The following is a 556,426-nucleotide window of genomic DNA, read 5'->3' as shown; positions in this document are numbered from 1 at the left end:
TGCAACTTACAAATGTAGAGGTTTTTTTGGCTATATAATTGCACTCAAAAACAAAACAATGTAAAACTTCAGAGCCTACGGGTATGTCTACACTATGAAATTACTCAGATTTTACAGAAGTTGATTTTTGGGAACAGATTGTATAAAGTTGAGTGCATGCGTCCACACTAAGCACATTAATTCGGCGGTGTGCGTCCACAGTACCGTGGCAAGCGTCGACATTCCGAGTGGTGCACTGTGGGTTGCTATTCCACAGTTCCCACAGTCCCCGCTGCCCATTGGAATTCTGGGCTGAGGTCCCAATGCCTGATGTAGCCAAAAATTTGTCACGGGTGGTTATGGGTAAATGTTGTCAGTCAACCCTCCCCCCATGAAAGCAACGGCAGACAATCATTGCACCCTTTTCCCTGGATTGCCCAAGCAGAGGCCATAGCACAGCAAGCATGGAGCCTGTTCAGCTCAACACAGCAGTTATGACCATTGTAAACACCTCGCACATTACTGTGCACAATCAGAACCTGAAAAAGCAGGCGAGGAGGCGACAGCAGTGCAGTGACGAGAGTGATGAGGACATGGACAAAGATTTCTCTAAAACTGCTGTCCCTGTCAATTCGGAGATCATAGTGTTACTGGGGCAGGCTCATGCCGTGGAACACCAATTCTGGCCCCGGAAAACAAGCACAGACTGGTGGGACGGCATAATGTTGCAGGTATGGGATGATTCCCAGTCGCTCCGAAACTTTCGCATGCGTAAGGGTACTTTCATGGAACTTTGTGACTTGCTCTCCCCTGCCCTGAAGCGCAAGAATACCAAGATGAGAGTAGCCCTCACAGTTGAGAAGCGAGTGGCGATAGCCCTGTGGAAGCTTGCAAAGCCAAACAGCTACTGGTCAGTCGGTAATCAATTTGGAGTGGGAAAATCTACTGTGGGGGTTGCTGTGATGCAAGTGGCCAACACAATCATTGAGCTGCTACTATCAAAGGTAGTGACTCCGGGAAATGTGCAGGTCATACTAGATGGTTTTGCTGCAATGGGATTGCCTAACTGTGGTGGGGCTATAGATGGAACGCATATCCCTAACTTGGGACCGGACCACCACGGCATCCAGTACATAAACCGCAAGGGGTACTTTTCGATGGTGCTGCAAGCACTGGTGGATCACAAGGGACGTTTCACCAACATCAACGTGGGATGGCCAGGAAAGGTTCATAACGCTCGCGTCTTCAGGAACTCTGGTCTGTTTAAACAGCTGCAGGAAGGGATTTACGTCCCAGACCAGAAAATAACTACTGGGGTTCTTGAAATGCCTATAGTTATCAGTGGGGACCCAGCCTACCTCTTAACGCCCTGGCTCATGAAGCCGTAAATAGGCACCCTGGACAGTAGTAAGGAGCTGTTCAACTATAGGCTGAGCAAGTGGAGAATGGTGGTAGAGTGTGCATTTGGATGTTTAAAGGATTGCTGGCAGAGTTTACTGACTCGCTCAGACCTCAGCGAAACCAGTATTCCCATTGTTATTGCTGCTTGCTGTGTGCTCCACAATCTCTGTGAGAGTAAGGGGGAGACGTTTATGGCAGGGTGGGAGGTTGAGGCAAATCGCCTGGCTGCTGACTACGCACAGCCAGACACCAGGGTGGTTAGAAGAGCACAGCAGGAAGCGTGGCGCATCAGAGAAGCTTTGAAAACCAGTTTCATGACTGGCCAGGGTATCGTGTGACACTTGTTTGTTTCTCCTTGATGAAAACCCACCCCCTTGGTTGACTCTAATGCCCTGTAAGCAACCCGCCCTCCCACCTTTGATCACAGCTTGCTTGCAAAGGAAATAAAGTCACTATCATTTAAAAAATATGTATTCTTTATTAATTGATTATAAAAATAGGGAGAACTCACAAGGTAGCCCGGGTGGGGTGTGGGAGGACGGTAGGAGGGATGGAAAAGGCCACTTCAAAACTTGTTGAATGACAGCCTTCTGTTGCTTGGGCTGTCCACTGGGGTGGAGTGGTTGGGTACCCAGAGCCTCCCCCTGCGTGTTCTTGGGCGTCTGGGTGAGGAGGCGATAGAACCTGGGGAGAAGGGAGGGGCTGCAGCGGCAGTCTATGATCTTGCTGCCATTCCTGAACTTCCATCAGATGCCAGAGCATGTCCGTTTGATCCCGCAGTAGCCCCAGCGTTGCATCCTGCCTCCTCTGATCTTCCTGCCGCCACCTCTCATCTCGATCGTCCCTCCTGTCCTTACATTCACTGGCCGCTTTCCTGTACTCTGCTATCGTATCTCTCCACACATTCTGCTGAGCTCCGTCAGTGCCGGACGACTGCATGAGCTCAGAGAACATTTCATCGCACGTGCATTTTTTTCGCTGCCTTATCTGAGATAGCCTTTAGGACGGAGGAGGGAGGCTTGAAACATTTGCAGCTGCAGGAGGAAAAAAAGGGAGTGAAGTATTTAAAAAGATACATTTTACAGAACAATGGCTATACTCTTTCTTGGTGAACAACACTATTCACATTACATAGCACATGTGATTTTGGTACAAGGTCGCCTTTTGCATCTTATATTGAGTGCCTGCGGCTTGGTGTTACAGATCACACACGCAGGGCCGGGCAACAGAATTCGGCTTGCAGGCGGCCATGGTAAGCCATAGTCTTTTGGCTTCTGCAACCTTCATAACAGCAGCGCCCTCCTTTCTCATACCAAGCAAAGCCCGTTGAGTTGGCCATTTAGTGCTGCAATTTTCGTGTTAATGTGCAGCAGCAGAAACCAAACACCTCCCCCATCCAATTCTCTGGGATGTTTGCTTTACCCCTCCCCCCACCACGTGGTTGGTATCAGGGGAGATCCCTGCTAGCCAAACGCGAACAACTCAGCACCAATGCCCCTCCTCCCCCCACCGTGTGGCTAACTGCGGGGAGGATTTCTTTTCAGCCATAGGCAAACAGCCCAGTACGAATGGCCACCTCTAAATGTCCCCTTAATTACATTCCTGTATTTCAACCAGGTTACCATGAACGATATCTCTCTCCTGAGGATAGCACAGAGAGATAAAGAACGGATGTTCCTTGAATGCCAGCAAACACCGGGACCATACACTGCCAGGCTTTGTCATGCAATGATACCACGTTACTTGCTACTAGCATGGCGTGATAAAGTGTCCTACCATGGAGGACGGAATAAGGCTGCTCTCCCCAGAAACTTTCTGCAAAGGCTTTTAGAGTACCTCCAGGAGAGCTTCATGGAAATGTCCCTGGAGGATTTCCGCTCCATCCCCAGACATGTTAACAGACCTTTCCAGTAGCTGTACTGACCACAAATGCATCCCAAGTCCTCAGGGCAAATTAATCATTAAAAAATGTATTATATTTAAAAAGGTACACTCACCATAGGTCCCTTCTCTGGCTTCGTTGGGTTGGGAGGGTATTTCAGTCAGGGTGATAAAAAGTTCCTGGCTGTTGGGGAGAACGGTGTGCTATGTGCTCTCCTCAAGCTCGTCGTCATCGTCCTCCTCCTCCTCATTTTCCCCGTCCGCAAAATCCTCAGGCATGGCGGAGAGTACCTCATCATTGGAGTCCATGGACGGGGTGGGGTAGTGGTGGCGTCCCCGCCTAGAATTGCATGCAGCTCAGCATAGAAGTGGCATGTCTGGGGTTCTGTCCTGGAGCATCCTTTTGATTCTTTGGTTTTCTGGCACGCTTGTCTGAGCTCCTTAAGTTTCACACGGCCGTGTGTTGTGTCCCTGCTGTAGCCTCTGTCCATCATGGCCTTGGAGATTTTTTGAAATGTTTTGGCATTTCGTCTTTTGGAACATAGTTCTGATAGCACAGATTCCTCTCCCCGTACAGCGATCAGATCCAGTACCTCCCGTTCGGTCCATGCTGGAGCTCTTTTTTGATTCTGGGACTGCATGGTCACCTGTGCTGATGAGCTCACCTGGCCAAATAGGAAATAAGATTCAAAAGTTCCCGGGGCTTTTACTGTACACCTGCCCAGTGCATCCGAGTTCAGAGTGCTGTCTAGAGTGGTCACAATGGTGCACTGTGGGATAGCTCCTGGAGGCCAATACCTTCAAATTGCGTCTACACTAACCCTAATTCGAAATGGCAATGTCGATTTCAGTGCTAATCCCCTCGTCAGGGAGAAGTACAGAAATTGATTTTAAGAGCCGTTTATGTCGACAAAAATGGCTTTGTTGTATGGACGAGTGCAGGATTAATTCGATTTAATGCTACTAAATTCGACATAAACTCGTAGTGTAGACCAGGCCTACAAGTCCACTCAGTCCTACTTCTTGTTCAGCCAATCACTAAGACAAACAAGTTTGTTTACATTTACAGGAGATAATGCTGTATTATTTGCAACGTCACCAGAAAGTGAGAACAGGCATTTGCATGGCATGTTTGTAACCAGTATTGCAAGGTATTCACATGCCAGATATGCTAAACATTTGTATGCCCCTTCATGCTTCAGCCACCATTCCAGAGGACATGCTTCCATGCTGATGACACTCATTAAAAAAAATAATGTGTTAATTAAATTTATGACTTAACTCCTTGGGGGAGAATTGTATTTCCCCTGCTCTGTTTTACCTGCATTCTGCCATATATTGTATGTTATGGCAGTCTCGGATGATGACCCAGCACATGTTGTTGTTTGTTTTAAGAACACTTTCACTGCAGATTTGATAAAACGCAAAGAAGGTACCAATGTGAGATTTCTAAAGATAGCTAAGGCACTCAACCCAAAATTTAATAATCTGAAGCACCTTCCAAAATCTGAGAGGGACGAGGTGTGGATCATGCTTTCAGAAGTCTTAAAAGAGCAACACTCCGATGCGGAAACTACAGAACCTGAACCATCAAAAAAGAAAATCAACTTTCTGCTGGTGGCAATTGATTCAGATGATGAAAATGAACATACGTCGGTCCGCACTGCTTTGGATGGTTTTCGAGCAGAACCCATCATCAGCATGGACATGTCCTCTGGAATGGTGGTTGAAGCATGAAGGGACATATGAGTCTTTAGCGCACCTGGGATGTAAATATCTTGCGATGCCGGCTACAACAGTGCCATGTGAATGCCTGTCCTTACTTTCAGGTGACATTGTAAACAAGAAGCAGGCAGCATTATCTCCTGCAAATGTAAACAAATATGTTTGTCTGAGCGATTGGCTGAACAAGAATTAGGACTGAGTGGACTTGCAGGCTCTAAAGCAGGGATTGGCAACCTTTCGCATGCGGCTTGCCAGGGTAAGCCCCCGGTGAGCGGGGCCGGTTTGTTTACCTGCTGCGTCAGTAGGTTCGGCTGATTGCAGCTCCCATTGGCCGCGGTTCACCGCTCCAGGCCAATGGGAGCTGCGGGAAGCAGCGGCCAGCACATCCCGCAGCCTGCACTGCAGCCCCCATTGGCCTGGGACAGCGAACAACAGCCATACATTTATAAACCATAAAAATTGTTTTATTTTTAGATTTTTGCAATGTTATCATGTGTGTGAAAGATTATGTACAACAGCAACTACATACACCCATTATGTCCTAGGCGGACTTTGCTTTTACTACTCTCCTGTATCTTTGAAAACTCCCTCCCTCCTCTCTCTCTCTCTCCCCTTCCTTCCCTTTCCTTCTCCTTTTTCTTCTTTCCCCCATGGAGGCAGTTCCTCCACTCTCTATTTTATTTATGTTCAACCTGTAAAAATCAATAAGATACTTTGATTTAAAAATTTTTATTCTTTTGAGCTACAGGCATTTTGCACACCACAGCATCTTATAGGTATGATTCCAAGGAGAACCAGAAATATTTATTGTTTTATTAACACACAATGTTTATAAGCAAGTTCTTCTTGCAGATGACATGTTCATATTCTGCTTGTTCCAGGAGCTACACTGGGCACCCATATATAACCAGCTCAGGATTACAATAATTATGTAAGCCTACAATAATAGTTATATTGCTTAGGAATGAAGGTGTATTTCCAAATCAATTTATTTGACTATATAACCACTATTACTCCATTATCTATTCATTCACCATAAACTTTGTCATATCTTATATCGTGCCTCCTTTTATTTGTTATATACATAAAGAACCCTCAACTGAACCATTATGATGTATACATGTCTGAAGTTAGCAACTGTATTATCGTATTGCTGTAATCCACATCCTCTTTCACTCCATGCCCTCCTTTCTTCTGACCATCCCAACCTGCCGAGTCCCCAATTAATATTTACATTTTGAACTCTTTAGAGCATGGGAATCACGCCTTTCTCTGTTTTCTGTGAAGCATCTAGTATGTTTTCGGACACTATAAAATAATAAATACAATGGACCACCTTGGCTGCTGAGTGGCATTTTGAAGTACATAAGAATGCACCTGTGATGTCAATATGCAGTATATCAGAATTTAAAAAAAAAAAGGTATATCAAAAATTGCATAATTTTAGTTAAACAAATCTGTGTGGGAGACTATAATTGTATTTTGGAAAACGTATGCAATTCTCATTTACATTAGTGAAGCCTCATTTAGAAGGATGAAGAAATAGAACAGACCTACAAATAGTGAAGGTCCTGATGTTCACATCACCTCCAGCTTCTTAGGACTTCAACTGGAGTTGCAGGTACTCAACATGTCTGAAAACTGGACCCAGAGATTTTACGTACTGCTCAGATAATCCAGTTGTGAGTAAAGATTTATGTTGTTTTAATTTCCACAGGAATACTGGATAAAGTTTCATGTACATACGTACAGTTGTCACCATTAAAAAGCCAACATAGTCAACAGATTTCACACTTTTGTTTCCTACATTAAGATCTTGGGCTATTCTTTATTTATTCCACTTTTCCCCCCCAAAGGAAGTGATCTCTTTGCTCACTTGAACAGCTTCAACAGTGTAAGATGGGAGGTGGCTTAACATTTCTGAATTTTAAGCATTTCTGAATTGATCCAGTTACTAAACTAGTTCATCTAGTTTTTAGCATAGTGGAAGATTAAGAACTAACGACTGCACATGGCTATCTATTGAAACTCACCTTGCTAGCCACTTAGCTCCTACTGTTTCAATTATCAATTATCAAACAATTGCCTTTAGTAGTGTTGGCCAATGAAAGCTAGAAAATATTGTGCAAAAGTCTTTTTTTTTTTGTTTTTTTTTTTTAACATGGCATCTCATATTTCATTCCAAATAGAAAGACCCAGCTTTCCATGAGGACTGGCAGATGAAGCTTTCTTCTAGAGAATTAAAAGTTTAAAATTATCTGAAGACCATCTCACATTTGCTCCAATTAGATTATTTGATGAGTTACAGAGATAACAAGGCTTGTGAGATAGACAGTAGCTTCTGTAATACTGCCAAGTTGTCTTCAAGGAGGAGGATGTACCTCTCTTCTCTCTCAAACAATTTTTGTAACGGTCTTTCCAAAAAAAGCTTTTACATTCAGAGACTATGTTGTTGCACAGGGCAATCAGTGATGTACAGTCACAGATATGTAAAATATAGGAAAGGGACCTGAACCAAAAAAAATTTCCAAAAGGTTAGCAAAGATTATGAAACTGTGTTTTCTGTAAAGTTGGTTGAAAATGGAACATTTCTCAAAATCTTTACACTAGACATCACAAAAATAATAGTGTACACAAGAAATTCCAACCATATGGTTAATATACAATTCAAATGATAGAGTCTTATGTACAAGTTTAAGAATTCTGTGGTGTTAACATACCAAGTGTTCAGTATTGTTAGTGCTGGGGACATGTGGGGAATGGAAAACTAAAGAAACTGATACAGCCAACCTCCTCTTTCTGTTGACTCTGGCACAGAAATGCATTTTCTCAATATGGATAAAAGAGACCATTACCACATGGTCCAGCTGGATGAATCTGATTGAAGATTCACTGAGACTGGAACACATTACAAAAAACTTCTAGCTAAAGCAAAGTGACTTATGAAAAACATGATTACGACGTTGGAATATTTTCAAGCAGCGGGAGGTTAACCTCCCTCACGCATGTACCAATTACTAAAAAATGATCCAAGTTTGCCTGTTCCATGGATCAAATGTGTTTTTTTGTACCTTGATGTTTATTATGGGGATTCTATTAATAAAAAATATTACTTTGTAAAGCATTAATCATTATTAAATTCATAGATTGCTTTAACCACAACAATCTCTCAAGTACATTTGATTTTTCTGTCAAATGAGGAAACAATCACTATAATAAACAGAAACTCAGACACAAAAGCAATATGCCAATTTATTTATTATTCCCTCTATACTACTAGAGTACATTTGATTGAACACATTTCCAAAATCATGCACATTTCACATACAGTACAAAGTATTTGCTACAGTGACATTCAGATACATTATTTAGCTGACTGAAACACAAACGATTAAATACTCTATCTCTAACATAAGAAAGCTGGTACACTATATTATCACTGAACTTCTCATTTTTAAATGTTACTTTTAAAATGGCAAACACTAATTACTTTTTCCTTTCTATAACCAGGTGAAAAAGAATATATTAGTGAAAGGGCATGCAGAACAATACTTCAGAAATTCAGACATTACATACAAACACTGTCTTGATGTAACAGCAGTTACAGCTATTTAGTGCAACGATTGTGAAATTACATACCAACAATAAATAGAGCACTCACTAAATCAATGAGAGAACATTACATACTAAATATCTGTTAATTCTAACACTATATTCAGACAACGTCCTCTACAAAGCTTATCAGCACAATGCACAAATAAAATTGCCAGAAACAAGAGCAATTATAGAACAAACAGGTGATGAAGATGTACAGTTAGCCAATCATGTATCTTTAATACTTAACCAACATATTCTATTTCATATGTTGCACACACTTTTGAAGATCAACTAGTTAATGAAAAGTATGAAATTTCAAGTTACCAAGGGCCAGAGGGATTTTAATATTGTGTCTTCTGGCTTCTGTAAATTCAGATGGCAACACATGGTACAACATTTTGCTAAAAGTAAGCTATTTAATTGGAATTTTTAGAAGGGATAACAAAATGTGAGTTTTGTGCATTGCAGCAGACATTTAATGTCTATGTTTTACTTTTATATGAAATATTCCTACTTAATCCTAAAACATCTTTTCCCCAAAAATTCTTCGGCAAGGAATTTGATTCCCATGCAGAAAGACAAGTACTGCTTTCATTTGTGGAAAAGAGCATTATATTTACTAGCAGTATAAATTAGGGAAAGGGGTAATGAAATATTTTATAGTGTAGGTTATTTTTCTTTCCAAAAAAAGGACTGGAAGAAAATCCAGGTTTGTTAGTGGAGGCTATTGAAAGAGATAAAAAGTGTCTAGCAAGAGCATGAACCGACAAACTAGGGATTTTAAGAAAATTATGACATACAGACGTGCTCTGTTTTAATTTTGTTTGTTCCCTTCACAGAATACTCTCTCTCTCTTCTCCAAAACCTGCAGCGCCTGAGGCTGTAACACCATGGAGCTCTGAAGAATCTTCCGAAAGCCTGGTATAACTTGAACGCTGGCTTCGCTTGTGAGCCACGCTTTTTAGGTTCTCATTCTGAACTGCAGTTGAATTTGAGCTGGAGCCAGGGCGCAGAATGATTTGAGAGGAATCTCTGATACCTTCAATGTCTTCAAAATTTTGATTAGCTCGATTGGCTGGAGCACTGTTATTATTTAGGGTGACTGTACTAGGTGTTCTGTTTAGATTATAGACTTTCTGGCAAGCAGGCCAGTTCTCTTCAGGACTGCTTGCTATTAAGCTGCTCTCTGAAGGGCTTTTCTTGTCTTCTGAGCAAATTGACATGCGTGTCACAGCTGGATCTTGAAGGCCACTCAGACTGTGTGGAATTCCTCTCTTTCCACTGTGGCTGTCATCTTCAAGCTCAATGAGATTTGCTTTTTCAAGCTGTGAGTCATCCGCTCCATCATTGTGGAGGGAGTGGTTTGGAGAACTTTCATTGGACCTCACACCAGAGTCAGAGGAATCCTTTTTGTCTAAAAGGGCATCTGTCAAGTACTCCTTTGCTTTGATGAAGGTTCTAATAGGCTCAGATCCATGTTCAGGGGATTTTGGTTGCTTGTCCACTTTCCCATCCATTTTCTTGTCCTTTCCTTCCTTGAGAAGTGGAGTGTTATCTGATTCTTCTGTTCCAGACTCATCTTCATCACTTGGCAGTTTCTGATAGCGCAAAGTAACTCCTTTTAGTTTTAAATCTGCTGCCTGGAAAATGCTTGTTCTTTCTGAAGATTTCTTTCCTGGAAGAAGCTTGGAACCAGACTGATCAGATTTTTCATCTTCTTCAGTGATAGGATCCAAAGGAGATGCATCATTAGTGGAAACACCTGAAGTACTGTAATCTACAACATCACCCCTCTTCATCAGAAAGGGCTTTCGTCCATCATCTTGTTTCTGTTCACCATCCTTTCCTTTTTCTTGTTCTATACTGGAATGGAGGGAGCCCCCTGATGTGCTCTGCCCCATACAGAAAGCTGCTGTGCTATGTGGGGAAGATCTGCCACTTACAGTGGTAGAACTCGCACCCCCTTCTAGCTGTGACATTTGAGCAATATATTCTCTATATGCATCTCTGTATTCTGCCTGCACCTTATCAGTCAGCTTTGAGATTTCAACACTAGAATCTTGAGAATTGAGACTTGAAAGACTTGGAGTTCTGCGAGTTTGTGACTGGAAAAAAAACCAAAAAAATAAAACCACTTATTATCTTTGTTATTTTAATATAACCAGAAGCAATAGCATATATGCATGAATGAAAAACTTTTGTCTGTAATGCATCATGGCAGTTAAATTCTTAAACAGTCATTTAAAAGATCTGTATAAATGCTTGACAGTCATATTTGTATTCACACTCATTCATCAACTCCACAAAAACAGTCATTTCTGTTCCATTGCAAAAAGAAATTACATACAAATCTGTATTTTATCAAAACATTTAAAGTTTATCCTTTTTGAAAACACTTTATAATTATTAAATTCATTTGGTGTATTGAGTTTAGGCTTTTCTCGCATACACACACGTATTTACATATGTACATAAGATTTTTTTTTCATTTAAATTTCAAGGACATTTCATTGCCAACAAACATTTGTGAGGGAGAATTTTGAAAATAATTAAAAGCATTAGTATTGAATATATACAACTGAAACTTTCATTGTATTTAGCTGGTTTCAGAAAAATCAGTCTCTCAGATTAAGAATATGAACTCTGTTCCTCACCTCTTCTCTCTTCGCTCCTTCTCTTTCACTTATTCTTTCTCTTTTACCTTGCTCCTGGTCCTACATGCATTTTTTTTATTCTTCTGATTCTGTTCCTTTTTTCCTCAAAAACTGTTCATGCTCCCTTTAGCAAGCAACCATGTGCAAGAAGCCATAGGAAGGATCTTACCTGCGGGCTGTAGTTTTGTTACCCCCCTCTATATTACTACTACTAAGGTCTTGTGATTTATTAAATATTACTAACAGCTCTTCACAAGATTCTTTCCTATGTACTAGGCTTTTGTGAAGTTGCCAAACAGGATTAATGCTGAATAAAACAATGTCTAAAATAAGTGTCTTCTATATTCAATGAAAGACAAACTGCTAGAGCAATTCAGTGCCCATAATGAAACACTGCCGTCTCAAAGATGGATATGGTCAGTTATGTATGCATATTCCCTACTGAATACAGCTAAATTAATTCACTACAGAATATTTAATTTGGCTACCCATTTCCAAAAGGTGCCTTTTCCCCTTTAGATGAGCCGGTTTTTGTTTATTTTATTAATGCAAACTTGCTATATATCCTCTGAATGATGGATTCCAATGCTTCCCAAAAGTAGACAGTCAAACTGACTAATTTCTTACTTTTCTGAATTAATGTCTCTCTCTCTGTTGTGGTTCTAAAGTTTTGATCTTTTCGTATCAAAGTTGTTTTTTTTTAATGTTTGTCTTTCAAAATCTTTGTTTCCATTATTCCTGGGCTCTTGACATATAATGAAAAACTACAAATAAAAGACAGTGAGCCACACCATATTCGTGTTGAAAAGGACATATTGAGACTGTATTCTACCCAAAGCATTCATAAGAAACATTCATTTATGTCCTAAACCATTTTGTGTATATTTCAGTTATAACTATGATGATTAAAAAGATTGGCCAAGAGTTGTAATTAGTGATTTTGGGTGCCTCAGTTTCTGGGCGCCCAACTTGAAATGCCTGATTTTCAAGAAGTGCTGAGCATTTACCCTCTGAAAATCAGGCCTCAATTTTTGGGTGCCCAGAATTTGAGGCACTGAAAATCACTAGTTACTTTTGAAAATCTTGACCACTGCTTTAAAACATTTATTCATTTATCAACTGTATAACCTCTGTAAAGGCCCCATATATCTAAAACTGCTCATACTTAGTGTGATTTTGGAAATTATAAGCCAAAAATTATATGCACAAAACTTGTGGGAGAATGAGAGGAGGATTCCAACCCCAGATTTTAATGCTGGATCACTTGCCAACACAGGATCTAGGCTCTGACGTCCATCAGTACTGTGCATGTTAAAATTATATATAAATATATTTTTCAACCTTTACGTGGGGCATGCTGGTAGCAAGTTATTAAAATATTTACCATTTGTGAGGACTGAACAGTATGATTAATAGAATTTATCTGATGAAATATCTAGTATTTACCTTGCCTTATGCAAGGTGAACTAAGTACTTTAGTCATACTCTCCCTCTGGAGGGGAATTACCAGGGAGGAGGAATAGCTATTGGGGGTGAGAGAAAATTACGATGAGGCAGTAGAAATGGTTTATTTGGGGGTTTTCCCTACTCTCTCTACAAACTATGGTCTTGGGGCAAGACAGGGAGTTGAGAGGGTATCTGGATAGACAGGGTGGACTGGCAGCCTGTCCTGTCATCTAACAAAAAATAATTTCCCACATATTAGGTAAACAAAATAAATCTCTTTAGTAAATACCTGCCAGCTCAAATTATTATGATGTGGAGGAGCTTCATCGAGACCAATTGTGTTCAGTTCTTCAAAGCTGAAGTTGAGAGCGTAGGGAACCTGAGCAGAAATTCCTGTAAGCTCAGTGTGAGGCAATTCACTATTACGCACAGGACGACGAGAAAGCTCATTGTGAGGAATCACATTGGTAACATGTTCATTCACTGCACGAGAATCTTCATGAACAACCTGATTTTCTGTATTTCTCATTTCGAGTACCTTAACATGTAAAAAACAGGACAAATGTCATTATATAGCAAAGCAAGATAAAAGGTTCGAGCAAGTAATCTTTCTTAAATTGTATTATATTCCAAACAAAAGGAAACAGGAAAATGTAACTTGCTTTTTTTAAATTGTAAAATTGCATGTGTTTGTGAATGAATCACCAAAAAAGGACTACTTGGGAGAGAGCTCTTTATGGAACTGTCCTCATTGTCTGCAATGAAAATCGTTCTTAATATTTAGTTACTGTACACAGACTTTTTAAAGCATTAACATGCCAAAGACTATCAATTTTAAAGTACGCAATTCCTGTAAAACAAAATACTAATTACAAGTTTAAGAGTGAAAAAACAAATAGCACATTTAATAGATTTAATAAACGTCAGTCTCACAATAAAACACTGTCTAGTAACTGTCAATATTTACAAGTCTGTGAATTAGCAGCACAAACATATTCTGTAGTATAGGAGTAGAGAATCAACAGCACTCGAACATCTTTGTGGAGAATTTAACAGTCTGATGCCTGTCCCTAGTTCCCATTAACTATGTTATTTACCCTCAAGCTGAGGGAAGAACATATCTTTTAGTATACATGTATGCCTTAACAGTATCAGAGACACCGATGCCCCTCACTATATGGCTTGTGTAAGTCCAATACTTTAATAGTTTGTTTTAAGATGCAGCCAATGTAATGATACATGCCTGCACATTTACCATGAGAATTGACTTATAGCACCAAGGAAAAAGCAAAATAAATGAGGCGTTCTGGATCAAATGTAAAACTATAATCAGCTTTCTGTTGATATGGAAAAGCTCAAAATTTTATCTTACCGTGCTTCTGAAAAGGTGCCAGTCACCAAAATTCATGTTCATCTCCTGCTTCAGTTCATCAATGTTACATTGAGCCAAGACACGACCATTTATGTTTGCCTAAATAAAATAAGTAAAACTGTGTAAAAAGAACTTGGTACATTAAAAAAAACCCTGTAAATATTTCATAATAAAATTCATTTTACCCAGAAATCATTTTGGACTCTTACAAGGATTTTATATTTCTAATTTATCATTTACTTGAAAAATATTTCTTTTTAGTAATCTTGACTTTGCTTTTCAAACTTGAAGGTTCCTTTAAAAAATAGAGGTTACCTTGGAAGCCTTGCAGTATATGCCATGGACTACCAAATGGCAATTTCAAGATCAAATCCCAATTCCTTGGTTGTGACAAACTCTCTCCCCAAAGATGAAGAGTCATGTATTACTCCAAAGAACACATGATTGATCAGGAAGAAATTTACTAGAACTCTAGTCACACTTGAATAGCTATGGACACATGAGACCAACGTACAGAGGTAGGAGGTAACACAAAGGTCAAAAGTATGGCTCAGGAAAGATTCTACCCAAACCCTAACTGTCTCCAACAGTCCAGAACTCCTGATCAGACCAGGATTTTCCTGCTTCAAGAGGCACTGGTGTGTGGATGGATTATACTACACTATGTAGCCCCAGCAAGAAAAACCTTGTCCACTTGCCAAGTAAGTCAGTCTGGTTGAGGGCTTCCTACTCCCCAGGAGGACCTGTTGGACTCCTTCCAAACAGGTCCGTTCCTCCGGGTTCAGCCATGCAGCATCCATGCTGAGAGGTGGAGGAACTCGAGGTTGGGGTGTAGGAGACAGCTGTGGTCCTGTGAAAGCAGGTGCGGGTGGTTGGGCAGGGGCCAGGGAGAGGCCGTGGACAAGCTCATAAGCATGCCGAACCAGTGCTGGCAAGGCCATGCCGGGGTGATCACGACCACCTGTGCTTTGTCTCTCTTGATCTTTGCTGTGACCCTGCTGATGAGTGGAACTGGAGGGAACACGTACATCAGGCTCCCTGATTACGACAGGAGGAAGGCTTCAGAGAGGGAGCCCTTGCTCAGACCTTGCCGAGGGCAAAACTGGTGGCATTTCCTGTTCTGTCTGGTAGCAAACAGGTCCACTTGGGGAGTTCCCCACCTTAGGAAGATCACGCAGGCTACCTCTGGATGGAGCGACCACTCGTGGTGAGAGAAGAAGTCCCTGCTGAGCTGGTCCGCCAGCGTATTCTTGACACCAGGAAGGTGACAAGCTTCCAGGTGGATTTTGTAGCTGATGCAGAGGTTCCATAGACAGAGTGCTTCTTGACAAAGAGTCGATGAGCGTGCTCCCCCTTGCCTGTTCATGTAGAACATTGAGGCTGTGTTGTCCGTCAGAACTCGTACCACCTTGCCCAACAGGTGGGGCAGGAAGACTCCGCACGTCAGCTGGACTGCTCAGCGCTCTGACGTTTATGTGCAACTTCACCTCCTCTGGGGACTACATCCCCTGTGTCTGGAGGTCACCAAGATGTGCACCCCCGCTGAGGTCTGAGGTGTCTGACACCAACTCGATGGACAGAGGGGGGTTGTTGAACAGAACCCCCTCCAGAACTGTCCTGCAGTCGGTCCACCATCGTAGTGAGGTAAGTATCACCTGGGGAACGATAACGATCTTTTCCAAGGGGTCTCTGGACTGGGAATAGACCATCCCCAGAGATTGTTACAGGGGCCGCATTCGGAGCCTGGCAGGCAGACAATGTAAGTGCATGCTGCCATGGGACTTTGGAGGCGCAGACAGACCCCGGCTGTAGTCAGAGGGAATGTGGAGACTTCCACGAGGAGGTTCGTCAATGTGTGGAACCTTTCCAGTGGCAGGAACGCCCAGGTGCAGGTTGATTTGAGGACTGCTCCGGTGAACTCTATCCTCTGCACCGGCACTAACGTTGACTTTTTGTCATTTGCCAGTAGGCCCCAAGAGCAGCATGTGGCCTGAAGCACTGCGATATCACTTTGGACTTGAGACCTGGAACTGCCCTTGATGACCAGTAGTTGAGGTACGGGTAGATCTGAATACCCCAGCGCCTGAGGTAGCTGCACTTGGCTCCATTGACATGCACTCAGTAAACACTCTCGGGTGCTGTTGCCAGGCCAAACGGAAGGATTGCAAACTCCAAACTGGTAGTGGTGGGGCCCCACCGTAAACCGGAGGAAGCGTCTGTGTCCTTGAAAGAGCGCTGTGTGGAAGTATGCGTCCTTCTAGTCGAGGGTGGCATACCAGTCTCCTGGATCCAGGGAGGGGATAATAGAAGCCAGGGAAACCATGCAGAATTTTAACTTCTTTAGGTACTTGTTGAGGTCTTGCAGGCCCAGGATGGGCCGTAGGCCTTTGGGATTAAGAAATACTGGGAATAGAACCTCTTGTTACTGTAGTCACCTCAGTGTCAGCCTCACCTCAGTCCCTGGAAAAATCATGGAGCAGGTCCTCAAGGAATCAATTCTGAAGTACTTAGAGGAGAAGAAAGTGATCAGGAACAGTCAGCATGGATTCACCAAGTGCAAGTCATGCCTGACTAATCTAATTGCCTTTTATGACGAGATAACTAGCTCTGTGGATGAGGGGAAAGCAGTGGACATGTTATTCCTTGACCTTAGCAAAGCTTTTGATACGGTCTCCCGCAGTATTTTTGACAGCAAGTTAAAGAAGTATGGGTGGGATGAATGGACTGTAAGGTGGATAGAAAGCTGGCTAGATCGTCTGGCTCAATGGGTAGTGATCAATGGCTCCATGTCTAGTTGGCAGCTGGTATCAAGCGGAGTGCCACAAGGGTCGGTCCTGGGGCTGGTTTTGTTCAGTATCTTCATTAATGATCTGGACGATGGCATGGATTGCACCCTCAGCAAGTTTGCAGATGACACTAAACTGGGAGGAGTGGTAGATATGCTGGAGGGTAGGGATAGGATACAGAGGGACCTAGACAAATTGGAGGATTGGGCCAAAAGAAATCTGATGAGGTTCAACAAGGACAAGTGCAGAGTCCTGCACTTAGGATGGAAGAATCCCATGCACTGCTACAGACTAGGGACCAAATGGCTAGGCAGCAGTTCTGCAGAAAAGGACCTAGGGGTTACAGGGGAAGAGAAGCTGGATATGAGTCAACAGTGTTCCCTTGTTGCCAAGAAGGCTAACAGCACTTTGGGCTTTGTGAGTAGGGGCATTGCCAGCAGATCAAGGGACGTGATCGTTCCCCTCTATTCGACATTGGTGAGGCCTCATCTGGAGTACTGTGTCCAGTTTTGGGCCCCACACTACAAGAAGGATGTGGAAAGACTGGAAAGTGTCCAGCGGAGGGCAACAAAAATGATTAAGGGACTGGAACACATGACTTATGAGGAGAGGCTGAGGGAACTGGAATTGTTTAGTCTGCAGAAGAGAAGAATGAGGGGGGATTTGATAGCTGCTTTCAACTACCTGAAAAAGGGTTCCAAAGAGGATGTCTTACCTAGGGAAGTGGTGGAATCTCCTTCCTTAGAGGTTTTTAAGGTCAGGCTTGACAAAGCCATGGGTGGGATGATTTAGTTGGGGATTAGTCCTGCTTTGAGCAGGGAGTTGGACTAGATGACCTCCTGAGGTCCCTTCCAACCCTGATATTCTATGATTCTATGATACTCAAGAGGAACTTCTTCCACTGCAACTGGCTGTAGTAACCCCTTTACCTTCTGCGCAAGGAGACTCTTGTGAGGGGGTCCCTGAAGAGGTACAGGGAAGGTGGGGGGGAAGAGTAAATGGAAGGTATAACCCTGTTTCACTGTACTGAGGACCAATTGGTCCGAGGTTACAGCTGTCCAGGCAGGGAGGAAGAGGGAGAGGAGGTTGGAGACTACAGGGAAGGATGGATCCGGGGAATAGTTTGGTAGGTCACCTCGGGTTCACCCTCAAAATGACTATTTGGCCCCCTACTTATTACAGGTCAAGCCCAACTGGGCAGAAGGTGGAGGCTGGTGGCTTGGGCAGCGCTTGTAGCCCTTGGCTTGTTTATAGGGCTTGTCCTGCTGAGGCTGACTCCCCTGGCCCTGCGACTGCTGCAGTTTGAACCGCTTACATGCTGGGGTAGGGACGTAAAGACCCAGGGGTTTTAGGGTGGTGCAGAAGTCCTTGAGACCACGCAATTTGCTATTTGCTCCACCAATAGGGCCCTGCTGTCGAAGGGCAAGTCCTGCATTGACTGTTGAGCCTTAGTGGACAACCCAGAGAGGAGCAGTCAAGAGGCTGGCCGCATCGAGATAGCAGAAGACAGGGTGCGGGCAGCAGCGTCCGCAGCGTCTCACACCGCCTGAAGGACCGCCCTGGCAGCGGTCATTCCCTCATCAAGGATCGCTCAGAACTCCTTCTTGGAAGCCTCAGGGAGCGACCCGACGAACTTGGCCATGGTTTGCCACATATTGAAGTCATATCGGTGAAGGAGGACTTGGTGGTTGGCCACTCTCAGTTGAAGGCTGGAAGATGAATAAATCCAGCCTCCTTGAGTCTTTATTTTTGAAGGTGGGCCCGGGTTGTCCCTGCCTCTCCTTGTGGTTAACCGCCTCGACCACAAGGGAATTGGGGGCTGGGTGCGAGTACAGGTACTCATGCCTTTTGGTTGGCATGAAGTACTTACGTTTCGCCCTTTTAGAGATAGGGGCCAGGGAAGAGGGAGTCTCCCACAGGGCATTAGTGATCTTAGAAATCCCTTTATGAAACAGTAGAGCCACCCTAGCAGGAGCCGAGGAACAGAGGACATCAGAGAGACTGAGGGCTCTTCCAATTCCCCTGCAAGAAGCCTGAGGTTAGAAGCGACCCTCTTCAAAAGTTCCTGATGCGCCTTGGCATCATCCTGAGGAACTGGGTAAGCGGGCCCTGTGATGTCCTTGTTGTCGCCAGACGAGGCTGAGGCCTGTGCAGTGGGAACCTCCACATCCAGTCATGGTCCAGCAGCTTGCTTCCCTGAGTCCTCCTGGACCTGCAGGGTCTTACCCCCTGAAGTCTCCTGAGGGGGACGGGATACCAAGGCCACTGGCCTGTCCGAGGCTCCCAACACCAATTGGGCAGCCTGGGAAGGCTGGGTGAACCCCCAAGGGATCCACGGTATCCATGGGACCAGCCACTGCACTTGGGGCCATGGGACAGGTTTCGGTACTGATAATGTCGTTGGCACCGTCGGTACCAGGACTTGTCCCGCAATCAGGGAACTTCACTCTGAGCCACCAGCGAAGCGGTTGGTCCTGGGCAACCAGGATTGGGCTGAGCGGTGACTCTTGTCCTGAGTAGGGTGACCTTCCTTTTGGAGACGGGCAATGACAGCCCGGTGATCGGCGGTATCTGGTGCCCGATTGGTCCCAGGATCAGTCCTGGGCCCTTGAAGATGGTCGGGGCTGGTCCTGAAGTTCTTGCCAGGCGGAGCATGCCTCCGAGGGTCTGCGCCAATCTACCGGCAAGGTACACCTCAAGTTCCTCGATCGTTGCCCCTGGTGAGGGGACCGAAGAGGGCTCCACTGAGCCTGCCTCTCCCATCCTGAGGCGTGATGGCTGCGGGCAGGTGAAAGCTGGTGGGAAGTCCCTCTTGATGGGGAATGGTACTGCTGCCTGACATGGGTCTTGGCTCGCCCTGTGCCCTCTCCTTTCCCTTGCAGGAGGTAGGAGATCTTCCCCTCACAGTCTGTTTTGGCTTCTTGACAAGAGCGATGGAGGGAGACCAGTGCCGGCTCGTGAACGGCACCAGGGGAACACTGTGCACGGAGACCACAGTGCTCGGTGCAGAGTCAGACTGCTGCTCTGGTGCCGAAGTGAGTGACGACTCCATTAGGAACGCTTACATGGATATTGCGCTCCTTCTTCGTCCTAGATTTGAAGGACTTGCAGATACGGCATTTGTCACTTGTGTGTCCTTCACCTAAGCACCTTAAGCAGCTGGTATGGGGACCACTGATGGGCACACAGCGTTTGCAACCATCACAGGGCTCAAAGTCTGGGGACCAGGGCATGCCCTGACCAGGTCCCGTTTGGGACTAACAGAGAGTTTGAGAACTACAACTAAGGGTAACTAAGAAAACTACTATGTATAACTATTTTACAGGATTTCAAATTTTGCAAGAACAGAGAAGGAATCAATGCTAGCCAAAGCATCAGATGTTCCAGCACTGTCACTGGTGGCAAGAAGGAACTGAGGGTGAGGGGAGCCGGCGGCGCCCCTTATACTGCGCCATGTGGGCGCCACTCCAGAGGGCACCAGAGCCAGTCCCCTACAGATACTGCTGAGGGGAAAACTTACGGCACCGGTGCATGTGGTGAGCACACACACCTAATATGGAATGGACATGGGTAAGCACTCGAAGAAGAATCAGAACTTACAGAAAGCTCAGCAACACCACCCTAATACAGAAATGGCTACTGACCCAGCCTCAACACTGCTCTTCACTTTCCTGCATCATTGGGGAGCAATGGATTGTGAAAAGGCAGGGGGGACACAAGGGAGTCACTTTAGCATATGGGAGGGAAGACAGAATAAATAAGAGTGAGCAAGTGTGGCAGAGAAAGTGAGGGAGATATGGAAGGGTGAGAGGTAAAGAGGGAGGAAGAAAAGGGTGAATGGACTGAATGGAGGAGAGACAGAGGATGAAGTGAGGAAAAACAAAGGTACATAAAATATAAAAACAGAAAACAGGAGAGGGGGAATATATAAAAATAAAATGAGAAGACTAAAAGATAGGGGAGTCTTGGAGCATGGGAGATTTCTATAAACTAGTTGCAGGGCCTGCAGATACAGGAGTAGAAAATACAGTCACAGGGCTGGGACTTGGAGAAAACAATGAAGGGTAAATAGATGCCCATACTTTATTGTAATATGTTCCAACTCTTGGGCTGAAAAGCTATGGGAGGGCAGAAAGGGGATCTTTTCTCCCCTTTTGACTCCCTACAGATACTATATCTACCAAAATCCTCCTTTACACACTTTCCTGACAAAATACTTATTTGCAACAGCCCTCTGGGACAGGGATCCTATTTTTACTCTTTGAAAAAAATGTAGTTACTCTACCACGGGGCAAAGCATACCTTTTGAGATTAGGCTTTTGTAATACATTGCTTGATTCATGTAGAGATGGTAGTTTTAGAAGTAGTTTTCCTGTGTTAACTCTCACACAAAGCACCCAGTTTGACAGTACTAGGCCTTGCAGTAGGCTATGTAGAATTTTAGTATTCTGCACACATCCAGAACATTCCATATATAACATTTATATATCAGCCAGGATAAGGGAATAAACTGGAGAAGAACTATCTCCTAATTGAACAGAAAACATAACACGACTTTGGAAAGGAGAGAGGAAGAGTCTTCAGACACATTTTTTTCCTTGATCTAAAATAAGGTAAAGACTATACAATCTCATCTGAGAGTAAAAAAATAAATTAAATGCAGGCTTTAAGAAAATTACCATGATAAATTGAACAGGGTAAATTAATTACAATAATGCACAATATTCTTTTTGCAAGAAAAAACACATTTTGACGTTTCACTTTAGCAACTAGGGCCCTTACCTCAGTTTTAAATACAAGATAATGAAGCACTCAGGACATTTTCCTTGCATTAAAGAAGCTGCATTACTTTGAACATACATAGATAAAAAGTATTATTTTGATATTCAAAATGATTCAGTAGATTTTTCATGCAATACATCAGTTAAATAATTTCTTCTACGCATGCATTCCTGTGTTTCAATGTTATGTAAATGATTGAAGTATAATAATGGATCACCTTTCTTATAGTTTCAGAGTATTGAGGTAACATACTCTGATCCAGCCCTTCTATCTGCTTCAGCTTCTCACATACGGCTTCCACATTCATTGAGCTCAAAGGCACATGTGATCCTCCAGTGGCTGATCCTGTGACTGTTCCTGTTCCCTATGCAAGCGGAAAAATGTGCACAAACAATATATTCAAATGCTAAGCATGTCTGATGCAAATCAAATGGTCTTCAATTACATGCATTTTTGGATATGGAGCTAAAAAGTAAGAATACCATGATTAGTGCCAAATTATCTAAATATAATACTAGAAAATACTAACATATGGTGGTAGTAATAACAATAATAATGAGAAGGAAATGGCTGAGACACTGTCCATCCTAGAAAAGTGTTCTAGTTTAACCAAACTAATTAAAAAAATCCATATAAGATATAACAAATTATCAATATAAGCAAGGGTTAAACTACAGGGTCACCATTAGGGGTTTGCATAGATTTAACTAGGTCAAATTTTAAAAGCAAGACTAGGCCTTATTAAAAAATCTGGTTTCCACTGTTTTACCTAAACTCTTCATGCTAACTTCAGACTAAGATGACATAGGGTAACTAGCTCAGCTTCTGGAAATAACACCAAAGAGGGTGTGGGGAGGAAAAATGAATGCATCTGTAGGTGGCCAGTACAACAAGGCTCTAAATTCTCAGAAAAGCCTAAATTCTTCCTAGTTGTGGGGTTTCTGTGCCACAATACAGAGGCGGCTAAAGCAAGGTGAAGGGGAAGAAATATAAGTCTACGTTTATGCAATTTCACTATCCTGTTAAAATATACCCAGATAAACTGTCCATCTAGATTCTTATGCCACACCCATCAGCAATATATTTGAGCATCTATATTAGTGATATGTTTCAAGCTGTAAATTGGGTCCAATTATTAATTGATGTAGGGCAATCTGTAGAATACTGTTTTGTTTGAAAGTTTTACAGAGCGTCCATGAAAAACACTCATTACTCAATAACGATATCTACATTGGAAAAGAACATTTTACAAAGTAAACACCTGTTATTTATGCTAGAGGATCAGACAGCTGCTTTTGTAGGTCAAGCTCATTGCATGTACCAGAGGCTCCTACCATCCTTCATTCCTCCCCCACCAATCACAAGCTCCCTGTTTGCCATAGAATATCAAGGTTGGAAGGGACCTCAGGAGGTGATCTAGTCCAACCCCCTGCTCAAAGCAGGACCAATCCCCAACTAAATCATCCCAGCCAGGGCTTTGTCAAGCCTGACCTTAAAAACCTCTAAGGAAGGAGATTCCACCACTTCCCTAGGTAACCCATTCCAGGGCTTCACCACCCTCCTAGTGAAAAAGTTTTTCCTAATATCCAACCTAAACCTCCCCCACTGCAACCTGAGACCATTACTCCTTGTTCTGTCATCTGTTACCACTGAGAACAGTCTAGATCCATCTTCTTTGGAACCCTTTCAGGCAGTTGAAAGCAGCTATCAAATCCCCCCTCATTCTTCTCTTCTGCAGACTAAATAATCCCAGTTCCCTCAGCCTCTCCTCTTAAGTCATGTGCTCTAGTCCCCTAATCATTTTTGTTGCCCTCTGCTGGACGCTTTCCAGTTTTTCCACATCATTCTTGTAGTGTGGAGCCCAAAACTGGACACAGACTCCAGATGAGGCCTCACCAATGCCGAATAGAGGGGAATGATCACGTCCCTCGATCTGCTCTCACACAGCCCAAAATGCTGCTAGCCTTCTTGGCAACAAAGGCATACTATTGACTCATATCCAGCTTCTCTTCCCCTGTCACCCCTAGGTCCTTTTCTGCAGAACTACTGCCTAGCCATTCAGTCCCTAGTCTGTAGCAGTGCATGGGATTCTTCCATCCTAAGTGCAGGACTCTGCACTTGTCCTTGTTGAACCTCATCAGATTTCTTTTGGCCCAATCCTCTAATTTGTCTAGGTCCCTCTGGATCCTATCCCTACCCTCCAGTGAATCTATCACTCCTCCCAGTTTAGTGTCAACTGCAAACTTGCTGAGGGTGCAATCCACGCCATCGTCCAGATCATTAATGAAGATATTGAACAAAACCGGCCCCAGGACAGACTGTTGGGGCATTCTGCTTGATACTGGCTGCCAACTAGACATGGAGCCATTGATCACTACCCGTTGAGCCCAGTGATCTAGCCAGCTTTCTATCCACCTTATAGTCCATTCATCCAGCCCATACTTCCAGCCATCCTCCAATCCTTCTCTATTTTAGAGACTCCCTCCAACCTCCATCCTCACCTCCCTGTATGCCAGGGGCTCACAATCTCCCCTCGTGTCATGAACTGTGCGCTCCCTCATTTCTCCCTTCCTTCTTCTTCCACCATTCACCCCCCCATTACATGGCTGGGGCTCTGTGTGTCCCCCATACCACTGAGCCTCATTCTCCCCAGAATACCAGGGGTCCTGTGTACCTCTCAATTCCCCTCTGCAAGGGTCTGAGTGGCCCACCATCCCCCTCTCATCATCACCCAATCCACCCATGACAGGGGCCCTTTTCCCTCAACTATTCTTATTCCTTTTCTGTCTATCTGGGAGATAAGTAATTCAGGATGTCAAAATTTTAAACTGTACTGTGAGCTTGGAGGCTCTGAGCATAGAATCATAGAATATCAGGGTTGGAAGGGACCTCAGGAGGTCATCTAGTCCAACCCCCTGCTCAAAGCAGGACCAATCCCCAATTTTTGCCCCAGATCCCAAATGGCCCCCTCAAGGATTGAACTCACAACCCTGGGTTTAGTTAGGCCAATGCTCAAACCACTGAGCTATCCTGTGACATGGGCAGAGAGGAGATGAGGGGTATTATTATGCTGGTAAGCATTAATGACTGCTTTGATTTATAGACAATTACAAAGAGGACTGATGCTGCCAGATCTGCTAATCAGATGCAAGGGTCTCTGTCTCCCTCCCCCCATTTCCCTCTTCCGATTTCACAAAAATCAAAAGGATTCTGCCCACTGACGCCTATAACATTCCCTGAAATTTTGGAACTCATTGGATGTGGTATTCAAAAGTTATCACATTACATACAGACAAACAGAAAAATTCCACCAAGACCTCTTTTGCCAGTATAGTTCTGTATATCAACTATATATTAATTTCCCATTCAGAGCTAACAGATTACTACATCTGTGTTATCTTTTAAAACCACTAACTCATTTGTGTATATAAGTTTGCTTGCTTTAACCTTGTGATAACTCTCTCATTTCTTTTCTTAGTCAATAAATCTTTAGTTAGTTTATTACAGGATTGGCTACAAGCATTGTCTTTGGAGAGAGATCTAATGTACAAGTTGATCTGAGGTAAGTGACTGCTCTCTTGGGACTGGGAGCAACCTGAATATTTTGTGATCTTTGGTGTATAGCAACCAACTATCACTAAATCCAGCTTGACTGGGTGGAGAGATAGACTGGAATATCAAGCGGATTGCCTCTGATTCTGTTTTAAGACTGTTATAGTGCTTTCGAGTTCATATTCCTTACTGGGTTGGTGAAATCTAATTATAGAAATACAACCCAGTCTGGAGTCTCTGCCCTGCTTCTTGACAGTCTGCCCTGAGATTGGCACTAATGCTCATGAACCACTCCAGACAGTGTGACACAATGGTTTACAGAAGAACACAAGAGACAAAGAGCACACACTGAAGAAAAAAAGTATAGTTCTCTATAACTTTCTCCCTTAAAACAGAATGATAAAAATCTAGGGCTGGAAGGCACCTCCAGAGGTCATCAAGTTCAGCACCCTGTGCTGAGGCAGGACCAAGTAAACCTAAACCATCCCTGAGAGGCATTTGTCTAAGCTGTTCTTAAAAATCTCCAATGATGGGGATTCCATAATAGCTATTCTCTTAACAGCTAACCTAAATCTCCCTCGCTACAGATTCAGACGATTATTTCTTGCCCTACCTTTGGTGGACATGGAGAACAACAGATCACAGAACATATTTGAAGTCTGTTATCAAATACCCCTTCAATCTTATTTTCTCAAGACTAAACATGGCCAGTTTTCTTAACCTTAACCTCATAGGTCAGGTTTTCTAAACCTTTTATCTTTCTTGTTGCTCTCTTCTGGACTCGCCAATTTGTCCACATCTTAAAGCACGATGTCAAAAACTGGACACACTACTCCAACTGGGACCTCAACAGTGCTGAGTAAAGTGGGACAATTAAGCTCCATGTCTTACATGCAACACTCCTGTTAATACACCCCAGAATGATATTAGCCTTTTTCACAACTGCATCACATTGTTGACTCACATTCAATTTCTGATCCACTATAACCCACACATTCTTTTCAGCAGTACTGCTGTTTAGCCAGTTATTCCCCATTTTGTAGCTGTGCATTTGAGTTTTCCTTTTTAAGTGTAGTAGTTTGCACTTGTCTTGACTGAATTTCATCTTGTTGATTTCAGACCAATTCTTCAATTTGTCAAGGTCATTTGAAATTCTAATCCTGTCTTCCAAAGTGTTAGCAACCCTTCTCAGCCTGGTATTATCTGCAAATACTATAAGCACACTCTCTACTCAATTATCCAAGTAATGAATGAAAATATTGGATAGTACTGGACCCAAGACAGACCCCTGCTGAAAGAAATTTCAACATTAAATGTATTTCTACATATTTAAAAGGAATAAGAGAGGTTTCAAAATATTGTAACATTTATTTAGTGGTAATAAAACAATGTAAAAATATCAGTATAATTGGGAAAGTTCAGAAAGAGTTAGTTCTACTCACAGAAGAACATAGTTATTGAAAAGTGCCATCTAAGAGTGAATGCTATACAGTACAACTTTAATTATCAAATGTAATAGTTGGAGTTTTGGATAATGAACATAGTTAACTGTTGTTAGTAATTGTTAATATTTGCATTTGTTAGTATTGTGACATTGTTTTAGCTAACAGGGAGTTTTGGAAAATTTAAGTTTAACTGTATATCTTGGCTTTAATCTTCTCAGCCATGTGCAAATATCTGGATCAAGCATGATTAACAACTTCGGTTGCAACAGTTCAATATGAGACTGTGGTGAAATATTTCCTTTCCAAAGTCACCCTTAAGCATTCCATATATAGTAAACTATAAACATCTAAATAGTTAAAGGTACCACTACATCAGTAGTCTCCAACCTTTTTAAGCACAAGATCACTTTTTGAATTTAAGTACAACCCAGGATCTATCCCGTCCCTTCCCAGAGGCCCTGCCCCTTCCCTGAAGTTCCGCCCCGCTCATTCCCTCCCTCCCCCATCACTCACTCTCCCCCACCCTCTCTCACTTTCACTGGGCTGGGACAGGGGGTTGGGTGCAGGAGCAAGTTTGGGTGCAGGAGGGGGCTCTGGGCTGGGGCAGAGTGTTGGGGTGCAGGAGGAGGTATGGGGTGATGGCTCTGGGAGGGGGGTCAGGGCTGGGGCAGAGGGTTGGGGTGCGGGAGGGGGGTCAGGGTGCAGGAGGAGGTATGGGGTGCTGGCTATGGGAAGGGGCTAAGAGCTGGGGCAGGGGCTTGAGGTGCAGGAGGGAGTTCAATGTGCTGGCTCCAGGAGGAGGCTCAGGGCTGGGGTGTGGGCTCCCGACGGGCAGCACTTACCTTGGGCGGCTCCTGGTCGGTGGCGCAGTGGGGCTAAGGCAAGCTCCCTGCCTGCCCCGACCCCATGCCACTCCGAGAAGTGGCCAAAATGCCCTGTGGCCCCTGGGGTGGGGCACGTGGCTCTGCATGCTGCTCCTGCCTGCATGCACTGCCCCCACAGCTCCTCGTTTCTGGTCAATGGGAGCTGCAAGGGTGGTGCTTGCAGGCAGGAGCAGCGCGCGGAGACCCCTCCCCGCCAGGAGTTGTGGGGGCATGCTGGTCGCTTCCAGGAGCGGTGTGGGATCAGGGAAGGCAAGGAGCCTGCCTTAGCCCCGCTGCACCATCATACTTTTAGCGGTCAGAGCTTGCGATTGACTGGCAGAGGCTCCAGGATCGACCAATCAATCACCATCTACAGGTTGGTGACCACTGCACTACATCATCTGGAATTTCAGAGAAGGCCATAAAATGCTACCTTACTTTTATCATTACACATTCCGCTGTGACACTCCAGGTTTTCAATCCTTCCTCTTCCTTTTCTAGATAACTAATTTCTGCCTCTGGCATCATAACCCAACACATATAAATTCATTATTATTCAGAGGTCTCAGAGGACATCCAAAACCTCTGTATAATCATAGGATTACTTAACCAAAGGGCTCAGCCCTGTGGAACTCTTACATTCCACAGAAATGATGTTAATCGCCAAAAGCCCCTCAATTTTGTAGGAACAGAGCCCCTCTTCAGCTCCACTCGTGCAAAGCTTAGCTCTGTGCACAGAAATCTAAGATCTGTGTGCAAGACAGAACAGAGTGCTGGGGAGGGAGAGTGCAGAGCAGGAAGAGACATTTCTGAAAGGTGGTAAAAGCAGAGACCTCTATCTGTAATCTGGTTATTCCAGATGTCCCCAGAGCCATCAGAATTGCTAGTTCTATTAGCAGCACACCCACATAGCCTTCACAGCTCCTCCTTATGGAATTTTGGTTTCAGCACTGTGTAACATCTAGGCACCACAGGACTGAAGCTAAATTCCTGTGAAGGTCCATCACTTTAAATAGGCCACACTGCAAAGAAATTCCACTTCTCCAAAGTTTTGAAGCGCAACATCAAACAGTTGTTGCTTTAGTTAACTACAGTTCAGTTATCAGGGTTTACCTGTAATTCTTTATGAACAATAAAGAATGTATTTACATTCTCTATAGTGTTTCTCTCTTTTCTCTTTATTTAAGTACTTCACTTTCAGAAAGATTCAAGGAAAGAATCACATTTACTCTTGATAATGAGAACACCTACAGCTACACTAGACAATATTTAATTTAATTTTTTAAAGGATATAAATCCTAATATACTTCAAGGTATAAACCAATCACTAACTGATTAATGTTAGGAAGAAGCTTTCCCTCTGAACTATGTAACTGCCCATACTACAGGCTTTCTTGCACCTTCCCCTGAAGCATCTGGCACTGCACACTACTGGGAATAAGATACTGGATTAAATGGATGACTGGTCAGATCTGGTATGGCTATTCTTATGATTCCAAACAATATAGAGGCTGCTAGGTATACAAGAAGAGAGGCTGTTGCAGGCACATAGGGCAATACTAGAGCATTATTTGTATTCCCTTCTTATATAATCTTTATGTTTTCCAATACTTAACTTTTATAATCACTTTTACCTTCTTAACCTTCTTAGTCTCCTACTTACCAGATAGTTTTGGTCAATATTTCCCCACCCACACACTCACTTTTGATATTCACAATTAATTATCTCATAATTATTTCACGGTCTGTAAATAGTAAAAGATATTCCAGTTTCTTTTACAAATAAACACAATTTTAAATAGAGCATTTAAATACTAACAAAACTACAGATTATGGGGTTTTTTTAACAAATACATTTCTGTTCTAAAGGGTAACTGCAATCTAACCTGAAGGTAAACAAAAAAAAAAATGTTTTGATTCTCTTGGTTAAAACTTACACGTTTTTACCTTGACTTGATTGCTTGAGAAACTTGTCCAAAAGGCAACAAAAAAGGTCATAACATTTTTAATCATTCTGATATTAAAATTTTTATCCAAGTTGTCAGCACAATTCAGAAATTTTTAGCGATATTTGAATGTATTATTCCAATCTTCTTCTTATTCCAATGTGATTTCTCAACAATATTCTGACAATGAATGCAGTGAATAAGAGATGCTGAAAAGCATGAAGTTAATCCTCCCATAATCACAATTTACTGATTAGTTCAAATTATACTTTTAGTGGAAAAATCTATTGTAATGTGAAAAATGATAGCCATAAACTATGGCCAAAACTATTTTATAATGGTGTTGCTAACATAAATACTCTAAGAACAATGTGAAGTTTCAACAGTTTGTGAACTGTGAATCAATCAAATATAGCATCTGTAGATTAACACAAAGAAATAAAGAAGGAAATTTCGCACAGAGTTAAGATGGAATAGGTATTCTTGCATTAAATCAAAATATTTTAGCAATCAAGAGCAAGTCACTATTTCTGCATGCATTAGAAGTTAGTTTAGAAAGAAGCATTTTTATCTATCAAAAATTATATGGAAAAAATGCTAAAAATATTTAGATTTTTGTTAAAGTATAAACTATTTGAAACAAATACACATTAGTCCAAATCACTCTTTATAAATAGCACTGCCTGAAGAATAAATAACGTAATTGCTTTGGGGATAATGTCGTCAGGTAAGTGAATTAAAACTGTACTTAAACTGACACATTTTTCAGCTTAGAGAACATTACACTGAAAAATATTTGCCATGCAAAAGCTAAAAGCAAACCTAAGGGCTAGTAATGAGCATTAATTTATAGACAGCCTAGCATGAAGAGCCAGTATGATAGCTTTTGCAATGATTCCATCAAATAAGTGAATGACAATTCATAGAAAGTTGCTGTACCTGTCTCTGTTTGTTTAACCCAGATTTACACAGCTTCAAGAAAGGGACAAAAACAGAATGAAAAGACAGAAGCTTAAAGTGAAACAACAAAAATGTCTAAAGATGTAATAGACACTTATGCATTCATATTAATCTAATTTAAAACAGTGCATGTAAAACTAGCTTTATAATACAAAGTTAGTATACTGAGATTTTTTTAATACTGCAATAAAACTTTTAAGATAGATATTTCTGATAAGTGACTTTCTCCTTTTGTACTTGTAAAAAAACAGATGAATACTTGTTGAGGTTTAATATCCTAGGTCAGAGGGAAGATCTGCATCATTTTTGCAGTGAAAAATCTTGGTTTGCAGCCTAAAATTCCTTTGTCATTTCAAAATTAGGTTACAACATTATTTGCTGAATAATTTTAAAGTCCTCATAGCTAAGCAAGGAAAACAGAGCTGAAAAGGTAGATTTTGAGAACAAATAGTAATTGGGTTTATAGTTTGTATTCTAAGGGGATTAATTTCACATTAACATTTGCAAGAATAAGTGAAAAACTTCCCAGGCTACATCCTTTGTCCATACCCAGATCTGTCCATTAAAAAAACACTTCCATTATTTTTAAAGGATAGGCAAGGTTTACGTACAATTACATGATTGCACAGGTCCATTTTAGGGCCACTTCAATGAAAGTACATTATATGCCTCAAGACACTACTGATTTCATACAACAGGGAAAACAACTTTAAAACAATACAATTATGTTGAGGCATGCTCCATCCTAACAAATGTAATTAGTAATGCAAACTTGAATCATGATATATGTTGGTAGATAACATAGATCTTGTTCATATTGCAATCTGGTAATAAACTCTTTAGACTGGGCAGAGATCATGCCTTCTTTGCTGTCTGAATAAAGTGCCCAGAAAAACATGGGTGCTACTGGAAAACAAAAGCGAATACTGTTTCATTAAAACTACCACACTATACTCTACTGGCACAACAAACTGCTTACCTGTCTACTTGGATTTTGGAACAGACTAAAGAATACTAAGTTCGTTGTGAAGAAGATACTTTGGAGACTCCAAGACAAAAGTACAGCAAGGGTCAGTATTATAATGCCCTGTAGGCCGAATGCTGCACTTACTGAAGTTAATGGCAAAGTTTCCATTCCGTTTCAATGGCACACGATCAGGCCCCAAATCAGTTAATTTACTGAAGAGAACCAGCATTAACCGTGCAGGGAATTTTAACAGTATTCTTTATCCACTATTCCAGAAACCCATGAAAATTATGGACTAGATAGGGCTGGAACACAAAGTACATGTTTGAAATATATATACACGTGCGTGCGCACTCACACAGTGCCTACAATGTACTCTGCACAACATAATGCACAAAAAAGACTAAACGTAATTATAATCACACGAGTTTTACACCCACATCAGTCCACTACTTTCCAAGAAGTTACTTCAGATTTACACGTATGTAGGAAAGATCAGAATCAGGCTCTAAGATTTTAGGATCTTGGGTTATAAAACTGGTTAACTTTATTGACATATTGACATCAACAGCAGGAGCCACAAAGCATGAAGAGGTATTGTGCAACCATAGAATCACAGAAATGTAGGGCTGGAAGGGACCTTGAGAAGCCATTAGCTCCAGTCCCCTGCACTGGGACAAGACCTTCTCCACACAGCTCTACCAATTCACGGAAATTTTGACCCATATAAAAAAAAATGGGTTTTCCAGAGATACCAGCTCCTTGCATTGGCCAAAGAAGCTTACTAAAAAGCAAGTCAAGGGAGCTTCTCTCCTCTACTCAGGGCTAAATAAATCAACCCTTCTAGCCCCTGCAAAACTCAGGATTCAAGACTGAGCTTTAATCCTACATGTGGTGCTCGTATTAGATCACCAAACTAAAGGATTTTTAGTACACTGAATTATTTTGCATGCATGGATCCATGCATTAAAGAACAAGTAAAAGCTATAATCATATATAGTGGCTAAGATGCATGGATTAAGGACTCCCTAAATACTTGGACAGAATTATTACAGTCTATTATATCCATCATTTGTGGATAACTCAAGTGTCTCAAACACCTCTATTGAGCCTGTAATAACTCTGAAGAATTCATCTTATACTCTCAATGGAAGCATGAAAACAGTTCATTTTTTCCATCATGGTTAAATCAATGGAGAACAAACACATTGAGTAATATTGTCTCTGTCTTCCACAGAAATTTAACCAGAAAGCCAGCAAAGTCAGTATTACATTGCACAGGGACTCCCCAGAGGTTTAGGGATCGCTAAGCCATCCTGACTGATAGAGCCTACTTGTGAAAGGGCTTTCAGAGGATATGGGATGGTAGGGAAGCATACCAGAGCCCTTCCAGCCTCCTTCACAGAGAGCAGAGGAGAAGACAATCAGGTATTAAAACAAAATAATTCACAAACACTACAAAATTCAGAATCAGGGTTTTAACTGCCCCATTAACTTTACATTTTGATTAAAATATTACAGGGTTTCAGAACAATATATGATCTTGAATGCTGCTATATGTAGGTTCAGCAGCATTAGTTAAAGAATGAGAAACACTCTGTGCCTATAAAATCCTTAATTAATATTATTTTAATGCAGGCTTGGTCTTTGTTGCCATAATTATGCTGGAATTCTTGTTTTTCCCATTGTTGCGTAATTAAAAAAAAAAAAGACATTTTATGCAAACCTTTTCCTGCATCAGTGAAAGACAAAAAATACCTCAAGTCACACATTTAGGCTGTTGCAGATAACAGGATAAAGTAATTAAGATAATGGTTAAAACTATGTTAACCTTTTTGTGTTGGCAGTCACCAGAGCTTGATGGCCAGAATGGTTTTCTATTGACTTCTACAATTAAGAGTTAAAACAGCTACATATAAAGGAAGATATCTTTCTATGGATATTTATAATGAAATAAAGACGAAAGTTGTGGAACACAAAATTCTAACATTAACTTACGCATGAGTAAAGGTAGACCTTAATATGCTAGCTCATGAATATGATTATAATATATAGCAGATTTTTGTTATTTTTATATAAAGTTGCTTTATGCTGTAATAACTGCAGCAGCTTTATGTGGGATATGGGAACAAAAGAGAAGAGGATAGAAGAATAAAGTTAACCAGCCATTCAGTTCTAAAAACTAAGTAATGAATGGCCAACTGCTATTCCCCAGTCCTTTTAACCATCAGGGAACTGCTGGTGAAGATGGAAAACACAGTACTCTTAGCTGAAGACTCTGTACTTCATAGCTACTGAGAAGGTCAGGGAAGACTAAGAGGAAAATAATACAGTAGGTCTTATAAGTAAATATTAGCTCTTGAATTCATTCACAAACTACATTTATTAGTGTTCAACTACTCTATTTGCCCACCAAGCCACTGATGCAGTGTTAGTGAACTGCAGTTAAAATCAATGCAGACTCATTACTGCTGACAAAGCAATGAGATGCTAAATTTCCACACCACATGACTACTCATTTACCATTGAGAGGGCTGTGGGTGAAGAAAGCCCCTCATCGGCATCCTCCTTGATAATATCCTAACAACAACAAAATATTATGGTTTGGGTAAAATGATTAAGGGCTCAAAAAATATGAAGTAAACAATGAATGGAAATACGTCTAAGAATAATACATCATTCAACAGAAACATTTGTTTTACTGAAGTGATTAAAAAAGATTTTAAAATATTTTAAAGCTATGCCAAAAGGCATCAATATTCTAGTATTAAAGTGATTGTCAAATGAGGCTTTTGTTTTCTTAAGCTTCTTCAGTTCTAAATTCTCTTTTGAACACCAATCTATTTCAGTAAAATATGAAAATCTTTAAAAAGGGATTTTATTTTTATTTCTATATGCACCTAGAAAAAAGCATAGAACTTATTTTTGCTTTTGAAATGTAAATGTAAGATTTGAACCACATGTACTTTTAACGTAAAACTAAAACTGACGTATACTGAACATAAAATGTATTTTGTTTTAGTTTGAATTAAAACAATTTAAAATAAGCAATCCTTTTACTTAACAATAATTTTATTTTGGCCTTTTGATATCCCACATTCTATCCAAAACAATAGGATGCAACTATATTTTATCCTAGTCTTTCGTTATATATTATACAAATATATATTCTCTATATAAAAGTGTTTTACAATATTTTACAAAGTGAGATATAAATTTACAAGTACAGATGTTTATGTCATACTACTAAGTCACATATGTTATTTACGGTAGCAGGAAATGGGTGTTTTCACTAAAAAGTCATCCTGCCAATCCCATGTATCAGTAAAAACTATTCTAATCTTGGTTTTTGGATGTTAGAATTAATTTCCATTCTATATATGGTATTTACTAAAAGTAAAAACAAAATACATTTTAAATTTCATGTTAGCAATATCTTAATTTCTTAAAACTATTTATAAAAATATAGTGTATTACTATATTGCAGTTAACAACCTTACTGTTGTATTACTCAGTATTCTTATTTTTTAGGTTAGTATTTTAATTTTCCTTCAAAATACTTACTAGGCCATTGTTCTGATCTCTGGACAAACCCGTTTTTAATGATGGACGTGAGATGTGATGAGAATTGCCAGGATAGTACCTTGGCATGTAAAGATATGGGGCAAAGAATGGCTATGGAAAGAAACATGTAACAAAAACAAAAAAAAAAGAAAGGACAACATTACACAAATCAAAATGTAATAATAATCAAAAGAAAAGCTATTTCAACAAAATACAACTTCTTCTTAAGAATGCTAAATTTAATAAAGTTAGAAATTGCAAATACTAAAAGCTTTATCTTTTACTTATTCAAAAGCTCTAGGGTTAGCTTTTCAAAGTTGCTCAGTATTGACCTCTCTGCACCCACTGATGCCAATAAGAGTTTTAGCATTGACTTCACAGGGGAACAGCTGAAGGTGAATGCTGAACACTTTTGAAAGTCCCATCGCAATGTCTGGAGGGGAGGGGTCAGGAGGAGTGGACAAAGAAGGATGAAGGGTTTTTTTTTATTGCTATTAATTTCACCATCACAAAGCTCTTTAACTTACAATTACAGTGAACAAGAGCTCACTACAGTTTGCAAAACTTCGTAATATTCATCCTACTTGGATATCTATAGAACTACATAGAAAATGGAGTGCATGGCACACAACAGTGGAAGTTTTGATTATAGGATGCTTGTTGCATCCAATTTTTTTTTGTCTGAATAAATAAGAGACCAGACATTAAAGCTACCAGTTTTTTAAATTTCTTTTATTTTTAGAGTATTTAATGCAATCATGTTCAATTTTTAGATTTTTGCATTTTTACAGCACATTATGATACGCTATAAAACTACAAGTATACAAAATGTAAATTCTTAATACAAAAATATTTTAAATCATAATGTAAATTTTAATTACAATAAAACAAAGTTTTTATTAGAATTATTGTTAAATGTTTCTTGCTTTGAAAAATATAAGGTAGATAAAAAATACTAATTGACTCTAATCACTCTTGTGGAGCAGGCAAGTATCTCTCTCCCTCTCTCTTTCTTTCTTTTTTTTTTTTAAATAGATGGGATTTAAGGAGACAAATGTTAAGTAACCTGCAAAACATATAAAGCATGCCAGTGTCTGAGTCAGAATTAGAACTCAGGAGTTTACATACCATGACCAAATTTAGGATTCTGTATTTGATCTGTGAATGTCAGACAACAATACCACCTAGACCAGCACCCCAAATATGATTGGATTGTTATCCATCAGTGTGTTATGCAAATACAGCAACTGTAGACGTGCAAAATAGGGAATCCTGCAATTGATGATGCAGATAAGATAGGTAGAAACTGCTTTTCAAACATTGCAACATATTTATTTTGACCTGTAAATACATTTGTAATTTTGAAGTTTACACATTTAATGTATTGTCTGATCCCAATTTTTAATATTTTTATAAAAAAGTGCTACAGTGTGCTTTTAAAATTATTTTTTTCAGTTCTTTCCTTCTCAGTTTTCTTATAGAGCCAGGCAATATAAGACTCATGTGTTTAAATAAAATAAAGAGATCAAAAATAATCTACCTTTAGTTTCCAGGAACCAAGGCCATATCTGGAGTACTGTGTCCAGTTTGAGGCCCCAGACTACAAGAAGGATGTGGAAAAACTGGAAAGCGTCCAGCAGAGGGCAACAAAAATGATTAGGGGACTGGAACACATGACTAATCATGGAGCATGTCCTCAAGGAATCAATTCTGAAGCACTTAGATGAGAGGAAAGTGATCAGGAACAGTCAGCATGGATTCACCAAGGGAAAGTCATGCCTGACTAACCTAATTGCCTTCTATGATGAGATAACTGGTTCTGTGGATGAAGGGAAAGCAGTGGACGTGTTATTCCTCGACTTTAGCAAAGCTTTTGACACAGTCTCCCACAGTATTCTTGTCAGCAAGTTAAAGAAGTATGGGCTGGATGAATGCACTACAAGGTGGGTAGAAAGTTGGCTAGATTGTCAAGCTCAACGGGTAGTGATCAATGGCTCCATGTCTAGTTGGCAGCCGGTATCAAGTGGAGTGCCCTGGGGCTGGTTTTGTTCAATATCTTCATAAATGATCTGGAGGATGGTGTGGATTGCACCCTCAGCAAGTTTGCGGATGACACTAAACTGGGAGGAGTGGTAGATATGCTGGAGGGTAGGGATAGGATACAGAGGGACCTAGACAAATTGGAGGATTGGGCCAAAAGAAATCTGATGAGGTTCAACAAGGACAAGTGCAGAGTCCTGCACTTAGGACGGAAGAATCCAATGCACCGCTACAGACTAGGGACCGAATGGCTAGGCAGCAGTTCTGCAGAGAAGGACCTAGGGGTGACAGTGGACGAGAAGCTGGATGAGTCAACAGTGTGCCCTTGTTGCCAAGAAGGCCAATGGCATTTTGGCGTGTATAAGTAGGGGCATTGCCAGCAGATCGAGGGATGTGATTGTTCCCCTCTATTTGACATTGGTGAGGCCTCATCTGGAGTACTGTGTCCAGTTTTGGGCCCCACACTACAAGAAGGATGTGGAGAAATTGGAGAGAGCCCAGCAAAGGGCAACAAAAATAATTAGGGGTCTGGAACACATGACTTATGAGGAGAAGCTGAGGGAACTGGGACTGTTTAGTCTACGGAAGAGAAGAATGAGGGGGGATTTGATAGCTGCTTTTAACTACCTGAAAGGTGGATCCAAAGAGGATGGATCTAGACTGTTCTCAGTGATAGCAGATGACAGGACAAGGAGTAATGGTCTCAAGTTGCAGTGCGGGAGGTTTAGGTTGGATATTAGGAAAAACTTTTTCACAAGGAGGGTGGTGAAACACTGGAATACGTTACCTAGGGAGGTGGTGGAATCCCCTTCCTTAGAAGTTTTTAAGGTCTGGCTTGACAAAGCCCTGGCTGGGATGATTTAGTTGGGATTGGTCCTGCTCTGGGCAGGGGGTTGGACTAGATGGCCTCCAGAGGTCCCTTCCAACTCTGTTATTCTATGATAGTTCAAATTCAAAACCAGTAGTTTAGAAATTTCTCATGGGAAGGAAATTCTGGAATATTCTCCTTCTGGAAAAATCAAAACTGTTTTGGTTCAATTTTTCCTAAATGAAGTGAAGCAGCTGGTTGCCCTGACTCCCAGAGACTCCTCACGCCCCCCTGACTTTGTTGCATCGTGTAGCTCACGAAAGCTTATGATCAAATAAATTTGTTAGTCTCTCAGATGCCACAAGTACTCCTTTTCTTTTTCCTGATTTTGGGGACAGCCCAGGGAGTCCCACTGGAGAGTCAGGGAAGTCCTCCACAACAGAGCAGGGATCCCAGAAACCTTGAGAGCCTTGGCTCCAGTGGAGGCTCTCAGGCCCCCCAAAGCTGCCACGGTCCCTGCTGTGGAGCCAGAAGCCTAACCCCTGAGAGCCTCTGTTAAAGTCATCGTACCCAACAAGCCTTCCAGGTTCCCAGCACAGCATCCAGGGACTTGACTCTACACCTGCCCAGAGCCATGTACCCTGGAAGCTATGGGGTCCTTGCCCAGACAGTCTGCATGGTTGAGCTCCCCCAGAGCCATGGACTGTGGAAGTGTGGGCTCCCCAGCAGCCAGTCAGGTGAACTGGCAGAAAACCAGGCAAATTACTGATGGAATCAGGCCTACAGTTCTGCAGAAGCTCATCAAAACCAAAATGCTGGAAAATTCCCACAAAGCTCACCTGAGGACTAAGAAACTGGTGTGCTTTGTACACGTTCCAAGGAAGCTGTAAATGAAATGAAATGAAAACTAAAGAACTAATGTCTAAAGACAATATATTTCAACTATCTAGCTGGGACAAGCTATGACTCTGGGTAGTTTATGAAATACTCAAATAACTCCGTTGTCCTAGTGGCAAGGTGAACTCATCTTTGGATTCTCTCTCACGTTTACCAGCGAGGGAGTACACTTCCAATGTGTGACAGTACCTATCAGATTCTGCTACAACCTTTAATCCTTTGGTATTGATGCTAGACAGAAGACAGCAATCCAAACTGAAAATGCTAGTTTCCTCACTGTGAGCTACTCTCTTTGACTTGAATATTTTGCAGTACGCATGAGGTCCCGAGAACAATAGTCTTCCTGTTACAATAGTGGAAAATTGCTCCCAGAAACAACATTTTAATTTTCCCCTACTTAAAATGATTTAAGACTAAGTATCAATCTAGGCCTTAAACCTCCTAATTATTACAGAAATATATCATAAAGTCCCTTGAATGAAGTCTGTTTACCATGTGCTACAGGTTCTATATAGCAATCTATTCCTGGAAGAGAAGGAATTTTATTTCAGAGTTTCACATGTTACTTCTTGAATTATGTAATTTAAACGATTATTCCCTCTCAAAAAATCTTCTAGCCACATCAAACTTTGGGGAGAACTTGAGTGTGTGAGATGACGAATGATCATCTTGGGCAGAAAGGCTGTATCCTCCTCCCTCTACAGCAGGTCCTCCGAATCAAATAGAGGCTGGGTCAATCACTATTTTTGATTCTTTTTGGTCTGCAACCTGTAAATTGGTCAAAAATTATTCCATAACCCACCATTTCCTATCCCCCTTTGGGGGATTTTACTGCTTGAAATTATGCTTTTTACTGCCTGGGTATAGACTGTGCTCAGTTATTCCCTGATTCCACAACTGTGGAATTAGCTCTCCATTGTAGACTCTCGCTCCACAGTCTCAGCTTTCATTTAAAAAATAGGACATTTCTAGCCCTTATGGTCGCAGGGATAACATTGAAAACTGGAGATGACCATAAATATATACTGAGGGGAACCAGAGGAACTTTGGCTTCCCAAGTTTGCAGACAACCATACATCAGAGATGTGATGGGGGTCTTCTCCCAACCATCTCAATACAGGCCCAGTAGGCTGCATGATTCCACGGCCATGGAATTTTTCTTTCTGGCCCTGGAATTTGCCATCCTGCTGCCGCCTGAGTTCTGACATTATGTTTACTGTTTTTCTGACTTGCTGAGACCTGTCTAGAGGTACCTCTTGCTCTCCACCTTTCCCTAGAAGAGGGAGTTAATTGGATCACAGTGCATGCTCTCTGCATTGTTCAATGAAGATGAGCAGAGAACCAGACCTGGAGTCCAGCTTGTAGGTAGGGAACTGGGGGACTAGAAGTGTACTTTGGTAAGTTGCACAGCCTGGAGCACAGCACAGCCCTGGTAGATGGCTTTCTACTACTTATCGGAGAGCTACTACCATGGTAACCTCCCTGTGCTCTACTACCTAGCAAGACATGCTGCACCTGGTCAGAGCACCCCTCTCCTCTGGATTCAGCCATGCAGAAGCCATGCTGTCAGGTGTAGGACTGAAGCTTGAATGGAGAAGCCTCCCTTGATCCTGCGAGATTAAGTCTTGTCTGAGAGGGAGAATCCACGGGGCTCTGACTGCTACATCTAGGAGCATGCTGAACCAATGCTGGCGAGCCCATGCTGGAGCGATCAGGAGCACCTTGTGAACCAGAGAGATTGCTGGAAAAGCATACAGCAGGCTGCCCGACCATGGATGGAGGAAGGCATTGATTACAGCGCCCCTGTCCCGTCCCAGCCGAGCCTCGAGCAAAAGAGGTGACACTCCTTGTTCTGTGCTGTGGTGAACAAATCTTCCTGGGGAGTCCCCCACCTCTGGAAGATGGCACTGATTACCTCTATGTGGAAAGATGGTGAGAGGAGGAGGACCTGCTGTGGCGATCTGTTAGCATGTTCCGTTCCCCTGGGAGGTGCATGGCCTCTATGTGGATGGAATGAGTCATGCAGGAGTTCCATAGCGCAAGGGCTTCCTGACAAAGGATCTTGGAACAGGGCCCTCCTTGCTTGTTGACACAGAACATCACTGCTGTATTTTCCGCCAACACTTGCACCGTCTTGCTCGCAAGCTGTGGGAGGAACACCTCGCTTGCCAAGCGCGTTGCCCTGAGTTCCTTCACATTTATGTGAAGGGGCAGCTTGTCTGTGGCTTTATGTGGCTTTATGTGGCTATGAAGAAATCAGTATGTACAACTTTACTTTCTGTTTCCATGTGCCTGTTTATTGTAGAATCATGGAAGGGACCTCCAAAGGTCATCTAGTCCAGTCCCTGCACTGAGGCAGGACCAAGTAAACCTAGAGCATAATTGATCAGTGTTTGTCTAACCTGTTCTTAAAAATCTCCAGTGATTGGGAAGCTGACTACTTCTTGTTCTACACCTTCAGTGGACATGGAGAACAACTGATCGCCGTCCTCTTTATAACAGCACTTATATTTGAAGACTGTTATCAAGTGTCTCTCCCCCCCTCCCCCCGCAGTCCTCTTTTCTGAAAACTAAACAAGCCCAGGTTTTTAAGCTTTCCTCGCAGGTCACGTTTCCTAAACCTTTTATCATGTTTGTTGCTCTCCTCTGGACTCTTTCTAATTTGGCCACATCTTTCTCAGAGGGTAGTATCCAGAACTGGACACAATACTTCAGCTGGGGCCTCAACAGTGCATATGACACTCCTGTTAATATTCCCCAGAATATGTTGACTCATATTCAATTTGTGACCCTCTTCAGCAGAACTACTGCCTAGCCAGTTATTCCCCCATTTTGTAGCTTTGCATTTGATTTTTTCTTCCTAGGTGAGAAGTAATTTGCACTTGTCTCTATTGAATTTCATCTTCTGATTTCAGGCCAATTTGTCAGTGCCATACTGAGACAGCACCTGAGTAAATTAACTGTACTAGTAATTGTGTATTGAAAAAAAAGCTCACCCTGACACACCCACCAAAAAAATTCCTGCTGTGTCCCACCATTTAATAGTGTCTCTAACTAAAAAGACATTTTCCCTACAGTTTGCCCTTTTGTTTCAATTTTCCATATGCTTTTCCATTAGATTGCAGTAGACGGGTGACCATCCCTGCAAGTTTTACCATTTTTTCCTGCAATTTTCTCCTGTCTGTTTTTTTTGGGTGGTTTTTTTAGGTGGTGGGGGGTTATCTGTTTTCTTTTCCTTTAAGCATTTACAGGACTAGCTGCAATATTATGAGATTAAATCATGCTAAGTGTGATTTAATAGTTAATTGGTTACTTACTCGATTATAGAATGGATGCTGAGGTCCTGTCATGCCACTGTAGTAGCTGCTATGAGGTTGTGGCGACACAACTCCACCATTGAAAGGCCCATTGAAGGAGGTGGATGAAGAGCAGACTGATGAAGGCTGACTGAACACTGATGATGCTCTGGGTGTTGCCTCAGGTAAGGGCACTGTGGGATATGGTAATCCTCCAATATTCATTAGATCTCTTGCAGCACGAACATCTGAAACATTAAATATGTATACAAGATGAGGAAAGGAGATGGACTCAATGAAGTGCTTAGTTTTAAGTTCCTTTCATTATTTGTCAATTCACTGGAGTTAAGTATGCAACAACAAAAAAAAGTGGACTTAGGGTAGTTCCAAAGGCTTTCGATTGTCATGTATGAGAAACCAGCTGAAGAAATGGGCAAGCCAATCAAGAAAACGTCAGAATAAGAGGATAATAAACAGGTTTCAGAGTAGCAGCCGTGTTAGTCTGTATTCTCAAAAAGAAAAGGAGTACTAGTGGCACCTTAGAGACTAACCAATTTATTGGAGCATAAGCTTTCGTGAGCTACAGCTCACTTCATCGGATGCATTCAGTGGAAAATACAGTGAGGAGATTTATATACACACACAACATGAAAAAATGGGTGTTATCATACACACTGTAAGGAGAGGGATCACTTAAGATGAGCTATTACCAGCAGGAGAGCGGGGGGGAGGGAGGGGGGACCTTTTGTAGTGATAATCATGGTGGGCCATTTCCAGCAGTTAACAGGAATGTCTGAGGAACGGGGGAGGGGGGAGAATAAACATGGGGAAATAGTTTTACTTTGTGTAGTGACACATCCACTCCCAGTCTCTATTCAAGCCTAAGTTAATTATATCCAGTTTGCAAATTAATTCCAATTCAGCAGTCTCTCGTTGGAGTCTGTTTTTGAAGTCTTTTTGTTGTAATATTGCAACCTTTAGGTCTGTAATCGAGTGACCAGAGAGATTGAAGTGTTCTCTGACTGGTTGATGAATGTTATAATTATTGACATCTGATTGTGTCCATTTATTCTTTTATGTAGAGACTGTCCAGTTTGACCAATGTACATGGCAGAGGGGCATTGCTGGCACATGATGGCAAATATCACATTGGTAGATCCTGAGCCCGAATGTCTACACCACAGTTAAACAGACCTTTAGCCCAAGCCTGAGTCAGCTGATATGGGCCAGCTATGGGTGTCTAATTGCAGTGTAGACATACCCTTAAAGAACTCAGTCTGTTTAGCTTGTATGGTGACTTGATTTGCGTACAAGTATTTTCATGAGGAAAAAAATCCTGGGTACTAAAGGGCTCTTTAACCTAGTGGAGAAAGGCATAACTCAAAAACCAATGGCTGGAAGCTGAAGCAAATTCAAACTGAAAATAAGGCACGCATTTTTAAACACTGAGAGTGATTAATCACTGGAACAAGCTACTAAGTGAAGTGGTGGATTCTCCACCTCCTGATATCGTCAAATCAAGATTTTGATGACTTTATGGAATACATGCTTTAGTCAAACACAAGTTATTAGTCTCAATGCTGAGATCACTGGGTGAAATCTAATGGCGTATGACCATCAGACTAGATGAGCTAATAATCCCTCTGGACACAAATGCTACAAACCTAACTCAGAGGTAGTGAGTGTTCCAAGCGGTAACAACATCTATAATGAAGAAAATTATAATACAATTTTCCATTTTCATTTTATCTGAAAACATACTCACCTGCAATGATTTCTCGTAGCTTTGGATCTAAGTTTACAGTACATGGCAAAAAGGTTTTTACATCACGTGCTATAAGTACTGGTGTCCGTGAAGATAAAAATACTTCAAAATTCCGTATGTCCCCATCAATTTCAAGCAGAGGTTCAACATCTTTAGTTGTAGGAATATTCTTTGAAATTCTAAAAAAAATAAACACCAGACAGTTAGGTAAACTTCAAATAAGCCAAATTTATCAAAAAAGTAATATTTCCATTTCAAATGTTGCCCCAGTACATACTATCACATCCATGACACCAAATCCTTTGGGGCACAGAACTGACATGCAGAAGTTAGAGTATGTCTGCATTTTCTGCAGACAGTTTGACTTGGCATTACTTTTTAAGAAAAATCCAGTGTTTCAGATAGTTCTCCACTGTGACATGACAAGCACTACATTTAGAATGCAACAACCTACATATGGATAATGTTATAATACCTAAAATAGGATGAGGAAATTATCTGGAAGCATTAAGCTTAAATATCCATTCTAATCTTGGTAACCAACTGAGAAGTTTTATGATTAAGGGTTCTCTCTCCATCCTTAATTCACACTGTCTCTAAAAAACCAGCACAGTCTCAATAGTCTATACCAACTATGCATGACACAGCTAGCTAACTGGTGGCTCTGCCCAACAACATACTAATAGTCTCTTGTATTACGCATACACTGGCATATGTCTGAAGGAAAAATATTTAATATTTAACTTAAAGTATTTTTAAATTTCTTACCAAGTCACTTTAACTATGTCCAATGAGTTTCAGGTTATATCATTAGCTGAAAGATCTCTTATTTTTATGATTCATTTTAGAATCTTGTACCAAAGTTTTATTCCACAGGCAACTTTTACAGCTGATTATACTTGAAAAGGGTTTATTACAGAAATGCTGCCAGAATCTTAACCATAATAACACCACTAATATTGGAATATATACATGCATAATAAGAACAGCAAAAATTTAAAATGCATTTCAATACAACATACTATTTATTTTTGCAGCGAACTGCAATGGACATAATAAATTTTTAAAAATACTTAAAATGAGTATAATAAAGCTTCTAAAATGTTAATATTTATATTAAGGCCCCAATCCTGCAAAGCCTTACTCAGGTGCTTAACTTTACACGAAGCACTTTAGTTTTGCTGCTTAACTGTGAGAATTCTATTGACTTCAGCAGAACCACTCACTGTGCATAAAATTCAGCATGTATTTCACTCAATTTAATAACATTTCTAGAAATGACATTGTAGTGAGGCAGTGTGGTGCCCCACCAGCCCACAGAGGGAAGAACCTCCCTGGACAACAAAGTGGGTGGAGCCAGGGGATCCTGCACCTGCCCCCCCAGAGGTCAAGGCACAGGACAGGAAGTATAAAAGCCCAACCCCAGAGCTCGCTTGGGCTGCAGCTGCTGGAGAGGCCAGATGCCTGTGGCCTGGCTCCAGCTTGGGAGACCCCGGCAATCCGCGGCCAACCTGAGGACTGGCTGGACCAGCCAATGCCTAATGCCAACCAGTGCACGGAGGAGCCACCAAGCTTACCTGTCGCCACCTACCCAGAGGAGCTGCCAAGCCTACCCCTCGCCAGCTACCTGGAGGAAGCCATGGTGCTGGAACCCTCTGAGGACACCACCCTGACCCAGGTACCCTATGAGGGGGAGTCCGGAAGTAGCCCAGGGGCAGCTGACCCTAGTCTGGCTGCAGCACTGCCAACGTCAGTGTGTTGCGGCCAGGATCCCCACTGACACAGCAACGGGTATTCTGCTGCAGCCAAGCCCCAGGCTGGGATGCAGTGGAGCGGGTGGGCCTGCATCCCCCCTACCACCCACCTCGCGGGTGGCAGTCTTCCCCCATCCCTGGTCGCTCAAAGCCAGGAACCTGGGGTTTGCTGTTAAACTATTTGCTCAGGCCTTGCCAGAGGGCCTGAGCTTCTGCTTGTTTGCTGGCCCTGCCCTGACCCAGGGCCCGGGCTTATATTGAACTATTTGCTCAGTCCCTTCCTGAAGGTCTGGGCCATAGACTGAGTATTCCTCAACCCAGCAGAGAGGGTGTAGCGAGGTGCTCCACCACCCCGCAGAGGGCCGAGTCCCCTTAGACATATTATAACTGTGGTAATAATGCTCATTATGTAATATGGTAAAATCCTGTTAAACAGAAAGATCTGATGACCGTATTCCTGTATAATGTCTCTATATAAAAGTTAACTCTTGTAACAATGGTAGGGATTTGTTAACTTGTTAAAACTTCCTGAATAAATAAGTAAAAAGTTCAGCATGTATGTACATCACTGCAAGATCATGACCTCAGTAGATAAATCAGTGTTAAATTTTTAGGAGTGATGTAGAATCAATGAACTGAGCTACAATATTGGAGATTGGAAATTTCACTGGACAAGCCAGGTACAACCACTCACTTCTCAATCAGGTTCAAGAAAAAAAAAAAATCATGGTTGAGGTGACTGTTAGCTACAGAGACTGTGTGCTAGAAAAGGAGGAAAAAATTAGAAGGTCGGAGGCAGTATCAAAATAAAGCTAGGGTTTACGCTCATGCTTTAATCTCTGCAGAGGCATCTGACAACGAATATAAAGTATAAACTCTCAAATAAAATAAAAATTATTTAAGTTCCTCAATGCACCAAGCTTCTATTGAATCTTACATGCAAATTCCACTAAAACTGAATTTAAAAGACTGGTTAGATGCAGGTAATCAAATATATTCAGAAACATAGAACAGAAGTGGCCTCTTAAAGAAGCACAAAAATCATAATAAACTGATCGGACATTTTAACATATTGTGACAACTGACAAACCATAAAATGGTCAGATTAAATAGTTAAAAAGTGGCCTATCCATTTCAATACTTTTTAAAATTACAAAACAAAAATGCCCAAAGAAAAGGCGATAGAGATTTAAATAAAAAACACAGCTGACGAGTCACATGAAATAAATTAGATGAATTTTAATACCAGCTCTGCTTAAGCCTGAATGAGAACAGTGTTCTGAATATGATGAACAATGCTACTGTTCAGAAGCCAATAGCCCACTGCTGGGCTAAGATTGAAGTCTCTCTTCTAACCTTCTGAACTCAATACATTAAACTATTCTGTTGAAAGGGATATTTATGTAAATGAGAATCTTTTGGCAAAGGGCCACAAAAATCATATGTGCCTGTATTTCTCAGATAAAAAATTAAAAAGGTTAGCATACAAAGCACTTTAAAAGTGACTTATACTTAAAATATAAGTGAATAGATTCAAAATCCACACATTATGACCAAGCCTACATTATTCTTGTTTAGCAGTTGGATTTTCTCAGAAAGCAAATAATTTTTTTACAATCAAAGGCATCAAAGAGTTAATGAAAACTTTCAACATTGCAAAATATTAACTGTTTCAATGGCTTACAACTTCTTACTAAGAGATGCTGATCACCCTGATACTCTCACTGAAATCAGTGGGAATTGTGGATACTGAGGTCCTCTGAGGAACAGACCCTAATATAGCAAGCACTCTGTAGTGCCAGTATAATATAATAATAGAAATGTAAGGATTTATTTGGTTTTTCTCATATGCCATTTTTTATGAGGTTAAATGTTGTTTTTTCTAAAATTAACAAATTACTGATTTTAAAGCTATCTGAAGAAATATTTCAGGAGTATTAGATTATTTTTGGCTCTTTCCTCATTTAAAAGTGATCTATAGCTAAAACCCAACAGTTCCAGCCCTTAAATCAGTGGCACCCAAACTGGGGGTGGGGGGGAGGGAGCGAGGGAAGGGCACGTAGAAATGTTCCAGAGGGCTTGTGTCCAGGCCCAAGCCAACTCCCATGGGGGGCAGGGAGGGAGGGAGTGACACCTAGCCCTGCTCTGCCACCATCCCAGCTCCAGCCCCACTCCACCCCAGCTCTGCTCTCATTCCATCTCCTCCCCCAGGCCAGCTCCGCCTCTAGCCCAGGCTCCTCCCCCATCCCCAGTTCAGCCTCCAGCGTTCCTTCAGCCCAAGCTCCTCTGCTGAGCCAACTGTGCAGTAATGGATGGAGGGCGAGTACAGATTCCATTCCTGGTAAGGGAGCTGGGGGGGCGCAACAGGAAAAGTTTTCGCACTTCTGCCTTAAATTGACAGTCAGCTGGGCAATTTAATATTTTTCAAATGTTATCTTAAACAGTTGCTGAAAGTACAAAGTAGCTGTTTTTCATATTTAGAAATTATATCGTATGTTCCCTATATCTATTATAAACATGTGATATACAGTAATTACTGGTGTGAATGTCTCCCTGTCCTCTATCAGGAGACTCTGTTAGATTTGCTCCAGTGTTTTTTTAGTTTGTGATCATCTTACCCTTTAGTGGCTGGCCTTAAAAAAAAAAAAAAAAAGGGCCTAAAATTTATGACAGCTAAAAGGAAGTCTCACAAGAATCCTACAAACATTTATTTTGATTATGGGTTCTAAACACATTGACTAAATGGTTCTGAATGGCTCAGGAGATAGTGATCTGAATTACATGACAGGTGAATATTAAATATGCTGATCATTTAAAAAAAAAAAACAACTTAATCTGGTAGTAGTAATTATTACTACAGTGCCACAGGTGTACATGATGCTTTTCAGAATAAAGGATACTGAATGGGGTAATCACAGTAATAGAGGGAGGCCAAGCAAAAATGCAAAAACACATAGTGCATGATGAGGCCAAGATGAACACTATTTAGAGAAGCAAGTGGATGCTGTAGAAAATACAGCCCCTTAACACTTCCCCTTCCTCTCAAAAAAACATGTAGGAACAACTGGAGTTCCTAGGACTTCCAGTAGCTTTCTTCAAAAGAAAGAAAAAACATGTGATGGTCAATACAATACATAGAACATTCACTCCAATGCCTCAAGTGAGGGAGCATCCCTGACCTACAGTTGTTTGTTTTCACAATTATGGGGACCTAGCAAGTAGTTCTAGAAGAAAAGCCAGGAAGCACTTTATGATCAAAATGAAGCAATGTCTGTTCAGGGATTTTCTACCAAATTGCAATACAAGAGAGCAGAGCTGAACAGCACAAGCCAATTCCCAACGGATTGTGGGGCATGATACAGGATGATCCTACTACGTTTAAAACTGTTTTGGGAAAATTCAGTTACAGTGAGCGCTATTAAACCCCAGCATTTTCGGCTCAGAATATCTGCAGTAACTGCAGTATTGTTCTATACATAGAATAGGAAATATCACAGTCCATAATCACTACTTAGTAGCAAAACTCAGGGTGAAATCCTGGTTCTATTAAAGTCAATGGCAAAATTTCCACTGACTTTAATTGTGGTAGGATTTCTCCCTCTGACCTTAATAGTGCTTGCTGTAAATTCTACAGAGTCCAAAAACCTAACGTTTGACAGTAAGCTACAGTGCAACTAGTGCACAACTTGGGAAGTCAATCAAAAGAATCCTGGTATATGAGCAAAAAAAAAAAAAACCCCATGTATTTACACACACTATATTTGGGACCAGAAAAACACATGATCTCAAGAACATCTAAGATAACAGAGTTCTGAGTATAAGTGAGCTGTTTCAGAAGATAATTTGCGAAAGGGACAGGATTTACAGGAGTGACCTTTTAAATACAGCAATATGTTTAACAGATGTGGTAAGGTTGGGCAAGTTTGACGCGGCGTTATTTTGTCTATATCAGAAAAAAATGATTATAAGTTTTCGGTGATGCTTTGGTTGCTTAGGGTTTATAACGCTACATGAGGTACCTAAAATGGAATCAAAGCACAACAGATCAAAACAGCACAATAGACTGTGCAAATAAAGGAAAAATAGCTAGCCACAAAAGTCAATTTCACTTGACTTCTCTAGCTAAAAATGGAAATCAGTAACACGGAACATGAGATGAGGGTGTGCGCAATCCTATTAACAATTACATATCTGAAAAACAATAAAAAATGAGAGAAAAATAGTATAATGTATGCTTATTAATACTAGCAGTAAACTAAGCAGTCAGCTGAATTAGCTAATTAGATTTTTTTTAATGATTTGATGAGAGCAAAAGGATTTACTAACAAAATGTACATTTAAACAATATCAGAGTTCCAATAGTGGATTTTTAAAAAAAATCTGCATTTCCATAAAAAGCTGGGCTTGCAAAATCTAAACACAACACGGCAATTTTTTAGGGGTCTACATTGCTCTTTGCTCCCCAGCAGAGAGGCAAGAAAACGAGAGTTTAATATCAGCAGGTTGAAAGCTTGCCTTCTCTATGTCTGCACGCCATATTCCCTGCCCATTTCCAAAAGGCAGCATGCATCGGAAATGCCAGGATGTGAATCTTGGCATTTCTGAATCTTGTTTCACCTTCCCACATGTTTCACAGCAGAAAGTTACTATTTGGGCTGCAGTTATTTTCTTTAAGGGCTCTATTAGAAGGAGTAGAAGTAACGAGATGACACAGTAAGCCAACAGGATGTCAGCCTTAACTGTGGTGTCTTGATTTTATTAGCTTTTTCTTAATGTATTTTTTTTTTGGTGGCTACTATAAATAAACCATTTTTAAAAGCATCTAGTGTTTAGAAATGGACAGTCAAAAAAAGGAAGGTTACTTTATAGTAACTGAAGTTCTTTGAGAAGTGTGGTCCCTAAGGGTATTCACTGTGGGTGTGCACATGCTCCATATTCCTGAGACAGCAGTGTCTATTGGTCCACACCTGTGCCCTACACTCCTTGTGCTCTGAACCAAGTGTATAAGGGGTGGCACAGACCAACCACTTCTCCAGTTCCTACTGTACTGTGAATCAAGCGAGGAGCTGAACAGAGGAGAAAGAGGGTAGGTCATGAATACCTACAGAAACCATGCTTCTCAAAGAACTCCGGTTAGAGTAAGATAAGTAACCTTCCTTTTTTCTTTGAGTGCTGGTCTCTAGGGGTTTTCCCTTTGGGTGACTCCCAAGCAGTGCTCATTGAGGCGGAGGGTACAAGGAAGCCTTCTGCACCACATATCACAGGATCGCTGAACCAAAGGAAGCATTCTTGACAGAAGCTTGAACCAGGGCATATGCTTAGTAAAAGTGTGACTGGAACCCCAAGCTCCTGCCCTATGGATCTCTGAGAGGCAAATTCCTGATAGAGCAGTCACTAAGGCAGCTTGCACTCTGGCTGAATGAGCTCTGACAGTCTGAGGAGGAGGGGATGTCCTAAGTTCATAACAAAGGAGGATGCAGCTGGAAATCCATTTAGAGAGCCTTTGGGAAGAGAGACTGTTTCCCCTTTCATCATCTTGGCGATGGAGATAAATAAATCTGCAACTTTCAAAAGGGCTTTGTCCTGTGCAAAGAGAAGGCGAGAACCCTGTGTACATCTCAGGTGTACAGCTTCCTGTCCTCCCTGTTATCATGAGGCTTTGAATAAAAGATGGGACAAGGGAACAGTTTGGTTCAGGTGAAATTCAGAAGGTGCTTGTGTGATGAACTTGGGATGCAATCTGAAGCATATTTTATCCCTATGAAACACCATGTAGGGAGGGCCACCTTAAAGGCCCTGAGCTCACCCACTCTCCTAAAAGCAGTGACAGCTGGTAGGAAGGCAACTTTTACAGATGGGCATAGGAGGGAGCAAAAGGCCAACAGCTTGAATGGCAGGTTCATAAGTGCCAACAGGTTTTAATACAGGAAGGAATATCCTGATAAAGCCTTTTAGAAATGTCAAGGTTGTGAGATGGATGAAAAATGAATTATCAAAGGCATTAATAGCTGCTAAATGTACACACAGTGAACTGATGGATAAGTTCACTGTTTTCAAGGAGAAAAAGTTCTTTAGGGTAAGAGGGATCCCAGACTCCTCAGGAGGTAAGTGACACTCCTGACAGCAAAAACAGAATTGTTTGCACTTGGCGGCATAGTTTCCTGCTATTATTAAGGCTGGATTGGACCTCTTCGGAACATGATCTCTCGACATTCATTGTCCATCCAAAACCCAGGCCACAAGATGGATAGATGCTGGGTTGGGATGGTTGGCCCTGCCTTCACTGTGAGACTGTAGGTCTGGAAAGATTTGTAAGCATATGTCTGGGCGAGATGTCATCTGTAGGACAGCAGTGAATCAGAACTGTCTTGACCACCAGAATGCTATCAGGATTACTGTTACCTTGTCCTCCCTGATCATTCTAAGGATGTGAAGTAATAGAGGAATGATATTCACCAACGTGTCCAATCACTATACCAGCCCCTCTGGAATTGTACCCCAGGACAGCTTGAGAACAATAGGGTTAGGAACGTCCTCCTTCCTTGGGTTGCAACACGGTCCTAGAACGGGAATCCCCAATGCTGGAAAATATACAGCACCACCAAAGAAAGGAGCTCCCACTCATGATTCTTGTGAAAATGCTTTTTGAGACTGTTTGGCAGACAGCTAATTTACCTCAGAAGATGCACTGCTAAGAGGGTAATCTGAAGTTGGATACACCAGTTCCAGAGCTTGCTGGCTTACTGGCAGAGCGGGGTGGACCTTGGTCCCTCTTATTTGTTTATCTAATAAACTGTAGTCACATTGTCTAGCCTGATCTGGACATATGTGGACAGGATGAAGGGTAGGAACATCTTGCATGCTTCATGCTTGCATGCCCACAGCTTGAGAAGATTGATATGTAGTCTGGATTCTTGCATAGTCCTGAGCTGCACTGGTCATGCAGGTGCACTCCCACTCCCAACAGGGAGGCATCTGTAATGAGTGTCTTTATGGGAAGTACAGGAACGAAGAGAACCCCCATGCAGACATTGCCCTTGGTTTCCCACCAGATGACTGACATCAGGATGCTCTGATGAAGCAAGACTCGTCTGTCCAGGGAGTCCCAGCTCAGAGTGCAGACCATCCACAACCATGCCTGAAGGCACCACAGGTGAAGCCTTGGCAAAGGGAGTCACAGATAAGTGCATAAGGCTATATGGGCTAGCAGGACAAAGTAGGACTTAACTGTCATCTGAGGGCTGAGTAAAAGCTGGGTGATGAGGTCTGTCATCACAGGGAATCAGTCCTGAGGTAAGCAAGCCATGGTTGCAATCAAGTTCAGATTTTCCCCCATAAATTCAAAAATTTAATTCTCATACAAAGTGGACTTTTTCTGGGTTTACCTAAGGAGTTAAAAAGTTTGAGTAAGAAGGTAAACTCCTGCCTGCACTTCCTGATATGGCCATCTGGTGAGCAGCCAGTTGTCTAGGTAGGGAAATGTTGGGCTGCCTTGTCAGCACAGGTACATGGCTACTGTGGACCGTACCTCAGTAAAAACCCTGCGGAGGCTGAAAGGAAGGCTCTGTATTGAAATGCTCTAGGAGCATCGTAAAGTGCAGGATGAATGTCTATATGAAAATAGGCATCCTTCAAATTAAGAGCCACAAACCAGTCACCTTTGTTCAGAGATTATTGAGGCCATGGTAGTCTTTCTGAATCTTGAATTGTGAATGAATACTTTTCGCTGTCTGAGGTTCTGGATGGGGCTCAAGCTCCCCTTTCATTTGGGGGACGAGGAATTATTTGGAGTAAAAGCCCTTCATCCTGTGGAGAGAGTTTACAGGCTGTACAGCCCTGACCTGGATTAGGGAGTCCATCTCCTGTCTGATAACCCTCTCCTGAGAGATGTTTTTTTGGAACAAGGACTGAGGGGGGAGGGGTTGGAGAAGGGGCAGAGAGGAACTGTATCATTTAGCCTGTTGAGATGATGTCTAAGACTTACCTATAGCAGCAAATCACATTGGAAGGAAACAAGCCAAGTGGCCACCAAAGGAGGTAGTGGTAACTGGCTTTGTGAGGACCATCTGACAGTTCTTGAATGTCCAGTCAAAGTGACTTCATGTTAGGTGGCTGGGACTGAAGAGGGGATGCAGAGTGCTTGCTACACTGTACTCTCTGACACTTCCTATGGGGCCACATTGGTCTTCCACTGATAAAAAGGCAAGTGGTACCTAAGAGCATGTGGCCTATAGTATTTCCTGTGGGGTGCCAAGGTGTATATCCCCAAGGAGCAGAGGGTGGCATGAGAGTCTTTGAGGGAGTGACGTGACTCATCTGTTTTCTTGCTAAATAGATTAACTTTTTTGTGGAGAACTTCTACTGTTGTGTGGCCTGCCTTAAAGAACATTGAGGACTGTTGAGTTGAGAAGTTGAGAAGCCTGCCTCATAACCACCAAGGTCACCATGCAGCAGGAAGTTTTGTCCACTGCACTGTGAATTCCTGAGGCATTCTGCGCCAAAATTAAAAATTATGCCCCCCAAAAATAAAAATTCTGAGCACAATATTTTAAAAAATACTGCAAATTTTGTCAAATGTGGAGTCTCCAGCATGGCATTGGGGAGCACAGGCCACTGGCTCCACAGAAGTTGAAGATCACTCTGCAATTCCCTCCTGGGACATGGACTCAGTGGTGAGGCTGCACCTAATCCTGACGCAGCGCAAGGACAGGGCCTGCCCCAGAAACACCCCAGGTGCGGGCAAGGCAGGTTCAGCCCGGCAAAATCCAAGTGTGGAGGGGCTTAGTGTGGGGGATACAGGTGTGAGTTGAGAGAGTTCTGTGTGGTGCAATCTGAATGCAGGAGGCTCAGTGGGGAATATGGGTGCAGGAGGGGATCTGGATGCACAGGGGTTTGTTGCGGGGGGGGGGGGGGGGGCTATGGGTGCAGCAGTAATGGGACCCTGCAGAGGGGTCCAGGTGAAGGTAGTTGGGGCTCAGCGGTGGGGAGGGGTCTGTATGTGGTGGGGCTAGAGCTTGGTAGAGAGGTCTGGGTGTGGAAGGGTTAGTGAGTGGGTCCAGATGCTGAGAGACTGGGGCTCAGTGGGATGGGGATCCAGGTGCAGCTAGCTGGGGCTCAGTGGGGTGGGGATCCAGGTGCAGGTGGTTCTTCAGGGTGGTCCAGGTGCAGGGAAATGGGGCTCGGCAGGGGGGTTCTGGGGGTTGGGGGGTGAGGCTCAGCGGGAGGGTCTGGGTATGAGGGGGTCTGGATGCACAGGAGTTGGGCAGATGGGGGAAACAGCTCCCTGTACAGTGATCCCTCCCCCTGCAGCTGAGGAGCGATGGGTGCAGGAAGTACGGGGTGAGGGGGAGAGAAAGAGGAAGTCCCGTCCTCCCCAGCCCAGCCAGGACTAGCAGCTGAGCCAGGCGCAGGGTAGGAGCCACCAGCCAGATCTTCCCCAGTCCTGCCCTTTGCCCCACAGTGATTAACCTCTCTGATGGCTGCCTGGCACCCAAAACATACTGCTGGTGAAGGTCGCATGATCACTCTTGTCGCTTCCCTTTGCTTCTGTGAAAGTCATTTTTCTGTGGGGAAGCAAAGAAATCTGCAGGGGACACTAATTCTGCACATGTGCAGTGGCACAGAATTCCTCCTGGAGTAAGTTTGTGTGACTCCTGGACGGATGATCTGGAAACCAGTTTCCTTTTGTTCAGGATTGCCTGGAATTAGGGCCTACATTCCAGTGGTGGCTTATTAGTGAATTTTGACAGTTTATTGTCATGAATAAGGCCATTCACTGCGGAACAGTAGGCTGGCTGATGAAAAGTTCTCTCTGACAAAGTGATCTAGTGTCTTGGAATCTTTATCCAAAAGGGCAATATAGGTTGGTGCATCCTGTTTTGCTCTGTGACTGCTTAGACTACTAGATAAAGTGGGGAAACAAATATGCCACCTCCTTGAAGGGAACAAAGAATTTTTCTTAGTGCTCTTTGGGGTTAGGTAGCTGGTGCATGCCAAATTGTCTTCCCAGGCTCCAACGTAGCCTCGTTTACAGAGAGCTCCTGGAAGGAGACTAGGTCTGGAGAGTATCCAGAAGATTATGAGTAGGATCTTCAACCACTTCTAGTGGGACCTCCAGAATTTCTGTGATCTTTCTCAAGAGGTCCTGATACTGCCTAGAATTGTCCAGTGGCCAGGGAGAGGCTGGTGCTACCGCCTCATTCAGAAAAGGAAAAACATGGCACTGGCAGCCAATTCAGTGGTACTGAGTATTTGGGTTGTTTCAGTTTGATGAAGTGCTCCAGCAAGGACGGAGGTTCCTCTGTGGGAGCTGGTCTTTGTTGAAAGTGATTCCCACAGTCTTCATAATCCAGGGCCCAAAAGTACAGATACCAGGAGTCCTAGTACGGCAAGTATGTGGGATCATAAGTAGAGGCCTTCCAAATTCACAGCCGTGAAAAACATGTCATGGACCATGAAATCTGATCTGATCAACAGCCGTGAAATCTGGCTGTTGCAGGGGAGGGACAGGCAGGGCTTGAAGTCTGGAATCTTGGGCATACTAGGTGCCCCAAAGAGTGGGGGAACCCTCTCAACCCCAAACTATCTAACTAAGACTAATCAGAACTATCTAAGATGAATGATTTACAAAGACAGAGTTTGAGCGGGAGTACTGAAAAGGCTATAGACGCAGAAGTGTTCAGTTCCAGACCACAAGCAGTAGAAAGAAACTGGAAAAGCAGCAGTCTGTGCTGCACCTCATACCCTTGATTCAGAACACAAGGAGATGTAGGATGCAGGTATGAACCAATGGACACTGCTATTGAAGAATCTTCTGGTCTCAGGCACTTGAAGCACATGTGAACCCAAAATGAATACCCAGAGGGACCTGCACTCGTAGAAGAATCTGGCCTATCGTTTGGTCTGCCTTTGGCTTAAATTCCAAATCCAAGTTCTACCAAATAGAGTGTAAGACAATACTAATAACCTGATATTAAAAACATTCCATTTTGAATTGGTCTATAAACACAAGTAAATTTTCCTCTGCATTCTGAGCAGAATAAGTACAAATAGTCTGTTTTAATACATAAAGGTTCTATTTTATCCTGATTAAAAACTCCTGTATAATGCAGAGAAATTACAATACTACCACTATTTCAAATATTCTTCTGCAAATATATAACTGAGTTTTTCAAACATGTTTGCAACAAACAGCTTCAGAGCACTATTTGTTCACAAAAAATTTGCATGAAAACAGGAAAATAAGATGCCATTATACACTCCATATTAAAAAAGATAAGGAATCAATGTTTTATTTTAATAAAGACAAAAAAAGAAGCTATATTTTGATAATGCTATATAGACAAAAATTATAGCCACTTGATGCGCATTAAGTGGTACAAAGATTTCACTGAACAGATGCACCAGCTGTTTAAATACTCCTATTACACTACGTATTCTGGAAAGCTTTCTATGCAAAACCTGCTACAGCTATCAGATCCAAATAGCAGTAAATAAGATGCCTATTTTCGGTACTGCATATTGTTTTGCTTGTTTTGGAAAGAGAGTAATTTATCCCACTGAAAGTTAATGTTCACTGAAGTGGTTTCTAATGTCCACTGGATAAATACGTACCCCATTCTAATGGTAGTCAAAGCAATTTTGTACAATCATTAAAAAAATGAAAATGCACTACAGGAAAGAATGTGAGGTATACAATATTAGAGTCAAAAGTACTTTATAAAAGGCTTTTTGATTCCATTTGATTTAATATATTCCAATCTTATTGTTATCTATAATTACTTAGAGTTATCATTTAACTTTTATATTGCAGCAGTGCAGAGGTCCCAGTCAGGATCAAGGCCTTACTATATTGGTACTGTACAAAAACACAGTAAGAGCCAGTCTTGGCCTCAAGGAATTTACAATCTAAGAAGAAAATTGCCATACAAAAAGATAAGGAAAAGAGCAACAGTGAAACATGCACATATACTCATACATTCATACAATTTGTGGTCCTAAAATTATGTAGGGTTGCTGTGTTACTGTGTGAACAGTACCCATATGTAACCACAGAAGTGGCATCTCTACAAACAGGGAGCAATGGAATTCCTATTTTATCTATAGTTTGTACAATATTTACAAAGATCTTTTGGGGTCCATTTGAATGAGGTCTGCTATATAAATGTAAAATCTTCATGATCAAATATTAGTATTTTTTTACTTATTGTATACTGTAGCTTCTATCCACCACTTTCAAAGCACTTTACAAACATTAATAATTAATCCTCGCAATGCTTCTCTGCAATATTATCTCCTAATATATAAGGAAACTAGAGCACACAGATTATGTAGAACAGTGATTCTCAACCTTTCCAGACTACTGTACCCCTTTCAGGAGTCTGATCTGTCTTGCATACCCCCCAGTTTCACCTCATTCAAAAACTACTTGCTTACGAAATCAGACAAAAATGTCACAGCATACTATTACTGAAAAATTGCTTATGTTCTCATTTTTTATATTATAAAATCAATTAGAATATAAATAATGTGTATAGTATTCTTGGTTAGTCCTTATGCACTAACATGGTAAACATGATTAATAATATTGTTTAGGATTGTCCAACAATATGACTTGAGGTAATAGAATGAAATTGAACACAGAAAAATTAGGCTAAATATTAAGGAATAATAGCCCATCTGTGAGATCCATTGGGCTGTTGAATAATCTTCCAAAAGAAGTAACCCATTTTAAACTGGACTAGACAAATGATTACTGTAGGAAACACTATAAACAGAGTGATGAATGAGATGACCTTATAGGTCTTTTTCTTTAATTTCTGTAATCACTAACAACAAATGCATTTTAAAAATACTACACTTCTTAAATCAATACATCAGAATAGAGTCAATGTTGCCCACAAATCTCTCAAAAATGTGTTTAACTTTTGTTTTATTAAGGATTGTTTAAACAGTGTCAAAACAGGAATTAGGAACATAATAATCTTACAGAAAAGTAAGATTTTAAAATGATCTTGTTTAATTTTTATCGTTGTTAAAAGGTTTGCTGAAAATGTGAAATACAGTTTTTAGAAGGAATAATTTAATAGATACTTGTCTAAAATGTTGTAACGAAAAGGAAACAGATAATGCTTATCTTCAGTTTTTATTTTACTCCCTTTCTTCTTACTTATGTATGTTAACAAAAACCTCTCAAATGATTTAGACAAAAGCTTTTAGCTCAACACATAATTGCAACAAAATTACAATAATTGTACCAATTAAAATAATCCTGAATGAACAGTTTGTCATCTTAATGTTCCAATGGTTTATAGAAGGATCTACTTAATTAGGTGAAATTGCTTTCCAATGTTAGTATCAAATGTCATTTGTTAAAAGTTGAACAATTTAGAAAATAATTTAACAAAGCAATTCTACAAAACACCAAGAACCAACATTTTCTTTTTCAGCTGAATAAAGCAAGCAGATGTGTCATCAAATTGCTATAAAAATAAATGAGGCTTTTTATGGAAAAAATAAATTTTACTACTGGTGCTAAAGAATACTATTTTCTGATTGTTTCAAGAAATCAGATTTCCTTAATAAAACAACACATACCTTTTATATCCTGATACTATTAATATGCTTTAAATACAACATTTTCATATTTAAATGGGAAACAAGGAGATAGAAGTATTCACCTTGGAGGGTTCATTTGTGGGTTTGGTCTTGTTTGTTTGTTTTTTTAAACACACACTATGCGTATGGTATTTCCCTGTCTTGATTTAGGTTAGTCCACTATGTGCCAGGCTTTCATCTACATGACACAAACAGACTATAGCACCAATGAAGCTGCTCAACTTTATAACACAAATCTAGGTCCCGCCCCAAACCTATAGCCTCTGCCATTGCATTTATAAGCAAATTAGTTTTAAATAATTTAACCAAAAAGAAAAAGAGATAAGAAAGGCAGCATATAGGGCGCACTGGCAGCAGGATCAGATTAACGGTATTTGGTAACAGAGAAAAGATTTCAATTCTAAAAAAGAAAATGAAAAATAATACCAAAATATATGTATAGCCTTAAAGCAATCAGAAAGCAATATGCTAACTCAAAGAGCTGGAAAGGTAACATATTAAATTTAAATCAAGAAATATATCAGCGCTTTCATGAGGATGAATCATGGCAACTGACCCGACAAAGAAAAATATGTTCCTTATATATACTCACATTTCTTTACTCTGAAGCAATACAGTATGTCTACTATTCTGTAAATATGGGTGGGTCCTCTTCCTTGCAAGGTTGGAGGTATGTCAGAGCTGACACACAACAGGACTTACCCACAAATTACTCCTCAAAATGACTTACTCAAATAGCAGTAAAAAAATAGCACTACAAGAAGTAGTTAATAGTTTAAGGCCAAATTGTGACCTTAGGATCTGCACACAGAAGGGAACCAGAATGGAATGAAACAAATAACTGCTATTTTTCTGAACTGATCTGTTCTGCTTTGGTATATTTTAATTGTTCTTCTGACATTCAAAAGATAATCTGCTTTTTGTTTCAGTTTTGCATTCAGGCAAAATAAGGGAAGAACAATTCCTATGAGGAATGGAATGCTGGTTACTTTATGACTTTGGGGACAAAACTACTATTTTTCAGTACAAGTGTCTTAAGTGCCAAAGATTTCAGAGAGTTCTTGGTCCCATTATTGTGACCAGAAAGCACATATTTACGGAAATATAGTACAGTGAGATACTACTGATTTGAATGGATTGATCATGGCAGCTTTTAGCAGCATGGGCAGATCCCATGTGGGAAAAATAGTTCTAACTGTTTTGGACACGTGATGCCCTACAGAACCTTGATACAGGAGCATCATTAATGTATGTGGATTTAGATAAACATGCATTTATGACATTAACACTGAGGCATAGGATGCAATGGTAGATGGTCTTAAGCTCAAGTCTAGGCCATCTGGTAAGAAATTCAGAAAAGTCAGGCTGCTTGGTTTGCTATGGTTGATATTTCTACTTGGAGGATTTTATTCAAACTCTGGCAAATGCACAGAGAGTGGATGGCCTGCATGAGGGGTAGGAGGAGTCTCTATTATTTTAGAAAAAAAGCCTATCTTATTTGGAACTTGCAATTCAATAACCAAACTGTCAGGCTCAGATATTTTGGACCATGACGCAGGAATGGGTCCTGGGATAGACCATCAGGGGAATTATGGACTTATCCCCAGGAGAGTCTTTGGACAGTCTAATTGCTGAGTCCCAAAAGCTGAAGATTAATGACCCAGCCTTCCAGAAGCATCTCTGGAGGGTGTCTCAGTTAGCATGGTGAATGCAGAGACCCCAATGAGTTGTCCAGAGCAAAGGTCCACCAGCTAGGAGGCATTAAGTGAAAGATCCATATTTATGGTTTCTAGGAGGGTTCCTGCACAGGTAGAGCACCTCTAGACCTTGCTCTGTGCCCAGATCTGCAATAATAAAGAATAGGGAGCAGACAGAGAGAAGGAGCTCTCCAGATTATCTCATTTACTGAACAAAATTGGTGAAATTCTAAATGATCTGGTGGTTCCTCCTGGCCTTAAACTATCATTAGAAGCATGTGATTTGAGAAAGAAGGTAGGTAAATGTCTGGGTTGGTTGAGGTAGAATTGGGAAACCACTTTTGGCAGAAATATGGGATGTAGTCACAGTGAAACCTTGTTTTTATGGAATGTGGTGAAATGGGGGTTTGCCACCATGGCCCCCAGAAGTTCACCAACCCTTCTCGCTGAGGTAATGGCAACTAGGAAAGCAACCTTCATGGAGAGAAGAGAAAGGGGGTAGGAAGCCAAAGGTTCAAAAGGAGAGTTTGTCAATGAGATAAGACCTAGGCTGAGGTCCCACTGAGAGGCAATAGGCCGAATGGGTGGATATCTACGTATAAGGTCTTCCCAGAATCAGTCAAGGGATGGGTAAAAATCAAATGCCCCTCCACTGTAGGGTGGAAAGTGCTAATGGCCACTGCATGCACCCTGATGGAATTGAGTCTTCAGATAGAGGAAATAGTTTAAGAGGATTGGGATGCTCACAGCTTTGGGGACAAGGCCTTGTTGTTGTGCCCTGGAAGTGAAACATGCCCAATTAACCTAATAGGAGCATCTCTTAGAGTCCTTCCAGCTACTGAAAAGGGCATCTTGTACTAGCAATAAGCATTCTCATACTAACAAAGATGTCCGTCCCCAAACCAAGCAGTCAGGGGCCTGAGTCTGATGTTGTTGTGTTAACAGTTCCAGAAACATCTGGAACGGGAGTGGAGGATGTTTTGACATGCAGAGAAGAAGGGTAAACCAGAATGGAGCAAGCTGAATGACTGTCACTCTCCCCCGCCAGAGTCTGTGGAGGGCACGCAGTAGAAGTGTGTCTGTGAGAGGAAGGCATAATTCAGCTGCTCTGACCAATTGACGACCAGAGCATCATCATGCAAGCAGGCACAGAGTCCCACTCTGGAGCAATATTGAGTGCACTTGGTGTTGGTATGGGATGCAAAGAGGTCCCTGATCAGAGTCCCTCAGTGACCAAAGAGATCCACGACGACAGTGTTGTGTAACTCCCATTTGTGGTCTGTCACAAATACTGCTGGGGGAATTTTGTGCTACTGCACATGTGCATAATTCATGTTCCGTGCATATTTTTAATTTTTTCTGCAGTAAATCGCTTCTGCTGGAAAGTTGCTGCAGTTCTGCCTTTTGCCCACCAGAGGGTGCTGTGGTGCTAGAACAGAGCAGCCACTCCCAGCTAGCTGTTTGCCACCGAAGTGAAGTGACGACCTCTGGTGTCCATGGGTTGGTGCAAGGGAAGTAGACTTTTTGCAGCCATAGTTGTAGGCAGCGTAGGTGAGCAAAGGGCATGATGTGTGTGCATGCTGCCATGTGCCCTAGGAGGGAAAGGGAGGTCCTGGCTGACACCAAAGGGTTGGTGGTCACTAGGACCATCTGGTCCAGTAGGCTCTAGAACCTTTCCCTTGGTAGATAAGCTCATGTGGAGGACACCTCAATGCATGCTCCTATGAATTCCAGGGACTGTGTAGGGTGCAAAGTCAATTTTTCGATGGTGATACTCACCCCTACGGATGAGAGGAGAAGAAGCTGGGATGTCAATTCTTAAGCATCCTCTTTGGATGGCACTGCTAGCAGCTAATCATCCAGGCAGGGGAAGACAAGGACTCCTTGACCTCAGAAGTGAGTCACTATCACAGAGAAAACCTTTGTGAAGATTCCTGGGGCAGTGGTAAGTCCAAATAGGAGAATCCTGTATTGAAAGTGTCAAGGACCCACCTTGCACGTCGGGAATTGTCAGGCATCCTGAATACAGAGAACCGTAAATCACATGCCTTTTTCTAGTGAGAGAATGATAGCTGCAAGCAAGACCATGTAGAAATTTTGCTTGCAAATCTAATGGTTGAGGTGTTGGAGATCCAAGATTGGTCTCCATCCACCCCCCTCTTATTCTTGGGTACTAGGAAGCAATTGGAATAAAACCCTGTGCCCTGAAAGGCTGCAGAGACTGGCTCCACTGTTCCTCTCTGCAGCAGGGAATCCACCTCTAGGGTCAAAATATTGTTATGAGAGCAATCCTTGAGAAGAGATCGGGATGGGGAAGAAGCATCATCATAAACTCAATGGTATAGTCATGTTGAACAATGTCCAAGACCCACTTGTCTGTTGTTATTGCTCCCCATGCTGGCAGAAAGAGTTTGAGAGACCCCCAAAAGAGGTGGTTAGTAGGAGCACTGGTGCATGGAGTGGTTGATGGCTCTTTAGTTGCACTCAGAAATACTGTTTTCTCGACGACTAAGTGTGTTGTGCAGAGGTCTGCACTGCCAGAACAGGTGGACAGGCTCAGTAGTCCTTAGGACATTTCTGAGGAGGCTTGTAGGCTCACTGGTGGTAGAAGTGTGGAGGTCTGTTGCACTGTATAGGTGTCAGGCAATAAAATTTTCACTTTGGCACTAGTGTAACAATACCCAAGGATCGCAAAGTGGCTCTAGAGTCTTTCAGTGAGTATACGGAATCATCTGTCTTCTGGTTGAAGAGGTGTGATTCATCAAAGGGAAGATCTTCAATTGATTCTGTCTCTCCAGGGAAACCTAAGGAATGCAACCAGGATTCTCTCCTCATGACCATTCCAGATGTCGTGAGGACGTGTCCGCTGAATCAACTGCAGCCTGACAAATGGATCTTCTCAACTTGCCTTTCTGTAAAATTGCTTGGAATTGGGAACGATCTAGCTGAGGCAATTTATCTGCAAACTCTGCCATTTGTCCACAGTTCACAAAATCATACTTGGCCATCAGTGCCAAGCTGTTAGAGATCCAGAACCGAAATCCTTTCGACCCATAAAATCCAGTCTCTTGCCCTCCCTGTCTGTCAGGTGGAACGTGGGTGTTACTACTTGGTCTTCTCCAACACAGCCTGGATCACCAGGGAGTTAGGCAGAGGTGTGAAAATAAAACCTTGGATCCTTTCAGGGAGACATAGTACCTTTTCTCAGCCCCCTTTGTCGTGGAGGTACAGGTGGCCGGGGTAGGCCACACAGTGTGTTGCTGGTTGAAGAATAGCATCATTGATCGGTAAGGCCACCTTTGCTGGTACCAATGTGTGCAGAATGTCTAGTAACTGGTGCCGACTGTCCTGCACTTCTTCTAGTGGGATCTCAAGAGCATTGGCTATCCTGTGTAGTAGTTCTTGAAACAGATGATAGTCGTCTGGTGGGGAGGAGATGTTGATGACACAGCCACGTCTAGGGACAACGAAGGGAATCTCTCCAGAACCGTTGGAACCGGACTGATCAGTGCATTGTCTAACCCCAGTTTCAAGTGTCTACTTGACGAAGGGTGGAGTGGAGAAACAGGGAAGCCCTCCAGTGCTGAATGAGACAGTTCTGAAGGTGAATATTGAAGCCATGAGCTGTAATATGGCCAACTTGGTTGATCCTGCTGCTATTGTGTCAGTGCCCAAAGAGCTGGATACCAGTCGCTCCTTCACTGCAGTAAAGGAGGGAACTGCCAAGTGCTGCTGGAACCCTGTGGTAGTCATGTCTCTGGAACGGAAACAGTGGACCATGTCAACTATCTGAATCCTCAGACTCAGAGGAATCAGAGTCCTCCACAAACAGCATTGCCAATGGAACTGTTGGAATGGGATTGTTAAAAGGAATACAGCCAGCAGGTGGTAGATAGGCCCCTCCAAGCAGGTGAGTGCACCGGAACACGCGGAGACCTCACTCTTTCCAGGGCGAACAGTTCATGAGGTCCGAGAGCACTTCCGAGCCTCCCTGGAGTCAATGGACAGAACCAGGACTGGTGCAGGGATCTGTCTTAAGACAGACGAGTCATGAGACGCTGGAGGAGCTAGAGCAGAAGGGGTATGCAGTTCCGGAACTGGGACCTGTGGATCCAGCAAGCAGTGTGGCCTTTTGTCTTGTGAGTCTTGGAATGCATCGCTCCTCCGTGACCGGAACTCATGGATGGTGCAGCATCTTTCTGGGATTTAGAGGAAGGCTTACTGCCATACTTATGTGCATGCTTCCGTGGCTCATGGCCAGGCACTGGCACGGGATACATAGCACTGGTACCAATGGAGCCAGATGGAGGCACCACGGTATGGGGAACATTCCTAGATTGTTCAGGCCAATGGACGAGGACAGGGGGTTCCCCAGCCAGGATCCAATTGTGGGCCCATGGCAACCTCCATGAGGTGATTTTTTGAAGCTGAGAGCTCAGCCTTCCTGTACACGGACAGGGAAGGAAAGGCAGATACTGCACCTGAATGCAGTGTGGGCTTCCCCTAAACAGTACAAATAGCGTTGGTGCTCATTGCTGATGGAAAATGAGTGAGGGCTGGAAGGGCAGTGGGGTGGGGATTGTTTTGTAGGAAAACTGCCAAAGCAGCATCCCAAATCTTTAATCCTATAACACTTACAGGAACTAGAAAAATACTACAAAAAACAATAAAATCCTCTCTCTCAAAAATAATCCTTCCACTTATTTGGCTGTCTGTGGAGTTGGCTTCTTCTTTTGTATACCTTCAAAGTTATCTTCAATTCTTCAAAGTTAGAGGTCATTCTCACTTTGTGTGACATCATATGCAGTAACTTCAAAATCCTCTGAGTGACTGAAATCCTTTCTAAAGCTCACCTTAAAACTTCATTTACGGTAGTGAAAATGGACAAATTTCTATTCATCTTTCCCATTCCCTTCAAGATGCTTCTCACTACAAAGAAATACAGTAACCACTCTGTAGAAATACTTACCTCCATCTTTAACCTGTTTACATTTCCATTAAAAAAATTACTTTCAGTTTCATATTTCCCTTTCTCTGTACCCAACTCTGTCAAATTTTGCTGTTTTGCCTCTCACTGTAGAATCTTTGATACGTTGTAGGAAAGAAAGTACAGTAACTCCTCCCTTAAAGTCGCCCCGGTGAATGTTGTTTTGTTGTTACGTTGCTGATCAATTAGAGAACATGCTCATTTAAAGCTGCGTAATGCTCCTTTCTAACGTTATTTGGCAGCCGCCTGCTTTGTCCACTGCTTGCAGAAAGAGCAGCCCGTTGGAGCTAGCTGGTGGGAGCTTGGAACCAGGGTGGACCGGCAGCCCCCCATCTCCGTTCCCCTAAGTTCCCTGTGCAGAAGCCACCCAGCAAGCTATTGCTGGCAGTTCAGCTGTCTCTCCCCACACTGCCATGTGTTGCTCCTGCCCTCTGCCTTGGAGATGCTTCCCGGAGCCTCCTGCTTGCTGTGCAGAGGGCAGGGGAAGAGAGGGCTAATGTCAGGGAGCCCCCCTCCCCCTGTACCCCACTTACCCCATCTCCATAGAGCGGGGGCGAGGGGGGAACGACACAACAGGGCTCAGGACGGAGGGAGCATGCCAGCAGCAGCTGCTTACTCAACTTGAAAAAACAAGGAATAGTACTTGTGGCTGATACAGACTAACAGGCTTCCCTTCTGAAACCTGTCTCAACTTGCTGATCTACTTAAAGGCATTGTACTCAGAGTAGGGTCAGCTTACTTAAAGGGGCAATGTGCATCTCTCTCTCTCACACACACACACACACACACAGGGTGTGTCTCTCTCTTTCATGCTGTCTCTCCTTCCTCCATTCGTGCTGCTTTGTAGATTGTGAGGCTACATTAACAACAGTGGGTTAACCCTTGAGAGCTCAGCCGATTGTTAGTTCATCGTTTAGCAGTAAGACATTCCCTGGGAAATATCCCACCCTCTGACTTCACCACCTCAACCAAGCTTCACAATCGTCGTTGCATTTTTCAGGAACATAATTACACTGTTAAACGAGAGTTACTGTATATATAAAAGTATATATAAATACACTGAGTGCCTATATTGTAAGTGTTTTTAGTTTATTATATTTTTATGCAAAACAGTAGCAAGAAACAATATCATACATACATCATAATGCTTCTTACACAATACATATTAATAAAATCCAACAATAAACATAACACGCTTCCCACTAGACCAACAGACCTCCCCATCTCTTCCTCACATGGAAAACAACCAGAAAGAGTTCAGAGGTGGTGAACTATGGAAATCCTAGATGCTAAGGGCCCCTTCCCCAAAGCATCCAGCATCAGGTACAGCTCATCCCTCTTACTGTGTACCCAGAGGAACACACCTGTGACACCAGGCCCAGTAGACTCCAGTTTCCTTTCCACATTGAAAACAACAGTAGAAGCCAGGAGAAGCTCAGATAGGAAGACTACAGAAATCCCCAGACTTTCAGGCTTCTTCCTCAAAGCAGTGAGTGCCACATACAGTAAAGTGTAAAATAGCATATCAGGGCCTCCCCACCTCTGAGACAGAGAACAGGAGCAGCCAAGATAAGCCTTCACAGCCTCATAGAATCATAGAACTGGAAGGGACATTGAGAGGTCAGCTAGTCCAGTCCCCTGCACTCAAGGCAGGACTAAGTATTATCTAGACCATCCCTGACAAGTGTTTGCCCAACTGGTTCTTAAAAATCCCCAGTGATGGAGATTCCACAACCTCCCTAAGCAATTTATTCCAGTGCTTAACCACTCTGACAGGAAGTTTTTCCTAATCATAGAATATCAGGATTGGAAGGGACCTCAGGAGGTCATCTAATCCAACCCCCTGCTCAAAGCAGGACCAGTCCCCAACTAAATCATCCCAGCCAGGGCTTTGTCAAGCCTGACCTTATAAACCTCTAAGGAAGAAGATTCCACCACCTCCCTAGGTAACCCATTCCAGTGCTTCACGACCCTCCTAGTGAAAAAGTTTTTTCCTAATATCCAACCTAAACCTCCCCCACTGCAACTTGAGATCATTACTCCTTGTTCTGTCATCTGGTACCACCGAGAACAGTCTAGATCAGGGGTCGGCAACCTTTCAGAAGTGGTGTGCCGCGTCTTCATTTATTCACTTTAATTTAAGGTTTCACGTGTCGATAATACATTTTAATGTTTTTCAGAAGGTCTCTTTCTCTCTAAGTCTATATATTATGTAACTGAACTATTGTTGTATTGTAAAATAAACAAGGTTTCAAAATGTTGAAGCTTCATTTAAAATTAAATTAAAATGTTGATCTTATGCTGCCGGTCCGCTCTGCCGGCTCCTGCCAGCTGGGATCCCGGCTGCCGGACCCGCTCAGCCCGCTGCCGGTCTGGGGTCCCAGCCCTGCCCATATACAGTGGGTACCTACCTTCTCCCTGGTTCTAGCCCATTCTCTTCCTCTCTCTCTGCACTGAGCTGAGGGTGGGAGTGTACTGAGCACAGGGCTGGGGGTGAAGGAGCAGGCTGGGGGTTGGGGTGTAGGGTCTGGCCAGGAGCTAGAATGAGGGAGGGGGCTCAGGGTTAGGGCAGGAGATTTGGGTGTGGAACGCTTACCTGGGCAGCTCCCATTTGGTGGGAGGGGTGCAGGTGGGAATGGGGGGTGGGTGCAGGAGCTCCCATTTGGTGCTCAGGGTGGGGGTGGGGAAGTTGGGGGTGCAAGAGTCAGGATGTGGGGGGGTGCATAGGGTGTGGGGGGACTGGTATGCGGGGGGCTGCAAGAGTCAGGGCATGGGGTGTGGGGGGCCTGGGAATGTGTGGGGGTACCAGAGTCGGGGCTGGGGTCATGGGGGGGGGTGAAGAAGTCAAGCAGAGGGCTGGGTGTGTGTGAGGGGGGTACAGGGCTCAGGGCAGGGGTCTTGGGGGTGTGCGTGAGGGGGGGTCAGGGCAGAGAGCTGGAGGGGATATGCCTTGCTTCCCCAAGGCCCTGCCCCTGCTTCTTCTCTGCCTCCGCTGGGAGCAGCGAGCACGCTGACTCCACTCCTCCCCCACCCCCTCCCTCGCAAGGGCCATCAGCTGATCGGCCGGTAGGGACGGGGAGGAGGAGGAGGAGGAGGAACCCAGCACACTGCGGGAAGAGGCAGGGGAACTGGCAGGACCAAGCTTCTGCCCTCTGCCTCCGCGGGAATGGGGGGAAGCAGAGAAGAGCAGGCCGGGCCGGATTTTTAATGGCACGCTGCTGCCTGCTGGGACCCCAGCAGGCAGCAGCGTGCCATTAAAAATGGGCTAACGAGCCGTCTTTGGCATGCATGCCATAGGTTGCCGAATGCTGGTGTAGATCCACCCTCTTTGGAACCCCCTTTCAGGTAGTTGAAAGCAGCTATCAAATCCCCCCTCATTCTTCTCTTCTGCAGATAAACAATCCCAGTTCCCTCAGCCTCTCCTCATAAGTCATGTGCTCCAGCCCCCTAATCGTTTTTGTTGCCCTCTGATGGACTCTTTCCAATTTTTCCACATCCTTCTTGTAGTGTGGGGCCCAAAACTGGACACAGTACTCCAGATGAGGCCTCACCAATGCCGAATAGAGGGGAACGATCACGTCCCTCGATCTGCTGGCAATGCTCCTACTTATACAGCCCAAAATGCTGCTAGCCTTCTTGGCAACAAGGGCACACTGTTGACTCATATCCAGCTTCTCATCCACCGTATAGACCATTTGTTCAACATTGAAACATGGACACTGGATTTGTCCTTTTCGTTTGCTATATTGCCATTGGATGTTGGGCTGAAAGTGAGTGACTATAGAAGAAATACCCAAAGCTACTAACCTACTCCTAAATCAACACTTTAATCAAGCACTACAGACACTGCAGAAACATTTTTTGGCAGGAAGGTGTTACAGGTGGTGGTCATTTATTCTATTTATTTCCTGTCTCTAGGGAAGGATTATTCTTTATTATTACAATTTCTTACCTCTCCCTCTCTCCTATTTTTTCCTTACTGTTCACTAGGTTCCATATAGGCTAAACTGAGGGAGATGGCCAAGATCCAGGATAGAAAATGTTATCTTATTATTTCCTTTCTGAGATGGTCCTTGCCCTCAATCTGCCTTACAAAGGATAAATTCTCCAAGAATCCTTACATATTAACTTGGGTCCTAAGTATTGTATATACTTATGGATAAGGAACTACAGTTACAAGTTTGAATTTCTTTTAGAAGTGTGGTTTAATGTTTCAATAAAGCTTCTGAGGACCAGGCAGAAGAGGCATAGGAAAGGCTTAAAACCCTGAAATGCCTTTGGTACTTGCAAAGGGGCAAAAAATACAAATAGTCTAGATTGGGTGAGTGATCACAATCCAGAAATCAGGATCCAGAAAAAAACCAAACATTAAAAAACTTCTTCTATTCACAACCTAGTTTTCCTCCATCTCTCTCCATCGGAAAAGCCAGCTCCTCAAGGAGCTCCACAGTATACAGCCTTGAAGGCATATGACACACCAAGCTGGTAGGTTCATCAGAAATACCTCACAGGAGCGACAATCGGGACATAAACGTCTAAAGAAATTGCAGAAATTCAATAACTTTGTATGCTCTAACCTTTTCCGAAGAAAACAAAACTAAAAGGTTATAACTATTCAGAGAACCCTAGAAAATTATTTGATCACAAGGCCACCATTGCAGGGCACCAAGCCAAATCTTTAGCTCCAGACAACTTCAAGGAAACATATGCCCTGTGCTCAGCAAGTACAACAGCCTCTCAGAGGAATCTATATGGAGAGTATTTGTGTTATACAAATTCTTTCTAAAACATATTACTTACACTAGAAAAAATACTTGAAGATATGAATTAACCCACAACTCAGGAACCAGCTACCTAATTCACAGCATAATCCCTTTTTACAATATAATCTTGGTGCTTAACTGAAATAATGGCAGTCAAAGTTTTGCTTTTCTTACCCAAGAACTACTTTATTATAGACAACTAGAGCATTCGTAATTCAAGGCAGAGCTTGTAGCACTGCTTATATTTAAGATGGAGTGATACATCCTATCTTAAGGACAGGTTTCAGAGTAGCAGCCGTGTTAGTCTGTAGCTGCAAAAAGAAAAGGAGTATTTGTGGCACCTTAGAGACTAACCGATTTATTTAGGCATAAGCTTTCGTGATGCATGCAGTGGAAAATACAGTGGGGAGATTTTATATACACAGAGAACATGAAACAAGGGGTGTTACCATACACACTGTAACAAGAGTGATTAGGTAAGGGGAGCTATTACCAGCAGGAGAGAAAAAAAACCTTTTGTAGTGATAATAAAGGTGGGCCATTTCCAGCAGTTGACAAGAACATGTGAGGAACAGTAGGGGGGAAATAAACGTGGGGAAATAGTTTTACTTTGTGTAATGACACATCCGCTCCCAGTCTTTATTCAAGCCTAAGTTAATGGCGTCCAGTTTGCTAATTAATTGGCCAAACTGGATAGTCTCTACGTAAAAGAATAAATGGACACAAATCAGACGTCAAGAATTATAACATTCAAAAACCAGTCGGAGAACACTTCAGTCTCTTTGGTCACTCGATTACAGACCTAAAAGTGGCAATTCTTCAACAAAAAAACTTCAAAAACAGACTCCAATAAGAGACTGCTGAATTGGAATTAATTTGCAAACTGGACACCATTAATTTAGGCTTGAATAAAGACTGGGAGTGGATGTGTCATTACACAAAGTAAAACTATTTCCCCATGTTTATTTTCACCCCCACTGTTCCTCACATGTTCTTGTCAACTGCTGGAAATGGCCCACCTTGATTATCACTACAAAAGGTTTTTTTCTCTCCTGCTGGTAATACTCACCTTACCTAATCACTCTCGTTACAGTGTGTATGGTAACACCCGTTTCATGTTCTCTGTGTATATAAAATCTCCCCACTGTATTTTCTACTGCATGCATCCAATGCAGTGAGCTGTAGCTCACGAAAGCTTATGCTCAAATAAATTTGTTAGTCTCTAAGGTGCCACGAGTACTCCTATCCTATCTTAAATCCCCGTTTTCAATTGTTTATAACTCTGCCAAAAGTTAAACATTTGGGCTTAAGTTTTCCATGTCATGTGTCTACCTCAGGCTGAATTTTTTTTTTGACAAGTTTCAGCAAAAAATGGTTTATATATTTCCAAGAACAACATTAGGGGGAAATACATGGTTTTGGCCTTGTTAAAAAAAATTCTTACAACTGTTTTGCTGAGAAGCTGTGGTGCCTCCATGCTTCAGAGGAGACACTCAACATTTGGTTTAGGGATTGCTCTGGTGCCAGGGATGTGCCATTTGGTGTTTGCTTAAAAACACCTGAATTTAGCCAAGTTATAAGTCTTTGAAAAATCTCATTTTGCAAATGCTTATTACAGACTTGTTAGAATTCGCCAGCTAAATTATCAGAAGATTCCATTTACACTGAGCATGCTCCAGCTCAGGGCTGCAGGGTCTTAAACAGGGACTTTCCCTGCAATTAGTCCTCCTGCTTACAAGTGGCATCAGGCACAGGAACTGAGAGCAAAGAGAACGTCTTTCCTGTGCTCTCAGTGCTCCAATTGCTGTCTCCCAGGAGAAAGCAGCTGACAACTGCAGAGGGGACATGAAACAATGGGAGCAGATTAGGCAAAGAGTTTTGGGGAGGAATGGTGATAATGAGACTGGCTGAAAAAGTAGTCTGGGAGCCAGCGGGGAATAGTGCAGGAATACATGACTGAGACTGGATGAAGAGCTGAGGTAAGGAGACAGGACTGAAAGCTGGGGAATGATGGAGGGGGGGATACTCGGACAAAGAACTCCGGATGAGAGGAGAGACAGACTGAATGAGGAGATGGGGTGGGAGATAGGGACAGGCTGGGCGAGGAAACTGGGATGAGGATTTCCACTGGGTAGAGACTGGGACTTAGTAGGCAAGAAGACAGAGTGGAATGAGAAGTTGGAGTGGGGATGGGAGAGAGAGGACAGGGACAGAGACAGGCTGAAGGGGACAGGCTTGAAGGAGTCATGCTTGGGGGAGGTGGAGAACAGGAGTAGAAGAGTCTGTGACCACTACAGAAAACTCCCCTCCAGAACCTGGAATTGAAGCCAATATTCCCCAGTCTCAACATTCTTCCACTGTCAGCAAATATCTGTGAAACCTTCTGGCAAAGCATGCACCTCATTCTTCTCTAGTGTTGATCCACAAAAGGATGACTGATATGTCTGCTATCAATTACTCACTTAGCTCAAGTGGCAGACATCTGGTTCCAACACTGTGGATGACCTATGTGGATGTCAATATGATGCATGATGGAATTTCAGTTTTTTCGGTTAGCTTTTTAAAAAACCTAGGAAATCACACACAAAAAACTACATTAAAAGAACTTTAGGTTTACAGAGTCAAGCACTCAAAAGTTAGGAAATGCTGGCATTAAGATTGACCATGTAATCTTAATTCAGCCCCCTCATGCCTAGGCATTATGATACAGTATTTAATTACATGATCATATACCACTTTTTCCACAGGATCCCTGCATCATTCAGTGCACATGATTTATGGTGTCCAATTAATGAGCAGCTGTTCAATATTTTATGCTCATTGTTCAGTGTGGCCCCATGCCTTGTCACTATACTCTATTCAATCCCTGCTCCAATCACAGAATTATTAAATTCATCATGGACTTTATATAACTCAACACTTCAGTATCTGACTGCTTCAAAAACACTAACAAATCTATTTTTACTTCACCCCATGAGATTAGGTGGTGTTATCCCTATTTTAGAGATGGGAAACTTGAGGCACAGAGAGATTCAGATCAGAAGTGTCCATTAATTTTGGGTGCCCAGTTTAAGACACCTAGGACCTGAATTTTCAGAGTTCTTAGATTTCATATGACTCTTAATATGCACAAAGCATAGTTCCCATTGACTTCAGCTACAGCTATGAATGCTCAGCACTTCTGCAAATGATAGCCTATGGTATCAAGTTGGGCACCCAGAAAATGATGAATACACACTAGCTATCTGTGAAATGTTTAGTTAAAAGTGACTTGCCCAGCATCACACAGGAATGCTGTGGCAGAGACAAGGATAAAATAAATTCTTCAAGCTGGACAGCATTCACCTGTCTTAGGCATGGGACCGTCCTTTCTCTTCCTGCAATCCCCTGCCTTATTCACTGCACACCTTCCAACTTCTGTAACAATGCAGACAGGCATCTCACAGACAACTGCCTCCTTCGCTACACAACTCTGATTTATCCTCATAAGCATAAGCCATCCGGTAACAGGAACAAGACAGCCATCTTTAGGAAAAAAAATTGTATGTGATCATGTAATTAACAACTGCATTATGATGCATATGCACAGGTGGGCTGAACCACAGTTATATAGGCAACCTTTATGCTGACACTGAGTGCATGACTTTGCAATCTTTACACTCTTAACTCTTACGTTTTTTGTTGCAGTTAACTACATAAGTTGTGAAAGTGATTTATCTTTTGTAATAAAACTTAAAATCAAAATACATTCTGAGGAAAATAAATCAAAGATATTAATTTCGCAGAAAAGAGTGTATCCTAAACCATGCATGACAGAGCAATTTCATGTTGTATTAGCTCCATATAAAGTACTTTGCCAAGGTAATTAATGTATTAGTGCCATCTGCTGGTATACCAATGTGCAGTGCATAATGCATAGTTGGCATTAGAAGAAGAGTGGTTCAGTTTGATGCAGTTTAAACTAGTGCTCTTACTTCATTTTTAGAATTAAACTATTGATCCTAGTACACTAGATACAGCCTAACCCTAAAAAAGAAATTACAACAGTGTTTCATGTATAATACAGGTTATACCACAATAATAACACACAAGCATGCACAAGAAACTGTTTACCTGTAATTCTTGAAATGAAGCTGTATAGTCATAGCAGATCTAGCCAAACTCTTGACTTTGTGCCTCATGCATGTGACTGGCAGGTATAAATATAATGCCATGAACTAATAGGAGAGCAGTGCACACCTGTCCTTGTTAGAAGTCCTGGTGACTCATACATTCCCTAACAGATGGTACTTTTCCAATAGTCATAGATAAGGATACAATTTACTCACAGTGGTCACTGATTCTGTGATTTTAATGAACCTCCATGACTTCGGTCAGCCTCTCCCCGCCCCCTCCCCCCAACACCCCGGGTTATTTTGTTAAAGACAGGTTGCAGGCTTATGTGAATTTTTGTTTATTGCCCGCAACCTGCCCGTGACTTTTATTAAAAAGAACCGTGACAAAATCTTAACCTTAGTCATACATGTAAAACAACTGCAATGACGTAAAAAACATATTCTACGTTGGGAATATATCTGGAACCCCTGTACCTAAACACATTTAGAATAATAATTAAGCAACTTAATTTTTTCTGATGGGGGGTAGGGGAGAGGTGTAATAGCATATCCCTACTCTTCAATGCTAAAGCTTCAGGCATGGGTCCACGTAAAAAGACCAATTTGCAAAATAGCTCAGTGGTTTGAGCATTGGCCTGCTAAACCCAGGGTTGGGAGTTCAATCCTTTAGGGGGCCATTTAGGGATCTGGGGCAAAAATTGGGGATTGGTCCTGCTTCAAGCAGGGGGTTGGACTAGATGACCTCCTGAGGTCCCTTCCAACCCTAACCTTCTATGATTCTAATATACCTTGGCAGAAAACCATTTCCATAATATGCAACATGAGTAGGCTTGGAAGGATTAGATTTTTATTAGTAAATATTGATTTCATTATACACTCAAAAACTGACTAAAAAATATTTTCATTGATAATAATCAAAATTTACATATAGGCAAAGTAAGAAAAGTATTACTTGACAACATATTAGGGTTTGATTTAAGAATATTTACTTTGTATATAGTGACATGTGATGCTGACAATTAGTTTTATAACTGTTTAAAAACCCAACTTCTTGAATCTCAGTGTCTACTTTCATTAAATGAGTGTGGCCTGACCAGCCCTACCTTTTGACTCCCCCATAATTTTCCATAACTGAACATTTCAATAGATAAAAATTGAAAGCAATGTTTAAAACCCATAATTTTTCACAACTGTGAAAATTTAAACTGATAAAAATAAAAAATGTTTAAACAACAATAACCATCAAAATTATAAAAAAAATAAAAATGTAATTCTGCCAACATGAGGAAATAAAATATTCTTGCTTTTGTTTTGAGGTATCAAAACAGAGACAGCTTTACAAAAGTAAAATAATAGGGGAAAAAGAATGCTGAGTGCACTCAGCTGAGGAACAGATTCTATAATATTGATGAGCCAAACCTAAAATTCATACATTCATAGATTCCAAGGCCACTGTGATCATTCAGTCTGACCTCCTGCATAACACTGGCCACAGAACTTCCCCAAAATAATTCCTACAGCGTATGTTTTAGAAAAACATCTACTCTTGATTTTAAAATGGTAAGCGATGGAGAATCCATCACAACTCTTAGTAAGTTGTTCCAATGGTTAATTACCCTGTCAAAAATTTACACTTTATTACCAGTCTGAATTTGTCTATCTTCAACTTCCAGCCATTGAATTGTGTTATACCTTTCTCTGCTAGACTACAAGAGCCCATTATTAATATTTGTTCACTATGTAGATTCTTATAGACTGTGACCAGGACATCTTTAACCATCTCTTTGTTAAGCTAAATTGAGCGCTGAGCCTATCACTGTACGGCATTTTTTCTAATCCTTTAATCATTCTCATGGCTCTTCTGTGAACCCTCTCCAATCTATCAACATCCTTCTTGAACTGTGGATAACAGAACTGGACATAGTATTCCAGCAGCGGTCTCCCCAGTGCCAAAAACAGAGGTAAAATAACCTCTTTGAGATTATACTTGAGATTCCCCTATTTATGTATCCCAGCATCACATTAGCTTTTTTGGCCACAGCGGCACACTGAGAGCTTATGTTCAGCTGATTATCCACCATGACCCTCCCAAAAATTTTCAGAGTCATTTCTTCCCATGACAGAATCCCCATCCTTTAAGTATTGCCTACATCTTTTGTTTCTGGATATATACATTTAACCATATTAAAAGGCATATTGTTTGATTGTAACTTGAGACTCAGTCCAGGCAATGATATTTTGTAACTCCTAGAACTCCTTGTGACAACCTTACCAATCTCCCAAACAGAAACTGATCTACAACGTAGATACAGATTAATGTCTCAACTTGAGACAACAGGTAAAGGAGAGGTTACTTTCCTGTACAGCAGCTGGAGTTCTTTAAGATGTTTTACCCCTGCAGGTGCTCCACATTAGATGTATGCTTTACTGAGCACTTTCAACCAGAGATTTTTGGCAGCAGTGTCCGAGAGTCCACGCCTGCACCCTATATATTCTTGTGCTCCAATTTAGGGAGGGGAGGGCCCACCACTGCTTCACTTCCTTCTCAACTATGAAATCTGGCAAGGCAAGGACTCTGAAGCAGAGAGAAATGAGGATAAGTACTGGAGCATCCATAGGGACAAAACATCTTAAAGAACTGCAGTTACTGTACAAGTAAGTAATCTCCCCTCCTTCAAATAGTCACCCTTATGGGTGCTCCCTTTAGATGACTCCCAAGCAGTGCCCCAACGACAGAAGTGGGTGCTGAGGAGACTGATGTAGTACAGTTCTGAGAACAACCACATCAAAGGCTTCATTTACCCTGGATGAGAGACGAATAGCACAGTGCCAGGAAAAACTGCACAGATGATCAGGTGGCAACTCTGCAAGTGTCCTTAAGCAGGGCAACAGAGATGAATTGTGCCCTGCTGGAATGTACAGTTACCCTAGCTGGGGGGGGGCGGGGGCAGGGGTGCACTTCAGAACTTTTTGTAACATCATGAGACCCATTTTGATAGTCTTTGGGTGGAAATAGGAACTCCTTTCATCCTGGCTGTGAAAGGGACAGAGTGTCTAGAAAAGGGTCTAAACGGCTTAGTCCTTCTAAGTAGAATGCAGAACTCTTCTTATATTCAGAGTGTGAAGACTGGCTTCTTTCCTTGAAGTCTGGGGTTTGCGTTAGGAGACTGTCACCCGAGTGTCCTGATTGATGTGAAAATTTGATGAGACCTTCCACAAGAAATGAGGATGATGATGTAAAGTCACTTTGTCCAGCTAAACCACTATGTAGGGTTGATCTGTCAGAAAGACTCCCCCACCCTTCTGGCCAAAGTAATGGCTACAAGGAATGAGGTCTTGAAGGATTAATGGAGAAGAGAACAGCTCCCAATGGGCTCTAGAGGTAGCTTCCTCAATGCATTAAGAACTAGAATAAAGTCCCAAGGTGGACTAGGTACTGTAACATGAGGAAAAAGATTGGTCAAACCCTAAATGAACCTTGCAGTCATAGAGTGTGTGAATACTGAAAGCTCTTCAACTGGTAGATGAAATACTGTTAACAGCAGCCAGATGGACTTTGATGGAGCTCAGTAACAAGCCCAGGGTTTTTTAATTCAGCAGGTGTTCCAAGTATAGAGTGAGGTGTGATTTGGAGAGAAAGAATGCCCACGGGATGCACCAGGACTGGAATCGCTTCCACTTTGGCAAGTAAGTCTTTCCCATGCATGGTTTTCTACTATTCATCTGTTCTTAGAGAAAACAAACCCATTACACACGGGAGCCACTGAGGAGCCAGGCTTTGCGATGCAACACAAAAGATTTGGGTGAGTCACTATGCCCAATTCTTTGGTCAGCAGGTCTGCTGTCAGGAGACAAAGAGGTGGTCACAAAGACAAGCAAATCAGAAAGATTTTGGGGAGAAAAAACTGGCTACTGGAGAGAGCTTCATCATCATGGCTGCCACTCCCACTGTCATCTGGTACCCCAAGCCTTCATCATCCTGATCCTGAGAGGGGTGCTGACCACATCAGGCCAGAGAGAAGGACCCAAATGACATCGCCAGCTCTACTGGCTCCATCTGAATCACAAACATCACCTAGGATTAAACAGGATTGGACTTTAACATCAACAACAGCAGCTCTAGCCCATTCAGCTAACCCCTTTCTTTTTTCCCCAAAAGGACAGTTATTACCATCTTTGATATCATCTGAGAGACTGCACAACAGCTAAAGGCAAAGGAAACAAGAGTTGTTGTTAAAATAAAAGCCTTATTTAATATTTCACATGCTTTAACTGTTTTTCCTGTTTTTATATTTTATAAAAGGTTGAAAGAACTTTTACTAGTGTGTTTGCCAGGGTACTATGCAGGCTGAAGTCTCTGTATACCAACCCCAAACCTTGTTTAAAAGCATTTAATCTTAGACAGTAACTAAATTAACATCTTTACATGCCCATATTCCATCTAAATTAATACAACAGAGGTCAGGGAACCCCCCCAAGACACACAGTGTGTGTTGGGGAAAATAAAAACAACAAAGAATTAAACAATTAGACAAAACAAGCAAGTTAACTTTTGTGTAGCTAACAGGCTCCGCATGCTCCGCTCTAGCCACAGATAGTTAAGAAGGAACTAGAGCAGTGGTGGATTTACCCTTTCATATATGTCCTCAGATCGGAGCATGAGAATGTGTAGGGTACAGAAGCAGCACACATCCTTCAGACCAAATGTGACTTCAAATGACTGAAGTTGTAGGAATGACTACAGAATAACAATGAAAAATGTAACGTAGAAAGGGCTCTCTTGAATACAGCATGACAGTCCAGAGTGAATAAAAAGAAACATAAAAAGGATTCTAAGACCTTTAGATGGTTCCACATTAAGTATACAGTGAAAGGCCTCACTAGGATGGAGATAGAAAAATATTACTAAGATCACATCTAATTTCTGGAAGGAAATCAGGACTAGAGATTCACACACTTTGCTGCCTATTTGGTCGAGATAGCAAGTGGTGGGAGAGGCAGGAATGCAGCCTCTACCCTGAACCTGAAACAATTTTAATGGATACTGCCAGTAAGCCTAAACATTGTTGTATATTTGTTGTAAATTTGCTCCTCTTCTTTTCTTCAGTTTCATAACAACAACTTACTCTTCACAGCGCCCATTTGGAACCGCAGAAAGAAGAGCTTGAGCAGTAGCACTGACATCATAGGTAACTCAGCAAGTCATCAATCTTTCCCTCCAGTAACCATAATGTTAAACCCTAACCCTGCTGTCTGTCTTGGTCATCTCTCCCCTTGACAGTGTCCATTTAATGCTGTAGGCAGAAGAATCTGCCTGCAGCACCAAATGGTTATGTGGAATAAAATCTATTCCTTCTTTTGCTCGGTGGCATAAGCATGCCATTATTCATTGACAAGAACTGAATTTCTTACAATACATTTTCCTTAAATTGCTAGTCTTGAGAGAGCAAACCAAAGGAAGGTGATGAAACAAATTCAGTACACCCTCTTGACAATGTTCAAAACCCTGTATCCGAAGTGATCCAGGGCCATCAGGGGCAAAAAAACTTCATTCTTCTCCAGCATAAAGGTGCTCAGTGGAAAATTCTAGCTGATTATGGGCACAATCAAGCATTTCAAAAGCCCAGCTGTTTGCTCCGGGGAGGTACTATTTTTGTGTTCCTTCAGCTTTTGTTGAATGTGAGGCAGAATGAACTCAATCTATGAGTACTGAGACCCTATAGAGTCAGAAACAGTGGCATAGACCATTTTCTAGTGGCATGCCTTATAGTTAGTCACTTCAAAGAACAGTGTTATCCTTTAGTTTTACCCCATATTTGATCAATTTAAATCTATTTCATGTTTTGAATGAAGTTAGTTTTGGTTCTTTCATCAGTGTCAAAGATAAACCTTTTCTTGGGATTTGGATTATATTGACATTACTATGGATTTTCTGGGTTCCTGTTTTCAGTTTCATGTCCATTTTTGGTATGGAATTGAAAATAAGTCAGGTAGAACCATCTAAGAAGAAGGAAGATACAGAGCTGTTTAAAATTAGACAGCTCATCTTGGTAAGCTTCAGTATTTGTTAGATTAAAAAAAAGTGTCAATGGATTTAGCAAGAAAATTTCTAGGCAGCAGCAGAATATTTTAGACCCAAAATTAGAAACTCAAGATGTAAAATGGGCAAATATACTCTTTTTTAAAAACCAGTAACAAATTTGCTCAATAAATATTAATTTCAATTATCATAGAATCATAGAAATATAGGCTTGAAAGGGACTTTGATATATCATTTAGTCCTGTCCCCTGCACTGAGTCAGGGCTAAGTATTATCTAGACCATCTCTGACAAGTATTTGTCTAACCTGTTTTAAAAACCTCCAGTGACACAGATTTCACAACCTCACTAGATCATTTGTTCCAGTGCTTAATCCTCCTTACAGTTAGGAAGTTTTTCTTAATGTCTAACCTAAATCTCCCTTGCTTTAATTTCAGACCATTACCTTTTGTCCTTTCCTCACTGGATAAGGAGAACAATTTATCACCCTGCTCTTCACAGCAGTCCTCCAAAGAGCTTGCAACCCTTCCCAGCTTGGTATTGTACTTGGTATCCTACTTATTTTCACTAAATTACTGTTAAAATCACATTGCAACTTACTTTGACAAGAATATTAACCGAGACAATTTAAGCCTAAATTAGCAAAGTATACCACAAAGTCTTATCTCTGAGCAGATAAGGTCTACTAGTAGAATCTAGCAACAGAGAATGGCTAGCTCATGTTGATATGAAGTATTAGAATATACAAAACTGTACTGGAAAAAAAAGGTTACTCTCATTCTCATAACTGTGGTTCTTCAAGATCTGTTTTATATGTCCATTACACTGTAGGTGTCAAGTCAGTGGCACTGCTATGGGTACCCGCATGGCCTCACAATATGCTAACATTTTTATGGCTGACTTAGAACAACGCTTCCTTAGCTCTCGTCCCCTAACTCCCCTACTCTATTTACGCTACATTGATGACATCATCATCATCTGGACCCATGGAAAAAGAAGCCCTTGAGGAATTCCACCACGATTTCAACAATTTCCATCCCACCATCAACCTCAGCCTAGACTAATCCACACAAGCGGTCCATTTCCTGGACAATACTGTGCTAATAAGCAATGGTCACATAAACACCACCCTATATCAGAAACCTATTGACCGCTATACTTACCTACATGCCTCCAGCTTCCATCCAGGACACACCACACGATCCATTGTCTACAGCCAAGCTGTAAGACACAACCGCATTTGCTCCAATCTCTCAGACAGAGACAAACACCTACAGGATCTCTATCAAGCATTCTTAAAACTACAGTACTCACCTGCTGATGTGAAAAAACACATTGACAAAGCCAGAAGAGTACCCAGAAGTCACCTACTACAGGACACGCCCAACAAAGAAAACAACAGAATGCCACTAGCTGTCACCTTCAGCCCCCAACTAAAACCTCTCTAGCACATCAACAAAGATTTACAACCTATCCTGAAAAATGATCCCTCACTCTCACAGATCTTGGAAGACAGATCAATCCTCGCTTACAGACAGCCCCCCAACCTGAAGCAAATACTCACCAGCAACCACATACCACACAACAAAAACACTAACCCAGGAACCTATCATTGCAGCAAAGCCCGATGCCAACTCTGTCCACATATTTATTTAAGTGACACCATCATAGGACCTAATCACATTAGCCACACCATCAGGGGCTCGTTCACCTACACATCTACCAATGTGATATATGCCATCATGTGCCAGCAATGCCCCTCTGCCATGTACATTGGCCAAACCAGACAGTCTCTACGCAAAAGAATAAATGGACACAAATCTGACATCAGGAATCATAACATTCAAAAACTGGTAGGAGAACACTTTAACCTCTCTGGCCACTCAGTAAAAGATTTAAGGGTGGCAATTTTGCAACAGAAAAGCTTCAAAAACAGACTCCAATGAAAAAAGAAAAGGAGTACTTGTGGCACCTTAGAGACTAACAAATTTATTTGTGCATAAGCTTTCGTGAGCTACAGCTCACTTCATCACTCCAATGAGAAACTGCTGAGCTTGAATTAATATGCAAACTAGATACCATTAACCTGGGTTTGAATAGAGACTGGGAGTTGCTGGGTCATTACACATATTGAATCTATTTCCCCACGTTAAGTATCCTCACACCTTCTTGTCAACTGTCTAAATGGGCCAACTTGATTATCACTACAAAAGTTTTTTTCTCCTGCTGATAATAGCTCATCTTAACTAAATTAGCCTCTCACAGTTTGTATGGTAACTTCCAACTTTTTTGTGTGTGTGTGTGTGTGTGTGTGTGTGTCTTACTATATGTTCCATTCTATGTATCCGATGAAGCGAGCTGTAGCTCATGAAAGCTTATGCTCTAATAAATTTGTTAGTCTCTAAGGTGCCACAAGTACTCCTGTTCTTTTTGTAGGTTTGTGTCTGTCTGTCTCATGCATCAGCATCGGAGAGTTTTCCCTAGTGGTACTCATTGGGTTGCCTCCACCCACACTGGCTTCTCATGCTCTGTACCAAGGGTATAAAGGGTGGAGTCGCCCTGCACCTCTTTCAGTTCCTTCACACCAAAAACAGATGGTAGACACTGATGTATTAGGGAAGAAAGGAGGGTCGTGTAATGGACGTATGCAACAACAACAGTTAGGAGGTAAATTACTGTTTTTCTTCTTAGAGTGCTTGCTTATGTCCATTATATTGTCGGTGACTCCCAAGCTATTATCAAGGGCACTTGGGCTCTGAGGCTCATCAGAACAGGGAGCGCAAGACTGCTTTTCCCACTTTCACTTCATCTCTTCATAAGAGCATAGTGACTAGTAAACATGTGGATCAAAGACCACATTGCTGCACCACAAATGTCCAGAATAGGGACATGCCCCATGCTGCACATGCTCTGGTACAGTGTGCTGTCAACTCTTCAGGTAGCATCCTGTCCACTGCCATATAAGACACAGAGATGCAACTGGTAATCCATTTTGAGACTCTCTGGGTTGTAATCAAATACCCCTTTCTTGCATTCTGCACAGGAAACAAGTTACTGGGCAGAGACCCTGAAAGGTTTTTTTCTGCCCAGGTAAAAAGAGAAAGCTCAATGCAAATCTAGGATGTGCAGCTTTTGTTCACCTTTCTGAGCACGTGGCTTTGTGGGGAAAAAATGGTAAATATATAGGTTGATTAAGGTGGAAATTGGAAACCACCTTTGACAGAAACTTAGGATGAGGTCTTAGCTGAATTTTGTCCTTATAAACAAGTGTGTTGCAGATCCATGACAAGCCCCTGTAATTCCCCCACTCTCCTGACTAAGGTGATAGCCACTACAGTGACCTGTAGCTCACGAAAGCTTATGCTCAAATAAATTAGTTAGTCTCTAAGGTGCCACAAGTACTCCTTTTCTTTTTGTGAATACAGACTAACATGGCTGTTACTCTGAAACCAGCCACTACAAAGGCTACCTTCACTGAGAGATGCAAAAATGAACAAGATGCCAACAGCTTGAGTGGGGGACTCATAAGAACAGACAATACTAAATTTTAGTCACAAGTGGGCACTGGGTCATGAACAGAAGGAAATATCTATTTACATCTTTAAGGAATTGGGTTAGTGACCACAGTTTTATCATTGATTTTAGGATGAAATGCTGAAACTGAATTCAAATGAACTGTATGAGGGTTTAGGGACAGACTATATTGCTTAATGAGAGAGACAGTCTAAAATTTCTTGAATCTACAAGTGTGAAGGTAATAGGTTGTGGGACACTGCTCAGAAAAAGAAATGTTTCCACTTAGTCACGTAACTAGTCCTTGTAGACAGTCTTCCTACTACTAAGGAGGACATCCTGGACTGCCACTGAGCTACATGCTTCTTCTGCATTTAACTACTTATGAACCACGCTGTCAGATGCAACTTCTGAAGATTCAGGTGCAGCACACGCCCACGATTCTGTGTGATCATAAGATTATTTATTAAATCGCAGAAGCAGAGACTCCCTGGCAGATACGTGCTGGAGCTCAGAATACCACATTTATCCCAATGATCCTGGAGCTATAAGGATCATTATTCCTCAAACTTGCTTCAGTTTTGAGGATGACCCTTTGCTTCTTATCCCAGTCTTTTTGCCCAGCCAATTCTAGTTCTACTCCATCCCCGCAACCCCTTGTCAGATCTGTTTCCCCTCCTCACCACCCATTTCCCACCCCGTACCAGTTTCTACTCTCAACATTCCTCCTTCCCCTAGCTCCTCATCTGAGGTCAGTGTTTCCCCCATTCCAGTTCCCCTTTCCCCTCATCAGTTTCCATGTGTTCCCCCTGAAAACCTCCTAGATATCAGTCTTCCTTACCCAGCCAGTCCAGGTTTCTTTTCCCTTCCTCCACTCCAGTCCCAGTTTCAGCAGACTTCTTATTCCAATCTACTCCTTTCCCTTCCTCCCTGTCTGGCTGTTGTCCTCTCTGGTTTTGAATCAGATGGCTTCTTCCTCCATGCCATCTGGGTACCAGCAATGGATTCATTGAGAGCACAAGAACAACAGGCTCTCTGCCATCAGTTCCAGTACATGGCCCCACTCTGGGCAGAAGCAGTCATTACAGGGTAAGTCTGGTTTTGCCCCTGGGTCGTACAGAGTATGCCCAGGCTTTGCAAGCTGAGCTGTAATTGCTCTGTGGTGATGACACACATGAGATCAGGTCGCATATAAGAGTTATGAGAGGATGAAGCATGTTCAGTTGCTTTGTGGGAATGGTGCATGCGCAGTCTGGTCAGCCCTAGGAACTGTGAGAGGCCTGAACATGCTCAGTGAGGACTGAATCTTTGGAGATTTTAGCTCCTAAAGGGAAGCAAGGGTGAAGGAGTTGCTGGCACAAGTCTGCGTCAACTGCGATTTTTCAGTCTTACACCTTGGCCAAACATGGGCAGATTTTCACGAGTGCAGGAAGGCAAATCCCTGATACAAAGACCACCTGCTTGCCAAATTTTACATCCCCATTTCAAAGCATGGGAACCTGAGAACTTTTTAATAAAAAAAAAAAAGGTCACCAGACTTTTTTCTTATAAACAGGCAAAACATGTTTTTCCCTACTCTCATTCTTGGAAATGGCTGAACCATTTTGGCTAAATTTTTCCCACACAAGTTCATCCTGAGATAGACACCTTGTTGGACCATATTAAAGAAGTTCTGTATTAAAATCACAAATGAGTTTGATTCCCCATAATTAGTAATACCCTGGAATTTAAACTAAGAGGTCTCTTGGTTTTTGGTACTGTTTCTCTCCCTCTATGTGTGAAACTTGTAAGCTGCTAATTGTGTTAGTACATTCTAAGACAGAGTCTGTTCTCAAAGCAATTCTTTGTAACAACAACTACTCACACAGAGAGAGACTCAAAGCAATGCTCTGTAACAACAGAAACAGCACCCAGAGACTCCCCGCCCTTTTGTTGTATTCATCTCGCTTTGTTAACAATTGTGATTAAAATAGAGATAGAGGATGTATGTGGATGGATGCTTGGTGTGGATAATAACTGAATGATCAGGGAGGTGCCAGCCTAAGAATCCAGTGTCCATCGGCTGAAGAAGGTGTTAAGTGGAAATAACCAGAGGACCCCCGGAGGGCAGACTGGAATCCATCCAACAGCCTCAAGAATGGGAGAACCAAAGAACAAGATAACATCTGGCAGCACAGAGCTGTCAGGAATGTGCCATCTGCTGATTGATTCAGCAACAGCATGATGAAGCAATTCCCATAGACTGGCATAGGAAGAAATTCCTATAAAAATGGACTCTAGAAAGTGAGAACTTTGGGGTCTGATTCTGCAAACCAACTTCCAGGAGCATCAGATGAGGGTCTGACAAGGCCCTGCTCCCTCCTCATGTCCAGGCCACCTGGCCAGTGGCTTGGCATGAGCAACTCTAAGGCTGGTAACTATGATAACAACCTTGCAGAACTTGTGTGAGTGTGTGTGTGTGTGTATGAATGAATGTATGAATAAATATGAAATTGAATGGAATGTTATAGCTATAACTAACTGCTTACTAGGATTATTTCTGTATTCACAATAAATGTGGCATTTTGCCTTTTCCCCTTTAATAAGATCCTGCTGGTTTTTATTTTATTGGTATAACAACCTGGCATGTAAAATTCCAGTACACGTTATTAAAGTTTAGCAAAGTTATAAGCAAATGAAAACAGGATCTTATAATGGGAAAGTGCTGGACAACCCTAACAGATGATGCTATCAGCCCTCCCTATAATAAACCACTGAAAGCTCCACTGAGAAGTTTAGATAGAATTTCAAGAATAAATTACCAAATAAAATAACACCATTTCATATTATATTATGGCCCTTTTAATATTTTAAAAGTTATACTTTATTACCTATAGATTGGCAAAGAAAATGATGTCTTGTTGGGATGAAAATTAGATTAATGAAAACCCAAAATAGCTGTGCTAACCAACTATGTACGAGCACCCAGTAGAGATCTTAATAAAATAAACACAGACATATATAAACAGTACACCTGCTTTAATTAGCAGTGAAAGACATTTTAAAAACAACAACAACAACAACATTTGCCAATACTTAAAGATTTTAAATATAGGGGAAAAGACTTGGGTGGTAAATATTGGCAAATGCGGACTTTTTAATAGCAGTTATTAGAAATTTATGTCATCACTAGAACCATACCTACCTCTCGTAGATGGTTTTTAAAGTAAGCTGATCTGGAACACCTTCAGTCTCTTCCAAATACAATATGAGCCAGGATGTCCTGTATGGCCACTGCTCTGTAAGGTTAATCCAGCTAGCCAGTCTATCCCAATTGAAAGTGATCTGATTAGCTCTCAATAAACGTCCTAAAAATACAAGAAGGGGGGTGAGAAAGGAAGAAACTCTTAATAGCTTGATCTTTTGTCACACTCTATAACAGATGAAAATCATGTATTCTCCTAACAGCAGAAAGTGGAAAAGGTTAGATTAGTTCTATGGAGTTCAAATTTGTTTTGGGTCACATGTAAAATATCTAATTTGGTAGTCTAATAAAAAATCCTACTGGATATCTGTGTATATCTCAAAACCCACCATGACTATCAGCCTCTGCTCGGCCAGGCACTGGATTACAACTACCAGCCTGTTACAAGTAAGAATTAATGTGCATTAGCAGAGTTGTGGGGCAAAGTATGTGCAGTGCCTGACCGTAATTCTGCCCGACTCTAGCAACATTCTACAGCACTACATTTATACTGTATTTCAGAACGTTTTTTAAAAATTCATTATTTCCTCCTAAGAGATTTTCTGTCTGTTTCCACCAGGAAGATATCACTCATGGTTATAGCAAACAGGCAGATAATTGGTATCCTGAATAGTAAATCAAGAAAATCTCAAAGCTGGAAACAAAAGGCAGTACTTCGTTAACAAGAAAGGCAAGGTTTGGGTTTACGAATATAGCATATTATTAAAGGCAGAAAAAGGGATCTAAAATCAGTTCATGTAGTTGACAAACATTCTGATGAGAACAATATGACAAGAGGTTTCTTTACTAAGATGAATTCTGATTTGCCTGTGCTGAAGAAAGAGTATTCAGTTAACACTTTCAGAATACTGTCAAACTTCTAAATCATAGGTAACAAGGTTCTATATGAATTTTTGATGCAAGTTCATATTAAAGACTCCACCTTCTGCAAAACACACATTGTGAATCCATTCTACATATGAATCTCACACTTTAATATTGTATTCCTATTGTGTCCACTTTCTTTGCATTTGGGTTGTGGTTGTTTTTTTTTTTTTGTTGAAGTAGCATTACTAAGATTGCTAAAGTGGTTCATAATTTATCACCCTTAAAGATCCCATTATGATGTCTGTAGTTAAATTATATTAGTGTACACAAATATCTCATGGTTATAGATTTTATACAGTTTTAGTTTTTACTCTTGGGGAGAATTCTGTGCATCTGCGGAAACGCAGAATTCCTCTGTCTCACATAATTTTGTATTTTCCGGCATAAAATACATTTTGCCTAAGAAGTGCTGTCTTTGCACACCAAAGACCACTGTGGCACCAAAACAACCGGCTGTGTTCATGCTAGCTGTTCTGGAGCCACAGTGGCCTCCGGTGGACAAAAGGCAGGACTACAGCACTTCTTAGGCAAAATGTATTTTATGCGGGAAAATACAAAGTTCTATGCCCAGTGCTGCAGAATTCCCCCAGAAGTACAAGTTCATCACAGCACCCTACCCACAGAGCCAGGTTAGGACAGAATGGGGCACACAGGGCTGCTGAGGGAGTCATACACTGGAGTTCAGAATGTCTAGTTGGGGATACAGACTGGTACTTGGGCTCAGGAGCTGTGGGGTGACAGCGTTGAGCCTAGGAGTGGGAAAGAGAGAGGTTGCAGAGACCCATGGAGGGTACAGGGACAGGGACAAACATGCCTGACTGAATGGGAGAGGCTTGGGGGTCAGCCAGGGTCTGCATAGGGGAGGCTTCCCAAAGCTCTAACAATCCCCACCCCAAAAAACAACAACAACAAAAAACAACCCTTCTCTTACCCACACCCAACATCCTCCAGATTCACTCTTAAGCTCCTTCCCTCTCCCTCAGCTCCTCCATTACCTCTGACTCCCCCAAGCCTTTGCACTGCTTCTGACAGGTGCAGAAAATACAGTTCTGTATTGTAATTTAAATTAATTACACACACAAAGTTCTGTATTAATAAATCTAGTAAGAAATCTATTGGTCAAAAAAATTTACTAGAATTTTTTTTTTTGGTCTGTATTGTTACAGACATACTTGTGACAGATATTTTGAAATACATTAACAAAATAATTGAAACTAGCATGATTATATTGCACTATTTTGACAAATAAAATATGCAGAATTTTGAAGTATTTTCAATATTGTGTGCAGAATTTTTTTGCTGCAGAATTTTTAATTTTTGGTGCAGAATTCCCCCAGGAGTAAGTTTCATACCTGGGGTCACATATCCACAGGATGTGTGCTATGATCCATCTTTAAACAGTCCTTTGGAGGAACTCCTTCAATTGCTCAGACTTTCACACTTGAAAGTCATACAATTTTGCTAATCATTGTTCTGGACCTAGCTGGGTACTTTGAGAAGTGCTTGGCTGTGATTGTCCTGACATTTTTTTTTGACTGCTTGGTAAATGTTTTATTTGCCCTCAAAGCCTTTTTTTTTAAATGGGTAAGTAAAATAAATCCTGAGCTGTAATCTAACCCCATTGTGCCACTTTGGCACAGGAAAAAAGTGAGAAAGCACATAGATCTTCCTAGTGGATTCCCTTACTGTCATTTATAAGGCTTTACATCAGTCTGGCAACGTAGGCGTCTTAAAACTTTTACAGGTTTTATGCTCCTGGGGGAATTGATTGAGAATAGGAACAGTTAACTAACAATAGGATCATTAACAATGTTACTACACATGCCGGCTGCTACATTTCTGCCTCAGAGAATGAGATCAATTAACCATCAACAGCAACATTAACAAAATGTGGGTTTATTGTTTTTTAACAAAAAGCTATTTTCTTTAATTTAAAAACAAACAATTTTCAGTAATTTGATACCAATATTTAATTAAATGTTTTTTCGATTCTCAAGAAGTTACAGACACGTTACTAGGCAGGCAGGCTGCTACATTTCTGCCTCAAAGAATGAGATCAGTTAACTAGTAGGCAGACTGCTACATTTCTGCCTTGAGGAAACAGCCTTCCTTGTGCATAATAAAAAGACCTGCCCCCTTCCACACCCAGCCAGCCTCAGTAGTGAGAGGGACAGAGTCTCTCTCGCTTGTTGGCCAGCCCCACCCCCTGAAGGTAATCGTCTCCCCACAGGCACGCATGCCCAGCCCCCCTCTCCCGACAGTGATTTGCTTCTCTGAGGCTGCTCCAGGCATGCCAGGGAAGGGAAGAGGCATCTGTCCCCCAGCAGGGGGGCACAGAAATATGTGGACTATATGAATTCTGTGCCCCCGCAGGGGCGCAGAATTCATCCAGAGTACATACCCCAAATTTCACCTCACTTAAAAACTACTTGCTTACAAAATCAGACACAAAAATACAAAAGTGTCAGAGCACACTATTACTGAAAAATTGCTTACTTTGTCATTTTTACCATATGATTATAAAATACATCAATTGGAATATAAATATTGTTTTTACACTTCAGTGCATAGTATATAAAGCAGTATAAACAAGTAATTGTCTGTATGCAATTTTAGTTTGTGCTGACTTTGCTAGTACTTTTTATGTAGCCTACTGAAAAACTAGGCAAATATCTAGATCAGTTGATGTACTCCCTGAAAGACCTCTGCATACCCCTGATTGAGAACCGTTGGACTAGACAACCTCTCGAGGTCCCTTCCAGTCCTACAATTCTATGATTCTGTGTCCACTGAAGAGAGGACAAGAAGTAATCAACTTAATCTGCAGCAAAGAAGATTTAGGTTAGATATTAGGAAAATCTTTCAAACTACATGGGTACTTAAGTTCTTGAATATGCTTCCAAGGCAGGTTGTAGACTCCCCACCATTAGAGGTTTTTAAGAACAGATTGGACAAAAACCTGTCAGGGATGGCCTAGGTATTACTTGGCCCTGCCTTGGGGCAGTGGGCTGAACTTGATGACCTCTCGAGGTCCCTTCCAGACCTACATTTCTATGATTCCATGAGTCTATATATCTTACACACAATAATTAGTGTAACATTCCTGTTGAACCAGATTAGACTATAAACAAGAGCATCTACAAGCAAAAACCTGAAAAGCTTGTCTGATGAGAGAAAATTTGTATAATATAATTTTATTTAGAAATTCAACATGTTCCCAACTAACCGGATCTGACAAATTTAAAATTAGGAGCAGTTTTTTTCAATAGAAGGATTCTGTTATGAATAGGAAATTTCTCTAGTAATCTGTACACCAGGAGCTATGCCTGTCTGCCAGCACCCAAATATTCTCCGGGTAGTTTGACACATCTTCAATTATTAATTTTTCTATTTTTATCCTACCAACACTACCTAATGAACTCATATTTGTATATTAAATATTTATGCTAAATACTATCAAAAAATCTATTTAAGCAATAAAGAGCATATGAAAATCACATTTGTAAATACTTAATATTTACCGTTACCCAGTAGTTTTTAAAAAAGGTTAATACTATATTGCATCTCATTTCTATGCAATGGAAATACTGGCATTAGCAACTTGTCTACAAATGCAATTTTCTAAAAAAGCAATACCCTCTAATCTCATTAAAATCACAGTCATTCAGAGCCAAATGCTTTCGATGCTGGGACACATGTAATAAAGTGGGGAGGGAATCAAATCTGATCCATTTGGACAGTGAGGTACAATTGCCTTACATCAAAACAAAAATTAACAAGAACTTTAAAGTTGACTCAAACTTTTTCCAATTTTACCCCGTTGGTGAATCATACACTATGTCTACAACTTACAGTGGTGTGTGAAGTACAGACACAGCATGCCCACCTACAACAAGTATAAGTAGCAGTGTAGATGGTGGGCCACTGCTTAGGCAAGTACAGTAGACATATACTGTAAGTTTCTGGCATATGCTACATGGCTCTCTACACACCCAAGCGGTTCCTCCCCCATCTACACTACTATTTCCAGCAGTGTAGTGGTCTGTGGCCAGAGCAGGAAAACCCCTGGGTCAAGGCAGTGGGGAAAGGTGCCAACAGCTCCCCAAAGCTGGACCCTTTCCCTGCCACAACGAACTGCCCAAGCCTTTCCCCACCCCAGTGAAAGGCTCTAGCAGCGAGATCCTGTTGGAGCTTTTCCTCACCACTGGGAAAGGCTCCAGCAGAGGGGAAAGGCAGTGAGGAAAGGCCCTCCTCCACTGCCTACCCTCTGCCAGAGCCTTTCACTGCAGTGAGGACACAGCCTGGTTTTCAATGCAGCATGTAGCTACCCATACCCTACAGGCTGCTCCATACACAGACAAGACCATACAGAGAACATTTTACTGTGAAAAACTTTCTATTCTGAAAGGAGCAAATAGGTCCTTTCCATTACCACTTTTTTTAGTTGACAGAAATGCTATATTGATTTTATATTTGAAGTACAGTAAGTTGTAAAGGTAAGGAACTTCTCATACTTGTATCCAAAATTATATGTATATTTCATTCCATCGATCCAGAGCACAATCATTAGTTTCAATTTTCTCTGTACCCTCTTTGTATCCGAGGGAGGGGATGCATCAAGAGTGTCAGAGATTTTATGTTAATGGTGAAATGCAAAAGGCGAAATTACTTTGCATGCACTCTTTCTTACTGCTCTTTGATTGTTTCACATTTACAAATAATTTTACACCTTAGAAGTATCAGAAATACTGAAGTCTTGACTTTTGTTATTTTGGAGGATTTGAGAATTACAAAGGAATAGGTGACAGTTTAGAACAATTACCCAAACTACAGCTTTCCCAAAGCTACATGTGACATAGGAGTTGGAGGCAGTTTCTCACTGAGGTTTGAGTGCTCCTATGAATAGTCCTGACTAGATCTGATTGTCTTATGAATCTGTCAATGGAAAGGTAGGGCCTGGCTGTCAACAAATCCAAGGATACCACAATGAACTACATTTTCCATACAAGAATAAACATGGATTTTTTTACATTGAGTTGAAGACCCAATTTCGGGAAAAAAGAACGGGTCCTCTGAGTGGATGACAGCATTATTTTGTAAGACCAACCCTTGAACAGCCAATCACTGAGGTACAGGAATACTAAAACCGCCTCTCAATGAAGATAAGCAGCCACCACTGCTAAAACTTTTGAAAAAGCTCTCGGAGCCAAGGAAGCTCTAAAAGGGAGCAGCCAGTATTGAAAATGATCCTGGCCTATAACTAAAAGTATTTTTTGTGAGATGTGTGTATCACTACATGGAAATGTGTCTTCTAGGTGAAGGGCAAAAAACCAATCCCCTGAATTTAGAGAAGGAATTATAGCTGCCAGAGTCATCATCCTGAACTTCAGAGACTTTACAAATGTATTTAGTTGCCTCAAATCTAAAATTAGTCTTCACACTCTGTCTTTCTTTTTGCTACGAGGAAGTACCTTGAATAGAAATCCTTTCCCTTGTGTTGAGCAGGGACAGGCTCCAGCACTCCTAAACGAAGGTGGGAGTGTGTTTCCTGACTCACTAAAAAGCTTATGAGAGAGATCCCTGAAGAGGGATGAAGAAAAGTGGTAGAAAGGAAGGAGGAAGGGAAAGTGGATGATGTAAGTCCAATGTTACAATCTTCAAGACCCATTTGTCTGTAAGAATCCATTCCCATGTATGCTGAAAATGGGAAAGTCAGTCTCCAGATGGTGAAGTAAAGACTGTGGAGGATTTGAACCCCCAATTAACTCATTGAAACTGGTGTTTTGATGCCGAGTATTTGGGCCAGGTGGATGAGTGGTTCTTTTCCTCTGGAATCTACATTTCTGTCTGAGGGGTTCAGTGGGTTTTTTGGAGCCTAGAGAATTGGATTGGACAAGATCTCTGAGTGGTTTGCTACCTACTAAATTTATTTGTAGGGGTGTAAATTCCTAGAAATCATAGTGTCCCTGGAGTCTTTTAAAGTATGTAGGGACTCATCTGTTGTCTCTAAAAACAACTTCAGACCATCAAAGGGGAGGTCTTCTACAGTGCTTTGGACCTCTCTGGGAAAGCTTGACAATTGGAGCCAGGATGCCCTGTGCATAAATACCACACTAGAGATGAAATGGGCTACAGCATCTGCTTCTTGAAGGGATGTCCTGGCCAGTAACTGTTCCTCAGCAACGATGGCCTGAAATTGCTTTCTTTGCTGTGGTAGAAGGTGCTCAATAAAAGCAGTAAATTTCACACAGGAAAGGTAATCGTATTTTGCCATGATTGCCTTGTAATTTGTGATCCAAAATTGTAGTGTTGCAGTTGAGTAAACTTCCATCCAAAAAGGTCCAGAAGCTTCTGGTCTTTGTCATTTGGGATTGGCTTGTTCATTCAGCACATCCACTACCAAAGATTTAGGTGGGAGGCAAGAGAATAAAAATTTGGAGTCCTTGGGGGGGACATCATATTTTCTTATCTCCCATTTACAAGTTGGTGGTACTGTTGCTGGGGTCTGCCAAACTATCTTCGCAGGATCCAAAAGTCCATCATTGATAGGTAACACAACTCTGGTCAATGTTGCCAACTGCAGAATGTCCAGCAGCTTACATTGTGGTTCCTTGACCTCACTGAGTGGTATCTGCAGATTTTTCACCACCCATTTTAGGAGGACCTGAAATTGCTGAAAATCTTCTGTCACAGACAGAGGTGGACACACAACCACCTCATCTGGAGAGGACGAGGATAGTGTAGTTTGAGGGGTAGCTTCCTTATCTGCTCTTACATTCTGTTCCTTAAATGTCTCCTCCTGAGGCATAGGCGGGGGGGGGGGGAGAGTTGTGTGTATCTATTGTCCCAGTGGGCAAGACTCAGAAACTTGGGAAATTGTTGGTTTGCTGCCAAGGGATCCCAGTATGGCCATTGTGGGGGGCCATGTAGGAGAAGAAATGGCATCCAAGACTGGTCCCCTGAAAGTCCTCTCCTCTGAAAGTCCTCTCTCTCTGTGCAGGTGTTTCAAAGAATGGGTTCCTGTATGGATGGGTAGGAGAGCCCTGCACCGAGATAGAGGAGACTAAAGGGAGGTCTCCATCATCATCCTCTATATCATCCAGAAGAGGAGGCCCAGCTGAAAATGTGATGAATCGGGTAGTACTAGAGACAGATGGGAGTCCGGTGATTGAGAGGGTCTTGGTAGCACAAGATACTCAGTACCCATAAGCAGTGGAGATTCTGGTTCACCTATCTCTGATAAATCCTCTGTGGACCTGAACTCTTGTTGTACCAAACAGAAAGGCAGTACTAATATGACAGTGTTTGTGTCTCTAGAAGTAGACAGTACTGAAGATTTAGAGCATTCTGAGGCAGGTGCCAACAGAGTAAGGGCCTTAGGCTTACACAGTACCAAGGAACCCATTTGGGGAGGCACCAGCAATAAGGATGAGTCTGATGGTACCAGTCTCAAAGAATGTTTCTCCTTGCCTTCTTTGACATATCTGGACAGTACTGAGGCTCGGTCACAGACGTGTTTCCTCTTGGAAGAGCTTAAGGGCTTTCCAGACATGCAGATACCGGAGGAGTCCTTTGTCGCTATGATACCAAGTCAAGAGGCTGAAGCTTCTGAGACCGTTGACCTACTGGGGGACTGAGGTCTTTAAGGAGCAGGCTCCTTATGAAGGGAGGTGCAGCTCCTCTTCTTCAAGAAGATCTCTGTAGCTTTCCCCTTACCAAGAGAGAGCTGAGGTGAGGTCAAAGGAGTTCTGGATCTACCCAGAGAGCAGTGTGCATACAGTGGTTCTTCTGACCTGGCTCTGAAGTGAGGAAAAGGGAGTGCTTCATCATTAGTAGCTTCAGTTTAAATCCTAAGCAAGGTAAAACTGGGAGATTAAGGACCAGACAGAAGTTACACTTCTGAGGAATGTGTGACTGCTGCTAACTAGGATGTCCTCCCAGCAAGTCAGCCAGTGTTTTAACCCCAGTGAGCCGGATATGCCCTTCCAAGGAAGGCAAGCCTCCTTAGAGGGGAGAGGAATAAATCTAATTCTCTCAACTACCAAACTAACCTAACTAGCAAGCAAACTATCTAAAATTAAATTAGCAACTAAAAGAAAAAACTTTTAGTGGAGGCGTGCTCGAGCACCATCTCAGGCTGAGGCAGCTGAGAAGAAAATAAGGGCAGTTCACTCATACAGCCCTATATAATCTCAGTGTAGGGCACATACACAAGCCAAATGGACGCTGCCAGTGCAAATCTCCATTTGACGGCATGTGGGGCACATGCAGACCTGGAGTGGAGCGCCCTTAAGGGCACTACTCTAAGAACAACATCTATTCACTTCTCAACTAAAGGCTGCAGCTCCAGGTTCTAGTCTTCAATGATGTTGTATTCCACTAGTCCTCTCAAAAATATGGGCATAAAAGCCAAGAATTAAGAATAATAAAAAACCTTTGAGGCCTTCTTTATACATCAAAAAAAACCACATTTTTTTGTTACTTTTGCCTTGCAGTTCACCTTAAGGTACTAGCTGTGTGATCATTTTTCATTACACCATATTGTACAATCTGGAAATATATTTAAATCATAGTATCAGAAAGGTAGCCATGCATCCGACGAAGTGGGTATTCACCCACGAAAGCTTATGCTCCAATAAGTCTGTTAATCTATAAGGTGCCACAGGACTCTTTGCCACTTTTAAATCATAGAATCAGATAAATGTAGGGCTGGAAGGGACCTTGAGAATTCATCAAGTCCAGCCCCCCGCACTGTGACAGGACAAGTAAACGTAGACTATCCTTGACAGGTGTTTGTCCAGCTTGTTTTTAAAAGCTTCCAATGACGGGAACCCAGGACCTCCCTTGGAAGCCTATTCCAAAGCTTAACTACCCTGATAGTTAGAAAGTTTTTCCTAATATCTAACCCAAAACTCCCTTGCTAAAGATTAAGCTCATTACTTCTTGTCCTAGCTTCAGGGGACATTCAGAACAATTGAGCACCATCCTTTTTATAACAGCTTTTAACATATTGGAAGACCGTTATCAGGTCCCCCCCCTCAGTCTTCTTTCCTCCAGATTAAACAGACACACTTTTTTTTAAACCTTTCCTCATATGTCAGATTTTCTAAATATTTTATCATTTTTATTGCTCTCCTCTGGATTCTTTCCAATTTGTCCACATCTTTCCTAAATTGAGGTGCCCAGAATTGGAGACAGAACTCGAGCAGGGGACTCACCAATACCTAGCAGAGCAGGACAATTACCTCCTGTGTCTTACAACACTCCTGTTAATACTCCCCGAGAATCATATTAGCCTTTTTTGCAGCTGCATCACATTGATGACTCATATTCAGTTTGTGGTCCCTATAACCCCCAGATCCTTTTCAGCAGTACTACCATCTGGACAGTTATTCCCCATTTTTTAGTTGTGCATTTGATTTTCCCTTTCTACATGAAATACTTTGCACTTGACTTTATTGAATTTCATCTTCCTGAATTCACACCAATTTTCCACCGTCATTTTGAATTTTCAACCTGTCCTCCAAAGTGCTTACAACCCCTCCCACTTGGTGTCATCTGCACATTTTATAAGCATACTCTCTAGTCCATTAACCAAGTCATTAATGAAAATACTGACTAGTACCCAAGACTGACTCCTGCAGGACTCCAGTAGATACGTCCTCCCAATTTGATCACACTATTGATAACTACCCTTAACCATTTGTGTACCCACCTTATAGTAATTTCATGTAGACCACGTTTCCCTAGCTTGCTTATGAGAATACCATGCTTCATGTCAAAAGTATAGTCTAAATGTATCGTACACATGGGAATACGTTTTCTAATAATTTCAGCAGGGTTTTAGCCCTCTGGCTCCCATTAACGTTAATGACCAACAACTAAACCCAGCACATGACTTTTTTTAAAAAGAAGATTTACAAAATGCTCAGGTTACATTTAAATTTCCAAGTGAACATTTAGTTTTGTTCTAGTTTTTGAGATATGAAGCCATTGAATCTCTTTTTGGCCACATCTGCTAGCATTCTAGGAAAGCATCTTACCTTAGAAATAGGATTTTTTAAAAAACACTTGGAAACAAATGCATGAATTTTGCCCTTCATATACATTACTCTTTCACCGACAACCTTTTAAATAGTTCCTCATACTAAGTATTTTGGAGTATCCCTAGCTTATTTTAAATTTTTACACAGTGCTTTTCTGTGATTTTTTTGTACTAATATTACAGAAAGTATGCACCTCAGTGTGTTGCACCATTCCTGAGAGCACACTACAATTCTGATCAATCACCACAACATACTGCTTAGAGTGCACAATGAACACGTCATACTCACCTGTCACAGAAACAATATTGAGTAATCTTCTCATGGTTTGAGGACTGATATCACTAAACCAGTCCTCTGTAACCAGAAGCTTGGTCAGATCAAAAGACATCTGGCGTGTAATAGTCCGCTGCATCTGTCGTCTTCGGTAAGTATCCTGACAAATAAAAAAAAACAAAATAATGATTAGTTTCTCCAAACTGTACATACCTGAAGGGCTTCTCATTTCAGGTTTTGTGCTTAAAAATATTCTAATTTTTACAAGTTCAGCCAAAGGCACAGATTTATTCTCAAATACAATGAAAATATTTTCACAGAAAAAAAAATGTTCTTTGGCTAAACTATATAATATTCAATACAAGCAACACAAGTTGTAAATTATTTCTAATAAGCCACATTACTATGCCTTACAAACAATAGCAGAGTTTTTTCACACCACAATTATGAATGACAAAATACAATGGTAAGTCGCAATATTTTGTACGAACACAACAATTTTTAACATTGATAAAACCACTTTTTAAATTAAGGCAAAAAAAACACAGAAGAGCATATCTTTGCTTTGGAGGAATCAAAAAATCCCCATTCATAGCCCTAGCATCTGTCACACAGAAACTGATATAGGAGGCAGTTGCTAAGCCAAGCCTCTTTGTGGTTGTTAGATATGACCCCCCCAGACCCCACCTGGGGTACAGATTGAACAAGAATTTGTATACTCTCTCTCCCTTTCAGGCATTGTAGAATCAAATTACTATAGATTAGATGGCTCCAACAATAACAGCTGTTAGGCAAGCTTGGTCAAACTTGACTAGAAAGTTCTGCTTCCATCCATTCTTTCATGTAGAGGTGGTCTTACAGAGCAACCCTACCCTTAAAATCTGTGGCAAAATCTTGATGTGAAGGGATTGGACGGAGAGAGGAATGATGACTGTCACAGCTAATTGACAATGATGCATTTAAACCATATCTAGATCTTCAGCAACAATTTGGCTTGCCCTGCTCCAGACCATGGAAATATCTCCAGCTAAAGCATTTACTTACAAACACATTTGGACCAGATCCATTGGGAGCTCCACAACCTCCAGAACTTTTATTATATTGAAAAAAACCTTCCTGGCCAGAGGTATTCTTTTAGGATTTTCTGGCCCAAAAAAACTCTGCCAAGGATTCATAATTTGCAAGTCACTTGGAATAGAGATTTAGATATGCAACTATCTCCAAATCAATGAAATTCAATTGTATCTAATGTTAAAAAAGCAACTATAGACATGAGACTATGGCTTATTCACCAAAAGCACTTTTTCAAATATACTGGTCCCCACACAGCTTAATAGTAATGGGCCTCATAAATGCTGGCCCCTGTTGAAAATGTAATTTCTTTGATGCTACATTAGCTCATGGGTTTTCGGAGTTCCCTTGTATCAAGAATTTTCTCGTATGAGATGGGTCAAAGGAACAGTCTGATATTGGATGCTAAATTGGAGCTAATCCCCTTAAGTTTCATTCTTCTATATATTTCTGCTATCTGGCAGTTATCTGGTAACAAGGTGGCATGCTTCCATCATGCAGCTTTGGTCACTAAAAAAATTAAACCTGAAAAAATGGAAAAGTTGATCTCCATCTAATACTGATGCCTGCCTCGGTGACATAGCTGACCTCACGGCTAACAAATGACTGGAATTCCGCAGGAAGAGAATGTCTGAAAAATTCCAAGCAATTTTGGCTGATTTTTTAGCAGTCTATGATAATGTAGACCCTGAAAACAGTTTTGTTGATTCCCCTCCCTTCCCTTTTTCCTAACTCTTTATTTACTTTGTGTAGTGTGATGAATCTGGTATTTTGATATATTTGTTGTATTTTGAAAAATTAATAAGTTATAAATATGAAAAAAACTGATATAGGAGGCAGAAGAGAGACAGCAACACAGTACCATGCTAGTAGTAGTAGTTTTTGCTTTTGTGGTTAAGGACATAAAAAGTCCCTTTCTTTCTTTGCAAATGGGATAGAAGGACTCTGCTCATGTGTGGGGAGCAGCGAAGGGAAGAAGTTACTCACTTTCTGCAGTAATGATGGTTCTTCAAGATGTGTCCCCCTCTGGGTGCTCCCCTGTAGATATGCTTGTGTCCCTGCACTGCTAATCGGAGAACTTTGATAGCAATGTCCGTTAGGCCCACACATGTGCTGTCTCTCCTTGTGCCCTGCCACGAGGCTAGCTAGCGCACACGGGCTGACCCTTCTCAGTTATTTCTCTACCCCCCGAGTCAGAGACAAAAATTTCAAAGTAGAGGGGAGGAGGGTGGGTTGTGGGGCACCCACAGGCACACACATCTCGAAGAACCATCGTCACTGAACAAGTTAATAACTACTTATTCTTTGAGTAGTCTCCCTATGGGTGCTCCAGTGTAGGTGACTTCTGAACAGTATCCCAGTGGAGGGCTGGGACTTCAGAGTCAGGTCAGTTACAGATGACCGTACTGTCACCACTCAACAGATTTCTGAGATAGGGACATTCCTGAAAAAGGCAGCGGATGAGGAGATAGACCTCGTGGAGAGTGTGCAAATACTCTGTAGCGGGGTCATGTTGTGAACCTGATAATAGCGTCTAATGCAGTTTGAGACCCATTTGGAGAGTATCTGGGCTCATATTGCTGAGCCCTTGGATCTTTCCGCAATAGAGAGGAAAAGCTTAGGAGACTTCCTAAAAGCCTTTGTCCTGTCTAGGTAGAAGGCTAGGGCTATTCTGACATCTGTAATATAGCCTCCCTGTTGTGGTGGTGAGGCTTGGGTAGAAAATTGGTCTGTGTGGAATGGGGAGGTTACCTTAGAGATGAATTTTGGATGTGGCCTGAGCATAACCTTGTTCCTAAAGAATAGTGTGTAGGGAGGAGCCATCAGAACCACTATTTGTCCTATTCTAGCCGAGGTGATTGCTATCAGGAAGGCCGTTTTCATTGAGAGGTGTGTAAGTGAACAGGTGGCCATGGGTTCGAAGGGAGGTCTAGGAGGCCTTTCAACACCAGGTTTAGATCCCATGTAGGGGTAGGATCCTGGGGTTGTGAGAAAAGCCAACTCAAGGAATCATTTAGTGGTTGGGTATGATAGCACTGAGTATCCCTCTACTTGTCGATGGAAGGCTGCTATAGCTGCTAAGTGGATCAGGAGAGAACTGAGAGACAGTCCCGATCTTTTTAGAGTCAGTATATAGTCTAGGATCTTTGGAAGAGTTGCAATGTCATGGAGATTTGTTGGGAAGTACACCAAATCCGGAACCTGGACCATTTCTGCAGGTAAGTAAGATTTGTCAAGGACTTTCTACTGTGTAGCAATACCTCTTGTACCTCCTTCAAGCAGGAGATCTTTATGCACTAACCATGAAGGAGCCACATCTTGAGGTGAAGAATCCCCAGACTAGGATGTAGAGTGCATCCTTCGTTCTGCGAGAGGAGGTACAGAGTGGAGTGGAAACAGATCTGTGGGCATGTCGAAAGTTGTGACAGGTAAGGGTACCAAGTCTGTCTTGGCCAAGTGGAAGCAATCAGTATGACGTGTGCTTCTTCTCTTTTTATTTTTAATAGGACTTTCAACAGTAAGGGAAACGGAGGAAAGATGCAGAAAAGTTCCCTGTCCCAGGGAAGAAGGAGATCATTGCACAAGGAGTGTTGCCCCATCCCTGATCTAGAGCAGTAACATGGATATTTCTTCTTCAGGTAAGTGGCAAACAGGTCTGTGGTTGGTGTCCCCCACCACCTGAATAGGTCATGGAGTACTGCTGGGTTTATCACCCATTTGTGGTCGTGTGGGAACTTGCGACTGACACTGTCCACTATCAAGTTTTGTGTGCTTGGAAGGTAAGCTGCTGCTAGCGTAACATTATGGGAGAAGCACCAGTTCCATAGTTTTATTGCTTCTGCATAGAGGGAAGGTGATCTGGCTCCCTTTTTTTGGTTTATGTAATACATACATGCTATGTTGTCTGTTAGGACTCTCGTGTGTGATCCCTTGATCAGCAGGAGGAAATGGGTACAGGCATTCCTGACCACCCTGAGCTCGAAGAGGATGTAAAGGGATATCTCCGTGGATGACCACTGGCCTTTTGTTGTGAGGTCATTTAGATGTGTGCCCCATCCTATGAGGTATGTGTCAGTGATGAGAAGCAATGACCAGGGGCAGAGTAAGAGCACTCTGGCCTACAAGTCAAGGTTGCAGCCTATGAATTCCAGGTGCTGCACTGGAGTGAGGGTTGATTTCTGGGCGTCGATCTATAGGCCCAGCTCTGTGAACAAGTGTATTGTGGATTTGGTGACTCAGCAAGCATCTTGAAAGGACCGGGCATGGAGGAGACAATCATCCAGGTAGAGGTAAATCATGATTCCTTGGGACCATAGGTGCACAGCCACTACTGAGAGGTCCTTGGAGAATACTCTCAGAGCTGATGATAGCCCAGAGGGGAGTACTCTGTACTGATAGTGGTCTTGTCCCAGGGTAAATCTAAGCAATCGTCTGTGGGATGATAGGATTGCGATATGGACGTAGGCATCCTGAAGGTCGAGGGCCGAAAACCAGTATCCCTGATCCAATGCTGGAATAATCATAGCTAGAGTGACTTTTTTGAATTTTTGAGCTTTGCTAAACTTGTTGAGTGCTCTGAGATCTAGCATGGGTCTCCAACCTCCCTTCCTCTTGGGTATTAGGAAATAGCAAGAGTAAAAACCTTTGCCTCATAGATGTTGAGGTACTGGTTCTATGGCTCCTAACTGGAGGAGACTATCTCTTGTTGTAGTAAACTCTCATAAGAGGGATAGGGAAGGGTTTTGTGGAGGGGTGAGGAAGGTAAAGTGGATGGAATACCCATTATGAACAATTTCCAGGATCCATCGGTCCAGTGTTATGTGTTCCCAAGTGCTGCGGAACATTCCAAGGCGGTAGGAAGAGTTGGTCAGCTGTAGCAGTTGGGGGGAGTGGTGTGTTGATGCCTCGACCAATACATCAAAATCTGTGTTTGGAAGTGGATGGTTGCAACATGGAAGAATATGGGCTAAATGGTTTACGCCCAGGTAACATAGATTTCTTTCTCTGAAGTTCGTAATTTGAAAAGTTTGAAAACTCGTGGTGATTAGGGGAGGTCCTGGACAATTGGAAAAAGGCAAATATAGTGCCCATCTTTTAAAAAGGGAAGAAGGAGAATCTGGGGAACTACAGACCAGTCAGCCTCACCTCTGTCCCTGGAAAAATCATGGCGCAGGTCCTCAAGGAATCCATTTTGAAGCACTTGGAGGAGAGGAAGGTGATCGGGAACAGTCAGCATGGATTCACCAAGGGCAAGTCATGCCTGACCAACCTGATTGCCTTGTATGATAACTGGCTCTATGGCTATGGGAAAGCGGTGAAAGTAAAATATCTTGACTTTAGCAAAACTTTTGATATGGTCTCCCACAGTATTCTTATCAGCAAGTTTAAAAAGTATGGATTGGATGAATGGACTATAAAGTGGATAGAAAGCTGGCTAGATTGTCGGGCTCAACAGGTAGTGATCAACTGCTCCATGTCTAGTTGGCAGCTGGTATCAAGCAGAGTGCCCCAGGGACAGTCCTCGGGCCGGTTTTGTTCAACATCTTTATCAGTAATCAGGATGATGGGATTAATTGCACCCTCAGCAAGTTCGCAGATGACACTAAGCTGCGGGGAAGAGGTAGATACGATGGAGGATAGGGATAGGGTGTAGAGTGACCTAGACAAATTGGAGGATTGGGCCAAAATAAATCTGATGAGGTTCAACAAGGACAAATGCAGAGTTCTGCACTTAGGAAGGAAGAATCCCATGCACAGCTACAGGCTGGGGACGGACTGGCTAAGCAGCAGTTCTGCAGAAAAGGACCTGGGGATTACAGTGTAAGAGAAGCTGGATATGAGTCAGTAGTGTGCCCTTTTTGCCAAGAAGGCCAATGGCATATTGGGCTGTATATTAGTAGAAGCATTGCCAGCAGATCGAGGGAAGTGATTATTCCCCTCTATTCAGCACTGGTGAGGCCACACATGGAGTACTGCATCCAATTTTGGTCCCCCCACTACAGAAGGGATGTGGACAAATTGGAAAGAGTCCAGTGGAGGGCAACAAAATGATTAGGGGGCTGAGGCACGTGAGTTACGAGGAGAGGCTAAGGGAACTGGGGTTATTTAGTCTGCAGAAGAGAAGAGTGAGGGGGGATTTTATAGCAGCCTTCAATTACTTGAAGGAGGGTTCCAAAGAGGATGGAGCTAGGCTGTTCTCAGTGGTGACAGATGACAGAACAAGAAGCAATGGTCTCAATTTGCAGTGGGGGAGGTCTAGGTTGGATATTAGGAAACACTATTTCACTAGGAGGGTAGTGAAGCACTGGAATGGGTTACCTAGGGAGGTGGTGGAATCTCCATCCTTAGAGATTAAGGCCTGGCTTGACAAAGCCTTGGCTGGGATGATTTAGTTGGTGTTGGTCCTGCTTTGAGTAGGAGATTGGACTGGATGACCTCCTGAGGTCTCTTCCAACCCTAATATTCTCTGATTCTATAATAGTGCTGAGTCGTGTACTGGGAGGTGTGTGATTTGTGTTGGGACTGCAGACTGAATTCTGTCTTTTGTCTGGGAGTGTAGATCCCTAACGAGTGGACAGTGGCCCTAGAATCTTTAATAGTATGAAGAGATGGATCCATCTTCTCCGAAGAGCCTGGTGCCTTGAAAGAGAAGGTCTTTGACAGTCAACTAGCTCTTTAGGGAAGTCTGAAAGATGTAACCACGGCACAGCCACATAACCACTACCATGAAAATGGACTGGGTCACTGTGCCAGCTGCACTGAAGGCAGACTTTAGTGCTGTTTTGCCTACTAGCTCTCCCTCCCGGATGCCAGCTTTGAACTGGTCGAGCTGTGACTCAGGAAGCTGATCAATAAAGTTGCTAAGTTTCCAATAGTTGACAGTCATATTTCGCCATTAAGGCTTGATAATTATTGATTCGGAACTGTACTGTGGCCAAGGAATAGGCTTTGATCCCAAAGAGGTCCAAGCGTTTCCAATCCCATTCATAGGGAATGGACCTCATTTGGTATTACAGCCCCAAGAGTTTAACGCATAGACGACAATGGAGTTGGGGGGAACCGAGGAGAAGAATTCCACCTCCCCACCCAGGCATAATTTTTTTTTCCCAGCCCACTTACAAATAGATGTCACCTGTGCAGAGGTCTGCCAGATGGTTTTTGAGGGGTTCAGGAGAGCCTCATTAATGGGAAGGGCTATTTTAGAGGATGAGGAGGAGTGTAATACATGAACTTTGTGATGGGTGTCCTTGACTTCCTCCAAGGGAATCTGCAGTGTATTTGCAACTCTCTTTGCCAAGTCCTGGAAAAGCTGGAAGACTTCAGCTAAGGACACTGGTGGAGGGATGATGGGCCTTATCTTGGGAGGAGGAAGATATGTTGGTCCTCCAAGTCACCTCTTCCTCAGTGCCACCCTCCTGTTCTTCCAAAATCTCCTCTGGAGGTTCCAAGATTCTGGATGCCATGGCCAAGGGGTCACGTCTCAGGGGTTCACGAGTAAAACTGGAAGCCCGAGAAACATGGGGGTGATATACAGCCCAGGGATCCCAGCATGGCCACTTGGGCAGTGGACTAAAGCAGGTGGTGGTTCCCATGTGGTAGTGGGGCTGTCTGAGGGTATGCTCGGGGGGCCTCTTGGTAGAGGGTACCATAGGGAGTATGAAAGGAATAGTGGGAAACGGCCTCCTCCGTCTTGCTGTCTGAGTCTGCACTGAAGAGGGGAGGTGTGTGGAGAAGACTTGGTGCTGAGGTCCCGGTGTCAAGAAGAGGAGACTCTGGTACATCAGATACCTGGAGGTCTCTTAAGTGCTGGAATTCTGGCAGTGCTGATCAACCTGGTGCCACTGGTGGTACCAATGGAGTTGGGAATCTTGCCCACACCAAACACCCCAGGGCTGGATGGGGCATTGATGACAACACCGATGGTACAGTGTGTACCGGCACCATCTTCTTACTGGAGTGCTGGCTCCTATCTTTGTCCATTGATACCACTGACTCGGTGCCTGTGCCCATCGGATCTTTAGGAGTGTAAACGGTACCTGCCACTCCAGATTTTCATGAGCCATGGATGCTGGAATTGTCTTGGTGTTAACGGTACCAAGCATGCTGGAGATCTTTTATGGCTGGCTCGGGGCTCAATCTGGGGACTTCCCACTCTCTTTTTTGATGACTTATGAGAGGGGTCTGGGGCTGCTTTCTTAGACTCACGGTCCTTGGATGTTGAGCGCTGTGGGGAAGACTCACGTTTTCCAGGCGACTCTCAGCACAGGTCTGAGGTGAGGTTGGAGGGCTGCTTCCAAGAAGATGATCTTTTGTCTCAACATCCTGTCCTTTCAAGACCTGAGTCTGAGTTGCTTGCAGAGACCACACTTCTGTGGGATGTGGCCTTCCCCAAAGCAGCGTATGCACCAGGACTGCTTGTCTGCGACAGGGCTGGCCTCTTTGCAGGAGAAGCATTTCTCGAAGCCTGGTGAACCAGGCATACCCCGTTGGGAGAAGGATCCTCCAGAAAAAAAGGGGAGGAAATAAAATCTTGTTTCTTTTGTTTTCGTTCGGGAAGAAAAAATAAAGAGAAAAAAACTATAGCTAACACCGGGGAGACTAACTACAGAAATGTTAAAGCAGCAAATGGTCGCAAACAGACTGCTAACTCTAGCCAGGAGCAGTTGAAAAGGAACTGAGGAGGGGCAGCCTCAAGGCAGGGCACAAGGAGAGTCAGCACATGTGCGGTCCTAATGGACACTGCTACCAAAGTTCTCCAATCAGCAATCATAGAATCATAGAATATTAGGGTTGGAAGAGACCTCAGGAGGTCATCTAGTCCAAACCCCTGCTCAAAGCAGGACCAACACTAACTAAATCAAATGCAGGGACACAAGCACTCCTACAGTGGTGCACCCATAGGGACACTATTCAAAGAAGAACCAGCTTTACAGGAGCTGTTTATTTCTACTACTGGGTGTACAGATTACAACATTAATTCTCCTTGTCCAGAAGTGCAGAGACTACAGAGAAGCTCTGCACAGAATAACAAGTAGAGAAATCAAAGCTGTGCATCTACATTGTTCCAGGCTACTCTTCTTGATAGAGTCCTGCTTCTGAAGCACCAACCAGTGACAATGAAAGGTTAGGCTACAAAGAGGGATCTACAAAGTCAAATATGGATCTAGGTCTGAGTTACTTAAAAATTATTACCTTTCTTCTTGTGTCTCATCCTAGCATTTGAGATTAGCTTGAGGCACTCCAGCTAACAGCCCCTAGATTTAAATTAGGGCTGTCGATTAATCACAGTTAACTCACGCGATTAACTCAAAAAAATTAATTGTGATTAATCGCAGTTTTAATTGCACTGTTAAATAATAGACTACCAATTGAAATTTATTAAATATTTGGGATGTTTTTCTACATTTTCATATATATTGTATTCTGTGTTGTAATTGAAATCAGAGTGTATTATTTTTTATTACAAATATTTGCACTGTAAAAATGATAAACAAAAGAAATTGTATTTTTCAATTCACTTCATACAAGTACTGTAGTGTAATCTTCGTGAAAGTGCAATTTACAAATGTGGATTTTTTTTTTTTTTTTTTTTTTGTTAACGCGTCTGGCACGTAAATATCTTGTGACGCTGGCTACAACAGTGCCATGAGAACACCTGTTTTTACTTTCAGGTGACCTTGTAAACAAGAAGCAGGCAGCATTATCTCCTGCAAACGTAAACAAACTGGTTTGTCTGAGCGATTGGCTGAACAAGAAGTAGGATCGAGTGGACTTGCAGGCTCTAAAATTTTACATTGTTTTATTTTTTAATGAAGTTTTTTTTTTTTTTACATAATTCTACATTTGTAAATTCTACTTTCATGATAAAGAGACTGCACTACAGAACTTCTATTAGGTGAACTGAAAATTACTATTTCTTTTGTTCTTTTACAGTGCAAATACTTATAATCAAAAATAAATATAAAGTGAGCATTGTACACTTTGTATTCTGTGTTGTAACTGAAATCAATATATTTGAAAATGTAGAAAACATCCAAAAATATTTAAATAAATGGTATTCTATTATTGTTTAACAGTGTGATTAATCGCCTGACAGCCCTAATTTAAATGTTTGTGGAATAGCTGTCTCCATAATTGGATAGACTCTGAAATGTGCTTCTCAGCTGCTCTGCCCAAGCCTAAGTTTGCTGATCTTCAAGTCAGATTTTTTATTAATGGATGATTTTTGTTGATTTCAAGGAGAGGGTTTGATGTGCCTTTGAAGGTGATATTGTGATAAAATTATTTTGAATTACCATAATTAAATCAAAAATAGATACATATTATAAATATCTCTTCTTTTATGTTGCTATCTTTCTCACCCGTCTATTAAGAGCAGTTTTGCTGCCAAGTTTGGTCATCTCTCCAAGGCTATTCTGAGAAACTCTTCTGTCAACTTCTTCATGTATTCCTAAAGAATGACATTTTCCCCATTAAAATACATTTCACTCTTCCATTTCATCTGCTTATTCCAACTGTAAAATGTCTGAAGTTACCAAATATTTGCACAAGATGTTATTAAAAAGCTAAGGATTAATGGTTTCAAGATTACTTATTTTATAACATTGTTATAGTCTCCTTGCATTATAAATTTACCTGAAGTATCTGTATATGGAATATCTCCATTGGTAGTTGAAGCTACCATCAGCTTTTTTGCACTACTGAGCCCACGACTGTTAAGAAAGACAGGCAAATGGACAATATTTCTCATGTAATCATGTCCATTTATGTTCGAATCACGTAACACACTATTGAGGTTCTGGTTAATTGCCTTTATAATAATATGTGGGTCACTTGCAAAAATGGCAATAAATGGGCCTTTTGAAAACAGGACTCGTACCTGCAATCAGAAAAAAAGGCAGATTGTAAATTGTTTTTTTACTATGTGCCATTAAACATTCTTATAGTTAAAATTTTATATTTATTTTGTTTTGATGAGTTCAATAGACAAACTATATAGAACACAACATATTTTTTCTACTACATTTACTGTCAGAAGTAATTATATTAAATAGTACCATGAAAATAATATGCTTGATATACCACTACAAATTAATACCAAATTCGTAACTCCTGAAAATTTGTCAGCTAAAATATCCTTTTAATTTATATAAATTTTAGTTGAGAAGTTTGAAAAAACTCTTCAACCAAAAAAACTAAGCTCAAGATGACACTTATTCATAGCGCCTTAGATCTCAAAGCACTTATTCATTAAAGAGTTATTCTCAACACTTCTGGGAGCAGATCCTTCACTGGTGTAAACAGTTACAGGTTCTATTGGAGCTAGGACTATTTACACAAGCTGAGGATCTGTTCCCTAGGAGGTAGGCAAAAATCATCTCTGCAAAATAACTCACTGTGTCAAGCATCTGTAGAACTTTGTCTTGTTCACAAGCATCCAATCCATCTATAATTACAACAAGTCTTGTCTGATTCTGAGTGAAGCTATCAATAGTTTTTGCCATTTTGGCCATCAGTTCCACTTCACACTTCAGAACCTACAAAAGTTAAAAAAAGAAACTTTAAAAATTAAAAGAAAGAATAGAAGCTATTTAGTGGAAATATAGGACCTATTTTAGATTTGGGGCAAAGGCTTTCTAAGCACAATTCTAGTTTTAATGAAGTTTTATATATTTTTTAAAATGTCATTCCTTTTAAAAATTATCTATCTATCCCAACAATATTTTAATATTATTAACTAATACTTTAATTACTGAAAGGGGAAAAGATAAATACAATGGAATTAAAAAAGAAATCAGTTAAATAACCATGAAAACACAGTTATTTATTTGAAACGGGATTTTTTTCTTTCTTAAAGAAAGTTTAAGAGGGCTGTTCTGAAAGGATGAATATTTTTAGTTTCTGTAGTTTTGGTCTGGTCACAGACTGTCATAAGTTAATACAATACTAGCTTCATTTAACAGTGATAAATTAATACACATTTACAGTAACTCAGCATTTCAAGAGTGAGTCAAAAGAGTTCAAAACATCTGTAGCTTCTTCTAATTTCTCCAGTTAAATGGAAGAATTACTTAAGGAAAATCTTTGCATAAAATTTACGCTATCTGCCTTCCTGTTTGAATATCTTTTGTAGTTTTGTGTAGAACGCTTCATAATAAATATTGTAAGTAAATTTTTTAGTGCTCTTTTTAAAGTTTAAGTGGGCGTGGACTGCGGGACAAAAGGATGCAAGTGCAGTTCCTGATGGAAATGATTTTCTTCATAAATAGCTGTGCATGGAACATTCTCCACTGTAAGATAAATATGATGGAACTGTGTAGCTCCTAACTTAAATCGGACAGACAAGATTTCATGAGAACCCAGCCCCAAGCAAACAAGTTTAGGTGCAGAGCACGTAAGTTTTGATCAAGGAAAAGAGACAGTCATGAACAAATTTTAGCCAGTGCCTAATTTCAAAGACTTCTTAAAAATTTAAGAAAAACTAAACAAAAACTATATAAAAATTCAAAGGATATAAAAATATAACCCTCTGAGAAATTTAACACTGATTTTCCTCTTTGAAAAAAGTGGCCAAACAGGAATTTAAACCCCATTTTAATCACATTTTAGAATGCAACCATAACTATGGAGTCCCCACCGGGTTTCTCTATAAACAGTAGAACACCAGTAAACGCTATCACTTTTGCTACCAAGTGTTTAACTGGCTCTTAAAAATTAAGTCACTCTACCATTGGCTTCATTCTTTTCTTAACCAAAGATACTAGATATGGCAAATGACTGACAATGCTCAAAGTAATTTATTCTTTATTAACTTTGTGGTAAAGTTTCTATGATTATATTGAATCTTAACAGTACTTGAAGCAATTGCTTTTATCACATTACTGCAGGTCCTATGATGGGGTGCCCAACGCACACATGCCCTGAGCAGGCTAATGTGGGCCAGGAGTGGCCAATTAACATCACATGTTGCACCTGGAGGGGAACAACGGATTGACAGGGCCTAGTGGTAGAAGAAGCGCAGCTGGGGGAGGAGCCAGGATAGGAGTATAAAGCCAGGAAGTGAGAGCAGGAGGGGGCTGCCAGGAGGAGGTCTGCAGTCACTCCCTAGAGAGAAAGAAAGTTGTCCAGAAACAAAAAGGAGACCCAGGAGGAGAATAAGCCCTGGGGTCCTGCCCTGGAAGGGGGAGTCTGGCAAGAGGTTGAGACGGGTGAAGCAACCACAGGGAGCAGAGGAATATCCAGTGGTAAACCCAGAGAAAGCCAAGGAGATGGAGAGGTAGAGTAGGAAATAGCCCAGGGAAACAGCAACAGGGTGAAAGTCTGAGCAGACCTGAATTGCTAGTCATAGGGTTCCTGAACTGGAACCTGGAGTAGTGGATGGACCCACATTCCCCTATCAGCCACTGGGAAAGTGGCACAGCACTGGAGACATGAAATGGAAGACCTTTTGAGGCAGCATCCAGACAGCTTGTCTGGCAGGACTTTGCTACCCTTGAGAGGAGGACACTATACAGTGATATGACTGGAGTGTCAACTCACAAAGACAGAGCACCCTGAGGCCCAAGAGAAAGAGGGGCCACAGTGCAAACAACCAATGAAGGGCTTGCCAGAAGACGCGAGATCTAATTCCCAGACCCAACCACAATGAGGAGCACCCTGTGGTGAGTGGGACCCCTTTACAAGGTCATTTAGATAATTTATTGTCTAGAGTATTGTGTCTTTCTACAACAAAGTAAAATTGTAAACTGAAGATGTGTTTAGCCAATCAAGTAATCCTTGGTTGAATAGACAGATCATATGCACTGAATATAATTTTCAGATGACAGCAATTTTCATTTATTTGAAAACTTGTTCTAATGTTTGAGAGGTTTGGTTTGATCAGATGGATGACATTCTATAGTAAGAGGATTATTATACTTCTTTGTGTTAATGAATGATTCATAATATCGATCCTTACCTTCATGAACCCTTCACTTTTCAGTTTGTGAAGCTTGGAAGCAGCATTATGAAGACGTTTTCTCTGGGAATTTAAGACTGAGTCCAACACTTGCCACCATGTACGACAGTTCAAGATAAAGGCCAAACCAACAACACATGCAACCGATATCAGAATAGCATTCACCGTCATGTTCTTTGGATCTACATTAAAAATGACCAGCAGTGTGATCCCAGCAATAACGCAACCAAGTATGAAGAGAAAGATAACAAAGGATGGGAGACAGCAGGTTTTCTTCCATTTCTTTTTACCTATAAAACATAAAATAGTCATTGGATGTTGCATGCATCTCTAAATTTTCTATCCAATTTAATATAAAAATGCTCAAGTTTGTAAACTCTGTATAGGATTATAACAGTCTAAAAATGGTGGGCTAAGTTTGGCCAAATTCTTGCTAAGAGGATGTTGGGGTACCAATCCAGTCTTCAGTTTGCAGTTTCTCTTGTCGAAGAGACCCATCCTGTATGCGGGTAGTCTTCGCTGTGAAACAGGCTGATAGCTTCTCACAGTGAAAAGTCCTGGGCTCATGTGTGAAGCAGAGGCAGTCTGCATTCACGAGTTCTGCAAAGTCTGACAACACTGCCTCTATGGCAGAAGAGAAATAGGATCGCTGCAGGATAAGGGCATAGATTTATAAAAAATTCTTGTTCTGAAGTCTATTTCTGTCATCTGATTTACACTATCCATGCACAAACTCCCTTCCTTTCACTTTTTTTATTTTCATAGGACGAGGGCTGAAAAAACTATTTTGGTTTTCATTAAGATTTAATCTCAGCAGTTTATTATTCATTATGATTATTTATTAAGCACTGGCAACTGTTTGCTCAAAGCTTGCAGGGTGAGTGAATGTGAATTGTGACCGGGCAAGGACAGATGGCTATAGAAAAGTAGGGGGAGATAGATATATTAGCTCCAGGGTAAACAAATCCCTGCTACCAGGTTAAGTGAAATGGAAGCTGCTCCAGGTCAATTAAGACACCAGGGGCCAATTAAGAACTTTCCAGAAGGCAAGGAGAATGCTAGGTTGATTGGGACACCTGAAGCCAATCAGGGGCTGGCTGAAACTAGCTAAAAGCCTCCTAGTCAGTCAGGTGGGGGTGCATGTCAGGAGCTGTGGAAGGAAGTTGCGCTGTTGGAGAGGTGGAGTAGTACACACCATATCAGGCACAAGGAAGGAGGCCCTGAGGGAAGGGTGAAGTGGAGCTTGAGGAAGTAGCCCAGGGAATTGTACATGACATGTTTCTAAAAGGTCAGCTACCATAGCTGATACTATTAGGGTCCCTGGGCTGGAGCCCGGAGTAGAGGGTAGGCCCGGGCTCCCCCCCCACACCTTTGCCCCCCTGATTAGTCACTGAGACTGGGAGACAACAGAGACTGTGCAAGGAAGGATAACTTCTCCTCACCTCCCTTGCCGGCTTATGATGAAAATGGCTCAGTAGACTGTGACCCTTGTCTCTAGAGAAAGAAGGGTTATGTGGAGGGTCACAGTGAGCCTCTGAGGCTAGCGAAATCCACCAGGAAATGCGGGACCCACAGAGGCAAGGACAGAGCTTTGTCACAGAATATATACCTAAATATTATTGGATTAAATTTTCCAAACCCTCCCTTCCCTTTTGTGGGATCAGTTTGCAAAATTTTCATGTGTACAAACAAATTAGATTGCTAACTACCTGGTTTTAAGTTCAAAACTGACAGATATTCAACTACTAATACAAAAAGAAGTCTCAGAAGTATGAAGTGACCATCTAAGCCACAATCTGTGATTTTTTTTATCCATGCCCTACTACCTAGTGAAAAAGAGTCAAGAACATCTAGGACCTTCTACTAACAGATGATTCCTCCTGTGAAGTAGGAAACTTTCCACTTCTGACTAAGATGATCAAGAAGCCAGCGAAAATGTCTCCAACTTCATTTGACAAGTGCTAGTATCCTACATCCCTGTCAGTAAGGGGAGGGGCATGGAACAGAAAAAATAACTGTTTTTGTTGATGGATTATTCTTTTGCCGTGGACAAGTGATGTAATATTTGCACTCCTGTTGATTCTCCTGACTGCATTTAACACCAATTGCATACTCCTGTTTGATGTCTGAGAGCTTGCAGGGATGAAATGAAATTCCTTCTCCTTTCTCTCAAACCAAACACAGTGGGTAACAACAAGCAATTACTCCTTCAATCTCCAGAGCCCTCACCTGTGGTGTTTCTCAAGGCTTAATCCTCTGCCCATCACATTCAGTACCTATATGAAGCCACTGTGTAAAGTGGAATAAACAGCATGGCTGGAGTGCCGGCCGTACACAGATTACACCCATCACATCATCTCTATCATCAACGAAACAGCATCACATACCAGCTTCCTCAATGCCTGGCCAAAAGCAGCAGGTGCAGCTAGCTGAAGAGCAGAGTTGGCTGAAGCTGAACTCAGGCAAGATGGAGGAAATATCTGAGTGAATTGAGAAGTGCTTTGAAGAACTCATCTTCCCTACAACATCCCATTTTGTTGAGAATGTCTTCCCTCTGACTGTCAAGTCAGTCAGCAGCCTTGGAATGCTTTTGAACTCCTCACTGCTACTGGAAGTACAAATATCTATGGGTGAGAAGAGTCCACCCTTTTCCATTTGTGGAAATGGAAGATTCTGCCCTACTTCTGTCACAGAGTTGGTCACAGTGATAGAGTTGGAAGGGCATAACGAGTGGGGTCCCGCAGAGATCAGTTCTCGGATCTGGTTCTGTTCAATATCTTCATCAATGATTTAGATAATGGCATAGAGAGCGCTCTTATAAAAATAAGTTTGCGGACAATACCAAGCTGGGAGGGGCTGCATGTGCTTTGGAGGATAGGATTAAAATTAAAATGATCTGGACAAACTGGAGAAATGGTCTGAAGTGAATAAGATGAAATTCAATAAGGACAAATGTGAAGTACTCCATTTAGGAAGGAACAATCAGTCACACACATACAAAATGGGAAATGACTGCCTAAGAAGGAGTACTGTGGAAAGGGATCTGGAGGTCATAGTGGATCACAAGCTAAATATAAGTCAATACTGTAACACTGTTCCAAAAAAAGCTATCGTCATTCTGAGATGTTGTGACGTTATCTGATTAAACTATGACCATACAGATCATTGTTGCAACCACTCTTATATATTTGCAGCAAATCTTGTACAACGATCATCAAGTGAGGTGTCTATGAAAAGGTTATGATTATCCTATCTGTATGCATGTATCATTTTTGTATTTGAAGTTATAAGTATTGGCTCTATACTTGGATTTCAAATGTTTGCTCCTGGGGTAACGCCCAGCACATCTTGGAGGGACTATTTGAATTAAGTGGCTCATGAAGAAAACACTTGGTTGAATATGGACCATGGGAGACGCCCATCTTCACTGAGCGGACTGTCATGTAAACATGCTGTCTGGAATGTAGGTAATGGCTTCCTGCAGTGACTGAGGGAAATTGAGCATGAACATGTGACTTACCCATGTGACTCCAAACTCCATCTTGTTGCTGTAATTTTCCACAATGGGATGCCCTCCACATGGCAAAATCTATAAAAGGCTCTGGGAACACCTCCACTTTGTCTTCAATCCTGCTTCTTACCTCTGGAGGAACTTTGCTACAAACGGAAGCTCTGAACAATGGACTGAATGACCCATCCAAGCTGTGGATGTACTCCAGAGACTTGACTTAAGCCAGCAGTTTATTCCATCACTAATACAAGCCTGAACCAAGAACTTTGCCATTACTGTATGTAATTGATTCCTTTAACCAATTTTAACTCTCACCTTTCTTTCTTTTTATGAATAAACCTTTAGATTTTACATACTAAAGGTCTGGCATCAGCATGATTTTTGGGTAAGATCTAAGTTATATACTGACCTGGGTGTGCGGCTGGTCCTTTGGGATCAGAAGAACCTATTATTTGATGAGACTGGTTGTAAAGAACCACTCATCTCTGAATCCAGTGTTTCTAGTGGTGATATAAGAACTGGAATGCCTGCCTTTATGTTTTCTTGTTAGCCAGCATGGCGAAACAGGAGTTTACTTTTATGGCTGGTTTGGTATATCTTATAAAAGAATAAGCACCAGTTTTGGGTTGTGTTTTCCCTATTTCTCAGCAGTTCGTCCTGAATTTGGCATCCTCAGTTGTGACACACTCAGGCACGGTTACAGATGTATTAGCAGGAGTGTCGTAAGCAAGGTAAGTAGTAATTCTTCTGCTCTACTGCATGCTGATTAGGCCTCAACTGGATTATTGTGTCTAGTTCTGGGTGCCACATTTCAGGAAAGATGTGGACTAATTGGAGAAAGTCCAGAGAAGAGCAACAATAATAATTAAAGGTCTAGAAAACATGACCTATGAGGGAAGATTGAAAAAATTGGGTTTGTTTAGTCTGGAAAAGAGAAGACAGAGAGGATAGGATACCAGTTTTCAAGTACATTAAAGGTTGTTACAAGGAAGAAGAAAAATTGTTCTTCTTAACCTCTGAGGATAGGACAAGAAGCAATGGGCTTAAATTGCAGCAAGGGAGGTTTAGGTAGAAAAAACTTCTAACTGTCATGGTGGTTAAGCATTGGAATTAATTGCCTAGGACGGTTGTGGAACCTTCATCATTGGAGATTTTTAAGAGCATGTTAGACGAACACCTGTCAGGGATGGTCTAGATAATACTTAATCCTGCAATGAGTGCAGGGGACTGGACTAGATGATCTCTCAAGGTCCCTTCCAGTCCTATGATTCTACAATATGTGCTTTTGGGTCTTCTAAGCTCAGTTTTGTCAATTCGTTATTCTCACAAATAAAGTCACAAATCCTGAAAAATCTACAACTGATATAGAATGCAGAGGCCTATTTGCTAACACTGGTTGCTGTTAACCCATCTCTCCAATGCTCTTTGCTTTGCACGTGTCAAAAAGGAGGTGATTTAAATGGCAAGGAAAATAATTGCAACCTCTAATGAGCTCTGTATTCATGAAAAATTCTCAACTATGCTCAAGAATACCTTTTGCTTTCAGCTAATTGTTTTTCTATAATCTTTCTACATAAAAAACTATGGTTTCTCAGCTTATTTTTCCAAGGTGAATGGAAAGGGTACAATTACAGCAGTAGTCTATCTTCTACATATCAAAAACTTACAGTTTAAACGTAAACAATGTACTGATGTGAAAAAACAGAACACTTTACAACTGCAGTCAAATGGAAAAATCAGAAAAGTCATTTGAGTAATAAATACCTTGTGTATCTTCTGTCTTGAATACGCGAAAAAGTCTTGTTGCTAAGAAACCAAACTCCCTTTCACATGCATCAGAGAGGGTAGCAATCATCTCAGCCATTGAAGTTTCACCACCTACACTGGACAGTCTATTGTAGTCAGTAAACAGAAATCTGAAGTGACACAAAAAGAAGATGTATCTTGTATGTAGAAGTCCTTTTTGGCTAGTGAAAATAAAACCTTCCTTTTCCCCTACAACTGAAGGGTACCCTTTCAAATGCGGCAGAATGAACATTTCAATAAGAATTTCTTTAAGGTATACCACTGCTCTTGTAGCAATTTAGTCTCTTTTCCCTGCCTCCTTCTCCCCCACTTTCAACCTTTCCTTTGCCTCCGTCCCTGTCTTATTTTAGCATTTGATTTATTGAAATACTCGTCTTGCAGTCTCTCAGAGTACAAATATAAAAGACAAAATTTTAATTATCACAATCCAAAAAAAAACAAAGACTAATCCATCAACAACATCGTGCAGGATTCTCTCATATGTACCCAGGATAAAAAATACAAAAACAAGACAATACAATACCAGTATGTCAGCAGTTTTATGGTGAATTAAAAGGCATGAAAGTAAAATTCTAATTGATATATGTACAGCATCAGACTGCACTAGTAACCAAAGATAGAAAAATACATAACTAATGAACAACAAAGGATCCATATCAGCCTTTCTGATGCAAATATATTGAAAAGTATATACATAATTTTAAGAAGTACATGGTCATGCTATGACTACTTGAAATTTTACTAGACTTAATCTATACATGCACTAGTGATAGGGCAGCTATTTTATGTTGAGATTTACTAATCTACATGAGGAAAAGGAAGAATAAAACTAAATCATAACTCCAAACTATAACACTACAATTTTAACCTAAATTTTATTGCTAGTTAAATTGCAGTATACAAATTGAGATGTAGCATAAAGTAATATTATTAGCTCCTCAGTACAGCATAAGGGACTCTACCGGCAATCATAAAAGTTAGGGTTAATATTTGGTATCATTCTAGAAATACAAATACTATTCATTAGAATGTGATGATCATTAAAAACATACACAGTACTTAAAATATCATAAAATATGCATCTGTTGCATATTTCAAGTGATTTTTAATATGAACAAATCTTGCATGGTTATCTTGGTAACCAATATTATTTTCTTCAAACTATCTTGATCTATAATTACTCTCTTTTTCTTACTAGAGCATAAAGAGTTATTTGAAGGAGAGTAAACTACACATACTTAATCCTGTTAGATTCCTACTTCACTGTACAGTTTATAGATTGTTACCAACGTGAAGCTGAATTACATAGGAAAGAGAGAGAAAAGTACATATGAAATAACTCTAACCTGACAGGTAAAGCTTTAGTGGTTTGCTCTGGTAATTCTGGTGGGTTCACAAACATCAGTTTGAGAAGCAGCTCCAAGTACCCAATATGTCTTGCCAACCTTGTACTTAATACCCAGGCCCAGTTCCAGCTTTCTCCTTCTCTTCGGCCACCAAAGTAAATCACAGCTGTAATAAAATACTTTCTTAACATCTCAATATAAAAAAGTCATGAAAGTCTGAACAGATAGGACCTTAATACTTGCAGAACAAATGATGCCAAGTGGCTTTGTTGTAGTTCTTGGAATTGTCATGAAAAAGAAAGAATTAGCCTCTATTCACAGCCAGTTCCACACTAGTGGCCTGAACTAAGTGTTGTGGAAGCAGTTAGCTGAAGCCACAGAAGTATAATGGCCTTGTTACATGCAACAGTGGTCCCTTGACCAAATGAAAACCTGCATTTCTGGGTTCTAAAGTTGGCCCTATCCAGTCTTGTTTGATCACAAGAATAGTAGCTGCAATGTAACTATCATGACTGAGATGGGATTTTAAAACAAGAAAACAAAGGTGGCTTTGAGAACACTGTCAGGTATGCAAAGGGATCTGTACATACACAGAGTGTCAAACTCAGAGCTTGGAAAGAAAGCCAATGAGAAACTGCTCCTCATATTTTATTATGGAAATGCTAGTCATGACTCCATAGTTAAGTAAATACTCTAATTTAAGTTAAAACAAACCAAAAATGCGTCCCTGAAGAAATTGAGCATCACACCATTCTTTTTCTTAATAATGGACAGTTACTAAAACATACTCTTTAAACTAGTTAAAAATCATTGAAATCTTATGTATTGTCTATGTTTGAAAAAATCAGATTGCAATAAAGTTATGCTGCTAACAGTTGTATCTGTTAGAGTTATAGACTAAAACAGGTCCAGGCCAGTAGCTCAGGTAACTTATATGGGGTAATTATGACATCTGCAGTAACTCAACCAATCACCATCTTTCCTCTCCAGTTAATGTGCATGCTGTAATTCAATTAATTGATATGAGTTAGTAGAGTGAAAGTGAATGTATGTCATGAGTTCTCATTCATAGATTACTTAGCTGCCAGATATCACTAGACTGGCCCCAACTATTACTGCTCTTAGAAGTTCTGTGGCTTCATGCTAGCAAATTAAGAGTAAGATTCACCAGTATACTCCAGCTGCTTTGTGCTGTTCCACAGATGCAATTAATTCAGTCCTATAGTGATAGCAAGCAATAATCATACAATTATGTTTACGGCATATTAATGTCTGTTATCAAATTAATTTAAAGCCAATTTTAAAAAATAATTATTTTTAATCCTCCTTGCCCCCATCATGACATCACTATGAAGCAGAGTTACAGGTATTCTGGGGACTTAAACTGAGCGTTTCTGCACTTTACCACATATGGGCATCTTTTCAGTTTAATTTATCTCTGAATTTCCTGGATTTGCAATGCCAGTTTTGGTGACAATTACATTTTATATAATATTTTATCGTTAATTTGATATATATCTTAACTCCATCTTAATATATTTTTCCAACTGCTTTTAAATATTTCTGCAATTTTAATCACACCCTTTCAATCATTTGAAGTATTATGTGTTCATTTTTAAAACTGAGCCCTACACTTTTAAAACCTTGCTATTGCCTGAATATTAAGAACTTCTGTTAAAAATATTCAGTTCCAGAACTGAAGTGACATAAAATTAAGATATGGGAGTTGAGTCAATGAATTTTTACTTAACAGCTATTGTTCTAACTCATATTAATGAAGTCAAATGCATTATTTTGCTGTTCTTACTAAGTTTATTCTCCAATGTTTATTATTAAAAACAATGAAAATAAACAATCTCAGTTTTCTTTGTATTTTTTGCAAAATGACTTGACTTTTTTCAGAAGCACAGCATTTGCTTATGAATAAATACTGAACTCTAAAAATAGATAGAACCAGTATGTTTTATATGAAGTGAAAACAAACTTACTAAAGAATATGTATAGAACTGCTAATAAGCTCAGTGCCACAGCTATTCCGAGCATTGTGTCCACTGTGAAAGCAAGCAATAAACCCAGCCCTCCACACAGCAAGACCGTAAGGAATACAATAAGCCAAGAGAACTGGAACAGCGGTTCAATCTGCTGTCCTGCAAAAGTTTTCATTTCATCTAGAACAGAAAAAGCATACAGAAAAGTCAACCTTAGTTGTATATTTTTATGACAAAAAATAAATTCCTGCAAACCAATTGTGTTAGAACCTTGATAATAACCATCATAGTATAAAAGCCATTATATTATGTATTTATTTCTGGTTTTCAGTTTAAGTTCATACAAATGAGAATTCCTGCAACACATATTTAGTATCCATGGAGTGAGAGGTAAAAAAAATTGTGGCATAAATTAAAAAATGACTGAGGAACAGCTAACAAAGATGGAGAATAAACAAAAGTTCTCCAAATAGAAAAGTTAATTTAGGGTAGATATTAGCACCAATAACGTACATTACTTTTATTTATGATGGGAATGATAAGGTGGATGAGTGAATGGATATATCCACTCAAGTAATAATTATTTAAGTTATTCAAACCATAAAAATTGTAAGCAGATATGAGTAAGTTTGAGTGACTGGGCACTGGGATGATGAATTAAATTGAGAGATCATTATAATACATCTCAGAAGTAAGGTGATACTTTAACTTATGAATTAGATGGAACATCTCAAATATTTACAGGGTCAACCTGGAAATCTCAATGAGCAGCAGTAAATAAGAGTTTACATGCATTACAAAGAGGATAGAGAATACCTGGAAAATGTTTAAATGGTATTAAATGAGTTAATGGTGATTTTCTCTTCAAATATTGCAGTCAGCATGATTATGTGCTCTCAAAAAGTTAACCTCTGAAACAAAAAGGTCCAGAAAATGGCAACGCAAATGACTAGACTCAAAGAACACTTACATAAGAGAATTTAAATACCGGAATTTAATTTTGAAAGATAAACTAGCAAGATGGGTGATACATGTAAAAAGAGCAAATAATATCTCAAAGAAATAGCCATCAGTATTCACCCTTTCCTATAATACAAAGATAAACTAACTTAAAACTGAAAGTAAAATTCCAAACTAACAAAATGAAATACTTTCAAAGCAACAGAATTACCATATGGGGGAATTCACTGCCGCAGGAAGCCTTGCAGACTAATAGGTTAGCAAGATTTAAAAACTGGTTAGATATTGTATAAAATGTACAAATTTATGGCAGCACTAGCTAAATTAAAGGTTATCAATCCTCATGTTTTATATTTTCCCTGATTGATGGGTGCAATATGATGGGGGGGGGGTTTCAGAGAAGAGTTATATATTATCGAACCAGAGAAAGGATATTGGACTAGATGGTCTACCTCAGTGTAGAAACACCTATGTATCTAACCATACGAAAAAGCTAAAAATCAAATGTTACCTTCCAGTTTTTTGAGCAAAAAAGATTTCCCACTTCCCCATTGGGCATACAGCCCTACACAGATAGGTGGCTGCATGGTTGGCTCACTGAGAATATCAGCCAAGGCACTGCTATAGAGATCATAACCCAGCATGTCTCCATCAGTTTCAGTAGGAGATAAATGTCCTGCAATGTAAATATAATACATTATGTTTTTTCATATTATATATTTCATACAATTACTTGAAATCATGACAAATTTACTTGTATAATAAGTAATTCAATGGAAGAACAAAAAAATCATTGTTTTTGTTTATATATTCTTGCTCACCTGGATTTCAACTGTAAGTGTATACACACTATAGTAAGAATATAGGATGCAGCTCATAGGAACTGTACAGTTGTCAAAACTATTAACATTTAGTATGCAAGGTCTCAAACAATATCCCACAGTCAAAGCAAGTTAAAACAAATTAATTCCTCTCAAAAACAAGGACTAAATATAGCCAAAACCAAATGCAAGGGAGTCATTGTCGACACATCTCAAATAAATTATGCTTATACTCAAATAAATTGGTTAGTCTCTAAGATGCCACAAGCACTCCTTTTCTTTTCACATCTCACATTAGTTTCCTGTTCAGAAACAAATGACAAAAGGTTAATTCTAACCGTATTAGAGCTCTGGAATAATGGATTTTCCTACTATATTCCTGTAAAGCTCTAATTTTCTTTACAGATCACCACCTTTCCCCATATTAAATATGCACATTTCTAAACTACACTCAATTTTCATCACACAATGGGATAAGCAGAAACATGGCCTTAGAAGATTCTTCTAATGTACCTAGTTATTTAGTCCTTTAAATCCTAGTAGGAGCTCCATTCCTTTCAAAAGCAGATATCAATACTTAAGGAAAAGACAAATAATGTTCACACTTACTGGCACCAAATATCTGAGTTAAAATACTTTTCTGGTGACTACAGTCAATGTTATAAGGTGTCTCTCCTGCTTTGTTGGGTCTATAAAGCAGTCTGCCATCTTTTGGATTTCTTAAAAGCAGTTCTGCAAGTTTACGGCTTCTTCCACGAATGGCGATATGAAGCGGAGTATCTCCTTTCTGTAATTATATCAAGTGAAAAACTCTAGTAATAGCCATGGGTGTTTATTTTGAAAAGTGAGATTTTGAATGTAGTACATATTCCAAAATATTACTGTGGTGTAGTTCACTGAAACAAAATATATTTTAAAGGAATCTTAATGACATAAACCCCTCCCTGGCACATGCTCCCTAATGTAACATTGAAGAAATTCACCAAAAAGTTAACAACATGTAGGCAAGGGAGAAGGATAATAATAGAAAAAATACATTTTAAAAAATGCAGCTATCTTAAGTAGTATCTCTCCATATTTTAAGGCCCGTGAAACCAAAAGTTGCTATTAACATCTATCTTCTAGTAACATCAAAAAAAACCAATGAGGAGTCCTGCCTCTAAGGTGCCACAAGGACACCTTGTTGTTTTTGCTGATACAGACTAACACAGCTACCACTGTGAAACTAGTATCATCAGACACTTAAAACCCGGTTATGGTATTTTCTGCTGTATAAAACTGTGTTACACTGACAGCTTTAACTAGGAAAGCATTTTCACAGTCTTAAAGTTTCCCAAAACAACAAATCAATACCACATTAATTTTGTTATTATTATTTACCTCACAAAAATGTGTTCAGTGCTTTACAGATGTAAAATAAAACAAGCCTCTCTCCCCAAAAAGCTTGCAATGTAAATGGACAACACAAAGAGAAAGATGAAGACAGGTGTGGAAGGAAGAAGAAAATAGCAAGAAGAAATACACAGAAAAGGTTATGGGGTTATTAAGGGCAGTAGAGTACATCATGTTAGTCCTTTGACTCACTTATTTAATTATTATTAGAGTATCAATCAAAACCAAATATGAGTGCCAAACAATAACACTGATCTAAACAGAGAGAAAGGAGACAGATTTGGCCACATTATTTTGTCCACCTCATCACTATTGGTCCTTGGGTTAAGTTGTGTTATGATTCTTTGGAATTGCTTGCCCAGACTTGTACTCCTGGCAGAATTACTCAATTGGAACTTGCTTGTTTTTGAAAGTTTTATTGTATTTGTGAAATTCCTTCTTATGCATGAATGTAAAATTTAACTTCTTCTGGTATTGTATATCACTGAAGACAATACAAATTAACACTATGAAAGTATGAATGTTAATGGACAGAACCTATAAAGGTTTTATTTTCTAGTGTTTTTATCAAGCATAATCAGCTCAACTTGACTTCCTCGTGACTGCTTGAGGAAATGTGTATGTCAGCTTATGAACTGCATTTTGTCTTGTGAATTCCATTTATGACTAGGCATCTGACAGGCATCTGGTTTTCAACCGGTCAAAGGGACCCTGGCGGTTCTAGTCAGCACCGCTAACTGGGCCGGTAAAAGTCCGGCTGGCGATGCAGCGGGGCTCCGAACAGCTCCCGGAAGCAACGACATGTCCTGTGGCTCCTAGGCATGGGACAGGCATGGGGCAGCCAGGGGGCTCTACATGCTGCCCCTGCCCTGAGCACTGGCTCTGCAGCTCCCATTGGCTGGGATGGCGCCTGCAGATGGGAGCAGCGCGCAGAACCGCCTGGCCGTGCCTCTGTCTAGGAGCGGCCTGGAGGGACATGCCACCACTTCCGGGAGCCGCCTGAGGTAATTACCACCCGGAGCCTGCACCCCTGATCCCCTCCTGTACATCCCCTCCCCTGCCCCAGCTCGGAACCCCCTCCTGCACTCCAAACCCCTCAGCCCCAGTCCAGAGCCCCCTCCTGCACCGCAAACCTCTCATCCCTGGCCCCATATCAGAGTCCACACCCCCAGCTGGAGTCCTCACACCCCTCCTGCCTCGCACCAGCCGGGAGCCCCCTCCCACATTCCAACCCCTCATTTCTGGCCTACCCCGGAGCCCACACACCTAGCCCAGAGCCCCTCCCACACTGCAACCCCCTGCCTCAACCTAGAGCCCACTCCCATGCCCAAACTCGCTCCTGGAGCTCGCACCCCAACCTCCCTCCCGCACCCCAACCCCCTGCCCCAGCTCAGAACCCCCTCCCACACTCCGAACCCCTCAGCCCCACCACCCCCCAGCGTGGAGCCCCCTCCTGTACCTCAAACTCCTCATCTGCAGCCCCACCCCAGAGCCCGCTCCCCCAGCCAGAGCCCTCATCCCCCTTGCACCCCAAACCCCTGCCTCAGCCCAGTGAAAATGAGGGGGGGGCAGACAGCGAGCGACAGAGGGAGGGGAGACAGAGTGAACAGCGGGGAGCCCTCGCAGCAACCCTATTTATGACTGTAACCTTCACTGTAGATCAGAGCATCCATTTTGTAGCACAGACTTGACACCAAGTGGACAGACTCTGCCTTAGACTATGTAAAAGAAGCTGACACAGAACACTCAAGGGCCATTAACATGGAAAAACTCTGAACTGCTGAACAATGTGGTATCTACCAGCAGGTCCTTCAATTTTGAATGGACTCTACACAGAAACCTGTTTGCAGGGGGAGAGGGCTATTACTACAGTGCCTAGGAGCCCAATCATAGACCAGGACCTCATTGTGCTGGGCACTGTACAAAGAGAAAACCAAGAATCCCCTGCCACAAAGAGCTTACAGTCCAAGTATAAGACAAGAGGCAAAAGACGGATACAGACAGACAGAGTACTACAAGAAAACAACGAAAACTTACTGGTCAGCATCATAGGCTGTAGCCTCAGCACACCAGCAGTCCAACCATTGGTAGAACTCATGTTGCTTAAGATACCATGATGATGGCTACAGTGTAAGAACTAAAATAAAATATAGGGTATAGGACGGAGAAGTCCATGGATTGCTCCCAAAAGACAGGGCTCTATCTGGCTTCAAAAAACACTCACGATTCACTACCAAACTTGTGTACAAAACTAACATGACTAGACATGTTATAAATCAGTTACCAAATATTCTTTACCTTGTCAATAGCAGAAACCTTAGCTCCTTTATCCAGCAGAAGCTCTACTATATCAATATTTCTCATCTTGGTTGCTTTTATAAGAGGTGTTTCTCCATCCTAAAAGTAAAAAATAGAAGAAAACTTATAAAAACAAATATAAAAACCTCCATACAAAATCATTCCTTTTGAGCAACCATAATTGGGAATGTTTTAAAAAACTAAATTCTTTACTTTTAAGAGAGGACACTTTTATCATTCTCGAAGCATCACAACATAAAAAAATAATGCTTCCCAACTTTTCCCTTAAAAATGCACTTACTGTTCAACAACAGAGTAAACTGATCAAAGGCATTCATCATAAGCAATGTAAATGCCTTTCTACAGCCACTTTATTACACAGTCCAAAGCCAGTTGCTTTCATAAACAGTCTAAAGCGGGGGTGTGGGGGGAATTCCCATAATATGGCTACCAATGCATTTGGGGGAAAAGTTAAATCGTTGCTATGTATAGTATTCTCTCTTTTCAATTCCTGTACATGCAATCACTGACTGTCAGAGCTCAAGTTTATTACTTATTAGCACAGTCTCTCCTTCTCCCTCACCACATTCACTGCCATTCACTTTACCTCAGCAACACCAGCATCACCAACAAGAGTTTCTCAGTTTCCCTCCTGAATGGCTCTTACTGAGCAGTGATTGGTTTCTACCAGCAAAAGGCATGGCTACAGAGGGTACAGAGCACTGATTATATAGCACAGAAATATAAAGCTGAAATTAACCAGTATAGTAAGAGTGAACTGTCTGCCTTGCCAATGAAATTGGAATTTGCTGGTATGGTCTCAAATCCATTCAGGAGGAAGACAAAAAAAGAACACACCATATCTGTGGTTACAATCCCAGTCACTTACCTTTGTACACATTTCAGTATCAGGATTGCATTGCAAGATATCCCTCACCATTGTAGCATTTCCTTTTTCAACAGCCCAATATAAAGCAGTTTTGCTATCCTACAAAACAAAAACAACATTTTCGATTTACATAGCACTTTTCATCCAGCAGCATCCATTTTGTAGACCATATGGGATAATCACTATTTAAAGTAACAGCAAAATTATATCACAGTTCAGGAAAGGCAGAGGACACTACCACATCCAACTAAAACTTCAAGGAACGTAATTCCTTTCACCAGAATTTGGCTAGAAAATAGGGGATAACACCTCTATAAGGTGCCAGGAGGATCTTTAACTACTCAAAATAGTCAGGACCTGCTTTAAGTACCATCCAAAAGATAGGTTTCAGAGTAACAGCCGTGTTAGTCTGTATTCGCAAAAAGAAAAGGAGTACTTGTGGCACCTTAGAGACTAACCAATTTATTTGAGCATAAGCTTTCGTGAGCTACAGCTCACTTCATCGGATGCATACTGTGGAAAGTATAGAAGATCTTTTTATACACACAAAGCATGAAAAAATGGGTGTTTACCACTACAAAAGGTTTTCTCTCCCCCCCCCCCACTCTCCTGCTGGTAATAGCTTATCTAAAGTGATCACTCTCCTTACACGAAAGCTTATGCTCACGAAAGCTTATGCTCAAATAAATTGGTTAATCCAAAAGATGGCATTTCCAACAACACAGCAATTCCTAACACCATACTAGGGCATTGCTTCAGTCATGATTCAGAGGGAAATGTACTACCTATGGAAAAATCAACACCATTTCTTGCAGATTGCTAGGCTTTCTCAGATAGGTTTTACAATCCAAATATAGAAAAGACCCAAATCTTCTTCACTTGCAAGATCAGAGGTCTTTGTACCGAGTTTTTAGATAGCTATGAAAAATAAATTGTGAACATGTAGTCAGCCAAGAGCTAATGAACAATTCAGTCCATACCTTCGCCCAGGACTGGCTTGCTGGAAGCAGTAGGCAGGGACAAATGGGGAATTCTCACACACTATGTAACATTAATGGGGGAAGAAAGGAAGCCTACAGAGAGACGAGCATGCAAGGCAATCTGATTGGATGATTCATCTCTATGAGGACTGAGTACCACCCAAGATGTAGTGCACAGGGCAATGATGGGAACTGTGCTGGCCAATGCAACAAAGCCTTCAGGCCATCCTAATTTGGTCAGACACCTTGGTGACTGTACAAGCAGATCCAAGACATGGGTTCGACTTCCTGTCCCACCCTATGTATGTTTTTTTTCCCCATTCACTCTCAAGTTCAAAGAAGGGCACTAGTGGGGAACTATCTGCTGGGCTTGCAAGTAGTTCATGAATTAGGAGCCAGGGAAGAGACATGAAGGCTTGCAATACAGAGTTCCATCATGTCATTTGCCATTGTATACATGTGGTAGATTTCCAGTTGTAGATATTTTTGGATTGGTATGGTGTCCAGCCAACTGGACTGTTTCTGTTGGAATTCCTCTCATGTTGATGGTTCATACATCCAATCACAAAAGTAGCTCCAGGCCTGAGGAGCAGCTCCTTTTTCTTCTCCCTGTCACAAGAGCCTCTAGTAGCAGAAGCTACTCTTTGTTTTACAGGTCTCCAAGCTCTTTCTTTGCATGTACGGAAGGCAGTAGAAGTTAGAGCCAGCACAAAGGACCAGAAGAAAATGCTTCACAGTCTACAGTACTGGAACTAGTACTAGTATAAAAGACTGGCTCTGGTGATCAGTTCAGTACCTGACTATGTTGTGCTTAGGCAGGATCAAGGGGTTCCAGATTTATAGTCAAGAAAAAATGGACGGTCTCACCACTAGAGAGTTAGCTTATAAGTACATAGTCATTTTGTTTAGTGTGCTGGCAGACCCACTGAGAACTTTGGCCTATTTGCATGGCCTGGGGTTTAAATATTTAGCCAAAAAATACAGTCATTTTTAAATTTAGATTTAAAACTTGGTCTACAAGTCACACAATTTCTCCAAGCAGAGCTTGGGGAAAAAATCCACTTGTTTACTCCCCAAGGACAAGCAGGAAACTTTTATAGGCAATGATCATCAACTTTTACAGAATCAAAAGATTTTCTTTAAAAATAATATTCTAGCTCTTTTGCCTGAGAAGATAACCTGATAACCCTTCAAAAACTAACCATATATGAATCGATGTAGTGTTGTCTAAGTCTGCCAACAGACTACTGAAGTATCTCTACTGTTCATTATAATTTTAGCAAGCTACAGTACAATGAAAAATTATCTGGCTTTAGTCTGTTTTCACTGGCAGAGAATTCACATCAGAAAATCAGGCCAGCTTTGTCCCACTGTTGCTTGGAAAAGCTCTGACCTTCCCCAGAAGCTATTCAGTGAGGAAGAAGTAAAAAACAGAGACTTGGGGAAAGAGGTCAAGCAGTGGTGACCCAACCTTCCCTTTTCAATGTAGCGGCCAAGCAACTACAAGAACGTTTTCCTTTTCCATTCCAGTATCCTGAGGACATTGAAGGGCTCCAAATTTATCAGACATGTAGTAGACAGAAGCTGATATGACAAAGATGGAACTCACAAGCAGGGTCCAGTGACAGCATGCTAGAAGGAGGCCTAAAAAAACCCTCCCTCTTTCATAGCTGCTGGGGGAGACAGCTTGGCTTCTCTCTTGGTCATTGCACAGAATCATAGAATATCAGGGTTGGAAGGGACCTCAGGAGGTCATCTAGTCCAACCCCCTGCTCAAAGCAGGACCAATCCCCAACTAAATCATCCCAGCCAGGGCTTTGTCAAGCCTGACCTTAAAAACTTCTAAGGAAGGAGATTCTACCACCTCCCTAGGTAACGCATTCCAGTGTTTTGCCACCCTCCTAGGGAAAAAGTTTTTCCTAATATCCAACCTAAACCTCCCCCACTGCAACTTCCTGTCCTCTTCTACCACTGAGAATAGTCTAGAACCATCCTCTTTGGAACCACCTCTCAGGTAGTTGAAAGCAGCTATCAAATCCCCCCTCATTCTTCTCTTCTGCAGACTAAACAATCCCAGTTCCCTCAGCCTCTCCTCATAAGTCATGTGTTCCAGACCCCTAATCATTTTTGTTCCCCTTTGCTGGACTCTCTCCAATTTCTCCACATCCTTCTTGTAGTGTGGGGCCCAAAATTGGACACAGTACTCCAGATGAGGCCTCACCAATGTCTAATAGAGGGGAACGATCACGTCCCTCCATCTGTTGGCTATGCCCCTACTTATTCATCCCAAAATGCCATTGGCCTTCTTGGCAACAAGGGCACACTGTTGACTCATATCCAGCTTCTCGTCCACTGTCACCCCTAGGTCCTTTTCCGCAGAACTGCTGCCTAGCCATTCGGTCCCTAGTCTGTAGCGGTGCATTGGGTTCTTCCGTCCTAAGTGCAGGACCCTGCACTTATCCTTGTTGAACCTCCTCAGATTTCTTTTGGCCCAATCTTCCAATTTGTCTAGGTCCCTCTGTATCCTATCCCTACCTGCCACCATACCTACCACTCCTCCTAGTTTAGTATCATCCGCAGACACTGAGGCACCAAATCTATTTTTTTTGTGGCTAGTAAGTTTAGTGTTCTAGCAAGTAGTGCATGGGTGCTTTACTACACACCAACATACAGGTGGTACGGAAAGGTTAAAGGAGTAGAAGGAACGATTGGATGTGACAAGCTTGAAAACAGAAATACAGTATTGGGAGAAAGAAGAAAAGGAGTACTTGTGGCACCTTAGAGACTAACCAATTTATTTGAGCATGAGCTTTCCTGAGCTACAGCTCACTTCATCAGATGAAGTGAGCTGTAGCTCACGAAAGCTCATGCTTAAATAAATTGGTTAGTCTCTAAGGTGTCACAAGTACTCCTTTTCTTTTTGCGAATACAGACTAACACAGCTGTTACTCTGAAACCAGTATCGGGAGAGAGGCTTTAGAGGGAGAAGAAAGAAGAGGAAGAAGATAGAAAAAGTGAGTAGAAGCACAGTGTAGAAGAAAAAACGAACAGTAATTGATAATAATTCAGAGTATTAAAAGAAAAAAAAAAGTGGAGTTAAGCCAGGAAGGGAAAGAAGTTCTAACAAAAACAAGAAAGATGTTTTGAGTAGGCCCGGTCAAATAGTACTGACAACAATATATTTAATATAATGTATTCAGCAAATATGTTATGGGAATACTGGTAAAATGCATCAAATATATTCAATAAATATTTTTTCTGTTAGGTAATTAAAAGTAAAAAGTTGGTTGACAACATATTTTTATTAAATACAGCATATAAGATGTATTCCAGCAAGAGCAAGAGCAAGAGCAGTGTCAGAAGAGATTTTTTTTCTTCAAACTAGTTGTCCTCTGGCTGGTAAGACTATGGACAAATTTTTCAAGTTGTATTTTTCAGGGAACTGTACAATTCTCAACTTCCCATTCCACCATAAAAAAAACCAAAACACCGCCATTGTACTTACCTGACCTCTAATGTCTATGTCAGCATATTTATGTAGCAGGGCCCTCACAATTTCAACATGACCTCCTCTAACAGCCCCTATCAACACAGTGTCTCCACTCTGAAAATAAATTAAATGATAGAAAACAGGAGCAATAGGTTAATTTTCCCTCATTTGATTAAAATGATTTACCAAAAAGAAAACATAATATTTTGCCTGAAAATCACATTAGGTGACAAATTATAGCCTATGAACATATAAATCATGTCAATTTTTACTAAATCTTTATATAATGAAATTCAGATTACCTATTAGTAGTTTACACTGGTTAAGTATACTCAGAGAGTAGAAAAAGCTTCCATTTTTCAACAAGTATTTTTATTGCAAAGAGGTCAGACATTAAGCGTTTGAAGTAAAACCTAATCATGTGCGAGATTACAATTTGAGGAACCAAATCTTAAAATAAAGCAAGCATAGAAAGAACAAGAAAGAATAAATATGGGAAAAGATAAATTTTTCTTGCTTAATTCTGTGTTAATTCATAGGTGTTCATACAGAAAAGTCATTTTGAAGTCCTTCAGGAATTTGTGCTTTTTCTTCATAGAGCAATGGGTTTTTTTTTTATACTGAGGTCTTCTCTTTTGATAAATAAATGCTGTGCACAAGGGGCTGATTCTGGTCTCAGTTACTCCAACATAAAAAAGAAGACGTAACTTCGCAGAAGTCATTGGAATTATATGAGTATATAATCTGAAGAATAAGGCCTAAAATCCAATATAAATTTTATTTAACACCTCTCAATTCACATAACTTGTAATTGTTATAACATACAAAAACTGAAGCCATGAACTGATATGACATGTCTAATTTTTTTCCACAGTGAAACAGAGAAAATAAATGTCATCAGTAAATGAACAAGTATCTAAACATAATCACCATTTTGTATAAGCAGTCTAAGGGCGTGAATTTCAGTAACATCCCCTCCTTTAGTATTTAGTAGCAAAATACTAAACTTAAATGCTGCAAGTCAAAATCGGTGCTAGTGCTCCCACTATTCACTATTTTAAATCCCTCTGTGTAAAACTGTTTTCATTTGCAGTGACAACCAGAATCAAAATAGTATTATTCTATCTCAAAATTTTCTTTTTTTCTTTTCTTTTTGTCACAGTAATTTGTACCAAAAAGAAAAGGGGGGATAGGAGAGCATATAATAAAATTAAGTATCCTTTGGAACTGTGAAATAATTACTCAATCAATACCATACCTCAAATTGGGACCCAAATCAGAAAATTTAAGAATGAGGAATTCCAATCCACACCAATTAGAAGTCACTACATATCTGGCTCCTAACAGAAGGTGAGAGTATTAAGTATTTTAACCTTTGTTTCTGTAAGACCAATAATTTTTCATGCCACATACGCCATCAGACACACACTGCAGTTTAGTACAAAACTGTTTAGGAGACACATGAAGTGGATATTTAAGTGTGGAAACCATTAGTGGCAAAAAAAATTTTTTTTTTTTGACTTTTTGAACTCTGGCAGCAACCATTGAGAGTTTTTGTCACTGAGCCAAAGGTATTATGTGTTAGTATTTAGCAGAACAAGATATTAGCTGTTTAATAGTATAGATCAATGCCTACTAATTCTGCCAAGCTCAAAGATATCAGACCTTACAATAACCTCATTCTGATTACTATCTTCCCCCACCTCCTGCAGCTGCCGCCAAATGACTTTCAATATGATTTAAGCCTCTGCTATCAAAAAAACACTAGAGCAGTGGAATCACAAGAGGTAGTAGCATAGATATAATTCATTACGATCATTACTGCTGCTGTAAAATGATTCCTAGCATTTTTATGCATCAGTTTTACCTATATACTTTCAAACTGAGCCAATGTCCTTTGTTTTAGAACTAGAAAAGAATGCTTAACACTTTGATTTCCAATCATAACAGCTTGTGAAATATTAGCTGCTAAATTTCTATCACTATTGAAGAGAGAAAAAGCAAGATGTCAATCCAGAATGACTCTACCTTGTAACTTGACAGTGCTAGAAACACTTTAGAAACTATTAAAACTGCCTCCAGACCCATTACATTTTTCTAAGCACCTGCTGTGTCAGGAAAAAAAAGATTGATCTCTGTTAAAAGTGAAAAAGGCATTGAAAATTAAAAGAAAGTGACTTTCTGGTAAACAATATTTATTTAATTAATATTAATGCTAGAAGGGACAACCCTGATCCCTTACTCTTATTTCCTGAATAACAAAGAACATAGAATATCAACCAGTAATTCCAGCAAGGGAGGATATTATTCTTCACCACCCAATAAATGAATCCTGAGTTCAATATACTATGGTTGATCTACAGCATCTCTTTTGGAAGGACATCAAAAAACAAAAAGGAGCATCTGTTAAGAAACTCAAGTGGATAGTCCCACAGTGTATTGCACTGCTGTGTTAACCCAGGCCCTGAATGGATTTCATGACTCTTACAAACCAAAAAAAGGCATGCTGAAGAGGTGACATTAGTCCACCTATACATTAGTGGCAACTGGTAATGCCAGAAGAATGTTAGACTTTCTTTAGCTCTATACAAATAACATTTCTTTTTCCTATCAAGCACGTTGCCCATGGCTGATTTAAAATGGTAACACAAAAGTCTGCCACCTAGTTGCAGAAAATTAAAAAATAAATATGAAAATACATAGTATATATATGAGTTAATAACACCACTATACACTACATAAAGTTATGCAGGCTAATATATCAGGCATATGTTTGACACCAAGTTTATCATCAGAGCACTTACTAACCCTATCAGGAATGTTCACATAAGTTCCTGCATCAAGTAGATCCTGAACAATTTCAGTATGCCCTTCCTTCGATGCAATCATCAAAGCTGTATTTCCATCTTTATCTGTTAAATTTACATTTGGGTTCCTTTTCAGAATTTCCTTTACTGAGTCAGTGTAACCACCTTTTACTGCCACAATAAGTGCAGTCATAGAGTTCTAAAAAAAAAAAGAAGAAATTATTACACCCTAAATAAGAAATACAAATAATTACAATACCTGAACACTGCAAGCTATCTAAAGAAGAATGAAAGATTTCTCATGAAAGTATCAAATACTTTCTCGAGCATTCAAATGTTAGCACAGATATTTATTAAATGTACCATATATGGCAGTATGTACTTTATAAAGTTTAAAAATAAACAGGCACTATCTCAAAGAGCTCTCTAAATGCAAGTGTGAAATCCTAAAGCAATTTATCATAACTTCTGAAAAAAATATGAACTGTACAATCTTTCTGCATTATTATGAAAATCATATCAGTGCACTAAATATGCCAATTCCACTTCAGAAAAATAAATTAGAACCACTTTTTTTATTTGTTTACCCCAGAACAAACTGTTTTTTTATTGCACACTTTGAAGTGAGAATATTACCCTCTACTGTCCCTCCTCCAACCATCTGAAGAGTTATCTAGAATGAAATGCTAATGAGATAGCAAAGTTTTCACCAGCAACTAGACTAATACCCTTACATTAAGTAGTATGTTTCTTCTTGAGCAGTCTCACTAATTTCAATAGGATTATTTAAAGAGTATTTGAAGTACTTTTCAGAGTAAGAATATCACAATTTAAATGTGAGTGATATGAAATGTTTAAATTATAAGAAGAATGCTGAAACATTTTTTGGGGGGGTAACTTTTTTTGTTTTTTTGTAGGGGTTACTCGCAGCACCCACTTTAACCTGTATAATTAGAGCAATTTAAATATTCATTTTCATCAAAAATCCATGTGTTGTGAAGCCAAATAGAATTCCTGTTTTACTAGTTCAGGGCTTGACTATTATTTCAGTACCCATGCATCAACATACAGTGTATACTGAGAAAGTGCACTACTACACTCAAACTCAACATTTGTCTTCATCAAAGCACAACATTGTTTCTGAATTCAGGATGCAATTCATTTACATGAATTCTTGGGAACTGTCAGCTTATTCTATCACATTAGGCCCCAATCCTGTAAAGAGAACTGCTCAGGTGTAGGGGTTTGCCTGCATGTTTCCTTTGCAGGACTAAAGATGACAAAGACTGCTGCCATATGTATTTAATGTAAGTACTGTGTGTTCTTACGGAATTTTTATTGAACATTTTATGCAGAGAGGTCACCTTTCTAAATGAACTAATTACATTATTTTCAATTCAAATATCGAACACTCTTCAATAACTATTTTAAAATAAAAACAGCCTTTCAGTTATAAGACAATATAGGCAATTAAAGCAATAAGTTTTAAACATATTATCTGGAAAACATGAAGAGCCACACCAACTTTTATATATGATTTATTATTCAAATAGCAACATGTGATAGGTGCTTGGCCTACCAAGATTCTGCTTATCATTGAGTTTTGACACAGTAGTTAAATCTCTAAAAATAGCAACTGACAATCTATTAAGTTGTGACTCCTAAAACATAGCACAGATGTTCCTTTTCTTTGTATAAATCCAAAGAAATTAAATGTGTGCCATTATTTTCCACTACTTCTGTAATGTATATGTTAAATTTAAAATTCATCGTTTAAAAAATTATATAGCAATGTCACAGCTGAGAGTACAAAATCCATAGTCATAAAAAGCTCTCTGATAGTTTGATTTCTTGTATGTCTTTTTGATTAGATCTTAAAAAATAACCTGCACACAGATCAAGGCCAATAAATTGCTTTTTCTTCATTGCTTTGTTTTATTTTTGCACACCAGAAATGTCAATCTGTTTATGCTAGAAACAAGAGATGTGGACACATCTTACCACGGAAAACAAAATTAGTTACTTACAGCCCCTTCTTGGTCAACATCAGCACCCATCTGCAGCAAGTATTTCACACATTCCAAATGACCCTTCCTAGCAGCCCAAATCAATGGTGTGGTTCCATACTATAAACAAAATCGATCACAAAACTTATTAATATGTTCTTTCAAATTGAGTTACTGTATTTAATGTCAAGAATGGACTAGTGTCCTATACTGTCTAGTAGAGTGTGCTCGGCACTATAAAATACACAAAAATAAAGACAGGCCTTGCCTTTCCCAATTATTTTACAGTATAAAAAAAGATACACCCCTCATAATCGCAACAGATGCATATCATAGGAGTGGAGTTTTAGGGAAAAGTTTTGAGAAGACACTGGTATCTTAGCATACTGGGTTATTCCCTGGATAGGAGGCAACATGTGAAAATTCATGAAGGTGAGAGCTGGAGAAGGAATTAACAGCACAGTGATGCTAAAATCACTGGTAGAAAGACAGAATAGGGGAAGATAAGACCCACAATGTAAGCATTTGGGGCTATAGTGTCAAGAAATTTAAACATAAAGCAGTGCACAAGGGGTTTACCAGGGGCAGGAAAGAAACAGGGAAGTGCACAAAGTGGTGATAGATGCATTTTCGGTGGATCAGGGGAAGATGCAGTGCGAGCATCAGGGCAGTTACTGAAGATCCTATAGTATTTTCAAGTTAGAAGACTATGGAGGACTGAACAAGTATTCTGGATTTGTCAAAGTTTCAATAAGGTCTCAACAGTCTACAAGAGCTGTGTATTAGTTTCCGAAGGACTCTGAGGTGCAGGATTTGATTTACAAAGCCACAAGGCCCCAATCCAACAAAGTAACTAAGCATATGCTTTACTTTAAATCATGTGAATAGTAGGCCCATTGACTTCAATGGGAATATGCTCATGCTAAAAGTTATGTGTTTAAGGCGTTTGTTGGATCAGGGACTAAATGATTTCAGTCTTTCCCATTTGAGAGACCACCTCCCTCCCCATGTAATATTGCTGCTAGTGTGGTAAGCTTAGGCAATGACCTTTTAGTCCCCTGCTTTTGAAATAAGAGAGAGAGCTTATGGTAAGACTTTTTTTTTTTTTTGGGGGGGGGGGGGGACGGATCCTTGACAAACTCAATTCCTCCTCCCTACCCTAGCCCCAAAATTTCAGAGTATGCTTCAACATGCATCTAATTTCTTAGGCATTTTATGAAGGGTTTGGTTGAAAACTACAGTTCAGACAGGGAAGGGAATTTATTTTCAGATTAATAATTTAACTGTGATTTAATAATAATAATAACAACAACAACAATAATTTAACTGTGATTGAGAACAGTGTTTGGTTAATTTTTGTATTAATCAATCAGTGTGTATAAGCATCAAGATTTCATGAAAGGCTGCTTTTACATTTAAAAAATAAAGATATATATTGTAGGAAATCCTGTACAGCTGTTCTTTGAAAGTTACTTAATACAAGGAATAAAATCCTATAATTAATGACTACTAATTCCATCGGGAAAAAGATTGTTTGAAAGATCAATCTGAGGAGTATTTTAGACATATGCAATTTTTAAAAAAATATTATTTTACTCTATGGAGAGCCATACAATCTGTTTTTAGACAGAGACATCCTGAGCACCACAAAGGGGTCACTTAATAGCAACTGTTTATAAAAGGAAACTGACTAGCAACCGAGTCAGTTTTTACAGATGGAAGTGTAAAGAGCTTGTGTGAAGAAAGGGTTTTATTCCTGTAACTCTAAGAGTCTCATCGAGGACTTAAAATTAACAACCCAAATTTCAAAAGTAAGCTTCCCTAATAAATAATATGTCCCTTAAGATGAGACAGAGTCGGGGATTAAAAGAACAAGCAATGTTTTGATGTTGTATTGTTATTCAGGACAATGAAAAAAAATATAGAAAGTTAAAATATTAAGTTCTTTTTTTTTAAATGACCTTCCAGTTTGCAAAATGGAAAACGAAATGAAATGTTTGTTTCAAAACTCAGTACTTAGTAATTTACTTCCATTTTCATCCTTCGGTTAAGTGTCATCAATCTGCATTTTCATTATCACACTGACCCTTTTAACAGGAACTTTTAAAAAAATCCAAAGAATATTTAATCGTCCAGGAAGTAACTTTGAATTAAAAAAATATTTTTGTCATCCAATTTCTCCTGAATATTTCAACTAAACCTTAAAAATAAATATTATTTATTTTAAAGTTTTTTTATGATCTCATCTTTATTAGGTGATCAAACTTATTTGTGAAAGCAATAAGATGGAGGTGGTGTTCTCTCACCTGGCCTATTAAGTTTATTTATTTAGTCTGAAGCTGTGTTTGTTTATTTAGTCTGAAGCTGTGTTTTCAGAAGCTATTTGCTATGGAACAGTGATCAGCTAACTGGTCAAAAAGCTACACTTCACAAAATGAAGTTACCACATTTTAAATGCTTGCAATTTTAACTCCTTTCTCACAGCTTCTAGATACCAGAATTATATATGTATGCAAGTCAGATTAGCACTGTTTCCAAAAGCTATAGAAGCAAAAGGAGAAAAACATGATTTAAGGCAATCAGTGTTCACTGCAATATTTTGATATTATATTTAGTATATTACTCACTGTAAACTATTATATACTATGAAGCAAGATTTGCAAAGGATACTTGCCAAGCCAGTGACTTGGTCCATACCACAGGGATTTTAACCATGTGAGCAAAAAAATGTAATTTAGTCTAATTTTTCAGACTCAGTGACAGATGTTTTAGTCAGAAAATGTATAAATTTTGAAATTCTTGCATAAATGAAACGTTTAATGAAGAGAAATTCTGGATATTATATGCTAGATAATTTCCTTGATGTTTAACACTCTTTCCTGGGCTCTACAAACAATTCTTTAATAATATAAAAATGCTAAACAAACATCATAGCTTACTTTATCAGAGCAGTTGACTTTAGCTCCATGTTGCAGTAACAGATGTACTATATCCGAGTGGCCACGTCCTGCTGCCCAAATGATTGGATAAACGCTATATTGCTTGGATCAGATAACAAAATAAAAACTAAGCCATGGAATCAAAAACATATTCTTAACTCTACTTGTTTTTTTATTTATACATTAATATCTATTAGAATGCCTCAGTCTTCATAAAACATGAAAGGAAATACACACAAATTATCTATTGATCATACTTCAGTAACTGTTGCCAATTAAATGGATTAGTCAGTAGTAGAAAAGTCATGTATTGTTTGGAAACAGTTATTCTTAACAAGGATTTAAAAAGATCATATCCTAATACCTCACTATTTACACAGTTGTAATGACAAACAGAACCTAAAACGCACTATGTACATATACACTACGTACATATACACCATATACATCTTCTAACATCAATGGGAGCTAATAATGCCAACACATGCAGAAGACAGAATAGAGCCCCAATAATCAGTATCATGACTAGTCTTCTCAGGAGTATCTGTATATGACACAGTTACAACCCAGACTATTTGTTAGTTACCAAGAAATAATTAAAACAAGAGATGTTACTACTCTTAATTATATAAATGTTTATTCAATTATTGATTTCTAGAAATAAAGGAATTAAAACTGAATAGAATTCTCCTTCTACTGTACATGGCTTAATACACATAGAAATTACTGTCACTATCTTAATATCTTCCTGATGTAAACTTTACTGAAATCTTTAACATCATCTGCTCCAATGAAACTAAATCATAAAACTACCACTTTATTGCCATGAAATGCAGTATAAAATTTTGTATAAAACTCAGTTCTTCGCAAGAGACTACTACTACACAATTCAGGTTTTTGAAGGATCTTTCTCTTCTCAAAGATCAAACCTTACCTGCCCAGTGATGTTTGGGTTTGCTCCTTTCTCAAGAAGCAGCTCAGCTACTTTAGTACAACCTTTATATGATGCCCACATTAGGGCTGTCCACCCTCCCTGTCAAACACAACAAAGAAAAATATTTGAGAGATTTATTTAAAACCTATATTTATGCATTTTTTGTTACACACCTGTTCTTAGACTCCTGTTTATGAGCCTATCACAAGCAATAGTGACAAATGTTGCCATCTAACTAGTCTAAAAATTCAAACATGTAACATTTAAAATTAAACTTTTTTTGCTGCAACATACAGAACTTAGGGCAGGAGGTGGGAAGGAGGAAGAAAAATGCTCTCCTAAATGATTTTATCAAACTTGCCGCAGACAAAATCACAGACTTCAAACAAAAGCACTGCAGAATCTAGTTTGAATAAGATGCTTCCATAATGGCTCTCAAATGAAAGTGGACAAACCTGCCAATGTTACAGTTGAATAAAAGTTATTGGGAAACTCACGGACAAATTTGAATTCACTGTTCTATAAAACTAAACAGACGGAGTTCAAGAGCATGGCTTGCCACTTGAATGTGCATGTTTCCATAAAGGAAAAGTATACAGTAGCTCCTCACTTAACCTTGTACTGGTTTACATTGTTTCGTTATTAGGTAGCTGATCTATTAGAGAACATACTCCTTTAAAGTCCTGCAATGTTCCTTTATAACCTTGTTTGGCTCCCCCACTCCGCCTGCGCGGTGCTCCTGCCGGGGCCCGGGGTTTGCTACGCTCCACCCGCCAGGCATTCCAGCCAGGAAGCGGGGTGGGAGTGTGGGGGCTTGCCCTGTTCCACCCTCCCAGGGCTCCTGCCCCACTCCACTGGCCCAGTGCGCCTGCTGGGGAGGTGGGTCAGGGCACCCCACGCTGCCCACCCAGCATTTCAGCCAGGGACCGGGTAAGCCCCCATGCCCCGACCCCAAGCTTCAAAATCATAATTGGTGAGTACAGTATTAAACTGTTTGTTTAAAATTATTTAAAACTTATACTGTCTATGTATATAATGTCTTCTGTCTGGAGAAAAAAAATTCCCTGGAACCTAACTCCCCCTATTTACATTAATTCTTAAGGAGAAATTGGATTCGCTTGACATCGTTCCGCTAAAAGTTGCATTTTTCAAGAACATAACTAGGAGGTTAAGTGAGGAGTTACTCTAAATGGTTTTATCCCTACCCAGAGCACCATATTAACATTTATTTTACTGAAGAACAACAACAACAACAACAACAAGTATTTTTCTCTTTAGCTACCTTCCCCAGCAAAATCAAATCCGCAGAATCCTAAGAATTTAAAGAGTTGGACTTTGCAATTTAATGAGATTAATTATCCCTAACATATGCCACATAAGGAGACTATCCTATCAGTTATACATACAATTGCCCAGATAACCAAGCCCCTAAACTATACTGAACTTGCTGGAGTGATTTAAATTTATCCTTTAGGATGCATTCTTCACCCAGCTAACAAAATCAACCACTGGAGTGCTTGTTACTTTGCCCCTTCCTAGTTTACATTTGCAAAGATTAAATATAATGAATTTTATGTGTTTAAATAAAATGGTTAAAACTTTCAAGACCTGAGATTCCTTCAGCATGCAAGAAAGTCTCAAGCATAATACAGTTTACATTTCACAGACAATTACAGTATTTTAGTTTAAACTCTAGAAGAAATTCTAATGTACAGAAAAAGAAAACCACGCCAGAAAAGGTATGTTCTTTTCTATCATTAGACAAACATTTTAAAGCAGAACTTCTTTACATTTTAAAGTACTCAACAAACAATAGAAGATCTTCATTCTGTTTTGCATAGCTGGAAAATCAACTCCATATTTGTTCCTATTAGCATAACTATTCCATTTTAAAACTAGAAAAAAATTCATACCATATCCCGGTGCTCCAAATTTACATTACAGTTAAATAACTCTGCTACAATGTCTACATATCCTTCTTTAGCTGCCGAAATAAGAGCTGTCCAGTTATCCTACAACAAGAAAAATGTTGAAAGATGAAGTTGGTTTTTTAAAAATTCAATTAGTGATATTTACAGAGGATACAATATGAAGGTTTTACATACTAAGTTACTAGTCCCAGTGTACAGTGGTTCCCTTAGAGCTATCAAGTATCATTTTTAGTATAAAGTACAAATTCATGTTTATAATGTGCTTGATTTATTCAACTAATGACAATATACACCCACTGTGAAATTGTGGGTATGTGTTCAATATAATACGAGATTTAATGTATTTCCAAACTGTAAAGTCTGTTTTTCCAAATGGAAGCCTTCATCATACTGACTAATAAGCCAAGATGATAAAGATGGCTTGAACTCAAATCTGTATCAATACTTACTAGAACTAACAAAACTAACAACCAGCATGTTGAGATTCCCCCATCACAAGTTTATACTTCTGAGTTTTTCCATGACCAAAGGATGGGAATTACTCTCTTCTGTGTAGTTAAAAATATATGGTTCTTTTTCACTTCAGTGCAGCCTTCAACACTAAAACATTTCAGCTTTCTAGAATCTACATACATAGGTATGTGTCAGGTTTGTTAGTCGCTAAGGTGCCACAAATACTCCCCATTTTTTATACATAGGTATGTGTGTGTCTTGAATTCCCTCAGACTTAACTCTTTTGATGGTTGTGGTTTCTCTCCTGTGCCAAGACACTTCTTACCAAATTCCACAAAGCTCCATTACCAGCTATCTACACTTGTCTAACTAACTTCTCCCTCTTGGTCATCATTTCTCCACCTTTAACTTTTTTCCATTGATAGTTTTGAACTGTAATGTACTTAGCCTTCAAAATCCCTCTGTTCTCTTTCACTGATTGTTCAAACAAGTAAACTAAGTCTCAGGAGTTTTCATTCTCATGAACAGCAGGGAAGGAGAATCCACATAACTCTATCTTCCGTTCACCTCTCCTTTGTCTATAACTTGAAAACATACTTGACTTTGAACTCTCTCCTCTCATATTTATATTCGTAAAATCTTCCTGTCACCAACCCCACAACACTGGCTATGTATAAAACTGCCCCTGCTCCACACCTCTGATGTAATATTAATATATCCATTTATCTTTCACCTTAACTATTGCTAGTTATCTCTATTGCCTCCCAAATTCAAACTAGCAGCAGTATTCTGCATAGCTTCTAACAGGTTTAAAGCAGCTGAATGACATCACTTCTATCATCAATAAACCTATCTGCCTCTCCATTCATTTTAGGATTCAGTTCAAAATTTCCCATCTTGCCTTTAAATCCTCCTCCACCCTGCCTGTTTCTTTTGCCACTCCTCAAGTCCCCTGCTTATCTAGCACTTATCTCTGGATCTTTCCATGCAAACTTGCTACTGCTGATGCAAGAGCTCTCTCCAGTGTTGCTCCTCCCATATTGAATTAGCTGCCTTTTATCTCTCTACTTCATCCATTCTCCATTTTTTTTCAAAACTCAGCTAAGCACATCTTCCTCATCTATGCCTTGTGATTTCTTTCCCCTCTGCTATTATGTAATTCTGTAATAATTCTTTACTACAGCTGTGTAAAAAAATTTGGGATAATCCATGAAAGACACCTCATAAAATAAAGCTGTACTGTATTCCCAAATACACAAACTTTCATAGTGGCATCAGTTTAAATATGGAAATGCCAGGACACAGCCTGCTTTGTGATGCTACATGACCAATAGCTATACACTGCTGTTCTATGCTGCTACAAAGAAGGAACCAGCACCTACCTAGTCAAGAGAACTTCCTTGTGGATCAGTTACATTGGTAAACGTGTTAACTATTTTACCATTATAATTGATCTGAACTCAGCCGCAAAGGTGCTTCACTTAACAGACCTGAAGCAGAACTACATGATAATTTAGAGCCAGACACATTAGTGCTAGTTAAGGAACCATCCTGGAAAAAGAAAATGACACTAATACTTACTGTATCTTCCAGGTTGCAGTTAGCTCCTTTCTTGAGCAATTCTTTGACAATTTCTAAATTGCCTTGCTCAGCAGCCAACATCAATGGGGTTTGACCATTCTGTAATCAAATGATAGTTACAACTGAACTACTTAGACAAGCTGATACATCTTTAAAATCCCATAGTTATATACACAACCAGTGAAGTACCGTCATCTATAAAAGAAGTTCAGGTACTGCTCACTTAATTTATGCTTAGATTTAGTATATGAGAAACACTGGCAAAACTTAACATATTCAAACATGCAAAAAATGTTGGTGAAAAAAGAAATGGCAACACGATATTAAATCTTTCCATATAGTAGTCCATATAGTATAGTAAGTGGTTTCAAATATTTAAAGAGTGGCTTTTAGAAAATAATTGCAATACACTAAAAGCATAACAGTCCACAACTCATTTGTCCACCTAACACATCTGGAGGTCCAGAGTTTTTTCTTCCTTACTCACAGCTTGAAGAAGCTTAGCCATACAGTTAGAAAGACCATAGTCCAACCAATGAATTGGAATCTGCAGAGCACCAAAAGTCCACACTGAAATTTCTTTTGGAAGTCCAGAAAACATAGTTCAGTTACACATGTATTATTTTCTGAACACAGACAATATGCTTGTCATTGTACCAGACAACTGAGCAACTTAGAGTCTATTAATCTTATCCTGCAAGGTCTCATCTCACTGAAACAAACAAGACTGGAAGGCATTTAGCATCTTGCATGATCAAGCCATCACGGATAATAAAAAAAACCTGATACAAAGCTGACTCTGTTCTACGGAGATGCCTTCTCGGAGAGAAGTATCTCTCCCAGCACAAGGAACAAAAGAACTATCCCAGATAACATTGCTTGCTGTTAGACACCATCCTTTGCATCCTCTCTCAAGAGTCCATACAAGGGCTTTCCTGTATGATGGTTTCTCCACAATCCATTAGGGCATCGTAGAAGATAATTTCTGATTGTGAGGAAGAATAGACTTTGGGGAAAGTGGGGAAGGGAGAGAGAGAGAGAGAGAGAGAGAGAATCTGATAAACTCAAAGTTATGGTGAGTTTGCAGATAACAGAATTTGTCTGAAAGTGCCTACAGCTGGCCACTGTGAGATGATGGATTTCTCCCTACCCTCCTCCCACCTTGCTACATCTTCAAGCTAGAAATTACCCTACGTCTGAATGGATCATTGCTTCCCTTAAAGATGCAAAGAACAGCATCCAAATTCCCTCAGTTTTAGTAATATGCACTGAATGCCTGCCTACAACACCCGTGTCATTGTAAGAAGTACATTAGTAACTTTCCTGAAAGTGGCCATGCTTCAACAAAAAAAAAACTTCAAAAACAGACTCCAACGAGAAACTGCAGAACTGAAATTAATTTGCAAACTTGACACCATCAAATTAGGCCTGAATAAAGCCTGGGAGTGGCTTGGTCACTACAAAAAGTAATTTTCCCTCTGTTGATACTCACCCCTTCCTGTCAACTGTTGGGAATAGGCTACATCCACCCTGTTTGAATTAGCATCGTTAGCACTGACCCCCCACTTGGTAAGGCAACTCCTTTCTTTTCATGTGCCGTAATATATATACACCTGCCTACTGTATTTTTCGCTCCATGCATCTGATGAAGTGGGTTTTAGCCCACAAAAGCTTATGCCCAAATAAATTTGTTAATCTCTAAGGTGCCACAAAGACTCCATGTTTTTCCTGAAAATGTAAACTACTAACAAGATGAATCACCTTATCTAATTACAGTGGCTTTAGTTAAGGTTACTAATCACTTGCTGCTGACTACTTAATTAAGGAATATATATCATCAGTCCTTTCTTCTGCTTTTGGTACAATGAACGATGGAAATGCATTGACTCATCCAGGAGAGTTTTCTGGTGTAGCAGGCATTTTCCTTAAATTAGATTAATTGGATTTTTCCAGATAGTATCATTATGAATAATTATCACAGTTGTACATTTTGCACAACAGGGCATATCTTACAGTGTAATAAATTGTAAGCTCTTCTGAGATGAAAACATGACTGTATATCTGTACAATGCCAAGTAAGTGTATGGTGCTATATTAATGTTTTTCAATAATAAAAACATATTTTTAGGGCTGTCGATTAATTGCAGTTAACTCACACGATTAACTAAAAAAAATTAATTGTGATTAATCACAGTTTAGTCATGCTGTTAAACAATAGAATACCAATTGAAATTTATTAAATATTTTGAATGTTTTTCTACATTTTTAAATATATTTATTTTAATTACACAGTGTACAAAGTTGACAGTGCTCACTTTATATTATATTTATTACAAATATTTGCACTGTAAAAACAATAAACAAAAGAAATAGTATTTTTCAATTCACCTCATATAAGTACTGTAGTGCATTTTCTTTATTGTGAAAGTGCAACTTACAAATGCAGATTTTTTTTTTGTTATATAACTGAACTCAATAACAAAACAATGTAAAACTCTAGATCCTACAAGTCCACTCTGCTTGTTGTTCAGCCAGGCTAAGAGACACACGTTTGTTTACATTTACAGGAGATAATTCTACCTACTTCTTATGTCACCAGAAAGTGAGAACAGGCATTCACATGGCACTTTTGTAGCTGGCATTGCAATGTATTTATGTGCCAGATATGCTAAACATTCATATGCTAGAGAACATGATTCTATGATGATGCTGCTTGTTAAAAAAATGTTTGTGAAATCCATGTTTTTAATGTAAAACGAAAAAGACTCAAAGAAAGAAGTTATTATGCTAAACACTAGCCATTGCCTCTTCTCAGAAGTTCAATAACCTGTAATAATCAATTAGTCAAATCATGTTTCTCAACCCTTAATAAAGTGACAAAGATACAAAACCAAAAGTATCACAGTAGCATAAATGTACAAAACTCCAAGAAAAAATGATTTTTGTAAGCATCCGCTGGACTGTAAGAAAACTACAATACACCTGACTGTCTGCGTTGCATCCTCAGTATTTTAGCATTGTTGCTATGTTATAATTAGACAAAATCAAACTCGATCCCTTAAAAAGAGAGAGAAATGGTTAGTGGTTAGGGTGCTAGACCAGGAATAAGATGATCCAGGTTCAATTCCGTATTCTGTCACAGACTTCTTGTAAGGCCTTAAGCAAGTCATTTAAGCCCAGATTTTTAAAGTTATTTAAGCATTTCTGTACTCAGTGTTGCAACGTCTAACTGATTCAGGAGCCTATGTCTCATTTTCAAAAGGGATTTAGTCATTTAGTAGCCAAAATCTTGACAGCCTGTGATACCCTATATGTCATATGACACCCTGTACCCCATGTTCACAACTTTTATATGGTTATGATATATTTTGTACAAAGTTTGCTCTGTGAGGTATCATTTGAAAACTCAAATTGTTGAATATAATTGTCCTATTAAGATGTGCATAACAACATTGTGTGAAAACGTAGGAGATTTAACTGTATGATTGCTACTGGAATATGTTGTAATTCTGGGTAACACCCACAAACCAATTTCTCAGAGACAGAGACACACTGGCACACCAGCGAAGTGCTAAAGGGCCATTACCTATTTATTCAGTTATCCACAAGCAAGGAGGGAGGTATAAACAAAGAATTTACAATTCACCTGAAGGATAGTTTGGAGCTCACGTACATAATGGCACTGCTTGCCTCAATCACCCAGCAAGGATTTTTCCAGAACAAAGGGTTGGAGTATAAGAAGAGAGGGAAATTGCCCCTAGCCTCCTCTCTCCATCTCTCTTCTCATGACAACAACAACTCTCAAAGAACTGAACAAAGGGAGGAGTGGTCCCACGCTGAAAAAGGACACAGCCAGCAAAATGTATGGCAGTTCATGGTGAGACAAACCTTTTGCTTTTGAACCTATTACCTTGGTAAAATGTAATAATTAGCTTGTGTGTTTACCTTTTTATTTCTTTTGTAACCAATACTGACTCATATGCATCCATACTTGTAATCACTTAAAATTTCTCTCTCTCTAGTTAATAAACTTGCTTTATTGTTTTATCTAAACCAGTGTGTTTGATTGAAGTGTTTGGTAAACCTCTGCTTGAGATAACAAAAGCTGGTGCATAATCATTCCCATTGTTGGAATGACGGACGATATATGAGCTTACACTGTTCAGGAAGGTACCGAACAGTGTAATACGCACATTTCTGGGTGCAAAGCTGGAAATATGCAGGTGTCACCCTGCATGTTATTCATGGATGGCTGGGAGAGCATTCATGTATTCAGCTGGGTGTGACTTTTCATGCTGGTGGCTGTGAGTGAGCAGAGCCTGGAGTGGTTTGTGGTTCACCAGCAAAGCAGTGTAAAAAGCATTCCAGGCTAGAGAGGTAAGGGAACACAGCAGTCCAGGTTGCACTCTGGAGAATGTCACACAACCATTAGTTTCTTTGTGCATCAATTCCCCATATCTAAAATGAGGATAATAATATTTTCCTACCTCACAGGGGTGTTGTGAGGAGAAATATACTGAAAGATTGTGAGGCAGTCAGATACTACATCAATGGAGACCATCTAAATACCTAAGACAGATAGGCCACAGTATGAGCTTATGAGCTGAGAGTACCATTCAAGGACAAAGAAAGGACCACAGAAGAAAATGACTGGATAGGAATTTATCATCTTTAAATAGCCAGTGTGATGTCATATCAGTTATTCATCCTGCAATTAACATGTAACAATATTCAAGAAATCTTTGAAAAACTCATCTTACCTCATTTCTTTCATCCACATCTTTGCACTTCTCAAGAAGTGCTTTTAGAGCAGGAACATTTTCCTCTTCCACATAGGTCACAAGACTCTGAGTCATGAGACTTGCCATTTTTAGATAGTACTTCAAGTACTTCTATAACAATATATACCTGTATTTAAAAAAAAAGAAAAGTATTAGTAAACAAGATTTGATTTTATTACAGAAACCAAACTGCTGATTGCACATAAGTATCTGCCACTCTCAGCAATAAAACATTTCCGTGACTAACAACTCTAAATCGACATTTAAATGAAGACCGAGTTGCTAAATCTTTTGCAATTCTTTGAAAATTCAAGGGTACCCTATCCTTAGCATTGTGCAGGAACAACAGGTTCTGAAGGAAACAGATAATATTCTTTCACAGTTTATATATGTACAGTACAGGACTGAACAAATGTCCTTGTCCCCCTGAAAGCTATTACCTGTGTTGCATATTTCTTAGTATATAGGAACTCAATTGCAGCACAGCTGGCCACAAACTATATACCAAACTCAATTATTTCAGTTATTTTTAAGAGTTCTGCCCCTAACAGATGCATCGATTCCAAGGTCAGAAGGGACCACTGTGATCATCCAGTCTGACTTCCTCTATAACACAGGAAATAGACCTTCCCCGAAATAATTCCTAGCGCATATCTTTTAGAAAAATATCCATTATTGATTTAAAAGTGATCAGTGATGGAAAATCCACCATGACCCTTGGTAAATTATTCCAATGGTCAATTATTCTCACATCACAAATTTATGACTTATTTCTACCCTGAATTTGTCTAGCTTCAACTTCCAGCCATTGGATTGTGTTATACCAATCTCTAATATATTGAAAAGCCCATTACTAAATAGTTGTTCCCTGTGCAGATACTTATAAACTGTAATCAAGTCACCCCTTAATCTTCTCTATGTTCATAGAATCATAGAACTGGAAGGGACCTCAAGAGGTCATCTAATCCAGTCCCCTGCACTCATGGCAGGACTAAGTATTATCATTCTAGATCAGAGGTGGGCAACCTATGGCTCAAGGGCCACACCTGGCCCACGAAACCGTCCTGCCCAGCCCCTGAGCGCTAGCCCCCGGCCCCTCCTCCACTGTCCCCCCTCCCCTGCAGCGCAGCGCAGAGCGGCAGCGTGTCTAGCTCTGGCCCGGCGGCGCGGCTGCCAGACATGCTGCTCTGAGAAGCATGGTAAAGGGGTGGGGGGTTGGGTAAGGAGCAGGGGGTTCCGGGGGGCAGTCAGGGGACAGGGAACAGGGGGCAGTTGGATGGGGCAGAGGTTCTTGGGCGGGGGCAAGGGACAGGGGGATTCCAGGGGGGCAGTTATGGGTGGGGGTCCCGGGAGGGGGCGGTCAGGGGACAAGGAGTGGTGGGGTTGGATGGGTGGGGCATTCCGAGGGGGGCAGTCAGGGGGTGGGAAGTGGGAGGGGCCCAGGCTGTTTGGGGGGGGCACAGCCTTCCATACCCATCCCTCCATACAGTTTCGCACCCCGATATGGCCGTTGGGCCAAAAAGTTTGCCCACCCCTGTTCTAGATCATCCCTGACAGGTGTTTGTCTAACTTGCTCTTAAAAATCTCCAACAATGGAGATTCCACAACCTCGCTAGGTAATTTATTCCAGGGCTTAACCACTCTGAGAGTTAGGAAGTTTGTCCTAATGTCCAACCTAAGCCTCCCTTGCTGCAGTTTAAGCCCATTGCTTCTTGTCCTATCCTCAGAGGTTAAGAACAACAATTTTTCTCCCTCCCGCTTGTAACAACCTTTTATGTACTTGAAAACTGTTATGTCCCCTCTCAGTCTTTGCTTTTCCAGACTAAACAAACCCAATTTTTTCAATCTTCCCTCAAATGTCAGGGTTTCTAGACCTTTGATCATTTTTGTTGCTCTTCTCTCGACTTTCTCCAATTTGTCCACATCTTTCCTGAAACGTGGCACCCAGAACTGGACACAATACTGCAGTTGAAGCCTAATCAGTGCAGAGCACAGCAGAAGAATTACTTCTCTTGTCCTGCTTACAACACTCCTGCTAATACATCCCAGAAGGATGTTCACTTTTTTTGCAACAGTGTTACACTGTTGACTCATATTTAGCTTCTGGTCCATTATGACCTAATCTCCCTGTCAGCTGCGCGGCTGCACAGCAGCCTATTTAGCACTGTGCAAGCGCTCAGGAAACCCACTCGGGACCTGCCGCAGCTGGGGATGGACCGGCGCATGGGTGCCCCACCCCCACCCCAACCTGCCACAACCAGGCACCCCTCTGTTGGCCCCAACTTTGCTGCGGGCCCCAGACGTGGGCAGCCCGACCCGACATACGGCCGGAGTGGCCCAGCCCGGCCTAGGCCCAACCCTGACCCAGGCATGGCCTGGCCCTGCTGGGGCCAGGGAAGGGGCACCTATCCTGAAGCCCCAGCCCCAGAGCTCCCATGGCAGGTAGAGGCACCTCCCCCCGCCAGCCCAGGTCCTGGGAGAGACCTCTCTTCCCGCTGTAGCCCTGGAGCACCCTCCTACACCCCAAACCCCTCTGCCCCAGTCCTGAGACCCTCATCCCCAGCCCCATCCCAGAGCCCACACCCCCAGCTGGAGCCCTCAGACCCCAACGCTCTGCCCCAGCCTGAGCCCCCTCCCGCACTCCAAACCCCTCAGCCACACCCCCACCACATGAATTTTGTGTCACACATCACCTCCATATTGGTGCACATAACAAAATTAATTCCACACATGGATGGCAAAAATTAGAGGGAACACTGACTGTGTTCCAGATCCCTTTCCACAGTACCCCTTCCTAGGCAGTCATTTCCCATTTTGTATGTGTGTGACTGATTGTTCCTTCCTAAGTCGAGTACTTTGCATTTGTTCTTGTTGAATTTCATCCTATTTACTTCAGACCATTTCTCCAGTTTGTCCAGATCATTTTGAATTGTAATCCTATCCTCCAAAGCTCTTGCAATCCCTCCCATCTTGGTATTGTCCACAGACTTTATATGTATACTCTCTATGCCATTATCTAAATCATTGATGAAGATATTGAACAGAACCGGACCCAGAACTGATCCCTGTGGGACCCCACTCATCATGCCCTTCAAGCATGACTGTGAACCACAGATATGCACCACTTTATAGTAGCTTCATCTGGGTTGCATTTCCCTAGTTTGTTTATGAGAAGGTCATGCAAGACAGTATCAAAAGCTTTACTAAGTCAAGATATACCATGTCTACCACTTCCCCTCATCCACAAGGCTTGTTACCCTGTCAAAGAAAGATATCAGGTTGGTTTGACATGATTTGTTCTTGACAAATCCATGCTGACTATTATTTATCACCTTATGTCATAAATATAAAGGGAAGGGTAACAACCTTTATGTATGCAGTAAAGGTTGTGGGGGGAGGGATACCTCAAGGGTTTGAGCATTGGCCTGCTAAACCCAGGGTTGTGAGTTCAATCCTTGAGGGGGCCATTTAGAGATCTGGGGCAAAAATTGGGGATTGGTCCTGCTTTGAGCAGGGGGTTGGACTAGATGACCTCTTGAGGTCCCTTCCAACCCTGATATTCTATGATTCTATGAAAATAAAATCCCTCTTGGCCAGAGGTACAGAATCCCCTTACCTGTAAGGGGTTAATCAGTACAATTAACCCGGTTGGCACCAGACCTGAAGGACCACTGGGGAAAGAAGATACTTTCAAATCTGGGAGGGGAGGGGCTTTGTTTTTGTGCTCTGTGTGTGTTCTCTTGGGAGACAAAGAGAGAGATCAAACAAATAATCCAGCTCCTACTGAATGATACATCTAAAATTACAGGAATAGTAAGTAATAGCAAGGAAGTGCGTTAGAGGATCTTTTGTTTTAGCTTGTGAATTTTCCCTGTGCTTAGAGGGAGGTTTATCCCTGTTTTTTGTAACTTTAAAGTTTTGCTTAGAGGGGAATTCTCTGTGTTTTGAATCTGATTACCCTGTAAAATTACCTTCCATCCTGATTTTACAGAGGAGCTTCTTTTACTTTTTTTCTTGATAATAAAGTTGTTGTTTTTTTAAGAATCTGATTGGTTTTAGTTTCCTAAAAACCCAGGGATTTGGTCTGTGCTCACCTGTACCAATTGGTGAGGATATTATTCTCAAGCCTCCCCAGGAAAGGGGGTGAAAGGGTTTGGGGGGGAATATTTTGGGGAACAGGAACACCAGGTGATTCTTTTCCTTGAATCTCTGTCTAACTCACTTGGTGGTGGCAGCGAATACCGTCCAAGGACAAGAAGGGATTTGTGCCTTGGGGAAGTTTTAACCTAAGCTGGTAGAAATAAGTTGAGAGGGTCTTTCATGTGGGTCCACACATCTATACCCCAGAGTTCAGAGTGGGGAGGGAACCCTGACACCTTATTATCTTCTAGACGTTTGCAAATTGATTGCTTTATTATTTGCTCCATTATCTTTCCGGGTGCAGAAGTTAAGCTGACTTGTCTGTAACTCCCCAGGTTGTCCTTATTTCCCTTTTTATAGATTGGCACTATATTTGCCCTTTTCCAGTCTTCTGGAATCTCTCCCATCTTCCATGACTTTTCAACGATATTGCCAATGGCTCAGATATCTCCTCAGTCAACTCCTTGAGTATTCTAGGATGCATTTCATCAGGCCCTGGTGACTTGAAGATCTCTAACTTGTTTAATAATTTTTAACTTGTTCTTTCCCTATTTTAGCCTCTGATCCTACCTCATTTTCACTGGCATTCACTATGTGAGACGTCCAATCACCACCAACCTTCTTGGTGAAAACCGAAACAAAGTCATTAAACATCTCTGCCATTTCCACATTTTCTGTTATTGTTTTTCCCGCCTCATTGAGTAACAGGCCTACCCTATCCTTGGTCTTCCTCTTGCTTCTAATATGTTTGTAGAATGTTGAGCTAAACAGATTGAGCTCATCACTCTAAGGACTGTTTTCTAATCCTTTAATGATCATTCTTGTGGCTCTTCTCTCAACCAACCTCTCCAGTTTATCTACATCCTTTTGAATTGTAGAGAGCAGCGGCAGTTGGACCAATGCCAAAGATAGAGATCAAATAACCTCTCTATTCCTACTTGAGATTCCCCCGTTAAGGATCGCATTAACTCTTTTGGCCATAGCGTCATACTAGGAGTTCATGTTCAGCTGATTATCCACCACAAGCCCCAAATCTTTTTCAGAGTCACTGCTTCCCAAGAGAGAGTCCCCCCTCCTTGAAGTACGGCCTACACTCTTTGTTCCTAGATGTATACATTTACATTTGGCTGTATTAGAATGCATATTGTTTGCTTGCACTTAGTTTGCAAGCGATCCATATCCCTCTGAATCAGTGACCTACCCTCTTTATTACTTGCCACTCCCCTAATTTTTGTGTCGTGTTATCTGCAAACTTCATCAGTGATAATTTTGATGATTTCTTCCAGATCACTGATAAAAATGTCAAATAGCGTAGGGTCAAGAATTGATCCCTGAGAGCCCCACTGAAAACACTGTGAATCAATGACAATTCCCCATTTACAATTACATTTTGACACTGGTTAGCCAGTTTTTGTGTACATCATGTTAATTTTACATCATTTTAATTTTTAATCAAAATATTGTGTGGTACCACGTCATAATATGCTACATCAACGTTATTACCTTTGTCAGGCAAACTTGTAACCTCATTTAAAAAAAAAAAAAATCAAGTTAGTTTGACAGGATCTGTTTTCCATAAACCAGTGGTTTTCAACCTTTTTTTCATTTACAGACCCCCCTAAAAAATTTCAAATGGGTACGCAGACCTCTTTGAAAATCTTAGACATAGTCAGCGGACCCCCTAGGGGCCCACAGACCAAAGGTTGAAATGTATTGCCATAAGCCAATGTTGATTTGCATGAATGACATTACCCTCCTTTAATTCTTTATTAAACAAGTTCCATATCAGCCACTCCATTACCTTGCCTGGGATCAATGTCAGGCTGACAGGCCAGCAATTACACGGGTCGTCCCATTTACCCTTTATAAAAACTGGCACAACATTAATAGTACCCTATGAAATCTGTGTTAATGAGAACACAGACCAAATCACAGAATCAAAACATTAATGTGGAATCCTGCTTTCTCCAGCACCAGAACCACAGAGGCAGGCAGACAGGATGGGTTGCACAACTGAGCTACGTGCAGCTGCACTTAAGAGAGTCAAGCTGCTCTGGATCAGAGCCTCCTGATCTGCTGCGCAGAGCTGGGGAGGATAGGGGGCTGTCAGGGTGTCCCCCGCCTGTATACCTGATCTCTGCTGAGCCAGGGTAGGGGGATAGGGGAGCACCTGTCTGTGCACCAGCCTCAGGCTCAGGAGCGGTTGCAGTTGTCTGAACAAGCGTTCAAGCTGGCAAGTGCTGTGCTTCACAAGAAAGCAGTGGACACACTCCCTCACTCCACACACACACGCATACTCCCTCCTCCCCCACACACACAGGTCAGTGGACTTCTTGTGTTACTGTCAACAATGTCAGTTTGGTCATATTACCAAATACTACTTTAAAAAGTGATTTTAAATATGTTACTTTTACCATATACTTATACTGTATATCTGTTTAAATTGTAGGGTTTGGGGGTTTTTTTTTGCAAAATCAGTTTTTCACACTGCAGTCCAATTCTGAACACTTTCATGCATTTATAGTAAGGCTACTTATTTGTTGTCAATGTATCAAACAGTTTTGATTTAAAAAATAGCATAAAAATGGAAAAAAACAAAATCAGAAAATAAATCCAAAAATCCACAATAATAAAAAGGATTTCATAGGGCCCTACATTAGCTTTCTTTCCAATCTTCTGGAACTTCTCCAGTGCTCCAAGACTTATTGAAATCAATATTAATGGTTCAATGAGCATCTCAGCCAGCTCTTTTAAAATTCGTGGATGAAAGTTATCTGGATCTGCTGATATGAAAATGTCTAATTTTAGAAGCTTCTGTTTAACATCCTCCAGAGATACTAGTGGAATGGAAAGAAAGTCTCATGAAATGGCGATAACAATCTCATCTGTTTGTCCCCAAAAATAGAACAGAAATATTAAAATGCTTCTGCCTTACTGTTTACAACTATACCATTTCCATCTACTAATGGACCAATACCATATGTCTCCTCACAACTAAAATGTAACCCTTCATGTCCTTAATGAGGATAGGTAAGCATATCATCCCAATTCTTCTTGGCTGCTGTGCTGATAACATCCAGTAATTATGGCAATGCAAATCAGTGCTACCTGCCCTACAGTGATTCTGTCTACCACATTAATTAGGTTGGTGCCAAATCTTGGCATCTTCACACATGCCTGCTGCACATGCAATGTACATAATAGATAACAGCAATTCCTCAATGACAGAAAGTCATGTGATATCTAGAAGGGTATAATTTCCTGTAGTCAGCACAGACACCAAAAACTTTACCCAGGCAGCCCAGCGTTTAATGAAGCGTGGCAAATTTTCTACTCAAACATCTCTACATAATCACAGAAAAAGCAGAACAATCTCAAAGCTTCTATGGATTCATTTTATGCTGCTGTCCTCATCCACAAGAATGAGGATGATCTTGTGATTTGGGCAGTGGACTAGGACACTGGAAAAGAACTGGGTTCTATTTACAGCTCTTCCATAGACTGCATGACTTTAGGCTAGTCACTTAATCTCTACATACCTCAACTCTCCATCTGAAAGTCATGATTTAATGACATTATGGAAGGCCACTTAGGATAAATACAAAATTAAAGAATTAGAATTAGCTAATGTGTGTGTGTGATACTCTGCACCTCGGGGGAACACCCAGCACCCCCATGTTCATCCTTGTAAAATGATTGTGTGGTATCCTATGCAAAGTTTGTCATGTTGGGTGTCTTTGGAAGGCTCATGATGCACTGAGCATTGTTGTTACAGTGATGTTATAGTAATGTTGTTATAGGTTGTAATTTCATGTATATAGTTATGAGGCTGAAAATGCATCCTTCATGGCTTAAAATAAGCCCAGGCAAAAACTCTCCAAGAGCAGAGAGGCAGTTCACACCTCATCAGGGCAGGTATGAGACAAACCCAGCCCAGCCTCACAGGAACAAAGGACACTGGCCTAGGCAACAACAAAAGAATCTGTTAGACTCTCAAGGGAGTCACCCCACTTCCTCTGGTCAGTTTGGAACTGCAATGAGGTAATGCTCACCTGACTCTGAAGGGAGTGAGGGGGGGCAAAGCCAAGAGGAAAGAAAGGACATGATAAAAGGGAGAGACATTTGCCATGCTCTTCCTCTCTCTTTCACCTATATCTACAGACACCACACCAAGCGACTGAAGCACTGATGAAAGAGGAGAGCCTGGCTGAAGAGGAACCAGCCAGCCTGTGATGAGAAGCATCTAAGTTTGTAAGGTCATGGAAAGTGTTAAGATCAGCTTAGAATGCATTTTGCTTTTATTTCATTTGACCAAATCTGACTTGTTATGTTTTGACTTATAATCATTTAAAATGAAAAGGAGTACTTGTGGCACCTTAGAGACTAACAAATTTATTTAAGCATAAGCTTTCGTGGGCTACAGCTCACTTCATCGGATGCATAAAGTGGAAAATACAGTGAGAAGATTTATATACATAGAGAACATGAAACAATGGGTTTATGGTAACGGGTAACTCCTTTTCTTTTTGTGAATACAGACTAACACGGCTGCTACTCTGAAACCAATCATTTAAAATCTATCTTTATAGTTAATAAATATGTTTGTTTATTCTACCTGAAGCAGCGTGTTTGGTTTGAAGCATGTCAGAGGCTCCCCTTGGGATAACAGGCCTAGTACATATCAATTTCTTTGTTAAATTGACAAACTCATATAAGCTTGCAGCGTCCAGTGGGCATAACTGGGCACTGCAAGACAGAGGTTCCTAGGGTTGTGTCTGGGACTGGAGATACTGGCTAGTGTCATTCAGTTGCACAATCCCAGGAGCAGTTTACATGCCAGAAGCTGTGCGTGAACAGCCCAGGGGTGGGGGTTCTCACAGCAGAGCAGGGTAAGGCTGGTTCCCAGATTCAAGGATGGAAGTGACCTAGCAGATCACCAGTCCGGATAACACTGGAGGGGAACGTCACAGTGTGTGTGTTGTAAAGAAAGACCCTGACTAACAAGTAGAAGGAAGGACTTGAAAATAATGAGTTATAAAGCCAGACAGAATGAAGCAGGGAAGATGTCTGGTTAAAAGAATAACTAATGAGATAAGGGGAATTTCTAAAAAGACTACCTCACTCTGACCAATAGGGGTGACTACAGATGGTTTTAAATAAGAAAACAAGAATGTCTTAAAAGGAGCCAACATAGACCTTTCTACACCACATATCAGTGTTATCTTAAAAGTAAAGCCTATTTAAAACCAGGTCTGACCAAAAAAAACAAACAAACAAACAAAAAAAAGGTGTTGGTCAGCAAAAGAGACAACGAGAAAAGACCTTAGGGAGAAAGGAGGTTGGAAATGTTATCTAAATTAAATCTGGAAATAAAGATTGTGAAACTGTCTCAAATTGGTTCGTTAGCTAAAATGGTAATTGGCTATGCCATTTGTTTGTTAAAGGGTATAACTCTTGTTACGAATTTGTGGGTTCTTTGTCAGACCCTACCTCATCATGCTGGAGCACACCAGGATGAGACAGTTTTCCTAAGTCTGGGCTATTTATGAGTATACTGATCACATGCTTATGAATACTTTGTTAGTGTACTGGATGTAGTGACTGCTTATTTTTAGGCTGTTTGGAGCAATTATACAAAGCACTATTTGGTCTTTAGACTACTTAAAGGAATTAATGATTAAATTGGTGTCTGGTGGTCTCCCATATTAATATTAAAAATTTATATTATTAATAATTCCAACAGACATGATTTAAAAATTACAATCCATTCCAGACAAACAGGACAATTAATATATAAGCATCCATTATTATAATAATGGGCCCCATTGTGCTAGGCTCTATACAAGCACGAAAGCAGATAGTCTCTGCCCCAAAGTATGCACAATCTAAATAGACATATCAGACAGAGGGTATGTGAAAGGAGTATAATATACAAGCACAATGAACAATGTGATGATGGCAAATATCCTGTTAATTCCACTTGTGGAGGTAGTGTTCTGGGGCAGTGGTTCTCAATCCGGTGTCTGGGGCCCACTGCGGGGCCGCTAGGCAGGGCTAGCATTAATCTCGTTGGAACCCAGGGTAGAAAGCTGAAGCCCCACTGCATGGGGCTGAAGCCCAAGGCCCTGAGCTCCACCACCCGGGGCTGAAGCCAAAGCTTGAGCAATGTAGCTTCGCGGGGGCCACTGTGGCATGGAGCCCCAGGCAATTGCCCTGCTTGCTACCTCCTAATGCTGGCCTTTGTATTTATATGCAAAAAACCAGTTATAGTGGTACAGGTGGGCTGTGGAGTTTTTATAGCATGTTTGGGGGGGGCCTCAGAAAGAAAAAGGTTGAGAACCTCTGTGTTAGGGAAAAAGAAAAGGAGTTCTTGTGGCACCTTAGAGACTAACCAATTTATTTGAGCATAAGCTTTCGTAAGCAGCTCACTTCATCGGATGCTCAAAAAAATTGGTTAGTCTCTAAGGTGCCACAAGTACTCCTTTTCTTTTTGCAAATACAGACTAACACGGCTGCTATTCTGAAATCTGTGTTAGGGGATAGTTAGGAAATCTTAAGCTAAAATTAAAGAAGGTGATGAGCAGCTTAGGGCAGGGGCAAAGAGAAGGGCAAGAGGGGTAGGTGTGGAGTGAGGCTGAAATTAAGAAACTGTTAGAGAGGGGGCAGATGGGAGTTGGAGCAAATTGTTAATCAGCACAAGGCAGAGTAAGTTTGGTCAAAACTGCAGAAATTTCTCAGAGATCAGTGTATAGGAGTCCCCCCTTTAGCTGCTCCTATCAGCTAGTTTCTGGCTGGCTTGGGCCTGCAGTTTCTTTTCTCAAGGCCAGATAGCAGGTTGGTTCCTAGTGCTTGGGAAAGGAGTGTCTCCCCTGCACAGTTCTGGGTATGGACTGTGTTGGAGTAGCCCTGGTTGGGGCCCATTTTCCCCTCCTCCCTTCTCCCAGTCCAGCAGTCCCTGCTTCAGCCATTTCTGCAGTGGTTCCTACCAGCTTTTGTCGCTTTGTTGCCACGAGGGCCGGACAGTCACAGGAGAAAAACAGAAATGTGAGTTTTTTCCATCCTATAAGAAATTATGGATGCGTAGTCAGCTGCCACAATGTATCACAAAGAGGAACAATACAGACAATCTAAAGTTCACATCCTGAGCATGCTATGATGTGGCCAACATACAAAGGGGTTTGATATCCCCTCCAAACAAAATCATACAAAAGGCATCAACAGAATTAGGGCTTGTCTATACTGGCACTTTACAGCACTTCAACTTTCTTGCTCAGAGGTGTGAAAAAAACACACCCCTGAGCACCACAAGTTTCAGCACTGTAAAGCGCCAGTGTAGACAGTGCACCAGCACTGGTAGCTACGCCCCCAGCGCTGGTAGCTACGCCCCTCATGGAGGTGGTTTTTTGAAATGCCGTGACTACACAAGCCATGTTAAAGCATTGCCACGGTGCAGACTAGGCCTAAGTAAAACATTACTTCCACCCACTGTTTTTAGCACTACAGCTCTAATTCACAAGGTACTTAATCCCATGCCAAATGGAATATTCACATGCTTAAAGTTAAACAAGGGTTAAGTACCTTGCTGTATGAAGGCCTAATAGCCCAATAAGGAAAAGACTGCCACAGTAACATTTATCAACCATTGCAACAATAGGCACTGCAAACACAAAACTTTTCAGTTAATATTAAACTTTTAAAATTATATTTTGTAATTCCAACAAAACTACTATTTATTTTTTTTAAAGTCTACTGATTAGCCTTCTACTCTGTCATTTTCTACATATTATTATTCTGACATTTTCTTGAAAACATTCTGCCAGAGGAACAAATTTCTATACCAAAAAAAGTTGCAAAAAATAAAATGTATTAGCAAAAAATGGTGAATGTTTTCAGAATAAATTACACTACGTATTTGTGGTCAACATTTTATCAGCAAATTCTCAGTTAGCAATTCTACAGTGAGTATGAGGGAACACAGTATTCAGCATACCTCCCCTACTGAAAGCAAGATTCTTCCCTTAATGTCACTGACTTCCACATTTCAAAAGTGCAAAGACAGTCCTGTTGCACTGTAGATAAATGCACCGCCTTGTAAATTATTCAACTGGTGAACATTCTGATTTAATGTAGATTTTTATCCCTCAGATATCAATTAAACCTTCAGGAAATAGCTAAATAACTGACATTGCAGTCCTCAAAAAAAAAAAAATATCAACAGTGGCTTAAACAAATCTGTTATGTTAGATGTACTCTGAAGTTTTACTTTTTGAAATGCTAAGCACCATGAAATAAACCATTTCTTAACAGCACAGTAAAACTGTTGTTTAGGGTTCCCACATGTCACGGACATAAAATAATTACCTCCTTAAAATTAAGACTCTCTCCTTTTAGGAATAAAATCCTCAAAGTCTGATTAAGCCTAATTTCTAAATTGTTCTTCCTCCATTAGCCATTTTTTCTTGTAAGTTCTTTGAGGCAGGCGATCAATCAGCATCTGTACAGTAAACTACTGCAATTGAACAGTGATCCTCCTGATTGAGGTCTCTTTGAAGTAAATATGGAGGCACTCAGTTGCAACTACATAAATTAGGATTGCATTCTAAATTGGGCTCAAAATGTGACAAATTCCTGTTAAGTCTAAAAGCAGTAGGTCAATCAGTGTGGATGGAATTTCACACAGAGGTAGCTTTTATGCTCTTTGAATTTTGTATAGTTTTATTTTGGTTTCTTTTGTAAATTTTGAATAGAGAAGTCAAGTGGATAAAATTCAAGTTTTATACAAAAATTATTTATTTAAATCAAAAATGTTTATTTTTCGTTTTTAAAATAAACCTACTTAATGTTAAATTTGAAATTATGACAACCTATGTTAAGGCCTAATCTTACTATTCAAGCAGTTAATCTGTGCTGTCACCGTTTTATAGAAAGTCCAACCACAGAACTAGTGGAGAATTTGTTGAAGTACCAAATTATTTTTGACTTCAGTAGCTTCTTCTGCAGGTACAGAGAAAATATTTTCAAAAAGAAAAGGAGTACTTGTGGCACCTTAGAGACGAACCAATTTATTTGAGCATGAGCTTTCGTGAGCTACAGCTCACTTCATCCGATGAAGTGAGCTGTAGCTCACGAAAGCTCATGCTCAAATAAATTGGTTCGTCTCTAAGGTGCCACAAGTACTCCTTTTCTTTTTGCGAATACAGACTAACACGGCTGTTACTCTGAAACCAGAAAATATTTTGAAATCATTTCAGCTGATTCAACTAGTTCATTCAAAGTTGAGAAACCAAATGGGCAAAACTCATCCGTGATCTTAAAAACATGAGAGATCTGTGAGAGAGTATATTGAGTGACTGCAAAGGTTAACATGAAATAACATTTTTTTCCCCCTCTATGGAATTTGAAACTGGTGTGAGTAGGATTGCGAGAGTAAATAGAAGCTTACAGGTTTTGTTTGTCAGGACCTGTGCAGCTAGTTTTAGGAGCTCTTGCAGTTTAGATAGACTAGATTTTTGGTAAATCAGCAAATCATTGCTGTTTTTACTGAGAGTAAATGTGAGCTTTACAAAAAAATACTGCAATTTACTGTCTGAGTTGCCTAGTCTAATTTTAAACATTTTTTCCCTATCATTCCATATTTTGCAATAATAGCATCAGAGTAAAATGTAGGGCTAAAAGGAACCTCAGAAGTGATCAAATCCTTCCCTCTGCACTGAGGCTATACCGAGTAAACTTAGACCATCCCTGACCGGTGTTTTTCCAACCTCTTCCTAAAAACCTCCAACGATGGGGATTTCACAACCTCTTATGTTAGCCTATTTCAGAGCTCAAGTACTCTTATAGTAAGTAAATTTTTCCTTATATCTAACCTACATATCCGTGTGATGGGCTGTATAAGCCCCACATTGGGGAACCAAGGATTAAAGAGGAGCTCTGGGCCCAGAAGGCCCAACCCAGCTGCACCTGCTGGACATGTTCAAAACGGAGGACACAAAGCCAGGCAGAGTAAGGGAGAAATCCTAAACTGTTTGCTCCTGCAGAGAGGCCGGAGGAGCTCCACACTACCCAGACCAGACCCTGTTTCTGAGCCGCCCCATGGAGACCAGAAACAGCGGGCCTCCAAATCACTGTCAGGGAGAACCCCCCTGGCAACAGGTAGAAAGTGACTCAGGGAGCAGGCTTGTGGCATCCACCCCCAGGTCACATATCCAATGTGCCAATCACAGGGCCTGGGGTGGAACCTGATGAAGCAGGACAGGCCTGGGTTTCCCTACCCCCAGCCCCACAGACTCTCATCACAGGCCGATACCACTGGACTCTGACGCAAATCCCTTCCCCATCCCACCCCACCCCCAGTGATAACTGAAGGAGAATGCAGGCACCAGCCCAGTCCTGTTAGAAGGACAGCAGACATACTAGCATATCGGCCCAAGAAGAGAGCCAACAACAGCAGGCAGTCCAGCAACAGCAGGGTCAGCTACTGCCCAGAAGCAACAGCAAGTGACCCAACAGCAGCAGCAGCTACTCCAAGAGCTGGTAGCAAAGCAGCAGGAACTATAGCCACACCTAATTCAGCAGGCAGCAACACTCCTGCAGCTGCAGGTTGCATCTAATGCCATCGCACCAGGACCCTCAGATAATGTCCTCCTCCCAGCAGGCAGCCCATCAGACTCTCAAAAATGGGCCCGGGGGCAACCAAGAAGCATTCTTGGTCACCTTTGAGCGGGCAGTCTTGTTGATTTCAAATCAATTCTCCAATTTGTCAAGATCATTTTGAATTCTAATCCTGTCCTCCATAGTGCTTGCAACCCCTCCCAGCTTGGTGTCATCCACAAATATTCTCCAATCCATTATCCAAGTCATTAATGAAAATGTTGAATAGTACTGGACCAAAGACTGCCCCCTGTGGTACTCAACCAGACATGCCCTCCCAGTTTGACAGCAAACCGTTGATAACTACTCTTTGAGTACAGTTTTTCACCCACCTTAACAGTAATTTCACCTAAACCAAATTTTCCTAGTTTCTTAGTTATGGGAATGTCATATGTGACTGTGTGAAAAGCCTTAAAAAAATTAAAATACAACATGTCTAGTGCTTCCCCCCTACTCATTAGGCCAGGAACCCTGTCAAAGAAGGATGTTAGGTTGGTTTGGCATAATTTGTTCTTGACAAATCCATGCTGACTATTCCTTATAAACCCGTTATCCTCTAGGTGCTTACAAATTGATTAATAATTTGTTCCAGTATCTTTCCATGCATTGAAGTTAGGCTGACCAGTCTATAATTTCCCAGATCCTCTCTGTTCTTTTTAAATATAGGTACTATATTTGCCCTTCTTCAGTCTTCTGGGACCTCACCCATCCTCCAGGAGTTTTCAAAGATAATTGCTAATGGTTCCAAGATTGCTTCAGTACCTTAAGTACTTAGAATGAATTTTATCAGGACCTTCCAACTTGAACACATCCGACTCATCTAAATAGTCTTTAACCTGTTCTTTCACTATTTTGACTTGTGTTCTTGTGTTAATGGTAATTGTGTTACATATCTGCTCACCATTAAACTTTTTGGTGAAGACTAAAGCAAAACCGGCATCAAACAACTCAGCCATCTTGATGTCATCAGTTATTAGCTATCCTGCCATGCTAATAGTGGACCTACACTTTACTTCATGTTTCTCTTGCTCCTAATGTATTTAATGGTTATTCAATTGATAACAAATACGATTTACTGACATAGTATCCAACCCATCTGAGGGTCTAATAGATGAAGAGGAATAGCTAATATTGGAGCAGGGACTGCCTGACACAGTGGAAGGAGAAAAAGGGTTCAACTTGAACTGGTCATATGGAATAGAAAAGCAGCAACTATTTTCACCAGGAAGTACCAGAGTATTATAATAACCAATACTGTATCACAGTAAGAATGATCTAACTAGGTAATGTTGCAGGTACCATGTGTAAGAAGTGCTGCCTCCTTTTAAATACACTTCAGTAGGTCCTGAGGACCAATATAAGTTTTTTGGTCAGAATTCTAATTAACATCCAATTATAGTCAAATTTTCATACAGCTCTCCTGCCAAATGATGGACAAGAGGTTGAAGACAAGGGCTTGGGGAGATCTAATCCTGGCCCTCAGGAAAAGGGAGGATGAATGTTTGTGAGAACACCCCAATAATCCTCTCCTGAATCATCTCCTCCTTGTCTCAATTCCCCTCCTGACTAATACCCTATGTTGATTGTTATCTTTTCTCAGCATTTGAAAGCATTTTTTCCTCCCTATGTTTGAATGAGTCAGTTAAGGAATAAGGAGAAATCAGACAGCCTTTATAAAAACTACATGTCAGAGTCAAAAAATTTCTGAAGAGTCACTGAGAATTGGGAAGGTATCAAAAGACTGGAACAAAGCAAATGTAGTATATATTTTAAACAAAGGCTAAAAAGTGGTAATTACTACCTTACAAGTCTAACTTCCCTGCTTAATAAAAAGAGCAAACATTAAAAGAAAATAAACATCTAGCAGATAACAGACCCATGAACAGTATGTGACAAGGGTTTATAAAGCATAAATCTTGCCAGAAAAATCTTGCACTCTTAAGACAGAATTTAAATATTGGTGGATGACCAACAAGTGATTGATCCAATACATTTGGATTTAAGTAAAATATTGCACTACCTATTTCCTATAATACACTGAAAACTTCTACATAATAAAAGCATGGTAATTACTACTATAATATGTCATTTTCTGTTTCAAACAATTCTTTTAAAGAAAAATAAAGTTTCAAAGCAAACAAAAGTACCAATGTGAACTATCTCAAATGACTGTAGTAAGGAAGAATAATCCATTCTGTGTGATCTTCGCACCAAGTGGAACCCAACTGTGGCCCAGAAAATAAGCCTGCTTAATAATGTTCTTATCACAATATTTCTTGCTGACAACATGATTCTCTAAATCACATTCAGGATATAGAGTACTTAGATTTTCAGAAAGCCTTTGACAAGGTCCCTCACCAAAAGCTTTTAAGCAAAGTAAGCAGTCATGGGATAAGAGGGAAGGTCCTCTCATGGATTGGTAACTGGTTAGATAGGAAACAAAGGGTAGGAATAAATGGTCTGTTTTCAGAATGGAGAGAGATAAGGAGTGATGTCTCCCAGAGGTCTATAGTGGGCCAAGTCCTATTCAACATATTCATAAATGATCTGGAAAAAAGGGTAAACAGTGACGTGGCAAAATTTGCAAATGATACAAAACTACTCAAGATAGTTAAGTCCCAAGCAGATTCCAAAGAGCTACAAAAGGATCTCACAAAACTGAGTGACTGGGCAATAAAATGGCAGATGAAATGCGAAGTAATAATGCGAAGTATTGATAAATGCGAAGTAATGCACATGGGAAAACATAATTCCAACTATACATATAAAATGATGGGATCTAAATTAGCTGTTACCACTCAAGAAAGATCTTGGCGTCATTGTGGATAGTTCACTGAAAACATCCATTCAATGTGCAGCGGCAGTCAAAAAAGTGAACAGAATGTTGGGAATCATTAAGAAAGGGATAGATAATAAGACAGAAAATATCAGATTGCCGCTATATAAATCCATAGCATGCCCACTTCTTGAGTACTCATGCAGATGTGATCGCCCCATCTCAAAAAAGATATATTGGGCTTGGAAAAAGTTCAGAAAAGGGTAACAAAAATGATTCAGGGTATGGAACGGCTTCCGTATTAGGAGAGATTAATAAGACTGGGACTTTTCAGCTTGGAAAAGAGATGGCTAAGGGGAGATATGATTGAGGTCTATAAAATCATGACTGGTATAGAGAAAGTGCATAAGGAAGTGTTATTTACTCCTTCTCATAACAGAAAAACTAGGGGTCACCAAATGAAATTAATAGGCAGCAAGTATAAAACAAACAAAAAGAAGTATTTTTTCACACAATGCACACTCAACATGCGGAACTTCTTGCTAGGCCAAGACTATAGCAGGATTCAAAAAAGAACTCAATAAATACATGGAGGATAAGTCCATCAATGGCTATTAGCCAGGATGGGCGGGGATGGTGTCCCTAGCCTCTATTTGCCAGAAACTGAGAATGGGCAACAGAGGATGGATAACTTGATGATTACCTGTTCTGTTAATTCCCTCTGGGGCAAGTGGCATTTGCCACTGTCAGAAAACAGGATACTGGGCTAGACAGACCTTTGGTCTAACCCAGTATAGCCGTTCTTATGTAAAAATCATGACTTTCCCATTTGGCTGTTTTGGGGGGTTTTTTTCCCAAGAAAAACAAATCAGCCTCATTCAAGATCATAGGACCTAATGATGGAAGCATCTCATCTCCCTGCCAGAACAAGATAGTTGTCTGTAGTAAACTTTCTAATATTTTGACCAGATTTTAGCCTGCCAAGCAACATAGTGCTTATTAGACTTTGGAATAGTCTCTCTTCAGGAAGTTTTCCATGATATTCAGCCAAAAGATCAGATCATTCCTCTCCATCCTAACCAGCACTGGATTCATGCATGGGTTATGTCTTGCCTTGACTCACTCACTACGCCTTTCTCGTTTCATGGATTTCTGCTCTCATCTTTTCATTCCCAACATGTTACTGCTAAGATCTTTTTCTTTACTAACAATAAATGCCTAGTTGACTCCTTAAACAGACAGTGCATTTTATAGTACATAGTTACTAAAATCTACACTCATGCCTCAGATGTGCAATGGGGAAGAAATACTCATAGAAAAAGATATATGATCTATGAATATAGGGAACAATTATATGTACAATTCTTTGTCTACACACAGAACCAATGACCTAATTTCTGATACCCAACCATTCCGCTATTTTGTACAGTAATAGCTCAGATTACTTTCTGCTCTGGTAAAAAAGCGAACACTGAGTCTATACCATATTCCACTAGTGTATTTTATCATTTGTTAACTTGCAACGTTAACACTACTGATCATACACATATCCCATATAGTGTTAATGACAAGTCCATAAACTTTTAAATTAACAAGAAAAACAAAGCGTTCAAGTCTGACTCCAACTGCCAACAAAACAATCTAGAGAATGCAAAAATATTGACATTTACAGCTATTCTGAGAACAATTACTGAAGATAATCAAACAAAATTAAAATGAAATATATTAAAATCTAAAGATCTAAGGTTTTTAAAAATTGTTTTAATTCTTATCTTGTATGTATGAACAGGTTTATTCACCATGAAAAATAACTGCACCAAGACCCCCATCTTTCCAACTGATCCATATGGGCAAACCTCTGTGCTTACATGGAGCCCCAGTGAATTCACCAGTGCTTCATGCCAACACAGGAGTCTACCCGCAGTGATACATTTACTGGATTGGAGCCTAAATTACCACTATGTGTCACCTAGTGCATCTTGTGCTATCTGTGTTTTAGACTAACTCCTTGCTGCAGTTTCCTTGTCAGTTTCCCATCTTTACATGTTTACTGTTAACTCACTTCTTTTTATCATGTAATGAGATTTCAAAAAGACAGAGACTTCTTAATTTCTCATATTTATACTACTAACAATCTGTAAAGAAGAAAATTTTGTTAGATTATAGCATTTCATATATGCTATAATCTATGAATTCACTTCAATGGCTCCTTTAAATGACACTGTCTCTATAATGTGAACACGTTTAACCCTTTAAAAAAAGATTATATTACTTGCATAACAGATGTTAACATTCTTGAAGTTGGTCCAATAAAAGATATTACCTCACCCCGTCTCTCAAATATATTTTAGACATTTAAAAAGCATCTACCCAGTAAATCAGTAATTAATTACTTTTACTTTTGTATATGGCTTTTGGATTTGAAGAGCAATTCCCTTTCCTCTTGTTATGTTGTCTTTCCATCTGCTCTGCAGCTTATTTTTTTAAAATTTTCTGCAACATGGCATGAGTAAGCAGGTTTGACAGAGAGTTATACCTTGCATCAAGACCATGTTTGTCTTCGCACATTAGCAATAATGGAAAAAAAAAACATTAGAAGACAGATGCTCTAGTGTGGCTGACAGCCGTGCTTGTTCATGATTGTAGTGTCCCATGAGCTGTTCATTAAATGTGTGCTTGTGCATGGGCAAGCGTGTGTGGTGGAGGAGTGTAAATGAAAATTCCCTACACAGGGGTGGTGGTGGAAGGGTATAAATGAAAATTCACTGCACAGGGGTGTAAATGGACCAAGGACGGGCCCTTTCATGGGCCCGGGCAGCGCTCTGCCTTGCCCTACACACACACGCGACCCCCCAGCGCGGCTGAGGGAGCGGGAGGGACAGAGCAGGCCGGCGGTGCCTCTCTCTGGACAGGCTCACCGCCGCCCGGCCCAACCCGGGCAGCGAGCGGCACACGGGGCAGGGACGTTACCCAGCGTCCGGCCGCAGACGGGGTCAAGGCGGCTCCGTCGCGCCCTTTGTGTGACAGCTCCGCGCTCTCCCGCTATTTACCCTTAGCCGGCGGGACTCGACCCCCGCGGGCGGCCTCTCCGGTCCTGGGAGATTCTGCCGAGGCGGCGGCGGGGGTGGCAGCTCCAAGGGCTCCTCACTTGCACCCGGCAGCAGCGGCGGCGGCCATCTTACCTCCTCCTTGTCCCCGTCCCCCCCCACTCCCTCCTCGGAGCCGGTCACGTGAGCCCTCCCGTCGCCTTGGGCACAGGAGGGGCGGGGGATGCCAGGAAGGCGGCTGGCTTAGCCGTTAGTGCCAGACTCGGAGCCGGAGGCGCGGGGTTCGAAGCCCCGCGGGGGCAGCGGGAACCCAGCAGCCTCCCCTTCTCCTCGAAGTAATTCCTCCTTCAGCAGACTCCGCCTCAGCATCTGCCGGCTGAGAAACCTGCCTGCGGGCGCCCCGCTCGGAGTTCTGCGCCAGCGCCACCGCTGGCCTCAGGCTGCACCCACCGGGCCGTGGCCGCTGGTCCCTGGGCAGCGCGGCGGGATTTGCCCGGCTGCTAAATGTTCCCGGCCTCAGCGGTCCCAGCAGCAGGAGCGTGTCGTTTGGCTGCTGAGAGGGCTAGTGAGATAAGCAAGTTGGTGTGTGTGCCGGCAGCAGGCGGGCTGAGGCGCTGCCCGCCCCAGAAGACCGAGCTCTGACCACTGTGCCCTTGGGTGGTTGTCAGACGTTATTTTAACGAACGGGTTCTTCCACCGCACGCCTCTCACCGTGGTGTCTGGGGCTAGAGGAGTCCCTGCAGCAGGGACTGCAACTGCAATCTTGTCTCAAGCCCAGCTGATGCTACAAGACTGAATATAGCCAGTCAACTTGTGCACCGCCCACGATAGGGATTCTGAGCATGTATAAATACAGACCTGATTACTTTTGTTTTGAAATCGCCAGAAAAGAAAGCTGCAGTCGTTGTGCTCAGCTCAGTAATCTAAATTCACAAGGGAGATGCGCCTCATTGTGAATTCATGTAAATGAGCTTGAACTCAAACATTTTAAGAGCAAAAGCAATTGTTATTTCTGAGCGTTCAGCTAGCAGTGGTCATCTGAGAAGTGAGGTGCACCTAAGGGTTTACAAACAAAGGCAAGATAACCAGCTCCCTGTGCTGAAGAGCGTCAGTGCCAGGTCATGATTCTTGAAACACCTACAAGATTTTATCCAATAAGTAGTTCCATTAGTGTACCCTCTCTCTTGTGTAAACCTCCTGAGCTTTATGGAGTTTCAAACATTTCCCAGACATAATTAGCTCTTTTCACAATTCAAAGTGTTCCATTGTTTGTCTGAATCTAAGTAGCTGGAGGACTTGGTGATGCTATGCAGAAAGTTATTGATTTTAGCCTTCTGCACATATTACTTCTGTAGTTTATCAAAAATGTTGCTTCTAAAATCATCTCCAACTTCACTACCGCCACCCCCATTTTTAAGTCCCTTCACAAGGTTCCCATCTTTTTCCAATTTGTCCTCATCCTCTAGGTTCTTCACAACTTTGTCCTACCTATATATATTTTCTGATCTCTTTTGCTCTCAATACTCCTCCAGCCCTGCCTCACTTTTATGCTATCACCTACTCCTGGAACAGCTGTCCCTTGCCTCACACAGAGCCACTATTGAAGTCAATGCCAGACTTCCACTGAATTCCAGTGGGGCCAGAATTTCAACCCTAAGCATCATCCTTCTCCTCCTTCAAATCCAATTTTTTTGTAAAACCTTAAACATTAATCTCAACAGACGTCCCAACATCATCTTGAATTTGTTATGTCATCCAGTGTACATTTGTCTGAGCTAGATTGCTAGCTGCTCAGGCTAGGGATGTTTTCAGAGTTTGTAAAGTGCCATTTACCATACCCTTATGGTGTTTATAAATATAGTATGATAAATATTAATGCTTGTAAACTAGTGCAGTGGGGGATATGGTCCACAAAAACCCAAAAAATTCTTTCACCCACCTCCTCTTCCCCCCCATCAAGGATTTATATTTGAAGTTTATGTTGCATATGTTAAAATTAAGTTTGGGGGCAGGGGTTGAACACAAACAGAAAAACTGGGAAAGGATCCAACTCAGTCTACAACCTGATTCAAGCAATGTGATATGGAACTCCACCTCTTCAGAGGTTCTACCATCTGACTACAAGCAAGTTGCTTTGATAGTTTGTGTGCACACATATGCATGTGTGGGAGAGAGGAAGGGAATGAAGGACTGAGTCTCAAATCCAGGATCTTGTGAAAGATGTATAGCTCACTTGCAATAACACTATGTTAACCATCCTTTAAAAAAACAGCCCAGCAAAAAAAAATTAAAAAAAAACCCAACCCTTTTCAGAGCTTGAAAATTAACCATTAGTTTAAATGTTTGGCATCTATCTAGTCCCTTCAAACAAGAGGCCAAGATGTTAAATACTTATGAAAACAATATTAAAGAAACCAAACACCTCTCTCCAGTCCCAACCATAGCTGATAAATGGTTGGATCCAGTAAAATAACCCTTACAACACAAGCAAACTACGAAGAGGCTGGCAGGAAAATCCGAGAGCAGAAACAGTGGCAACAAAATCAATCAATCTCATAATCTCACAAACAAAAATGTGTGGTTTCATTTCTTACCCCTCTCCTTGAGATGCATTTGCTTTGTCTCAGTTTGGAACTGTTATCTTACTCACACACGCATCCTGGAGATGAATACATGATTGCACAGATGGTGTCAGCAGGAGGGCTTTGGCTTCCTTGACCAGGGATGCTGTTCTGGCAATGAGGATTGCTGGCAAGAGATGGGGTCCACCTAACTAAGAATGGGAAGAGCATCTTCTCACACTTAAGGCTGATTCCCCACTCTGACACTTTGAGTGCAGAAGGTGGGGGGCCCACAAGGACTCTAAAAAATTAATACTTGCCACTCCACGCTTGTATTAAACTCCCAAGGTTACAGCTTTTCTCTAACCTTGGATTGGTAGATGCTGCCACCACTCAAGTGCAGAAACCCTTTGAGAGACAAGGAAGGGCTTTACTTGGTAATTCCATCCTGTGGGGTACCCTCAAGTCCTTTCACCCCCTCTCCAGGGAAGAGCTGAGAGAGAGAAAAAAAGAAGGAATTTTTGCTAGATTTAAAAAAAAAACAATTACAAGGATTAAACATCAATAATAGCTCTCTTGAGGACCAGCTTAGATGTGACAAGCAAAACAAAAGCACCTGGGGTTAGCACAGAGAAATCCACAAGCCCTAAAGAAATAAAAGGAATAAACCTAATCATGTCTTTCTAGACATTTCCTGATCTACTTATATATCTGAGGTTTTAGATGAGTAGTTTCTAGGTATGATACTGATGATTTTTCATACCTGGCTGAGCTTCTCAGCATAACTGCTCCCTGTCTGCCTCTCCTCAAGAACAACAACAGACAGACAAAAGGGGATTCTTGTTTCAATTTTAAAAAGTTCTAGCCTTCCCATTGGCTCTTTTGGCCAGGTGCCCACTCACTTCCTTTTACCTATGCATAGCAGTGAGACTTTTTAACCGTTTGCAGTAGAGCAATTAGAGAACAGCTACTAAGAGGGATTTTATAGCTACTGGCTTGGTGTCCATAAAAGGGAGCTTCGCACCTCCCCCCCCATTTATCACACACACCAACTCACCAACCCAGTGAGGAGGGCTTTAAACTAGGTTCAGAGCAGGCAGATGTCAAAAGCCCACAGGTACTTATAAAAAGGTAACCTTAACAGAGGGTTAAATTCAGTGCCTGGTGTACGCTTTTCAAAACAATTGTTGTATGTCCAACTCACCAAAGGGAGGAAGAAAACGGGGAGGCCAAAAGAAAGACTTTAAAGACACCCTCAAGAAAAAATCCCAAGAGATTTGGCTTCAAAACCACACCCTGGGAGACAGTAGCCCAATATAGGGATAACTGGTGAAGACGTCAGAGAAGGAACGCCCACCTTTGAGGAAAATCACCTTGTCCTGGTCGCAGAAAAATGCTTGGAAAAAAAAAGGGGGGGACAGAAGACTGTCACAGCAATCGTGGCCCAACCCTGACTTCCAACATCACCTGCAATGTCTGCCAATGAGCCTGCGGCTCAAGGATAGGACTCCTCAGTCAGCAAAGGGCCCATAAAAAATAAAATCTGTGAAAGAGATCATCCTCAACCTCAACGATGGCAGGGACTGCAAAGTACTCCACTTAGGAAGGAACAATCAATTGCACACATACAAAATAGGAAATGATTGCCTAGGAAGGAGTACTGCAGAAAGGGATCTGGGCGTCATAGCGGATCACAAGCTATATATGAGTCAACAGTTTAACATTGTTGCAAAAAAACCCAGCATTCTAGGATGTATTAACAGGAGTGTTGTAAGCAAGACACAAGAAGTAATTCTTCCACTCTACTGCGTGCTGATTAGGTCTCAGCTGGAGTATTGTGTTCAGTTCTGCTGCCACATTTCAGGAAAGATGTGAACAAATAGGAGAAAGTCCGGAGAAGAGCAACAAAAATTATCAAAGGTCTAGAAAACATAACCTATGAGGGGAGATTGAAAAAACTGGATTTGTTTAGTCTGAAGTAGAGAAGACTTAAAGGGAACATAACAGTTTTCAAGTACATAAAAGATTGTTATAAGGAGAAGGGAGAAAAATTGTTTCCCTTAACCATTAAGGATAGGACAAGAAGCAATGGGCTTAAATTACAGCAAAGGAGGTTTAGGTTGGGCATTAGGAAAACCTTCCTAACTGTCAGGGTGATTAAGCACTGGAATTAATTGCCTAGAGAGGCTCTGATGTTACCCCAAAATTTGAATTTAAGGCATCCCAACACTGGACTGCCTATAAGGAGCTAAATCTACCATTACTTTCTTTGAGGAGTAAATGGGGTGTATTATCAATTGTTTCTTGATATCTTCCTTTACTACATATGAGCCAACATCAATTGATTCAGGTTTAGATATCCAAAGAACAGTAAAAATATAATTAATTTGAAGGCCCATAATTCTCTGTGTTCCACTTCACACCTTTTTGTTATGTTCATATTACCTTCACACCATAGTGAATTAAAAGTTGGCCTCTACTTTCTTCCATATACTTACTGGTTTTTATTATATGCGTATACCAAGATACCTGAAACTTTATTTGCTTCCGAAATGTAACTTCGGTTTGTAATTTACATTGAATATCTTTTTTACTAATTCCTTCTCATGGATCAATGATCTGAAATTTAGTATCCGTTTTATTAATAAGATTATACCATTGTATGATTGATATCATTAATAAGATTATGATACCATTGTATATTATGATATCACTGTTTTTTTACTTTTTGCAATCGGTGTAGGTACGTACCATGCTATAATAGCACATGAAGAATTCTGGTCTGGAGGTATTGTAAGATTATATGAGCATGCGATTTTTACAGATCCACCTATCACTGCACTTTGCCATTGCCCAGTTTTCCCCATATTTTACCTACATTATCAGTAGCGTCTCAATTGCATCTTCAGGATTTTGATGGCAAAGTATGGTAAACCGAGTGGGTCATTAAATGTCCTTGTCCTTGAAAGGCATAGGTAATAGAAGATTTATGAGCATCATAATACATAATACGTGTTTTACCTTTCTGATTCTGTGCACCATATAATCCCCATGGTCCCCATTATAATCATACAGATACAGACAGACATCATCTTCCTTTCCAAATGCAAACAGATGGATGTCATACCAAAAGGACTAAAGGTAAAAAATCCATTACAATCTACATATCACATAGACTATGCTGAGAGATTGTGCCACACATTCTCAAAGAAACTGTGAAACCACCTGATCAACATCCTATACAGCAAACAGAAAAAGATTAAGAATGAGCTCTCAAAACTGGATACCCTCATAAAAAAACAACCTTCCACACAAACTTCCTCATGGATAGATTTTATACACACTAGACAAGCCATTTACAACACAAACTTTGCTTCTCTACAAAGAAAAAAGGACACTAAACTATCTAAACTGTTAGAAGCCACAAGAAGCCACAAGAGTAGTTCCCTTAACCCAACCAACAATATTGTTAATCTTTCCAGCTAATATTGTTAGTCTTAGCCCGGCAGAAGAGACTGTCCTATCTTGGGGCCTCTCCTTTTGTCCCTCCAGGGCCACAAACATGATACAGTTCTGTGGTGACCTAGAATCCTACTTTCGACGTCTCCGACTCAAAGAATATTTCCAACTGAACAAACTAACCCACAGAATCCTCTGAACAAACTAACCCACAGAATCCTTCCTACCAACTCTACAAAAAGAAGGATTCGGATTCCTCCTGAAGGTCGAAACAACAGACTGGACTTGTACATAGAGTGCTTCTGTCGACGTGCATGGGCTGAAATTGTGGAAAAGCAGCATCACTTGCCCCATAACCTCAGCCGTGCTGAACACAACGCCATCAACAGCCTCAGGAACAACTCTGACATCCTAATCAAAAAGGCTGACAAAGGAGGTGCTGTTGTCATCATGAATAAGTTGGAATATGAACAAGAGGCTGCTAGGCAGCTCTACACATTCTACAGACCATTATCCTCTGAACCCACTAAGGATTACCAAAAGAAACTACACCATCTGCTCAAGAAACTCCCTGAAAAAGCACGGGAACAGATCTGTGCTGACACATGCCTAGAACCCCGACCAGGGTTATTCTGTTTGTTACCCAAGATCCATAAACCTGGAAATTCTGGACACCCCATCATCTCAGGCATTGGCACCATAACAGCAGGATTGTCTGGCTATGTGGACTCTCTCCTCAGGCCCTACGCTACCAGCACTCCCAGCTATCTTCGGGGCACCACTGACTTCCTGAGGAAACTACAATCCATCGGTGATCTTCCGGAAAACACCATCCTGGCCACTTCGGATGTAGAAGCCCTCTACACCAACATTCCACACAAAGATGGACTACAAGCTATCAGGAACAGATTCCCCGATAATGTCATGGCAAAGCTGGTGGCTGAACTTTGTGACTTTGTCCTCACCCACAACTATTTCACTTTTGGAGACAATATATACCTTCAAGTCAGCGGCACTGCTATGGGTACCCACATGGCCCCACATTATGCCAACATTTTTATGGCTGACTTAGAACAACGCTTCCTTAGCTCTTGTCCCCTAATGCCCCTACTCTACTTGAGCTACATTGATGACATCTTCATCATTTGGAGCCATGGAAAAGAAGCCCTTGAGGAATTCCACCATGATTTCGACAATTTCCATCCCACCGTCAACTTCAGCCTAGACTAATCCACACAAGTGGTCCATTTCCTGGACACTACTGTGCTAATAAGCAATGGTCACATAAACACCACCCTATACCGGAAACCTACTGACTGCTATACTTACCTACATGCCTCCAGCTTCCATCCAGGACACACCACACGATCCATTGTCTACAGCCAAGCTCTAAGATACAACCGCATTTGCTCCAATCCCTCAGACAGAGACAAACACCTACAAGATCTCTATCAAGCATTCTTAAAACTACAATACCCACCTGCTGAAGTGAAAAAACAGATTGACAGAGCCAGAAGAGTACCCAGAAGTCACCTACTACAGGACAGGTCCAACAAAGAAAATAACAGAATGCCACTAGCTGTCACCTTTAACCCCCAACTAAAACCTCTCCAGCGCATCATCAAAGATTTACAACCTATCCTAAAAAATGATCCCTCACTCTCCCAGATCTTGAGAGACAGATAAATCCTTGCTTACAGACAGCCCCCCAACCTGAAGCAAATACTCACCAGCAACCACACACCACACAACAAAAACACTAACCCAGGAACCTATCCTTGCAACAAAACCTGATGCCATATCTGACCACATATTTATTCAAGTGACACCATCATAGGACCTAATCACATTAGCCACGCCATCAGGGGCTCATTCACCTGCACATCTACCAATGTGATATATGCCATCAAGTGCCAGCAATGCCCCTCTGCCATGTACATTGGCCAAACCAGACAGTCTCTACGCAAAAGAATAAATGGACACAAATCTGACATCAGGAATCATAACATTCAAAAACTAGTAGGAGAACACTTCAACCTCTGTGGCCACTCAGTAAAAGATTTAAGGGTGGCAATTTTGCAACAGAAAAGCTTCAAAAACAGATTCCAATGAGAAACGGCTGAGCTTGAATTAATATGCACACTAGATACCATTAACTTGGGTTTGAATAGAGACTGGGAGTGGCTGGGTCATTACACATATTGAATCTATTTCCCTATGTTAAGTATCCTCACATCTTCTTGTTAACTGTCTAAATGGGCCATCTTGATTATCACTCCGAAAGTTTTTTTCTCCTACTGATAATAGCTCATCTTAATTAATTAGCCTCTTACAGTTTGTATGGCAACTTCCACCTTCTCTGTATGTGTGTGTGTATATATATATATATATATATTCTTACTATATGTTCCATTCTATGCATCCGATGAAGTGGGCTGTAGCCCATAAAAGCTTATGCTCTAATAAATTTGTTTGTCTCTAAGGTGCCACAAGTAGTCCTGTTCTTATTATAATCATTATTACTCTGAGCTTATTTTTTTGAATTGTAAAAGCACACTCTTGAATACTATTGACATTAGCCATTTTATTGGATTTGATCCAACGTATAGTTTTCGTATCTGAATCTACTGTTCTTTTTTGAACCTATCAAGAGATTTGGTGAGCTTGCAATCATTTTTAATCCTTCTATTAGTGCACACTCCCACAGTCCAACTCTTAATGCTCTACCGTGTATTGTACCTATCCCTTCCTGAGATTTCTATGTACATTCTGAGGGTTGTGGTAAATTTTTGCCACATCTTTGGGCCATTACATTTCCTTTGCCTTTAGCATCAAATAAAATATTGTACTTATGGGCATCATCAGTAATAAACGTTCTATCAATATGATTTTGTGCAGTGAATTCTATAATTTGGACAGGTCCCATTACCACTTTTATCACCCTTGGCTTATTTTCTATTCTTGGAATTGTAAAAACACATTCCTCAATATTATTGGCAACAGCTTCATTATTGAGATGGGACTTGGCCCACTATTGTAATAACAAACTTTTCAAAAATAACTTTTAATAACAATCGCTTTTCTTAAAATCTATTATTTACATTATACTTATCCTACCTATATCTATTTTAATCCAATTATTAATTATGTTATTCTAATTCTAATATGTATTAAAGCACATCTTATCTAATCACATTATACTATCTTAATACACATTACTGACTAATACAGACAATATACATATTATAACATACAACTTTGTAATTTAAAAAAACAAAAGCAAAAACAGCTGTATTCCACAGTGCCCTGTGTCCCACATCAATACAACAATTTAACATCCTTATCACATCTATTCCTATGATCCCATAGGACGCCACTCCATGGTCCATCAGACTGAGGTGGACTGAGGTGGCCATGCTCCTATGGTGATCGATATGGGCTGGGTCAAAATCATGGGGACTTGTTCTCTTATTGTCCCCAGGATCATGTATATATCCTGAGATGCATAGTGCCTTAAATCAAAGTTTATTGTGGTGTTCAATATAGAAATGCTTGACCCTGTGTCCAGGTAACATAACATTCCGACACCTATCTCTGCTGCATTGAAAACAATTGAACTAAGGGTCTTCCAGATGGGTTAAGATACAGTCGAGAAATCAACGCCTGGCCTAGATTCTCTTCCTCTCCCTTGTCTGTATCTATGCCACTATCCTCGCTGTTTTCCCTTCTTCTTCCATTAAATCTAATAATTCTTCTTTTTCCATTTCAAGTAAGTCCAATATTTCCTCTTCATTTGCCTCTGGGAGATTCTGGAACCAATTGCCCACCATTTTCTCCTGTCTTTCTCACTTTTTTTCTTTCTTTCTTTTCTACCTCTCTCTCTTTTTTAGTTGTTACTTTCCTTTTTCCCTATTTATTTGAAACAAAAAGTATTCTTATTATTTTTAATTTATGTAATTATACTATTACTTGTTATAATTTTTTCCATTACTATCACTTGTCGTATTGTCTACATAATCTTTTTCTATTCTTACTGCTATCATTAAACTTATTCCATCTTTATAGTTACTATTATTATTGCAAAACTTAATACTTACAAACTTTATCTACTACATCAGCTGTTCTCAAGGTTTAACAACCCAAGGACTCCCACTTTTATTTTAAAATTTTGGGGACCTCCAATCCTCCCCCCACCCAGTCCTTGCTCTGCCCCTTCTCTGAGGCCCCACCTGTGCTCACTCTATCCCCCCTCCTATGTGGCTCGCTGTCCCCCACCCTCACTCACTTTCACAGGCTGGGGCAGGGGGTTGGGGTGCAGGAGGTGGGTGCAGGGTGCGGGCTCTGGGACAGAATTTGGGTGCAGGAGTGGATTTGGGGTGCGGGCTCTGGGAGTTTGGGGTGCAGAGTCTGGGCTGAGGCAGGGGGGTTGGTTGGGGTGCAGGAGGGAGTGAGGGGGGTGGGCTCCCACCGGGTGGCACTAACCTCTGGCAGCTCCCGAAAGCGACTGGCACATCCTTCTGGCTGCATCTCCTAGGCAGAGGTCTAGGGGGTGTCCGTGCGCTTCCCCAGCACACAAGAACTGCCCTCACATCTCCCATTGGCCAGGAACTGTGGCCAATGGGATCTGTGGAGTCGGCGCTAGTTGCAGGGGCAGCATGCAGAGACCTCCTGCCACCCCCCCCCCAAGGCTGCAGGGATGTGCCAGCCACTTCCTGGAGTGGCATGGAGCCAGGGCAGGTAGGAAGCCTGCCTTAGCTCCATTGCGCCGCTGGACTTTTAGCGTGCAGGAGTTGAGGGAGGGAGGGGAGGAGTTGGTCAGCAGGGCCCCTGGGGAATCCTCGGGGACCCCCAGGCATCCATGGATGCAAATTTGAGAAACAGTGTACTACATGCTTATTTATTCATTTCTCTTAAAAGTATTGTTCTACTCACCTGCATTCCACAGTACTTTTACATTTATATCAATCATACAATTCAATTTTTTTATTATATCTATTCCCACAAGCCTTCTATTGCTGACTCCCATGTTTGCCAAATCTTACATTCTCTTTCCATCTAATACCTAGGTTGATAGATAGAAGAATACTTAAAGGAATGGTTATCTGTTCTCCCAATAGTCCTGTAAGCATATACATGTCTCCTGACATATATCGTGTAATATCTATATCTATCACTGTATTAATGAAATTAATGACCTAATATCCATATAACAAAGTGTTTTAATTTCTGCTTCAATTACTTGAATGGGGTCAAATGGTCCAGATATATCACAGATACAATTAATGGAGAGATTCCTTCCTCTCTGGGCTTATAGATGCCACTTTCTTCATCATCTGTTGCATCTGCCTATGCTAGTTTTATAAATTCATCTACTGGCATATCTAGATCTCTTCGTAATCCATCAGATTTCCCATTTCCTCTTCATTCATATCTGGCACTTCCCCAAACCATGCTGCCATTTTATTTATCTGTTCTATTCTTCCCTTTTCTTTCTCTATCAAGTAATAAAAATAAAAAAAATACTATGTACATATATACCTATACATTTTTATTTTACCTATTTTTATACTACTGCCCATAAAATATTTCTTTCTAAGTCTATTGAGCATTGTAGTGCCGTAAGAATAACTATTCCCATTATTCCAAGTCCGTTCTCTCCTAGATTTTTGACTCCAGAACATATACCATATACTGTCACATTTCCCACCTTAACTATTAATGGTGTTACCCCAAAATCTCTGTTATAGAATAATAAGGAGGTGACATATAAATAACAGGTTCGACTGCTACCAGCATCTATCAACTGGGAGAGTTAGAAATCTGTGTGCCTCCCACCCGTGCTGCATTGAAATAAATGATAGAGAGAATATAACCTTAAACAGAAAGAAGATTTATTAAGGGGTAGTTACAACTGGGGAGGAAGAACCACTAAGGGGATTATTACAAATATCCAAGAACAGATTCCAGCAAGAGCATAAAGCCCAGACCCTTAAACCATCCCTTGGTTAAACTATTAAGTGCCCAAAAAACAATTACTATCTGTCTTTCACTGCAGATGGAGATCACCAGCAACTGATGGACCCTCTCAGAATCTCAGGAACATCAGAGGATTTGGCTGTCTACCACCGAAGCAGGAGATAAACAGATCTGGGCTGATGGCAAAGTCTTCACTGGATCCTTTGATGGAATACAGGAATCAGTTATCAGGTAAGTATCAAAGTCCTTGGCAGGTGTTAGTAGCTGAAGTGTTGATCTGATGCCCATGCAAAGAAACTGGACTTGGCTGTCTCGATGGTGGACAACCCCTGTGTCATCACTGACAGTTCCTTATATGCTCTCTGTCGTGTGAATTCCTGAGGCACATTCTGTCTCTAGTTATGGCGAGAAACAGAGTTTTGGAGGGAAAATGCCATGAAGATAGGATACCAAGATGGAGTTCAAACCTTTCTTGCCACATGCACCATCTTGAATTCTTAGACTCCATTTTGAATTGCAGCAACATTTATTATAGTACATGACAAAAGTATAACCATACACCAATAACACCTTACATATCCCCTCCTTGACAGATGTGACCACCTTTAATAAGCATCTGACATTATTGTTACATCAATACCATTGAACATCCCCCCATAATGTGGTTTTGCAGGTTGACATATTACAAAAGGCATTACTGTAGAATCTTTAGATTTCTTTTTACACACATACACAGATATAATTACTAGGTATACAATTGTAACCAGCTGCATGAGTATGTAACCCTTCTGCCCGTCAGAGTTGGCAGCAACAAGGGCCAGGTTCAATATCTAGGGGATCCATTCCAATAACACAATGCAAACCGGCTCGAGCCCCCACCCAGTGACCTGGGACAAATATATACCACCCCCGCTGGGCGCCTCCAGGAGGCAATACTTCCCCTCTCGCAAGCACATAGTCTGAGTGTAGCAAAAGCCTTTTAATAACAGAGAGAAACAATGTGGCATTATGTTGGGGAAACACCACCAACAGGATTCATAACACAACCCATGAGCAAAAAAAAATCCACCCCAAGCAAATTGGGGCATGCCCTTTTCCCTTTGGTTCTTGAGTCCAGCAACCCCAAATCACCCAAAGTCCCAAAAGTCCAATGCCCCAAAAGTCTCTGCCCCTGGTCAGGGCAGCCCCAGAGTTCGAAAGTTTATCTGTGGAGCTTTACCTCCCAACCTGTGTGGAAATGGGACGGGGGTAAGAGGCACCTTACATGATCTGAAGCTGACCGCCCCATAGCGGCGCTCCGCTCCGCCAGCCACCCCACGAACTCCTTCGCTCATCTGCGCTCCGCTCCGCCAGCCGCCCCACGAACTCCTTCGCTCAGCTCCACGGCCCACAAGCAGCTCCTGCCATCCACAAACTGCTCCGCGTCGAACTGCTTCACCAGCCAGTCCGCAAGGCACTCCAGCCGTCCCGCAAACTGCTCCACAATATATCTTCAGGCTCCCCCACTACTTAACACAACACTCAGTGATTTCAGCTCTTAGGTGAATTCAGCTTGTAGTAGGGAAGCCCCAGTGCTGGTGCACTGTCAGCCCAAAGTGAGCTCAGCAGCCTATAACTAGACTTCTAATGAAATCAAAATTAGTTCTGATATTCCACAGTGGAGAGAGGAAGAAGTGCAATTAGCATGTAAGGCCCTCACCAAGGGGCCCATGCCACCAAGTATTAAAACTTGTCCCCAGCCTCTCTCTATTCACACAGTTTTGGAACCCATGACCCTTGCCTAGCGAGTGCTACTTAGTTGATGGTGAATCCCTCCATCATAACAAAAGGCCACGTACAGTTCCAAGCACAGTTCCCATAATCAGGGTAATAACAATTTATTCTTCCTGCCCCAATAACAGAGACACTGGGGATCCCACAGCAGCCAAAGTGACCATTTGGGCAGCTATGGTCTCATTTTAGGCGTGGTGGGTGTGCCTATGCAAATGAGATCGGCCCCTGAAGTTCTTTTCCACAACTTGCCACACCTCACCACCAGATGTCAGGGTGGAGCTCATCCTGACACTGCTTACAAGTAATATTATTACAATTGGATGGAACATGATTTCCCAAGCCTTTTTATATTCACCCAATCTAGTTGTAAAAAGATCTTCCCACCAATAGAACGATTTGGCTTTATCACCAATTCTTTTTAACACCTTTGTGATTTGACCCACAGAATGACGTACAGTGAGTAAGGCGTGAACTCCTTGAGCCTGAAGCTGCTTTAGGTGATAAACCATATCCTTATGGTGCATTAAATGTTGTAATGCTTGGAAGTTTGCTCATATATGAATAGGTGGAAGATGGTCATAGATCGAGTAAGATGCCATTGTGTTCTTCACTTCCACTTCTGACAGGGTAATATTTATATCACAGCCCATCACAGAAAAGACTGCACATAAACATATATTATCTCCTGCATCGTGTTCTATGTGATAAAAACCATTAATTAACACATTTTTACATAAAATTCTTACACACAGACGGTGACAATTAACAACCATTCTAGCGGAATTTTGAAAATACATAGGATGGTGGAGCTGGTAATGACATTTTCCTTCATGGGGATCTAAACATATACGAGTTTCCTTCCATACTCCAGTGGTACAGGTAAAACCCAATTTGTCTTGCTCCACACAAGCTTGTAAATTTAAAGAATAATATTGCTCTCCTCTTCCATGTACCCATTTGGTATTTTCCATAGGCATCATTAGGGAATTGATCACAAACATTTGCAAAGGAATCAGGGAGTGAATCCTTTCCTCCTTGGAATTCTTTAAATTAAGTATGTATGCCACAATAGTCTCATTAGCATGGTCATAGGTGAAATTCACCATTTTCCACCATTGCTGCTTTTCTTTTTCAAATTTGGTGGCATTAGACCGGATAATGTATTTAATTTCCTGTGGCACTTTAGCATTATAACCTTTCTTGAGTATAGCCTTTGCAATATCGAGAAGCAACTGCTGTACTTGCATAGTGCCTCTGTTAGATTAGACTGCAGTTTGTCCAGTGCTCCTATAATCTCAAGGTGGTCCATTTCTTGCACTTCTAACCATGTTGGTAATATATTAGCAATATTAAATTCTAACCTACCCAAGTCATGTGTTTTAGTAGCTAATGCCAATCTTGTTTCATGCTGCCAAATTTTCCATCCCTGGTGTTTTCCTTTCTACACCAATTTTTTTTATCTCTAGATCTTTTTTCTGTAATGCTACTAAATTGATCTGTTCTATTTTCTTTTCTTCTATTTTAGCTATTGGGACCAATTGGAATTTTGGCTGCCATGCTATCCCCTCCTTGGCTCTTTCTTTAGCCTGTTCATCTGCCTTCTCATTCCATTGAGCTCCTTCAACATTCTTCCAGTGGGCTTTTACCTTGCCCATTAATACAGGCTGTGTTCTTTGTGCTAAATCCCAAAAATAAGCTAACTTTTCAGCATGAGTGATGGGTTTACAATCTCCTGATTTCATGCCCCTCTGGCCACTGAGGCATCCAGCTCTCAGTACCCATTCAGAATCTGTAAAAATAGCCATAGTTTTATCCATTGATGTATTTTCCAATGCCACAGCTACAATTTCAGTAGCTTGCGCCGAATGAGGTGAGCATTGTCCCTGAAAAAATTTTAATCGGATATTCTTACATTGCATATCCAGTATATGGTTTACCATTCTTGTAAAAGCTAGAACCATCCACAAACCAAATTACATCTACTGTATCTATGACTTCGTTTAAGATTGCTCCACCTTGGAACAATATAGGTCCTTTGGGAGGAATTTCTGGTAAGGGACACTCATGTTCTTCCCCTTCAGTTATAAGACCATAAGGAACTGGTGATAAACTTGGGACCTTCAATAAAGCTAACGTCCATTTTGCTAATCTAAGGCTAGAAACATGTCCATCATGAATCTTTCCTGTTAATACATATCTCACAGGAGAATGGGATGTTTTAAGAAGCACTAGGGATAGTCCTACTAAATATTCCCAAAGTTGTAAAGCCCAAACTAAGGCTAATACCTCTTTTTCACAAGGAGTGAATCCTTGTTCTACACTCCATTCAGGATCTTAGAGGCATATGCTACTGGTCGAAGACCTGTACCATGATCTTGGCTTAATACAGCACTCATTCCAGTGCTAATGGTAGCGAATTGGAGCACAAAAAGTTGTCCTACCTTTGCATATGCTAAAGCTGGGGCTTGTACTAATCCTTTTTTAAGATGAGTAAAGCTTTCTGCTGTTCTAATCCCCATTCCCAATTTTTACCTTTCTTTAATAACTTATACAATGGACTGGCTTTTTCTGCATAATTTTCTATAAAATCTCTTGAGAAATTTGCCATCCCTAAAAATGACCTTAAGGTAGATATATCTGTCTGGGCTGGTAACTTCTGCAATAATTCCACCCTTTGCTTATCTGGTGATCGTCCTTCTTGTCCCAACATTATTCCTAAATGATGTACTTGCTGCTGGCATATTTGAACCTTCTCCGGACTAACCTTAAACCCTGTTTCCTTTATCTTTTGTAAAATCTGATCTAATATTTCTAAGTTTTCTTCCCTAGTTTTTGTACAATAAGGATATCATTTATGTACGATATGATGCTATCCTTATTAGGCATTTTATCCCACATCTTATTTACATGTATATGACAAATAGCTGGTGAATTTTGAAAACTCTGTGGAGTCCGAGTGAAACAAACAGTCATCCTTGGAATGTAAAAGCAAATTTATACAAGCTGCATGGTTTCTTTCTTTCTTTTCACCTGCATCTGAGAGTATTACTCTCATTGCAGCTTGCCTATCCATTGCTTTATGCTTCCATTCCTCAACTTCTTTCATTGACTTTTCCTGTTCTTTTATTTTATTTAGCTCATTTTGGGACTCCACAATTTGTACTGTTTGAGTCAACATTGAGAGCAACTATGTATCAGTTTCTGTTTTTAAATTAGCTAACTCTTCATCCTTAAGTTTTTTTTTCTTTTTTAATTCTTGTATTTCTTTTAATAACGTATCCATTTCTGCATCTAGAGTTCCAGCTATAAGCTGGAGCCCTTGCAAGGCAGCTTGTTTTTTCTCCTTCTTACTTGGTTCTCCTGAGAAAAAGCCTTTTTTCTTAGGCTGAACCCATTGGTCCCATAGCCTGCAGAGTTCCTAATAAGCACCAGGCCCAATGAACACATTTCCCTTCCAAGGACCACATCCTACCTTTCTAGCAAAATCTTGCAAATTACTTCCTAACATTATTTCTAAAATGCTATGGTGCCTCAGTTTCCCTTTTGCTGTCATTTTTGAGGTTACTTGCTTGGCCAGGTAGTGGTCTCCAGGTATGATTACAACCCCAGCCACACCTGAGTTGGTAATTTTCCTCAAAACCTACAAACTGCTGCTAGCCCTTCAACATCTCACTTCTATATGATCACCCTATCCCCTTTTTTTTATTTAAAAACTTTACTATTAATCCTTAATCTCTAATACTCTACTCATTTCACTTTTTCAACTCTTGGAATAAAGCCTGCCACTCTCAAGCCTTCTGCTGTAGGTGCTTCACCCTGTTCTCTGAGTTTGCAGGATAAAGTCTGCCTCCCTAGCCTCTGTTTGCCAGAAGCTGGGAATGGGAGACAGGGAATGCATCACCTGATGATTACCTGTTCTGTTCATTCCCTCTGGGCCACCTGGCATTGGCCACTGTTGGAAGACAGGATACTGAGCTAGATTGACCTTTGGTCTGACCCAAAATGGCCGTTCTTATGTTCTTCCAAGGCCTTCCTATCCTTGGTGTCTGACCCCAGAATCTGCCTTCCTTAGGCTGTATGTGCCCGATTCTGTTTCCTGTGGGTCTGACTGTCCTTCTTCCGGCCTGAAAACATTTACCTAGGCTTTTTCACTTTGACTCAAATGACTTACTAGGTGAAAATTTGAGTTGTGATCCTTGCTTTGTACCTACAATTGTATCTTCTAAATCTAACCTACAACACTATACCTGCTGTGATCTTGACGGCAGCTGTTTACTGAGTTATGACAACCCCTGTGTTCTGAGTTTGATGGCTCAAACTAATAAACAGCTCAGCCTTAGCCACTCACCGGGGCATGACGACCCCTGTGCTAAGGTATGACAGCCTGAATTAATGAGTGGCCCGACCTTAGCTATTCACCAGCACATAACGACCCCTACACTTGGGTATGACGGCCTGAACTAATGAATAGCCTGATCACAACTATACTGACCCTTCCACCAGTCCCTAAACATTTACCTGGGCTTCCTAATTCTACTAGGATTATGGCTCCAGCAGCAGTATAAACAACAATTCCTAGCCAGGTACCTTTTAGATCTAAACTTTCACTTACCTTTAGTTACTTACCCTTAGCATGCTTCATGAAAAACTGGTTTTTAAGATAAACAGCAGAAAAAGGTAAAAAGAATGAGAAAGAAGGGAGAAAAGAAAATGTACTTCTTGGTGTCACTCATCCTTCTATCCAATAGGAGGCATTTTTATCTTAAACTAACGCCTCAAGCCCACCCAGGGAAGCCAATTTGCTACCCCAAAATTTAAACTTAAGGCATCCCAACACTGGACTGCCTATAACCATAAATTGATTGTCAACTTATTCTGCCCAGAGGGGTAATAAGAAAGTGAACTGCCTTAGAGGAAATGCCAGGGTATTACCAGGGGGTATGTCTCTGACCTGCAGAGGACTCCCCAGAGTACACTAGTTCTGCTGACCCTTGGGAGGACACGGATATAGCCTTCCGCTCAAAGGATTGACATACAAGCAGCAATTCTCTGAAAAGTCTTATTTATTAAGAGACAATTAGGCAATTACAGTATATTCAATAAGCAAGAAAGCAAGCATTACAGGATATAATAGATAGTAAGACAATTACATTCCACTTAAAGATCATATATTCAAATGGCACAGAAGACTACACCAACTGTATGACAAATACAATGTTGCATTATTGGTACATACTGACCCTTTCAGACATATGTATAAGGCCTTTAATACAATAACATTAGACTCATTACAATGTAGCTTACAAATACCCTATGCACATGTATAAAATAACATTACAATATAACATTAAAGAAACACTGAGTAGTTAAGATTACCATTCTGTGAACGGTGATCAAACAGATCACACTCAGAAACAGGCATTCAGCTTTATTTTCAGGCATACCCAGTCTTTCCTTAAGAATCATCATAAAAATCAGACTTACACGTCTTCTATAATCCTGCTGTATCGTTTCAGTGCTTCTGTTCTGTCTATTGCTACTGCTGCCTGCGATCTTCTCCCTCTGCTGCTGCTTTTCTCTACTCTCTGGTCTCCTTTTGCTGTCTTCTTCTTCTTCTTCTTCTTCTTCTCAGATACACCAACCTGTCAGCTGTCCTTATATTCAGTTTCTGGCCTTCTCTGATTGGTTGATAATTAGTATGGATCCTCCCCTTGATCCTCCCTGTGTGGGTGGCAACTGTTCAACCAATCAACTCTGCCTGTCACTCTAGCTACTCCTGCTCTTAACCTCTCCCTTCAGGTATTTTGGAGAGTTGGGTCATCCCTGTTTGAACTTTATTTTAACCTTCTTTCTGATCTGCTATTGGTCAATTTAGTCTGTGTCCTCCATTTTTGATGTTTTCTAATATAAAATCAGTGTGGCCTCCGTTTTGGATTTTTAGTAAAACTACCATTAATTATAACTGATCTAAAGCCTCAAATCTAAAACTAACTACTGTTCTCTGCAAACTAAAGCATTATGATGCTGTCATTGCCTTTGTTATGCTAATTGGGAGAGATGAATTGTTCAGGATGTCTCTCACCCCCACCTCTGACTGTCAGTATCTTTATGCCTTTCCCTATCCTGGGTGCTGCAATCTTCTTTCAGGATCAAAGCAGGTAAAAATCTCTTGTAACAGTGGAATCTCCACCACTGGAAATTTTTAAGAGTAGGTTAGAGACAAACACCTGCCAAGGATGGTCTAGATAATACTTAGTCCTGCCATGAGTACAGGGGCCTGGACTAGAAAACTCCTTGATGTCCGTTCCAATCCTACAATTCTATAAATGCTGGGGATGGAGAGGGAGTGGAAAATTACAATAGAATCGTAGGTTTCAGAGTAACAGCCGTGTTAGTCTCTATTCGCAAAAAGAAAAGGAGTACTTGTGGCACCTTAGAAACTAACCAATTTATTTGAGCATAAGCTTTCGTGAGCTACAGCTCACTTCATCGGATGCATACCGTGGAAACTGCAGAAGACATTATATACACACACAGAGACCATGAAACAATACCTCCTCCCGCCCCACTGTCCTGCTGGTAATAGCTTATCTAAAGTGATCTTCAAGTTGGGCCATTTCCAGCACAAATTTTGCTGGATTTGTGCTGGAAATGGCCCAACTTGATGATCACTTTAGATAAGCTATTACCAGCAGGACAGTGGGGCGGGAGGAGGTATTGTTTCATGGTCTCTGTGTGTGTATATAATGTCTTCTGCAGTTTCCACGGTATGCATCCAATGAAGTGAGCTGTAGCTCACGAAAGCTCATGCTCAAATAAATTGGTTAGTCTCTAAGGTGCCACAAGTACTCCTTTTCTTTTTAATAGAATCATAGGAGCAACGATGGGGATAACAGTGGAGATCTGCTCAACATCTTAAATATCTGTACATAAATGCAAGGAATATGGGGACTAAACAGAAACAACTGGAAGTATTAGTCTATAAGCTAAATTATTACTTAATTGGCATCACATATGCCATACTTGGTGGGATAAATCTCATGACTGGAGTATTGGTATAGAGGGATATAGCTTATTCCTAAAGGACATGGAGGGGGGAAGGAAGGGAGGTGTTCCATTTTACATGAAAAATGTACACAATTGTTCTGAGGGCCGGAAAAAGATGAAACAAACCAGTTGAAAGTCTTCAGGTGAAGACAAAAGGGGGAAAAATAAACATGATGTCACGGTAAGGATCTACCACAGATCACCAAATCAGGTAGAGGTGGATGAGGCATTTCCAGAACAAATAAAAGCTACAGCTCAGATTTTTTGTAACTTTTTTATAATTTTTGTTGTTCTCTTCTGGACTCTCCAATTTTGGTCCACAGTTCTGCACCTCAGGCCTTGTCAGTGTCAAGTAGTGTGGAACAATAACCTCCCATGTGTGTGACACTCCTGTTAATACATTGCAGAATGATATTAGCCTTTTTTGCAACTCCACCACATTGTTGGCTCATTTTCAATTTATGATCCATTATAACCTCAGATCCTGTTTAGCAGTACTACTGCCTAGCCAGTTATTCCCCATTTTGTAGTTGTGCATTTGATTTTTCCTTCCTAATGAAATATACTTTGCACTTGTCTTTACTGAATTTCATCTGGTCAATTTCATATAAATTCTCCAATTTGTAAAGGTCACTTCAAATTCTATTCCCATCCTCCAAAGTGCTTGCAACCCCTTCAAGCTTGGTGTCATGTGCAAATACTCTCCACTCCATTACCAAGTCATTAATGAAAATACTGAATAGTACTGGACCCAGGACTGGAAGACCTGACATGTGCCCCCAGTTTGACAGCAAATGATTGATAACTACTCTTCTAAGTAGTCTTTTGACCAGTTTTGCACATACCTTATAATAATTTCATTTAGACCATACTTCCCAAGTTTGTTTACAAGAATGTTATGTGACTGTGTTAAAACCCTACTAAAAAATCAAGATACTTTTCATGTCTACTGTTTCCCTCCTATCCACTAGTCCAGGAACCCCTGTAAAGGAAGGACATTAGATTGGTTTAGCATGACTGGTTTTTGACAAATCCATGCTGGCTATTCCTTATAATCCTATTACCCTCTAGGTGTTTACAAATTAAACAAATAGGTCTGTCAACAAATATATAAGCTAAGTCCTGTGTTCCTATGCCTGTAGTTGGACTTCATTATGTCTAAGTTGGAAACAGTATGCCTTTGGGGAGTATCAATGGTTCTGCTCATTTGTACAACAATATATATTGGCAAAGACCAACATTTGTCCAAATCTGCTTTAAATATTATTGTTAGCCAACAAGGACAAGGTAAGTCCTAATACCAGAGCAAAAACTGCTGAAGCTCTGATGCATTTGAGATGCATTTTAACAATCCTATTTCTTTGGGGTGGGTGAACCAAATAAATAGTTTGTTAAACAATATGAAAGTTGAGCCATTTGAGTGAGGCTATTTCAAAATATTAAGCTGAAGATATTTGGGTTGTTGCATATTCAGGAATGTATACACCTAGGTGGGTTGAGAGGGAGATTTCAAAGTTTTGTGAGAGTGTCATCCAACCAGTCACTGGCTGGATTTGGAGCAGCCTTACAAAATTCTGCTCACCCACTCATTGTTTGGGGTAATTACTATACACACACACAAATATATTTACATGTCTGTAAAATTATTTTTTAGAGCAGAAGTGGGTGAACTACGGCCTGTGGGCCACATCTGGCCTGTTGGACCATCCTGCCTGGCCCTTGAGCACCTGGCTGGGGAGGCTAGCCCCTGGCCCCTCCCCTGCTGTCCTCCCTCCCCCACAGCCTCAGCTCATCATGCTGCCAACGCTCTGGGTGGCAGGGCTGCGAGCTCCTACCAGGCAGTGCGCCGGTGTGGCTGCTCCGGCCAGGCAGCGCAGCTGCCAGTCCTGCTGCTCTGAGTGGCATGGTAAGGGGGCAGGGAGCCAGGGGGTTGGATAAGGGGCAGGAGGTTCTGGGGGACATTCAGAGAGCAGGGGGCAGTTGGATGAGGTGGAGGTTGGGGGGCGGTCAGGGAACAGGGGGATTGGATAGGTGTGGGAATCCAGGGGGTCGGGCAGGGGTGTGGATAGGGGTCAGGGCAGTCAGGGGACAGGGAGCAGGGGGGGTTGGATAGGTGGTGGGGTCCTGTGGGGGGCGGTCAGGGGACAAGGAGCTGGGGGGTGGATGGGTCTAGGGTTCTGAGGGGGGCAGTCAGGTGGTGGGAAGTGGGAGGGGGCAGATAGGGGGCGGGGCCAGTCTGTTTGGGGAGGGACAGACTTCTCTACGCAGCCCTCCATACAGTTTTGGAACCCCGATGTGGCCCTCAGGCCAAAAAGTTTGCCCACCCCTGGTTTAGAGAGAGAAGGTGGGTGAGGTAATATCTTTTATTGGACCAACTTCTGCTGGTGAGAGACAAGCTTTCAAGCTTACACAGAGCTCTTCCTCACGTCTGGGAAACTTACTTGGTGTCACAGCTAACTTACGGAACAAGTTATTTAGCACAAGTAGTTAACACACATTGTAAGATGCAGTGTTATAGCTGTGTTGATCCCAGGATATTAAATGACAAAGTGGGTGAAGTAATATCTTTTATTGGACTAATTTCTGTTCATGAGAAAGAGAAGCTTTTTTTCAAGTTTACACAGAGCTCTTCTTCAGGTAAGTTTCCCACATCTGAAGAATAGTTCTGTGTAAGCTCGAAAACTTCTCTCTCCCTACAGAAGTTGGTTCAATAAAATATATTACCTCACCCACCTTGTCTCTCACATACTGTAAGAGACCATTCTAGGTGAAGTGACCAGTTAACACCTCTGCAGTCATAGGGGAGGAGGCTAGTGTGTTACAGATTGTTGTAATGAGCCATAAATCCAGTGAGTTAATTCAAGAGCACAGTGATTGTCTTATTTCACCCACATGTGAAGGATATTTCACTTTACTATGGGTCCAACATATCTACAACAATACAATTTTTTGTGGGGTCATTTTCACTAATCCCCACACAGCAAATGACTGGTCAGTTGATTTTGTGCCTAGTAAATTTTCATAACAGCTTTGCAAAGTTGATTTAGGCTCAGTCATGTAGCTCAAGTATTTAGAAGTCATCCCTAACTCATTTGGGGTATTTCACTATTGTGAAATTTCCACAGACACCATAAAAACAAAATTTTTATATATAAATATTATATATACACACACAGCGTTCCTTTCTTCTCTGCCTGTTACTGTGATCCTGCTACCAGGATCTAGTCATGTACCATGTCCAGTCAGTGCTGCCTGAATCACTTTGCCATTACCTCCTATTGAAGGATACACAGACACTCGGTGAAAAAACTCAGTTCTTTCTCACTATTACTGTGAGGCTGGTGTTGATGCCATCCTAACTACACTGGCCATCATAGTTCACATTTTACCCCCTATTAGTTCCATTATAGTTTTTTTCCTTATCCCATATTCCTAAAATCGATAACCCTTAATATTCAGTTTGAATTAAATTATTTGGAGGCTCTTCATCCATCCCTACTATTCCTTAATTATTGTTTTTAACATTGTTAGATAGTCTAACTGTAGTGTTGAATAGTTCAGGTATCAGAGGTCTGATCCTCTGGTGAAGAAAACATTTCTTTTTTAGCAAAGGGTCTACTTAGCTTGTTAGATCTCATGGTTTGCTGCAATGCACTGAATAATTTTACTACTTAGCAGTTATTTAAGACACCAATAAAATTAGCAGAACAAATTCAAGGTTTCTTTAAACTACTGTTTAATCAGATTTTAAAGACACAAATTAGAAAACATTTATATGCAAGTTAAAAACATCTTTAAAACATAACAGCTTGCTACCTGTGCAGCAATGCTGAGACAAATTAGAAATGAGTAATTATTAAAATATCACATCACAGTGTAACTAACACAGTGGTATTTTAATTTACCATACACCAAGATCTAGGTTTATGGATCTGTTGAAAAATAACAATTTTTAAAAAATATATATTTTGGAATAATAAAAATGAAATTCACGGACAATGCATTATATTCTGAACCAGAAAAGGCAAGTTGAGGAATACTCGTAACTATCCACTTTTAGGCCTATTTTCTCAACTCTATGTTTAGGTATTTGGGTGCATAACTACGTCTGCACTGAGGTAAATAATATACCTTTGAATGTGTAACCAAGACAGGAGAGAACTAAATTTCATATTTTAGATTCTTAAATTGAATAATTTATTACAACATCTTATATTGTTTGAATAATGCTATGTTCACCCATCTTGACTTAAACTAGTTTCCATTCAATACATTTGGAATTTTCTTTTCTAACTGATCTAGAATACTCTTGAGGTCTGGAATTTAAAAATAACTACCTAGTCACTACTAAATCATATTACACCATTTGTCACTCTAAGACATGTCAGAAGACTCTTCATAGAAATAGTCAATATCACTGGACAAGAAAATGTGTATGAAATGAGAAACTTGTTAATTAAAAAAAATTAAGAGAACTGAAGCACATAAAAAGGCAAAAAAGAAACATGTAGGCAAATATCCTTTTCTTTAACCCATTGTGACAAAATGTTGCTGCACCATTGATATGCAATGCCATACTGTTTAGAGATTTCCAGTACTGGGCACTCTGTTTCATTAAGCTGTGATTGTAATTAGTTGGACATACAAACCCTTTTCAGGGTCTGGAGGAAAGAGAATTAAAATCATAACCCTGGATGAACCAACAGTGTCTGCTCACATTGTAAATTTTGGTAAGAACTCTACCATGAATCCAAGTTGGGTGATTCTTCCTGACTCATTCTAGTTCCCATGCCAGGTCAATATCTCAGTGAATGAAACCTTTCTCCAAAATCTCCTTTCCTTATTCACTTCCCTTCTCTGATGGAGCAATTGGAAAAGGTCCCTCTGAAAGCAGCCCTACGTTGTTTTCCATTCAAATAATTTGGCAATGGGAAGTCAAATTTTGTGTTCAAAGACTGGCTGCAGGCAATCTTTTAAGTGGAGATTGTTTTGAAACTTCAGCTGAGACCTTTACTTTGCATTTGGATTCTGGCTTAACAGTTATATTTTCACTTTAGGATACTGGTCAGGAGATCATTTTTGCCACAGCCCAGTCGAGTCCTTTCATACATTTTATTCAGACCTTAATGTGACTGACATTCTGAGGTTTAATTTATCTTTTCTTTGAAGTAACAGCATAAAAACAGAACTTAATTCAGTGGTGTATGATATATGATCCGAGGGGACAAACTAGTTTTGTGTAAATAGTTATACAGACACTTACATATGGTTATGCACACTACAGACCATAACAGTTTCTCAGTCCAGAGTGTTGCATTTTCACAATTTTATAAGGATATACATAATAAATTATGAAAACATGTCATTTTTTAATTTTTAAAATACTAAACCAGGCCTAATCCATTGAAGACTAATAGCCTGGAGAAAGATACAAGAGGATGAACTGGCCAACTTACTGGTACATTTATTTGCTTACTTTTGCACACTTCTGTAACCAAAATGCTTCCAAACGAATTTTTAAAATATTGTTAAAGGGAATACAAATAGGCTTGAAATGCAGGTTTTGGTAACCAAAGAAATATAAAAATCTAATCTGAAATCTATGAAATTAAAGTATTAAAAAGTAATTTTAGTTTACTTTATTAATCATCCCCTTCAGTTTCTCTGTTTGAAACACCACATCATTGGGGAAGGCCCCAGTTTAGCCATGTACTTAAGTGCCTACTTAAGTTCATCCTTATTCAGCACAGAACTTATGCACATTCTTCATCTCAAACAAACAGTTATTAAGTCCCATTGACTTCAGCTGGATTTAAGCACATATCTAAGTGCTGTGCTGAATAAGGATGGGGTTAAGGACATATCTGAGGCTAAACATGTACTTAAATGCTGTATTCAACTGGAATATTAATGCATGAGAACTATGGATGTAAAATATTTTCCATTAAATCTGAAAACTTCACATTTCATTGTGATTTTGTAAAATTGGTTAATTTTCAATAAAAAAGGCAACATTGCAATTTTTCATTTGAAAACACATCTATTTTTAGGAAAAACGTTGAAGTTTTCAAAGCTGATTTCACATAACCCCAATGAGAATTAGAAACATTAAACAGACCAGGGTAGTTACAAAGCAAAGTTTAACGAACATTGTAATTGTTGATGAGGAAATTACATTATACTTTTAAACTTCTTTATGTTTTAATCTAAGGCCAGGTTTTTAAAGTTAGATGTAGGCCCATATTCAGATACTTGCATGCACACATGGAGAAGAGGTAGCCATATGTGTATGCTGATATACATTTTGCACACATGGGGTAAAATTTTGGTCCCAATAAAGTCAATGGGAGTTTTGCCATTGACTTCAAAGAGGCCAGGATTTCACCCATGATATCTTAGTACCTAGGTTTGTCTTTACTTAACAGTTGTACCACTATAACTATATCAGTATTATTAATATGGTATAATTCTCTCCCCAGTGTGGATGCACTTCAATTGATATAAAGGATTTTATACTGGTATGGCTTATTCGCCTAAGGGCAGAGGAATAAACTACTGTGTTATAAGCACTTTTATATAAACTAGCAGTATAATGGAGTCCACACTAGGTGTTACCATATATGTATTTTGGTAAAATAGCCACACTCTTAACCAAAATGCTTATACAAAATCTGTGTGTACACCAGGGCACATACAGTTATTTATATGCACCTCTCTTTGAACATCTTCTCTCTTAAGATGTTATTTGAAACAGACAAGACTATTTTTTAAAGAAAATATCTTTTCACATGTCCCTTTAAAAAAACGTTACCTGTGCAGAAATCTCGTATGATAAGTGTCCGTTGAAGGAATGTCTATGGCTGAATAAAACAGGATTTATATACATTTTTAAAACTAACAGATCTTTCACTCTAGTGACAGTAGTAGGCACCACTCAAAGTATTCTTCTTTATATTTCTTTTCTTCAATGAATGCATAAGTGTAAAATATTAAAAATAATTAGTGAACAGTTACTATGAGGGATACTACATTTAAAAATGAGCATTAGCTCTTCATTAAGTGCCCAGAAGAACTGTCCTCAATATGCAACTGTCTACAAAGCACCATAACATTACAAACAAGGATGAGTTATATTTAGCCCTCATAAAAATGTTTAATTGGAATCCAATATAATCCTTCATCTAATGTGTATATGAGGTGGTAAATAAAATGAGACTGAATATTTAAAAGCAGGTGACTTTTGTATCTGATAAACTTCAAATTTCTTCTTAAATTAAAATATCACTAAAATAGTCATCTAAAATGATTACATAAGCCTTTAAAGTGAAATACTGTACTTAAATATTTCTTATCTGAATAATCTTTAAATAATTAAATTTACTGAAGGCTGCTCTTTAATTTAATTCACAAACAGAATTTGGTGCAGTATTTTTAATTTGTTATAGCAAAGTAAATAAGAAAAAGCAGAGAAAGCAACAGTATAAACCATGAAGGCTGAAGGCTGCCCTGAGATAAATATACACAACTCCCATTGCAATCAATAGGAGGTATTCTCATCTAAGAGCAGAATTTGGCCCTATGTATTTTCATGTTCACAAATGAGCATATTACAAAGAGATAAAATTCTAAGGGTACTAATTCTACCCAAGACTAATGAGATTCATTATCTTTTGTTTCTTATGCAGCAGTGGTAACATTTGTGGAATTTCAAAATTCCAAATTGGAATCAAGAGTGATAAATATGACATTAAATGCAGAAGCAGACAGCTATATCCAATTCAAAGCTAGGAATCTTGCAGATAGTGCTCAACTGGTGCATGTACATAGTTGCTTAACTATCTATATTCCCTCATATCCAAGTATGAAATGATACTGTATCTACGCCAATTCCCCAGGAAGGTAAGGGCCAGCACAAATTGTATTTGCATCAGAAGCCTGCTTAATTCTTAGTGCTTTCTTCTACAGGATATTCACTCTTGTTACTGCAAATGCACAACTAATGGCAAATGTATTTTTAAATGTGATGATGTCTACTGGCGTGCATACCAAAAGAAAATACCAGATTACTAAGGGAGAAGGAGACATTTTGGTTTGAGGCTACCAAATAAAGACTGTATTGCATTGGCATCCTGGCAAATCTGTTTGCATATGTAGTGCTTATACATGTAGATATGTATATGAAGTGCCAGATTAGACTCTATGCCATTTGGGAGAGGGACCAGGTTCTGAAGGAGAGGACCCAGCTCAATAACAACAGAAAGGGACAAACCAAAAGAAGCTGAGAAGTGTGTACAATGTTGACTAGTCTCCTGTTTAGTTTGATATCCTTTCAGAAAGAAAAAATGCAAGCGATGTTACAGATTTATGGGTAAGATCCATTTTGTGTGGAATAAGATAGATCAACCTGCCCTTAGCCATATACAATGTGAAAAGATAGATGTGTTTGGGAAAAACAAGGTATGATAACCATAGCCCAGTGGATGGAGTGGTCTGTTTGCATAACTATGGCAGGAGTTTACAAATCTGTTCATTTTCTTTTAAGGGTGATCATTTTCAATTACACGGACTGCCCGTATCCAAGCCATTTTTGAAGTGCAGAGTTAACTGCTCTCTCAGGGTATGTCTATACTGCAATACGACCCCTGGGTTAGCTCTGGCTGGCTCAGATCAGCTCACTCGGGCTTGCAGGTCTCAGGCTGCAGGACTATAAAATTGCAGTGCACATGTTCAGGCTTTGGCATCCTCACCCGTGAAGGGGTCTCAGAGCCCAGACTCCAGCCTGACTCCGAATGTCTACACTGCAATTTTATAGCCCACAGCCTGAGCCCCCTGAGTTGGAGTCACCTGACCCATGCCAGCCACGGGTCTTATATTGCAGTGTTGATATACCCTGAGACGCTGCAAGGGGGGAGGGTCTCAGAGCCTGCACTCCAGTCCAAACTCGAACACCCACACTGCTATTTTTAGCCCTGTAGCCTGAGCCCCAGGAGTCTGAGTCAGCTGATCTGGGCTCAGACTCGGTGCCATGGGGTTTTTAACGTAGTATAGACATATCCAGGGTATACTCAGTTCTGCCTAGCTGTGTGGATTGATAGATTTGTGCTAACATCCACATATAAGAGAAGCTTGTCTTCATCTTCCTTGGCATTTTGGGAAGAGTGCCAAAACCCAGATGCTGAACTTTCCAAGGAAGAAAAACATAATTCTGACCCAGCTCAAGAGTAGGTTCTGTGGAAACTGAGCTGAAGAAGCCTTCTGACATTTAGATGACGAGAAGACTATATTTTTTCTTGTTAGTGTCCCTAAAAGCTGAAAACTGCCTTTTTTGTACTCATTCACAATATTCAGTCAACTAATGTTGGAAGATGCACAACCAAGAAGTTTTTAGGATCCAAAATATAAATCAAGAAATTTATTACTCACCTCATTTGCCTGTTGTTTGATAATAAGTTTCATTACTGTTGCTCTGGCATTTTTTGTACAAGTTTCAAAGTTAAAACAACATGTGGATAAACAGAGTTTGCATTTACTAAAAATCATATGAAAATAATACAGAATATAAGCAAATAAAAACATAGCCCTTTAAACACATTTTTTCTCTAGCAGAGGCCATTACCACAATAAATGGTCTGTTACAGATATTATCACATTACTTCCTTGATATAATTTCAAAATGAAATATCAGTCTCACATTCCCAAACATTGCTTTCTCCCATAATCTTACCTAAAAGTGTAGTGTGAATTCTGCATCTGAAATCTTAATTAAAAAAAAAAAAAAAAAGCTTTTCTTAAAGCCCACAGGCATTTTGGGGTGAAGGGCCATGGATTATCAAGATAAAGCATACAGTGCCTGGCTGGCATATGATTTCATCTTTTGTTTTCTATTAACTTGAGTTACAACCTCAAGGTAATCTTGTTATATTTATTTGATATGGTAAGCACCTTCAACTAACCGTTTTATGTCTGAGAAACTTCAGAAGGGCTTCTTAAAGATTAAAAAGTCACTATTTGTAAAATGTTTAAGTGCTAGAATAAGGAACTCCGGTAGCTGAGGGTAAGAAGCACTTTCACTGAAAGCCTGGTGGCTTGCACAGTGTCTTCATCTGTATTCTACTATGGCTGCCATTTTGTCTCTAGCTTCGAAGTCCACTTAGTGTTTTTAAAAACAACAAAATAAAATAAACCTAGAACAGAGCTATTAGCCCTGGCAAAAAAGGTGAATCTTTAGTTTTAAAAAAATCCTTTCAGAAGGGCTCTTTGTAATTAGACTCTCTTTATCAAACTAAGCTATAATTTGGCATTGGTAACGTTTACAGTTCCGCAACATACTGTAATAGTTTGAGATCTAAGAAAACCCTCCAAATACTGAGATGTTTATTGCAATACCTTTTAAAAGATTCACAACCTTTCAACAGTTTCCCATTTCATAGTCCTGTCTTTTTTTAAAACAGCACCCAACATTATACAGTTTCCACATAATATTAAACATGAAATTACCACTTAGAAACAATATTTCAGTAGATAGAGGGTTTAAGGCAAGTCATTCATTTGGAAAAATTAATTTCCATGTGTTAATTTAGACTGACACAGCTGTTTTCCACCTCATCAGTGCCTTGGGATACACAACGTACATTCAGCAAAGGGGCACACATCTGACCCTATGGACATACGTTGTAAGTCCTGAGTGCCCATTGAAATAATGGTAATATTTTCATATAAGGCATGACCCACAGGGACATGGCATAGGAGGGGTTAATTTGCTTTGTTTCCAGTCTTACTATTGTTTATGATATTCCCTAGGCAACAGCATTCTTTTCTTACTAAACACCTTTGCAAACAAATACAAACCCCTTTAAAAGGTGCTAAAAATGGGTTTTGAAAACATACAAAATATATTCATCATAGTATTTCCCAATCATTGCTTTAGTGCTGGATATCTGCAGGTTATTTCTCGTTTCTGATCGAAACTATTATTTGTTGTGGAATAACTGTTCTGTCCCAAAACATTTTCTTCTTCTTCTAGTTTTTTGGGCCATGAGGACTTGATGCTTTCCTGTTCTATACCTCCTTTTTGAGTTCTTTTCAATGGCAATATCAACAACACTAAGATGCAGGCAATGTGAAGACAGAAATACCAGGAGCTAAACAAAGAAGAAGAAGAAAAAAAATCATTAATCAGAACTTTGGCCACTATTATAGCTACTTTAAATACCTGACTGCCCTTACATAGGCAGTTTGCCGTATATATGATCTTTAGCAGCAAGGCATCAACATTTCCACTAGCATTCTTTCAAATATCTTTTATTGTACTGGAGAGTAGAGTGGGAATCAACAAGACGTGAACTCTCTCCCAGTATATTTACTGCTAGAATGTAAAATAGACAATTCTGGACTATAAACAGCTCCAAGGTAAAATGCTACATTTACCATAGCAAAATTTAATTTTTTGGTGACCCCCCACTCTGCTATAAGCTGTAATGGACATAACCCAGCTTTGTAGTCACACATGCCATTGGGTATTTTGGAAGTATGATGTATTTTGATGTATTCCATATTCTGGCCTGTCTCCCAAGATCTGTGAGAGTAACAACAAAGAAAGTAACAGAATGTCACTAGCCATCACCTTCAGCCCCCAACTAAAACCTCTGCAGCGCATCATCATCAAGGATCTACAACCTATCCTGAAGGACGATCCCTCACTCTCGCAGATCTTGGGAGACAGGCTAGTCCTCGCTTACAGACAGCCCCCCAACCTGAAGCAAATACTTACCAGCAACCACACACCACACAACAAAAACACTAACCCAGGAACCTATCCTTGCAACAAAGCCCGATGCCAGCTCTGTCCACATATCTACTCAAGGGACACCATCATAGGACCTAATCACATCAGCCACATCATCAGGGGCTTGTTCACTTGCACATCTACCAATGTGATATATGCCATCATGTGCCAGCAATGCCCCTCTGCCATGTACATTGGCCAGACCAGACAGTCTCTACGCAAAAGAATAAATGGACACAAATCAGACGTCAAGAATTATAACATTCAAAAACCAGTCGGAGAATACTTCAATCTCCCTGGACATTCGATTACAGACCTAACAGTCACAATCCTTCAACAAAAAAACAGCAAAAACAGACTCCAACGAGAAACTGCAGAACTGGAATTAATTTGCAAACTGGACACCATTAAATTAGGCTTGAATAAAGACTGGGAGTGGATGAGTCATTACACAAACTAAAAACTATTTCCTCATGCTAATTTTGCCCCTACTGTTACTCACACCTTCTTGTCAACTGTTTGAAATGGGCCATCCTGATTATCACTACGAAAGTTTTTTTTCTCCTGCTGATAATAGCCCATCTTAATTGATGAGTCTCGTTAGGGTTGGTATGGCAACACCCATTTTTTCATATTTTCTGTATATGTATATCTTCCTACTGTATTTTCCACTGCATGCATCTGATGAAGTGGGTTTTAGCCCATGAAAGCTTATGCTCAAATAAATTTGTTAGTCTCGAAGGTGCCACAAGTACTCCTCGTTCTTTTCACACACTGTATAGCATGTTAAACACCTGTGTCACTTTAAAACTGCAAACAAATAATGCAAAGAAAAAGAATGGTTTTCCTGCTACATTTAAGAGCCTTCTGTGAAGCACTTTCTCTCTTTTGAGAAATATATGCCTATTTACCCTTTTATTGCTGGTTATTCATGAAAGTTACTTTAGGCAGTGGTCACTTATTGCTGTTGCTCTGTGCCCCTTGACCCATTTTCTAATCTCAGATGTATGCTCTGAATGGCTCCTATTCCAGGAAATTCAATACTGCACTTGTGCTCTGTGTGCTTAAGAAACTAGGAAAATTGTTACTTATTTTGTTTGTCCAAACTGGATGACAAGTCACTTAGCTGGCAAGGTAGTGATCCAAATACTAAATTTTTATCACCACTCAAAGGAGATCTCCTGCCAAAAGAATAATTTAACTTGCCTCTGAGTTCAGTGATTTTTAAAAAACCCATGAAGTGTACTTACCTGTAAAACATGAAAGAGGGTTTTACAGAGAGCAGCACAAATGGCACAACTGTGTAACTTATTGCTACTTGAGTTGCTATCCATGTGATGACATCGTAACATAATTTAACAGGAGGAGATTCAACAAAGTAGTGTCTAATGTTGTTTCTCATCTAAAAAAAACAGATAACAGTAAACAGTATTAGTAATTAAAACATTGTTATTGAGAGCTAGTTTTATTGTATTTTATTTGTTCCATTGCCATGAAAGCCCTCCGGCACTAAAGACTTGATCTTATCTCCAGTCTCTTTCCTCTTCTCACTTTGTCCTCAAGTATACCTGATGGCGAAAAGGTTTCACATACTTTATGCTGAGACAAGGAACCTGTTGGAAAGAAGATTCCAATGCCACTCTATATGTAAGTCAAAGGATTCATCCAAGAACACTGCAGCTGGTACATGTGCATCCAAACCATACCCAGCATCCACTGGCCTAGGGTACAGATAGCTTGCACACCCTGGCCTTCAGTTTACCATGCATTATCTGGCCTAAGAATTTAGTATTTTCCAATATATCCAATCTAAATTGAGACTTCTTGTCTGATTGAAACAGCCTTGTTTTACAGTAAGTGACATCTAATTTTCTGTAAATATACATTTGTGAATAATATGAAAATAGAATACTTCAACAAAAGTCTCCTTACGGTAAGCCATTCCCATACACTCACTCATTGACAGGATTACAGTCCAAAGCATTAAAAAGCATCCTGTTTGATCTAAATGTAAGAAATTTTAATTGTGTGTTTCAGAAGTCTCAATAATGTAGTAGTTAATATAACAAAATGCGTACATAACACATTCACACACAGCTCCTGTATGTTTCTTTGAGAACCTTGTGTAACCCAGGGATCTCTTGGTGCTAGGGTTGCCACTTTCTATTTGCCTTCTCCGAGGCCCCGCACCCTGCTTACTCCATTTACCACCCCCCCACCATTGCTCACTCTCCCCACCCTGACTCACTCGCTCATTTTCACTGGGCTGGGGCAGGGGGCTGAGATGTGGGAGGAGGTGAGGGCTCTGGCTAGGGGTGTGGGCTCCAGGGTGGGGCCAGAAATGAGGAGTCCATGGTGTGAGAGGGTGCTCTGGATTAGAGCCGAGGGGTTCAGAGTATGGGAGGGGCTCTGGGCTGGGGGTGCGGGTTCCAGGGTGGGGCCAGAAATGAGGGGTTCAGGGTGCAGGAGGGGGCTCCTGGCTGGGTCAGGAGGTTGGGGTGCGGGGTGGGGGGTGAGGGTTCTGGCTGGGTATGCAGGCTCCTGTGTGGGGCCAGGGATGAAGAATTTGAGGTGCAGGAGGGGGTTCCGGGCTGGGGCAGGGGGTTGGGGTACAGGGGTGTGTGAGGGCTCCAACTTGGGGTGCAGGCTCTGGGGTGGGGCTGGGCATGAGGGCTTTGGGGTGTAGGAGTGTGCTCTGGGCTGGGACCGAGGGGTTCAGAGGGCGGGAGGGGGATCAGGGCTGGGGAACGGAAGGGGGTCATGGGTGCAGGCTCTCGCTGGCGCTTACCTCAGGCAACTCCCGGAAGCAGCGGCATGCCCCCCCTCCGACTTCTACGTGATGGTGCAGCCACGCAGCTCTGCATGCTGCCCCATCCACAGGTGTCACCCCCACAGCTCCCATTGGCCGTAGTTCCTGGCCAATGGGAGTTGCAGAGCTGGAGCTCATGCCCCCTGGCTGTCCCTATAAGTAGGAGTCAGAAGGGGGACATGCCATTGCTTCCAAGAGCCATGCAGAGCCATGGCGGGCAGGGAGCCTGCCTTAGCCCCACTGCTCTGTCGACTGGACTTGTAACAGCCCAGTCAGTGGTGCTGACCAGAGCAGCCAGGGTCCCTTTTCGACCAGGCGTTCCGGTGGAAAACCAGATACCTGGCAACCGTATTTGGTGCCAACTGAAAGAGTTCACAGGGGTGCATAAGGGTTACGGGGTTTTGTGAGCAAAGGTATATTTAGGCTTGAGAGAAACCTGCTGTGAATTTTAAGTGTCTGTTCTGATCACGTTTAACAGCATAAGTGTAAGTAGAACTGTGCATGTGTAAAATTATAGAGTAATTATGTGTTTAGTGTTGTGCATGTACAACAAATTTCAGAGAAATCATATTTGTGAGTGTGGCAGGGTGGACTAGGTCTGGAGGCGCCCTGTTGGAGACCTCGTGGCCCTGTATCACCCTGTCCCAGAACAAAGCAGCGAGAAGTCCTCCAAGCAGTCTAGAGTGGCTGCAGAAGAGAGGCCAATCGGAGGGGCTGCTGGAGCAACCAATAAGGGGCCAGAAAAGTCAGATAAAAGGCAAACAGCAGAGCAGAGCCTTCAGTGACTGTGTGGAGCTTGACAAGGGAGGAATGAGAGCCTGGCTGATTACACAAACAGTAGGACTATAGCTAGCTCAACAGACAGAACTGAGTGCAGCAAAGGCTGCCAAAGACCAGGTGTGTGGCTGGCTGGCTGGATAGAATAGCAGCAAAGCCGTCAAAAGGTCAGTGTGGGCAGACTGAGCCTGGGGGACCGAGCATAAAACCTAGCCAGACAAGGGTTGAGCACTGCTGGTCTGGTAGCAGACTGAGCCCAGGGAGGGCTGCTGAAAAGGACACCAGTTGAGATGTGACCCGGTGTGCCTAGGGCAGCCCTCACTGGAAATGCCAAGGTCAGGGCAGGCTGCAAAAGGGAGAGCAGATACTCCCAAGACTGGTGGGTAACACTGAATTTAAAGTCACAAACTGTGCTTCTGATTTTCCCACACTGGTTATCAAGAAGCAAAAAAAGAAATCACACAGCGCCCTTATTGCATTCCAGTTCTCTGGCTCCCAATCAGCACCTAGGTGCAGTACAATGAGAAGTTATTTAAAAAACTCTGCTCACATATACAAAATGTTCTTCTGACCCCAAAGGGTCGGCCACTTTGCCAGGTCAGCATAGGTTTGGATCTTACCCAAAATACCATGCTGCCAGCCAATCCTTTAGTGTCTAAAACTAAAGGTTTGTTGTTTTTTTAAAAAAAGAGAGATGTTAAATGGTAAAGCAGTCACATACATACAAAGACTTCAAAGTCCGTATTTCAGGTTCCTAGCAGTATTGGTGAGTTTGCTGGCTTGAAAGTTCCTCTGGAACACATCCACAGCTTGGATGGGTCATTCAGTCACTGTCAACCAGTCTTGACTTCTTGAAATTTTGTCCTCCATTGACTTTCATAGCTCTCACTCTCATAATTCTTCCACCTCTCCAATCAGTCCTTCAGGGTCCTGTTGGGTTCTCTTCCTTCTCCCCTCTCCTATTCTGAGGAGGCATCCCACAACTCTATCATTAATCCACAAGTCTGGCTCTATCAGTTTTATGCTACTAATTCACAAATCTACCTTTCTACAGATGAGCTGTCCTCCTCCTCCTAAGACAGCATATCGGTCTGCCTTTCTAATATTTCTCTATGGACGTCCAATTGTCATCTTAATTTGAACGTGGCCCAAACTGAGCTTTGCTCTTTCCTCTCAAGCCTTCCCCTTCTCCATCATTTTTTGCATCACCCACCTCCCAGTCACACAGGCTCTTAAACTTCTCTCTACACCATCCATTCAAACTCTGTGTAAACATTGCAGATTTTTCTACAGAATATCTAAGATCCAACCTTTCTTCTTTCCACACACCTTAACTCTCACCCAGGCTCTCATCCCTCACCTTGACTACGGGAACCTCCTCCCTAAGAGCACCCCAGTGCTCGGGAGGCAAGAGGCTCACTGGTATCAGACAGTGAGTTTCAGCTGGCCTGACCAGGTTAGTGTATCCAAGTTCACTTATGTCATAATCTGTATCTAATAGGTGTTGTGTAAGGTGTAACTGGAAAACCAATAAATTAATGATCATTACTATTGCATTGTGTGTATATGGTAAATCCCCAAAGGACTGTGCAAATGTGAAGGAAATATGGTACTAAATGTGTCTGAACCAGATAAATCTGGGGAGTGGGTAAATAAGTTTTTCCAGACAAAGAAAAGACCAATGCCTCCATCCAGGTGCAATCACAGACAATTGGCAATCAGAGTCATTCACTGGTACATCAGAGGCTGCAAGGACAAGTCAATTTGCATTGTAGAAAGCACTAGCAGTGAAAAAGAAACATGGAAACTTCTCCATCATATTCCCTGGCACCTTTCCCTACAGCAGGGGCACTTGAACTTTGAGAAGGATACATTTTAAAAATTCACTGGACTATAAAAGAGAGGGGCAAAGAACTCCTAGTGACTGTTCACCTCAGAAGACAAAGGAACTGAGCACTTAGGACTTTGTGGAACATCCTGAGTAAGGGGGTGGTCAGCCATCTTGCTGGAAGGAAGTGTGGTAAGAATCTTAACAAAACTATGGTCTTGGTTCAAGGTAAGTCTTAGTCATTGGAACGTGTTTTTCACTTTTATTTGTTGGTAGCTATTTCTGACCTTAACCATCATAATTTCTCTTTACAGGAGCAATGTACCTTATTACTCCTCTGAGTGTTCCAGGTGAGGGCCGGACATTTCAGGGCAGATAATTTTGTGGTAATTCAGGACTGGGTGTGTGCTGGACTAGTAATAACCAAGGGTACTGGAGACCAGAGTGTGGCTGTAGTGTAACAAACAGGATTCTGGAGTCAGAGTTGCTGAACAGGGCTGCTCAACACACACACAATTAGAGCACATGCTTTTATGCTGACTGGGAGCATCCAGACAGGGAGCTACAGCAGCAGAGCATTTTAAGGCACTGAGGGTTACAAGACAAGCCATGACATAACCTCTCACTGGTCTGGGTTGAACCTCAAATCGTGGCATTCCCCGCCCCTTACTCTGACAAATGCCATCTTGCCCTTCTCAAGCCCATTCAAAACTCTGCTGCCAAGATCACATTCCTGGATTCTTGTTGTGACTAAGCCATCCTGGCTTACTTTCACTGTCTTCCCTGTTCTCCACAGCAAACACACACCAACTACTCAAAAAAACCCACAACAAACTTTAAAGCCCTTCATTGTTTAACTCTGCAATTCTAATAAAGAATGGAGCCACTGATTTACATCTCAGTTGTGCCAACGATCCCAGCCCCCATCACTTAGTCCAGTTTCCTCTCAAGAACTTTTGTGTTTCTTCCAATGTGGCTCCTTCAGCATGACAGGAGGAGCTCCTTTTAAAATACCATAAGGTAACTATGCTGTCATCCTTCACATCCTTCCTCAAGACTCATCATCTCAGACATGATGCAATTAAACACTTGACAACTAGAGTTGGTGTCCTGAAACTACTACTTACTATACCAAACAATGTCACTGTTGCTTTGTCCTCCCCATGCTCTCTGTTGTATGTTCTTTGTTTCTCTGTTGTATGCACTTGCTGTGTTTTGTTATTGCTTAGATTGTAAACTCTCTGCAGCAAGAATGTGTTTTTTTTTCCTTTTCCCTCTTTCATTATGGATGGATAGTGAGTGCCTAGCTAGCACACAGTGGAGGCTTGATCTCTGGGGCCCCTATGGATCACTAGAAAACAAATGAGTACTGTGGATGATATTTAAAACAGTCTGGAAAAAAGTATGCGATTTTTAGTAAAACAAAATTCTAGTACCATAAGTCAGATATAAAGTACCCATTAGATCACATAGTCCAGAACCTGCCCAAGCACAATTGTCCTGTACATACATCTTGTGCTTTGAACAGCATAGTTTTACATTTTTCTACGGATTAGGCTTCCACCACTTCCTTTGGAAGATAATTATTCCAGTTTCTCCTTCCCAACATTTGTAGGTGATTACTTCCTCCTTTAGCAGTTTAGCCAAATTAAAGAAATTTAGTTCTTTCAATCTTTCCTCATAAATTAATCCTGCCAGCCTGGTACAGTTTATATAAATCACTCACTGCTTCCAGTGGAAGCATATGAATAATTATAAACATACCAATAAGCTACTGCAATCTTTTACGTGTGTATGCAAGTATTTTGGACAATTTTTTGTGGATGCTATTTGTTGATTACCTACTTAAGTACTCTGCAAACGAATGTATAACATACTAGATTTGTTGCCTGACCCTTTTTGAGGTTATTGATGTTTGGATTGATGGCCAATTGATCTATGACAAAGTTCTTACCCAAGAATCAGGCTACATAGAAGTAACACTACAGAGTTCAATATCTTGTGGAGAGTCTCGAGGTGGATGACAAGGACACCCACACTGAGGGCAAAGTAAAACCTTAGATATCTTTATTGAAATAATGAACAAAGACAGAAAGGACCCAAGTCTCATAAAAAGGTAGAAATAATACAATATTGGGGTTATCTGTGGTAGCATTCTTTGCATAAGCTCTTTAGAATTGCATACTCAAACCCTTCCTTGAGGACTTGGTGGTAAGAGACAAAGGGATCAGCCCTGACTCTGGTATGCCATAGTGTCTGATGGTCCAAGTTCCTCAATGAATTGAAGGATCAAATAATGGAAAGTAGACACGGATGGAAGAAGCTAGAAAAGAACAAGCTCCAGACCACACGGTTGCTGCCCTGTTATAAGGCTTGAACATCATCTGCTCACGCTCAGACTTCCATACCTAAATTTAGCCTTTTCACCCACATAATATTGAGGTGTACTTACTCTGTAGGTTAACATATTGATATGTGTAACTGCTATCTTAGCTCATTATCATACACATCATCCCTTGCTTAAGCAGATTTGTGGTTATTACTTCCATGTTCTTTATGGTAGCATCTACTGGTACATTGTAACTCCTACCATTGAGCAAGCTCTCCTAACTTCCCAAAAGGTAAAGGTAACCTGTGATGGGGCGTCTGCCCCACACTGGTGGAGAAAGGGTTAAAAGCAGCCCTGAGGAGGCTGTGCAGCAGACAGCCAATCAGAGAGGGGCTGCAATGAGCAGCCAATTAGGGCAGAGCAGGCCCATATATAAAGAGAGCTGTAGGGCAGAGGGGGCAGTTCCCTTTTGGAAGCCCAGGGAGAAAGGACTGGGTCCCTGAAGGGCTAAGGGAACCACCAGCACCCTGGACAGAGCAATGTTGGGGTGGGTCAGGGGAGCAAGAGGGAGCTCCAGCCTGACTGGCTGAAAGACTAAAGCCCAGATAGGGCTATGGGGAAGTGGCTTCTTGCATTACAACTGAATATAATGAAAGCAGCTAAATATAATAAAGGCAAGTCAGGGAATAATCGGCAAGCTTGCCCTACAGGCTACAGATTGTAATAGCCACTGTTAAATATTTAAACACTGTATTAATTCATAGTATAAATTTATCACATTTAAAGAAATATGCAATAAGTACTATGAAAAAAATTAGTCATATTAAAAACTTCCTGATTCCAAGACCTTGTCAGCACTGGATGACTCTCATAAGTTTACTCAGGGCCACAAGGTTAAGCTGACAGCAATGGGGCTGATTCAGGAGGTTTCTAGTTCAACACATAGGTGGAAGGATATATTTGGGTTCTCATTTTTTGGGCTAAAAGTAGAAGTTTGTAGGGCCAGAAATTGCACAGCATGTTGAGAGAGTGGAAGATGGAGCATTTTTGAAGTCTTGAGCCATAGCTATGGGAAAGGGCAGAAAAATTATTTCTTCCTGTAATGTCCACAAAGTCACAGTTAACAAAACTAATCAGGCTGCTCACCACTTAGAACAATCTGGCTGCCTCATATTAGCCCAGACCTGTAGAAGAGCTCTGTGTAAACTGGAAAGCTGAAGCTGGTCCAATAAAAGATATTACCTCACCCACCTTATCTCTCTAATTGGGAAAGACTTTTACGTATTTTAGGAGATTTTTCTACCTATTTGGGGATAAATTCTATCAGTATTTGGACAGTATCATCCGGAAAATGGTTGACTTGTGGCTGGATGAAACAATCACTGGATGACCCATCACTCTCACAGATCTTGGGAGACAGGCCAGTCCTTGCTTACAGACAGCCCCCCAACCTGAAGCAAATGCTCACCAGCCACCACACAACAGAACCACTAACCCAGGAACCTATCCTTGCAACAAAGCCCGTTGCCAACTGTGTCCACATATCTATTCAGGGGACACCATCATAGGGCCTAATCACATCAGCCACACTATCAGAGGCTCGTTCACCTGCACATCTACCAATGTGATATATGCCATCATGTGCCAGCAATGCCCCTCTGCCATGTACATTGGTCAAACTGGACAGTCTCTATGTAAAAGAATAAATGGACACAAATCAGACGTCAAGAATTATAACATTCAAAAACCAGTCAGAGAACACTTCAATCTCTTTGGTCACTCGATTACAGACCTAAAAGTGGCAATACTTCAACAAAAAAACTTCAAAAACAGACTCCAACGAGAGATTGCTGAATTGGAATTAATTTGCAAACTGCATACAATTAACTTAGGCTTGAATAAAGACTGGGAGTGGATGTGTCATTATACAAAGTAAAACTATTTCCCCTGGTACTGTTCTTGTAAAGTGCTGGAAATGTCCCACCTTGATTATCATTACAAACGGTCCATTCCCCCCCCCCCCCCCCTTGCTGGTAATAGCTCACCTTTCTTGATCACTCTTGTTACAGTCTGTATGGTAACACCCATTGTTTCATGTTCTCTGTGTATGTAAAATCTCCCCACTATATTTTCCACTGTATGCATTCAATGAAGTGAGCTGTAGCTCACGAAAGCTAATGATCTAATAAATTTGTTAGTCTCTAAGGTGCCACAAGTACTCCTTTTCTCCATATGGTTGAGTATTGACTGTTTTTACCTACTGAGGATCAGTGACCTACAATAACCAATATGCAGTCATGCCCCTCATGGTTATTAAACACAAGCAGAGTGGAAGGGTTAGGATTATTATTGACAAATACTGTTAACACTTTCTTATGGAAGGGCAAAAGGCCCGCTTCCCTCTAATGAATAGTTGTTTGTCCTTTGTCTTCACTTAGATCATTTTGCCAGTTACCGACCTGTACTGTCAGATTTTGTATGTTTGTGTTTTTTTGGAGGGGTGGTGGTGATAAAGCAGTTCTTCTATCATCCGCAGCCTTCTTACAGACCCCTTTCAAACAGGCTTTGAATCTAGGTACAGTCAGTTTTTGTGCTAATTTCTTAAGAGACTGTCTGCCCTGTGAAGGACAAGATCAAGTGTCCATGCAGATTCTGGTATTGTTATGAAAGGCTGCTGATGGAGGAGCATAATTATGCTTTCCTGACTCAGTGAATCTTGGAAGTAACTGACAGAGTCATGCTTGAGAAGCTCTGCGATCCAGGTACCATTGGTGGAATGAAGGTGGGATTGAAAACAGAATGTCATATCTGATTTTTTATTAAGGCTAGATGGTGTAGTGTCTTAAAGAAGAAAAAAAGTTTGTGCTTTGTACAAGGGTTACAATCTAGAAGACTCCTTTTGGACTTCTGACTAATCTTGAATTCTCAGACAGCAGCAGTTGTCAAGAGTTCTTTCAATTCCAGTTGAGTCTGTCTAGGAGGTCGTGGTCTTTGCTTACTGGTGTCCATGCCAGAATTATCCATGCCTTTGTGATTTTTTTTGTATTCAACTTGGGAGCTAACCTTAAAAACGACTCAGAAATTTTTGCTAGAGCTGGCTTGCTTAGTGGTGCTTCTTGAGTACAACAAATTACACCTACACTAGCTACCAACTTGTTTCTGGCTGAGACTCAAGGCATTATCTATAAATTCCTACACTGCTTAGTGACCTGGTTTTCCCTAGGATCACCTCTGTCTTTATGCTCCATCTAAAGAGCTGAGATCAATGAGGATCCTTCTGTTATACATACTAGATTTGACCTCTTAGGCTAAGCTCTCTCACTGGAGTATCCTCCACGGAAAGCCACATCCTCCACTGGTCCAACATAGCCTGTTTATTTTGTACTTTCAAGGTATGAGACAAGGACTATCTACTTACTCAGGCTTTTGCTTGAGGAATGACCTGATTAAGTGGAGTTTTCTGTGGTTAGGGACAAGTTCTTTTGGGGTCAAAATTATTTGTGTGTGTGTGTTGTTTTTTCGTTTTGTTTTTTGTTTTTTATTTTATTGTTCAATGTGGGCCTGATAGAACAGCCATAAAAATAAATGGAGCAGAGTTTTACAAATCAAAAATTTGATTCAATTGTCAAATGTTAATCACTCTGCCATTTTACAGTGTTTTTAAAAAAATAATTTTGAAAGTGCTAGGCAGAAGCAAAAATTTAACTTTTTAGAAAGGTAGCCTTATGCAGGTATGAAGTGGCTTTATTTGCTTCCCTGTCATATCTCAAAAAACAGCTGCAACAAAACATGCTCTTGTGAATTTGTAAATTACTTTACAGCCTGAGATCTTGAGTGTCATTTTAAGCTAAGGTTAAATATTCATATTTCAGTTACAATTCCCATAAAAAAGTGTGTGGTTATAAATTGTACCTGCAGCATACTATTATGGAAATTGTAACACATACTAAGATCTAAATGCACAAACAGACAGAAAAAGCACACAAAGTATATTTTAAATGATCATTCTTTCATTGGCCAAAGAGCTGCTTCTTAATGACAGAGACATCCCTTGAGGGAGGGACGGAGGGAGGGGTGCATGGCACAGGCGCCGGCTTTTTCCTTTGCCCGGGGGTGGTCATCTCCTGCTCAGCCCCAGGCCTCACACCCACTCCACTCCTTCCCCCAAGCCCCCACCTCCGCCCTGCCTCTTCCCACCTAGTTCCGCCCCCTCCCCCAAGGCCCCACCCCACCCTGCCTCTTTCCATCCTGCCTTTTCCCACCCAGTTCCGCCCCCTCCCCCGAACGCACCCCATCCCCTCTCTTCCCCTTCCCGCTCAGTGCCTCTTGCATGCCTTGAAACAGCTGATCACGGCTGCTGGGAGGGAGGGGGAGGAGTTGATCAGTGGGGCTGCCGGCAGGTGGGAGGTGCTGGGGGGGGGGGAGGAGGGAAGCTAGCTGCCATTAGATGCTAAGCACCTGCTAATTTTTTCCTGTGTTTGCTCCAGCCCTGGAGCACCCATGGAGTTGGCGCCAGTGGCAGAGAGCATGAGAGAGTTCATTACAGCTGAGCTGGCCCAGCTGCAGGGTCAGTTACAGTCCCTTAAGTCCCTCACAAGAGTGGAAGATCAGTGTACTTTCATTCCATCCTACCCCACTCCCCTATCACACCTCTTACCCTTGGTTGGAGGCTGCCTCCAAGTGAGTTTCCACCAAAAGAGTTTCCCTTCACAAGGGGTATTACTTATCACCAGAATCCTGCCCCTTTGTCCCACTGAGTACTGCAACAGTGTCACATCATAGTGGATAATCTGGCCGTAGGCATAATGCCCTGTGCACATGACTCAAAAGAACTCCTAAACCCAAATCTTGGGATTATATACACTTCTTCCATGGTCTTCGAAAAGTCATGCCGCTCTGTTTCAGTCAATACTGAAATGAGAGTAAGGCTTTCCTATCTCACAGGATTATGAAGATTGTTGAAGATGAAAAAGTGCTATACAATTACTACATATGATTATCATGACTGTCATATCCTGTTCAATGAAATGCCTCAGCATGTTTCCTCCCAACATCACACCCATCACATAATTGTCCTGGAGTGTGGAGCCTGTGTAGAACAGGAAGATATGGTCCACTTCCTCTCCCACTCTCCAAAGATGCCATGTTTTAATGATGCAATAAAAAATAAGGGCTTTTTTTAAAAAAAAAGTATATATTATACATAAACAATTGTACCTTTAATTTGTATGCACAACTACAACCGCATGTGAAAAATTCAAGTAACCAAGTTACTTATATGGCTCCCATCAACATAATACCTGAGTGCCTCACAATCTTAAGTTTTTATCCTCACAACCCCACTGTGAGGCAGGAAGTGCTATTATTCCATTTTACAGAAGGGAATGGAGGCACACAGAGGCTAAGTGACTTGACCAAGGTCACACAGGAAATTTGTGGTAGAGCAGGGAATTAAACCCAAGTCTCCCCAAATCCTATATTAGCATCCTATCCACTGGGCCATCCTTCTGCTTTAGTTGTTCAAGGAAATGGTCAGTTATGCATCTACATGGCCATTTGTGCCAATGTGTAGTAAATTGAAGTAAATTAGTACAATTGTATATGCAGTTTAAAAAAATCAGCCCAGTTAAGATTTATCATCCAAATTCTACAGAATTAGCTGAATAGAAATCTAGGTTATTTACACTTGAAAGGATTAGATTTTAATCAGTAAATGTCATTAATAAGGAATTGAGAGGAAGGTGGTGATCACACAGAATCTGATATTTACTGTCCCTTGTTAAGTCTGTGAAGAACTGACATGATAAAACACCTCAACCTGTTTTGGATAGTCAATCAGTACTACTAAAATACTTGCACACAAACCCAAGTTCTGAAAACTAGAGAGCTAAACATACCCGTGAGAGAGATGAAATATGACAGTGAGGGGTGCTCCACCGGAGAGTGGAGTGTTGCAATTTGTGCCAGGGAACTGTTCATGAGCCTTGCCTGGGGCTCTAATTTTTGTATCAGCCTTGCTGAAAAGTGCGAAGATCCACCCCTCTAGTGGCAGGAAAGGGGAAGGGAATTTATGTCTATATACTGCGGCTCCAGAGGCTGTTGTTAGGAAAGGGGTCACAGCTGTAAAATGGGACAATAATGCTAACCCATGTTTGTAAAATGCTTTGAGATATATGGAGGAAAGTATTACATGTTTTATTAGTAGGAGGAGGAGGAGTCTGATCAACTGAAGTTCCAGCTCCCACTAGCAGTTGGAAGGTGCAAAGAGTCTTCTGTTCCATCTCTCTCTCTCCCCTTCACAGTCTCCCGCCTGCTCTGATGGCAAAGAGGTCTCTGTTACTGTATCCCTCCCTGCTCAGCCTCCATTTTTGGGGTCCTCTTCCTCCTTGATTAACTCTAATACCTACTTTCCCAAGCAGCACAGTGATACTGACCAATTTCTTGACAGGTTTACTCTTTAGTTTTTGGGGTTATTTTTCTGGATCCACAGGGTTCTGAATAGCAGTAGTAAAACTGACCAAAATCTTATTAATGTCACTCTGCTGTTGCTTGGCAGAACTCTCAGCAGCAAATGTACTAGAGATGTTTGTCTGCTGGCTGAGGAGAACACTGCTTTACTTTAATAGCTTTACAAAAGTACCAAACACAAGTTTATTTTAAAATTATTATTAAATTCTACAGAAATTGTTAGCTTAGGCCTCCAAACCCTAAGGAAAGATTCCTCCTCCTCACTGGCAAGACTTTTTACTATCACTTTAACGATCTCTGTTCATATCACAGTAATATTGTACGAGATAGTCAGTGCAGCTTGAGAACTTCACATGAAAGATGTGCTACAAAAGCACTAACAGCAATGTAGTCCTTCCTCTCTTGTCTTTCCTCCCATCCCTCCCTTCTATTCATCACTCCCACTGCTGTTACATCTAAAATATAGATTATACTTTTTGGGCCCAGATTGTGTCTGAGTTTCCCTTGTGATGCACACACCTGTGAGCACTGTAGCATAGTCACTTTGCTTTTACAAAACTAATTACTCATTAAAATACATGGTTGGTACTTACGGCTCGTGCTGCTAATGTCATTAGTACTCCTGTTAAAAATGTTAAATAATATCCTGGATACACACCATGCCAAATGGCTGAAAGGATGAAGGTCTGGATCGTAGGACTGAAGGAAGCTCGCTCATAGCATACTCTAAGAAGTAAAGTAAACGTATTAAAGGCAAAGGGTATAAGGGAGGGAAGATGATCAACAATAGTGCCAATAACCATTTTAAAACCTAGCAAGCCATAGATTAAATAGCAGCTGCTATTTGGTTACATGGTTCTATTGAATCTTGGACTTAACCATTAACATATTATGATTTACAGAAAACGCTGAAACTTTACTCTCAGCTTTGATACCAGATCTCCGTGCTGCCATGTATGCTCCTTCACAATGGCACGACACCACTCCTCAAAGGCAGAACTCTACTGGCTAGCTACTATAGCTGGATGGGAAATGCAATACCTGTCTGATGAGAATTTTTGAGATTTCAAAAAAAAAAAAAAAAAAGTTCCCATCCCAAACTGGGATGAAAATGTTCATGTACCAAAAATCTGAACAAATTCTGATTGCATCAATTGAAATGTTTCATTGCAATAATTTCAAAACATTTAGTTTCAATACTGATCTTTTATTTCTTTAAGCCTTTTTTCTTCACTATAAATTAACTTAATTTTGAAATGAAGTCATTATGACCCCAAAACTGGAGCTTTTCCAGAAATAGGAAAACACAGAAATGGGACATCTCAACATTTTCAATTTTTTTTTTCAAAATGGGAAACTTATTAAAACCAACCCTTTGCAGAAAACAGTTTTGGTTTGACAAATTGGCATTTTCTGATTAAAAAAGGTTTTGTTGAAAAATTCCCAACCAGCCCTAGTAGGGAGTACGTCTCTAGACCCTGAGCTATGTGTGCAACTGCACCTTCATGCTGACTTCTCTGACAATAAATTCTATGACGACATGAGTTTTGGCTTGCAAATAGGTGTTTACATTAGCAGACATAATTTGATCTTCCCTGCAATAAAATTTAAATTATTAAAACCATTTCTGCTTTTCAAGGATAGAACAAATGTTTGGGGAGAAAGGTGTACACCCCTACACACACCCCTCTTGTAAGGAGAGAAAATTTGAGGGATACACCTTACTCTCTGGAGGAGGCAGTTGAGGCTGTGTTCCACTATGTGAAGAGCAGGTTTACATTTGCTGGGAGCCCTTTCCCTGTTATGAGCAGTGTTGGACTTGGAGGGAGGAGTCTGATTAGACAGAGCAACTACAAAGCCAAAGAGCTCCTAGTAGCATGTATGCCTTCCCTAATCACTGCACTAGATCTGGTATCACAGCAAGATTGTAATACTTACACTGAGAATGAGTATCAATCTACTCTACAGGCTTTATTCCATATTTCCACCATACCATTGGAAAGGCACTGCTAATTCAAGAGGCCAATCCAGCAGAATACATATGAATCAACCACAGGTTGCAGAAGACTGTAGTTACTGTCTTTACACAGGTTGTCTATTCAAAGATGCTACTCATCTTTTGAATAGTGCCAAAACTTAGGAAAGACCTCTTCACAACTAGAAGTTACTTCACAGAACAGGAATCTTATATAAATTAGCTTCTCCTGATTACCAACATCCTATTTCCTAGACCTGTGGCTATTAAGCTTCTGCAGTCCGAAGTGTTTAGCAAAGGCATATGTAAGGCTCCAAGATGGGGTCTACCCAGACTGCCAGCTATTAATAAAGTTTTTCTGCTGAGGGGAAAATGGACCTGCCTCAATATAATTGCCAAGAAGGATGGCCGTTTTCTGCCTTCTATTCACCTAGCTGAAATGGGATGTTTCATTTGGCTCTATATTCATTCACCCTCACAACCATTTCAAGGGGAAACAGCGGGGAAGCATTAGCCCATTGGAAACCATCTCTTATTTCTGGCCAAGCCAGGGAACAACGAATCTGCCATTTACATGAGGGAACTGAAGAAAACAATGTGCACACAACATACTCTCCCAACAGCATTCCCATGTGGTTTAGAGCTTGCAGTGTAGTTTCTAGGAAGGGAGAGGGTATAGACAGTTCCCATTCATAATACAGGGAAGATTCTGTGACTGGGTAGTTAAAGAAGCTCATAGGTTCCTCCATAGGCCAGCAGCCAGAGGCAGATAACGCTATAATTAAAGCGTATAATCGATTATGCAGCTGCATTGGTTTAGGATTTCTAATAACAAGTATTCATAGATTATTTTTAAAGATAAGTAATAAAGAAACTTCAAAGCAGAAAAGCTTTCTTTTAAGAAATACAGTACCTTTTAAGCCAAAGAGCTGTTTGAATATTCCAGTTATCAAGAAACATCTTGAAACTTGTTGAAAACTGTAAAACCAAAACATTAATTATTTCTGCAAAACGTAAAGACACTACATTAAAGAGTCATGCTGTATTTCAGAATAGTGTGAAACACAAACCAAGTATTCTTTGGGGATGAGCTAAATAAGGACAGCAGGAATTTACTTAACCGCTCTATTATAAGCCTGCTTTTATTCCTTCATTTGTAACTCTACATTTAGAGTACTCATAATTACAAAAAAATTCCACAAGCTAGTTGGCTTGAGGAAGATATCCAAAATGTATGTGATTTGTCACTCCTTCCCCTAGACACTGATTGTCACCTCTGATTTGTGACACCTTTGCAATCCTGAGAATAGAAAAAGTGTAAGACAATTTAATGCCTTTAAAATTTTCTACATGAGGACAATTTTATTTGAAAAAGCCATGAACAAACCTCTATATGCTGGATTCTCAGATTTGATATTAAATCCCAGCGTGATGCTCCATTTTTGTCATATCCTCTAAAACCAAACCCTGCTGCATTATTAATTGCATCTGCTGCAATGAAACAAGAGAAAACAATTGACGTAAGTAATTATAAATTGCCTACATTATAAATATTGTGCATCCTATGACAAGTACTCTGTACACATGATCTGTTGTATTAATGTACTTTTTGACTGTATTTTTAAATGTTTAGAAGCACCTAGAGTCACTGGATTAGGCCCTTAACTATCGAGAGAAAAGAATAAGACAAATAAGGATATATGTTTGCAAACCAAGTTATTTTCAATCTTAAAATAATTTTTTATAAAAAAAGAAAAGCAAACAAGAATATAATATACCATCAGTTTCACAATGTAGGCATCTTCTCCTATCAGTCCATTTATTTCTATTTGGTCCTTTCTTTCTACTTGGGAGAGGGCATCTTTGCCTTCCAATATGCCTGTTTGATCAAACTGACAGAGGAACCCATTCAAGCTCACTGTGATGCATGGTATTAACTACCACCCAAAGAGAAGAGAAAAACTGGAATTCGATCAGTTCTATTTTGAATATAAACTGAACTCAATTTAAGATTAGAAAGCACGGGCATATCCACTGGTTGCAGTGGTTTGAGAAAGTGTCCCAGTGTTCAGATGCCTTCCTTCACTTTGTGAGGGATACACAAGCTGAATGTGTAAACATAAAAATAAAAATGTCTCACTCCATGATGTTTCAGATAGCATAGCATACCAAAGTCTGATGCTCTAAATATGTGCCTGTTAAAAATCAATGGGGAAAAATGAACTATTGAGAAAGACATGATTTCTAATGTGTACTCAAAATTTCTTCTAATAGTACAAGTCCTGATATCAGGACAGCCCACAGTTCCTTTCTGATGATTCAGGGGGCCCTGAAGAAAAAGTAGGGGAAGCAAAGGTGGCTCTGAAGAGGCAATATAATCCAAGTACTCTAATAGAACTGGCATGGCTGCGGTGGATTTGAGGATGAGCTCTCGCTGCCTAGAAAATGCTTCATGCAGCAAATGTAATATATAGCCTCTGACAGCTAAATTCTTACCATTTGCCTTGTCATGGTGCAGGTGTTTTTCACTGAAAGTGGGGGCATGAAAGGCAGGCATCTGTTGCCTTATAACAAAATTGCTCCAGGCAGATGGGACTCATTTGCTGTGATATGCAGTCCACCTCCAAGAAGGGATGCTGATTTCAAACCAAAAATGTCAGTCCTGAAAGCCAGTTTGTAAACGTTGTGCCTATCACACATGCTCTATGGGCCTTGGTCTTCAGGGAGTATACCAGTATCATGCTAGCACAACACTTACACCCCTATAAGTGACTCACAACCGCTTTGCCTGATGCCTGTGGAAAATGGGGAAAGGCTACCACATTCTGGGCACATGTGGCTAAAGAAGTGAGACTATAGTGAGACTATGTTTGGCTTCCCTGAATACGGGAACAGTGCCTGGGAAATCAGGAGAAATAACTGAGATGTTGAAAAGAAGGAGAGTGCATATTGCCTGTATACAAGAGAAAAAATGAAAGGGATTAATATCCATGACCATCAGGGGAGGGCTACAAGATAATGTATCACTGTTCAGCAGCAAGGAGAAATGGAGTAGTAATAATCGCAGCAGAAATATTACAGGATAAGGTATGGACATCCAAAGGAAGAGTGACCAGCTGATGGAATTTAGAATAGCACTGAGTAGAGAATATTTAATGTTGTATGTGAATATATGTGCAGGTTGGTTGTATGATTGAGGAGAAGGAGGAATTCCACATAGTGCTGGACCAAGTGATAGGTGAAATACCACAAGCTGAGTGCTTGATCATGGGAGCAGATCACAACAGACGTGTGGGAGAACACAGGAATAGGTACAATAATTGTCACGGTTTGTAACCAGAAATGAAACTGGTGAGGGTAACTTAGAGTTAACCAGAGCCCATGGCCTGATTGATGCCAATATATACTTTGTAAAAAGGAGAAGCACTTAATTATGTACAAGAGTGGTGCCACCAGCCCCAGATTGATTGCTTCCTGACAAGAGGAAGTGATAGAAAAACATGAGACTGTAAAGTGATCCTGGGAGAACAGATTGAGGGCAACATAGATTGCTTGTCATGAACTTCTGATTGAAAAGGCCAGTGGGGGACAAAAGACAAGTTGTGAAACAAAGGATAAAGCACATGCCACCGTTCAGTCAACTATTGTGCAAATATCCAATCCAAAAGATCCCTGTAAAACCCTATGCACCCACTGTGCCCTCAGCCAGCTGGCAACAAAGGGTCCCTGGATCACAACAAGTTCTTTAGAGTAATAAGTGACTCCAAAACCCTGGGTATTTAGTAATCATCATTATAGTCTGTGAAATCTATACTTTTGAATGTATTTTCCTCCGAAAGAGTTCAATTAACCACCACCCTCTCTGTAGCTGCTAGTTACTGCATTGGTTTCCCCTCAGTTTTCATGCAGAGTTATGCAACAAATATATAACAAACAAAATATATAATATATAATCAAAAATATAATAAACATTTCCATGGCACAAACTTCTGGAAGTTGAATAGTTTTTTCCCTATATGACTTGGAAAGGAAAAATATTGTTTAAAATACAACATCCATTTAGTGCCTCAAACAAGGGCAATATATATGTATTCTGCTTTTAGCAGGTCATTAAAGTTTTTACTAAAAAACAAGGTGAAACGTTTACCATCAATATAGGAAACAACTGCTGTCAAGGTTCCTTCCCCACTCTGAACTCTAGGGTACAGATGTGGGGACCTGCATGAAAGACCCCCTCAGCTTATTCCTACCAGCTTAGGTTAAAAACTTCCCCAAGGTACAAACTTTGCCTTATCCTTGAACCGTATGCTGCCACCACCAAGTGTGTTAAAGAACAGGGAAAGAGACCATTTGGAGATGTCTTTGCCCCCAAGCTCTACACCCCCTTTCCAGGGGAAGGCTTGATAAAAATCCTCACCAATTAGGTGAACACAGACCCAAACCCTTGGATCTTAAGAACAATGAAAAATCAATCCGGTTCTTAAAAGAAGAATTTTAATTAAAGAAAAGGTAAAAGAATCACCTCTGTAAAATCAGAATGGTAAATACTTTACAGGATAATCAGATTCAAAACATAGAGAATCCCTCTTGGCAAAACCTTAAGTTACAAAAAGACACAAAAACAGGCATATACATTCCATCCAGCACAGCTATTTTACCAGCCATTAAACAAAAGGAAATCTAACGCATTCCTAGCTAGATTACTTACTAACAGAAGTTCTGAGACTGCCTTCCTGATCTGTTCCCGGCAAAAGCATCACACTGACAGACAAACCCTTTGTTTTCCCCCCTCCAGCTTTGAAAGTATCTTGTCTCCTCATTGGTCATTTTGGTCAGGTGCCAGCGAGGTTATCTTAGCTTCTTAACCCTTTGCAGGTGAAAGGGTTTTGCTCTGGCCAGGAGGGATTTTATAGCACTGTATACAGAAAGGAGGTTACCCTTCCCTTTATATTTATGACAACTGCACTTTACGTTGCAGTTATTGCTGATCATATTCCTATACACTACAATATATCCATGTTGAGTTATGCAGCTTGTTCTTGCAGCTGGGCTATTCTAAATAGAATTTTTTTTAACTGACTGCAAGGAAGAGGTTTATAAATGGATATAAACGGGTGTGAAAAGTAAAGTATAGAAGTCTTAAATTAAAATGCACTATGTAATTAAACTAGTTTTAAGGCAATTTTAAAGGGATAAAAATACCATTTCTCTTTAAAAGATATCAAATACGTGTTTTATTGAGGTATCCATTCATCAGGCCCTGGAATCTAGTTTGCAAAATACACTTCTATCCTTAAGTTTATGTTAATGGGCAACTATAAAATAAACCCATTCATTCATTGTCCCTTGCCTAAAGTCTCAGTTCTAAAATTACTTATAAGACCCCAAGAGGGCACTCTCTCTTTTAAATTCATATCCAACATACAGTACTTTTAACTGTAAAGAAAAGTACACACATTTTTAGTTGCTTACCTAAAGTCCATGCAAAATAGTATTTGGGTCTGGCAGCCATTAGAGACACATACAGGTAGATAATCCTCATAGGCAAAGATACTGTAGCTCTGAAGTTATCATCAATGTTGTATTCCACAGGTAAAGTTTTTGTGACAGTCATATGAAATAATAAGGAGAGCCCACAGATTAAGAGTTTCTGTGTCACAGCTATCTGAAAAGTGCAATGGAGGAGAGTTTGTGAGTTTCATCTTTTTTTATTAAGCTTCCTGAAACAAAATTCATGATCTTCCCTAAATAGGTGTACAAATGTATGTCACTTCCCAATAAACACATGCTATGACATTTAAATTTTTAAAGACTTTTACAAGCTAAAAGGATAAGAGGAAAAGGAAATATTCCTGCCTGGATTATGCTATGACCATGCCATCTTAAAGTAAGAATTGTTAAATCAAAGTCAGACAGCAATTAAGAACCTTGAAAAATCCCTTGAATAAATGGAAACACTGTTCATACTGCTTTTCATAATGGTATCAAGAATTATCTAAACAGATAAAAAATTAAGATGTCGTCATCAAGATAATCAATATACTATAGGTCATTTGAGGTTAGTGCATCTTCTTCACAGAACCCACAGACAGACAAGGGCAAAGAGTCCCCTTCTCCACTTTTAATGACATACCACTCAAACATCAGTTGGAGTTTATTCAAACCTATAAGTACTAGTATCTCCTTGTTTTCAGTTCCTTTTCAGTAATTCTTAGAAAGAAGATGTAAAATGTTGTCTAAGTCAATATATTAAGTACCTCTGCTGAGGATGTTTCATAGTATTAGATACAAGATTTGAAATGTTGAAATTATAACAATTTCTAAATGTATATAACTGGGATTTACAATGGAATCCTTCCCTCCGGTTTTATGAGGCCTTGTTTTCCAGCTAGAATGACCAAGGCAGAAGGTGGTCAAGTAACTCACCCAAGGACATACAGATTCTGACTCAGTATCCCCCGAAGCCCAGTCCTTTTTCTCTTGCTATTTTTTTAAAAAAAAGATCGGGTTCCATTATAAAATGCACATAAGTATAGGTGCTGAAACTAGGGCTGCTGGGGGTGCAGCAGCACCCCCTGACTTGAAGTGATCTCTATCATATACAGGGTTTACAGTTGGGTTCAGTGACTTTCAGCACCCGTGTACATAATGAGTAACATACAACATTTGCTGTTTTAAATACATAGTCTGCTCTATTTTCCAAGGACAAAAGGTCCCATATGATGTGTAAGTTGCTGAAGTATCTTTCATATACTAAAGAAGCACCTGAAGTGTCCATGCACAAGTTAATCATTGACAGAGCTGCAGTCATTTAGGCTCTACTTGTATTCAAAATTCTCCGTTTCTCTCAATAGTTTGAGACTAAAATACAGATATACATTTACCGTTATAATTCTATTAATATTAAACTTGCCAGGAAAATAATTCAATGTGGCCTGATTTTGGCAAAAAAAGTGTTAGAACAGGTAAGAGGTAGCTAGTTCCTTGTTCTCTCCACCATACTTCCAATATTTTCCAGTACTTTCAGAGACAATGTCCTGTTTCACATATTGTGTAATTATACATATAAAGATCTAAGATAACAAGGTAACTTCACCACCACCATGAATGAAAATACTTCAGAAAATACTGTAATGAAACGATTAATATTGTTTTCCCAACTTAGATAATACTGTCTTTCCTTTTTCCCATTCAACCACGCTGTTCTCTCCTGTGCCCTCTGTTCAAGTTGTTGTGTACCTTCTTGTGTGATATGCAGAGTGAAAGATCGCTATAATCCTGATATTTCACACGTCAACAGGCAGCACTTCAGAGATCAAGATTTTAGCAAGCTTTATTTCGCTGGCCTAATTAAAGTGTATTAAGAGGCCTGATGAAGAATTCATCACATCCAATAATCCACAAGTAATGCTGCTTCCAGGAGACGGAAAGAACTAGTGCAATGGAGAATATAATGGAAACTATTGATAACACCCAACAACGTTCGAAAGACAAAAAAATCTTATTTGATACAACAATTTGTAGACCTTTACCTTTACAAGAAATTAATCTCACTGTTAAAAATCTATGCCTTATTTCCAAACTTAATTAATCTCACTGTTAAAAATCTATGTCTTATTTCCAAACTGAATTTAGTTAGCTTCTACTTCCAGCCATTGGATCGTAATTAACCACTGGAACAACTGATTACGGGTCCTGGTGGATTCATCATCATCACTGGCAATTTTTAAAATCAAGGGTGGATTTTTTTCTTTTTTAAAGATATGCTCTAGGAATTATTTTGGGGAAGTTCTATGGCCTGTGTTATAAAGGAGGTCATATTAAATGATCACAATTGTCCCTTCTGGCCGTAAAATCTATGAATTTATGAAAAACAATGTTTTCTGTGTCAGGAATAACATGGAGTTTCCCTTGTTCAGCATGAGTCCCAGACGACTGAAGAGACAAACTATAAACTGGACGTGTCAGAGAACCCGATGCTCAGATCTGCCTCCCACTAACCAATCATCTACGGAAGGGAAGATGTGAATCCTTCACATCCTCAGGTAGGCCACCATTATTGCTGCCATGCACTTGGTGAATACTCAGGGGATGACAACAGGCACAAGGAAGCACTGTATATTGATAATGTTGGGCTGCTGGTATGAATCTCAGAAACTTCTTGTGACTTGGCAATACTGCCACATGGAAGTAGCTGTCCTAGAGATCAAGGGCAGCACAACAATTGTAATCTAGCGAGAGAAGGATGGATGCTAGGAAAAGTATATGAAATCTTATATATTTGAGATACTTGTAGAGATTTTGAAGATGGAATATGGGTCTCAGATCCGCCTTGGACCTGGTGATCAAAGTACTGTGAATAAAACCCTTTTCCTGATGTTGAAGGGGGACTTCTTCTATGTTCCCTTGTGGGAACAGAGTCTGAACTTCTTGAAGGAGCATTGCCTTGTAAGATGGATCCCTGAAAAGGAATGGGGTAGGTGGTGAAGAAGAAGAAGTGGATGGAGAGGAATTGGATAGAATATCCCATTCTCACAGTGCTCAGGACCCATTTGGCCATCATTATGGCTTCCTAAGCACTCAGGAAGTGGGACAATCTCTGCCAAAATGGGGAAGAAATAGCAGAATGATCACCGGTGACTGTATCACTGTCCTCGAGGGGGAAGCCAAATGTGCTGCTTCTGCACCGCTGAGTGAAGACAGGCTGGCTGATTTTAGTTGGAGTTGGAGGAATCCTTCTCTGTGATTTCTGCTTCCTCCTCAAAGTCTTGTTGCCTTTGTGGATATCCAGGTTGTCTACAATATTGCTGGGAGCACTGTTGCAGTGCCCTATACTGACACCTTTGGGGGTTGAAAAATATGCCCCCAACAAATGGAGCCTTTAAATGAATGCAAAGTCTCATCAGTTTTGTACGAAAACAAAAACTGTCCATCAAAAGGGAGATCATCTAAGACTTGCTGGCTGTCAAAGGTTATACCAGAGTTCTGTAACCAGGAAGCACTCCTCATTGTTATTGCAGAGGCTATCACCCAAGAAGTATCTGCCACTTCAAGCGCACATTGGAGTGGCCACCAAGTGGTCGTCTACCAGGAAGAAGTCCTAAATTCTTCCCAAGCATCTTCCAGCAGCTTGTCAGTAAATTCAGATATACAAAATCATATTTAGTTAACAGCGCCTGTTGGTATGCACCAGGAGAAAGGGAGAAAAATATGTTCCACTTCCTAACAAATCAAGTCTCTTGGACTCTTTTTCTTTGGGAGATGATTTGAATCTCCCCTCCCCAAATTATTAACTAATCAGTTTGTAAGCAACTAGAGGATAATAGGGTCATAAGGAATAGCCAAAGGATTTATCAAAAACAAATCATGCCAAACCAACCTAATTTCCTTTTTTGACAGGGTTACTAATGGACAGGAGGTAGCAGCAGACATGATATATCTTGATTTTTAGTAAGGTTTTTGATACAATCCTACATGACATTCTCATAAGGAAAATAGGGAAATATGGTCTAAATGAAATTACTATAAGGTGGATGTACAACTGGTTGAAAGACTGTACTAAAAGAGTAGTTATTAATGGTTCACTATCAAAATGGGAGCGTGCATTTAGTGGGATTCCTCAGGGGGTCAGTCATGGATCCACTACAAGTCAATATTTTCATTAATGACTTGGATAATGGAGCAGTGTGTTTTTATAAAATTTGCAGAAGACACCAAGCTGGAGGTTGGAGGTAGGATTAGAATTTAAAACGACCTTGACAAATTGGAGAAATTGCTATGAAATCAACAAGATGAAAAATAAAGATAAGTGTAAAGTACTTAGGAAGGAAAAATCAAATGCTCATCTACAAAATGGGGACTAACTGGGTTGGTGGTAGAAATGCTGAAAAAGATCTGGGGGTTATAGTGGATCACAAATTGAATATGAGTTAACAACGTGATGCAGTTGCAAAAAAAACCTAATATCATTCTGGAGCGTATTAACAGGAGTATCGTATGTAAGACAAGGGAGGTAACTGTCCCACTCTACTTGGCACTATGAGAACTCAGCTGTACAGCTGTGTCCAGTTCTAGGCTCCAAACTTTAGGAAAAAAGTGGACAAACTGGAGAGAGTCCAGAGGAGGGCAACAAAAATTATAAAACGTTTAGAAAACCAGACCTATGAGGGAAGGTTAAAACCATGTTTAGTCTTGAGAAAGGAAGACTAAAGGAGGACCTGATGACAATCTTCAAGTACCTTAAGGTCTGCTATAAAGAGGACATGGATCAATTGTTCTCCATGTCCACTGAAAGTAGGACAAACTGCAGCAAGGGACCTTAAGATTAGCTATTAGGGAAGCTTTTTAACTATAAGGGTAATTAAGCCCTGGATCAGGCTTCCAAGGGAGGTTGTGGAATCCCCATAATTGGAGGTTTCTATGAAAGGCTTAAACAAAACACCTGGAAGGGATGGTCTAGGTTTACTTGGTCCTGCCTCAGCACAGAGGGCTGCACTCAATAACCTCTCAAAGTCCCTTCTGGCACTACATGTCTATGATTCTATCATGTGACCTCTCATTGGCAGCAGGGACCACATCGGAATTTGGGGCAGTATGGGAATAAAAACACTTGAAGCCTTGCACTGGGACATGGTATCATTTGTCTATGCACTTAGCTGCAAGAGCTAAGGAGGCTGGTGTGTGACATAAGGTCTTTGCAGGTTCTAAAAGAGCCTCATTAATAGGACGGGCTACCCGTCCAGGGGCCACCGCCTGGAGAATGTCCAAAACCTTGTGAATATTCTCTTGCACAAGCTCAACCTGCATACCCAAAGCCGCAGCCATTCTCCTCAGCAGATCCAATAAGATTTAAAATCCTCCAGAACTGGAGAGGAGTCATCCGGGGTCACTGAGGTCAGGAGGCAAGGAAGATGACAGATCACTTGTGGCAGAACCAGCTCCTCTGATTCATCCTGAATCAGTTCTGGCTTTGGAAGGTGCATAGCAAATAGTCCCTTTTGAGTGGACCAGTGATCAAGACATTGGGGACCAGCTATATGAACGGTCCTGTTCCCTGTACCAATGCTCTCCTTCTGGGAGTGGTGTAGAAGACTTGCTAGACCAACCGTGCCTCGGTAGGGATGTCAATGGTGGATACTCTGAACCCAACTATGAGGAGCCACCTGAATAATGATCAATAGGCATCGAGTATGTCAATCCTGATGAGGCCTTAGGTGATCTGATTTATCTGTAGTCCATTGTGAAGAGGTCAGTATCAGAACCAATGCTGGCACGGTAGTCGTACCACAAATGTGCTCCAAGATGTGGAGGATATTGCATTGAGACTTGATACCAGGAAATATTTTTGTAGTCAGTGACAAAGGGTAAGCTATGGTCAGTGGCCATTCTGACTACCATCTCAGTATCATGGTACTGAGGCCACAGGTGCAGAGGCAGAAGATCATACCAGTTCCAACTGGTGTGCATAGGTGCCAGGATCAAGACTTTATTGTATTGCTTAGCAGGTACTGACTCTGGTACAACTCTCAGTCTCTGTATCTGAGCCAAAGATTGGGACAGGACGGGAAGAGCAGGAGGCGCCACCAATGCAATGGCCTTTGCAGCCTCATAAGCTTGTGAGGTCATCAGTACTCATAATGCTGGTGCTGAAACAGTGTCTGTTGGTACTGGACTCAATAGCTGTCTCACAGATGGTACCGGAGTCAACAGCATGGTACCAGTATCTTCCCTCTGTAGTACTGGGAGACACAGGTCAATGGCCCACCTCTACCATGAGTACTTAAGGAGTGCTGGTGAGGTTCTGACTCCTTTGAAAAAAAAAGAATGCTTCTTTGGTCTGTTTAATGGGTCTTCCTTTGAGGAAGCCCTGCCGAGGAAGCCCAACCCCTTTTTTCTGAGAAGAGTGTGAAACCAGGGGTCTGGCATGACACCACTGCAGTCCCTCTGGCCTAGTGTTTGCAGAAGGCAAAGCATTCAGTCAAATGCCCTGGAGCTGAGGTGGGTCTCATAGCCTGTTCCAGGAGGTATTGCTTGAGGTGCAGATCCCTGGAAATCTGCATTCTTTTCTTGAAAGAATAGCAGATACTTCACCTCTCTTTTTAATGTGCCCCTTGTCGAGTCACAAAAGGCGGCATGTGAGTGGGTGGGTGTTACTACTGGAATAAACACTTCATATGATGGGCAGTACTTAAAGCCCAGTGACCGCTGCATGCCAACAGTGCCTCGCACCAAAAACTAATTATTAACTAACTAAAAAAAAAATTAGAAAAGCAGTACTTGTGGCACCTTAGAGACTAATCAATTTATTTGAGCATGAGCTTTCGTGAGCTACAGACTAACTCGGCTGTTACTCTGAAACCTAAAAAAAAATTAAAACAATAAAAGAAGCCTAACTACTGGGTACTAACTGCTAACTAGTTATTCACAGGAAAAGAGGAGAGCTGAACATGCTGATTGCACATTTAAAAAAAAGACTAAGGTAAACTACCGGGGAGCTCTGATTCAGGCCATGGGTGGTGAGAGAAGAAACTGAAGGGGAACAAGGTGGCAGTGCCTTTATATAACTTTCAGGAGGGGCCACAAGGAGGTGCAGGGGATGTGCGCTGCCCCAAAATGTGCAGCTTCAGAAAACTCTCTGGCTCTGGCACACTGGGCATAGACATCTCTGAATGGAATACATGTGTGCAGCCACTTAAAGACGAATAGGTGCTCCACCCTCTTCCTCCTCAAGTTGTCGTCTGTCTTTGACACAGTTGATCAGGCTCTTCATGAAATGTTGTCTTCCCGGATCCTGTCCTTTTCTGCTCATCCTCCTACTCTCTCCTCTAATCTCTCCTTTCGCTAGAAGGATCCTTTTCATCCACCCTCCAACTTTCTAGGAGGTTCCATATTTCTCCATTCTTGCCCCCCTCTTCTTGTCCATCTGCACTTCATCTCTAGGCAGTCTCATCTGCAAACATTTCAACTATCAACTCTATGCTTATATCTCTCTCAGATCTCTCTCTCTCTACTCTGGACCTATCTCCTTCTGCCCAGACTAAGGCTGTGTCTACACTGTCACTTTCAGTGCTAAAACTTCTGTCGTTCACGGGTGTGAAAAAAACACACCCCTGAGCAACAAAAGTTTTAGCGCTGAAAAGCACCAGTGCAGACAGTGCTTAATTGCCAGGAGCTGCACTCCCGCTGATAAACCTACCACCGCTCATTCAGGGTGGGGTTTTTTATGTGGGGGAGAGCTCTCCCCCACATGATGAAGCGTATCTAAACTGTCAATGCTGTTGCAGCAGTGCTGTGACGCGGCCATGGCCGCGCTGTAACATGGGCAGGGTGGACATACACAAGGAAATCTCAGAAAGAGAGATTTTAGGGTATGTCATTGTTACGTTCAACATGAGCAGAACAGAGCTCTTAATCTTTCCTCCCACTCCAAAACAGTCACCACTCCCTCCCTCTCAGACCCCATGGATATCACCCCAACCCTGCCTGTCACTCAGGCATGTAATCTGGGCATTCTATTCATTTTGGTCTCTTCTAGAGCCTCATATCCAGGTCATGTATGAATTCTGTATTTCTTAACTAATATCTCTAAGATCTAGCCTTTCCTTTCTGACCACATAGCTAGATCTCTTCTCCCAAGCACTCATCTCAACTACTGCATCCTACTCTCTGGCTTTGACACATCCCATTTTGTCCCATACATATCCATTCAAAATGCTGCTGCAAGTATTTTCCTGGCTTGTTGTTTTTACCACATCACCCTCTCTGTGTTCTTCACCCTTTAGCACAGGGGTGAGCAAACTTTTTGTCTTGAGGGCCACATCGGGGTTATGAAACTGTGTATGCAGGGCCCGGTAGGGAAGGCTGTGCCTCCCCAAACAGCCTGGCCCCTGCCCCCTGACTGCCTACCTCAGAACCCCCGACCCATCCAACCCCCCTTGCTCCTTGTCCCCTGACCGCCCCCCCCCCCCGGGACCCTACCCCCATCCAACCCCCCCAGTTCCGTGTCCCCTGACTGCTCTGACCCCTATCTACACCCCCGCTGCCGGACAGGCCCCTGGGGACTCCCATGCCTATTCAAACCCCCGCCCCGTTCCCATCCCCTGTCCACCCCCCCAGAACTGCCACCCCATCCAACTGCCCCCTGCTCCCTGACTGCCCCTGGGACCCCTGCCCCTTATCCAACCCCCCGCTCCACGCCCCCTTACCATGTCACTCAGAGTGACAGGACTAGCAGCTGCACCATTGTGCCGCCCGGCAGGAGCCAGACATGCCGCCCAGAGCGCTGATGGCATGGCAACCTGAGGCTGCGAGGGAGGGGCCGAGGGCTAGCCTCCCCGGCCAGGAGCTCAAGGGCCAGGCAGGATGGTCCCATGGGCTGGATGTGGCCTGCGGGCCGTAGTTTGCCCACCTCTTCTTTAGCATATTAAATACACTACTAATCTTTGCTTTTAAGGTCCTTCATGGCCTAGCCCTACCTATTCATATCTTATACACTACTGAGATGCTGACTGCTGCTCCTGTTCTTGCCAGCTGGCCTTCACGCATTTACTACGTTTTCAAATAAGTACTTTCATGCTCCTTCCTATGCTGCTCCTAATACATGGGATGAGCTCCCTGTAAACATCTGCAAACCTCTGCAAAACCCTCCTTAAAGTCTCCTCTGCCATGAGGTCAGTGCATCATTCAGAGAAGGAATCTTCTCTTCCTCTTTCAAACAAGCAGAAACCTGACCAACACTGAAGAAACCCATCATGGATACTTCAGTCCTACCCAATTCCCAACCAGTGTCAAACTTCTGATTCCTTACAAGCTCATAGCTAGCAAAAGTCTAACTACAAGCAGATATAACTGAAGCTAACATTCTAGACATGATGCATTCTGGATTCAGGCCAGGACATGAAAATGAAATTGCTTTAGTGGCACTGATGGATATCCCCTCCTGTCAACAGACAGAAGCAGTGCTTCATATTTTTGACCATGAGATATGGCTGTATCATCTGACAGGTGGCAGGGATCCAAGGTGATGCACTAAAATTATTTGGGTTCTTCCTACAGGCATATCCAACAAGTAGTGACAGGAAACTGCACCTCTATTACTAGACCCCCTCATCTGTAGAGTTCTACAAGGATCAATTCTCTCTCTGGTCCTTTCCAAGATCTATATGCAACCACTAGTTGAACTGGTCAGACAACATGGACTCCAGTGTCACCAATATGCAGATGACACACCACTCTACCTTCCCTTCACCACATGTGATTGCACCACTGCAACCAAGATGGCCGTGCTTGAATGAGACCAGCTCATTAATGAAGAACAGTTGGCCAAAGGAAAGCTGAGGTGATGGTGGGCAGAAAGGAAAGTATTTTGAAGAATTTTCAGCCATGATGCTGTGTCCTTTGGCAGAATGTTCACATCCACCATTGGTCAATTCAGTCTGTAGTCTAGGAGTACGCTTGGACTCCTCACTGACTCTAAGCACTGGTTGGCTAGGAGTTTCCTTCCCATCCTGGTGAACAAAGACTGAGCCTCAGTTATTGATGCCTTCTTCACTTTTTGGCTGGCCTACAGCAGTGCTACATACTAGGGCCTGAAACCGCCAGCACTCAGAAAACTCCAACAACTACAAAATGTTGCAGTGCAAAACAGGCTACTCAAATATTTGTGAACAAATCATATCTGTCCTCCACTCTCTACACTGGCTTCCCACTGAATTTAGAATCAATTTCAAGGTCTCGGTCCTTATCTTCAAAACGCTCCATGGCTTGGGTCCAGGATACCTAAAAGGCCACATAACCACCAGGTCAAAGACCATGGTTGACAACTTTGCTCCTGTGGAGCGATGGAACTCTCAACAATAAAAGTAAAGCTTGTCTATGTGGGAGACAAAACCTTCTCCAGGACTGTCCACGACTGTGTTATGAACTCCCCCAGGAATTAAGGAACTTCACAAACCTCACTACCTTTCACTCCAACTACAAGCCACCTTGTTTTCTTTAACAAAAACACATAGCAACAGGTATGTTTATATAATTATAATAATAATAATAATAATAATAAACCCTACCAAAACAATACATTCACCTCCTTCTGGGGAGAGGATGAAAGAACAAACGTGTCAGAAATTAGTTATGTTGCTTAATGTGCTACTGGAAGGTAAGCTCAGATACCATGGTGATGAAGGTAGTATAAAAACCTATGTAGAACAGTGGCCAAGAATACCGGTTAAATACTTCAGACTTTCAATATTTCAAATTTATAATCCTTAAAAAAATGTTAAGTACCCAAACCTGCAAAACTGCCATGTGACCCCTTTCCTCTAAGTGACTCTTACATCCTTCATGTTGTCAAAGATTTAAGATTAGATTACTGAAGATATTGGCATATCTGCATAAACATTAAGTGTTTCACATGAGCTCTTGCGCCTTCTGGTGGTGACGGAGATGGTAAGCAGAGGGAGCACTGAGGGGGTGTGGTTAGTGACTTTTACATATCACAGAACTGTGTGAGAGAATTGTCTCAAAAGAGGTTTTAAAGCAAGATAATGAAATGATTCAACAGAATTAAATAAACTGCTTGGATAATTCAACAGAAAAGCAGTTGGAGTCAGCAAGGTTTCTTCCTCAAGGGTTGGTGTTTATCATGAAAGTAAAATAATTATCAGAAAGTAAGCAGGAAAAAAACCTTTTTAATGTTCAACTCCATCCTGAGACTTCTCGGTGAGGAGCCTTAATTTCCCAAAAGTATTCTTCCCATTGTCTCCCATTCAGCCACTCTTCTAGTCCTTCCCCTGAGTTCCTGTTCAAGGGAAGGGAAAAGCTGAACAGCATTAATCCCTTGTTCTCTGGGGATGTAAACAAAGGGCTGAATTTCCACAAGTTACTCACAAATGTTGGTACATGTGTAATTTACATAAACAAATACCTAATCTCTACACACAAACCATTTATTTGCATGTGCACACAGTTAGTGCAAATACATGGGCACAAATCCAAGGCATTTGTACTCACACAAATTTATGGACAGTTGTGATCACTTAACTTTGAAAATCCAATCTATAATTGAAAAACGGGCATTCACTCTTTACTGTAAGAGACAGTAGCTATAATTTATGAATTGGTAACAATATTAATCCTTTACATTTGTATAGTGTTTTTCATTCAAGATCTCAAAGTGCTCTCACAACATTAATTAAGCTTCAACATCCTTCTGAGCTAAGTAATCTTACTTCTCAAATCAAATGAATATTTTTCTCTCTTATAGGCTGGACTCTGTATTTCTTACTCTAAGCAATACTTGGTTTCTCTATGGAGAATTTTAACTTTTTTTCTTCTGGATGAGTGGGGAATCCTTGTCATAGAAGAAGTGTAGTGACTCCTTCAAGGAAAACAAAAGTTCCTATTTTAAGATGTGACTGCTATGTAGTAGATGCTGTCTAATGTGAAATGTAGATAACATTGGGAGTTTTGCTGGAACTAAGTTCACTTCTTAAAATCCAAACCATAAAACTAGGAAGCTGGTGATTTTGGTCTACAATTGTGAGAAAATAATGTGTCCAAAAATTATTCTGTTTAAATATTTTATTACACTGTATATTTATGTAAATATTTATTTACACTGTACGTTTTAGGATAAATGTCTCAGTAAGAAGACAACTTGTCATAATTTTATTATGTTTTTGCTTATTATGTTGATTTTTATGTTAATAATACTGTTTCATTATTGTTCTTATGTATTATTTGTATGACAGTAAACCCCAGAGATCCCCAGTCAGGTTCAGTGACCCATTATTCTAGCACTTTACAAACACAGGAGCAGACAGTCCCTGCCTCTAACAGAATCTGAGGTTAACTCATAGCATATAGATTTTGAATTAGTTTGTGTGAGAAGAATATTGACCCTCACCCAAGATCACAAAAGCTGCAACTCAATTTCCTATATAAGTGTGCTTTTGAAAAATGTGACTTCACTTAAGAGTATCAGAATAACCAGTTCATGTTATCCAGGTAGCCTGTCAAAGCATATAACAAGTAAAGTCCTTTCTAAAACTTATAATTCTGATTTAGAGGAGGGCTGATGAGATATTGCTATTAGCTTCTGCCATTTACAAATGTTTGCCAAACCTTCCACTTTAAAAAGTCTCTATATAACAGGAAAGCTGCTTTTTTTCAGCATAAACCAGAAATACCCTTATCTAAAAACATTTATCTGATCTATTTGTTACCCAAATACAAAGCAGTTTAAGAGACCGTATTTGCTGGTCAGACACTGCCATAGCTTCATGGTGACACAACATTACATAAGTATCAATATCATACTTGAAAGATGTTCAGTCATTCAAGTCAATTTTGTAGTCCTTGGCCCTGATCTCCACAAAGTTTCAGTTTGCTATGGTCTTTACGGCTCCAGTACCCGACTGATAACTGTCATATTAAGTAACAAGACCAACCAAGCGGGATCTCACAATTCTATTTCATTATGAATTTGTAAAAATGAGATCACCAAGCCTGACAAAAAAATTCTGTTGGGCAATCTTGTTATCCTTTCAGCACCTCGGGCTTGATCCAAAGCCCACTGATGTCTATAGGAAGAATCTTGCTGACTTCATTGAGTTTTGGATCAGGCCTTAAGCAATTAAAACTGCCAGGCAAACTTTTAGACTTCTATTGGAATGGATTCGTGTTTAAATCTTCTTGAGTGATACACAAACAAAAATTCATTCAGTAAACTAATGAACTATAACAAAGCTTACTACATGTGAGATTACTAAACAATCAGTTAGTTAAAAACTACAGGCAATTAGCAAGAGCTTCAACATCTAAAAATAGTCAGTCTAAGAAAAAGCCAAAGCAGGGGGACTTTTTTCCACAGGAATCCTGTATTTTAAGGATAACTAATAGCTATAATAAAAGTAAACTTACGAAGATAGATATTAATTTCTGACTGTTGACACCACTTTGAGCACCAACAAATGATAGCTTGTAAAAAGGCATAACAGGAGGGAGATATGAAATAAATCATTTAAAAATGTTGACTAGATTCAGTTAACATGCAATTAACACAGTAAAATACTAGACTAGATTCATGTCATGCACTTAACACAAGTGTACAGGAGGAGATTGGCATGAATATTTGATGTTATAGAAATAAAATTTGACATGAAAAGAAGCTTATAGTAAATTTAGCTGAAAGATTCTTTCATCTAAGATATTAACATTTGCTGATCCTCATTAAGTTTCTTATTTTGATGAGTTACCTAATTTGTTTTTCTTTAAAAAATAAAATTAATATGAGAATCTAAGAAAATATCTTTAGCTAAGTGTTTTAGTAATATAACAGGATTGGAACATGAGTCATAACAAAACAATCAAGGTTGTAATTGATACAGCAAATGCAGTAAACAAATATATAATCCACATTTTTTTCAAAAGCACGCAATACTCACTGGTGTTATAAAATGCAGCCAAATTTGTCTAACACCAGTTGGGACATGAAGTATCAGGAGCACAGACAGTTTATCTTAATCTTAATGTCAAAAAGCTAATGCAGCATAAATTACAAAAAAATAAAAATAAATAAAAAAATCAAGCACTGTATGAGCAACACAATTTAAGGGAAATTGCTTACCTGCAGCTAGAGTATTTTGAGGGTAGACTCCTTTATAGATTCACACATATATTGGCCTTGTGACCTTCAGATGCTTGAGAGCGTACTAGCAAGTTTATGTGGTAAAGTTTAGTACCACTTTGAGGCATATGCACAAGCATATCTACATCAGGCAAGCACACAGGCCTCACCCTCACTTCCCAAATACCTGCTCAGAAATAAGATTCAAAGTTAAGCAGGGAAAAGGTAAGTTGGAGGTGGATTTGGGGAGGCAATATATTTGGAGATCTCTAGTTCTTTCACAATAACTTAAGTCTGTTATCTGTTTGAGGTGATAACTGTATCTTGGACTAAAATTCAAATGTGTACATATATATAGTCAGACCAATTCATGTGTAGGAGGATGGAAAAATATGTTTAGCATCCTTGATGTGAAACGGATCAGTTTTTAAAAAGGGTAATGTACAAAATGTCAGTAGTCATTGGTTTTAATTCAAATCATATGTGCATCTTTTGCAACAGATGATCAACAGGCCTTTCATTCATATGTGTCTGGACCTCCACTCTGATAAGGGAGCAAATAAAATTAGCATACCCTAATGTGCATGGATTCTGGGTGCAGTGTGGTATGATAATGATTACAAGTATGTCACTGGTATTGCGTCTGTACAACAAACAATCTGTTTACTTGTCCTTCATTTGAATAAAGAAATGAAAAAAAATTAAGACTGGAAAAAGTTCCTATAAACATGTTAAAGCTCTCTCTCCCCTAAGAAAGACCTGATCAGAGAGGCTTGTTACATGTAAATGTTCAGTTTTAGCGTGAAATACAGAAAGAAGCTAACAAAAAAAATTAAGAGACTTTGAAGTAGCTTATAAAATCTTCCATTCAATTTCCATGGACAAAATGCGTGTAGTTTTTCCCATTATTTCCAGCTCATTTTCAGAAGCATTTCATACAGACTAATATGCTTGTAAGGAAGTGCACATGAACTGCTTCATCTGAAGGTGGTATTTTACCATATAAGCTTATTAGACAGCTCCAAGATTATTTTCTTTCGTTCAGAAGACCCAACAGTGGGAATCTATGCAGAACACCTACCTTTCAGGAAAAAAGACTTTTTTTTTTTTTTTAAAGAGAGAACTGTTCCATTGAATAAACTCCAGATATATCTGAGAAGTTATGCCTGTAAATGAATAATGCAAACCAAGCTTTTCATGCAATGACTATATATATATATATAGCAGCACTGCAAAAAATCATAGTTCTTACATTTGGTGAGGGATCTGTTTGTTCATATTTTACATCTTCTTTCCCATTTGCATCAGACTGTGTCAGTTGGTATGATCTGCCTTCAATGAAAGTAATATAGTCTTTATAAGAGCATAATGGGCCTGCCAGGATACCCATGAAATTACAGTTGTAACTTAAATACTCCAGTAGACTTGGCATGCGTCTGTAATTCAAAGACAAGCAACTTGTGAGAGGTACTCTATGCTTTTAAAACAGTCCACTGTAGGAATAATCATTTATTTTATTACTTATTCTAATTCCAATTAAAACACATACAGTGAAGCAGTCTAGTTACATTTTATAACTACAATTTAAAATATAAATGAACGTTTCTTCATCAGTCTATACTGAGCGTTTCCAGACTGATTTGCCTACCCACAGGGACTTTCTCAAAGCCCAAAATCATACCATCAGTTTTTAAGTAGATCTCCCCACTGTGATCAATGAGAAACTTTGCTTAAAAATCAGTGATATAATATATCTGTGCAATTAGATAAAGGGCTCTTGTCAGTCTAAATTCAGTTTGTCTCTAGGGTACTATCAACTGAAGTTCACTGGAGTGAGAGACTGAAGGATCTTTCATGGTAGCACAGGTTTTTTATATATATACATACAGTATATACGTATGTATGTGTACCGGCACACATACCCCCTTCTGCACCACCCTAAGTACAATAATACAGACAAAAAAGCATACTTAAAAAAATAGAACAGCTTTGGTCCTCTGTCAAAATTGTGGTAAAAATTTCTGAAATTGACAAAGAATTCCAAATGGTTTATCTTATGGAAGTGACATGAAGAATAGAAAAATACTGAATAAAGGAGTACATTTTCTACCTGCATGTCCTAATAGATGGTGCAAAAATGATATTTAAATAAATAAGAACTGCCTGTAAAACCCCCACTTGGGATTTCTTTTCGAAAGGACATAGTTACAAGCATAAATGTCAACACCTCACATAAATTATAGGTCCTCCCATTCTGTAAGTTGATATTTATTTCTCCCCTGATTTTTTTTTTTTAAAAGAGAAGGGAGGCACTCAATTCTTCAGTAGTAGTCACTGAACCATTATTTCAGTGATAATAAAATGAGTATCAAAAAGAATTGTGATGTTCCCTTATTCAGTTTTTGAAAATCACACTATATACCAACTACTTTCCCTAAGAACTGCTAATGTAATCTTTCAGTAACTTAAAAAGTGCTGAGAATGATTTCTACTCCACACTCAAGTCATTCTGAAGATTTCAGTTCAATCAGGATTCAAATTTATGATAACAGGAAGCCTAAAATCAATGCATTCAAATGAATGTACTACATCATACTTTCCCTATATACTTCATCAGTATGATTTTTCCAGTGTAGTAAACACCAGGATATGTTGACTTCTTGGTCTACTAGAGTTTAGGTCGCAGAACATCTTGCATTTAGACTAAATGCACAATGTAATCCAAGACTAAATTTTCTGACCAGAGATGAGAAGACCTCATCCTGTCAGCTATCGCGATGAACAATTGGGTGGATTTATGGAATGGTTTGGTACTTTCTATGTAGAATGCTAGGGCATGTCTAACATCCAATGAGTGAAGCTGCTGTAATTCTCTATTTGCATGTGGTCTCAGACAGAAAACGGGTAGGAAGGTTGTCTGATTGCTATGAAACTGGGAAACCACCTTTGGGAGGAAACTAGGGTGAGGTGTAGCTGCACCTTGTCCTTAAAGAAAACTGTGTACGGAGGTTCTGATGTGTGGGTGCAGATCTCTGAGACCATTCTAGCAGAAGCAATGGCCACTAAGAAAGCCACCTTCCATGAAAGGTATAACAAGGTCACATTGCCAAAGGTTCAAATCAGGGACTCATACGTTGATAAGATCGGGTTTAGGTCCCATGGAGGGACAGGTTCTTGCACTTTCTAGGCCCTTGAGAAAACAGATATTACTGCAAGGTGAACCTTGATTGAGGCGATCGCTATACCTTCCTGTTTCAGGTGTAACAAGAACTCGAGAATGTCCTGAAGTGATGACTGCATGGGCAAGACTCTGTGTTGGGAAGCCCAGATGGAGAACTGCTTCCACTTTGAAAGTTAAGTAGCCCTGGTGGATGGCTTCCTGCTACCTACTAGTGTACAGGGAGATTTTAGCGGACCAGCAAAATGCCTGGACCACTATCAATAACTGGAATATTGATTGTCACGCTTATTGCCAAAAGCAGCTAAATCAGCAGGTCTTAGCAGGCTTTACCATATCTAGCAAGAAGCCAGGAGGGGAGAGGGCCCTGTGTCCTTTCTGATAAGATCTCTGTTGAAATTGCTGAGGTATGTGTTTTAGAAAAACAGGAAACTTATCTATATCTGCCCTTTGGGATGCATTTGTCAGGGTCCTCAAGACATATGGATTCTGCAAATACACATCTGTCTAATTAAGGGTTTGAGGAAACCTCTTGCTTAAACTTTGAAATTGTTTGCTTAAGATTTTTTTTATTGACATGTTATTGTTACACTAACCCAAATAAATAATGAGTGAAAATATGGGGGAGATGAACTCTTCAGAGACACTTCATGGACACAGCTTAGGGTCCCCAACAGCAGCTGAAAAACTGGCCAATTGGACAGCTGTCATTGTACCACTCAACGAGCCCTCCAGACTTCAGTAATTATTGATTTTGGGGGTGTCTTACTAACCTGTTGCGAATGTGTGTAAGTGCTTGAGACTAAAATAAAGCACAGCTTTAAGTGAAAGAACTCTTGTATTATACTGTTTGTGCCAGCCACCTATCGGTCAGATGGCTGTTGTCTTCAGTGATTTATTTCCTGCCACTACCTCATCAAGAGTAATAGTTATCAAGAGCTTTTGGTTTTTAGAATCACAGTAACAATAGGACCTAACAAACCTGCTCCGAGCAAGCCAGCTCTCTGGGATTTAGACATGGCATTTATTCCAGGCTGTCGCATGGAGCAGATGACCATGATGCTGAGAGATCAGGTCCAGATGTAGAGAAAGCAGGATCATAGTCACCATGGAGAATCCTAGCAGTGTGGCTAACCAATGCTGATGTGGCCAAGCTGGAGATATTAGGATGACCCATGCCCAGTCCCAGCTGATCTTGAGCAGAAACTTGTGCATGAGTGGGATAGGAGGGAAAGCGTAATATAGGTGACCTGTCCACAGGAGTAGGAAGACATCCGTGAGCAATCCCAGGCTGAGACCTCGTAGGGAGCAGAACTGGTGACACTTCCTGCTGTGCCTGGTTGCAAACAGACCTACCCAGGGAGTCCCCGACTGCTGGAAAAAGTCTCTTGCAACGTCCAGGTGAAGGGACCACTTGTATGACTGGAGAAAGACCTGCTTCAGTGATTTGCCCACTCGTTCTGCATTCCTGAAAGGTGAGAAGCCTCGAGGTGGATTGAGTGAGCCATGCAGCATTCACATAGCTGAACTGCTTCTCGACATGGGGGGGAGAGCAAGCTCCTCCCTGCCTGTTGAGATAGAACATGGCTGCAGTGTTGTCTGTAAGAACCAACAAGCTCTTCCCCATAATGTGAGGCAGGAATGTCTGATAGGCCAGGTGAACTGCCCTAAGCTCTCTGACTTTTTAGTGAGAGCTCTTCCAGAGACCAAAGGCCTTCAGTCCTGAGGGGAGCCAGGTGAGCTCCCCAGCCTAGCACTGATGCGTCTGAGATCAGGGATATCGATGGTTGGGGCCCTGAAAGGGGAATGCCCACACAAACCACCAGCAGGTCCAGCCACTAGTTGAGGGAGGTGAGGACCGGGGAAGGTATTGTGAGATCAGAGTCCAGATGGTGGCAGTTTGGTGAGTACACCAAGGCCAGTCATGTCTGAAAGAGTCAGTGGTGTAGTCTTGCATGCTGCACTACATACGTACATAAAGCCATGTGGCCCAAAAGCATCAGATAGTCCAGGGCTGTTGTAATTGGGTGGCCCTTGAGGTGTACTATCAGGAATGTGATTGTCTGAAACTGACTATCTGGGAGGAAAGGTCTGGCCTGGGTAGAATCAAGCACCACTACAATAAACTCTATCCTCTGTAGTGGAGTGAGGGTAGACTTCTGTACAATTATTAGCAAGCCCAGGGCCTGGAATGTCGACTGGATGAGGAGGATGCTGGACTTTACCTGATCCCTAGACCGGCCTCTGACTAGCCAGTCATCCAGGTACGGGTAAACTTGCACCCCTCACCTCCTCAGGAAGGGCGCCATTACCCCCATACATTTTGTAAAAACCTGTGGAGCTGCTGACAGGCCGAATGGGAGTATCATGAATTGGTAGTGCGTGTGGTTCATGACGAATGTAAAGAACCTTCTGTGGCCTTGGAAGATCGATATATGGAAGTGAGTGTCTCTTAAATCGAGGGCAGCATACCAATCCCCGGGATCCAGGGAGGGAATAATAGAAGCCAGGGAGACTACGAGGAGCTTTAATTTCTTGAGATACCTGTTAAACTGGCACAAGTCTAGAATAGGTCTGAGACCGCCCTTGGCTTTTGGGATTAAGAAATAATGGGAGTAGAACCTCTTCTCCATTAGATTTTGTGGACCCTCTTTCACCACTCCCACCTGAAGAAGACATTGAACTTTCTCAGCCAGAAGTTGCTCTTAAGAGGGGTCCCTGAAGAGGGACAGGGAGGGAGGGTGTGAAGGAGGGGTAGAAATGAATTGGAGAATATATCCCACTTCCACCATGTTCAGCACCCAATGGTCTGTAGTGATACAAGAGACTATGCACAGATGAAGTGGGATAGGCAGTCTGCAAATAAAGGGAAAACAGAATCCAGAAGCATGGAACCTGGTACAGCATCCTCGAGCATCCCATCAAAAGGCCTTTTTGGAGCCTCCTGGGTGTCTGGATGGGACAGACATTGACTCTGAGGTAGAAGGGGGTGGTGATCTATTCCTAAAGCCCCTGCTCCTTTTCCTCTGTGGGTCTTGATGGGGCCATGGGGTGGAAGACTGGGAGGACTGCTGAGGTCTGTAGTGCTTCCTAGAAGTTGCTAGGGTATACAATCCCAGGGACATAAGGGTCACTCTGGAGTCCATTAGTCCATGAAGTTTCACATCGGTCTGCTCCGAAAAGAGCTAAGCTCCCTAGAAGGAAAGGTCTTGGAGGGTTTGCTGGAAACTCCTGCAGGAGGCTGGAGGACAGTAGCCATAAACTCCTATGCTTGGCTACTGTGGAAGCCTGGACCTGACCACCAAATCTGCTACATCTAAGGCAGCTTGCGGGGAAGCCCTCGTTGTGCATTTCCCCATATCTACCAGCAAGAAGTACTCCAGCCTGGCCTCTTGCAGCAGCAAATCTCTGAACATCAACATGGAGTCACACATGTTTAAGTCATATCTGCACAGAAGCACCTGCTGGTTAGCAGTCCTGAGCTGCAGACCCCCAGTAGCGTAGACTTTTCTACTGAATAAGTCCAACTTTTTGGAGTCCTTTGCTTTAGGTGTTTCACCATGCAGACACTGCCTTTCCCTTTCATTGGCAGCAGATTCCAACAGAGATCCTGGGGGCTGGATGGGAAAGAGTGTACAGGAACTCATAACCCTGGGAAAGAACAAAGTATTTCCTCTTGACTCTCTTTGACGTAGGGGGAAGAGATATGGGGGTTTGCAAAGAGGCTTTCACAGGGTCCATGTTAGCCTCATAGAGAGACAGGGCTACTTTTGACGGACCTGCCATGGTCAGAATGTCAACCTAACTATGGGAGGACTCCTTTACTACCTCCACCTGTAAGCAGAAATTTAAGGCCACCCTCATCAGTAAATTCTGGTGTGCCTTATAATCATAGTGGTAAGGCGACACGCCCTCCCCAACATAGCCTTGTCTGGAGAGGAGGCCAGCACTGGCTGAGGGCACTCCTCTTCTCCCTCTGTGCTGACAGGATCCCCCAAAGCTGGTTCCTGAAAGTTGGCACTGGGTTTGGTACTGGAATCCTGGTCAGATGCTGCCCAATGAGATGGAGGTGCCCTTCTCTTGGAGGCCACCGAATAAGAGTGTCTTGAATAGGGTCCACTGGTTCCAAAAGAGTCATGGCCCATTAGGCCAAGTACTCAATGGCATTACTGTGCCCAGGTCCATGGCAGGATAGGTATGACTGAAAGAATAGCGGGGGTGGCTCCTCGGACGAGAGGAGTGTTGACTCAACCTCTGATTCCAGCAACAATGAGCCTCCCTCCAGTGACCAGGGAAGTGCAGTTCCCACCAGTGATGGAGACGAGTGCCAAGGTGGGAAAGCCTGCATTTGGGCCAGCGTGGTCAGTTTCCCATTAGCTGGTACAGTGGGCCCTGGAACCAAACCGTAATTAGGGGCCATGTGCTCCCTCCTGCCTTCCAGCACCAATACAACCGACTCCTGTACTGCCGGTGATGCCAGTACCGACAGCAATAGCTGGTCTCTGGCTGCAGCAAATGCCTCCGGCGTGGATGGCACTGCAATAGCGCGCGTATCACACTGTCCCTCAGGTGCTAATGGTTCATCCGGTACTAGACTCTATGGTGCTGACTGCTGTGATGCTGAGGCAGAGGAGTGGCCTGACTCAGGTCGAACTCCGCTCTGCTCCCTGTGCCTGGCCTTTGGCATCAGGGAACATCCCCTCAGTTTCTCATGCCTCTTCTTCGGCACTGGGGATGGTGAACGGTGCTAGGAATCTTGCCTGGTGAAAGGAGTGCTCCTCACCGACGCCAAGGTGCTTGGTGCCAAGTCCGACTGGCTCGGAGGAAGGTCTCAGCACCACCTCTATAAGCAGGAACTTCAACCTGGCCTCCCTTCTTCATACGAGGTTTAAAGTCCCTGCAAATCTGACGATGATCCCCGACGTGAGTCTCACCCAAGCACTTTAGGCAACTAGAAAGCTGGTCGCTCAGGGGCATAGCCTTGTTACAGGAGGCACAAGGCTGGAAGCCTGATGACCAAGGCATGACTTAGCACCGAGTACAGATGAAATTCTGCTAACGAACAGAGAAACACAAACTATACTAACGAAGACTAATTAACGACAGTATTTACAACTACTAACTATAAAAACTATCAGAAAAATGAAGTCCACTCAGAAGGTTTGCCGTAGCAAGAAGCACAGTTCCAGCGACCGTCATGGCCAGTAAGAAGGAACTGAGGGGTCGCGGGGTTGGCTGGTCCCTTTAAACCGGCGCTATGAGTGTGTGGCATCAGAGGGCACCCAAGCCACCACAACGGGTACCACTGATAGAAAAATTTCTGGCAACTGGGCTCAGGGCATGTACACACCTACATTGGAACGGACATGTGCTAGCATTTGAAGAAGTTTTATACTCCATTCTAATGACAAATGTGGTCAGCATGAATATGCTGCAATAGAATGCCCTCCTTCCTTTTAGTGTTCCAAGACTCATCTTCCCACAATGCTATAACAAGAGGATTTCTCTTGTCTCATTTCATTTTGTGTGAGGGAAATAGTAAGGAATTTGAAATTAATTTTTTTTAAAGTTGCTGGGGGTTTTTTAGTTCAATTATCTTCATGCCATTAAGACTTCTGAAATAACAGGTACTAAAAAGAAAATGATTTCTGAAGAGCAAAAATTCTCCACTTAGCTGATTTGTCCACCACAAAAATGGTCTAGACTTCAGATGTTAGATACTTAAATCCTTCAAAAGCTATAACTACACTGTCAAATAGAGTAATCCAAAGCACTTGTGTACTTCTTTGATTGGACAGACACTGTGGCATAAACTAGGGTACTGACATCTATTAAAAAGTCTTCCAAATAAAGAAAGGAGGGAAAGAATCAAACTAAAAGTCGTAAAAGAGAAATCAGAGAAAAGCATTTTGTTTCTTTGATGGCTGTAACTCACATGTACTATGCAATTACCAATCACTGACAAAAGAGTACATGCTTTTATTCTTCATTATCAAGAAAAAAAACTTTAATGAGAAATTGTCTGTTTTAGTAAAAGCCCCGTAAGTAAAATGTAAGGTCTATTTCAGTAGATATCTTCCAAGTGCAAAAAAACCCACATGAAATTAAATTACAAATATACTGTACATGCAATCTAAACCAGAGCCAGCTTTAGATAACTGGACATCTTATGTATCAGCTGCATCAGAGCTACAAAGTCTTCATAATCCATGCAAAGCATCCAAAACAAAAACTAGACCCATAAGCATAAGAAAGCCTACCTTACAGCCAAGCATCTCTGTGATGGGGTCAATTCTTCTTCCTTTCGAAACATTCCTGTAGAAGAGGGAAGAAATAAGCACTAGTTAATCATTTCTTTACCAGAGAGAATGGGGTTTCCTTGTGTCACAGTTTAGGGCAACTGTACCTGTATTCCGCCCCCCCCCCCTTTTGTGGTCCCTCGCGGGCACCCACTATATGCTCCCGGCTGCCCAGCCATCAGCTCTTTTGTAGTAGAGCTGAAATTAGGGGTGCTGCTTGAAGTAATAATAACAAACGCCACATACATGGTTTCCATCATCAGCACTCCCACTCTTTCATAGATTCATAGAAGGTTAGGGTTGGAAGGGACCTCAGGAGGTCATCTAGTCCAACCCCCTGCTTGAAGCAGGACCAATCCCCAATTTTTGCTCCAGATCCCTAAACGGCCCCCTCAAGGATTGAACTCACAACCGTGGGTTTAGCAGGCCAATGCTCAAACCACTGAGCTATCCCTCCCCTCCCCTCTTAAAACTGCTCCAGCACCTCTGCTCTCTTAGGCAGACACTCACGTTCCTCTGCCTCCTGACCAGGAGCTTACCAGGCTGCACCGTTTCCTGCCCACATCATGATATTCCCAGCAAGCCAGACTGCCTAAACAGGCCAGCATCTGCACTTTGCTTTCTCTATAAGGGCCTGCAGTTACAAGTTACCATGCAGCTCTTTTCTAAGCGAGCTTCTTTATTCTTACCGTGAAAACATTACAGAGTAAACATATTAAAAACAATAAAAGAACCTACACTCATGCTAATAAGTTTACCAGAGATCAGCCCTCCCACAACTCCAAAAAGGGCTCTGGTATGAGTCAGTCCTTCAACCCTCACACCGGGGTTTTTCTGTGGTTACAAGTTCATAACAGCCTTAGCTCAGAATTAGTCCACCTACGCATAGGCTAGTCTTTCTTTTATTACAGCTTGAGCTTTTGATCTTGAAATGCTGGGAACATGTAATCAGTAGACAATGGTCCCCTTTTCACGGTGTACCTTCAAAAGGTTGGGTTTTACATAACTGGAAATGGGGAATTTGCATTCACCTTCCCTTAGAGATTCCCCAAGCAAACCATTTGCCGTTGTTAGTCCCAAAAGTCCATTCTTGTCTAGCACATTGTTCAATATAGTCCTTTGAATTTCATAACACTTCCCAGGGTTCACAGCCCATCCCTCCCCAAAGAGAAGTTACGCACAATCCTGGCCCACAATCATACATAAACTATTCATTGAATACAGTGGTTTTCAACCTATGGTCTGTGGACCCCAGGGGGATCAGTGTCTGCAGACTATGTCTAAGGAATCCGTGAAAGGGTGTTGTTACCATAGAACAGTGGGTTTTAACCTGTGGTCTGCGGATCCCTAGGGGTCCGTAGATGTTGTCTAAGATTTCCAAAGGGGTCTGCACCTCCATGCAAAATTTTTTAGGGGTTGCAAATTAAAAACAGTTGAAAACCACAGATTTAATACAATGGGCCCCATAACACACTTAAACGTAATTCAATAAGGCCTCCCAAAAATACTGCAGGAAACTGCCACATCTGTCACTCCTTGGTGATCCAATGTAGTTTCTCAGGTTTTGGAGTAGCAGCTGTGTTAATCTGTATCCGCAAAAAGAAAAGGAGTACTTGTGGCACCTTACAGACTAACAAATTTATTTGAGCATAAGCTTTCGTGAACTACAGCTCACTTCATCGGATGCTCACGAAAGCTTATGCTCAAATAAATTTGTTAGTCTCTAAGGTGCCACAAGTACTTCTTTTCTTTTTGCGGATACAGACTAACAAATTTATTTGAGCATAAGCTTTCATGAGCATCCGATGAAGTGAGCTGTAGCTCACGAAAGCTTATGCTCAAATAAATTTGTTAGTCTGTAAGGTGCCACAAGTACTCCTTTTTTTTATAGTTTCTCAGTTCCTCAAAAATCTTGCTAACCAGAGAGATCAGACCTAAACTCTGATCCACATCCAGAAGTACATTATCATGCTATTACACTGCTCAAGACTGCTATTCATTACACATTTGAAGCACAAAATTGTTACAGTCAGAGACAGATTAAGGCAATCCTGAGCCCTAGATACACCATGACCGGGGCCTAGTGCAGTACCACCCTTGCACTATGGTCTCACTCCAACTTAAAGTGGCAGTGAGACAGGCAGCATCATAGATCCATTTAATCTCTTTTAGGAGCAACAACAGGTGTCCCCAGCCCTTTGAAGAAGCAGAGTCAGCAATTCAGGGACCCTCTAATCCTACCTCAGCAGCCAACGTATATCTGTATGAGTGCTCATACCCTCCTGCCACGCACGGTGCCCTTTACTGGTGATGTTGGCAGGAGGCTCCTTGAGTAATGGATCTTGGCGTTAACATCCCACTAAGAAGCTAGGGCAGTTCACAAATCTCTGGGCTGCGAGCTCAGACTGTCTGCAGACTCAGACAGATATTGTTGCATAACAAACTTAGTTCACATTTTCAAACTCTTCTTTGAAATTATGAGAGCTGGACACTTATTTTTTTAAAATGAAAGATCAAATTCTGTTGTCTCCATGAGACTCTAGGAGCAGGGTTCTAAGAACAGGTCTGTAGTGACTATGCCTTACTTCGGTTTTATTTAAAGTAGGGTCTTTATAACCACTTATACGCATAGTGAATTCCACCACCAATCTCTGATGAAGCAGAGACCACGACTGGGGCAGCCTCTCACAGCCCCATTTCTTTCTTCTAAGCAGACCTGTGAGAATTGCTTATCTTGGTCCTGACCCTTCACACTGGAATGGGAAGCTGCCAAAGTCACTTCTTCCAACATCCAAATGAAGAGCTGAAAGGCGTAGATGGCATCCCACAGACCTCACATCACCACTAAATAGGGGAACCAGCCAGGTGGCACCACCTCTTTCCCACCATCACAATCTCACCTCACCTCTGTCCCGACACTTCAGCAGAGACACAGGTGCTGCATCACACAGACCCACACTGGAACACAGCCATAGGAGGAGTGAACTTTCAAAAGTGACTCTGAACTTTCAAAAGTGACTTCCAATCCCACACAAGGAACTGAACCTAATTTGAATTCACCACAACCAAACCAAAATAAAAATTTGATGTGGAAAGACTTTTATACTTATATTACCTATTGTATGTGCATAAGAGAGTAGCCTGTACAGTTATAGAATCATAGAACTGGAAGGGACCTCAAGAGGTCATCTAGTCCAGTCCCTGCACTCAAGGCAGGACTAAATATTATCTAGACTATCCCTGACAGGTGTTTTTCCAACCTGTTCTTAAAAATCCCTAATAATGGAGATTCCACAACCTCCCTAGGCAATTTATTCCAGTGCTTAAGAACTCTGACAGTTAGGAAGTTTTTCCTAATGTCCAACCTAAGCCACCCTTGCTGCAATTTAAGCCCATTGCTTCTTGTCCTATCCTCAGAGGTTAAGAAGAACAATTTTTCTCCCTCCTCCTTGTAAAAACCTTTTATGTATTTGAAAACTGTTATCAGGTCCCGTCTCAGTCTTCTCTTCTCCAGACTAAACAAACACATTTTTTTCAATCTTCCCTCATAGGTCATGTTTTCTAGACCTTTAATCATTTTTGTTGTTCTTCTCTGGACTTTCTCTAATTTGTCCACTAATTTCTCTAATTTCCTGAAATGTGGTGCCCAGAACTCGACACATCACTCCAGTCAGGGCCATCCCAACCCATACGCAAAATACGCAGCTGCGTAGGGCACCAGGAAATTCGGGGCACCAAATTTCCTGGTGCCCTATGCAGTTGCATGCTGCTCCAGCCCCTGCTCCTCCGCAGTCCTGCCCCCACTCCAGCCAGCCCTTCCCCTGAGTACTGCAGCAGGGGTTGGGCTCCCTGCACTCACTGGTGGCGGTAAGTAGAGCGACCTGGCCCCAGCCTGCTCTGCTCCCCTGGCTCCCAACTGCGCTGGTCCCAGTCAGGTCACTCCACTTCCCGCAGGAAGGAGCCAGTTTCCCCCTGCCGGAGGCCTGGGGCCAGTTCCCCCTTCTCCCCCGAGGAGGCCTGGGGCCCCACACAGTCCCGGCGGGCTGCATAGGGCATCAAAATGGCTAGGGATGGCCCTGACTCAAGTTGAGGCCTAATCAGCGCGGAATAGAGCTGAAGAATTGCTTCTCGTGTCTTGCTTACAATACTCCTACTAATACATCCCTTAATTACGTTTGGTTTTTTTGCAACACTGTTACACTGTTGACTAATATTTAGCTTGTGGGCCACCATGACCCCCAGATCCCTTTCCGCAGTACTCCTTCCCATTTTGTATGTATGCAACTGACTGAACCCTTAAAATTGAACCCTTAGATCAGAGATTCTCACACTGTGGTCCGTGAGCTCCATTCAGGTGGTCCATGGATAGTTCCCTCTAAGGTGCGCGCCTAGGCGGCCACACACAAGAAAATGAAGAGCCACCCACCTAATTAGTGGAGCCATGCAGGCGTGGCTCCACTAATTAGGTGCCTGGACCTGGAGAAGATGCACAAATAAGATGAGGTGGTGGCCTTGGGGAGAATAGGGGGTACGTGGGAGGGGGCAGTGGGGTGAGAAGAGGGGATGGAGGGAATTTGGGACATGCAGGGCTGCGGCGGCCAGAGAAAGAGGCAACTTTCCCCAACTCCAGGGCTGTGGCTGCTGGGGAGAAATGGCCCTCCTTCCCAGCCTCAGCTCTGTGGCTGTTGTGGGGGGAAGAGACCCTCCCACACCTTCCCAGCCCCAGCTCAGGGGCTGCCGCAGTGAGGGAGAGAGGGCACATCCATTGCATTAAAAAGGTAAGACTACTGATAGTAAAATATACGTTGTGTGCTTTTATTTGTAGGACAAAATAGTTTATTATTATTATTTTTTTTTATATAGCGTTTTTATCCAAAGCATTTTACAACAGTTAGCTAATGGTACAAACAATGTTTGGGAAGACTTAAGTGGTCCACCGAGACCCTCAGCAATTGTCAAGTGGTCCGTGAAAAAAAAGTTTGAGAACCACTGCCTTAGATTGAACCCTTAAAAACACACACGTCAGACACTTTTATGAGAATACTGGTCTCTGAAGTATTACATACTGTATTTTTGGTCTGACTCATTTTTCTTCAAGAACAACAGAAAGCAGCAGCAGCAGCTAGGTCTGTCATAATGGGCTAGTACAGCACAGGACTAATTAAGGGGGGAAAAAGGCTCCAGCTGGTCAATGAATGAACCTGATTACACAGTGAGCAACAAGTCAACAATCAAAACCAAAATGAGAAGGAAATAAACACACTGCTATAAGGACCTCCTCTTGGGGTAGTCCATGCATGTTAAACAGGGCTTTAACTGTATATTTATTAGCAGTGACTTAATCATAGCCTGGATGACTGATAGGGCAGGATGCCTATTTCCTCAGATATACTACATACAACAGCCCTTCAAGAATTCCCACCTCCATCTTCAAAAAGACATCCCTCCACCCACCCTCTCTCACTGGACTTCCCTGTTATCTTTGGTCTTCAGAAGGGTTACTGAGTTTTCTCTTTTCCCCTAGTCAGGCCTAATGGGGTTTGGCAGCCCCATCCACTACCTTCTTTACATGCTGAGGGAGTGTCAGACGGCCTTTCCTCCCCAATCACGTCTTACATGTCACAACCTTTCAGGGAGCCATCGAGTATCTCCTTCAGTCTGAAAAAAGATCTGTGGTGGAGGAAGGGGACAGGAAGTGCCTCCCAACCAACACACACCACACAGCAGCAGCAGGAGGGAACACATGCTAATAACCACGCTCTCAGATGAATTCCCTGATCTATGCAAACTATTTACACAGCTCTACTTCAGTGGTCTTGAGCTTACCTCCCCTACTCATGCACTCCTGTTCTATCCCCACATTTGATCAGGTGACAAAACAAAGGACCTACCACTTACCTCAAATAGTTTCTCTTCCCAGTTAGGCAGTTGCTATGTGGAGGCTGCTGCCTATCTCAATTACCACTACCATCTCGTGTTTCTTTGTGCTTCCCTATCTGTTTGTCTGTATCCACCAGTTCTCTCTTACCTTAGACTGTAAACTCTAAGGCAGTAGCACTCGTTTTTCAATCTGCATTTGCACAGCGCTTAGCACAATGGGGTCCTGTTCCATGACTGGGGCTCCTATGCACTATTGCAATATACATAAATCTAAAATCCATGTCCACACTTCTGTTTCTCTTTAGCTCCTACACATTTCTGATGAGTTTGGGTTTATTGTGCAATTTTGTATGTTATATAGAAACTGCAATATATTTAACAACCACACTTATTTTTGCAGTCAAACACTGCTAATAGGAGTGTGGTGCATATGTCTCACAGAAGTACAAATACTGTCTCACAATGTTATGAATTCCCACACACTGCCTGTTTTGGCCTTTTTCCGTTCGTTGCATGGCTCCTAATATAACATTCATGTTTGTACCATGTGATCTTATTCATTCACAAAAAGAAAAGGAGTACTTGTGGCACCTTAGAGACTAACCAATTTATTTGAGCATAAGCTTTTGTGAGCTACAGCTCACTTCATTGGATGCATACTGTGGAAACTGCAGAAGACATTATATACACAGAGACCATGAAACAATACCTCCTCCCACCCCACTCTCCTGCTGGTAATAGCTTATCTAAAGTGATCACTCTCCTTACAATGTGTATGATAATCAAGTTAGGCCATTTCCAGCACAAATCCAGGTTTTCTCACCCTCCGCCCCCCCCCCCCCCCAAAACTCACTCTCCTGCTGGTAATAGCCCATCCAAAGTGACCACTCTCTTTACAATGTGTATGATAATCAAGGTGGGCCATTTCCACCTTGATTATCAGGAATTATCATCCTGGTCCCAGAATAGTTGGGATATAAACACAGAGCACTAGTCTGAAAGTCAGGAAAACTTGCTTCTATTCCCATGTCTGGCAGAGACCCGCTATGTGACTTTAGGCAAATCATTTCACTCTTCTGTGCCTGAGTTTTTCCATTAGTAAAGTGAGGATAATACTTACCCTTCTTTGTAAATGGATATTATAACTATTACTAAATTTTAATGTGGTCATTTCATAATGCATATTTGGATTTCGAAAATATTTTGATCCCCTACAAGGGTTCACATCAACATAACAGTGAAGCCATCACTGACAGATCCAATGTGAGCAACCTTGTCCCTCTCCAACGTGCAGCTGTTGCAGCTGATTCACACAAAGCAGCTTCTTCTAAACCCACAAACAAACCACAGCAACAGAAGCCACATTAAGCACTCCTATCCTCTATGGAGCAGTCAGCTTCACTTCCATGACACTGCTAGGTTAGGAAACCAAACTTCTAATCAGGATTGTTTTCTGGTCTTTGAGTTCCCCTCACTGCAGCACGAAGAGATACTTACCAGCCTCCCATTTAGCCTGCTTGAAAGTTTTCACCTTTATGTGTTCAAGGAAATCTGGTGATACAGTCATTCAGAATAGTCACATTTCTAAAAAACAGTTAAGCATGAGGAAGTGTGGGGAGCATATCACAGGCTGAGCTGGACCTAAAAAGGATTTCAGTTTGAGGTGCTCAAATGGGTATCCAACTAGTCTACTTCTGATTTTCCAAAATCCTATTATCCAAACCTCTGCATTATGTGAATCCTTTCTTTCTCCCCCATGCTTGGATAATGCAGAAGTTCAGATAACAGAGCAGAGATCCCCGGCCATGGGGGAGTCCATCCTGTTATTAAATGGCTCCTGTGGCAGCCCAGGGAACCCTATGCAGCTCTGATGTCATGGGAGTGAGTGAGAGAGGGCTGTGACAGCAGAGCTACAGAGGACTCCCTGTGCTGCGGGTCCTGCCCTCACAATTATTCGAACTCCCAGTTATCTGAATCAAACCAGGGTCTCCCATGCTCAGTGGTGGATTAGCCACTGGGCCAATGGGGCCTGTGCCCAGAGGGCCCAGTCAACTGGGAGGCCTGGAAAAAATCTGATGCTGGGTGGTGGAAGCTTGAAGCACTGGCTGCTGGGCAGGCAGGCAGGGCAGGGGAAGCCCCTGTGCCCCAACCCTGCTCCCCCGCAGCAGTGCTGGGCGGGTAGGGGAAGCCCCTGGCAGCAGTGCCAGATGGGCGGGATGGAGGGAAGCCCCCACATCCTGGCAGCAGCAGCAGGTGAGGTAGGGGAAGACCTGGCACTCCGACCCTGCTCCCCATCAGCAGCGCTGGGCAGACGGGGTGGGGGAAGCCCCCAGCACTCCCTGACCCAGGCAGAAGCTGCTGGGTGGTGCGGGGAAGCCACCAGCACCCCGAACCCTGTCAGAAGCCATGTGGCTCATCCGCAGCAGAAGCCACGGGGTGGTGGGAGAAGCCCCAGCGCCCCAACCATGGTCCCCTGCAGAAGCGTAGAGGATGCCAGGAGGAAGCCCCAACACCCAGACCCCCACTGCGGCCCTGGGACTGGACGAGCTCTCAGTCCCCGTTGTGACCGAAGGGCCATGGTGAGGGAACAGAGCTTCTCCAGTCTCGGGGGGCCGGGGGAGGGGAGGAGCAGAAAGGAGCAAACAAGTTGCAGGGGCTGCAGTGAGGGCAGAATGGGGGGACCCTGGCTGGAACAGGGGCGGGCCCCAGGGAAGGGACAAAAAGGGGTGGGGCCGCAGGCAAAAGGGGCAGAATGAGGGGTGGGATCGCAGGCGGAAGGGGTGAGGAGGGGCCCCCCCACTTGCTCTGGTCCGGTGCCCAAGAAACCTTAATCCACCTCTGCCCTTGCTATGTAGATAATCAGGAGTTTCCTGTAATCTCAAATCCTTACTGTTTGTAAAATATTATACATTATAGTCCAAAAGAAGAGACAGGAGATAACAGTTTTTGTTGTCAGTCTGGCATTGGCAGCAACAAAAGCAAACAGAACACAAATGTCAGTTGAATAAAACAGCACAGGCATGTATTGTAATCATGAAGTTACTCTTTTGAAAGTGATACTAAGGCATTAACCAAAATGTTGTCATTGATAGAGCAAAAGTTGCATGAGAGTTACAAAATAAGTTATAGATCAAGAAGCACTAAAAGAAAGGAAATAATCCCTAGTTTCCAAGAGGAGGAAGTGTCAAGTTACTAAAAAATAATCTAGGTTTACTGACTTATTTAAAACCAAACGAAATAGAGCAGGTGCATTTGAGAAACACAGTCATGGGAAAACAGCTGCTACTTTTTGTTGTGAACCTGCTAACATTTATTAAATGGGAACTCATCTTGTCATGATGGTCCATGAACAAAAGAGATGTAATAAGTAGTAGACTTGGAAAACAAAATGTAATTTCTAAAATTTTCATTATGATCTTTAAATTTTTTTTTAAGAAACCTATATTTTAAAAAGCAAGTGAATCGATGGAGGGCTACTTATAGGATTCCTGGGTTTTAAGACATGCTAAACTAGTGATAAAAGTATTTGAAGGTTTTGAATGATGTGCTAGAATTCTTTTACTAAACACAAAGAGTGTTTGCAGTTGGGAAAAGAAGAGGGTGAAGAAAGGCTCAAGATAAAAATAGAGGGAATTATTTATACCAATATGGAAAGAAACATTCGTCAGAACTTAAGTTTATGAGAATTAATAATGACTGCCAGAACTACTGTTACAAGTACATCTGATATGGTACTATGCACCACAATCTGAGTGGGCTAGTCAAATTTCCGGTTGTTACCAACCAATGTGAACTGTACTATGTTTATGATTTGTTTTTTCCCCTTGAGCTATCTCCATAGTTTTTATTGTGCAACTCATCTTTAGAAGATGCCATTAGACTGTCCAGGATTGATAAATATGGCTGTAACCTATATATATGTTTAATCCATTCTCAAATTTCTGTAAACTCCGTGCCTCAATGATGTCATACAGCAATGAGTTCCACAGTTTAACGGCATTGCATTGTATTGAAAAATATTTGTCTACCAGCTTTTGAGCCACTGCCTTTCACTTTCATTGCACATTCCTTTGTATGTTGGAGGTTCCTGTATTATGACAGAGGGTAAATAGAAAGGCCTGGTTACCCTATTTACACACCACTGGAGTATCTCTGTATCTCTGCACCGGTATTTATCCAACCACAACTCCATAATTATTCTTCCCCATGTGCATTACCTTTTATTTGTCAACAATACATTTCTCTGCCGCTGTGCTCCTGTACACCCAGTTTTGTTAGGCCATGTCTACACTACAGACTTCTGCCAGTTTTGCTATGTCAGTCAGGGCTGTGAAGAGGTGTGATTCTTGACCAACTTAGTCATGTTAGCAAAACCCCCTAATGGAGATGCAGTTATCCAAGGACAACCACAAGTTTACAAATATATTATTAATTATTTATATTACCATGGCACCTAGAAGCCTTAGTCACAGACCAAGGCCCCAGTCATAGATCAGGACCCCATTGTGCTTGTCATGGACGATTCCTTGCAGCTCGATTGTTTTCCATAAAATGACCACTGGGGGATCCGCAGGTGGCTAATGAGACCTGGGATCCACTGATCTTGTCACAATTGAGGCAGAAATTTCCCAATGGAAAGGGTAGAGCTGGATTGTTGAGTTGGACTGCAGCGTGTTCTTTCTGCTTTTCCTTGTTGTCCATTTCCCGTTGTCTCTTGAAATACTGGGATCCTTGCCACAAGGTCCTTTTCCATTTTGGTCAGTCAAGGGCTTGGGTTTCCCATGAGTTTATGTCAATATTGCACTTCATCATGTTGTCTTTGAGGATGTCTTTGAAGCGCCTTTTTTGCCTGACCTTTGTCTACTGACCATGGCTCAGTTGTGAGAACATGACCTGCTTTGGGAATCGATTTTCTGGCATTCAAAGAACATAACCAGCCCCAACAGAGTTGGTGGTAGATAATCATAGTTTCAATGCTAGAGGTTTAAGCTTGGAAAAGAACACTGATGTTGGTGTGTCAGTCATCCCACTTGATTTGGAAGATCCTGCAGAGGTAGTGTTAATTCTATTGTTCAAGAATCTTGAGGCATCTACTGTACATGACACAGGTTTCGGCACTGTACAACAGAGCAGGGATAACAACAGCTTGGTACATAGGAAGCTTGGTTTGATTCTTGATGCCATGATCTTCGAAGACATGTTTTCTTAAGCATCCGAAAGCTGCACTGGCACACTGAAGGCAGTGTTGAATTTCCTTGTCAATGTCAGCTTTCTGTGACAGAGAGCTGCTGAGGTAAAGGAAGTGCTCAACATTCTCCAGGGTCTTTTTATTGATCTGAATTACAGGAGCAGGATCGTGGTGATCTGGAACCTGTTGGTGGAGTACTTTAGTTTTCTTGTTGTTGAGTCTGAGGCCGAGTTGGTTGTAGGCCCCAGAGAAAATGTCGACTATTTTTTGAAGATCTTCTTCTGAGTGGGCACACAAAACACAGTCATCCACATGTTGAAGTTAAATGACTGATTTGGTGATAGTCTTTATCATGGATTGGAGACAAATGAGGTTAAAGAGCTTGCTGTCCATTCTGTATTGAATGTCAAGTCTGGAGGGGAGCTTGTCAGCCATGAGAAGGAGGGTGACAGTAAGGAAGATGGAGAAAAGGGTTGGAGCAATGACACAGCCTTGCTTAACTCCTGTCTGTACTTGGAAGGGCTCCATTTCGGATCCATTGCTGGTGACCATCACAGGCATGTTGTCATGGAGGAGTAAGAGGATGACAACACATTTTGGCAGGAATCCAAATTTAAGAATTCTCCCCAGAGCCTGAAGACCACCACTCCACCACTGATGAAATCGAATGCTTTCATGAGGTCGATGAAGGCCATGTACAGAGGTGGATGTTGCTTGCAGCACTTTTCCTGAACTTGGCGGGCACTGAAGTCATAGACCATGACCCCATTGTGCTAGATACTGTGCAAACAGTTTATTTCACTTGTGGGGGTGATTTTATTACATTGGTACAAAGCACAGCTTCACCAGTATGGCTGCATCCACACTAAGGAGTGCTTTGCAATTATCCAGGGTTCCCAACTTGTAAAAACCTTAATGTCAAAGGTATTATGTTTGTTTGTCAATGATAGATGTTTGTTTTCATTTTAGGAGCAGAGAGAGAGAGAGAACCATTTTTTTTTTACATATATTTGATGTATCGTATAAAATTACACAGCAAAATGAGAAACGTTTTGGCATAAAGAAGAATCAACTTTAACCCATGCTAACATTCATCCATCTATGCAGCTAGCCACCCACATATCCACTCATAGTGTCTCACTCAGCCCAGTCTGTTACTTATTCATTTCTAGATTGTGTTACCAATTATTCTCTTAGAACTTACATTCACCCCTAAAGAATTTTAATCCTCCATTCTACCATTTACTTTATATAGGAGATGCTTTTTAAAAAATTAAATCTCTGCCATTTTTTGTAGCCACCTTATGAAAATGAAAACATTCTTCTATCTCCCTCATAACGGGCCTTGTGGTACAAAAAAGCAATTGTAATTCATTTTGTTGGGGACACTGGGGCATGGCCACTAAGTAACTCGAGGGGATGGAAGACCACGAGAGTCGATGAAGCCCCCTCGCACTAGGCCCAAGTGTCCTTGGCCCCCCCTCCCGCCTGGAGGCACTCACGGCAGCTCTGCGTACTAGGCCCAAGTGTCCCTCCCCACCCCGCCTGGAGGCACTCGCAGCAGTTATGCTGAGGATCTGCAACAATATGTTGCAGAGTCAGACTGCCTGAAACTAAGCAAGGCCAAACAGGGCAGATATGGAAGAACAATGCTGAATAAAGCAGCTTTATGTATGGTTTAACAAATGATACAGAGAACAAGGGAACTAGCTGGGAACTGGATTGCCTGGCTACATGGATACTTAGGGCAGCTTGCTATTGGATAAGTATGCTGGGAAAAAGGATGTATAAAAGCCTGTGTAACTTCCTGCTCTGTGTACAGGATTTGAGATTCTATTCTCCCTGTACCTTTTTGCAGCTGCAAATAAACTTTTCTGCTTCTCCACCCCGTTGTGATTATTGGGTGTAGCACACCAGGTAGCGAACCAACCTCAGCTGTTGTTTAGCCTCTCAGCACTGGGTGCCGGCAACAGCTTTTGGCGTCCCTGGGTGGGCGAAGAGGCTGCAATTTAGCCTTGCCCGGACCCATCCTGGAGGTCGAGGATTGCAGCGAGAACCGACGCCCAGCGCGCACCGGTGAGTTCATCGGGGGCCTCAGAGGAGATGCGATTTGATCGACCCCGGAGGGCACAACGGTGCAACGCACTTATATAGTGGAGAAGCAGTTGTGGACGATGGTGAGGAACAGGTCCCTTAGACACGGGGGAGGAGCAGCTGCAGGCGACGGTGAGGAACCAGTCCCTTGGATAAGGTAGGAACCTTTTGAAATCCGGATTGTATGCTCTGTTGGAACCTGGGGACGCCCAGAGTTACCCTGTAGGTATGGGACAGGGACAGAGCTCGGGGGTTAGGGCACAGTGTACGCCCCTAGAATGCATTCTAGCAAACTGGAAGGTATTTGATGCGGATCCGATGACTAAGAGCCAATTAAAACAATTCTGTACAGTTGACTGGCCTCAATATCAACTAGAGGACCAGGAGTGGTGGCCACCAGGAGGGTCAATTAATTACAACACGATCCTCCAATTAGTTTTGTTTTGTCAGTGAATGGGTAAATGGAATGAATATTTGTATGCACAAGCGTTTATGGCTTTAAGAAATAGAATAGAGCTGTAATTCTGCAGAGTTGTAATTTGACTCCGACTGGTTCGGTAGTAGCTAATGTTAGTCCCCAGACCCCCACTCCCACTGTAATGGCAGAGCCGGTGTCCCCTTCGGCCCCCACACCTCCACCTTATAGGGGTAGGATGCCTCGGGTTACAGAGATTGCCCCCTCGGTGGGGCTCTATCTTTTGCTTACCGAGACTGTTGTGGCTTGCCCAGGGGCAGAGGGACGTGTGGCTACCACTATGCAAGTTTACACCCATGTGCCATTCAATCCAATAGACTTAGCAGCTTTTAAAACACAGGCTGGGGAATTCTCCATGAACCCAAGCCGGCTTCTTTCAGTCTTTGAGGGGTGCTTCAGTAGTCACAAGCCGGACTGAAATGACTGTAATATCCTCCTGAGAACCCTGCTGTCTGAGGTGGAGAGGGATCAGGTTACAGCTAAGGCAAGGGGAGCGTCAGCTTTCAAGCGAAAGAAAGGAAGTTATCTGTCAAGATCCTACCCCAAACACTCGTAAGCAGCTCAGGGCATTTCTGGGTATGACAGGCTTTTGCAGGATATGGATCCCAGAGTTTGGACTGTGGGCTAAACCCCTGTACGACTGTGTAAAAGGAGCAGATCATGACCCCTTCTATTGGACCCCAGAGGCTGACAGGGCATTTAAAATCCTGAAAAGAAAGTTGATGGACGCCCCGGCTCTGGGCCTGCCGGATCTCTCTAAGCCGTTTCAGTTGTATGTACATGAACGAAAGGGGGTGGCCCTAGGAGTGCTCACATAGCTGTTAGGAGCATGGAGACGTCCCGTGGCTTATTTTTCTAAGCAACTGGATCAGGTTGCAAAGGGTTGGCCGGCATGTTTACGGGCGGTCGCAGCTACTGCCCTAGTGCTTGAGGAAGCCGAGAAGCTAACATTGGGAGGGGTTATGAAAATCTATATTCCCCATATGGTCTGAGCCTTATTGGATGCAAAGGGAGGGCTTTGGCTCACCCAGGCTCAGATTGCTCAGTACCAGGCTAAGCTGTTAGAGAACTCTGAAGTCACCTTACAGCCTTGCCCCTCCCTTAGCCCAGCCACCCTCTTGCCAGAAACAGAGGAACAAAAACATGACTGTTTAGAGATCATAGATGTCCAGTACTCCAGCCGTCGGATTTAAAGGATGTACCCCTCACAAATGCAGATTATGAGTGGTACACTGATACAGCAGTACTGTAATAGATGGGCAAAGGAGGGCGGGTTATGCTGTTGTGACCCTCCATGACACTGTGGAAGCTGAAGGTTTGCCTGCTGGGACTTCTGCCCAGCTTGCCGAACTAATAGCCCTGACCTGTGCACTTGAACTGTCAAAAGGAAAGCGGGTCAACATTTTTACTGATTCAAAGTATGCTTTTGGTGTGCTACATGCTCATGCTGGCCTATGGAAGCAAAGGGGAATGCTGATAGCCCACGGCTCCCCAGTCAAGTACGGGCCCTAAATCCTTTGGCTCCTAGAAGCTGTACAACTTCCCTTGGAAGTGGCAGTGGTACACTGTAAAGCCCATCAAAGGGGAGATCAAGATGTGGCCAGGGGTAACGCCCGGGCAGATAGAGAGGCTAAGCATGCTGTCACCCTGCCATCCCCTCAGACTGAGAACACCCATATGCATGCCCTTATCCCATCAGTAGGGGAGCTTCCAACCCCTCAGTACTCTGGGGAGGAGAGACAGCTAACTGACAAACTCGGTCTCTGAGAAAAGGAGGGATGGCTCCATTCCACAGAAGGGAAGGTCCTCTTACCAAAGGGCCTGATCCGGCCAGTGCTGCAGAAACTACATCAAACCACTCATGCTGGCAGGGAAGCACTTATTCAGCTAATGGAAAAATACTTTATCACTTCCGGACTCCGACCCCTGGCTGCCCAGGTACAAGTGGACTGCTTAGTCTGCCAAAAGAATAACCCCCGACCAGGACATCCTGTGCCACCAGCTGCCCTAGAACCCACTCCGGGCCCCAGACAAGTGTGGCAAATAGACTTTACTGAGTTTCCCCGGACTCAAGGGTTCAAATATCTCCTTGTCATAGTGGATCAGTTCAGCGGATGGCCAGAAGCCTTCCCATGCTGTAATTGCACTGCCAGAACAGTGGCCCTCAAGTTTGTTAAGGAGATCATTCCTCGCTTTGGACTCCCCCTGTGGATGGAATCTGACAACGGGACACATTTCACGTCAAAAATCATTCAAAGCATCTCACATGCCTTACAGATCCCCTGGAAACTCCATACGCCCTGGAGACTGCAAGCCAGTGGTGTAGTGGACCCTTAAATGGCATCTCTCAAAAGTGTGCCAAGAAGCCTCACTGCGATGGCCTGATGCTTTGCCCCTCGTCCTACTTCGTATCCGCGTTCTCCCTAAGGGTAGATTAGGGCTTAGTCCCTTTGAAATTATGTTTGGAAGGGCATGGCCTATGAATGGCACCCCGGTTCTGTCAGGGGAATGGGAGCTGGGTAATGGTTTTTTGTTACAGTATGTGTTCCCTGTCTGCTGTTCTCTTGTCTCTTCATAGGTATACCAAGGATTCCCAGCCTCTCCCCTTGGACTCTCCCGTCCACTCCCTACAGCCAGGTGACTCTGTGCTTGTTCGTACCTGGAAAGACGAGCCTCTCCAGGAAAAGCGGAAAGGACCCTATACCGTCCTGCTGATCTCCCATACAGCAGCAAAGATCGAGGGACACAAGAACTGGATCCATCACTCTCGTCTGAAGGCAGTACCTGCCCCCTCGTCAGCAGAACAGTGGACTGTCCAACCTGCTGACTCCTCATCTAGTGACGATCTTGGGCTAAAGCTACTGTTTAAAAGACTCAAATAGTGGGCACCTTAACTCTTAAAAAGGGGCCCACCCAGGTACTGGAGACCCTGGGTTAAAAAGACTCTGGTGATAATTAATTGGGTAACATTGTATTTCCAAACTGTGCATATCGGGAGCATAACTCCTTTGTTTCGCTTGCGCACCATGTTGCTACTTTAACAAACCAGACTGATTGCTAGGTATGTGCTCCAACTCCACTGTCCCCCCAAAATGGGAATGCCCCTTGACATGCTGCCCTTGACCCTAGCAGAATTAGCCACCACCAAAGAGCAGGAAAGAACGGACTCGCCGTTCTGGAATAAGACCCCTTTACAGCAAGCCACCTATCAGGACCAGGAGTATTCAGTTGCAGTACTCACTGAGGGAGTATTATGTTTTACCCGAAACCAATCTAATTACTATGGGCGTCCTGTGGGAAAAAGCTCCTGTGTTATTACACAGTGGGCTAATGGGTATTAAATAAAAACCAAAAGGAGAGGCCAACAGTGTGGGTGTAATGGTTCCTCCCCTTTTAGGGAAACTCTTACAAATAATCTTACCACCAAAAAAAAAAAAAGGGTTTAGAAATGTAACTTGCCGTCCAGTTAATGTCTTCAACGTAGCAAGCCAATGGTGGGTTTGTAGTGGTCGCTATGGCGAATGTAATTTAAACGGCACAATTAAAAATGCCCCCGCTTGTACCCAATCAGAAGAATAAGATGCCCCCTTAGGGGCATATGAATTGTTTAAAAAAGCAGCCAAAGCAGCCTTAAAAATCCCAGGAACCCCCTTAAAAAACAGTCCTTACTGGGCCCTACAGGGTCACTATTTTGTATGTGGCTGAAAAGCTTACAAGGTGCTGCCAGCCAACTGGACAGGTAGCTGCTTTATAGCTCATGGAGTTCCTCATCTTTCCATAACTGCCACACTGCCCCCCCCCCAAAAAAAATTAAAAATGCCCGAGACACCTCTATTGAGTCACAAAAAAAGACCCTGCGGCAACTGACTACGGCATTGGAGGGCAATATAAAGAATTCCCTCACAACCAAGAAGCTTGTAGGGTGCTCTGTACTGGGAATAGCGCCACTGTTTACCGGGCCAGCCATGGCATGCATGGGCTGCTATACTGTAAGGCTGCAAATGGTACTTAAAAAAGAGGCCTTAAAATTAAAGGACTCGGTTAGTAATTTAAAGTCAGCAATAAAAACATTAGATAAAAAGGTACAGCAGCTCAGGACGTTTTCCCTCCAAAACAGGCTGGCTTTAAACTATCTCTTGGCATCCCAAGGAGGGGTTTGTGCCCTCGTCGGGCCCCGATGTTTTATATATATGTAAATAATAGCAGTTATAAAATCTATAAAAAGGTGGTATAGGCTGAGGCCCATGCCTGAGCTGGAGCACAGGTTGCCTATACTGCCCCAGAGAGCGATTGGTTGCAAACCTTGTTTTCAGGCTGGGGTTTGTCGTTTTGGCTTGGTGGTTTATTTAGCTTGTTATTGAAACTTCTCTTTCCTGTATTGCTTTTATGAATGGTATTATGCTGTGCAGTATCATGTGTTAGGGCCCTTTTGCAAAAGTTAATAAGTCATTCTCTTCAGGGCTATCACAAAGTGCTTATGCAAAGTCCTATTGTAAAAAAATAAGTAGCCCAAGTGAGAAAACTCAGAGCCAAGGTTGTTGAGTGTTCTCAAAGGAGGGAGTTGTTGGGGACACTGGGGCATGGCTACTAGGTAACTTGAGGGGATGGAAGACCACGAGTGTCGATGAAGCCCCCGCGCACTAGGCCCAAGTGTCCTTGCCCCCCCTCCCCTGCCTGGAGGCACTCGCAGCAGTTATGCTGAGGATCTGCAACAATATGTTGCAGAGTCAGACTGCCTGAAACTAAGCAAGGCCGAACAAGGCAGATATGGAAGAACAATGCTGAATAAAGCAGCTTTATGTATGGTTTAACAAATGATACAGAGAACAAGGGAACTAGCTGGGAACTGGATTGTCTGGCTATATGGATACTTAGGGCAGCTTGCTATTGGATAAGTATGCTGGGAAAAAGGATGTATAAAAGCCTGTGTAACTTCCTGCTCTGTGTACAGGATTTGAGATTCTATTCTCCCTGTACCTTTTTGCAGCTGCAAATAAACTTTTCTGCTTCTCCACCCCGTTGTGATTATTGGGTATAGCACACCGGGTAGCGAACCAACCTCAGCTGTTGTTTAGCCTCTCGGCACTGGGTGCCGGCAACAATTTATTCAATGTATTGATTGTTTTGCATATTACCAAAATAAATCATTTGATATAACTCAGGTCTGTGACACTGTACAAGCCAGATTTCCTATTTTTGTGTTTGTGATGTCAGTCCATTTATACAGTCACCTGTTCCCACACACAAACTCTGCCCTTAAGGCTGCGCTGCCCTTTTCTTCCCAAGCACACAAAAACCCACCACACGGTTCATCTAAGTCTTCCTCAAGCAACAAAGAATAAGGATGAATGGGAACAGTTTCCCAAGGTACTCAAACTTTTAAATAGGGAAGTGCGTCATACCCAAGGTGCAACAGAATGAAGTTTAAGACTTAATCATAATGTGCAAAGTTCTATGCTAATTTACAATATATGTGTGATGGTGCCCCCCATAAAGCTTTATGGAAATATGCTTATGAATGTATATATGAAATAGCTGGAATATGTTTTATGCTACATATGCCATGTAATATATCTCTGTAAAGGTTATGATCTACTGAATATATTCATCCTACTTGTATGCATGTGTCATTGTTGTACTCGGAGTTATGAATATTGGCTGTATACTTGTCTGATCTTAAATAACCTCAGTAAGGCATTTGGTCAGCTTCTTTAGAAAGGAATTTGCAAAGTTAAGTGCCCAATCAAGAAGCATTTAACAAGCAACGGATGTTGGAAGGCTCCAATCCACATAAGAAGTCTTCCTGGAGACATTCACAATACCATGTGGGCAATGGCTGCTGCCTGTAAAAAACTGAGTCATGCCTGGACATGTGACCTGCCCAGATGACTCCAAAACTCCACCTTGGAGCTGGACTTTGCATAGGAGAGAGGAGGGGGTCTCCACCCACAAAAGAAAGTCTATTTAAGCCCATGGGAGACCCCTCCATTTTGTCTTCAGCTGGCTAGAGAGCCTCTCCACCCCCAAGAAAGAAACTGGAACAAAGGGCAATAACTACAGGGAGTGTGAGTGATTGGTGGACCTGGACTAGAAGGAGATCAGTCTGTAAAAGGAAGCTTACTTGAATTCCTCCAAGGGTGAGGTTTTTATCTGTATTCAGAGTTCTTACTGTATTAGACATAGACTTGCATGTTCTATTTTATTTTGCTTGGTAATTCACTTTGTCTGCTATTACTTGGAACCACTTAAATCCTACTTTCCTTATTTAATAAAATCACTTTTTACTTATTAATTAACCCAGAGTATGTAGTAATACCTGGGGGGGGGACAGGACGGGAGAAACAGCTGTGCATCTCTCTCTATCAGTGTTATAGAGGGCGAACAATTTATGAGTTTACCCTGCATAAGCTGAATACAGGGTAAAGCGGATTTATTTGGGTTTGGACCCCACTGGGAGTTGGGCATCTGAGTGTCAAAGACAGGAACATTTCTTAAGCTGCTTTCAGTTAAGTCTGTAGCTTTGGGGCACGTGGTTCAGACCCTGGGTCTGTGCTGGAGAAGACTGGCGTGTCTGGCTCAGCAAGACAGGGTGCTGGAGTCCCAAGCTGGCAGGGAATGCAGGGGCAGAAGTAGTCTTGGCACATCAGTTGGCAGCCCCAAGGGGGTTTCTGTGATCCAACCCGTCACAACATGCAATATTACTGAAGTCAGAGAAGCATAGAATGGGAGCCAGGTTAGAATTTGCCCCTACAAAATTAGCACACAGAGTCTTCATTTTAAAAGAATGCACACTAGGCCCACAGAAAGCAAATACACATGGTAACAAATGTAGCAATGTTCTTTAATAATCATTAATATGGTATCTGTCTCTGTCACTGGTGTGATGTTTCTGTACTGTATATGGGAATGGATATTTCACCCTCAGGGTATGACAGGATAGCAAAGCCTAACTATCTAGGGAAAAAGGCCCTTTCTAATAATCATATAACTTACACTGAAGGATTGTTCAGAGATAATGCTAGAATGAGTAGCCTGAGTGATTCTAACTTGCTGTCCCTGGTGGTGGTGGTGGTGGTGGGGAACAATGAAAGCAGTTTGAACAAGATTGGCAGACCGACAGATCCCGACTGAGAATCCCAAAGAGCTTGTCTTCACTGCAAAGGTAACTTGAGTTATAACTCAAGTCCTGTCAACACACAGAAACCCTTCAACTCCAGTTCAGTGGTGGTGGTGCTTTTAACTCAAGTTGGCTGCCCTGAGAGGTGGCATAGGCTAAAGCTTGAGCTAACACAATTAGTCATCTCTAATATGGCATTCTAAGGGGGAGTGGCTAGTGCCACTCAAATATTACCAGTTCTCCAATGTCTTCGCACAATTCCCTGGGACCATATTCTCTTGCCATCTACCTATTCTTTACTTCCGATCTGGAAGTCACCTACCAATTCATATAGGTCAATTTAGTGTTTTGGAACTCACATTAACACAGTGCTTCCAGCAGCTGCACTTGTACTGCTCTAGTACAGAACTCTGCTTGATTGGAATGTGGCCAGGAAGACATATCCCCAGGATACTACCAGATGGCCAGGGCCTGACACCTTGGTTCCGGGTGGAAAGGAACAGGATTTCAAGACAAAAACCCAGAATTCAAAGTTCTATCTTGATGACTTCTCCAAGAAGCTGGGACATAAATAGGAGGATCTGGATTCATTAGGAGAAGCTGGTTCTTTTCTGTTCTGATGGCTTAAAAGAAAAGCCTATCTAACTCATATTGTAGTGAAGCATCAGATCAGATGAGAGTTAACGTTACTTGTTTTAAATACCTTTTCTCTCTAGTGCTTTGTTCCAACTACTACATAAAAACACTTTGTTTGAAGAAAGTTATTGGCCAATATCACTGGTCACAGGTCCCTAAAGGGAGGAAGCGCAGGCGCCCAAAACCCAGTTGCACCTGCATGGTGATAAGTGTGACATGCCAGGTGCAATCCAAAGTAAGGAGTAGCTGTGTCACCCCTGCCCTGTAACCTTCCTGCTGTAGCCATGAGCCTGGAATGCTCACAAACAGCCTCCAGCATGTAAGTCACTCCCAACGTTGTCCGTGTGCGCTGCAGCTTACCAGCTTTAAAGACTACCTCAGAATCACCCCAACACACTCCCTGTCCCAGATTTTGCCTCAGAATCTTGGACAGCATAAATATACTGAGTCTGTTATTCCTTTAAGGGAATAATATGCATACAACTTGCTACTCCAAATGGAGTTACGCAGTCACTTCATCTTGAACACACTGGATTCGATAAAACCATAAAACAAGTTTATTAACTACAAAGGGAGAGATTTTAAGTGAGCACAAGTAACAAAGCATAAAAGTCAGAAATGGTTACCAGGAAAGTAAAGATAAAACAAACACTTACTAATGCTTAACTGAAACTACATTAGATTCATAGCAAAGTTTTCTCACCACATGCTTTCAGCAGTTTTAATGACCAAACCCTTTAGGTCAGGAGGATTTATCCCAAGAGTCCAAAGGCTGTTTCCTTTGTCTCTTCAGCTATAATGAATGTGATGGATGAGGGTGGGGCAGGTACCTGGGGTGTTTGTCCCTCCTTTTTATGGTTCCAGTCCCACTCTTGAAAAACATTTCCAGCTGAGACCCAGGAGACAGAAAGTCTATGTGAAAGGATATTCCCTGCTGTTTTTCTCACCTGTTTGCATTTCCTTTGCCCTCCCGCCCCAGCCCCACTTCTTTATGACTCCATTTACTTCTTAAATGCAAATAAGGCAAGCACACATTCCTTCCTCTGTTTAGGACAGACCTGACTTCTGCCTGAGCAGGGCTGTTGCTTTGGAACTTGCATTAACATCATCATACAGGGGAATCTCCACATACTGCGTTGCCACACATATTTAATCAGGATAATAAGGGCTAGCAAAGTATGCGTTTTCAAATTATACCTTACAAGGCATACCTTATACGTACATTATTACAAAAGTGTGTAGGGTGTGAACATGGGTATATTCTGCCACAATAAGCAGTTGATAAATCATAGAATAACAGAGTTGGAAGGGACCTCTGGAGGCCATGTAGTCCAACCCCCTGTCCAGAGCAGGACCAATCCCAACTAAATCATCCCAGCCAGGGCTTTGTCAAGCCTGACCTTAAAAACTTCTAAGGAAGGGGATTCCACCACCTCCCTAGGTAACGCATTCCAGTGTTTCACCACCCTCCTAGTGAAAAAGTTTTTCCTAATATCCAATCTAAACCTCCCCCACTGCAACTTGAGACCATTACTCCTTGTCCTGTCATCTGCTATCACTGAGAATAGTCTAGATCCATCCTCTTTGGATGCCCCTTTCAGGTAGTTAAAAGCAGCTATCAAATCCCCCCTCACTCTTCTCTTCTGAAGACTAAACAATCCCAGTTCCCTCAGCCTCTCCTCATAACTCATGTGTTCCAGTCCCCTAATCATTTTTGTTGCCCTAGTAGTACTCAGTAGTGTACTCAGGTCCCAATACAAGAGCAGAAGGATCACAACATTCCACCTGAGACCAGATAGGGGACAAAGGTGCAGCTAACCCCATAATTGTGACACATGTTCACCAGATATTTTTACATTACTTATTTAACTGCAAAGAACTGTACACCTTAATGAACACTCAGTGAGAAATTTTCATGCTTGCCATCACACTTAATCAGCACTCCCATGTTTATTGCATAATGTACCCCGCCATTTGTGCATTATGCAAATGAATTCAAAACACCTCATTTCTTTAGCAAGATAAAGTTAGTAAATAAGACTTTCACTTGCTGCTAACCTTGATACTAAACTGATGAGCGTGAGGCTTCCCAGGGTACCCAGGGTGGTGAAGCACCTCGCTACCACCTGCCCTTAGCATGAGGAAGCCTTGTCTGTATCTGCCGGGGGTCAGCTCCCCAACTCCACCAGCTATAGGCAACACATGCACTTCCCTCTAGGCCTTGCAGGACCCGCTGTCATTCTACAGATTAACGAGTGGCACATTCCAAACCTCAAGCCCTCTGAGCATCTCCCTGGAGCATCCAGACCCTGCTCCATGAGACACTCACAGTATTCACAGATTTGCTGCTTCCAAAGAAATAGCACATTCCAGTTTACCAGTTCCACCTCAGATCACAGCTCCACTTAACACACGACACTTAGATATGTTTATAGTGAAATCATGTATACTTTTTTTTTTTTTGCAAAGCATACAGATTCAAAAACAGTAGCAAGTGAACATATTGGAAACAAATGGTTACATATAAAATAAAATCATAACGGGAATTCTAGAGCCTAGACTTAATTAACAAGACTCTCTCATCTCTAACCAAGTATTGCTCACCCAAAATCCTTGCAATGCTTTGCAGCTTGGCTGGCTATGGCTCTCCTTTTCTGAGACAAGCACAATGTTAGCTTGCATCCTAGGTGAAGGATTCCATGTGTTCCTCTGCATGCCAAGATATACTGGAACAATCCCTTGTCTTTATTTATAAACAGAACACCCTCCTGCTGTTTATTTATTCCGATAGATTTCCTCTCTTGTATATTTTGCGATCTCTTATTTAGCCCCTGGCTAAGTACACAAATAAGCATGCACTGTCAGGCATATAATGCCTGTTACCTCCTGCCTGGAAGGAACATTTCCAAGGTATGTCACTTCCGGTGGCCTGCCTTAATTCCAAAACATTAAGAACATAATTTTCAGTATTGATACATAACTTTTTTAATATTATCCATACATACATTTTGCAATGGTTACAATAACCAGTGGAATACTGGCTCTCAGTAGAGACTTCACATGCCACCGTTCAGTCAACTATTGTGCAAATATCCAATCCAAAAGATCCCTGTAAAACCCTATGCACCCACTGTGCCCTCAGCCAGCTGGCAACAAAGGGTCCCTGGATCACAACAAGTTCTTTAGAGTAATAAGTGACTCCAAAACCCTGGGTATTTAGTAATCATTATTATAGTCTGTGAAATCTATACTTTTGAATGTATTTTCCTCTGAAAGAGTTCAACTAACCACCACCCTCTCTGATCTATTGTATACTTTGCATTCTTTCCCCTTGACTGAATAGAGCTCAACTTCTCTTTTCCCCTATAAAAACATGGTATTGAAAGAAGTGTAGTGAGTTGAGATATTCTGTGTCATATCTCAGCCTGGAGCAAATGTTTGACTATTTTATAAATTTTAAAATTTAGAGGCAAGGAGAAGAGGAAAGTGTGACAAGCTAATCTTGACACACCAGTGCAAACCCGATACTGCTACAGGGGGGACCATTTAAAAAATTAACCTTTGCGCAAAGAGAGGCCAAAGACAGAGTGAGAGAAAGTCACTGACAGAGTGACACAGCACGGTTTAAGATGCAGGGGAATTCAGTGAATATCTTAACTTGAATCTTCTAAAACAAATCTGTGGAACTTTGGAATTTCAAACTGTAATCTTTAAAATAGATATTTTAAAAGGTACTGACTTGTTGTAAGGGCTGTAATAGATGTAAGAATAGTTTACACAATCATCTCTTTGAATTAGTCTCTTTGAAATCTGAGAGACTCTGAAGTGAAACAGTAATAGGTGTGACACCAGTTACGACTGAGTGAATGGGAGGGGCAAAGTCCTTGTGCTTTGCACTGATAAGGTATAAATGCAGAACTAACGGAAGAGAGGCCCAGTTAGTCACTGTCATTCTTTCCTCTTCCTCCTACATTGTCAACATTAGCTGTGTTCAATATAGATTGCCAGATATTTAGGGTATGTCTACATTTACCATTTAAAGTGCAAAAAGTCCCTTTTTTTGCACTAAAACTGTGGGAGCATCTACACTTGTTAATGACTTTTTGCAGTAAAACTCAGAAGTTTCACTGCAAAAAGAAAACCACCTTCACAAGAGGCATACAGCTCTTACCACTGTTCTTTTTGCGCTGCTGTGAAAGTGAAGACACGTTCTAGCAGTGTAAACACCCTTTGGCCTCCAGAGGATATCCCACAGTTCCAAAAGCGACCACTTTGACCAGCATCTCCGCTGCTCTGATGCCCACCCCTCCCTCTGTAAGCCCCGGGAAGTTTGAAGCTCCCTTTCCCTTTGTTTGTAGATGTGGTGGGGAAAGCAGCCAGAGAGCAGGAGGTTTTAAAATAAAATGCCACAGAAGAAACCAGGAAGTAATGGGGCTCCTGAGACATGAAGCAGGGCAGCACGGGGCACTGAGCAGGGACCCAGAATGCCTCCCACTCAGCCCGCCTTCCCACAAGACCTATCCAGAGAGCTGCACTGTGGGATAGCTGCCCTACAGCGCTGCTCCCATCAGGCGATGGAAGTGCTGGTAGTGTAAACACTCTCTGATGCCTGAGGAATTGAGTGAGTACACAAACCAGCGTTTTACTTTCACCGGTTCCCTATTACCGGTGAACCTTACAGTGCAAAAACTCTGTAAGTGTAGACATACCCTTAGAGTAGAGGCCCAACCTTATGCATGTAAAGAGACATGCAAATCTAGGGGATTGAAGCAATAACATTTAATTCCTGTAGCCTGATATTCTTCAATTCAATAAATAAAATGGATCCAGACAACAGAGACTGGAGGACACCGTTACAGACAGTTGGAAAATTTGACTTATATATTTGTAAAACAAACCCCAATTATTTTACAACAAATGCATTTATTTAAAAATTTTCTCACTGGACTAGTCTCATGAGATATACATCACATTTTCATGAATTTTCAAAGGGGAAACAATCATAGAGCTTATTCAAGCATACTTCAGTGCGACACAAACAATATAATGCACAACAGTTGAAATAACAAAGGATTGTCTAGCCACCATTTCAGTTCATTTTACACAAACAAAGCTTTTAAAAACAGTGGATCAGAAGTTTCTTAAACCTGTTTCAATTGAACAGGTAAATTTACCCCAGCTGCTTGTGGCTATAATCCCAGAAGTCATCCTTTCATTATTTAATCTGGTCTCTAAGCACTTTAAAATTTATTAAAATAGTTTGAGTGGAAGGTACATTGTCAGTCTTTTTCATGGTCCACACTATCATTCTTACTTCTCAAAGTGACCAAGAAATCAAAAAGAAAAAGAAGATTTGTGGCACCTTAGAGACTAACAAATTTAGTCTCTAAGGTGCCACAAGTCCTCCTTTTCTTTTTGCAGTACACTAACACGGCTGCTACTCTGAAACAAGAAATCAAACTAGCTCATAAAATAACCTGATACCAATCGTTTCTTTCAGTCCCACCCTTAAGACTCACTTATATATATTGTCACACACTGGGACAATTCACCTCCTGTCAACTTTTCTCTAACCTTTTGAGATATATATATAACTATGCAGCCTCTTTGTTCATGCCTAAACATGTTAGTAATATACAATTGACATATTATAGTTCTGTTCATATTATATCCACTAAAAAATTAAAATTCACAGAGTCTTATACAAAATAATTAAACATAGCATAGAACAAGATTAGGAAAAGGAGAAAAAAATATAAAGTCTTTCTTCTCTACTTACTCCCTTTTTAGTAAAAGTGGTATTTATGTCATGTAAAGTCACAGCAACTAGTGCTTGTTCTACAGATTTGTGAATCCAACACTGATCTCTGAATTTGGAGATTCTGTTTTGCTAACTCATTAGGGATCCATGCCCCAGCCCAAAAGGGGCCGAGAGTACGGCAGGCCAATCTTTTGGTGACATGTGGTATCTTCTGAACATCGAGACTTGTTTTCAGAGCTTGCATTCTGTGCAGGCTACCATGATTTTTGCTGAATTGGTCCCTTAGCAAATATTTAAAGAACCAACAATTGAGTTACCAAAACAAATCTCTCCCACCAGCTCCCCGCCAAAATGTATAGTGGGATAATAAAATTCACAGCACAAACTCATGGTTTAATTTTCTGAAAAAATAAACTGAAGGGAAATTATAAAAAATATACTTGTGAAGAATTAAAGTCAAAGAATGCAGTGCAAAAAGTCTTACCATCATGAATCTCATAAGCCAGACTAGTGATCTTCTGTGTAATTATCATCATTGGGCTGTTACAAGGGAAAAAATAAAGACATTTTAAATAAGGATATCCATGTTTTAATTTCACATTTAAAATTGGGAATAGGTTAAACTAGCAATCCCCACTGGAAGAGGACAAAATGTCTAACCACTGGAGCTTAGAGCTGTAAAAGTTTCTTGGTCTTACGTTTACACAGTGAGGAGAAAATATTCCTTACATACAGCAGGTCAGTCCATCGAAGAGTCAAGATCTATAACTATCCAGGATTTAAACAGTTTGGTAAAGCAATGCATATATTTTTTCTGAACTGGGTCCTAAATGTTTAAATAAATAAGAGAAAATTTCCAGAAATTTAACTGAAGAAAATATAAATTCACTGGGGGGGGGGGGGAAAGAATGGGGGGGTGTTATTTATATATTTTAAGAGGGAGAAGTAAGGGGCGAAAAGCACAGAAGACTATTTCATTGTTATAAATTAGCAACAGCAGCAGTATGCATAGGACAATAGCAATCCCTGAAGTGAATAGATGGCTATAATTCACTTAAGAAGCTCAGCTGAAATCAAAATCCAGGACAGCAGATCTCAAGAATTAATCTGGCCACATATTCACAACAAAAACATCTTTTTTAATAATATATAACTAACTTTGAAAAATTGAAGTAATTTATTTGGATGTAATAAAGAAGTAACAAGATATGAAACAGAGAACTATGTATTTTGGCTATGTAAGGATATCTTGGTACATCTAATTTTTCTATATAAAGATTTTACTGTAAATATATTCTATTGACTAGCTGTAAACCTTTTCTTCCCATATTCAAAAGAAAATACAACAAGCTGGAACTTTTAACTTAATAAACCACCTTTCATTTTCACAGGTGTCTAATGTTTAGAAACCAAAAATCAGAAGTATGTATTCATATACATATTTTCCTAAGTTTACAACAGCTAGTTCTACACTTTCAAAGATGATCACATTACTAAAGAAGTTTGCAATAGTTCATGCTGATATGATTTCTGAAGTTATATTGCAGGCATGTTACATAAACTATGCTGTTCTTGATCTTATCCTTACTAATTTTGTTTTGTTTTTACTTTGGTTATTTATTCTTTTATTAATATAGAGTGAAGGTTGAAAGTACATATTGATAATTTAGGGTATGTCCACACTGCAGTTCAAGGTGTAACGGCAGCATTAGTACACATGCCTGCACTAGCTTTACTCACGTTAGCACAGCCAAAAATAGCGGTGTAGTAACACAGGCTTCCACAAACACACCTCGGACTGCAGTGTAGACATACCGTTACAGGTTTAGAAAAGCAAGTTACAGAGATGTTGCAGCTGTCCCAAAACCAAACGTTACAAACCCAGGAAATTCAGAGTTCATAGAATCATAGAATATCAGGGTTGGAAGGGACCTCAGGAGGTCATCTAGTCCAACCCCCTGCTCAAAGCAGGACCAATCCCCAATTAAATCATCCCAGCCAGGGCTTTGTCAAGCCTGACCTTAAAAACTTCTAAGGAAGGAGATTCCACCACCTCCCTAGGTAACGCATTCCAGTGTTTCACCACCCTCCTAGTGTAAAAGTTTTTCCTAATATCCAACCTAAACCTCCCCCACTGCAACTTGAGACCATTACTTCTTGTTCCGTCATCAGCTACCACTGAGAACAGTCTAGAGCCATCCTCTTTGGAACCCCCTTTCAGGTAGTTGAAAGCAGCTATCAAATCCCCCCTCAGTCTTCTCTTCCGCAGATTAAACAATCCTAGTTCCCTCAGCCTCTCCTCATAAGTCATGTGTTCCAGTCCCCTAATCATTTTTGTTGCCCTCCGCTGGACTCTTTCCAATTTTTCCACATCCTTCTTGTAGTGTGGGGCCCAAAACTGGACACAGTACTCCAGATGAGGCCTCACCAATGTCTAATAGAGGGGAACGATCACGTCCCTCGATCTGCTGGCAATGCCCCTACTTATACAGCCCAAAATGCCATTGGCCTTCTTGGCAACAATGGCACACTGTTGACTCACATCCAGCTTCTCGTCCACTGTAACCCCTAGGTCCTTTTCTGCAGAACTGCTGCCGAGCCATTCGGTCCCTAGTCTGTAGCGGTGCATGGGATTCTTCTGTCCTAAGTGCAGGACTCTGCACTTGTCCTTGTTGAACCTCATCAGATTTCTTTTGGCCCAATCCTCTAATTTGCCTAGGGCCCTCTGTATCCTATCCCTACCCTCCAGTATATCTACCTCTCCTCCCAGTTTAGTGTCATCTGCAAACTTGCTGAGGCTGCAATCCACACCATCCTCCAGATCATTAATGAAGATATTTAACAAAACCAGCCCCAGGACCGACCCTTGGGGCACTCCCCTTGATACCAGCTGCCAACTAGACATGGAACCATTGATCACTAACCGTTGAGCCTGACAATCTAGCCAACTTTCTATCCACCTTATAGTCCATTCATCCAGCACATACTTCTTTAACTTGCTGGCAAGAATACTGTGGGAGACCATGTCAAAAGCTTTGCTAAAGTCAAGGAACAACACGTCCACTGCTTTCCCCTCATCCACAGAGCCAGTTATCTCATCACAGAACGCAATTAGATTAGTCAGGCATGACTTGCCCTTGGTGAATCCATGCTGACTGTTCCTGATCACCTTCATCTCCTCTAAGTGCTTCAGAATTGATTCCTTGAGGACCTGCTCCATGAGTTAAAGCACTACTGGTGATTATTCCTCCTCTGTTTGTATACTTGAATCATTTGACTTTTAGCTGTTATATGCCCAGGAATGCCCTTTCAAAGAGCAGTAGGAATGTGAAGTTAGCTGCTGCTTAGGTCATGGTGACTTAAGATTTAGTATACAGTCACAATCTTAGTAATAATAACTTGTAACCTACTCATCTTCTACATTATGCCCAGTCTGTAATATTTTTTAATCTGTGTTGTGTGTTCTGAACTGTAGTATTTTTCTTATACTGTATTCTGTTGCTACTGAATATCTACTGAGCATTTCTAGTATGCCCATCACATCGTAGCTAGATGCCTACATGATTATGCCACCAATCCCCAAACAACTAAGAGTCTGGAAGGTAAACCACATGTCAAATTAATGTTGCAATATATATGGGTATTTTCCTGCAACTGCCTGTTCCACTTTTTACAGAGTTGTGCCCCTGTTCGAGGTAGCTTAGTCGGCAGTTCATTGGCCCTATCCATCACTGTGTAGCCCTGCCAGTAATTCTTATGTTTTAGTAGGTCGAAGTGTTTACTGTGTGAATTTTTTTATTACTTTTTTTTTTAAAAGTCTGTGCAGCTAGAACAGGGTTGAAAAGTCACACACACACAAAAGGTAACAATTTACAGAACAGGAATATGAGCAATTGGTTAAAGTCCCTGGCCTTCAAGTGACAAAATACAATAATTGCATAGGAACAGGAAAGCACCACCTGAGTTAAGAAAGAGTTGGAAGAAATAATTGGACTGGGCAATTCCCTTCTATTAAGTATGTATTTTTAAAAGACACAAACTACAATACCTCTGGGCCTATGTCTAACTATAAGTGGAATTTCTACTTGTTTCAACCAAATATACTGCACCTAAATTAATTTCCGATATAAATTCACCGATTTCAGTGGAGTTCAATCTGAAATAAATTTGGCCTATTCTGTTCTATCATACTTCAAACTCTATTTGAAACTCTTATTCGTTGTACCAAGTAACATCAACATCTGCTTTGGAGACTAAGTAATTGATGACAAAAAAAAAATTATGGGACTGCAACTAACCAATGGCTTAGTGTTTTTTGTCTGTACATGAATCTCAGTATTGCCAACCCGAGCATTCATAAAACAAGTCAGATCCCCTGAAGTTATAAGCCTGGCTTTAAAATAATAAGATCTGAAATATAATAAATTTTATATTTGCCTTCAAGTTTGTGAGCCTTTAGAATTCACATTTTTAAGCTTTTCTCCATAGTCATGAGAGCCAGAATCTTTCAGTCTTAAAAAAAGTAAACTAAGATGATCATGTAATCACCTCTCAGCAGGAGCTGAGACTTTAAGGGGAAAAAACACCTATTATTGCGAGACTGCTTCTTTGGAAACTAACTCTACAGTTCCTATATGATATACTGGTCCCATCTCTACCTTAAATTGGATGACTCTAGCAGCAGCCCCCTGCAAGAGCTCCATAGCTATATCACTAGATCCCATTCTTCATCGTCTTTCTACTTCTACCTCCCCTCTTAACAATTAATGTTTAAATCAGTCTTCTACTAAGAATTTTTTCAGCTGTGTCTTGCAAAATACAAGTCCCTCTCATTCTCATCTTCTGTTATACCCACAACCATTGATCTGGCAGAAGATTCTATGCAAAGCAGACACCAACAGGATATCACAGATCTGATAAGGAGGAAGAACACTGTAACAACCTCAACCTTTCCTCCCAAGAAACAGTCTTTGTCTTTGCCACTCTCAACGCTGAGACAGATCCTTTGCTTTAGCACCCCAAAATCTTACTTCTTAGTCTATAAAATTCACATGACAGAGCACTGAGGCACTTGCTGGTGAACAAGGGGTCTCAATTCAGCTTCCACAGATGCTCATGGACGTTCTATAAATTGGTTGCTGAAGAAGAGGAGGATGCCTTTGGGAAGGTCACGTTCTACATCCGGAATCATTGGACTAGGGTGGACCCCAAGTTGCAAAGTTTTGTTTCCTGTCCTGCTTATGATAACTTTTTTTCATTTTTTGTTTTAGTGCTATTTCTTGAAATAAAAGACGTGCTATCTACCGCTATGTTTTTCTGATGGAACATTCCACCAACTTACCAGTTCCCAGAAAACGTATGTTGAACTATATAAGTTTGTGAATCTGGTAAAACTCAGTAAATCTTGAGTTTGAAATCAATGTGCTTCAAATTCCAACAGTTATCACAGTAGAATACAGGATACAACAGTAGTCTCCAGCACTTCAGATATTACTGAAGCTCTTGATAAGTTTTCACATTTTAATCAGAAGCTACTGTAAATAATTCAAATTATGCCAAAAAATGCTTGTCACTTTTCAGATTCCACTAGTATTCCCAAACCATTACTGTATGGATTTGATCCAAAACTCATTCACTTCCATGGGAGGCTTTCATTGAGTTCAGTGAGCTTTGGATGAGCATTTATATACCTGAAGGAAGTTAGTTAGTTATTCATGGTGGGCAAATGGCACTATTTGAACTATTTAGTATAAATTCTATATTTCCTGACAGAATTTTTTAATATTAATACACTGTGTGCTCCCTTTTGCTTTCTGACTTCAAGTCCAGAAGTCTTGTATGAAAAATAGCATAATAAATAATATCAGCTAGCTCTTATACAGTGCTTTTCAGCAGTAGATCTCAAAGCAATTAAAGGAGGCCAGTGTCATAATTCCAATTCTCAGATGGGGAAACTGAGGCACACAGCAGGAAAGTGGCTTGCTCAAGGTCACCCAAGAGGCCACCAACAGAACCAGGAACAGAACCCACATCTCCTGAGTCCCAATCCAGGGCTCCACTAGGGAATATGGCCTTCGACTTTTAAACTTTCACTTTTAAATCAAATTAGTATGTAAATACCATTGAATTAGTGATTTTTAAAGCTGTGCCTTTCAAAAATAGATTTGCTGTAAAACCACTTATTGGGTTTTTTTGTTGCCCAAACATTGCAGGTAGTGACAGAAACTTAGTAATTGAAATTCGAGTTATTCTATCATCCAACAATTTACTGTAAGAGTAAACACAATTTCACATCAGACAGACAAGCTCTACTATATGTTGTTGTTGGGGTGGGGGGAAATGGAGTATATAATTTTTTCTTACCCAGAAAAATCAGCAGAATATTGTCCATAATCAAAGATATAGACTCTAGTAATTTGGCACATAGTGAGGTATCCCAAAGCAAAAACAAAGCAATATCTGAAAAGGAAAAACAATTATATTTTATTTAGTTACTCCAAAAAGGCTATCAATCAATGAAAACATATTGCTCCGATGTTCCAAGTCACTTGCAGTTTGTGTTTGGACTAAAAACATTCACATTTTATCTATTATGGCAGAGCAGTTAGTTAAATAGATTCATTTTTTCATATATTTTTGGCAAGTATTACACATTTTCAAATTTTAATGCACCCAAATTCTATATATAGTACCATAATACCATTAAAAATTTGCTATCCTATGACAAACATTGGTTCATTTTCCATAGGTGTGCAAAACATATCACAGAAAGCATCTATTGTGGCAATTTATAGAGAGTGTATGTACCTTCATATACATACATGCAACCGTAATTCAAACTGCTGTTATAAAATCTGCAAGTGCTATAACAATGGAAAGAATCCAGTCAACAACATTTACCCTTTTCATCTCCCTGACAGTTTAACAAAAAAAAAATTGATACACAAACATTCTGTTAATTCATATATTAAACTCCTTCTCAGTGAGATTCCTTGATTCTACTACACGCAAAACCTGAGCACTGTACATCCACTGCAGCTGTTCTGGCAGGGATTAGAACAGGTAATTAACTTCTGTTTCAAACAAGCATATTAGTGCATTTATTGAAAAACAGTGCATTTATGTCTCAAGTTAGAATTGAGATATAAGAAACCACAGATGTATAACAAACACATTTTACATAAATGTTGACACATTGCATGTGGCGGCATTAGAACCTCTTTTATAGTAGGGTTGGGGGGTGAGCTGCACAGTGATCTCTCACCTCTGTGCAGCATGCCCTGTGCTCCCCAATGCCATGCTGGAGTCTCCACATTTATTTGACAAATAAAATTTGCAGAATTTTTCAGAATTTTAAAATATTGTGCTCAGAATTTTTATTTTATTGGTGCAGAATTTTAATTTTTTTTGGTGCAGAATGCCCTCAGGAGGACCACCAACAGCTTACAATCTTAAGCCTTGATCCTTCAAACACTTAAGCATATATTTCACTGCCATGAGTAGTCCCATTGTTACAGTCACAGGAGTAAAGTTAAGCATGCACATAAACGTTTGCAAGATCAGGGCTGTAGGTCGTGACACAGGTTCTTGATAGACATAGGGGTCTAATTGAAATCAAAATCATACACAGCATAACTAGGAAATTCAAAACAGAAGGAAGAGAATAGAAGAAATAGGGTAGCGATTAGATATTAGAGTAATGGACATTATAGTAAATCCTTAGATAGAATGTACACAGATTACACATAATAGGTAACAAGGAAAAAATGGGTTAAAAAAATTACATAATGCACTCTGTAAACTTAAAGTTCACACTCTTGTCTGAAAATATTATCCACTATTGTTACAACACCTAAGGTTACAACCTACAAGAAAAGACAAAAATATTGTGCTGCAAGACTGAGGGGTGGGGGTGGGGATTAAAGAGAAAACACAATTTTTTTTTTTTAAAGAGGCAATAAAAATCAGGGGAACACATAGTACTTGAAACGCTTAACCAATATTTTAAAGTGTCAAGATTTCAAGTTAATAGATTAGATTAACTAAAGGGACTCTATCATTTTAGGTACCCTAACACCTTACAATTCAACGAAAAATGTTGAATTATTTGTATATATAGTTAAATTATGTTATGATCACAAACAGGATAAATTAAAAAATTCAGCATTTTTTCTTTGAATTGTAAACTGTTACATACCTAAGCTGATATAGAAATTGTGTATTTTATGGGTTGTTTCTATTACTAAAGTTGGAGACAACATGACATAGAGCAACTAAGATGGAGTGGGCAAACTTTTTGGCCTGAGGGCCACATCTGGGTATGGAAATTGTATGGCAGGCCATGAATGCACACAAAATTGCAGGTTTAGGGTACAGGAGGGGGTGAGGGCTCCATCTGGGGGGGCGGGCTCTGGGGTGAGGCCAGAAATGAGGAGTTCAGGGTACAGGGAGGGCTCTGGGCTGGGGCATTGGTGTGGGGGATTGGAGGGGTGAGGGCTCTGGCTGGGAGTGCAGGGTCTGGGGATGAGGGGTTTGGTGTGCAGGAGGATGCTCCAGGCTGAGACGGAGGGTTTCAGAGGGCAGGAGGGGGATCAGGGCTGGGGAAGGGGGTTGGGGCGTGGGAGGAGGTCAGGGGTGCAGGCTCTAGGCGGTGCTTACCTGAAGCAGCTCCCGGAAGCAATGGCATGTCCCTCCTCCAACTCCTATGCGGAGGCACGGCCAGGTGGCTCTGTACACTGCCCTGTCCCCACAGCTCCCAGAAGCAGTGGCATGTCCCCTCTCCAGCTCCTCCACAGAGGTGCGGCGCTGGCCAGGTGGCTCTGCACACTGCCCCATCCACAGGGGCTGCCCCTGCAGCTCCCACTGGCCACGGTTCCCAGCCAATGGGAGCTGTGGGGGCAGCGTTTGGGGCAGGGGCAGCATGCAAAGCCCCCTGGCTGCCCCTAAGTGTAGGAGCTGGAGGGAGGACATGTCGCTGCTTCCGGGAGTCGCATGGCGCCACAGCATGCACGGAGCGGGGCAAGCCCCCTGTCATAAATATAAAGGGAAGGGTAAACCCCTTTGAAATCCCTCCTGGCCAGGGGAAAGCTCCTCTCACCTGTAAAGGGTTAAGAAGCTAAAGGTAACCTCACTGGCACCTGACTAAAATGACCAATGAGGAGACAAGATACTTTCAAAAGCTGGGAGGAGGGAGAGAAACAAAGGGTCTGTGTCTGTCTGTAGTCGTCTTGGCCGGATATAGACCAGGAATGGAGTCTTAGAACTTTTAGTAAGTAATCTAGCTAGGTATGTGTTAGATTATGATTTCTTTAAATGGCTGAGAAAAGAATTGTGCTGAATAGAATAACTATTTCTGTCTGTGTATCTTTTTTGTAACTTAAGGTTTTGCCTAGAGGGGTTCTCTATGTTTTTGAATCTAATTACCCTGTAAGATATCTACCATCCTGATTTTACAGCGGGGATTTCTTTATTTCTATTTACTTCTATTTTTTATTAAAAGTCTTCTTGTAAAAAACTGAATGCTTTTTCATTGTTCTCAGATCCAAGGGTTTGGGTCTGTGGTCACCTATGCAAATTGGTGAGGCTTTTTATCCAACATTTCCCAGGAAAGGGGGGGTGCAAGTGTTGGGAGGATTATTCATTGTTCTTAAGATCCAAGGGTCTGGGTCTGTAGTCACGTAGGCAAATTGGTGAGGCTTTTTACCAAACCTTGTCCAGGAAGTGGGGTGCAGGGTTTTGGGAAGTATTTTGGGGGGAAAGACGCGTCCAAACAGCTCTTCCCCAGTAACCAGTATTAGTTTGGTGGTGGTAGCGGCCAGTCCAAGGACAACGGGTGGAATATTTTGTACCCTGGGGAAGTTTTGACCTAAGCTGGTAAAGATAAGCTTAGGAGGTTTTTCATGCAGGTCCCCACATCTGTACCCTAGAGTTCAGAGTGGGGGAGGAACCTTGACATGGTGGCATAGTGGTGGGATTAACCTGAAATCATTTTGAGATCCAGTTGAGATTTTTTGAACTAGAAATACAGATTTTAAAAAGGAATTTTTTTTTTCCTGTGGAAAGGAAGTCCAGAAAGCAGCTTTGAAACTGAAAGCAGCTTGGCTTTTCTCTGCTTTGTGGCCAAGCAGAGACAAAAGGGGATTATCTTTGTGAATTGCAGGTTTTCTTTGCCTGGAGGCAGGGTACTTAACTCCTGCAGGGAAATTCACAGTCTTCCAACCCAGAGTTTTTTTTTCTTTTCTTCCTAAAAGTAAATGGGGGGGTGTGCTCTACCCATTTGCCTGGAGACAAAAGTGGCAGGGGTTTTTTTTTAGGATTTTGATTTTTTTGTTTTACAAGGAGCACAGGTTTGAAAACGAATTTTTTTTTCTTTGGGCTGGGTAAGCAGGTTTCCAAGTAGTTGGAGGTTTTTTGCTTTAATTTGGGCCCAGAGCAGAGACAAGGGAATTGTCTTTTTCTGTAGGCTGACAATCACTATCAGAGTTCAAAAAATCTCAACTGGATCTCAAAATGATTTCAGGTTAATCCCACCACTATGCCACCATGTCAAGGTTCCTCCCCCGCTCTGAACTCTAGGGTACAGATGTGGGGACCTGCATGAAAAACCTCCTAAGCTTATCGTTACCAGCTTAGGTCAAAACTTCCCCAAGGTACAAAATATTCCACCCGTTGTCCTTGGACTGGCCGCTACCACCACCAAACTAATACTGGTTACTGGGGAAGAGCTGTTTGGACGCGTCTTTCCCCCCAAAATACTTCCCAAAACCCTGCACCCCACTTCCTGGACAAGGTTTGGTAAAAAGCCTTTGTTGGTAACTTTAATAAAACATAATTAATGAAGAAAAATTGTTAATTTCAAGGAGGTAAAGTTACTAACTTTATCTCCCACTTTCTAATCAGCAATAGAACATCTTAGTTACTGTACAACTCTTAAATATGTAAAGGTTTGGAAATTCTTAATTTAAGTTTGTCAGGAAATATTATGATCTTATGGTTAGTTTGTAAGTTTTGTAGTAAGCCAATTGTTATAAGTGGAAAAGAATAGAGTAACATTTCCCCCCAGCAAAGAGGTCATCACATGCTCCCCTGCAGAATGTGCATGAAGACAAGCTTGCAAGTGTTCTTCAAATGAAGGCTTGTCTGTATGCAACGAAGTCACCAAAACCATCCAAGATTATTCAACCTCCTGGTCAAAGACAGATGGAAATAAGAACTGCTGGTCATCACATTACCTGAGCATTCATGAGTGGTCATGAATCTCACTAACAAAGCTTGGTGTAACCCCTCCTTCAGTGATCGATATAATCACAATATTACACACTCTAGATGCTACCCACCCGAAAGCAGTCACTCAAGTCTCAACATGCCAACCAAACCCTGGTAAGGCAAATAAACGACACCATCCAGATACAAGGAAACAAAAGAAATGGAATTTTAAATATTGATGTCACTTCAGCCCTGAGAGCATGTAAGCAACTGTCCAACACCACATTTTCAGATCCCACAGAAAGGAAAAATCTGAGAAACTGTTGTGAAATGCCTTTGCAGTCTGTCAGGGTCCACAAGCAGCTCAACAAAACCTCACAGTCAATGGTACAGAAGTCATCTCAGAGATTTGGGGAGGATGAGCATACACACTTGATCTCTTGGCAACACCAACTCATTGATCAACCACCAGTGAAATTATTGCAATCTCCATGTCTAGAACAGGTGCCTGATTAAAAGGGTCAAGTAAATTACAAGACACCAGATGGCACTGCTTTGCCACAACTTAGCTCAATCATCTTCTTCTAAAAAGCAGGTTAGAATGTTCATTGCCTAGGCTGTCAATGTCTAGAAATAGATTCTAAAACAGATGCCTTCCTGGCTCAATGACCTCAAGGAAGATACTAATCTCTATCGAAGCTGGTCTCAACATTCCTCGCTCCCATCCCTCTTGATTTCACCAGCCACAAGGGGCAGAGTTTCATCTCACAGCTTTGTTGTATTAGAGACAAGATGGATGAGATAATATCTTTTATTGGACCAACTTCAGTTGGTGAGAGAGACAAGCGACCACTCTATATCTGAATCATAGAATATTAGGGTTGGAAGAGACCCCAGGAGGTCATCTAGTCCAACCCCCTGCTCAGAGCAAGACCAACCCCAACTATATAATCTCAGCCAGGGCTTTGTCTATCAGTCCTCATCCTCAAAGGAAACCTGCAGAACACTTTCAAAAGACGAGCCTGGACACTTAAATTTATAATTCTGCTAGACACTAAAAATCATTAACTGAACAGAGACACTGGATTTATGGCTTACTGAAACAATCTGTAACCCACTAACCCCCTTTTTTTGTCCTGTGACTGGAGAGGTGTTAACGGGCCAGTCTATCTTGAATATGTGCTAAGTACTTATGCTAAACAATCTGTTCCACCTTGGAGTTAGCTGTGATGCTCAGAATACCTTTCCCAGACCTGAAGCAGAGCTGTGTGTAAGTGCAAAAGCTTGTCTCTCTCACCAACAGAAGTTGGTCCAATAAAAAATATTACCTCACCTCACCCACCTTGTTGCACCAATATCCTGAGGCTGACACGGCTACAACTACACTGCATACAACTCTCTTGTATGAAACTCCTATATTAAAACAGATAACTACACGTTCCACCATTTCCCAGTTTCATGCTAACAGAGCACAGTATTCCTAGTTTTGATGTACCAGAACAATCTGCTCAGGCAAGAAAAGTATTTTTGGCTAACCAACTGGACACATGCTAACCATCATAACCTGTGTGATAACATTTCTTGTGCAAATATCTGTATGCATTTTAAAATCTTAAATGACACCTATTGGTAATTAGACTGTAGGAGTATAGCAAAATAATGTCTAAATTTTGTAAACAATGGTCTAAAACAAAACTTATCTTCATACATATAGTACTGATCTTGCCTCAATATTGTTTATGTTACCTGAAAACTCAGTACAGTAACTCCTCACTTAACATTGTAGTTATGTTCCTGAAAAATGCAACTTTAAGTGAAACGATGTTAAGCAAATCCAATTTCTCCATAAGAATTAATGTAAATGGGGAGTTATGTTCCAGGGAAATATATATATATATACACACACACACACACACACAGTATAAATTTTAAACAAACAATTTAATACTGTACACAGCAATGAGGATTGTGTAGCTTGGTTGAGATAGTGGAGTCAGAGAGTGGGATATTTCCCAGGGAATGCCTTGCTGCTAAATGATGAAAAAGCATTCGGCTGAGCCCTCAATTAAAATTGTTGTTATTGCATGTTATCGCCATTAACATTGTTGTTAATGTACCCTCACACTCTACAAAGCAGAACAAATGGAGGGAGGAGACAATAAATGCATGGCAGTGGCTGCAAACATTCCCTGCGGACACTGAAAGTGATGATGAACCCATGCTATCCCAGTGGAACGCACTACTCCCTCCGCTTTCCAAAGTGCCGGGGAGGTGCATGTGTGTGTGTGTGTGAGACACACAGTGTGTGTGTATGTGTGTGTGTCTGAGAGAGAGAGAGGGGCACATTGCCTCTTTACATATGCTGATCCCACTCTAAGTACACTGCCTTTTTAAGTAGATCAGAAAGTTGAGACAGCAGCTGCTGCCAGCAAGCTCCCTCCATCCTGAGTCCTGTTGTGTGTTCCCCCCGCCCCCTGCTCTGTGGAGATGGGGTACAGAAGTGGGGGGGCAGGAACGGGGGGAAAGGGGGAAAGACCCAGGTATCAGCACTCCCCTCTCCCCCACCCCCTGCACAGCAATTCCTGGGAGCAGCTCCAAGGCAAAGGGCGGGAGCAGCTCCAAGGCAGAGGGCGAGAGCAGCACAAGGCTGTGGGGGAGGGACACCTGAACTGCCCGGCAATTGATAGCCAGCTGGGCGGCTACCGCACAGGGAACTTAGGGGAGCAGATGGGGGGCTGCCGGCCTACCCTGGTTCCAAGCCCCCACCAGCTAGCTCCAAGGGGCTGCTCTTCCTTCAAGCAGTGGACAAAGCAGGCGGCTACCAAACAATGCTATAAGGGAGCATTGCTCAACTTTAAACAAGCATGTTCCCCAATAGATCAGCGACGTAACAACAAAACAATGTTAACCAGCAGGACGTTAAGTGAGGAGTTACTGTACGTACCTATTTTCCCCACTAAATTACTGAGTAATTCTAAACTATACACTAATCGGAAAATAGTTCAAAACACAGGCGCAAGCTTCTAATTTTCCCTGGGGGTGCTCAACCCCTGCTCCACCCCAGGCCCCGTCCCCTTCCCCCAAGCCTCCACCCTGCCCACCTCTTCCTGCCCCACCCCTCCCTTCCTGCAAGGCCGCACCCACTCTGCCTCCTCTCGCCCCTGCTCCGCCCCACCTCTTCCCTGCCTCTTTCCTCCCCTTACTCCAAGCATGCCCCATCCCTGCTCCTCCCCCTCCCTTGCAACACCTCCTGCACACTGCTCCTCCCCCGCCCTCCCAACCCTCCTGAATGCTGCTGTTTTTAGACCCTGCTTTCAAATTCACTTGGCTGGAGGGAAAATGTCATTTGGCTCACATTTTTTCTCTGCAGTTCATAGTTGAATTTTGTCATAGTTTAATTAAACTTCATGTAGTTCAGCTCTAAAAAATTCTACTCTCCTAATGCAAGGAGTAATTTTGATAGGTGACGAAAATATTTTAATCAGTTATGACAAAGGGTGGATAAGGGGACTTTGTGCTGAAGATGGTAAATTTCTGGACATATCTAAAGAGTTAATTTAGTTGTTGGAGTGTGTGAAAAACATTTCTGATACTGGCTTTTAACTTGTTAAAATAAAGCTGCTCTAAAATGGTCTTGCATAAGAATTCAAACAAACCATCAGAAAGTTGCATCAAAGTATCTGATCACTGTACATGAGGAAGTGGCCCAAACTCTAGTGAGCTCGTTAAAACTGCACTGAGAGAAACATGGTGATAGTCTTGAACTTTCTGGTTAAATGAAAATTGGCTCATTAATGAAGGACGTGATGTCACTTAGTTGAGGCCGAACAGACCACTCTGAAGATGAAAAGTGCTGTATAAGTACCTAGCAGCATTATCGTTCTTAGTAGTTAAAATCTTTTTTTTTTTTTAAACCATAGGCACTGACTCCATGGGTGCTCTAGGGCTGGAGCACCCACGGAAAACAATTAGCTGGTGCTCAGCACCCACCGACAGCCAAGCTCCCTTCCCTCCCCCCACTCCCATGCACCTACAGCCCCTGCCGATCAACTCCTTCCGCTCCCTCCCAGCACCGGAACACCTGGTTGAAAAGGGACCCTCCCCAGCCTGGTGAAAATGAGCAAGTGAATGAGGGTGGGGGACAGCGAGTGACGGAGGGAGGGAGGATGGAGTGAGTGGGGCGGAGCGTCAAAGAAGTGGCAGGGCAACGGTGTTCGGTTTTGTGCGATTAGAAAGTTGGCAACCGTACTCAGAACTGAAATTACCTTCTCATCTATAACTGCTAAATGTGGGCTACCAGAAGGTAAAGTCAATATTTATTTTACAGATAAATTTCAAGAAAAAACTGGCATGTGACTACTTATTCAACAATTCTACAAATTAAATCTTTTATAACAAACAGTTAAGAGGCATATTAATTTGGAATATATCTGGGCAAACACATCTAGGATTATTTCACAAAACTTTTTTGTCAAGATAACCTGGTTTTATCTGTCAACTGAGAGCATCTACATATATTAGTCAGTCTAGTCCGGGTGAAGTTCCAACCATACAGCATAGTAAAGCAAAGATAGGGTTGACATGTGCAACAGTACATTTAAATAGAAGGTACTGTATATCAGCAGGGACATTAATAATTTAAGAAGCTGTGATATATATTTTATTAATTCTCCTATAAATTTGCTGTTATTTTTGTACTAGTCTCTCATATTAGGTTTTAGTGCCTTCTAAAGTTTGTATTTCCCAAAGCCAGGTTATCAAGTCAATACACCATCCAAAGTTTTTAAATTGCATTATTACAAGTTTTTTAAAAGCATAAACTTTGGACAATCTGTAACCCTCAGCAATATTCCACTACACATTAGTTGATGATCAAGGCAACTAATTTTACAGGGACTAGAAAAGAAACTAAGACTTCTTTTCTCACTGCTACACATACGTATTGCACTATGATATCATTGCTGGTTAATAATTCATTTGCCAAGTTACATTGGTTGAAAAAATATCTGAGTTTTTGATCTACAGACTTTTCCACAAAAAAGCTCCAATCCTTTCAAATGACATGATCTTTTCTTTTTTTCTTTCTGGCCACTTGAACAGAAATCTATGCATATTTTTCCATTCAACTTTTCCTTTCTATTGGTAAAAAGGCATATGTCACAACTCATCAGACAGAACTGCATTAACACTGGTAACTCTTGTGCACCCTGGAGAATGCACGTGCATCAATGCAATGAAGAGCATATGTTAGGGTTAAAGGAGAAGTGGAAAATCCTTTAGCAAACAGAAAGGAATGAAGAACTGATATTTTTAACAACAAATATTTTCAGTGAAATCCTAGCCCAACTGAAGTAAACAGTTTTGCCATGGACTTTAACGGGACCAGATTTTCACTCACCCTTTGTTATTTGTAATTTTTCTTTCATGGATCAGATAGTTTTGAAATTAATTTTATAATATATGTTATATAAAATAAAGTCAAAATCAGAAAATGTTTTGATATTAACACAATATAATGTTTCAATTGACCCCAAATGAAGGTTTTTCAAAAATCTCATTTTGCAGAAAGTTTCAATTTTTTTCCTTTTGTTTTTATTTGGAATAAAAAATTTCAAAATCACAGAATTCCCAGTAAAACGAAAAGTCCAGTTCCCACACAGTTCTAGATATATTACCTTTTTTTGAGTAGCTCTGTTTTATTAATTTTCCCTGTTCATATACCAGGCAGTGAAAAATCAATCTGTTTTAACATGGATGAAACACTGAGCCCCTGAGACAAAATATCCTGTCTGTTCAGAAGAAGGGTAAGGGGAGGTGCTGCAATATTCTGAGACTTGGGTTTCTTGGCCAACGTGGTGCTATAGAGCGTAAGCGTCTTTCTTCTTTCCTCACCATCTGAACAGCACCTGACAAGGTGAAACTGAGGGTGGAGGCAAGAGGAACAATATATAAGCACAATCCTCAACCATGGTTGGGACAGGAGAAGCATCCCTGGATGCATCTTTATATTCTCCCCCCCAGCCATGTGAAAAACACACAAATCTCGTTGCTAAGTTTTGATGCTAACAGATCTATCACCAGTTTATCCTCTCTCTCATAATGAAGAATATTCACCTATACAGATTTTACTTTGACTGTTTTATGGCCTGTTAAGGGCTGCTCTACACAGTGTGGAAATGTGCGCAATAGGGTGTGATTTCTAAATCAGACTGACGTGTTGTGCATTAATTAGTCCATGTAAACCCTGCTGGTAGTGCTGTTTGAAACAGTACTAAGTTAAAACAATGAGGAGTCATTGTGGCTCCTTAGAGACTAACAAATTTATTTGGGCATAAACTTTCGTGGGCTATAACCCACTTCATCACATGCATGGAATGAAAAATACAGTAAGCAGGTACAAATATACAGCACATGAAAAGATACGAGTTGCCTTACCAAGTGTGGGGGTCAGTGCTAACAAGGCCCATTCATTTAGGGTGGATATAGCCTATTCCCAACAGTTGACAAGAATGGGTGAGTATCAACAGAGGGAAAATTATTTTTTGTAGTGATCCAGCCACTCCCAGTCTTTATTCAGGCCTAATTTGATGGTGTCAAGTTTGCAAATTAATTCCAGTTCTGCAGTGTTTCATTGAAGTCTGTTTTTAAAGGTTTTTTTGTTGAAGAATGGACACTTTTAAAGTCGGTTACCGAGTGATCAGGGAGATTGAAGTGTTCTCCTACTATTTTACAAATCTTGATGTCTGATTTGTGTCCATTCATTCTTTTGCATAGAGACTGTCCGGTTTGGCCAATGTACATGGCAGAGGGGCATTGCTGGTGTAGTAAGATGAGGCCCTGAAACATAAACCCTCGGTATCAGAGGCCCGGTATGAGGCCTGAACTAAAGTAAGGCTCAAGACTTTGCTAACATAAAGCAAAGTTAAACTGTGAACCAGAGGCAAGCCCTGCTCACAGAAGCTGGCAAAGAATGGGCTGGTGTTGCAAAAATACATGTACCTAAAAGGAACTGGACACTAGAGATATAAACATATGCCAGGATGATACCAGAACACTCCAATACTTGCACATTACACACAGATAACAAAGAACAGGCGGATCCATCCTAAAGACAGGGGCAAAAAGGTAATATGATGAATAGAGTTGTTTTGTTCGAACCAACATGTGCAAGGTGAGAGGCGGCACCTTACTACGTCAGGAGTGATGTGTAACTTGTCTGTACTTGTGTATAAGAATGCATCCCTGAGTGGATATCTTTGTCTGGCCTAGGGGGCAGTGGAGAATCCCACCACTGACTGAGCTGGTCCATTGTCAGGGAGCATATATGTACTAGCAGAACTGTAGACATCTGATCCGGGGAGTTAGAGACTGTGTTTTGTTTGGCAATAAGCCTGGCGGGGTGCCTTCGTACCTTAACGGAATCTGTGGTCATTGGGCGGTTTGCTCGAGATCTGCTGTGCCAGCTATCTGTGAAGAGCAGGGACAGCACACAGGGAGAACACACATGCACACAGATGACTGTTATCAACACTGAACAGAGCAAAGCACCACACTGATGACGCCTGAAAACAGCTGGCACGTGATGGTATATATCACATTGGTAGATGTGCAGGTGAACGAGCCCCTGATGGTGTAAGTTAAAACACACTAAGGAGACTTTAATGCGCAACAGAAGTGCCTACACAGACCAATTAATGTGTAACGCGTTAGAGCGCTTTACCCCACCATGTAGACAAGCTCCCAAGTCTGTAAGCTATTAATCTTGCCCTGATGGATAAAAGATGCATCTACACTCATGAAAACAGAAGACTGGCTTCTTTTTTCATTGCGGCAGATTTCAACCCAAATTTTTGTTAAAGTATGCCACAGTAGAGGTGTTGCCAGGCATAATAGAATATGCTTTGTTCTGACCAGGAAAAGGTTTTCCCTTCAAGCATAACATACTGCTGCACATTTGGGAAATGGATGCGTTTTTTCCTGGATCACTTTGGGGTTCAAATGGGTACACGATCCTTCCAGGCTAGCACCAAAAAGTCAAGACCATTTACTTAATTGTACTATAGTATTGTATTGTCTTTGGAAAATGTGTGTTTGAGTAACCATCATTGGAGGACTCCAATGATTGATTCGGGGACCCAAACATTTAAAGGGGAGGGGCAAGAGCAGATTTGGTGGAAGGGACAATAAATCTCTTTAGTCCGCCCTCATAACGGGGAGAAAAATAAACACAAACCACATCCTCCTTAGTAGAGGCAACCTGGCCTTTTGCTCCCCCATCCCAGGAGAGATGCTACAATGCACTTCCATACCATAAAAGCCTCTCCATAAAGCCATTTGAATATACTTCCTTCTTACTGACAAATTAGTGGGTTGTGCCTAGGAATCCCCTCCACCTATGAGGCCATGTCTACACTACAAACGTATGTCAACTCAAGTTACATTGGCATACAGCTGCCGCAGTTAGTACATCACTTGTGCGCATGTATACTTTGCTCCTTGTGTTGGCAGTGCATGTACTCACCAGCAGTGCTTGTATCAATGCAGAGTGCACTGCACCATGGGTCGGTATCCTACTGTGCAACTTGCCACCATCCAGTGCAGCATCTTTTGCGAAGTTTTTGCATGCTTGGTGGAGTTGTGCAGAGGTGACTGAGAGCATGGGGTCAATTTCCCATAATGCATTGTTCTCCATCCCATAATTCCATCTGCATCGCACACCTTTTGTGCCTTCTTTTCAAAATCCCACAAACGCGCATGTCCCTCCTCGGTGTCTGCCATCTCTGAAAGAAGAATGGAGCCTGCTCAGTTCTGCACTATTGTCATGAGCGTTGCAAGCACAGGGCACATGATCCTGCAGTATTTTCAGAGCTGTAAGAGCAGCCATGGGGAACATGATGATTCCTTGGAGGCCAGATTGCTGTGGGACATATAAAGTAGTAATTCAAGGTTTTTGGTGGTGTTCACAAAGCAGCTGGAGATGGTGGAGTGTCGGTTCTGGGCCCAAGAAACAAGCACTGACTGGTGGGATTCCACTGTAATGAAGGGATGACAAACAGTGGCTGCAGAATTTTTGGATGTGCAAAGCTACATTCTTGGATCTGCATGCCAAACTCACCCCAGCCTTCCAACGCAGGGACACTAACACGAGAGCTACACTGACCGTGGAGAAGTGAGTGGCATTTGCATTGTGGAAACTTGCAACGCCAGATAGGAATGAAAACCTCTCTTGGTTGTGCCACTACTTCTTTTAGCACAAGTATAAAAGAGTAATCAAAATATGTGTTCTGCTAACTGGGGGTTCCATCCCTATAATTTCAAACAAACCACATACTAAGACAAGATTCCTTCCCCTGCACACGTGCTCAACGAGTAGGAATGGCAGGACTGCGGTGAAGTCGAAAACAGGTCTTGGCTCACTGCGCAGCTGGATCTCCCAGTCGTCTGTTCCCCTACTCCTACTCCTCTTCCTCATCCACCTCCACATCCTCACTGTTCACAGCAGGGTCCTGTGACTCAGACTCCTTGAAGAATCCACGGTGCTCTTGCGGGGGTTGGGGGGGTCTCTGCCAAGGATGGCATGCAGCTCTTTGTAAAAGCGACAGGCATGCAGCTTGGCACCAGATTGATTGTTGGCCCCTCTGGCCTTCCGGTATGCCTGCCGCAGATCCTTTGCTTTGACACAGCACTGCTGCTGGTCCCCATCATAGCTCTTCTCCTGCATCCCATGAGCAATCTGCACATAGCTGTCCATGTTTCTATACCTGGTTCAAAGTGGTGTCTGCACAGTCTCTTCTCCCCACAGGCCCAGGAGATCCAATATCTCCCATCTAGTCCAGGCAGGAGCACGTCTGGAACATGTAGCTGGCATGGTCACCTGGGCAGTTGCACTCAACCACAGAGAGCTGCTAAGTCTGCTTGCCAAGCTGGGCAATCAGGAAAGGGAATTTCAAAAATACAAGGGGCTTCTAAGGGGGAGTGGGAGGGCTTTCAGTCTATGTAGCCCTTGGGCAGCAGAGTTCACAATGCTGACCAAAGCGGTCAGCATGGGCCATTGTGTGACAGTTACCAGAGGCCAGTAATGGTTGACGTATGTAAGGCAGCGTCTACCTAACTACGTCGACCATGACTCTACACCGCTTGGGGAGTGGGGAGTGTTATTTGCTTTATAAAAATATATATGTAAATTATGAACAACTTGTGGGATTCCTGCTCTTCCACCACTCTTCATGTATTGCTCACCTTCTTTGATTGTGCATTCTTCAGGGCAAGGACCACATCTATGTCTATGGACAGCACCTAGCAAAATGGGGCTCCAAACCCAATCAGGGTACCTGAGCTCTACCAAAGTATAAACATTGCAACTAAGTAACTTACTTTTCTTGTAGGGGGTAGGGGTGGCTACATATTTTGTGTAATGGCAGGACAACTCTACAATATTCTGCCTGAAGAATGGTGGGCATAGTTCTACAGAACTTGTATTTGAAAGTGGATTTCACATCTATGTATTAAGAGCCCCTTCTTCTGTTATATAAAGGCAACAGCATGAATCTTAATGTCTATGTATATTAAGTTATTTTACTTAAAAAGGCAGCCTCTACCACAGTGTAAGATGAAATTGCTTTGATTTTTTTAGAAAATGAGGCTGAATGGCCTCAGCATAATTTGCTCATGCCAGCACCCCGATGCTCCACTTCAGTGCCCAAAATGCTGCTGCTTCTTCTATTGCGTGTGCCAATGCACATTTATTAGAAAACAAATTCTTGTCTCCAAGGGCAGAACTGAATATGTAGTAATATGCATACACATGAACTGTGTTAATTCTAATTAACATAACTAAATTTCATGGTTCAGATTATTAATAAAAGATATTTGAAAAATGTTTTGAGTACTTTATTTGTCACATATTTGTCTTCACCCTACCTAAAGGAGAAAACACCCTATGTGCTCAAGACAATCAGTGAGGCTAATTTGTCATTACTCACCCTAAACTGTAATGACAGTCTTCAAGCATAAATCAATACATATTCCAATAAATATTTATAATTTTGACTAACATTTTGTTTTCATGCCAGAGTCAACTAGCACCAACCAATGCTGGCTACACTTCTGGGAGACATCTTTTAAAATGCCATAAATTCTACCATGGATACAATATTGAGATGCAGCAACTGTAGCCACTGAAGCAGGAAACAAGAATTCTGGAGAGCAAAGTGAATCAGCAGCAGAGTCAAGAAAAGAACTTGTGATCTCGGGCAAATCACAAGCCTCTTTGTGTTTCAATTGATCAGTCTGTGAATTGAGGAAAATATTCATCTTCATAGGCAGTGGGTGAAGTTTCCCCTTGGGGAGGCTAACCCTCCCCCCCACTTCCATCTGAGGCCCTGCCTCTTCTGGTCAAGGCCCCACCCCAGCCCTCTGCTCTCAGCCCCATATTGCGGCCCCAGCCAGGGTGGAGGAGGGCGGCTGAGAGCAGCCTCGGCCAGGATAAGGCTTTTTCCAAGGTTCAGAACAGCAACAGAAAGAGCTTATTAATTAAAACATTACTATGTGTAAATATAACCATTATCTCTCAGATCACTTGAAACAGCATAAACAGCCATGCCTATATTAGCATAAAATTTGATCTTAGAATTTTTAAAAAATAATAATTGCAGTATTTTAGTACTTCAGCAGTACTTAAATCACCCTACACACACACACACACACAAATCTCCTATTCATTTTACAGTGTGTAGCATTTCTGAGGCATTATTCTCTATTGACTTCAGAGATTGCTTTTGAATGTCAGATGTTTTCAACTGTTCCAATGGAGGTGAAGTATCATAATGGAGAATCGGAATCTGCCATTTTGTAATTCACAAAAATCTGCTCCTAGACTGGTGTGTGAAATAATCCTAGAATTTCGAAGCATTTTGCTCACACCATATTTCTACCTACAGTATCTGCCTACCTACTTACGCAGCACCGCCAGCACCATAACAGCCAAGTGCTTTATTCTCCTTTTTCTTTAGTCACATGACATTTGAGTGGCACAAACAGAAAAATGTAGTAGTCAAACAGTTACGCAGGAACATTCTCCATTGCAAACTAGCAGAGGGTTGAGGAACACTGCACAGCTGGAGAGCAAGTCAGATATATTAGCCCTCTCCTTTTGGGACCTCAGTATATTGGTCAATGAAAAACAAAACAGAAAACACGTATTCTGCAGGAATTTAAAAACTTAACACAAAATTCATTATGTACATGCTACCTTACCTACAAAGACGACACCATGCTTGCATAAAGAAAGCATTTTAAAAAAATGTATCAAAGCTCTATCACCCCTACTGACTTGGCAAATCTGATCTGAAACTGGTATGGGGCACAATATCAAAAAGGTGTATGAGTGAAGAGTAACAAAGTTAATTTTTAAACATAATTTTGGCCCAACATGCCATAAGATCTTATATAAATACAGTGGAATAAATTCTCTGATAGCAAAACTCCACCAAAATCAAGCATTCACATTAAAAAGCCAAAATCTTTTTAACAAGTACCAGCCTGTAGGACTAAAGTCAAAGCGAGCTGATACTTTTCCTTCACCTGCTCCTCACTGTGCTCTGGCCACACACCCACGTTCACACCCAGACACATTCCACTTATCACAGCTGTTGCCTTTTTCTGACTCAGGCTGGGATTCTCTCTCCTGCTGCTTGAATAGGAATCCCAGCTGACTCCACTCCTGAATTCTAGAACTACCCACACTCTTCCCTCTACACAGATACACAGCAGCCCTTCTAGGACAGAGGGAGACTGCTGCTGTAATGTTAGGAGTGAGGGGGAAGATTTACCAAAAGCCAGGGATGAAGTCAGCTGGAATTCAACTTCAGGCAACAGGAGAGACATTTTTTGCATGTGTGGAGGAGGGCAGCAGCTGTGAAATGTATGGAATTTGACCTGCTGAGGTTGAGTGGGTTTGTGGTCAGAAAAGTGCATTGAGGGAAGTGAAAAGATTAAAAGACATCCTACATACTGCAAAATGGATGTTACAAGATGGAAGATCAGAGCTACTTATAGTAACAAAGTCTGAAACATCCACATACACCACTTAGCTCCTCTGTTATTTATGAATGTTAAATGACGTATTCTTTTAATACATACCTATCTGTACCATTTGTGTTAACACAGTTGCATTTTCCTTTAAACTGAGTATTTGCAGAGACAAAATATTCTCTATTCAAGGGAGATGTCTGTGACATAGGAATATCAATCTATGCTGGGCAAGTATGGAGTCACACTTAGTCGTAGGAAGTGAGCGGTCTCAGCTTCTTAGCCAGGGATTCCAATGAGAGGGAAGAAAACAGTCAGTGACTCCATCCTGCAAGCTGGTCTTAAACGACACTACCAGTCCCTGACAGAACAAGTCTCATTTTGAGGATCCCCCTTCCTATATCATAACATTTTTTTTTCTGAGACAGAAGAAAAAGCATCATTTGGCTAAGTGCCCAGGTTTGAAAGATTCCATACAGGGACTGGTGAGGATCAGAGAGGAATAACTCTATGGTGAGCCTCTGACAACATTGGTCAAACTGGACAGTCTCTACATAAAAGAATAAATGGACACAAATCAGATGTCAAGAATTATAACATTCATAAACCAGTCGGAGAACACTTCAATCTCTCTGGTCACGCAATTACAGACATGAAGGTCGCTATCTTACAACAAAAAAACTTCAAATCCAGACTCCAGCGAGAAACTGCTGAATTGGAATTCATTTGCAAATTGGATACTATTAACTCAGGCTTAAATAGAGACTAAGTCATTATGCAAGGTAGCCTATTTCCCCTTGTTTTTTCCTACCTCCTCCCACCCCCCCACCCCCGACGTTCTGGTTAAACTTGGATTTATGCTGGAAATGGCCCACCTTGATAATCATACACATTGTAAGGAGAGTGGTCAGTTTGGATGTGCTATTACCAGCAGGAGAGTGAGTTTGTGTGTGTATGGGGGTGGGGGGGTGAAAAAACCTGGATTTGTGCTGGAAATGGCCCACCTTGATTATCATGCACATTGTAGGGAGAGTGGTCACTTTGGATAAGCTATTACCAGCAGGAGAGTGAGTTTGTGTGTGTGTGTTTTGGGGGGGGGGGGTGAAAAAACCTGGATTTGTGCTGGAAATGGCCCACCTTGATTTTCATACACATTGTAAGGAGAGTGGTCACTTTGGATAAGCTATTACCAGCAAGAGAGTGAGTTTGTGTGTGTAGTTTTTGAAAAAAGGGGGGGGTGAGAAAACCTGGATTTGTGCTGGAAATGGCCCACCTTGATTATCATACACATTATAAGGAGAGTGATCACTTTAGATAAGCTATTTCCAGCAGGAGAGTGGGGTGGGAGGAGGTATTGTTTCATGGTCTCTGTGTATGTGTCTTCTGCAGTTTCCACAGTATGCATCCGATGAAGTGAGCTGTAGCTCACGAAAGCTTATGCTCAAATAAATTGGTTAGTCTTTAAGGTGCCACAAGTACTCCTTTCCTTTTTGCGAATACAGACTAACACGGCTGTTACTCTGAAATCTGACAAAACAGTCGTTTGTGGTCAGTAGTAGTCTTACTAATTTTCAGAGGAAGAATAAGAAAAGTCTGTGGAGGCACAAGTAGGCAGGACAACCGTTCCCCCTCCCCGGTATATAGATGAGAAACAAAATAAAGAAAGAACACAAACATTTTTCATTCCTATAGTTAATGTAACAAGCCCTTATCAATTTGCCCATCAAGACTAATATGACAATCAAAAATCACGTGGCTTACAGGGTTAGTTTATACTGCAAAAAACCTACCACCACCACCGAGTCTCAGAGCGCAGATCTATAACCTCAGATTCATGCTACGGCACTAAAAATAGCCATGTAGACATAGCTGCTTAGTCAAGAGCGTAGGCTTTGTAATACCCCTTCCCCACCCCAGGCTTCGAAGACCAAGCTCCAGCCTGAGCGGGAACATCTGCATGGCTATTTTTAGTCTTGTACTGCAAGCCCTGTGAGTCTGAGTCTGTATACGTGAGCTCTGCAGGTTGTTTTGTGGGGTGGGGTGGTTTGCAGTGTAGACACACCCACAGTCACACAAGCATCACACATTAAACACAAGTACGCACGTAATGATTCAAAGCAACATTTAACTTCCCTAGAAATTCATCAGCAAGCATATATATTCGCTGCAGAGTTAACTCAGATTTTTATTCAGGTGTTGCCCCAATCCCTCTCCCCTTAACTAGCTGGCTCATCTGGGGCTGTAGGGTAAAACCCAGTGCTTCTTTCACATAGGCTGGTAAACAGCCCACTTTGCAGTGAGAATGTAGACTAAATCACTGAGTGCTGATGGTCCTCCAATACTTTTCCCATAGTTTCCCTGTGTACCTACAAGGACATACAAGTTCTTCCACATTTCACTGGGAAAGAACTGCAGGACAAACAACAATGGGAGATGCCCTCATGAGTCATAACAACAAACATGGGTGTGTGCAGCACCAGTGAGGTGCATTTAAAGTGTCTGTATGAGGGGCAGGGAGCAACAGGGATGAGGTAGGGTGGAAAGAGAAGCAGCACCACAGTGATGGGCCCCAGGAACTCACTGCACCACCAGAGAGACTTTCCCAACCTCACTGACTGTCACTTCATTCCCCAATTCCCAAGAGTCTCCCAACCCCACTATCACTTCACCCTGGCTCCAGAGGTACCCCAACACCACTGTCACTTCTTCTCCAGCCTGAGGGACCCCCAGTCCCACTGAATATCACCATCTTCTTGATCCCATATCCTCAGAGAGACACCCCTAATCCCAGAAATCCTGAATGCCAGAGACACTCCCACTCAACCCCATTGAATCTCAGTACACCTCAGCCCCCTGTTCCTAGAGAAACCCCAACCATACTGAACTTCACTAAACCCCCAAACACTCCCATCCCCCAAACTCACAGGATGTATTTTCTTTTAATAATGTGAATAAGGCCTGTTGCTTCATTTAAAAACAATAATAAATAAGTATAAATAGATTAATGAGATAAAATTTAATGTGATTATGTAATATGTGTATAAAGCATTATGAATTATCTATATTAAGTGCAAAAAGTTTTACTTTGTCTGGGGATATAATCCCCCTCACTGCTTTTTTTTCCCCCCAGACCACTAAGCACTGCCAGTGAGGTCACAGGAACTTGGGTAAGGCTTTGTAGTGTGGCTTCCCACAACCACATGCCAATCACCCAAGTCAACTCTGTAGAGAAGCCACACCCCATAACCACAACACTGTCCCTTTACACTGAAGCAGCAATTGAAACAATTTTTAAAACAATTCACCAAACATAATGCCTACTATCAGAAAATCTTAAGTAGATGTTGTGACGGGTTGTCCCCCCGCCCCCCACAGGGTGCCACCTGATAATATACTGGGGTACCACTCAACCCACCTATGCCACCAGTCTGGGTTCCCTTACACTTTCCTGCTGAGCCAGGCCCTCATGGAAGAGGCTGCCATTCCGTATATGAAGAAAATAAGTTTCAGTTCTACACACTGAAGCTTCTCTCTCACTCCCTCTCTCCCCCTCCACACTTTTACTTTTCCCTCTCTCCTGCTATCATTCACTCCTGTTATCCACTTTCATTATTGTCCCACAGGGATTCTCTTTTCACACCTCATCCTGTCAATATGTATACACCAACCCCACCAACCCCAGTCACTGAATTTCAAACTTGCTTATGACTCTCCAAGTCTCTTCTTTCTTCTCCCTCACCCATTTCCTATAACTGCCTATCACAAACTCCTCCTCCCACCTCCATTTCATTCTCCCCTAAATCAAATCAATTAAATTCTTCCACATCAAGAAACTGAGTTGATTCCCATCCCATCAAGTTCCCATTCCCATTCATTAAATTAATTCATATATTTACTTGATGTGTGGAATACTCTCTTCGCAGCCATAATTATTTTAAAATTAATGTTTAGATTCTGCTTATTATCCTCATTAATCACATGACCGACCTTGTCTGTAATGTAATGTTTTAGGACTAGCTATGCTACTAATTGTAGATGCCTGGTGTCAAGGGGAAATTTATCTTTACTCCTGTGATCAAATCAACCCTTAAGCTTCTCTGTTAAACAGATTTGAGCTCCTGAGTCTTTCTATAAGGCATGTTTTCCAATCCCTTCAAATCAATTATATATTTCAGACATGAGAGAGAAATATTTAGCGCATGGAATCAAGGATGTATTCACTACCTCAAGGCTATGCACAACTTCCTTTATGACTTAACACAACTATATTGTTCTTTGCTTCTGAAGACAAAGATACAACAAATAGGGTAAAAAGAGTGGTGAGTGGAGGGAGAAGAGAAAGTGAATAAGATCCATCTTGGGGAAGACAAGCAGGAGAGAAGAGAACAAGTTCAATGCCCAAGATACCACTTTCAAGGTTACAAGAGGCAGTTTAGAAGACAGCACCACCCAAAGCTAATACTAAAGATAAAAAGAAAAGGAGTACTTGTGGCACCTTAGAGACTAACCAATTTATTTGAGCATAAGCTTTCGTGAGCTACTCCTTTTCTTTTTGCGAATACAGACTAACATGGCTGTTACTCTGAAACTAAAGATAACAGGGCACTACCTTTGCCAATCTCCGTGACAGGAATTTAGCTGTAACAATCCTAAATTTTTCAACTGTGTTTACTGTAGTATTTGTAGAAGTACTGCACACAACCTACAAGGAAGCTATGCTATATTAGTCATATCATCAGAATTTGTATTATAATAATAGAAGCAGCAGCTATGCCAGCTTTAGCCACTAATAAATTAAAAACTGTGCCACTGCCAAAAAATAGCAGCATTCTCTTCACTTATTTTTACTTATGCCAAAAAAGCAAGAGACACCATTAGGGAATTATGACATGTTACAGTATGTCGTTGGGACCAAGTTCACTGTTGAGACTAGATATGGATGAGCTCCACCTCTACCACTAACTTCCCTTTCTGGAATGACTTCAACAATGAGGCAATAAAACCTTTGAAAGCAAAAGATCTCCATTGACATAAGCAAAATAAGCAGGAATAAGCTGTTGGCTCTTCTGCTGAAAGCAATGATTGCAAGGTAGAGGACAGAGTGCAGATTATATCTATAAAAAACAATTACTCATCACTGTCCAGATCATCATGAAACTACTGCAAAAAGCACTGGTAAGCTAGAGCTATGGCTGGGGAAGGGATTTTGACTATCAGAATTACCACAGCAAAACCCATTGCTTTGTGGTTTCTTTTGCTGACCTGCTGAACTAAAAATTGTATTTAATACAATGGTAATAAAATAAATAATTTAAATAAATGTTTTTTGAATACTGACAAACTAAAGGGTTGTTTGTGTTTTCTTTTTCAAGGCACAAAGCCACATATAATCGAATAGAAAGGGCCAAGATTTTCCTCTCTGCCAGCTCTCTCAGTGGGTTACTTGTAGACTATTGCACATTGGTGGACATCCATTTAATAGTATTAGGGCAAATGTAGCAAGAAAAGCTAATTATTGAAAACAGTATCTGACTGACATGTAAGGCAGCTACTTCCAGCACAAAAGCATTAAGAGATACTTGGGTGACGTTCTTATATATTCATAGGCAAACCTAGAGTCTTAAAGCCAGTGCTCCTTTTCATATATGGTAAGAGGGTGTGTTCCTTTCTCTGGAAGAACCAAACTAAAAGACTTCAACTGAAGATTGCTCCCAAATGGACATGAGACTGTCTGGCTGAGGAGAAAGCAAGTGTTACATTTGGAACAGGGTTCATGCAGAGAGAAAGCAATAAGGAACAGCATTAGAAGCATGACATGAAAAATTTTTAAAATAAATTTAATTAAAACATACTAAGGGTCATGATGGCGTCTCCATCGCTAACAAGTTTTAAATCAAGATTGGATGTTTTTCTAGAAGATGTGCTCTAGGAATTATTTTTGGGAAGTTCTATGGCCTGTGTTACACAGGAGGTCAGACTAGATGATGAAAATGGTCCCTTCTGGCCTGGGAATCTATGAACTGAAAGTTGTGTTTTGCTGGAGGTATGAAGTTCGAGAAACTACAGAATAAGCTTTGGGTTGCATCTGTCAAAGTGAACAAAAACTGAGATTATATATTAAAAAAAAGACAGACAAAATGTCTTGAGTCTATGTCTACACATTTCTTTTAAAAAAGGAATTAACCCTTGTCAGGGTTCCCTCCCCACTCTGAACTCTGGGGTACAGATGTGGGGACCCGCATGAAAGACCCCCTAAGCTTATTTCTACCAGCTTAGGTTAAAAACTTCCCCAAGGCACAAATATTTTCCTTGTCCTTGGATGGTATTGCTGCCACCACCAAGTGATTTAGACAAAAATTCAGGAAAAGGGCCACTTGGAGTCCCCATTTCCCCCAAATATTCCCCCAAGCCCCTTCACCCCCTTTCCTGGGGAGGCTTGAGAACAATATCCTAACCAATTGCGAGCACAGAACAAACCCCTTGGTTTTTAGGACACTGAAAATCAATCAGGCTCTTAAAAGAAGAATTTTATGTAAAAAAAAAAAAATAATAATCACACCTGCAAAAATCAGGATGGAAAGTACTTTTTACAGAGTAATAAAAAGATTTAAAACACAGGATTCCCCTCTAGCTCAGCTTCAAAGTTACAAAAAAACAAACAAACAGGAATAAAACTCACTCTTAGCATAGGGAAAATTCAAAAGCTAAAACAAAAAATAATCTAATGCATTTCCTTGCCATTACTAATAATTTTTGTAATCTTAGGTGCTCATTTCAGGCATGTTTTCAGGAGATGTTTTTCCAGCCTGGTCTCCTTCTCCATCCAGAGAAGGGACAAACAAACCCGCCCCTTCTCTTCCCCCTCTCCCCTCCCCCCCAAGATTTGAAAGTATCTTCTTTTCTCATTGGCCCTTTTGGTTGGCTGCCAACTAGGTTATTTGAGTTTCTTGTCCCTTACAGGTAAAGATTCAGTACAGCTACCCAGGAGGGATTTTATGCTACCCTTAGCTGTATCTTTACGACAACCCTCCTCAGGAGCCTCATCTTTCTGTCCTAGATTCCAAACGGCGAAGAGTTCAATAAGAATAAACTGAAAGCTCTCTCTGTCTGGAGGAAAATAGGTTCCAAGGTGAACAGAGTTATATTGGGTTTTAGCCCACGAAAGCTTATGTCCAAATACATTTGTTAGTCTCTAAGGTGCCACAAGGACTCCTCGTTGTTTTTTGCTGATACAGACTAACATGTCTACCACTCTGAAACCTGGGTTATATTGGTAGGAGTTATGGTGTAGTATCAGGAGGGGTGTAGTTTTATATATAAATAAGAACAGTGAAGCCTGAACAGGTAATTTTATCCAACAGTAGACATTTTCCCCAGATAATTTTGTGTAAATGTGATAAAGCACACCATGTTTATAGAACAGTACATACATACCTATTGTGAACTTTTAAATCCAAACCAATTTTAACTACAAACGTAAATCGTCAAGAAAGACTGAATGGATTATTTATAATTTCTCAAGCAAATTTGCTTCTGGAAAGGATAGACAATGCAAAAGAGATTGTGAGACATACTCTGCAACAGTGGTCACCAACAGTGGTCACCATAGATCACGATCAACTGATTCATCCTGGAGCCTCTGCCAGTCGATCACATATCTCCGGATGCTAAAAGTCCGGTGGTACAGCAGGGCTAAGGCAAGCTCCCTGCCTGCCCCAGCCCCATGCTGCTCCAGGAAGCAGCCAACACACCCTTGCAGCCCCTGGAGGTGAGTAGGGGTCTCCACATGATGCTCCTGCCTGCAAGCGCTGCCCCCACAGATCCCATTGGCCAGGAACAGGAAATTGCAGCCTGCCTTAGTCCCACTGTGCTGTCGCCCGGGAGCTACCCAAGGTAAGTGCCACCTGGCGGGAGCCCACACCCCAACCCCCAGCCCTGAGCCTCCTCCCGGAGCCAGCACCCCCTACCTCCCTGCTATACCCCAACACTCTGCCCTAGCCTGGAGCCCCCTCCTTCACCCAAACTCCCTCCCAGAGCTTGCATCCCTCACCCTCTCCTGCACCCCAACACTCTGCCCCAGCCCAGAGCCCCCTCCTTCAACCAAACTCCCTCCCAGAGCTTGCACCCCTCACCCTCTCCTGCACCCCAACCCCCTGCCCCAGACTCAGCCCGGAGCCCCCTCCCACACTCCAAAACCCTCGGCCCCAGCCCAGAGCCCACACCCCCTCCTGAACCCCAACCCTCTGCTGCAGCCCGGTGAAAGTCAGTGAGAGTAGGGGAGAGCAAGCAATGGAGGGAGAGAGGGATGGAGGGAGCAGGAAGCAGGGCTTTGGGGTAGGGGCAGGGCCTTGGGGAAGGGGCAGGATAAATTCTGAGTTGCACTTAAATTCAAAAAGTGATCTTGTGCATAAAAAGGTTGGAGACCACTGCTCTACAAGCACAGTTCTAAGTCTTAGGCTTGTTTTCTTGCTCCCCAGAATACAGTCTTGAGATATTTCAGCCCTAAAGGAACATTTGAAAAATAGAGGTGAAAATGAGGGTGTCATCTCATCCTTAACTATAGCATTGCAGTGAAGACAGATTAGAGAAAGTGCAAAAATACTTACATAAAATGTGATTAAAGATGTCACAGATTCATAAAAAGATGATACTGAAAATTCTAATTAGAGATGTGACAGAGGAGCTCTTGAGAGAAATGAATAAAGATAAAAGATGGTTTGCGCTGGTTCTCAGAAAGACAAGTTATGCTCGAAATATTCACTAAGATTCTGTTGCGGAAAACATAAAAAAAAAGTAGACACCTAATCAAGGTAAATTTATGTCTAAAATCTTAAAATCCCAAAAGATATTCTGGAACTATTTAACCAATTCTTATTTTCCATACTGGCTTAGACCCGTTGTTCATGTAGTCCTGTCTGTTGTCTGACAACTGCCAGCATGGAATGACACAGAGGTAAGTGAAAGAACCCCACAGGTAGGTAGATCTGGGATAATCAAGATCAAAAGGTGACTTGATCACAGTGTAGAAATAATTTATGGGGAGAAAATACCAGGTACCAAAGGGCTATTTAATCTATCAGGAAAAGATGTAAGAAGAAACAATGGCTAGAATTTAAAATGAGACAAATTTCAGTTGGAAGTAAGGCACATTTTTGAAACAATGAGGGTAATTAACAACTGGAACAAAGTAACTAATCCACCACTTCCCTTGGTATGTCTTAATGTTTTCAAATCAAGACAGAATGCTTTTCTGGAGGATATGATTTAGCCAGACATAAGTTACAGGGCTCAATATGAGAGGTATCTGGGTGAAGCTCTATGGTCTGTGTTATACAGAAGTCAGACTAGATGATCTAATGGTCCCTCTTGTGTTAAAATCCATTAATCCAACCTGCCTCCATGAAGGTTTCATCCTAATCCTGAATAGTTAGAGAGGGGTTTAAAGCATCAAACATGATGTTTATGTAACTTCTAAAACTCTTTGTTTGTATTTCCTGTTGTAACAGTACGTGGATATCAAGAAAATCCAAACATAAATTCCTTCTTTGAATTCAAATTCTTGGACTCAATGTGGCAATGATTTTGTGACCCAAATGCATGAGTTAAGAAGTATTTCCTTTTATCAGTTTTGAATTTACTAGCTTTCAATTTAATTTAATGTCCCCTTGTTCTTTTGTTGTGTCAAAGGGAGAATAAAAGAGCTCAAACTACCTTCTCTATACCATTCATTCATTATATATATTTTAAAAGTCTTAAAAGTCTCTTTTTCTCTTTAACCCTCTTAATAGTCTCCTTTTCAACATAAAGATTCCAAATCTTTTCAAATTCTCTTCACATGAAAGTTTTTCCTTGCCTAATCATTCTTTCTCAGTGGCTTTTTCTAAATCCCCTTTCATTCTACAATATCCTTTCTGAGCTGGGATGACCAGTACTGCACACAGTATTCTAGAAGAGGCCACACCATCCATTTGTGTAACTGCACTGTAATATTTTCCATCTTATTCTCCAATACATACTTATGCATCCTAGCATCCTGTTTGTTTTTACAAGTCTTCCCTGCGCTGTCCACAGTGATGCTCAGAGCATCCTTTCCTCAGTTAATCCAGTTAATTTAGAAGGCTGTAGGTTATAAGAGTAGTTCAAATTTTCTTTCCCATGCACATTCCTTAGCATTTATCAAAGCTGAACTTCATCGGCTATCATGTTGCTCATTTACCGAGCTTGATTAAGTCCTTCTGAAGTTCTTCACAGGCTTCCCTAGTCTTGACTAACCCAACAACTTCATTGCATCTACAGTTTTTGTTGCCTGGCCACTAAGCCCCTTTTCTAGATCATGAATATATTTAATAACACTGGACTTAGTATGAATCATGAAGGCACCCCACTACTAATATTTTGCCATGAAGAAAATTAGGTTCTCTCAATTTGTTTCCCATCTCTCATATGCTTTTGAGTCCATGACAACACTTTGCCTCACTCCATGACTGCTGATATTTTGGGGTAGCCATTTGTGAGGGACTCTGTCAAAGGCCTTTCAAAAGTCTATATAAATTATGATTCACCATTTCACCTTTTATTAAATTACTATAATGACATATTAAAAGAATTCTAGTACATTAGTGAGACCATTTCTCTTTGCAGACACCATTCTAGTTAGGGTAAGAACCAAAATAGTATCTGTAAAGTCAATACACACAGCAAAGAGGTATGAAGAACTACCCAATCACCGAAGAACATTATACTAAGTTGTAGCCATCCAGAGGTATCAAGTGGAGTGCAACTAGTATTAGTGTTAGTTCTAATTTTGTTTGCTGCATACACTAACCAACCAGAAGGATCCATGCAGTAAGAAGTGAACTCTGAACAGCAAAAAAAAAACACCAGAAAGAAGGTTAGTTAATATTAAAGAGAGCAACTAAATGCAGAATGATATGGAGAAGTTAGAACAACAAATGTGCAGGTAATTGGGGACACCTCTTCCCAAAAAAACCCCATGACCAAGAAGAAGTCATTCTAAAAGTCATTCTACCAATGCCAAAAGACCGGATAACTGTTCTAGTTCATTGCAGAGAATCCTAACAAAAAGTTTAACACAATTCTTAGAACCAGTAAACAAAGCACAGAAAAGAAAAATATTTTAGATAGCAACAGTTCTATCATAAGGCCATCTGGGGCAGTTCCCCGTGAGAAAAAGTGAGAAAATTAAACTGAAATGTAATAAATTTATCTTCATTACAGTTGTGCACATATTCAAAACTGTTTACTATTTCAACTTCTCAGATGAATGATACTTATGGGGGCATCTTCTCCGGTGACTCAGATTATATGCTAATGTTTCAGTTGAAGAGTCCAAAGCAGTAACAGAACCACCTCGATTTTATACCACATCCATCAGAGTCGTATCTGAGCACTTCTTAAAGGCGACACTGTAACTTGGAGCAAATGGCCACAGCCGAAAATGAGAGCAATGTTTAAGTGTCCTTAGTCAACCAGTACACATTCGGCTAAGTATGGCCCAACTTAAAATTGAGTCAGCAATGATATTTCAATACAGTATGTAGGTGAGGTAACATCTGGAATATTTTTTTTTAATTTAGCTTATTATATTATATATTATATAAGATGGAGAAGCTACAGTGAAGGGCAATTAAGATGACCAAACTGTGGAAACTGGCAGAACAACGCTGAAGAAAATTGATGGGAATAAAAAACATAGGCCATGCAATAAAGAACAGTCGGATCTTACACCGCAGAGAAAGAACCAGATCTTCAGACAACTCAGATTTGTTTTTAATCATCATTTCAATCTGAGGGCCTAATATCCTGCAAAGTTTTTGCATATTGCACTAAGTAGTCATTTATATTTAACCAACTATTTTATGTACTAACAGTAGAAGTTATTAGTGTTTGCTATAGATAAGAGTAGCAAGGGTCAGTTACATTGTGAAGGCAGGTAATCAGTGGCTGAATTTTCTATTTTAAAGGTTACTTCATTTTAGAACGCAAGTGAGAATGAGACTGTGGCACTAGTGATACGCAAAAATGATCCCTTTAGTTCACAGATTAATATAGAAACCAGTATTGGACAAGATCCTTTGCAATAAATCCCAGAAACCAGAGACAATAAAAGGAATATAGAATTTAAAGGAACAAACAGGGGAACTATTTTCATGTATATTAATGTGCATTTTAATTAATGTTATGTAATTTGAAAAAAGGACATAGCAGTCATTAATATTCTGTTATTACTAGACAATCTGTCTAATGCTGAGTCTGAATGTGTGTTTGTGTATAAAAATGTATGATCTTAGCACTGACATCTGCTTGGCAGTAACAGTTATTAATAAGTGGTATTAATTAAAATTCTTGTTTACAGGAAATTATTTCAGCAATAAAAAACAAAATGTGTATGATTCTTCGGAAGTAACCATACAACCTAAAGCCCCTCATGAGGCCCAATGCTCAGCTAAACATTAAACAGCAATATGGTAGACTGGTGAACATCACACCGGATAAAATCCCAACTTTAACTGTATCCATATGTATATTTCCCTAATCTTACTTCCCAAATCGTACCAGAAAGCATAGAAGTTATCTTCTTCCCTCCTGATCCTTCTTTTAATGCAGATAGTTTGTTCTCTATTTCAAAGTCACTGTTTAAATATTCTATTTTTTCCTGTGCTGTGACAACCTATTGAATCTGTCTATGCACAGCTTACAAATTTCAGGTTTCAGAGTAACAGCCGTGTTAGTCTGTATTCGCAAAAAGAAAAGGAGTACTTGTGGCACCTTAGAGACTAACCAATTTATTTGAGCATAAGCTTTCATGAGCTACAGCTCACTTCATCGGATGCATACTGTGGAAACTGCAGAAGACATTATATACACAGAGACCATGAAACAATACCTCCTCCCACCCCACTCTCCTGCTGGTAATAGCTTATCTAAAGTGATCTCTCTCCTTACAATGTGTATGATAATCAAGTTGGGCAATTTCCAGCACAAATCCAGGTTTTCTCCCCCCACCCCCACCCCCATACACACACAAACTCACTCTCCTGCTGGTAATAGCTTATCCAAAGTGACCACTCCCTACAATGTGTATGATAATCAAGGTGGGCCATTTCCAGCACAAATCCAAGTTTTCTCACCCCCCCCCTCCCCAAACTCACTCTCGTGCTGGTAATAGCTCATCCAAACTGACCACTCTCCTTACAATGTGTATGATTATCAAGGTGGGCCATTTCCAGCATAAATCCAAGTTTAACCAGAACGTCGGGGAGGGGGGGGGGAGGGAAAAAAAAGGAGAAATAGGCTACCTTGCATAATGACTTAGCCACTCCCAGTCTCTATTTAAGCCTAAATTAATAGTATCCAATTTGCAAATGAATTCCAATTCAGCAGTTTCTCGCTGGAGTCTGGATTTGAAGTTTTTTTGTTTTAAGATAGCGACCTTCATGTCTGTAATTGCGTGACCAGAGAGATTGAAGTGTTCTCCAACTGGTTTATGAATGTTATAATTCTTGACATCTGATTTGTGTCCATTTATTCTTTTATGTAGAGACTGTCCAGTTTGACCAATGTACATTGCAGAGGGGCTTTGCTGGCACATGATGGCATATATCACATTGGTGGATGTGCAGGTGAACGAGCCTCTGATAGTGTGGCTGATGTTATTAGGCCCTGTGATGGTGTCCCCTGAATAGATATGTGGGCACAGTTGGCAACGGGCTTTGTTGCAAGGATAGGTTCCTGGGTTAGTGGTTCTGTTGTGTGGTATGTGGTTGTTGCTGAGTATTTGCTTCAGGTTGGGGGGCTGTCTGTAGGCAAGGACTGGCCTGTCTCCCAAGATTTGTGAGAGTGTTGGGTCATCCTTCAGGATAGGTTGTAGATCCTTAATAATGCGTTGGAGGGGTTTTAGTTGGGGGCTGAAGGTGACGGCTAGTGGCGTTCTGTTATTTTCTTTGTTAGGCCTGTCCTGTAGTAGGTGACTTCTGGGAACTCTTCTGGCTCTATCAATCTGTTTCTTCACTTCCGCAGGTGGGTATTGTAGTTGTAAGAATGCTTGACAGAGATCTTGTAGGTGTTTGTCTCTGTCTGAGGGGTTGGAGCAAATGCGGTTGTATCGCAGAGCTTGGCTGTAGACGATGGATCGTGTGGTGTGGTCAGGGTGAAAGCTGGAGGCATGTAGGTAGGAATAGCGGTCAGTAGGTTTCCGGTATAGGGTGGTGTTTATGTGACCATTGTTTATTAGCACTGTAGTGTCCAGGAAGTGGATCTCTTGTGTGGACTGGACCAGGCTGAGGTTGATGGTGGGATGGAAATTGTTGAAATCATGGTGGAATTCCTCAAGGGCTTCTTTTCCATGGGTCCAGATGATGAAGATGTCATCAATATAGCGCAAGTAGAGTAGGGGTGTTAGGGGACGAGAGCTGAGGAAGCGTTGTTCTAAATCAGCCATAAAAATGTTGGCATACTGTGGGGCCATGCGGGTACCCTTAGCAGTGCAGCTGATCTGAAGGTATACATTGTCCCCAAATGTAAAATAGTTATGGGGTTATGAAATTCTTGTATCATGGAATGTGTCAATGTGCATATGGAGTTATGCTGTAATAGCTCTAGCAAACCCCTCCCAGACCAGGTACAACAATGGGTAGTTAGACCTTTATTGGTCACCTATTAAGATGGAAGAACCTTTGGGTAATGGGTTGGCTGAAGCCTAGGGAAACCAGTTCATCCCCTGCAGGAGGCTCGTGAAGTGGAAAGTGGAAAATTCTTAGCAGCTGATCAAAGAAATCTATGTGTTGATGCCAGCGTTTAAAAACTACAGCGGCTGTGTGAGTCAGTGAATACTCAAGGAAACAAGGATAAAGCTTGGGCAGGAGAGAGGGGCAAGCTTTCATAGCAGGGGTGTTCTGTTAACTGAAGGACCAGCCAAGGTAGAAAGTAAGGAAACTGACCTGAATGTGAGAAAGAGGGAGAGAGCCACCATAATTTAGAAGAGAAGCCATGTGCAGAAGAGGAAATCTGGACTCCCCAGAGGCTCTGTCCAAAGAACTCTCCAGAGTGGTATGGAAACTGAGGCAGGGAAATGTATACAGGTGTGTGATTACTTTGTCTAAAACTGTGCATTTCTGATGATAACTAAAGAGTAACTATGTTTGGAATCCTGTCTCTGTGTCTATTTCCTTCCCTATCACATATCCTGAAGTGGTAAATTATAAACCCAGTTAACCCACATGGCTGGAGCCATGGGAAATTCGGAGGGGTCAGCACTAGTCCTAATAGCTAGGCAGCAAGAACACAGGGTCTGAACTTTCAGAAGGGGATAATTAGGACAGTCAATCTGCACCCCGAGAGTATGCCTAGAGACACCAATCAGTAGCAGCACTTGTACAGATCAGACTCAGGAGGTTTAAAGCACAGGGGAACCATTGAGGTGGGGCCTATAAACAACACCTTGGTGAGTGTCAAACAAGACAGAGCTCTACCAAGTGTACAGTAGTTTTAAAATACTAAGTGCCATATTATAACACATCAATGGTCCATTTAGCCAAGTATACAGGGTGTAGCAAAGCATATGCTATGACACTCACATTTCATCCAGTTAGCGAGAGCACTTCCCTTCTAACTGGCAACAGGATAGGGCCTAGAGAAGGAGCTCTTGAGGGAAGGAAGAAATATCATGGCACTGAAGAAAAGCTGGATGGCAACATAAAATTAGGTCTGACCCTCATTTCAAAAGCTAGCTACATCCTTGTCAGCATCTTCATATCTATCTACAGCATACCTGCAGTGGATTACGATGGCTTCTTCTCCTAAAAGGGTTTTTATCTTATGTTCCTATAACAGTAGAATGTTTCATATTATGGGACCACAGTAATGGTCCCCAGCATAAGCGTTTGTCTGTACAAATACTTTGGAGCAAGCTGGGGAGGAAATCTATCTGACACTAGCCTGCCACGCATTAACTGTCTGTGTGGACCCTAGTACTGTGTGTTAAAATGTCCCTAATATGCTTTAATCTTCTCCATTTCAAAGCAGGGTAGACCAAAGTGTACTAGGGAAATTTTAGGCATGGCACCAAGTTCAACATGGATAGTGAGTGGGTGGCATGCTAATGAGAGGTAGATTTACATCCCAGCTCACCACAAACTAAGCATTCATATAGACAAGCCACAAGAGTACAAGCTGGCTTCCCTTATGTGGGCATATATTTAAATAGCAATACCACCACCTGATCTTCATAAAAAAATTCCTTTAGTCTTCAATTTCATTATTAACCTCAGGATAAAAACACAATTTCTGTGAGAAGTCTGAAGTAAAAAAAAATAAACTTTTTTTGATAAGGCAATTAAAATAAAAGTTCTGAATCATTTTAAAGCCCAAAACAGAAAAGTTTAGTTTCCAGAGTTCAGACTTCCCATGCTCTAAATCAGTCCTTCAAAGTGAAAATAGCTTTGGTTTCATAACGTTCCGTGAGTCTATTACACTGAAGGACACAAGTTGTTTATCTTGAAGCTACTTTCCAAAGGACTATTTTGCTAATTTAGAAAGTCAGGTCAGATCAACTGAAGTGATCTGACAATCACTGGCCAGATAGATACTGGTGTGTATTATAACTTCTGATTTTGAAAAAAATCAAGGAAGGAGAGATTTGGTGCACAGGTAAGAAATGTCTAATCCAATACCCACTGCCACAGAGCCCTTAACGTAGAAACAGCTGCCATTCACTTGGAGAAAAAAAAAAGTACTTCAGGTGCTTTTCTCCTTTCTGTGGTAACTATTATTTGTCTCTTCTATATCTGTGGCCATCACAAAATTAAAGTCTGTGACAAGAAAAAGCCAGTTTCTTGCCTGTGAAATGTATTTCTCCAACAAACATGGTCATTCTGTAACTTAATGGGTTTTTCTACAAGTGAAATTTAGGCAGGTGTGATTCAAAAAGAGTTATTCATCTTCTCATAACTATGGTTCTTCGAGATGTGCTGCATATTCCCATTATACCCATGTCCTATGCACTGGTGCCAGAGAGTTTTCGCTCACAGTAGCTGTCAGGGAAGCCCCACTGACACCCTGGCTCCTCATGCTCCGAACAGAGGGTATCATGGGCAGAGCCACCCTCTCCCCCCTCGCAACACACACACTTCAGTTCCTTCACACCAAAAGCTGATGGTACATCAGGGAAGAAGGGTGGGTCATGTATGGACATAGGCAATACATCTTGAAGAACACCACTTACAAGAAGGTGAGTAAATGTATTTTCTTCAGTGAGTGCTTTGTCTTCGGGGGTAGCCTTAGTCCGACTCTTAGGGCTTCTCTCATTCACCACCGCCACAACTAATAAGCTAAACATGGGGAACAAATAAAATTGCTCAAACACCTGGAACAGAATTAGATATTTACATTCTGTTCGTTTTGCCACAAGTGGAACATAGGAAGGGCTTTGCCAGAGTGTTTTGGCCAGCTGCATAAAAGTCTCATTTATAGGCAACACTACCTTTTCTGTCACAGTAGAATGGAGAACGTCAATGAGCTTGAGGATATTCTCTTCCACTAGTTCCATTTGAATGTTCCAAGAAGGTGCCATTCTCCTGAGAAGTTCTTGATATGCCTTAAAGTCATCTGGTATCGGGGATGATGCCTCCAGTATCACAGCCTCATCAGGAAATGAGGGGGAAGCATGAAGCAGAAGCAAAGGAGACAGCTCCCAAGGCTGTTCTTGCAATACCAGGACCAGCTGCAGCTCCAGAGCAGGTTGAGGTGAGCCCAGTACCAACTGTCACACGTTTCTCAGTACTGGCAAGAGAAAGCTCCGTCAGAGGGGATCTACCCATACAACATGTCAGTGAGAAGATCTGACTGATGGGGGCATCCCCCAGTGCATCAAATAGAGCCACAGAAGTGGCTGGTATGGTACCAGGCCCTAGGCATGTCTGGCCAAAGCACCCCCATCCTCTATACAGTGTAGTAAAGTAAACAAAAAACAAAAAAAAACCCCACACCCCAATCTTTTGGTCTCCACCGCAGCCTTTGGGACCTTTAAAACTGTCAAATATGAAATTATGCAAAATAGTTGTGTTTTATTGTTTTTGTACTTATCTACAACATTTTTACTGGACACCTCAACCCCGATATAACACGATCTGATATAACATGAATTCGGATATAACGCAGTAAAGCAAAAATGATTTTCTGTCTCGTCTACAACACACAGCACTTCTATTCTGTTTAACCCCAGTTTATACATTTAATGACTACCGCATACATATTCAGTATGTATGTTTTTACAAGCCTGCCTTGGATCGAAAGTTGAAACACAAAGCCGAGCGCATTTACAGCATTTTTAAACTTTCACTCTGATCTTCACTGCATAAAAAACAGTCCTGTCTGCAAGTCTTAATTAAATTTATAACATTGACAGTTTAAATCTGTTGATAGTTTAAAACCATTGAAAGTTTAAATTTGTTCTGCGGAAAACAAAACCATGTGCGAGGTGGTAGCTAATTTTCAACGGCCGTTATAACAAAAACGGCCTTTGTATTTATAACTATGACTAATTTATCCAAAAGGAGAGTTCAGTCTAACTTCGATGTTGACTAACCTGCTGCCGCCTTGCCAGTTTAAAGTCGTTATGAAACCATCCATGGTCGGCGCTTCGGCTCTTAAAATGTGGCTTGTATCAAATTACATACATACAGTACATTGTCTGTACAAATGTGCATGTATCAAAGTGGTGAGACGAATGTGCAACAATGAGAAGGCAGGGGTAAACGCATGTTACCTGCCCATGGCCCCATTAGGTATTCTCATCTCTCCTGACTATTTTAATCTCATTTCTAAATTGTGTGCAGTATAGACTAAGCTTAAGTTGTCTCACTAGTTGTATTTTGGAAACATTGTAACTCTGCGCTGACATTTGCTGAACAATTAAAAAAAATTGTTAGCATTAATATTAAAATAACATTGATGTGATGGCAAGTAGTTCACAGCCATGGAAATGAAAGGCATGGACAGTCAAAGAAAAATGGGAAGCTTTGGACAGATTGAAATCAGGAACGAGCCAAGCGAAGGTCTCAAAAGAACTAGGAGTGGGGGAATCAACATTAAGAGGGTGGATCTAAGATGAGGAAAAATTATGATCAATGCTAGCTGAACTGGATGAAAGTGAAAGCCTGGAAAGAAAGCACCTAAAAACTGCCCAGGATAACCAACTAGATAGAGCAGTATTTACGTGGTTTACCCAAGAACGCTCTGACGGCACGCCAATTTCCAGTGACATTATAAGGAAACAAGCGTAGAAATAGAAGAAGGATCTCGATTTTAGACACTCGAGCAAGGACGCTTCTGGACATCAAGGTAACAAATTTAAAGCTAGCAGCGGATGGCTTAATAGTTTTTTAAAACATCATAGCATTCGGAAAGTGACAATTTCAGGAGAGACGCACTCCATAGATATAAAAGCTCGCAACAAATACCCGTTAAAGTTACAAGAAATCATCATCGAGGGTGGCTATGCTCCAGAGCAAATCTAGAACACTGATGAAACCGGCTTATGTTACCATATGCTGCCGGATAGAACACTTGCTTCTAGGACCAAAGAACAAAAGGCCGAAGGTTTTAAGGTGAGAAAAGAGAGAGTGACAATACTTTTCTGTGTGAATAAAACCGGTTCACATAAACTTAAAACTCTGTGCATAGGCAAATCCAGGTCACCTAGGGCTTTCCACCATAAGAACATGGATTTGCTTTCATTAATTGATCGCCATTCAGAAAATGCTTGGATGACATGGGATATTTTCAAGGAATGGTTTAATAAATATTTTGTACCAGCTGTCTGGAGCCACCTACGTAGACAAAACCTGGAGCCAAAGGCATTACTCCTACTTGACAACTGTCCCGCCCACCCCCGAGTTGAGACCTTAACCAGCAAAGACAGGAAGATAAAGGTGAGCTACCTTCCTAAGAACATGACGTCCAAAATACAGCCCCTCGATCAAGGCATTATAGACACATTTAAAATGAACTATCGTAAAGCCTTAGTAAAGAAAATTGTTGAGGACAACAGTAGCATAACGGATGTAATCAACAAATTGAATTTGCTGGATGTATTTAACTTAGGCGAGAGAGCCTGGCTAGGAATCACTCAGTCAATGATAGCAAAATGTTGGCATCAAGGTCTCAAAAGTGCTTTTGTCACTGAAAGTGACGACAACCAAGATGAGGAAGAAGACGAAGATGAAAACAACTTTGAAGGTTTTACAGAAGAAGAGGCCATGGAGGCAGAACGAGTCTACAGGGAACTTATGGCTCAAAGTGGGATAGCTGATGTTCAAGAGTGGATGGAGGTGGATGCTATGTGTCCAATCTATGAATGACTTACAGATGTAGATATAATTCATAATGTTGCCCCTCAACCACCTGGTGCCTCAGAAAATGTGTCTAACCCTGATGAAGAACCCTTGGAACTTCCCCCCAAAGCTGCTGATGCAGTTGTAGGGTTAGAGATTGGTCATAAGTGGCTAGAAAGCCAGGATGTGGATAGACTGCAAATACTGCAGTTAAAATCCATAACTGACCTGGTGAAGAAGGCGGCTTGCATTAGCATGAAGCAACAAAGTATAACAAGTTTTTTTTAAAATTAAAAAAAAATTAAGGGACGCATCTTAAATAAGAAAACATCTTGTACACCAAAAAAAGGTATTTACCATTTTATCAAGGTCTCTAAAACTTGATTACTTTACCTTTTTAGCTTCATTTTAACCTTTTCTATAAGTAAAAACTCCCATCTCCGAAATGTTTTCAAACTATTTAATAGTTAACAGTTCATATTACTTAACAATCTACGTATAACATAGTTGGCTAAGTGACAAAGTGGCCCATGCTCCTATTTGCTAAAATACCAAAATCCTTTTTTACAACAATTTGTAAGGATGTGTAATTAAAAACATTTTCTGATATTTTATGTGAATTTTGCATTTTCCTAAGCATTACACGCAGACCAAACAATTGATGTATGATGAAACCTAGCTCACATGGTTGCATTTAGCAGTGTTTAGTACCTGTATTGTTAATACACTGTATCTTCTAAGTAAGCTTATAAAATAATTGCTGTAATTAAAGAAAGGAGATACAATTTAACCATTGTAGAACAGATTTATTTACTGCATACACTGTTAGTTCTAACAAAAATGATTTGCTGACTATTAATAACGGAAATGTTCAAGGCCAAAACAAGTTCGATATAAAGCGGTTTCACCTATAATGTAGTAAGATTTATTGGTTTCCGAGGACTGCGTTATATTGGGGTTGAGGTGTATTACGTGAAGAAAGTCAATATTCTCAAGAGAAAATGCCTTGTCCTATAATGGATACTGTAAGATAGACTCCTCCTCCTGATACCAGTCAGCTCTGTGTTTTTGGGAAACCAGGGTGCAGTATCCAGCCTGTCTAACTCATGAAGGACACCCCAGCCTCTGCTTGAACCAAAATCGATCAGAGAAAAGCCTTGCAGAGAGCAGTGAAAGGCGGTGGGAGACACAACTAGACCCCTCCTGACAAGGGTGATAGGATTAAGGCAACTCCCCTAGCCTCATCTGCATCAAAGATGGGACAGGGAGGCATCTCCATTAGCATACAGAAAGGAGAACGGAGATTCCAAGGCAAGAATCGCACTGAACTCTGGGATCAGAAAAGCAGGGAAGCACTGCATTCTCGGGGATCTCTGCTCCAGACGTTAATGAACCTACGCCTGCACACACCCAGCTCAGCAGTTATCAGACCAATTCTATTCCAAAATACTGAAGCTGCCTAATTGCATTGTGAGTTCCCTGGAAGGAACACCACCCAAAGCCAAGAGCGATCAGCTCCTATTATCTAGCCTAAAGAAAACCCTAGAGTCATCAGTTTACCCATAAACAAATCTCGTGTTTTCCCTTGAACAATTGTTGTTTCCCTACAAAAAAAAGACCCTACCCACACTCCAGTAAGTGTTCTGATGCATGGATCCAAACTCTGTATCAGTTCCATTGGGATTTCATCTTCTCCTGACTGATCGTGCTGTGGGCTCTGCTTGCCTCCAGCACTCAGGACCCTGAGCTACCACCATCACCTGGGAACCCTGACCAGTGCAACTTCATGGAAGTGGTGAGATCTCTCTCTCTCTCTGTTTTCTTTTCTACCTCAGGTATAACTTTCTAACTCTGACTTGTTTGATCAGGTATAGTTTTCTATACTTGACTTTTGTAACCTTTAATAATGTAACTGTTATGTTGGTTTAGGTTCTCCTTGTGTAGTTATCACTATTATTCAATAAGTAACTTTTATGGTGAAGCTGGTGTCTTCCCTCTCTCTCTCTTTCTCTCCAAACTTTACTCTTTCATGTTTTTAGCTTCCCCATTCACTCTGCAGCAATGCTTCTCTTACCTAAGCTGAAGATCCCTGCAGCGCCCCAAAATACTGCAGGGTTTGCTCATCAAGTGGGTTACTACCAGTACAATTGTAACGTGAAAGTGGGGATAGGGATGTGCTGAACCTGTGACATATGAGGGTGACAGCGTGGAAGTGCTGCTCAACCCAGACTACTAAATCCAGGGGCATATAAGGATGGCAGCTTGAAAGTGCTGCTTGACTCAGTCCGCTGAGTCCAGGGGCACATAAGGGTGGCAGCCTGAAAATGCTCAGGCTTACTCTATTCCGGTGTGGTACCTGTGGCCCATAAGGGTGGCAGGTTAAAAGTGCTGCTTGACCCAGCCCACTGAGTCCAGGGACATAAAAGGGGTCAGCTCGAAAGTGCTGATTGACCCAGTCCATTCAGACTTCCTCTGTTAGAGAGAGCGAGAGCGAGAGCGTGTGTGTGCGTGTGTGTGTGTGTTCATCCGCTTTTGGGGCTGGAGGAACCCAGCCCTGGGGAATTTATGTCCTGCAGGATAGCTCCATTGGGAGGGGACTTGCAGAAGGGAGAAATAGAGCTCCACAAGAAAACACAAGTGACACAATCAGTACATTGATAGAATTACAGACCCCCCTCCAACCTAGAAAAGTAACCCTAATAAATAAGCATACCCCAAAGTAACGGGCACATCTGGTAACACTCCCTTCTATCAACAACTAATTTGAGGAGAGAAAAGAATTCCGTATAATAAAGCGGTGTTTGACTAATTCTTTAGACATAAAAGGATTTTGAGAGTTTCCCCCATTCAGACAATTTGAAGAAGAGAGGGACAACAATCCTACATATATTCCCATCCGGAAGGGTGAGAGTCATTACGTTGAGTCTCCAATGAAAAAAATATTTTGATAATGCTGGGGTTAAGCTTAGGCTGCATTCTCGTGATGCCTGCTGGAGGAGGGGTTTGGGATAAAACCATCTTCAACCCACCAGTTGCCATGCCATTCTCTTAGATTCTGCAACGATACTGTCCTGTTTGGAGAGGTGAAAACTCTAGTGGGAAGCTGGTAGCTGAACTTTTCTTTGTGGGAGGTAAGCTCTTGCAACAAGCAGGTAGAACCCCACTACATTGGAAATCTCTCTGTCTGTCAGTGTCATGGCACTCTCAAAAGATATTTTATCCGCCAAAAGCCTACTCTGAACTACTGCAGTCAAAACAGAAAACAGGAAGTGAGAACAAGGGAAGTTCTAGATGGTACAAAGGCAACACAATGGGTGAGATTTTCACCCTGACACAGGTCCCTTTATGCTGCATAAGAGCAGCACATAAAGAAGCTCTAAAAACCCCACTTTCTAGCTGGAGCAGGATTCCCCAGTGCAGCTGCTGAAGAAGACAAACTTAAGGCTGCCTTCTGAGAACTCCATCAAGTCCTGGCAAAGGTAGCATGCTAAGGGTGGGAGAAATGTGCCACGGGCAGGGCCATAGCACGTGGAGATTCAGATAGCATGCCTGATACAGACAACAGTATGGACATTCCAAGCAGCGCTGTGGTCCATTGGGCAACCCAGGGAGGCAGCTGAAACTTAGAGGGACAATGTCAGTAACTAGGGGCCTGTCTAACAAAAACCTTTCAATGTATACGTTTTACAAAATATTGCTACATGATGAGCAGATTTTCTACTGTCAGTCTCTTAGCTGCAAATTTCAGAGCAGGAACATATTATGATTAATTTGCTTTAAATATTCCGAATACGTTTCCCTTTCTGAAATCTTAGATGTTTTTTAAAAAACAAAATGAATTAAGACAAGATGATCTCATTCCAAGTGGACCGCTGTGCAGAGCCTCACTGAAGTCAATGGAGGTCTGCCCACGGGACTTAAATTTGTTCTTTCAGTTTTCTTCCTATGACATGGCATGAAGTGTAATTTAATCTGAGCCACTTGTATAAGACTGCTTTCTTTACTAAAAAGGCAAATCACTACAACGTTTATAGGGACAAAGTTGCTGGTTTACAATGCTGAACAGAATCCATAAATGACTATGTTAAAGGTGTTGTTGTCTTTAAATTGGAAAACTTAAAAAAAAACAAAAAAAATTTTGAATTGTTCCAGAGGTATTCATGAAAGCTGTGACAAGACCAGCATTGACAAAGGGCTCACAGGAGAATAAACAGAATCCATGTAACTATAGACACAGCCAGAAGCTTTGGCTAACTCTTTATTTTAAAGGCTAATATTTAAAGATATTAGGGGAAGTTAGCTCAATAAAAACAGTGGGAGAAAGTTAGTGGTTACTGTCCATAGTGTCTTTTATTTATTTATTTTGGAAAGGCACCCTTCAGATTACAGCTTCTTACTATAGTTACTTCATTCAATTAAATGTTATTTGAAAGCTTGTTATGTAATTGTTAAAGAGCCCTTTCAAAACGTATTTTTAAAAATCATTTTGTCATAAAGTGGCACTCTAATGTAGGCATTATGGAGGGAGATTAGCATCTCTTAGGGCACTGAAGGCACTAAGCTTCAGTTGCTTGTAAATCAAAATAACGGACAGATGCACATAAATCTCAGTGTTAATGAGAATTATATATTTATGTGGTTGGAAACATTCAGATCTCTAGCAGAAGAGAGACCCCATGTCAAAAATAATACTAGAGCTTGATTTTATTTATCCATCAAATTGGACTAAATCTCCTTGATTTCATTGAGGAAGGATGGTAGGTAAGATTAGATGCGGAGATTCAATTTTTTTCAAAAAAGTATAAACTTCCCACTATTGCTTTCTCAGAATCCTTATTCATGTCTGAATAGAGATTAGCCTTTAGAGGAAACAGTTTGATCTAATCACTTATTTGTTTTTAAGAGAAGCACACAACAGTTCATGTATATATTTGAACTCTTCCTGTCCTTTTCTTTCCCTAAGGCATATCACAAAGAAGGAAGTCCATTAATTATACCAACATTCTAGGTCAGGATTACCAGCAGCAAGCTAGTTTCACAAGGGGAGATACTCATTTATCATAACATAGAGGGTGCACAATATGCAAAAAAATTATTTTAAAGTGTCTGTGGTTATAGAAAGGTTATTTTGAAATGTGGGTCAAATACAGTAGAATTTCTCTAATCTGTATTTTGCTTATCTGTACAATTTATAATCTTCACAAAAATGAGGCACTGTCCCCATTTTGCTGCAAACGTTTAAGAGGAGTCCCAATTTAGTGGTGTCTCTAAGACTAATTTTATAATTCATATTAAATATTTATTAGCACATTATGAAATATCAAATTAAGACTAAAAGGTATAATTACAACAGTAAGTGAACAAAACATTTTGTTATACCTTGGTTTGATTTTGCAAGATGTACAACACTGAACTCCAGTTGATGTCAGAATTTGCGGGACACTTAGTACCTTGCACAACTGGAGTCTACATTAATTGGCAAAATTTAGTCACTCACATTCATAATGTGTCTCTCAGTCACCAGCGATATTCTAGCATATGTTAATTTTTAAAGTGTATATATTACTTTTCTCCTCATTGTGAAGATAATCCTAGAAAATTTTATTCCTGTATCCTTTAAAATGTAAGAAATTCAAGTACAGGTAGCTAAATGGAAAGCAATTTTAAAAAAATGCAAAAGATTGTTTGAATCCAGTCTTCAGAGAAAATCATTCCTTATATTTCTTAAATTATATTTTCTCTTTGAGAGAAGTGTTAACAAAAAGTAGTACGATTAGAAATGAACACTCTTCCGGCCACAAAGTGATGCTATGGTCCATCAACAAGATTTAGCCAATAATTTCTTGCCAGACATATATTGGAACCCTGCAACTACAATCCTAAAGTGGTTAACTGCTTCAAATGCTGAAAGTAAAGCTGTTTAATGCAATGTATTTTTGATCCTCACTCTGAAGAAGGGAACATCAGAATGAATGTTCACATGATCGTAGTTTATTTACATCAGATATTTTAATGGCATCCTTAGTACCACTCCGACTATCCACTGTCCCCTGTTGAGACCATAAGAAGTAATCTCAACAGGGAAAAAGCAGAATTTGTTGCTGAACAAACAGCAACTAGCTGAGAAATTTCAGAATTATGAATTCTTCCAGAACATTATCTTTGATTGCATCATGAAATGAAGTTTTTCTGGTATAACTGCTAGCATTGGTTGTATATGAAGAATAACTTTGTTCCACCTCACTGTACTCTAGACTTAGAACTGCAGGAATCTATTTAAAATAAAGCCTTTTATCTGAAGCAATCTCCATGCACATCTGACACATCTTCCCACTAAGAAATATTGGCCTAAAGAAGGTAATGGATTATCTCTCATTGCAGTTCATTTTATTCTTCTAGAAACTCAAATCTAATATTTATCAAAAAGAAACTTTTACTAAATTAGTTAAAATTTAGGGAGAATCCAAAATATTTATTTTTTAAAGTTCATGAAAATACAAGATTTTAAGGAAATAAAGTCCTCCCAAGTTAAATCTTAATTGTGAAAAAACTAAGGTTTTGTATCTATTCACTGTAATCAGTTATTTACAACATGACCTACTCTACTGAACACAGATGAAGAAGTGAGAAGTTCAGTAGCAAGGTTAACACCAAGATTAAGGTGCAGATGTGCTTCTCCTTACTCATTCAGAATACGCAGAAGTAAAGGGAAATCATGCCTCACCAATCTATTTGCATTCTTTGAGGGGGTCAACAAACCTGGACAAGGGTGATCCAGTGGGTATAGTGTATTTGGACTTTCAGAAAGCCTTTGACAAGGTCCTTCACCAAAGGATCTTAAGCAAAGTAAGCAGTCATGGGATAAGAGGGACTCTCATGGATTAGTAACTGATTAAAAGATAGGAAACAAAGAGTAGGAATACATGGTCAGTTTTTCAGAATGGAGAGAGGCAAAAAGTGGTGTTCCCCATTGATCCGTACTTAGACCAGTACTGTTCAACATATTCATAAATGATCTGGAAAAAGGGGTAAACAGTGAGATGGTAAAATTTGCAGATGATACAAAATTACTCAAGATAGTTAAGTCCAAAGCAGACTGCGAAGAGCTACAAAGGGATCGTACAAAATTGAGTGACTAGGCAACAAAATGGCAGATGAAATTCAGTGTTGGTAAATGCAAAGTAATGCACATCAGAAAACATAATGCCAACTACACATAAAAAATTATGGGATAAGTTGTTACCACTCAAGAAAGATCTTGACGTCACTGTGAATAGTTCTCTAAACACATCTGCTCAATGTGCAGCAGCAGTCAAAAAGGCTAACAGAATGTTAGGAATCATTAGGAAAGGGATAGACAGTAAGACAGAAACTATCATAAGGCCACTATATAAAACCATGGTACTCCCACACCTTGAATGTTGTGTGCAGTTCTGGTTGCCCCATCTCAAAAAAGACACATTAGAATTGGAAAAGGTACAGAGAAAGGCAACAAAAACGGTTAAGGGTATGGAACAGCTTCCATATAAGGAGAGATTAAAAAGAGTAGGACTTTTCAAGTTTGGAAAAGAGGTGACAAGGGGGCATGCGATAGATGTCTATAAAATCATGAATGGTGTGGAGAAAGTGAATAAGGAAGCGTTATTTACTCCAATTCATAACACAAGAACCAAGGATCACCCAATTAAATTAACAGGCAGTAGGTTTAAAACAAACATAAGAACACACAATGCACAGTTAACCTGTGGAACTCATTGCTAGGGGATGTTGTGAAGGCCAAAACTATAAACACGGTTCAAAAAAGAAATCAGTTAAGTTTGTGGGAGATAGACCCATCAATGACTATTAGCCAAGATGGTCAGAGATGCAATCCCATGTTCTGGGTGTCCCTAGCCTCTGACTGCCAGATGCTGGGACTGTACAACAGCAGATGGACCACTTAACAACTGCATGTTCTGTTCATTCCCTCTGAAGCACCTGGCACTGGCCACTGTTGGAAGACAGGATACTGGGCTAGATGGACCACTGGTCTGACCCAGTATGGCTGTTCTTATGAAGTAACAACTTTGCTACAAAATCTGTAGAAAGTTACCAGGTAAGTGGCTGTTCTCAATAAATATCTTTTTTATAGCACTACTCTAATTGTGGTTAAAGGGGCTTTTCTATTTCAGCATTGTTTTTCAGGCAGTTTTAACTTTCAGAAAACTTTTCCTTTAGAATGATGTTCTCCATAACTGTTTTCTGCACAGATAATAAGTTTCAGTAAATACTTTTCACAGCTTCTGCAGGAAGCAAAGCTCTTTCCACGTGGCCTCTTCTGACTGTGACCACAGAGCATCAAAAGCTCATGGAAGCCTTGTCCTTGTCTGGTTATGCTGGAGCTGACTCTCTTCCTTCTTTTAATGCAGTCATATCATTTGTTTTATTTTCATTGGTCTTATCCTGTGAGAATCTGGAAAAGATTTCAAGAAAGTGGAAATGGGGGCAAAACTTTGGTACACTGTTGCTGCACCAGTTTTCTCTGATTGTAAGTCACTAGTCGTGTATTCATAAAATTCCCTCTTTCCTTGTTTATGTTTGAGGGCCAATTTTCCAGTGGATCCCACCATAAGATTTTCCTAGTATCTATGGGGAATTTTTCTCCTTTACTATGCATTTTTGTGCACCAGAAGACTTTGCTCTCTCACCGCACTAGGTTTCTTTCAAGAAATCAGAGAGTCAAGGAGAGAGGAGCAATAGAAAAATTCATGTTAGCTGACTTAATCACAACATCAAAAGGAACTAATGACGGAAGACATTTTTTGTACTTTCCCATTTCTCTCCATGGCCTGTGCTAGGCATTACTGCTTTTCAGAGACCTACACCCTAAAACTGAAAGAACTGTTGCCTTCACTAGAAACTATTTGGCAGCTATTCCAACCACACATTCTATAGCTGATTTGATTAAAATGGATCTAATTTTGATCAAATAAAAAAGTGCACGTCCACACTGTAGCTGTTAGACACCATAGCTTGCCCATGCCAGCTGACTCAGGCTTGCTGGGCTCAGGCTAAGGGACTGCTTAAGTGTTGTGTAGACGTTTGGGCTCAGGTTGCAGCCTGAGCTTTGGGACCCTCCCACCTCACAGGTTCCTAGACCCCAGACCAAGCCCAAACGTCTACACCGCAATTAAGCAGCCCCTTAACCTGAACCCCACAGCCAGCACAGGCCAACCGCAGGTTTTTAACTGCAATGTAGACATACCTTAAGAAAACATTAATGATGTACAGGAGCAAAATGGGAGTACTAAATCTCTAGCAGAAGTTTTATTTAAAGACAATGCTTTTGTACATTGGAAAATTAAGTTTATGAAAAGCTTTATCTACAATTCTTATTAGTAGATTCTATCATCTGATAACTCTGGAAGGGGAAAAAATATTAAAGTAAGTTACCTGTTTATTGTATTCTCTTACAAAACGTGACCTATACTACATATCCTAAATATGTAGTGTTGGTCCCAGGACATTAGGGAGACAAGGTGGGTGAGGAAATATCTTTTATTGGACCAACTTCTGTTGGTGAGAGACAAGGTTTTCAAGATTACACAGCGCTCTTCTTCACATCACGTATTATAGTCATGTTTTTTTATCACAGAGACGCACAAGTCATTGTAAACTACTGCAGTTGAGATAGATGAGGCAAACAATTATTTAACTGGCCTACAATTCCAAGGTACACAGAATACCTTTAGATCAGGGATCTCAAACTCAATTTACCTTAGGGCCAGGACCAGTCCTCAAATCCTCCCAGCAGGCCAATAATGTCACTGAAGATGGCGTTCAGAAAAGAAAATGTTTATATTGTATTTTTTATTTTGAATATCTTAGAAATAATAAAACTGTCATACAACTTTATACAATTCTTCATCTGCCAGAGAGTTTTTAGTGTTTGCCAGACACCTGGCAACGTTTCAGTTCTGTCTGTCTGTTGATGTTTGGCCTCAGTGACTGAGCAGTTGAAACCTTCAGGATTACAGCAAGGTGTGCATCAGATAGTTGTGTTTGGTATTTTGACTTGTTTATATTCATTGTGGAAAAAAGTAACACTGCCTCCATGGCAACTAATGATGCTGCCTCCATGCCTGACTCTGCCCGGCAACTAGTGATGATATTGCTAGCCCTCTCCCCCAGCCAATGGGAGCTGTGGTGGGCAGCGCCTGCAGAAGACATTGGACAGCATGTCTGCATGTGTCTCTCCTCCGCAGGCCACAGTGGGGAGGTTCTCAGACCACAGATGGCCCCGGGCTGGGACTTTGAGACCCCTACTTTAGAACATGTAGCAAGACAAGGTGGGTGAGGTAACAGAAGCTGGTCCAATAAAAGGTATTACCTCACCCACCTTGTCTTGCTACATGTTCTAGAGGTATTTCAGAACTTTAGCCCAGTTAAATAGTTGTTTGCCTCATCTATCTCAACTGAAATAGTTACAATGACTGATGCATCATTGGGACCAAAAACATGACTATAATAATTAATGAGGCACAGCAAGACAAATATTTTAGGTTAAAATACCTATTTTTTCTGCAATTAGCAACTTAGTCTAACAAAAAGACTGGTACTAGTCCTCAAATTTTTGTTACTGATTTTCAAGCTTCCTAGAGGTGTATGCAAAAACAGACATTTATTAAACAGTGGGGGAGAAGACACCATTCCCCACCCCTCTTTTTTTGTTTTCTTTTTTTTAAATACAACAATGTCAAAGTCTTCCTATTAAAACAATTAGACTGAAAGGAAGATGTATATTCTGAGAAAGAAATTTTGGATAGTTATGTAACCTGACTATGGATATTTGTCACCATTAATGGTAAACTGATTTAATATATTCATTTTAGCATATAAAATAAATAAGAACCTTTTGATCTGGTCTTTAAATTGCTTAGAGTTTTTCCTTTTTATCCTTATGGTGGTTTAGTGGACTTTTCACCTGAGTTTGGGATTTGAGCTCCTTGTAATTATTCAGCTATTGTAATACTTGTCTGCTTCCCCAAAAACAGATTTTATATATTACATAAAATACAGCTTTGTTCTAAGCTTCAAAAATGTGGCACATGCCATATACAGGTCCTCCAAGAGGAATGCAAGCATTACTAAGACTGAAAACGGATTTAGTAGAATAGTGACAGTACATTGTTAATAGTACACTATGCATGTGGCTCATTTCATTTTCTTTACCAATTTCACTACCATTAGGTGCAGTCTACCGACAAAAATACGCAGCCACATTTGTTTCAATTAGATATGCAGACTCACAATACACAGAAATACAGTTCTCACAACCACCTCCATTCCTTAAAAGCCCACTTTGCAGTAAACATAAGTATTGATTAAAAAACATGACATTTCAATAAATGCTTTGGGGGAGCATGTTATGGCGGTGGTGGGCACAATAGCTTTGAATATCATGAGTTTTTTATATTTAAATTTGAAAAAAATGTTACATAGCAGGTTTTTTTAAATTGAATTAAATACTTTTGTGCTGAATATGATCAGTACCACATTTATCAGGCACAACTTGGGCCCCTCCTGTCAAGTAGTATTTCCACGTTTAAAGTTTCTGCACTGTGATAAGTCTTATTGAAGACAATAGGACTATTCACAGTATGAGTTGTCAAGCATGTAGAATTGAGCATTTGTAAGCAGTTATAAAAAGTTATCTTTTTTGCCCAGCACTGAACTACTGTATAACCTCTGACGGATTACTCCAAATACTTGATAAGCTGCCATGCAACCAAAAACACTCCATGACACACATGCACATGCGGATTCATGCATCTGGGACTGGTTTTCTTCTAATACTGCTGAGATTCAGGCCATGAGTAACTGCCCTGAGAAGTTCTGCAGGCTCAAGAGAAAGTTAGACTTCAAAGACTGGAAAATATGCAATTATTATATGCTTTTTGCAACGACAAAAAATCACAGCCTCACTTGTTTCTTCAATCACTGTATCAGTACTCTGAAGATCATCCAGAACAATAGTTCAGGAAACTCAGAACAAGATTAGAAAAATGTTAAATAGAAAATCTGCTTTTCCCAGTTTCTCTAAACCACCATTACCTTCATTTTAAAATCTAAAAAAAATTACTTAACCTAGATTTTTATCATTCCCTCCAACTTTATCAAAACTCAACAGAGAAAACATGGAGAAAGCAACTTCCAATGATTAGGTTTTACAAACTTACTCTAGAGACAAGTTTCTTGCTATAAAAAATAAATAATAAATAATAGTAATAATCCACTTATGCCCCTTCCACCACCCCTGCAATTCTTTACCTTAGTGAGACCTGGCCCATAACTTTTGCTCCTAAAAATAAAATCTAATGTTTTTAACATGTTAAAAATAAACAAAGGGACTGAGAAAACAATTATTACAACTGTGTAAACACTGAAACTAGCCACCATTTACAGCTACCTTATTCTAGTTTATTCACCTCTTGAACAGTTTGTACTATACCAACTGCCCAGTTAGAAGCTACAATATTTCCTGTATCTTAATCCTGTCAGGGATACTGGTAGCTAAAGATTGTTCAAACCAGGACAGTGCTCAAATGATCTGTGATGTTTTCAAGGTCATGGGGACACCTGGTTAAGGATGCACACTAGCTAAGTGAACTGATTAGATGGATTTTTCTACTCAGAGAGTTGCTGAATAACTGTATATATTACTAATATTTCTATTTATAAATAAAAATCATTAAAAGGTTACAACTTTAAGTTTCCCAGATCTGTATTCAAACAAAATCCTTGGGTTTATAAATGGCTATTTCCAAGGATTCTCTCTTCAAAACTGTAATGGGGATATTAAAAATAATTACCCGAGTACAACTATTCGGTTCAACATGTGGATCCAAAGCAATTTCTGGCTTACCTAAGGATATGTACTAGAGACAGTAATCTCTAAAACAATAATAAAACTATAGAATCATAGAATATCAGGGTTGGAAGGGACCTCAGGAGGTCATCTAGTCCAACCCCCTGCTCAAAGCAGGACCAATCCCCAATTAAATCATCCCAGCCAGGGCTTTGTCAAGCCTGACCTTAAAAACTTCGAAGGAAGGAGATTCTACCACCTCCCTAGGTAACGCATTTCAGTGTTTCACCACCCTCCTAGTGAAAAAGTTTTTCCTAATATCCAACCTAAACCTCCTCCACTGCAACTTGAGACCATTACTCCTTGTCCTGTCCTCTTCTACCACTGAGAATAGTCTAGAACCATCCTCTCTGGAACCACCTCTCAGGTAGTTGAAAGCAGCTATCAAATCCCCCCTCATTCTTCTCTTCTGCAGACTAAACAATCCCAGTTCCCTCAGCCTCTCCTCATAAGTCATGTGTTCCAGACCCCTAATCATTTTTGTTCCCCTTCGCTGGACTCGCTCCAATTTATCCACATCCTTCTTGTAGCGTGGGGCCCAAAACTGGACACAGTACTCCAGATGAGGCCTCACCAATGTCGAATAGAGGGGGACGATCATGTCCCTCGATCTGCTCGCTATGCCCCTACTTATACATCCCAAAATGCCATTGGCCTTCTTGGCAACAAGGGCACACTGCTGACTCATATCCAGCTTCTCGTCCACTGTCACCCCTAGGTCCTTTTCCGCAGAACTGCTGCCTAGCCATTCGGTCCCTAGTCTGTAGCTGTGCATTGAGGTCTTCCGTCTATCCTTATTGAACCTCATCAGGTTTCTTTTGGCCCAATCCTCCAATTTGTCTAGGTCCCTCTGTATCCTATCCCTGCCCTCCAGCGTATCTACCACTCCTCCCAGTTTAGTATCATCCGCAAATTTGCTGAGAGTGCAATCCACACCATCCTCCAGATCATTTATGAAGATATTGAACAAAACCGGCCCCAGGACCGACCCCTGGGGCACTCCACTTGACACCGGCTGCCAACTAGACATGGAGCCATTGATCACTACCCGTTGAGCCCGACAATCTAGCCAACTTTCTACCCACCTTATAGTGCATTCATCCAGCCCGTACTTCTTTAACTTGCTGACAAGAATACTGTGGGAGACAGTGTCAAAAGCTTTGCTAAAGTCGAGATACAATACATCCACTGCTTTCCCTTCATCCACAGAACCAGGAATCTCATCATAGAAGGCAATTAGATTAGTCAGCCATGACCTTCCCTTGGTGAATCCATGCTGACTGTTCCTGATCACTTTCCTCTCATGTAAGTGCTTCAGGATTGATTCTTTGAGGACCTGCTCCATGATTTTTCCGGGATGATTTTTTATTGTATAAAGTACAATATTCTTGTGCAGAAAAAATTAACTCAGGAAACATCAGTTCACATGTATAAAATGGCAAATGAAGCACCAGGCAAAGCTCTAGAACTGGGAACTGTCTGATGAATTTATCCACTAATGAGTTCTGAACACAGAAGATGCAAGTCCAGCAGCAAGATACTGTGACAAATACAGTGAGTCCAGAGGCGAATGCCTCCTGACAAAGCTGAGATGACCTGGTCTCCTCTTTACCTGTTGACATAATGTATAGCTGGAGTTGTCTGCCAGCACTTAAATTGTCAATCACTGGAACAGAGGCAGAAAAGTTTTGCATGCTTGGGTAAATGGTTGTGAAATTTAGGACATTTTTGTGCAGACTAGTTTCCATAGGCCCCGTGTTGATATAAACAACCTTCCTATCCTTGAGCAGAGATGTTCATCAGAGTCTTGGTAGCCAGAAGTGCAAAGAAGCAGGCAGGGGACTTTTTGTGAGACTATGATCTCATGTCTATGTGATGTCTGCTGGATAGATACAGTTTGATTTCAACTAACCTTGCATAAAGTGGAGGTGAAGTCTGGCAAACCACCACACAGATGGATGAACCCATGTATCCCAGAAGTTTAAGGCATGCTCTTAGTGAGGTCTTTGGGTGAACACCCTTGAAGAGGGTGGATCAAGTCCACTATAGTTTGGAATCTTTCTCATTGAAGATAGGCTCTCACTGATATGGACATCCAATGATCTCTACTCTATGCTTTGAGTCAGAATAAGTACCGATTCTTCTCTGATGACTTTGAGGTCCAGTGTGATGAAAGCTTTAAGATTACTTGAACCAAGTTGATCTGCTGTTGGGGTGATTTTCCTCACATTAACTTGTTGGCAGGGTAAGAGTAGCCCTGGAACCCTTGGCTTCTTAAATGAGCTCCTATGACTGTCAAGTACTTGGTGAACATCCTCAGTGTGGAATGACCAAAGAGCAGGACCCTGTACTGGTAAATAAGATGTTCCTATTAGGAACCTGAGGCAGTTTCTATAAGCCAGAACTATGCTGTTGAGATGTCAAAGGTCCAGAATAGGACAGCAGCCCCTCTCCTCCCTTGAAATGAAATAAAAGGACTAAAACCCCTTGTCCCCTTTCTCTAAAGGTGCATCTTCCGGTTTGCTGAGATGTAGGTAAGAGTCCACCTCTTGCTACAAAAGTATTTTGTGAGAGGGATCATTGAAGAGGGATGAGAAAAGTGGGTGGGAGGTAAGAAGGGACTGGCATTGTGTGAAGTACCCATTGTGACAATCTCCAAAACCCGGTGGTCCACAGTGATCCCAATCCTGGCTTCAAGGGGGAAAAGAGAAAATAAGAAAGGCAATTGCCAAAAGTGTGGGAGGGAAAGGGAACAGATCCCGCAATGGTTCTGTCAGCTCTTGACTGTTGTGCAAAGCTTGCTGTTGAGAGGAAGACACTGAGTGTACCATAACTGAAGAAGAGGTGCTGGGTTGCCTTGGTTAAAAACCTCTGCTTCTCACTCAGTGGCTTGGATACTGTCTGTAGCTATAATGGTCTGAAAGAGATGCACACTGTCTGAAGGAGGTTTAAAGTCTGGTTTGCTTCATCCTGAGGGCTAGAGTGTTCAAGCCCGGGGACACAAAGTGGCTCAACCGTCCTTTAATGAGTGGAGGGCCTTGTTGGTTCTTTAGTTGAAGAGGTCTAAGCCCTTATTTGGGCCTCCTTGGGGAGTCCCAATGACCAGAGAAAACACCAACACCAATATGTCCTGGGTACATACATACATACGGTCTCCCACAGTATTCTTGTCAGCAAGTTAAGGAAGTATGGGCTGGATGAATGCACTATAAGGTGGTAGAAAGCTGGCTAGATTGTCGGGCTCAAAGGGTAGTGATCAATGGCTCCATGTCTAGTTGGCAGCCGGTATCAAGTGGAGTGCCCCAAGGGTCGGTCCTGGGGCCGGTTTTGTTCAATATCTTCATAAATGATCTGGAGGATGGTGTGGATTGCACTCTCAGCAAATTTGCCGATGATACTAAACTGGGAGGAGTGGTAGATACGCTGGAGGGGAGGGATAGGATACAGAAGGACCTAGACAAATTGGAGGATTGGGCCAAAAGAAATCTGATGAGGTTCAATAAGGATAAGCGCAGGCTCCTGCACTTAGGATGGAAGAATCCAATGCACCGCTACAGACTAGGGACCGAATGGCTAGGCACCAGTTCTGCGGAAAAGGACCTAGGGGTGACAGTGGATGAGAAGCTGGATATGAGTCAACAGTGTGCCCTTGTTGCCAAGAAGGCCAATGGCATTTTGGGATGTATAAGTAGGGGCATAGCGAGCAGATCGAGGGACGTGATCGTTCCCCTCTATTAGACATTGGTGAGGCCTCATCTGGAGTACTGTGTCTAGTTTTGGGCCCCACACTACAAGAAGGATGTGGATAAATTGGAGAGAGTCTAGCGAAGAGCAACAAAAATGATTAGGGGTCTAGAACACATGACTTATGAGGAGAGGCTGAGGGAGCTGGGATTGTTTAGCCTGCAGAAGAGAAGAATGAGGGGCGATTTGATAGCTGCTTTCAACTACCTGAAAGGGGGTTCCAAAGAGGATGGCTCTAGACTGTTCTCAATGGTAGCAGATGACAGAACGAGGAGTAATGGTCTCAAGTTGCAGTGCGGGAGGTTTAGATTGGATATTAGGAAAAACTTTTTCACTAAGAGGGTGGTGAAACACTGGAATGCGTTACCTAGGGAGGTGGTGGAATCTCCTTCCTTAGAGGTTTTTAAGGTCAGGCTTGACAAAGCCCTGGCTGGGATGATTTAACTGGGAATTGGTCCTGCTTCGAGCAGGGGGTTGGACTAGATGACCTTCAGGGGTCCCTTCCAATCCTGATATTCTATGATTCTATGATAAGTATCAGATACATCCAAAGCAGCCTGCAGGAAATTCTAGCTCTCAGCTTTCCCTTTAGCATGAGAGCTTTTAAATTCCCTATGCTCTTGTGGGAATCCTTCCATAAACTGAGACACTTTGTCCCAGGTGCAGATAATCACACCTTGCCAGAAGTGTGTGTTAGCTGGCAATGTGCGTATGGAGACTGGCAGAGTCATAGACTTTTCTGCAAAACAGATCCACTCTTAGTGTCTGTCTACACTGTAAATACTACAACGGCACAGCTGCAGTGCTGCAGCTATGCCGCTGTAGCACAGACGCTAACAACTGGGACAGTAGGGGGTTTTCTGTCACTGTAGTAAATCCCCCTCTCCGAGAGGTGGTAAGTAGGACAACAGAAGAACTCTTTTGCTGACCTATGCGTGTCTACAGTGGGGGTTAGGTCGACCAATCTATGTCGTGAAATTTTTCACATCCCTGAGCGATGTAGCTAGGTTGACCTAAGTTTTAGGTCTAGACAAGGCCTTAGGATCCTTTTCCCTTAGTGTTGTTTTAGGAGGTCCTTGGTTCTTGGCTCTTTCCTGAACAGCTGCTACAACAAGTGACCCTACAAATAACTACCAAGGTGCTGGGCATCCTAGGTACTGAGTACTGAAAGAGTCTGTACTTGAGAATCAGTGCCAGAGGAAAAGGTAGTCAGCAGATTTAGCTGGCACCACAGGAATTCTCATCATAGCCAATATCAAGGCACCAGAGGAACCCATCTAAGACCAACAGCTGCCCTTCTGCGGTGGAGCTTGAGAAGAGTGTAACACATGGCAACTCTTGCGTCAAAGTTTCTGAGTGTCCCAGAGGAGGGAGATCTATGTCTCATCTCTGGTGCAATGGTTTCTACTCTTTTTTGAAGGATCAGCACATGTTTTGATATTGACAAGTGGGGTCTTTTACACATCTCAGCTCTGGACCTCATGATGGACTCATGGCGACTAACTGAGAGGGACTGGAGGAAGGACTGAGTCTGAGCTACTTCCCTTGTTCTCTGTGTCCAAGGAGGCTTTCATGTAGCATTCCAGAAGAATTGATTTTAAGTAGGCGTCATTATTCTTCTGAGTCCACTTGGAAAAAGAGTGGCAGACAGAGCCATGGTCAGGGATATGCCCTTCATCTGAACTACAAGGCACTCAGAATGCCCATCGTCGAGTGGCAAAGTATGAAAACTTGAAGATTTAGCTTCCACCATCAAGACTTGAGTTCTGTACCTGGAAGTCCAAGCTTATAAGAATAAAAACTAGGGCTGTCAAGTGATTAAAAAAATGAAATGCGATTAATCGCACTGTTAATAATAAAATACCATTTATTTACATATTTTGGATGTTTTCCACATTTTCAAATATATTGATTTCAATTATAACACAGAATACAAAGGTTTCAGAGTAGCAGCCGTGTTAGTCTGTATTCGCAAAAAGAAAAGGAGTACTTGTGGCACCTTAGAGACTAACAAATTTATTTGAGCATAAGCTTTCGTGAGCTACAGCTCACTTCGTCAGACGCATTCAGCGGAAAATACAGTGGGGAGATTTATATACATAGAGAACATGAAACAATGGGTGTTACCATACACACTGTAACAAGAGTGATCACTTAAGGTGAGCTATTACCAGCAGGAGAGCAGGGGGAAAAAACCTTTTGTAGTGATAATCAAGGTAGGCCATTTCCAGCAGTTGACAAGAACGTCTGAGGAACAGTGGGGGAGGGAGGGAATGAGGGGAATAAACATAGGGAAATAATTTTACTTTGTATAATGACCCATCCACTCCCAGTCTCTATTCAAGCCTCAGTTAATTGTATCCAGTTTGCAAATTAATTCCAATTTAGCAGTCTCTCGTGGGAGTCTGTTTTTGAAGTTTTTTTGTTGAAGAATTGCCACTTTTAGGTCTGTAATCGAGTGACCAAAGAGACTGAAGTGTTCTCCAACTGGTTTTTGAATGTTATAATTCTTGACGTCTGATTTGTGTCCATTTATTCTTTTACGTAGAGACTGTCCAGTTTGACCAATGTACATGACAGAGGGGCATTGCTGGCACATGGTGGCATATATCACATTGGTAGATGTGCAGGTGAACGAGCCTCTGATAGTGTGGCTGATGTGATTAGGCCCTATGATGGTGTCCCCTGAATAGATATGTGGACACAGTTGGCAATGGGTTTTGTTGCAAGGATAGGTTCCTGGGTTAGTGGTTCTGTTGTGTGGTGTGTTGTGGTTGCTGGTGAGTATTTGCTTCAGGTTGGGGGGCAGTAAGCAAGGACTGGCCTGTCTCTCAAGATCTGTGAGCGTGACGGGTCGTCCTTCAGGATAGGTTGTAGATCCTTGATGATGCGTTGGAGAGGTTTTAGTTGGGGGCTGAAGATGATGGCTAGTGGCATTCTGTTATTTTCTTTGTTGGGCCTGTCCTATAGTAGCTGACTTCTGGGTACTCTTCTGGCTCTGTCAACCTGAAGCAAATACTCACCAGCAACCACACACCAGAACCACTAACCTAGGAACCTATCTTTGCAACAAAGCCCGTTGCCAACTGTGTAACACCCATTGTTTCATGTTCTCTGTGTATATAAATCTCCCCACTGTATTTTCCACTGAATGTATCCGATGAAGTGAGCTGTAGCTCACGAAAGCTTATGCTCAAATAAATTTGTTAGTCTCTAAGGTGCCACAAGTACTCCTTTTCTTTTTACAGAATACAAAGTGTATACTGCTCACTTTATATTTATTTTTGATTACAAGTATTTGCACTGTAAAAACAAAATAGTATTTTTCAATTCATCTAATACAAGTACTATAGTGCAATCTCTTTATCATGAAAGTTGAACTTACAGATGTAGATTATGTAGAAAAAAATAACCATTCAAAAATGAAACAATGTAAAACTTTAGAGCCTACAAGTCCAGTCAGCCCTATTTCTTGTTCAACCAATCACTCAGACAAAAACAAATTTGTTCACATTTGCAGGAGACAATGCTGCACGCTTCTTGTTCACAATGTCATCTGAAAACGAAAACAGGTGTTTGCATGGCACTGGAGTAGCTGGTGTTGCAAGATATTTACGTGACAGATGTGCTAAAGATTCATATGTCCCTTCATGCTTCAACCACCATTCCAGAGGATATGCGTCCTTGCTAATGACAAGTTCTGCTCGATAACAATCCAAAGCAGTGCAGACAAACTCATGTTCCTTTTCATCATCATGAGTCAAATGCCACCAGCAGAAGAAAAGGATTACTTGTGGCACCTTAGAGACTAACCAATTTATTAGTCTCTAAGGTGCCACAAGTACTCCTTTTCTTTTTGCGAATACAGACTAACACGGCTGCTACTCTGAAACCAGCAGAAGGTTGATTTTCTTTTTTGGTGGTTCAGGTTCTGTAGTATCCATATCAGAGTGTTGCTCTTTTAAGACTTCTGAAAGCATACTCCACATCTCATCCCTCTCAGATTTTGGAAGGCACTTCAGATTCTTAAACCTTGGGTCAAGTGCTGTAGCTATCTTTAGAAATCTCACTGTGACGTTGCACTCTAAATGATTTTATAAAAATATGCTAATGAGTATGAATATAATGTAACTGGAATATGCTTCATGTAAAAGGTCTCTTGTAAGGTATTACAAAGCTTATAATCTACTGAGTGTAGTCATCCTATTTGTATAAATGTATCACTCTTGTATCTGAAACTAGAAATATGAAATATAACTCTGAGGTCCTATTGTAGTTATGCGAAGTGTGGGCCATTAATGGTGGTTTGGAATCTTAATGGCTCCCATTAACCAGGACAACTGATTGTAAATGGCTCCGTTTTACTTGTAAGTCTTCCTGTACACATGTGTGCTGGCAAGTGGGTAATGAAGTCTTATAGTGACTTCATGTCACCTGAACTGGAATCCAGCTTTAACCTGGTGCTTTTCCATTGAGAAAGAGGGGTGGGAACACAGAGGGACAAAGGATTCCCGCCTTATGCAAAAGATATATAAGTGGGTGGAACAGAACAAAGGGGGGAAGCCACCATGAGAAATCCCCTAGCTACCACCTGAGCTGGAACAAGGGCTGTACCAGGATTGTGCCCAGATTAGGAAGGCATCCAGTTTATGAAAGAAATGTATTGACACATCTCTGAGGGTGAGAGTTTATCTGTATTCAGTTTCTTACTGTAGTAGACATAGACTTGCATGTTCTATTTTATTTTACTTGGTAATTCACTTTGCTCTGTCTGTTACTACTTGGAACCACTTAAATCCTACTTTCCGTATTTAATACAATCACTTTTTACTTATTAATTAACACAGAGTATGTATTAATATCTGGGGGGGGGGGCAAACAGCTGTGCATATCTTTCTATCAGTGTTATAGAGGGTGAACAATTTATGAGTTTACCCTGCATAAGCTTTATACAGGGTAAAACTGATTTATTTGGGGTTTGGACTGTACTGGGAGTTGGGCATCTGAGCGTTAAGGACAGGAACACTTCTTAAGTAGCTTTTAGTTAAGTCTGCCGCTGTGGGGCACATGGTTCAGACCTTGGGTCTGTGTTGGAGCAGACTGGCTCAGCAAGACAGGATGCTGGAGTCCCAAACTGGCAGGGAAAGCAGGGGCAGAAATAGTCTTGGAACATCAAGGGGGTTTCTGTGATCCAATCCGAAACCTTGGGTCAAGTGTTGTAGCTATCTTGAGAAATCTCACATTGGTACCTTCTTTGCTTTTTGCCAAATCTGCAGTGAAAATGTTCTTAAAATGAACAACATGTACTGAGTCATCATTTGAGACTACTATAACATGAAATATATGGCAGAATACAGGTAAAACAGAGCCTGAGACATACAGTTCTCCCCCTAGAAGTTCAGTAACAATGCATTAATTAATGCATTACTTTTTTAACGAGTGTCATCAGCATGGAAGCATGTCATTTGGAATGGTGGCCGAAGCATGAATGGGGCATATGAATGTTTAACATATCTGGCATGTAGATATCTTCCAATGCCAGCTACAAAAGTCACATGCAAATATCTGTTCTCACTTCTGATGACATTGTAAATAAGAATTGGGCAGCATTATCTCCTGTAAATGTAAACAAACTTGTTTGTCTTAACGATTGGCTGAACGAGAAGTAAAACTGGGTGAACTTGTAGGCTCTAAAGTTTTACTTTTGGGGGGGGAGTGCAGTTATGTAAACAAAAAAAAATCTATATTTGTAAGTTGCACTTTCATGATGAAGAGACTGCTCCACAGAACTTGTATGAGGTGAATTGAAAAATACTGTTTCTTTTATTTTTTTATGGTGTAAATATTTTTAACCAAAAATAAAAATATAAAATCAACAGAGTAAACTTTGTATTCTGTGTTGTACTTGAAATCAATATATTTGAAAATGTAGAAAAACATCCAAAAATATTTAATAAATTTCAATTGGTATTCTATTGTTTAACAGTGCAATTAACCGTGATTCATTTTTTTAATTGCAATTAAATTTTTTTAGTTAATTGTGTGAGTTAACTGTGATTAATAGACAGCCCTAGTAAAAACAAATTAAAAAAATATTGTAAGCCAACAGGCAAACTAAAAGTTAACTACCTAATCACTAATGCTAATCACAACAGAGTCACAGAGAAGCAGGCAGACACTGTAAGACTTCTGTCTCGCTGTCACTAGTGACAAAAGGGAACTGAGGGACATTTGGGCCCACTCTGCCCTTTATGCCCTCAAGTGTGGAGTCATGAAGACATCTAGGTACAACCCCAGTGGATACTTATGGCCAAAAGAATCTGATCTTGTGACCACAGCGCGAATGTTCACCAAGAGTGGAATCCATGAGGAAAATCTCTTGAAGAGCCACCAAGGGATTCCAGGGGCCAACCCTATATTCATGGAATAGAATTATGAATAACCATTGATCTTTATGAAAATATCAATGGCAGACTTCTTACACTGCTAGACACAGCCTGCAGGAGGTGACTTCTTGGTTAGACAAAGATGTTAATTTTAAGCCACATGGGTCAGGCAGGTATCTGCCTGGGTGTCCTGATGAAACTCAATTATAGACAAAAAGAACAGGGAGTACTTGTGGCACCTTAGAGACTAACAAATTAATTTGATCATAAGCTTTCATGGCCTAAAACCCACTTCATCGGATGTATAGACAATTACATGCTACCTCCTTGAATTCCCATGCTGTTTGATAAATCCTGTGAAACAATACCAATATTTATGCAGTCATTCACCTCACTTTTCTCTATTATGTATGTTTATAGAAATGTCTGCTCAATGGCTGTGATGGAGGAAGTACAACTGTTAACAGATATGAAATGGTTTGCTGATTGTTCATATGTCTTCACTTCACCATTGGCAGTAGGAGAATCTGTCACCTGAAGAAATAGAATCAAGTATTTGATTAGGATGTTCGTGAAGAGGTATCAGTATAGCTAACCAGATAACTATTTCCTTCCTTGTCTTCCTATATGTTTGCATTTTATAACAAACTTTATGACACAGCATTACTGCTCTGATAAGCTATTCCAAACAATGGATGCTGAGTGCATAGTTCAGGAACAACTTTCTGGGAAACACTCCAAGGACACATAAGATGCTCTTGTTCCTGTGGAGATGAACTGAACTAAAATGAGGAACGGGAATGAACAGAACAAGCAGAAGAGTTCTATTTAAAGTAGAGTCCATGTGGGTTTTTTGTTTTGTTTCTTTTAAAAAAACACTAGTTTGTGGTGCTCGTCTTCCCTTTGTAACAGGGATGAAATTAACATCCTAACACCTACAATTACTTCTACAACTGCCCATTCTGTGTACCTTTTGAGGAAGAAGTTAATATTCATAAAAAGACATCTGCTTCATGATACAGAACATCAATATTTATTACTTTCATAGGATTTTGGAGATTGATTGTTCCCTGTTAAACACACTACACTCGGATTGAAAGTCCTGTGTCCAGCTTCCTGTGAGTTTTTGGGCAAGTCTGTTACACACTGTATCTCAGCTTCCATTTTACAGGATGGGGATGCTGAGAGTATAAATACCTAGAACAGACCCTGTCAGGATCTATAAAAGTATGCACTGAGTAATAACACTTGGTGCCAATTACTGATTTAAAATTGTATTTTATTTCATTTTTTTGGTGATCAATTTGTTCCTAGTGGTAGTTTAACTACAGGGTGCCTTAGCATCTTTTTTGCTTAGATAATGTTTTTATTAATTAATTAGCACATATACAGTGCTTTACATCATAAGAGTACTGTACAAACATTAACTAATCTTTTTAACTGCACAGATGGGGAAAAGTGCCAGAAAAGTTAAATGAGTTGCCCAAGCCCATGGAGTCAATGCAAAGCCAGAATCAGAGCTCAAGTTTCATTCAAAGTGTTTGTTCCAACTTGCTTATCAGAAGGTAGTTGTGATTTAAGCCTGCAGGGTAAGGCAGGATTGCCCCTCTGAGCAAGAGGTAATACCATCTCACATACTTAAGTTAGGAGGCATCATACTTGGAGGATATGACATGATGTGGGTGTTGTTGAGTTAGATAATGGTTTTGCTATATTATCTACAAAACGTGTGCTAATGTCACCCTTACCTCCCAGCAGCTAGTGGTAATGAGGGTGCGGGGGCTGGACTTCTCACTAAAACTTTGTCCCTGGACCTTTCCGGTGAGGGCCGTCTTGTAAATTCTTTAGACCCTAACAACAGGGGATTGCCTCTATCACTTCAGCTTTGCATTGACCAAAATAATTTTGCCACTGTGTGGACAGTAAAATTCTTAGCTGCTTGTTTCTGGGGCAACTGAATCTACATTAGTCAGGTGAGCATCTCCCATGGTTGTCCTTGGATAGCTCCTTTATATTCAAGCACTACATGAGATTTCTCCAATAAAGTTGCAGAAGTCACTGCAACAATATAGAACATTTTTAATCAGACTTGTAAAGCTGAAACTTTACATGAATAGCCCATTTCAAAATACAGGAATGAGCTCAGGATAATTCTTGCTCAAGTCTCCAGAAAAGATCTTTTGAAAGCCAGAACTGTTGGGGCTCTGTCTCCAATGAACAAAAAAATTGATTAATATCACTAAACAATACAAAATAAAAAAGGGTGCAACTGGTCACAACATGCACAAGTGGAATGTGCCTTTGCCTGATTTTGTCAGATAGTCTTATTCAGACTACTGAGCATTACCAAAAATCCCAATTCCCATTAAAATGGCAGTTTTTAGATGGGCAAGGTTTTAGGCCAGTTCTCATTTTATCAAACTATTCATCCCTATCTTACAAGAGGCATTTAAAAGGTTCAGTAAATTATAAAGAACTTTGAAATGAAAACACGAAAGTAACACTGATATTAATCATGAAAATCCTGACAACTGACATAAAAATGACTTTAATAAAATAGCAGCAGACAGTGAATTTTTGCACATGTTATGGTGCTACAGCAATGGCATCTATAACATCACAAAACAAGCTATCCACAGTAACAACATAACAAGCTTTCAAACATTTGTTAATTTTGTAGTTCTAGATTTTATTAAGGTGACAAAAAACTAACATTGGCAACAGTCAAGCAAAGAATTAAGATACAGAGGAAATTCTACAATACGCTACATTCTGAAATTCAACAGACCAATATTTCTATAACAAACCTAACCTACACAGAGACTGACCAACTATCCAGAGAGACAAGGTGGGTGAGGCAATATCTTTTACTGGACCAACTTCTGTTGGTCAGAGAGACAAGCGTTCGAGTTGTACAGAGCTCTTCTTCAGTCTGGGAAAGGTACTCAGTGTCACAGCTAACTCCAATGTGGAACAGATTGTTTAGTGTAAGTAGCTAGCATATATACTAAGGGACCATTGAAGATACAGTAGAGTGGCCTGTTACCACTTATTTTTGTCCTCTGACTGCAGAGGTGTTAAGTGGATTGCAGATTGTTGTAGTAAATCATAAAACTAGGGTGTCTGATCAGATACTTGTCTCAAATATTTACAAGACGATGAACAGATATCTAGCCCCAACACATTGCCAAACTCAACCGTTTCTTCCTCACCTATAACAATTTTACATTCAACAAACACTTTGCCCAAACCATGGGTATAGCCCCCAAATATACCAGCCTCTTCATGGGCCACCTAAAAGAGGAATTTCTGAACAAATGGACCATGAAACCAATGATATACTTGAGATACACTGATGATATTTTCATCCTCTGGACAGACAACTTAAACATCCTCATAGATTTCCACCACAACTGTAGTAGTAGGATTTTGTCTGTGTGTTTTGTATAATTTAAAATGAATAAATAATAATAATGTAACATGTATTAAATGTATTAGTGTATGATTTGAACATATTTTGCCAGCTACCCTTTCTGAATGCAGAAAGGAATGGCCTAAGGGGCCACTGTTAAAGATGCATTAGCCAGAATTTGTGTCTGGAGCTGATTTTAAGGCAGTGACAGACCTTTAGGGTCACCACTTTGTTGTAGGTTTAGCACTTTAAAATAAGTAAAAGAATGCTATGATTGTTTTCACCTGCATTGTAATTTAATGTTTCTGTTCAAATGCTCTGTGTAAATCAATCCTGTTTTGTGTGTGAATGAGGAATGTGTGTGTTAGAAGTTAAGTGTGAAGGCCATCACCGGACCAGACGTTCTAGGGAGGAACCGAGGACAGACGTAAGGGAGCCAGGAGATTGCAATCATTCTGCATCTGACTTTTCATTCCTCATTCTCAAAGGAAATCTGTACAACACTTTGAAAAGATATGAGCCTGTGAGCTTACATTCATAACTTTATTGGACACTAAAAATCATGGTCTTAATAAAAAAGACACTGGATTTATGTTATTACAACAAACTGGAACTCACTAAACCCCTCTTTTTGTCTTATGACTGCAGAGCTGTTAACTGCCCACTTCACCTTGAACGGTCCCTTAGAACATGCACTAACAACTTATGCTAAACAATTTGTCCCACCTTGCATTTAGCTAGGACTCTCAGAATACCTTTTCCAAACCCGAAGAATAGTTCTGCGTGGCTCAAAAGCTTGTCACTCTCACAAACAGAAGTTGGTCCAATAAAAGATATTACTTCACTCACCTTGTCTCTAATGTCCTGGAACCAACGTGGCTATAACGATGCTACATACAATTACCCAAAAGCATTCAAGCTCAGCAATTATGTGGGAAAGTTACCACAGTGAATGGATCATCATCTCACCTAGCAACTATGATGTAGAACAAGTCGTCTTTCCCCATTTAGCACTAAGGACTAGTCTACGTTAGAAGTGCTCTATCAGCGCAGCTGCACCAATGCAGCTGTAGCACATGTGGTGAAGATGATCTTAGCTGACGGGAGAGAGCTCTCCCGTTGACATAATAAATCCACTTCCGCGAGAGGCGGTAGCTTGTCGGTGGGAGAAGCTCTCCCGCTGACATAGAGCTGTCCAGATTGGCACTTAGGTCAGTGTAACTTACGTCGCTCACACCCCTGAGCGACGGTAAGTTATACCGAAGTAAATGGTAGTGTAGACCAGTGTTCCCTCTAATTTTTCCCACCCGTGTGCGGAATGAATTTTGTTATGTGCACCAATATGGAGGTGATGTGTGACACATCAGCTTCATATTGGTGCACATAAAATTGATGTGGTGGGGTGGGGCCGAGCGGTTTGGAATGTGGGCGGGGGCTCAGGGCTGGGCCAGAGGGTTGAGTGCAGGGTGTGAGGGTTCCAGCTAGGGGGGTGGGCTCTGGGGTGGGGCCCAGGATGAGGGGTTTGGGGTATGGGAGGGTGCTCCAGGGCTACGGCGAGGAGAGGGGACTCCCAGTAGCTCTCTCTCCCCACAGCAGCACCTGGGCTGGAGGGGGAGGGAAGGGGTGGCGCCTCTCCCCACCATGGCAGATCCAGGGCTGGGGCCACAGGATAGGCGCCCCTCCCCTGGCAGGTCTGGGCCGGAGCTGGGTTCATGCCAGGGGAGGGGCACCACAGCAGATCTAGGCTGGGGCTCAGTTCGGGTCACCCCAGCTGCGGCTGGGTCCAGGCCTAGCCAGGCCAGCCCGGCTGGGTTCAGGTCGAGGTAAGGGTGTCCCAGCTGCAGCTGGGTTCAGACTGGGGTAGGTGCACTCCAGCCAGTCCGGGCGCCTCGGCCGTGACAGAGTCATGGCTGGGGGAGGGGCGCCCCAGCCCCGGCAGGTCCAGGCCACATGGCCGCTAGGTTGGGGGCCAGGCTAGTTTGGGGCCAGGGGAGATGTGCCCTTCCCCTGGCCACAGCAGGTCCCCAGGCGGGTTCCCTGAGCGCCTGTGCGGTGCAAAGAAGGCTGCTGCGCAGCTTACAGGGAACATAGGTGTAAACCTGGCCTAACACAATAGGAGGCATTTACAAGCTTCCTAAAATACTTATCCTTGTTCTATTTAAAGTTGACACGTTTCACTTATGTTGGACTGAAGCACTACAAGTGTGGTAGGTACAGCTATTTTATCAAGTTTGTATTATGATAATGTTATTCATAAAAAAATGCCCCCAAAATTAAAATCCTTGTACATTCTTATATGGCAGAATGTCCTGAAGTAACCCCTGTGGCTCACTATTCTGTCCAGCATAGGACTCAGACTATTAAATATCATTCTACAAAATAATTCATTGCATTAGCTATATTTTCAGAGTTTGGCAGTCTTGTTTCCTTTCCTTAATGCACATTGATACCAGCAATCAAGTGACACGAGGAAAAATAAACTGATCCAAGAGAAACAAACTTGATCAGACATTAAGCCTAAAGACTCCCTGAGGAAGTAGACTGTGCCAGACGTAGCTCAAAGAAAACAACCCAGCCAATCCCAAAATGGGCAACACAACAGGGAGGGAGAGTGATTCATGAGCTTGTTGTTCAAATTATATTTGATATATTTACATAGTGTATTTGCATGTGTGTCAAAAATATAAAGGGAAGGGTAAACACCTTTAAAATCCCTCCTGGCCAGAGGAAAAGCCCTTTCACCTGTAAAGGGTTAAGAAGCTAGGATAACCTCGCTGGCACCTGACCAAAATGACCAATGAGGAGACAAGATACTTTCAAAAGCTGGGGGGAGGGAGAAACAAAGCCTCTCTCTTTGTCTGTGTGATGCTTTTGCCAGGGACAGAACAGGAATGGAGTCTTAGAACTTAGTAAGTAATCTAGCTAGATATGCATTAGATTATGATTTCTTTAAATGGCTGAGAAAATAAGCTGTGCTGAATGGTATGGATATTCCTGTCTTTTTGTAACTTAAGGTTTTGCCTAGAGGGACTCTCTATGTTTTGAATCTAATTACCCTGTAAGGTATTTACCATCCTGATTTTACAGAGGTGATTCTTTTTACTTTTTCTTCTATTAAAATTCTTCTTGTAAGAAACTGAATGTTTCTTTTATTGTTCTTAAGATCCAAGGGTTTGGGTCTGTGGTCACGTATGCAAACTGGTAAGGATTTTTATCAAACCTTCCCAGGAAGGGGGGTGCAAGGTTTTGGTGAGGATTTCGGGGGGAAAGACATTTCCAAACGACTCTTTCCCAATAAAAAACCCGGTTAGACATTTGGTGGTGGTAGCGAAAGTCCAAGGGGAAAAGGTAAAATAGTTTGTACCTTGGGGAAGTTTTAACCTAAGCTGGTAAAAGTAAGCTCAGGAGGTTTTCATGCAGGTCCCCACATCTGTACCCTACAGTTCAGAGTGGGGAAGGAACCTTGACAATGTGATACACAACTAAAGAATAGAATTACTAAGGAGGCTGTGGGTATTCTAATGTGTGATAACTAAATGGGTAAATATCATAATGCTTTATTAATAGGTGTATCTGATTAGCACTTACTATGCAAACAATGTTATAACTATTTATTGACTCTCATTTATTGATTTCAACCCATTTCTGCAATTCAAGATCACAGTATATTTTAAACCTATCCTCCAAGGTATTTGTATATATGAGGACGCTGAAGGGAAAAGCTCAGACTTGCAGATGAAAGCAGGACTGAAGAACTCTGAGGGAATGCTGCTGTGTGAGGAAAGTGGACAGTGGAAGCATGTGCCTAAACAGAACCAGGCAGGGGAAAAGACAGGCTAGTGAAGGAGAAACAGAGCTCAGGAACAGGTTTGCGGAGTTGGAAAATGAAGAAGGGGCACAGCAGGTGGTCACTGAAGGTGAGAGGGCAAGGAAGAAGAGAAGAGCAGCTAGTCCAATAGGAAGAGGGCAAGAGTCAATGGTGGTAACACCACCAAATATGAGCCCCAGGAGGATATGGGATAGGTTGCAGAGGATTGCAAGGGACAATAGGAATCAAGAGGACTTGCAGCCAGAGGGAACAGGGCATAGACTGGAGAAATTGCACCATCGCCAGGAAAAGGCAGGTCTATGTGACTGGGGACTCCTTACTGAGAAGGACAGACAGGCCTGTAACAAGAACTAATCCAGAGAACAGAAGGGTGTGCTGTCTGCCAGGTGCTAAGATAGGGGATGTGGACCTGAGGCTGAAGAGTATCCTAAGGGGAGCGGGAAAGACCCGCTCCTGAACCATACTTTTTTTCAATTACTACTTAAAAATAGTTTTCAGTGGTTCTAATATTTCCGTTTGTTCCTTCAGTACTGAGTCCTGCCGTGAGTGCATGGGACTGGACTAGATGATCTCTCAAGGTCCCTTCCAGTGCTATGATTCCCAATTCAGGAAAGCATCTCTGTTCAGGACAGTACTTAAGCACAAGTATGTGCTTAGTTTACATTGTAAGTGCTTTTCTGAATTGACACCATAGCGTTCTAGTCATTTTCAAAACACTTGCCCATCACTACCCCATATAACATCCACCCACCAACGTGGGTGGCAGCATTCCAAGCCATTAGACACTTCCTCTGTTATCCACTGTCTATTGTGCAGTAACTGTACTGCACTTGAATTATGTTTTCAAGATAGCAACAGTAAGGAGGTCTAAGTTTCAGCTTTGCTCCTCCACAAAGCTATTTTATCCGCAAAATATTTCAACTGACCATCCGTAAGGGTTTGTTGTCATTTTCAATAAAGACACTATTTGAGGCTTTTATTACTACTCCATTTTAGTGTGTGCTTAACTGTGACTTGATACATGTTCTTAGTCCAAGGGAACATAAATAACATTTTGAAAAGAAAAGTATCAAGCTTTTTATTTCTTTTAAAAACATTTTTAAGAGCATCAAAGCATGGTTTTTGTTTGTTTGCTCCCACTTAAATTGCATTTTAAAAACCCAAGCTTTCCCAGCACCTTATTTATTTTGTTCCTTTTCTTAATGAGAGACTTGCCACAACTGCAGTCAGTGGAAGTGTTCAAACTGAATCAATTTTAGTATAAAAGAAAGGAATCTACCAATATGGCCCTTGCATTTTCTGGAACTTGCTCCCTCCCACTTAGTCACTAAATCCAAGCCTATTGAATCTGGCCTTCTGGGCATAATGCAAAAGCCATTTGTTTGATGGGGTTTTGAGGGTAGGATAAGGGGACATTCCTAGGTGTCATTTGAGTGAAAAAAGGCTTTTCTGGAGTTTTCATTTTTACCATCTGCTGGCTAAAGCAAATCACCATCTTAATTTAAATACCCAAGGCTTATGGAGTTAATTTATTTGTATGTATGCTGGTAGGTAGTTACTGTAAGTTTAATTGTAAGGCTTGCAGAACTTTGTTTTTCTTGATTTGATATGGAAAAAAGGTCATGTAAAGGGATCCTTTGACATTTTCTAGGTTTTATAAAATGACAAAAATTTGTTCAGTACTCTAAGGATTGTGTGCTGAACCCAAAGCTTTTATATCAAAGGTAAAATGCTGGGCCTATTGAAGCCAAAGGCAAAACTCTTACTGACTTCAATGGAGTCAGGATTTCACCCAAGATTTTTTAGGGGTAAATTTTTGTTTATTATTATATCAGGGGAAAAAATGGAATATTGTAACAATATTCCCCAAAACAAAACCTGTTGATAAAAGTGTTTTAGGATTCAGTACCCAATCTATGTCACACTAAAAAGGTTCAGTTAACCTAGAGAGATGTTAAATATAAATATTTCAATATTTTGTCCTTTGCAAATTTTCTGTGCAGAGTGCTTTATTAAAATATATGATTTATATAAATTTATAAATATATAATTTATTATTAGTGTCTAGATTTTATTGTCTGTGGGGCTGGTGATACAACTGTAATAACGGTTCAAAGAGATTTACGAAGTCATCCAATTTTCTTCTTGGAGGAATAAAGTACCTCCTCCTAGAACAGGAGCTCTCGTACTCATAGGTGCTGGAACTAGGAGTGCTGGTGGTGCTGCCACAGCCCCTGGCTTGAAGTAGTAACAACCACCAAAATACATGGATCCGGCCTTCAGCACCCCTGCTATAAAAATTGTTCAGCACCACTGCTCATACTTATTGTAATGTAGATCCCATCTTAACAGAATGAATGGCTCATGAACAACCTCGGCTTCAATCCATGATTGTGAATGGGAACAGCAATAGTCTGCACAATCATAACATCCATCTGGTAACCACAACAATATCAGGAAGATATTCTACACATATTTAGCTGCCTTTTAGTTAGTTGAGATTCTGGGAAAGTACAAATTAATTTTCCACGCAACTGAAGAACATTGCTCCTGAGAGAAAATCTGGAGTCTGCAGAATTAGTGGTGCACTAGGGTTTGATTTGTACACGTGTGTGTGGTGCAACTTAGAACTAGAATTTTGAAAGTTTAACCTTAAAACAATTATTAAATACTGTTTTCAAAACACAGCTTGATTAATTTAAAGTCACAGGAAATTCTAAATGAAGGGTACAACACCACCCTTAGTATAGAATATCAAGGCAAGGTACTTGCCACACACAATATAAAGCAACATATACATCTGAGAATCCTGCCATTCCTAAGGACAACACATAGAAGATAAAGATAGACAGCAACAGGATGAGTTGATTTTTTTTGTTTTAGTAGTTTAATGTCAGACAATTAATACACATTTAAAATTAAATATATTCTACATCTAAATATACTATTGTCTGCAAACCAGCAGCTTAGACACAAAATGAGATTTACGCACATAGAGTCCCCTACTCTCCAGCCAGATATTTTGTGTGCAACACACACAACACTGTCGCAGAAAGTGGTTATAGTTCCCATTCAGCCGCTTTACTACAGAAACTGAAATGATGCCTCCTTATGACCAACTCAGTAAGTCAAACGAAGCTTGTCTCAACTAAAAGTTACTCTATAAAAGAATATAAAAAGTGTTTAACACCCATTTAGCAAATATTAGCTGACACGGTCAAACTCAAACAAAGTTAAATCTTTTAATCAAAACACTAAGTGTATTACCCCCACCATTCCTAACAGTAGCACTGATTTAGTTCATTCACAATGGTGTACGACCAGAATTTTTAATCAAATCTTATTAGCAGTACTACTATGCCATAAGGATGCTGAAGAGAAATAAAAGTTTTATTGAATTCTCCTAGGTGCAACTTGTGCTGCCACTTCGTTTTGTAGGGGGTCTGATTTATTTGACAGCAATAGTTTGTTGAAGTAATAAAGCATGCAACAGTGATACCATGACTCAGAGCTCATTTGCTTGCAGTCAAATTGTTTGGCAACATGACAGGAGAAGTAATGTGCCTTGCAGAAGTATCAGTGGATGTTCTGTCTTTCAAGGATTACTGAATAAACAGTGTCCAGAAAACATGACTTTTCTCTTCTAAAGTTGCTTGCAGTTTTCTCTTGCTTGATTGAAAGCACAGCTTTATTGATCCAGACACAGAAGCAAAATGAGGACAGACACATGGATGGATTTTAAGCAGCAGGCTGCAATTTTTATTAAATTGGGGGTTACAAGGCATCTTCTACCATATAACCCATGATTCAGAGTAGGTTCTCCTCAGCCTGCTCCCCAACCCAAGGACTCAATGAGTCCTACCACCATCACTACCCTATGAAGGGGACAGACGGTGCAGAAAGGTGGTAACCTCAGCCTGCAAGGGCCACCAGCTCTTACCCTACCCCACAAGCCCAAGACCCGTCACCAAAATCCCAGATCTTCTGCTCTGTTGGAATGGAACCAAAAGAGGCTCCATACCACCCCAACTCCAGGCTAAATTCTTTGAGCTGGGTAATGCTGGCCAATCAGCACCCCTCACCCTATCTGGCCAATGGATGCCGGATACTCCAATACGATGGGGGTGAGGAGTGGGGAGAGGAGAGGAGTTATCTGATGTCCCTCAGAGAGGATCTCCCTCCCTCCTGCTAGAGCTGTCCCCTTTCAGCACCAGGCCCTGTTGAGGCGGGTTGGTCGCATTTCTGGGTACTGTGCCAAAAGAAGTACTGTGAAGATGATACACCAAAGACTAAAGAGTAATATGCACTCACTACAGTAGATCAGATGGATTTCAGTATAGCCACTTTTCATTGCCCTTGACACTTACCTTTCCAAAAAGCGTTTCTGTTCATGGAGGAACACAGTCTAGATACACATACAAGTTGAGCACTATTTAAAATTTCTGAAAAGGTAGGAAGAAAACTACCTGCTTAGAGTTTAGAGAACTAGGAAAACCCATTTTAAGTTAACATTTTAAATACCTTTAATTTACACCCACATCATAAAAAGAAATCTAGTAACTGTCACTTGCATTCTCTCAAGGATGCCTATAGGATATTATACTGTATTTCTGGATATTTGCCTGCAATGTTATGAAGATGAGTATCCTTCTGGGGATTACTTGGCTTGAATGGTATCAATTTAAGGTTAAGAAAGAGAGGAAACACCTAACAAATTTAGGAGTATTTTAGAAGATACAACAACCAAAATTCATTCCAGCCACATGAAAATGACTAGAAAAAGGAAATATAAATATAAAACCAAATATAAATAGTGATATAGGACACTTAAAATATAAGAGCTGGGAACAAAAAGGCCAATTTTACAAGAATGCGTAGAAAAACAGATGAAATGATTGTGAAATAGAAGAAAGTTTCAACCAATAAGGATTTTTTTCCATATATTTTTGAACACATGAAAGAAAATATCTATTTAAACCACTGAAAATTGAGAGCAGAGTGATTTTATACCAGTGGATAAGGAAATCAAGTTGTTCCACTACTTTATTCCTGTCATTATGGAGAAATGGGGCAGATATCCAAGTCAGTTCAATTTCACAAGAATGATAACTAAGTGCCACAGATAACAAATGGCTACATGCATTTAATTTAAACAGTGTGATCCTGTGGTCAAAAGAGCTAATGTGATCCTGGGATGCATAAACACAGGAATCTCGAGAGGTTATTTCATCTCTATTTGACACTGGTGCGACTATTCCGGAATACTGTGTCCACTTTTGGAGTCCACAATTCAAGGAGAATGCTGATAAACTGGGGACGGTTCAGAGAAGAGCCATGAGAATGATTAAATGATTAGAAAACATGCCTTACAGCAATGGACTCAAAGAACTCCATCTATTTAGCTTAACAAAAAGAAGAATAAGGGGGGTCCTGGTCACAGTCTGCAAGCACCTACATGTGGAATAAATTTTTAATAATGGGCTCTTGCAACTAGCAGAGAAAAATATAACATGATCCAATGGCTGGAAATTGAAGCAAGACAAATTCAGACTGAAAAGAGGGCATAAATTTAACAGTGAGAGTAATTAACCATTGGCACAATTTACCAAGGGTCATAGTGGACTCTCCATCACTGACAATGTTTACTTCAAGACAGGATATTCTTCTGAAAGATCGGCTCCAGCAATTATTTTGGGGAAGTTCTATGGCCTGTGTTAGACAGGAGGTCAGACTAGACGATCACTTCTGGCCTTGGAATCTGTGAATCTATACAAAGCACCAAGTCCAATCACCAGAATACATTCAGAAGAGTTAAAGGAAGTGAACAAAGTGGCTGAAACCTATAACAGATATTTCTGATACCTCACTTGTTTCAAGAGAAATTACTGAAGATTATCAGGAAACTACTGCACAGCTATTTACTGGATCATGTGCTTTATTTCATATCAAGACCACCTGTGTATTCACATGATTATTCACGTGCAGGGTACAGGGGAGCTCTGCCTGTTGCTAGGGAGCACTTCCATTCACAACAGTAGGAGTAAACAGGGGAGTCTGATAGAATTATATGATGCAAAAGATAATAAAGATATAGAAAAAATTATGAGAGAAGTCAAACAGTAGGGTATATAAACAAACCCCAGAGACAGATTTATTTCTAGAGACTAGGAGATTGAAAACAATGAACAACTAGCAACTGGACCAAAATGAATTTTAGAGGTAGGCCTTTGGAACAGAAAGGTCCTAAAATGTCTTATGCCTTTGAAAGGGAGATGTACTTTATATTACATAGGAATATGCAGAAAGCTAACATTTCTACAAGGATTGTATTTACACGGCACCATAGATATGCATGACACTTTGCAATAGAACATGAAATGTCCCTATCCTGTTCATCATACAGATCAAGATAGAAATGGCTTAGAGAGATAACAGTCACAGGGGAGAACAAAGATGGATGAAGGTCACAAAATACTTAGCTGGTTTCAGAGTAACAGCCATGTTAGTCTGTATTCGCAAAAAGAAAAGGAGTACTTGTGGCACCTTAGAGACTAACCAATTTATTTGAGCATGAGCTTTCGTGAGCTACAGCTCACTTCATCAGATGCATACCGTGGAAACTGCAGCAGACTTTATATATACACAGAGAATATGAAACAATACCTCCTCCCACCCCACTGTCCTGCTGGTAATAGCTTATCTAAAGTAATCGTCAGGTTAGGCCATTTCCAGCACAAATCCAGGTTTTCTCACCCTCCACCCCCCCCACACAAATTCACTCTCCTGCTGGTGATAGCCCATCCATCACCAGCAGGAGAGTGAATTTGTGTGGGGGGGTGGAGGGTGAGAAAACCTGGATTTGTGCTGGAAATGGCCTAACCTGACGATTACTTTAGATAAGCTATTACCAGCAGGACAGTGGGGTGGGAGGAGGTATTGTTTCATATTCTCTGTGTATATATAAAGTCTGCTGCAGTTTCCACGGTATGCATCTGATGAAGTGAGCTGTAGCTCACGAAAGCTCATGCTCAAATAAATTGGTTAGTCTCTAAGGTGCCACAAGTACTCCTTTTCTTTTTTTGAAAATACTTAGCTGTATGCATAATATATGAAACATGCTACTTGTTTTAAAATTCGTGCAGGAGTGGGGGGGTCAGTGTTGAAAGTTAAATTGTAAGTCCGTTTTAAGGAGTGATTTGACTGAAACAAGGTGCAAAGGTTTAAAAGAGTTGACACACATTTCTCCTATCTTGTAACAAGTCACAACCAAATATCCTGAGAGAACCTGCTTCAATATAGAAATAAAACCCCCCCTGACCACACACCTCTATTGTCACTTCCCACTGGAATCCATACCAGGTATCATCAAACAACTACAACCCATACCTGATTGGGACCTCATCCTGAAATAAGTCTTTCCCGAACACCCTTTTCTGGCCTTCAAACAACCCCCAACCTCACCAAGCTCAGCTAGAAAGGGTTAAAAATCCTGCAAAATAAATATCCCTCAAAAGACATGTGGGGAGATGATGTTTGTGTTCTTGTGTATTTACATATGTATGAGTAGGGTCGACAATGTAATCAACAGTCCCTGTCTATGCTGCATTCTGATAATTCAGAGGTTAAAAGAAGATCCCAGTATTTAAATGAATTGTAAACATGGGATGTCTCGGTATTCATCTCTCTTTGAAATGTACTGTGAATGGTGGAGGAAAAAGCAAATGACCTACTGTTAATTTGTATAGCTAAGTACCAGTGATGGACCTCCTTCAAAGTCATCCTAATTACCTTTTGTTCCCCGAGAAAATCCCAACTTGTCAAAAGACATGAAATTGTACAAAAGATCCTTTGGTCCTGATTCCGTCATCTCAGATCTGCTTAGACTTTATCGGGGGAAGTTTGAGTCACAAGTATGAGGTCCCAGTTACGCTGCTACACCCTGAATATGAGATTTGGACATTGGACTATGATCTATGAACTGAATGCTAAAGGAACTCTTTGCAACTACAAAGCTCACCATCTCTGCTGTGAATCTGAACCTCAGTGAATTGAACTCATGTCTGTATGTATATTGATCTTTTAACCACTCTCTCTCTCTCTCTCTCTCGTTTTTTAATAAATTTTAGTTTAGTTAATAAGAATGGGCTGTCGTGTGTATTTGGGTAAGATCTGAAACCTTTGTTTCCGATCCTTTGGGACTGGTAGAACCTTTTCTTTTATATGATGAAATAAGATTTACAAAAATTTTCATCATATTTGACATGGGTACCTGGATGGAGGTCTGAGGCTGGATCACTTTAAGGGAACTGTGTTGTTTGGCCTTCTGAGTAACCAGTAAGGTATTAAAGAAGCTGTTTTATGCTGGTTTGGTGAATCTAAGTATTGGAATATCCACCAGGTTTTGGAGGGTTTGGCTGCCCCATTCTTTGCAGTTCACCCTGAGTGACCACAGCTGGCCCCAACTAGGACCCCGGTCACAGTGGTGTAGTCATGCTTGGATACACATTACCACAGGTTAACTGGGTTTTTGGATCAGAACCACGTGTTTGTCAAAATTTAATTTTGATATTGGAGAGTTTAAGGGTTAAAAATCAGTTACAGTGAGTGATTCATGATCAAGATCCTGACAGAAAAAGCCTGGAAGAATTGTGCTTACAGAGGTGGTTGTATTTTAAGCAAAAGGCCCCAGAGCAGGAACTGAAAAATCTGTTAATTGCCAGTGATAAGGAAGCAGACCCAGCGAAAATGCTTGCAGTGAGAAACCAGCAGCTAGAATTTGAACAAAAGCAAAAAATTGCTGATATGGAAGGAGAAGCGGCTGACAGAGAACGCCTGTGTTTTGAACAAGAACAAAAAATGGCATATATTCGATTGCAGGAACTAGAAACTAAGGCAAAACTGGACAGACTTAAGCTCCAACTCAGAAGAATAAAGGAACAACAGGAACTATATCATTCCGAAAAACCAGTTCCTCACAACAGCAAAGATGGGGGTAGAATCTATCCAGTTTGTAACAATGTTGGTATGTTGTTTGACTTTAAGCAGTTGCCTGTGTGTAACCAAATTTACCCCAACACTGCCACCTTTTAAGCAAATACTTTTACTGTGAGCTCAAGTGAAGGTAACCCCATAACTTGTGCAGAGAATGTAAAAGTCAATGGTAAAAGCTGTTTAGGGCAACTTACAGCTTCTAACATCAGTCTTGTTAAAACAGATTTTGTCAAAGAGGAAGATTATTTACCAAATCAGAGTGTGAATATTGTAATCCTTTGAGTTTACTGTAAGTGTGCATTTAGCCAGAATCCCTTTTGAATGGAATGGTGTTTAACATGAAGTTATAGCTGGTACAAGGAAGTTATTGCCTAAGGATCTTTTGATTGGGGATGATATTAAAATTTTGTTCAGTCAAGTTGATGACATAAACCAGTCACAGGAAAGAAATAATCCTGAACCTGTGTCTACTAGGAACAAAGATTTGCCTGTGGAGGGTTTCTCCAAATGTTTGTATGAGGAAGATAGCTCTTTATCTGTGCAAAGAAGCAATGCATATGTGGAAAAAATTCCTACTTGTCTGTCTGGTACCTCAGAAGTGAATCTGGCAATAGATAAGGTTCAGAAAGATGTTTCTCTACAGCAAATTAAAATTGGTGATCAGGTTAAAGCCCTAATTGACGAAGAAAAGGGTAAATTTTTTACGGGTGATGGAATGTTGGTTAGTAAACCTTGGGAAAATAAGCCTGACCTAGGTAAAAGTGATGTGCTTAAAGTAGCTCATTGTAATAAGACAGCAGCTTATCTGTTAAGGGAGGGGAAGGCAAGGAAAGTTTAGATGAGCATAGGCAGCCTTGTGAGCTGATGGCTTTGTCTAATCAGAAGTTTGGGAAGGCAAGGTTAATGGAACATGAGTATCCCTACACCTTACCTGTTACCAGTGTGGAGAACTGGGTCAGTGAAGGATACGTTCCTGTGTCTGTTAGGGATAATGACTAGCCTGTGAAGGGAGGTATCCCAATCTTCAAGCAATTGTCAATGAACAGCCATGTGTGCAGGGACAAAGGAAGGGTATCAGAAGCTGTTTCTCTGTTAAAGGGGAATGTTTCTCCAGCTCTTTTCTGTCTGTAAAGCAGACAGAAAAAGCCTGTCAGCCTATGGAGGTTTAAAAATTTTTGATTGATCCAGAGTTGATTCTGGATACAACTAAAGCCCAGGAAGGAAGTGGTCCTGAATGTGTGTCTGCTAGGGATGATGACATTGTAACTAGGTTATATCTAGTTAATGTTATAAATAGCTCCCAGAGACCAAGCAATTCTGGTGCTTCTATTTGGCCTGTTTCTAGTATGTTGCTGGGTAAAGATATGACAACCTTGTTTGACTGTAGCCAGGGCACAAGGAAAGCATGAAGGTGATTTGACTCTGTTTCCACACTGTCAGTGGGTAATTTGTAACAAGGAAGAGAATGCTTCTAATTTTGTGACTGTGAAGTCTAGCAGTTTACCTGAATGGGGGTTTTGTGAAAATCCTCCTGATGGGAAAGAGGTGATTCTGGATTTAAACCCAGAAAGAGTCTGTTGTTGCTCAGGAAAACATTCCTTTAAAGCAAGTCCTAGGTGAAAAGGGTAAGGGCAGAATTTCTGTGAAAAATGGGTTGTTGCTTAGAAAGATTCCTGAAGAGAAAAATCTTCAGGGTAATTTTTGCAAACAGTTTGCTGCAACTGATGTGTGTGGAAGTGATTTGATTAAGTTAACTCAGGGTGAATCACTGTATAGAGAAAAAAGGAGTACTTGTGGCACCTTAGAGACTAACCAATTTATTTGAGCATAAGCTTTCGTGAGCTACAGCTCACTTCATCGGATGCATACTGTGGAAAGTGTAGAAGATCTTTTTATACACACAAAGCATGAAAGCTGACAGCTTGTGCCACACGCTCTCAAAGAAACTGCGGAATCACCTGATCAACATCCTCTACAGCGAACAGGGAAAGATTAAGAATGAGCTCTCAAAAATGGATACTCTCATAAAAAACCAACCTTCCACACAAACTTCCTCGTGGCTGGACTTTACTAAAACCAGACAAGCCATTTACAATACACACTTTGCTTCTCTACAAAAGAAAAAGGACACTAAACTATCTAAAATACTACATGCCACAAGGGGCCACAGCAATGGTTCCCTCAACCCACCCAGCAATATTGTTAACCTATCCAACTATACTCTCAGCCCAGCAGAAGCAGCTGTCCTATCTCGGGGGCCTCTCCTTCTGCCCCTCCACCACCACGAACATGATACAGTTCTGTGGTGACCTAGAATCCTATTTTCGACATCTCCGACTCAAGGAATATTTCCAACATACCTCTGAACAACATACTAATCCACAGAGACCTCCCTACCAACACTACAAAAAGAAGGATTCTAGGTGGACTCCTCCTGAAGGTCGAAACAGCAGACTGGACTTCTACACAGAGTGCTTCCGCTGACGTGCACGGGCTGAAATTGTGGAAAAGCAGCATCACTTGCCCCATAACCTCAGCCGTGTGGAACACAATGCCATCCACAGCCTCAGAAACAACTCTGACATCATAATCAAAAAGGCTGACAAAGGAGGTGCTGTTGTCATCATGAATAGGTCGGAATATGAATAAGAGGCTGCTCGGCAGCTCTCCAATACCACTTTCTATAAGCCATTACCCTATGATCCCACTGAGAGTTACCAAAAGAAACTACAGCATTTGCTCAAGAAATTCCCTGAAAAAGCACAAGATCAAATCCACCACAGACACACCCCTGGAACCCTGACCTGGCATATTCTATCTACTACCCAAGATCCATAAACCTGGAAATCCTGGGCGCCCCATCATCTCAGGCATTGGCACCCTGACAGCAGGATTATCTGGCTATGTAGACTCCCTCCTCAGGCCCTACGCTACCAGCACTCCCAGCTATCTTCGAGACACCATTGACTTCCTGAGGAAACTACAATCCATCAGTGATCTTCTTGAAAACACCATCCTGGCCACTATGGATTTAGAAGCCCTCTACACCAACATTCCACACAAAGATGGACTACAAGCCGTCAGGAACACTATCCCCGATAATATCACAGCAAACCTGGTGGCTGAACTTTGTGACTCTGTCCTCACCCATAACTATTTCACATTTGGAGACAACGTATACCTTCAAATCAGCGGCACTGCTATGGGTGCCCGCATGGCCCCACAGTATGCCAACATTTTTATGGCTGATTTAGAACAACGATTCCTCAGCTCTCGTCCCCTAACGCCCCTACTCTACTTGCGCTATATTGATGACATCATCATCTGGACCCATGGAAAAGAAGCCCTTGAGGAATTCCACCATGATTTCAACAATTTCCATCCCACCACCAACCTCAGCCTGGTCCAGTCCACACAAGAGATCCACTTCCTGGACACTACAGTGCTAATAAACAATGGTCACATAAACACCACCCTATACCGGAAACCTACTGACTGCTATTCCTACCTACATGCCTCCAGCTTTCACCCTGACCACACCACACGATCCATCGTCTACAGCCAAGCTCTGCAATACAACCGCATTTGCTCCAACCCCTCAGACAGAGACAAACACCTACAAGATCTCTATCAAGCATTCTTACAACTACAATACCCACCTGCGGAAGCGAAGAAACAGATTGATAGAGCCAGAAGAGTACCAAGAAGTCACCTACTACAGGACAGGCCTAACAAAGAAAATAACAGAACGCCACTAGCCGTCACCTTCAGCCCCCAACTAAAACCCCTCCAACGCATTATTAAGGATCTACAACCTATCCTGAAGGATGACCCAACACTCTCACAAATCTTGGGAGACAGGCCAGTCCTTGCCTACAGACAGCCCCCCAACCTGAAGCGAATACTCACCAGCAGCCACATACCACACAACAGAACCACTAACCCAGGAACCTATCCTTGCAACAAAGCCCGTTGCCAACTGTGCCCACATATCTATTCAGGGGACACCATCAAAGGGCCTAATAACATCAGCCACACTATCAGAGGCTTGTTCACCTGCACATCCACCAATGTGATATATGCCATCATGTGCCAGCAATGCTCCTCTGCCATGTACATTGGTCAAACTGGACAGTCTCTACGTAAAAGAATAAATTGACACAAATCAGATGTCAAGAATTATAACATTCATAAACCAGTCGGAGAACACTTCAATCTCTCTGGTCACTTCAATCTCTCTGGTCACGCGATTACAGACATGAAAGTTGCGATATTACAACAAAAAATCTTCAAATCCAGACTCCAGCGAGAAACTGTTGAATTGGAATTCATTTGCAAATTGGATACAATTAACTTAGGCTTGAATAGAGACTGGGAGTGGCTAAGTCATTATGCAAGGTAACCTATTTCCCCTTGTTTTTTCCTACCCCCCCCCCCAGACATTCTTGTTAAACCCTGGATTTGTGCTAGAAATGGCTCACCTTGATTATCATACACATTGTAAGGAGAGTGATCACTTTAGATAACCTATTACCAGCAGGAGAGTGGGGTGGGGGGAGGTATTTTTTCACGCTTTGTGTGTATAAAAAGATCTTCTACACTTTCCACAGTATGCATCCGATGAAGTGAGCTGTAGCTCACGAAAGCTTATGCTCAAATAAATTGGTTAGTCTCTAAGGTGCCACAAGTACTCCTTTTCTTTTTGCAAATACAGACTAACACGGCTGTTACTCTGAAACCTGTATAGAGAAAGCAACTGTTTGTTTGGGAGACTTGTTCCGGTTCCTAATTGCCAGTCTTTTTGAGGTGTATCGATCCACTGACTTTGCTTTAGAAAGACTCAGTGTGGATAACTTTGAAAGGGTTTCAAATTAAATAAAAATTGTTAAGGAATTTAAACAGCCCTACAAGTTTAACCAGCTTGTTGGGGAGACAATGTTGTTGGAACATGAATGTTTCCATGCTGATTCTTTAAGTAAGCAGTCTGTGACTCAGATACTGAGGAAAGATCGGGTTACTGGGTTACAAGGATGCAGGGGAGAGCAGACAAACTCATCTCTAGATATTTTGGATAGGTCTTGTAGTCTCTCAGGGCTTGTCTACACTGGCATTTTACAGCACTGCAACTTTCTCGCTCAGGGGTGTGAAAAAGCACTCCCCTGACCGCAGAAAGTTTCAGCGCTCTAACATGCCAGTGTAGACAGTGCACCAGCGCTGGAAGCCGCACTCCCACCACCCGTAGCTACGCCCCTTGTGGAGCTGGTTTTTTTAGAGCGCTGGGAGAGCTCTCTCCCAGCACTCTGCTGCAACTACACAAGCCATGTTAAAGCACTTTAAGATTGCCAGTGTAGACGATCCCTTAGTGGTATTTGACATCTGATTCCATGTGGAAACAGAGGTTGGTAAGGGAAGCACAAAATAACCTTGAGTTGAACATGCTAGTGAAAATGGATGGAATCTCTGTAAGACAGAGTCCAGCCTTGGAATTGGTAAAGGTTGAGGATTTGAAAACTAGTAAACAAGCTAGTGTCTGTGTTGATGCAAATTACCTGACAGAATGGGGGGAGAAAGACTTGACTATAGCAAAGAGGACTGCACTCAACCAGCCAATGGATTCTGTTACACAAAAGAGTTCATATTTTGACCCTACTGGACAGGGACGAAGGGAAGGATTAAACCTTGCAGACAAAAGCCATAGGTTAACCCTAAAACCCCAAGGAAGTGGTTAAACTGAAAGCCTATGTTAAGGAAGACCCTAAGGTCAAGAAAAGGGATATTGAACCTAAGGAACGATTTGTCTAAACTAAAGGCTTGGCATGACAAAAATAACTGTAAATGTACATTTGTGATAAAACTGATGTTATTGCTAATGACTGTAACTAACTTGTTACTGATATTAAGAACTGTAAAAATGTACAATATGCATGGTCTTTTGGAAAAGCCCTTGAACATGTTAAGAGTGGTACATAACAGAAACCCTTAGGATTATGTTGTTGGGTTCAACAAGAACACACTTTGTGTTAAAAAGCCTAATAATGTTGAGGCTTCACAGCTAATGCATAGACTATTTCTAAAACTTTCCACAGCAGAAAAATCACTACAACCTTGAACTGCTGTGCACAAAGGGAAACCTCACAGCTTTCATGTCTGAATACTAGAGTAAGTGCTCTCTGAAGAACATTAATGGCTATGTTAAGTTAACACATAGACTAAACCCTGGAATCACTAAAATGTTTCACAAAGTATGGACGAAGTTTTTGGCTAGGGCTAAAGCATGCATCAATAATTTGGTCTTACAAAGAATTCAATATAAATACAGCTCATATCAATGTTGGAAGGTCCTTAAGGTGTATGCAGGAGCTCAAATTTTGCCCTTCCACACTAGTCTCGCCCTGGGGGTGTGACACATGGCTAGAAAGTGTTAAAAATCCTGCAAAATAAATATCCCTCAAAAGACATGTGGGGAGACAATGTTTGTGTTTTTGTGTATTTACATATGTATGAGTAGGGTCGACAATGTAATCAACAGTCCCTGTCTATGCTGCATTCTGATAATTCAGAGGTCAAAAGAAGATCCTAGTATTTAAATGAATTGTAAACATGGGATGTCTCGGTATTCATCTCTCTCTGAAATGTACTGTGAATGGTGGAAGAAAAAGCAAATGGCCTATTGTTAATTTGTATAGCTAAGTACCAGTGATGGACCTCCTTCAAAGTCATCCTAATTACCTTTTGTTCCCCGAGAAAATCCCAACTTGTCAAAAGACATGAAATTGTACAAAAGATCCTTGGGTCCTGATTCCGTCATCTCAGATCTGCTTAGACTTCATCGGGGGAAGTTTGAGTCAAGTATGAGGTCCCCGTTACGCCGTTATACCCTGAATATGAGATTTGGACATTGGACTGTGACCTATAAACTGAGTGCTAAAGGAACTCTTTGCAACTACAAAGCTCACCATCTTTGTTGTCAATCTGAAACTCAATGAAATGAACTTATGTCCGTATGTATATTGATCTTTTAACCATACTCTCTCTCCCTCTTGTTTTTTAATAAATTTTAGTTTAGTTAATAAGAATGGGCTGTTGTGTGTATTTGGGTAAGATCTGAAACCTTTGTTTCCGATCCTTTGGGACTGGTAGAACCTATTCTTTTATATGATGAAATAAGATTTACAAAAATTTTCATCATATCTGACGTGAGTACCTGGATGGAAGCCTGACGCTGGATCATGTTAAGGGAACTGTGTTGTTTGGCCTTCTGAGTAACCAGTAAGGTATTAAAGAAGCTGTTTTATGCTGGCTTGGTGCATCTAAGTATTGGAATATCCACCAGCTTTTGGGGGGTTTGGCTGCTCCATTCTTTGAAGTTTACCCAAATTGAGTGACCAGAGCTGGCCCCCACTAGAACCCTGGTCACATCAGCATCAGACGCAAGCTCCTTGCAGACCAGGACACACCAACTCAAAGTGACTCTAATCTTGCTAGAACAACAGATGAAAAACCTACAGCTATATCTCCATTGCTACAATGACCCCCACCCCACCCCCACACCATACTTTTCAAGATCCCTCATCCTACACATCCCTATCACAACATGGGGTGTACCTCATCCAGTGCACTACATGCCCCAGTAGCAACTATTTGGGTGAAACCAGTCAATCACTATGCTCTTGAATGAACTCCCACAAGAAAATGATAAACAAAAACACCACATCATCTGTGGTTGAACACTTTTCATAAAGCAATCACTCTATATGTGACCTATATAGTCCTCATCCTCAAAGGAAACCTGTACAACACTTTCAAAACACACCTGGGAGCTTAAATTCATAACTTTTCTAGACACTAAAATCATGGACTGAATAGACACTTATGGTTTAATACAACAACCCCAAGACATGCTTCCACCCCCTCCCTTCCTTCCTTCCCTCCCTATGACTAGAGCCACTTCATCTTGAATGGTCCTCTGAAATGTGTTAACTACTTATGCAAAACAATCTGTTCCCCCTTGTATTTAGCTGTGATACTTTAAGACATTGCCTACACTACAACTTATTTCAGTTTAACTTACATTGCTCAGGGGTGTAAATAATTCACACCCTGAGCGACTTAAGTTATACCGACCTACGCGCCAGTGTCAAAAGCGCTATGTTGGCAGGAGAGCTTCTCCTGCCAACACAGATAATGCCTCTCATGGGAGGTGGAGTAATTACACCAAAGTAGATAACCAACTCTCCCGTCGCCTTAGGGCGTCTGCACCACAAGTGCTACACTGGGGTAGCTGCACCACTCTAAGTAGTGTAGTGTGGACGCAGCCTAAGTTTTCCAGACCTGAAGAAGAGCTCTGTGTAATCTCAAAAGCTTGCCTCTCACCAACAGAAGTTGGTCCAATAAAAGATATTACTTCACCCATCTTGTCTCTCTTGTAACAAGGAAAGCAATATTATTTTCAAGAGATAAGTTTCAAGCCAGCAAATGGCCTGGTGACAACTGGAGAGATTTTAGGTGTACTTGCATCAATCTGCGTTGATTTCTTTCTGACTTTTCCAGGTATCTTGTAAGAAAATAGCCTAAAAACACCAAACTACCAAAATAATTGTCCATTTGTTGGGATCCTCTGAGTCCCATCCTCCCTCATTATTATGTGACCTATCCCTAGCAAAAAATTTTCACAGGCTGCCAACTAACCATTTGTAGACTGGGGGGAAAAACAAACAAAAACAAAGAAACAAAACCAGAGGAATAAGCTGGTGGAGAAAAAGCCAGGGGGAAGAGAGAAAGGATCCGCAAAAAGGAGAAGGCAAGAGGCTGAGGAACTGACAAGAGGGGAAACTGGATAGATAGAACAGAGAGATAAAGGAGAGATAACTGAGTGCAGAGAAAGTAGGATAGAATTGGGGGGGAAGGTAACAGTAAGGGAAAACATTTAAAATGGAAATACAAATCCATAACAGTTGAATTATGACTTGTTAGGGTTAAGAAGTTTAAAAATTTAGGTTTCAGAGTAGCAGCCGTGTCAGTCTGTAGCCGCAAAAAGAAAAGGAGTACTCTTGGCACCTTAGAGACTAACAAATTTATTTGAGCATAAGCTTTCGTGAGCTACAGCTCACTTCATCGGATGCATACAGTGGAAATACAGTAAGGAGATTTTATATACACAGAAAACATGAAACAATGGGTGTTACCATACACATTGTAATGAGAGTGATGGGGTAAGGTGAGCTATTACCAGCAGGAGAGAAAAAAAAAAAAAAAAACCTTTTGTCCACGTTCTTGTCAACTGCTGGAAATGGCCCACCTTGATTATCACTACAAAAGGTTTTTTTCTCTCTCCTGCTGGTAATAGGTCACCTTACCCCATCACTCTCGTTATAATGTGTATGGTAACATGAATTGTTTCATGTTTTCTGTGTATATAAAATCTCCCTACTGTATTTTCCACTGAATGTATCCGATGAAGTGAGCTGTAGCTCACGAAAGCTTATGCTCAAATAAATTTGTTAGTCTCTAAGGTGCCAAGAGTACTCCTTTTCTTTTAAAAAATTTAGTTGGACTGAATCTGCAGCTCATCAGAATATTTCCTATAGTTGAGTCAATCAATAAGCATTTCACTTTTGCCACACACCCACACTATACTTACAACTACTAACTTATCACAAATACAAAGAACTGAGTTGCAACCCTTTTTTACTCAAGAACATTTACATGTATGACTAGTGTATTTATTTAGCCAACCATGTGAGGACTGAAAGTTTAATACCTCTACTCACACACCTAACTCTTCTTTTCAAAATGTATGCAACTCAAAAGCTGAGGCTGATACTTGTCCTTAACTCATGCCATTGGGCAGGTATATGAGACAGCACAATATTTAAAGATAAAGATGGAGAGTCAGCCTTAGCTTTAAGAAATATTTTGAAAACTGACAGACAGGTCTGCTGAAATGATGACAGCGAGATAAAAGAATCTACTTAACAAGGGCAGTGCAGTTTAATAAGGGAATGCTTTCAACATTATAACAAACATCACTTATGTATAAAACAAGTAACATCCAAGATTACTTTAATTGAAAGATCAAAGAAGGTATATTTTCCATATTTCTAGTATGTGTAGTTGACAACAGTTGTGTGCAATTTGTTTCTTCTGTTTGTGCAGGTAGTTTACCTAGCAACACAGAGAAATATCAATTCAAAATAAGAAACTATGGAAGATACACAAAAACTAGCCAGGGGACTCAGGAGTAGGTGTAGCAGCTGAAATTACTACTTCCTCCTTTTTTAAAATTGATTCAGCTTCTAAATTGATTGTGTCATTTTAATATACCACATACGTATAACTGGGAGGGAGGGGGACATTAAAGAGACATCTTCGGACATCCCACTAGAGCATCCCACTCTTTCTTCAGCCAGGGTGTGTTGAGAGAGCAAAAGGATTACCTGTTTGTTCTTCAAGATTTCTTTATCTAACACACCTCACCCCTGTTAGTTAAAAGCCTTCCCGGGGAGAATAGGATTGTTGTCATTAGCCTTCCCCCACAGGAACTCTTGCTGAGCCACTAACTCTTGATAATTAACTGCATGCAGACAGATTAAATGGCTCCATTCTGCTGCAATCCTGACAATTTTTTGGCAGAGGCAGAAAACCTCTCACAGACATTCTATTTTGAGCTTTTCTTCTGAAACTCATTAGTTGATGTCTCAGGTCCTTGGAGGCATGATTCCCCACCATTGCACCTTCTTAGATAGCAGAAAGTCCCTGGAATGTAACACTTTCCCTCCTTCCACAGGCCACAAGCCCAAAGGCATTTCCATAGCTAGTTCCAGCTGAACGTCAGAGCCTTTCTAATCAGTAATACATAAGAACAAAGTTTCTGTTTGTTGGATGAGTAGAGATGGGAAAAGTGAGTACAGCTACTCATTCCTATGAAAACTCTCCTCCACTCTTCTTCCCTTTGTCCTTCTCTTGCCCCGCTTTCCCATCACAAGATCCGTCTTGCCAAACCCCAGCCCTGGTTCACTGCTAGCATTAGCTTCCTCTCATTCTGCCGAGCTTCTTTGGCAGATATCCCATGACTAGACTGACTTCCTCCACTAAAAATTTGTTATCTTCCTAGCTAACAACTCCATTTCTCTAAATTAGTTGAATCTCACACCCACCTATGACTCACTCCTTAAACCCTCTTCTACCTTCTGACTCCACTCCAGGATCACTCCAAATTCTTCCAAGAGAACATTGACAAAATACGGTGCGACCTTCCCCCTCCCCTCAGTGTCCGTTCCCTTCCGACAACTCTCTAGGTCTCCTTCTCCCTTGTCACAGACACAAAGTTTCTCATCTTCTTTCCACCTGTAACCCCCCACTTGCCCCAGTGATCCCATCTCATCTCCTGATGTCTCTCGTGTCCACTCCCATTCCCTACCTTCTCCTTAACCTCTCTTCCTTCACAAGTATGCTCTAGTCCAGTGGTTCTCAAACTAGGGCCACTGCTTGTTCAGGGAAAGCCCCTGGCGAGCCGGGCTGGTTTGCGTATCTGCCGTGTCCACGGGTTCGGCCGATCATGGCTCCCACTGGCCACGGTTTGCCGCTCCCGGCCAACAGGGGCTGCGGGAAGGGCGGCCAGCACATCCCTCGGCCCGCGCCGCTTCCCGCGGCCCCTGTTGGCCTGGAACGCCGAACCGCAGCCAGTGGGAGCCGCGATCGGCCGAACCCGTGGACGCGGCAGGTACACAAACCGGTCCGGCCCGCTAGGCACTCTCCCTGAACAAGCAGCAGCCCTAGTTTGAGAACCACTGCTCTAGTCTCTCTCATCTTAAAAAACACCTATACTTGACCCCACTTGCCTTTCAGCTACCACCTCATCTTCCTTTCATCTCTACACTCCTTGAACATGCTGTTTACAATCCCTGTGCAGAGTTCCTCTCCTCCAGTTCCATTCCAGACCCCCTCCAATCTGGCTTTTCCCTGCTTGCACCCCACTGAAGCCCCTCTCACCAAGGTCTCTAATGACCTCTATGACACTGCACCCCATATTCTTCACAGTGATATTATTAGGATTATGACATAATTATGACATATTTAAAAAAATAAGTCAATTGAGATGTCATTGGAAAAGTTATGATTTGCTGAAGATTATCCTATTTGTATGCATGTATCATTTTTGTACAAAAAGTTATTAATATTGACTATGTATCTGTATTTCAAATACAGTTACACCCATAGACGCCCATTAGACAAGATGCTTTTTATGTAGATAGTGGGTGGGGAAGGGCCTGTTCGGGGCAATGGGCCATTAGGTAAAAACAACAGACCTTAGGAAAAGCTTATCTCCCAGCTGGTGTGCCTTCCTGAGAACACTCCAAACAGTCTCTGAGTAATAGCTGCTATAACTCTACAAGGACATGTGATCAGACCACATGATGCTGGACTCCATCTTGGGATGTCAGTATTTTTCCACCGACTAATCTGGAAACCGAGCTTTGAAACAAACGGTTCCCGCCATATGCAAAAGTTATATAAGGCAGGGAGTGACATAATCGCTTGTGTGGGGAATGAAGAACACCAGGACCCCTGGAAACACCTGAGGAACAAAGACTGAATGGGGGGAAGTGCTAAAGGAATTTCTAGCCTGTGAATGAAACACATGGGGATTCCAAGCAGTAAAGCAAGTGCAGCTTGCCCCTTAAGAATCTGCAGCCTGCTTATATCATCTCTTAGGGTGAGAATCTGTTATTCATATCCAATCTATTTAGTATATTAATACTTAGTTTGCAGTTTTTGTTTATTTGCTAGTTAATCTGCTGTTTGCTATCACTTAGAATCACTTACAATCTATCTTTTGTAGTTAATAAACTTGTTTTTGCTTTATTTAAGCAGTGAGTTGGAGCGAAGTGTGTGGGAATCATAACTCAGGGGTAAAGACTGTTGCATTTTCCTCTCCACATTGAGGGAAGGGGCAAATTTTATGAGCCTATGCTGTACAGTTCCCTGTGCAGTGGAAGACGATATAATTTTCGGTTTATACTCCAGAAGGGATGTGTACCTGGGGAGCTGAGGGTAGCCTTAGCAGTAGCCTTCCGATGCAAGGGCTGGTCAGAAAGTCTCCATGTAACTGAAGCTGGGAGTGTCCTTACCTGCATATATGCTGGTAAAAGTGAAAGCTAGAGGACTTTGCAGCTTGTCTCAACAGCACAGTTTGAGAGGGAGCCCAGCGTGGTAGGTCAGGGGCTCAGTGGTGCCCCAGTTCCAGGTGGTTCCCCGGGAGGGGAACCCATCATAACCTCTTTCTGACCAAAGCTCAGAACCAGTACTCCATCCTCATCCTCTGTGACCTGTCAGCTGCTCTTCTTGAAATCTTGTCCTCCCTTGGCTTCAATGACTGTCCTCTGGTTTTCCTCCCATCTCTCTAATTGCTACTTCAGCACATCTTTTGGAAGATCTTCCTCCCCCCCTCAACTTTTTGGGAGAAGGGATTTCTCAGAGCTATCCTGGATCCACTTTTCTTCTCCCTTTATATCTTATCTGTGGGGAACCTCATGCACAAGCACAAATTCAACTACCATCTCTATGCTGACAATTTAGAGATTTACTTCCTTACTTCTCCGAAATAAAATATAAGCCTGACTCTCAGACGCCTCCTCATGAATGTCTGGTCATCAGCTCAAGCTCAACGTGGCTAAAAACAGACTGTCTCATGTTCCTCTCTGCTCCCACTACCTCCTTTCTCTGCCACCATCAACAAAACTGCACCATCCTTCTCATCACTCAGACATGTAACCTGGATGTGATCTTCAATTTCAGACCTCTCTTTCTGCCCTCATATCCAGGCTATGTTTAAATCTTACTGATTCTTTCTGTGTAACATCTCTAAGAGATGTCTTTCTTATTCACCCACACAACTGAAAATCTTCTCCAGACTCTTATCTCAATTATTGCAACCTTCTTCTTTCCGGTCTTGACAAATGCTATCTTGCCCCATTCATGTGCATTCAGCATGCTGCTGCAAAGATCATTTTCCTAGGCCATCACTTTGACCATGTCACCTGTTTCTTCACATCTCTCCACCGGTTCCCCCTTCACTATCACATCTAATAAATAACTTGTCTTCACTTTCTACGCCCTTCACAGTCTCTCAAATCACTTTTGAGATGTTGACTCCTGTCGCCAAACAGCCAAGGATACCAGCCTCCATCATCCACATGTTAAATTTTCAAAAAAGTACCCTTGTGCTTTCTCCTGTGCTCCCCTCACACTTGGGAGGAGTGCCTAGTAAACATCTGCAAAGCTACCTCATTATCCTCCTTCTAAACCCTTCTTAACTCTCTCCTTTCCCATGAAAGCTGGACAGCAGCTAGACTGCTGGTATGCTAAGACCACTTCTGATCAAGTTGACCAGCATTGTGTTATTGTTTCCCTGTCCTACTCCATCTGTCTGTATCCATCAGCAGTTGCCTCTAGTATTATACTAAGTTCTTTGGGGCAGGGACAAATCTTTTTTGTTCTTCATTTGTACAGTGCTTAGCACAATGGTCCTGGTACACGACTAGGACTTCTAGGTGGTACAACAACAGTACACATAAGTCCTTTTCTTAACAGAAAAATATATTTTTCATACTTTACAATCCTAAAGACTGAACTCTATATAATAGAGTCAAGTTAAAAAACTAAAAAAATTATTCAGCAATAAACACAAACATTCCCAACTGCTATACTTGCTTAGTACACTAACATAGTATTACTTTGTAGTGTATGTAATGCCACAGTAATCAGGTACTTATACTAAATTAAAAACATCAACTAGACAGAACTAACCCATGTGGAGCCTCATTTAAGAGCCCCAATTGCCAACTTCTACTGCCAGCTATTCAATTAGAAGCAATTATGTTGTCAGGAATAAGGGATAAAGAACTAACTGACAATCAATTAGTATGTTAATAAAGAGCTTTGAAGATGAAAACATTAAGTATTAATAAACATGCACACCCACAATACAATGATAATGCCTTGCATCATGCCCTGAAGGAACCACATATAAGATTTGGCCAGCTACAAGGGAAGTAAATTCTAAAGGCAAGAGATAGTCGTTGAGATAGTCTTGCTGTTGATCTGTTAAAGGTATACCAAGAGCGTTTATACCTTTTTAGGGGAAAGTGAGATTGGCATCTGGTCAACGGTATCAAAGACTGCTGACAGATGTCAGAGGGTCATAATGACAAAAGAAAAACTGCTAAGCAGAGACCCAATTCAGTGTCAATACTTTAAAAAAAAAAAAAATAAGCAGCCATAATGTTGAAAGAGTCCAGGTGACAGAGAAATCTGAATCTTAAAAGAGGAAGAACAGAAGGAACCTGTTCCTGTGCCAGTATGTTGCTCCAGGGAGCACCAAAATCTTGACTTGCAAATTGATCCAAATACCTGAGGGTCATAGGAGGAGGAAAATAACTGCAACTTGGGGGGGGGGCACAGCAAGGCTATTTCAGATCTTTTTTCCAGTAAAGTACAGTTAACTGGTAAAAGCTCCTCCACATTTAACACAGATCAAATTCTTGATGTTCATGGAAAAAATAATCTTGTTTTTTTAGAAAGTATCTCCATCTTCTTCCTGGCAGCCAGAGATTTATAGCCCGTGTCATCTTAGTCACGTTCCTCAGTTATCTTTGTGAGATTCCTTAGGAGCTTGATAAGGCAGTGAATTTTTCCCACCTATATATGATCACGATTTGACCCTAACTGCACAGTATCTGCTTTACACAAAAAGGTTTTGTTCTGTTTAACATGCTCTAAGAGGCCAAGATTTCTAATGCTTTTCTCCTCCTGCAGCTGTTGGGATTTTTTTTTTTTTTTTTTTTTTTGGCATTTTATCACTTCCTGAATCAAAGCTGGGAATGTTTGCTTGGCCCATTCTATATTTCACTCCAAGTATGACTTAGGAAAAAAGAAATTTCACTCCCATCTTAGCTTTCACAGCAATTCAAATTATATTCTATCCTACAGTTAAACTTGTCTGTCATTGAGCCCATGACATTTAGTGAAATCTGTCAGTCAAATGTTCAATAAACACCTCATTTAGCTTACTAAGCGAGCTCGTTCAAATTGAGGAACAAGGCTTTTGCTTATTTCAGCTTAACCTGACTTTAGGCATTAAACAATTATTTTTTTCTGTGTACTCCAAGACTTTTAAAAATCTTTCACTGACTGTAATTTTCCTCTTTGAGCTGGGTAATATAATATTCTAATGCCAAATTTTTAAAAAAAAAAAGATTACAAGAAACAAACCTAGGAAAAATATTTTTAGTCTGACCTACCTACAGAAGTGTGTCCATCTAGACCACTATCTCCAGCCTCCTTCTCCTTGTCTTGTTGGATCATATTAAAGAAGTTCTGTATTAAAATCACAAATGAGTTTGATTCCCCATAGTTTAAATTCCAGGGTATTACTAATTAAGAGGTCTCTTGGTTTTTGGTACTGTTTCTCTCCCTCTATGTGTGAAACTTGCAAGCTGCTAACTGTGTTAGTACATTCTAAGACAGAGTCTGTTCTGATGAGCTGTAGCTCACGAAAGCTCATGCTCAAATAAATTGGTTAGTCTCTAAGGTGCCACAAGTACTCCTTTTCTTTCTGTTCTCAAAGCAATTCACAGAGAGAGAGACTCAAAGCAATACTCTAACGACAGAAACAGCACCCAGAGACTCCCTGCCCTTTTGTTGTATTAACAATTGTGATTAAAATAGAGATAGAGGATGTATGTGGATGGATGCTTGGTGTGAATAATAACTGAATGATCAGGGAGGTGCCAGCCTAAGAATCCAGTGTCCATCGGCTGAAGAAGGCGTCAAGTGGAAATAACCAGAGGACCCCCAGAGGGCAGACTGGAATCCACCTAACAGCCTCAAGAATGGGAGAACCAAAGAACAAGATAACATCTAGCAGCACGGAGCCGTCAGGAATGTGCTATCTGCTGATTGATTCAGCAACAGCAATTCCCACAGACTGGCATAGGAAGAAATTCCTATAAAAATAGACTCTAAAAAGTGAGAACTTTGGGGTCTGATTCTGCAAACCAACTTCCAGGAGCATCAGATGAGCATCTGACAAGGCCCTGCTCCCTCCTCATGTCCAGGCCACCTGGCCAGTGGCTTGGCATGAGCAACTCTAAGGCTGGTAACTATGATAACAACCTTGCAGAACCTGTGTGTGTGTGTGTGTGTGTTTGTATGAATGAATGTGTGAATAAATAGAAATATGAGATTGAATGGAATGTTATAGCTATAACTAACTGCTTACTATGATTCTTTCTGCATTCACAATAAATGTGGTATTTTGCCTTTTTCCCTTTAATAAGATACCAATAAAATAAAAACCAGCAGGATAACAGTCTTTCTGTGCCTTTATCCACTTAAAAAATTTAACAGCCCACATGTTTCACCCCACCCCACCCACACAATATCCACAATAAGAAATTGATATTGCAGGACTCCGATTTCATTCAATACCAAGCCTATTTGTACAGATTTCTCAGGTGCTGATTGTAGCTGTACTTCTACCAGAAAAGGTGAAAAATAGGGATTTGCCAGAGGCTTCATTAGTAATCTATTTATGTAATATGATACCTCTTGCAGATGCTGCTCCAGTTCACTAACAGAATGACCATTAAAGTGAAGCATGGGAAGCAGCATTGTTGGACTGCACTGGGGAGGACCACAAGGTGTGGCTTCAATACCTGTGTTTCGCCATCCATACTGGTGTTACACTAGCATAGACAACCACCAGCAGGCAGAGGAAGCAGGCTTACCCCGAGAAGATAAACTTGGGCCAGTATTGAAAACAGTTGTACAACACCCAGGAGCATTTTTTTAAATACAAGGGCATCTTATGTGCATTAAAGGCTGAAAGCATTGGTGACAGAAGCAACTCCTTTTCTCCCCTATCGAGCATTACAGAATAAAACACAACTTCCTCTTGCAGGAAACCCCGTAACTGAACTTCCACACTCCTGAGTGTTTAAAATCTCAATCATGGTGTTTCATTAATAGTCTTTTACTTTTAGCAGAAGCATAACCATTTCAATAATTCTAGACACTAAACAAGATGTGCAAGTATGTTTCAGGTTTTAGCTTTAAATCTGTTGTAGTACAGCTGTTTTAGTACACTTAAAGGCTACCTACTCTAAGGTCCAAATACTGATTTCCACATGCAGACTGATGTAGTTTATGGCCCTAACACAGTGAAGGTATTCCATTGCACTGGGTCAAATTTATCCCGGTTTTAATTTACCACAACTCTGCTGATTTCAAGGGAGTTTTGCCTCCTTATGCTAGCGATGAACTTGATTCACTAGGGTGCATACAATTAAATTAAACATGGTAATTAAAATAAGAGGGTGCTGAAACAAAAATACTGATTGAATATTTTCTTTTAATCCTTCAGCATTTGTGCTAGCTTCCTTTTAGTTATGTTTCAATACTAAAATAATTTATGTTTCCATTTATTTATTTCAAATGTATTCTCTTTGGGATTTATTGCGATTGACAGAGCTTTTTATGAACAAAAAATATTAAGATGAAACATTAACTGCATATTTCTTTTGTCCTTTGGCATCAGCTTTGAAAAAAAAAAAGAGGATTTCATATGCAGAAATTAATATTTTTAATTAAAAGATAAAAGCTGCCTGGTGTTATCTAAATTGTAATCTAGTAAACACCTGCACCTGTCTTGCAGGAGATCAAGACCGCTAAATCAAATATGGGTTTCTCCCTCCCACTACGGCAGTGGCAGTAAATGGTACAGGGTACACGTATGCAGCCCACAGTGGAAGGGAGATTCTTGTGCTGCATGACATGGCAACTGTTTTGGACACGTTATTGATTGGCTCTCCAGGGATCTCCATTCCATCCTTTTGACAATCAGTTGGGGCAAGAAACCAGAGAGCTGAACTTTGAGGAACCTTAGAGCTCTGACAGAGGAACCCCCTTCCTGTGTGGGGGTCAGGAATAAGAAGGTGTAATAGGTTAATAGGATGCCAGATTCTAAAATCTTGCAGAGAGTTTTTGCTGCTAAATCAAACTAGGTGGATTCCATTGACTCCAACACAGGAATATAATGTGCACATGCAGGTGTGTGTCTGTGTGTGAGAGAGAGAGAGAGACACACACACACACACACACACACCTCTCTCTCCCTAGGGAATTGAACACTTAGACTCTCCCGCTCCCTCAAAGATAATCTGGGGCAACTGAGACACATCAGCAGTACAAAACCAAAATTACATCTCCTTTCTGTTTCCCCTCCCTTGCTTTGCTTGTGTTTTTTTTTAAGTAACCTCTTCAGGGAATTAAGTCTCTTGCTATGCATTTGTATGGGCCTAGTCCAATGGGGCCCTAAACTCAGTTGGGGCCTTTATCTAATGTATACATATAATTCATTTTTAAAATATCCTTTTTTGTTTCCTTTAAAGGAAAAAAAAACCAAAAAAACCCCACGTAAATGCTATTACATAGTTAAGTCTCTATTTTAGCTTTAAATTGCAGCAAAGGAGATTCAGGTTAGACACTGGCAAAACTTCTTAACTGTAAGAGTAGCTAAGCACTGAAATAAATCACTTAAGGAGGTTGTGGAATCTCTGTCACTGGAGCATGTTAAGAACAGCGTAGACAAATATCGGTCAGATGACCTAGATAATACTTAGTACTGCCTCAGTGCAAGGGATTGGACTACATGACCTTTCAAGGTCCCTTCCAGTCCTACATTTTTATGATTCTATTATCAGACTAAAATTGTGTCCTAATGTGAATACCTTTTCATGTTTCTTTTCCTTTTTTAAAACAACAGAGCAAATAAAAAATGATGGCATTTTAAATGAATTAATATTCACTGTCATCACACAAACCCTCTTCTCATCCCAGGATCTTTTCCTTCCATTAGTATTGAGAGCTACAAAATTGTATTAATATGGATTAATCATGTATTTGCAACCTAAGACAATTTATGATTAAGCAATGAGAAAAGTATTAACAGCTATACATTGAGAATTACAATGCTGCCTTAGCATTTCTTTCTGCAGACAGTGAGATAAGTGCTTGGCATTTCAAACAGACAAAACAGACAAAAAAGGTGGTGTTTTTCCATATAAACAAGCCATCTTTAGCGTAATTCAAATACTGAAATGTTTTGATATTCTAATGCCAATAGCAACATGACATACTAGGCACAGTTAAAGACTAAAGCGTGTCAGTAAGAGAAATGTACACAGATATAAACCTTATTTGTTCTTATAAACAGCTATACATCAACTTTCTAAATAACTGTTTATATTCTTCATTTAAATAACTTTAAATTTAAATAAAGAAACCTAATACTTACTTGTGCATATTTTCCACTCCTATTATGATCATGATATAGTAGGAAATTCCACTTTGTACAACAAAATGTAAGGCATACCTAGAAAAAATTATAATAGTCACTCCAGGCAATCATTTTCCATTACCAACAGTCTAGCACATACATATGTTTTCCTTACTTGAAATGAAAAGATAGTTAGATTTTTTAATCCATCAGTTCTTGTTACACGCTTAACAAGATCACCTTTAAATTTACTTTAAGGTAGGTAACTGAAAAGCAAAAAACCCACCAACTTTTGCCTTTTAGTATTTTCTTATAAAAGTATCTGTTTGAGTGTTTTTTGCATTCAAAATATCAGGTCCCTTATCCACTCTCTTTTACAGAGGCCCTTGACATCTTTAAATTATCTGAGCAGTTGTCTCACACAAGCCTATAACCTGAGTGGAGCTCTCCCTTATCTGAGAAAGAAGAGCATGCTGGCAGCTTGAGTTGTGAGAATTAGTCTTCGCACATCATACACAAACAGTAGAGGATGAAAGTAAAGTTCACATTTTGCAGTTCACTTGTCACATAAAGGGCAAATATGACAACTGAAGTTCCACACCAACAGCCATGGAGACGAATGTTCTACTTATCCAAAGAACAGGTACAGCATAGCAAGAACAATGTTGTTTTCCTAGACTAGGGGTCGGCCACTTTCGGCACGCAGCCCATCAGGACAGGGGTTCACGGCTTGTTCAGGGTAAGCCCCTGGCGGGACGCAAGATGCTTTGTTTACCTGAGTGTCTGCAGGTATGGCCGCTCGCAGCTCCCAGTGGCCGCGGTTTGCCATTCTTGGCCAATGGGAGCTGCGGGAAGTGGTGAGGGCCGGGCCACTCCCATCAAATTATTTCATACTGGCAACCAAATCACCACCAGTTGGTGAAGATTCAGTGATTAAAACAGTTTTGACGATCTGTACATTTTCTTCATTGTTTTTACATAACAATGTTTTTACATGGTGGTAGAAAGTCATTTTTCAACAGGAAAGTAGGATATTGGTAACAAATTTCCCTCTTAAGTTTATTTTCTTAATAGTATTTGTGACACTACGCCCCATATTCTTCAAAGAAATATGTTTATGATATGAATATGGCATAACTAAGATGTAGTTTATGCAAGAGGGGTCATGTGAGATATTGGAAATGTTATGATTTACTGAATGTGATTATCTTATTTGTATGCATGTATCATTTCTGTATCTGAAGTTAGGAATATTAACTATGTATCAATTATAAAAGTGTTCTGGGGAACACCCACCAGACAGAAAGCAATCAGTCTGGATGGGCCATTAGGGAGAACAATAGGACTTTAAACATGCTAATCCCTCACCTTCCTGAGAAGTTTCCTGGGATGTTGCTGTGACACTGCAGAGTCATGTGATCATGTCACCTGGTACTGGATTCCATCTTGGACTACTAGTATTTTTTCACTGGGGGAGGGGAGGGAGAACTCAGAGACAAAAGAATTCCCACCATATATAAATCCTTTTTAAGGCAGTGAAGTGAGGTAACCAGGGTGGGTTCTTTACTGAATCCCCACCCAAGATGACTGCTGGAAACACCTAAGACTGATCTCAGGAAGAGAAGAACTGGACCAAGGTTATAAGGTATCTGGCCCATGAAAGGAATATGTGGAATTCTAAGCTGCAAGCAAGAAAAGTTTGTCTTCAAGAATCTCTGCAACCTGCTTAAAATGACATTTAGGGTGAGAAATTACTACTTGTAGCCAGTAGTACATTAAGTTTAGTTTACGTGTTTGCTTTATTTGCTCAGTAATCTACTTTGATCTGTTTGCTATCCCTTATAATCACTTAAAATCTGTTCTTTGTAGTTAATAAACTTGTTTTTGTTTTTTATAAACCAGTTTGTGCAATTCGTAATGGGGGGAGGGCAAAAAGCTGTGCATATCTTCCTCCACATTGAGGGAGGGGGTGATTTTCATGTGCTTACACTGTACAGATTTCTGTGCAGCACAAGATGACAATTTGGGGCTTACACTCCAAACACGGTGTGCACCTGGGTGCTGGGCAACTCTCTAGCCAAAGTTTTCCCATATGGTGCGGATTTCAGTGTCTGTGTCCTTTTGCAGCTGGGTGTGGTCCTATCTCTGTGTGTGTATTAGAGGAGGCTTGAGGGTCTGGAACAGTAAGGCAGAGTGAGGGAACCCAGGCTGGTGGAATGGGTGGGCTCAGTGGGACCCCAGTACATCAGGTGGCTCCCTGAAGTGGGGGCAACAGATTATCTATGAGGAAAATGTGTTTGATCTTCACTAGGCAAACTCTCTCTCATTTTGGGACCGTCTTAATCAAAAAGAGATCAAATGGTTAAAATACCACTAATTTATTTGGAAATTTTCTTTCCCATACAAATACAGCCTAAAAATCAGCTGCTGTTGCTAGTCACCTTCAGCTCAGTTATCACAGACATTTATAAGGCAGGTTTTCCTATAAATCTTAGTCATTCATTTCTTTCAAAAACTGCCTGGTCTTTTTGATATAAAAGCAGGTCCAATTCACATGGATCTTCATGATTACAAAAAGATCCTTGCATCAGCAGGAGCTAGCCTATTAAAGATATAAGAAGGCTAATATTCATATTGGCTTTGTTGTAACACTGTTTCAACTTTTTTTAAAGAAATAAATGCTACACTGCATATTTTAAGAGTATTGTAAAGATGTTTTATCCACTTATCCATCTCATTTTATGGCGATTAATACTAAGAAGGAAAAGCATTTATTTTTAAAAAAGCTAAAATTGTCAATACTATTTTCTATTTCAAGTCCTTATTAGTTACAATGAATTCCGTAACTATATTTTCTTTTTTAATTCAAAAGCTAAAGATCAGGAACAAGATTATGCATCTTCAAGAAACCCCACAAATACTTTACCGTAAAAAACATGCCTTGTGGTGGAATTGCAATCCATATTAGCAAGTTAACACTCAGTCTCTAAAAGTATTAATTCTTTTATACAAGAACAGAAAGGTAATACTAGCAGCGTGATTGATCTTTGAGTCATATGCAATTCAATTACAAGAGCATTCAAATGAATAGAAAACAATAAACCTAAATATTTTAAGTTAACCCATTTAGCTATGTGCTAGGTACATTCTAAGGGTGCTTCAATATTTACTTTCAAAGAGGACACTATGACCTTTCTTTGTGCCCCAAATCACCATGCCAGTGTGATCAAGGTGATTTAATATTCTGTGGAGTTCACTTGAGGCAAGCAGGTTATATTAGTTAATTACATTCGCGGAGGGTGGTAGATTCCAAACTATTCCCTGCATTTGGAGTCTCTGAGAGTGAAATTGGGGATTCAGGACAGAAAAAAGAAGAGTTACTCCCTCTGGAGCTGGATTTACTACACACACTGCCATCTAATCAGACAACTGAGTAGCTGGAGAGGAGGTTGGTAGATTTTATTAAAGTGAAATTTGAGTGTATTGGAATTGTATTCATTTTAAAATGTAATTCGGTTTTTTGAGAGAGTCTTTGAATTTTACTGTAAAAACACTGTAGAAGATAATATGCAAGGTTCTCTCTAATCTGTATATAGGTGATGACATAAGCAAAGAGATTTTCTGTACTGTCTCCATTTGCAGGCAGGAATGATACCAAACTATGTGGATTGACAGAAAAGATCAAAGACAGAAGAAAAAGTTGCTTTTTTCTACTAAACGAATAGAGGACTAATGTTTTTGACTGAGATGTGAGGCAGCAGAAATTTGTAATCTAATATGCTTACTTATTGCCTTGGAAAAAGATGAAGTTATTTTATTCATATCTAACTACTGGAAACTATCAGGATATGTATAAGACAAACCTCATATCCAGCATTTCAGATTGCAAATTATTTAAAGATCTCTGAATTACAGAGGAGATATTGTTTTTTTCTATTTTATTAGGCTTTTTTTTCCTTTTGGCTTCCTTTATAAAACTTTTATTTTCTAAATCAAGAGATAATTACTTAGGACCACATTCAGTAAAGCCAAGTCAAAACCAATGACACCCTAATTCATCAGTCTGGATGAAATTGCCAATGAAGGTGTCATAAATATAAAGGGAAGGGTAAACCCCTTTGAAATCCCTCCTGGCCAGGGGAAAGCTCCTCTCACCTGTAAAGGGTTAAGAAGCTAAAGGTAACCTCGCTGGCACCTGACCAAAATGACCAATGAGGAGACAAGATACTTTCAAAAGCTGGGAGGAGAGAGAGAAACAAAGGGTCTGTGTCTGTCTGTATGCTGGGTCTTGGCCAGGGATAGACCAGGAATGGAGTCTTAGAACTTTTAGTAAGTAATCTAGCTACGTATGTGTTAGATTATGATTTCTTTAAATGGCTGAGAAAAGAATTGTGCTGAATAGAATAACTATTTCTGTCTGTGTATCTTTTTTGTAACTTAAGGTTTTGCCTAGAGGGGTTCTCTGTTTTTGAATCTAATTACCCTGTAAGATATCTACCATCCTGATTTTACAGGGGGGATTTCTTTATTTCTATTTACTTCTATTTTTTATTAAAAGTCTTCTTGTAAAAAACTGAATGCTTTTTCATTGTTCTCAGATCCAAGGGTTTGGGTCTGTGATCACCTATGCAAATTGGTGAGGCTTTTTATCCAACATTTCCCAGGAAAGGGGGGGTGCAAGTGTTGGGAGGATTATTCATTGTTTTTAAGATCCAAGGGTCTGGGTCTGTAGTCACCTAGGCAAATTGGTGAGGCTGTTTACCAAACCTTGTCCAGGAAGTGGGGTGCAAGGTTTTGGGAAGTATTTTGGGGGGAAGGACGCGTCCAAACAGCTCTTCCCCAGTAACCAGTATTAGTTTGGTGGTGGTAGCGGCCAGTCCAAGGACAACGGGTGGAATATTTTGTACCTTGGGGAAGTTTTGACCTAAGCTGGTAAAGATAAGCTTAGGAGGTTTTTCATGCAGGTCCCCACATCTGTACCCTAGAGTTCAGAGTGGGGGAGGAACCTTGACAGAAGGGTTTCCACAAATCTTCAGTTCTGTACTTATTGTGTAGTTTTCTGTCTAGCAGTAAATTTTAGAAATCCAAATTTAGAAGGAACAATACATTTTCATTTATTTTGAAATAATCTTGTTACTTTTCCTTGAAGGAGAGGTGTGAATTATCTTTTTGTTATAAAAAGACCATATCACTGCACTATATGTTTGCCATATTTGATAAAAGGAGAGTAAGTGAAGGGTTGCCAACTTTGGTTGGACAAATTCCTGGAGATTTCATAACATAATCTTCCTGGAGACTCTGGGACAATCCTGAAGGGTTGGCAACCCTAAGTGTACAGCATATTCCACATTACTGGAATATTGGTAGAGAAGGGTACAGCTTGCTAAGGAAGTACAGACAGTGTAAAAAGGGAGACAGTGTTGCCTTATATATTAAAAATGTATACACTTGGACTTTGGTTGAGATTGAAAAAGGAGACAGACTTCTTGAAAGTCTCTGGGTAAGGATAAAAGGGGTATTAAAAAAAAAAAAACACAAGGGTGATGTCATGGTAGGCGTCTACTACACTCCACCTAATCAGGAAGAAGAGGTGGAGAAGGCTTTTTTTTGAACAACTAACAAAATCTTCCAAAGCACAGGACTTGGTGGAGGACTTCAACTACTCAAACATCTGTTCGGAAAACAACAGAGCAGGACACAGATTATCCAACAAGTTCTTGGACTGTACTGGAGACTTTTTTTTTATTTCAGAAGGTGGAGAAAGCTACTAGAGGAGTGGCTGTTTTAGATTTTATTTTGGCAAATAGGGAGGAACTGGCTGAGAATTTGAAAACGGAAGGCAGCTTAGGTGAAAGCGATCATGAAATGGTAGAGTTCACAATTCTAAGGAATGGTAGGAGGGAAAAACAGCCCAATAAAAATAATGGATTTCAAGAAGGCAGATTGGCAGAAGGCAGATAAACTCATGGAATTGTTAGGTAAGCAAGTCTCAGAGGAAAAACAGTTCTCATAAACAATCTAGGGAAATACAACCTAGATGGAGCTACTATAAGGTGGGTGCATACCTGGTTGGAAAACCTTTCCCAGACAGTAGTTATCAGTGGTTCACAGCCAAGCTGGAAGAGTACTCCATTTAGGAAGGAACAATCAGTTGCACACATACAAAACAGAAAATGACTGCCTTGGAAGGAGTACTGAGGAAAGGGATCTGGGAGACATAGTGGATCAAAAGCTAAATATGAGTCAACATTATAACACTGTTGCAAAAAAAGCAATCATCATTCTGGGATGTATTAGCAGGAGTATTGTAAGCAAGACACAAGAAGCAATTCTTCTGCTCTATTCTTCACTGATTAGGCCTCAACTGAAGAATTATTTTGGGTGCCACATTTCATTTGTGGATAAATTGGAGAAAGTCCAGAGAAGAGCAACAAAAATTATTAATGGTGTAGAAAATATGACCTATGAGGGAAGACTGAAAAAAGTGGGTTTGTTTAGTCTGGAAAAGGAAAGACTGAGAGGGGACATGATAATAATTTTCAAGTACGTAAAAGGTTATTACAAGGAGGAGGGAGAAAAATTGTTTTCGTTAACCTCTGAGCATAGGACAAGAAGCAATAGCCTTCAATTCAGCAAGGACAGTTTAGATTGTACATTAGGAAAGCCCTCCTAACTGTCAGAGCGGTTAAGCACTGGAATAGATTGCATAGGGTATTGCATAGGAGATCTTGGCAGACCGGTAAAGTGCACAGACCACTACTGCTTATTGCCAACATTAACCAAGCCAGCAGGCCGTAAGTGAGCCTATGCTGCAGCCTTAGCATGACCGAGTCAGGAGGGGAGGGGTTTTGAACTACCACAAAAAGGACAGCGTGACCCAGAGTCCTTCCTGATAACATCTCTGTTGAAACTGCTGAGGTATGCGTTTAAGAAAAAGCAAGAAGCTTATCTATATGTGCCCTCAGGGATGTGTCCGTCAAGCCCTCAAGGCATGCAAACTCTGCAAAAACACATCTGGCTAATTAGTAATCAGAGGGAATTCTCTTGCTTAACCTTTGAAATTGCTTGCTTAACAAGTTTTATTTGAGTGATGTGTTATTGTAATACTAATGAATAAAAAGTTTGGGGTAGTTGGATTCTTCAGGGACTCTTCTTCTGGACACATCTTGAGGGTCTCACCAGCAGACACAAGATTGGCCATTGGAAGGCTGCCGCTGTGCCACTGGAGAGCCACACCCAACTTCAGTAATTGAGGGTTGGGGGTGTTTTACTAACCTGTTGCGGACATGTGTAAGTGCCTGACACTAAGTTAAGTATAGCTTTAAGTGACAGCACTCTTGTATCGTCCTGTTTGTGCCAGTCATCCATTGGTCAGACAGCCATGTCTCCATTGATTTATTTCCTGACACCACCTGGCACAGAATAAAGCTACCAAGAGCTTTGGGTTGAAAGAACCCTACGAGTAACAAGGGCAGTTGTGGAATCTCCATCACTGGAGATTTTTAAGAACAGGTTAGACAAATGCCTTTCAGCGATGGTCTAGATAATACTCAGCCCTGCTTTAAGTGAAGGGGACTGGACTAGATCACCTCTCGAGGTCCCTTCCAGACTTCCATGATTATGTGCATGTGTATAAATAATAAACTGCAAACTTATACACGTAAAACTGAAAGAGAACATTAATTAAGAATAAGCCTAACTTTCTGATTTCCTGAATCTATAAGCAATGTCTGCAGCAAGCAGATGTTCGGGTATCTGTGTGGCTAAACTGAATATAGGGGGTCACAATTGTAGTTCAGAATCCAAGAACTATGCAAAGGGAAGGGGGGGTGGCATTAGCTCATCCTATCATCTCAATGTTTTTAAAGCATTGCCAGAATATTTTAGTCAATTAAGAAAATGCCTTGGCCAATATATACCGGTGCCTCAAGAGAAAGTTGGACTAGCTGTTGTGCCACACACCAATTAAGACAACTCCCTCTTATTTCATCCTGAACTAGCCTGATAAGTACTGAGCCACACTGCACTGAAAAAACTACATTATTCAGTCTGTAGTGTAATTTACCTACATAAAAGTAAATGCATTTCTTGTATTGCCCCTACTGCTGTTCTGGCCAGTTACAGCTTGAGTATATACAATGGTGAAGAGTATATGGCAGAAGATCCTATATAGAATATCATATATTGGGATATTCTAACAGCAGTCACAACTGAATCTTAAAATGACACCTGCCGGAGTCTACCTTCCTTCCAGGCCCTCCCTGGTGCCAGAGCAACAATCAACAATTCTGTTCACCTCCCCTCTCCCTCGTATTCAAATCTGTATTCAGTATTCAACAAAAAACCAATGCAAGCTAATTGAGCAAGCTAATTTGAGATTAAGAAGTGGTATCTAGGCATGTGATTAATTTAGTATTGCCTTATAGCTCGGCTTGGACATACTAGTTTTATTGAGAAGTGTTGGTAAATGTTGATTTCATTGCACACACACACACACACACACACACACACACAAAGTATGTCCATAAATGATAATAAAAATTTATAGACAAGCAAAGAAAGAAAAATACAGCTTGAGAATTTATCAGAGTTTGATTTCAGGATTCTTATTTTGTATTCTTTGACCTGTGATATTGACCGTTTGCATTTTAACAGTTATAGAGCTTTAATTTTTTAGTCTCAAAGTCTGTCATTAAATAATTTCCTGCAATTGTGAAAATTTAAATCAATAAAAACAGAAAAAATAGACACATATTATCCATTGAAGCTATATATATATACTTTCTGCAACACCTACTCAGAGCAGTATGTTACACAAATTTGTCACAAGTTGTACAAGTCACAAAATTAGTTTTTATTTTAGCTCTTCCCTTCTCTCCTCCCGAAAACAGCTGCAAGACACAATCCTTTGAAAAGACCTTCAGAGAATTAAATAATGTGGCATTTGGAGTACTTTCCATCTCAGTTACATTGGGTGGAGCATATATTACTTTGTTTCTTTCTGTACATTTGTATGTACAGCAACCAAAAGAGAACACAGAAAGTAGTAAACTTAACTGTAATAAACTTCAGTAGCACTAAATACCAAAATGTATGTAACAAAACACATGAAACAGTTGAAAAAGAAGATAAAATGTTACTTACCATCCAAAACAAAAAAGTGCAAGATAAAGGCCTAAAAGCGTGGCAACAACATGTCTTATAAATGAGCTAGTTTTGCTTGAATGAAGGTACGTTCGAAACCAAATAGCCGCAAGCAAGGCAAAGAGTTGGCACACTACAAAGTTGACCTGCAGAGAAAAGACAGCGGTTATCCTACACAATCATCATAACTGAAGCATCTCACAATTTTAAAGAATTAATCTTCACACCACATTCCTAAGGTAGGAAAGTCTATACCCATTTTACAGATGGAAAACTAAAAGGAACAGAGAGGCTGATTCATGAAGATTACAGACGAAGTCTGTGACAGATCCAGAAACTGAACGAAAAATAACATAAGTCCCAGACCAGTGCCTTAACCACAAAGCCATTCTTCCATGTCTGATAACTCAACTTTGTTTTTGAATTGAGATATCATTTTTAGAATGTGGCCTTCTTTAGTCGGAGACTAGAGCTGACCTCTGCTCCCATCAGGGCAGAGAACCTACTTTGATGGTCTGTCCTCAGATCTAAAAGAACCAGTGGAAGTTCTCAGAGTAGCAGTCATGTTAGTCTGTATCCGCAAGCTTTTGTGAACTACAGCTCACTTCATTGGAAGTTTTGGAACTGAACAGAGGCAGACTGTTGTGTAGCCAGATCCTCACATCAAAATCAAGGCAGGATACTATGTTTATCTTATGTTCTTTGACATCCTAAATACCCCTTTCCTTTTACTGTGCTGTCCTCACCAGCATCTTGACTTATAATACAGGTGACCTGCCATTCTGCTGTAGGTGAAATGATTAGGAAGGCGGCTATAGCACTGGAAACAGAAGTTACATTCTGAGTCAAACTGATTGTGGCAAGAAGAGTTTTCAAAGTCTTATGCCAAGGCTGTGATGAAGTGGTTCTCTTCCTCTAACATAGCAATCACGGAGTCTTGTCAGCAGAACTGTCTTGGGCTATGGATAGCCTGATAAACTGAGTTCTCTTTACTCAGAATAGAATGTTTCTAACCGTCACAAAATTTTCCATCTCTTTTGCAGACCAGATTATTCCAAATCTATTTTTATATCAGCTGAACACTTTCAGGCTGGGGAGAACTGTAGTCTCTTCTCTATTTACATTTCCACACAAGTTATTCACTATTTCTGTAAGTGTTTGGGTAGCTTCAATCTGCAACCTGAAATTTGGACACTTGCCCCTCCTCTTCATAAAAATTGTTGAAGTTTACATTGATACACTGCTCTTAATGGTGGAGACTATTGTTCTTTCCTTCAAGAAAACATGGTACCAACATCAGACACATGAGAAATTGTTACGCCATTTCACTTGTTGTTGACATTCTGTAGTCTTCCTTTTTTGGGAAAATTATGGAACACGTTACAGCACAACACAGCAACTGTGTACCCAGAGTCCTCAAAACTTCCTTAATACCTTTCAATTTGCTCTGGTCTTGTTGCTAGACAATCTCCTGGTGACATACACAGATCAAATATCCATGCAGACTTTCAGGTCTTCCAGAAACCTGAGACTCAACTGAACATGGAAGTCTTGTCGATATTTCCTGGCAGGAAATGACAGGGTGGCATTGGATTGACTCATTTCTTCCTCTCTGGGAAGCCGCAGAAGACAGCATTGAGAGTCTGTCCATTTGCCCCAAAGTTTCTCTCAAGAGTGGTACTGAAGGGTTCAGGTGCATCACCCTCCTCTCAACAATCAGCCAACAAAAGGAAGTCTGATCCACATTTATCCATTCTCTTATCTTACTTCAAAATACTTCATTTTAACTTTTCAACAGCTACCCAGCCTCCACTCCAACATCAGTGCCAGCCTCAATCACCAGCTTGTCTATTTCACCCATAAGTGCCTCCATGCATTCTTCCATTAAACAGGGGAAGCCAACCCCACATCCATTTTCAAGTACCCCAGTAAAACTCATTTCAAAAGTGCCATCTGACGACAGCTAGCAAAGCAGTGAGTAGTCATTACTGCTACCAATTTTACACAATTCATGGTCAAAGCTAGTTTTTGCTAAAACATTCTATTATTTTTGTACCCTATTCTCTCTGTCCACCCCCTTCCTCATCACCATGTCTTTGTTTCCTCCACCTGCACTGTTTTTAGACTCTAAGCTCTTTGGGGAAGGGACTGTCATGTACTATATGTTTGTACAGTACATAGCATAATGGGCCACTAACCTGGTTGAAGCCACTTGGCACCATGATAATATACATGTCAAATATTATTAATACATAAGAGTGGGTGGGTTGCAAAACCATCTGTATTTTTGATGACACTTTGCTCTACATCTCTGTTTCTCCAGACCTAGACAGAGAGTTGCTCAGTTTTTTCAGTCTGGCACAGAAAGATACTTGAATTAAATCTAGTTGACTCAAGATCAATCCAGATAAAACAGATTAAAAATGTTTCATAAAAACAGGCCTAACATGGACGCCTGGAATACCACACTAAACACCTCTGACAACAAAATACAAAGTTTGTAAGGACCCTGTACTTATGGCCATTCAGCCAGTTTTCAATCTATGACAGTGCATTTATTAAATTAATTTGGATTAGTTTTTCAAGTAGAAATTGAATACCACCAGCTTCCTCTGTAACCCTCATTTAATCTGTATCACAGATTCTCCATTTTTACAAATGTCAGTGCCCACCTTTGTAAGACACGCTGAGGCCTTATGTAAGTGCAAAGTTTATTATCGCTAAGATGTTATAAAATTTGAATTTACATCTATTGCTTTCCTTCAATTAATTTTTAACTGAACAAAGTCACACAAAACTTGACTGCCATAATATGTTCTTTATAAAACCATTTAACATTATCCTGCAGATATTGTGTTCCCCTGCCATTTTCTATTTTATTATGTTAGCAGAGAAAGTAGTTAGGAGTTATGGGATTGTAAATTGCCAGGATCAGTCTTTTTAAATTAAGTCCTCATATAAAGCTGTGCAACCCCCACTGCCCTAGATTATGTTATCAGCAACACCAGCACAACCCTAAATGAAGACAATGATGTTGCACAGGGTGCCAATTAAGTTCCAAGCGCAGAGTTGTAGGCCTGTTACCAATGTTACATTGTTCAACTTATTCCTTAAAAACTACCCAAAATTAGTCAAATTCACAGTAAGCATATTTAGCTGTATATGTCCTAAAGTTCACAAACATTCACATACATGCACCCAAAAATGGAATCAAGATGTGTACACAACCTTGTGTTTCCTTTCAACTGTTCATTACACATACCTCACTGCATCTTATCTAACACTTAGATTACAGGTTTCAGAGTGGTAGCCGTCTTAGTCTGTATCAGCAGAAACAACAAGGAGTCCTTGTGGCACCTTAGAGACTAACAAATTTATTTGGGCATAAGCTTTTGTGAGCTAATACGCACTTCATCACATGCATGGAGCGGAAAATTCAGTAGGCAGGTATAAAAGAAAAGATGGGAGTTGCCTTAGCAAGTGGGGGTCAGTGCTAACGAGCCAATTCAATTAAGGTGGAAGTGGCCTATTCTCAACAGTTGAGGGAGGGGAAATCGCTTTTGTAATGCTAATGAGGTCAATGCAATCAAGGTGGACCATTTCAAACAGTTGACAAGAAGGCGTCAGTATCAGCAGAGGGAAATTTGTTTTTGTGGTGACCCATCCACTCCCAGTCTTTATTCAGGCCTAATTTGATGGTGTCAAGATTGCCGATTAATTCCAGTTCTGCAGTTTCTCGCTGGAGTCTGTTTTTGAAGTTTTTTTGTTGAAGAATTGCCACTTTTAAGTCTGTTATTGAGTGTCCAGGGAGACTGAAGTGTTCTCTGACTGGTTTTTGAATGCTATAATTCTAGATGTCTGATTTGTGTCCATTTATTCTTTTGCATAGAGAATGCCCTGTTTGGCCAATGTACATGGCAGAGGGGCATTGCTGGCACAGGATGGCATGTATCACATTGGTAGATGTGCAGGTGAACGAATCCCTGCTGGTGTGGCTGATGTGGTTAGATCCTGTGATGGTGTCCCCTGAATAGATATGCGGACAGTGTTGGTGACCAGGTTTGTTGCAGGGATTGGTTAGATTACAAGCTCTCCTGGGCTGAGACCGTGTTTTTAAGGTACTTGTAGTTAATTATAGCATGTCTATGTTAAAAAGAACCTTAAGTTTTCAAAATGCAGCACTCAAAAGATAGGAAATGCCAGAATTAAGGTTGTGCCTGTGCAACCTTAATTCACCCTTCTTGGGCATACACATTATGATATTGTCTTTAACTACACAACCAAATACTTCCCCCCTCCCCAAACCTGTGCCTCATTCAGTGAACAATTAGTTGATTTACTCTTTCTTCCTTCTCTTTCTGTGTATCCTCAGGCCTTATTTAAACACACATCACTCAACCCTCATTTCCATGGAGCTCTCACCAGACTGAGTGCTGCACAAACAATGAATTCACCTTCATAGCACCACTGTAAAATTAGGTGCTACTATCCCAATTTTACAGATTGGTCTTAATCACTCTGTACTTCAAATGCCCAAGTGTCTACTAATTTTGGGTGCCCAACTTGAGACACCTAGGACCTGATTTTTTCAGAGTACTTAGCATTTTTATTAACACGTTACATGTCAAAGCACAATTCCAATTGCTCTGCGGGAATGACCCATGTGCAGCCCATTTGGTATATATGAACTGTGTGGGAAGGCAGTATGCTCAGTAAAGACTTTCTTTGGAGAATTTATCTGCCAAACTAATAAGGCTCAATGAGAATGTGAGCACAGAAATTTTTTAATGGATGCCAGTAACTTGGCCAAATTTGGGTGGATGATTTTATTTTATTATTTTTTTTTTTTTTAAAATCGGCACCATGGAGACCTCCTGCTCTTACTCCACCCCCAACGGCCCAGGAAATTTTGAGTCCCCCCTTCAAAGCATGCACCAACTCTACTGTCTCAATGAAACAGTTGCAGATTCACACGCATACGCACACAAGCTATTTTAGCTGAAACATTCTGGAAATAAAAAAAATCTGCCTGAGGCTCACATCCAGCATGGTTAAAGTTTGATTAAACTGATTAAAGTTTGGCAAGGTTATAAGCAACTAAAACAGGGTCTTATACTCGGAAGCAACAAGCAACCCTAACTATAGGCAGCACGAACACCTCCCTCTATAATTACAGTAGCACTTAGAGGTCCCAACAGATATTAACGTTCTGTTGTGCAAGGCAGTGTACATACTAGGGCTGTGGATTAATCACAGTTAACTCACACGATTAACTCAAATAAATTAATCATGATAAAAAAATTAATCACCATTAATCGCAGTTTTAATTGTACTGTTAAACAATAGAATACCAATTGAAATTTATTAAATATTTTGGATGTTTTTCTACATTTTCATATATATTGTATTCTGCATTGTAATTGAAATCAAAGTGTATATTATTTTTATTACAAATATTAGCACTGTAAAAATTTATAAAATAGTATTTTTCAATTCACCGCATACAAGTACCGTAGTACAATCTCTTTGTCGTGAAAGTGAAATTTACAAATGTAGATTTTTTTTTTGTTACATAACTCTACTCAAAACCAAAACACTGTAAAACTTCAGAGCCTACAAGTCCACTCAGTCCTATTTCTTGTTCAGCCAATCGTTAAGACAAACAAGTCTGTTTACAGGAGATAAAGCTGCCCTCATTATTTACAATGCCAAGAGAAAGTGAGAACAGGCATTTGCATGGCACTTTTGTAGCCGGCATTACAAGGTATTTATGTGCCAGATATGCTAAACATCGTATGACCCTTCATGCTTCAGCCACCATTCCAGAGGACATGCTTCCATTCTGATGACGCTTATTAAAAAAAATACTGTGTTAATTAAATTTGCACTGAACTCCTTGGGGGAGAAGTGTATGTGCCCTGCTCTGTTTTACCCGCATTCTGCCTTATATTTCATGTTATAGCAGTCTCGGATGATGACCCAGCACATGTTCGTTTTAAGAACATTTTCACTGGATATTTCACAAAATGCAAAGAAGGTACAAATGTGAGATTTCTAACGAAATCTACAGCACTCAACCCAAGATGTAAGAATCTGAAGTGCCTTCCAAAATCTGAGTGGGACGACGCGTGGAGCATGCTTTCAGAAGTCTTACAAGAGCAACACTCCGATGCCGAAACTACACAACCCAAACCACCAAAAATCAACCATCTGCTGGTGGGATCTGACTCAGATGATGAAAATGAACATGCGCCGGTCTGCTCTGGATTGTTATCGAGCAGAACTCGTCATCAGCATGGATGCATGTCCTCAGGAATGGTGGTTAAAGCATGAAGGGACATATGAATCTTTACAGCGTCCAGCACATAAATATCTTGTGACACCGGCTACAACAATGCCATGCGAACACCTGTTCTCATTTTCAGGTGACACTGTGAACAGGAAGCGGACAGTATTATCTCCTGCCAATGTAAACAAACTTGTTTGTCTTAGCGATTGGCTGAATAAGAAGTAGAACTGAGTGGACTTGCAGGCTCTAAAAATTTACATTGTTTTACTTTTGAATGCAGTTTTTTTTTTTTTTTACCTAATTCTACATTTGTAAGTTCAACTTTCATGATAAAGAGATTGCACTACAGTTCTCGTATTAGGTGAACTGAAAAATACTTTTTTTTTTTTTTTTTTTAAACAGTGCAAATACTTGTCATCAAAAATAAGTATAAAGTGAGCAACGGTACACTTTTTATTCTGTGTTGTAATTGAAATCAATATATTTGAAAATGTAGAAAACATCCAAAAATATTTAAATAATAATATTCTATTATTGTTTAATTGTGCAATTAATAGCGCGATTAATTTTTTTAATTGCTTGGTAGCCCTAGTACATACACATAGTAAAAGACAGTCACTCCACTAAAAAACTTACAATCACAAAGCTAAATGTTTAGTACATTTATGGTTACTGAATGGGAGTGCACACTAAGAGGTACTTTAACTATATTAGATATACTTACACATACATACATACATGCAAATATATACGCAACACCACATACTGTATGTAGATAATTTGTTAGCTTAGAATTATTTCTGTATAGGGTAATTTCAGCCCATGTTTAAAGTGATGGTATAGCATAAGGATACCTGAACCATGATTTACCCATTTGTCAAAAAAAAAAAAAAAAAATTGCCTCTGTGTGCAATTACATTTCGGTGCAGAGTTGGAAGCATCCCAATTTAATTTAGAAACAGATTTTTGTGGTAAATGGAACCCTAAAGAGTGAAATGCTGATTTACAGTTTAATGTTAGCTCTACAAATGCTTCTATGCCAGCAAACTTGTCTTGCTATAGAATACACTGCGGTTATATAAAAATCAATGTGCCATGTGCACAAATTGTAGGAGGTTTAGTATAAAAGTCTAATAGACCATTTAGTTTTCTTTGTGTCACATCTAATTTTTTTTTATTCTTAATGAAAAATATGAAAATTCTTATCAACTAAATATTACGATCCTTGAGGAAGCATTCACTTTTAACATTTTGCTGTCTAAATCCTTGGAGAACAAGAAAAAAGGCACCTTTTGCTTTGCAGATTCTCTCACCACCTGGAAAGAATTTCTGGAAGAAATCTGAGTTCAGCTAAAAGTCTCCACATATCCTCCAACAAACTAGATCCTTATCAGTCCAAGAAGGAAAAACTAAATGTTCCATGTGTTAAAAGACCAATAAGGAGGAAAGCCTTATAATTATTAAAAACAAAGATGTAGGAGAATTAAGTACTTTATATTTAATTTTTTCATTTAACTAAGGCCTCGTCTACACTACAAAATTAAGCTGACCTAAGTTAAGTCGACGTACAGCCACTGCAGTAATTACTGCGGTGGTTCACGTCCACACTACGGCACCTCAGTTGGTAGTTTGTCCCCCTAACAGGAGCACTTCCTCCAACTTAAGTGTGGGGTACTGACAACTGGACCCCCTCCGCTTCCTGCCCCGGGGCTGACAGCATGAGCAGGGTGGCCAGACTCCAGACAGGCAAAGTAAGTAACACAGTGTCTACACAGACACCACATCACCCTAACTACATCAACCTAAGCACTACACCTCTTGCGGAAGTGAAGTTATTAGATTGGTATAGCGGGCAACTTATATCAGTGGGAGCAACACTGTAGTGTAGACACTGATGGAGCTAGGTTGACGTAAGTTGCCTTACGTCGACCTAACTCTGTCGTGTAGACCAAGCCTAAGAGTTTAGACTCATTATCCTCTCAACAGTAGCTACCCAGTGTGTCAGGAGATACTGGAAACCCATCCAATCTCCCATACTACTTCATAATGGAGGAATCACCATAGGGGCATCTGCCCAATTGAGAAAAATAAAATAAAGTAAATTTACTGGTACACATGGTTGTTAATTGGATGGTACAGATTAAGTGTCCCAGACTGTAGAGGGTACATTTTTCATGGGACCTGCAATATCACAGCAGCAAAACTGTAGTTAACAGCTTGGCAGTAACAGCAGAAAAAAAGGTTACTAACCTTTCCTAACTGTTGTTCGAGAGGTGTTGCTCATGTCCATTCCACACTAGGTGTGTGCATGTCACATGCACCGTTGCTGGAGATTTCTCCCTCAGTGGTATCCGTTGGGCCAGCTCTAGTGCCCTCTGGTGCTGGGCATTTATGCGGGGTGCCGCTGGCCAGGCACACACCCTTGATTTCTCTTTTGTGGATCCCCTGCTTGCAGCCTGCCTTTCCTCTCGGTAAACTTCATCAAAACATGCCTCAGAATACTTATCAGCTGCCTTGATATCAAAACAACTTTTCTGAAGCAGCTGGTGAAGAATTATGTGGCATGCACATGGCCACTAAAAGGAAGGAGACACTAAGCCATTTGTAGAGCAAGCAGTCTTTCTGAAGAAAGCCACTGAATTCTTCAAACAAAAACTTCCAATGATGTAAACCCATGAAACCATTTCACTAATGGCATCATATTTAGTGACACTGTAAATAAGAAAAACTGCCAAGCCACATTATAATTCAGGAACCATTGACTCTTCTCTCAAATATCAGTGTTAGATTGGGATCTCTTGCTGTCATTTAAGTCAATGCAATTTTCCTCTCCAATCAAGTAGTCAGTTGATGAATTCATGACATGGCTGCAGATATTTGTGAACAGATGTTTAAAAATCAGGAGAACCACTAGTTTTCCACAGAATAGGATAAAACCACAAGTGTGTCTTATTCCACTCAAAGTTTCACATTTGTCCAGCATGAGTTGGAAGGAGCCATACATGAGGTCTGATTGATAGAACATGCTATAGGAAAAAAAGATATTTGAAGCTTTATAACAACTGGCTCTTGAAGAAAGGTGTCTGCAATCACTGTATTGGTATTTACACTTGCTGTGTAAATCAGCAGTCCTTCCAAAATAGAATTCATTGGATTTAATTAGGCAAATTTTAAAGTCATGTGATCAAGCTCAGAGATGAAGCAAGGATTTTCCTTACTGTACATGTCTCTGTCCTTGCAGAACACTTCACTGATCATCACTGGCTTGCTCTGAAAACTTCTCCCCAAGGATGAAAAATATGGTGTAGGTTCTCAATCTGGAGGGTCACAAACAGATGCCAGTGGGTTGCAAATACCCTGCCTTTCCTAGATTGTGGGGGTCCAGATGTGGAAGAGATTGAACCAATTATTTAGACTAAATTTTTTGCAGATAAAGACCATCTTGCCAGGTATCTGTGCAGCACCCAGCATGATGGGAAACCCCCCTCGATTTCAGTTTGGGTTTGGAGCCCTACTTTAATCATAAAATAAAATAAAAATAATAGCTTTTTAAAGATCTGCAGTCACCATTAGTCTTGCTCAACTTTACCAAGACTGGCAGCAGCTTCCTTTGTCCAACTAATAATAAACCCCATCATTTTAAAATAAATATGTTGACAGTCATCAGGACCACTAGCCATTCTCATTCACATTCTGAATGCTTCTTTTCCAGTATTTGCTGATTTTAGTCCAAAACAGTATACAGCAAAAACAGACAATTTGTTAACTATATATTTCTAGTTAACTTTTTCAATTTTTGGCAAATAATTATTTAATTATGCTGGGAACAAGTAATGAATAATCTGGTTGGTGCAATAAATGAGCATCAAAGCCAATGAGCCTTTAAAATAGGGCTTCCTAAGTCTTTATTCAAAATCACTGCAAGGAAAGAAAAAATGTATAACTAAGGATTTAAAATGATGTGTCATTTTGAGTAAAAGTAGGTTTAAAGATTTTCAGAGTGAGAACAAGCCAATATTCAGACTCACTGGGGGAGATGAGATTCAAGCAGAAGGTAATAACTCTGATCAGTAAGCCAATCTCTCAGTGACTCAGCATCATTGGTTCTCAGCAATCATTTGTGGCTCCATGCAGCTACCTATGCGCAGGAACAGCCAAACCCTAGGAAATCGATTTGGTTTAAAAGTGGAATTGGAATAAGAATGCTGATGCTTTTTTAAAAACAATAATGAGACAGAAGAAAAACATGACCTATGGTAGCACTTTTTCTGAAAGGAAACTGGTTTGGCCAGTTAAGGGCTCAGTAACTCAAATTGCAAATGAAAAACATTTACAACTTCAATACACAAACGAGTCTGGGTTTAAACGGTCAAGTTGCATTTCCAAGCAAAACGTAATTTAACCACTGAATTCACAGACAGAAATGTGTTCCGTCACCTACATAAACAAGTTATGGAATTTCACTGAGAAACAATATACTGAAAATTGTTATTTACATTTTGATCAGAATAGTCAAATGGCCAGGGAAACAATTATGTATTTAACAACTCACTCACTATTAGGCCTTATAGATATTAACTTATAGTAACTGAAAGACACTTTTTTTAGGATTCCTTAATACTGTGATACAAATGAACTTTCTAGTACAGAAGCCTAACCCAAACTCATTTTGATAGTCAAGAGTATGATACAAAGAAACAAAGAAAGACTTCGAGGGTATGTCTGCAAAGCAAGTGAGACCATGCTTTCCAGCATAGGATAGACAGATTACTCCTGGGGGAATTCTACACTATTGCGCAAGTGCAGAATTCATGTGCTGAGCAGATTTCCACACTCCCCTCCCCCAGAAAATAACTTCCGCTGGAAAGTTGCTGCAGTTATGTCTTTTGCCCACTAGGGGCCGCGGTGGGACTAGAACAGAGCAGACATTCCCGAGCCAGCCCCAGCTGCTGATAGGAAAAAGAAGGCAACACCCTGCCTGTGGGGCCAGGTCAGGAAGCTGGGGGTATGGGGGATAGACAGTGTGGGGCGCATGGGGCTGCTGCAGGGGGGGAAATCACAGACTGGGGTTCAAAAGGGCTATTGGGGAAGGACAGACAGCAGCAGGGGCTGAATGGGAGTGGAGGTGCAGGGCCACATGGGGATGGAGGAGGGGTGCAGGGCCAAATGGAGACAGGGGATGGGCAGGGGAGGGGGTTGACTGAATGGGGGTGCAGAGCCACATGGGGTGCAGGGAGTGGCTGAGTAGGTGCATAGGGACAAATGGGATGTCTGAGTGAGGATGCAGGGACACATTGGGATGAGGGGAGGAGGGATGGCTGAGGGGGCAGATGAGCCTGACTGAATAGGAGAGGCTAGGAGTCAGACAGGATCTGCATGGGAGAGGCTCCCTAACAATCCCTCTCCACTCCCCAAAAATACCTGTTCCATACTTCTCCCACCCACACCCAACAACCCTCAAGTTCACACCCTGGCTCCTTCCCAGCAATTACATCCCTCTCCCTCAGCTCCTTCATTACCCCCGACTCCCCCAAGCCTTTACACTGTTTCTGAGTGATGCGGAAAATACGGTTCTGTATTGTAGTTTAAATGAATTATTACTCAGAATTCTGTATTAATATGCCTAGTAAGGAATCTATTTGTCAAAAACCATTTCCTGAATCTTTTTCATTGTCCATATTGTCACAGACATACTTGTTGACAGGTATTTTGAAATAAATTACCAAAATAATTGAAACTGATGTGATTATATGGTGTTATTTTGACAAAATACGCAGAATTTTAGAACACTGTGCGCAGAATTTTTTATTTTTTGGCACAGTAATAGATGCACACTAAAAATAGCAATGTCTGTGGCCACGGTTAGACACCCAAGTACGTGTACCCAGGAGGTCAGGCAAGTTTGTACTTGGGTGGCTAGCTTAAGCCATTGGCAATGCCACCACAGCCACACTGCTATTTTTAGTGTGCTAGCTCAAGTACGGCTAGCACATCTGTCTACTGGCTCTGGAAAGCAGCTTCCTAGCTGCAATGCAGACATGCTGTACTTAGTAATTTTTAATTAACATTCACGGCTTTTTTTTCCATTTTATCCTTGCTTAGCAGCCTATATATTAGGATTCTTTAAGCAACTGATTAATATCACTTAAACCCTTCGCCAAAACGCTTTTCTACCTGTTGTGGGGGGTTTTTTTTTGTTTTTTTTTTGGTTTTTTTTTTTTTTTTTTTTTTTTGAGGGGGGGGGATTTTGGGCAGGCAATGAGGAGGGAGGTAAACTAATGATAATAAGTAGTAATAATTGCTAAGTCAGCACCCAAATACCCCAAAAGAACATGAGATATACAGAAATAAAACCCCTTCCGACAGCACACCTCTAGTTGTCACCTACTACCCCACACTAGAACCCATACGGGGTATCAAACAACTACAACCTATATTCGATGGGGACCCTATCTTGAAAGAAATCTTTCCTGAACCCCCACTTCTGGCCTTCAAAACAACCCTACAACCTCATCATCAGAAGCAAGCTCTCCACAGACCAGGACACACCAACTCAAAGCAGCACCAGACCCTGCCAGAACAACAGATGCAAAACCTGCAGACATATCTCCACTACTACAATGATCAATATCCCACATGGCATACTTTTCAAGATCCCTGTGTCCTACATGTCTCTCACAGCATGTAGCGCACCTCATCTAGTGCATTAAATGCCCCAACAACTTTGTGGGTGAAACCTAACAATCACTATGCTCTCGAATGAACTCACACAAGAAAAGATTAAAAACACTGTATCACCTGTGGGTGAACACTTTTTACAAAGTGATCACTCTATATCTGACCTATTAATCCTCATCCTCAAAGAAAACCTGCACAGCACTTTCAAAAGATGAGCCTGGGAGCTTAAATTCACAATTCTGCTAGACACTAAAAATCATGAGTCTTAATAAAGAATCTGGATTTACGGCTTATTACAACAATCTGTAACCCACTAACCCTGTTTTTTGTCCTATGACTACAGGGGTATTAAGGGGCCACATCATCTCAAATGATCCCCTATAATATGTGCTAACTACTTATGCTAAACTATCTGTTCGTCACAGCTAAATGCAAGATCATTCTGAGTACATTTCCCAGACCTGAAAAAGAGCTCTGTGTAGCTCAAAAGTTTGTTTCTCTCACCAACAGAAATTAGTCCCAGTATATTAGATAGACAAAGTAGGACCATCTAATATAACATGGCATAAATCAGCTCCCAGCCATTTTAGGCTTGGAAAGATTAGTAAGTAAAATGTCAGTAAACGTCTAATATCACTGCACACACACAAACCAACAAAAAAATATTTCCCTCTAAAGTAACAGAAGTTTACAGATAGGAAAAGTGAGGAAAACACTGCTTGAGAACTTATTAGAATTTGATTTAAGGATATTTACTTTGTATATTTTGACATGATAATGACCATGTGTGTTTTAATACTTATAAAGGTTTTTTGACTCTCAATGGCTACTGTCATTAAATAATTGTCTGATTCCCCCTTTCACCCATAATTTCCTGCAACTTTGAAAATGTAAATAAAAAAATTAAAAATGCTTAAACACTGATATTCATAAAAATTAAATTCTGCCAAGCTTAACTATACCATAACTTTAAAAAGATTTAGGCATGAAATACAGACTCACTGAATACATATTAACCTTTTTTTTTTTTTTTTTTTTTTTTTTTTTTACAAGGGTGACTTGGGGGGGGGGAGATGAACTTGTGACTTTTTTGCCATTTTATACATAAAGGTTCATTAAAACAAAATTAACATTAGAAATTTAAATCTTCACTAGTTCTATAGTCTTCCAAAATAGAGATGTTGGGGTAAATACACGAGACGTAAAGGGGAGAAACTGAGATGGGAAGTGATTTAAAAAAAAACAAAAACACATCAACATGCACTTTACTTCTATGCTTGATGAACACTTGGAAGAAAATGTTTGTTAGAATTTCTATCATTACTTGAATGGAGAGGCAGATAGAGAGTTGATAAAATATATTCCTGGCCCCCTGCAAAAAGGAGATTTGAGCCAGGAATAAAAAAAATGCTCTTCTTGGATTAAGTTTAAAAAGGACAGTTTTACTGACGACAAATCATGGGTGTAGAAAATAAAAGGATACAAAGACATTTGATTTTACTGTCTTGGGGAGTATGAAGGAAGCCCTGCACAACACCAAAAGATGTCAGCTCTTCTGCCTCTGAAATTCACTGCTTGATATGCCCGTGCTAATCCATCAATGGAGTCCACTAGAAATTTTCTCCACAAAGGCAAGGAGAAAATACACAGTACATTAGGCCAGATGGCCCCATCCTGCACAGGACACGGCAGGACAACTTAGTAAGAAGCATCTCCTAGAAGTCTCTGCAAATTATCCCTCTCAGGAGAAGGGATAGCAGCCTTGGGAGGGGGCACAGGGGAAATTAAGTTCTGACCAGCATTCAGCCGCAATTTGATTTGAACACAGAAATCCAGTGAGATTGCAGGTAGCAGTGCCACAAAACATGACTGTTCCTCTGCTCTAAACCCTCCAAGGGCCTCAGCAAACGGACTTCTGCAATGAAGAATAAATGGGTGGGTGAGGTTCTGTGGCCTGCAATGTGCAGGAGGTCAGACTAGATGATCATGGTGGTCCCTTCTGACCTTAAAGTCGATGATGGACCGTGCCATGAAGGTTGCACTCCCTCCCTCTCTATACCAGCAGGGGGAGATCCATGAACAAAGTAGCCCACCACACACAAATCCCAAAGTGAACAATCCTGTTGCTGCCAGATCCTGAAAGCACATTAACAAAAAGCATCTGTCATGGATGGGAAACTTCCAAAAGATGCCTTCCACAGATCCTATCTTAAAAACTGATTGCAGCAATTATTTGCCTCTCTGACAGAACACTTCCCTGCAGCTCCGGCTACATTACTGCCTCATCTCTATTGTTCATATTGGGAGGTTTAGCATAGAGACACAGGCAATTTGTTAGAGGGGGAGGGAGGAGGATGTTGGGCAGTTGTTACTTTTATTTAAATCCAAGGAAATTCCCTGTGAAAACCTTATTAACACAGTATTAAGATAACTAAACTTACCAACTTAGTATAAAGAAAGTTAAGAACTTGTTTAAACTCTTACACTTATGCATCAAGCATAACCCCTTCTTTCCTTATCAGGCTTTGGTTTAGTTAATCAGAGTTACCGGAGGGAGTTAGGAGAAAAGAAAGGAGCAGTGGGCACGGCAGAAGTGTAAGGCAGAGAAGAGCAATGGGGAGACCCAAAAGAGTTGCTGGCCAACATGTGGTCGGCACATACAGTACACTAACCAGCCTAAGAAGGGAATGGGAGCTGCATATAGATGTCACGCATCATGTAGATGTCGTGTACTACTTTTGGGAGGGGGGTGTCAAGGTTCCTTCCCTACTCCGAACTCTAGGGTACAGATGTGGGGACCTGCATGAAAACCTCCTAAGCTTACTTTTACCAGCTTAGGTTAAAACTTCCCCAAGGTACAAACTATCTGATCTTTTGCCCTTGGACTTTATCTCTGCCACCACCAAAAGTCTAACAGGTATATAATTAGGAAAGAGACCGTTTGGAAGCATTTTTCCCCCCAAAATCCTCCCAAACCTTACACCCCCTTTCCTGGGGAAGGTTTGATAAAAATCCTCACCAATTTGCATAGGTGAACACACACCCAAACCGTTGGATCTTAAGAACAATAAAAGAAACATTCAGTTTCTTACAAGAAGAATTTTAATAGAAGTAAAAAGAATCACCTCTGTAAAATCAGGATGGTAAATACCTTACAGGGTAATCAGATTCAAAACATAGAGAATCCTTCTAGGCAAAACCTTAAGTTACAAAAAGACAGGAATCTACATCCCATTCAGCACAGCTTATTTTCTCAGCCATTTAAAGAAATCAGAATCTAACGCATATCTAGCTAGATTACTTACTAAGTTCTAAGACTCCATTCCTGTTCTGTCCCTGGCAAAAGCATCACACAGACAAAGAGAGAGGCTTTGTTTCTCCCTCCCCCCAGCTTTTGAAAGTATCTTGTCTCCTCATTGGTCATTTTGGTCAGGTGCCAGCGAGGTTATCCTAGCTTCTTAACCCTTTACAGGTGAAAGGGTTTTTCCTCTGGCCAGGAGGGATTTTAAAGGTGTTTACCCTTCCCTTTATATTTATGACAGGGGGAGTAAAGGCAAGAGTTACAAAGGAAAGAAGCAACCTCCACTTCCTGTCAAGACAGCTCCCCTTTAGGTATATCCTTTGAGAGACCCATTTGAATATACAGAGTCTGAAAAGCTCCAAATGACATGCAATCCACGGTTTCAGGGGAGGCAAGAAGAGAATGGCACAACAGCCAAAAATGTATCTTTTCTGGGATTATCCAAGCCCCATGTACCTTATAAAATCACTGCCAGACAGGGCCAAGAGCATTCTAATTTCAAAATGTAGCACGCCCAACCCTACCACATGCGACAGAAGTGCGTCAAAACTTTCCACAGACTCCGGCTGCTGAGAGTGGGGATGGATTTTGGGGGGGGGGGGGGGGGGAGACGACTTTTTTGTTTGTTTGTTTTGCTTCCAATAAAAAAAAACTGTCCCTTTTTTAAAACTTAGTCCAAGAAAACTATGTTTTTATTCCTGGCTCAAGTCTCCTACTAACTGCTACTGTTCATAACCTTGAGTACAATTGTCCCATCTTTCCCAATCCTTATTTGCAATGGACAACTGAAGGCCCCGATCCATAGTAGCCGACTGTTTTCTCTTCCTGCTAAAGTTTAGGCAAACTGATGAGGCAGCATAGGGAACCTTGCTGTCCAAAAGAGGCCTTTCCACCAAGAAGATTCTTGTACACAGCAGGATGACAGACCTGCTTTACTCACTTACAAATATTGTTAATACAGTATCAAGTGGGGAAGGGGAAGCTCATACCAGTTGTGCTCATCTGCGTGTGTGATCTCATCAAAAAAGAAAAGAAAAGAAAATTAAACTTTGAATCTTTGAGGGCCCATCAACACATTGATTGCATTATCACACAACAGTTGGCGTGTGACATAGTATTTGATAAAATACTACAATATTATATACAAAGGAACGGCACCATTTTCTATAACCTTAAATGCACATGCAGCATTTGGAAGGCTATTTGCATTAACCACAAGAAAGGTTGTAAAGTCTAATAGGGTACAGATATTAACAAGTGCAGGCTTCCCAAAGTGATTTAAAGTTTCAATTTGTCAAGAACCAAAACAAGTATCAGCAGTTTATACTGGACTACTGTTCAGCCAGGTAACATCTTAATTCTTGCATACAACTGAGCCACCTACCAACTCTGTTCTTCCTATGTGATACTTAGCTTAGCCAAATAAGGGCTCAGTCCTGAGAATAGGTTGACATGATTCAATGACCAATGAAAAACCTTGTACCATAAAATATGCTGTTGCAGTAAATAGATGTGTTGAGTGCTGATGTTTAGGGAAAATGTACTGCAATGTACCAGTCCAAATCATAATAAAGCCAGCTGTATCATTTGGGGGATTTTTGTAAAAATAGGGTGTTAGCAATATGCTAACTGCAAGTTGCTATGGTGATTAACTGATGTAAATGTTAACGAACATAAAGGAATTGATGACTTAGCCTATGTAAAAACAGGGCATCCGTGAATTAATGGGTACACTAAACTAGAAGTACAAACAAGGAAAAGAGGTGGAAATCTTTATGCAGAGGTATGACCCTCAGTGTGTATTAGTATAACTCATAAAAGGTGTCCCTCGGCCTGTGCGCAGGGAGGGAAGACACATAAGGAGATGCTCAACTGACCATCACCTGATGATCACCCAGGCTCTGGGGTTCCCAAAGTGGAATGTGTAATGCAAGTATTAATGCTGGACGTTCATTATTATCTCACTTTCTTCTGTTAGGATTCGCTGACTGTCACATTCATTATCTGCTTAATAAAATTATTACTAAATGGATGTGTCTTTCCTGAGGTGTTCCTAGAGTCTCTCAAACTATGCCTACAATAGCACTTTTGTCGGTAATACTTTTGTTGGTCAGGAGTTGTGTGGACAGCGCCACGTCAGGTGGGAGATGCTCTCCCACCGACAAAACTACTGCTGCTCATTGCGGGAGTGGGAGGGGTTAATTATGCCAGCAGGAGAATGTTCTCATTGGCATAGAGCAGCTACAAGAGAGACCTTACAGTGGTGCAGCTGCAGCAGTACCACTGTAAGGTCTGTAATGTAGACATAGCCTCACTCTAATGATAGTCCTGTGGGTGATTCTGACCTTATGGCTCTTCATACTGTAGCCAATTGAGAGCACAAACCTGCATCAACCACTACTGCAGTGGAAAGCGTAAACCATGATTTGACTAAACCCCATCAATTAGATTATAAAAAGCTACATCAGCTTACATTAAGGGCAAAATGTTCAACAAGCCTCTAAGTCAGGCAAATCTATTTCCACATGCAAAACCTACAACTACCAGTGTAAATCAAACAGTGACATTTGTGGACAGTTATTGACTAGTGGGCAGAAACATATACAGGTAGAAGTTAATTACTGAAAGCTAGAGAAATAAAGTTATATTTTCAATACTCCTCAACATAATTGACTGTATATGTCCAGAGTATGAAGTGGCACATAGCCAGTTGACAGTTACATTTCTTATTCCCTGTAGTTCATAGATTACTTCTTATTCTATTTCCTCAGCCCACAATTTCATCAGTGACTACATTAAACACTAAGTATGAAACAGAGATAAAATGTATCATGAAAAAATATCAGTGATGTTTATTTCATAGTCTCTTTTCCTTCTTAGACTAGGCCTTGATGTATCAGTTTGTCCAGATACTTTGTACTATACCTGAACTCCACAAATATAGATTTACGCTACCTGGTTAACATTGCATTTTTTAAAAAAATGCTTAGTTATGTGTTTACATTGGGCCATATCCTACAAGTGAACTTTTCAAGCAAGCTGCCCCAACAGCTTCTATGGGACAATCCACATGAACAAGTCTAGCAGACCTGAATAAGTCTACCAAAGTAGTACCTACTTGGACCCAGATCCTGCAAACACTTCAACATAGGAATGCCACTGATGTGAAAAGTCACTCAAGTATCCATTTTCAAGATCAGAACCTATTATTTTAAAGTGCACAAAATTCTAACAAATCCAAAAAAGGAAGAAATTTAGAATTAAAGAAAACTGTCAGATCAAATTTGGCCTAAAATTTAGGTTTTGTAAAATAAGTTTATACAAAATTTAGTATTTACAGAAACATTCTCTTTTTTCCTTTTTAAATCCTATAAGAAATTAACATTCCTCCTTCAATGTTTGCAATGTGAATATTGCCACACACTACTAATGCATGAGAACCTGAAAGTCAAACTCATACAAGATACGTGTAGCAGCAAAAAGGTGTTTGACACAATCCTGATCCTAAAATGCAGAACCTGACTTCTCCTTTTCCCTACTCCATTATAGAGAGGCATTTTAATTATTCCCCTCCCTTGACTGACTACTGCTCTTCCCCATTGCTGCCATCCCCTCATCTCTCGTCACCTCCTGTTTTTCCCAGCCCATCCACTTTCCATCTCCCTCAGTTGTCTCCTACTTTCTGTTGGACTCTTTGCTAGCTCTGGACATCCAGGAAGTAACAGTGGCAAGAAATGCCTTCTTCCACCTTCAAATTATGTATAAGCCTCCAACAAATTATGAGATTCAGTGTGAAAGCTACATTAATAATGTTATGTTTGAATAGTTAAGAGGCAAGACCGAAGAGGCAAGCAATGTCAACAGTGAAGCTCTACATGTAAATTAACTGCACAAAAGGGAAAGTTATTGTTCTATATGCAACCCTAACTTTGCAATTTCCTGACTTTCGGATACTTAACCATTCTGCATCTACATTCTCTTAATATACTTATTTGTACTTATATTAAATGCTTTGTTACATGTTTATACTTTGTTTACCTGTAATTATACATTTACTGCAGGTGCAGCCAAGGAGCCCTTCCAATAATTAATTTAACACCTGGCAAGTTTTATAGATGGCACCACTTACTGAGTTATGTAGTGATATAGTTCTTATTTTATATTGAAAAAAAAATAGAACAAAAATCCAGTTCTGTGAGAGCTGTAATTATATGAAGATTTTCCTATAAAGCTTTTATCCCTTCCATACCAAGTCATTTATATATTATTCATTTTGTCCTTGTAATTCTCAACAGGTTTGTTGTCTCAAGAAAAAATAGGGAAGCTCTCTAACAGCTAAATTAAAAGGACATGATGTTACGTGGTCTAGGCAAAAGAAAAGAAAAGAAATTAAGTGGTTTTACAAAAAATCAAATGGAAATGGGTTTTTACACTTTCAGTGAAAAAGAGCATTTGTTGTTTTTATCATTTCAACATTCCATATAAGTGTTTGCAATCCAAGTACTGAACAACTGTGCTAATGCTAAGAAGCCATCGAATGAAGTGTGCTAAATAGACTAGCTTCAGAAATTCACTTAAGACTATGCCTGACATGCCCACACTCAGATAGTTTACTCAGGCTTGTCCATAAGAGCCTGCTCCATTGCTCTGCCCCCAACACAGACCCCATCTATTCTATTGTAAAATAGCATCCTTCTATTTATCCTTTTAAAATGATCTTGCTGAAGTATTTGTTCCCTGGGGACGAGATCTGTTTGTTAATCAGTCACACACAGTAGTCCTGCAATAAATAGTTTATTTCCACCATCCTAGTGAAATGAAAAAAATAAATCAAACCACAGAAGCAATAGAAAATTATTTAGGGTTGTTTCTCCCTGCACAACTTTCACACACAATGAATTCAATTTTCATAATCTAAGGTTTTAGTAACAGTATTTTTGAATATGATTCTTAATCTATGTCCATACCTTTAAAGACACATACTTGTCCCTGTAGTTTAAGGCTAGACCCTTTATACAACTTGATGCCACAACTGGCAAGGGGCCATACACATCACCTTTCCTGCACATTACCATAGATTCTGGCAAACCTACAAGTTGTACTCAGATCTTCAGCCCCCCTTTTACAGGTGCCACTCTTAATCCTTACTGCTTCTTTTAACATAGAGAGACAGGAAGCCTTAAGATCAAGACTCAGCAAACAGGTGGGTCAGAGAGACCAGAGACATGTCTATACAGGGAAATTTACCGGCATCTTATCACTAGGAGTATTCTGCTATTGCTCCCTGTGTGGACACACTTCTTCCAGAATAAGAGTGCCTTTTTCTGGTTTAGTTTATGTTGCCTATACAAAACCAGAAAAAAAGCACTTGAAGGACTTGTCTACTTGGGAAAACCTACTGGCAGAACTATAGCTGTATAATTACACTGGTATAGCCGTAGCATTGTAACTCAGTATTGTCAACCTTAAGTTTCAAAAAGCTCAAGTCAGACCTCCAAAAATCATGAGATTTAAAAAAAAAAAAAAAAAAAAAACCAAACACATGATTTTTGGGCCAAATAAAAATTATATCCTGTTTTTGGTTTTCTTGATTGTTGTACCCCTCGCCTCCCTCCAATGCATATGAAAGTGACAATTTGTGTTGCTAACGCTTGCAAGTTTATTAAGGTGACTTTGGCTCCTGCCGCAAATCTCTCGCCCCTACATCAGTCCTTCCTCCTACCCAGCAATTAATTCTGCCCCTAACTCTCCATCAATTCTACCCTCATCAGTTCTGTTCCCCACCACCTCACTTCCACTCCTTCTGGAGCTCTTCATTCCTCGCTCTTTACTAGTCATGGTGTTGCAGGGAGGGAGAGAGGAGCGGAAGAGAAGCCATCCCTTTGGTCACAGGCATCGTGAAGGGATTAATTCTTGATCCCACACTATTTAACATTTTTGTTGGGAACCTGGAAGAAAATATAAAATCATCACTGATAAAGTTTTCAGAGGACACAAAGATTGAAGGAGTAGTAAATAATGAAGCCAGGTCACAGATACAGAGCGATCTGGATGACTTGGTAAGCTGGACTCAAGCAAACAATATACATTTTAATATGGCCAAATATATATATATAATAAAGAACACAGGCCATATTTACAGGATGGGGGACTCTATCCTGGGAAGTAGTGACTTAACCAGATTTGGAGGTTGTGGTGCATCATCAGCTGCACATGAACTCCGAGACTTCCCCTCCCAATGCTAGAGCCAAGAGGTCTAATGTAATCCTTGGAAGCACACGTAGTGGAATCTCAAATAGGAGCGGAGAGATTATATTGCCTCTGTATTTGGCACTGATGCAGCCAATGCTGGGATACTGTGTCCAGCTCTGGTGTTCACAATTTAAGAGGGATACTGATAAATTGAAGAGGGTTCAGAGAAGAGCCACAAGAATGATTAAAGAACAAGCATTATAGTAAAAGACACAAGGAGCTCAATCTATTCAGCTTATCAAAGAATAGGTTTAAGGTTATTTGATCAATTGATAAGTACCTGCTTGGGGAACCAATATTTGATAATGGGATCTTCAGTTTAAGCAGACAAAAGGTGTAACCAGATCCAGTGGCTCGAAGTTGAAGCTAGACAAATTCAGACTGGAAACAAGATAATTAGCCACTGAAACAATTTACCAAAGGCTATGGTGGATTCTGCATTACTGGAAATTTTAAAATCAAGATTGGATGTCTTTCTAAAAGATTTGTTCTAGTTCACACAAGAATTAATTCAGGGAAATCCTCTGCCCTGTGTTATACAGGAGGTCAGACTGGATGATCATAGTGGCCCCTTCTGGCCTTAGAATCTACAAATTTTTGAATAAGAAGGGGAGGACAGAGCAGAGCTGCTGGGCTCTCTCTCTTCTCCCTCCCTCCCCACCTTTCCTATTAGAATAGTCTGGGCTCCTGAGAGGAGGAAGGAGAGGAGAAAGTTCTTCAGGCTTTCTGCAGCAGTACTGATCAGCTGCTTTTCCCCAGGAGGCAGGGCTGCGAGGGAGGCAGCCAATCAGAAGAGCTCTCCTCTCCTTGAGAAAGCTGAAATTCATAAGAGGTCATAAGACCCACATACCCAGTTCAATAGATAAGTGAAGGCATAGTTAGTTCCAAAATATCCCTCCAAGAAAGGCTGTGGAATTCCCACCATTGGAGGTTTTTACAAACAGGCTGGACAAACACTTGTCAGGGATAGTTCAGGTTTACTTTATCCTGCTTCAGTACAGAGAGCTAGATTTGAGGCCCTTTTGAGGTCCCTTCAAGCCCTACATTACTCTGTTTCCATGATCCTCAGAGGAACTTTTGTCCATTCATACCCAGTTTGTGCTGGACTCATGAGTCCTTCTGGGTAGCTAAATCCATGTGAGGCCCAGTGGCTTCTCCTTCTGCCTCCACTGCCCCATTGACCTTCCCAATTACCACATAGCTCATCTCCATATTTCCTGCCATCTCCTCTGCCACTGCTGCCTGTTTCTATGGCAACAAAGGCAAAAATGCCACAAGTCATCTTTATCTGCCACTGGGGGAGGCAGAGGGAGCAGGCACTATGCCTTGAATAGACAAAGTGTCATCCTACAGAGACCTAGAATCAATACAGGACTCCTTCCATGAGCAAAGACAAGGGGAAAGGGTATGGATGGCACAGTGGAAGCAAGGCCAATGAAAAAGGGAACACAGACTTGTAGGAGAAAGAAGGTAAATACAGTAACTCCACACTTAACATTGTAGTTATGTTCTTGAAAATGCGACTTTAAGCGAAGTGATGTTAAGCGAATCCAAGTTCCCCGTAAGAATTAATGTAAATGGGGGGGGGGGGTTAGGTTCCAGGGAAATTATTTTCGCCAGACAAAAGACATTACATACATATACAGAATAAGTTTTACACAATTTTAAACAAACAATGTAATACTGTACTCAGCAATGATGATTGTGAAGCTTGGTTGAGGTGGTGGAGTCAGAGGGTGAAAGAGGGTAGATCATCCAGCTGTTCCTCTTGCTGTTCTTTTCCAAGTGCCGGGGTGTGCTCAACCCCCGGCTCTGCCCCAGGCCCTCCCCCACCCCACCTCTTTCCCCAAGGCCCCACCCCACCTCTTCCCACCACCACTCCACCCCCTTCCCCCAGCCTCCTGAATGCTGTGAAACAGCTGACTGCTGCGGGCGGGGGGTGCAGAAAGGGAGGCTGTGCACCTCCCACCCACAGCAATCAGCTGTTTCTCGGCATTCAGAAGGCTCTTGGGGGGGGAAGAGGGAGGATGCGCACTGCGTCCTTGCTCCTCCCCAGAACTTCCTGAAGGCCACAAAACAGCTGATAGCTGCTGGCAGGAGGTGTGGGGAGGGAGGAGGAAGTTGCTGATCCGCAGGGCTACCAGCGGGCAGGACACGCGGGGCGGGGGGCGGTGGAGGGGAGTCCGATAGGGGGGCTGCTGGCCCACCCTGGTTCCAAGCCCCTACGGCCAAATGTTATAAGCAAACATTGCGCAACTTTAAATGAGTATGTTCTCCAATAGATCAGAGACGTAACAAAGAAACAACGTTAACCAGGATGATGTTAAGTGAGGAGTTACTGTACTGAAAGTTGGACCCCCTCAAATATTAATTCTCTCCCAGATTTTCTTTTTTAATTCTCACCCTTCCCACACCTATCTGCAGGTCTATCAGAGATGGCTGCAAAAACCCTCTGAACAAAAAAGTTAAAATAAAGCCCTATATATCCTTATGTATTCAAATTAATTCTGTAAATTTTCAAGACTTGAAAGTTCACTCAACAGTGGCCAATGAGAAGCTCTCCCAGACGAGTATGGGAACTTCCACTATCAATTTCTGCAGAATTTAAGTTTTTATTTTTAATAGTTACATTTCTAGTCCCTAGACTGCAATTATAACTTCCACATGCAGATCCTTATGCCTTATTTCATATATGAAATATGTCCAATTGTCTTCCCAAATCTGTAAAGAGAAAGCTCTGGTGATTTTCCCACTGCTCAGAACTTTGCCAAGCACCACCAGAGTGAAATTAGAAAAAACTCTGCTCAGGTTCTCTTCTGATACCCAAAACCCTTTGTGGAGCTGTGCAACTATCAAGAAACACATTAGCATTCTGAAGTAGCAACTTCAGTAAATCAGAGCAGCAGGACTTAAAAACAGAGCCTTAGGGAGAGACAGGGCAGTAGAAATCCCCCCTCCTTGATATCAGGGGGCTATGTATGGGATTGGGGGAAAAGAAACAGAAAGCTCCTGACCCTTCCAACAACCAGAGAAGTTGGAACTTCAAAGTTTATAAAAAATTTATAGAAATCCCAGCTGTCACAGTTCAGGGGTAATGCATCTGTATTTCACCCACATGGTCCAACAAGGGCACCCAGTCTAGGCTCCCAGCCCCTCAATCATCCATTTTGGGAGGAGACCCACGTCTCTCTCCCTCTTGATCAGGGTTTTTTTCAGAGTGCACAATTCTCTGCCTACACTGCGAGTTCCCCAGAAAGCCAGAATGCCTTAATAGGTCAAAGGCTGCTCTTTACTTTCTCTCCGAAGACTATGAACAACTGTAACTGCCAACAGTCACAAACTTTACCACTCAGCTCTTTATAAGCAAGTACATTTATTCATAAGGTGAAAGTACCACAGAGAAAAAAATATTAAAGACATCAGAAGAACCTACACGCACGTTAAAAAGCTTACTAGAGACCCTAACTCCAACCTCGGGTTCTGGTAGGTGTCAGTTCTTCAAAAGCCACAATAGGGTTTTCATCATGGTTACAAGTTTGTAACTGTCTCAGATTCAGAACCTGAACACCCATGAATAATTCAGGCTTTCCTTTATACGGCTTGGGTCTTTGATGTTGGCCTCAAGTAAGAGGATCAGCAAACAACAGACCACTCCACAGGGCATAACTTCATAAGGCTGTATTTTTGCCTAAGCAGTGGTGGGGAATTTGCAATCACCTCCCACTAGATATTCCCCAGGAAAAAAACACTTTTTGTTAAACAAGTCCATTCTTGTCTGGCACATTGTTCAATGTAGTTTTTTGAAACACCAGGCCTGACAGTTGTCACATCTCCCACTCTTGAGCAGGTCCATACAATCCTGGCCCACAGCAATACATAAATAGGGCCCTACCAAATTCATGGTCCATTTTGGTCAATTTCATGGCCATAGGATTTTAAAAATCATAAATTTAATGACTTCAGAAATTTAAATTTGAAATTTCACAGTGTTGTAATTGTAGGGGTCCTGACCCAAAAAGAAGTTGCAGGTAGGGTTGCAAGGTTATTGTAGGGGGGGCTGCAGTACTGACACCCTTTTTTCTGCGTTCCTGCTGGCGGTGGCGCTGCCTTCATAGCTGGATGGCTGAAGAGCGGCAGCTGCTGGCTGGGAGTCCAGTTCTGAAGGCAATACCGCCACCAGCAGCAGCGCAGAAGTAAGGATGGCATGGTATGGTCTTGCCACCCTTACTTCTGTGCTACTGCTGGCAGGGCACACTGCCTTCAGAGCTGGGCACCTGGCCAGCAGCTGATGCTCCTTGGCCACCCAGCTTTGAAGGCAGTGCAGAAATAAAGGTGGAAATACCACAACCCCTGCTAAAATAACCTTGCAAACAACCCCCCACAACCTTCTTTTGGGTCAGGACCCCCAGTTTGAGAAATGTTGGTCTCCCCCCATGAAATCTGTAACATATAGGGTAAAAGCACACAAAAGACCCAATTTCACCGAGGGGGGCAGAAGGGGACACACCAGATTTCATGGTCCATGACACGTTTCTCATGGCCCTGAATTTGGTGGGGTCATATACGTAAACCATTAATTTAATAAAATGGACCCCAAATAAACTTCATTCAATAAAGTCTCCCAAGGATTTTGCAGGAAATTGCCATATCTGTCACAACAGCTTTCCCCCCTTTCACCACAGCTGAGGAAAATAGGGGGACTAGTCCTCTCATTAAGTGGTTGACTTTGAAACTCTCAGGTGGATCCATCCTTTCCTGCCTTTCAAATATAACTCTGTCTAGTAGGTACTTGGTTAATTTTTCAAGCCTTGGATGTACTGAGTGTTTTTCTAAGTAGTATTTCTAAAGCCATTTTAAAGCCTGGTCTACATGCATATTTTCATATAATTATTTCTGTAAAAAATCATACCCTTAATCAAAGTTTTAGGCTGTCTTCACAGACAAAAAATATTTTTATTTACATTTATTTTAAACAGCAACAGGTGTTAGCCATACTTCTGTAAAATTCTAGTGGAAACAAGACACAAGAGGTTTTTACTAAAGTATAGTTAGACGAAGTCAACATTATATCCCCCATCTGAGTTTAATCTCACCTAGCTACATCACTGTAAAAACTACAGAGCCTTGTCTCCACTATGATTTTTACAGCAAACACACATTACTTATCTCACTGTAAAAACCCACCTTTCTTGGCAGTGAAGACACAGCCAAACTGGTACAAATCCCACAAAAGGGATTTGTGTAGCTTTAACTGTAACAGTATAGTTACTCCTTTTGTACTTCCTTGTTCAGCCAGATCTGCTTTTTATAATCCCTAGTGTTTGTACAATATTATTGAAAGGCATACATAACCTTTGCACATACACCAATTTATCCGAACACTTTGTTTCCTTTTAGTCTTTTCCCTCCACTGCTTCATCCCATTTGATTACATCCAACATCCATGTTCTCTCCCTAATTAAACATTTCTTTATGCATCTGTCTTGTGATGAGACTTGTTATACAAAAATCTCAGCTTTAAAGATTTTTTTTTAAAGTACTCCAATAAATACAACTTCTTACAGAGTTGTATAATTTCACAAAGCCTTGAATACATACCCTAATCAACATTACTATTGCTTAAATCATGGCTAATGAAAATACACAGCAATTTTCCTTTGTACACATCTACGTATCAACATTAATAGTCCATAGGGCAGGGCAATATAAAAATAAATGGAGGGGGAAGTATTTTAATGTTCTTGTTACAGACCTTCTAAACTACACACACACACAGTTTTCATCAAAATTGCCCTCGAAGCTTCCATGTAGCTTGCTAGATAAGGGCAAGGTATTTTTCATAAAGCACCTATCTTACAGAAGCATCTGTTGCAGAACACTAGAACAATACAGGTTATAATCCGTATATTGATTAAGATTCTAGATGGAGGCCTTCCAGTCTCTTGGATAAATCATTTTAAATGATGTGTCAGCAATATTTATAAAAACGAGTTTGAACAAGTGACCATATGCCACAAAGTGATGAAAGTTATAATGAATGCCAACATCCTGGAATCATGCCATAAATGAGGAGTTATCTATTATTTGTTTTACAACATCCAAGTGAGTTCTAGGTGCTTTACAGAAACAGAGAAGGCGTGGTTCCTGCTTTAAGAGTTTAAAATCTAGAAATAAGAGAGTTCAGATACTAGGCCACATACTTCCTTTGCTACCAGTATGAGATGCATACTGAATCAACTCAAGTTCTACATAGTATCTAGCTCCTGGTGTCAGAATTCACTAGAATTGCCTGCTTTTGGAAGCTTCTATAACAGCCACATATGATTAGAAGCCACAGAATTAGGATATTTTTAGGCTCTTGTATTAGTGAAGTAGAAAATTTTAAACTAAAACTCTTTTTTCTAGAGAGTTTCCTTTCCTCAATATTTAGTCCCCACTGATTTTTACTTGTGAAGTTTGGTTTAGTTACGCCCCTTAAATGCAAAACTCCCTCTATGTACACATAATAGGAGTTCTTCTATTTTCTTTACCTTGCTTCCTTTATTTGCATACTATCACCTTAGAAACTTAGACGCTCTGCCCCAAATCAGCCTTTACACATTTACACATGGTTTTTCTTGTTATTCTTCCTTCTAAAATTGTCTCTCTGCCCATACATCACAGTATCACTACATTTTTTTATGAACATTACATATATATTTGTAAAAAGTGTTTATCCTTGGAGTTAGAAGATCCAAGTTTTATTTCCATTTCTTTCACAAACATACTATATGACCTTGGGTAAGTCACTCAACCTGTACATCGCAGTTTCCCCATCTGTAAGCTAAGGATAACACTTTCTACTTTACATGTAGTGAGAGACATAAGGCATCAGGTATTTACACATCCTGAGATAAAAGGCACTAGGGAAGTGCAGTGCCCACAGGTATATATATTAAACATTTTGTTTATATAAACAAATACATATATGCACAAAACAAATAATACATAAACGCAGAGTAAGTGTGTTCCATGAATTGCAGAAATTAACTACACTCATGACACCCCTGGGAGGTCAAGTCAATATTATCCCCCCTTTCCAACTGAGAAAATTTTTAAAAAAAAAAAGAGATTAAATGTCTTCCCCGAGGCCATACAGAGGTAATTACAAAGCCAGGAAAAGAACGTATGGCTTCTACCAGTCCCCTGGTATAACGACTGACCCACACGCACAGGGGTCAACCACCACCATAACTATTTGTAAATACACATATAACTATATTATGTACACAATTTCATTACAGTTCTGTAATACAGTTTAGAACAAGCGTTGCAATTAAAAATACCATCTGATGTATGCTTTTGCATTTATCAAAACACTGAGGTACACCATGTGCACCTGCACAAATAGCATTGTTGTCGCCTATTCTCATACCAGATGCATACTCATGTTCATCACATCTTGCACACACACTAGTGTCAGAGATGGGTGGATGCAGGCACAAGCGTTCCTACACACACAAAGGGTTGGATTATGCACACTCGCACCCCGCTGCCTGGGCACGCATGGGGGAAGGTGCTGGGGGCTGTCCCCAGACACACACAGAGACGTGCCATGGGCTGCGGGGCGGGGGGGATGCATGCAGGGAGAGGTGCCACGGCTGGGATGAGGAGGGAAGGAGTGGGGGATGGGATGGCGTGGAGGGGACTAAACCCAGCCAGCCCCCTCTCCCCACAGGAAGCCGAGCAGGGTGGGCGCCTCCCCATCCTCACCTGGTCTATGGGCAGCCGCACGGCGTTGCTGAGGGGCTGCAGCAGCGTGCAGCCTGTGGTGCTGGTGGCCATGGCGAGGGCGCCGCCCCCAGCCCGGGAGAACGGGGACTGGTCGGGGGGAGGAGGAGGAGAAGCCGCGTTTCCCTCCCGTCTCCCCACACCAGCGGCAGCAGCGCGAAGAGCTCGAACGACGTCGTGACAACAAGAGGCCGGAGGAGGTGGCGGGAGCGGCCCAGCCGCGGAGTGACAGTCCCGCTGCCCACTCCACACGCGGCCAAGCGGTTGAGTGACAGGCGGCGACTCCCAATCCCCGCCCAGCAGGAGGGCGGGACAAAGCCACCAGTCGTCACCTCCCCTTCGGCGCTGATGAGGGCCGCAGGACCGGGTCAGGGGCCGTTGGGCTGGGTTAGGGACTGTCGCTATGGTAACCCCCCTTCACCTGCTGTTGGGGAGTGGCTGCGGGACCCCCAATGGAGAAGGGTCAACAGAACAGGGGGCCACAGCAATGCCTGGGGAAGGGTAATGAGGAGACCCCAGCATTGGGAGGGGGCGTGGCAATGGGGGGTAAATGGAGGCCTCACCCCAGCACTGGAGAGGGGGCACTGACAATGGGGAGGTAATGAGGAGACCCCAGCATTGGGAGGGGGCGTGGCAATGGGGGGTTAATGGTGGCCTCACCCCAGCACTGGAGAGGGGGCACTGACAATGGGGAGGTAATGAGGAGACACCAGCATTTGGGGGTTGCTGACTATGGGGGGAGGGGTTAATGAGGATGCCTGAGCATTGGAGGGGGGTACCGGTAATGGGGAGGGCTGGTTATGGGGAAGCTTGTGCATTGGGAGTGGTACTGGCAATGGTGGGGTTAATGGGCCTCTACCAGCAATAGCAAAGTTAATGAGGGTCACCAGCACTGAGTGGAAGGGACAGTAGATTAAGGAGAGTGCTTGGTAGCGTTGAAGTGTGGAGGATATCGGCACTTGATGGGGCCAATTGAGGGGTTCAAGTCTGGGAGTGCTGGGGCAGCAGCACTAGATAGAGGGTAGTACCTACCCTAAAGATTGCATTGGTATCAGCACTTGCCAGGAGTTGGCACCTTGACAAAATGGGATGGGAAAAGCTGGGGAGCCACAGAATTAGAAAGGTTGAGAGTATTGGTCCCCACTGAAAGGGGAATGGCAGTTGCCTGAGGAACCTAACTGCTACCCTGATAGCTATTGGCCTAGTTTGGGCTAGGAAAATCACAGTGGGTGCTACTATGGTGGAGGTTTACAAAACTCTTTGTTGTAGGAGCATGTGGATGTGATAAAGGTGGACAAGGTACCAGAGATAATTAAGGAATATAAACAATTGGCTTTTTCTAACAGTGCAGGAGCAATGTGCCTATTCTTCTCCTAACTTCTCTCAAACACCCAAGAGTTTATGCACTCCACAGGAAGGAATATTACTCGATGGTTATGCAGACATTAGTGGATCATTGTGGTAAGATTTTGGACGTTTACATGTTATACAAGCGAAGTGCACTGTAACAGAATTTTCAAAAAAAGACTTGTAAAAAGATGGCAAAGGGGACTCTGTTCCCATTGAACAACACTGATATTCCCACACTTCAAACCCCTTGGCCCCAGCCCCACCCCAGAGCCTAGGGGAATTTCTGTTGTAGGTTTACATAAAGGAGTACAGACATGATGCTGATGTTTGAAATTCATATTTTTGTATTGGTGCACACTACTTTTCTAAATCTTTTTTCAAGTTTATAAAAGTTGTTTGCTGCTTTTGATATTTGTTGCTTGACATATAGTATGGTGTCATCATCATTGCACATCTCATTTCTTAGATTGGTAACATGACTTGATTCTTCTAGTATTTCTCCATCTACTCTGGTGGTTGCGTTTGGGACATTGATAGCCATATATTTTGTCTTTCCCTTTTTAAAAACAAACCAACTTGTTCTGGGTGCATCTGCCAAATACTTGGTCTCTCCCACCCCACCCCCCACCCCCCAGCAATATGTAGAACTAAGTAGGACAGTGTCATCAGCAAAAATGAGGTTGTCATAAATATAAAGGGAAGCGTAACCACCTTTCTGTATACAGTGCTATAAAATCCCTCCTGGCCAGAGGCAAAACCCTTTCACCTGTAAAGGGTTAAGAAGCTAAGATAACCTCGCTGGTGCCTGACCCAAAATGACCAATGAGGAGACAAGATACTTTCAAACCTGAAGGGGGACGTGGAACAAAGGGTTTGTCTGTCTGTGTGATGTTTTTGCCTGGAACAGATCAGGAATGCAGCCTTACAACTCCTGTTAAGTTAGTAAGTAATCTAGCTAGAAATGCACTAGATTTCCTTTTGTTCAATGGCTGGTAAAATAAGCTGTGCTGCGTGGAATGTATATTCCTGTTTTTGTGTCTTAAGGTCTTGCCTCTGGCCAGGAGGGATTTTATAGCACTGTATACAGAAAGGTGGTTACCCTTTGCTTTATATTTATGACAGAAGTAATCTAGTTGTGCTTTATCATTTGTCCATAAAATTCCTCAGTTGTCCTCTGCAATTATGTTCCTCATGACATAGTCAATGACCAATGCAAACAATTATGGGGTGTAACACCTTGTGCCTTACTCCATCAGCTAATGGTTTGCAGTGGCAACTGATGTCACCACCTGACTGCACATGAGTCATCGTGAATATGGCTGATTAAAATTGGCAATATTTAGGGCACCTTTTCTATCCCCTTTCCTTTCTAAAAACGTTGAAAAATAGCTACTCAGTCACCTGGGCTGTTGTCAGGCATCCTTGCTGCCCATGATTCAAAGGTGAGCAACCAGAGTTCCAGGTTACTATGTGCAGGTTTGTGAGTGTGACCCCCAGTGTTGATCTACACCAGTGGTTCTCAGCCAGAGGTCTGGGGGGCGTGAGTGGGTTTCAAGGGGTCTGCCAAGCAGGGTCAGTGTTAGACTCACTAGGGTCCAGGGCAGAAAGCCCAAGCCCCACCGCATGGGACTGAAGCCTGGGGCCCTGAGCAATGTAGCAATTGTGGGGGGCCCTGTGGCATGGGGCCCAAGGCAATTGCCCTGTTTGCTACCCCCTAATGCCAGCTTTTGTATGCAGAAAACCATATGGCACAACCAGGCCATGGAGTTTTTACAGCATGTTAGGGGGGCCTCAGAAGGAAAAAGGTTGAGAACCCCTGATGTACACCATTCAACCATTGCTGCAGGACTTTCTTAATGATGCATGAATGCCTGGGTGTGAGGGGTTTGTTTTAAGTAAGACCACCGTTGTAAGGGGAGTGGTCACTTTAGATAAGCTATTACCAGCAGGAGAGTGGGTTTGTGTGTGTGGTGGGGGGGTGAGAAAACCTGGATTTGTGCTGGAAATGGCCCAACTTGATTATCATACACATTGTAAGGAGAGTGATCACTTTAGATAACCTATTACCAGCAGGAGAGTGGGGTGGGAGGAGGTATCTTTTCATGTTTTGTGTGTATATAAAAAGATCTTCCACACTTTCCACAGTATGCATCCGATGAAGTGAGCTGTAGCTCACGAAAGCTTATGCTCAGATAAATTGGTTAGTCTCTAAGGTGCCACAAGTACTCCTTTTCTTATTGCACAAGGACAATCTCACTTTCTTACCTGCTGGAGTCAAAGGCCAGTGGCATGTAAGGTCACAATGACTGAGAACATCATTAGCTGCAGTGGATAGCTGTTGATATCTTTTGTGCCTTGTCAGGCATTATTTATTCTACAGTATGGTGTTGCAATACCTTTCCATCTGTTGGTCCAAGAGGTATCCCTCACCTCATCTGCCAAAGCAGACGTAGTATGCTGAGAATAGGCATTTCCTCTCATGTCTACCTGGTTTAACTCACCAGTGTCCCAATATGTGGCCACTACTGCATACTAGCAACTACTTGGAGCCATGGGTAAAAGCTGGATAAGAAGTGAGGACCAGTGAAAAAGAACCACTCAAAAAGTGTGATTGTCCTGATTTTCGGAGGTACTATCTCTCCTTCTGGGAGCTATAATCAAGTAAGCTAGTGATGGTTGCATGTTATTCAAAAAATACTATAATTATGTTTACCATATTCATAAAAGTAGTTAGTCTGAAGTCTTTGGGAGTACGTGCATTAGTAGGATGAGCATAATTTGATCCATAATAAGAGAATCCATTTATTTCTATACCACTCATCAATATAGTATCTGAGTATCTAATTTCAGAGCCAAATTACACGTTTTTTAGAGTAGCAACAAGACTTTTTAAAAGGTGTATAATTTTGCTAGTACCAGAATACTTTGCTCTTTCAAGCATGTTCCTTGGTATTTTGTGCTGCTGGTTGTATATCTGGAAATGTGACTTCAGGCCACACGCACAATTACTGCAAAAATATACTCCATGACATCATATTGCACAGAGGTTAGTTCTTCTAAAAAGTATTAACAAGTAATGAGACTGTTTAAGCATCATAATATTCACTGACACACATACCATATGGACAAAAGTGCCTACTGCTAACCTTTAACACTTAGGGAAAAATTTGTAAAACTTAATCCCTGATGTAACTCCATGAATTTTATTGGAGTTATACCAAGGATGAATTGACCCAACATGCCTCCCTGGGTTTTGCATTCGTATTTTACTTAATTTCTCCTGCAGCCTAAGGCAGATTCTACTGAGAAATTAATTTGGTTTTAAACTCATAGCTTTCAACTGTGTCAGGTAACAAAGTACAATCACTCATTGTAGACCCAAATGTACCTTTGTCACACAAACTTGGTCTGGTGCCTGCTTATTACTGCTATAAATTAGTGATGATAAAAATTCTGAACTTTGAAACAAGTTACATAAAGTGTGAGGCAGATGCAGTGTGGTTTACAGAAATGAGTACAGGTTTAGAAGCCAAGAATACCTACATTCTAATCCCACCTAAACTTTATAAATGTGAATTATCCCATTAAAGTCAAAGGGAGCACAGGTGTAAGTGTCTACAGGATTGAGACCTTAGTTTCTATTTTTTACTGGGATCCAGCTATTTAAAACACAACTCTTTAGAAATATTTAGTTAGATTTTGGGGTAAAGTTTCAGAAGAACTGCTTTAGAGACAGCTTTCGCTAACTCTGAGTCATTGTCTAGTGGCAGTCAGTGTTTATTCCAGTACCTGAAAACCTACAGAGGTGTTGATAGTTATTACATGATGCATAAACTATTCATAGCAAATAATTTACCCAATGAATGTAGCCCTTATTTCTTATTCTCAAATTTTCTTTGAGAAAACTCACTATGCCACAGCAAAAAGTGCCATTTTGAGAGGTACCTTAATAGCCTGTAATTTTAATATAAAAATAAGTTTATACTCTTCTGTCAGTATATGTGCTCTATCTGTACTCAGAAAGTATGAAAAGTATGTTTCAGCACCAAATTGGGCTGGGATCTTACGACAGGAGTTACAGGAATGTGTATTACAAGTCTCAGAACAATAGTGCCTTGCACCTAACCAGAGAAACTGGTTGTTCTGTTTACGTGAAGTCAAAAGATAATCCCTTCCCCAAATAACTTACATTCTAGGTTCATAATAAGACACACCAGGTGTGAGTGGCCCACAAGGTTTACAGCGAAACAAGCACATTTTGAATGAGAAAGAGAAGTAACAATTTTCTCCTTGTCTACCCATTATCAGTGGACAGAGTTTTTGCAGACATCACAGCAGAAATGAGTCTTAAGGTGGGATTTGAAAGAAGATGGCTTTAGGATGTTTTTGAGTAGTTTCCGGGGGGGAGGGGGCAGCAATGTATCTGACGGAGAAGCTGAGAACCTTGGTAGAGCAAAGGTGGCAGTTGATATCACAAAAAATCAGTAGAGCAAGTAGGTATGGCAAGGCTAAATCCTGAAGGGACTTAAAGACATAAACAAATTGTGCGTTTGATTTAGGGAACCAGGGGAAACCAGTGGACTCCTGAAAAGAGCGGACTGATGTGGTCAGAGTGATAAGGGAAGTCTGGGAAATTTGGCTTTTGCTTTCAATCAATTCCACAAGCATTACGTTCACTCTCAAATTGGGGAAAAGGGTATATTTTATTTAATTGTTTATAACAGTTACATATCCAGTTAGGGAAAAGATCTGTGCACCGAAAGCCCTCTTTGATAAAAAGCTGTGTTGTGCATAGAGAGATTTATGCTGATTGATTAATTCCAGGAAAATAACTATGTATAACACAAACCTCTGCCAGTGTGCTACTATTGTTATTTAACTTTCTACCATGCCATAGGTGTTTATTAGCATTTTACAGAAAAATATAAAGGCAAGTGTGACGGTGTTCCCCATAAGGCTTTGTCGAAATATGCTTATGAATATATATGACATAACTGGAATATCTTCTATGCTACATATGCCATGTAACATATCTATGTAAAGGTTATGATCTTCTGAATCTGTTGATCCTATTTGTATGCGTGTAGCATTTTTGTATGCAAAGTTATGAATATTGGCCGTGTACTGGCTTGATTTCTGAATAACCTTAGTAGAGTATTTGGTCAGTTCCTGGAGAAAGGAATTGGCAAAGTTAAGTGCCCAATCAAGAAGCACTTGAGGAACAATTCATCTTGGAATGCTCCAATCCACATAAGAAGTCTTCCTGGAGACATTCAACATACCATGTGGGCAATGGCTTCTGCCTGCAAAAACTGTGAGTCATGCATGGACATGTGACTTGCCCAGGTGACTCCAGAACTCCATTTTGGAGCTGGACTTCGCACAGAAGAGAGGAGGGGGTCTCCACCCACAAGAGAAAGTCTATTTAAGCCCATGGGAGACCCCTCCATTTTGTCTTCAGCTGGCTAAAGAGAGAGCCTCTCCACCCCCAAGAAAGAAACTGGAACAAAGGGCAATAACTACAGGGGGTGTGAATGATTGCTGGACCCGGACTAGAAGGAGATCAGTCTGTAAAAGGAAGCTTACTGGAACTGGTGAGATTTTGTCTGTATTCAGTTTTATTAGACATAGACTTGCGGGTTTTATTTTATTTTGCTTGATAATTCACTTTCTTCTGTCTATTAGTACTTGGAAACACTTAAATCCTACTTTCTGTATTTAATAAAATCACTTTTTACTTACTAATTAACCCAGAGTATGTATTAATACCTGGGGCGGGGGAGGGGGGGGCAAACAGCTGTGCATATCTCTCTATCAGTGTTACAGAGGGCGAACAATTTATGAGTTTACCCTGTATAAAATGGATTTATTCAGGGTTTGGGCCCCATGGGAGTTGGGTATCTGAGTGTCAAGGACAGGAACACTTCTGTGAGCTGCTTTCAGTTAAGCCTACAGCTGTTAGGTTCAGACCTGGGTCTGGGTTTGCAGCAGGCTCAAACCAGGCAGGGCACCGAAGTCCTAAGCTGACTGGGCAGGAAAGCAGGGGCAGAAGTAGTCTTGGCACATCAGTTGGCAGCTCCCAGGGGGTTTCTGTGATCCAACCCCTAACAGCAAGTACCAACCCTAAAGAGATTACAATCACCCTGTAGGCCCAATCCAAGAAGGTTTTGAGTGCTTCCTGAAAATTGCATTTAGTTCAGTGACAGTTGAGGATGCTCGTCACTTTGCAGGAACAATCCTTAAATTAGACAGGATAGGATAACAAGGAAAGGATGTGGTGAGGACAAGGGTTACAACATTGAAAGATTATGACATGCTTTATCATATACACATCTTGTTCCTCTGTTTATATTACATGCACATATTTTAATCAGGGCTGTCAAGCGATTAAAAAAATGAATTGCAATTAATCGTGCGATTAATCATGCTGTTAAACAATAATAAATACCATTTATTTAAATATTTGTGGGTGTTTTCTACATTTTCAAATATATTTATTTCAATTACAACAGAGACTACAAAGTGTACAGTGCTCACTTTATATTTATTTTTTATTACAAATATTTGCACTGTAAAAAACAAAAGAAATAGTATTTTTAATTCACCTAATACAAGTACTGTAGTGCAATCTCTTTATCATGAAAGTTGAACTCAAATGAAGAATTATGTACAAAAAAATAACTGCATTCAAAAATAAAACAATGTAAAACTTTAGAGCCTACAAGTCCACTCAGTCCTACTTCAGCCAATCGCTCAGACAAATAAGTTTGGTTACAATTTGCAGCAGATAATGCTGCCCGCTTCTTGTTTACAATAAGAAAAGGAGTACTTGTGGCACTTTAGAGACTAACCAGTTTATTTGAGCATAAGCTTTCATGCGCTACAGCTCACTTCATCGGATGCATTCAGTGGAAAATACAGTGAGGAGATTTATATAGACACAGAACATGAAAAAATGGGTGTTATCATACACACTGTAAGCAGAGTGATCACTTAAGATTTGTTATTACCAGCAGGAAAGCGGGGGGGAGAAAACCTTTTGTAGTGATAATCAAGGTGGGCCATTTCCAGCAGTTAACAGGAACGTCTGAGGAACGGTGTGGGGGAAATAAACATGGGGAAATAGTTTTACTTTGTGTAATGACCCATCCACTACCAGTCTCTATTCAAGCCTAAGTTAATTGGAATTAATTTGCAAACTGGATACAATTCAGCAGTCTCTCACTGGAGTCTGTTTTTGAAGTCTTTTTGTTGTAATATTGCAACTTTTAAGTCTGTAATCGAGTGACCAGAGAGATTGAAGTGTTCTCCGAATGGTTTATGAATGTTATAATTCTTGACATCTGATTTGTGTCCATTTATTTTTTTACGTAGAGACTGTTCAGTTTGACCAATGTACATGGCAGAGGGGCATTGCTGGCACATGATGGCATATATCACATTGGTAGATGTGCAGGTGAACGAGCCTCTGATAGTGTGGCTGATGTGATTAGGCCCTATGATGGGGTCCCCTGAATAGATATGAGGACACAGTTGGCAACGGGCTTTGTTGCAAGGATAGGTTCCTGGGTTAGTGGTTCTGTTGTGTGGTGTGTGGTTGCTGGTGAGTATTTGCTTCAGGTTGGGGGGCGTCTGTAGGCAAGGACTGGCCTGTCTCCCAAGATTTGTGAGAGTATTGGGTCATCCTTCAGGATAGGTTGTAGATCCTTGATGATGCGTTGGAGAGGTTTTAGTTGGGGGCTGAAGGTGATGGCTAGTGGCATTCGGTTATTTTCTTTGTTAGGCCTGTCCTGTAGTAGGTGACTTCTGGGTACTCTTCTGGCTCTGTCAATTTGTTTCTTCACTTCCGCAGGTGGGTATTGTAGTTGTAAGAATGCTTGATAGAGATCTTGTAGGTGTTTGTCTCTGTCTGAGGGGTTGGAGCAAATGCGGTTGTATCGTAGAGCTTGGCCGTAGACTATGGATCATGTGGTGTGGTCTGGTGAAAGCTGGAGGCATGGTAGGAATAGCAGTCAGTAGGTTTCCGGTATAGGGTGGTGTTTATGTGACCATTGTTTATTAGCACTGTAGTGTCCAGGAAGTGGATCTCTTGTGTGGACTGGTCCAGGCTGAGGTTGATGGTGGGATGGAAATTGTTGAAATCATGGTGGAATTCCTCAAGGGCTTCTTTTCCATGGGTCCAGATGATGAAGATGTCATCAGTATAGCGCAAGTAGAGTAGGGGCATTAGGGGACGAGAGCTGAGGAAGCGTTGTTCTAAGTCAGCCATAAAAATGTTGGCATACTGTGGGGCCATGTGGGTACCCATAGCAGTGCCGCTGATTTGAAGTTATACATTGTCCCCAAATGTGAAATAGTTATGGGTGAGGACAAAGTCACAAAGTTCAGCCACCAGGTTTTCCGTGACATTATCGGGGATACTGTTCCTGATGCCTTGTAGTCCATCTTTGTGTGGAATGTTGGTGTAGAGGGCTTCTACATCCATAGTGGCCAGGATGGTGTTTTCAGGAAGATCACCGATGGATTGTAGTTTCCTCAGGAAGTCAGTGGTATCTCGAAGATAGCTGAGGGTGCTGGTAGCGTAGGGCCTGAGGAGGGAGTCTACATAGCCCGACAATCCTGCTGTCAGGGTGCCAATGCCTGAGATGATGGGGCGTCCAGGATTTCCAGGTTTATGGATCGTGTGTAGTAGATAGAATACCCCAGGTCAGGGTTCCAGGGGTGTGTTTGTGCGGATTTGTTCTTGTGCTTTTTCAGAGAGTTTTTTGAGCAAATGGTGTAGTTTCTTTTGGTAACCCTCAGTGGGATCAGAGGGTAATGGCTTGTTGGCCCCTATGGATGTAGAAGCCCTCTACACAAACATTCCCCTCCCCCCCCCCCCGCTCTCCTGCTGGTAATAACTCATCTTAAGTGATCACTTTCCTTACAGTGTGTATGATAACACCCGTTTTTTCATGTTCTGTGTGTATATAAATCTCCTCACTGTATTTTTCACTGAATGCATCCGATGAAGTGAGCTGTAGCTCACGAAAGCTTATGCTCAAATAAATTGGTTAGTCTCTAAGGTGCCACAAGTACTCCTTTTCTTATTGTAAACAAGAAGCGGGCAGCATTATCTGCTGCAAATTGTAACCAAACTTATTTGTCTGAGCGATTGGCTGAAGTAGGACTGAGTGGACTTGTAGGCTCTAAAGTTTTACATTGTTTTATTTTTGACTGACACATGTTCATTTTAAGCATCTGAGTCAGATGCCACCAGCAGAAGGTTGATTTTTCTTTTTTGGTGGTTCAGGTTCTGTAGTTTCGGCATTTGAGTGTTGCTCTTTTAAGAATTTTGAAAACATGCCCCACACCTTGTCCATCTCAGATTTTGGAAGCACTTCAGATTCTTAAACCTTGGGTTGAGTGCTGTAGCTATTTTTAGAAATCGCATGTTGGTACCTTCTTTGCGTTTTTTCAAATCTACTGTGAAAGTGATCTTAAAACGAACGTGTGCTGGGTCATCATCCGAGACTGCTATAACATGAAATATATGGCAGAATGGTACAATAAAACAGGAGACATACAATTCTCCCCCCAAGGAATTCAGTCACAAATTTAATTAACACTTTTTTTTTTTTTAACAAGCATCATCAGTATGGAAGCATGTCCTCTGGAATGCTGGCCGAAGAATGAAGGGGCATACAAATGTTTAGCATGTCTGGCACGTAAATACCTTGCAGTGCTGGCTATAAAAGTGCCATGCAAATGCCTGTTCTCACTTTCCGGTGACATTGTAAATAAGAAGCAGGCGATTGGCTGAACAAGAAGTAGGACTGAGCGGCCTTGTAGGCTCTGAAGTTTTACATTGTTTTGTTTTTGAGTGCAGTTATGTAACAAAAAAAATCTACATTTGGAAGTTACACTTTCACAGTAAAGAGATTGCACTACGGTACTTGTATGAGATAAATTGAAAAATACTGTTGTTTTATCATTTTTACAGTGCAAATATTTGAAATCAAAATAATATAAAGTGAGCACTGTAGACTGTGTTGTAATTGAAATCAACATATTTGAAAATGTAGAAAAACATCCAAAAATATTTAATAAAGTTCAGTTGGTATTCTATTGTTTAACAGTGTGATTAATCGTGATTAATTTTTTTGAGTTAATTGCATAAGTTAACTGCGATTAATTGACAGCCCTAATTGTAATAATATAGTTTGAGGGGGCCCAGTGCATAAAGAGGAGGGAAAAAATCCTTTCAAAAGTAGCTATATAGATTAATATAAAAAGGTGGTTGCAAGTCTTCATTATAAAGTCCTAACTTAGCCCCCTTATACCTGTTTGGTTTGGAAAATTAATTTGGCCTGGAAATTGTCAGATCTACTGTTAAGTAAAGAGAGAGGTTTTTGCAAAGTCTGAAGAAAATTAAACTGAGTTATAGAGCAGTAAAATAATACCCTGATTTGAAATGTTGACTTTTGTCTGATGTCTTCATCACTGTCTAGCTCAAAAGCTACTTGTTACTATCCCTACTTGAAACATTCCATATAATAAAGTCTCCTTCAAAATGTGGGTGCCAGCTATTTCTGAGATAATATAGGCTGTAATTAGAGTTGATTGTTGTCATGGACAGTTTGGGGCCCAAACCTTCTCCCCCGATGCCAATAGAAATTGTTTGCCAGTCTTCAGTGGTAGTAGAATCAAGTTGAGATGTGTGTGTAAGCACCTTGGCCCCTATTGTCTGTTTGCATTTATTTTTCTCGAGGCGGGAGGACTTTGAATTAAGTCTGTCTGTGCCCCTAGGCAAACCTCCCCAGGGAGGTCCCTCACAAATCTTGCCCCTAGCAGTGTGGTACCACTCCAGATTGGGGTGGTAGTGACAGGAGCCACCCACATATGAGCTGTGTGGTGAGATTCCAACACCATCACCATGCTTTGAGCAGGCTGAGACCTCCCTCCCTCCATGGATCATCACTCCATCTTCAGACAACCTGAGGTCTATCTCACTCAAGGGAAGACTAGTCCCCACCCACCTGACGAGAGGACTGCATGCATAGGGTCCCTTGCCAACACCACACCAGCGTAGCCATGTTGCGGTGGAAACAATCAAGGCACCCACATAGATGGAATCCTCCTTAGGGGTGGTGTCATAATCCCCTGCTCCAAGAATAGTGGGCTAGCAGCACATTTAAGCCTGGCCTACATATAGTTTTTGTGCCAGGATAATTATGGCAGTTATGATTTTTACTAATATGTCATACTGGTATAAATGTCCTTATGATGGTATAGATCAGCGATTCTCAAACTTTAGCAACCTAAGGACCCCCATTTTGTTTTAAAATTTCTCAGGGACCCCCAAGTCGTCCCCTGCTCAGCCCTTGCCTTGCCCCCTTCCCAAGGCCCCACCCCTTCTCCAAGGCTCTGCCCCCGCTCACTCCATTCCCCACTCCTTCCGTCACTCGCTCTCCCCCACTCTCACTTTCACCAGACTGGGGCAGGGGGTTGGCTGCAGGATGGGGTGCAGGGTGCAGGCTCTGGGAGGGAGTTTGGGTGCAGGAGGAGTTGCGGGGTGCAGGCTCTGGGTGGGAGTTTGGGTGCAGGGGGGTACAGGCTCTGGGCTGGGCTGGGGTTTGGGGTGCAGGAAGGGATGAGGGGTGCGGGCTCTGGGAGGGAGTTTGGGTGCAGGAGCAGGCTAGGGGGACGAGCTCTAGGAGGGAGTTTGGTTGCAGAGGAGGGGCAGAGTGCAGGCTCTGGGAAGGAGTTTAGTTGTAGGAGGGGGTGCGGGCTCTGGGCTGGCCACGGGGTTGGGGTACGAGGGATGTGGGCTCTTGGAGGGAGTTTGGGTACGGGTTCTGGGAGGGAGTTTGGTTGCAGGAGGAAGTGCAGGGTGTGGGCTCTGGGAGGGAGTTTGGTCGCTGGAGAAGGTGCGGGGTGCGGACTCTGGGGGGGGGAGTTTAGGTGCAGAAGGGGGTGAGGGGTGCGGGCTTTGGGAAGGAGTTTGGGTGCAGAACGGGGTGCGGGCTCCGCGAGGGAGTATGAATGCAGGAGGGGGTGGGGAGTGCGGGCTCTGCCAGGGATTTTGGGTGCAGGAGTGGGTGAGGGGTGCAAGGTCTGGGAGGGTATTTGGGTGTGGGGTGCAGGCTCTGGTCTGGTGGAGGGGGTTGGGGTGCGTGAGGGGTGTGGGCTCCGGCTGGGCGGTGCTTACCTCAGGAGGCTCCGGAAAGCTACTGGCACATCCCTCTGGCAGTGTCTCCTAGATGGGATGGCCAGGGGGTCTGTGCACGCTGCCCCTGCCAGTTCCTGGCCAATGCGAGCTATGGAGCTGCTGCTCAGGGTGGGGTCAGCACACAGAGACCCCCCTCACCCCACAGGGGCCGCGGGGACGTGCCAGTTGCTTCCGAGAGCGGCACAGAGCTGTGGCAGGTAGGAAGTTGCGCCACCAGACTTTTAGCATGCAGAAGGCACTGGGAGGGAGGGGGAGGAGTTGATCAGGGAACCCCAGGGGTCCACGGACCTCAGTTTGAGAAATGCGGGTATAGCATATTCCCCTTCCCTTATGAGAATGTTATACCAACATTTGTGTGTAGACAAGGCCTAAGATGAATAGGAGAGTGCACATCTCTCAGAAAGGCTGCATATAGACTTAGGTAGACATTCCTTTGAAGTCAATGGGACTACTCATGCTTAAAGCTAGACATGTGCTAAAGTAGCTTGTTATCCTGGCCCCAGTAATCCAATAAGTCTTGTCTGTCTCTAGATGTACAGTATACAAAAAAATTAAGTATTTAAGAAAGAAGGGGATGCAGTTTGACAAATCAACAAATGTACAAATTTATGCATAAAGGCAAGTTAAACTTGTTTGTCTTGGCAGTTCAATTAAATTATCATTATGAGATTTTTTTCTTCTGCAAGTACTACATTAAATGTGAGTTTCTGCCCTCATATACACAGTGTATGAGAACAGAATTTGGCTCCACCATTTTCCTTATTAATGTTCATAATGCTCTCTTTATCTGGAATTCTTTATCTGCTTGTTTCTAAATAGTATAATAAAAGGAGAGCATTCTAAATGGTGCATTGAAAGGTTAAATAGCATGAGTCAGTTGGCATCATTCCATCTCTCACTCTAAATTGGCAGTAGCTTCATTTTTTTTCCTAACAAAAAAATTAAATATATGTAACTGCCTACAACAAAAACAATTCATAATGACAATCAACTCCACCCTCCACATTCAACTCCGGTGGATAACATTCGACATGCATAGTTGTAGTGAGCAAACCACTCTGACACCTTACTGCTTTGTTATTATTTTATTTAACTGTGTCTGGGTTTTGCTTTATTTTGCACTGACATTTTAAAAATTATGGCAATACCATAATATGGTTACAAAGGGTTTTTTTTCTAAAATAATGAAATATAAAAATTAAAGCTCCTATAGCAACATTACCTTGGACTATATTTCCTGTTTTGATTTTAACTGTGAGGGAGGTATATAATTATTGCTGTGGGAAAAGTTAGTAAAGAGTTACTGTATACCTTTATTCTCAAAAATAGTTTAAGGGCACACCCAATGAAATTAAGTAAGGAAATATAAAACAGTATTTTTTTTTACACAATATGTAATTAATCTGTGGCACCCACTGCCACAAGATAGAGGCTCAGAGCTTAGCAAGATTGAAAGAAAAGAGTTAGACATGTATAGGAATAATAAGAACATAATTACATTATACATGATATACAGTTATAAGGGATATAAATCCCTATTCTCCAGGGCTTAATAATTAGTCTTAATAAGATAAACACTAACAATGAGATTTGGGAGAAATTTCTCCCCTGGCTCCGTTATTATGTGATTAACCATTATAAGGTTAATTGCACCTTTCTTTGAAACATCTGATATTAACGATCGTTTGAGAGAGGATACTGAATTAGATGAACCATTGATCTATTTTCCCATTAGGCACAATTTCTCTTTTAAATATTTTATTCAACCATATTTCTATAGTAGGTATTTGGTTTTGCATCCATAATGCTGAAATACTTTGAGACCTGGATTCTGCAACTGATAGCATGCTTATGGACTCCTGTGTCTATGTGGAGCTCCATTCTGCAGCAGGCCTCCCATAAACTATTTGGGTCTGCCTGGCTGCAGTCAGAACAGATTCCTGTTTAGAATCCTGCTATCTTCATGTCATTTCATTTCAGTAAATCAGGACACTTCCTTAACACCACAGTAACGGGAATTTGAGTCCTGTATACAGAGGCAGATTACAATTTTGTGGGGCCCAGGACTAGAGCAAATGGGAGCCCCTCCCCACCCCTTCTGCCTGCAGTCCCCCGGTGCCCACCCCAGTGCTTCTGCCAGGGAGCAGGGTCAGAGTGTGGGGGCTTACCCCGCTCCCCGGCAGGCGCACTGGGTGGGAGGAGTGGGGCAACTTCTCACACCCCGACCCCGCTCCCTGGCAGGAGCGCCGGGCAGAGCAGAGCAAACCCCCACGCCCCGACCTGCCTCTTCCCCGCCCCCACCCCCCAGCAGGAGTGCCAGGCAGAACAGGTCAGGGCGTGGGGGCATCACAATTGGCTGGGGCCCTTGGGCACAGGCCCTGTTGGCCCAGTGGCTAATCTGCCGCTGCCTACATAATATATCAATTTTCTAACACCAGATCAGAAACTTTTCAGTTGGGGACAGTCTCAGTATGAAGATGTTTTCTGATACTATGGCATGTTATCCAACATTTTGCTGCAAATGTTGTGTCTAATTTATTTTGTAAAACTCATGGGAAAATAATCAAATCCTAATTTTTCTTTGCTAATTTCTGCACAGTATTTGTAGCAGCTAGTGCTGTATCCTTCCAATCTTCTGAGAGATTTGTTCATTCATTTCCTTTTTCTGGACTAGCTTCATGTTGTCAGTATCGCTCTGTAGTTCTGCAGAAAAATGTACATATCTATTTGTTACAACTAATTATCTTGTAATTGTCTGATGGAGATAAATCTAATTTAAACATTTTCTAATCCTTAAGGCAGTGGTGGGCAACCTGCTGCCCGTGGGCCATATGCGGCCCATCAGGGTAATCTGCTGGTTAGTACTGGGCTGAGCTAGTTTGTGTGGGTACCACTGCCCTCTGTTGAACGGAATCAGCACGACTTGATTGTGTTTTAGCCCCTATACTGCTAGCAGCTATTCAAGATTCTTTTTTGTTGCTGTAGAAAAAGGAGGTTCATAGTTCTGTCCCCACTGTTACTATGAAGTTTCAAATGTCATGATATGGTGCAGTGACAACTGACATCCTAGATGGCCAACAGATTTTTTTACAATCTAAGAGGATTTGAATGTAAGTATTTATCTTATCCTGGAAATGTCAAGTCTGTCTGATAACAGCGTACGTAGCTAATATTCTGCCTTGAAAACTACTTTCACAAATTCAAGATTTTCAAAATCGATAAGTGAGTGCCTGAAAAATAACTATGGTAATATTAATAATTAGGAAAGTTAACATTAATGGTTCCAATAGGATTCTTTGTATCTTATGACCTAAGAAGCAGTTTACATCTGTTTTTGGTCTCCTGTTTGGTATGTTCAAATCCTCTAGTTTATTTAAAATAAATTTACACAGACAAGAAAAGTGTCAGCAATGTAAATTCCATTGATTATGGGGATGACCTCTTTGCCTAGCAGACGGAATATGACTTGATCTGAGGAAGAGATACATCTTTTTCTCCGATTTATCTGAAGATAGTTTTTGAGGCTAGATAAAAAGGCGCCTTGAATTATATTTGACATATTGGTACTCCCATTATGGAGTAAATTAGAAATTTTCCTACCTCACATTTGGCTTCACAGCCTCACTATATTGACCAAAATGCACTCAAGATCGGAATCTTTTGGCCAGCAGTGTTGGGACTTCACCTGCACCCTGAGTGCCCCCATTCTCCCTACCTGAGGACATAAATGGCAGAGCAGGGTCAGTCGCCCCTTAATTTCTTTGACGATAGAGTCCAGGTATTACAGGATGCTATAACAGCAGGGAAAGATTAAAAAAAAAATCATTCTTAGTGCCTGTCAAGGTTCCTCCCCCACTCTGAACTCTAGGGTACAGATGTGGGGACCTGCATGAAAAACCTCCTAAGCTTATCTTTACCAGCTTAGGTCAAAACTTCCCCAAGGTACAAAATATTCCACCCTTTGTCCTTGGATTGGCCGCTACCACCACCAAACAAATACTGGTTACTGGGGAAGAGCTGTTTGGAAGCGTCTTTCCCCCCAAAATACTTCCCAAAACCTTGCACCCCACTTCCTGGACAAGGTTTGGTAAAAAGCCTCACCAATTTGCCTAGGTGACTACAGACCCAGACCCTTGGATCTTAAGAACAATGAACAATTCTCCCAACACTTGCACCCCCCCTTTCCTGGGAAATGTTGGATAAAAAGCCTCACCAGTTTGCATAGGTGACCACAGACCCAAACCCTTGGATCTGAGAACAATGAAAAAGCATTCAGTTTTCTTACAAGAAGACTTTTAATAGAAATAGGAGTAAATAGAAGTAAAGAAATCACCTCTGTAAAATCAGGATAGTAGATACCTTACAGGGTAATTAGATTCAAAACATAGAGAACCCCTCTAGGCAAAACCTTAAGTTACAAAAAAGATACACAGACAGAAATAGTTATTCTATTCAGCACAATTCTTTTCTCAGCCATTTAAAGAAATCATAATCTAACGCATACCTAGCTAGATTACTTACTAAAAGTTCTAAGACTCCATTCCTGGTCTATCCACGGCAAAGACAGCATAAAGACAGACAGAGACCCTTTGTTTCTCTCCCTCCTCCCAGCTTTTGAAAGTAGCTTGTCTCCTCATTGGTTATTTTGGTCAGGTGCCAGCAAGGTTACCTTTAGCTTCTTAACCCTTTACAGGTGAGAGGAGTTTTCCCCTGGCCAGGAGGGATTTCAAAGGGGTTTACCCTTCCCTTTATATTTATGACAGTGCCAGGCAGGGAATAGAATTCTTAAGGGCAGTTCTAGGCTCGTCAACAGCAAGAGCAAACCTGTATCAAGACAGATTCAACATCATGGTAGATCTCAGTCAATCAATTACAAAATGATCCTCAAATATCTGTAAGAATGTGTCTGAGACTTCTCAGTCACTTAGCCTCTTTCATGTTCATCACACAGCATCTTCACCTTCAGGGCATAAAAGAATTGTTGAAATTCATCTACCTTCCAAACAGGCACCACACTGATATGAAAGTTCAGGTTCCTCGAGAAATTCGTCCCACTAATTGACCCTCCAAAATTAAAGACCTGAGCTCTTCTCAGGTATCTGAAGCTTAACTTAAAAATCAGACACCATGTGAATTTAGATAGTAATATTTAGAAAATAATGCCTAATACTTCTCTACCCCCATATAACACGATCCGATATAACACGAATTCGGATATAATGTGGTAAAGCAGCACTCTGGGGGGACGGGGCTGCGCACTCCAGTGGATCAAAGCAAGTTCAATATAACACGGTAAGATTTTTTGGCTCCCGAGGACAGTGTTATATCGGGGTAGAGGTGTAATTGGGAATCCGAAGTTGGAGGCTTGCAGAGGAGTATCTCTTCTTCCAAAATAAGTCCAAACATTTTGATTCTTTTTCCTTGGCTGTCATCTTAGATCCTTGATGCCTAGATATCTCCCAGACACCTCTCAGAACTAAAAAACTAGAGTCCAGATATGTATAGAAATATTCAAATTCAGATGAAGGCACCTGCTACCACCTGTCAGCTGTTTTAGGTGTAGGTGGAATAGAAGCTGGTGTCTGTCATAGATGGAGCCTGTGCAACAAAAGTCCTTTGTTGATTGGCATAGACAATCACTCTGGCACTGAGGAGAATGTTTAATAGTTTTGGGGATTTCTCCTGCACTACCTCGACCAGTACCTCTAGCACGTCTACCATACAACAGAGTTGATACTGGAATGCTTTGTAGTCATCAGGATGGGATTGTGAGGCAGGGACTCCAGCCTCAACTGGGGAAGATAAGGAGATAGCTACTGCAATAAGCGTTGCTGCCCTTGTGTTTTTTGTGATGTACCTGTTCCTGATGCAATTCAGTGTGTATCATCTGGAATGGTGGTTTTTGCACCCTAAGAGATCTTACGGGGGAAGGAGAACTAACCCTGGAGGAGGCATTTGAGGTTAGCTTCCTTGCAGGTTGGAAACCCATAGGGCCAAGAGTGAGTGCCCTAAGGAAAGGTAGCAGGAAACCGTGGGGGTGGATATCAGACAGTGCCCTTCTCTAGATCCCTTATGTCCATGAGGGTAGTAATAGGACTTGGACTCCCTGTCTGAAACATACTTTGCTCCAAGGCTGAGAGAGAGGACTATTCCTTCTCAGGTGGCAGAGCTGATTTAAGAGGGGTCCTGGGATGCACCACAGGGAGTTAATGCCACAGAAGTACTCAGTACTACAGCTGAGGAAGTGCCCAGTAGTGGTGGCTCATGCAGAACTGATACCATGAGAGGTTTCAGAATAGCAGCTGTGTTAGTCTGTATCCGCAGAAAGAACGAGGAGTACTTGTGGCACCTTAGAGACTAACAAATTTATTTGAGCATAAGCTTTCGTGGGCTAAAACCCACTTCATCGGATGCATGCAGTGGAAAATACAGTAGGAAGATATATACACACACACAGAGAACATGAAACAGTGGGTGTTATCATACACACTATAACGAGAGTGATCAGTTAAGGTGAGCTATTACCAGCAGGAAAGAAAAAAAACCTTTTGTACTGATAATCAAGATGGGCCATTTCCAGCAGTTGGCAAGAACATGTGAGGAACAGTAGGGGGGGAAATAAACATGGGGAAATAGTTTTACTTTGTGTAATGACACATCCACTCCCAGTCTTTATTCAAGCCTAATTTAATGGTGTCCAGTTTGCAAATTAATTCCAATTCAGCAGTCTCTCGTTGATACCATGAGGTTAAATCAGGGCTGAGAAGTTTGGCACTGTAAGTGTCAGGATCCTGACAAGGGCATTCTGGGCCAAGGGTCAGAGCAGGGGCAAACCTGAAGCAAGGAGTAGCAGAGGAATTCATAGTCAGGTCCAGGCCAGGGTCAATACCGAGGATCAGGGTCCGAGTCAGGAAGTGAAGTCCAAATAAAGCCAAGATCAAACCAAGAATTCAAGAGCAAGGAGCAGGAATGATCATGGCAGCTACAGAAGATCCACACTATTGCCTGGACAATTCTTGGAATGCCCCTTAAATTTATATAGGGCAGTTTGCCAATCAGAAGCCGTGGGGCTGCTGTCTGTCAAACTCTTGAAGTTGAAGCAGAATTTCCCATGGTCTGTGTCGCCAGAGAGTCATGGGAAGTGGAATGCAACTTGGTTACAGCTGCCACTGAGTGGCAGCCTGGAGATGTTAGCTGTCTGGTAGCTCTACAGGCCTCAGTACTAGACCCATGGGCCTTACAATAAGCAGTGTATTGGAGACCCTCAGCACTGGTGTACTAGAGGGTGCGGAGTATATCAGCACTGGTACCGCTGATGCCTGTACCAACGGTCCCAGAGATGGTCCTGCAGAGTCAGCACTGGAGGCAACCTGCTCCTTAGATGGCACCACAACTCAGGGACTGGACTCCTTCACAGTCCTATTCCAGACGTTGATCTACCCTTCAAGAAGGCAGAATGGAGAGACATCTGCATCTTCTTACTAGGTTCCTGAGAAGGCAACCTTTGTCTATGCTCTTTAGAAGATGGGTGCTGTTTCCTACTTCTCGGCAGATAATGAAGAGGATTTGTTAGAAGTCACAACCAAGGAGGACGTTTTAGAAGCAGGGCCCTGGGAGCTGGCAGTCAAGCCAGAGCTCACCAGAGCACTTTTAGATGTAGATTGCTCAGATCCAGGATGATCAGGTTTACCCAATCAGAAGCATATCTCATTGATATGTTCAGCAGAAAAACTTCAGGCAAACCTCTCTCACCATCTGAATTTGTTTGGAAAATGAAGCACAGATGGAGCACTTTTCCAGAATATGCCTCTACCCAAGTAAAACAGGCATCTCGAATAGCGATCGTTAAGAGGCATAGCTGCCTTACAAAAGGGCAGTATTTAAAACACAGAGATTTGGACTCACTGTATGGGCTAGAATCCATAGGTACTAACAATGTTTTTAAACTAACAAAAACTAATCCTCACGCTACACCTGTACTATTGTGAGGGGGTATACCATCCGTGCATGGGAAAAGCAAGGGTTAAAGAACAGTTCTTGGCCCAAGAGGCCATGCTCCCTAACCCCTGCCGGGTATGCTTCCAGTGGAGGGAGCATTTACAAGGGAGCAGCTCAGCTCCGTCTGGGCTGACTGAGGAGATGAGCGGTTGTGTGCCACGGCCTCTCGCCAGGAAGCCATCAGGACTCTAAACCGCTGGGGGTCAAGCCTCTTAGCTGCACACCAGGGAGCCAGCCGAATGCAGGAGCCAGGTGGGATGGCTTGCTGTTGTCAGCTGTGGAGCTGCTGGAAACAAAGCAGAAAGGACACAAGAGAGACCCCACATCCAACCCTAGAGATGATGCCAGAGCAACTGGGACTAGGGTAGGAAGTGACCCATGGAACACGCTTGGGCCTGGGACAACCAGACAACCCCTGACAACTAAATACTAAAAGTATATACAATTAGATGGATTGAGTCACAAAAGGCACAAGAGAAAGTGAATATTGCTAGCAGTTCCATCTTGCAGTGTTAAGAAGGGTGTTAAGAAGTAACTAAAGGATGGTCACCCCCATTCTGCCTTTTATGGCCTAGGGTGGGAAGCATGAGGATAGAAAGGTCGCAGGCATGGTCCAAATATATACCAATGGCCAAAAGATTCTTGTTAGGAACCAGGACGTAAGTGATCTGGCCTAATGGTCAGAGTGAAAGTCAGAGTCAGCACTTGAGCCAAAGATCAGAGTCAGGAGTCTGAGCCAATGGATAGGAGCAAGCTATCAGAGAACCAGAGACAAGGCAAGGATCAGGCACAGAGCAGGACCAAAACAGAAACTAGCAACAGGAGCAAAACTGGAATAGGGTTGCATGCAGATTGCAGGAGGCAGGTAAAGAGCGGGTTCCAATGTAGCAGAAACAGGGAGTCTGCACTGTTGCTCAGACAAGCCACCTGGGTCACTTCCTGGCTTAAGTAGTGGGTATGAGCCAATCAGATGCCCCAGACTCTGGGTCATCCCAATAGAACTTCCTGTGGGTCCCGACCTTCCAAGATAAAGACAGACAAAGCAGCCCCTCGTTCCTTGGTGGCAATGAGGCAGTGTCATCAGCTTATAGTCCTACTGCCCTGGGTTCTAGATTCACAAAAACTGAGGACCTGCGCCCTCAGATCCTTACAATCCTGATCTTGAGTGTATGAGGTCCATGCGCACCAGAAGTGAAATACGGACAAGCACTCAAAAGAAGAGTAATTGGATTTCTACTACTGCCTTTTTGATTCCATCTGCTTTGAACTGGAATTTCCAATGTCAAAGAGGCCATTGACTGAAAGAGTCATATTCCTTTTTAATTTGTGTTGATCAGTGATTCAAGAAACCACACTAACTCCTGATATTCCTGCTGGGAAACATATTGTGAACTAAATATGCATGGCCTTATGTCTTCAAAATATGTTAAAAGAACTTGATTAAACTATCAACTCCAAGAAGTAACTAATTATGTCTCTTTTGCGTATAAACCGCTATTACTAAGTGACAGAGAGAACCAGTAAGAAATCTTCTCCCATGCTGTTTTGGAGATGCTTGTTTACTAGCTCATTCACAATTCAAGACCTTTGGGGCTATCTAGGCTAACATCCGGTTCTTATTAGAGAATTCTATAGGTGATGGCCAGGGAAACCATTCATTGGGCTGACACTTGGGAAGCAAGATAATCCCTGTCCTGTATCCACTTCAGATCACATTTTCCTCCCTTATTTTTGCCTCTTTCCCTCCTATTTTGTCCTTTTTCCAACTTATTGCTCTCATTATTTCCTTTGTCCTTTTTAGGTGGTTATAGGTCATAATTAATTTCTTCTCTCCCCAGAAATTTACCCCATTCTTTGAGTTGTGGTGAATCCCACCTTCCAGCACCACTTGTTTGTATATTAGCTTTAATTCTGTTTTTGTTTTATGTTATTATTACTATTATGCAATATTTAGATCACAGCAGTACCCAGAGAACCCAGTGTCCTAGACAGTGTAGGCATATATAAAGAGACGTGGTCAGTGTCCTAAGGATTTTGCTTAAGTGAACAGTAGCTAATCTACATTTAGAATTTTACACACGTTGGGCCACATCCTGAGGTTTTGACTTTTGGGGCATTTAACTGGGTAAAAATTGAAAAAGATGCACAGGATTTGATCCACAGAATGTTGTATGCATTGTAATTGTAGCATTAATAAATTACTACTCCCCCATATATAAATTCTAATGTAAGTGTAAATATTTTTTGTGTAAGAACTGAAAGGAATGGCAGAGCTATATTTTCCTTCTTGTCCTGTTAAGATCTGGAACTGTGCTGAAGAGATCAAAGGGACACAGCTCTGGTGAACGGGGTGTGGTCATAAAAGTTTGTTCAGTGTTATGGAATATTTTCCAGCAGTGGGCTTGTGCAAGCTATGTTTGGTGTTGGATTATGGTAAAAGTTTAATAAATGCTCCAGTTCTAAACAGTAACTTGGTCTGAGAGTGTAACATAGTCAGATCCTGATATTCTTTCTACTTCTCTGATAGTGGAGTTCCCATATTTTGTATTTTTAGGCTATCTCTTGCATTATTATTCTCATTTTTTATATTTGCCTTTATAATTTACTTAACTTTCCCACTGGACCATTAGATGATGATTGCTTTAGACTATTAATATTTCATATTAATCTCAATCTCTCTTTTAATTGTGCATAAGTAAATATGTTACTAATACATAAAGATACAGAGGGATTCAGCTATTATATTTATGGTCAGTTACAACCATTTTATAAAATAGTCTACTTATATTACATATAATGTATTCAGTCTTTTTTCTGTCCATATTCTGTCGGAGGGCAAATTATCAATACTTGTATAAAAAGCTGTGAAAATAAGAAAGATATATTCAGAAGGTATCAAGTATAGATCATGTATGTGAGAAGAGATGTAAGAGGGGAAAAAGTCACACATCTCACATTTAGTGAGATGGGAAATATTTGTCGGTTCTAATCTGAACTTTAAATATATAATAATTATTATTCATTGCATTTATACAGCTCCTTCTACCCTAGGATCTCAGAACACTTTACAAACATCGGCGAACTAAGTCTCCCAACACCAAAAAAAAATTAAGTAAGTGAATGTACAGTAACTCCTTGCTAAACGTTGTAGTTATGTGCCTGAAAAATGTCTTTAAGCGAAACGATGTTAAGCAAATCCAATTTCCCCATAATAATAAATGTAAATAGGGTGGGTTAGGTTCCAGGGAAATTTTTTTCACCAGACAAAAGACTATATATATACACAAACAGTATAAGTTTTAAACAAACAATTTAATACTGTACACAGCAACGATGATTGTGAAGCTTCGTTGAGGTGGTAGAGTCAGAGGGTGGAAGAGGGTGGGATATTTCCTAAGGAATGCCTTGCTGCTAAATGATGAACTAGCACTCAGCTGAGCCCTCAAGGATTAACACGTTGTTCATGTAGCCTCACACTCTACAAGGCAGTACGAATGGAGGGAGGGGAGATAGCATGGGCAGACAGAGACACACACCCTATGTGTGAGAGAGAAATGCGCATTGCCCCTTTAAGTATGCTGACTCCACTCTAAGTACATTGCCTTTTTAAGTAGATCAGCAAGTTGAGACAGCAGCTGCTGCCAGCAAGCTCCCTCCATCCTGAGCCCTGTCGTGTGTGTCCCCCCCCAGGCTCTATGGAGATGGAGTAAGCGGGGGACAGAAGCAGGGGGGAGGGGAACACCCTGACATTAGCCCCCCTCTTACCCTTCCACACCCCGCACAGGAGGCTCCCGGGAGCAGCTCCAAGGCAGAGGGGCAGGAGCAGCAAATGGCAGTGTGGGAGGGACAGCTGAACTGCTGACAATTGATAGCCTGCTGGGTGGCTGCCGCACAGAAAACTTAGGGGAGCAGGTAGCTGATAAGGGAGACTGCCGGTCCACCCTGGTTCTAAGTCCCCACCAGCTCCCTCCAATGGCTGCTCTTTCTGCAACCAGTGGACAAAGCAGGCGGTTGCCAAACAATGTTATAAGGGAGTATTGCACAACTCTAAACAAGCATGTTCTCTAATTGATCAATGAAACAACTTTAACCAGGACGACTTTAAGTGAGGAGTTACAGTACTGTTTAGGCTGGCACTGTTTGCATGAAATAGCCCCATTGGCAGGTGTTGATTCCTAGTGAAATAGTTAAGTGATTTATGTTTATTTGCCAAGGCAGTTGGCTCATTACCCTACCTAGGATTAAAGAAGAGGGGAGTGACACTCTGGGGCTAGGAGTGATTGAGGTGTGCATTAAGAGTGACTAAATTGAGAGGTAGGAAACGTATAAATACTGTGTAGAATGTCTGAGCTGACCTTTACCTTACCTCTACTGTTTTATTTAATTGTAATTCATTTTATTGTTAATAAAGTAAAAGATCAAGAAGGAGTGAGTTATATTGATTGGACTATGCTGTAAAGCAGGGTGGGATAGGCACCTGCTCAAAGTAATATTGTCTCTGTTTTAAAGATTAGGAAACTGAAGCACAGAAAGCGTTACGTAGCAAGTGAGTGCTAGGGCTGGGAATAGGAACCTGAATAATATGTGAATCCCTAATCATGAGACTACACTTCTTCTTTCTAGATTTCTATCTTGAGATTTCTTGAGTTAAAAGTACATATTCGAATTGTGTTGTTAACTTTGCATGGAGTAGCACAACAGAGCTTCCAGCATGCTCTCACAAAGCTATTTCTACATTTTAACCTTTTAAATTATCCTTATTATTGTGTTTTCCTCTTTCGTTGCCAATGCCCTGCAGTTGTCCCCTGGACTGATTAAAACATTATTCCATTATAAGCATGATTCATGGGGTTTTAAATAATAATTCATAGCTACCTCACCATCACCACCAGCAGCAGCAGCAGCAATAATTAATGCCACAATTTAACCACTCCAGTGTGAGGAAGAGGAGAAGGCCACTATGAAATTACAAAGCTTAGTCAATGGATTAGTTCCATTAAGAGTTTCCTTTTAAAAAGCAGCCAGATACCTTTACTAGAGACTATTCTAATACTGGATTCTAATATCTTCCCCTACACAACACACATACACAAGCTCTTTCCAACTCTCAAAATGAATCATAAAAACATGTTTGCAAGTTTAAAAGCGATAAGTGAAAAAGCCAATAAATAAAATAGATTTCAGAGAGAAAGGGAGATATAGCACCCTCACTGTGAGTGCTACTTGAAGGACAATTGTAGCCAGTTGAGAAGAGTATCCCAAGAAGGCCAGCCAGTTTTGTTTGTTATTTTTGGAGAGATGGAAAAAGTCACATACTGGAGCAGTGCTAGTATATGTCTTTCTGAGCAGCTGCTTCTTTCTGGTTTATTTCATGGTGTTAAGTTACACTTACTTCCATGGAAATATAGTCTTGGGGTTCAGGGAAGGCACTCAGTCAGAACTGCTGTGTTCTGTTCATAGCTTTGCTTCCTATTCATGGTGTGACCTTGAACAAGTCAGTCTCTAAAATGAATACAACTTCCTTACCTACTTTAAAGGTATTACAAAGCTTAGGGCTTGTTCCTGCTCTCATTGAAGTCAGTTGGAGACTTCAATAGGAGCATGAATGACCATTTAGATCAGGGATCTCAAACTCAAATTACCAGGAGGGCTGCATGAAGACTAATACATTGGCCTGAGGGCCGCATCACTGACACTGCCCCGCCGCGCTGCCTCTGGCCGTGCCCCCACACCACCCCTTCCATGAAGCCCCGCCCGTGCCCTGCCTTTTCCCACCCCTTTCCAGCCCCCATTCCAACCTCTTCCCCAAATCCCCGCTCCTGCCCCGCCTCTTCTCCGCCTCCTCCCCTGAGCACGTGGCTTCCCCTCCTCCCCCCTCCCTCCTGGAAACTGCTAAGTACCGCCAAACAGCTGTTTGGCAGCAGGAAGCGCCTGGAGGTAGGTAGAGGAGCGGGGACAAGGCGCTCAGGGGGACGGTGGGGGAGGGGAGCTTGGCGGCCATAGGAAATAACGGGGGGAGGGGCATGGGGAGCTTGGTGGGATGCAGCAAATAGCTCCGCTGGCTGCATGTTTGAGACCCCTGATTTAGATAGTTCATATTTATAAAGTGCTTGGAGATTCTTAGGTGACAGATATTATCATTTATTATTTGTATTTCTGTAGCACCTAGGGGCATTAGTCATGGAACACAGGTTGGACCTGATTCTGCTGTACGAACACAAAGCAAAAAGATGGTCCCTGCCCCAAGGGGCATACAATCTAAGTATAAAACAAGAGACAACAGATGGGGGAGTACAAGTAAACAATGAGACAGTATTGGTCAGCATGCCAGGCAGCATCTCTGCACATAAGCAGCCTAACTATTGTCAAGCTTTTGTAAGCAACATGGCAAAGAAGAGCTTTGAGGAGCTATTTGGAGGAGTATAATGAGGTAGCTTTGTGGATGTTTACAAGGAGCCGCTACTGAACATGTGGGCAGCATGGGAGAAAGCATGAAAGTGTCTGAAAATTTAACAAGTGGGTGGTAGAGTCCGGCATCGTGAGCCAATCAGCTCGATAGTGAATGAGAGATGATCGGTAGGATGGGAATTGGGTATGAAGGGCCATGAAAGGGAAGGCAAGCAGCTTGTGTTTGATGCAATAGAGCAGGGGGATTCAGTGGAGGGATTCAAAGAGAGGGGTAACGTGGAAAGCAACAGGTTGGGAAAATTATCTTAGCAGAAGAAGTATTCAGAATGGATGTGAGTGAGACAAGATGGCATTTGTCAAGGCCAGAATGTTGCAGTAATCCAACCAGGAGATGATTACAGCTTGAATGGGTTTTAGCTGTGTGGATGGATAGGAAAGGCCATATCTTAGAGGTGTTATGCAAGTGTTATATAACTGCAATTAATATTATAATATGACCAGCAGGCACCTTAATTCACTTTTAAACATTTGTGTGTTTGTAGGATTAGGACCTAACTTTTTGATTTTAATGGGATTATTCAAACATAAAGTTAAGCACATTGTTAGTGTGTATACTCCTCTTGGGGGGTGAGGGGGGAGGCTTAATGCGAACTATAATATATGCTGTCACTGAGAGGAGAAAATATTTCTTAGAAGGGTACAATTATTATAAAATACATTATTAAGGGTGAAGATGTTAAATGCTTGAATCATCAAAAATATCCAGAGGATATCAATGGAATAATAGAGACAAGCAGAGAGTATTAAATACTGATCATTCAAGCATTCTTAGACATCAGCTTTTTCAAATTAATTGTCTTAATATAATTATGTCCTCCAGTGGTATGAAACAAGTTAGCTAATGTTGAAAAATAACTTAGGTGCCATACTTCATAGTAATTTTTCACACTGTAATTTGTTCCTGTTACCAGTAATTTCTATTAAAACCATTTCTAGTCATGTAGCTAATTTGTAGTTCTAGTTACTTAGAACTTTCTTTAATAATATTTAAATCTTGATCGTGGTCCCATCAAAATGAATAGGAGAATTACCACTGGCTTCAATAGAAGCAGGATTGAAACCTTCCTATGAAGCATTCACATTTTCTGGGGACTTGCTGAGTAGGATACAGATAAGAGACCCTAAAAATGAACAGAATGAAAATACAAGGGCTGTCAAGCGATTAAAAAAATTAATCGTGAGATTAAAAAAATTAATAGTGCGATTAATCGCGCTGTTAATAATAGAATACCATTTATTTAAATATTTTGGATGCTTTCTACATTTTCAAATATATTGATTTCAATTACAACACAGAATACAAAGTATACAGTACTCATTTTATATTTATTTTTGATTACAAGTATTTGCACAGTAAAAAAACAGAAGAAATAGTATTTTTCAATTCACCTAATACCAGTACTGTAGTACAGTCTCTTCATCATGAAAGTTGAACTTACAAATGTAGAATTATGTACAAAAAACTGCATTCAAAAATAAAACAATGTAAAATTTTAGAGCCTGCCAGTCCACTCAATCCTTCTTCTTGTTCAGGCAATCACTCGGATAAACAAGTTTAGTTACATTTGCAGGAGATAATGCTGCCCGCTTCTTGTTTACGTCACCAGAAAGTGAGAACAGGCATTTGTTTACATCCCCAGAAAGTGAGAACCACCATTCCAGGGGACATGCATCCATTCTGATGACGGATTCTGCTCGATAACAATCCAAAGTGGTGTGGACTGACACATGTTCCTTTTCATTATTTGAGTCAGATGCCACCAGCAAAAGGTTGATTTTTCTTTTTTGGTGGTTCGGGTTCTGTAGTTTCTGCATCAGAGTGTTGCTCTTTTAAGACTTCTGAAAGCATGCTCCACACTTCATCCCTCTCAGATTTTGGAAGGGACTCCAGATTCTTAAACCTTGGGTCGAGTGCTGTACCTATCTTTAGAAATATCACATTTGTACCTTCTTTGCGTTTCTGAAATCTGCAATGAAAGTGTTCTTAAAATGAACAACGTGTGCTGGGTCATCATCCAAGACTGCTATAACATGAAATATATGGCAGAATGCAGGTAAAACAGAGCAGGGAACATACAAGTCTCCCCCAAGGTGTTCAGTCAAAATTTTAATTAATGCATTATTTTTTAAAGAGCGTCATCAGCATGGAAGCATGTCCTCTGGAATGGTGACCGAAGCATGAAGGGGCATACGAATGTTTAGCATATCTAGCATGTAAATACCTTGCAGTGCCGGCTACAAAAGTGCCATGCAAATGCCTGTTCTCACTTTCTGGTAAATAAGAAGAGGGCAGTATTATCTCCTGTAAATTTAAACAAACTTCTTTGTCTTAGCGATTGGCTGAACAAGAAGTAGGATTGAGAGGACTTGTAGGCGCTGAAGTTTTACATTGTTTTGTTTTTGAGTGCAGTTATGTAACAAAAAAAAAACTACATCTGTGAGTTGCACTTTCACAAAAAAGAGATTGCACTATAGTACTTGTATGAGGTGAATTGAAAAATAGTATTTCTCACTTTTATCATTTTTACAGTGCAAATATTGGTAATCAAAAATAATATATACTTTGATTTCAATTACAACACAGAATACAATATATATGAAAATGTATAAAAACATCCAAAATATTTAATAAATTTCAATTGGTATTCTACTACTTAACGGAGCAATTAAAACTGTGATTAATTTTTTTAATCGTGATTAATTTTTTTGAGTTAATTGCGTGAGTTAACTGCGATTAATCAACAGCCCTAGAAAATACCGGTCATTCCTGTATCACCATAGCACCTACATTAAACAGTAGTCTGTAATGTTTTTTTTTTTTAAGACTGGGAAGACATGATGAAGGTGGATCTCTATTGGTAGTATATTTACCTCCAGTGGTATCCTTGAGGCTGCTACTGGAAAAGCATGGTTGTTTTCTAGCTTAAGATGTCCTGATGTTACCATCAAGTTCAGTTTGAAGAAGCACTTGGATATCTACTTGGAAGGACAATCAAATGAATTCAGGTGCTTCAGATCATTGGCTCTCAGTCCAGTTAAACCTTATATGTTAACAAATCAAGGCTCTGATTCTACAAAGATTTATTCATATGCTTAACTCTAGCATGTAAGCAGTCCCATTGAGCTTAAAGGAACTATTTACGGGCTTGAAATTAAGGATATGTGTAAGGCTTTCAAAAATTGGGGTCCAAGTCTGTATGAATTATTGGCAGCCAGGGAAAATACTAAAATTTGTATGTAGTATGTTCACCAAAGGTCTCATGAACAGTGCTTATCAGAGACTTTGTGTGAGGAGGCAAATTTTTTAAGACCTATGAGGTCTTTTAGTACTAGCAATAGTAGTGTCGTGCACATTAAGATCCAATGGCTAGAAAGATACACTGAAAAAACTTCCCTGTTTCATTTGCAAAGAGTGAAGCTGAATGCAGATTAAGTTGAACAAGTTAAACTTTATTAAACCCTGTACACTGTTCTATCCATGCAGATGAGATGCTTTGAGCCTATCTCCCCACATTCCCTGTTGTCCTATCAATAACAGCCGTTCCAGGGAACATCTGCCCTCTGAGTCCAGTTCCACTGATCATGTACATCTTCCTTAGTTAATAAACACATTTTTTAATATAAACATTAAAAACAAATAATTGATTCTCAGACCCCTACTCCATGTTCCCTCAGCCAGAGGTTGGTAGCACATAGCCTCAACAGTTGACCACATTGCAAGTGACCTATCTGTCTCCACTCTAGCAAATGATCTCTCTGTGGAGTCTCCTCCTTCCCTGTGGAGTTGGTGTCCAGATAGTGCTGTCTCTCTGTTCTGTGATGATCTCTGTAGGCTCTCGCTGGGTGTTGCGTCTGCTGGTTTGTAAATGTAGTGTCTACTGTTCTTTTGGATCACTAGTCCCTCTTGCATAATCACTGCATATTACATGGTTGCCACTGTACCCCTCACTATTCCTTTAGTCCACTCCTTCTGGTCTCTCTCTAACAGCTGGATCCTCACAGGAGTGTTTGTCTCCAGGGCCATTGGGTCCCTGGTTGACCTGTTGTACTCTAGTGCCTACCTCTCTTATTGATTGTTGGCAGTCTCCTCTCAGCAGTGTTACTATTCTTCAGGCTGCAATAGGTCTCCCCCTCATTGGTAGCAAGATTTTGGTCCTTTGTCCCATCAGTGTCTATGCCGGACTGTTTTGGCACCCGTGTGATGTGGTGTGCCAGTTTGCCAAAACTGCTCACAAGGAGTCTGAACCAGAAGAAACAGCCTTGTGAAACAGTCTTAGTTGTTTTCACGGCTGATTCCACCTTACCATTACTCTGTGGGTATGATGGGGATGAAATGTGTTTGTCAAATTCCCATTTACAAACAAATTTCTTGAATTCCCACAAGGCAAATTGGGGTCTGTTGTTAATGAATACAGTGTCCAGAGTGCCATCTCTCGCTAAGTGGGCCGTCAGTTTGCCAATCACTGATTTGTAGGGCCCTACCAAATTCATGGTCCATTTTGGTCAATTTCACAGTCATAGGATTTTTTAAATCGTACATTTCATGATTTCAGAAATTTAAGTCTGAAATTTCACAGTATTGTAATTATAAGGGGTCCCAAAAACGAGTTGGGGGGCCTCAAGGTTATTGCGGGGGGGGGGGGGGAGGGGGGGTTGCACTACTGCTACCCTTACTTCTGTGCTGCTGCTGGTGGTGGCGCTGCCTTCAGAGCTGGGTATCCAGCCAACAGCCGCCGCTCTCCGGCCACCCAGCTCTGAAGGCAGCGCAGAAATAAGGGTAGCAATACCATGACCGTCCCGTCCCCCCCCCCCCAAATAACCTTTCAAACTCTCAACAACCCTCTTTTGGGTCAGGACTCCCAGTTTGAGAAATGCTGGTCATACCCTGCCATGAAATCTGTATAGTACAGGTAATAGCACACAAAAGACCAGACTTCATGGTCCACGACATGTTTTTCATGGCTGGGAATTTGATAGGGCCTTACTTATTTGCTTGTTGTTTCAGGCAGGGTATAGACCTCCAAGAAATTTAAATAGTAATCCACTGTGATCAAATACTGCTTTTTCTTGAAGGTAAATAAGTCCATGCCTACCTTTTCCCATGATTGGATGAGCGGCTCATGTGGCAACAGAGTCTTTTTTTTGGTGGGAGTTAACACATGACCAGCAGGAGTCACACCCCTATGTCAAGGAGCAGAGTTGTGTATTCTTTCCTGGCCACTAAACACAATCTTGAGCACATCTAAGACATCTGTCAATGTCCAAGTGTGAGGCATGTATTTTTTGTATGACATCCTTACATAATGAGTCGGGGGCAACAGCTTTCTGTCCTTGAAATATGATTCCATCCTTAATGATCAGCTCATCTTTAATTTGAAAATATGGTTCTGCCCCTACTGTAACTGGTTTTTGTCTTCTGACCATCCTACTAATATTGCTGTCCTTGCCTACATTTGGATGTCCTTTCCTTTTATATCCATCAGCTTCGCTGTTGAAACTGCAATTAGGCAGTCCTTCCAGCACTTGGGTGAGTCTTCTTTGGAACATCTCTGGTGCTGGGTTTATGCCCATCAGCATGTGCAGCCATCTGTAGTGACCAAATGGTGTTGCTCAGGTTGTCAACGTGATGATCTTTGTCCAGGCTTATGTGCCAAAACTCATTCCTCACCTCACAGATCTTAAAGATTCTGATAACATAAGAAATTGTGGGCAGTGGATAGTAGCATCTTTTCAATGCCCAGTTCAATGGCTTTGGGTCTATGTAGATGTGTAATTTGCCTGATGTCTTCTGTATCACCCCATGCTGCTTACCAAAGCTATACTGGCCTCTAGAAGTGCTGTGATACCTCTGGTCTGCAGATTTTCAAGCTCCTTGCATACTGGATTATGTAGTGCCATGGGAATTTTTCGTCATGATAAGCACATAGGTTCCACTGTGGGGGTCGACTTTCATTTCCAGCCTTTCCTTCAAGGCACCTATCACCTTTGAAAATATCCCCACACTCTTTTAAAGTTGTCTTTATTGTCCATGGGACTTCCCCCCTTTTACTACTTGTACTGCAGCTATTAAATTCTGACACTGTACACTGATCAGATCCATGGCTTGTGTGGCTGTATTCCTCATAAGGGGATTGTGCTTACCATCCACCACAACAAACTTCAGTTTGTGCCATCTGTTATTTTTTGTGTTAGTTTCTATGAGGTCACATTTTCCTATGGGCTGCATTATGCTTTCATTGTACATTGCACCTGCTGTTTGTAATGGGCATGTTAGAGTCCAATTCACCCTGAGGAATCATTTTGCAGAAGGATCCACCTGAAATAACACAGGGCATTTCCCCATTAACGTTGTTGCATACACAGAGATATTGTCCCTTATATTGTCTCCTGTCTCAACAGCCTGGACCTGATATGCTCACAGACTCAAGGTGGGAGTTGTGATGTCATCGCAGCTGTCTGATGAGCCTTCCCCCTTTTATACAAGCCTGACTGAACCATTTTAGCAGTGTGTGCAAGAGCTGAAGAAGGTCCCAGAAAGGTTCAAAGTGCCACATTCCTTGCAGTGCTGTCCTACTGCAGGACACTTCCCCCCCCCCCCAAACTGTTTCCCACAGTAAATGCCTCTCACTAGGGATATGGAACCTTGGTCACGTTTCCTCCATTTGTTCTCCTTTGTTGTGCACTTCTGGGTTTGTTGTGCCTCCTCTGGCTTTCATCCTTTCTCTTAAGGTTTCTACTGCATACACATGTCTAAGCATCTATTTAATGTGAGATCACCTTCCTGGATCAGTTGCTCCCACAGGGGCTATCCCCAGTGTTGCCCTGTCCCAAATTAGGGGGTCTGTCAAGTCCTCAGAATTGCAGTTTTCTTCTGGTTTGGGGAGCAATAGGTTCCCAGGGCTCCTAGGACTGCAGTAAGGCTTGAGGCAGCAGTGAGCTTCAGAGTAGTGCAGATCTCTCTGCCTTGTCCCCAGTAAGGTAAAATAATATTTTTACTTTCCAGCTGTTATCGTTCTCCTGCATGGCCAGGTCTATGTACAGCTCCAGCTCCTCCTTCCACTGGGTCTATCACTGGGCTAGGTTTGTGTCTGTAAAAATCCAGAGTTCCAAGGGGCTTCAGACCAAGTTCCATGGCTCATGCTGCCAGCTGCTGCACTACAGAGAATTTACAGCTCACATGCTGCCACCACAGCTCATTTGCAAAGAGTGAAGCTAAAATGCAGGTCAAGTTGAACAAATTAAACTTTATTAAACCCTGTGCATTGCTCTGTCCATGTCACTGAGTTGCCTCCAGCCTGACTCCCCACATTCCTGTTCCCTTGGTGTCCCCTCACTAACAGCCCCTCCAATTCCAGTCATTATGATACATCTGTGTAGATAGATAAGGCCCAAGATTGTGAGTGTTCTATGTTATGACAACTGATGTTCTCTACAGGGGGTAATTGGTGTTAACTGATTAATTTAATTATATATAATTAAATCAATCAATTAATTAAATTAAGCGATTGATTAAATTAATTCTTTTCCAGAAATATGGAATGGCTGCCCTATGAGGAGAGATTAATAAGACTGGGACTTTTCAGCTTGGGAAAGAGACGACTAAGGGGGGATATGATAGAGGTCTATAAAATCATGACTGGTGTGGAGAAAGTAAATAAGGAAGTGTTATTTACTCTTTCTCATAACATAAAAACTAGGGGCAACCAAATGAAATTAATGGGGAGCAGGTTTAAAACAAACAAAAAGAAGTATTTTTTCACACAACGCACAGTCAACCTGTGGAACTCCTTGCCAGAGGATGTTGTGAAGGCCAAGACTATAACAGGGTTAAAAAAAAGAACTAGATAAGTTCATGGAGGATAGGTCCATCAATGGCTATTAGTTAGGATAGGCAGGGATGGTGTCCCTAGTCTCTGTTTGCCAGAAGCTGAGAATGGGCAACAGGGGATTGATCACTTGATGATGACCTGTTCTGTTCATTCCCTCTCAGGCACCTGGCATTGGCCACTATCAGAAGACAGGATACTGGGCTAGAAGGACCTTTGGTCTGACCCAGTATGGCCATTCTTATGTTCTAACATGATAAAATCCAGTGGACAAAGATATAAAATTATTTTTTTGTATCTCAGTCATATCTTAGTAGTTTTCCAAGCACATTCTTTGAGTTTGTGTTGCTCAGGACCTAAAACTAATATTTTATAGTAGATTCTTTGTGTACTCCAAGCACTTGTCAAGTGATACAAAGATTGTCAGTCTAAATAATGTTGTTGTAATTAACTGAAATAATGTAATCAAGACATTGGTGTACAAAGTGAAATTGCAACAGATTTGGAACAGAGATAAGGACAGTCTGAAATTAGTGTTTCTTTGAGTCACCTATGGCTAAAGCTATATACACGATATGAAACTATACAAAGATATAAAGTTTGGGATTAACCCTTCCATTAGTGCACAAAATATTTATAAAAGTTCTAACTTCAAACAACATTAGAAGTTATGCACATAAGCTTCCCAAGGATTAAGCTGACACATGGCAGTTCTGAATTGTCTGACTTGACCAATTAACCTTTTTCACATGGCTTTTTTGACTTATGACTGAACTGTTATTTTTCTAACTTGGATTTTTTCTACAGTAACTCCTTGCTTAACATTATGTTCCTGAAAAATGCGACTTTAAGCGAAACAATGTTAAGCGGAAGGGGTAGGGACTCGGGCAGAAGGGGCAGGTGCTTGGGTGGAATGGACAGGGCTGGGTGTCAGCCTCCCCCAGCCAGCCCTTCAGCACTGCCTGACCTGCACCACCCAGGGCTGCGGCGGCAATTTAAAGGGCCCGGGGCTCTGGCTGCTGCTGCGGTAGCAACGGCAGCCGGGAGCCCCAGGCCCTTTTCAATCACTGGGCTCTGGTGCAGCTGCTCCTTTTACCCCACCCCCCATGGCAGCGCTTTAACATTGGCTGTGTACGGGCCAGTACGGGCAGCCACTTCTTACCAGTATGCTGTGCTGACCTGTACCGGCCCACTTTCACCTCTGGGCTCCGGGCTTTAATCTTGCATGCCTCTGCCTAGGAGCCAGACCTGCTGGCCACTTTCTGTACCCCAAACCCCTCATCCCCAGCCCCACCCCCAAGCCCCCACCCCCAGCCCACAGCTGTGACCCCCTCCCACACCCCAAACCTGTGTCCCAGCCCTGAGCCCCCTCCCCAAACATGAAGCCCCCTCCTGGACACCAAACCCCTCATCCCTGGACCTACCCTGGATCCTGCACCCCCAATCCAGAGCCTTGACTCCTTCCTGCACCCCACCCTCTGCCCCAGCCCTGAGCCCCTTTCCCCCCTGAAACCCCTCATCCCCAGCTCCTTTGGGTCACGGGCATCAACAATTCTCTTCAATGGGTCAGCAGAAAAAAAGTTTGAAAACCACTGATCTAGTTGACCTCCTGTCAACACATGATTTTTCCCTAGTACTCATTCATTCATGTTCTGCCTTGCTATTATATCCTGTGCAGTAATATCCTTCCTTCTCCTCTTTCAAATCCTGCCTTGATTATTTTTTTTCCATGAAGCTTCTTGTGTTTTCCCAGGTTATATATTCCAGGTCCTTGTGCTTGTGTATCATTGTTCCATGTAATATTTTCAAAGTCAATTAACAAATATGTGATCAATAATCATGTTTCATTAAAATGTAAATAACTTGTGAAAAATCTTTCAATTATGGGGAGGTTTATTATTGTGCAAATAAAATCGGAGTAAAATATAGATCATCAGAAAGAATAGTGCCCAAGAAAGATTTTGCGCAAAGTTGAATGTTCTCGAACAGCTTTTATGCTGCTCCAGTACATTAAGGAAATGCATTGATTAATTCTAATAGATATATTGTGCTGCCTACTCAAATGGATGCTCTAACAGTAGTGAAAATGTTAATATGTTATGGTCCCTGGTAATAGGAGTGTATAGTACTTAAACAAAAATAAGATGCAGATAACACTATCATCTAACTGAGTAATGATGGCTAATTAATTAGAGCTTCTATCTTTTCATGATGTTATGGTATCCCTTATGCTGAATTTTAAATAAAAATCTTTTGGTTTTAAATAATATGTATAAACTGCATTCAGACACTGAATATTTTCTCTCTTCTCTAGAGCCACTGTACTCACCAGCCAAGACCTTCAGCTTGAGAGTCCTCTGCCCTTCAAATGACCTTGCAGTAGGTGTGATACAATCACCACTGGAGACAACAGCTAGGTACTTTGTGGCTTTAGACAGCAGGCCCAACAGGTGAGCTAAAAGAGGGAAGCTTAGTGGCAAAGTTGTTAGGATCTTGCTAAGATTTTCTCATCTAGGAGTCTCAACAGCTCTTGACACTGTTCACACATATTTTAGTTATATGTATCTGGTCAATAATACATCCGTGAACATATTTTAAAGGTTTGGGGTTTTGCTGGGGTTTGTCCTTGCATGTGTTCATTTCTCATTCTTGAACAGTGAGTTTCCTCAGTCCAAATTGCAGCTTTAGGGTTACCATAAAGTGTGGTGTTAGCAATATCAAATGCTGAAACCAGGTCTGACCTTTCTGATTGGCCTAGAGACATGCCAATCACCAAGATGCTGTCAGGTCATGATGGATCAGAAATCACCAGTATGGAGTCATGGCTCTTTTATGCATATAAATAAGAGCATAGATGTTTTTTCAGATACCACACTGGTGGGCTCTGTATAGTGACTATTGGCTGTGAAATAGCACTAAGATTTACAATTATATGTTCTGTAATATGTTGTTGTTGACCTGCAACCGTAAGAGTTAACGTTTGAAAAGCAGAGAGTTGGGACACTGAAATCAAAATAATATACTAAAGGATTTATTGCTAAAGTTGAGCAGGCCACGGGTAATGAATTTTAATTATAGTGCTAGTGAGCTCACCCTGTTCACTTAATTAAGCAATAAAACATGACCGGCAATGCATTGTTGGGGGATTATTGCATGCCTTTGGTAAACTGTAAAACAAAACCGAAGGCTTTCAACTATACAAGAAGTGCAATAATCCCCCATAAATACACTGCCTGTCATGTCTTATTGGTACTTAAGAAAGTATTGGAATTTGTTTTAAGAAGCAAGGAAGATGGGGCTGGGGAAAAACAGAGTCCCGGATGTAGTGGGGATTGCTAATGCTTATGTGTTTGTTTTTATTGCCCCTCAAATCTACATTTCTGTCCAGAATTCTGAACCTGTTTCCTATTAACGACAGTTGTGTGATTCTTTTCACCCCAGAATCACTACTTGGCAAACATGAATTAAACTTTACAGTACCCATTCAAAGCACTGTGACAGAAAAGACAGATCTTTGGGTACCCCCAGTAGGGACTCTGAAGCTTCTGGTCCTATGAAGAGGCTCTGTTGGGTTAGACCACGGGTCTCAAACACGCAGCCCCCAGGGCTGCATGCAGCCCATGGAGTTATTTGCTGCGGCCCACCAAGCTCCCCACCCCCTGGAGTTATTTCCTGCTGCCGCCAAGCTCCCCTCACCTGCCCTCCCTTCCCCACAACACGCCGTGTTCCCACTCCTCTGCCTACCTCCAGGTGCTTCCTGCTGCAAAACAGCTGTTTGGCGGCACTTAGCACTTTCCAAGAGGGAGGCGGGAGGAGCGGGGAGCCATGGACTCAGGGGAGGAGACGGAGAAGAGGCGGGCAGGGGCAGGGATTTGGGGAAGGGATTGGAATAGGGGTAGGGAAGAGGTGGAGTTGGGGTGGGGACTTTGGGGAAGGGTTTGGAATGGGGGCAGAGGTGGGGGCGGGCTTTTGTATTTTTATATCTAAAGGTGTCAGTGATGCGGCCCTCAGACCAATGTACTAGTCTTCATGTGGGCCTCATGGTAATTTGAGTTTGAGATCCCTGGGTTAGACAATAGCCTGGAATTTCAGGAGTTAATGTCCAGCCTGGTTGGAGAGGCCATGCAGAGTGTACTTCCAGCTAGAGGTAAATTAGGTGGATCTCAGCCTGTTTAGGCCAGGTCTATATTACAAACTTCAGAAGACCTAGCTATGTCGGTCAAGGGTGTGATGAGGTGTAATTCATGATGGACATAGCTGTGCCGACAAAAGCTCCTAATGTACTAACTTATATCACTGGGTGAGGATGGAATAAGTTGTGCCAGAAAAAATGGAGTTTTGCCTGTATAAGCTGCGTCCATGCTAGGAGTGCTTTGCCGGTATAGTATACCTGTATAGCTATACTGACAAAGCCTTCCAAGTGTAGGCCTGACTTTAGCCTCAATCTCTTCAGAGAAAGTTGTGTTGCTTTCAGAAGAGAGACAAATACAAAGGTTGTGCTGGCCAAAGATAGAGAGCTCTGGGGAAAAACAGAAACTACTTTACTTTTATATTTTTGAGCTTACTACTTCTTACACTGTATGGAAGAATTTCAGAGTAACAGCCGTGTTAGTCTGTATTCGCAAAAAGAAAAGGAGTACTTGTGGCACCTTAGAGACTAACGAATTTATTTGAGCATGAGCTTTCGTGAGCTACAGCTCACTTCATCAGATGCATACCGTGGAAACTGCAGCAGACTTTATATATACACAGAGAATATGAAACAATACCTCCTCCCACCCCACTGTCCTGCTGGTAATAGCTTATCTAAAAGCCATTTCCAGCACAAATCCAGGTTTTCAAATATAGCTAGAGATTTTTGTCAAACTGGTATCAGTCTGGGTTTTAAACCAAAACTTTGGCAATAAAACCCCAGCCTACAGATGGCTCACCTGACCCTCTAGTGAATTTCTCTCTTCAGCCCTACTACAAGCATTTAAGTCTCATTAGGCCATACTCAGTCTTCAGTATTTAAACTATACTACTGTGCCTCAGCTAGTCCCCAATTAATCGGTGTCAAAGGTGGAAGATTTGGTGGCAGTTGCGTGAGTCATAAGGAACAGTGCTATGTTTACAGACCATGCCCACTCAACACAGCCTCCTCCAGGGACTAGTTTCAAATATATTGACATAGTGGAAATGTAAGTAACCAAGGGCAGAACCTGTATGATGGCAAGTTGTAGTGAATGAATATATAATAAAGTGACAATAGACCTTATGTGTGCAGTCTCTCCACAGTGTATAGAAAACAGTAGGAAAGCCTACTGTCTGTGGCCTATAAAAATCTAAGGTCCAAACTTACCCCCTTCCTAGAGTTTGGATTTGTTGGTCATTAACAATAGATCATAAAACTCATCCCTAACTTTATCTCCAAGTCTACCTATTTCTAGTAATCCTCTGATGAGAGACTCACACCATTATATCCTGGTGGAGTTAAATTGTACCTGCCACAGGGAATGCTCAGAGTTACTGTGCAGCTTTACTTAAGATTCCCATGCCTGTTAACATGGTTGATCAAAAGAAGAGCCCTGCATCTTAGCTGCCCTCTTATACTTTTGTTAGGATCAGATGACCTGGGAGGACTGGCTCTGATTCTAACCTTGAAATGGAATGCTAAACTTTATGTGACGCATGACCAGAAAGGGTTAAGCAGCTTGCAGGCTGATTGACCCAGAGTCAACCTTAAAGGACATATTGGTAGATAATGTTTGTGTTTTTGTGTGTTTACATATATATTGTTAGAGGTTAACAATGTAATTGATCAGTCCCTGTCTATGCTGTATTTTGTTAATTCAGGTTTCAGAGTAGCAGTCGTGTTAGTCTGTATTTGCAAAAAGAAAGGGAGTACTTGTGGCACCTTAGAGACTAACAAATTTATTTGAGCATAAGCTTTCGTGAGCTACAGTGTGCTGGCTTGGTAAATCTAAGGGTATGTCTACACTACGGAATAAGGTCGAATTTATAGAAGTCGTTTTTTTAGAAATCGGTTTTATATATTCGAGTGTGTGTGTCCCCACAGAAAATGCTCTAAGTGCATTAAGTGCATTAACTCGGCGGAGTGCTTCCACAGTACCGAGGCTAGAGTCGACTTCCAGAGCATTGCACTGTGGATAGCTATCCCACGGTTCCCGCAGTCTCCGCTGCCCATTGGAATTCTGGGTTGAGATCCCAATGCCTGATGGGGCTAAAACATTGTTGCGGGTGGTTCTGGGTACATATCGTCAGGCCCCCATTCCCTCCCTCCCTCCGTGAAAGCAAGGGCAGACAATCGTTTCGCGCCTTTTTTCCTGAGTCACCTGTGCAGACGCCATACCACGGCAAGCATGGAGCCCGCTCAGGTAACCGTCACCCTATGTCTCCTGGGTGCTGGCAGATGCGGTACGGCATTGCTACACAGTAGCAGCAACCCCTTGCCTTGTGGCAGCAGACGGTACAGTACGACTGGTAGCCGTCATCGTCATGTCCGAGGTGCTCCTGGCCACTTCGGCTGGGAGCGCCTGGACAGACATGGGCGCAGGGACTAAATTTGGAGTGACTTGACCAGGTCATTCTCTTTAGTTCTGCAGTCAGTCCTATTGAACCGTCTTATGGTGAGCAGGCAGGCGATACGGATTGCTAGCAGTCGTACTGTACATCTTCTGCCGGGCAGGCAAGAGAGGAGGATGGCTAGCAGTCGTACTGTACCATCTTCTGCCGGGCAGGCAAGAGATGAGGATGGCTAGTAGTCGTACTGTATCATCTTCTGCCGAGCAGCCATGAGATGTGGATGGCATGCAGTCCTTCTGCACCGTCTGCTGCCAGCCAAAGATGTAAAAGATAGATGGAGTGGATCAAAACAAGAAATAGACCAGATTTGTTCTGTATTCATTTGCTTCCCCCCCTCCCCCATCTAGGGGACTCATTCTTCTAGGTCACACTGCAGTCACTCACAGAGAAGGTGCAGCGAGGTAAATCTAGGCATGTATCAATCAGAGGCCAGGCTAACCTCCTTGTTCCAATCAGAACAATAACTTAGGTGCACCATTTCTTATTGGAACCCTCCGTGAAGTCCTGCCTGAAATACTCCTTGATGTAAAGACACCCCCTTTGTTGATTTTAGCTCCCTGAAGCCAACCCCGTAAGCCGTGTCGTCAGTCGCCCCTCCCTCCGTCAGAGCAACGGCAGACAATCGTTCCGTGCCTTTTTTCTGTGCGGACGCCATACCAAGGCAAGCATGGAGGCCGCTCAGCTCACTTTGGCAATTAGGAGCACATTAAACACCACACGCATTATCCAGCAGTATATGCAGCACCAGAATGGGGCAAAGCGATACCGGGCGAGGAGGCGACGTCAGCGCGGTCACGTGAGTGATCAGGACATGGACACAGATTTCTCTGAAAGCATGGGCCCTGCCAATGCATGCATCATGGTGCTAATGGGGCAGGTTCATGCTGTGGAACGCCGATTCTGGGCTCGGGAAACGAGCACAGACTGGTGGGACCGCATAGTGTTGCAGGTCTGGGACGATTCCCAGTGGCTGCGAAACTTTCTCATGCGTAAGGGCACTTTCATGGAACTTTGTGACTTGCTTTCCCTTGCCCTGAGGCGCATGAATACCAAGATGAGAGCAGCCCTCACAGTTGAGAAGCGAGTGGCGATAGCCCTGTGGAAGCTTGCAACGCCAGACAGCTACCGGTCAGTTGGGAATCAATTTGGAGTGGGCAAATCTACTGTTGGGGCTGCTGTGATGCAAGTAGCCCACGCAATCAAAGATCTGGTGATATCAAGGGTAGTGACCCTGGGAAATGTGCAGGTCATAGTGGATGGCTTTGCTGCAATGGGATTCCCTAACCGTGGTGGGGCCATAGACGGAACCCATATCCCTATCTTGGCACCGGAGCACCAAGCCGCCGAGTACATAAACCGCAAGGGGTACTTTTCGATAGTGCTGCACACTCTGGTGGATCACAAGGGACGTTTCACCAACATCAACGTGGGATGGCCGGGAAAGGTACGTGACGCTCGCATCTTCAGGAACTCTGGTCTGTTTCAAAAGTTGGAGGAAGGGACTTTATTCCCAGACCAGAAAATAACTGTTGGGGATGTTGAAATGCCTATATGTATCCTTGGGGACCCAGCCTACCCCTTAATGCCATGGCTCATGAAGCCATACACAGGCAGCCTAGACAGTAGTCAGGAGCTGTTCAACTACAGGCTGAGCAAGTGCAGAATGGTGGTAGAATGTGCATTTGGACGTTTAAAGGCGCGCTGGCGCAGTTTACTGACTCGCTTAGACCTCAGCGAAACCAATATTCCCACTGTTATTACTGCTTGCTGTGTGCTCCACAATATCTGTGAGAGTAAGGGGGAGACGTTTATGGCGGGGTGGGAGGTTGAGGCAAATTGCCTGGCTGCTGGTTACGCGCAGCCAGACACTAGGGCGGTTAGAAGAGCACAGGAGGGCGCGGTACGCATCAGAGAAGCTTTGAAAACCAGTTTCATGACTGGCCAGGCTACGGTGTGAAAGTTCTGTTTGTTTCTCCTTGATGAAACCCCCCGCCTCTTGGTTCACTCTAGTTTCCTGTAAGCTAACCACCCGCCCCTCCTCCCTTCAATCAGCGCTTGCAGAGGCAATAAAGTCATTGTTGCTTCACATTCATGCATTCTTTATTCATTCATCACACAAATAGGGGGATGACTACCAAGGTAGCCCATGAGGGGTGGTGGACGAGGGAAGGAAAATGCCACACAGCACTTTAAGCACAGCACTTTAAAAGTTTACATCTTTAAAATTTATTGAATGCCAGCCTTCTTTTTTTTGGGCAATCCTCTGTGGTGGAGTGGCTGGTTGGCCGGAGGCCCCCCCACCGCGTTCTTGGGCGTCTGGGTGTGGAGGCTATGGAACTTGGGGAGAAGGGCGGTTGGTTACAGAGGGGCTGCAGTGGCAGTCTGTGCTCCAGCTGCCTTTGCTGCAGCTCAACCATACACTGGAGCATACTGGTTTGGTCCTCCAGCAGCCTCAGCATTGAATCCTGCCTCCTCTCATCACGCTGCCGCCACATTTGAGCTTCAGCCCTCTCTTCAGCCCACCACTTACTCTCTTCAGCTCGCCACCTCTCCTCCCGGTCATTTTGTGCTTTCCTGCACTCTGACATTATTTGCCTCCACGCATTCGTCTGTGCTCTGTCAGTGTGGGAGGACAGCATGAGCTCGGAGAACATTTCATCGCGAGTGCATTTTTTTTTCTTTCTAAGCTTCACTAGCCTCTGGGAAGGAGAAGATCCTGTGATCATTGAAACACATGCAGCTGGTGGAGAAAAAAAACGGGACATCGGTATTTAAAAAGACACATTTTATAAAACAGTGGCTACACTCTTTCAGGGTAAACCTTGCTGTTAACATTACACACACAGCACATGTGCTTTCGTTACAAGGTCGCATTTTGCCTCCCCCCCACCGCGTGGCTACCCCCTCAACCCTCCCCGTGGCTAACAGCGGGGAACATTTCTGTTTAGCCACAGGCAAACAGCCCAGCAGGAATGGGCTCCTCTGAGTGTCCCCTGAAGAAAAGCACTCTATTTCAACCAGGTGACCATGAATTATATCTCACTCTCCTGAGGATAACACAGAGAGATAAAAAACGGATGTTGTTTGAATGCCAGCAAACATACACTGCAATGCTTTGTTCTACAATGATTCCCGAGTACGTGTTACTGGCCTGGAGTGGTAAAGTGTCCTACCATTGTTAGCCGATGGCCAAGGATGTTTGGTGAGGTACCAGCTATGCCCGTTTTATACCATCCGTGACTTTAACCGCTAGGACGCACTGTCCCTTCGCAGCGGGCAGCCCAGGCTAGGCTGACGGATGCCCCAAGGTCCTAAACACCCGTGACTTTAACTGCTAGAGCTCAGAGCTCCTTCGCAGTGGGCAGTCAACACTGACTGACAGGTGCCCCAATGGCAGCACTAAGAGCCTCTCCACACCCGTGACTTTAACTGCTAGAGCTCAGAGCTCCTTCGCAGTGGGCAGTCAGGATTGACTGACAGGCGCCCCAAGAGTTTGCCTCGTGGAGGCGGCACAACTCAACGCTAGGCTCTTAGTACTCTCACCTAATGGCCAGGCTTTATAGCCAAAACAGCTGAGGTTCTTTAATTGTGTTGGCTGCTTTACAGTAAACCAGAGAAACAAGTCAGGCTTATGCACAAATAGTTACCAAAATTTATTAAACTAGATTCTAATCATGTGGTTACAAAATTGCTAGTGCCTACTTATTTAAATGTAGAGATGTTACACACACAAACAAGTTACAAAACTGAAGCCACAATCCCAAAGAAAGAAAACAAAGTATAGAGCTCTATTTCAACATATGTGTACACTAAAGATAGGAGATCAGGTGTGGGTGCTTCTTACCCTCCTTGCATCTCTCGATTCCAGCGGTGCCAAGCCAGGATCGGTCACTCAATTCCGCGGAAAGACGAATAAGGGACAAGGCTTAGGGACCCTCTTAGCTGCAGAAGCCTTGGGAGGCTGTCACTTATCTGACCAGCAGATAGATAGTGAAAAGCATTCAAAAATCATGGTGCTGTAGGTCCCATACTTATACCTCTGTACTCCTTTATTCTCTTTCTTCTTTCTTATGCCAAATTGGGGCTAGTCTGTCTGGGCGACGCCAGCTCTCGCAAGAGTAGTTTACACTTGCAAGGGAGAGAAACAATAAGTTTCGACTACTGGACATTCCTTTTATTAGGGTAAATATTTTCCCACCTAGGATGTTGGGGTGTGTGCATCACGCTATTTAGTAGGGGCTAAGAGCCATGTCTGTCACAGCTTCTCTGTCTGCTGTGAGCCTAATCGTTGTATATGTTCCCAGAGGCACATTGTAGCAGCACACCTGTGCTTCTCACAGCTTCAAAGACTGTGCTGGAATTTATGTTAAGTGCCCTGTTGTTTTGGCTCCCTTGTGTTCCCAGCAATGCTGGTCTGAGGGGGGGGTGGGAGGAGGGGGGGCTGGCTGTCTGGCTACAACCATGAAGGATGCAATAAGGCTGCCCTCCCCAGAAACCTTTTGCAAAGGCTTTGGAAGTACATCCAGGAGAACCACGAATGCCAGGGCAAAGTAATCCTTTCACATGCTTGCTTTTAAACCATGTATAGTATTTTAAAAGGTACACTCACCAGAGGTCCCTTCTCCGCCTGCTGGGTCCAGGAGGCAGCCTTGGGTGGGTTCGGGGGGTACTGGCTCCAGGTCCAGGGTGAGAAACAGTTCCTGGCTGTCGGGAAAACCGGTTTCTCCGCTTGCTTGCTGTGAGCTATCTACAACCTCATCATCATCATCATCTTCTTCATCCCCAAAACCTGCTTCCGTATTGCCTCCATCTCCATTGAAGGAGTCAAACAACACGGCTGGGGTAGTGGTGGCTGAACCCCCTAAAATGGCATGCAGCTCATCATAGAAGCGGCATGTTTGGGACTCTGACCCGGAGCGGCCGTTCGCCTCTCTGGTTTTCTGGTAGGCTTGCCTCAGCTCCTTCAGTTTCACGCGGCACTGCTTCGGGTCCCTGTTATGGCCTCTGTCCTTCATGCCCTGGGAGATTTTGACAAAGGTTTTGGCATTTTGAAAACTGGAACGGAGATCTGATAGCACGGATTCCTCTCCCCAAACAGCGATCAGATCCTGTACCTCCCGTTTGGTCCATGCTGGAGCTCTTTTGCGATTCTGGGACTCCATCATGGTCACCTCTGCTGATGAGCTCTGCATGGTCACCTGCAGCTTGCCACACTGGCCAAAGAGGAAATGAGATTCAAAAGTTCGCGGTTCTTTTTTCTACCTGGCCAGTGCATCTGAGTTGAGAGTGCTGTCCAGAGCGGTCACAATGGAGCACTCTGGGATAGCTCCCGGAGGCCAATACTGTCAAATTGTGTCCACAGTACCCCAAATTCGAGCCGGCAAGGCCTATTTAAGCGCTAATCCACTTGTCAGGGGTGGAGTAAGGAAATCGATTTTAAGAGCCCTTTAAGTCGAAATAAAGGGCTTCATCATGTGGACGGGTGCAGGTTTACATCGATTTAATGCTGCTAAATTCGACCTAAAGTCCTAGTGTAGACAAGGGCTAAATATTGGAATATCCACCAGCTTTGGAATTGTCTGCCCCATTCTTCGCAGTTCACCCAAATTGAGTAATCTCAGTGAGGTTCCCTGGGACTCCAGTCACACTTCATTACACTGTTCAGCCATTAGGTCACACTTTGTGTAAAATACCTTATTTAAATGAACCTCAACTGTACCTGACAAAGCATTAAAGAATCTTATGATGAACACATCCAGTGTGTATAATCAAGCTCTGTAGCCATTCCGTATCTGGTACAGAAGAACATGGTATCAGGAGTCAACTAAGAACAGAAACAGAAGGAAAACAGCAGGAAAGGTTGCAGACAAAAGGAACAGCAACAAATGTTACAGGATCTCATCGACATGCCGCTCTTCAGTGCCCCAGACAACTTCAGCTTTGACAAATCTTCCCAATGGACAAAATGGATGAATTACAAACAAACTCCACAAGAAGCTGGAAATATGTAGGTATCTTCTCTAATTTATGCTACGGGGAAACAGGCAGAGCATATCTTTAAATCCTTTCACTTTATTGAAGACAGTCGCAAAGATGCCTTTGAAATGGTTCTGGGATTATGTTTGATATATACTTTATATCTCAGAGAAATATTTTTTATGAAAGAGCATGTTTTCACCAGAGAATTCAAGAACCGGGGAAAATGTTGAATGTTTTATAAGAGTTCTGCATACATTGGCTGAAAACTGATTTTTGGGAAGGCAAAATATGAAAATATCAGAGACAGGCTGGTTATTGGGTTAACAGATAAAAATCCTTTACAGCAGCTATAACCGTCAGAATTAGTCAAACAACAGAACAAAAGGCAGGAGCAAACTGAAACCCCTGAAGCAAGGAGAGAGAAATCCCAGGCTAAGAGGGACAAATTCCCGCCTACATGCACAAGTTGTGGGAAAAAGGCATATCCCAAGAGATGGTGCATGTCCTGCCAGAGGCACATGGTATAATACATGCATGAAATGTGGACATTTTGCAGTTGTTTGCCTCACCAAAGCAGTCAGGGAGTTGACTCATATTACTGACAACAAGAGCCATTGTTTCTGAGATCTATCACTTGTGGTGATCTGGAGCCTGCGAAGAGAGTAAAACTGAATATTAATTGCAAGACTGTTGATTTTAAAATTGACTCAGGAGCTAACATTGTGGGGAGTTTTATGTCAAGTCTGCCTGGTAGGTGCCAGCAGAGACACACACGGAAAACCCCAAAACCACAAGCTTGCAAGTGTTCACTGACAGAGACAGCCAAATGCTCAATAACAACCCCTTATATGGCAACAATGGTCATGAGCAAGGGTAGACCTAGACAGGGGCAGGGAATTTAGCAGGGAAATTAGAGGGCAATTATTGGGCTGAGACCAGAACTGCCCACCTGGAGAGAGGGAGGGCTGATGATTACAGTAAAGGGGAAACATAAAAGGATCTCAGTGCTTACTCCTCAGGATGTGGGGGAGGTGAACGGGTGGTACAGCTATGCTGCTGCAGGGTGTAGTTGAGCTTCTGCTACAGTAAACCAAGCCATAACTGAAGACTCCAGTCTCAGTGTATTCCTGTGTGTGTCCATTGGTCGTGTCTGAAGACATAGGATACCCCAACAAACATCACAGTCATCTCAGAAGTGGCTTTACAATCACCTTCAACCCCTCTCAGAGCTGAGGTCACTTGACACAGTTCTGATTAGCCCTGGAGGTATTCTGAACTGCATGGGCCAGCTCACAACAGAAACAGCTTACGCTCTGAATGCATAGCTTTTGTCTTTGTGATCAAAGGACCACAGACCAACAGCCTTTTCAGCCACTACGTGGCAGCCATCATGGGCCTAGTGAAAAACTTGGAACATTTGGTGATATTGGACTTTTGAAAGGAGATCCAGTACAAATGCTGATCTATATAGTGAATACACACCTCCCAGGATTCCTGTCCCATTATTCCATAAAGTGGAAATTGAGTTGAAGAGAATGGAACAGATTGTCATAATTGATAAAATCTGAGCCAACAGCATGGTTTGCCCCAATGGTACCAATTACAAAATAAAATGGGAAAATATTTATCTGTATGTCCCTTAAGAGACTTAATGAAACAGTTGTGAGAGAAAAATATATCCTCCCAAAACTGGATGTCTTCCTCCCCAAAGTGAAAGGAGCTACAGCAGGGGTAGACAACCTATGGCATGCATGCTGAAGGCGGCAAGCTAATTTTCAGTGGCACTCACGCTGCCTGGGCTCTGGCCGCTGGTCCGGGGGGCTCTGCATTTTAATTTAATTTTAAATGAAGCTTCTTAACATTTTAAAAACCTTTTTTACTTTACATACAACAATTGTTTAATTATATATTATAAACTTATAGAAAGAGACCTTCTAAAAATGTTAAAATGTATTACTGGCACATGAAACCTTAAATTAGAGTGAATAAATGAAGACTCGGCACACCACTTCTGAAAGGTTGTCGACCCCTCAGCTACAGAATTCTCCAGGCTAGATGCCTCAAGCAGATTCTGCCAAATTCCTGTAGCCAAATAAAGTGCTAAACTGACAACATTTACCATGCCCTTTGGGAGATTTTGCTTTCAAAGATTACCTTTTGGGATTGCCAGTGCACTTGAAATTTTCCAAAGAAAGATGACAGAATTGTTAAATAACACAAATGTTGTTGTAGTTTTCATGGATGATATTCTGATATATGGATCTTCAGTGGAAGAACACAACAAAACCCTCAGCAAAGTCCTAAGCCTAATCTGTCTGGACTGAAGCTAAACAAGGAAAAATGTGTTTTCTGCCTCCCCCAAATCGTGTTTTTGGGACAGACAATAAACAAAGAGGGAATCAGTCCTAGCCCTGGGAACGCAGAAGCAATTTGAGGATTGAATGCACCAACTAATGTCCCAGAACTGAAATATATCCTGGGAATGGTAAATTACCTTGGTTGATACCTACAAGACCTTTCTACAGTGATAAAACCACTGAATTAACTGTTAAAGTTCAACACATATTCGCTATGTGGGCCAAATCAAGAAACTGCCTTCAAAAAGCTAAAAGAAATTATCTCAATAGCTCCAGTTTTCAAGTACTATGATGTGAACAAACTCATAACTGTCAGTGTGAATGCAAGCAGCTGTAGCCTAGATGGTGTAATGTTGCAAGACTATGGCTCTGAGTGGAGGCCAGTTGCATTTTTTTATCTCACACTTACAGAAGCAGAAAAACAATATGCACAGATTGAAAAGGAGTGCCTGGCAAATGCACGAGCATGAAAGAACTGTTACAGAGATCTGTGTGGACCGGATTTGTTTACACTAATAACAGACCATAAACTGCTTTTAACCCTCATCAACAGAAAAGACCAGCTGGGAATTGGTCCTGCTTCGAGCAGGGGGTTGGACTAGATGACCTTCAGGGGTCCCTTCCAACCCTGATATTCTATGATTCTATGACCTGGATCCAGCACCACTGAGAGGCCAACATCTATTGATAAGGTTAATGTGATTAAACCCAATTGCCAAATATATGTTCTTTGGAAAAATCTGGTAGTAGCAGACATTCTGTCACAGAACCCAGCATTGCATTCAACTACCTGTGTGGTCAAGATGACATAAAGGTGCACGTGGATGCTGTGGACATGTACAGACCAGTGTCCAAAAAGAGACTACTCCAACTACAAAAAGCAACCTCAAGAGACATTCAACTTCAGGAAGTTCTAAGTTACATTGGGACGTTTGGCCCAAGTATCTAAAGGTCACTAAGGAAGGGACAAGAGACTTTTTTGCAGTGCGTGGACAAGGTAGTGAACCAAATAGACTCATGATTAAAGGCAATTGATCATAATTCCAAACAAAATGAAAGGAGAAATCATAAACCTCATCCATGAAGGACATCGTGGATTAACTAAATGCTGCGAATGAGGCAACCAGTCCGTGTGGTGGCCGGGCATCAGTAAAGACATAAAGAATAAAGTATCTGCATGTGGAAATTGCAGAACTAACAGACCAACATAATACAAAGAATCTTTAATAACAACACTTCTATCATACAAATCTTGGAAGAGACTAGTTGCAGATTTATGTGAATTCAGAAGACATCATTACCTGGTCGTCGTGAACTGTTTTTCCAGGTATATAGAAATAATGTACTTGAAAGACATAACGTCTCTGTGTAATCGAGAAACTGAAGTGCATTTTTGCTCACGTCAGTATTTCAGAACAACTAGTGATGAGCAATGAACCACAATTCACTGCAGCAGAATTTAAGTCATCCAAACAATAAGCCCACATTATCCACAAGCCAACTGAGAGGCTGAGAGAGCTGTTTAGACAATCAAGAAAATGCTAGAGCAGGAAGATCCTGTCCTTGCTCTTCTGAGTTACAGATCAACACCAATAGCAGCTACTGGATATAGTCCAGCACAACTCCTTATGGGAAGAATTCATAACTACTGTTCCAACTTTGGAAAAGAGCCTATTTCCAAAGTGGCCAGACATGAAGAGATAGCCAAATTGGATGAAACAGCTAAAAGAGCTCAGGAACACTTTCACAACAAACATCATTCATAGAACTGCCAGGTCTAGAACCTGGTGACTCTGTTCATGTCAAATTGGATGGAGAAAAAGGGTGAACAACTCCAGCTCCCGTATAAAAAAAAAAAAATCAGCACCCAGATCATTTGTGATTGAGACCAACAGTGGAGAGAGTTCAACAGAAACCATCAACATCTACAGTTTCTTCCTCAGAACAATCAATGTAGCAAACTCTCTACAGATGTCAGATGCAGAACAAGAAGATGACAACTCAGGGATTCCAGACCAATCACAGCCAGTTGTTGCAATTAACGGACAGCCAGATGACCAGGTTGTTATGCATTCGAGTCATGTAACTAGAAAACCAGTACAATTCAGAGACACATAACAGACTGATCTGTACTTAACTTCAAAGACAGTGTGATAGTGTAAATATTGTTAATGGTATGAATGTAGAACTTAAAGGGGGAGATGTAATTACTGTATCATATTGTTCAGCTACTATATATCACTGTGTGTAAAATAACTTATTTAAATGAACCTCAGCCATGCCTGGCAGAGCATTAAAGGATCTTATGATGACCACATCTGGTGTTCTATAGCCAGCCCATATCAGGTACAGAAGAACATGACAAACCTCACCTGAGTAAAGGGGTAGGTTTGTTGCACTGTGTTATATTCCAATGCTAGGTTACTAATTTTAAGCTTTGCACAATAATGTATTTTGATCATTGAAACCCAAGACAGCACATTAGAAAATCAAGTCTTCTGCCTGATACTGGAACAAACTAAGGGGCCAATTGAAGGAGAAGTCAGTTCTGTTTCCTTAGCTGATATTTGAGTAGCAGTTGTGCTGGACAAAGTGAGCCATCTGGTGATAGTGAAGGTCTGAAACATTCCTGTCACAACATTCAAGGAATGTGGTAAGAGAAGAAAGACCACATGTTCCTATTTCCCCAGCTAGGACTGGAGACTTCCTGCAGAATACCCTTAGAATACACTTCCGTGCTTGAGCTGAGAATAATGTGTAAGTCATATATTGTACTTTCTGTGTTTAGATTTCAAAACACTTTACAGGGGAGGGTAAGTATCATTATCCCCATTTAGAAAGTGAGTTATAGAAAGGTGAAGTGATTTTTCCAAGCTCACATGCTAGGTCATAAATGTCTAATTCTTTTTTAATCCTACTAATGTCTTGGGCTCAGTGATATCTTTTGGCAGAGAGTTCCACAGGTTAACTATGCACTCTATAAAGTATTTGTTTACATTTCTCAAGTTCAGGCTTATACATCTGTATGAATAATGAGGACATCCACAGTTTCATTAGGTAGGATTAAAAATTGTTTAAAAAGGGTTGTAAACCCTAGTGCTCTAGCGCAGGCCAAACACCAACCAATACTTATTGAAAGTTAGGGAAAAAATGACCTTGTGGGCAGGTTATTCCATTATTGTTCACTACAGGGGGTTTTCTGCTTTCCTCTGAAGCATCCAGAGTTGGCTATTGCCTGAGACAGAATAAGGAACTAGATGGAATATTTGTCTGATCAAATACAGCAATTCTTGAATCAGTGACAGAGCCAAGGATAGAACTCCAGTCTCTTGAATCCCACTTCAAAGCCCTATCCACTTCATTACGCTGCAGGCAAGAGTGTGAATGGGTTCTGTGTGGCTTTCTCTGTCAGCATTTGGGAAATCTAGCTGGTGAGAACCCTTTGCTCGTTCTCTGCTTGTTCAGAGAATGCTCAGTCATTAGTGCTCAGTCAATAATTTTTTTAATCGTGCGATTGTTTTAATCGCTTGATAGCCCTAGTTCTTATGTTTACACCTTTCATAATGCTTGTACTGTTACTATGTCCCACATCATCACCACCTCACCTCCTTAAGTTAAGAAACAAAAATAAACATTTTTCATTAATACAATAAACTAGCCTAAAAATTAACAGAAACAACACCTTTCTACTGAAGAGACTGGGGCTCTGAGGTTGGGAGGAAAGGGAAACCAATCAAGAGTCAGAGATGCAGTGTTGCCCATTTGAGATGGGGCAGGATCTAACAAACTGGGAAAGCTTACTTTCTAAAGAGAACTGATAGTGTAGATGCACATTAAAATAGAGTAGCGAATAGGAATGGGAGGTTTTAATTTGTTTTGTTATACCACATGGAAACTACACCAATTAATCAAAGTACTGGACTGGTCACAGTTTTCCTGGATTGGCGAGAGGAAGGGTGGGTGGGGATTGGAGTATGGTACATAATGTCTAGGGTGACCATATGTTCCATTTTGCCCAGGACAGTACCCTTTTTAAGCCCTGTCCCAGACATGCCAAGATTTTTTACAAAAATGTGCATTTGTCCCGTTTGCTCTTGCTAACTGATCAGTTGGTAAGAGCAAATGAACAAATGCCCAGTTTACCAAAAAAGTTGGGTGCACCCCCGAGGGGGGCTCAGAGCATGGAGGATTGTTGGAGGGGGTGTGACGTGAGGTGCCAGGCAGTGGGGCTCAAGGGGTCAGCCTCAGGTGGCATGGAGCTTTGGGGTGTGAGGTCAGCCCCAGACAGTGTGGGGTTCAGGAGGGTCAGCCCCAGCCCTGAGTGGCATGGAGCTCGGGGTCAGCCCCAGCCCCAGGTGGCACAGGGCTTCAGTGGGCACTTGGCTCCAGCCATGGGCGGCACAGGGTTTGGGGGTCAGCCCCAGCCTCAGGCAGCGCAGAGCTCGGGCGCTCAGTAGGGATGTAAATATCATTTGAAATATTAACTGTTTAAACAATTAAAATATTTTGTTTAAACAGTTAACCAATTAAAGGGCCAGCCGGTTGGCAAGGCTGGGGCCGATCCAGCCAGCGTGGCTGGGACTACTCCGGCCAGGGCCAGCTTAGCTGGGGCTCTCCAGCCCGCGCAGCTGAGGCTGGGCTCACTCCAGTCGGGCAGCGCGGCTGGGGCCACTGGGGTTGGGGGTTAACAGTTAAGGCGGGTTAACCGGTAAGACTAATGCTTACCAGTTAACCGGTTAACATTTTACATTCCTAGAGCTCAGCCCCAGCCGTGGGCAGCATGGGGCTCGGGCACTCAGCCCCAGGCAGAGGGTTGGAAGGCAACTGTGGCAAGCACTGCACATGCGGGAGAAGGAGTTGGTGTGTGGTTCGGGTGAGCCCCGGCCCTCTCATTTTTACTTTAGGAAACATGGTCAACCTAATAGTGTCACTTGATGGGAACCCCTCTGGCTGACTGAGATTGAGTGTAGCCTTGACAGCTTCTGAAAGGACGATGGCCGTGAGGGTGAGAGAGGTGAAAAGTACAAAAGCAGGACGAAAATGGAAGGCTTAGGCTATGACCCTCCAAACAAATCTGAGTGAAATGGCCATGCTAGCTATGTTTGTGTGCCTTGCTGTTGTAGCCATGTTGGTAGATGAAGAAGATCACTATGTAGCTTAAGAGCTTCTCTTTCACCAACAGAAGTTGGTCCCATAAAAGACATTACCTCACCCCTCTTGTCTCTGTGATAGTTATATTTCTGTATAAAACAGCTTCATTGAGGCATGGAGTGATCAAGTAGATACAAAACAGAGTTTTTCAGACTCCTGTGTGTGTGTGTCCCCTTGCAACTGGATGGGGTCTGCAGAATTGCTCAGAGATGGTAGCTTGCATCAGAAAGGAACACGCATAATTCAGCATAATCAGCTTCTGTGTTAGCATAATGCCCTGTTTGAGAAAAGGGCACAGTACTGTGTTTCTTATGAGCAAAACAACAGCACCCTGCAGTGCAACACTAGTTTAATCCACAGAGGAATCATGTTTTTCCATCCTGCTAGGCAAGTGCATGAAGTCTGCCAAGACAAGCTCCAGGAGCTTGGTCATTGGCTACAACTAATTAAAGTTTGATTTACCAAAACTGCTACTTTACAACTGTTAGGTTCTCAGTTTCATGTCTTCCTATGCTCTGATTTTACTTTCTGTACTTTACATACTCTGTCTGTTTCACTAGACACTAGGGCCTGATTCCTCTTTTTCAGTGGCGTAACTCCAGAGTAATTCCATTGATGTCAGTGATTTCACAGGTGTGAGAGAGAATCAGGCCCTGCTGTTTAATATCATTCCAGTACAATCCCATTGAAGTCAATGTGATTTCATGGTATTCTAGAACAGAAAGCTAAAGTCTTTTCTCACTTATTACTGTGTGAAAACCCACATCTATTTAGACCCAAGATGCAAAGTCTAAGGCATGTCTGGACCCAGCCTGTTGGTTATGCTCAACATAGTAATAAATGGCTTCAAATTGCCAAACATTCCATCTTATCCTAAGGATACAGTACAGCACTTTATAACACTGATCATTTATATAAGCTTAAAATACAAAAGACCATTAATCGAAAATATTGAACATTGCCACTTGATATTGACAATGGTGATTCTGTACTAGAAGGAAAATTAATGATCCATCAAAGGCAAGGCTGAGCCCAACTCTCCTAAAGGGTAGCCAGCAACCCACACTTGACATTGCCAACCAAATAAATGTGGGCTGTGTTGCTGTAGCTGTGTTGGACCCACGATATTAGAGAGACAAGGTGGGTGATGTACTATCTTGTATTGGACTCTGATGGTGAAAGCCAAGAGACAAGCTTTCAAGCTTACAGAGATCTTCTTTAGGTCAGAGCTCTGTGTGGATCAAAAGCTTGTACCTTTCGCCAACAGAAGTTGGTCCAATAAAAGATATTACTTCAGCCATCTTGTTTCTATAACAAAATAAATGTCATGCAGTGAGAATGCTATTTATTTTGCAAAGTATTGTTGAGTGCTGCATTAAATATTTTTTAATGCAAAACAAAAACCCATCTTAAATCAATGTATTTGTTTTTAAGCCTGTGTAAGGCCAATAAGAGTCTACATAAATTCCCCAGTCCTACTCTTCTTCAAGCCTTTGCTCATTGGCAAGGTTAAGATTTTGTCACGGTTATTTTTAATAAAAGCCATTGACAGGTTGCAGGAAATAAACAAAAGTTCATGGAAGCCTGCAACCTGTTTGTGACTTTTACTAAAAATAATGGGAGAGGGTTGATGGGGGGATGACTGAAGCCTGAGCCCCGCTGAGGGTAGGGGGATGAGAGCCCGAGGCACAGGTCTGAAGCTGAAGGGAAAAGGTCACAGAGGTCTCTGAAAGTCACAGAATCCGTGACCTCCATGACAAAATCTTATCCCAACTCTTTGGATGTTGTAGCTGTTCACTGAGACTGACTGCACTTTTCATAGAATAAAGAGAAGAATATGATACCAAGATCTGTAAGAGTGTAACATACAAATTCTACTTACATTTTGCCAAACACTAAACGGTGAAGGCAATTGTTTCAGCTAAAAAATGCTTTCACAGAAGTAGCCTTGGGCAACATTTTCTCTAAGGCTTTTCATGCCCTGTTTTTTTGCTTTTTACTTCATATGCAAAAACTAGAATACTCAGACCAGATCCTATTACTACACTGATTTTACCTATGAACATTCTGTATCAATATATCATAAATAAAGAATTGAGTTTACATTTTAGTTTTCACCCATCTACTATGCCATGTCCTGATTGTGCTGATCTGTTTACTTATGATCATCAAGGCTCAGATTTCTGCCTTGGTTTTTAAGACCTTGCAAACAAGTACTCATGCAAGTAACTTAAGAATGTGAGTAGTCCCATTAAGTTGTATGGGAATACATGTGTGTAAGTGTTTGCAGGATCAGAGCTTTCGTTTTGGGAATGTGGTTTCCAGACCAGTATGTGATACTTTGCTGACAGTTCCTTATTAGGACGAAAATCCTTCAGGAAATATTCTTGCAGCAATGTGACTCAAAAAAGTCTCAACTGTCAGTCTGAGTAAGGGATTAGATGCTCAGAGTAAAAGAAATTTCAAAGTAAGAATATAGAATACTTGAAACTATCCTGCAATGTGTGAAGGAAGCTCTCAGCCGACAGAATCGAGCTGCCAAGAGAATAAAAGACTAAAAATCTGTCAGGTTAGTGAATGCCAATAAAAACAAAGAGTAAAAAGGTTATGCAGAGTTTAAAAATGAAGTAGAACTTAAGCACTTTAATATACAATAAGTTCTCCTTACACCAGGTGAAGTCCTAGCACCATTAAGTAACTTGTGAAGGGCAGATATATAATGTGGTCACCCCTTCTAACAGGATCGAGCATGCCTCTTCTTGATGTTTGCTGATTCTCTTGGGGGAATCTAGTTAAATGGTCAGCAACAATGAGATATTGACCTTCCTGGGGTTCCTGTTGATAATGCTTTCTTCATGGAGGAGGCCAGCAGAGGCTCAGATGTCCGAATCCCTGCTAGATGTGTGTGTCCCTCACCGCCTTCTACTAGATATACTGCATATATGTTCTAGCTTACTGTATAGCCAACAATAAGTGAGACAACATGGCTATACAATAAGCTAGAAGGCCAAAACCATAACATTGCATTAGAAGAACTGCTTGGGGTTCATAGAATCTTAAAATATCCGGGTTGGAAGGGACCTCAGGAGGTCATCTAGTCCAACCCTCTGCTCAAAGCAGGACCAATCCCCAACTAAATCATCCCACCCGGGGCTTTGTCAAGCCTGACCTTAAGAACCTCTAAGGAAGGAGATTCCACCACCTCCCTAGGTAACCCATTCCAGTGCTTTACCACCCCCCTAGTGAAAAAGTTTTTCCTAATATCCAACCTAAACCTCCTCCACTGCAACTTGAGACCATTACTCCTTCTTCTGTCATCTGGTACCATTGAGAACAGTCTAGAGCCATCTGCTTTGGAACGCCCTTTCGGGTAGTTGAAAGCAGCTATCAAATCCTCCCTCATTCTTCTCTTCCACAGACTAAATAATCTCAGTTCCCTCAGCCTGTCCTCATAAATCATGTGCTCCAGCCCCCTAATCATTTTTTGTTGCCCTCCGCTGGACTCTTTCCAATTTTTCCACATCCTCCTTGTAGTGTAGGGCCCAAAAGTGGACACAGTACTCCAGATGAGGCCAATACCAATGCCAAATAGAGGGGAATGATCACATCCATCGATCTGCTGGCAATGCTCCTCCTCACACAGCCCAAAATGCCGTTAGCCTTCTTAGCAACAAGGGCACACTGTTGACTCATATCCAGCTGTCCATTGTAACCCCTAGGTCCTTTTCTGCAGAACTGCTGCCTAGCCAGTCGGTCCCTAGTCTGTAGCAGTGCATGCATGGGATTCTTCCGTCCTAAGTGCAGGACCCTGCACTTGTCCTTGTTGAACCTCATCAAATTTCTTTTGGCCCCATCCTCTAATTTCTGTAGGTCCCTCTGTATCCTATCCCTACCCTCCAGCATATCTACCACTCCTCCCAGTTTAGTGTCATCTGCAAACTTGCTGAGGGTGCAATCCACACCATCCTCCAGATCATTAATGAAGATATTGAACAAAACCGGCCCCAAGACTGACCCTTGGAGCACTCCACTTGATACGGGCTGCCATGGAGCCATTGATCACTACCCATTGAGCCTGATGATCTAGCCAGCTTTCTGTCCACCTTATAGTCCATTCATCCAATCCATACTTTAACTTGCTGGCAAGAATACTATGGGAGACCGTATCAAAAGCTTTGCTAAAGTCAAGGAATAACATGTCCACTGCTTTTCCCTCATCCACAGAGCCAGTTATCTCGTCATAGAAGGCAATTAGGTTAGTCAGGCATGACTTGCCCTTGGTGAATCCATGCTGACTGTTCCTGATCGCTTTCCTCTCCTCTAAGTGCTTCAAAATTGATTCCTTGAGGACCCGCTCCATCATTTTTTCAGGGACTGAGGTGAGGCTGACTGGCCTGTAGTTCCCCAGATCCTCCTCCTTCCCTTTTTAAAGATGGGCACTACATTAACCTTTTTCCATGTGATCGCCATGAGTTTTCAAAGATAATGGCCAATGGCTCTGCAATCACATCCGCCAACTCCTTTAGCACCCTTGGATGCAGTGCATCCGGCCCCATGGATTTGTGCTCGTCCAGCTTTTCTAAATAGTCCTAAACCGCTTCTTTCTCCACAGAGGGCTGGTCACCTCCTCCCCATACTGTGCTATCTAGTGCAGTAGTCTGGGAGCTGACCTTGTTCGTGAAGACAGATGCAAAAAAGCATTGAGTACATTTGCTTTTTCCACATCCTCTATCACTAGGTTGCATCCCCCATTCAGGAAGGGGCCCACACTTTCCCTGACCACCTTCTTGTTGCTAACATACCTGAAGAAACCCTGCTTGTTACTCTTCACATCCCTTGCTAGCTGCAACTTCAAGTGTGATTAGGTCTTCTTGATTTCACTCCTGTATGCCTGAGCAATATTTTTTGTACTCCTCCCTGGTCATTTGTCCAATCTTTCACTTCTTATAAGATTTTTTTGTGTTTAAGATCAGCAAGGATTTCACTGTTAAGCCAAGCTGATCACCTGCCATATTTACTATTCTTTCTACACATCAGAACATTTGTTCCTACAACCTCAATAAGAAATCTTTAAAATACAGCCAGCTCTCCTGGACTCCTTCCCCCCTCATGTTATTCTCCCAGGGGATCCTGCCCATCAGCTCCCTGAGGGAATCAAAGTCTGCTTTTCTGAAGTCCAGGGTCTGTATTCTGCTGCTTCTCTTTCTTCCTTGTGTTCGGATCCTGAACTCAACCATCTCATGGTCTTATAAAACAATATCTATGCCAACTTCAAGCACCCATTGCATCAGAGGGACTATCAAGGAGAAGTCCTTTGGGTAGATCTACCCCAGCTCCTGGAAATCTGATGTCTGAGGACCAGTGCCTGAAGAAGCCAAGACCATTTTGTTCAATCTGCCATGGGATGGTGTGCCCCAGATCAGCAGATTGTTGCCAAACCAACCCCAAAAACACAGCCCCACGGTGAGGTCTGAAGCAAATTGGGAGGAAGACCAATTAGCTGAGATTGGGCCTGTGAGGACAGGGACAGATGAAGACTGTCTATTCCTATAAACTAATCCAAATCAATGGGTTGTCTTTGACCCTTTACCAAGGAGAGCTCCTCAGATGTACTCCTTGATTGGTGACCAGAGCTGGCAACTGGTCAGAAGAAACAGCTGCATTTGAAACTGACAGCACTTGGACCAGCTAGGCACTTCCTGCTCTTCAAAACCAGGTCAGCCAATGCTGTTGAACCCATGCTGAGGAGGGTTTTGATTAAGTATTCTATGAGGGACCACTCTGTCCCTCTCTTCTATGGTTTCACTCCAGTCTGTCATCAGGGTCGTTGCCTGAAAGAAGCCAAGACCAATTTGTTTTGGTCTGCATGTTAAGGTGGGCCTCACGTTAGCATATCATTCTTCAGAGTAGTATCAAAGATGTGCCCCACAGTGAGGGTCAAAATGCACCTTTTTCTTGTGTAACTATTCTCTCATTTAATAAAGTTATCTTCTTCCCCCTTTCACCCCCGCCCCATTTCACTTCTCTATGCCTACATATTTTCTCATATAAATCTCTAAATCGGTCTTATTCTTTTTTAGCATTACATTTTTGGAAATATGCTAATTACAAAAATTCATTGCTGCTCAGTGTGGATATTGTGGATTGACAATATGGTTGGATGAACCACTGGGGAGACCAGACCCCATATAGACAGAAAAAGTAACGTCTCTTGGTTTGATATATAATATTACAATGAACAGGGTCAACCTTACATCAAATGGCCCCTCAGACGAAGTGTGTCTCCATTTGTTAAACTTTTGAATACCTTATTTTATTGCATATGCAGCCCATTTCATGACTTTGATGCATGATTTATCCCTGTCATATAAGATGATAAATTTGCATACTAGGATCTGTAAATCTGTATTTATTCATGCCATATATAGGCAAATAAAAATGCATTTTTCTCTAACTTTATAGAAATTTTTTCATGTTAAGAATAACTGAAATATACTAACATCAAGAAATGGAACTGTGCACCAACACTGGGTAGACCAGTATTAAATAGTGTTACAGTAGGTAACAATCTTAGAAAGTTAACCCTAGTCCTTTAGTTCAAAAGATCGCTTTTCTCACCTTTGCCTTCACAAACTGAAGCACAGCATCCGAGAGATCCAAAGACTGGCCAATGGCCTTTTCAGGCAATAAAACAGCAAACCATGTCAGTCTCTCGTCGGCCATCATCGATCAAAGGTATGTTTTAATGAGTCTCAACTTTGAAAAGCTGTGCTCACCACTCATGACTGTGATTGGCAGCGTGAACAGAATCCTCAAAGCTATCCAGACATTAGGAAAAGTGTCCTTCAGCTCTGCATCTTGAATGAATTGGAGAACTTGGAGTGGAGAGTGCTTCCTGTGTTGCAAAATGTGATGGATGTTGTCCAATTCAACATAGAGGTCTTTATCACTGATGTCCAAACATTTCCCATGTGGCAGCATCTGGTGAAGGTCCATACAGTTGTTCAAGAGTGTTTTCCTGTCAGCCGGCAGCTTACTAAGGTCATACAAAAAGCCCCAGGTCTTTTCGTGGTGCTTCATTTGTCCAAACCTTTCATCAATGGACACTCAAGCAGTGTCAACTAGTGAGCAAAAAACTCCCTCTTGAATTTTTCTTGTGAGCTTCCCATCCCCTCATCTCTGTCCTTGTAACCAAATTGTCTCTTTTTCTGATTAATACAGGTTTCCTTTAAGACAGGCTCAACTCCTAAGTTTTCTGCCATTTCTTTGGCAGCAGTGATGGCATCTTCAAATCCATTGTCTCTCTAGATCACAACAAAACCAAGGCAGCTTCTCATCAAAGTAGTAGTGGTCGCGATGTCCGTCCACTTAGTTTGTAATGCCTTGCTTCCAGCATTTACTTGGAAAAGGACATCGTTCCATATTTTTTCTCACCAAACCACAATTGAAACCAGAAATTTGAAGTCAGTGATCTGGTTTGCCAGGTTTTATACCTCATGTCAGATTCCAGTCTCGGCTTTACTCAACTGCACCAATTCTATCAGGGCATCTTAAACTTCAGTCACTTGGTACCTCACTGGCCTTATGTGTTCAATGCTGCTCTCCAAGCAAGTGTCATTTAGTGGCTTCACGGTCAGATTTGTAACACTGTCTGATAGTTGATGCTGGAAACAGGACGTATATCCTTTGCAGTACTCTGAAGAGAGATACTGAATCTAAAAAAGATAACGTTGTATCTGACACAACCAGGTTGAGGGAATGGCAACCATAAGGCATGAAGAAAGCTCTTGGATTCAGCACAAGCATCCTTGCCTGGACACCACTGTTTCTTCCCTTCATGTTTGCACTGTTGTCGTAGCCTGAAGTGGCAGTCCTGAAGCTTTGTTTTATTCTCATTCAGAGCGTTCATAAACAGTTCTGTTAGGCCTTTTCCAGCAGAGTCATTCACAGACTGGAAACAGATAAAGTGTTCTTTTACTTGGATTCAGCCATCCTCATCAAATCTTATTGTAAATGACATCTTTTCACTGCGACTACTGTTGGGAGTGCAGTCCATTATTACAGTGTAGTACTTGCTTGTAGTACTTTGCCAAGCTGAATCAATATGTTATCAAGCACCTTCCTTGCCATAAGGTCAATCAATTCATTTTGCATTGTTTACTGCAGTAATGGTCTATAGCTTCTTTTCGAACTACTCGATGTAGGTGTTCACACATGACATCGTTGTATTTCCCAAGGAGCTCTACCAAACCAAGAAAATTAACATACGTTCAGTGAACAACTTATCTGATGAGCCCTGGAAAGCCAAATTATTCGTTGCAAAGAAGAGAGTAATTAAGATCAGATGCTTAAGCACGTTCCGCCAATGCTGGGTTTCTACATTAATAATGTGCTGAGTAGGCCATAAAATGGTCAGGTGAATTTTCATGTTGCTTCAGAGCATCAGCTAAATTATGCCAGTAATTGTACCCAGAAAAGCAATGATTTCACATTTTTGTCAAATATTTTGGAACAAAACCAGAATACTTTGTCAGTTGATTTCAAGTAATGTAGCCAACATCGATTCAATTTCTCACCATTTTTGAGCACTCTTTTGCAGTGTGACTTTGAAAAGTGTCAGTTCTGCTAGTTTACTGGATATGTCATATCCTTGATTTTGCCCGGCCCATTCAAAATTGTACAATCAATATCAGCAGAGTTGAGGATCACCATAAAGCAGGACGAGATATATCAATTTGTAGTGTGCAATTTTTCTCACTGCTGTTTGTGTCATTATGTGAGGCTGATACTTCTTTATTGTTTCTCTCCTTTTCATGTAAACCAGATTTTTCTTTGTCATTACTCTCCTTTTCATGTGAGCCACATTCTTCTTTATTATCACTCTCCTTTCTGCCACCAGGAAAACCGGATGATTCTCCATCACTTTACTCACATTTCCATTCCTTATCTTCAGGTGAATCTATTAATTCCTTAGTAATAGGACTTCCATCATTTACACTTTGATCCTCAATTTCTTCTGCACTGGGACAATCGCTACTGCCTAAAGCCTGGGCTCTGTTATTCTGTTTCAGATATTTTCCCATGTAATTTGCCCCTTGGTGCAAACTAGATTGCAGTTGAGCTTTTCACTTCCTAAATTGAGCTCCTGAAGGCTTCTTTGGGGGCATCTTTTCTTTTCTATAGGAGAAGACAGACCATATTAGGGAGAGCAAAAGTCTATGTTCTGCAGTCTTAGAAAGTCATCAAACATTATGTGTTAAGCATGGCAAAAGAAGTAACAGTATTTCTTTTATATTGTTGGGTAGATAGAGTTTGATAGATATTTCTGGCAAATCATTAAATATGTCCTTTATTAGTTGCTACTTGTACTCTTCTAATCTTAGAACACAAGTACACTTTCACAATTATACAATAAAACAAGGTTCACAATATTGCAGCTGGGGTCTCACTTCACTTCACTTCATTCTTATATCTCACTGACTGGTGACGTCCCGCCCCACATATACCCACGAGGGCATGGCTGCCAACATTCTAAGAAGTTCAAAGAAAATGTGGTTCTCAGAAGGTCTGGAAGATTCTACAAAGGTCCAGAACATTCTAGGAGGTTAGTGAAAAATGAATCCACATATGGAATACCTGAAACATTTTGTTTCCCTTTTTGTCACTGACAACAAAAACAGCACTCTGAGCCCAGCACCCCTCAGTCTTGTGAATGTAGATCAGCACTGAGAATCAGTAGTCATGAGTTTCTGGTTCTGCAGCTGATTTGCTGTGTGAGATTGGGCAAGTTAACTAACATAACATAAGAACAGTCATATTGGGTCCCTCTAGCCCAGTATCCTGTCTTCTGACAATGGCCAATTCCAGGTGCTTCACAGGGAATGAACAGTAATCATCAAGTGATCCATCCCCTGTCGCCCATTCCCAGGTTCTGGCAAACAGAGGCTAGGGACATTTCAGAGCATGGTTTTGCATCCCTGCCCATCCTGGCTAATAGCCATTGATGGCTAAGTTCCCTGTAAGCTTGGCTGCGCAGCAACCTATTAAGTGCTGCGTAGGCACTCCGACCCGAATCCAGCCCCTGGCCGGACCTGCCATGGCCGGGGACAGGCGCCCCTCCCCTGGCCCGGCCCCCAACCTGCTGTGTCTGGGGGACAGGCGCCCCTCCCCCAGCCTGAATGTAGCCTGGCCCCCAACCTGCTGCAGCTGGGGGACAGTTGTCCAGCCCCTAACCTGCCACAGTTGGGAGACAGGCGTCCCTCCCCTGCCCGAACCCAGCCCAGCCCTGACCTGCTGTGGCCAGGGGACAGGAGCTATCCCACAGCCCCAGCCATGGAGCTGCTGTGGTGGGGAGAAGAGCTTCTCCCCACCCCAGCCCAGGGGTGACATCACCTCCATATTGGTGGACAAAATTAATTCCGCACATCTGTTGGAAAAATTAGAGGAAACACTGATTGACGGACTTGTCCTCCATGAACTTATCCAGTTCTTTTTTTAATAAGGGATTACAAACATTTTTTCAAGGGAAGATGTGCATATATTTGTTGGAAGTGTTTAGAAGTAAGCAGATTGTGTTCATGTCTGAACTTTTCAGTGGGCAATAGACAGCTTGCCAAGGTATTATCTATCTAAGTAAATTTATATCTGTCCTATTTTCTTCCTGTATCAGGTATCTGTTTCTAGTATGGCTGGAGGTATCATGTGGGCCAAAGCCTGTCTCTGGTAAAGAAATGAACCCTCTAGCAAGTACTGTTCACCTCACCTGACTCCAGACCATAACAATCCCCGATATTATGAGGGCCCAAACCCCAGCTTCAGAGGTTCCTACTTTTTTATATTACCAATTCTACCATGATACTCATGAGAAATAAACAGAGGTGATATACTTAGACAACTGTTCTAGAAAAACTTTTTTCATATAGAGCAAAAGAGGATCACACAGGAAACACTTACAGAGATCTCCATAAACCAAATATGGAGCTTTTCACCAAAATGGGGGAAAGGCACTCGAAAGAGCTAGCGTTAGTTAAATGTACAAGAAATAGTGCAATGTACATTACAAGATTATATACAGATATTATTACATATCTTGCCATCTTGGAACCATAAAATATTCACTGACAAAAGAATCTTGAAAGACAGTACCTTTAAGCATATTCATTAATACTTTTGTACAAAAGTATTATTTCTGGACAAGTAATATTAACATAGTAAGAAAGATACCTTCTTATCCGGTCCTGGAGTGGCATTTTTGCCCCAGAAAGTGATTCTGGGTATTAAACACGCATATTTTTGTGATAAAAAATAGTAAATATGCTATTCTTTTCTGGAAAGGACAGTATTCTGTAGCAAAAACCTGGAAGCACCTTTGCTGCAGCTGTAATGACTTGATGAAAAAAGTTTCATTCACCACCTTCCATTCTGTCTGGACTCCATTTTTGGGTTTCACATCAAAATAACTAATTTCTCTCAAATTCATTTGCATTTCTGCTTGGTAAGTCATGCCAGTTCCTGTTGTTTTTAGCTGATCTCTATTACTTTTAAGGGACACTGTCAGGCTGAAATCTAGTCAGTTTAAAAATATGAATTAAAAGTATTTTCAGGTTCTGCACAGGTCACTAAATGCCCCTGCTAATTGTTGTATGTTAGAATCACATTTTCCTATTTTCTTAAAATATTTTTCTCTCCTTACTTGCTCTGTGTGAAAGATCTACACAAACAAAGTAGGAACTGATTGATAATACATAGGAAAGTGAAACTGACAACCCAAAAAGTTGTCAAAACCACAAAGTAAAACTGAAACAAGATTTTTCTTTTTGCTCTAATTGTGTTTTATTATAGTAATCTTAGATGTTAGACGACAGTTGATAAGATGTTTTCAGACAGAAATATGATTAAAACAACCTCACTATATTTAGTTTGTTTTTTAGTTGTCAAGCATTAATTGTTAAATTGTTAAATTAACCTCAAGTGAAATTTGCATTAAGTGAAAAAATGCAACCTTGCTTCACTTCATTAAATATCTCCAGTATGGTTCTTCTCATCATTGTTTCGAGCGTATATTGCTGCAGCTCACACCTTGAAAAATCACAATAGCAGGTGATGCTAATACATGGCAACGTGTACCCTAGGGTGACCAGATAGCAAGTGTAAAAAATCGGGATGGGAGTGGGTGGTAAAAGGTGCCTATATAAGAAAAAGCCCCCAAAAATCAGGACTGTCCCTATAAAATCAGGACATCTGGTCACCCTAGTGTACCCACATATATGAGTCTAGAATCAAGCATATACATTTGATTTATACTATGGTGCCAACAGACTTGAAATTCAACCATTGAAAGGCTTCTGCTTGAGTTTCAGCCAATCTGGCTGGCTTGAATTTCTGGTGGTGGCAACAGAACTTCAGATTACAATATCTTTTCAAATTCTGTAAGTCATCTATTTGAGTTACGTGTAAGCAAAAAGCATCCTTAATGTACTTAATGTGGGAAGAGTGTCTCATCTTTTCGTAAGTCAAAAGTGGAGGAGCAGATTTTGATCAAATTTTAAAAAGTTCTCTCTAAGCTAAGAACAAGTAGGAAAAAATTTCAGGCCAGAATGTGAAATTTTCAGAATGTTACTCAGGGACAGTAATTAAAGCCCTGGCATAATTTTAAATACGGAAGGAGCTACCAGAGCAGTTGCTATGAGAAGAATAAACTTGAATTATAAATTATTAGACGATAGCACTGTATATATATTGTGGGGCTGATTTTAGAATCAGAGAAGAAAATATTTAACTTGACCCTTAAATAGGCAACCAATAAAATCTACTGTACGAGTAATAATTAAATAGCTGCAGAATTTATTTTTGCCACAAAGAGGCACTGCTGTATAACTTCATTGTGACATCACCATTCAGTTTAGCGAGATAGAGTAGCAACAAAGCAGATGTATAATTTTTGTGCTGGTAAATGTATGGGTTATCATCTTTAGTGGATCTGATTGATTTAGAGCCACATTATTTTAAAAGAAAGAAATATCAGTTCTTCTTCAAGTGTTTGTTCATGTCGCTTCCAATCAGGTGTGTGTGCGTGCACGTGCAAAATGGCCAGAAGATTTTTTCCCTAAGCAGCATCTGTCGAGTCGGCCTGGGTGCTCCCTGGAGTCGCGCCCTTATGGCGCCTAATATATAGCCCTGCTGACCAGCCACCCCTTCAGTTCCTTCTTACCGCCACTGACGGTGGCTGGAACTTCCCTTGGCTCTTGCTCAGCAAGTTTTCTTCGTTATTCTGTGTATATAGTTAGTTAGTTGTTAGTAGTACCAGTTTGAAGTTTAGTATAGTATAGTAGTTGGCGGTTTCCCCCCACACTCCGGCCACGGCGCCGTGGCATGCTGCGGTCCCTGGGATTTAAGAACTGCGTGGCTTGCGCCAAGCGCATGCCTAAGAGTGAACTGCACTCGTCGGGTCTTTGGTGCCTGCGGGAGACTCATCAGAAAGATCATTGCAAGGTCTGCCACGAGTTCTGCCAGAGAACACTTAAAGAACAGGAACAGCGGCTGAAGGTGATCCCCATGGAGGCAGCCTTGTGCCCCCATTCCGATCTGGGCTCGAGAGACCCAGGCCTGACGGCTTCTTCCTCTATGCGGAGTGTCCCGGCAACTTTGACGCAGAGGAAGGACTCCTCCAGGGACACTCGGCACTGCCACGGCTCCTCACAGGGCCCTTCTGATAGTAGGCACCGCTCCCATTCGCCAGTGCTTCAAAAGAAGAAAGCCGGACGACTGTTCTCTGGCTAAGCCTCGAGAAGTGCGACCCCAGGTGGGCCACTCCTCAGCATCTCCTTCCAGGGCTATGCCAACTCTTGTCCAGGTGAGGCAGTTGAGTCCAGCCCCACCTCAGTCTCCGGCGCCTAGACAGAAGCTTCAGCTCCTGTCCATGCCGGAAGTGTACCAGGCCACCAGAGATCTCCTCCACCTGACAGCACCATTTTCATCTGCCAGGGAGGAACCCGCAGTGCCGATAGAGCCCCATCCTACTCTGCATTCTAAGGAAAAGCCAGCTATGTCAAGGCACTCTCCTTTGCTTTGTCCATCGGCATCTACATACTCCGACAGAGAGCCCTCCCAATCCCCAAGCTCTCGCCGTTCGAGACACAGAGGATCAGCTCCTCCATGGTCTTCAGTGTCTGAGACCTTGGAGTCAGAGCCTGACTCCTATCGCTCAAGTAGGAGCTGAAGTCGTAGAGCAAGGTTGGGCAGAGACAGAAGGGAGCATCAGGCATGATGCAGTGGCAGAACCCGCCTCAGTGGCCCTTCTGGACTCCCTGGGCTTATCACCAGGGCCAGAGAGGAGCCCAGGGCCCACGCTCAGTGACTTCTTCAGTCGCCTCTGCCATTTACGTACCACCTTCTGCTGTGCATCCGCACCCGGCGCCTATGATCCCGACGCCTTTTACTCTGGCACCATCGTCAACTCTGGCACCGTGCTCGGCTCCGACTTCGGCACTGGCCTTCATGACGTCGACACACCTGTCTCCCACACCTGCACCGTTGTCGACATCGACCTCGATGCAGGCACCTACGGCCCAGGTGCCAATGTCAGCACCAGGACCCCTGACCCTGGTGGCTCCTGTGAGCGTGCCGATGCAGTTCCCTCCTGTGAGACTGATGCTGATGCCTATGGCCCTGGCACCGTCATTGGCACCACCTCCTCCAATGCTGCCCCAGGAGTCACGTGGCCCATCCAAGGCAGACGGCAGGGAGCTTCCACCACCAGCACACGACTTCTCCTCGTCGCTGGATGAAGTGTTGGCAGGGATGTCCGTAGCCCCTGCATTAGAGGACAACAGAGTTTTAGAGCAGTTGCTCCAGAGGGCTTGGGCATCAAGGCTGAGGAGGTGATTGAGGACACGGATCCCATGGTGGACATCCCTGGCCCTCACGGGTAGCATTACCCCTCATTAAGACAGTGGTGGACACCACCAAAACTCTATGGCAGATGCCGGTATCTCTGCCACCCTCTGCCAAACGCAATGAGCGCCGATATTTTGCCAAACGCAATGAGCGGCAGCGAACCAGCTGAGCAGTGGGGAACAGCAGAGCAGCACACAGCAGGAGTTTGCCTGGGATTGGTATCCGAGTGCACGTTTGCTGAGTAAGTATCCGAGTGTGTGTTTGCTGGGAGGGCAGTGTGAGAGCCTGAGCGAGTGCCTGATTGGCTGGTAGCCTGCAGGGGGCGGGCACTGGGGCTGTCTGTTTGTTTCAGGGAAGCCTGGCTGTTTAAAAATAGCCAGAGCTTCGCAAACCAGCTGAGCGGTGGTGAACCAGCTGAGCAGCGGGGAACAGCAGAGCAGCACACAGCAGGAGTTTGCCTGGGAGTTCGCCTGGAGTGAGCCCAGTGATGCTTACATCTTTCCAACTTCTCTGAGAAAGCTCATAGTAGGAAGGTGATATGGAAGGGGGGGGTTCAGCTGTTGTGACCTGCACTGGATGTGCCATGTTTGTTTTTCTTCCACAGGACAGAAGCGACTTTGCCTGTACAAAGTGTAAGCAGGTCTCCATACTGGAAGAGAAGATTGAAGGTCTGGAGCAACAGATAACGACCCTGTGTTGCATACGAGAAACGGAGGATTTTCTGGACAAAAGTCAGGATATGGTTCTACGGGCACAAAGCTCTAAAGATTTAGAGTAGGTTGCACAGTGGAGCCAAGAGGCCAGTGAAGAAGCTTGGCAACATGTGACCTCCAGAAGAAGAAGGGGGAATGTCCGGGTTCCAGCAACGCGGACACAGGTGACTAACTGCTTTCATGTTCTCTCCACAGGTACCATTGCGGAGAGTGGACCAGATGATATGTCTGGGGGGAGAAAGCAGAAGGAGACTCCGCTGGTTTAAAGGCATGAGATGCACTGTCCTGAGATGGGGGATTCCACGACCACCACTCCCAAGAGAAGGAGGCGGGTGGTGGTGGTCGGGGACTCTCTCCTCTGGGGGACTGAGTCATCTATCTGCTGCCCTGACCGGGAAAACAGAGAAGTCTGCTGCTTGCCGGGGGCTAAGATTCGCGATGTGACAGAGAGACTGCTGAGACTCATCAAGCCCTCGGATCGCTACCCCTTCCTGCTTCTCCACGTGGGCACCAATGATACTACCAAGAATGACCTTGAGCGGATCACTGCGGACTACGTGGCTCTGGGAAGAAGGATAAAGGAGTTGGAGGCGCAAGTGGTGTTCTCGTCCATCCTCCCCGTGGAAGGAAAAGGCCTGGGTAGGGACCGTTGAATCGTGGAAGTCAACAAATGGCTACGCAGGTGGTGTCGGAGAGAAGGCTTTGGATTCTTTGACCATGGGATGGTCTTCCATGAAGGAGGAGTGCTGGGCAGAGACGGGCTCCACCTTACGAAGAGAGGGAAGAGCATCTTTGCGAGCAGGCTGGCTAACCTAGTGAGGAGGGCTTTAAAACTAGGTTCACCGGGGGAAGGAGACCAAAGCCCTGAGGTAAGTGGGAAAGCGGGATACCGGGAGGAAACACAGGCAGGAATGTCTGTGAGGGGAGGGCTCCTGCCTCATACTGAGAATGAGGGGCGATCAGCAGGTTCTCTCAAGTGCTTATATACGAATGCACAAAGCCTTGGAAACAAGCAGGGAGAACTGGAGGTCCTGGTGATGTCAAGGAATTATGACGTGATTGGAATAACAGAGACTTGGTGGGATAACTCACATGACTGGAGTACTGTCATGGATGGTTATAAACTGTTCAGGAAGGACAGGCAGGGCAGAAAAGGTGGGGGAGTAGCACTGTATGTAAGGGAGCAGTATGACTGCTCAGAGCTCCAGTACGAAACTGCAGAAAAACCTGAGTGTCTCTGGATTAAGTTTAGAAGTGTGAGCAACAAGAGTGATGTAGTGGTGGGAGTCTGCTATAGACCACCGGACCAGGGGGATGAGGTGGATGAGGCTTTCTTCCGGCAGCTCGCAGAAGCTACTAGATCGCACGCCCTGGTTCTCATGGGTGACTTTAATTTTCCTGATATCTGCTGGGAGAGCAATACAGCGGTGCATAGACAATCCAGGAAGTTTTTGGAAAGCGTAGGGACAATTTCCTGGTGCAAGTGCTAGAGGAGCCAACTAGGGGGGGAGCTTTTCTTGACCTGCTGCTCACAAACCGGGAAGAATTAGTAGGGGAAGCAAAAGTGGATGGGAATCTGGGAGGCAGTGACCATGAGTTGGTTGAGTTCAGGATCCTGACACAGGGAAGAAAGGTAAGCAGCAGGATACGGACCCTGGACTTCAGGAAAGCAGACTTCAACTCCCTCAGGGAACGGATGGGTAGGATCCCCTGGGGGACTAACATGAAGGGGAAAGGAGTCCAGGAGAGCTGGCTGTATTTCAAGGAATCCCTGTTGAGGTTACAGGGACAAACCATCCCAATGTGTCGAAAGAATAGTAAATATGGCAGGCGACCAGCTTGGCTTAACGGTGAAATCCTAGCGGATCTTAAGCATAAAAAAGAAACTTACAAGAAGTGGAAGGTTGGACATATGACCAGGGAAGAGTATAAAAATATTGCTCGGGCATGTAGGAATGAAATCAGAAGGGCCAAATCGCACCTGGAGCTGCAGCTAGCGAGAGATGTCAAGAGTAACAAGAAGGGTTTCTTCAGGTATGTTGGCAACAAGAAGAAAGCCAAGGAAAGTGTGGGCCCCTTAATGAATGAGGGAGGCAACCTAGTGACAGAGGATGTGGAAAAAGCTAATGTACTCAATGCTTTTTTTGCCTCTGTCTTCACGAACAAGGTCAGCTCCCAGACTGCTGCACTGGGCATCACAACATGGGGAATAGATGGCCAGCCCTCTGTGGAGAAAGAGGTGGTTAGGGACTATTTAGAAAAACTGGACGTGCACAAGTCCATGGGGCTGGACGAGTTGCATCCGAGAGTGCTAAAGGAATTGGCGGCTGTGATTGCAGAGCCATTGGCCATTATCTTTGAAAACTCGTGGCGAACGAGGGAAGTCCTGGATGACTGGAAAAAGGCTAATGTAGTGCCAATCTTTAAAAAAGGGAAGAAGGAGGATCCTGGGAACTACAGGCCAGTCAGCCTCACCTCAGTCCCCGGAAAAATCATGGAGCAGGTCCTCAAAGAATCAATCCTGAAGCACTTACATGAGAGGAAAGTGATCAGGAACAGTCAGCATGGATTCATCAAGGGAAGGTCATGCCTGACTAATCTAGTCGCCTTCTATGATGAGATTATTGGTTCTGTGGATGAAGGGAAAGCAGTGGATGTATTGTTTCTTGACTTTAGCAAAGCTTTTGACACTATCTCCCACAGTATTCTTGTCAGCAAGTTAAAGAAGTATGGGCTGGATGAATGCACTATAAGGTGGATACAAAGTTGGCTAGATTGTCGGGCTGAATGGGTAATTATCAATGGCTCCATGTCTAGTTGGCAGCCGGTGTCAAGTGGAGTGCCCCAGGGGTCGGTCCTGGGGCCAGTTTTGTTCAGTATCTTCATAAATGATCTGGAGGATGGTGTGGATTGCACTCTCAGCAAATTTGCGGATGATACTAAACTGGGAGGAGTGGTAGATACGCTGGAGGGCAGGGATAGGATACAGAGGGACCTAGACAAATTGGAGGATTGGGCCAAAAGAAATCTGATTAGGTTCAATAAGGATAAGTGCAGGATCCTGCACTTAGGACGGAAGAACCCAATGCACCGCTACAGACTAGGGACCGAATGGCTAGGCAGCAGTTGTGCAGAAAAGGACCTAGGGGTGACAGTGGACGAGAAGCTGGATATGAGTCAGCAGTGTGCCCTTGTTGCCAAGAAGGCCAATGGCATTTTGGGATGTATAAGTAGGGGCATAGCGAGCAGATCGAGGGACGTGATCATCCCCCTCTATTCGACATTGGTGAGGCCTCATCTGGAGTACTGTGTCCAGTTTTGGGCCCCACACTACAAGGAGGATGTGGATAAATTGGAGAGAGTCCAGCGAAGGGCAACAAAAATGGTTAGGGGTCTGGAACACATGAGTTATGAGGAGAGGCTGAGGGAACTGGGATTGTTTAGTCTGCAGAAGAGAAGAATGAGGGAGGATTTGATAGCTGCTTTCAGCTACCTGAGAGGTGGTTCCAGAGAGGATGGTTCTAGACTATTCTCAGTGGTGGAAGAGGACAGGACAAGGAGTAATGGTCTCAAGTTGCAGTGGGGGAGGTTTAGGTTGGATATTAGGAAAAACTTTTTCACTAGGAGGGTGGTGAAACACTGGAATGCGTTGCCTAGGGAGGTGGTGGAATCTCCTTCCTTAGAAGTTTTTAAGGTCAGGCTTGACAAAGCCCTGGCTGGGATGATTTAATTGGGGATGGGTCCTGCTTTTGAGCAGGGGGTTGGACTAGATGACCTTCTGAGGTCTCCTTGACCTCCATTATCCCCTCATTGGATCCAGCAGACTGGTACGCTGCCCTCAACTTGAAGGACACGTACTTTCACATAGCAATAGCGCAAAACCACAGAAAGTACCTCAGGTTTGTGGTCAACGGTTCCCATTACCAATTTACGGTTCTCCCTTTCTGCCTGTCAGCAGCACCTTGAGTCTTTACCAACTGCATGGCAGTTGTTGCCACCTTTCTGCTGAAAAATCAGGTACAGATGTTCCCATATCTCGATGACTGGCTGATCAAAGGCCAATCCAGGGCTCAGGTGGAGACTCAGGTGGCATTCATCAGAGCCACCTTCGAGAATCTGGGCCTCCTACTAAACGAGGCAAAAATCAACTCTGTCCCCGGTCCAGAGGATAGAGTTCATAGGAGCGATTCTGGACTCAACCCAAGCCAAAGCATTCCTCCCGCAGGCGAGGTTCCAGGCCCTCGATGCCATGATCCAGGGACTCAGGCAGTTCCCCACCACCACTGTGAGAAATTATCTCAAACTGCTTACCACATGGCAGCCTGTATGTACGTGGCTTGACATGCCAGACTCAGGCTTCGGCTGCTTCAGTCGTGACTTACGTCAGTGTACAGACCTGCCAGGGACAGCTTGGACAGGATCGTGACCCTGCCTCACCCCATCCTTGACTCCTGTGGTGGATGGACGCTCAACAGGTGTGCTCAGGAGTCCCCTTCGCTGCCCCACAACCATCCCTGACGCTAGTAACAGACACGTCAGATTTGTTGGGGGGGGGTTCATCTGGGGGACCACAGGACTCAGGGCCTCTGGTCACAGACAGGCCTCTGGTCACAGACAGATCTGTCTTCATATCAGTGTCAGGGAGCTCAGGGCGGTACACCTAGTGTGTCAGTCATTCTGCCCGTATCTAGCAGGTCGATGCGTATTGGTCATGACAGACTATACAACCACAATATTCTATATCAAACAACAGGGATGCACTTTCATAGATTCATAGATATTTAGGTCAGAAGGGACCATTATGATCATCTAGTCTGACCTCCTGCACAACGCAGGCCACAGAATTTCACCCACCACTCTTACAAAAAAAACCTCACACCTATATCTGTGCTATTGAAGTCCTCAAATTGTAGTTTAAAGACCTCAAGGAGCAGAGAATCCTCCAGCAAGTGACCCGTGCCCCATGCTACAGAGGAAGGCGAAAAACCTCCAGGGCCTCTTCCAATCTGCCCTGGAGGAAAATTCCTTCCCGACCCCAAATATGGCGATCAGCTAAACCCTGAGCATATGGGCAAGATTCATCAGCCAGATACTACAGAAAATTCTTTCCCAGGTAACTTGGATCTTACCCCATCTAAAACCCATCACAGGCCATTGGGCCTATTTACCATGAATATTTAATTACCAAAACCATGTTATCCCATCATACCATCTCCTCCATAAACTTATCGAGTTTAATCTTAAAGCAAGATAGATCTTTTGCCCCCACTACTTCCCTCGGAAGGCTATTCCAAAACTTCACTCCTCTGATGGTTAGAAACCTTCGTCTAATTTCTAATCTAAATTTCCTAGTGGCCAGTTTATATCCATTTGTTCTTGTGTCCACATTGGTACTGAGTTTAAATAATTCCTCTCCCTCTCTGGTATTTATCCCTCTGATATATTTATAGAGAGCAATCATATCTCCCCTCAGCCTTCTTTTAGTTAGGCTAAACAAGCCAAGCTCCCTGAGTCTCCTTTCATAAGACAAGTTTTCCATTCCTCGGATCATCCTAGTAGCCCTTCTCTGTACCTGTTCCAGTTTGAATTCATCCTTCTTAAACATGGGAGACCAGAACTGCACACAGTACTCCAGGTGAGGTCTCACCAGTGCCTTATATAACGGTACTAAAACCTCCTTATCCCTACTGGAAATACCTCTCCTGATGCATCCCAAGACGACATTAGCTTTTTTCACAGCCATATCACATTGGCAGCTCATAGACATCCTATGATCAACCAATACTCCAAGGTCCTTTTCCTCCTCCGTTACTTCTAGTTGATGCGTCCCTAGCTTATAACTAAAATTCTTGTTATTAATCCCTAAATGCATGACCTTACACTTCTCACTATTAAATTTCATCCTATTCCTATTACTCCAGTTTACAAGGTCATCCAGATCCTCCTGTAGGGTATCCCTGTCCTTCTCTAAATTAGCAATACCTCCCAGCTTTGTATCATCTGCAAACTTTATTAGCACACTCCCACTTTTTGTGCCCAGGTCAGTAATAAAAAGATTAAATAAGATTGGTCCCAAAACCGATCCCTGAGGAACTCCACTGGTAACCTCCCTCCAACTTGACAGTTCACCTTTCAGTAGGACCCGTTGTAGTCTCCCCTTTAACCAATTCCCTATCCACCTTTCAATATTCCTATTGATGCCCATCTTATCCAATTTAACTAATAATTCCCCATGTGGCACCGTATCAAACGCCTTACTAAAATCTAAGTAAATTAGATCCACTGCGTTTCCTTTATCTAAAAAATCTGTTACTTTCTCAAAGAAGGAGATCAGGTTGGTTTGGCACGATCTACCTTTTGTAAAACCATGTTGTATTTTGTCCCAATTACCATTGACTTCAATGTCCTTAACTACCTTCTCCTTCAAAATTTTTTCCAAGACCTTGCATACTACAGATGTCAAACTAACAGGCCTATAATTACTTGGATCACTTTTTTTCCCTTTCTTAAAAATAGGAACTATGTTAGCAATCCTCCAATCATACGGTACAACCCCTGAGTTTACAGATTCATTAAAAATTCTTGCTAATGGGCTTGCAATTTCTTGTGCCAATTCTTTTAATATTCTTGGATGAAGATTATCTGGGCCCCCCGATTTAGTCCCATTAAGCTGTTTGAGTTTCGCTTCTACCTCAGATATGGTGATGTCTACCTCCATATCCTCATTCCCATTTATCATGCTACCATTATCCCTAAGATCCTCTTTAGTCTTATTAAAGACTGAGGCAAAGTATTTGTTTAGATATTGGGCCATGCCTAGATTATCCTTGACCTCCACTCCATCCTCAGTTTTTAGCGGTCCCACTTCTTCTTTCCTCTCCCCTATGCCAGAAAGCCCTCCGGTTATGGGACTTTTGTATAAAGCACTCAGTTGATCTACAGGCATTGTACCTTCCAGGGGTCCAAAGCAAGCTGGTGGACAGCCTCAGCAGGTCTTTTCACAGTCACGAGTGGTCTCTTCACCCGGATGTCGCATCTTCGCTCTTCCAGAGGGGGGGCTGTCCCCTGATCGACCTCTTTGCCATGCAATGCAACAGGAAGTGTCAGCAGTTCTGCTCCTTCCAGAATCACAGTCTGGGCTCCACAGTCGTCCTCCATTGTGGGGGACCGCTTATATACGCCTTCCCACCCATACCGCTCGTCCACAAGGTCCTGCTCAAGATCCGCAGAGACCGGGCTCGGGTCATTCTCATAGCACCAGCCTGGCCCTGCCAGCATTGGTACACGCCTCTCCTAGATATGTCAGTGGGAGCCCCGATTACCCTGCCATTTTTCCCAGACCTTCTCACGCAGGATCACGGGCAGTTCTAGCACCCAAACCTGGAGTCACTTCATCTCACAGCCTGGAGGCTCCATGGCTGAACCCGTCCGAGCTCTCCTGTTCAAAACAAGTCAGACAGGTTCTCTTGGGCAGGAGGAAACCCTCCACTAGGGCCACGTACCTGACCAAGTGGAAGAGATTTTCAATCTGGTCAGCTCAGCCCAACTTTCTCCTGGCACTAGCTTTATTGCCCCAGATTTTGGATTATCTTTTCCACCTAAAGCAGGAAGGTCTCTCCTTGTCTTCTATAAGAGTACACCTGGCTGCAATCTCAGCTTTCCACCCGGGGGTACGGGGCTGCTCGGCTTTCACTAACCCCCTGGTCAGTTGCTTCCCGAAGAGCCTTGACTGGTTGTATCCGCACGTCCGCCAACCGGTTCCTGCTTGGGACCTTAACTTGGTCCTCTTTAGGCTCATGGGGCATCCCTTTGAGCTTCTAGCAACATGCTCCCTGCTCTACCTTTCCTACAAGATTGCGTTCCTGGTGGCGATAACTTCAGCCTGGAGAGTGATGGGGCTTAGGGCTCTAACATCCGAGCCGCCCTACACCGTGTTTTTTAAGGACAAGGTTCAGCTCAGACCCCAGCCGGCCTTCCTCCCAAAGGTGGTATCGCAGTTCCACATCAACCAGGACGTTTTCCTCACGGTGTTCTACCCCAAGCCTCATGCAAGTAGCAGACAGCAGAGACTCCACACTCTCAAAGTCCACAGAGCACTGGCCTTTAACATAGAAAGGACGAAACTGTTCAGGAAGTCAGTACAGCTCTTTGTCTCAGTAGTGACAGATTGAAGGGCAAGCCTGTTTTGACACAGCGCATTTCATCATGGATTGTGGCCTGCATTACCAATCTAGCAGGGATCCCAGCGCCCCCAATAATGGCGCACGCTACAAGATCACAAGCTTCATCAACAGCTTTCCTGGCTCAAGTCCCCACCCAGAAAATCTGTAGGGCGGCGATGTGGTCATCGATATACACTTTCGCCGCATACTATGCAATTGCTAGACAGGCCAGAGATGATACAGCCTTTGGTAGAGCAGTACTCCAGTCACAGGACAGCTCTGACCCCACCTCCTAATTTTGCTTGGGAGTCACCTGATCGGAATAGACATGAACAAACACTCGAAGAAGAAAAAACAGTTACTCACCTTCTCATAATTGTTGTTCTTCGAGATATGTTGTTCATGTCCATTCCAATACCCACCCTCCTATCCCTCTGTTGGAATAGCCAGCAAGAAGGAACTGAAGGGGTGGTGGGTTGTCAGGGCTATATATTAGGCGCCATAAGGGCGCAACTCCAGGGGGTGCCCCGGCCAACCTGACAGATGCTGCTAAGGGAAAAATCTTCTGGCCATCATGCACGTGCACGCGCGCACACCTGATTGGAATGGACATGAACAACACATCTTGAAGAACAACAGTTATGAGAAGGTGAGTAACCATTTTTTTCAAATGAAACTTCAAAATATATTGTATAAAGTGGCTGTTGCGTTGTCTTTGTGAGATGTTCTACACATCCATCAGAGTGGTTACAGAAGGTTACGTAATAGATTAGTATTCTAAGAAATTATTTTAAAAATGTGTGTGACAAGGTGCCATCCCAGAGCACAAACCTTCATGGCTTTGCAGATACACCACCATCAGTCCCTCTTGTTTCTCACAAGTAACTTGTTCACAGCTGAAAATACTTAAAATAATATTCCCCTTCCAAGGGTCCAGTTTATTAAATTTGTATAAATATAGTTTTTTGAGTGGTGGCAAAGATGTATTCCAGTTGGGTGTATGCATACCCAGCACACCAAAGCCAGAGAACTTCGCTTAGCAGTACCTGAAGCCTCACAGCCTCTGGCCCTTGTAGCTCCTCTCGTGGCTATATAAGAGCAGGACTGCACCGATCCCTACCCTCTCACTTCCTTCCCACCACTTGTGGCTTGAGTGGGAGTGTTCAGTGTGGTCTTAACCTCATGTTCATTATCACAATGTTTCTGAGGTTTGTTCTATAAATAATTTAGTAATACCTTAAGGGTTAGTTTAGTGTAGTTATTAGAGTTTAGCCTGGGGTAATGACTTCTCTGGATTTCAAACATCGTCCATCAGGGTTGCTATACCTGTTAGTAACCCCCACACGCAATGTTTACTGTGCCTTTGGGAAGGGAACATTAAGGTTAGGTGCTCTATTTGCAAGTCTTTTAAGAACAGAATGCAGGTGGCATGGGACTTGCATTTGAAGCAGCACTTTGTGGAGCAGGCTATGTGGCTCACTTCATCGCCACCAGGGACTGCTGCTGATCACAGCCCCGCCCCTCAAAGAGTGCCTGAACAAGGTAGACTGCAGCTCTACATCTGGACTCAGACTGATCACCCAAGAGAAAGAGGGATTGTTCCCCTTCTTCTGGTCCCTTGGGGGAAAGAACCTGTAAGACAGACCAGGGCAGCTCCAGCGTCCGAACAGATTCCTCCTCCCCATCTAGGAGGTGTGTGGACTGGCACCATGATTCTTTCAGTACAGAGGATAGAGGCAGGCTGTCAACCATCTTGCTGGTACTGAGGCCTGATCAATTAGACTCCATACCGTCAATGCTGGTTCCACCCCTGGAGTGACCATTGAATCTGGTATCGACAATAATGATGTTGGTACTGACAGTCTCCACACTGCTGATATATCAGGCAGCAGTGGACTTGCTGTTCCAGTCTGTTCCTGACTTGCCACTCATTCAAGAGGATTTGTCTGTGGTGGTGTAGCGAGGCAACGCCGCACTGGTGCGGCGCCTCCTGCTGGTTGCCTTGGGAATTAGCTCTTCCAGCCCGGACAGCCCTCTGCAGGCTAGTCTTGCCTACTGCTGGCCCCCATGTCCCTCCTGGACCCCAGTGGCCCTTTGCCTTGGGTGCTGCCCCTAGCAGTAACCCATAATCTGGGTCTCCCCACCCAGGGGAACCCCCAACCCTCTATCCCCACCTTGCCTCAGTGGCTACAGCCAGTCACCATCTAGCCCCCATTCGCTGGGGCAGACTGCAGTCTGTAAACCACTCATCATTGGCAAGGGGGTTGGACCAGCTGCCTCTGCCTATTCCCAGGCTACACCTCTGTAGCCCCAGTACCTTTCCTGGCCGTTAGCAAGGTCTGCAGCCTGGGGGTTTTCCAGGTTGGAGCTCCCCAGCTCCTCTAGGCCTTCCCCAGCCCTGCTCCGCTCCAGGTACCCTTTTCTCCCAGGCAGCCAGTCCTTCTCTCTCAGAAGCTAAAGAGAAAGTCTCTGTGTCTGAGCTCCTGGCTCACAGCCCTCTTATAGAGCCAGCTGTGGCCTGATTGTGGTGTGGCCCCAGCTGTGGCTGCTTCCCCCAATCAGCCTAGCTTTTCCCTCAGCTCCAGCCCTCTCCAAGGGCTGGCTTTAACCCATTCTGAGCCAGAGCGGGGCAAGAGCCCCGCTACAGATGGTCTCATCTTCAGTGCCATTGGCATCCCCTGCACTTTTCGGTGTGGTTGCTATCATCTGTGCTGCCTTATACCCAGGGCCTGGGTTTTCATTGGCCTCCTGCTCACACAGATGCTATCTTCATACCAATGATAATTCCAGCACAGTCTACATACGTAGATCTGGTACCAAACTTCATCTTAGGCACCAATGCCTGCTTTGGTATCATATGTGATTATGGTGCCTTCTACGGTTCCATTGTTGGTGCCTATGAGCCCATCATGTTGGACTGTGGATGATGCAAAGCCGTTTGTTAGCTTTGCCTAGTACGGCTCCTCCTCTACCACTGGGCTACTTAGAAGGATCTTCAGGTGCAGAGATGTCTCCCGCTCCTTCACTTTGGTAGTATCACTCTCGGAGGTTGTCATGGCTGTCTTGGGATCATCAGGTACCAAGATCAGTACTGCTCCTGCAGTAGGGACAATGCTTCCTGGCCTAGCTCCTACTGGCCACTAGTGTCATACCCTTACACACAGTGGCCTCTTTGGAATTCCTGGGAGGCTCCTCGGTTGGCAAGGTCCCGATCATACACTTTGGGGGTAGATCATCTGTTCCTCTGGTAGTCTCTCTGCCTGAGCCACCTGTGCTACAGACAGAGACAGAGAATGGGGGTGGGGGGAACGGGGGGGGGGAGGCTCCTTTGACCTGGTACCACCTGAACCCTTGATGTGGTCAGATGTCACTACAAGAGGTTCTGGTTATTCCACTTCCCTCTTCTTCCTCTTCACCAGAAAATGCTGCGGTGCCTGAGTCTTTATCTTCAATACCTGAGTATTTTAAATAATATTAAGACTTCCTGAGACAAATCGCATTGTTGTTGGGTATTCAAGCTGAATTTGTTCAGGAGAACACCCCTAAATTAGTGAATATTCTCAATCCTCAACTCCCTGGAGAGTCACTCTCCTTATAAATGAAGCAATATTAGAGCCTGCTAAATCTCTGTGGAATACCCCAGTGATTATAATGCCCCATATCTAAGCATACTGACAAGAAATATTATGTCCCCATGCATGGTTTGGAGTGTTTTTGTTCACATCCACTGCCTAATGCCCTGGCAGTAGCAAATGAGAGAATGCAGCAGGGGAGGTATAAATCTACATATAACAGCGTTGCACCTACCTCTCGCAAGCGCCCCTTCTGGTTGGGTGTGTCCAGAGCCGTCCTTACCCATACACAAAGCACACAGCTGCGTAGGGCACCAGGAAATTGGGGGCACCAAATTTCCTGGTGCCCTGTGCAGCTGCGTGCTGCTCTAGCCCCTGCTCCGGCTCTTGCCCAGGGCCCCTGCCCCTGCTCTACCCTGTCCCTTCCATGCCCCAGCCCCGCCTCTTCCCACCCCTGCTCCACCCTAACCCCGCCCCCACTCCCCTAAAGATTGCAGCCAGGCCTGACCCTGCACTCACTGCATGGTAAGTGGAGAGACCTGGCCCCAGCCTGCTCTGCTCTCCTGGCTCCCAGGCTTGGCGGGGTGGGGGTGCGGCTGGGAGCCAGGGGAGCGGGACAGGCTGGGGCCAGGTCACTCCACTTCCCGCAGGAAGCGGCCAGCTCCCTTCCCCGATGAAGGACTGGAGCCAGCCCCCCTGGCTCCTCCCTGTGGAGGCCTGGGGTCCCACACAGCCCCCTGCTAGGGCACCAAAATAGCTAGGGATGGCCCTGGGTTTGTCTGTGGTCTTTAATCAGTCCTGGCCCTGGTATCAGGCCATACCTCCAAGGGTTCCTTTCTGGACACACTGTCTTACTGCAGCCCTCCCTGGGCTCAGTCCTTACTCAGTCCCAGCAGCCAGCCAGGAGCTCCTCTTTGTTCCCCCAGTCCCTGCCAGCACCTGTTTGGGCTAAGTCCTAGCAGCAAGCCAGGTGCTCTCTCTCGCTCCCCCAGTCCCTGCCAGCTGGGCTCTGTGGTTCTACACCCAGCCAGGAACACAGGTCTCACTCACTCTTCCAGCTCCAGGCAGCAGCTGACTGACTCTGCCCCTGCAACTCCTTTTATATGAGCCTGCTGGACCCTGATTGGCTACTCCCTGCAGCCTCCCTTATTGGCCGCTTCCCTGCAGCCTCCCTCGTTGGCTGCTTGGAGGACTTCTGTTCTGCTCCTCTCTGGGATCAGGTGTGATACGACACTGAGGCCTCCGACGGGGGACCTCTGGGCCTAGTTCACCCCGTCACATGAACCCAAAGGCAAAAAGTCTAAAATATTAGATTTGATGGGGAGGAAACTTTATTCAACCTCCTCATTATAAATGCACATTGCCAACCTGCAAGCATTATTAGCTAAATATGACTTTGTAAATTGGGACAAGTTTACAAATAAATTACCAGAATCCTCCAGAGAGTTAAACAACTCTTCCCTTTGGCCCATCATCAGCCCCACATGTCTTTATTAAATGTATGATAATGGTAGCACCCTATCTCAAAAGGTGGGAAATTCATGTATTCTTGTTCCTAGATGACTGATTACTCAGACATAGATCCAAGGAACATGTCCTCAGTCATGTCCAGTTTACACTGGACCTCTTCAATTGACTGTGTAAAGGACTGGGGCATAGGCAGTCTGGCAGTCACAGCTGGGCTGAGGTCTGCCCACCAGGGATGGGAGTTGCCGTGCTGGAGTTGGAGGAATCACAAGGCCAGGTCCCATAAACAAGAGTCAGGTTCAGAGTCAGGCCAGGGTCAGAGACTGGAGAGCAGAGGTAATACCAGGTTCAGAGTCAGGACAGATTCAGAGACCAGAAATGAGACAAGGGAAAATCTTGCATTGCAGCAGGCCAAAGTCTGTGTGGTTGCCCAGACAACTTCCTGGGGCAACCCCTGGGGTTAATTAGGAGCACTTAGCCAATCAGAGGGTCACAGGGTCCTGTCATTCTGTGTCTCTTAGGCAATACTTCCTGCAGCACCTACTCTCCACAGTGCACCCTGGCTGTACCTCTGCATGGCCTCCTTGTGGCACTGTAGGAGTATCAGTTGCCCCAGACCCTGCAAACCTGGGTTCTAGTCCCTGGGTCCTTACTGACTGAGGCTGGTTTTGAACAAAGCAAAATTGACTTGAATCCCACTAAATCAAATTAATTGGGACCATACTGGACTTTATAATTCTGTGGAGGTTTCTCCCATATGAGTGATTCCAGACAGTTTGGTGCCTTTGTTTAGCTTTCTAGTTGCATCCTTCAACCACCATCCATGTATACTTGAAGTTACTGGGCTATATGGCTGCATGCACTTATGTGGTTCAGCATGCGAGGTTGTAACTTCATCCTCTTCAGTCATGTTTGTAGTTGGTCTGTTGCCCAAGTTGCCAGTCATTGGACAAGCTTGCCCAAGTGCCATAAGAACATAAGAACGGCCATACTGGGTCAGACCAAAGGTCCATCTAGCCCAATATCTTGTCTTCCAACAGTGGCCAATGCTAGGTGCCTCCAGAATTACTGGACTTGTTACTATGGTGGAGAGAACAGATCAATGTGTGCCAGGAAGTCCCCTATGTCTGTCGTCCGCCAACTAGAATGGTAGTCACCAATTCCTCCACAATAGGTTGGGGAGTGTATAAAGGGATGCTAAAGATTCAGGTTTCAGAGTAGCAGCCGTGTTAGTCTGTATCCGCAAAAAGAAGAGGAGTACTTGTGGCACCTTAGAGCCTAACAAATTTATTTGAGCATAAGCTTTCGTGAACTACAGCTCACTTCATCGGATGCATTCAGGGTTTATGGCTGGAGCAGGAGGTATCCTGTCATATCAATGTACTGACACTTTGGGCCATTTGCAATGTGCGTCAGCCTTCCAGGATCAGTTCAGGGGAGCAGCGGTTCACATACTCACTGACAATACCACTACAGTGTATGATATGAACAAGCAGGGAGGAGCCAACTCCAACCAGCTTTGCCAGGACACAAAGTTTTGGTACTTCTGTACTGAGGAAGACATGCCCACAGCGGCATACTTACTGGCTCTCAAAACCAGTTGGCCAACGGTCTCCGCAGAACTTTCTTGAACAATTATGAAAGATCTGTAAAGAGCAGCTTGGTGAAGTCCACTTTCAGGGAATGGGGCATCTAGTGAGTTGACTTATTTGCAACAAAGGACAATAGGAAGGTCATCAATTTTGTTCCTGAGTGGGACTGAGTTGAGCATCCCTAACTGATGCCTTCCACCTGAACTGGAGAGGGGACCTAACGTATACCTTCCTCCATCTCTCTCATCTGTCAGGTTATCCTCAAACTGAAGTTGGACCCTGCCAAACTGATACATATTGCACCAGTCTGGCTGAGACAACATCAGCTCTCTCACCTTCTCAGTCTCTCTCCCCAGTCTCCCAAACCTCTTCCTCTCCTTCCCAACTTGCTGACTCAGCACCCCAGCCAGGTTGTTCATCCGGCGTTGAACAGCCAACACCTCACAGCATGGATGGTACAAGGCTAGATGAGGAGAAAGGGCAATGATTGGAAGCAGCTTAGAAGACCCTGCTTAATAGTAGAAAGCCATCTATGAGGTCCTAAGTGGAGATGGTTTTTTCTTTGGTCAACATTGAAGGGAATTCAACCCATTTTGGCTTGTATTCAGGACATTTTGGATGACCTGCTACATTTGAAATCTTCTGGTCTAACTATTGGGGGTTCAGTTGGTGGTGGTCTCAGCACTCCATTCTCCCATACAAGGAAAGTTGATTTTCTCAAACACCATGGTAGTGAGATTTCTAAAGGGCATCGTCCACTTGTTATCTCCTGTAGTGGAAATGGTTCCATTGTGGGACCTTAACACTGTACCAGCTGCCCTTGTGGGTCCTCTGTCTGAGCCAATAGCAAGCTGTCTCTACACTTCCAGAAGACAGCCTTTCTTGTGGCTATAGTGTCCGCAAGAAGAGTCAGCACGTTCCAAGACTTAATGGCAGAATTCCATATACTCAGTTCCTCAAAGACAAAGTGTCCTGAAGACCACATCCAAAGCTTTTGTGTAAGGTGGTTTTGTAGTTTTGATTTAAGCAAGTTATTTATTTGCTTTTACACTTCCCTAAACCGCACTGAAATCCAGATGAGCAGCATCTCCATATGTTATATGTGAGGCAGTGCTTGCATTCTGTCTGGAAAAGGCTAAACCATTTCATTCATCACTTCGGCTTTTTGTTTTCTATGTGGATTGGATGAAAGGTCATTTGGTCTCCACGCAGACCATTTACACATGGATAACTTCCTGAATTACCATGGCTTATGGAGTTGCTCAGGCTATATTCCCAAAGTCATTATGGGCTCATTACATGAGAATCAAAGCAACATCCATCACATTTCTCAGTGATGTTTCAAGAGTGGACATTTGTAGGACTGCTATCTGGTCTTTCATATATACTTTTGCCAAACATTATGTGATTACTGCAGCATCTAGGTTGGATGCTAACTGTGGGAAGGCACTTCTGCAGTCACTGTTTAAGTAGACTCCAAGCCCCACCTCCTAGGAATACTGCTTGTGAGTCACCTGAGTGAAATATACTTCTGCACCACTCAAAGAAGAAAAGGTGGTTACTTACTTGTATTGTAACTGTTGTTCTTCAAGATGTGGGTGCAGACATGTATTCCACAACCTACCCTCTGTACCCTCTGCATCTGAGGCTCTAGACTTGGATTCTGGTGCAAAGAAATGGGGGAGGACTTGGATGGTGCTAACCCTATATAGCCATGGGAAGGAATACGAGGGCCAGAGGGCAGAAGTACCACCCCAAAAGGTACTGCTAAGCAGAGTTCTCCGACTTTGGTGCACTGGACACGTGCCCATCTGAGTGGAATGTACGTCTGCACCCACATCTCGAAGAACAACAGTACGATACGATACAATATGATACTGTCTTTTTCTTTTGGCCCCTCAGGCCCAAACCCTTCCCCCTAGCTAAGGGATTACACAACCTTTCTTTCTGGGGCTGTGCAGTCGTTCATAACAGCCCTGCTTCATAGAGCCTTGTCTGTCCTTCAAAGTCAGCTAACAGCTGGGTTTTTAGACTTTTCTCTGATGAGCACCTGATCTTCATTCATCGGTATGTCAGCTGCTCCCTTAACATGTCTTCCTTAAACTGGCCATGTCCTTGGGAAAGGGTTGGCTGGCCCTGAGCGTCCTTATTCTTTAAAGGCCAAGGCCATCCCATTATGATATGCAAGATGATTAACAGTAAATTCTAGTAATTGAGTTTGTTTTGATTTAATACACTTGTAGTACATATGAAAGTAGAGCATGGAGCTACACACCAATGATCCCATCACACCCCAGCGTCTGATCAGATTCTTCAATGCAATTGTCCTGATTGTACTAAGGGTTAGCTGAGTAATGGTAGAACTTGGCCATGTTTTTTAAAAGTTCTTAACTCCAGATCCTCTTAACTCCTATATTTCTAAAAAGTTCTAGAAAGGGACCCAGTTTGGTCAGAAAAGTGTTCAGATGCTGTTTAAAAAGAAATAAATATAGGTATCACAAAGTTTTGGTTATTACTATTCTATATCTGACAACCCCAGGCTCCCCATCAAATACTAGATTGTATTCAAGGTTTTGCTGTCATTGGGCAGGGTCTAGACAATCTCAGTTACCAAGGTAAAATTTGTAGGCGCAGGGGACAAATCTCTCTTGGTGGCTGGGCCACTGTTATGGAACGTATTTTCATAACAGATTAGAACAACTGTAAATCTCATTATCTTCAGACAAAAATGTAGGACCCATCTTTTCACCATAGCTTTACCATAATAACTACTTCCCAGAAAGAGTAATTAAGTGAGCAGAAGATGTGTGAGACAATAGAGGGAGAGAGCCCCAGCCATCAAAAGTGTTTAGCCTACCTGACCTTATGTAATTGTTTTTAAGTTCATAGATACCATGGTGCTGAATGCAGGATAGATTGGTTAGGTCAGTGGTTTCCAATCTGACATCGATGGAGCATTTGTTGCTGGTCTACAGAAAGCTGCTGGACACAGTGCTTTCCTCCTTGTTTCCAGCAACAAATTGCATTAAAAGAAGAAAATGAAAATACATAATGGGTTCCTAATATTACTTTTTCATGTAAGCAGTCACTCTAGTTGTCTCAGGGATGTGTTTTATCATCGATGGAGCTGGTCTGTGTGATCATGGATTTTACAGTGTGGACATCTCCTTTCCATTCCTCTTCAGGGGAGATTTATGGGGGCTTGTTCATGCTATGTAAAATCCCACTTAACAGGGGAGTAAAGGGGCAGTCATGATGGGAGGAGATCTTAGATGCACCAGTTCTACAGAGACTGACAGGAACCTATAGAGACAGTTGGCAGAACAGACACAAGAGGCATTAATGTCTTTTACCTCCTGTGGATCTCCCAAGATCCAGACTCATGTTGGGGAGGGGGAATCCAGAGACTAAGAGGGACAAACCCTCAGCAAGCTACTTCCCCTGAAGAATTCAGGGTAAACTTTATGGGTTTAAACTTGGAGCTAAGCAAGGAATTGTAGAACTCTAGTGATCCATCCTATGTACACATATGAAACTCTCTTGATTAAATGAAGTTGGATTGAAGTTTGGGAGTTTGTTACAATCACTCCCCATGCATTTTTCCTATTCAAAATCCAAATTAACCCTTTTAAAAAGGACATTGTGAAGGTAATTCTTTATTTCTAACATATTTGTAAACTGTAAGCAAGCAAAGGTGGGTGAGATTTGTCTGTGCAACAGCTCCGTAGTTACAGCTCTTCTTAGCCAGCTGCCTAAGGCAGTAAGAAACCTTTCAAATGTAAAATAACAAAGGTGGAGGCAATGGTCACACCCACTTCAGTGTTTACCATTTCCACCTACTCTCTAGATTATTTAACAGTTAAATTAGTGGGGAGGCTACTGCTACTTCTGTGATCAATGTCACTGGAGCTATAAAGCAAAACACCTCCTATAGAACAGCATAACATCTGTGTGTATTGTGAAGCAAAGAAAACCAGTGTTACTAATGAGTGCCCTAAGGGGCCCAATTTCCATTCATCCTGCAGCAAACAATGTTATAAACACATTGTAAAGATATCGTACCAACCTCCCATCACCACCACCACCTCTGCGCTGGACACAGGTACTGGTAGATGTCTTAAGGTAGTGAGCCTACAGCTATTTTTCTTCAGATCTGGCATAGACCCCCTTTGCTTACATGGATCCAGAAGCCCCTGACGCAAAGACCCACACAGAGGAGTTCTGAGACCATTTATATAAAAGAACTGTAGGCAAGGGAATGGTACCAACCAACAGGCTGAAAGGGGATGGGGTCTTAAGGGAACTCAGGAACAATGAAACAATAGCACATTCCCTTCCCCCACCTCCGGAGGTGGCCCAAACCCTTCTCACTACCGGAAGCCTCTAATCCCACCAGTGTTGCAAAGAGAATGGGGATGCCCTAGCCTGATGTGGTAGCTGCTCAGTATAGACTTCTAGCCTAGTGGGGTACATTGCTTCTCAGCCTTCACCTTCCCTTGGGACACACATGAGTCTGAAACCAAAGTGTTCACCATCAGCCCCATTCTAGCAGTGTCCATCAGAGTCCTGTTCCCCAGGCTCAGGTAGCCCCACATCCAGAGCAACATAGTCCTCCTTTGCACTGAGAACCCCCCCCCCCCACACACACACACATTCCTGCCAATGTGGCACTCATGCCTTCCCTGGCTCCTCCCAACTGCCCTGAAATCCTCTGGCTTCTTGCCTTTTTTGGCTGTTGATCCTCCAGGACTTGGCTGCTCACACTTAGGTGCCATCTGATGGCTTATTACAACATTCATAAAGTTTAAGACCAGAAAGGACCATTCATCCAGTCTATATATCACAGACCTTAGAATTTCGCTCAGTTGTCCCTGTATTGAGACCAATAATCTGTGTTTCACTAAAACATAAATTCCAGTGCTGATTTTTTAAAAACCAGAATGTTGTGTGATACTAAGTCAAATGACTAACAAAAGTCTATTACATTTACCTTTGTCAACCAAACTTGCAGTCTCAAAGAACGAAATAAGATTTGTTTGACAAGACCTATTTTCCATAAAGTCTTGTTGACAGGCATTAATTATATTCCAGTCCTTTAATTCTTTATCAGTTGAATCCTGTATCAGGTTTTCCATTATTTTGCCTCAGATTGATGTCAGTAACCTATAGTTACTGAGGTCGTCCCACTTGCATTTTTCGAAGATCATCACAGGCTTCTGGAATTTCTTTAATATTCCAAGATTTATTGTAAATTAACACCAGTGGGCCACATATCTCCTCAGCCAGTTCTTTTAGGACTCTTGGGTGCAAGTTATACTGGTCTGCTGAGTTAAAAAATGTTTCTCTTTAGTAGACATTATTTAACATCCTCTTTAGTTATTAATGGACGGGAAAGTGCTTCATAAGCCTCATGTGATGCAAGCACATCAGCCTCCTTCTTTCCAAATACAGAAATATTTATTGAACATGTCTGCCTTTTCTGCATCATTAACAGTTTTACCATCTTCATCTAATGAACCCATACAATTATCAAGATTTCTTTTTTCATAATATAGTGTAAAAGCTCCTAGATATTGTCCTTAGTCCTATCAGCCATGGATCACGCCTGATGTCTTTAGCTTCCCTTAAAAAATTTCTACACTTCATAATTTCTAATTTATTTTGATTGCTATTTATTTCCCCTTTTCCATTTGTTACATGTTGCTTTTTTATTTCTAATTGCTGCTTTCATGTTGCCACTGAAACAGGATGTTTTCTTTCTTGATTGTAGAATAGTGTCTTTTTGGCTACCTAATAAACTCTTCTTAAAGAACTTTCCATTTACATCCATATTTTTCCATCTAAATTTTCCCTGCTAAATGAATTTCATTTAAATTTAAATTTCATTTAACATTAAATTTGCTCATCTTTGGGAAATTAGCCCTTCTGAAGAACCAACAAAAATATATACAGTAATTGAGCATTATGGTGCCTGGCTGTGCCCATCTGATTGTCTCTTCCAACCTCTTTGAAGGTTGTGTCTTCACAGTAGTTTCTCCTCCAGCTGAATTCTGTGGAAGGCATCTGGTGCTGGGCTGTCAGTGAAACTGAGACTATAAATAATCCAAGGGGAAAAAAGGGTCCCCCAGAAGGGCTTTGAGTATCTTTACACACATCTTGTTCAAGGTCCTCTTACTGTGCCAGAAGTTCACAAGAGGTTAGGAGAAGGAAGTGCCTGGATCTCCTGGCTACCCTCTTCAACTACTCTCCAAATTTATCTAGCAGATAACTAACATGTGCTGGCCAAAAAAGACTTCCTGATCCGGAACAAATGGTTTCTTTTCCATGAACAGCTGTCAGAGGAGGTTAAGACCATCATGACCAAAGGTCAGCAAGGCACAAGACATGAACTCTGCATACTTGTGATGCAGCAGCAGGATTTAAAGTAAAAAAGGAATGAAGAGCAAATTCTTCCTTCAATATCTATCTGCTGTTTGTGCTTCAGCCTCTGCTCTGTGTGGTACAGAACTTTGAAAACCTTGAACTAAACATATATATGGACATTTTCTCTTCCTCCAGCTTCTTGTCAGTCAGTCTGAGGGTTTACATCACTTCATAAGTTTTATCTGATTTATCGTGGCAGTAGAAGCTCTCCTTATCCATATAAAAATCTAATCCTTTTTTGAATCCTACTAGGCATCTGGCCCCAATGATAACCTGTGGAACTCACTGCCACAAGTTAATTATGTATTGTGTACAAAATATGTCCTTTTATCAGTTTAATAATAATGATGCAATAGTAACTGTACCTATGTAGGGAATGACTTATGTTCAAGGGGCTACTTCCAGGGCAGTTTGGAAAAGGAGAGAACCAAAGTGACAGTTTGGTGAAAAGTTATTTGGAGAATAAGTGAAAAGTAATGACTCAGCCTTCTTAGCCAGAGGATGTAAAAAAGATAGGGCATAAAACAAAACTTAGTTAAGCAAACTGATTACATGTACCACCTTTCCTAGGGTTCTTTGAATTTTGATTGATTAGCTAAAGAAAATAGACTCAAGAGTTGAATTTAATTTTATAGTTTTATTAACTCTCTTTTACAGCAACTAATAGCATAGGATACAAGAAAGAAAAAAAAGAAAAAATAGTATTAACTATGAATTTGCTAACAAACCAAAAATGATTTGATAACCAACCAGGTTTTCAGAATCAAAAAACACAGCCATAATAGAAAACTACATTTCTATTCAATCACTATTCTTGGAAGGTAATTTTGTTTAGATTTTTGACTGGATCTCTCAGAATAGGACCTCATTTATGCCACATGGTTATCAACTCCAGGGTTGCTAACACAGAGGAAAAACAATCCAAAGCTAAAGCATAAGTAGAACCGTGTTTTTTGCAAATACAAAATAACATGAAAAACAATGTATAAAATGAACAAAAATGAAAAAGTCATTCTGCAGCAGCAGCTCCTATCCTGTGGGACTGAGCCTGGCTCTCTGATGGGGTTGCAGCACCACTCAGTTTTGGTCCAGCCACCCCTCCAACATCATGACTGGGGTGGTGGGAGGGGTAGCTGGGTCATTCACCCCCCTTCCCTCCCCCCCCACACACAGAAGACAGAACATTAGCATATGGGGGGAAATGAATAAGACAAAATAATACACAGAAAATCCTGAAAAAATCGAAATATTGTAAAAGATAAAAGAATTTCACAAGATTCTAAGCATACACACCAATTTGCCAGGGACTCCTTCCCAGTGGATCTATAGTAGTCAACCCTCGTAACCTGCTTCCCAACAAAATTATATTAGCCTGAGGATCTGATTAACACTCCTATCTATCTAACATAAACTCCTACATTTATGACAAATTGTATGGCCTGAGTGCTGTTTAAGAGGCTTGCACACTTGGTCTTGTTTTATGTCTGTACAGTATATACCTAGAAATTGAAAGGCAGTATGAAACCACTAGCTATGATAGACATATGAACAGTGTTCAGCAATCTTAGTTAACAGCAGTAACTTATTCAGCTTCAAAGCTACTTTACAACAATCTTGATTGGAACCTGTTACAAAGCAGGGACTCACAATAACTCTGTGACAATCTTTAAAACACATATACAAGCATGAATACTTCCTTACTACTCAGGCACCAGTTTCAGGTAGTCGATTGTCTTATTTGGGTCATCACCCAAGAGGAAGTTGGTGTGTTACTTATCACCAGATCTTTGCTCGGCCATCAGCTTTCAATTCAATTATCATTCTGAGCAGGAGTTGACACTGCAAACACAGGTGGAGCAAAGGATGGACACAACTATAGACTTTTCCTTTTGCACTAGTGGGCAACCCAAATTGCTGGAAAATAGAAAAAGACATTTAGAGGTGTCTATCCAAGATAGGCGCTTGATGTCACCAGGAGGACTCCCAGATGGCCAGCCCAGGACCTCAGTCTTCTCCCTTCCAGGTGTCTTCAGCTTTTGGGAAGCGATGTGCTGAAGGAAACAAGTTGTTTCTACCGGTTGGTCCAACTTAGTTCCTCTTCTTGGAATTAATGGCATGGACCAATCAGATGGCAACCCATACTTCTGCTAAAGATTTGTAATGTCCAACCAAAATGAGAGTCATCTGCTCTCACTATTCACTAAGGAACAAGGCATCCCCTTTGAGTTCTTGCAACTAGAACTGGAATTTTCCAGTCTCTGTACAAAATATATTGTCATACCAGCTTATGTAAGACAATTTAGGCCTATCTGTTGGTACAGCCATCTGGGATATACATTGAACTCTGGCTGGTTTTCTCCAGTCAGTAACTTACCTCCTCTAATGGTTTCCATGGGCCCCAGTGTGGTGGATCCCTTGGCCAACTTTGCATGCTATGCTTGCTCAAGTTGCAGTTTCTCCATCAGCACACTAGTAGTTGCTGAAATGTCCCGTTTAAAGTTCATACAGTTTATACAAAGTCCCTCCGTGTTCTTTGATGCTCTTTAAACTTGTTATAACAGTCCATTATACAATGAAAAGTCACTTCAAAAACTGTTGTTCTCCAGCAGGTTGGAATAGCAGTATAAATCTTCCATTACTGCCTCCTTGTTTCAGCAACAATGGTGGGGCTTTTGTATGTATGGCTGAGCTGAGTCTGCGCCTTCTTGATCAAATAGTTGCATTTCTGATTATTGTACTCTGGGATCTAGTGTCCTTATAACATATTATTTGCTTTCAATCCCTTTTATTTATTGCCTCTTTCAGCACAGATGTATTTCACTAAGTTGATAACATAAGCAAGCTGGATTGCAAACATTAGCCTCATTTCTTACCTTTATCAGTAAAGTAAAATAAATCAATATGAATGCAACCCCTTTCTTTCCCTAAGGATTTCCCATTAGGTCAAATCTCTCATTAAGGTTTACAATATTTTGCCCAATGCTGTATAACTTATAGTTGACTTTCCTTTTATACATATAACTTTATTTAATCACAGTGGTTGATACAATGTGGTTCCCTATTTTTCCCACTACTGTATCTGGCAACATAATATGGTATCTTAATATTTGAAACCTCCATTTCAATTCATTCATTCACATGCAGCTGCACTCTTGTGAAAGGCTTCAGAAACTAGAGTTTCCCTCAGACTATTTGGAAAGTCTGACGAAAGCTTGTTGCTAGATTTTGAGTTTTTTATTCTCTCTGCTCCCTGTCCCATATCTGTTCTAGAAAGCCTTGATGCCAGGACAATTATTACTTTATTAAAAAGTAATAATTCATAATTTTGGGGCCTTAGTCATTACAAGGACAATTAGAATTGCCAATTATTTTTCCATGCAATTTCTATGTAGGAATCTCACCAAAAATAGTTATTTGTTTCCTGGGGCACTTTAGCTTTTGTTTTATTTCAGGAACTCTTAATGAAATAAAATGAATAAAATCTCCAGATTTTCTTTGAAATGTGTTTTCTCTGCATTTGTATACATATTTTCCACCACAGAAAATTATGTTAACAAAGGGGCACCAAATTTAATGCTTTCAAGATTTCTGTTTTAAAGAAGTTCAGATAAACCTGCTCTCCCATACAGGAGTTGAATCCTTGATAAGGGAAAAGCCTGCCAGTGCATCACCATCACTGCCAGCTTAAGAATGTTTATGCATTCATCAATATAAAGAGTTTGGTAAAAAGGGTTTCCAATGATAATTAATTGATGACTTGAAGATTGTATTTGTGCAACCACTCTGCTTTCCCATGAGCTTTGGCTTTAAGTGCATCCCAGCAGTAACATTAACCATGTCCATCTTTTGGTTTATTGTCCAAGTTCAGTCACTCTTTCCATTTCTGTAGCTATCATGGAATTCAGAATTAAACAGTTCTATTTAAAGAAACAATAAAGACAGCTTTTTGCATTAGTTAACGGAACTACTTGTGCTGCACACATTAAAATAAATCCATCAATAGCCGGCAATATTTCAAATGATTACACATATTTTAGTCCTAAATGATGAAAACATCCCTTTAAATTCCAAGTGCTGCAAGCCAGCAGCTACATAATAAGTGGCTTACCCTGTTATGGCTTCATGCAAATACACAGAACTCCACAGCCTTCCTCCTTCCCGCTCATGGCACATTTCTGGACAAAAATTGACACCCCAGTTGTACTTGGAATATTTTGTTACCCACGGACTGCATGGACAACCTCTAATTGAAATGGACTAGATTTGGAAATATAACAGTTTTACACACACACTCTTCACTGTTTCTGGGTTGCTCCATAGATCACTGAGCAGTTACAGTGTGGCAGACTTTAAGATCTGTCAATGTAAGGTTATTAACTGTAAGAACTAGAAATGGCCCTATCAAAAATTTGAGCTTTTCAATTAAAAATGCTCTTTAAATCTGTCCTTTATCGCAGTGATTCTCAACCTGCGGTCTGAGTCCATGGACTATGTCTTAAGGGGTCTGCAAAAGACTTTGGCAATGTTTACACTAGAGAGATTACAGTGGTGCAGCTGTGCTGCTGTAGGATCTCTTGTGTAGCCGCTCTATGCCGATGGGGGAGAGAGCTCTCCCGTTGACATAATCCACCCCCAACAAGCACACTAGTGCTCATGCTGACATAATTTGTCACTCGGGGCTTGTGTGTGTGTGTGTGTGTGTGTGTAATATTCACACCCCTGAGTGACATAAGTTTTGCTGACAGGGGAGGGATAGCTCAGTGGTTTGAGCATTGGCCTGGTTGAGAGTTCAATCCTTGAGGGGGCCATTTAGGGATCTGTCCATCCTCCCCCACACACCCCCAAAAAAAAGGAACGGTATTTGATCTGGTCCTGCTTTGAGCAGGGGGTTGGACTAGATGACCTCCTGAGGTCCCTTCCAACCCTGATCTTCTGTGATTCTGTGATCTAAAGGAATGGTAAAAAGGAGAAAACAAGGAACTTATCTGCTCCGAAGCCAATTTGAATACAGAATGTAGTGAGGAAAATGATATTTCAGCCAGTGTTTAATGCAGCACTAAGACAGTAACAGTGTGTGAACCATGGTTAGGCAAGGCAAAACTCTTCTCAGATGTAACTCGTCTGAAATCAATAGGGTTACTCTGTGGATGATGAAAAGGAGTACTTGTGGCACCTTACAGACTAACAAATTTATTTGAGCATAAGCTTTCATCAGCTACAGCTCACTTCATCGGATGCATTCAGTGGAAAATACAGTGGGGAGATTTATGTACATAGAGAACATGAAACAATGGTTGTTACCATACACACTGTAACGAGAGTGATCATCTAAGGTGAGCTATTACCAGCAGGAGAGCGGGGGAGGAAAAAACCTTTTGTAGTGATAATCAAGGTGGGCCATTTCCAGCAGTTGACAAGAAAGTCTGAGGAACAGTGGGGAGTGGGGGGGTGGAATAAACATGGGGAAATAGTTTTACTTTGTTTAATGACCCATCCACTCCCAGTCTCTATTCAAGCCTAAGTTAATTGTATCCAGTTTGCAAATTAATTCCAATTCAGCAGTCTCTCGTTGGAGTCTGTTTTTGAAGGTTTTTTTGTTGAAGAATTGCCACTTTTAGGTCTGTAATCGAGTGACCAGAGAGACTGAAGTGTTCTCCGACTCGTTACAGTGTGTATGGCAACACCCATTGTTTCATATTCTCTATGTATATAAATCTCCCCACTGTATTTTCCACTGAATGCATCCAATGAAGTGAGCTGCAGCTCACGAAAGCTTATGCTCAAATAAATTTGTTAGTCTCTAAGGTGCCACAAGTACTCCTTTTCTTTTTTGCGAATACAGACTAACACGGCTGCTGCTCTGAAATCTGTGGATGATGTTTTTTATAATACTTATGGACCTTAAAGTTTACTATCTGATAGAAAATCAATATCCTCTTATTTATTTGGAGCAATATTGGTCCTGCTGCCATAGGCCTTGCAGGTTCTGTACTCTCAATAAAAGCCAATTTGAAGAGATACGTCCCCTAAACTCTCCACCCCTACCCCTCCCCGGTCCAATCGCTGTTCTGTGCTATTTCGTGGTGTAATCCTAAAAAGTTTCAAGGAGTGTTTTGGCTTATGATGAGGGCTCTTAACTGCCACTGAGGTCAATAAGAATTGAAAGTGCTTAGCACTTCCAGAACTGGATCCCTGCTGAGGGACTTCTTCTCAAAAGAGCATTTTAACAGAGCTGAATGTCAACCTGAGTAAACCAGTGATGTGAAGGAACCTCGCCACCCTGAAGTGCCTGTTATGCCCTCCTCCTCCACTTAAATCCAGAGGTCATGAAACTACCGAAAAGTATGTGTCTGATCCTATTGTCCTATTCACATAACTAACCTCTTAACAGGATAAAACCTTTAATTTAAAACAATAGTGAGTAAGGGCTGCAGGATTGTGCACCCACATTGTGTAGAATTTTTAAAGATATATTTAAGTCCATTGCATCTCTGCAATAAAATGATGAATTGTGGCATACGTCCCACAACACTGCATCCAATTTTACTATTCCACTGAGAAAACTATGATAAATTTAAAAAGCTATTTAAGAGTCAGCAAGAGCTTAATGCCCAGCAGCTGGTAGTGGCACTTCTGGCAATCCAATTCCATCTCAAAGCAATGTCCTGTCCAGAATCCCCCATTGTACAGAATCCTGCAGAGATTCACAATCAGAAATTGAAAATGCCCCTGATATTCATCTGCAGATTAAACCCTGAACAGGAAATGGAATTGTAATAAAATCCACAAAAAAACCCAAACAAACCCAAAACAAAAAAACAACTCCCCTCTCCCTCCCAACATTCATTGTATGGTATTTATTGAAATTGATGAATATGTCCAAGACTATTTGGTGACTCTGCAATCAAAGGATGATTTGGGGCACAATTAAAATAATTCAATCAAAAAACTTGGTGGAGAAGCAGCAAGGCCTTCATTAGCAGTTCTCAATTTTTTCAATTTTATCCTACTACAGAGATGGTATTGTAGATAATTCCCCTTCCATTTACAATTGCACTATCTCCCCTCCCAGTACCAAGTGCATAACATCAGTGTGGCAATTATAGAAATAGTTTTAAATGGAAAAAGTAATATTAAGAAAATGCTTGATGTATTCTAGCTGTTTTTAACATGATTTAGCAATAAGAAACAAGTAGGGTAGCCAACACCAGGTCAGCAGCCCCCTTTTCCACAGACTCACAATGGTCCATGGATCAGAGTTAGAGATCTACTGGTCTAGTCAATTGGGAGCTGAGCTGGGAGCTGACTTTTCATCTTCTTTATGCCACTTTCTTGTTTGGCCTTGAGCAAATCACTTATCCTCTCTGCTTGAGATAACAACTTGTACAGGATGTTGTGAGGATTAAGGGTCTAATCCTTTATTCCTGGCTCATCCAGAACTCCTATTTAACTTCAGCAGGAGCTTTAGGTTTTGGGGGAATGCAGGACAAACAAGCAATATTACCAACCCTAAGCATTCAAAAATCATGAATCAGGCCCCCAAAATCGTGGGGGCTTTCCCTTCACCCTCTCCTCTGGTTCTTGTCACGCAAACAGCAAGCAGCAAAAGACCAGAAGTCCGAAGTGCAAACAATGCAATGTTTATTGGGGTTAGTTTTTAACCAAGCATATTTTGAAGCCCTTTACACCAGTCAAGCTTATGTCTATACGCCAATAGAGTCTGTTCCCCAGTGTTCCGTTCCCAGCTCTGGCATGGCAGAGCATTTACCCCGTGTCTCCCTTCCCAGCTCTGACACCACAGACCGTTTACTCCGTGTCCCGCTTCCCAGCTCTGATGTCGCAGAGCATTTACCCCATGTCCCCCTTCCCAGCTCTGATGTCGCAGAGCCTTGCCTGTGTCCCTGTTCCCCTTTCCCTATTCCCGTTCCCCCCCCTTAGCAAGCATGATTCCAATTTCCATTCCACTTCCTGTTTGACCTCAGTTTATATAGTAGTATTCTTAGGTATACCTTAACCAATTATTTTACAGAAATTTAGCTAACCAATCCTAGCATATTGTAACATAATTCTCTAACCAATTGTATCCCACTACCCTAATTAACTTACACCTAGCAAAATTAATTATACAGCAGACCGAAACAATTAGAGAACCAGACAGATTAACAATAGAAAAGTGGGGACCATAAAGATAAAACAATACAGAAATGAGGGTTTTACAACCACTACCATGATAAGTGATTTCTTGCCAGACAGGATGCTATCAAACTAAGTTTTCTTTAATCATCTTAAGATCTGTTTCTTTAGCTGGTGGTGATGGGGGTTACTTTAATTTGCCTTCTGGATTTTGAAACTTTGGGTACACTCTGGTCATGTTTTCAAGATTTCTTCATAAGCAGAAAGGCTAGTAGCTTTTTTTTAAATCTCAGCCATCTTTTTTTTTCTTAATCACTTACCTCCAGTCAAGAAGAACACCTGTCATGAGTCTCAAGATAAAAATCTCAAGAGTTGGCATCAGTGAAACATATTATTAATAGTACTTTATTGACCTCGGATGTGGACAGTTAGAATCATAGAATATCAGGGTTGGAAGGGACCAAAGGAGGTCATCTAGTCCAACCCCCTGCTCAAAGCAGGACCAATCCCCAGTTTTTGCCCCAGATCCCTAAATGGCCCCCTCAAGGATGAAACTCACAACCCTAGTTTTAGCAGGCTAATGCTCAAACCACTGAGCTATCCCTCCCTCTCTTTAAGCCATCATTCAACATGACTCCACCACAAAATCTGGCAATCTAATCAGTTCAAATTTAAACAGATTTTGGCAACAGGCAGCTTTATGTGTCCATAGTGATTCACCCCCAGAGCACATCATGTCTGCTTCTCCCTGCAGTTGATAAAATAAAAGCAACCTTATTTACCTAATCGTTTTTTGGAAAGGATGATGTGGTTTTCTTCTACGCTTCTTGAAAAAGTGATAAAGGCTTCTTAACATCCACCTGGACAGCCAAATAGCACCAGAAGTGACCTCACTCTCTAAATCTGGGGCACCAAAACAAGCTAAAATAAAGATCATAGAGCAAATTCACCTTGTTGACCTGATTAAAGTCTCAAGATTAGGAATCATAGAATCATAGAATATCAGGGTTGGAAGGGACCTCAGGAGGTCATCTAGTCCAACCCCCTGCTCAAAAGCAGGACCCATCCCCAATTAAATCATCCCAGCCAGGGCTTTGTCAAGCCTGACCTTAAAAACTTCTAAGGAAGGAGATTCCACCACCTCCCTAGGCAACGCATTCCAGTGTTTCACCACCCTCCTAGTGAAAAAGTTTTTCCTAATATCCAACCTAAACCTCCCCCACTGCAACTTGAGACCATTACTCCTTGTCCTGTCCTCTTCTACCACTGAGAATAGTCTAGAACCATCCTCTCTGGAACCACCTCTCAGGTAGTTGAAAGCAGCTATCAAATCCCCCCTCATTCTTCTCTTCTGCAGACTAAACAATCCCAGTTCCCTCAGCCTCTCTTCATAAGTCATGTGTTCCAGACCCCTAATCATTTTTGTTGCCCTTCGCTGGACGCTCTCCAATTTATCCACATCCTTCTTGTAGTGTGGGGCCCAAAACTGGACACAGTACTCCAGATGTGGCCTCACCAATGTCGAATAGAGGGGGACGATCACGTCCCTCGATCTGCTCGCTATGCCCGTACTTATACATCCCAAAATGCCATTGACCTTCTTGGCAACAAGGGCACGCTGCTGACTCATATCCAGCTTCTCGTCCACTGTCACCCCTAGGTCCTTTTCCGCAGAACTGCTGCCTAGCCATTCGGTCCCTAGTCTGTAGCTGTGCATTGGGTTCTTCCGTCCTAAGTGCAGGACCCTGCACTTATCCTTATTGAACCTCATCAGATTTCTTTTGGCCCAATCCTCCAATTTGTCTAGGTCCCTCTGTATCCTATCCCTGCCTCCAGCATATCTACCACTCCTCCTAGTTTAGTATCATCCACAAATTTGTTGAGAGTGCAATCCACACCATCCTCTAGATCATTTATGAAGATATTGAACAAAACCGGCCCCAGGACCGACTCCTGGGGCACTCCACTTGACACCGGCTGCCAACTAGACATGGAGCCATTGATCACTACCCGTTGAGCCCGACAATCTAGCCAACTTTGTACCCACCTTATAGTGCATTCATCCAGCCCGTACTTCTTTAACTTGCTGACAAGAATACTGTGGGAGACAGTGTCAAAAGCTTTGCTAAAGTCAAGATACAACACATCCACTGCTTTCCCTTCATCCACAGAACCAGTAATCTCATCATAGAAGGGGATTAGATTAGTCAGGCATGACCTTCCCTTGGTGAATCCATGCTGACTGTTCCTGATCACTTTCCTCTCATGTAAGTGCTTCAGGATTGATTCTTTGAGGACCTGCTCCATGATTTTTCCGGGGACTGAGGTGAGGCTGACTGGCCTGTAGTTCCCAGGATCCTCCTTCTTCCCTTTTTTAAAGATTGGCACTACATTAGCCTTTTTCCAGTCATCCGGGACTTACCCCGTTCGCCACGGGTTTTCAAAGATAATGGCCAATGGCTCTGCAATCACAGCCGCCAATTCCTTTAGCACTCTCGGATGCAACTTGTCCGGCCCCATGGACTTGTGCATGTCCAGCTTTTCTAAATAGTCCCTAACCACCTCTTTCTCCACAGAGGGCTGGCCATCTATTCCCCATGTTGTGATGCCCAGCGCAGCAGTCTGGGAGCTGACCTTGTTCGTGAAGACAGAGGCAAAAAAAGCATTGAGTACATTAGCTTTTTCCACATCCTCTGTCACTAGGGTGCCTCCCTCATTCATTAAGGGGCCCACACTTTCCTTGGCTTTCTTCTTGTTGCCAACATACCTGAAGAAACCCTTCTTGTTACTCTTAACATCTCTCGCTAGCTGCAGCTCCAGGTGCGATTTGGCCCTCCTAATTTCATTCCTACATGCCCAAGCAATATTTTTATACTCCTCCCTGGTCATATGTCCAACCTTCCACTTCATGTAAGAAATGGGGACATATACTTGTTTTGAAATTTTGAAAATGTGTGTCTGGGAGAGGGTTGAGGTGACTGGTGGAAATAGAGAATGAGGTACTTTTACACTTAATCTTGTGATTATAGCATAATTTAAAGGTGGTGTTGCCAGGTTAATTAAAACTCACTGAGGTGAAGGTATGCCTATGCTAGGGGAACTATGCCTGTCTAGCTGCATTGCTTAGTGTAGATGCAGCCTACAATGTTGTTGTGAGGTGGTGCGGGTCCCCACCATCCCAGAGAAAGACGAGCCCCTCTGGACACCAGAGTGGGTGGAGCCAGGAAACCCTGAGCCCACCCCCGAGGGAGGTCAGGCGTGGCACAGGAACTATAAAGGCCCACAAGAGCTCACTGGGAGGGCAGCAGTCGGGGAGGCCAGACACCTCCAGCCTACCTCCCAGTTGGGAAACCTCAGTGACCTGTGGTGGACCCAAGGGCTGGCCAGGCCTGCCCCAGGCCTGCTACCCGGAGGAGTTGCCAGGCTGTCCCAGGCCAGCTACCCGGAGGAGTTGCTGAGCTTGCCCTGCGCCAGCTATCCCAAGGAACCCATGGTGCTGGACCCCCTTGAGTACATTACCCTGACCCAGGTACCTCAAGAGGAGGAGTACGGAAGTAGCCCGGGGGCAGCTGACCCAAGTCTGGCTGCACCGCTGCCAGAACCCATGTCAGTGTGTTGCGGCCAGGATTCTCTCTGACGCAGCAGCGGGTCCTCTGCCGCTGCTAGGGCCCCGGGCTGGGACACAATGGAGTGGGAGGGCCTGCGTCCCCCCGCCACACAACTCGCGGGTGGCAGTCTCCCCCTCTCCCAGGCCTTCAGGCTTAGGCTCACTGTTTCTATACTGTTATTGCTCAGCCCCTGCCTGAGGGCCTGAGCACCTGACTCGCCATTGCCCCACCCCGACCTAGGGCCTGGGCTTATGACAGTGTTTATTTCTGCCCTCCCAAAGGCCGTGGAGGAAGACTTCTGTGGCTGGACTAATTCCCTGCTAGGCCTGCTCCCAAACTTAGTGAGGCGGTGGGTGTCCCTACATGTGGTGGAGAATGTGGGCACGACCCCTCGACCACTCTGAAAAGGGGTCGGGGGGGACCATACCCCAGAAAGAGCCATGGATGTGGACAAACTTATCAAGCTCGTGACCAAGAACCAGGAGCAGCAGCAGGCTGCCCAGTTCCAGCAGCAGCTCATCCAGCAGCTAGGAGCACTGGACCTGGGCGTTCAGAACCAGGAACATCAGAGGCAATGCTTGCAGCAACTGGTGACAATACTGCCTCGTCCCGCTGAGTCTCAGCCAGGAGACGCGGCCAGGTCATCCCGCACAACGGCGCTGGTGCAGCTGTCAAAGATGGGACCCAACGATGACCCCAAAGCCTTTTTGGTAACATTTGAAAGGGTGGCGCTGTTTGCAGGATGGGCCCCTGACCAATGGGCCACCCTCTTGGCCTTGTGCTTGACCAGGACAGACCAAACGGCATACAGAGGGCTGTCGATGGAGGATGCAAAGGACTATAGCCAGGTGAAGGCAGCGATCCTGGATGCCTTGGACATCAGCCCGGAAACCTTTAAGCAGCGGTTCCGGAGCCAGACCTACCGCACAGGTGCCAGACACCGGTTGGTGGCCCAAGAGCTGAGGGAAGAGTGCAAATGGGTGGCTAGAGCCGGAGGGGCGGACTGCAGATGAGGTCACTGAGCAAAGTATTTTAGAACAGTTCATCCACATCCTCCCATTGAGGGGAAGGGCCTGGGTGCTTCGCCATCCGTCAGTGATGCTAGCTGTTGCTGTCACACTGAAGGAAGAGTTCCTCACAGCTGAAGTGCCAGTGGGACCAGCTACCCGAGCCCACCCCCCCCCACAGCTAGAGCGCCCTAACCCTGAAAGAAAATGGGGTGCCCAGACCAAAGTGTGGAGCCTCCCACATGGGCAAGAGGCTCACTCAGGGTTCAGGGACAGACACCCCAAACTCCCACATCAACAAGGATCTGCACCCCCCATGCAGTGTCCCAAGGAGCAATCAGAGTCTCCCCAGTGGCCCGACGGAAGCCCCAACCCAGGGTGGTCACCCGGAACTTGGGCCCTGTTTTTCATGCGGGAAATACGGACACTTGTGGTGTGATTGCATGGAGGTGGACTTCAGCTTTTGCCATGTCTGTGTGGAAGAGACCCGGGCCCGGCTGCCACAGGTCCCTAAGATCACAGTTCCTGTAGTTGTTGGGGACCACCCAACCCTGGCCCTGGTTGATTTGAGCTGTGGCCAGACACTAGTCCATCAGACCCTGGGGCCCTGGGCCGACATCCACCTGGGGACAATCGGCTGCAATGCATACCTGGTGATGTGTGGCCATACCCCAGTACCCGGGTACCGCTCACCATGGCCGGAGACACGCATTGAATTATCGTCGGCCTGGTTCCTTGACTAGCATACCCAATGATTCTGGGGCGTGACTGACCAGCGTTCGTGGAGGTCCTCTGCTCAACCCCTGCACTGGAAAGGGGTTTTCCCTGAGGCCCAGCTGGAGGAGGAGGAGGCTCTGGACCCCGAGCAAGGAACTGAGGAACCTGAGGACCCCCGCCTGGATGGGCTGTCGAACCCCTAATTAACACTGACTTTTGCCGCAATCAAAAAGCAGACCCCACCCTTAGTTGGGCCTCCGGGCAACTAGCCGCCCTTGATGGGGCCAAGATCGACCTACGTCACACAAATCATTGGCCACATTTTGAGCTACACCATGACCGTCTTTACAGGGTGGAACAGGATCGGTAGACAAAGGAACCATGGACCCAGCTGCTGGTGCCCCGATGCCACCGATGAGCAGGGATGAAGCTCGCACATGACATCCCTGCTACAGGGCACTTGGGTCATGAAAAGACCCTCGTCCGGATTTTGATACAGTTCTTCTGAACCGGTGATCACCAGGAGGTGAGGAACTATTGTAGCTCCTGCCCGGAGTACCAATTAGCGGTTCCCCCCACAGGTACCCAAGGCCACTTTGGTTCCCATGCCCATAGTAGAGATGCCATAGGAGTGGGTGGCCATGGACCTGGTGGGCCCGCTCCCGAGAAGTGCTGCGGGATTGCTGTACTTGTTCGTCATCGTTGATTATGCCACCTGTTTTCCCAAGGCCGTGCCATTGCGGAGCACCACCACCCAAACCATTTTGGTTGAATTAGTGAAGGTTTTCGTTCGAGTGGGGCTGCCCCGGGAGATCCTAACAAACCAGGGCACCAATTTTACCTCTCGGCTGTTGCAACAGGTATGCGAGCTTCTGGGAGTTAAACAGTTATGCACCTCCGTCTAACACTCACAGACTGACGAGTTGGTGGAACAATTCAATCGGACCCTGAAGGAGATGCTGTGCAAGTTCTACCCAGAGGAGCTATGCCAGTGGGACCAGCTACTCCTGCCTTTATTGCTGGCCATCTGTGAGGTACCCCAGTTATCAACAAAATTTTCCCCGTTTGACCTAATATGTGGCCGCTGCCCACGGGGCCTATTAGACTTAATGCGAGAGACATGGAAGCAGTCTCTGTCTCTGACCCAGGGCCTCCTGAAGTATGTTCTCCAGCTCCAGGAGCACCTCGCTCAGGCCGGAGTCCTAGCGCACAAAAATTTAAAAGCTGCGCAGGAAGCCTAGGTGCGAACCTATACGCAGGAAGTGCAGGTCCATGTCTTTGAGCCAGGTGATTGGGTCCTGCTCCTCCTGTTGTCAAGCAAATCGCAGCTGCTAGCACGGTGGCAGAGACCCTATAAGGTGGCCCGGAAGGTCGGGCCAGTCACCTATGAGGTCCACCAGTCCGACCAACATAAGAAGACCCAGCAATATCACGTGAATCTCTTGAAACCACGGCAGGAGCGGGAGGGCCTATTAATTAAACCTTACCTGCCAGAACCAGAGTTCGGTCCCTGCATGCCCCTGACAGAGGACCCCACAGGACCCTAGCTCAGGACACGCTCACAGAGGAGCAGCGAAAGCAGGCCCAGTGTCTCCTGCAGGCTTTCAGTGTAACCTTTACAGTCCTGCATGGTTACACAACCCTGGTCCATCATGTCATCTAGACTGAGCTGGGAAGAGTAATCCGGGAGACAACCAGGCCCCTGCCGCACCAAATACAGCAGGAGGTCGAGAAGGAGGTACAGGCCATGCTAGCCCTAGGAGTCATTGAACTGTAGCAGAGTGAGCGGCGCAGTCCAGTGGTATTGGTATCCAAGCCTGACAGAACACAGCACTTCTGTATAGACTTCTGATGGGTCAACGCCATCTCGAGGTTTGATGCGTATCCTATGCCCCTCGTGGATGAACTGCTCAGCCACCTAGGGGAGGCCCATTTCGTCACAACCCTCGACCTTAGTAAGGGGTACTGGCAGATCCTGCTTAACCCCATCTCTAAGGAGAAGACGGCATTCACCACCCCAATGGGACTTTACCAATTTACCCGGATGCCCTTCAGCCTCCATGAGCTCCCGGTGACATTCCAATGACTGATGGACCACCTCCTACGGCCCCATTGAGACTATGCAGCGGCATACTTATATGACGTCATAGTCTACAGCCGCCAGTGGGAGGACCACCTTGAGCAGGTAGCTGTGGTCTTGAGATCCCTGCAAAAGGTGGGACTAACGGCCAATCCAAAAATTTTTTCATTGAATGGCAAGAGGCAATGTACCTCGGATACACCATAGGGGGAGGATGGGTGAAGCCCCTCATTGGGAAGGTTCAAGCACTGGCAGCATGCCCATCACCCACCATGAAACGTCAAGTGCGACAATTCCTGGGGCTCACCAGCTACTATCAACAATTCATTCCCCAGTTCACTTCTGTCAGGGTTCCCTCCCCACTCTGAACTCTGGGGTACAGATGTGGGGACCCGCATGAAAGACCCCCTTAGGCTTATATTCCACCATCTTTAGGTTAAAAATTTCTGCAAGGCACAAATTCCTTTCTTTGTCCTTGGACAGTATTGCTGCCACCACCAATTGATTTAAACAAACATTGAGGGAGGGGCCACTTGGAGCCCTATCCCCCAGCAAATATCCCCCCAAGGCCCTTCACCCCCTTTCCTGGAGAGGCTTGAGAATAATATACCAACCAAATAGGTTAACTAGGTGAGAAGAGACCAGACCCTTGGGTTTTTAGGACACTAAAAACCAATCAGGTTCTTAAAAGAAGAACTTTATTATAAGAAGAAAAAAAAAGAAAAAGAAGCACTGCCCCAGAGAGAGATGAGCCCCTCCAGACACCAGAGTGGGCGAAGCCAGGAAGCCCTGAGCCCGCCCCCCAGAGGGTCAGGCATGGCACAGGAAGTATAAAGGCCTGACCCCAGAGCTCACTGGGAGGGCAGTTGCTGGGGAGGCCAGATGCCTCTGGCTTACTTCCTAATTGGGAAACCCCAACGACCTGTGGCAGACCCAAGAGCTGGCCAGGCCTGCCCCAGGCCAGCTACCCGGAGGAGTTGCCAAGCCTGTCCCAGGCCAGCTACCTAGAGGAGTTGCTGAGCTTGCCCTGCACCAGCTATCCCGAGGAACCCATGGTGTTGGACCACTGTGAGGATACCACCCTGATCCAGGTACCTCAAGAAGGGGAGTCCAGAAGTAGCCTGGGGGCAGCTGACCCTAGTCTGGCTGCGCCACTGCCAGAACCCATGTCAGTATGTTGCGGCCAGGATTCCCACTAACGCAGCAGCCTGTCCTCTGCTGCTGCTAGGGCCCCGGGCTGGGACGCAGTGGAGTGGGAGGGCCTGCGTCCCCCCTGCCACACAACTTGCGGGTGCAGTCTCCCCCTCTCCCAGGCCTTTGGACCTAGGGCCAGGGCTCACTGTTTCTATACTGTTATTGCTCAGCCCCTGCCTGAGGGCCTGAGCACCTGACTTGCCATTGCCCCACCCTGACCTAGGGCCTGGGCTTATGACTGTGTTTATTTCTGCCCTCTCAAAGGCCGTGGAGGAAGACTTCTGTGGCTGGACTAATTCCCTGCTAGTCCTCCTCCCAAACTTAGTGAGGCGGTGGGGGTTCCCGCTGCCCCAGAGAGAGATGAGCTAACCTCTCTACAGAAGGGTTTTTTCTATTAGTGTAGAAACAGCACTTCCCTGTATGACAGTAGGTAGGACCATATCTATACTACGGGCACTACAGAGGCATAACTATGGCACCATAGCTATGCCACTGTATCCCCATAGTGTAGATGCAGACTACAGTGGTAGAAGAGTTTTTTCCATCTCTGTAGGAACTCCAGCTGCCCAAGTGATAGTACCTAGGTTGATGGAAGCATTTTTCTGCGAACCTTGCTGCATCTACACTGGGAGTTAGGTTGGCATAGCTATGTTGGTGAGGAGTATGGGTGCTGGAACTAAGGGTACTGGGGGTGTTTATACAGTGTTTAAAGTTGTTCAATGACTCTCAGCACCCCCACTATAAAAATTGTTCTAGTACTCCTGGTCAAGACGGTGGATTTTTCACACCTGTGACCAACATAGCTATATTGACTTAAGCTTTAAGTGTAGACCAGGCCTGAACTTTGACTGCACTAGCAGTTTTCTGGGTAGAACAAGTTTTTCCATATTCCTGCGGTAATCTGTGTCCCTCCCTATACATAATAAAACTACTCTTTGCATGTGTATGTGGTTCAGCAGTACTGTGTATATGAGAGCAAAACTCTCAATAGTCATGGAAATGTATAGATTTATAGAATCAAAAATTCCAAAGCATTGTGAGTAATGTTCCAGAAAGAGCAATGAAATCACAAAGCCAATAAAGGGTGAAGCGTAAAAAAAAAAAATGCTTGGTATTGTTAAGAAATCTGTGTTTAATATATTTCAGGCATTTTGGACAATATTACATTTGGAGTCACATGGAACTTATGCTGTGCACCAGAATTTTATTTTAAATGCACCACCAATTGCATTTTTGAGGGCATTCGATTAGATGTGCCAAAGGATTGTGCAAATCCTTTTGTGCTTCACCAAGTATCAGAGTCCTGATCCTGCAAAAGAGGGAAAAGGACAGATATGTCTAACTTCCTGCAGAAGTTATCAACCACTCCCCTCTAACAGTATTGCTGAGTAAGAAAGTATGAGTGTGGGATTGGCATTAGTTGACTTAAAAGCATGAGATGACTAAGCTATTATTCCACAAATCAAGCCTGCTTCTCTGCAACCATACAGGATTCTGGGGAAAAATACAGTTTTGTTCTGGCTCTGGTGTGTGTAATGGAGGACTCTGAGAAGGGGAACATATCTTGAGTGGCGTATTCTTTCTCACGTTCACTGTGTAGTATAAACCCAGACACAGTTAATAGTCTTTGTTACTCTAATTCAGAACAAGGTCTCTGGAATCCCTGTAACCAAATAATATTAGACAACTTCCCATGGTGGGTCAGCCACAAACACCATTTATTGCCCATGCACCCCCTTATGGCCAGTGTGCCCAGCTAACAATTCATCCCCTTTTTAGGGTGTTCTCTTTACATTCACACTAAACAAACAGTCTCTCAGGTCCTTCTGACCAGGCTTTTATTCTTTTTTCATTTTCCCAATATAGCAAACCAAATCTGAAAATGACAACTCGGAGATTAACCCTGCTGCTCTTGAATTCTTGCCTCAGGAGTCTCTCATCCATAGCTTACTGCCAGGCATCCTACCTCTGACAGTCTCAACCACGCTCATAACCCCCTTCACTGCAGCTTTCTGCATAGATAGTACACTTATAAAGTTTGCGGACAATACCAAGCTGGGATAATAACGGAGGTCTATAACAGAGCCAGGACTAACACCGAGCCTTCCAAATAGGAGAGATACCCATAGAGCATGATTTCCGTTGGATTTAATATATGTAGGCTCTGTCTTGGTGGACAAAAAGAGCGTGTTCTTCCGTGATGTTTGCTCAGTGAGTTACTTTAACATAATTGAAAAGTCCCATCAAGATGAAGACTAACATGCCTGCTGCCATGTTTGCTGGCTGTGTTTTAACCTAGTGAGGAGTATGGTGAAGCAGGGGAACTAACCACCAGCACAGAAGGGGTTAAGCAGAACCTTTGGGCCCAGCTAGCCACGCCTCATTATACCAGCCCGTGTCAGGCCTGGAGTGGGGTTTAGGGCTGACTGGTGGCAGTACCTAGGTAGGCAGTACCTAGCTGTCTCCCTGCCTGAAGGGACTGAGCCCTGGCCTGCTAGCCAGGGCAGCTATTTACAAGCAAGTGCTGGTTCCTTAGCCAAGAGGAGATTGTGGAAAAAACTCCTGGCACCACAGATAACTGACTGAGTGCTCCCCAGAGACATTGTGAGGCTTGCCCTAACCAGCTTGTGGCTGCCCTGCTCAAAGGAATCTGGGAGCCCAGCAAGGTGCTGTCCTGGACACAAGAGGGATCCTTAAAGGAAGCAAGTCACCTGATAGATTGAACTAGAGGGGCCATGCCCCAAGATGAATGGACTGGTAGGAAGTAGCCCAGGGCAATGGATTCTGACTCCCCTTTGGGAGGGACACCAACCCCCCTGCTCAGGGTCCTGGGCTGGGCCCTGGTGGAAAGAGAGGCCCTGGTGGAAAGGGAGGTCCTCTTCAGCCTTTAAGGCTGAGGCCACTCAGCCAGCAGGGGGCTGAGAGCCAGGCAGTCTAACCACTAGGCTGTCTAGCCACCCAAGCCCTGTTTCAGAGAGTCTTGGCTAAACACAGTGAGTTCAAATGAGTTAGCCTGCGTCTTGACAGGGATTTTCTATCCTGTTAAGCTAATGTGACTAAAAAACACAACCTTTTTGCCCATCAAGACAGGACTATATAAAAGTTAGCTCAACCTATCAATGACTATGCAGAATTTGGCTAGAATGTAAATGACCATGTAGCATTGTATATGCTAAATTGTATATGTAAATTCATAAGTTCATGTGATGGGGCATAAGAATAGCATTCCCCCATGCAATCTGCTCATAGATGTCCACAATTCTACAGCTGGTCCATGGCTGTTCTTGCAGCTTCTTCTCTTTGCAGGCCCAGGAGATCCCGTATCTCCTGTCTACTCCAAGCCAGAGCACCATGGCTGGAATGTGTATCATAGAATCATAGAATGTCAGGGTTGGAAGGGACCTCAGGAGGTCATCTAGTCCAACCCCCTGCTCAAAGCAGGACCAATCCCCAATTAAATCATCCCAGCCAGGGCTTTGTCAAGCCTGACCTTAAAAACTTCTAAGGAAGGAGATTCTACCACCTCCCTAGGTAACGCATTCCAGTGTTTCACCACCCTCCTAGTGAAAAAGTTTTTCCTAATATCCAAGCTAAACCTCCCCCACTGCAACTTGAGACCATTACTCCTTGTCCTGTCCTCTTCTATCACTAAGAATAGTCTAGAACCATCCTCTCTGGAACCACCTCTCAGGTAGTTGAAAGCAGCTATCAAATCCCCCCTCATTCTTCTCTTCTGCAGACTAAACAATCCCAGTTCCCTCAGCCTCTCCTCATAAGTCATGTGTTCCAGACCCCTAATCATTTTTGTTGCCCTTCGCTGGACGCTCTCCAATTTATCCACATCCTTCTTGTAGTGTGGGGCCCAAAACTGGACACAGTACTCCAGATGAGGCCTCACCAATGTCGAATAGAGGGGGACAATCACGTCCCTCGATCTGCTTGCTATGCCCCTACTTATACATCCCAAAATGCCATTGGCCTTCTTGGCAACAAGGGCACGCTGCTGACTCATATCCAGCTTCTCGTCCACTGTCACCCCTAGGTCCTTTTCCGCAGAACTGCTGCCTAGCCATTTTGTCCCTAGTCTGTAGCTGTGCATTGGGTTCTTCCGTCCTTAGTGCAGGACTCTGCACTTGTCCTTATTGAACCTCATCAGATTTCTTTTGGCCCAATCCTCCAATTTGTCTAGGTCCCTCTGTATCCTATCCCTGCCCTCCAGCGTATCTACCACTTCTCCTAGTTTAGTATCATCTGCAAATTTGCTGAGAATGCAATCCACACCATCCTCCAGATCATTTATGAAGATATTGAACAAAACCGGCCCCAGGACCGACCCCTGGGGCACTCCACTTGACACCGGCTGCCAACTAGACATGGAGCCATTGATCACTACCCGTTGAGCCCGACAATCTAGCCAACTTTCTACCCACCTTATAGTGCATTCATCCAGCCCATACTTCTTTAACTTGCTGACAAGAATACTGTGGGAGACCGTGTCAAAAGCTTTGCTGAAGTCAAGAAACAATATATCCACTGCTTTCCCTTCATCCACAGAGCTATGTGTAGCCGGCATAGTCAGCGGGGCAGTTGTGCAGCTCTCCTTGACTTAAATGAGAATTACAGGTACTAAGTGGCAGGCCCTAAATTAGGAACTTTTAGAATACAGTAGGATGATAAATGTTATTTTAAAGAAACATTGACATCAGTGTTTGCGCTTAAGTAGCATGTAAATGATTGGATATGATACAAAGACCTATCTGGAACCCTTATTACTTTAACATCATTGAGCTGCATATCAAAACATTCACTGTGGCTGTCACTTTAAAAAGCACGTGAAATTAACTATTGTAGGGGACACACAGGAACATTCTCCTTCCTTAGAAGCAAAAGCACTGGTGTTGCTGACAATAGGAGGTTAGAAAACATATATTAATGATGGGGTTTCTAATTTTTACTCGTATATCACTAAATTAGTAGCTTTTTTCTTTATAAAGATGAAAGGAAGGGAGGGGGTTAAACAACCAAGTAATAAATATTGTAACTGAAAATGTAGTCAGTGTACTATCATTTTTTTTTAGTTCTGCTATGAAGTGACTATAATAGTTTCCTACAATTAGAGTAAGAATCTGATATATGTACAAATAAGTTGTATTCAAAGCAGAGATCGCTGAGAGCAGACTTCAGATCCAAACGCTCCTGGACATGTACTGCATCTATCACCATGACAGGAGTCCAAGCAACCACAAAGTAATAAGAAGGAATCACCAGCAGGTGGAGAGGACTTAAAAAAAAGTTAGTTTTAAATTATGTCTGTGTTGAATGCCCCATGCAACCTAGTTTGAAGGGAAGTTAGACCAGAAATCAGGCTTTCTCCCTGTTTATATTACTGCTTTGGCAGTTCACCTTTATGCATGAAATAATGAAAGATCATGGATTCCAGGATCTCTGAAAATATATACGCATTCAAGTAAATATTAATTACTTTAGACAGCAGAAATGTTACCAGGTCATAATAAATGCAGAGCCTGTTCAGCGCCTTTTTTCTCAGGCAGTTATTTCAGCAGTAGGGTCTGCTTCAAAATGTCTATAAATAACTTATATTCCTCATTCATTAGGACAGAGTTTTCTGGAGCCATTATAGAACACTCAGTTTAAAATCCATCCACGGGGGGGGCGGGCGCTTGGGATCTAGAAAACTCTGTTCACTCCAGAGAGTCTCAGGAGAAATACTATCAGGGGTTCCTACTGATGACATCTTAAGGATAAGGGGGAGACTTACGTCTTTCCTATCAGTCTTTAAATTCCGTGTTCCTTTAAGATAACAATCGGAAAGGGCTTTCTAAATAGGTCCCAAATTTAGAGCTGCTTGCAGTACTTGCTTTGACTCTCTTATTTTCTTAGTTTAGTTTCTTAGGCAATAACAATCCAATAAAAGCACCAGCTCCTTGTGCATTAACATCCCTCTCGGCATTCAAATCTTTCCTTTGAAACATACTCGTTATGCCAAGTTTCTCCCCTGCCTTCTGCCCCAAAGATATCTGGACTTTGAGCTGGAGTATGATGTGTATAAACTTCATTGGTTGATTGAGATTGCCAAGGCTTGTTCAGGCAATTCTACCAGAGCTGCAGCTGCAGGAGGCCCTGAGTCAGCCAGGGCTCGCCCCAAAAGGGACAGATTGAAAAACTGAAAGTGTGATGCTTATTGCTCATGCTCCAGTGCCATGTGGTGCAGAGCACAAGCAGCTTCATGCTGAGTCACAGCTCTATGGTGATAAATAAGATGAACCCCTTGAGGGTCTGACATCTTCCCTCTATTGATTCCACTCTCATGCTGTTTTTATAGGACACCTCTTCACTACTTCCCTCACAGGCGCTGGCTTCCTCCTTGCCCTGGGGGTGCTCAACCCTTGCTCCGCTCCAGGCCCCACCCCTACTCCACCCCTTCCTCCAAGCCCCCGCCCCCGCTCCACTCCAGGCCCTAACCCCACTCCACCATTTCCCCCAAGCTCTTCCCCCGCTCCGTCTCTTCCCGTCCAGTTCTGCCCCCTCCCCCAAGCACACCCTGACACTGCGCCTCCCTCTCCCCCCAGTGCCTCCTGCACAGTGTGGAACAATTACTTAATAAATAATCATTTTCTGTTCACTGGAATTTTCCTTTGCACAATGTGTTTATTTCAATGCATGTTTTACTATTGTTTTCCCTAAAACTCCTATCTCACCATCAGCGTTAAGAAATTCAATGCAAAAAACTACGGTAATGCAAAGTGGTAGTTGAGAATTTAAACTCCTAAATCAGGAAATCAAACCATCTGTAATTATATTGTAGCTCAGCTGTATTGCACATAGTTGACCCAACCCTGCATAAAGCAGAAGTCAGGGGATTTCCTGTGTTATTTATCTTGTGTTATATATGTTTCATATAAAATCAAAACACATGTTTATAGCATCATTTTTCTGACATTACACTACATTCAGGTGTGACAGATATGGCAATTTCCTGCAATATTTTTGGGTGATTTTATCACATTAAGTGTATATCGTTGTGGCCCAAGGATTGTGTGTAATTCTATGGGGGAGGGTAACCACAGCTGCTCCAAGAATTAAGAACAGTCAGGGTGATTAAGCAAATTCCCTAAGATTGTAACATCTCCAGGGTGGCACCACCACCTACTCATATATACTGGTTCAAACTGGATTTTTCAGCATCTAAGACCAAGAAAAGACTTTTGGATAAATAACCTGAGTTTAAACAGACTTAAAAGGGCCTTCTTTCTGATCCAGAAAGGTTAGGACCTTCCATCCCAGGTAGCCTGAATCCTCCCTTGGAAGGGTTGGAAGGACTTTGGCCAACTGAAGCCCCACAAAACTGATGGGTGACCTCTGGTAAGTCTTGAGCATGTGTACAGGAACTTTTATTGATTTTTTGTTTTTTAATACATTTTCTTTGTAATACTTCGATCTTAAGAATAAATGTGTTTGCTTATAAGGGCTGTGTGGTAACCTGTCACTGCTGGCAACTACAGCTGTTCATAACCTTTGAAAGAAAGCAAAGTGCAGACACTGGCCTGTTTATGCCACCTGGCTTTCTGGGGATATTACCGTGGAGGCAGGAACTACGCAGCCTGCAAAACCCCCAGTCAGGAGAGAGAGAAAGGCAGGTCTCTGCCCAAGAGAGGTGACAGCTGAGGAGCCAGGAGTCTAGAGTGGGTGCCGTTGGCAAATCCCAGAGGGGAAATACAGGGCACTGTGATCTATGACAATGTGAATTGCCATAGTACCAGCAGTGTATAAGCAAGTACTATAGAAGGGAAAACCATAGAGAAGTCTCATAGTTTTTTGGGAAACAAATCGTTAAAAGAGACAGAGAAAAACGAATTATGAACAGCTGAAGAAAGGTCAGCTGCTTGAGCTATGGGGAAAAAAAAAAAGGCAGCTCAATACCGGGGAACAGAACAGAGTGCAGCTAGTACAGTGGTTCTCAGTCCGCAGCCCACTTGCGGCCTAATCAGCACACTGCTGCAGCCCATATGACATCCTCAGGGCGATACAGGTAGTATATATATTGTGTGGGTGTGGCCCACATAACACACAAAGAGCTGCATATGTGGCCCACAATGGTAAATAGGTTGAGGACTATTGAGCTAGTAGATCTGCTGTACAGAAAAGGAATGATGGTCCATGTTCCCAAGAAGCATCCAGCCTACTGGCAGAGGGCCCATCAAGCAGGGGAAATCTTGTAACTGACTCCTTGGAGGGAGCCCTGAGAGAAGCTGATAGAGGCAGCAGCTGTATTCCATTGGGATCAAAGGCACCTCTGCAACAGGAATTGTGGACAGATTGAAAGTTAGAGCTAGAGAGGCTCTGATGGGAGAGAGACAGAGTGTGAGTAGAAACCCACCTGCTTGCAGACAGGGAGCAACAGAGCGAATCGGGAGAGGCAGCATCAGTACAAGAGAGAAGACAAGTACCAGCTTGAGGAGAAAGGGAGAAGGACAAGGAGCAACATCAACAGCTCCAGATGGAGAAACTGCACCCACAGAACCATAGGTGAAGCAAAAACCCATGTCGGTGGGTAGCACAGATTCTAAAATGCTTCCTCACTTTAGAGCGGGTGATGACATGGATGTGTTTTTAAATACCTTAGAACAGTGGTTTTCAACCCTTTTTTTAATTTGCAGTCCCCTAAAAAAAAAAAAAAACTTTGAATGGACATGCAGCCCCTTTGGAAATCTTGGACAGAGTCTGCAGACCCCCAGGGGTCCATGGATCACAGGTTGAAAACCACTGCCTTAGAAACAGGGCGTGAATTGAACAAGCTGATGGACATAGTATGGCATGTGCCTCTACTATTGTGAGGGACAAAGGCTTTGGACATTTCCCCTCTAATGGACAGAGAGAACTATAAAAATTATGAGTGATGTAAACAAGCTTTTCTGCAAAAGTTTAAGCTGACCTATGAAAGGTTTATGAGAGGGTTTGGGGGTTCAAAAAAAAAAGGAGAAATGACCAATGGTGAGGTTTTTTAAATTCAAATTAAGGGTTATGTATGAAAATGGGGAACTGGGGGTAGGGGGGGGAAGGAGGGGTTACTACAGTCAATGAGGCCTACAGATTAATGGGTTCTGAACAATTCTATACACTCTGCTACCCCAACTTGAAATCTCAGTTAATAGGTAAAATCCCAGATATGTAACTATAGCTGGGAAGTGGGCTGACCATTTTGTGGGGATTGAGCCTGGGTTTGATAGAAAACCTGACAGGAATGAAATGGGATCAGAGCACAAGGATCAGGCCCAAGCAGAAACCCACATCCAGTGGGGAGGGAAACCACTTCCAAGAAGCCCTGAGATTGGAATAGCAGTGTACCATATGTGGCCAGCAGGGTCACTTTGCCCATGATTTTCCTCTCTGCTCACTGAGACACAGTGCAGTGCTGGAAGGGGCAGCTGTACCCCAACCTCATAGTTAATTGTGTGACTAACTGTCTGGAGACAGGGAGTCACACATCCAGACTGCCAATTACACATACTGTTCATGCTAAGCCATTCACACCCCAAACCACCACCCACATGTCATGCTGTACCCCGCAGTGGGAGCAAAAGGTGGTAGTCAGTGGGGAGACATTCATTAGATGGAGAGACACTGGGACTGCTAAAATTAAGTTAAGCCCCATGTCATGAAACCCCACCAAATATCCCTCGAATGTGAAATCTCAGTTAAAGTTCCTCATGGAAAAGCCTTCGCTCTACCTACAGCAAAGATTTCTGTGCAGGCCCAGATTGGTCAGGGGTGCTGTAAGCAGAAGGGATAAATCAGACCTCAGTTAGCTTCAAACCTGTGAGAGACTGTTGTAGCCAACATGCAAATAGTATAGATGACAGGGAGGAGGGGTGTGGATCCCCCCATGTCAGTATACAAGAGGAATCAAGTTACTTTCCCAAAGTATGGAAACAAATACCGGAGGGGGCAAATGCGTCTACTTAGGAAGAGCTCTGTGGTAACTCATAACTGCTGGAAATTACAGCTATTCATAGCCTTCAAAGAGAAAGCAAAGTGCAGACGCTGGCCTGTTTAGGCAGTCTGGCTTGCTGGGGATATTAGGGATGTCAGGGATATTAGGCAGGGAACGAGTGCAGCGTGGAAATACCCTGGTCAGGAGAGAGAGAGAGAGATCTCCACCCAAGAGAGGTGATGGCTGAGGAGCCAGGAGCCTAAAGTGGGTGCCCTTGAAGGACCACCTGTATATCCCAGTTGCCTTGAACTGTGTTATACAGGTTTGGGGCATGCAAAAGTGACAGTAAGCCACCTTTGCAGACCTCCCTCAAGTTACTCAGTGCTCCAGTCAGTTGATTCTAAGGTTCTTTCCCTTGTGTAGTCATTTACATCTATGCAAAATACATGTAAAACTCTGCCATCACTGCATTTGAGTGGAGAATTTTGATTTGTGTAAGGACTGTCGTCCCCTTACGAAAACTCAGTGGCGGTGTTTTGGTTGGCTAGCTCCCAGTACCAAAAGGAAGGGGAAGGGTCAGGGTCGATAGGAAATCAGGACACTGAGACTGAAAGTCCCCAGGAACAATGGGGAGAGGCCAATGCTCCAGGTCAGCCTCATTGACAGGGCAGGCAAGCTAATCAGGGAGTCAGGAAGCCAGGGGGTCCTGTCCTCCATGTGAGCTGGAATTGCCTGGGTCAGACAGAGTGGGGCTGAGCTAAGGAGAGAGCAGGGCAGACATGTCAAACCTGGGGAAAAAATGCAGAAATTGGGGTTGGTCTTGGCTTAATTGGTTTGTGAGTTGCTTGTTGGCTAGTTTTTGGCTTGTTGCATTTTTTTATCAGCTCTTGGCAAGGGGGGGGGGCAAGCAAGAGCAAGGGGGGGGGGGGAGTCAAGGGTGCACAGTGGGCCCACCACAGTCGCAGACTGCATACTGGGGGGATCTAGTCACATAGAGTGTTTGGATTCTTAGGGATTGGCTTGTTTTAGCCTTTTATTGAAATGGGATTAGCTTGATTTTTGGCTTATTGTGAAAGTCAGGGTGCTTATTTACTGCGTGAAAGTTGGCAACTGTGGAGCAGGGGCCCAAGCTGTGTTGGGAGCAGAGTCACAGAAGCAGCCTGGAGAGCAGACCTGTCCTGGGAGGAGAGCTGTAGCAACCAGAGCGGCCAGAGAAGCAGCCCAGGGATCTGGAGGCAGAGCAGCAGCAGCAGCCGTGCTGAGGCAGAGTGGAGCTGGAGCTGGAGCAGTCCAGAGCCAAGTGCAGTGAGCGAGGGGAACCCTGGGCAGCAGGCCCAGCACAGAGAGATGCCCCCAGCCAAGACACCTAGCAGGCCAGACTTGGAGGGGGATTGTAACCTTGACGGAGCGGGGGTGACGCTGGGAAGAAGGGTCCTGCCACCTGAAGTCTGAGGGCATGTGGCTGCCGCCAGAGCAAGTGTCCAACCCGCAGCATCCCTGAAGCACAGCCAGGGCCTGAGAAGGAGATCTGGGACTTGTGAGGAACAGACTGAACTTCCCTTACAATCCAGAGACTGCTGGTTGTGATGTCCTCATGCCACAGAGCAGGGTTATGTGTTTTCCTTTAACCTTTCCCATTTTTTCTTACAATTTATTAAACAGCAATCAATTAAAAAAAATATTTGCTTTGAACTGTATGTAATGATCAGTGGGTCAGGGAAGCATCCAGTGCAGAGAGAGCACCCTGGAGTGGGAACACCCGAACCCCTACCCTAAGTGACCATGACAGCTTGTGGGTCGAGTCCCCAAGGAATCCTGGGCCCAGCCTTGTTGGGGTTATGAGGACTCTGCCACACAAGAGTGGAAGGGGAGCCTCTGAGGTCAGGCAGCCTCTGGGTAAAGGAAGTGGGAGCGAGGACTCAGATTCTTTCGCTAGCCCATTTCACCGGGGTAGTGTATAAGCCAGAAAAGTTCCCCACAACAGCAGGACCATTCCCCCGCTTCCATTTGGAACTGCTCTATACCTGCTCTAAGAGATAAATATATTAATGAATGAAGTCTCTCAACACCTGTGTGTAGTTGATAATTATTCCCATTGTACTGCTGGAGAAACTAAAGCACAGAGAGGAGAAATATCTTAAGCAAAGACACTTGGTCTGACAGTAGCAGAACTGAGGCTCTAATTCAGGTAGGGGCATTTGAGTACTACTGCAAAGAAGTAATAAATTATAGTAACCAGGAACAGAACTCATATATGTGGACTCCCACTGCTGTGCTTTAACCATTAGATCATACTCACTCTCAAAGTTTGCCAGAGTGTGGTTCTTCAGAAGGGATGAATCAACATGGTCCACACATCAGAAGGGGAGACTGGAAGATTATAAGCAAAAATTCATATAGGCTTTCATTGAAAACTTAAGATGAGGACAGTGGAAGGTTAAGCACCAGTAAGAGGTCATTGTATGTAAATGAAAGTGGAAAGCACTGAGTTAAGTAAGCTGATTATTTATCTCTTATTAAACTTCACTTGACTATCTGTCTGAGGGATACATAAATGCTAATGTGACCCTGTGGAGAAAGTATTCTTGAAAGCCTAATAAATTTGAATAGTAGATAGATATCCTAGAAATAAATACTCAGGGCAATGGTAAAATGGCACTTACAACAATACCACTTAGACATTAGAGACATTACAGTAATTGGTTTCATGTAAAACAGATAGCTAAAGACATTGGATTAGTTCCCAGGAGCATGCTAGAATACATATCAGAGATGAGTTCTTTAATTGAATGCATCTTGGTATAGGTATAACAGCATAAACCATATAAAGTATGTCACACACCTTAACAATTATGGCTACATTTCATTTTCCATACCATCCTGTCCCCTTTAAGTATCTCAAAGGTACAGTAGCTAATCTGTTTGTTTAAATTATGCTTTTATACTCTGTAGGCAGGAATCCCACCATCATGAGTTTTCCTGCAAAAAAAACCTAGCACAGTACTGGAGCAATATAAATATATTATGCATTTATAAAGAATTTATCAATGTGATGCATATTTAACATATGTGCACTTTAAAATTCATTTATATTGTGAAGGAATAACATTTTCTCTACTTCCTGTGGAACATATTTCACATTTTATTGTCTAGGAATATAAATTATAACCCTGCTTTCTGCATTCTCAAATTTGTTCCACTGGACTAGGTTACAAGACTAATTTTTAAGGATTTTTTTTTTCATTTTCCATTTTAACTGTCCTCTTAGAAGCTGGGAAATAATTTGCACCTACCTTTTATGTCCTTTTCCTATTTGATTAGTAGTAATCTTACTTTCTTTGAAAAGAGCAGAAATTAAGAGGCCTGATTCTCCACTAACTTCCACTGTTTGAAATATAAATCCATAGATATTAAGTCAGAAGGGATTATTATGATCATCTGTTCTAATTCTTGCAACAAGGCCAGTAACAAGGTGCAACATGTCTATCATTGCCCAACAACAATTGCAAATTGTGAAGGGCATTATCATAAAACGATAGCTTTGCAAATAAAAGGCCAAATGCAGTGCAAATGAAATAAAAATATTACCATGCAAATGTAAGAAAATATTAAGATGTGAATAAAGAAATTTTTTTAAAAGTTGTGATTTCCTTGGGATAGTAAATTTAAATCCAGAGATTGACTTGCTGTAACATGATTATTGAGCTAATTCATGTTAATGGGTTATAAAGATGAAGTCATCCAGTATCTTGAATTTAGTCTACTAGTTTCCTGACACTTAAAAGAATGTTTTCAATGTTTCAGGTGCAAATCAGAGCTACTTTTAAATGTTATCATGTGGATTGAAACATTTTCTAGAGTCTCATTTTTTATTAAAAAAAATCTATTTCTCCATTACTGCAGGGGAAAAAAAATAGACAGTAAGACCAACAATTTCATATTAAGATGCCTGAAGCTGGCTCCTAAGTAAGTGGCTAAGGAACTACAACACTCATTTACTACTTTGGGAGCTGTAGGGACTCAGTTCCTTTGAAAATAAGACTACATATTAAGGAGTCTATATTTAAATTTAGATGCCTAATGTTGTGTGCCTGCGTTTGTAACCATTACCCTAAGTTTTTATGGATCACAGAAAAATAATGGTCAAATCTTGCTCACCTTATTCACCCACTCATACTCCAATTCAAAAAAGTGGGACTACTTGTGTGACTAAAGCAAGTTAGATTTGGACAAATGTTTTGTGCTGGCTCCTCACTGGTGTACACCAGCAGCTTAGTACCAAAAAGGTTAAGGGTTTTATTAATTTATTTTAGGAAAAGTTAACAATGAGTAAATAAACTGGGCTTAGAGTGTCACAATCTCCCTCCTGGTCTCTCTGCTCCTCCAGTGAGAGAGTAAACTGCACAGGTCTATACCCAGCACAAGATTCATTTTCTGACATGCCAGTAGATTGAGGGCATGCTGGGGACTTAGAGTGAAGTCTCCACCCACTTTCAACCCATTTCCACCCACTTGTGTTGGGGAATGAAGTATAGTGGTTCCAAAGAACCTACTTCCCCTCTTGTACTGCTGCTACTCATGCAGTCACCAAAGCAAGGGAGTAAAGGGCATTTTATGCACCTTACTCACTTGTGCACTGTGCAAGCCAGGCCACAATTTGGCCCCCAGTGGGCATTCAGTAGTTAACAGTTTTTAAAATTTCCAAACATAAAACACATGTTAATATTCAGATCAAATCAACCAAAGGCATAAACTTACTAGCTATCATGCCTTCAAGCAACATGCTGTGCTGTGCTTTGCTTCTCTTCTTTAACAATACAATTATAAGGGAACCTAGAAAAGATGGTATTCTTGTATATTAAGGGATGAAATATTTATTACATCTTTTTGGATTATAAGTATTGTGGAGAATATTGGAGCCAAGTTTTGAGAGAACCTCTCTCTTACTGTCATTTTTTCCATTACTAGTATGTCATTTTTTCCATGACTAATGTGTCACTTGTCCTGGTTATCCAGGCTTTAACATTGGGTTGTTCTCTCTTTTTTTCCACTAGGAATCTATCGTCTATTATGCAGTCACCCAATCAGTTTACCTCCTTTTGACACAGTTTACCAACTTGACTGGTAATCCCAGAAGACTGTCAGAGCCAATGGGAGAGTTAATACAGCTACTGCTCTGATCCAGAATGGTTGGATTTCATGGCATCCTCATCACAGATGGAAGATTCACCCCATTCACTAATTGATTTTTCCATAAATCTTACAAAGTTTGCAAGAGGTCAGATATCACTGATAGCAAATTAAAGGGGATTCTGGAACGATTCTCTTATTTTTATCTACATGTTCATGTCATTATGAGCTTTTCCAACATTAATTACCACTTATTGAATGCTGACAGTGTGAATTTGGGATCTGGCTGAAATTTATCCATGGCAGTCCTACTTCTTACTGTTGAATGATGAGATCTCAATTGTTTATCTACATAGAACTTAGTAGGGAAGTAGATCCTGAGTAGATCTGGTGCAACAAATATGTTTTTTTTTTTAAAAAAAGACCCTTTGGATTTCAGGCCCCTGTTTGTTGTCATTTGTATTATAACTGAGTGTTTACTTTGTGGGCACACAAATCTGATCAATTGGGCTAGGCACATACAAAACTGATTGATGGGGCTGGGTGAATGTAATACCTTCTCCATCTTTCTTTCAGATTTTATCCAACAAAAGAGGAGGGCTTCTGCACAGATGCTGACATTTTAAGATTCATGTGCAGCTTCTGAAAAGTAAAATATTTTCCATCATCAGCTACACTTTTGTCCCCAACTGATCCCCCAATTAAACATTATAAAACACAAACTTTGGTGGCAAGTAATTAGGATTGCTGCACACAAAACATACCTGACAGAAACCCACAAAGGCAAGGAAATGAAAAGTTAAGCCACCTAAGAGTGTGTGCACTCTATTCCTCCTCCCACAAGCATATGCCTTACTATTATACAACTACTCTACACTGCAACGTTACTCTACACCCTTAGAGATGTAGACTTTCTATCACCCTCTTAACTGCCTTGCTGCACACACCCCTTTACCAAATTATCCTCTCCCACCCCAACCAAGTAATACACCAATTTTGTGGGAAAACAATCTGGTAAAGGGGGGGCTGTGTAGAAAGGCAGCAGACAGACTTAAGTTGCAGTGCTAAAACAGTCAGAGCAGACTGCACCATAGATATCAGCAGTAACAGATAATACTGTAGCATATTTAAAATCCACAACCAGTGCTTAATTTGTTCCAGGGCTAAGCCCCAGCATCTCTAGGCTTGGCAGTTCAAAGCCCTGACATCTCTGGGTTTGCTGCATCAGTTATGAATGTAAAAAACTTCCTTGAGCCCCAGCACATAATTTCTTGAGCCCTGGCACTTCTTTCATTACAAATTAAGCACTGCACCCAGCCAATGCTGACAGCATGCGGGCTCACTGAAACTGAAGCCCCCTAGATTTTTCAAAGCCAGGACCCAGCTATGGCATCAATAGATATACCCAGTGGGAGGCCACGTGTTCAGAGAGCTACACATAGGCAGAGACCCTGCAGCAGGCTCTGAGGCACAAAGTCCAGAAAAAGAATGCTGAAAGATCAAGCTCTATAAGGCAATACCTCATTTATCTTGGTACTGGAAATAATGATTGCAGGGCTTGGCCAGACTGCATTAACCATCAAGCATTGGCCAGACAGGGTTCGGGCAAAAGTATGGCCATAGCAGTGCACCAAACATCATGAAAGCTACACATGGACCTGTTCTCCTTTACAACTGTTAGAAGCAGAGAAGCCAGTCTGCAAAGGAAGCCAATGGGGGCTGCAGGAAGCGGCGCAGGCCAAGAGACGTTACAGCTGCCACTTCCCGCAGCCCCCATTGGCCTGCAGCAGTGAACCGCAGCCAGTGGGAGCCGCGATTGGCCGAACCTGCAGATGCAGCAGGTAAACAAACTGGCCCGGCTCACCAGGGGCTTTCCCTGAACAAGCGGCATCCCAAGTTTGGGAAACACTGCCAAAGAGCCATGTTCCAGAGTAGGTAGTGAAGCACCAGTTTTATCTTAAAGCATGAATCACCTGTTTCTAGAGAGGTGCCACAGCACCCTAATCATGCTGAGATGTCAATGCAACAGGGTCCATAGATGTCAGTCATTCCGAAGCCATGCTGCACCAATCCCTGACAGGGTAACTCATTTTTTAAGGTATGTGTGCTATAATCATTTTCAAGATACTGCAGCACCAACCAAGGCGAAGTATTGGACCACTCAGTAACCCCAGCCCTAAATAGAAGCATCAGGTTAACTACAATGTGAGTACACTATGAGATGTGGAGGCCTGTTTCGGAGTTGCCAAAGCTCACTCTAAGACCCTGCCTGAAGAGCCAACGCTTACAGTGTGCTTAGCCCAGGACCGTCCCTAGGAGGGTATGGGGCCCAGGGTGGAAGTGACAGATTCGTCTCTTCAGGGACAGACCGTGCCAGCCAATCGCACTGGCCTGTGGGGTCCCAAAAAGTGCAGGGCCCGGAGCGGTTGCCCTGGTTCGCCCTACCCAAGGGACAGCTCTGGCTTAGCCTCACTTTAATAGTGTGCTTCAAACAATGGCTTCAACCAGAGGGAGCTCCTAGACCATCTGTGGCAAACAAATAATTGGTAGTTGATAGTACCACTGGGCTGTACCATTCACATTACAGGGTTGGACTCCCCTCCCCCCGTTGACATGTGTCATAAATATAAAGGGAAGGGTAAACCCATTTAAAATCCCTCCTGGCCAGAGGAAAAATCCTCTCACCTGTAAAGGGTTAAGAAGCTAAAGGTAACCTCGCTGGCACCTGACCAAAATGACCAATGAGGAGACAAGATACTTTCAAAAGCTGGGAGGAGGGAGAGAAACAAAGGGTCTGTGTGTCTGTTGGTATGCTGCTTTGCTGGGGATAGAACAGGAATGGAGTCTTAGAACTTTTAGTAAGTAATCTAGCTAGGTATGCGTTAGATTATGATTTCTTTAAATGGCTGAGAAAAGAATTGTGCTGAATAGAATGACTATTTCTGTCTGTGTGTCTTTTTTGTAACTTAAGGCTTTGCCTAGAGGGATTCTCTATGTTTTGAATCTAATTACCCTGTAAGGTACCTACCATCCTGATTTTACAGGGGTGATTCCTTTACTCCTATTTACTTCTATTTCTATTAAAAGTCTTCTTGTAAGAAAACTGAATGCTTTTTCATTGTTCTCAGATCCAAGGGTTTGGGTCTGTGGTCACCTATGCAAATTGGTGAGGGTTTTTACCAAACCTTTCTGAGGAAGTGGGGTGCAAGGGTTGGGAGGATTTTGGGGGGAAGGATGTGTCCAAACTACGTTTCCCAGTAAACCCAGTTAGAGTTTGGTGGTGGCAGTGGTCATTCCAAGGACAAAGGATAAAATTAATTTGTACCTTGGGGAAGTTTTAACCTAAGCTGGTAAAAGTAAGCTTAGGAGATTTTCATGCAGGTCCCCACATCTGTACCCTAGAGTTCAGAGTGGGGGAGGAACCATGACAACATGTGAGGAGGAGCTGCCTTAAAAACTCATTGGCTTTACTTCTGAAGGAGGCTTGATTCCTAGATGGTTGGTAACCATAACACTTTTCAAATGTAACTCCTCCGACAAAATTAGTAGTCTGACCTGGTCTACTTTTTGACGTTATGTTGGGTTCACCTCCAACAGATATGTATATTTTAAAGAAAGAATACATCTGCTGATCTTGTGAAGCATAGTAGTTTGGCGGTGAATTGCATTTCCCTCTAATCTCCAAGAATCTACTAGTTTTATCAAAGATGCTGTTTAAGTTCTTCAGAAAGGTGTTTACATGGAGCCAAAGTCTGCCTTCAGTTACTGGCATACATATGTAACTCCCACTAATGTCAGTAGTAAATGCATGTGCTTTCACTACTCAGTGCAGACAGTCTCTAGACTCTAGAGACTGTGTCTGCACTGAGTAGTGAAAGCAATCAGTGCTGCTTTTTTTTTTTTTTTTTTTTTTAGAGTCGGGAGACACTGTGTACTGGACTTCTTTTTCATCCCCAGGCAGTTAGCTAGTAAGTCTCTCTTGCTTTTATTTTTACTGCTGCAGCAGTCCTAAAACTACCTCTACTGCAGGAGTTGCTCCCATATCTACTGGGATTTTTTTATACCCTATTCTTAATTTGACATCTTTCTTCCTGCATCTCAGAATCCTGCTAAAATTGACACATTATTGCAATTCATCCAAATTGAGACAATCTTAAATTCTGTCACAAAAATTAATGTTAATATATTAACACAGAGTGTACAGTAAAATAGGGTGTGGTCCTTCATGTGGAAAACTCCCATTAGACTGGAGGGCTCACAAGATCAAGACCCATCAATTCAGCCTTCCAATTGCATTCTCCCCTGTTCTTGTTTAGAAGAAACGTTTGGATTTTGAGAGATTAAACCATGCAAAAAATTCTCGGGCCCAACCCTCCTGCACTTCTTTTTGTGCATGTGCCTGATTGCTGCCTCTTCAGTTTCAGGTTTGTTGCTACTTTTACAAGTAAACACCCTACTGAAGAGCATGAGAAAAGGCATATATGTGAACTCTTCCCAGAGCTGTGGGTGAGATCAATTCAACTGATCTTTAAAAAAAATTGTAAAAAATGAAACTGATAAAATGTTGCCAATGCACAAAATAAGCAAATGGAACAGACTTTTTAGCTAATTTCTTTCATTTACAGGAATCTTAGAAGCAATTACATTTATTTGTATAATCATATTTAAATATAGAATTATTGAAGGTACAGCATTTTACAGGAATGTTATTTTTCAAGCCAACAGAATCCCTGTAACTTCATCCTTAAACAGCATGCCTCCTTGCTATTACAGCACTGCCAACCCCAAGCATTCAGAAACCATCAGTCAGGCCCTCAAAAATCATGAGATAGCCTTAAACATAATAAAATTTGGGTTCCTTTTGGTTTTTGAGTCTTAGGATTCAAGTTTTCAAGCTTTTCTCCCGAACCATGAAGGCTAGAAACTTACTTTTAAAAAATGAAAGCTGAGAGTCTCATATAAATCATTGGATTCTAGGACCTGCGGCTTTAAGCAAAACACTGCATATCACAAGACTCGTGATAAAATTGCAAGAGTTGGCAACACAGTGTAATGAACAGTGTCTTGCCTCTGATATAAACTGTATGTGCTATATAAACCTTTGAGTTTAACATATATTGAACTGTACATTTTTCCACCTAAACATTAGCCGTTGAATGGGCTAGCTTTATTAGCATCCTAGTAAATATTCTCTCTCTCAAAAACAGAAAAAAAAAAAAAAACATGCTGAAAGGCAATCAATGAGGCTAATGAGATTTTCTGTGAATCACCTGCTATTTGCATTCCGTTAGATCACGTCTTTGACAGAAATAGGGAAAACATTTTATTAAATGCACATCAGGATTGCTGTAAATACTGCAAAGAAGGTGGTGGGGAGCCCAAGACATAAGCTAAAACAGAATAAATACAAGGGTGGGCCAAAAAACAACAATATTTCTTCAAACTATCAAAAATAAGAAAAAAGTAATGAGGAAAAGCTGTGCATAACCTTGAGACCAAAGAATGAGGCACCAGAGAGAGCAATGCACTGAGGCAATCTGGTACCAAATCAGCAATGGACAATAATGATAAATGACTACAGGAAAAAAACCTTTTATTGTATATACTACTGAGCAATCCTGGGCAACTGCTTGATGTATCAGGGATGAAACCCCAAGCATACCAAGTAACTCACCAAGTTCTTCTCCTTCCTCTCTAATTTCTCCTTCAGCATATGCTTCAGAACAGTGTTTCCCAAACATGGGACGCCGCTTGTTCAGGGAAAGCCCCGGCAGGCCGGGCCGGTTTGTTTACCTGCGGCGGCCGGGACGTCCCTCAGTGCTGCTTCCCGCAGCCCCCATTGGCCTGCAGCGGCGAACCGCGGCTAGTGGGAGCCGCGATCGGCCAAACCTGCAGACGCGGCAGGTAAACAAACCGGCCCGGCCTGCCGGGGCTTTCCCTGAACAAGCGGCATCCCAAGTTTGGGAAACACTGCTTCAGAAGATCCTCCTCTTACCCTTTCAAATTTTCTGTGGGGGATCTGTCTTTGGTCCCTGTCTCTTCTACTTCTCCATACCTTCTCTCCAGACCTGTCTCCTATGCAAATGAAAATCTTGGCCTGTCTCTTGGACATTTCCTCTTAGATGTCTAACCATCAGCAAAGCACAATATGGATAAAACAGAGCTCTTAATATTCCCCCAAGCTTTCCCCATTATCTCCTTTCTTGATCACTGTAGCACTACCACCATCTTGCATACTATGCGGGCCTGTTACCTTGATGTCATCTTTGACTTGGATCTGTCTCTAGGTCCTTGCATCTAAGCAATGTCTAAACCTTACAGATTCTTTCTGCCTAAAATTGCTAAGATATGGCCTTTCCTATGCATCCACACAGCTAAAACTTTTGTCCAGGCTTTCTCCTCTCATGTCTCAATTACTACAACATCCTTCTCTCTGGCCTTGACAAATACAGTCTTACCCAGCTCATATCCATTCAGAATGCTGCTGCAAAGATAATTTTCCTAGCAGGTTACTTGGACCCTGTTACCCCACTCTTTGCATCCCTCCACTGTCTCCCCTTTTTCTATCACATCAAACATAAGCTACTCAGCTTCACTTTCAAGGCCCTTCACAGCCTAGCCCCACCCTACCTATCGTTTTTCATTCACTACTGAGATGTCAACTCCTGCCTCTGATCAGCCCATGATGCCAGCTTCCACTGCCCCCTTGTTAAATTTTCAAACATGCACCTTCATGCTTTCTCTCATGCTGTCCCTTACTTTGGAGAGGAGCAACCCATAAACAACTGCAAAACTAACTCATTATCCTCCCTCAAAACTCTTCTTTTCCAGGATGCCTATAAAAAACTTGATAATAGGCTGCTGGTGTGCTAAGACCTATCATGCTGACCAGTCCTGTCTCATTGTTTTCTTGCCCCCCGCTCCTCCATCTATTTGTTTGTATCCATTTTTTGTCACTTGTTTTATACTTAGATTGTAAGTTGGTTCGGGAAGTGGCTGTCTTTTTGTTTTGTGTTTGTACAGTGCCTAGCACAATAGAGCTCTGGTCCTTGACAACAGCTCCTAGGTGCTACAGTAAAAAAAAAAAAATCAAATATTTGTCCAAATATTATTATATTTGCCTCTGACAGGCCTTTACATATTGGTAACATTTGTATAGTGATCATGCTAGTAAAGAACTGAAGTGAGAGAAAAGTGGTTAAAAGTCAACCATGGTTACTCATAGGAAGACATGTTTGTGTAACCTGGATTTTTCTGATTTTCATAATCTCCTCCTCCCCCACCTCTGGGTGGTGCCTGTAGGGAAGGAGACATACGGTTTGACTGGGCAAATTGCTTTGCATGGATGGATACCTGCACCACTGCTGAGCCACATCTCCACAAAGGGACAGAACAATTTTCAAGATTAGGCCCTTTAGGGAGATGCTCTTATGTTACCAGGTAGATATGCTGGAGGATAGGGATAGGATACGGAGGGACCTAGACAAATTGGAGGATTGGGCCAAAAGAAATCTGATGAGGTTCAACAAGGACAAGTGCAGAGTCCTGCACTTAGGACGGAAGAATCCAATGCACCGCTACAGACTGGGGACCGAATGGCTCGGCAGCAGTTCTGCAGAAAAGGACCTAGGGGTTACAGTGGACGAGAAGCTGGATATGCGTCAACAGTGTGCCTTTGTTGCCAAGAAGGCCAATGGCATTTTGGGATGTACAAGTAGGGGCATTGCCAGCAAACCGAAGGACGTGATCGTTCCCCTCTATTCGACACTGGTGAGGCCTCATCTGGAGTACTGTGTTCAGTTTTGGGCCCCACACTACAAGAAGGATGTGGAAAAATTGGAAAGAGTCCAGTGGAGGGCAACAAAAATGATTAGGGGACTGGAACACATGACTTATGAGGAGAGGCTGAGGGAACTGGGGATGTTTAGTCTACGGAAGAGAAGAATGAGGGGGGATTTGATAGCTGCTTTCAACTACCTGAAAGGGGATTCTAAAGAGGATGGCTCTAGACTGTTCTCAGTGGTAGCAGATGACAGAAAAAGGAGTAATGGTCTCAAGTTGCAGAGTGGGAGGTTTAGGTTGGATATTAGGAAAAATTTTTTCACTAGAAGGGTGGGGAAGCACTGGAATGTGTTACCTAGGGAGGTGGTGGAATCTCCTTCCTTAGAAGTTTTTAAGGTCAGGCTTGACAAAGCCTTGGCTGGGATGATTTAATTGGGGATCGGTCCTGCTTTGAGCAGGGGGTTGGACTAGATGACCTCCTGAGGTCCCTTCCAACCCTGATATTCTATGATTGATTCTCTTTTTACTATAGGGTCCGTGGCAGGGAGGGATGGGGTAAAAATAATAAAAAAAATAGATCTGATGGCATTCCGGACCTTCATCTTGGAAAGAGAGAACAAGAAGATGGTTTGGGACTGGTAGGCACAGTGACAATGAAAGAGAGACTGCTAAGGGGAACCTGGAGCTAAAAACAATGTTGTGCCTAGCTCAAGTGCCAACAGGCTTTGCTCACCGCTGCCCGATTGCAGATGCCACTGTGCTGCAGCCTTTATTCATAGATTCAGAGAATGGGGACTCTATCCTGGAAAGCAGTGACTCTGAAAAGGATGTAGGGGTTATAGTAGACAAACAAGTGAACATGAGCTCCCAGTGTGACGCTCTAGCAGAAAGAGCTAATGTGATCCTTGAATGTATACAGAGGGGAGTAGTGAGTAGGACTAGGAAAGAGATTTGATCTCTGTATATGAGCCATAAAAATGATTCAAGGGCTGGAAAAAATGCCTTAGAGTGCGGGACTTAAAAGGTTAAATCAAAATGAAGATTAGGAGGTGACTTGATTACAGTATATAAATACCTTATTGAGGAGAAAATACTGAGTTAAAAGGACTCTTTAACTTCCATATGCCCGCAGAATGCACTGTAGACTGGTCCTGTGAATGCTATCAAAAGCCTTCTCAAAGTCTATGAAATGTATGTAGAGTTGCCATGGCCATTCTAAGTACTGTTGTATTACGTTTCGTAGAGTGAAAATCTGGTCTGTGCATCCACGCCCTTTCCATCACCAGTACAGATAGAGGATTATGTTCTCACCAGTGTAGAAACATTCACATGCTTGGACAGCACCACCAGCCAGGATGGTGGAACAAGCTTAAATACAGTCTGGAAATCATCAAAATACAACACCAAAATCAAACTCAAGATTTATCAGAGCTGCGTACTTTCAACACTACTTTATAGTGCAGAATGCTGGGGAATGAGAAAGTATGACATGGCCAAACTGTCTTCATTCCATACAACCTGCCTCAGAAAAATCCTCCATATCTTTTGGCCCAGAACAATCTTAAACCAAGATCTATTGACACAGTGCACCCAAGAGGATCTGAGCATCATCACTGCCAGGAGGCGCTGGAGATGGATTGGTCATGTGCTTCAGATGGAAACTGATTCCATCACCAGAGTAGCAATAAGATGGACTCCTGAAGGCAATTGAAAATGAGGCCACCCGAAAACAACATGGCGAAGAGCTGTGGAAGCTGAGATGAGAAACCTGGGGCAGAGCTCGGGAACCATTGAAAGACTTGCCAGAAACAGACAGGAGTGGAGGAGCTTAATAGGCACAATAGGAACATGATGATTATTAACCATTGGAACACAGTACCAAGGGAAATGGTGGATTCTCCATCACTTAATATCTTCAAATCAAGGCCAGATGCCTTTTTGAAATATAAGCTTTAGTCAGACCAGTTATTGGGCTCCATACCGGGGTAACTGAGGGAAACGTGATGGCTTGTGCTGTGCAGGTCAGACCAGATGACCCAGTGGTCCCCCCAGCCACAAGATCTATTAAAATTAATTAATAGTTTTCAAGGCCAGAAGGGGCAGGGGGTTGGAGTGTGGGAGGGGGCTCCCGGCTGGGTAGGAGGTTGGGACAGGGAAGGGGGGTGTGGGCTCCAGTTCCAGGCCAATGGGAGCTGCAGAGCTGGCTCTTGCCCTCCCCTTCACCTAGGAGCCAGACATGCCTCCCGGGAGACATGCGGAACTGGGCAGGGAGACTGCCAGCCCTGCTGCGCTGCCAACCGGACTTTTAACGGACTGGTCAGCGGTGCTGACTGGAGCCACCAGGGTCCCTTTTCAACCATCAAAAACCAGACACCTGGTAACCCTAGTGGTCTATGAACTTGGACTACATAGGGTGGGAGGGTTATTCTATGATTCTATGAGGGAAGTTGCAATACGTTAAAAAATTGTTTTGTTAATTACTGTCCACATTCCAAGTTCTTTTTCCTTCTCATATTTTCTCCAATAAATGTGCCACTGTCCCCAGGCCAAGCTTCCCTCCAGCCCCAAAACGTGTTGCTACGCCCAGTCTTTTGCACAAAGGTTCATTTTTTAACAGAGGTTAGTTAGCAAACACACAGAAAACAGTCTTTTAACTTAATCCTTGGCTCCAGGCTTCAGGGCCATCCATCCCAGGTGCCTCTGGCACTCCAGCTCCTGGCAGCTTCCCAGCCTCAGTTAGCTGAGGCTCTCCTCTCTTCTTGGAGCAACAGATCCAGGGCTGCTTCCAACCCTCTTTAATTGGCTGAATTGGGCTCACCTTATCTGGTTCAGGGCAATGGGCTTAGTCGATTCACAGGGACCTTCCATTCTGTGACACCCATCTTGTGGAATATGACATGATAGTTTAAAAATCGCAGTGTGCCTACTGAGTTTTAATAATACTGTGGGTGTAAGGATAACTCCACTAGTATTACTATGAATTGACTTAAAAACAAAGATGTCATATTATCATTATTTTTAGTACAAGTAGCAAACATTTATTATGGTACAGTGCAAAAGACCTCAGGTATGACTGAGTCTCTGTTGTTCTGGGTATTCTATAAATATAGATAAGATCCAATCCATGACCACAGGATTTACAATCTAATGCCCCAGTCCTGTAAAGATTTACATGCATTCTTAACTTTATACACTGACTTGTCCCAGGACTACCCACAGTGAGTAAAATTAACTATGTGCATAAGTCTTTGCAGGATTGGGGCTTTTGTAAAGGCACAGCTCAGTGCAACAAAATAAGTCTACTCACAGGTTGGGAACTTGCTGCGGTTATTTAACTGCATCACAACAAAAATGGGGGGAAACTCCCACTGACTGAAACAGGAAATAAGGGATGCATGGATCCTGGCTCTATCCTACAATACTCTGGGTACCGTATCATAACCGCTTTGCTGCAAAGGCCTATAAGACACAAAACCAGTGAAGATGTTTGGGGATAGAACTTACGAGCAAATGAATATGGTGAAGAATTGTTTTTTGGTTTTTAATGGGGGTAAAGGTAGGGTGAAGCATGGCTGGCTTGGGGAAGTTAGTAAGAGTAAAGGAGTTAGTAAGAGTCAGGGAGAAGGGAAAAAGAAAAAGATTGGTAGAGGGATGGTGACAGTCCATCACGAGATTTGCCACCATCAGCCTAGGATATGCTGTTGAAGACTCTTTCTCGTTATGTTAAAGGAAAAATTAGTATAAGTTCTATTGTCTCCTTTGCTAACAAAAGCTGGTATGGGTTCAGAAAGAGGTAATACCCAACTGGCCCCACATTTATTTACTTGGATTTTTTACAAACTACGATAGTGCCCGTCTAATGTTCTGGACACCTGTGATGACGTTTAAAAATACACTAATAAATAATCGGTAATAATGACAAAAATGAATGGAAGAGCGAGAAGATTGTAGGACAAAACACAGACTTCCAGAGACATATCCGAAACCCTGGGCTAATAGGCTGGAAAAAGCCCTGAGAGCCTTTGGACTGAAAGAAATTTAGTTAATTTATGCTGTAGGTATTTCCATACTTTATCACACAAGCTTTATGCCCATCTAACTGCCCTTTTGCAACCGTCTAACTAGTTGAGTGTATTATAGAAGTGCTGTTTGTGACTCCATAGTTAAAGGTGAGCTGTTCTGCACAATTTACAACATGTACTCTTTGAGTACAGAATTACATTTCTAAGAATTTACAAATAAATGTTTATGAGTTAAAATTATTTTTTTAAATGGGCCCCTTAAGAAATTTAGCACATATTGTTTTCTTTGACCCTATTGACACCATGCAATAAACATACAATTATGATTAAGGCATTTTAACCTTCATGATCTTAGATTAGATTAAACTGATTGTTAAAGATAGAATAGTTTTCACTTAGCAGTTTCCTCATGGTAACAATACAAGGCCGAGTTAAGGGTCTGTGGGTGTCTTAATTGTATTTCCATACCTTAATGTTTAGCTTTCTTTAACCTGAACTGTGAATTTCTTGGATTTGTAGTGCTTGTTTCTGGGATATTTACAAAATTGTTGTAATGTATTTAACCATTATATTATTTATGTACTGTGTGCATGTACTCTCAGCCTGATTTCATTTTAACATAGATATCTTTATCTGATTTACAGATATAATTTATTGCATGATCCAGTATATACTGTGGGAGAGATGTCTGGCAGCTCCCCATAGCCTATAGTCGGGAAGGCATGGGTGTGTGGTGGCCCCAATCCTCCCAGTGTGTGATGGGGAAGAGCAGTGTTGCATGGTGGCCTCTGCCAGTGGATGACGCCAGAGGGGAGAGTTGTGTTGTGGCCTCCCACAACAGTGACTAGGGGTGGGTGTTTAGTGGCCTCCACTAGTGTGTGATGGAGGACAGGAGTGTATAGTGGCCTTTCCTCCTGTGTTATGGGGGGTGGGGGTGGCAATTTCCCCAGTGTGATGTGGGGGAGAGGACAGGTGTGTAGTGGCTTCCCCCCACTGTGTCATAGGGAGGGGATGGGTTTGTGGTGACCTCCCTCAGTGTGCGATTACAAAGGGGTGTGTAGCAGTTCTCCCGCAGCCTGTGCGGTGGCAAGGGAGAGGAGGGGTGTGTGGTGGCCTCCCCCAGCCTGTACGATGGGAGAGAGGTCTGGGTGGTGGTGGCCTCCCCACTGTCTGTGCTGCCGGGGGGAGGGG

At 42.0% G+C, this 556,426-nt stretch overlaps 2 protein-coding genes and 1 long non-coding RNA gene across 11 annotated transcripts; 1 reads left to right on the top strand and 2 right to left on the bottom strand.

Moving 5' to 3' along the window:
* Positions 1-8,226: 8,226 nt before the first annotated feature.
* On the bottom strand, positions 8,227-170,337 carry KIDINS220 (kinase D interacting substrate 220). 4 transcript variants are annotated; one of them, XM_077812560.1, is made up of 30 exons: positions 170,200-170,337; positions 149,563-149,710; positions 144,803-144,901; positions 142,751-142,849; positions 140,838-140,936; positions 139,904-140,005; positions 136,986-137,084; positions 134,960-135,157; positions 132,167-132,265; positions 127,682-127,780; positions 126,793-126,891; positions 123,712-123,889; positions 122,793-122,957; positions 121,322-121,501; positions 119,334-119,499; positions 117,946-118,097; positions 112,671-112,960; positions 110,110-110,250; positions 109,349-109,592; positions 109,075-109,163; positions 98,657-98,801; positions 87,396-87,558; positions 43,727-43,905; positions 41,983-42,209; positions 38,608-38,652; positions 34,921-35,031; positions 21,841-21,987; positions 14,056-14,154; positions 12,973-13,221; positions 8,227-10,688 (listed from the first exon to the last, which is right to left on the bottom strand). In XM_077812560.1, exons 2-30 carry the CDS (start codon positions 149,668-149,670, stop codon positions 9,417-9,419), a joined length of 5,343 nt encoding a protein of 1,780 aa, XP_077668686.1. In that variant the 5' UTR covers positions 149,671-149,710; positions 170,200-170,337; the 3' UTR covers positions 8,227-9,416. The 4 variants fall into 4 exon arrangements, with proteins under 4 accessions (XP_077668686.1, XP_077668687.1, XP_077668688.1 ...); XM_077812561.1 differs by lacking the exon at positions 170,200-170,337 and adding an exon at positions 160,710-160,739; XM_077812562.1 differs by lacking the exon at positions 38,608-38,652.
* Positions 170,338-200,409: 30,072 nt separating this feature from the next.
* MBOAT2 (membrane bound glycerophospholipid O-acyltransferase 2) lies at positions 200,410-419,110 on the bottom strand. Of its 4 annotated transcripts, XM_077812555.1 has the most exons (13): positions 418,844-419,110; positions 388,572-388,717; positions 379,446-379,523; positions 281,599-281,694; positions 275,720-275,775; positions 248,046-248,100; positions 239,860-240,043; positions 224,456-224,648; positions 220,371-220,474; positions 219,897-219,961; positions 217,602-217,734; positions 204,048-204,199; positions 200,410-202,153 (listed from the first exon to the last, which is right to left on the bottom strand). In XM_077812555.1, the coding sequence occupies exons 1-13, from the start codon at positions 418,913-418,915 to the stop codon at positions 201,928-201,930; spliced, it is 1,560 nt and encodes a 519-aa protein (XP_077668681.1). In that variant the 5' UTR covers positions 418,916-419,110; the 3' UTR covers positions 200,410-201,927. The 4 variants fall into 4 exon arrangements, with proteins under 4 accessions (XP_077668681.1, XP_077668683.1, XP_077668684.1 ...); XM_077812557.1 differs by lacking the exon at positions 388,572-388,717; XM_077812558.1 differs by lacking the exons at positions 379,446-379,523; positions 388,572-388,717.
* An 83-nt stretch (positions 419,111-419,193) lies between these two features.
* Positions 419,194-546,467, top strand: LOC144262595 (uncharacterized). 3 transcript variants are annotated; one of them, XR_013345558.1, is made up of 7 exons: positions 419,217-419,362; positions 420,208-420,322; positions 443,457-443,532; positions 457,029-457,164; positions 535,631-535,732; positions 542,205-542,267; positions 543,356-546,467. It is a non-coding gene; the product is annotated as an uncharacterized LOC144262595 (long non-coding RNA). The 3 variants fall into 3 exon arrangements; XR_013345557.1 differs by lacking the exon at positions 542,205-542,267 and having other exon boundaries at positions 419,194-419,267; XR_013345556.1 differs by lacking the exon at positions 542,205-542,267.
* The last annotated feature ends 9,959 nt before the right edge of the window (positions 546,468-556,426 follow it).

This window comes from Eretmochelys imbricata, chromosome 3 (genome assembly GCF_965152235.1).
Source record: "Eretmochelys imbricata isolate rEreImb1 chromosome 3, rEreImb1.hap1, whole genome shotgun sequence".
In the NCBI taxonomy this organism is placed as follows: Eukaryota; Metazoa; Chordata; order Testudines; family Cheloniidae; genus Eretmochelys; species Eretmochelys imbricata.
Note: the sequence above shows the minus strand (reverse complement) of the source record. Positions and strands in the feature narration are given on the sequence as shown.

What these genes read in the sequence shown, in the direction of transcription:
- MBOAT2 (XM_077812555.1), bottom strand. Translation starts at nt 418,915, where the DNA reads ATGGCCACCAGCACCACAGGCTGCACGCTGCTGCAGCCCCTCAGCAAC. An exon ending in AAACAGATCCCTCACCAAAT is followed by an intron (nt 224,649 to 239,859) that starts GTAAGAACTATG and finishes TGCACTTTTCAG; the next exon opens with ATAGCTGTGACACAGAAACT. An exon ending in CTATTTTGCATGGACTTTAG is followed by an intron (nt 220,475 to 224,455) that starts GTAAGCAACTAA and finishes GTTTCATTGCAG; the next exon opens with CAGATGCAATTAATAATGCA.
- KIDINS220 (XM_077812560.1), bottom strand. Translation starts at nt 149,670, where the DNA reads ATGGCAAGTCTCATGACTCAGAGTCTTGTGACCTATGTGGAAGAGGAA. An exon ending in ACCCAAACATCACTGGGCAG is followed by an intron (nt 140,006 to 140,837) that starts GTAAGGTTTGAT and finishes ATCTGATCCAAG; the next exon opens with CAATATAGCGTTTATCCAAT. An exon ending in ACTAAAGCTTTACCTGTCAG is followed by an intron (nt 118,098 to 119,333) that starts GTTAGAGTTATT and finishes GTGTCACTTCAG; the next exon opens with ATTTCTGTTTACTGACTACA.